This window comes from Caretta caretta, chromosome 9, assembly GCF_965140235.1.
Source record: "Caretta caretta isolate rCarCar2 chromosome 9, rCarCar1.hap1, whole genome shotgun sequence".
NCBI classification, from domain to species: domain Eukaryota; kingdom Metazoa; phylum Chordata; order Testudines; family Cheloniidae; genus Caretta; species Caretta caretta.
In genome coordinates, this window is record NC_134214.1 from 35,384,336 (window position 1) to 35,958,962 (window position 574,627).

The window sequence follows — 574,627 nt, forward strand, 5'->3', positions numbered from 1 at the left end:
TGCTTATGTTAAGCAGCTCTAGGCCACTGTCCGTTCAGGAGGTGCATTCCCAAGGAGAGACAGGCCATTGGAACAGTAGATGTCTCTGCAGTATGGCCCTTGAGCCCACAGGGAATGGGTTTCTTTTCTCATCCTTCTTCCAGATAGGCAGAGTTAGAAGAGGATGCTGCCTTTGAAATTCTTGCCTTTGCCCACAGAAAGCCTCTCTCCAGAGAAGTTGGTGCTAGAAAAAGGCACCCTTTTCTTTTCCCGTCTCTGATAGAAAACACCAATCTAGTCTCGGATTTGTTCCATTATTCTTGAAAGGCATTGACGTGGTTTTTACTAAAGAAACATTAATGACTATATCATAAACCACATAAATGTCAGACCAACACTTGTAAACCTAAGTTACCTTTCTTCATTTGTGTTGCACCTTGGACTCCTTATGCTTTTCTTTACAGATCTAAATTTCAATGAAAACTTGCATGTGTTTTAAAGTAAATGTCTGGCACGCAACTTTGTTTTATCAAATTAACATGAGTGTTTGCTGCATTTAATTCAGTTGCTGAATGTTGGCGAGTGCTGCTGATAAATTAACCTTGATGCTTTAGTATTTCGTGACCAATGCACTCTGCATTGTTTCAGATAATTTGCATGCTCTAACAATTACTGAAATAAATAGGTTGTAGCTACCGTAGGCTACATTGAAGTGTTTTTTTTTTTAAATGAAGTATTGACTACCCTTTCTAATACATATATCTATGTACAAAACTTGTGTAAGGGTATTGACTTTTTAATTTAATCAATTTAATTTAAAAATCAGCATTTGTCATTATATTGGGTGGAAGGGAATGTGTTGGGTGAGAGCACTCTTCCATTCCTGTCGCAATTAACACTGTTAAGCATACAATAAATTAACAAAGTTAGCACTAACTGTTTTTATGTTGGTGCTTATTTTTTCTTAGTAAAAATAAAAATCCCTATTTCAGCAAATATTTATTGAAAATTCTCATAAAGTAAAATGCATTCGTAACCAATTTAAATCTCATAATATTTTTTCTCCTTTTTTTTTTACACTTGTAAATTCCACAACTTACTTTAAAAAAATTCAGACATCATGAAGGAAACCCTATTATATTAAAGCTTATAAACTTTTTCAAGAAATGTGGTATTATCTTGTTTGTTTATGCATTCTCTTGTTCTGTCCATTACAAAAAAGATTTTTTTTCATTTCCTAAGTTACTAAACTGAACAAATGGGATAGGTTTTACATCAAATTTATTTTCCCTGATTGGTTTGGCTTAGTTTTGCCTTCAGTCTTTTTCAAAGGAAAGCTGCCTATATTTCAAGTTTTAGCTGACTGGGACAATTACAGTAGAGAAGTCCGTTCATATGTGGCTTTAGCAATAGTTTCCCACCACCATTAGAGAACGAATGGAACTGAAGTTGGAGAAAGATTGAACCAGTCTCCTGTGGTATTAGCCCCATTTACATCTTGTGTTCTGAGGATTGCTGTAGTCAAGCTCAGTTTGCTGCTGAGCTGGCACACGTACCACAGAACTGTAAACAAATCCTGATCCTTTGTCTTTGACATTAACCTGGTTTGTTAGCATTTTAAATGTCAGATGTCTCAAATATTAAACCTCTTCCAATAAAGGCACACTTAAGAACAGGAAGGAAGGTATGTTCATGTTATAGGCAATGTCTAATGCTGCCTTCTGTCTGTTACATATTTAAATAGTAGACTATTGGAGAATCTTCCTTTCAGCTCAGTTTTGTCTGAAGAGACAGTTCAGTTGTTCTTCTAATTGACATCCTTTAGAATACAATAAAGTATCAATTGAAATGTATTAAATATTTTTGGATCTTTCTACTTTTTCAAATATATTGGTTTCTAATGCAACACAGAATACAAAGTGTACAGTGCTCACTTTATTTTTATTATAAATATTTGCACTGTAAAAATGATAAACAAAAGAAATAGTATTGTGCAATTCACCTCATACAAGTACTGAAGTGCAATCTCCTTATTGTGAAAGTTCAACTTACGAATGCAGATTTTTTTTGTTACATAACTGCACTCAAAAACAAAACAATGTAAAACTTTAGAGCCTCCAAATCCACTTAGTCCTACTTCTTGTTCAGCCAATTGCTAAGACAAACAAGTTTGTTTACATTTACAGGAGATAATGCTGACTGCTGCTTATTTGCAATGTCACCTGAAAGTGAGAACAAGCATTTGCATGGCACTCTTGTAGTCGATGTTGCAAGGTATTTACGTGCCAGATATGCTAAATGTGTATGCCCCTTCTTGCTTTGGCCACCATTCCAAAGGACGTGCTTCCATGCTGATGATGCTTGTTTAAAAAAAAAATGTTTTAATTAAATTTGTGACTGAACTCCTTGGGGGATGATTGTATGTCTCCTGTTCTTTTTAACCACTTTCTGCCATATATATCTTGTTATAGCAGTCTCAGATGGTGACCCAGCGCATGTCCATTTTAAGAACACTTTCACTGCAGATTTGACAAAAAGCAAAGAAGGTACCAATGTGAGATTTCGAAGGATAGATACAGCACTCGACCCAAGGTTTAAGAATCTGAAGTGCCTTCCAAAAACGGAACATGCTTTCAGATGTCTTAAAAGAGCAACGCTCTGATACGGAAACTACAGAACCCGAATTACCAAAAAAGAAAATAAACCTTTTGCTGGTGGCATCTGACTCAGATGATGAAAATGAACATGTGTCTGTCTGCTCTGCTTTGGATCGTTATCGAGCAGAACCTGTCATCAGCATGGACGTGTGTCTTCTGGAATGGTGGTGGAAGCATGAAGGGATATATGAATCTTTAGCGCATCTGGCACATAAATAACTTTAGACGCCGGCTACAACACTGCCATGTGAACGCCTCTTCTCACTTTCAGGTGACTTTGGTTACAATTTGCAGGAGATAATGCTGCCCACATCTTGTTTACAAACTTGTTTTGTCTGAGCGATTGGCTGAACAAGAAGTAGGACTGAGTGGACTTTGTTTTATTTTTGAATGCAGTTATTTTTTGTACATAATTCTACATTTGTGAGTTCAACTTCCATTATAAAGAGATTGCACTACAGTACTTGTATTAGGTTAATTGAAATATACGATTTCTTTATTTTTTACAGTGCAAATATTTGTAATAAAAAATAAACATACCGTGAACATTATACACTTCGTATTCTGTGTTGTAATTGAAATCAATATATTTGAAAATGTAGAAAACATCCAAAATATTTAGATAAATGGTATTCTATTATTGTTTAACATTGCGATTAATCATGCAATTTTTTAAATCACTTGATAGCCCTAGTTTGCTTTTGAAAAGTTCAGTTTTTTCAGTGAAATAATTTCAAATCAGGGAAACCTAATAAAATATATACGTTTAGTTTTTGGCAATAATAATTTATTATAAAGTGCCACTAGTGTTTTAACCACTCCTACAGAGGAATGATATTGAAGCCAGTGATTTTATGTAATGTAGCAAGGGACATCATGTTCTCTAACACTACAACTTGTGCATGATATCCTCATTTTTATCTCCTTAGCTATAGACTGGTGGAGCTCCCTTAGCTATCAAGCTTTTTGATTCCTGAGGTCAGTAGTAGTAAGGTAAAGCACAGGCCAAGTCCCCTGCTGCACACACCTGTTGAGTATAAATGCTGCTTTCCAAATGTTTCAGTTGGTTCCTTTTTGACGATGGTTATCAAAGGAGGTTCCTGCAAGATATAGTGCTACAGTAGGGTGTTGGTCCAGCTCTCTTTCACATCCCAGCAATATGCCTTAGGTATCCTTTCTTCGTTCCTTCCAGTCCTGCTTTTCAGCCCAGGTATGTTTCAGCAGTTCTAAATCTGAGCCCTTTGTTTTCAGTGCATCTCTGAGAGACTTTAGTGCCTGTTTTGTTTTTTGTGATGGAATCTCATTTCTGTATTGTACTTATAGTTTGCATGGCATGTTTGCATATGAGGCAGTTTTGTGGACTAAGATCATGGAAGCAAGTAATACAGAGGCTCTCACGCCATTGGCTAATAGATTATTTTTATCTTGGCTGATCATGAATGCACTCTAGGAACAATCTGTAGCTAGGAATGTGCCAGGCAAGAGGAACACAATTGCAGACAATTGGTTTGTAACCAATCCTTGTAAGAAGTCTCTGGATCAGAACATGAGGGACCAGATTTTCCTACAGTGTGAGACACTACTTCCATCTCACTTACGCAGAAAGCTATCAAAAGGAGGTTGTGGTAGCAAGGGCTGCCTTCTCCATCCACTGGTGAAGGAGACTTCTGTATGGCTTTCTACCAGCCCTTCTGGTAGCAAAGGCCTTAGCAAAGCCCAGGATTGAAAGATGTTCAGTAATCGTAACTACCCTGTACTGGTCCAGACAGGTATGGTTCTCAACTGAGTTCAGTTGAGCAAACTTGATGAATTCAGGCTGAACATCTAACTTCAGCTTATCACTTGAAACCACAGCTTCTTGGATGGGGTCTCTGAGGAGCTGCCTCTTGTCCCCCTGCCATTTTATAAGCCATCTGCCAAATAGCCATACAATTTAATGTGGAAAAGATTTCATGCCCATGTACAATAGCTGCTTGTCTATCTTCTTACCTAATTTAAGGCTAACTCCACCTAGATAATTGGAATTTGGCTTATCATAAGCTAATGGACAGTAAACCAGGATCCTCTGTGGTACTTAACACTTAGCTCCACTTCTATTTTAAAAATCTATCGTGTTGTGGGATATTAATGTGGCAACAAAAATTATGAATGCTCATTTGAACCAACTGTTTCTTGTCTGCTTGACTTTCTTACAGGGAAAGCCCTTTTCCTCTTGGCAGTGATTTCAGCTTAGAGTAAGTGAGCTTCAAACTTTAGTGATAAACTCACTTTTTATGAGGTTTTACAAAAATAAATGTTCAGCACCTCTGTCTCGATTCTTCTCCAAAGTTTTGTTGGACTTCCATCTTAGCCTGTCAGCCTGCTGACAGTCACCTATCCCAGTGAAGCCCTTCTCCCTAACTAGGCTTGCTAGGTGTCCAGTTTTTGACTGGGACATCCGGTCAAAAAAGAGATCCTGGTGGCTTTGACCAGGCTGTTAAAAGTCCAGTTGCTGCGGGGCTGGCAGGCTCCCTACGTAGGTCAGTGTGGCTCCAGAGAAGCTGCCGGCATGTCCATCCAGCTCCTAGGCATAGGGGCAGATATATCAGCCTTGTGCGCTGCCTCCGCCCTGCTGCCTGAGATAAATGCTGCCTGGAGGTTGCACCCTTCACCCCATCTGTCAAGGTTCCTTCCCCACCCTGAACACTAGGGTACAGATGTGGGGACCTGCATGAAAACCTCCTAAGCTTCCTTTTACCAGCTTAGGTTAAAACTTCCCCAAGGTACAAACTATTTTACCTTTTGCCCTTGGACTTTTGCTGCCACCACCAAACGTCTAACTGGGTTTATTTTATTAGGAAAGAGCCCATTTGGAATTGTTTTTCCCCAAAAAAATCCTCGCCAAAACCTTGCACCCCCCTTCCTGGGGAAGGTTTGATAAAAATCCTCACCAATTTGCATAGGTGACAACAGACCCAAATCCTTGGAACTTAAGAACAATGAAAAAAGCATTCAGTTTCTTACAAGAAGAATTTTAATAGAAGAAAAAGTAAAAAAGAATCACCTCTGTAAAATCAGGATGGTAAATACCTTAGCGGGTAATTAGATTCAAAACATAGAGAATCCCTCTAGGCAAAATGTTAAGTGACAAAAAGACACAAAAACAGGAATATCCATTCCATTCAGCACAGTTTGTTTTCTCAGCCATTTAAAGAAATCATAATCTAATGCAAAAAGAAAAGGAGTACTTGTGGCACCTTAGAGACTAACCAATTTATTTGAGCATAAGCTTTCATGAGCTACAGCTCACTTGATCGGATGCATACAGTGGAAAACACAGAAGATGTTCTTATACATACAAACCATGAAAAATGGGTGTTTACCACTAGAAAAGGTTTTCTTTCCCCCCACCCCACTCTCCTGCTGGTAATAGCTTACCTAAGTGTTCATTCTCCTTACAATGTGTATGATAATCAAGGTGGGCCATTTCCAGCACTGACCGCTATTCCTACCTACATGCATCCAGCTTTCACCCTGACCACACCACATGATCCATTGTCTACAGCCAAGCTCTGCGATACAACTGCATTTGCTCCAACCCCTCAGACAGAGACAAACACCTACAAGAGCTCTATCAAGCATTCTTACAACTACAATACCCACCTGCGGAAGTGAAGAAACAGATTGATAGAGCCAGAAGAGTTCCCAGAAGTCACCTACTACAGGACAGGCCTAACAAAGAAAATAACAGAATGCCACTAGCCGTCACCTTCAGCCCGCAATTAAAACCCCTCCAACGCATTATTAAGGATCTACAACCTATCCTGAAGGGTGACCCAACACTCTCACAAATCTTGGGAGACAGGCCAGTCCTTGCCTACAGACAGCCCCCCAACCTGAAGCGAATACTCGCCAGCAACCACATACCACACAACAGAACCACTAACCCAGGAACCTATCCTTGCAACAAAGCCCGTTGCCAACTGTGCCCACATATCTATTCAGGGGACACCATCACAGGGCCTAATAACATCAGTCACACTATCAGAGGCTCGTTCACCTGCACATCTACCAATCTGATATATGCCATCATGTGCCAGCAATGTCCCTCTGCCATGTACATTGGTCAAACTGGACAGTCTCTACGTAAAAGAATAAATGGACACAAATCAGATGTCAAGAATTATAACATTCATAAACCAGTCGGAGAACAGTTCAGTCTCTTTGGTCACACAATTACAGACATGAAAGTTGCGATATTACAACTGAAAAACTTCAAAACCAGACTCCAGTGAGAGACTGTTGAATGGGAATTCATTTGCAAATTGGATACAATTAACTTAGGTTACCTTGCATAATGACAGCCACTCCCAGTCTCTATTCAAGCCTATTTCCCCTTGTTTTTTCCTAACTTCCCACCCCCCGCTCCTCAGACGTTCTTGTTAAACCCTGGATTTGTGCTGGAAATGGCCCACCTTGATTATCATACACCTTGTAAGGAGAGTGATCACTTTAGATAAGCTATTACCAGCAGGAGAGTGGGCTGGGGGGAGAGAAAACCTTTTGTAGTGGTAAACACCCATTTTTTCATGGTTTGTATGTATAAGAACATCTTCTGTATTTTCCACAGTATGCATCCGATGAAGTAAGCTGTTGCTCACGAAAGCTTGTGCTCAAATAAATTGGTTAGTCTCTAAGGTGCCATAAGTACTCCTTTTCTTTTTGTGAATACAGACTAACATGGCTGTTACTCTGAAACCATATAATCTAATGCATATCTAGCTAGATTACTTACTAAGTTTTAAGACTCCATTCCTGTTCTGTCCCCGGCAAAAGCATCACACAGACAGACCCAGACCCTTTGTTTCTCCTCCCCTCCAGCTTTGAAAGTATCTTGTCTCCTCATTGGTCATTGTGGTCAAGTGCCAGCAAGGTTTTCTTTCACCTGTAAAGGGTTAAGAAGCTAAGTTTTTTTTCCTCTGGCCAGGAGGGATTTTAAAGGTGTTTACCCTTCCCTTTATATTTATGACACGCCCCCCAAATCACAGGGTGAAACGCTAGCTGGGATTTCTTCCTGGAGCTCTAGGAAAAAACAGAGTTAATAAGATACATGCACCTCTAAATATACTACCAACTATATAAAGATTAACAATATTTTCCACATCTCAAGGACGATTTTAACCAGTTGATTCTGGGAAACTTTCACAGGAGAGTGCATCAGCCACTTTGTTAGAAGCTCCTAAGATGTGTTGGATGTTGAAATCAAAATCTTGGAGAGCTAAACTCCACCGAATAAGTTTTTTTTTTTGTTATTTCCCGTGGCGGTATGAAGCCACTGTAGCGCAGCATGGTCGATTTGCATGTGGAAACGCCGTCCCTAAACATATGGGCATAGCTTTTCCAGAGCGTAGACAATGGCGTAACATTCTTTTTCAGTGACTGACCAGTTGCTTTCCCTCTCAGACAGCTTCTTGCTGAGAAACACTACAGGGTGGAATTCTTGATCCAGTCCTTCCTGCATTAAAACTGCTCCCACACCACGCTTTGATGTATCGGTGGTTACTAGGAACGGTTTGTCAAAGTCTGGGGCCCTTAGTACAGGGTCAGACATGAGTGTCGCTTTAAGCTGGTTAAAGGCCTTCTGACAGTCTTCGGTCCACTGAATGGCATTTGGCTGTTTCTTTTTGGTTAGGTCTGTCAGTGGGGCGGTGATTTGGCTGTATTGCGGTACAAATCGTCTGTAATAACCGGCCAAGCCTAAGAAGGATTGAACCTGTTTCTTTGACTTTGGGACGAGCCACTTTTGGATAGCAGCCACTTTGGCCTGTAGGGGGTTGATAGTTCCTTGACCCACCTGGTGTCCAAGGTAAGTCACTCTGTTTAGGCCTATTTGACACTTCTTAGCCTTAACAGTTAGTCCTGCCTCCCTTATGCGCACAAAGACTTTTTGTAGATGTTCCAGGTGTTCTGCCCATGAATCCGAAAATATGGCCATATAGTCAAGGTAGGCGGGTGCATTCTGCAGCCCAAAAGGGAGTACATTAAATTCATACAGCCCGACATGGGTGGTGAAGGCTGACCTTTCCTTGGCGGATTCATCTAGCGGTACCTGCCAGTACCCCTTGGTTGAGTCCAAGGTAGAGATTAACTGGACCCGTCCCAGTTTCTCTAATAGTTCATCTGTGCATGGCATAGGATAGTTGTCTGGGTGAGTTACAGCATTTAGCTTAGGTAGTCCGCGCAAAAGCGTATCTCCCCATCTGGTTTGGGAACTAGAATCACTGGAGATGCCCATGCACTGCCAGAGGGGCGGATTACACCCATCTGTAACATATCCTGGATTTCCCGTTCTATAGCAGTTTTAGCTTGAGGAGACACCCGGTAAGGTTGACTTTAATTGGGTGAGCATTATCTGTGTCAATGGAGTGGTATGCCCGTTCAGTCAGTCCTGGGGTGGCTGAGAACGTCGGCGCGTAGCTAGCGCACAGCTCTTGGATCTGCTGTCACTGCATACGCCCAAGGGTCATGGAGACGTTCACCTCTTCCACCCCACCAGCACTTTTCCCTTCATAGTAGACCCCTTCAGGCCACTCAGCGTCATCTCCTCCCTGGGCTGTAAACTGGCAAACCCTTAATTCTCTGGAATAAAAGGGCTTTAGAGAATTAATATGGTATACCTTAGGCTTTCAGTTGGAGGTGGGGAATGCTATGAGATAATTAACAACTCCCAGGGTGAATGGCCCTTCCCATGACGCTTCCATTTTATGGGCCTGGAGCGCCTTTAAGACCATGACCTGGTCCCCTACTTTGAAGGAACTCTGTCTGGCATGTTTATCATACCAGGCTTTTTGCTCTTTTTGAGCATCCTGTAGGTTTTCTTTAGCAAGGGCTAGAGAGGTTCGGAGGGTGTTTTGTAGGTTGGTTACAAAGTCCAGAATGTTAGTTCCTGGAGAAGGTGTAAATTCCTCCCATTGCTGCTTCACCAACTGTAATGGCCCCTTAACCTTGCGGCCGTATACAAGTTCAAATGGTGAAAACCCTAAACTAGGTTGTGGTACAGCTTTGTAGGCAAAGAGCTACTGCTGCAACACTAGGTCCCAATCATTGGAGTGCTCATTTATGAATTTACGTATCATGGCCCCCAAAGTTCCATTAAACTTCTCCACCATGCCATTTGTTTGATGGTGGTAAGGAGTGGCAACCAAGTGATTTACCCCATGAGCTTCCCAAAGGCTTTCCATAGTTCCTGCCAGGAAATTAGTCCCTGCATCTGTGAGGATGTCGGAGGGCCAACCTACCCTGGCAAAAATGTCTGCTAGTGCCTGGCACACACTTTTAGCCCTGGTGTTGCTTAGAGCTACTGCTTCCGGCCATCAGGTGGAAAAATCCATGAAAGTCAGTATGTACTGCTTCCCTCTGGGTGTCTTTTTCAGGCTAGGACCCAGACTATCCACAGCTCCTCGCTGAAATGGAACTTCAATGATGGGGAGTGGCTGGAGAGGGGCTTTGACCTGGTCTTGGGGTTTTCCCACTCTTTGGCATACCTCACAAGACTGGACATAGGTAGAAACATCCTTGCCCATTCCCTCCCAGTGGAATGACCTCCCCAACCGGTCTTTGGTCCTGTTCACCCCAGCATGGCCACTAGGATGATCGTGGGCTAAGCTCAAGAGCTTGACCCAGGACTTAGTTGGAACTACCAACTGTCTCTGAGGATGCCAGTCTTCCTGATGTCCACCAGAAAGAGTTTCCTTGTGTAAAAGTCCTCTTTCTACAACAAACCTGGATTGATTAGAAGAGCTGAGAGGCGGTGGGTTGCTCCGTACTGCCGTCCAAGCTCTCTGGAAGCTTTCATCTACCTCCTGTTCGGTCTGGAACTGTTCCCTTGATGCTGGAGACATCAGTTCCTCATTGGATTGTGGACCTATGCTTGCTCCCTCTGGAAGCGATGTAGGGGATGGGGCTGTTTCCGTTGACTGTGAACCGCTCTCCGCTGGTGCACTATGTTGGGGTTCAGGCTCCGACTGAGCCTCTTGTGTAGGGTTATCGGCTGCTGCTGGTGCAGGTTCGGTGGGGCCCTCTGGTGTTGGGGTTGCAAGTACTGGATTCAGTGCTGGCAATGGGTCTGGTGCTGGTGGTTCTGCCAGTTCCGGTTCTGGCTCTGTCTGGGTCTCTGGGACTGGTCCACTACTGCTGTTGCAGACATTGGCCTGGTGTCCGGGTCCATCACCTCTGACTGGGTCCTGGTAGAAGTTTCCGGAACAGCGCTAGGCGTGACGGCTTGTTTAGCCTGGCTGCGGGTGACCATTCCCACCCTGTTGGCTCGCTTCACATGATTGGCCAAGTCTTCCCCCAACAGCATTGGGATGGGATAATCATCATAGACTGCAAAAGTCCACGTTCCTGACCAGCCCTTGTACTGGACAGGCAACTTGACTGTAGACAAATTGAAAGAGTTTGACTTGAAGGGTTGAATCATCACTTGGATCTCTGGGTTGATTAAATTGGGGTCCACTAAGGAAGCATGGATAGCTGACACTTGTGCTCCGGTGTCCCTCTACTCGGTGACCTTCTTCCACTCACAGTTTCCCTCTGCTCCAAGGGTATCTGGGAGGTATCTGGGCCTGAGGATCTCTGGTGTGATTCCAGTGCAATGAACTGTAATCTGTTGAGGTTCTTGGGGCAGTTGGCCTTTACATGCCCCAGCTCATTACATTTAAAACATCGTCCAGCTGACGGGTCACTGGGGCGAGGTGGGTTGCTGGAGAATGGTGTGGCGGGACGATAAGATGTCTGGAGGGTTCCTTGGGAGGTAGTTGGGGCCTTGGGCGGCCCCCGGTAGTAGGGGGTGGTCTAAGGTTGTCCCTTCTTGTATCCGCTCCAACTGCGACCAGTTTTTTTCTTTTCTGCCACCTCCACCCATTTGGCTCCAATCTCCCCTGCCTCGATTACAATTTTGGGCTTCCCATCTAGGATGTATCTTTCTGTTTCCTCAGGAACACTCTCTAAGAATTGCTCCATTTACATTAGGAAGGGCAAATCTTCTGGAGATTTAACACTCGCTCCTGATATCCAGGCATCCCAATGTTTCACAGTGTGGTAAGCATGTTGGGTAAATGACACGCCTGGTTTCCACCTTAGGGCTTTGAACTGCCGACGGGAATGCTCGAGTGTTAGCCCCATTCTGACTCTCGCCTTGGTTTTAAACAGTTCATACTGGTTCATGTGTTCCTTAGGCATTTCAGCCACCACCTCAGCCACCACCTCAGCTAAGGGTCCACTGAGCTGCGGCCTCAGCTCTACCATGTACTGGTCTGTAGAGATGCTGTACCCAGGGCAGGCCCTTTCGAAGTTTTCTAAGAAGGCCTCGGTATCATCGCCTGCCTTGTAGGTGGGGAACTTTCTGGGATAGGAAGTGGTACCTGGAGAAGAATTGCTAGGGTTTGTTGGTACATTCTGCTGAGCCTTTGCCTTCTCCATCTCCAGTGCATGCTTCCTCTCTTTTTCCTTCTCCTCCAGTTCTTTGGCCCTTATCTCCATTTCTTTTTCCTTTGCCTCCATTGCTCTCCTGTGGGCAGCCTCCTGGTTTTTTTTCTGCCTCCATAGGTCTCCTGTGAGCAGTCTCTTAGTGGTGTTCTGCCTCTTTCACTGCTTCCATTTCTTTGTCCTTTGCCTCCATTTCTCTCCTGTGGGCAGCTTCTAGGGCTTTTTCTGCCTCTTTCGCTGCCTCCAGTCTGGCTAACTCCAATTTGTGTAGTGTCTTGGTTTCTGTCATGTTTACCTCTCTGGTTTTTAACTAACTTTACACCCGAGAGTTAGAAATAAAACAAAAAAACAAACAAACTTGGCTTGTAAAATTTTGCTGTGCTGTAATGTGATACCTCTGTTCTCTGATAGTGATTGTCAGCCTACAACAAAACCCAAAAAATCCCTAACACCTTTGTCTCCAGGCAAATAGGCAGAAACCCCCTCTAGTTGCTCTTAAATTTTTTTTTTTAACCTTCTTCAGGTCTGTGAAGACTGGTGAATTTCCCTGCAGGAGGTTAACTACCCTGCCTTTAGGTAGAAAAAACTCCAGCTCACCAAAGACAATTAATTCCCTTTTGTCTCTGCTCTGGTCCCAAAGCAGAAAAAAAAAAAACTAACTGCTTTCAACCAAAACCCTGCTTTTCAGCAGCCCGAAGGAAAAAAAAAATCCTTTTCAAATCTCTGCTTCTAGTTCAAAAACTCCCAAATTGATCTCAAAATGATTTCAAGTTAATCCCACCGCTACCACTATGTCAAGGTTCCTTCCCCACTCTGAATGCTAGGGTACAGATGTGGGGACCTGCAGGAAAACCTCCTAAGCTTACTTTTACCAGCTTAGGTTAGACTTCCTTAAGGTACAAACTATTTTACCTTTTGCCCTTGGACTTTTGCTGCCACCACCAAACGTCTAACTGGGTTTATTTTATTTGGAAAGAGCCCGTTTGGAAACATCTTCCCCCAAAAATCCTCACCAAAACCTTGCACCCCCCTTCCTGGGGCAAAATGTTAAGTGACAAAAAGACACAAAAACAGGAATATCCATTCCATTCAGCACAGCTTATTTTTTCAGCCATTTAAAGAAATCATAATCTAATGCATATCTAGCTAGATTACCTACCAAGTTCTAAGACTCCGTTCTTCTTCTGTCCCCGGCAAAAGCATCACACAGACAGACCCAGACCCTTTGTTTCTCCCCCTCCTCCAGCTTTGAAAGTATCTTGTCTCCTCATTGGTCATTGTGGTCAGGTGCCAGCGAGGTTATCCTAGCTTCTTAACCCTTTACAGGTGAAAGGGTTTTTCCTCTGGCCAGGAGGGATTTTAAAGGTGTTTACCCTTTCCTTTATATTTATGACACCATCCCACACCCTCACCCCCTGCCCTAGCCTAGAGCCTGCACCCCTCCCACACACCTTGGCACTAGCCCGGACCCTCTCCTGCACCTCAAGCCTCTCATCCCTGGCTACAGCCCAGAGGGGCCCCCCCCCCCCAGCTTCCCAACCCCGTGCTCCAGCATGGAGCCCCCTCCCCCACCCTGAACCCTTCATTTCTGGCCCCAGCCTAGAACCCAACCCCCTGCCTCAGCCCGGAGCCCCATCCTGCACCCTGAACTCCTCATTTCTGTCTCCACCCCGGAACCCTCACCCCCAGCCAAAGCCCGCACCCCAACATTTCACTTGCCTCGGACTAAGGAGCTAAAATCTAAGAGTGTGACTCTTGAAAAAAGATACCTTCATAGAACCAAAATTCTAAAAATAGCTTTCAGAAAAAAGGAAATTTTAAATTCACTGGACAATGGTCTCTTTGTTATAAGATAATTTTGTTACATTTTTACAAAAGTAATCCTTCGCTTCAATTGATTTTTTTTTTCTGAGTTTGTTTCACGTTCAGAACATTTTCATGAATCCTTAGCCTATTGAGGGAACGCTCACTCTCCAGCAGCTGTCATTTCTGGAAAAGGGGCTCAGCACTGAACTAAAACAATATCTCAGCCGCAGACATTGCACTCTCTAAACCATATGGTTGTTGGCATCAAGTGGTAAAGCTTTCACATCCCCAGTTCACAAAGCATTTGCCTACTTACTATCAAAGAACACAATTTCTCATAGCTGCTACTATAAGGAAGCTATGAGTTTATTAATAATTTAATCACATGCTTGTGTCAGATTCTCCAGGCCCTGGCATACAGACAGAAAAGAAATTAAGGTCACCACACCAGTCTTCAAGAGGAAATTATTTGTAGGTAAGTGAAATGAGAAATCAGATAAGATTGCCCAACCTTCTTCCACGCCGTATGTCAGAAGAAGAAACGAAAAGAGGGTGAGGGGCTAATTAAATTGTTGGAAAGGAAAGCATGGCAGAAAGACGGTTGGTAGAAATCAGTAAGTATGTTCCTGGAAACAGACAATGTGTGATTTCCCTACAACAGATTTCTTTAAATATCTGGAAGTTAGAAAGCTTGTGTTGACTTAAATTTGGGTCAGATGTAATTTTTTTGCTAGATGAGATATTAAAATGTGTGTGATGGGGTTTTTGGGGTGCAACCTGAACTGTGGGACCACTGAGCTCTCTTCTGCACCACCCTGGGGTATTTTTCACACTGTGATGCTATGACAAGCTACAAACATCTGGCAGGTACTTAACTTACACAGACATCCACAGGCGGCAGGGACAGATCCAACTGTTACATGAATGCTTCTCCCAGCCACTCATGAACAAACACTAGAGAGGCTCCAGCCAATTCCCCTCAGCTTCTTAGCCTTGCACCCCCGAAATATACCATCTTTTCCTGGTCAGAAGCCTGACCAGTGTATTACCCAGCCTGCCCCTCCCTCGGTGTGGAGAGGTCCACGCGAGCCTTCGTAACCTGAGCTCAGATTTCCCAAGCACTTCAACCAAACCACACTGTTTTAGGTAAAATATAAAACAGATTTATTAACTACAGAAAGATAGATTTTAAGTGATTATAAGTACTAAGCATAGAAATCATAGTGTGTTACCTAAGAAATAAAAGTAAATTTGCAATCTGAGTTCTACAAACTAAACAAGATTTGAATTAAGCAGATCGTCAATACACAGACTGGAACTCTCCTCCAGCCTGGGGCTACCCTCCCCAGTTCAAAGTTTTTGTCCTCCGGACGTGTTTCCAGGTGTTGAGTTGTGTGGGGAGTGAGGCCAAATCATGATGCCACTTCCCCTCTTTATAGTTTCTTCTAGCTTGTTAGAAAGATCTATGCTTTTGACATTGGGGTCCACCCCCATTGGTCAACATTCTCCATTGTCTATGTGCTCTCTGAGAAGTCTCCATTGTATACAGTTCCTGGGATAGTGGATTCTCTTTAATGGGCCATCAGCACATATGGCTACTCCATTGTTGTACTTGAAAGACTAGTTGTGGGTGTTCCCAACCTCACAACATATTTTAGTAACACACAAGTAGCAAAACTCCATAACTTCACATACAATGGTAGCTCATGAAATCCAACAGGATATTAATGTTCAACAGATCAAGACTTTCAAAGTGATACCTCACAAGGCATAGTTTTTACAAAACATATAATTATATGACCGTGATGAATATGGGGGTTCTAGAGTGTTGCTCTGTGGTATGGAGTGCCACAATGTGTTCTCCTCAAGGCCATTCCCTTTTGTCAATTCATAGCAAAACGTGCAATTCCAGTTTGGGTCTCAGACAATTTAAACTCCCTGTTGATTTAGCAGACTGGTCTGAGTTTTAATTTAAATAGCTCTTCCAATTTTATATTTGCTTCATCTATTCCAAAAATGTGTATGCAACGATAAATACAGCCACATTCTCAGCATGTTAAAAGTATGAGAGCCCCAAAGTGGTCTCCTTACATACTAGTGCACTGTATTCAGAAAGAAAAATGTCACAGCTAGCTACTTCCTAAACATGGACCTGATAGGCTCTTATTGATGTCAATGACAAAACTCCCTTTGGTTTCAATGGGAGCAGGATCAGACTCTTCAGGCTCCATAAGAATACTAATCCAATAAATGACAGGTTTCAGAGTAACAGCTGTGTTAGTCTGTATTCGCAAAAAGAAAAGGAGTACTTGTGGCACCTTAGAGACTAACCAATTTATTTGAGCATGAGCTTTCGTGAGCTACAGCTCACTTCATCGGATGCATACCGTGGAAACTGCAGCAGACTTTATATACACACAGAGAATATGAAACAATACCTCCTCCCACCCCACTGTCCTGCTGGTAATAGCTTATCTAAAGTGATCATCAGGTTGGGCCATTTCCAGCACAAATCCAGGTTTTGGTGGAGGGTGAGAAAACCTGGATTTGTGCTGGAAATGGCCCAACCTGATGATCACTTTAGATAAGCTATTACCAGCAGGACAGTGGGGTGGGAGGAGGTATTGTTTCATATTCTCTGTGTGTATATAAAGTCTGCTGCAGTTTCCACGGTATGCATCCGATGAACTGAGCTGTAGCTCACGAAAGCTCATGCTCAAATAAATTGGTTAGTCTCTAAGGTGCCACAAGTACTCCTTTTCTTAATCCAATAAATGTAACCAACCAGATGTGTGTTTGTTTTTAGAGAGATTGAAGTAACCTAACTTGACCTCTTTTAAAAAAAAAATTACATTTTGCTTCATGGTTCTGACTCGGAAATATCTTATATAAGTGAGCCTGTCCCATTCTCAACTCTGTTTTGAATTGATGTTATTGTTTGTTGTAAAAGTGGTATTTGAAGCACACAAGCCATTAGACTTTTCCATGACCTATGGGGTAATGCTGCTTGGGAATTCCCATAATACTACGCAAACATAAAGAACTTGCTGCCTGAAGATGCCTCTTACACCATGACTACTCCAGCACCTGTCATCTCTGATGTTATATTAAGAACTCTGAGATTGAAAGCAAAAAGCTTTATGCCCTCTAGAGATTAGACAGATGGAACCAGTCACATAAAAAAAACTACAGTAGAACTTCAGAGTTATGAACACCTCGGGAATGGAGGTTGTTTGTACCTCTGAAATGTTCACAACTCGGAACAAAACGTGTTAGTTCTTTCAAAAGTTTACAACTTTGACTTAGTTTACAACATTGACTTAATGCAGCTTTGAAACTTTACTATGCAGAAGAAAAATGCTGCTTTTAACATCTTAATTTAAATTAAACAAGCAGAGAAACAGTTTCCTTACCTTATCAAATCTTTTTTTAAACTTTCTTTTTGTGCGTGTGGTTTAACACACTATTGTACAGTATTTGCTTTTTGTTTTTTGTTTTTGGTCTCTGCTGCCTGATTGCATACTCTCAGTTCCAAATGAAGTGTGCGGTTAACCAGTCAGTTCATAACTCTGGTGCTGGTAACGCTGAGGTTCTACTGTACATTATTTGTAGGAAGCTAAAGGGTGTTGCATCCAAATTGAAGGAAGGGGAGCTAATCAGGATCATGACCTGCAGAAAATGTATTTCCAACTGGTCTCTTGCACTATGCTTCTACAGATTTTTTTAAATCTAATTTTATTTACATAGAATTGATTTGTAACTGATGTATGGGAAGAGTTGTCTTTTTGCTAGGTCAAAAACTTAAAAGTAGTAAATATTTATATTAAAAATTACAAATATTTGCTATGTTGCCGTTGCTATTTTTGCAGATACTTACCTGTGAATAGGAAGTTTTCCCTTACAACCCAGCTTCTGCTTGAAAGTAAAATGAGTGAAAACTATAGTTTTGTGACATCACAATCTATTGCTATATACTGATATCACAAATTCTGTGTTTTGATGTGAAGACAGGCAAAGAAACAGTGATGAAAGATGAATGTACATAGTACATCATGTGATATGCTAAAGCTGAGTGTGAAAATTCCTCTTTTGGGGCCTTCCTAATATCAGTGTTTCATCCAGGAATCAGTGGTTCTACTGCCATATTCTTTTCAGGACCTTCTTTTCAAAATAATAAATTACTTACACTTTGGACCCAATACCAATACATTTCTAAATGATTTACAGTTAATGTTATATAATTGAAATAATATCAAAGGTCAAGTACCGGGAACATCTAACTCCCCCAGCTTTACCTTGTGCTTGTGGCATTCCCTTAAGTAAGTTTCCTAAGCAAAATTGGTCTCCTCTTTGTTCACTTGTCATTTTGATTTGAACAGTAAAACTGAAGGAAAAAGGCACAATATTTATAAGCTAATATTAATATATTGTACCATTTTAGCGTATGTGACTGAATTTTGATCATTTCCACTTAATGTTTGAGTTCTTATTCTTAGAATTTTGGGAAAGAAGGGGATGGAGACAGCCAACAAAATGTGCCTTATTCTTCGTTTTGAAATCAGTACAGGGCCAGATTGAAGCATAAACCTATAAGCCTTTGCCACAGCTCCTGGAGTTCCAGGATCAGTTAGGATTTCATTTTTAAAAAGCCCAAAAACCCAGTGCAAGTTTCTTGCTTTCATGATTGTGGAAAAAACCTTGAAAACAGGACCAGAATGTGGACACAGTGATGCCTGTCTGAGTCTGCAGACAGCATGAAGCAATGAATTTGAGAGAGATGAGTTGTCCCATCCATCTTAAATGGGTTGTTCTCAGAGAGGTCCTGCTACTATCGCCCCAGCACAGGATGCTTGGGTGAGGGCTGCTTTCCAGCTCTTCTGGGCTGTTGTCAAGCAGCGACCCCCACACAGCAGAGTCTTCTGTTCAGGTGGGTGGTGGCTGAGTCCAACCTACTGTATGTAGGACAGACCCTAACCCACTTGAAGGAAGGAAGAAGGCCCACCTTTCCCAAAGAAGAATGGTGATGGGTGCCCTCTGTGAGTGAGCAGAGCCACCTAAGGATGGGGGGTTGTGCTCCCAAGGCACAGGGGTAAGGCCATGGGGAACTCAGGTGTGGTGTGCATAGAGCCCTAGATCACCTTAATCCCATCATGAACCAGTATTTTCAAGTCATTGTTTGTGCATGTACAGCAGTGTTTGTGTTAATTATTAAGCCCTTTAAACATATGTGTGAGTGAATATATCATGGGGTTAGCAGGGGAGAATACATCAAATGTATTTTGAATGGATTGCAGATTTTCAGCATTTTTAGCTTGGTTTCTTGCTTAGTATTGAATATTAAACTCATTAAAATCAAAAGACTTCCTGGCAGTGAGCATATTAGCAAATTATTTCTTATACCTGGGCACCCGCTGGTATACGTGGTGTTTGACATGGAAGCTCACTCCACTGCAAGGCAGCTAGGATTTCCTTCTTTCCCTTTTTGAATTCCAATGTTAGGCTGACTGTTCTCCATAACACAGAGCTGTAGATATGAAAATTTCTTCTCTAACTGTAGGGGGCTTCAGGTGTATTAGATTTACAATATCGAATCTATTTTCCTTGTAGGCCAGCCCAAAGACTCTGTGCTGAGTTTGTGTTCCTTCCAGCTCCCTCAGAGTGGGTGGATCAGTGCAGCCCAGCCCAGCCTGCCATTTACTACATCATCTTCTGGCTTTCCTCAGCTGCACAGCAGAACAGTCTAGCTCAGCCTGCCAGCCTGCCTGTGCCAGTAGACCTCCTGCGTTCATTCCAGCTCCCTCAGAGTGTTTGAGTGACTCCTCCAGCCTGCCGTTTCGCTCCCCTTCCGCTGGCTTCTCTCGGTAATTCAGCATAGTGGTCTACCCCCTAATGCCAGCCTTTCTGCCACCCAGATAGCGGGGTCCTGCAGGAACAGGTAAGCTGGAATTTAATTTCTCCTCAGTTCCCATGTGTGTGTTAGAGGAGCCTGGCTGCCTTGTTGAGCTCATCAGCAGTTCTTCAAAGAGCAATGCAGAATGTTCTGGTAGCTCAGACTGCCAGCCCCTCCGTCCCTGTAGACAAACCAAATGGCTGTAATCTGTGGTAAAAGATGAGTATGAGGGAGAAAAGTGCCTCAGATGGGACATAGGTTCTGTTCCCATACCTCTTACAGCTACCTGCATACAGAGCATTTTACATTAAAATACTAAATTGGGACTTGAGAACTCTGCATTCTGCTTCTGGCTCAACCATAAACATCTTTGTGATCTTGGTCTATTCATTGAATCTTTCTGCCTCGTTCTCTACTGTGAAAAGACAATAATACTTTCCAACACCACTGGGGGTTTTATGAGGATAGATTAAGGTGCGTGAGGGGATCAGATACAGCAGTGATAAGTGCCATAGAAAAACCTATAAACAAAAAACATAATTTTCTTTAACAGTGCTGTTGTCCAGCTGTTCTAGTCTCCTATGATTTGTGCCCCTTTAATGTGGTCTTGTCCTGGGCCAGCACCCTCAGTTACCTGAAGGTTCAATCCTGTGCCCTTGGGGTTATTAATCCAAGAATGTTGGTATCACCCTTCTCCTCACTTCTTCTGTTTCTTCATAGCAGAAGTGAGACTGCCAGGGAACTGTAGCACTTCAATCCGGTTCTGCAGGCTGTCTCTAAAGCTCCTTTTTTAAAATCCTTGTAAGGAAAGGAGGTGCTTAAGTTCTATTGAGCTGATTTTTACAACACTGAAGTCCAGAGATTTTAAGCAAGTGCTTAAGGTAGCCAGTTCTGAATAGGTATAGACTTAAGCACATGCTTATGTGTTTTCCTGAATGACGGCTTCTGTTTACTGCTTTTCCTTCTTTTTAGGAATTACCTGAGCTAGGGGAATAAGTGAGCTGCGTGCTCTGTCAGCTAAAGAGCTTCAAACTTTCAATCTTCAAAACTTCCTTGAAAAGGTGGCACTGTTCTTAGTCTTCATGTCTTGTCTTTGTATGCAGCCAAAATAAAAGCGAGTTCCACTTAAACTAATATAGCACCCTCCCCTCTTTACAAACCCACTTCTTCCACGAACCTTAGGTTAAGCACCTTACCAGCGATCATTCCACATCTCTCCCTTCTAGAACTGTTTTATCCCATGTTTTGTCTTGTATGTTATGATCCCATTCTGTGAAGCGCTGAGCACTTCAAAACTCTCTCATTGACTTCAAAGCCCCAAACGCTCTTGTTATAGCACCAGGACCTTTGGAACAAAAGCTGCATGACTGAAGGCAAAGGGAGTTTCCCTCAGACTTCAGTGGGAGCTGAACTGAGCCCTTTGTTGTAAATTCTGTGTAGTAGGGACACTCTCGTTTCTGTTTTGTTAAACAGCTTGCTAGCTTATAGTGCCATGTAATTGTTTCTTGGTAAACCCCCGCATCAGGCTGTAAAATAGTCACAAATCCGTGTTAAGTAAATAACCTCATGATAACAGCTGTGGTGTTAATCCATTGTCTTAAGTGTTGTTTAAGCAAGATGTTTCTCATTTGACATTAATATAGACTGATGCTGAATAGACAATCTTTTAAGAAGTGCCATGATCAGCATGTTTCAGCATTCGTTGTTTGGCTTTTTAGCCACTTAATAAGTTTCTTTCTGTTCATGTGGATAATCATTTAAAAAACCTTATTGTCAATGAAGTATCTCTGGTTACTCACGTTGTAATAGATAGGTTTCAGAGTAACAGCCGTGTTAGTCTGTATTCGCAAAAAGAAAAGGAGTACTTGTGGCACCTTAGAGACTAACCAATTTATTCGAGCATAAGCTTCCGTGAGCTATAGGAATGCATCCGATGAAATGAGCTGTAGCTCACGAAAGCTTATGCTCAAATAAATTGGTTAGTCTCTAAGGTGCCACAAGTCCTCCTTTTCTTGTTGTAATAGATAGTTGATTAGGTGGACTTTACTGTGTTCACATCTGATTTTGGGTAGACATTGCTAAGGGGGTCTTGTCAAGAAAGTGGCAGTTATTACAGCCCCATCTGGAGTGATTGATTAGGATGCTCCATTAGGAAAATGCAGTGACCAACTGTGATCAGTTCCTAAATACAGGAGTTAAACCATGCCTAACTTTAATGAAATAGTGATACCTTTAAAAAAAACACAAAAAAAGTATTTCATTGGCTGTGCTATAATGAGAAGGATACAAGAATTGGGACTCAATTAAAAGATTAAATTAAAAGCCTTACATGCTCTAATATTTTCTTTATCATCTTTGGTTGAAAGGCTTGCACTATTTCCTCACAGCTCTTTCTCAAAACCAAAATTTACGCAAGCAGCAAGAATTGGCTTAATGTAGTAGATAAACTACACCCTTTGGTTTCTTTCCCATTATATCTAAGGAGAAAGTTTCTGTCTTTCCTTTATCTATACACCTGAATATAGCTCTGTAATGTAACTCTTACTGTACCTATCTGATAGATATGATGGGAATAACATGAGGAACTCTCAGCTTCCTCAGCTACATTATGTCTCCTAAGTCAAATGGCTCTGCGCATCCTTATGTATTAAACTGGCAAATGCTCAAAAACAAAATTGTTGGAAATCTTTAAGCCATGCTTTGAGAAATGGATCTGAACATCTATTAATACTTTAATCTTCTGCAGAAAAATGAAAGGTCAGGAGAGTTAAAAATATGAAGTATGATGTTGGTGCAGCAAAATTCAGTATTTCCATATGATCAGAATTTTAATAATTTATTCTTACACCTCTGCCACCACCAAAGCAATCTGGATAATGTACAACAGAAAGAAACCAAATACAGTAGCATATGTCACATCTTCTTAAAATACTAAAGAGTGGGTCTAATTTAAAAAAGGAATTGAAAGGGCGGGGCCGCGGATACATTTTGAAAATACTTTTAACAGCAGAAACATAAAGCTTTAAGATGGTTAGGTTTTTTTTAAATGGGGATGTTCAAAATGAGGCTTACGACTTCAGATGCAATGACGAGAGCCTTAAATGATGGGTTATGTGCAAATCTGGAAACACAATGGGCTAAAGGAGCAGGTACATGAGGTCTAATGGCCCTTAAGGTTTTAAATAAAATAGTCATAACTGAAATCAGTGTGCCATTTTAGTCAGAGACACAGCAGGAGAGGTAATATCTTTTATTGGACCAATATCTGTCGGTGAGAGAGACAAGCTTTTGCGCTTATGCAGAGCGCTTCTTCAGGTCTGGGAAACTTACTCAGACTACATCTACATTACAGCACGTACAGCAATGCAGCTGCAGCACTTGTGGTGGAGATGCTCTAAGCTGATGGGAGAGAGCTCTCCTGTAGGTTTAATAACTCCTGCCTCTGTGAGAAGTGGTGACTATGTCGATGGGGAAGCTCTCCTGCCGACATAGCACTGCCTACACCGGTGCATAGGTCAGTATAATTTACGTTGCTTAAGGGAGTGCATAAGTCACACCCTTGAATGTTATACTGAAGTAACCTGTAGTGCAATGGTTCTCAACCAGGGCTATGTGTACCACTGGGGGTACGCAGAAGTCTTTCGGGGGTACATCAGCTCATCTAGATATTTGCCTAGTTTTAAAACAAGCTACATAAAAAGCATTGGCGAAGTCAGTAAAAACTACAATTTCATGCAGACAATGACTTGCTTATACTGCTCTATATACTGAAATGTAAGTGCAATATTTATATTCCAATTGATTTTTTATAATTGTGGTAAAAATGAGAATAAGCATTTTTCAGTAATCGTGCTGTGACACTTTTGTATTTTTATGTCTGATTTTGTAAGTGAGATGTAACTTGGGGGGTATGCAAGACACATCAGACTCCTGGAAGGCGTACAGTAGTCTGGAAAGTTTAAGAGCCACTGCTGTAGTGAGACAGGGTCTCAGAGTGTCACAGCTAAATACAAAATGGAACAAATTGTTTAGCATAAGTAGTTAACATACATTCAAGCTGAAGTGGCCCATTAACACTCCTCCAATTGTAGGGAGGAAAGGAAGGGGGGAAAAGCAGGAGGGTTGTTAGTTGGTTATAGATTGTTGTAATAAGCCAGAAATCCAGTGTGTCTGTTCAGTCTATGATTTTAGTGTCTAGCAAAGTTATGAATTTAAGCTTCCAGGTTCATCTTTTGAAAGTGTTGCGCAGGTTTCCTTTGAGGGTGAGTACTGGTAGATCAGATATAGAGTGATCATGTTGGGAAAAATGTTCACCCACAGGTGATATGGGGTGTTTTTGTCTTTACTCATTTTCCTGATTGAGTTCATTTGAGAGAATAGTGATTGTCTGGTTTCACCCACATAGTTGCTAGTGGAGCGTTTAGTGCGTTGGATGAGGTACACCACACGTTGTCATATGCATGTGTAGGACCCATGGATCTTGAAAGGTGTGGGGGTGGGGGGTGAGGGAGGCAGGGGGTGCTGATCATTTCCGCAGTTTTTGCATCTGTTGTTTTGGCAGGGTCTGGTGCCGCTTTGAGTTGGTGGGTCCTGGTCTGTAGGGACCTTGCATCTGATGGTGAAATTGAAGAGGTTGGGGGCTATTTGAAGGCCAGAAGAGGGGTTTTAGAAAAGATTTTAGAGTTCAGACAGTTTAAAAAATGGTAGGCAGATGAAATGATGACTCTACCCATTAAGTAACTGAACTGCTAACTTGACATGTATTGTTATGAGGTGGTCAGATACCGTGTTTCTACAATCTAGACAGCCTTTAGGGCCAGGTCCTGTGCTCATTCAAGTAAATGACAACATTCTTATGGCTTTCAAGGAACAGTATAGGCCCTAATGAAGCCAGTCATGAATCTGATTAAAGACTGCATGGTTTTTCAATATAATTACACCTTTTTGTAAATGTTCTCAATAATTTCTTCATTTCTGTAAAATTTTTGCTGCAAAAGCCCAACATGACTCTGCACCTGCACAGAAAATCCTACCTTTGTAATTGAAGTGATGTGACCTTAATTTAAAACAACACAAACACATGGATTTCCAGCTGCATACTTTCATTTGCATTGAAATTGAACTTTATGTACTTAAGTACTATGTACTTTTGGAAAGGTTCTGGATTGGGAGTAAGATGAGAGGAATCTGGCAACTCAATCCTTACTTTCAGATCCAGCTAACATAATTACAGTTTTGCTACTGGCCAGTAGCACTGCTCTTGATATCAAAGCATTCTTGTAAAACATTGTGAACTACTCCCAGTGACCATTTCTGTGGTCGGCATATGGTAATCTTAATGCACATACTGAACCATGCCTTGAACAAAGAGCTATGAAGATTTTACATATAAACACCAGTATAGATCCATGTGAACTACCAAGGTACCAAACAGCTTTGTTGTAAACAGCATACAATTTGAAATTTTGGCATCTTGGTACCTATTGTGCAAATATCTTTCAAATAATTTTGGGACTCTGTGGTCTATAGTTTTGCTGCTGTAATCTATCACATCAAATAATACATTTCGAGGGGGCTGTGTCAAAAGCATTGGAGAATCAGTGCTCAATGAACAGTCAGTTGACGTTGATCAGTTGCATTGCTAAAATGATGAAGAAAAAAGCTAGAAAGAAAGCTGCAACAATACGGTCCGCCTACAAACATGACAAACTGTAACTTCTAGGAAATAAATTGATTTGTTTCTGGAACACATCTGCTCAGTTTTCTAGTAAAGTGCAATTTATGGAAAGAAAATGACCTGTTTGAAAGACAAGACTAAGCCAATTGTGATTTAGTTTAACCACTCATAGATACGTAGCTATTACTTTTATTTCATTTGTTTCTGGTAGCACTCAAAATGTACTAGGTGTTTTCAACAGCTTTAAAAAGGAAAAAATAACAGTCAAAGAGAGAGATGGTAGGAGGAAAAGGTAACAACAAATAAGTAAGTAGGGCCAAGTCTTGATAATAAAATGTTTGTATTATTCAATGGTGTGTGGGGGTGTGTGTGTGTAATACACATGCACTGGAATACCAAAACCTAGTTGGTCTGCTGGAATGCTTTCCTTGTTCAAATCCTTCCTGAAGGACTCTGTCTGCTGTGGTGATATCTCAGGAACATTAGCATATATGCCTGTTAGATATTTCCATACTAGTGAATTGTGTGATGTGGGACTGTTTGCATGGGGAAATACATGGTTTTGCTTTTATAGCACAGTAGTAGGAAATCTGCTGTGTACAGTGTTACTGAACATGTTGGAGATGTGCAGGACATAGGGGCAAAGTGGCAGAGAAAGAGGTGAATAGGGATGGTTGTGGGTGTGGCTGCCCTTTAGTGCCCCTGGTTGATCTAATGTGGTGCTCCAGGCACTTGTCTGCTCTGTGTCCCTTCTCTCAGGTCCCCTTACGAACGCTGTGCAGACCAAGTCCAAAAAGGTTTCAGACAAAATTCCCCCACTGCAATTCTACTATTAAATCCCAAAATAAACTTGCAATAAAGGCTCCCCCTTTGCACTCGTGGGTTGCACAACCCTCCTTTTTGGGGACTATGATCACTAGGATTTCCCCTCTCTCTCTCTCTCTCTCTCTCTCTGAGCACCTCCATGCAGCTGAGCCCTGATGACCTTTTATCAGGCCCAGGTGCTGGTTGTTCAATTAAGGGAAGCTTGGGCCTAGACACCCTTAAATGGGTCAGCAACCCTATGACAGGGATGACTGGAGGTTAAAGTATGTTAACCAGTTTCACCCAGAACAGCTTTTGTGCGGTGAAACAATTTATATGAAGATTAGGCAGACTCATATCTCTATTACATCAATGTAAATTTGGAATAAACTCTGCTGAAATTGAGTTATTCTGGATTTACGCCAGTTCAAGTGAGATCAGAATCTGCCTCCCTCCCCATAGAAACCTTCCAAGTAGATAATCCCCTGGCACAGGTGTTTGAAATGAGGGAGATCTAATTCTGAAGAAGACAAACGTACAGATAAATCTGCCTACCTTTTTGTACCACATTTGAAGTATTTCTGGGAAAAATCCTTAATACTGTATTTCAAGTACATTTACGGCACAAAAGACTTGCACAGAAATTCTAAATTAATAAATCAAGTGTTTACATTTAACTGCAGGCATTTATTTTTAATTTTTATCACATATTCATAATACCAAGCATAATGAAACGGATTATAATGAAGTTTACACAGATGTGCATCAGGTTTCAGTAGCTTTGTAGCAGAACATTCTGATTAGGGTGACCAGATAGTAAGTGTGTCAAATCAGGACACTTCTTTTTTCTGGGGGATAGAAGGGGGAGGGATAGTTGTGTGTATAAGATTAAAAATAGAATGTGCACATAGGCCTACCTTGTACTATAGGGCTTCTTGGAAGAGTCCGAGCCCTGCAGTGCAAGGCTGAAGGAGCACAAGCTCTGCACAACTGGGACTTGGGCTCCTTCAGCCCTGTGAAAAATCAGGAGAAATAGTACTTTGATCAGGACGGGGGACAAATGGTACTTTAAGCTTCTATTCCCGAGTGGTGATCACTTCTAGGCCAATTATTACTCTTTGTGCCTTGTATAATAATTCCTATTGGAACTGTTGCATTCTTTCTAGGTTCTACTTGTTTCTCCTTTAGGATCTGTAGCAGATTGGCAGCCCAAATTTTGACACCCTGGCACAGCAAGTCCTTCAGTGCCTAGCTTTATGTGCTCCTCTGGGTGACATATCGGCTTTGGCTTTTCCTTCAGTGACACATTCTGTCCTTCATCAAAATAATTTGGAATGTACTAGGATTAAATAAATGGTATGTATTGAAATACCAACCTGCCAAGCTAACCACACTTAAGTTTGCCAAACCAAACACGGTAACTGGAAATTTGCCTCAGCCTTGAAGTCTGTCTCCGATAGGATAGGGCTGGCTCCAGGGAGAGGAGGCTGCTCAAGAAGACACAGACTCAGAGATCCCATTCCTGGAGCAACAGAAAGCAGACTTTGTTTTGCAAATTCAAACTTTGGGTCAGTGTTATGGGCTACAGCTGAATTTCCACATCTCTGGGTTTGCTAATCCCTGTTACCCACCAATGATTTAACATAGTCCCACCATTTCTAGACTATTTTTAAAGCATTATCTCAAGATGATTCTTGTAATTTACAAAATATTTTTTCCTCATTGCTATTTATGATAACTCCTTAGAGACTTCAAATCGAAATCTATTTCCTGGCAGAAGACTCTCCTTCCATCATACATGCTAGTTATTGTAGCATGTATAGTGAGATTTGAGCTGCCTGTTGGCATTGTGGTGTTTTGGGATTTTATTTTTAAGAAACATTAAAGCATTTAAAGTATTAGAAAGAAAACCCACATACACAGAATATTACATGAAGAGGCTGTTGGGGGAGGAGGAAAGGTGGTAGGTAGGCTAATTTGGGGTCTAGCAACCTTGAGAGTGAGCCTTCCCAAAGTTTAACAGCAGCTAAAGAACTATGGGTCCCCTGTGCCCATCTGTGAGTGGACCATTGCCTGTGCCCATGAAAGGGGGTCATTGCTCTAATGTGGCACTTGCCCCACTTCCCCAGGACCTAACACGAACCTCTCTGTAGCTAACTACTGGGTTTCTGACTTCAGGAAGTTGCAGGGTTTGGGACAGGAGAGCAGGCTGGACTCCTCCACATCCTCCCCCTCTCGAATCCATAGAGGTAGGGTGACCATATTTTCCCAAAGGGAAAACAGGATATTGCTGTGGGCGAGCCCGAGCCCCCTTGTAGCATGCCCACGCGCGGGACCAGCTTGAGGCTCCTTGCTTCCTGCCCACCCATGTGGGGCCATCCCAAGGCCCCCCTCTACTTTCTGCATGCAGGACTGGCCCAGGACCCCCTGACTCCCACCTGCGCAGGGCTGACCCAGCCCCAGCTGCTCTCCCAAGCCCTCCCTCCCTCATAAGGCTGGCATTGCTGCTGATCTCTGCTCCAAGCCCCATCCCCCCCACACGTTCCTCCGCGCCCCTCTAGGGGTCACGTCCCACTTTTTTTTTTTTTTTTTTTTGGCAAAACTGCATTTGTCCCATTTGCTCTTGCCAACTGATCATCAGTTGGCAAGAGCAAACGAGACAAATGCCCAGTTTTACCAAAAAAGTCAGAATGGCTTAACAGGGCTTAAAAAAGGGACTGTCCCAGCCAAAATATGGACATATGGTCACCCTACATAGAGGAAACCAGTGCACATTAATACAATCAATTGCTTCATTGAGTGGAACCCCTTTTAGAGAGTGGCTCTGAGAGAAGTGGTGATTGGTTGACACTGTTCACAGTGGCTTGCTCATGGGACCAGAGGAGTCACTGAGTCAGCAGTGGAATAGATGCAAGGGGTGGAATCCACAGGATAAGCAACTTAAATGCTCAGGGTGATATTCTGGCCTTGCTGAAATCAATAGGAATTTTGTCATTTACTTCAGTGGGGCCAGGATTTCACCTTCAGTATTGGGACAAGAGGAATCATGTCCCATTCCCTAATGAAGTTGGAACTGAGTCTTCTCTCCCCTACATGAATTATTCCTATGGAGTCTATCCCCTAATAGGGAGATAATCTCTAACTCAAAGTTAGGCTTCATCATTTTCTTTCACTCAGAGAAGACTTTCCCCCTTTCTTTCACATAAACTCTTGCATCCAGGATCTCCCAAATCCATACTCCATTCTCCTTAAGAATGCACCCAGGGTTTCATTTCATCCTGTGTCGGAATCTGTCCTTCCGCTCTGTTTTTCCAAGCACCCGTGCTGCTTGTTTTTTCCTTTCTTGCTATAGTTCCTGTCACTTTAACAAACCTTGAATATTCTTTCAATAGCTCTGTTCTCACTAGTCTGAATATTGCTGTTTCTGAGCTTGTCATGCAATACCTATAGGACATAAAAACATGGGAAATGCCCTATATCCCTCAGTTATATTTAAAGTAGTAAGAGCTCTATTACTGAGTTCAGTTGTAAATACACTGACCTAGTGCTTTGTCAGTTCAATATTTGCTTAGTCAGTTTTGCTGATCTTAATTTACTTACATTTGGTTTTGATGCCAATTTCTCCTTTCTGTTTGGTATTCCTAGTAAATGTGTTTTTTATGGTGCACCTTGCTCTTAAAGGAGATGAGGTTCAGAGCAGCAAATCTTGAGATTGTAGCCTATAGGACTTGTGAAGCAATCAAGGAAAAGTACAGTGCTCTACTAGAAAAGTACATAGAGGCCTGCCTGCTTTATATTATCATACATATAGAGATTGCTAATGCCAATGTTGCATATAGAGATACAAATTATGATTGACTATTTCAGTGGTGGCTGATGTCAGTGGTAGCTATGAGGGGAAATTGCATCTTTTAAAAAAAATCTGTTAATTCAAGTTATGCAGACTTTATGAAATCAGATTTAATAAATTCTACATTAGGTATGGGTGACAAAGCAGAGTTAAAAACTATATGGAGTTAATAATGTAATGGGAAATCACTTCTAATACCTACATAATAGCCTCTCCCCAAACTAGTCAAAAGCACCCACTCCTTGCCAGGACCAACATCTTAAATCAAACTTGGAATTCATATTCCAAGCCGTTTTTGAGTTATGGCATGCTAAAGATCACATCTTTTTAAAAACGTTGATATCTCCCAAACACTTGCTTCAAGCTTTCCAGATAAATTCTGCCTTGGCGTAAGCACTTGTCTGTGAAATTTCAGATGGCTTGGTTTCATTTTGATGAAGTTAAGGCAAAATATGTCTAAATCAGCCTGCAAATGGAAGGATTCTTTCAACCTGAACTGTGGAGAGACTATTGTCTCTCCATAATAAAGTAATAGATGTTTCAGAAGTGCTTTGAAGTTGTTCCAGCCTCTTCATGGTGCTGTGAAATCTGATACTTCAGCTTTTAAGCAGTCTGTGAAAGTACAAACTGTAGTACTTGTGGAATTCATTTAGTGACTTCCAAGCTCAAGTCTGGCCTGGGAATGAAAAGAAACAGTTTAAGGGAAGGTGGGGCCTGGGGGAGAGAGGGGCAGGCTTCAATAAAATGTGGTGGGCAGTTGTCAAGTTTGGCCTATTTTCAGATATGTGGCTTCATGCTTTCTAGAGATAAACTGTGACTTTTCCCAAAGGATTGAAGGATTTTTTTTCCATTGAAACTTTTAGAATCACATGGCTGTGAAGTTAAGTGAAACACAGAACAGCCAAAAACCATGCTTTGTTAAAGCACTTAAATGTTAAATCTTTTGGTTGGTTGCAAGACCTTGTCTCCACTTATATCAGCGCAGTGCATTTGTCATCTTCAAAAAACAAAACCTCTCTGCCCGCCCCTCCCACCCCCCAAGTTACCATACTGTGTAACAGTCTAGCAAGGTTTTCCTGAAACCCCTCATCCAGTCAGCAGATGTTGGTTCTTCATGGAAGGAGTAAATGGGTTGTGCTGGCTCCGAGGCTCTCAGTTGTTACCTCAACGGTCTATGAGGGAGGTGGAAGTGATTGGGGGGGGAGGGATAGCTCAGTGGTTTGAGCATTGGCCTGCTAAACCCAGGGTTGTGAGTTCAATCCTTGAGGGGGCCGTTTAGGGATCTGGAGCAAAAATTGGGGATTGGTCCTGCTTCAAGCAGGGGGTTGGACTAGATGACCTCCTGAGGTCCCTTCCAACCCTAACCTTCTGTGAATCTGTGAATAGAGATGGAGGTTTTGGGCAGTGTGCTGGACCAGAAAGAGATGAGGGATCTCTTTGTCTGTTATGCTTCACAATCGGATCGTTTTGTTCTATTTTACAGTAGGCTAGAAAAGGCACCTGATTGTATGTTGCTTCTTAGTTTTTCTTTGGACTTGGTTTTCACTGCAGAGTTAACTTTGAGTTATAACTTGAGAATTGTCTGTAACTTGCGTCATGGCGACACAAAAACCCCTTTAAATTCAAGGGGGCGGGTGCTTTTAACTCGCGCTGGCTGGCGCACCGGGGGGCACAGGCGGCTGGCGCACCGGGGGGCACAGGCGGCTGGCGCACCGGGGGGCACAGCTCCTCAGCTGCTAGCACAACCACTCTGTGCATCTCTAATGTTGTTCTTCAGCGTGGCTGCTTTCCACTGAGCACGCCTAACTCAAGAAGAATGAAGTCAGATATGGATAACTGAAGTTAACAATGCACCAAAGACACAGGAGGACACCAGAGGACTAGGCTGACCAGACAGCAAGTGTGAAAAATTGGGACAGGGGGTGGGGGTTAATAGGAGCCTGTATAAGAAAAAGCCCCAAATATCAGGACTGTCCCTATAAATTCGGGACATCTGGTCACTCTACAGAGGACTAACTGTGATTCAGTCACCATTTCACCATTCCTCCTCTGCTTCCCGCTTGCTTTGGAGAAGGAGTAAGTCATTCCACCCTTTTTTGTGAAATAGTTTATTCTCCCCTCTGTGTGCCCATGCAGCTACTCGGACCAGTGAGTACGGAGGGTGGAGCTAGGGCTACTGCCATTCCTCCCTTGCCCTCTGACTCCACTCGGCCCATTTGCTTACAGTGGGCAGTTGTGTCTGCAGAGTAGCCCTTCCTCTGCCCAGTAAAGCCAGAGTCACAATTTGAGCAGGAGAGAGCAGAAGCGTGTGTGGGGGACATCATGCCCTGCACTGAAGAGTAAGGGTTGTGACCATCTAACGTATATGGAATATCCAGCCTGGAGTTTTAAATACACTGCAACACAAAATCTGTACACACAATCTGCACATATGTGTGTCCCTAATTAGCATTCACCAGTATCCTGAGAACACCAGAGTTGTAACTGCATGCAATCAGATTCAGTGGTTGGTGAAGTCAACCCTATATATAGTTTGTATATCAGATTACGTTTCTATTGTGTTTTGGAATCCTTTGGTTTGAAAGACACTATGTAAATTCAGGAGCTGATTATTTTATTAAGGATAAATAAATATATATATTATATAATATATACACTTAGTTCTCCTGATTGGGGGAAGGATATGACAGTGTAATGGGGCAGAATTTGGCCCACAGGGTATAATTTGCGGGTTTGTGTCAGATAAGTATGGGGCTTTCTGATGCCAACTCTGATAGAAGGAAAACAACAAAAGAAAAGCCCAGCCCGTTCTGTTTAGGAATGGCAATAAGAAGCAGACAACTTGGATCAGAGGATAGTCTGCAGTGATGCATCCAAAACAACTGCTTTTGTTCCAAATTGAGCTGATGCATTCGATAAAATATTCAAGGAATGTTGTGCCGTTTGTGGTGCAGTACTATAGATATCGTTGTCATGAAACTAAACACTCAAATCCATGTTAAAATAATATTACCATTGAAACAAAATCAACAAAAATAAGGCAAATTCCAAGGGAAGACTGCTGCCGCCCTGCAAGTCGACTGAAGTTTGAAATGAAATGAAAGGATCTCCATTTAACGCTCAGAGCCATCACTCCGAAGACCCTTTGCTTATGCCAGTTCAGTGGCTCAGAGAAATAGTTTTTAAACTGCTTAGCATCAAGAGGTCAGAAATTACGGACAGTAGTTTAAGAATTTAGAACCAACTGTGTGATTTCAATGAAGGTGAGCATGAAGGCTCCTTTATATTAAGGAGTAGTATTTTTTCACTTGGCATTGTTTTCTAAGTCAGACATAGGCGCACATATATGTAATGTTATGAAATTGTGTTTGTGTGTGCGTGCGCAATTCGTACATATACTATATTTTTGGTGACATCATAATGAGCAGTTAAGGTCGCATTCGTATTTTCAGTTAAAGTGGTATTTCATTCTTGTAATTAGGCAGGAAAGCAGCTGTTGAACATAACCAAAATTACACTGCTTGCTCTCAGGGTAAAGGTTCATAAGGTTCAAATTCATTCAATGGTCTGGGAATTCAAAGAGGCTAAAAGTAACTTTCTAAAAAATATTTTAGAGCAGCTAACACTATCTTTCAGAAGGTTTTACTGCTTGAAACTTAAGGTAGAAATAGATCAAAACAAATGTATTAGTATTCTGTATCATTAGTGTTTCTGTTTACACCACAATAGCTGAGGGATTTAAAAAATCCTTATCAAATATCATTATCAATACTCTGGCATTTTATAATTTTGGATGTTAGCTCTTTTGAAAGAGATGAGAAGGTTTCTAGCCAGTAGAGCACAAAGTGGTCAGTAATAATAGAATATTTGGGTTAATTACCTTACCAGTCTCTTCTATTCTTCTTAATGCTTAGGGTTTTGTAAATGTAATATTTTTGTCCTGTATTTTGTGTAAATGTATAATGCAATTAGAGACTTGTGCATTGAGATGACACTAATATACAAGTGCCACGTAAATATTTATAAATAGAAATAATAACACTAAATGAACAGCCTCCTTTGCATGGAAGTATCCATAGTTGGCCTGGCTAGTGATTTTGGTGCTTCTGAAAGGGGTTGAATTCTGAAATCTTCTGTTAACCTGGAGAGCAGGTAGAGCACAAGCAGCAATGCCAACTTTGCCATGCTCCTCTGCTTTGATCTATAGGGACGCTTCTCAGCAATCTTTAAAATGTTACGGTGGGGAGGAACTGAGTGAAAAATACATACATCCTTTTTTTTCTTTATAACTGTCGTTTGGATTTGTATCTCCCTCCACCCCCAAGAAAAAAACAAACAAACAAACAACAAAAAACTCCTTTTTTTCCTTCCCTTTTGCAGCTTGCCTAGTTCTGATCAGCTGGGAAGTAGGAACAGCAGCGTCTGCCTCTGGAGAACAGGGAGCTGCTGTGGCAAACAATATCAACAGTCTGCAGAAAATCAGGGATAAACTGGGAAGGAAGAGCCCCTGTTCTTCCATTCCAAGGTATCTACTAAGCAGGGAAAGGGCGGGGAGGGAAGGGGAAGCACTGTGATTGCCTAATGTAAATGGAAGGCTACGCTGACAGAAACCATGGACCGGATAATGGGAGGGGGCAGAAGCAAGTGAGGTGAGGAAAGGGGGGATGGCAGCCAGTAGCTAGTGAAGCTGCTTTGCCACAGATCTCCCTCCTGCTACCCGTGCAGAGACCGTAGGACTTGCTGGGGCTACCTCTGCTCTTCTCCTGGCAGTGCTGTCACAACACAGGAACTGCAACCATCCTTGCCCACTGTTCATCTTTGACTTGCTTTTGGGATGAGAATGAGGGAGAGGAACAGCATTCCCCCTGTGCAGGGTTCTGAAATCCTCACCCTTTCTGCATTTATAACAGCACCAGGTCCACTGGGTCAAGGCCCTTTGTGGCAATGGAAAAGGGGGAAGGATTTGTCCCTTACCATAAACTTCATTTCTCTGAAAAATGAGGGTTAAAAATATTATAGGAGCCTCTTAAGCTCCACAACACTCCGGTGAGAGGTAAGTAGTAGTAGCCCCATTTTAGAAATGAGAAAACACAGGCACAGAGGACAAGAGACTTTCACACAGCCACACTGGAAGTCTGTGGTGGAGCTCAGAGTTCAAGCCTACCTGCTACAGTCTTGTGCCTTGACCATCAGACCACCCACGGTTTGTTTGACGAACCCCCCAGCAGATGACCCCAGTTTGGACACCAGCACTCTAGTAACCTACCTCATCAAAAGGGGTCATTGCTGAGGATTCTCTCAGCTTACGTATTGAGAAGAGACAAATAGTGTTAAAACAATCCCTTTAAAATTTCCATATACCCTATATTTTACTGTAACTCAACTCAGAAAATCCATTCATTTCTGCCTCTCTCCTTTAATCTCTAAATCCATGAACACTAACAGGCTCTCCTATCTCTTTAAGGTGATAGTTTATGGTGATAATAACTAAGACAGTTAAGGGAAAAGAAACAGCTTATTTGTGGTGCATTTATTACTGCCAAGAAATAACAAGATGAATAGTGAAATATTTCTCTCTGTAGAACACAGTTTTGTGTTTTAACGGATAGGCTTTGTCAGAGCTAAAAGGGAGTCTTATAATACATTTTTTGAGAGAAGACTTCCAATGTTAATGAGCAGCTGAATCTGTCTCAGGGAAACAGTTTGTTGCTAAAAATAGATCCCAGCCTAACTGTAACTAAACTCAGATTGCAGAAACCAAGCTATTCAGACTCCTGATTTCTAATGCAGGAGGAGAGGAAGCTATTACAAACAGCTCTGATTAATATATATTTTCAAAATGTTCCAAATGAGCCCAATTTTGAAATTAATCCACTTGTGAACTTCTATCAAATACGCTTACAACATTCTCTGGAGATTTTCTTCAGATTCCCAAAAGCCAATCAGAAACCAGTTAATAGTTATGAGGCTAAAAGGAAAAACACTGCACACAATCTATTTATAGAATGCTAAGCAAAACAGTGTGATAAAGGGCAAATGTAAGCTTTCAGTGAGACTTCTCCCTTGCAGTCCCAGTCATGTGGTCTTTACATACAAACCATACAATTAACCATGGAAATTAATTTGCTTTAGAACAACATTATTTTGATTAGAAGAAAATATTACAGTGTTTGTTTACTGTTTAAAATGTTGTCATTTGCAGGCCCTCTATGTTTAAGGGATCATAATGGCTTGCAGGGCCTAGAGATTTGGGGCTATATTTTCAGGTGGGCATCTGCAGGTCTGCAAGCATGGGTGCATGATGGAACCTTCCATTTTCAGATGGAAAACTTGCAACATTGGCAGATTTTTTTTTTTTAAATGCTCAGTTATGGGTGTCAGTGCAGATGGAGTCTTAGCAGGTGGGTGCGAAAGGACACATGCAGAGCTCTGCAGAACTACTTGTGCCTCATTCAACTGGTGCTGTTGTTGCCATTTTTTTAAAAACCCAGGTGGTAGGCTGGGGTGCCATCTAGCTGGAATAAAGGACCCAGTCCAGAATGAGAATGGCAGGTCATAAGAGGTTCTGCTATCTGTTTTGCAGGTGAAGTTGAACTCCTGGCCATGATGAGTCTGACTCAGGAACCCCTTCTCACTGCCCCCCATGAAGATTGTGCCAGTACCAAAGTCTAGCAGCATAGGTTGGGCAAACTCTGGATAGAACGGATAAGAGAGTAGCACGTCCCTGGGATCAGCTGTCATTTTTGGGGCCAAAAAGTCTACCCATAGGGCAGCCTAAAATGATGCATACCACCTATTAGTAAATAAGAACTGGTACCACCTGGTGTCAGATAGGAGACAAACTATCTGAGGTACTTCCTGTTATGAGTTGTTGTCCCACATTTCTAACAACTAAATAGGCCTTGCAGCTCTCTGTGGAACAGAAAGAATAGTGATATAAAATTTGATACAATTAATTTAGGGTGAGTGGCAAACAATAAGGACAGTGACTTTGAAAGAGTGATGCTACACAGCATGGGATAAGTAGCCAGCAGTGCACTAGTAGAAGAGAGAAACCATGTATTTAGCAATGCAGCCACAGAATTTGATGTCCTTTCACTGGGCGTATGTTGTATATGGACTTCCCAGAGCCTCCATAACATACTTTTACCACTCTTTGCTCTGTAAATGGATGTGAGAACCAGGCTCACCTTTGCATAGGAATCAAATCATACGTATGGCGCTGATCACCAGAAAAATTGGACAGCAGTCCTTTGAGTCAGATGGGCACAAGGCCTGAACAGAATGTTATTCATAGCCAGGCAGAACAAAAGGCTGCTCAAATAAATGCACAAGAATTAGGCAATGCATTGGAGGCAACAGAACAGTTAGCTAGGTGTGGCATTTGTCACAGGTAACAGGGATGTCTCTAATCACGTAGTAGTAGGTCAGAGGGAATTGTACCTGTGGTACTGCTATCCTTGCTTATAGTGCATCTTAAAGAGACATAATAAAGTTTATTAATTAATGTACAGCATCCACTATAGAGAAGCAGACCAAAATACCCAGCAAATGCCAAACGCCTACCAACACCTGTATGTTTGTCATGTACTTGTATTTAAGATCTATCTATCAAAGGTACAATACTTATATGACCCTCATTACCATAGCTTCTGAGTGCCTTACAATCTCTAAGCACCATATGACACTCCTGTGATGTAGGGAAGTGCTATTATCCCCATTTTGCAGATAAGGGATTAAGGTATGGAGAAGCTAAGGCCCCGATTTTTAAAGGTATTTAGGTGTTGCTCCACTCAGCATTGCGAGGCCTAAGTCCCATTGCCCTTCAATGAGACTTTGGCTCCTAAGTCACTTAGGTCTTGCAGTGTTGAACAGAGCCATGCCTAAATAACCTTTACAAGTGAGCACCTAAGTGAGTTGTTCAGGGTCCTATAGGAAGCCTGTTTAGGAGCACAAAATTGAATTTAGCTCTCCCAAATCCCAGGCTATCACCCTAACTGTTGGAGCATCCATCCTCATGACTTGCGTGTCATCTGCTTACAGTGACATTGCAAGCCAGGGCCCCAGTTATCATGGTTCTTTTCATCCCTTTTTCTCTGACCACTGGTTTAGTTGTAGACTGTGGCTGGAGTTCCACTGTATTAAACCATGTGGAATCATGGAGGAGGGGACTAAACCAGTGGGAGGTTCAGGGCATGTTACCTCAGCCTGGGTGATTGGGGATGGCACAATAGACCAGATGACCCTTTTGCACAGTTATAAAACAGCTGCTTTATTGTATGACTCTGCTTTTTTTTCTTTAAATGTACTTCTTTGGGCTTGCAAGTTGAAGTCTTGCCAGAGCCATGGACAGAGACCTATTTTAGAGCCATTTATGTTTCCTTTGGGTCATGTAGGACTTGTCTTCTGTACTCCTGGACAGTGCCAGATAATCCTACCCTTGTATAATGAGGTGTCCACCCCACATAAGCCCCTTGAATCAGGTTAGTGTGGGCCAGAAGGGGCCAATTAACCTTATATGTTGCACCTGCAGGGGAACCAGGGATTCATAAAGTCTAAGGGCAGATGAGCCAGCTGGGTGAGGAGCTGGGATAGCCTTATAAATCAGGAAGAGGCAGCAGGGAAGAGGTTTGCAGTCAGTCCCTAGAGGGAAAGGGAGTTGGCCAGGGACAAGGAGGTGATCCAGGGGGAGAGGAAGCCCTGGGGAGCTGCGTTGGACTGGCAAGAGGCCAAGCAGGGTGAAGTAGCCACGGGGAGCAGAGGAATCTCTGGTGGTAAACAAGCAAGGAGGTACAGGCAAGGAGATGGAGAGGTGGGGTAGGGAGGAACCTAGGGAAAGAGCAACAGGGTCTGAGATTGAGCAAAGCTGGATTTCTAGTCATTGGGTCCCTGGGCTTAAACCCAGAGTAGTGAGCAGGCCCAGGTTTCCCTACCAGTTCCTGGTAAAGTGGCACAGGTCCTAGAGACTTGGAACGAAACAGACACACCAATGGACGGCTTGTCCAGTGGGACCTTGTTACCTCAGAAGAGGAGGACTATATCATTACCTGGCTGGAGGGCTGAGTTAAGAAGAGCAAGCACCTTGAGGCATGGAAGTGGGGGCAGGGAGGTGGGGGGAAAAACACAATGCGAACAGCTGATAGATGGAATAAGAGCTAATTCCCAGAGTTAGCCAGGAAGACATGCACCTACAAGGCGTGGAACCCATTTACACCTTGTCACTAGAAATATGCTAGACGCTACCCCAACATGATTGTGATATATAACGTGTTTAAACAAAGATTAAAAACAAGAGCCCTAAGCATTAGCAATCAATCAAAACCAATACTATTCACTGTAGTATGTTGCCACTCCTGTAGCAATGGTCTGGCCATAGTATTGATTCAGAAAAGATTCTGCAATTTGCTGCTGCACTAAGTGAGTATAGCCTAGCTAATGATGAAAAGAGCATATTTTCCCATATTTCCTAGTTTGAGGCTGTAAACTCAGAAAAACATCTCCATCCTTTCACCTTCCTTCATAACAAGGTGTTTAGGCCAAAAGGGCTTCCCAGCTGCTGTGCAGAAACTCTTTCATCGTGCTAAATTGCAGAAACCTAATCTCAGGTTCCAAAGCAGACTTTTCTTGGCATCCTTTGGCAGCAGCAAACTATCATTTAAACTGAATATATCAGTTTGTTGCACCTGATTTAACAGCTTGCCTGTGATGGACCAGAAAGGAGAAAAACTGTATAAAGCTCCAACCAAAGTGAACCCGTTTACGCTTTGGAAAGCTAGAACAATTGTAAATATAGATTTAAAAAGCATTATTCTCTACCATCTGTGCAGAATTCCCGCTCCTGAGTCTTAGTTCCTTAGCATGACACTGGTGGATCTCCATTAGCTCTTAAGATCATATGGAAAGCAGTAATAGTAGGATAGGGCTCAGGCCAAGCTCCATTGGATGCGAGCAGCTGCTGAATTGAAATGCTGCCTTCTGAAAGTTCCTGTCATTTGTTCTTACTGTGATCAGCAGAGGAGTTCTTTGCAGGAGACTACATCTGACCAGGTATTACTCCACTTCTTCCTCAGATCCTTACAAAGTCTAATCAGGTATCTTTTGAGTAACCTTCCCTAGTGTTCTTGTAGGTCAGGACAGTCAGCTGAAAAGCTAAGGTCTTTGTCTTAGGTGCCCTTCTGAACTGTCCTGATACTTTGGAAAAATTTTGACCCGGTTCTAAGTTTTATAGCTCAAGCCCATTTCATATTTGATCCTCTCAGAAGCTTTAGAGTTGCGAATTATGTTACATTTACTTGAATTAATTACCAAAATCATTTCTTTGCCAGCAGTGATCTCTCCAGGAGGGAGAATGGTGCCGTTTTGGGAGAAGCAGCTACAGGAATTGCATCCCTAGCATCTCAGACAAATTACTAAATAAGAACTCCTTCCTCACTCTCCGGGAGATTATTTCTAATGCTTGTGATAAGGTGTGTGGGAAACTGTAGGCAGCAGGGTATTTAGTGGATTTATATTTATATTGTGGATGATGTTGCTACAAGCTGTAACTTTAAATGTTTGCATATATTTGACATTTGACTGCAGAATCCTCTGTTGCTATGCCCTGGCAACACCTGTTCACATCATCTTGAATTGTGGGTTCCCAGCTGCTCCAAAAATCAAGCCAGGCATCCAAAATTAGTGGGCACCCCTTGAATATTTGGCACTTAGTCTTCCTTTGTCATAATTCTCTTCATTCCCCACAGCGCCATATACAAACTAAAGAAAAATTAGGACACTGCAAACTCATTCTAGGTTGAGCTTGAGGTAGGGAGAAAATATTCACGTCTAACTCTGCTGTCTCTGATCTATATTTTGCAGCTAGGAAGCTGGGTAGCAAAGATCAACCAACATGATGCATATGTTTGTATTCCCATATGTCAGTCTCTCAGACAATTTCACAGATTAGCTAATGGGAAGTAGGCTTTTCAGCTTCTTCAGGGCTCTTATGGAGAGATGTGAATGTACTCCAGAACCTTGATGAGTGATAGAGGGAGCTCTCAAAGACAAATTTCCACTGATGTTACTCAGACACACGACCTATATAGAAAGTCAGGAGTCACTCTCAGTTAAAGAAATCAACACTGGCTTCTACCCAGGATGTGAACTGTTTAAGAGCTCCGCTATACTTGTGTTCTTCTTTATTTTCAAACACATGGTGGCAATGCAGCAAAGTTACAGAAACAACAGCCTGGACAATGGCCACATCCTACCCCTGGTAACCCAAGTTTTATGGGATCTGGGTAGACCTGAAGGAGGAAAGCACGGAATAAAGCAAAGCCAGGGAGAGTTGTGGAAATGTTCCACAGAATATGGCAATTACACTGAAGTAGAGTAGCCTTTACATCCCCACTGCACATGGGGAACCAGAGAATCCACGCAGTGGTGGACCCTCTGCACCTTCCCCAGCCATTCCAACCCAGCCCCAAGTTTCCCTGCATGTTGCCTCACAAGAAGCTTGCATGGAAGTCCAGTTCCATGCTTTTCAGGGTGTGCTAATTCCCTGGTTGTCCCAGGCATGGCCAAATTCTGCCTCCCCATCATCTTGGACAGCACTGCCATCTGGCTCCCCATAGCCACAGAGATAAAGACAAGAGTTGCCTATCTGTGCATGTGTCACAGTGATGGGAAACAACAAAAATAAAAAGAAAAGCACAGTTTGCCCCACAGTGTTTATTGCCAAACAGACTCCTGTGCGTATTCCTCCTCCCCTTCACACACATACAAACGCACACACGCGTCAATGTGAGAGTATCCTCTTACTGGTGCATAATTGAATGAATCTTGATTCACACTAGAGCTGGTCAAAAAATGGGGTTTTTCTCCATGGAAATGTTTTTTCTAAAATGAAAATTTTTTTTCATAGAATTTCCAGTGAAATTACACCCCATAATATTTAGATTCTGAAATTCCTCCCTTGTGCCTTATGGAAATTGTCATTCAGGTACCTCTTGTTCTCATTCTCCTCTCTGGGTTGGACTTCCGCAACTGTATTCCATCTCCCATGATGCACTACAGCCATAGGATTGCCATGATGCACTGTCTCTCCACTTAAAAAGTAAGGACCATGGATGGCGTGAGAATGAAGAGGAGAGTGGTCATGTTTGCAGCAGATCGGAAACTGTTTTCTAGCTCCATCTCCCAGAGAGGTACCACATTTTTCAGGACACTGTGTCCTGAATAAGAGAGGTTGTATTTTGACCCCAGTAATACTGGCTGACATTGGCACCCACTGGTGCATGTGGGTGGTTGTCTCACCATTGGAACTGCATGATCTTAGTTTTAGTTCCCCCTACTTGCACAGTTCTCAATATTTCACAAGGTCTCAGCTCCTTTGCTCCTGGCAATTGTGGCATCAATGTGTTTTTGCTCTTATGGTCATTTGTGCATGAAGCCATCTCAAATTTCTCTCCCAAATAACTTAATGACCTAAACTACACCCACTACATTAGGTATCTCTCCTCCTGCTTCCCTGCGAAAAAAAAATCCCCAATCTACCTAGTCCCCTTATTAACAACCTAGAGTGAGGGTTAGTGTAAGAGAATCTCTTAAAAGCTGTTCTACTGGAACACAAATGGGTATAAATGTGCCTCATCACAGTGTACTTAGTCTGAGACTCACACCTCAATGGCATGGAACACACTGATCAGATCCATTCAACTATAAACCTGCCAGAACAGATAGTTCTGCACAAAACCATCCCACACTCCCACTAAGTGCTAACAAACAGGACTGTGCTTGGAAGAGCACACAGTAAAGCAGCAGTGTGTTCCATTATTTTGTAAATGATCTAGGGGACGAATGACACACCAACCCAGTTCAGGACTATGCAGATTATGGAGGCTTTTCAACAGAGAGAACATAAAGCTCACTGCATGGGGCACATGGGGGGAAATAAACATCATCGTAAATATATCTATCTATATATCTCCCAACTTCCATCTCCTTGTGAAGATTTCTGCTGACTTACCTAAGTATCCAAGAGAGGAGTTCTGAGGATTTCTCAGCCCTTTGTCCCTGATTCTTGTACAGATGAAGGTGGGAATGGAGTAGCCCAGTGAGTGAATAGGAGGGTATTTTCTCCTCTCAACTTCTTATGGGTTATTCCATTCCAACTCTCTGAAGCACTGTACTTCATACAGCAGTATGTTTAATAAAAGTGTGTAGATGCACAATTTACAGTAAAGATGCAAAAGAGACGTCACTTAATAGGCAGGTTTCAGAGTAACAGCCGTGTTAGTCTGTATTCGCAAAAAGAAAAGGAGTACTTGTGGCACCTTAGAGACTAACCAATTTATTTGAGCATAAGGTTTCATGAGCTACAGCTCACTTCATCGGATGCATACTGTGGAAACTGCAGAAAACATTATATACACAGAGACCATGAAACAATACCTCCTCCCACCCCACTCTCCTGCTGGTAATAGCTTATCTAAAGTGATCACTCTCCTTACAATGTGTATGATAATCAAGTTGGGCCATTTCCAGCACAAATCCAGGTTTTCTCACCCTCTGCCCTCCCCCCCCCCCAAACTTAATAGGCAGTCATCTGTCCCAAGAGACTGCTTCAAAGTATCCTCAGCCATATGGGCCAGATTGTCTGGTATGGTCAGCTGCTTTGTGTTGCCGTCCTGGCATAAACTGGCCCTGTTGCTGACATAACACACACACAGAGGGTCACTTTAGCACTCTGGGGGCGTAGCAGTAGAAGGCTGAATGGGTGGAAGAGGGGGGAGGGCATGGCTAGGATGCCACTCTACCACACTGATCCTCAGCTGTGCTCTTGGCCCTATGGGGCATTTTCACTCAGTATAAATTAGAGCAGCCTTTCCTCAGGGACACCTGCCTGGCACAGAGACAACACCGGGACTGGAAGAGTGTCAGATTTGCTTGTGTTTTTATTTTTACTATTGGGAAAATGTGATCTTAGTTTTGGTTCCCCCTACTTAGTCACTTCTGAACCTCACCTCACCCCCCCCCCCCGGCTCTTCAGCAGGGTTAGATCCTTTAGCTTCACAGCACAGACCTCTGCCATATGAGCTAACAAAGTAACTGAGAGCAGTAGAAGGTTCTCTCACTCTGTGTGGACCATCCACTAAAGGGAGATGAGGGATGTATTTTGCCAGTGGGTTTCACAGCCATTAAATTACAGCAGAGGAACATTGGAACTCAATAATTCTGGGTTCCAGAATCCAAGAGGAGCATTCTCTTGTGATCACAGATTCTTCTGCCCCAAACCCCCCATCCCCACCAGGGGTGTTGGAACAATTTGTGTAGTGGGGGTGCTGAGAGTCATTGAACCAAGCTGTAAACCCTGCATATAATGGAAACCACTTCAAGCCAGGTGAGGCTGCACCCCTAGTTCCAGCACTTGTGATCCCCACTCCTTTCCCTGGCCCCTTCAGCCTGTACTTGTCCCAATCTCTCCCCGGTTCTTTGTCTCAGTCTGCCATCTCGCCACCTGACAAGCCTGGCTTTGTGTCCCTCTGCATTTCAGTTTGGTTATTTCCTCCTCCTCCTCCTTTCTGCCTGGGCACCAGCAGTGAGAGTATTGAGAGCACAGGAGAGGCCATCTCCCTCCTGTCAGTTCCTGTGCTCTGTGCTACACTGTCCCCCTGGCAACCAGGAGGAGCAATCAGAGGGAAAGTCCTGTTCAGCTCACGCAGTCCCAGGTTGCAGCATGCTCACTCATACTCTCAGGATGGCATATAGGAGCTATGAAGAGGTGGAACATGCTCAGTGCAGATGGACTCTTCAAAGAAGTAAGCTGCCAAACTAACAAGTCTCTACTAAGCAAGTGCAAATTGAGATTTTTCCAGAGGAGGCTTATAACATGGCCAAATTTGGATGAATTTTCACAGTGATAGCAAAAGTCATATCTCTGACCTCAGGGCAATGCCCCTGCCAAATTCAGAGTTCCAGCTTCAAATCACAAATGCACTAGAGGTTCTCAATGAAATAGTTGTAGATTTTTTTTTTTTTAACACGGACAGAACCAAGTCGTATTTCCGAACCTCATTCTGAGAAATGGCTTAGCTGTTTTTGCTTAAACTTTTCAAATTTTTCAAGTAAACTGAAAGGGCATCAGATTTAAAACCCATTAAAACATCAAAAATACTCAACCTGAGGCATGGGAAATTTCAGCCCAAATGGTTAAAGTTTGGCAAATTGTAAGAAACTGAAAACAGGTTCTTATCCTGGGGAGTGTTGGGTAATTTTAAATAGTCATTGCTATCTGCTCCAATCACATCCATGGAATTAGATTGTTTGGTGCAGTATAAAAGTTCTGGGATGGATGTAATATATGTGGGAATGCACACGTGAGTTTTGCAGGTTCACCCAAATATTTTCTTTATATAGCGCATTACAGAAAATTATTTTAGAAAGTGTTAAACCATTTTTATTGGGGTTATTTTTCATATCCTTGTGCCAGTAAACCAAGTGCCTTAGTTATTATAATCACAATGGTACAAGATTTTTAGGGGGCCATAAAATTGGTCCCAAGTAACTTTTTATACCTAAAAATGTAACTGTTATTTTGACATCTTCCTGGGCTAAAAGCTGGGATCTTCCCGTCCAGTGGTATATGGTTTCTCATTCCTAACCCTGCAGGACCATGATATAGCAAATTATGTTGGAATTTCTTTCTTCCTTCCCTTTGGGCTTAATATACTAATGCTGTGATACCATAGTTATGGCAACATTTATAACCAGAAATTATACTAATACAGCAAAAGTACAATATTTTTGCAGGATTATTAGAGAATAACTGGTTGTGTATGAAATGGCCTCCAATGTTGAACATAACTTTCTATCACAGGCAGCTACAGTTATTTATGATAGCAATATAGCTGCTGTTTATTATTGGACAAATTTCTCATACATGAAACAAAAAGAACATAAGCTTTCTTTGGCATCTCCTTAGTAAATAACAGAGGAAGGTTTGGAGTTTCAGAAGTTCAGTCCCTTAGGATAAAAAACAACAACCCAAAGCTATAAATCAGACCTTACTAATATGAGCGCTTCTTATTAGCATCATAGTTTTCAAATAAACAATGTGTCTGATAAGCAGTTACTCTGGGAAGTAAACTGCAAATGGAACCTATTGGTAGGTAATACAACACTGAAATCTGTCAATAATACAAATATTGTTTTGCTTCAACAGCTCTGATTTTTACTCCTAGAGAACAGAGCTTTCTAGGCAGTTTTATGGGCTAATGTTTGATAGACATGTTACAGCACTTCTCTTTTGTAGTGGTAAACACCCATTTTTTCATGGTTTGTGGGTATAAAAAGATCTTCTATACTTTCCACAGTATGCATCCGATGAAGTGAGCTGTAGCTCACGAAAGCTTATGCTCAAATAAATTGGTTAGTCTCTAAGGTGCCACAAGTACTCCTTTTCTTTTTGCGAATACAGACTAACACGGCTGTTACTCTGAAACCTGTTATGTTATATGGAGTCTTTCACCTTTACATTTATTTTAATGTTATAACAAAAATAAGCAAGAGATCATTATTTAGTTAATTTAAAAGTCATCTACTATGAGCATTTGGATCAAATAATAAAAAAGCATAGCAAGATGAATCTTCTGTATAGTCTTGTAAACCTGAGGAAGTGTGCTGGAAGTGAAGTAATCTTTTAAAAAGTTTTTCACAAAATAGAGAGCAACAAATAAAATTTCAGAATGCTCGTACCTCCTTTGGGGTTTCTAAGGAAATAGAAGCTACATTTTAATTTTGTTTTTGCTTAACATTTTAAAATATGAAAAACAAGAAACTCGTTGCAGCAGCATGAAATATAAAAAAATAATTTCTTGGAACTATAGTAAAATATTGGATCATTTTCCAGTAATGTTTATTATTTCAAAATTGTTTGTGTACATGATTTACCTGTCATTGGAAGACTATTTATACTCTCTTGGATTCTATTAACACAACTATTTTCAGGAAATCACATTCTCTCTATCTCTGTGTAAACAGGGATATGGAATATGATAGGGTTATAAACAGAAAAACCGGATATCCATTTAAATCCAAAGTAATTGTTGTTCATTTTAGTTTATTTATAGCTTTGAAGAAAAGGGATAATTTTTAAATGCAAAACTTGAGCCATTCTTATCTTTGTTCCACTTGGGACTGACATCATTTTGTGAAAATGCAAAGAATGTACAGTAAGGCATAGAGTGGGAAGGAGATCTTTGTGGAGAGATGATTAATGGTGTTTAAAAGAAGGAAAACAATTATGAAATAAATACAGCCCATGAGATTCAAAGTGAAAAAAGGATCACAGGTGCAGACTGTGAACAAGCCCCAAAAGAAAGAATATTGGACTCTTAAAGAGAAGATACATAGGATGAATACGTAAGATACATCAGCAAACAGAAGATATATAGGATATCTCCTTTCATAAAGTCTGTATTTGATAAATCAGTACACGGAGAATTTAAAGGCCTAAATGTTTATAAACTCAAAAGAACATCCGTACTCCTGTAAAGTAGTACAAATAGTACAACAGTGTTAATTTACATGAAGTGGGAAAGATGTGTGGGCTAATGGGTCAGTTCGTTTTTGACTTTTGCAAACTATGTGATTTCTGCCTCTCTTTGGTTTGATTTTGTTCTATTTGTTTAGTTCCATTTTGTTCCATCTCAGCTACATAATTGTTCTTTTAGCCTGTAAATATTATGGTCAATCTCCAGCAAAGTTTAGATGAGGCCAGTCTAATGTAAACAAGTGTGTCCATGCCAAATAATGAGAGTAAGCATAGCCATCTCTTGTGATATTTCTTTCCCCCTTTTCCCAAATGTTCCTTGATTGCGAGAGCAATGCAAAGCCTGTCACAGTAGCACACAATTCTGAGCTTAGTTTGACTGTCCATCTGGTATTTAGTCTTGGTGTTTGATGCAGGAAACATTCAGTAAAATGCAATGTGGAAATGGGAAGAAGATAGCTTCGGGGGCGTGTTCTGCCTCCTGCAGACTAGGTCCCTGATCTGCCACAATATCCACTGGGGCTGGCCTTACCATGAGGCGAACTGAGGCAGCCGCCTCAGGTGCCAGACTGTGTGGTGGGGGCAGGGGGGTGCCACAGGGACCCAGAGTGTAGAAAATTGTGTCTGCAGCTGCTGCATATGTATTCTCTCTGCTCTAGATGTACAGAGATGGTGGAGTGCTGTGCTGGAGGAAGAAGGGTATAAGAGACATAACAGGAAAAAAGGTAAGAGGGAATAACAGAAAGCAGCAGGAGCTGCAGGGAGAGAGGGGAGGAGGACGAGGAGCCTCTTATGTACCTCTCTAGCACCCCCAGGAGCCTGGACTGATTAGCACCAGCTTCTCAGGGAGCTTCCTGTTTCCTGCTGCTTCCCTGAACCCACTTGAGGAGAACAAGCAGTCAACTGAAGTAGCAGGAGCCAGTTAGGCCCTTAAGACACTGATATCTTCCCTCACTCAGGCCCTGCTACCAGCCTGCTTATTTTCCCCCTTCAATTGAGTGTTGAGAGCCTCTGTAGCGGGCACAGAACAGCAGTCATGAGTGAAAGAAGAAAATGCCCCTCTGGGGCAGCATTTGGAAAAAGAAAGCAAGCAAAGGAAGCTTTTCTATCTGAGCAGGAAGGAGCTCTCCTGAGATACATAGACACAAATGTTCACGGTGAGCTTTCCAGCCCCAGAGAGGATGAGTGGTGAGGACATGCCTGATCTTCCTGTTAGTCAGAGTGCAGATGACCTGGCAGCTACTGCAGCATCCAGATCTCCATCTCAAATGGATGTAACCATGCACATTCCTGAAGAAAAGTGTAGAACAGAGAAGAGTGTAGTGGAGGCACAAGAAACAGCTGCTGCTGAGTTTAGTTCCTTAAGTCGAGATGATCCAGGACTGTGGACCCACTTGAGCAGTAGCCTGAGGGACTTCCTTGTACTGCATGGGCCACAGCAAGTGAAAATCTTCATGTTCCCCAAAGACAATGAAAATAGAAGTTTCCATCCAACACATTACTGGCGTGAAATCCCCAATGGTGACAAAGTGGAGAGGTCATGGCTTATGTACTCAAAAACCCAGAATGCTGCATACTGTTTTTGTTGCAAACTCTTCCAGTCTAATGTTCCAGCCACATTGGGTTCTACAGGAACAAAGGTCTGGAAAAATCTGGCTAGAAATCTGGCATGCCATGAGAAAGCAGCAAATCACCAGAGAGCATTCCATAGGTGGAAAGAGCTGGAGATGAGACTAAGGTTAAAGGCCACCATAGATGATCAGCATCAAGACAAGATTGCATCAGAGTCTCTTTCCTGGCAAAATGTTCTGAAAGGCTCATTGCCATTGTGAGAATGCTTGCTACCCAAAACCTAGCACTGCGTGGCACTTCAGATCAGCTGTATGTGCCAAACAATGGAAACTTCCTTAAAATTGTGGAGCTGATGGCCGAGTTTGATGCTGTACTCCAGGAGTATCTAAGAAGAGTCACCACCCAAGAAAAGTACACACACCGCTACCTTGGAAAAACCATTCAAAATGAGATCATTCAGTTACTCGCAACAAAAGTCAAACAGGAGATTGTGGCAGGTCTGAAGTCAGCAAGATATTACTCTGTTATTCTGGACTGCACCTGACATCAGCCATACGGAACAAATGACTTTAATGGTGTGTTTTGTAACAACAGAACCTAGTGAAAATGTCCCTGAAATGTCAGAGAGCATTTTCTAGACTTTATTGACATTGATGATACTACAGGAGCTGGTATGACAAATGTGCTTCTTAAAAAGCTGGAAGATACGGGAATTGCGATAGCTGACATGAGAGGTCAGGGCTACGATAATGGTGCCAACGTGAGAGGAAAGAACAGAGGATTGCAGACATGGATCCGAGAGTTAAAACCTCAAGCTTTTTTTTTCCTATGCAGTTCTCATTCATTGAACTTGGTCGTCAGTGATGCAGCATCAGCTTCTAGTGAGGCTGCTGAATTTTTTAATGTAATTCAAAGCATCTATGTATTTTTCTCTGCATCAACTCATCGACGGCAAATTTTGAAGCAGTATCTGGGAACACCCTCTCTGACACTGAAACCACTGAGTGCCACATGATGGGAAAGTCGAGTGGAGGCCATAAAGCCTATCAAACACCAAATTGGGAAGATAGATGATGCCATAGTTGCCATTATGGAGGATAATGCTATGACAGGAACTGTTCGTGGGAGAACAGTAGAAGAGGGAAATGGAATCACCAGAAACATACATAACTTCAAATTTCTGTGTGGCTTAGTGTTGTGGCATGACATACTGTTTGAAATAAATGTTGTAAGCAAGAGACTCCAAGGTGTTGACCTTGATATATCTGGAGCAATGGAACAACTGGACAAAGCAAAGTCATACCTATAGTCTTACCGGTCAGATGAGGGATTTCAAAACGTTCTGAAGAGTGCACAGAAATTGGCAGAGGAACTTCACACTGAAGCTATTTTCCCACCCATTCAAGAATACAAGAATCACCGAAGAAGACATTTTGATTTTGAGGCACGGGATAATCCCATAAGAGACCCCAAACAAAAATTCAAAGTTTAATTCTTTAACCAGGTGCTAGATTGTGCAGTACAGTCAGTTGAAGAACAGTTCATGCAGCTCAAGGAACATAGCAGTATATTTGGGATGTTGTATGGTATTCCAAAACTCCACACCATACCTGAAGAAGACCTACACCAGCAGTCCAGGGCACTAGAGACAGTGTTGACACATGATGACATGCGCAATATTGATGGGAGTGATTTAGGTGATGAACTGAAAGCCCTTTCAAGATACATTTCAGCAGGGTCAACTCCAAAGGCTGTTCTGGAATATATGTGCACAAATAAGATGACCACCCTCTTTCCAAATGCTTTTGTTGCTCTGTGCATACTTCTAACGCTTCCTGTAACAGTTGCCAGTGGAGAACGCAGCTTCTCCAAGCTGAAGTTAATAAAAACACATCTACGCCCCATAATGACACAGGAGAGGCTGGTCGGCCTTGCAACCATCTCAGTAGAGCATGAGCTGGCCCAGAATGTGGACCTTCAGGAAGCAGTTCAAATCTTTGCAACCAAGAAGGCACAGAAAGCACCACTTTGATTATTCAAACAGATAAAAATGCCAGTGTTTACTATGCAGACAAGAAAAGTTACATTTGCTGTTCAGGCATTTGAAAGTTAAGTGTTAAAATTTTTGAACAAGGCATTTTAAGTTGTTAATTCCTTTATTGGGGTAGGTAGTAGAGCAGTACCATGAGAGGAGTAGAAGAGGAAGAAAGCAGAATTGAGACCTTTCAAAGTTTTGGCCCAAGAGAGGGAGTATGGGGGCATCAGGTGCCAAAATGTTGTGGACTGGCCCTAACATCCACAAGGAGCACCATCTGTAAGATGGACGTGAGTGCAGTGTAGCTTTCTTCTGATAAGTCAGGGGGTTCAGGTTCCCCTTTCTCTACTGTTGTCTAGTAACCTCCCATTCTGTCTCCAGTGCCCAAGTCTCCTTGCTCATCCTGTTGACCTGGTAGCCTTTCTTCATTATGGCCTTAGTGCCTGAGTCCCCTGCTTCTCTCTCCAACTGTGGCAATTCAACTCCAGTACCAAGTCTCTCCTGCTTCCTCTGTCCCATTTCCCGTGCCTGGCCCCCACCCCCACTCTGGTCGATGCTTATCAATATCCATATCTGTTTGTTAGCTGTAGGACATGGATGGTCACTGTTTGGTACAAGATATTCACTACTAATATGGAATCTTCACATCCTTATTACTCCCTAAGGAGCTAAGGGTGAGAGGGGCCTGACATTTTCCATTACCGAGGGGAAAGGAAGGAGTCAGGCTGATCTCCCCCACTCCCCCTGCAAGAAATGTATCTGTTTTTGAATGCAGAGTACTTTCTCTGCCAGGGAACCCAAAACCATGTTCATTCACTGACTCTCTGTCTCTGGAGGATTTTTTCCCTGAGCTTCAGATGCGAGTGCTGTGGTGATTTGCAGCTGGAAGAGTTGCAGCATGCTTGGCTAAAAACTATTTTAAATAGCAGGTAAAAATATTAATCACTTCTCAGCTCTGGGGGTACATTCAAACATTTTCCACCAGCACAGCCCCTCCATGTTTACATTTAGAGTTACTGTAGAATTGATCATAATGGCTACTGGGGGGAGAATCCCGATGCAGTATATTAACAACCGATGATTTATTCTGTATTTCTTGTGTAGAAAGCCAAGCTACAATTTCAAACTTTCCTGCCTTCTCTTAAGGGTACTTTTACACTTTTTTTTTCCCCCTGATATAAAAACCCTTTAGTCACTGCCTTATTAAATCTGCTCTGTTGCCTGTTTACTTTATTTATTGGTATTTCAGATTAATCTCTCTAAAAGCTGGGCAAGAGCTAAGGAAAATCCACTAGACTGGATCTCTCCTCTTGCAGCCTAGGGTAGAATGTGGTGCAGAAACAAATTTTCCTCTAACACATAGATTCTATGGGACAAATACAGGCATTAGATAAACGTGATTAACTCCCTTGAGTTCAGCGAAGCTGCTTTCACTAAGACTGAATATAGCCTGTGTCTTTATCTTAACCCATCTCTCAGTTCCTGCTTCCCAACTCTGGATCTGAGTAGTGTCCTTCCTTCCGAGATTCTTAATGGGACAGTGTGCTGTTTCCACACAAAACACTTTACCAAAAAAAGGTATTGAGGGCCCTGACTATATGTAGTTTACCTTCACATTATAAATTCCACACAATATATGGAACAATAGCAAATGTGTACATTAATGCTTCTCTTTTACTTCGATTTACTAGGAAATCTATACACTCAACCAGTTCTTTAAACTAAACTACAGGAATAGCAAAGTGGGAACAGATTTTAAAGAAATGCTTGGAGAAATCAATTCTTTGGGCACTGTTTTGAAAATGTAGTATCTACTGTCTTGTCTCATGTTTTGAATGCTCTTGTCTTTATGCAGGTCAGTTTAGTTAGATCCGAGTCTCAGAGTTTGTCACAAGTGGCAAACAATTTTCTTGAAGAATTTTGCTGCCATTTGGTAAATCTCCATAGTCCAAAATGTGTAAGGCTTCAAACTGCAGCTTTATTTTAGCACCGCCTTTCATGGTTAGGAAGTGTCAGAACATTAATTGAACTTCTCCTGGGAAATCACTGGGTAAACATCATTCATATGATGTTTTTGCCTGTTAATTTCACAACTGGATTATTAGATGCAGTAGTCTCTTTTTTAAAAATCCTCCCCGTGGACAGAAGTGTAGGCGAGTAGTTGTTCAGTGTATACTTTTGGTAGATTTTCAGCAGATGCTCCTTCAACTATGGGCTTTTTGGTCTCTTTGACATCTTGATGGGGCTCAGCTTTCGTGGAAGTATAGTCTCTGGAGAGATGCTATACAGAGGAGTCCCTCCCAGGTAGTCTGCCTTGGTGGCACACAGGTAAGTAAGAATGCATTTTGGGGTTAGGAGGTTGCATACTGAGAATTTGCATCTTACCCCTTCATCTTGGAGGTGTGTCATGTATTCTCTCGCTGCATCAGCTTTTGCAGAAAGGGTGGGGCCATGGCTCTATCTCCTTGGTATGTCTAGCACTGATAGCAGTGCCAACACTCCCTAATCTTTGCGCTCAGGACCGGGATCATGACTGCCCCAGTGTGTGTCTGTTCAAACGGGTGTCCTTTATGCTTCCTTTCCCTATTTGTTCATCATTGCCAGGCCCTAAATATCCTGTTTTTAACCTCATTAACAAATAGCCCTACATGTTCTTAGCCAGGTACCATCTTTGACCTTGATCAGCAGTAATCTGGCTGCAAAGCAAAATTTGACATAGAAAAATCAGTTTGTGATGCATTCTCTAAAGAATAATATCCTCTTCCTTCTATCAGCTACAGTCAGCCTCAAGTACAGAATAATTGCTCAAAACCCCTTCATATTGACTCTTCATATATTCTGTTTTCCATTATCGGTCAACTGTTAAATATCTTAAAAGGCAGAGTTAATAATTATTAGAGCAAGCAAAAGCATTTCCTCAGGATAACCAGTAGTTTCAGAAACTTCAGCCGTTCACCCTGCTTTGTCACCTATTTTAAAAAAAAAGTGTCCATATTTCATTGCTATCTAACAAACAAACTTCTGCCCGCGATCCATTTCCTCTTGGGCAGTTTGCCAGAAATAACAAATTCAGCTTCAACTCTTTGCTTAAGAAGTTTCACTTTATTGAGCAGAGTTCAAGTGCAGTTCTGTTACCCTAAACTAAGTGATAAAAAGGCCTTTGATGTTAGCTTCTTTGAGTGACTTATATAGGCTAGTGCTTCCTGTAGGGAAAATAGGACACCATCTAAAGGAAATGTTTGATTTATCAGGTAACTCCCTCCCCAAGTTCAAAATTATACTGCAAATGCTTGACTGCCTTGTGGAAGAATTATACATGCACATAAATAAAGGGCATGATCCTGATCCCATTCAGATTAAGGGGAGTTTTGCCATTGACTTCCATAGGACTATAATCAGCCCCCAAATAGTAAGAAAGCAGAGGATATGGTAATGTGGATATTCTGAATTCATTGCTTGTCATCTTCTAAATGTAATTCCAAATATGGAGATTGAAAATCAGTCTCCTCTCCCTCTGGTCAGTGGAGAAACTGCTTCTGTTTGTACAGCAGCAGTAGTTCTTACTAAGCTGGAGCTAAAATTCTATTATATGTGAGTGTTAGTTATGCATATGTGATAGGTTATTTGTTTGTTAATTACTTATTTATTACATGTATTTGTAAGATGCCCATTGCCATGTTATCTGGAGTTACTTTTTTCCTGCAAGTCTGACAAGGTAAGATTTCATTATAGCCCCAGCCAGCTCCTACTGGTCAGTGGGAGCCCCCGCCCTCCCCACCCCTGATACCAGTGGGAGCAGGTTCAGGCCAAATGAAACACTAATTACAGAATTAAGACATATCTCAGTCTGCATCTTAATTCTGAGTGCTTTTATTTTTATGCAACTTTATTATAAGGTAGTTAATATGTCAACATGTGGAAAGTCTGCACTAGAGGTTGTCTCTAGTACAAACACACAAACCTGTGTATCTGTAGAGTCCCTTCTATATGTCTACACTACCACGGTAAGTCAACCTACACTGTGCATCTCCAGCTACGTGAGTAATGTAGCTGGAGTCGACGTACCTTAGGTCAAGTTACCACGGGATCTACCCTGCGGGGGAGTGGACGGGAGAAACTCTCCCGTTGACTTATTTTACTCTTCTCCTCAGGGGTAGAGTACAGGGGTTGACTGGAGAGTGATCTGCTGTCAATTTTGTGGGTCTTCACTCAAACTGATAAATCGACCGCTGGTGAATCGATCCCAGAGCGTCGATCCCGGCTGTAGTGTAGCCATAGCCACATGTGAGAGTAGCTTATGGGCTGTGATCACAGCCTGCTCACTTCTGCTCCTCCCCATCCCTCCTGTTCAGAACTAACAACCTATCGATGAGGGGATTTGTGAAGGGGCCTGGTTCTAGTCAGGACTAACGGCACCAAAATGAAGTGATTCCCGATAGGTTACTGGCTGTGGGTTTGAATCCTGATATGGCATGTTAGCAATTAAAAAAAAAAAAATTAGGATGGTTGTAAGAACTGTGACAGACCAGTTTTTTGTGGAAACACTTTGTGAAATCAATTTCACCAAAATTTCATTTCAGAGGACAAAAGGGAACACGTGTTCGGACAATATCTATTTTGATATTTCTGGAACTAAATGTTTCCATTTTTCCTTTCAAATAACTTTTCCCTTCAAATCTTTATTCTGTGGAAAATTTTGAAATCTTCAGGTTTCATCCCAAATTAGAATGCAAACAGATTTCAAAAATCCTCCATATAATAGGATTTCCATTCTCCAACCAGCTCTGGAAATATATCCTCCATGCTAGTGGAGGGAGTTAGACAGTGTTTTTAGATGCATTTGCGCTAACTAGAGCGGGAAGAGAGTGATTAATTGCATGATTCTGCCACTGCAGCACTAGTACCTTACTCTGCCAATGGTCCTCCCACTGGCTTCAATGGGACTTCCCATGAAGTAAGGTACTACTCAACTGGAGTAAGGGGGTCAGAATCCAGTACTAAACGAATGGATTAGATAATAAATTAACTCTATATTTCCCTAAGGAGGAGAAAAAACACACAATTTCCTGCCTATCCAAAAAATCAGTCACTGGGTGGATTGTGCCACCTTGGATTTGTGCCAGAATGTTCAACACTGGCTTGGTTGGATGGGGTTTATGTCATGAACAGGGTTGGCCACTCAGGGCAGTTTAGATCAGTTATTGCAGCTAAGTTCGCCGAGGACTCTTTGGAGGCTGCACGTGGGTTCTGGGGGAGGCTGGCTGGCTTGACAAGGATTTCCAGCAGCACTCAAAATCCCCAGTCATTCACCTCTATGCTTCTGACTTTAGTTGTGACACTGACACAACCAAACCAACGGGCACAAATGAAGCCATTGGCTAGAGCTTGCTTTCTTTCACTGCTGCTGAAGCTGCTCTGCTTAAATCATAGAATATGAGGGTTGGAAGAGACCTCAGGAGGTCATCTAGTCCAATCCCCCGCTCAAAGCAAGACCAACATCCCAGCCAGGGCTTTGTCCTTCCATGATGCATTCTGGCACTATTCTTGAAACATGTACATGGTTGATTTCCGGTGGCCCACGTAATACTGAGTATAATCCTCTGATGGTGGCATGGCTGTTTGTTGTTGTTTCTGTCTGTGTCCCTGAAATATCAGGGCAGGGTCTTCATTTCCTGGCCATTTCACAGGCAGCCTCACCTACGTTCCCCATCTTGTGGATGACTGAGTGTTCAGAGTCAGAGTTATGTTCAGTGTACAGAGGTGCTGCTGGCAAAGGATACTTCTTGATGAGGTCTTGTGTTTATATGAGAAATGCATCAGTTTGGGGTGAAAGGATGCTGCAGTAGCCCCCTGGATAGAGTATAGTCCTTTCCTGCAATATGTCTCCATCAGCCAATCTAAACAGGCAAATTTAAACCAAGAGGCAGGTTTTCCCACACTCTTCTCAGCACTTCCTTTTGTGCTGTCTTGTTGGTTTCTTATCTCCATGAGTTCTTCCTGTCAACAAGTGTGTGCCTCATAGACCCAACACAGTTTTCTGCTGAGTGCTGGGGACCCATGGTAGCAGTGGTATTTAGCAACAAGTGAGCAGAGCAGTGGCTGGGTACTGCAATCCCATATGACAAGCAGGTTAGACAAATACCTGTCAGGGATGGTCTAGATAATACTTAGTCCTGCCATGAGTGGAAGGGACAGGACTAGATGAATTCTCAAGGTCCCTTCCAGTCCCACGATTCAATGATTCTATGACAACTACCTTCTGAGAATCCTGATGGCTGGGTTTGCAGCTAGAGAGAGTCTCAAGACATACGCATTTTTAAGAAACATCAAGTACCACCCACCCTCAGCTCTGAAAATCCTTTCATTTGTCTTGGCCACTAAAAGGGAGAGCAATAGGTTCCCTGTTGAACACGCAAGAATCTCCTTTTGAAAATCCCTCAGCACTAGTCTACACCTGGGCTGCAGAGACTCTTGTTCCTTCTGCAAAGCTTTTTTACCTACCCATGGAACTACAGCCTATCAGCTGGGTTAAGGGAAACATTCATGTCTGTCTTGTACTGGCCTACAACCCAGCAATACCTGTCTGTATTCTGAAGGGGGATAACATAAGGGTTCTTAGATACATGGAACTATATTTCCCCCCATCAAGAGATGTTTTTTATCAAGCTAGTTGCTTAAGGAAACATTAAAATGCTGGAAACCAGAGATGTGAACTGCTGAAAGCCTTGGAAGTTCTTGGAACCAATTCATTTATCTGACTGCGGGCTCATCCTTATCTCAAAGTGTATTGTGATTGTGTTGTCAGCCTGTCAGGTGCATATTTGGAATAGGAGCAAATGGGGTTTACAATGATTGTACAAATACATAAACCTGTTACAAAATTTCAGTAGCAAGATCTAAATCTCATTTCCTAAATCAAATAAGATATGGCAATGGCAAAGCAGGACTGCTTCTTTTCTCACTACACTCTGATCTTTGCATGAGATGTTAAAATGAAGTCCATTCTGCCCATCGTATACAGGGCTTCTTCAGAAAGGGTAGGTGATAAAATTGTGGTGTCCTTGCCAAGATTCTTATATCTACGTGCAATAAAGCACGTTCTAATGCCTGTAAGGTTTTATAAGCCCCCAGGAGCTGGGTTTATCACACAGAAGAATCAACAGTTATTATTAACTGCTCACATGTTCAGCTCAGTCTGAATCCATTTAAGCTCCTGGAAACCTCTAGTTCACACTCAGCAGGCACAGAGAGATGTAAGTGTAGTCACTCCAACATTAATGTTACAGGATTTCATTTGCATAGTCACTCGTAGGCCACATGTGAGCTATTATTGTGAGTGCACAATGGCATCACACTAATTACTCAAGGTATATTCTGTATATGTGAAGAGAAGCAGGATAGTCTTACAATAACAGGAGCTCTGCTTTATGGCTGCTAGATTACTTCTGCCTAGTAGCAGGGGAAAGGCCTCAGAAAGGCTTAAGGTGGGGGTTGTGATAAACCTACCAAGCATCTTCTCCACCCATAGGCTGCCCCCTGCCCTCCTTTTTGGTTTTCTGTGCACTTGGGTGTTAGGGAGCAAGCATGAGAAGAGCTTGAGACTTACTTGCACTGATGTGGAGGGAGGATCAAGTCCAATGGCTGCCCTTATTTGCATATGCGTATAGCTGCTCATGCTTGTGATGGATCATAGCAATCTTCTGCTTTCTGTTACACACCACACAAGTTATTTCAGGCTGAAGTCAGTCAATCAGCTTGCTGCGTTCCCCAAAGCTCAGGGATGCTGATGTTCAGCAAGTAGCAGGGATAGTGTTTGATCAGTCCAGACCAGTGCTGCATGTACTTTGTTAATAACCCATGCCGTATTTTTTAAACTGGTGCCACTCTTACAGGGGGAGTCAGCATGTGCCTGTGGAGGGTGTCACTGTTGCTGGGGGTGGGAGTGTAGCCTTGTCCAAGGTGGTATTAAAAGCTTGAGGCTTTGTCTTCCTCTGCCCTCACTCTTGTTTTATAGGGGAGGTGGTGCTCTCATCTGTGGCCATTCATGCCAGTTACTGACACACAAGGAGGAGGCTGCATTGCAGGTCTGGAGGTAGAGCTGGTCAAAAGAAAATTGTCCACACTTTAAGGGGAACAATGTCTTTTTGGCCAGGAATTCTGTAAAATGTTTACATGGTCACTTTTTTCCCTTCTTTCTTCAGTCCCTCCTCCCCCACAATCAAAACAAAAATTTGTTTTATATTGGGGGGGAAGAAATCATTGAGGTTTTTGTGTTTTTAGGTTTTTTTCCCCCATTGACTCACTTGTTTGTCTTTTTCCACTGCAAAAATTAGAAGAAAAAAAGTGTCAAAATCCCCATAAAAACCTCAAAGCTATTTGGGAGAAGGGCCTGAGAAACTAACAAAACAAAATCATTTTTCATTTCATGTTTTGATTTGTTTAGATGAAGAATTTCAAAACAAATGAAAGCTTTGTTTCTGTGGAAGGGTTTTATGAAAATGGAATTCTATTGCTTAGCGAGCCCTACCCACAGACTTCCTGCCAATGTTCAGACAGGCCTTACCGGAGATCATTGGTGCCTGGGATGTAGCAGGACTGTGCATGTACATGCTTTTTTGTCTGATCCCTCTCCTAAATTGCCTTCCCTGTGTCCCGCAGCCCAGTCACTGGGAGGATATAAAGGGTGCCCAAGGGTCTTGGAGCATGCAGTATTGCACATGTGCGAGTGAAGCAGCTTTTTGAACCCTTATGGCCATGCTACTTGCCCATAAAGATTCTGTGTATAAATCCACATTAAAAGTGGCAATCTGAATCCAAGGAATTATCAGTTATTCTCTGTTTGAAATATCTCCATAGCTTCTGTGACTGCTTATTTGATCTTGAAGACTTTGATTAATACAGTTTAAAAATGTAAGGGGTCTTGATAATTGCACTGAGCATTAGAGTTTTATGGGTATACATGAAACCTAATGAAGAAAGGGAAAGGTTACTATTTACTGTAAACATTTATATATATAAATGTCACATGAAAGGCTGCTGGATTAAAGAATTACACCATATTGCTGAGTGCCTGGAAAAAATCACTGAAGCATTATGTTAGCCCTTGGCAGAATATATTGCAATATATACTGTTTGTTTAAGGAATCTACATCTCTGTGTCTGAAATGACTCTCTTAGGACTCTGTGTACAGACTCAAGTACAGGAATCTTAGCCTATTTCTACTAGCCTATACAATCTCCTGTGTGTGTGTGTGTAAGACAGACCATGTAAGGGCACAGAAGGCCTCAATGTATCTCAGCACCCCAATAACCAGCGTGGCTAAAGAAATTACTTCTCTGTAAATATTTTTGGCCAGGTATGCAATTAGGATGGGGGCAAGAGACAGTAGATTCACCATCCTAGTGCTCCTCTTCAGCTGCTGCTGATCACATACACATTTCCTCACAAAATGTCAAAGGAAACTTGAAATTAATCCACTCAAAATCTGCATTCATGATGGCACAATCCTTAACCAAATGCACGTAGCCTAAAAGCGAATAGTCATCTGGAGATTCCTGCAGCCCTCAACCAATATGCAATGTTTATAGATTGACAGTTGGCAGCCTTTACTCATACCTTCTCAAGTTGTTTGGATTATTTAATTAAGGCATGGGTTTAGCTGGAAATCCTGCATCATGCTATAACAAATACCATTGCCTTTTACAAGCACTCTCTCCTCTGCACCAGCGGTACCACATTGGTCTTCTATGCCTCATTCTTCTTGATTGCACTGAAGATTCTTGGGCATATAAAAAGAAAAAAGACATTTGAAAAGCAAAGAAAGAGAGGACCTGGGGATTGTGGGACTTCATGGTTGTCTGAACAAAACAAATTAAGAACTCGTTTCAAGTGTGGGAAGTATACATCAAAGATTTCATAACGGGAAGATATTCAACAGGGTTTGCACTTTCAGGTGGAGTCAAAGCAAAAGGGAGAGATCATTACCCATTAGTTCTGCACTTAATACTGCAAGTCACTGCTTTTCTGGGATATAGTTAAAGTTGAGAGAGATCCCTTGCATCTGAACAGAAGCAGGTTAGTGCAATGGCTTGGAACCTGGAAATACCTCTTGGCAGAGGGAAGGCACTAGTATGAAACGTAAATGTCCTCTTTAAAGACCAGTCAGTGGCAAGGATTGCCCTTAAAGGTTCCTTCCTCCCCTCAATGTCACTGTGATTTGTAGGAATGATCAGTTCCATCAGTAATAGAATACATCATTAGAGAAGCAGGACAGAGTTCAGACTTGAAGTATGTTTTCTGCACTGGCTTAAGTTGAACCTCCCCATGCCATTTTGGTGGTTTCACTGCACTGAATTGTCTAAAGGCAGTGCCTTCAGAAAAGCCAGTTTAGTGTGACAGTCTGGTGATAGGAACATAAATCTTTTAAGGTAGGGCAGGAGAACTGAAAAACAGGAAGGAAGGAAGGCAAAAAAGGGTGAATTTGAAGAGAAAGAAATAGGGGTGGGACGGGCCAGCTCCAGACACCAGTGTTCCAAGCAGGTGCATGGGGCGGCAGTCTGCAAGGGGCGGCAGTCCAGCGGCAGCCTCTCTCTTCAGCTGCCCGCGGTGGCAAATCGGTGGCAGCTTCTATCTCTTCAGCCGCTCGAGGTGGCAGCAATTCGGCATGCTGCTTGGGGCAGCAAAAATGGTAGAGCCGGCCCTGGGGGTGGGGGAGAGTAAAATGTAAAAGTGAATAGAAGGGGTGATCCTTAAACGTTTAAAAAAACCTTTTCCACATATGTGATAGTGTAGTGCAGCAGGCACTCACCACCATGGTGCCTCCTGCTGGTTGTCCGGGAATTAGCTCAGTTCTAGCCTCAGAGTGCCTCCTGCTGGCCAGTGTCTTCCTACTGGTGCCTGCTTCCTGGTCCCCACCACTTGTAGCACTTCTGGCCCCCTGTCCCTCCCAGACCCCGGTGCCCCTTTCCTCAGGGTGCTGCCCCACAGCAGTGCCCCCACACTCTGGGTCTTCCTTCCCTGGGGAACCCCAATCCCCTAAGCCCACCTGGCCTCAGTGATCCACTGCCAGTCCTCCTCTAGCCCCTTCCCTCGGGGGCAAACTGCAATCTGAAGTAGCCACTCATCATCAGCAAAAGGGTTGGACCTGCTGCCTTTCTAGCCCCAGCTGCCTCCCTGCAGTCCTAGTATCTCCCCTGGCCTTTAGCAAGGCCTCAGCCTGGGGACTCACCAGGTCAGAGCTCCTCAACTCTGCCTCAGGTACCCTGCTTGCTCTCCCAGGCAGCCTGGCCCTTTCTACTTCTCAGCTGGAGCAAGAGTCTTCTCTCATGCACTCATCCTGCCCTTTTATCAGGGTCAGCTGGACCCTAATTGGGTGTGGCCGCACCTGTGGCTGTTTACCCAACCAGCCTCCCCTGGCTGCTTTTAACCCCTTCCTAACCAGAGCGGGGTGACCATCCTGCTACAGATAGTCACTTCTTACCTACATAATGGAGGCCTCATGAGGCTAGTTCTTTCTTCCAGGAAATTGCTTAAACTATTTTAACTATTATTTTCACTCCTTTTGGTGATTTATGGAGCCACTCCTTTAAACATCACTGCTAGAGTGTATGCAACAGTATTACAGATGAATGAACCAATCATAAATAGGCTGAATAACATGAATATCAATTGTATTCAGCAAGGCAAATCTGGCCCATGTATAATTCAATCTATATATGATCTATTTGTTGGTTAGCAGTTCTGAAGCCTAAGATCAGCTGCCTTCAGGAGAGAGTAGCAGGACCTGTGCAAATTGAATTCAGCTGGATGAGAGGATCAGCTTCTCTTCCAGTGCCTGATCCCACTTACCTCTTAACATTATGGGAAAGTGAGAATGCAGAGCCCACTCCTTTCATGTTCCTTGGATCTGGATAGGTGCGGATCGCTTCCTTGCTCCCAAGTCCTGAAGGGTAGGGAAGGTAAGACAGAGGGATGTGGAATAAAAAACTCTGTTGTGGCCCCACTGCTTGTCCTCCTTAAAAGAGAGGCAGAGCAAAGTTTCTCTCTTCTTGGGGCTCTCTTTTCCTGGGGACTTAAGAGCCACATCATGTACCTCTATCCTTGTGGTTACTCCACGCCCTTAAGCCTTTACGGAAGGGAGTGAAGAAGAGGTGTGGAGTGTGTTCACATCTCTGCACATGTTTCTAGATTTCACCTCTTGAATCTCAACCCTTCAAAAGGCCCAGGTTTCCCATCCGCCCACATCTACTTAAGGAGCGTCTTCTAGGGGAAGACTTGAAGGCGCTGAGCCCCTCATCGCTACAGAAGTCTTTGGGGCAGCAGTTGACTGGTCCTTTCTCTTAGACTCCTCAGGGGTTGTCAACTGGCCTACTCCTGGTAGCATGTTTTCTCCATAAACCGTCTTTAGATGAAAGAAATATTGAGTGGGATTTCTGGATTCGGGGAGGTTCTGTCTGGCATGTGGGAGCTGGATGATATTCAGTTGTGGGGGTCAAATTAAAATCTGTTAATTTAGACCCCCCACATTTAGAATATGAAAATTTTCCATACATCAGCCTAGTCGCCCATCACTACTATACAGTATCCATAATCTCTCTTCTCATTCACTTTGGTTTTTTTCTGCCTGCTCTCTCACTCAAATGCAGCAGGGATGACAGGAGTTATAACAGGGGCAGCATCCATCAGCAGCCATTGTTAAAGGACTAACCTTGCAGATACCAAAAAAAAAAAAAAAAAAAACCCAACAAAAAAATAAGCACCAACCAAAAAAACCCCAACCCCAAAGAAACAAACAAACAAAGTAACAACCCCACAGTAGTGTTTAACTAGCCACTGCAGAATCATTACTGCTTTTGAAATATATTCTTACATAATCAGGAGCCAAGAGAAGAGTGGTCTGAAATCTTCAGGGAAAAAAAAATAAATAAGAAAATGCAACTAGTTATGAGTGAGGTCCGGTTTTACCCCACAATTTACAGCTGGGCTGGTGGGATGTTACAGGGTCAAATGACCTGCCCAAAGTCACACAATGAGTGTGTGGGTTAACTGAGAAGTGAGCCCATAGCCCTCCTGGTCCCTGTCCTTTGCTATCACAACTAAACCCAAATTACCTTCAAATATGTAGAGATGTACCTTGTCAGAACAGAATTTCTGGACTTGTCCCAGCTGAGTTCCCTCACCTGCCTGAATTAATTAACACTTAGTCTTTATAGAATCCTTATTTCTGGTCACATGAAAAGCCTTCTAAGATTTTTTTTTCCCCATTTAACTGAAAGGAACCGTTGAACCAGGAAACTGGAGGTCTTTCTGAGATTTCTCTGTCATGGCAAGTTGTCAGGAAACCTCCAGTAATTGTTTTTACTCTTATATCAATTGCATCAACTCAGATCCATCAACATTACTGTCCTACCATTTTTACCTTTCAGCGAGATTGTAGCAACATCTCATTTGCCTGCTGCTAAGGGAAGCATAAGAAAACTGATTAGCCTTTGTGTGTAATTTCATTGACATACAAATAACGCAACCAGTTAGAATTCTAAATCCAAATGACTCATTGTTGACTATTGGGCTTCAACTCTTTTTAATGATACAAATTATCTGAACATAGAGATACTGTGTGGAAGGAGTCAGAGGAAATTATATTTGAAAGAATAACTAAGTTACTGGCATAGGCCTTGATCTTGAAAACACACACGTGCTTAAGTGCTGACATGAGTAGTCTCGCTGAGACAAAGTTACATCTTTGTGTTTGCTGAATCAGGACCACAGTACTCGGTGTATAGTCTACATCTTGTGATAATTGGCTTTTTATCATCCCCACTGTATTCTGTTAGGTTTTTTTTGGGGGGAGGAGTTTTTTATATATCTTATTATTTGAAAAATATGATAAATGTTCTTGATAAGACATGTATAATGCACGCTACATTCAGAAGTTTTAGAGAGGTTTGGTATACTGTATCAATATGATGTTTGTGTGTGATACCATAAGAAATCGGGAGTCAAATTCAGATCTGGTGGAAGGAAGTGTAATTTGGTTGAAATCAGGGACAATTTCAGACATGATGTAGCGGTGGGTGACTCCACTGTGTTTTTAAGAAAGTAAGAGATGGAAAAGAATTGAATATATGTTTTTTTTTGTTTTTGTTTTTAATGGAGGAGGTAATATACCAAGATTATGGTATCAGTTGTAAGTGGTAACTGAAAACTGAAGGGGTTTGGGAAATTCTTATGTTCCAGAATCGACTCTCAAAAGAATGTTGAATAAATGTTCATTAGTGACACACCCTAATCCAGCTCTGGTTTCTGGAAGTAGAAGCACAGGAGACTTGTTTCTCTAATCTTTTTTGTTTTTAGGATAAGAACAAGTTATAGTGATGGGTGATGCTCAAAAGGTTCAGAGATTTGGTCTGTATAATCCCTGAAAATCCAAATAATTCCTGCAGTTTTCCTTTCCTTTTCCCTAGCCAGACTTCCTGACCTGATTACAAACCCTGCTGGTTTCCCACTTTGGAAGAGGCCCTGATCTGGACCAACTGCCTCTGTTAGGGTGACCAGATAGCCAGTGTAAAAAATCGGGACAGTGAATGGGGGGTTATAGGTGCCTATATAAGAAAAAGCCCCCCAAATCAGTACTGCCCCAAAAAATTGGGATATCTGGTCACCCTAGCCTCTGTTCTTCTGCATTGTTTGAAGAAGCTTGGCACATCTTCCATCTTGGTTATCAACTTCATAATTTGTGTGCTTTTGAACTTCCCTAGTATTCGATAGATGCAAAATGTATTACGTGCCTCTGACCCTGGGGGAAGGCCAAGAGTATGCAAAATTTGAGACAGCAGTCAGCCCAAGAGAGAATGTCAGGTCTGCTAAGACACAGATGTGGACTTTCCAGGATATCAGCAAATGCAAGAAGGGTCTTTGGGAACAGATTGGGCGAGGTGGCGATATACCAAGTTGATCTGAGTCTTCAAAAAGGTTTGGTTCTGTTTAACCTTTGTGAGAAAAGTCAGGGTCAAGATACTTCTGTCAATGTACTAATATATAATATAGTAAGTGTGACTTTTGGGGGAACCTAACTATATCTTTTTGTGGGTCTTGATAAGCCTAGTTCTGGGACACATTCCCTTCTTAGCACTTCCAGATCTTTTTGATTGTGTCAGACCGAGAGATTAGAACACCACAGCAACAATAATGTACATAATCCAACAATGCAGCAAGCCATTGTAATGGAAAATTTGGATTTCTAGCATATCCTGAGGATAGGGCAGTACAATGCCAGTTGGGAAGGTACCTGTATAGACTCTTCCAATTTATGCACAGGAGCAAAGGAAAGTATATAAAAATATTGAAGAGTGAATGTGTTCCAGAAGACACTTTCTTTAGCAAATATCAGGAATTTCGGTTACAAACTTGCTTTAATATTTACTTCCTTTAAACATCTATTTTATACCGATCTGTAGCTGCTAATTTAAATCCATTGACATCTTGTGCACCCTATTTGACAGCAAACAGTTTGTAATGACAGAACAGGGCATGATTGTCTGAAGTGAAGTCTTTTTCAACTTGAAGGAAAATTTGATAACTCCACATTCTTTTCAGTGTTGTATGTGATAAATCCATGATAACATCGGGAGAGTACTGGGTTGTGTGTGTGTATACATACACACAACCCAGTACTTTCCCGATGTTGTTATGGATTTATCACATACAACATTGAAAAGAATGTGGAGTTTATATATATATATATATATATATATATATATATATATATATATATATATATAATGTCATCTTTAACACCGGTGTCACTGGTGAAGTGTAATTTAGGACAGCTATTGTGGTTTGTAACATTGTGCTCTGTCTTTCATTGTTTATTTGTGCCTCCCTGATAGCTGAGTGATGGCAAGTAAATGGGACTGAAGAGGATAAGGTTATAGGAAGGAGGTGATGTGAGATACTCTTATACCTGAAATCAATCAGAGCAGGTCAAAGGTACAGTATTCTATAAAGAGCAATAAGACTATTCCTGTTTGTTAGCCATTACTTTCATAGTGGAGTGAAGGAAAAGATAGCACCTCTTCAGCCCCGTTACAGTATGGAAGCGGTCCATTGCTCATCTAAGCTCCAGTAATTGTTTATTCAAGCTGACATGGGAATAAGGACATAAAAGGAATGGCTGGAAAGGAAGAAACCACTTGACCTAAAAATCCTGTCCCCCTTTAAGTTTATCTTAGCCCCAGTTCTCTGCTCTGTCACCGTATCCTTTAATCCCTTCTCTCTCCATAAAAGTGCCAAGATGTCTCCCACTTATACTACAGTACTTGTTTCCATGATCTTATTTGGCAATTAATTCCGTAAATTTATTACTCTGACCTTGAGTGAAATAGTTTTGTCCTGTATATACTTTATTTTTGAATGTGACTCCTGATTTTTGAACCCCTCATTAAACTGCTGTGAGCAGTTTAAATGCTTACATTTTATCAAATCCCTTTGCAAGCTTTGAGTCCTGTTACTGGGTCATTTCAAAGTCATCATTTCTTCAGGGGCAGTAGATTATTCAGAATTTCTTCATAACAAATATTCTCTTGGAAGCATGATAAAACCTGGGATCATCTGTTTGCCCTATACAAGTAGGGTCTGATTCTGCCATTCTTGTTCACATTAAGTAGTACTTTACTTCATAAGTATTGGGACCATTTGTGGAATAATGTACAACTCAGTGTGTATAAGGGGAGGAGAACTGGGCTTATAATAATCAGGATTGTCATATATTCTGTTCTCTCCAGGACAATAATATCCAAACACACAGACTCTGTTCTGATCTCATTTACAGCAGTATAATTCAGAAGCAATTCTACTTCAGTATATTGTGTGAATGAAAAACCCAATGTAACTGTGGTCAGAATAAGGGTCTGATATTTGGATGTCTAATCATTCTATTCTGAAGTATCTATGTATGTTTTTTATATGTATCTCGTTTTCCTTTTTGAAGTATTTTTCAATTAATAATTTTAATAAAATATCCATGAATAAAAATAAATGGCAGATATTAAATATCCAGTTACTGCAGATAGAAATAGTACAATGGATTTACCTTCTATTCTCTTTCAGGCATTCCACTCTATAGTTGTAGCAGGTAATAAGACACTAAAGAGTGATTTCCTCTACCCTCCCCCATTGCTGTATCCATTTACTAGACTGACTTGTTCAAGTACTTCTGTAAAATAAACTCTCCGTTCAGATCCTTTTAATATCTCCAACAATTAGTCTAACAAAATGCATCTATTTCAGTGAAGATTGAGTTGGCGTAAGAGTATAATTGAGGGTGCAAAATGGACACATGAATGGTTTCCCAGCTGGAACTGTTTTGAAGTTAGTGCAAAAGCTGATGATGATCTCCTAATGTACATCGCCAGCCCAAAAAAAAAAAAAAAAAAAAAAACAACAAGAAGAAAAGGGCTTACACCACTGAAGTGGTATTTACTATTTTTTATTTCCTTTCTTAGCTTACTATCAGCCATGGGAATTTACAAGCATTCCAAAGAGGCTGAGGAAATCCAGGAAACCACAATGACAGCTCTACTTGAAAAGACCATTATATGATAGTTACTTGAGAGAGAAAATATAGCATATTTTACCCCATTCGTGAAAGATTAGAAATATCACTTATATTAAACTGTTTGGTTTAATAAATGAGTTAGTTTTAATTAGAGCTGGTTGGGAATTGTTTGATAGAATGCTTTTTGTTGGAAAATGCCAGTTTGTCGAAACCAAAACTTGGTGCAGGAATGTAGCAGGTTCAACAAAGTTTTCAAGCGGGGTTTCTGAGGTACAGGATGGAATATTTAGTCACAGAGGGAGAGAGGCAGACAGACAGATACCAGAAAAGCTTGGGGGCACTCACCTGGGTCTTGGGAGGCCTATATTCAAGATCTTTGTCCAAATCAACTGGAGTGGGGATTCAAACCTGGGTCTTGCACATTGCAGGGGATTTCCTAATACAAGGCTATTTGGAGGCCCCCCATCTGTGGGTGTTTTGTGTGTGGGGAGGAAACTTCAGAAGGTTTGTTTCCAAAGTGCAACAGAAAATTTTTTGAAATCTTGAAAATTTTTGTGGGACAGGAGAACTATTTTCCTACTAGCTGTAGTTGTAATGCATTGCGGGAAGATATTTGTTTGCATCAACTGGGATTTTCCATACAAAGGTCATAGTGATTGACTTCTTTGAGATATGGCTATGTTATTACTCATGTCTTGCTGTATCATGTGCAAACTTTTTGAAATGTACCATTTGTTTTTCTCTTGAAATAATTTACATTTTATAGGCAAGAAACCTCCTCAGAGAAATTACTGGTTATTTTTCCATCTGTATGTTTAACAATGAGCTTGGTGTGATGCTGTGTATAAGAAAGATGACCATTTGTATAATTGTTTCTATGACTGTTAAACAATTGCAACAAATCTTGTACAACGTATATCGTGTAAGGTGTCAATGGAAAAGTTACGATTTGTTAAGTATGATTATCCTGTTTATATGCATGTATCATCTTTATATGTGAAGTTATGAATATTGGCTATGGATTTGTATCTTAAACATGTGTTGTATTCCTGGGTGACACCCCGCAGACAGAATTTACATCTGGACTAGACAGCTATGTGTTGATGGACCATCAAGGACACTCCGCTCTCATGCTGCCCAGTAGGTCTCGCTGCGGATGCCTCAGACAGTGGGGAGCCAATGGCCAATCCCCTGTGATTCAGCAAAACATGTAGGGGCATGTGATATGCTCATGTGATCTTGGTCAGTAACTTTCCATAGGCAGGGCTTTGTTTGGAACAATACATTCCTAAGAACATGACAGAGGATATAAAAAGACACTCGAGACACCTCCATGGTGCCTCTTTCCTGCTCTTATTCTCTGGATTGTGGATTAACAACTAAAAGGAGCACCTTGAACTATGGACTGAGCACCTTCCAATCTTTTGGAAATTGCCAGAGATACTTTTAAAGCCAGCAGTCTATTTCACCACTGCTACAAACCTGATATAAGGACTTTGCAATCATTTGTATGTATATGATCTATTAACCATTTATAACTCTCTTCTTTTCTTTTATTATTGAATCTTTAGTTAGTTTACTAAGGATTGGCTGACATTGTGATATTTGGGAAAGGTCTGAGATTCATATTGACCTGGGGATAGAAAGAATCTCTCATATGATTAAATGGGTTTTCAATAACCTCTCACTATATTAGATTGGCTTGCCTGGATGGGAGCTAAGGGCTGGAATGCCTAAAGGGAACTGTGTTTGGCTTCTTGTTAACCAGCGTGGTACTGCAGAAGCTCTTTTGTTACTGGTCTGGTGAATCTAATTATAGAGTAAACCACTAGCTTAGGGTATTGTCTGCCCTACTTCTTGCAGTCTGCCCTGCAAGAGTGTGGCATTATCAGTGTGGTCTATCACAGGCAGTCATACCTGGTGTAAGAGCTTTAGCTGGATAAGCACCCAAACAGTCTGATACTTTTAATTTTTTTTTAAATCCTTGTCAGATCGGGAAATTTCTCCCTCTGTATTGGCCAGAAATATAATGGAAAAAAGCCTCTCTTGAAGTATCTTGGTTGTTTTCAGCAAGAACCAGAAAGTCCAGAGGCACACAAAAATGAAGTAAAAAAGATTAAGCAAATCTTTGCAGATCTTAAACCTGCCGACCAAACCAAACATCCCACCAACAACAAAACCACACAAACCACCACCACCACAATTTTGGTTTGAGTTTTTAGGGCAAAGGTTTGGCTCTTTCTTTTAAGAGTTTACAATTTATAGTTCCAATTTTTGAAATAAGTTTCTTTTGTGAGAAGTTAATGTTTCCTTTTGTAGGGTGAGTTTAGATAGTAAACCTCAAGGTCACCACTCAGATAATTTTGAGGAAATGTATAGTTGGTATTTTCCAAGCTGCATAGGTGGATTTGTCCCCACAACTTCCATTGGCTTGAGTGGGAACGTCTGGCTAAATTCACATTGTCAGGTTTGAAAACCTCAGTTCTCTGAAAACCTCTGCCTATAAAACATCCATAGTACTTGTCTCCATACTAGTCACTAACTGAGAATTTCCAACCAGTTGGTTAAGTTATGGTTCTACTCTGAAACATCGTTAAGATAAAAGATGCCTCCACCCAATGGATCTGCTTTTTGTATGTAACTACTTCTTGATATTAGTGACAAAGAGGTGTTCATTCTTCATTAATCCCATTTAACACTTTAGAGCCTGGGTTAGAGAAAGAAATCTGTATTCTATTCTGTTTTGTGAATCTTCAACAGAATTGTTTGCTAAGTTCCAGTCAGTCACACATGCACAGCCCTGAGATTGCACAGGTGTCACTGAGGGCATACCTTAAAGATGCACAGATATAACTGCTGTTGTGATTTGCCCTACAAACCTTCATTACTAGTTGTGATACATCAGAAGGAAAGAGCCCACGTTGATTCTCAGATCCCAGGTTGTTTCCAAGGCTAGCAAAAGGAGGCTTAGTGCATTTGATATGGAAATCAATAAGAGACAATAAATGTGGAACACCATGTAACATTATTGGGTTTCACCAGACTCCAGTACTGTTGCAGGTGGTGTAAGTGGCTCTGTGTAGCTGAATGCATAGCCACTTAAACTGTGTGGAAAATGACTTTTGCCATTGATGCTGTAGTTGCTTTTAAGTGCTTTGCTGAGCCTATCACCAGTAAAAGCTTTGCCTTGGCTTGAATCTCTCTACTTTAGTCTCTCTCTCACTGATTGGGCTATTTCTTAAAGCATGGAGCTGCTGCCACAGAAGCAAACAAAATATTACATGGTGCCAAAGCATTATGCAATGATGCTATGTTACAGAATCATTTTTCAGAGCAGAGCTGCAACTTAAGCAAGATTTTGGTCCAAATAAATTGACATAAGCTGGCTTGAATCAAATTGCATGCTGGTTTTTTTTTTTCCAACATGCTGCCTTGCTAAATTCCACATTCACCCCCAAATGCTGTTAATCTAAGTGGGCTGTGTTGTTTAGTATAACACAGTGCCTTTTCTCTCCCTTTTAAAAACCTATTGGGTTTGATTTGCCAGTCTACAGTCCTCCGGAATCTTACATCTCACTAGAGAATGTCTACAATTAGCAACTGATTTTGATCCTTTCCAGCTTCATTTCTTTTAAACTGATGGAGGTTACCTGGCCCTGGCCCTTTGTCTGCCCCAGAATCTGCAGTCTTTAAATAATGCTATCCAGAATGACAGTCCCTGTTTAATTCCTTCATTTTGTGGGCATTTGGCAATGAGTGATTTTCTAGTTTTGCTACAGGGAACCCATCCCAGAACAAAATGTTATGCAGGTACAACGGTAAACAAAACTGAAATGGCTAGGCCATGCAGTAGCAAGTCAGGATCATTTGCCATCCTCTTGGAATGTGGGGAAGTGTCAGCTAAGGTCAGGACTCTTCTGGGAAAATTAGATGGATGGTAAATGTATTACCAGCCGACTATCAAACTCCACATACCATGAACTATCCCTGACTTAGGCGACCCTTCCCTTCCTGTAATGACAGAAGGACAGCAACTGTTTAAGAAATCTGTCACTTTCTTATCCCCCGTCTCCAATTCCCCACTACCAATTTTAGTGAACCAAGTTTTTCCATTATATTCTGTGTGTTTGTGGACATATTTGTAAAGCTCTTTATTATTAAATGAAATATTACCTGCAATTTAATATTTGGTGGTCACTCCCCCCCCCCCCACCCCCGGGGCGGGAATGAAGGGGTACAATTATTTAATGATCTTTTAAACTTTGTCATTTTCGTAACACTGCTCTACTTCTTATCAGATTTTTGGCCAGTTTCCGTTCTCTGTTACACTGAAATAAACCAGGACTAGCACCCCTGACTTCTTTTTTGGCTGCTTGCTGTATGTTTCATGAGGACTTGGAGAATCAAAGCCTTTGCACCAATGGAACTATTCATGGAAAGAAAGATTTCAGGATAGGGTCCATAAGTAGCCTGGTGTACCCAGAGAAACTTCTGTCCATCTACAGCATCTCTAAGATGCTTCTTATCTTGGCAGCTAAGAGCTGACTTGAATTGAATTGGACTTGATGACTTGACTTGTATCCTCTGTTTTAGGTAAAGATTTTTGAGTCTCTGATTTTGATGCTGGTCTTCAGTGGGAGTAAGCACCCACAATACCTATTGATTTTGATGGAAAGTGAAGCTGCTCGGCACCTTTTAGGAGTAGACCCTTTGTCTGTTTCTTTTTTTATTTTACTGTTTTTGTAAATAATCCAGTATAAAACTATATACTTCTGGTCAGGGCCTTCTTTCTTCTCTCATATATTTCATATTTTCATGCATATACATACCTGTACACCATAAACTGGGATGACCAGTGTAATTTCCTCATGATTCTACTATTTGAGTGATGCAACCATCTCAGTTATGCTGATAAAAAAACCCTAGACATCACCGGACTTTCATGTGTGCACTCACCCTCTGTCTCTCATGTATGAGTGTGTGTGTGTGTGTGATTATGGGGTGCAATCTAGAGATTTACTGTAATGAATTTGGGATGACCATACTACTCATGAGTGGGAGTTATGCAGTTCATCCCAAACAAGTGCCAATAATGACTTTATACTACATATTCCCTATATGTGCCATATGTTCCACAGAAAGCTGTTTTAGGAATCTTTTAGAGAGTTATAAAGTTGTTTTTTGGTGCAGATTTTCAAACCGCTTCACCTGAAAGTCTTAGTTACCATTAGTACATTGGTAGAACCTTCTGAGGGAGTTGAAAATCATAAATAATACATTTTGGAATCCCTAAAAATGACATAAAACAATTTTCCATGCATAATGTATATTATTATTTCACCTGTGGGATTATACTAAACAAAACTGAGCACATAGTGGAAACAATTTTCTATGAATATTCATTCAAATTAAAAACCAAATTTCAATTCAGCTATGTTCATGATCCTTTGTGTTCTCTTTCTTTGAAATTTCAAACTTTACGAGCACAGATATGAAGAGAGAAGTGATTATTTAGAATATTACAAATAAATATACAATTTAGATTTGTATTATATTGGTTCCATATATAAATCTTAGGGTGCTGTTTTGAAAAGGTGGCTTTTGTAACTCATGAACACAGTTTGCAAATATTTGCAATAAACTGCTCTCAAAGGATTTGCAGACCAAGAATTGTTCGTGCACATTATTTGTGAATAATTTTGATGCAAAATTCTCTAATATATTTAATAATGGGCTTGTGAACAATTTCCAAACAGGAACAAAGATGAAATTTGTCAAATAAATTATTTGTTCAGATCCACCACATATGTGATGATGGTATTCAAGTAATAAGTGTTTTAATACAAACATGATAAATGGTGCAAAATGTGTATATGACCCTCTCATCACTATTAATCCACCTCAGCTGGGACTGCTTCTGACATTCCAAACCTGAAAAAAAAAAATGGAAGAGCCACAATTAAAAACAAACCCTGTCACAAAAGTTTAATTATTTCCATCTGTCATAAATATAACGAGAAGGGTAACCACCTTTCTGTATACAGTGCTATAAAATCCCTCCTGGCCAGAGGCAAAACCCTTTCACCTGTAAAGGGTTAAGAAGCTAAGGTAACCTCACTGGCACCCGACCCAAAATGACCAATGAGAGGACAAGATACTTTCAAATCTGGAGAGGGGGGAACAAAGGGTTCATCTGTCTGTGTGATGCTTTTGCCAGGAACAGATCAGGAATGCAGACTTACAACTCCTGTTAAGTTCGTAAGTAATCTAGCTAGAAATGCATTAGATTTCCTTTTGTTTAATGGCTGGTAAAATAAGCTGTGCTGGATGGAATGTATATTCCTGTTTTTGTGTCTTTTTGTAACTTAAGGTTTTGCCTAGAGGGATTCTCTATGTTTTGAATCTGATTACCCTGTGAGGTATTTACCATCCTGATTGTACAGAGGTGATTCTTTTACCTTTTCTTTAATTAAAATTCTTCTTTTAAGATCCTGATTGATTTTTCATTGTTCTTAAGATCCAAGGGTTTGGGTCTGTGTTCACCTGTATAAATTGGTGAGGAGTCTTATCAAGCCTTCCCCAGGAAAGGGGGTGTAGGGCTTGGGGGGACATTTTGGGGAAGATGTCTCCAAGTGAGCTCTTTCCCTGTTCTTTGTTTAAAATGCTTGGTGGTGGCAGCATATGGTTCAAGGACAGGCAAAGTTTGTATCTTGGGGAAGTTTTTAACCTAAGCTGGTAAGAATAAGCTTAGGGGGTCTTTCATGGAGGTCCCCACATCTGTACCCTCGAGTTCAGAGTGGGGAAGGAACCTTGACACCATCAAATATAAATCACAAGGGATTTTAAATTACTCTCATCTAGAATCTTGGACTTGTAATTTTCAGACCTGGGACAGTGATAATTTTAGAGTCTAATGCTTTAAAAAAAAATCTTGTGACCTCTCAGAGGCTCTGTCTCATAGGTGGGATGGGAGTCCATCCAACCTTTCAAACAGATCATGTATTTGTATCCCTGCAGGTTCACAAGATATTATACCTTAAGCTAATGGCACCCTGATATATAATAAAACTGCTTTATGTCATTTTTAGACATTTTAAAAGTTTAGACCTCAACCCTACACTGTTGTGCATATGGACAGATCCCTGTGCCTGCAAAGACTTCAAGGAGGCAGCGTCACAGACACAGGGGTCCTCCTGCATGCTTCACATGGGAGAATAGGGGCCTTGTTCTTTCTTATTTTGTCTATCTAAGGATTTTACATGAGAACTAAGGCAAACTGGCTTTACAGCCACAGGGGTACAATTAACTTTTCTCTAAAAAATGGCATAAAAGAATGGTATTTGAGGTAATATAAAGATGGGACTGGCACTTACATCTATAATTGTATGAAGAAAAGGAGAACTTGTGGCACCTTAGAGACTAACCAATTTATTTGAGCATAAGCTTTCGTGAGCTGTAGCTCACTTCATTGGATGCATACTGTGGAAAGTATAGAAGATCTTTTTATACACACAAAGCATGAAAAAATGGGTGTTTACCACTACAAAAGGTTTTCTCTCCCCCCACCCCACTCTCCTGCTGGTAATAGCTTATCTAAAGTGATCACTCTCCTTACAATGTGTATGATAATCAAGGTGGCCCATTTCCAGCACAAATCCAGGGTTTAACAAGAATGTCTGAGGGGGGGGGTAGGAAAAAACAAGGGGAAATAGGTTACCTTGCACAATGACTTAGCCACTCCCAGTCTCTATTCAAGCCTAAGTTAATTGTATCCAATTTGCAAATGAATTCCAATTCAACAGTCTCTCGCTGGAGTCTGGTTTTGAAGTTTTTTTGTTGTAATATCGCAACTTTCATGTCTGTAATCGCGTGACCAGAGAGATTGAAGTGTTCTCCGACTGGTTTATGAATGTTATAATTCTTGACATCTGATTTCTGTCCATTTATTCTTTTATGTAGAGACTGTCCAGTTTGCCCAATGTACATGGCAGAGGGGCATTGCTGGCACAATGTTTGATATGCTTGACAAGAATGCTTGATAGAGCTCTTTTAGGTGTTTGTCTCTGTCTGAGGGGTTGGAGCAAATGCGGTCGTATCGCAAACACCTACAAGAGCTCTATCAAGCATTCTTACAACTACAATACCCACCTGCGGAAGTGAAGAAACAGATTGATAGAGCTAGAAGAGTTCCCAGAAGTCACCTACTACAGGACAGGCCTAACAAAGAAAATAACAGAACGCCACTAGCCGTCACCTTCAGCCCCCAACTAAAACCCCTCCAACGCATTATTAAGGATCTACAACCTATCCTGAAGGGTGACCCAACACTCTCAGAAATCTTGGGAGACAGGTCAGTCCTTGCCTACAGACAGCCCCCCAACCTGAAGCAAATACTCACCAGCAACCGCATACCACACAACAGAACCACTAACCCAGGAACCTATCCTTGCAACAAAGCCCGTTGCCAACTGTGCCCACATATCTATTCAGGGGACACCATCACAGGGCCTAATAACATCAGCCACACTATCAGAGGCTCGTTCACCTGCACATCCACCAATGTGATATATGCCATCATGTGCCAGCAATGCCCCTCTGCCATGTACATTGGGCAAACTGGACAGTCTCTACGTAAAAGAATAAATGGACACAAATCAGATGTCAAGAATTATAACATTCATAAACCAGTCGGAGAACACTTCAATCTCTCTGGTCACGCGATTACAGACATGAAAGTTGCGATATTACAACAAAAAAACTTCAAAACCAGACTCCAGCGAGAGACTGTTGAATTGGAATTCATTTGCAAATTGGATACAATTAACTTAGGTTACCTTGCATAATGACTTAGCCACTCCCAGTCTCTATTCAAGCCTATTTCCCCTTGTTTTTTCCTACCCACCCCAGACGTTCTTGTTAAACCCTGGATTTGTGCTGGAAATGGGCCACCTTGATTATCATACACATTGTAAGGAGAGTGATCACTTTAGATAAGCTATTACCAGCAGGAGAGTGGGGTTGGGGGGGAGAAAACCTTTTGTAGCGGTAAACACCCATTTTTTCATGGTTTGTATGTATAAAAAGATCTTCTATTCTTTCCACAGTATGCATCCGATGAAGTGAGCTGTAGCTCACGAAAGCTTATGCTCAAGTAAATTGGTTAGTCTCTAAGGTGCCACAAGTACTCCTTTTCTTTTTGCGAATACAGACTAACACGGCTGTTACTCTGAAACCTATAATTGTGTGCTGCATTAGTAGAATCTGTTATTTATTACTGCAGTGCCTTAGTTCTGTGTGGCACTGTTCAGATATAGATGGCAAGTTTTATGTACCACAATCTACAATTTAAATTGAAATGTCCACGTGGCCATGTTGCGTATCAGTTTTAGAGTATGTATCAAGACCTCAATCCTACAAAGAAGCCCATGCAGGCATATGCCTGCACAAATCCCTTTATGACCCTGATCCTGCAAAGGGAACCAGGCAGGCATAAGTGTCCATCCATACAGATCCTGTTGTAGGATTAGGATAATAAACAGTACAGGAAGGTAAACTGGAATAGAAAATATACCTGTGACATGCTATGGATTTAGCACTGTGGGATAACAATATCTAGCTCTTTTCATCAGCAGATCTGAGTGATTTACAAAGGAGGCCAATATCATTATTCCCATTTTGCATGTGGGGAAACTGAGGCACAGAGAGGTTAAAGTCACTTGCCCTAAGCCACCCTATAGGCCAGTGGCAGAGCCGGGAATAGAATCCAGGTCTCCTGAGTCCCAGTTCACCACTAGACAACACTGTCTCTGGAGTTGGAAATAAACAAAATTTTTGGAAATTCCTGACTTTTGAGTGTATAATTGTCAATTGTTCAACCTTAATGTTGCATCAACAGTATTTTTTCTACAGTATTTCAATTTTCGTAGTTTTTAATTTTTAAAGGACCTCTCCGTAATTCATTGAATTGGTCATCTGGCAAGCTCTAGAAGTTTTACAATGGAGTTTGGTACATTTCTTGAATCACATTTCTTGGTTCCCCAGACTTGGCCAATTGTAATTTGTATAATAAGGCTGAAATTCATTCCCATGCAGAGGGCCTGCACAAGTTCCATTTTTGGGGTAACTACATCTGTATTCCCTCACCAGAGTTCATTCCAGGAGTGCCCAGTGAGGTCTGAGGCATCCAGCCATCACCTGTCTCTGAGCAGGAACCTGTGTCCCACTCTATTCTAATTGGGACTTTTAAGGCTACACAGCCCCCTTCCATACACTGTGATATCCCCAGCAAGCCAGTCTGTCTGGTAGCCCTCAGTGAGAAAGCTGAGCCATGACCAGTGTGTGCCAACAATTACAAGTTACCATGCAGCTCTTTCTCAGCAGAGTACGTTTACTCTTCAGAAAGTAGATTCATAGCGAAAACACATAATCAATAGAATCATAGAATATCAGGGTTGGAAGGGACTTCAGGAGGTCATCTAGTCCAATCCCATGCTCAAAGCAGGACGAATCCCTAACTAAATCATCCCAGCCAGGGCTTTGTCAAGCCTGACCCTAAAAACCTCTAAGGAAGGAGATTCCACCACTTCCCTCGGTAACCCATTCCAGTGCTTCACCACCCTCCTAGTGAAAAAGTTTTTCCTAATATCCAACCTAAACCTCCCCCACTGCAACTTGAGACCATTACTCCTTGTTCTGTCAATACAAGTTCCTACATGCTTACTAAACATACCATAAATTTCCCACCTTCCACTTGGGGAGTCTGATAGGCTCACATCCCTTTACCTCTTCAGCAAGGGTTGGGGGTTGTCTTAGGACCAAAAGTCCTGTCTCTTTTGCTGAATCAGAAGAAAGACTCTGTGTTAGTTCAACTCAGCCTTTATATCCCAAGTTATTTCTTTTGTCTTTTGGTCTCTGGAAAACCCAGTTTGAACCAATATATGCAAACCATCTCTGGAGTTGTTTCCAGTCTTTCTAACTCACCTTAATCCCCACCTCTTCATTGTTTTTAGTTCCTGGAAGAGCTGTGGTAGCCCACCCCATGGAGTAAAACACAATCATACATAAACTATTCATAAATGTCATCTAGTGGTGCCTAAAGATACTTCATGAGGTTACAACATCTGTCACTTTTGGTACCACTCAAATCCCATTTACACCCTATTTTGAGAGTTTAAAATAATCTATGTGGTGCATAGGCCTTGAACTGTCTTTTTGCACTGGCTTGGATTTCACTGCAAGTCCCATGCTGCAGAGCTATTGGGCTTATAGAAACGCAATGTTATTGTATGATCTAAGTCTACAGCTAATCAGCTTGCTTCACTTGTAAGCTCCACCACTCATTGCTTCAAAACAATTGAACCCCTCCAGTTAACCATACGATCTCTGGCTTCAGCTGCTGACTATGTCCTGGAACCAACTAACTGTGCAGTTAACTACCTGCACATGTGTTCACACCATATCCCTCTTTAAGGGCTAATTCTTGCCCCTGCTTCCACAGCAGTGGAGGGCCAACTGGCAGTGGAGCTAGTGCAGTTCCACTGTGCAGGAGAGAGCAGTACTTGTGGAGGTCATGTAAGGACCTCCTTATGTGGAGCAGAGCCATGCTTTATAGGGTTCCCTCAGGGAGTGGGGCATGGTGTAGGTGACAGGAGAGGTGGGGCTGGAGGATGGCCTTTCCCCCATCCTCCACAGAGGTCTGCATAATGACCACTGAGGCTATTCCAGATGCTGATCCACAGTAGCCTTGAAAATCTCAGGCAGAATTGCTCCAGGGCCCGCAGGGAGGCACACATCTGCCAGGACCTGGACTTGCCTTCCTGGGCTGGGCACTAGGTGGAGGATTTGCCACTATGTGTGCATTTCAAAATGTCTTGGAAGTTTCTACTGTGCATCGTCAGTCTCCCATTTACAAATTTTCACTGCTTTGTTATTTTGAAACTTTTTTTTTCAAACCTAGCAAAACAACTTGATCCAGATCCTCATCTGGTGTAAATTGACATAGGCTGATTGTCAGCTAGCTCACATTGTTCATCAAGAAAATTTCTGACATTTTTATTTATTTATTTATTTTTTTACAATGTATGTGGGGAGGAATTCTTAGCTTTGTCTGATTTCAAAATGGCGGCTGGGATTTCACTCATACTTAAAATATTCAGGTGAAAAATGTCAGCGTAAAAGGTAAAATCTTTCAGAAACTCACGAACTTGTTTAATTGTAAATTAGTTTTCATTTTAGTCTCATAACCTGGATTTTAGGGATTATGACCTACATGATTGTTATACTAATAATACATCGTGAGGTCTGCTATAAAGTTCTTATTGCCATGTGTTTGGGATGACCACATTATTCACCACGTAGTTTCAGCATCAGATTCTCAGCTGGTGTAAATTGGAGTAGCTCCATTTAAGTTAATGAAGTTATGGTGATGTACATCAACTGTGGACCTAGCACTAAGTGTCTAACATTTTGCTCATTGCTTTGACTACTCTCTTTTACATATCTTCTTGTATAGCTTCCATCACAGTAGTATCTGGGCACTTTGGTATCCCTTTATGTCAATATCTCTCTACTAAAAGTTATACAAAGTGGGGATTAAAACTATGTGAATAATCAATTTTTCTATTCAGGGGCTGAGCCAAAAAATTGAAAAAAAATTGTTTCAGGTTGAACAAAACCTCTTGTTTGACCTGAGAGGAAATATTTTGTTTCATTTTTGGTCTTTAAACTTTTTTAAAAAATAAACTGTAGTAAAATTCAAAACAAAAAGATATTTTCAATTGAAAAAAAAATTGACCCTAATTCACTTACCCCAAATCTGTATTTTTCAGCACCCTTCTCCCCCCCGTCAAAAAAGAAAAGAAAAGAAAAGTTTTGGCCAAAAGCTTGGCCCAGTTGTAGTGTGGACTGAGTCTGATTTTATCCACATGGATGAACTTGCACAGATGTGAGAGAAGTATTTGGATCATGCCCCACTTCATCTGTTGGAGGCCAGGAGCAGGGGGTCACATTTGATGGAGTAGGACTATAGGCTTTATCTATGGCTAAGAGATTAGATGGACTGGCTGTTTCTGCTGTTATAGTGCTTGACTCTCCAGAGTAAACAGTAAAAAAAGGTGTTGTTTGTGAGTCTTTTCACTGTAGCATCTCTGTAGCAGTGATGTCAGAGCACCTTCTATGTCAGGGGGTCTCTCAAGAAATATTTTGGTGGCCTCAGACTGCGGCCACCAACTTTTGCTGGTGGCTACTATGACAATTTTTCCTAAAATACTTAATTAACATTAAGAAAAACAAATATCCATGTCCAAATTGTAGGATTTTGTTGCAGACTCAATGATAAAAATAATGTACAGTTGTCTCTGTTCTTTACAGGACCTAAACAGAATAGAAACAAATAATGTGCCATGTACATTCTTGTCTTTTTTGTTGTTGTTGTTTCTTTTGCTTTTTTGGTTGCTTTTTTAAAAAGACTTGCTTGCTAGTAAGTCTGTTTCTGTGAAAAGTTTCCGAGTAACAGCCGTGTTAGTCTGTATTCGCAAAAAGAAAAGGAGGACTTGTGGCACCTTAGAGACTAACCAATTTATTTGAGCATGAGCTTTCGTGAGCTACAGCTCACTTCATCGGATGCATACTGTGGAAATGGCAGAAGACATTATATACACAGAGACCATGAAACAATACCTCCTCCCACCCCACTCTCCTGCTGGTAATAGCTTATCTAAAGTGATCATCAAGTTGGGCCATTTCCAGCAGAAATCCAGGTTTTCTCACCCTCCGCCCCCCCACACACAAACTCACTCTCCTGCTGGTAACAGCCCATCCAAAGTGACCACTCTCTTTAAAATGTGTATGATAATCAAGGTGGGCCATTTCCAGCACAAATCCAGTTTTCTCATCCCCCCACCCCCCTCCCAAAACCACACACGCAAACTCACTCTCCTGCTGGTAATAGCTTATCCAAAGTGACCACTCTCCTCACAAAGTGTATGAAAATCAAGGTGGGCCATTTCCAGCATAAATACAGGTTTTCTCACCCCCCCACCCCTTTTTTTCAAAAAAACACACACACAAAAACTCACTCTCCTGCTGGTAATAGCTTATCCAAAGCGACCACTCTCCCTGCAATGTGCATGATAATCAAGGTGGGCCATTTCCAGCACAAATCCAGGTTTTCTCACCCCCCCACCCCCATACACACACAAACTCACTCTCCTCTGGTCACGGAATCACAGACATGAAGGTCGCTATCTTACAACAAAAAAACTTCAAATTCAGACTCCAGCGAGAAACTGCTGAATTGGAATTCATTTGCAAATTGGATACTATTAATTTAGGCTTAAATAGAGACTGGGAGTGGCTAAGTCATTATGCAAGGTAGCCTATTTCCCCTTGTTTTTTTCTATTCCCCCCCCCCTCGACGTTCTGGTTAAACTTGGATTTATGCTGGAAATGGCCCACCTTGATTATCATGCACATTGTAAGGAGAGTGGTCAGTTTGGATGAGCTATTGCCAGCAGGAGAGTGAGTTTGTGTGTGTGGGGGGGGTGTGTGAGAAAACCTGGATTTGTGCTGGAAATGGCCCACCTTGATTATCATGCACATTGTAGGGAGAGTGGTCACTTTGGATGAGCTATTACCAGCAGGAGAGCGAGTTTGTGTGTGTATGGGGGTGGGAGGGTGAGAAAACCTGGATTTGTGCTGGAAATGGCCCACCTTGATTATCATACGCATTTTAAAGAGAGTGGTCACTTTGGATGGGCTGTTACCAGTAGGAGAGTGAGTTTGTGTGTGGGGGGGCGGAGGGTGAGAAAACCTGGATTTCTGCTGGAAATGGCCCAACTTGATGATCACTTTAGATAAGCTATTACCAGCAGGAGAGTGGGGTGGGAGGAGGTATTGTTTCATGGTCTCTGTGTATATAATGTCTTCTGCAGTTTCCACAGTATGCATCCGATGAAGTGAGCTGTAGCTCACGAAAGCTCATGCTCAAATAAATTGGTTAGTCTCTAAGGTGCCACAAGTACTCCTTTTCTTTCTGTGAAAAGTGGTATTTGTATATTTGTTAACCCTGCTTTTGCCCTCCCCGGCCCCAATCACTACCCAGGAGGCTGTGACTGCACAAAAAGCCCCTGCTGGTCGCATGCAGCCATAGTGATTGCATTTGAGAAACGCTGTCTTATGTGGCTATGCAACATGAAATAAGTATTGAAAATAAATGATCCAACTGAAGAAAAAAGGTGACTGTTTTCTTAGTCCAGTTGCTGCAGAGTTTGCTGTGAAAAGCAACAGTTAATCTGAAACACCGGCAAAAATAATTGCAGCACTAAGGACATGTTTGCCTCGGTTGATGTCTGTTTTGCATTCTAAGCACTATATAGTACCAAGCAGCTTGATGGCCTAATGCCAAACTGTAATATTTCCTTTTGCTGTTGTTCATAAAGGCATTCAGGAAAACAATTGAGCACAATAAGGGCCTTCCTGTTCCGGCAGGCGTGTGAACCACCCAGTAAACTTGGAATGAGTCATCCGAATGAACTGTGAATTTCCCTTTCATTTGTAAATAGAGCCTCTCAGCAGCAGCTGCAGAAGTCTGAAAAACACGGAACCCCAGATAGCTGAGCTCAGGATGGCTCCAATAGATTAGCCTTTTCAAAATCAATTTCTCTCACCTCTCAGTGCACAACAGGATTTCCCCAGTCTCACAAAAGTAAATGTTTATACAAGGAAACATCACAAACATATTTTCGTTTGAATGTTGGAGACTTGGGGCTTAAGCGCTTGTCCACCCACAAAAGTTGTACCATTTTAACAGTGCTAGTATGTAAAGACAGGACAACCCTCCTGGGGTAGACCTAGTTATACTGGTATAAATGTTATACCAATAAAATAAAAACCAGCAGGATCTTATTAAAGGGGAAACAGCAAAATGCCACATTTATTGTGAATACAGAAAGAATCATAGTAAGCAGTTAGCTATAGCTATAACATTCCATTCAATTTCATATTTATTCACACATTCATTCATACACACATGCACACAGGTTCTGCAAGGTTGTTATCATAGTTACCAGCCTTAGAGTTGCTCATGCCAAGCCACTGGCCAGGTGGCCTGGACATGAGGAGGGAGCAGGGCCTTGTCAGATGCTCATCTGATGCTCCTGGAAGTTGGTTTGCAGAATCAGACTCCAAAGTTCTTACTTTCTAGAGTCCATTTTTATAGGAATTTCTTCCTATGCCAGTCTATGGGAATTGCTTCATCATGTTGTTGCTGAATCAATCAGCAGATGGCACATTCCTGACGGCTTCATGCTGCCAGATGTTATCTTGTTTTTTGGTTCTCCCATTCTTGAGGCTGTTGGGTGGATTCCAGTCTGCCCTCCGGGGGTCCTCTGGTTATTTCCACTTGACGCCTTCTTCAGCCGATGGACACTGGATTCTTAGGCTGCCACCTCCCTGATCATTCAGTTATTATCCACACCAAGCATCCATCCACATACATCCTCTATCTCTATTTTAATCACAATTGTTAACAAAGCAAGATGAATACAACAAAAGGGCGGGGAGTCTCTGGGTGCTGTTTCTGTTGTTACAGAGTATTGCTTTGAGTCTCTCTCTCTTTGTGAGTAGTTGTTGTTACAAAGAATTGCTTTGAGAACAGACTCTATCTTAGAATGTACTAACACAATTAGCAGCTTGCAAGTTTCACACATAGAGGGAGAGAAACAGTACCGAAAACCAAGAGACCTCTTAATTAGTAATACCCTGGAATTTAAACTATGGGGAATCTAACTCATTTGTGATTTTAATACAGAACTGCTTTAATATGATCCAACATAATATGATCCAACATAATGGTGCTTTGTACTGGTGGTGGTTTCCTGTCTAGGGAGAGGAATAAGCTAGTATAAAGCATCTTTATACTGGTATAGCTGTGGTCACTCCAGGGGTTGTGCTGGTATACCTATTTCAGTTAAAAAATGACACCCCGAAATGGAATAGTTCCACCATTGCAAAACCTCTATGTAAACCACATGAAATCAGCTACCCATGAAATCAGCTGTGCAAAGGAAGTCATATGGAACGTAAACTAATAAGGATAGAAATGTCTTGAATTACATTTGCATGAGCTGAGACACAAAAGCAATAAATAGGAACAAAATGGAAGCCTTTTAGTCATTTTCCTTTTCTACGTGTAGAACTGTGCTTTCACAGCCTGATACTTCCGGGGGCTGAGTTCCTCCTGATTTCAGTGGAAGTCAAGAGCACCCAGTACCTTGCGGAATCTGGGCCCTTTATTCCCCTTTCCCAAAGTAAGGCTAATGCCCCTTTGACTTCAATGAGACTAGAATCAGGGTCAGACATAGCACAGATAAGTAGGCCATGTCTACACTTGGTAATAGCCATGAGTCAGCACTCAGTGGCCAGCACTGGTGTAGCCACGCTGGGACTGACCCTGAAGTATAGACAAGAGTGTGCTGAAGTTTCCACAGATTGTGCTAATGGATGTTGGGGTCAGCACCAGTGAAACTGCAGCGAATCTTGAATTGGGGCTATTCCTAGATGTTGACAAGGTCCAAGGGTTCTTGTTTTTACATTGTGTGGGGGATGGGGGTGGGGGGAATATGCATAATTATGAGGTCATGGTCATGGTCATGGTGCTGGATGCAACACCCATTCCAGGAGGAACCTCAGTGGACCAGCTTATATTCCACCTTAGTCCCACTGCCTGCCGGGGATATTGGTTGGTGGCTCCTTCACAGAGCCATGAACATGGGCATATACTTGGCCTGGTTCACCCCCATCCCCGATATCTGTCCCTTTTGCAGCATGAGGAAGACCCTGGCGCATGTTTACCTAGAGTGTGCCAGGTTGCAGCCCCTTTTCCGGCTCTTCCTTTACCTACTGCTGCATTTCCGGGTGCACTTCTCCCCCCACCTTCTTATATATGCACAGTCTATTTATGGCTCCACAAAGTTGGGGATCTCCTCGACAAAATCCTCCTAGCGATGGCCAAAGTGGTCATCTACAACAGCAGGAAGAGGATGTTGCCTGAGAGGGTTCTCTGTGACTGTGGGACCTATTTCTGATTCTCCCTCTGTTCATGCATCTGGGCAGAGTTCCTCTGGGCTGGCTCCCTTGACACCTTTGAGTAGCAGTGGGCACTGTCCGGGGTTCTCTGCTGGGTGTTCCCTTCAGCTTCCCTTTTTTTGACCCTTTGACCTACACACCTGTCCTTGTTATATTTTCTGTTGTCCCCCAATAATTATTCAAATTCCCGGGCTCAGTGGATCCTCCTGATAGGCCAGGGGAGGGTCCTTTAGCCATGGGTGGGCTTGCACCCGCCTACTTCCCCAGAACCCAGTAGGACCCATTCCAGTCTAACCCAAGACATTTTGGAGCTAGAGAGTAGGGAGAGTTTATCTTGTTTGACTTTTTGCATACTTGCCCACTGTTCCAGTGTGGCCAGCACTGTTCTCAGTGTCCAAATCCAGTTCTAAGCAGCTGACTCAGTATTTTAAAAAAAGGAATAGGGAGTGGTGGGGGAAGGAGGGAGGAATTTGGTCTCCCACCAGTAGAGGCCACTATTTCAGACTACTCCCTCCACCCCTCACCAGCACTCCAGTAGCTTTGAAGTCTCTGGCTGCAGAGAGAGCTGCCAGGAAAGAATCAGCAGTTGACTCCTGACCACACAGCACCAGCGTACTGCAGAAGGGTGTGGTTTAGAAGAGCTTGTTTCTTCTCTTTCTCCTCTGAACATCATCTCAAGGCTGAGAGGGGGGCAGTGTGGGCTGGGGGACAGGTAGTGGTGGAGACAAAGATGACATTACAGAAGATAGGAGGAGGACAAACTTCACCCAGAGGAGAAAAAGATAGGAGAAGCCCTGGGGCCTAGTGAAGAGGAAATAGAAAGAACCCCCTTGCTCCCCAATCTATGTGAGGAGGAGGAGGAGGCAAGATGGCTCCAGAAACTCTGCAAAGCACCAGCCGAAGGATTTTTTTGCACACACCCAAAAATTTAACTAACTAATTTTAAAAGTAAAAAATGTGAGAGAAACTGTGACATTGTCTAGGGTACAATCTGGACTGATGGATGGCTGTATCCCCTCAATTCTCTAGCCTCGGGTGCCTTTTACACTGCTTCGCCATGACAGCAGCCACTTCTGGTCTGCTCACACACAGCCTCCAGCATGTAAATCACTCCCAGTTATACTATTCGAGTGCTGTGGTCAGCCACTCATGAATTACACTGCAGAACAACACAAGCAAATTCCTAGTCCCAGACTTTCCCGCAGAAATGTACATCTTATCATAGAATCATAGAACTGGAAGGGACCTTGAGAGATCATCTAGTCCAGTCCCCTGCACTCATGCCCGGACTAAGTATTATCTAGACCAGTGGTTCCCAGACTTGTTCCACCGCTTGTGCAGGGAAAGCCCTGGCAGGCCAGGCCGGTTTGTTTATATGCCGCATCATCAGGTTTGGCCGATTGTGGCTCCCAGTGGCTGCAGTTCGCTGCTCCAGGCCAATGGGAGCTGCTGGAAGCAGCGTGGGCCAAAGGACTTACTGGCTGCTGCTTCCAGAAACTCTCATTGTTCTGGAGCAGCGAACTGCGGCCACTGGGAGCCGTGAACGGCCAAACCTGCAGACGCGGCAGATAAACAAACCGGCCTGGCCCGCCAGGGGCTTTCCCTGCACAAGCGGCGGAACAAGTTTGGGAACCACTGATCTAGATCTAGATCTCTGACAAGTGCTTGTTCAACCTGCTCTTAAAAATCCCCAATGATGGAGAATCCACCATATCCCTAGGCAATTTATTCCAGTGCTTAACCATTCTGACAGTTAGGAAGTTTTTCCTAATGGCCAACCTAAACCACCCTTGCTTCAATTTAAGCCCATTGCTTCTTGTCCTTTCTTCCTCCTCCTTGTAACAACCTTTCATGTACTTGTAAATTGTTATCATGTCCCCTCTCAGTCTTCTCTTCTCCAGACTAAACAAACCCAATTTTTATAATCTGCACTTATAGGTCATGTTTTCTAGACCTTTAATATTTTTGTTGCTCTTCTTTGGACTTTCTCCAATTTGTCCACATCTTTCCTGAAATGTGGCGCCCAGAACTGAACAAAATATTCCAGTTGAGGCCTAATCAGCGTGGAGTAGAGCAGAAGGATTATTTCTCGTGTCTTGTTTACAATACTCCAGCTAATACATCCCAGAGTGATGTTTGCTTTTTTGTAACAGCTTTACACTGTTGGCTCATCTTTAGCTTTTGATCCACTATGACCCCTAGATACCTTTCTGCAGTACTCCTTCCTAGGCAGTCATTTCACATTTTGTATGTGTGCAACTGATTGTTCCTTTGTAAGTAGAGTGCTTTGCACTTGTCCTTATTGAATTTCATCCTATTTCCTTCAGATCATTTCTCCAATTTTTCCAGATCATTTTGAATTTAAATCCTATCCTCCAAAGCATCTGCAATCCCTCCCAGCTTGGTATCGTCTGCAAACTTTGAGTACTCTCTATGCCAGTGGTTCCCAAACTTGTTCCGCCGCTTGTGCAGGGAAAGCCCCTGGCGGGCCGGCCAGTTTGTTTACCTGCCGCATCCACAGGTTCGGCCGATCGTGGGTCCCAGTGGCCGCGGTTCACTGCTCCAGGCCAGTGGGAGCTGCTGGAAGCGGCGCGGGCTGAGGGATGTACTGGCTGCCACTTCCAGCAGCTCCCATTGGGCTGGAGCAGCGAACCATGGCCAGTGGGAGCTGCGATCGGCCGAACATGCGAACGCAGCAGGTAAACAAACTGGCCGGCCAGCCAGGGGCTTTCCCTGCACAAGCGGTGGAACAAGTTTGGGAACCACTGCTCTATGCCATTATCTAAATCATTGATCATGATATTGAACAGAACCGGCCCCAGAACTGATCCCTGCGGGACCCCACTTGTTATACCTTCCAGCATGACTGTGAACCACTGATATCTACTCTCTGGGAACGATTTTCCAACCAGTTATGCACCCACCTTATAGTTGCTCCATCTAGGTTGTATTTCCCTAGTTTGTTTATGAAAAGGTCATTCAAGACAGTATCAAAAGCCTTAATAAAGTCAAGATATACCACATCTACCGCTTCCCCTGCATCCACAAGGCTTGTTACCCTGTCAAAGAAAGCGATCAGATTGGTTTGACACTGCCTAGCCCTCTCTTGGACAATATAAGCTCATATGAAGACTGTCATTTCTTTAATAGCAAATGATATGCACAAATCTGTTCTCTCAAATGAAGTTCCCAAGTTCAATCCAAATACACTGGTTTAGATAAAACAAAACAAATGTATTAACTACAGAAAGATAGATTTTAAGTAATTACAAGTAATGAAGCATACAAGTGAGAATTGGTTATAAAGAGATAAAAGGTAAAACCAACTAATAACTTAACAAGCTAAATTAATTCAAAGTAAAGGTCTCTCTCACCACAAGTGCCAACAATCTTACCGGCTAAGGCCATGTCTTCACTTACAAGCATACAGTGGCACAACTGTACTGATACAGCTGTGCCTCTGTAAAGTGCTCATGTAGCTGTGTTATGGCGACGGGAGAGAGCTCTCCTATTGACATAATAAAACCAGCTCAATAAGCAACAGTAGCTATGCCATTGGGAAAGCATCGCCTGCCGACATAGCACTGTGCCCATGAGTGCTTATGCCAGCAAAACTTATGTTGCTAGGCTGTGTGTTTTCTTTCACACTCCTGAATGACAAAAGTTTTGGCGACAGAAGTGCTAGTGTACTAGTGGCCTAAATCTTTCAATTAGGATCTCTCCCTAGTCCAGTGCTGCTCCTTTCTTCAGGTGTTGTTGATGCCATTGCCAGATAGAAAGGGAGAGAGGATTTGGGGCATTTGCTCTCTTCTTTTATAGTCATTTCTCTAGTGCAAGAATCATCTCAAGCTGAGGTTCATGAGACAGAAAGTCTATGTGGCCAGGAACCTCAAGCTGCTGCTTTGTCAAAATGTAGATTCTTTGCCCACACCCTCTCTCCTGCTGAAGAGTGGCCACTTAATCAGGTGATGGTCCATTTGATCTTGTTGACTCCTGGCTGAGGCACTGGCTAACCTTTTGCCTCTGGGGAACTGGTTTGTGACTGCCCTCCAGAACATATTGGAATATGGCTCAGCAATATCACACAGTGGAATCTTATAACTCGACATACAATGTTGTCTCACATATTCTACCAAGACAATAATGATCATCAAATCATGAGTTTTCAAATGATACCTCACCAGGTATACTCGTACAAGTTTTAACATAATCCTCTAAAGTGCGTGAACATAGTGGTAGAGACTGTCACAGAGACATTTAGATCTAGCCCAGTCTCTGGAAAAGTGAATTCCAGTTGCTTTTTCTCCTTAACCCTAGCATTTGGTTTCCACTCCTTTATGTTTTCAAGACTATTTTGAAAAGGAAAGGGCTGGAAACTCTCTCAAAAACAAAGCTTAATTTACATTATTTATTTATCTTCCTTTGCATTTTTCTAGATCTCCCATATCAGGCTTTGTTGTGGGTCCCACAGGCTGTCTCTAACTAAAAGTGAAATGTTTCTGTGAGTGGTAAGTTTGGAGGGGTGATCAGCCTGTGCGTGTGTGTTTTGTGATCTCATGTATAGCAGGATCAAGAATTTGAATCTCCAAGTGCAATTCCACCTATGTATCAGAGTTCAAACTTCATATGATTTGAGGAAATACTAATACTTTCCATTTTCACCCTGAACATATTCATGCCATTCCACAATATATAAAATTTCCCTAGCGATATTGTTACTACTTTGCCTTACCAAGAAATGGGCTGTCTTTGGAATTATAAACTCTGAGTTCAAATCCTGTCACTTCTGGGACCTGCATGAAGTGTGTGAGGTTTGTAATATAATGCAGCTGTGGATCATTGCGAACTGCTTTCTAATATTTGGCAGCTTGCTTTTTAATATTTCCAAACACTCCTGTTATCTCTTTTCAGCAGTATGATTCTAATCACTACAATAAATTTATGATCGTCCATTAATCCATCAAACCTTCAAAATTATCAGCATATGCAGTTATATTTGCATTTTAGGAATGCACATTGAAGCAATTTTTTCCACTTCTTAGAGACTTGGGCCTTTTAGATGTAAGATGCACATTACTAACTGGGAATGGTTTTTCAGCAAAGGCTTGTAAATACCTGTAAGTATTTAGGATTGTGCAGATGACATTTTCCTCAATGAATGTAAGAAGGAAAGCTGCAGGGTTTCAGCCAAATTCAGCAGGAAGAAGGAGAAAATTATTTCCACATCTCTTCTGTATATTATTAAAATGGAAAAATGAGATAATTCTGCAGTACATATAAAAACTAAATAAGAGGTCTATTCTCTGTATAACTTCAAGCAATTTCAATGGCTGTTACATGCACCTTGATGGGAGAAAAGACACCAAAAATAGACTGATATATATATATATATGAGTGACGTACATTTAATACTAAAGAAAATACTCATTTTACTTAGGATAGTCACTTTTTATTCCAGATATATGCATACATTCTTTTTACAGTAAGTATTCCAGTTGTCAGAATGACCTGATACTTTTGTTCTTTGACGTCAATTTGAGTTGCATCACTGTGGAATCATTGCTACAGAAACTCCAGCCCAGTTTTTAAATGTATTGCGTTCACTCATTTTCTTCAGGGAAGCCGGTTTTGATTTCTCATAGTAAAATGGAGAAAATCTCTAAATCTACAGCAGTGTGCGTGGCAAAAGTACCCAGAAAGCTAGATCAGAGACAATATGGAAAAAATGTGATTAAAATGCCAACAAACAAAATTTATCTCTTGATAACACGTGCTTCATTTTAATTGAAACCAGTGCTAAATTAGATTAATACCAAAATATCAAAGTGTGCCAAACCTGTGTTCTGTAGGCTTTGCTATAATTGGATTCTGATGCGGATGATAGTTTAAGTAGGTAAAGTCTGTTGATTCAGGAACTTGATTATTCATAGGGCAGGAGCTTCCTGCTAAGGTATACAGTGCTTTGCTTTTTTTTTTAAAAAAAAGAATCACTCATTCTCCCCTTCCTCCGCCCCTATGCTCCATTCTTATGTATCTAAAGTCCATATCGTGCCTACAGTAAATCTTTCTCTTGCTCAGAAAGAAACTATTTCAATATGTAAGCCAGGCATATTGACAACAGATTTACCCCAGCCAGCTCAGCTTTCTTCAGTCACAAGAGAGCTGGGTTGGTTTCAGGTTTCTGGGATACAGGCACAAAAAATGTGCATGCCCCAAGTAGAATCCATTTGTTTTCCTTTGAACGCACCTAGGGGGAGGTCAAAAAGAAATAAATATTTTAGCTGCTCAGAACAAGATGAATTATGAGATTACGTGTAATCCAGATGGAAAATTTAATTACAACAAACAAGGTAGCACCAAAAATAAGTTTCATTAACTCCTGACAGGTTTCAGAGGAACAGCCGTGTTAGTCTGTATTCGCAAAAAGAAAAGGAGTACTGGTGGCACCTTAGAGACTAACCAATTTATTTGAGCATGAGCTGTAGCTCACGAAAGCTCATGCTCAAATAAATTGGTTAGTCTCTAAGGTGCCACCAGTACTCCTTTTCTTTTTTCTATTAACTCCTGAGAGTCAAAAGCATATTTTATATTGCTCCTTTAGATTTATCCTGTGTCTATTCTCTTCAGGCTTATGGTAATCACTGCATATCTCATAATACCCCTTATGTTTTTGTAGAACTCCCTATTTTTGGAAGATATAAGAAAGATAGCCATCTATGTATTCTGTCTGTTGTATTTCTTATATTGATGTAACTTACAAAATGGAGTGAAGTCTAGAATTTTGCTGTGATATTAAGAATAAATCAAATTAGACTCAATACTAGGGGCCCCAGATTCTCTGTGGAGTTCAACCAAACAATGGTAGGGACAATTTGTCACTAACATCTCTGGCTGTTTGATTTTCTGGAGGTTTGACTGGCGATATTTAGGTTTTCACTACCACATATATTACAGCTTTAAAAAAATTCATAGCTGTATGCAGAGGTGTGAATCTTCATGGAAACAATCCTTTGAACATAATAATAATGAGTGAAATCCCTGCATAATAAAAATTGCTTTAATGAATAATGCAACTTTTTTCTTCTCCCTCCCCAACCTGTTGCCAGAAATAAATTCCAAGCTAGGAGCTGCTTTCTACACAGATCATAAATACTCAGTGTTTTCTTCAGGGACTGGCCTAAACACTGAACCAAGCTCCAAAATGAGACACTGGAAAGGTGAATTGGTAATTTTTTATAGAAGTACATAGACTTCTGCCCCCTTTACCGTCTACTTAGAGGTTAGAGTATTTGGAATATGCCCTGTCTACCTGTCCTGGCCCATAGCATGCCTGAAACCAATGCAAAATATTCCCAGGTCTGGCTAGGTTGTCTAGTGACAGTAAAGTCAGGATCAGGGTTCAAATTGTGAATGTGGTCACATGCCTCATAGGCCAGCAGGAGCTGGGGACACAGCAAAGGTGGTGTGTACTGGCCGCAGAGGATGGAATGGCTTGCACTGTTCTAGAGTGAACTCTAACCATAATTGTGGTGATAGGATTAAGATGAAGTTGAGGCCAATCTATCTCAAATGGTTGGAGGGTGGGTGAGCTGCAGGCCTTTCAGCAGTGGGTGTAGAAGATCCCACAGAACTTCTGTTGAAAAGAAAAAAAAAGATATTATTTGATCCAACTAGTGTTGGAATGGAAAAGCCCTCCTTCCAATTTTAAGTGTCCCGACCTAAATGGAACTTTAATGGAAATGGTTATAAAGCCTCTCACCTCTATATTGCTGAATCAAATCCAATGTAAGTAGGTTGTGACCAGAAGCTGATATCACCAGATGACTGTTAAGGAGCCTGTGTAAGCTGAGGCATGGTAGTTTCAGTACAATTCTCAGTGAGCAAATGTTCACATCACAAAAATTACCATAAGTGACACCTTTGTTCACAGCTTCAGCAGAGAGGCTCAGTCCTGCAATTTTAGCCCTGTGGCCTCCAGTGGAAGTTTTACCTGGAGAAGTGAAATAAAAACAGGACCTTAGGTAATAATTTTTAAAAAAATAAGTAATGCCTTTTGTTGTTGTTTATATAGCTGAATAAACTACACATCTAGACAGAGAAACTGTGCTTTCCCCATCTTTTCCTTGTTTAACCTTGTTGAAAGATAGAGTAAATTCTTAGGAAATAAACTATCTACCCCCTCACAGGCTGGAGCTTTCATAAATCAAAGATTATAAAGAATATTGTAATAATGTAAATCTGAAAATATAAATGTGGCCATGTGTGTACATTCTACTACTTCATTGTATTCATTTGTGTTTCTAATAGTATTAGTCCTGTAAATTTTGTGCTCTAATATGAATTATTTATCAAAATACTTTTGCACCAAAGGAAACATATTAAAATATAACGAATCTTCTCCTGAAATGAATGCCCATTAAATAATAATAGTTACATTAATATATTTTTAAGTAACCAATGTGTGTATTTGACAGGTTTCTACTTTATGAGCAGAGAATAGCAGGAGGAAAATGAAGTATAACTGAGACAAGCTCAAAAAACACAAATGGCTATAGATTTCATGCCATCAGAAAAGAAACACAGGGAGCAGTTTTCCACAGGAACATCTTGACAGCAGTGGCCAGCAATGAAATCGGAATACAGCCAGGTATGATCTATTAAAAGAGCAAATTTAGGCCCCACAGAGCCACCAGAGAAACCACTAGGGCTTTGTAAGTGCACGGGGATCCACCTGGCTGGCTCAGGACTAAGGTTGTAGTGCTTTCGAGCAGTAAGTTTGGGATTTGAGTAGTACAATTCCCACCAGCAAAGCTTGGTAAAATTTTGAAGATGGCTGAATGTGCATTACAAAAATGATGAGCTGAGCCAATATTTGGCATTTGAAAACTGAAATTATTCCCCACAACGCTGTCCATTCTGCAACCTACCTGATTGTTTTGATGGTGTGTTCAAATATTGATTGGAGCCGAGTGAAATCCTGTTATGGATGGAGCCAAAATGTCACTGAGAGTGGGTGTGAACCACCCTTCAGTTAACATGACTGTCAGGGTGAGTTTATCTCAGATGTCCCCACCTAAGACGAAAGGGGTTTGTGCTGAGTATGATTTGTATTGTGTGGGACAGGGTGGGGAGGGGAGAACAGAGAGAACACAAAGGACCAGAGAGAAACACAGAGAGCTTGAAGTAGCAGCTGAAACCCTGGGTCAGAGTGCAGGCTGAAAAGTCTCCTCTTGTTGCTGTGTGCAACAGAAGCTGTTTCCTGCTATTTGATTCCTTTTATGTTCAGAGACACAGGACTTTATACATTCCTTGCAAATAAACAAGATTGCATGAAAGAAATACCTGACTATCCATAAGGCTACATTTTATTCATGGGTATTTTTAGTAAAAATTGTGGACTTTTGGTGGCGTGTGGCCCGGGACCCCCGCTGGTGCTGTGGGAGGGAGGGAGGGTTGGTGGGGCTGGCAAGGGCTCCCTACCTGGCTCCATGTCCCTGCAGCTCCTAGGCAGTGGAGGCAGGGGCGAGGGCAGGAGCTACTCCTCTGCTCTCACCACTAGTGCCGGCTGCCGCAGCTCCCATTGGCCAGGAACCGCACAGAATGGGAGCTGCGGGGGCAGGACCTGCAGGCGCAGAGACCCCCTGCCCCTCCACTGTCTAGGAGCTGCAGAGGGCCCCCCACCCTGGGTAAGTGCCCCACCGCACCCGCCAAAACTCTGCCCCTAGCCCTGAGACACATCCCACACACCCAAACTGCTGCTGCTGGCCCAGGGGCTGCCTGGCTCAGGCAGCCCCTGGGCCAGCCCCAGCCGTTGTAGAAGTCACAGAGGTCATGGAAAGTTATGGAAGCTGTGATTTCTGTGACCTCCATGACAGACTCATAGCCTTAACTATCAACCATTTTTATTCTCAAGTGGAACATCCCCAGGCCCTCAAATGTCAACTAGGTGCTCTGGTCCAAAACAGGCAAAATTATAAATAAGCATTTGTGTTAGTAAATATACAATTGCTAAAAATATATAGGGCTAAATCCACCACCCCTGTAAGTTGTGTGGTAATTGACTTCAGTACAGTTCCACTGGCTTATGCTAGTGGTGATTTTGGCCTGTACTGGTTACATTAACTCCAGCACATTTAAACACATTTATTAGGGTCTTATTGGTAAAGTTATCAACATTGAAACCTTACTGTTTTCTTCAAATGTATTGCTACTTTTTATCAGTTTATAAATACTTAGAATACTTACTTACAAATTTAAGAAAGCAACATTCATTGACATTCATACAGACTGATACAAAGGAAAAGTAAAATATAGTAGTTAGACTGTACAGTATGGAAGGATCCTGTACTCCACTGCAGGAAGAAGGACAAGAGAGTCTCTCTTGAATCAGGAATTTATGCCTTTTACTATGCAGACCCAAACTGCAGTGGCCTTAAGTCTAGTCATACTCAGTTGCTAACTCATGTCAGATTTGCAGCCCCCTGTCATCTGTTGGTCTCCTCCCCCCTCTCATTGATACAATGCGTTTCCAATTATTTCCCCCCAACTTATATTAGGTTTGTTTTTTTTCCAAACTGAATCTAATTTGTTTTTGCACCAGATTTTTCATAATTCTAGCTCCAACTGAATCCCATTTGAAGATCTAATTATTAGGGTTGGTCAAACATTTTAAATGGAAATAATTTTTATCGACAGGATTTTAGATTTATTTGTTTCTTGGTCAAAAAACTGAATACCCCCAAACCAGAGTGTTTTGATTTGGATATACCATTCTGGTGCCTCATGTCAGTTATAGTTCAATTGCTTCATTTGCCCTGTCTCTGTGGGCTTGGCTTCCCAGCTGGACTTCATCTTCCATGGTGCACTGCAGCAGGAAGACCTGCCTATGGTGCAGAGTGGCGAGACTACGTCGTGTGAAATGCCGTCCAGCCAGAGGCCTGCAGGGCGAGCACGAGAGTATGAGGCACCTGAACCACAACTTCAGAAGGCATCCTGGCAACATTTCCAAATAAATATTTTCAGTTCTTGGCTTAAAAATTCTGGATTTTGATTTTTCCCTGAAAATTGTCCGGGGGGGGGGGGAGGGGGAGAAGGAGGGGAACAAACATTTGCTGGCCAGCTGTGCTAATTATTACTTCTCTGTCCTGACTGGTGTTTGCAATACCCTCTAGTTGAGCATCCATTGCAAATTTCACAAAGGCAGTATTCATTGCCTCTTCCATATAGTTAATTAACATGTTAAAAATGGACTGGACCTATTGCTAATCTCTAGACATGTCTCCAGCTTCATATAGTGCCATTTACCACAGCCTTTGTTGGGAGTTTTTGCTCTTATGTAAGCCACATTAGAGCTTTCAATATCCAAGCCATTATAAACTTATTTTTTCAATGAAGTTCTGTAAAGAACCGTATCAAATGCTTTACTAAAACCCAAATATTTTCCCCCCACTGGGTTCCCTTCATCTACCATAGGCCAGATTGTGTCCTCCTCATGTACACTGATGTCAGTGGGGCTACTCATTAAAATATGGGTCTACGTTTGCTGCCTTGCTATATATAGTGGAATGGGACAGTCACCTCTCTGGCACCATATCCCCTTTCCCCCAAACTACACAATGGGTTTCTTCAGGGCTTGTTCTCTGCAAGTAATTGAGGTGGGTTATGTAGGGGGCATTAGGGGATGGATCAGAACCAGGAATGACATGCATCATCTCCCTGAACCCATCCCTTCAGAGAATGTGGCTGAGGCTGTATCAGCTCTGCAGTGGAACGTTTCTTTGAGTTGTGGTCTTTTTTTAAGTGGGATTCCTCACGGCAGTTTCTGTTGAAAAACCTGACCAAGGGAAAAAATTCAGGAGTTCAGCAGTTCGGCTGGAGGCAGGGGACCTCCACAGAACATGGAGGAGCTTCATGTTCTGAAGGCCAAGCCTCAGCTTTCTTCAATGGCAACAACCCTTATGGAGCTTCCTGGCCCTTTTCTTATCTCCCCCAGTTTTGCTGTTCTAAAGTCCAATGTCCTTCTCCTGCTGTATTCTGTGATCCATCCTGCTGAATTCAAGGATCTCGTGATAAATAACTTGCCTACTAGTCTCACATTTTCCATTAGTTCCTGCCTGTTAGTAAGACACAGGTCAGTGATGGCTTCTCCTTTAGTTTGGAGTCTTTACTTGCTGGATCATAAAATTGTCTTGTATGTATCTTAGGAACCTCTTTAATGCTTGTTTGGATGTTTTTATTAGTCACATATCTGAACAGTACAGTGAGTATCCTGTCACTTTACCTTGGGAGTTGGTCCAGGAGTTTTTTGCTCTTACCTTTTCCCTGGTTTGGTGACATATATTAGATGCCTGCAGCAGTTCCTTCTTTGCTTTCCCATTCCTTATGTCCTTCAGATATGATTTCAGTACTACTATAGTACCTTAGACTGGTTGTAATTAAGGATCTTTTGAAAAATAGTCTTCTACTGCCATTGTACTATAGACCCCTTCCAGTTCAGCAATTGAATGAGATTTTCCCACTGAAGATTTTCCCACTGAATTTATGTCATAGCTACAGATCCTGTGTGTACAATTCAGTGGAAGCATTGGGATTTTCTTGTAATGTGCTATTGATGCTTGTGGAACAGATATTAATAACGCTGTGAAGAGTTACGTAACTCAGCTCTTTGACATTAGAAAAAGCTGTAAAAGACACCACTCCAGATCCAATGCTTGCACATTTTAATTTTTTTAACAAAGCACATTTTGTTTTACTTAGAGCATGCCAAAAAAGCATCTGAATCCAGTAACCCCTAATACCTATCGATTTATCTGTATATAAATCACAGCAAAATTTACGTCAGTTTTTAGAGAGAAATTTGCATTTAGACTGACAATTTTACACTATGCTTCAGTCAAGTGTGTCTAAAATGGTGAAATTATGAAGTGTTTTAAATTGAAATGACTCTTTAAGGGAAAATTATAGTGATTATTTATAATACCTTAGCAAGTTAAATAAATATTTACTCAAGGAAAATACATACAGTATAGATTTTAACAAAAGAATTTTCAAAACAGCATTAGAAATACCTGTCAGCATTCAACACCTGGGGCTGCTTCTCACAGGGTGTGAAATTCACCCCTGTGGGGGGGGGGCAGCATGAGGCCCAGGCACTTCAGGTTGAAGTGGACATGTGTGCTGGCACTCTGTATAGGAGCAAATATCACCACATTAAGGGCTGCCCTGTAAATAAAACTTCCCAGCAAGGACCCTATGTGAGGATGTAGAAATAGGGGTGAAAGATTCTTCATGCTATTTGAAAGCACTGGCTGTTCCAGAGTCATATGGTAAGGGAAGTTCTGCTATTTTAAAAAAATGTGTCATTTAACATTTGGTTAAATAACTGTTACATGAATCAATGTTTCAGAAAACATATAGACCTTGTAGCTCTGTAACGTTCTGATTTCCATTGCTTCCTAATGATAAAGGATCAAAGATTCATGGCAGTTAGAGGAGAAAAGACCTGATAATCACAGTCTATTCTTTGGCATGGGCAAGCAATCATTTTTCTGCAAACCTTGTGAAAACAATTTAAACCAATCTTTGACAAACCAAATGTTAAATTAAACGTTTTTTAAAAAAATAGCAGAACTTCCCTTACCATACGACTCTGAAACAGCCAGTGCTTTTGAATAACTATTTCACCCCTATTTGGTACCTGTCAACCTTCTTGTCCCTTGCAAGCTATATTCAGCTCTTAGTTATGGCAACTTCTGCTGAGATCTGTGGGATCATACTGATGTAAACTTTGTGTAGGGGAGAGGGCCACAGTTGTGAAAGATGCCCTCAACTTCACGTGGCTGGTGGCTGGAGCAGCTTCAGAAGTAGAAAGCCAGCAAAGAGGCTCACCTAAGGTACCTGTAGGATCTGCTAATTCTGGCAACCCAACCATAACTTAAAGTAGACTTTCCCTGACATGACCTCTGACAATGACAGCAGTGTAAATGCCACCAGCCATGTGCTGGGGTATGCCCACGGCATCATTGGCAGTGAATTTAGCCAGTGATTGCAAACTGCAGTAATTTCTGTATGCTTATAACAGGAGATTACGGCAATATTCCAAAACCAGTGAGTGGAAAATGTGGGCAAGCTTTGGCTTTCTGTTTGCAAAGTGTACAGTGATTGTAATATAATTTACGTTGAACTGAAATCTGAGCCATCTTAAAAAGGCAAGGAAGCCCACAGACCTGGGTGGGGTCTTGAGTCAAAGACTCCCTTGTCTGGCCATTGTGGCTTATGTCGACCTCCTGACTGAGAAAGTTGCAGCGGCGCTGTAATTTCTCTGTTGGCTACCAGCCAGCTGCTTCAGGTGTGCTGCAGCAATGCTGGTCAGTCGCTGTGGCGACAGGTGGATAAGGAAGCACATCCAAAAAGCCGCAGCATGGTGGAGGCAGCCAGTGCCCCATGTGGAGACTCTCGGGAATAGCTCTGTTCCCCCTGGAGAGTGGAAGGAGGCCCCATGTGAAGAACCCTTGCCCTTCTGTGAGCACAGAGTGGCAGGAGGCAGAGTATGAAAACAACTTCTCCCTGCCTGCACTCTTTTAGCATGTCTGGTCGTGGAGTGATGAGGAGAGGCAGGCGCAAAGCTGTGATGATCTGTGTGAGGGAGATGCTGCAGTGTGATGCACAGAGATGGGAGAGGGAGAAGGGAGACAGAAAATCAGGAGGGTCCTAGGAGCTCCTCTAAAAAGAAAGTGATTATAAGATGTGGGAAGTGTGGAAAGGGTTAGCAGCAGATTAAGGGGAACAAATGTAAAATATGTCAGGGATGATGTACACACACAGCTAGTTGTAGAAAGAGATTTCCTGAGTGCATCTTCAGCATGTGCTTTGAAAAACATGCCCTTGTAATTCAGCCTCCATTCAAAGCTCTGAAGTGCCATGCAAGCCTATTCCCTGCTCTGTAGGAGTTTTCTCCTGTTTTGTTAATGAAAGTGAATGTGTGTGGGTCATTCGGGGTGCTAAATCTTCCGTTGGGGATCTCTGAGGGCCTGGGAATTTATGTGGGGGAGAGTGTCCAGACTACCTCACAGGCATGTACTGGTGCTGCTCCAGTTCCCCAGTGTTGATTTCCAAGGTGATTTCCCTGTGGCTGTACCAGCAGGAGTGACTGAGGAGCTCAGGAGTCAACAGAAGAAGAGAGTGAAGCTGAACCTATATTAGTAGAGCACACAGTGGAGAGCAGACATGCCTTGTATGAAAAAGATGAATGGTCAGAAACTGCAGAACACACTGTGCAATTTTGACACATTCTTTTGCAGTTTTATCTGCAGGGTGTAATCCATGTGAAATCTGAAAAAATTGTCAGCTGTTTCAAAGTGGACCTATGCATTAGGGCAGAGGATAAGGACATGTAACTCCAGACAGATTCTGATCAAACAAAAGAGCAGAGAGCTCACAATTCCAGACTGACCTCATTGCTGAAAAGACTTGAAGGTCCTTCTTGCTTAGTGGTAATTCACTTCTAAAGTTTTGGAAACAGTTTCACTGCATTATCCATATTCTTCAGGGGTTGATCCCCGTGCAGAGACAGTGTGTCCTTCTCTGGATTTGTATAGTGCCTAGCACAAAGGGCCCTGATCTAGGTAACTACCATTAGAAACATGATTAATAATAATCCTGCATTTTCTATGCAGGAAAAACCCTGCTGAGTCTTGCCCATGCAAGGATTGTAGGATTGGGGTTACAGAGTAATTGATACAGCAGTGTTTGCCCTGGATCCTACAGGGGTGACGGGGAGGATGAGGAAATAGAGCATAACCCACAAGTAAAAATAATTTTTTTTTAAATTGCTCTCATACAAAAAGAATTATTTGGAAAGTCAGTGGCCTGTTGTATAAAATTTTAAGATGGAAGATAATGAAGTCCTGCTGGGGAATACTTCAATACACTTCATCACACAGTCTTGACACAAATAGCTGTGTGTTTTCCTCACCTCACACACTTCTTCCATTCAGCACCCTGGCCAACACTCCTGTTCCTCTTAAACACTGTTCTTGCCTCATTCACGCTGTGCAGATTACAACATTTGTTCTTGCTTTATCGTGCCCGTTGTCTGAAAACCTATTTTCAACACACCGGCAGAGCGTGTTTTGGAGGGCTCCTTCCCATGGAAAGAGTTTGGCTGGCTTGGGCCCTCTGGCATGTGTGTGTGTGTTCGCACGCTCATGGTAGGGGACGGTGCTAATTCTTCTGCCTTTCTCCAGTGTACAGACACACTGTACTTCGTAAATTCTGCAGCTGTTACAATTGTGCCAATATTTACATGCTAGGGATAATGCTACCTAATCATGGTGACACACTGTGGGAATTTAGTGGATTGTTACAGTACATGATGAGCCTGTCTGACCAAGCAGGAAACAACAGCTTGTGAGAAAGTGGAAACTGCCTGTTATTCCCATCTCTGCAGACTGATTACAGGAGATGGTCATGGGAAAACTGCATACACCCAAATAAACCTGGAGACAATATTTAAAGGGTCGTGTCCTGAATCTCTGCCACAGAGCAGAGCTTGGATCTGCTATCAGAGCTCCATCATTACTTTGGCATCCCATTGACCTGTCTCGTCTTCTTGCCCACTCTCCCATGCCTTGCCTCCACTGTGCAGCTGCTAAGGTGGCCTCCAGTTCCCTGAAGAGTGCACAAAGGGCACTTCTTTGAACGCTCAGCTTTCCATGCACACACTTTTCAAGTGCTAACTACCTGTATGCACAATTGACAGTTTTCCTTGCCTGAGTGCACAGGCCATGGGATTGGACCTGTTTTGTAATCCTTGCTTTTTTCCTTACTAGTACAACATAGAAATATTCATTTAAATGTGGAGCATGATTTGCAATGGTTACTCTGTTACTCTCCTCCCTCAGCTCTCATGAGTAGTGGAGTATGAGCTTGTACCAGCAACAGTGCTTGTTGCAGCTGTAATGATTGCAGAATGTTGCAGAATATTTATAGTCCGTTATAATTCAATGAAATATATATATGGTGTGGCAAGATGGCCGATGTTAGTATGATGGGTCCTGCATTTTTCTTGGCAGGGGGCTAAGACGCCACCCCTTGCCCCTGCTCTTGGGCCGCCGAGGTCCTCACTAGTGGCCCGGGAAGGTGGTAGAGGAAGAAAGCAGGGGAGGGGTCTGGGTTTGCTCCTCACTCTGAGCCCCAGCCCCTCTCAGCCCCTGCAGGTTCTTACCCTCTTCCCCCTTGGGTGGGGAACCTTTGGTCCTTAGACGCTGGGGGAGGGAGTCTCCCTCTCCTGCTGGGGCAGGGTCTCCCTTACTTTGGTTCTCTGGTCTTTCAAATCTTACAACATACCTCCAAGCACCAGTCCTCTCCCCTTCCTCCTCCTCCCCTGACTGCCTGAAGCAGGGGTTTTTATTATATTCCTGTCAGGGCTTAATTGACTACGGGTGCTCCAATTAACCTGTAGCAACCCTCCCTAGTCTACAGGGAACCATGCCTTAATTAGCCTAGGGCTTATATATTTCCCCTCTACCACTGCTCCCTGGCCCTCCTGTATCACACTGCAGAGTTGTTGTCCCAGGAGTGCTGGATGATTGCCTCCCACCGCTTAGCCACCTTCCTCAGTTCTTTGGATCCTCGCAAGTGTCTGGTCCTGGGTGGAGACTTCAACTGCACCCTCAGGACAGCATGGGGATCGAGCCGAGCTCTGCCGTCGCAGACATCCTCAGGGAGATCGTAGCCCATCACTCCGTGGTGTACATCTGGCACGACCACCACCCGGATGATGATTCTACGTTCACTTTTGTCTGGGTAGAGGAACAACAGTTGAGCCACTCCTGGTTGGATTGTGTTTACTTTTCTCGATGTCATCTTTTGCAGGCCCACTCCTTCAGCGTTTGGCTGGCCCCATTCTTGGAGCACCATTTGGTGGCCATGACGGCCTCTGTTTCTTCAGAGAGGCCGCGGCCGGCCTATTGGCATTTCAATAACAGCCTGCTGCAGGATGCGGGCTTTGTGGCGTCCTTCTGGGAGTTCTACCTGGTCTGGCAAGAACAGAGGCGTACCTTTCCCTCGGTGCGGTGGTGGTGGGATGTGGGGAAGGTGCGCGCCCGGCTCTTCTGCTGTAGCCACACCCGGGGCACCAGCCGGCAGAGGGTTGTGGTGATAGAGCAGTTGGAGTGGGAGGTTTTGGAACTGGAGAGGCATCTGGCCACCAGCCCTGGGAATCCACCCCTCTGTGGAGCATCCTGGGAGAAGCGGGAGGAGCTCCGGGCCCTCGACGATCTTTGGGCCCGGGGTGCCTTTGTTCGATCCTGCATCCATTTCCTGCGGGACATGGATTGTGGCTCCCACTTCTTCTACACCCTGGAGAAGAAGAGGGGGGCAAAAAAGCATGACCTCTGCCTCTTGGCAGAGGATGGCACCCCGCCCCCCACGTATCTGGTAGTGATGTGCAAGAGGGCCAGGGACTTCTATGCTGGCCTTTTCTCCCCAGATCCAACCGACGCTGATGCCTGCGGAGTGCTTTGGGACGGACTCCCGATGGTCAGCATGGGTGACTGGGACTGGCTGGAGCTGCCTCTCACTCTGGCCAAGTTCTCGTAAGCCCTGAGTCTCATGCCCACCAATAAATCTCCGGGAATGGATGGGCTGACTGTGGAGTTCTACCGTGTGTTCTGGGACATCCTTGGCGTGGACCTTGCCCCGTTCTGGGCTGAGTATTTGGAGAGCGGGGTCCTCCCTCTGTTGTGCAGGTGAGCAGTGCTCGCCTTGCTGCTGAAGAAGGGGGACCTCCGTGATCTCCGGAATTGGCGTCCCGTCTCGCTCCTCAGCATGGACTATAAGGTCATGGCGAAGGCCATCTTGCTGCGGCTGCGGTCCATGCTGGTGGACATGGTCCATCCTGACCAGACCGACACTGTCCCAGGCCGTACCATCTTCGATAATCTCTATCTGGTCTCAGATCTCTTGGAGCTTGAGCGTAGGGATGGTCTATCATTCACCCTCCTGTCCTTGGATAAGGGGAAGGCTTTCGACCAGATGGACCACAAGTATCTCCTGGGCATTCTGTGGGCATTCAGCTTTGGGCCCCAGTTTGTGGGATTTCTCCAGGTGCTGTATGTCTCCGCGGAGTGCTTGGTCAGGCTCAACTGGATCCTGACCGCACCTGTCAGCTTCGGGCGAGGGGTGCATCAAGGCTGCCAGCTGTTGGGTCAGCTGTACACTCTGGCCATTGAGCCCTTCCTTCGTCTCCTTTGCAAGAGATTGACGGGGTTGGTGCTGCATGAGCCGGAGGTGTGGCTGGTCCTGGCAGCCTATGCTGCCGACGTACTCCTCGTGGTCCGGGACCGGGTGGAGGCTAGCCAGGCTGTTTATTCAGCAGCTTCCTCTGCCCAGATCAACTGGGTCAAGAGCTCTAGCCTGGTGGCTGGGGCTGGGTGGTGGGCAAGCTCCCTCCCACCCGTGCTTCAGACCATCCGGTGGAGCGCGGGTCTGCTGCTCTATCTTGGCATTTACCTTTCTGCCACACATCCATCTCCGCCAGAGAACTGGCATGCTTTAGAGGGCAGGGTGACTGGGCAGTTGCAGGGCTGGACGGGACTGCTCCAGTGCCTCTCCCTCCCTTAACCAACATCCTGGTGCTCCAAAGGACCACTCTACCACTGCTCCCTGGCCCTCCTGTATCACAATGGAATAAAAGGGGAAAACTGCTCCTAGATTTCTATTCCTCAGAATCGTTTCCATGATGCATGTGCATCAATTATTAGCAGGAGTAAAAGATCAGATAAAAAGAAAATAACATTTGTATGAAGTTGCAGTCATATTGAGGTTAGGGTTTACACTAACCTGGACTCAGGTGTGTTAATTGTTTTAGCATGACAATGTAGGTCAGTCTTGGGTTTCTTGGCTTTTAGATAGTCCTGTGGCCTATGCGGAACTTTTTCAACCCCTACCATTTTCTGTCTCTAATCATTTCTCTGCAGTTGCTGTGTTTGATATTTCAAAGCTTTCAAATCAGAGTAACCTGGGTTGGATGCATTGCCAGTTAGATTTTTATTTTTGCATTTAAAATTTCATAGCAGAAGAACTCCTCTGAGACCCAATGGGATCCAAGAGCAACAGTAAACAATTACAGCTTGATGGAGTGCCTTCTTGCCATGCAAGGAATCCTGATCTCTACAATAATGTCTTCAAATGAGGGAGACAACCTTCAAAGCTTGTGTATAGGTGGTTAGATGGGGGCTCACTGCACGAATATTAAGTACTATTTTTCTATTGTACTCTTTTCCCCCCCACTGCCATTTTAAACTTGTTATGCAGTATGTGGACAGCATATGGTATAGACCAGAACCTGTAGAGGCCAAAAAGGGGGAAAAGAACAGAAATTTGCAAATGAGAGAGAAACATATTGTTCGGTAAAAAGTCTGGTGAGCACTGAATTTTTGTTGCTAGGATAGGGAATAGGGAGAGCTGCCTATAGCGTAATCTGCTCCCAGATAATCCCACATTATTTTCATGCCACAGCAAGGGGTGTATAGGGAATGAGTTGGGGTGGGGCCACACTGAACAGGTTTACTCCCAGGGCTCTGGTTCCACTTCATATCCAAAATGCCATTTCACTGCACTCCCTGTTAAGTGCAGCATAATCTTTTGCAAGACGTGGCCCAAGATATTTAATAGAGGACACAGAGTATCTGAGAGCAGTTGTGGTAAAAGACATTAAAGCTTATTTGTTCCCACCTGTGAACCCAGCGGTCTCTGAGAGAAAAAATGTGCTTTAACAAAATTCACTTCAAAGAAGTGTCAGACGAAATTGTGCCGTGAATGCGTCGTAGGAACTGACTGTTGTGGAGTGAGACTCGACAGTCAGGTGTTGATAGCATGTAGGAGGAAAGAGCGGTTATTCATCAGTGGGAAGAAACACTGAGTGTGGTATGGGAGTAGGGCAGATGGGAGTGAATAGACAGGCTCTTATCAAAATTATTCAGCTTCTGAATCATCTTTATACAAACCTACTTTCAGAGCCTGCAGGACAGAGTAGCCTCTTCCTCCATGGTCTGACAACATTGCCCGGATGAGTATGGCATTCAGAGAGGTGTTGAGTCAGCTCTCTGCATAATAGTAATTCATGGTGTCCAGCTAGTGCTTTTATCACTGTTTCAACCAAATAGACTGTGACTATAGTATACTGGTGGGAAGCAAAGCCATTAATTCAAGTGCTCTGTGGGATGGAGAAGTAGTAAGAGGTTGTTGTTAAGGTAGTTAGAAGAAGTGTTTGTGAATCTCTGTTTTGGGGGCTATTTTCCATATCCACCCACTTATAAAGCCAACTGCCTTGTTGCCATGAGTTCAGGTATATAAGGCTCAGTGGGAACCATAAGAACCTCTACTGCTGACCTATCCTGGCTTTCCTATACTGAAAAACGTTACCACCATTGCCTTGGGCTTGGGGCAAGTGCTGCGTATCCCAATTGGAAAAATTCAGCAGCTCCCTTTCCCAATGGAATTACAAAGCTCCCATTTCTACCCTTGGAAGGCCATGAGACAAATGACTTTTATACATTTACACACACGCACATATACACACATGCACACACGTGAAATCCATGTGAAACATTGCAAAGCCATGTGACAAGTTATTCTGCACCTTTGACCACCTCACTGGAGCCTGCCCTGCTCACCTATCCATCCCCTCGGGACTTATTTGAACATTCCAACCCTTTCCTCAGCATCTTCAAATAAGAGCCAGGTTAAACAGAGAAATGTCTCCTCCTCCCCGCCCACAAATGTGGAATTTCCCCCCATCAGTTACCCCTGCTAATGTGTATATGTGTTGAAATACATATATTTCCCAGAGAGTCAAAGACCCAGAGAGTCAAAGATTTAACCTGATTGTGTTGCTGTACATTATTAAGCAGTTGAATGTGGTTCAGAGATTTGAATACAGACTTTTCTCCTAAGGAACATCCAGAACTCAACACACCAGTGAGCAATGAGCAATGATCTCCAGATAAAGGAGTGTCTCAAATCCAACAAGGGAAAAGATGTTAATAAACACTTTGTTGGGCCCCAAAACCCCTTCTTAAAATGACACTACCCAACCCCCACAACATGCAAATTTAATTCCTGGGCAGTAAAACCTTTTTCTGTACATAAAAATGTCATGCTTTAAAGTCTATTGTCTCACAGTCTCTGTTATATGGCAGCCTCAGGCCTGGTCCATTTAGCCATGCAGCCTTTCAGAAAAATGTGCCAATTATAGGTACTTGGCAATGCTGTAAAATAAGGTGACTCCGATACCTTTGCAAAACACTTCCATCCTCTCAGCTGAATGAGCACTATGTGATTGCAAAGCAACAACAAACAGCACCCAAGACTCAGTCCTCTGTTCTAAACACTTGCACACATTCTCCGTCTAGAGCCAGGAATAGAACCAGGAACCTTGATTCTTAGCACTCCATTACTGTCTACCAAATAGCTGTGTAACTCATTGGCAAGTGCATGCCATAGCCTACCCTTGTGGCTGTTCCAACAGCTTACTATAGCTACCAGTTTCGGCAGCTGAAGTGTTAGAGGTTGGTGCTATGGCTGTGCTGGTCCTGGGTTCAGACCCTGCTGATATTGTACGGGGGCAAGTTTTTCTGGTTGCACATGATAGAGTTTCTTTTTTTTTTTCCACTTTAAAAAAAAATCCATGCAAACCCCCTTCTCCCCCCCTTTTACTAGACAATGTTCGAGGTCAAGTGCTCAGGAGTTTAGAAATGTCAGCATTAATGTTGCCCAGGAAGTCAGAGTTCCTCCTGAGACTCCGAGGGCTGCATCTGCACTGAAGTTTTTGTGCAATTCTTTCACCACTGCTGTAGCACCAATGTTCACTGGTGGTGCGGAGCATGGGTGCAAACTGCTTGCCAGCATCTTTTTACCACTGGTTCACCTAGTGCTGGGAGATCTTTAGAAAAAGCTTGTGTAGGCAAGGCAGTGCAGCAGCGCTCTGCTTTATGCCCAGCTGGCTCTGCTAGCTTGGAACGTGGGAGAGTCAAGATCATGCCCTCACTCTGCCCCTCCTCACCCTCTTATGGAAGACTGCTGACAGCACGAGCATGGAGCTGTGCCTCCCATCCTCAGCCAAGTTATAGCTGGACCCTCTACAGTGGAGCAAGAAAGGGGAAAAACTTCTCATTCCTTCTGTCTTCCCTTGTACCTGCGAGGCCAGCCACAATAAACCTCTGATATATTAGTAAGAAATAGGCACCTTTTTAGTTAATAAAAAGCATAGATGTAAACGACTCTGTGTGAAGCTTAACTTAATGAAGCATATTTTCTGGGCCTCTCACAAATCCATTAACACTCTCTTTTCTCATATGCTCTAGTTCTGAACAGAATGTACCTGTTGCAAATATTTTTTTTCCAGTTTTTGGTCTTCTAAAATAATTTTCCCCCCAAAGGGCCAAAGGAGGTTGATTTGACACGTTTATGCCTGAGCTTCCCAGTGCAAAAGCAGTGGTTTCATTCTCAGGGTCAGCGCTGAAAGGTATTTCCTGCGACACTTGTGAAACAGAGGAAAACAAGCCTGTGCACTCCACTTTTGTGGCTCTATGTATGTACTATTACATTTAGTGGATATTCTTTCTGAAGTTTTATACAGTAGAAGTGTTTCAATTTTCAGGGCCTTTGTCATTAATTGTGACTCAAACAACATATAAGGGTGTGTGTGTGGACAGATACAGATAAATAGGTAGTTTGCTTCTGGAAAAGTCTTATCCTGCCTGCATAGCAATGGATAAAAAGAAAAGGAAAAAATTCTAGTTGGAAAATATGATGTTCTTCAAGTGATTGCTCATGTCTATTCAACGTTAGGTGCGTGCTTGCCATGTGCACATTGTTGGAGATTTTTCCCCCAGTGGTATCTGTCAGGCCGGCTCTATCACCCTCTGGTGGCATGTGCTTATATGCTGAATTAAGGGGCACTGTCAGCCCTGAAACTGCCCCCAGTTTCTTCTTACCGCCCATGACAGTCACTGGAACAGCTTCTCTTGCTTCGGCAAGGCATTTTTCCATGGTTTTCTTCTCTCTATCTTAGTTATTATTCTTAGCCCTGGTTTCCACTACGGGGTTAGGTCGAATTTAGCTGCGTAAAGTCGATTTTAAAATGACTGCGTCTACACAACCAACCCCGTTCCATCGACCTAAAGGGCTCTTAAAATCTACTCTCTCACGAGGGGAGTAGCACTAAAATTGACCTTGCTTGGTCGAATTTGGGGTAGTGCAGACGCAATTCGACGGTATTGGCCTCCGGGGGCTATCCCAGAGTGCTCCAATGTGAGTGCTCTGAACAGCGCTTTGAACTCCAATGCACTAGCCAGGTACACAGTAAAAGCCCCGGGAACTTTTGAATTTCATTTCCTGTTTGGTCAGTGTGGCGAGCTCAGCAGCGCAGGTGACCAAGCAGTCCCCCCAGAATTGCAAACGAGCTCCAGCATGGAGTGAATGGGAGACACTGGATCTGATTGCTGTATGGGGAGAAGAATCTGTGCAGGGCGAACTCCGATCAAAAAGAAGAAATGCTAATATATATGCCAAAATCGCACAGGGCATGATGGAGAGAGGCTACAACGGGGGCACACAGCAGTGCCGTTTGAAAGTTAAGGAGCTCAGGCAAGCCTACCAAAAGATGAAAGAGGCAAATGGTCACTCCGGGTCAGATCCCCATACATGCTGCTTCTGTGATCAGCTGCATGGCATTCTAGGGGGGGATCCTACCACTACCCCACCACTGTCCATGGACACCTGCAAGGGGGTAGTCTCATGCAACAGGGAGGAGGATTTTGTGGATGAGGAAGAGGAGGATGAGGATGAGAAGAATGCGCAGCAGGTAAGCGGTGACTCCATTCTCCCTGGCAGCCAGGACCTTTTCATCACCCTGGAGCCAATACCCTCCCAAGGTGGCATCTCCAACCCTGAAGCCGGAGAAGGCAGCTTTGGTGAGTGCACATTTGTAACTACAGTACAGGGTTTAAAAGCAATAGTGTTTAATGTTTGATTTGCCCTGAAGAACTGGGATGCATTTGTGGCCAGTACAGCTACTGGAAAAGCCTGTTAACGTGTCTGGGAATCCTCCAGGAACATCTCCATGAAGCTGTCCTGGAGGTACTCTGAAAGCCTTTGCAGAAAGTTTCTGAGGAGGGCTGCCTTATTTTGTCCTCCACGGTAGGACACTTTACTATGCCAAGCCAGTAGCAAGTAGTCTGGAATCATTGCAGCACAAAGCATGGCTGCGAATGGTCCTAGGTTTTGGTCGTATTCAAGCAACATTCAGTCTTTATCTTTCTGTTAGCCTCAGGAGAGTGATATCATTCATGGTCACCTGGTTGATATAGGGGAATTTTTGTAAGGAAACAGTAAAAGGACCCCATTCGTGCTGGGTTGTTTGTGCTTGGCTAAAAGGGATCATCCTGGAGAATAGCCACGCAGCAGGGGGAGGGGTGAAGGGATCATTCCAGAGAATAGCCACGTGGTGGGATCGGGGGAGGTGTGTGCTGCACATCCACCCAAAAACCACAGCCCTTCCTTTTAAATGTGAAACCCAAGCAGCATTGCTTGCTATGGGAAAGGATGGTGCTGCAGTTTGAAACCATTCCCACATGTTATGAAGGCGGAAGAAGCCAACCCCGCTTACCATGGCTGCCTGGAAACCGAATTTTGTTGCCCAGCCGTGTGTGATGTCACCAGACCGGCAGGCAATCAATATAAAAGGCAAAATGCAACCTTGTAGCTAAAGCACATGTGCTGTCTGCTGTGAATTGCTTGATTCACTGTGAAGGAGTCTCCCTTTTGTTCTCAGAAATGTATCATGTTAAATTTTACTCTCCCTTTTTATCTCCCCTAAGGTGCAAATGTTTCTATGCTCCCTCTATCATCTCCGTCCCTGAGGTTATTGCAGAGTAGAAGGTGAAAAAAATGCACTTGCGATGACATGTTTTCCAAGCTCATGCAGTCCTCCCGCACTGATAGGGCACAGCTGAATGCATGGAGGCATTCAGTGGCGGAGGCCTGGAAAGCATTAAGTGAGCGTGAAGAGCAGAGGCAGGAGGCGATGCTGAGGCTAATGGGGGAGCAAATGGACATGATGAAGCATCTGTTGGAGCTGCAGGAAAGCCAACAAGAGCACAGACCTCCCGCTGCATCTATTGTATCACCGCCTGCCCTCCTCCCCAAGTTCCATCCTCCTCACCCAGACGCCCAAGAATGCGGGGTGGGGAGGTTCCGGGCCCCCAGCCACTCCACTCCAGAGGATGGCCCAAGCAACAGAAGGCTGTCATTCAAACACTTTTGATTTGTAGTGTGGCTACAATAAGCAATGTGGCCTTGTCCTTCCCTCCTCCCACACCTCACCCTACCCGGGCTACCTCGTCAGTTATCTCACTTTTTTTTTAATTAATAAAGAAAGAATGCATCATTTAAAAACAAGAGTTACTTTATTTTGAAGCGGGGATGGTGGTTGGCTTACAGGGAATTAAAATCAACAAAGGGGGTGGGTTTGCATCAACAAGAAGTACACACAACTGTCACACCGAAGCCTGGCCAGTCATGAAACTGGTTTTCAAAGCCTCTCTGATGCGCAGCGTGCCTTGCTGTGCTCTTCTAATCGCCCTGGTGTCTGGCTGCTCAAAATCAGACGCCAGACGATTTGCCTCAACCTCCCATCCTGCCATAACCTCCCACCCTTTACTCTCACAGATATTATGGAGCACACAGCAAGCAGCAATAACAATGGGCATGTTGGTTGCGCTGAGGTCTGACCTAGTCAGCAAACAGCACCAGCAAGCTTTTAAATGGTGCTACCACCATTCAGCACTTGCTCAGCCTGTAGTTGAACTACTCCTTACTACTGTCCAGGCTGCCTGTGTACGGCTTCATGAGCCATGGGAGCAAGGGGTAGGTTGGGTCCCCAAGGATAACTATTGACATTTCAACATCCCCAATGGTAATTTTGTGGTCTGGGAAGTAAGTTCCTTCTTGCAACTTCTCAAACGGCCTTGAGTTCCTAAAGATGCGAGCGTCATGCCCCTTTCCCGGCCGTCCCACGTTGATGTCAGTGAAACGTCCCTTGTGATCCACCAGTGCTTGCAGCACCATTGAGAAGTACCCCTTGCGGTTTATATACTGGTTGGTAAAGTGGTCCGGTGCCAAGGTAGGGATATGTGTTCCGTCTATTGCCCCACCACAGTTAGGGAAGCCCATTGCAGCAAAGCCATCCAGTATGACCTGCACGTTTCCCAGAGTCACTACCCTTGATAGCAGAACGTCAATGATTGCATTGGCTACTTGGATCACAGCAGTTCCCACAGTAGACTTGCCCACTCCAAATCGATTCCCGACTGACCGGTAGCAGTCAGGCATTGCAAGCTTCCACAGTGCTATCACCACTCGCTTCTCAACTGTCAGGGCAGCTCTCATCTTGGTATTCCGGTGCTTCAGGGCAGGGGAAAGCAATTCACAAAGTTCAACAAAAGTGGCCTTACACATGCGAAAGTTTCGCAGCCACTTTGAATCATCCCATACCTGCAACACTATGCAGTCCCACCAGTCTGTGCTTGTTTGCCGGGCCCAGAATCGGCGTTCCACTGTATCAACCAGCCCCACTGCCACCATGATGTCCCAATTGCCACAGCCCGTGCTTTCAGGAATGCCTGTGTCCATGTCCTCATCACAATCGTCCTCGTGCTGGCGTCTCTTAGCCCGGTTCTGCACATACTCCAGGATAATGCGCGAGGTGTTTACAATGCTCGCAACAGCAGCGGTGAGCTGAGCGGGCTCCATACTTGCCATGGTCTCGCCTCTGCATGGGTAACCCAGGAAAAAAGGCATGAAACGATTGTCTGCCATTGCTTTCACAGAGGGAGGGAAGGAGGGAAGGGTGACTGTTGACATATACCCAAAACCCACCCTCGACAATGTTTTTGCTCCATCAGACATTGGGAGCTTAACCCAGAATTCCGATGGACTGTGGAGACTGTGGAAACTGTGGGATAGCTACCCAAAGTGCACCGCTTCGTAAGTCAATGCTAGCCACGGTATTGAGGATACACTCCACCGACTTAGTGCACTTAGTGGAGACATACACAATCGACTGTATAAAATCAATTTCTAAAAATCGACTTCTATAAAATCAACCTAATTTTGTAGTGTAGACATACCCTCAGTATAGTTGTAGTGTAAATACACTAGTGTAGATAGTTAGACCCTCTCCTTTATTGTAGAGGGGCTCCCTTTACCCCTGAGGCTGGGCATGCCCCAGTCTGTGGGATTCAAACCTTGTGCCTCCTGTGGCAAGCCCATGTTGGTGATCGACCCACGCTCCAGTTCTCTGAAGTGTCTGGGAGAGGCTCACGTAAGACAGCAGTCAGATTTGTTGGGACGTTAAGCCTCATATGAAGAACGACAGAGTGGCTAGACTGAGGGCTATCCTAATGAAAGCCACTGTTAGACTGGCATTGAAGCCAAGTTGCTCAGATTCGGCACTGAGCAGTTTGGCCTTGGTTCAAAGCGCCCCTTCCACACCATGCATTTCCCGATACTGTTCTTCATCTCCGGTGCTGAGGAAGAAAGATAAAAAGCAGCCCTCCGAGAGAGGGCACTCTCCTGTGCTGAAGAAAGGCAAACAAGGGGAAGGCAATGGAGTGTGACACACATTGGGCCACTCCTCCACCCGAGAACCTATAGTGGCACCATCAACTCTGCCCAGATGGACGTTGAGTCCAGTGCGGAACCCCCTACCCATGCCAAGAAATCATTGTGGCGCCAGTGGGATCATGGTACCTTCCACCCCGGAGGTCTTTGCAGTAGCCAGGGATTTATTATTGCTCCCAGTACTGCTTACCTTGATGGGACAACCGCCGGCTCTGATGAACATGAGAAGGAGACAGCATAGTGCTCTGAGCTCCTTGCTGGCACTGGGACCTTCGGTACTTTCCAGGAACAAACCAACCCTGCTTTCTTCTACGAGGTTAGCCCTGGTCTTTCACCGGTCCCCAGACCCTCACCACTGAATGGCGGAAGTGAAGGGTACTGATCACCTCAGGAGGACTCTTTGTTGGAGTCTGAGTTGGAGCCCTACGCCTATCCCAAGAGATGCCACCGGTACCCATTTTATGTACCGCCGCATCCCGGTGAGGGTTCCCACACCAGTATCTGGTCAGGTGGATGGTGGCCTATGCAATGGTCGTTCTGGAACTCATGGAGTTTTTCCCAGATACCAGGTCCATCATCCCACTGATCATATTCAGTTGCTTCGCTGCTGTGCTCTGCACTGGACCCTGACTCGGTACTGAACCTGGCACCAATACACAGGATGTGGGCTCCATGGAAGTAATTGATGCACAGGAAGAGGAGGAAGCTTCTTCCCTGGTACAGGCCTCTTCCTCCTCCTCCTCCTCCTCCTCCTCCCCAGATGAGGCTGTCTTGGGACCCAGCAGTTCCACCAGGAGCTTCTAAAGAGGATAGTGGCAAACCTGGGACTAGAGGCTGAGGAGCTCAAGGAATCATCTCACAGCCTCATTGACATTCTGGCTGCAGCAGCACCATCTAAGGTGGCCCTACCCAGTAATGAGGCTGTAATGGGTCTGGTCAGAGCCCTGTGGCAGACTCTGACTTCTCTTGCTCCCAGTTCAAAAAGGGCAGAGAAGAAATACTACAGCCAAAGGGTATGAGCACCTATACTGTCACTGGCCTCCTGGGTCCCTTGTTCTTTTGGTGGTCAGTGAGAGGGATAGACAGGGCCAAGCAAATGCTACCCCCAAACAGAAGGACTCAAAGAAACTGGATATGCTTGGCAGAAAAATGTATTGGATGGGTGGACTACAGCTGTTTATCTTCAACTAGCAAGCCCTGCTGGGGTGATATGATTATAACTTGTGGGACTCCTTATCAAAATTTAAAGACTGGCTGCTTCAGGACTCCAGGCAAGAATTCTCTGTCATCTTTGAGGAGGGAAAGAACATTGTGAGGCCCTCACTCCAGGCAGCACTGGACAGAGCTGATGCAGCTGCCAAAACAATGGCCTCTGCAGTGGCCATGAGGTGATGCTCTTGGCTACAGTCCTTGGGGCTACCTCAGGAGGTCCAGCAGTTGATTCAGGGCTTCCCTTTCCAGGGCATAGGGGCCGACTCCGTGGGTGCTCCGGGGCTGGAGCACCCACGGGGAAAAATTGGTGGGTGCTCTACACCCACCGGCAGCTCCACGCCCCAGCTCACCTCCACTTCCCCTCCGCCCCTGAGTGCACCACTGCATCCTGCTTCTCCCCCCCACTCCCAACGCTTGCACCGCAAAACAGCTGTTTTGTGTGGCAAGCCTGGGAGGGAGGGGGGAGAAGGGGGAATGCAGCGTGCTTGGTGGAGGAGGCGGGACCGGGATGGGGATTTGGAGAGGGGTCCAATAGGGGCAGGGAGGGGCAGAGTTAGGGCGAGGACTTTGGGGTAGGGGTGGGGTAGGGGCGGGGGAGGGGGGGCGTGAGCACCCACCGGCGCAGAAAAAAGTTTGCGCCTGTGTTCCAGGGCACCTTGTTTTCGGAGCAAACAGACACAAAGCTCTGTGGCCTGAAGGACTCAAGGGCTACCCTGAGGTCCCTGAGCCTCTGTGGCTTGGCTACTTACAGGAAGTGCTTCAGGCCTCAACAACCGTCCCACTTCGCAGCTTTGCTGCCAAGACAGGACCTGTTTCAGAGCAGGGGCAGAGATTACAAGCCCTGTCAACCGCTTCCATCCACCTGCATCAGATCCTGCCCCCCCTTTGTTTTTGAACTGACTTTCCTACTTCAGCCCAGCGTGGTTCCTCATCACATCGGACCGCTAGGTGCTAAATACAGTGGTGGATGGTTATACCCTTCAGTTTTCCTTCACCCCTTCCTCCCACCCCCCCATCCATGTCCCTTTTCAGCGACTCTTCTCACGAGCAACTCCTAGCTCAGGAGGTGCAAACCCTTCTATGGGTGGGGGCTATGGAAGTGGTGCCTCAAAACTTGAGAGGGAAGGTGTTTTACTCCTGATATTTCCTAATCCCAAAGGCCAAGGGGTGGTCTTTGTCCCATCCTGGACCTGCGTCATCTCAACAGACATCTCAAGAAACTGAGGTTCTGCATCGTCTCCCTGCCCTCCGTCATCCCCTCCCAGGATCCAGGGGACGGGTACACCCAGGCTCCCTTTCAGATGCCTTCCTGCTTCCATGGACAGAGCTCCTATTCTATACATTTCCTCCAGTTCCTCGGGTACAGAAGGTCCTACTGAAAATCAAGCATGTCAAGGTGAGAGTTATTCTTATAGCTCTGGAGTGGCCATGCCAGCACTGGTTCAGCACACTGCTAGATTTATCAGTGGAACCCCTGCTGCTGTTCCCCCTCTGCCCAGACCTGGTGTCACAAGACCACAGCTGTTTACTCCATCCAAACCTCAAGGCCCTTCACCTGACTGTGTGGAAGCTCCATGACTGAACCCAGAGGAGCAAGCCTGTTCAGAACAAGTTCTCCGGGTCTTGCTAGGTAATAGGAAGCCATCTACTAGCGGTACCTACCTTGCTAAGTGGAAGAATTTCTTGATACGATCTTCCCAACAAGGTCTCTCTCTGATTCATTCTTCCCTTCAGTCTGTACTGGATTACCTGCTCTACCGAAACCAGCAAGGTCTGGCCCTTGCCTCTATCAAGGTACACCTAGCAGCAATTTCTGCCTTTTATCCACCAGTGGGTGGTAGGCCAGTGTTTTCTCACGAGATAACAATCCACTTTCTTAAAAGTTAGAGAGGCTTTACCCTCAGGTTTGCGAACTGATTCCCCCATGGGATTTAAACCTGGTCCTAGCAAAACTCATTGGCCCTCTGTTTGAGCCAGTAGTGTCATGCCCTCTGCTGTTTCTCTCATGGAAGGTTGCCTTTCAGCAGCAATTACCTCAGTCAGAAGGGTCTCTGAAATAAGGGCCCTTATGTCAGAACCACCATACACAGTATTTTTCAAGGACAAGGTTCAACTGCGGCTTCATCCAGACTTCCTTCCAAAGGTAGTCTCACAGTTCTATAGTAACCAAGTCATTTTCCTGCCTGTTTTCTTCCCGAAGCCACACAAGAATTCAGAAGAGCGGTGGCTTGGATGTTAAGCGTGCCTCTGCCTTCTACATTGAGATGACTAACCCATGCCGCAGATCCACACAATTCTCGTGTCAATAGCAGAGAGGATGAGAGGCCTGCTGGTTTCAGCCCATAAAATCTCATCCTGGGTAACCTCCTTTATTTGAGCATGTTGTACCTCTTGCCATCTTGACCACTCATTCCATGAAAGGTCAGGCCTATTGAGCAGTATTTCTGGTGGAGGTCCCAATCCAAGACATCTGTCGCAACCTAGTTGTCAGTGCATACCTTCTCCTCCGACTGTGCCATCACCCCACAGACTTGAGATGATGCAAGGTTTGGGAGAGCAGTGTTCCAATCCGCATGTCCATGAGTTCTGAGCCCAACTCCTTGGATACTGCTTGTGAGTCACCTAACATGGAATGGATATGAGCAATCACTCGAAGAAAAAAAACAGTTACCTTTCCATATCTGTTCTTCGAGACGTGTTGCTCATGTCCATTCCATGACCTACACTCGTACCCCTCTGTTGGAGTTAGCCAGCAAGATGGAACTGAGAGAGTGTGGGGCCGGAAGTGACCCGTATGCTGATGCGTAAGCATATGGCACCAGAGGGCGATAGAGCCAGCCCAAAGGATACCACTTAGGGAAAAATCTGTCGACACACTGCATGCAGCGTGCACACACCTAACGTGGAATGGACATGAGCAATACATTTTGAAGAACAACAGTTATGGAAAGCTTAGTAACCATTTTTTCCCATTTCTAAAATAGCTGGGGGAGAGGGGTAAGAAAGACAGGAAAAAAATAAGAAACAAGGGATCAGTGAATGGCAATAACAGAGGTGAAGTGCACCATGACTCAAAAATAAAAAAAGCCTCTGGTTTCTGCCATGTGTTCATTCCAATCCCCAAAACAATTTAAAAAGTTAAAAGTATGAGCTAATTGAGAATTGATTATTGAATTGGCCCCAGTTTTTTTTTCTTTTTTGTCTTTTCTCTTCTCCTCTTTTCAATAAACGCTTTCTCATTATAAAGTTTTGCATGACAAAACAAAAAACCACAACTAGAAAAAATGACCCCTCCATAAATATCTGGAAGAGACATTCTTGTATAATAACCCTTTTCTTGCAGTGAATTTTTATCATTATAGCAATATCTCAGTAGCTTTGGTGGCCAAATTACAGCCAATCAAAGCTATTACAATAATGGAGCATTTAACCGTTTTGGAAATTAAATGTGTAAGCATGTCATTGAAGTGTCTCCAAACATGATTTAAAAGATGTATTTTTACCAAGTAATTTGTACATTATCTCACTTCATTTGAATTTGAATTTTATTAAAATTGCACCATTGATGTTCCCCCCCCCTCGTTTTTTGCTCCTGCAACAATTTTGCAATAGACCTTCCCATCTGTCTTCAGTTTTTCTAGACTTGATCATAATTTGCTCAAGATCAGATCTAAAACTTTTCCATTGAGGGTCATAATTTAGCAGCTGACTAATGGTGACACTGTAAATGATGCTGTAAATAACTAGCAGGCTAAATGCCCATAAAGGGTAACAATGCTATCAAAGTCAGTAGCTAAACTGGAGTCAGTAAATGAGAGAGGTTAATACAATTCTCTTCCTCTTTTTGATTAATGTTGAAATGTTTTTTTTCCCAATGTTATCATTTCATTTTGTTTAGACTTTATATTACAATACATTAATTTTATTTTATATTATGTTAATATCATACAATAATTATAAGTTACATGACATTACATAATATATATTATATTTTATAGTGTTTTGACATTATTGAAACAAAATAATTTGACATGAAAATGGAACAATTCAACATGATTGACATAAAGTATTTTGCTGTTTCTGAATGAATTTTTTAATGAATTTCCATTCCAGGAGAAATTTCAAAATTTCAACTTTTTGTTCCAATTCAGAATGAAAACAAATTTTGAAATGACAGCATTTCCCACTGGACAGAAATTCCATCTTCTGACCATCTCTGCTTACTTGGTGTAAACTGGGGTAGCACTGGTGTCAATGTAACTGTGCTAATTTACAGGTTTCAGAGTAGCAGCCGTGTTAGTCTGTATTCGCAAAAAGAAAAGGAGTACTTGTGGCACCTTAGAGACTAACCAGTTTATCTGAGCATAAGCTTTCATGAGCTACAGCTCACTTCATCGTGAGGTGAGCTGTAGCTCATGAAATCTTATGCTCAAATAAATTGGTTAGTCTCAAAGTTGCCACTAGTACTCCTTTTCTTTGTGCTAATTTACATCATTTGAAACGTTTTCCCCCAACTATAAATACTTGATCTCCGGCATACTCCTAATAATGAGGTATCGGTTTAATCCAGTGGTATTTCATCACTGTGGGTAAAATCTTGATTCATTCCTTATTCAGGCAAAACACCCCAGATCTCAATGGGAAGCTTGCTTAAGTAAGGACCGAGTAAGGAGTGCAGGATGTGGCTGATCGTGCTACTTTCTATTTAAATATTTCTTTCATTTCACTTCATACTTTTATGGCTGCATGTATAAAATGGGCAGTTAATTCAGCAGAACAGGATGACAGTGGGCCCAGTTCTGCTCTTGGGTACGCTGGTGTAAATCTGGAGTAACTGCTGATGTTGTTAATTTAGATTACAATGAGATCTACAAATGGCAATGAGAGCAGAATTTAGTCTGCAAGTCAATTTTCTTAACAGTCAATTTCCTTATTCAGAGGAACTTTTCCCTGATGATGAGAGATTATCTGCCTCCCTGCCAGAACACTGAGGATAAATCCTATTCCGCCCACAAATCCTTGAAACTACTCATTGTAGCCAATATATTCCTATTTAAATGAGCTGAATGGGGCTTCTTTCTGAATCCACCAGTGCTGACCATAGGGTCCACCTGTGTTCTTATTCAGTAGTTCAGAGCACTTCCAGTAGGCCACTGGGTTAGCTTAGATTCACCCTTTGTTGTGAGGATTGTTTTATGCGCATGAGGATTGTTTTATGTCAACAACTCAGGAGTTGCTTACCAGTCAAGTATGTAGCCCAAATGTTTTGAAGAGAAATAAGATGCTATTTTCCCAGGTTGAAACCAAGACAGCAGTGTTTCTTCTAAAAAAAAAATTAGATTTATACCATCCAACTCTGATTTGGGGATGTTGAATAGGCCTTTACTGCCAAGCTGGGGCAAATTCATAGAAACATAGAATATCAGGGTTGGAAGGGACCTCAGGAGGTCATCTAGTCCAACCCCTGCTCAAAGCAGGACCGATCCCCAATTAAATCATCCCAGCCAGGGCTTTGTCAAGCCTGACCTTAAAAACTTCTAAGGAAGGAGATTCCACCATCTCCCTAGGTAACACATTCCAGTGTTTCACCACCCTCCTAGTGAAAAAGTTTTTCCTAATATCCAACCTAAACCTCCCCCACTGCAACTTGAGACCATTACTCCTTGTTCTGTCATCTGCTACCACTGAGAACAGTCTAGAGCCATCCTCTTTGGAACCCCCTTTCAGGTAGTTGAAAGCAGCTATCAAATCCCCCCTCATTCTTCTCTTCCGTAGACTAAACATCCCCAGTTCCCTCAGCCTCTCCTCATAACTCATGTGTTCCAGTCCCCTAATCATTTTTGTTGCCCTCCACTGGACTCTTTCCAATTTTTCCACATCCTTCTTGTAGTGTAGGGCCCAAAACTGGACACAGTACTCCGGATGAGGCCTCACCAGTGTCGAATAGAGGGGAACGAACATGTCCCTCGATCTGCTGGCAATGCCCCTACTTATACATCCCAAAATGCCATTGGCCTTCTTGGCAACAAGGGCACACTGTTGACTCGTATCCAGCTTCTCGTCCACTGTAACCCCTAAGTCCTTTTCTGCAGAACTGCTGCCGAGCCATTTGGTCCCTCGTCTGTAGCGGTGCATGGGATTCTTCCATCCTAAGTGCAGGACTCTGCACTTGTCCTTGTTGAACCTCATCAGATTTCTTTTGGCCCAATCCTCCAATTTGTCTAGGTCCCTCTGTATCCTATCCCTACCCTCCAGCGTATCTACCGCTCCTCCCAGTTTAGTGTCATCCGTAAACTTGCTGAGGGTGCAATCCACACCATCCTCCAGATCATTTATGAAGATATTGAACTAAACCGGCCCCAGGACCGACCCTTGGGGCACTCCACTCGATACCAGCTGCCAACTAGACATGGAGCCATTGATCACTACCCGTTGAGCCCGACAATCTAGCCAGCTTTCTATCCACCTTATAGTCCATTCATCCAGCCCAGACATCTTTAACTTGCTGGCAAGAATACTCTGGGAGACAGTGTCAAAAGCTTTGCTAAAGTCAAGGAACAACACGTCCACCACTTTTCCTTCATTCACAGAACCAGTTATCTCGTCATAGAAGACAATTAGATTAGTCAGGCATGACTTGCCCTTGGTGAATCCATGCCGGCTGTTCCTGATCACTTTCCTCTCCTCTAAGTGCTTCAGAATTGATTCCTTGAGGACCTGCTCCATGATTTTTCCAGGGACTGAGGTGAGGCTGACTGGCCTGTAGTTCCCAGGATCCTCCTCCTTCCCTTTTTTAAAGATGAGCACTACATTAGCCTTTTTCCAGTCGTCCAGGACTTCCCCCGATCGCCATGAGTTTTCAAAGATAATGGCAAATGGCTCTGCAATCACAGCCGCCAACTCCTTTAGCACTCTCTGATGCAACGCATCCAGCCCCATGGTCTTGTGCACGTCCAGCTTTTCTAAATAGTCCTGAACCACTTCTTTCTCCACAGAGGGCTGGTCACCTCCTCCCCATGCTGTGCTGCCCAGTGCAGTAGTCTGGGAGCTGACCTTGTTCGTGAAGACAGAGGCAAAAAAAGCACTGAGTACATTAGCTTTTTCCACATCCTCTGTCACTAGGTTGCTTCCCTCATTCAGTAAGGGGCCCACACTTTCCTTGACTTTCTTCTTGTTGCTAACATACCTGAAGAAACCCTTCTTGTTACTCTTAACATCTCTTGCTAGCTACAACTCCAGGTGTGATTTGGCCTTCCTGATTTCACTCCTGCATGCCCAAGCAATATTTTTATACTCATCCCTGGTCATTTGTCCAATCTTCCACTTCTTGTAAGCTTCTTTTTCGTATTGAAGATCAGCAAGGATTTCACTGTTAAGCCAAGCTGGTCGCCTGCCATATTTACTATTCTTTCTACACATCGGGATGGTTTGCCTCTGTAACCTCAATAAGGATTCTTTAAAATACAGCCAGCTCTCCTGGACTCCTTTCCCCCTCATGTTATTCTCCCAGGGATCTTGCCCATCAGTTCCCTGAGGGAGTCAAAGTCTGCTTTTCTGAAGTCCAGGGTCCGTATTCTGCTGCTTTCCTTTCCTCCTTGTGTCAGGATCCTGAACTCGACCAGCTCATGGCCACTGCCTCCGAGGTTCCCATCCACTTTTGCTTCCCCCACTAATTCTACCCGGTTTGTGAGCAGCAGGTCAAGAAGAGCTCCGCCCCTAGTTGGTTCCTCCAGCACTTGCACCAGGAAATTGTCCCCTACATTTTCCAAAAACTTCCTGGATTTTCTGTGCACCGCTGTATTGCTCTCCCAGCAGATATCAGGGTGATTGAAGTCTCCCATGAGAACCAGGGCGGTGCGATCTAGTAACTTCTGCGAGTTGTTGGAAGAAAGCCTCGTCCACCTCATCCCCCGCTCCGGTGGTCTATAGTAGACTCCCACCACAACATCACCCTTGTTGCTCACACTTCTAAACTTAATCCAGAGACTCTCAGGTTTTTCTGCAGTTTCATACTTGAGCTCTGAGCAGTCATACTGCTCTCTTACATACAGTGCAACTCCCCCACCTTTTCTGCCCTTCCTGTCCTTCCTGAACAGCTTATATCCATCCATGACAGTACTCCAGTCATGTGAGTTATCCCACCAAGTCTCTGTTATTCTAATCACATCATAATTCCTTGACTTTGCCAGGACTTCCAGTTCTCCCTGCTTGTTTCCCAGGCTTCATGCATTTGTATATAGGCACTTGAGATAACCCGGTGATCGCCCCTCTTTCTCAGTATGAGGCAGGAGCCCTCACCTCTCACGCGCTCCTGCTCGTGCTTCCTCCCGGTATCCCACTTCCCCACTTACCTCAGGGCTTTGGTCTCCTTCTCCCTCTGAACCTAGTTTAAAGCCATCCTCACTAGGTTAGCCAGCCTGCTTGCGAAGATGCTCTTCCCTCTCTTCGTTAGGTGGAGCCCGTCTCTGCCTAGCACTCCTCCTTCTTGGAACACCATCCCATGGTCAAAGAATCCAAAGCCTTCTCTCCAACGCCACCTGGGTAGCCATTCGTTGACTTCCATGATTCCCTTTCACATTCAGCTCAGTGAATAAGAACAGCTCTGTTCCCATTACTGATCCCCCGAGCAAGTCCTGCCCTCATAACTGGCTTAACAAACTCAAGTTATAGGAGGAAAATGGCACAGATCAGCTCTTTTCTCTGTCTGATACAAGTACTCATGGCTCTCCAGTGTCTCTCATTGGGAGAGCTTAACTCCCTGTTGTCCGTTGCAGTTGATTCCAGCTTTCCTCACAGAACATTCTCTTCTGTATAACTCTTGCAGACAGGTTTCCTCAGCAGTTTCCAAGAGATGATCTCTTTGAACTCAACCTCCATGATTATTAATGTTAGGTTCTTCCACGTACAAAGAACAGCCGTACAGTGTCAGTGGGAAGGAGCTTGGATTATATTAAGTGAGCACTCTGTGTGTGACTCCTTGGTAGCAGGAAGAAAAGGAGTACTTGTGGCACCTTAGAGACTAACCAATTTATTTGAGCATAAGCTTTCGTGAGCTACAGCTCACTTCATCGGATGCATTCAGTGGATCCACTAAATGCATCCGATGAAGTGAGCTGTAGCTCACGAAAGCTCATGCTCAAATAAATTGGTTAGTCTCTAAGGTGCCACAAGTACTCCTTTTCTTTTTGCGAATACAGACTAACACGGCTGCTACTCTGAAACCTTGGTAGCAGGCAGCATCTGAACACAAAACGACAGCTGCTTCTTCGGCAGGAAGGGGGGCTTTTCTCCATTTAAAAGTAGAGTTACCAGAAAACAGGCCAAAAAAGATTGTTACTATCCCCTTATTGGACCAAGATGTTCCTGCTTACAGTAAATGGTTGTGATGACAGAGAGCAATTCTAGGCTTACTCTGACTTCTATTATCAGCTCTAGCACATGGAATCTGGCCCATCATTACACTAACACTCTTGTATAAAACATGCTTTTATGATGTATTGAGGACTGTGTTGGAATTGCTAGCTATCATTTTAAGTTTGTTTTTGTGTGGCGGGGAGTTTCTGGTCCTGCTTGCAGGCTACAGGTCTCTTTCTGTAGCAAAGCCTGTGATCAGAGTAAGTCTGGAAAGGACCAGCTTAAAACAATGTAAGCAAGTTATGCCTCACTGCCTTGGGGAGTAGTCTGTTTTCTCTCTCTCTGTTTCTAGGTTCTTGTGTGTTATGAATTCTAAGAAATAAAGCAGTGTTACACTTCAACCTTTCAGCAAGAGTATTTGTTCTCCTTGTGTATGCTGTGACCATACAACTTTAAGGGCTTTCTTTTCTGGATCTAATCTTTCTGCAAGACAAGTGTGTGTATGGAGGTAAGGGCAGGGTTTCACACCCTGTAGTCTGTCATCTTTGATATAGTTAATGTTCTGAGAGCACTCACTACTATCCTTTTTAATGTTTTTAAGCTCCCTCATGCTTTTTTCTAGATTCCTCTCTGACTCTCCTTGTCTGCATCTATTTTTCTCTCCTTAGGAAGAACACCAATCCTGTTTCAGTCTCTCTCTTGCAAAGGTTGCCTGCTGCTGTGCTGGCTTCTCTTGGGCCTGGTCTACCCTGCAGAGTTGGGCTGATGTAAGGCAGCCTACATTGACCTAACTCTGTAAACGCTTACACTAAAATGTAGCTCCCACCGATGTAACTCACCCACTACACCGACTTAATAACTCCACTGTCATGAGAGGTGTAGGGTAGCATTTAGGTTGATGTAGTTAGGTCTATGCAGTGTCAATGTAGACACTGCATTGTTTACATCGACTCCTGCTGCCTTTTAGAAGCCTTCCCACAATGCTGCACACTTTCAGTTAAATCGGTGCAAGTACTCCTGGTGAGGACCTGCACCCCTGACACAAAGAGCGTAGTGTGGACATGCCAAAGTGATTTAATTACTGCAGTTGGCTGTATATCAACTTAATTTTTAGTTTAGACTTGTTCTGAGTATCTGTTCTTTTCACCAGAAGTTCCCATAATTAAAAACTAATGGGAGAAAAATCATTCAAACCTATTTTCAAACAAAAATCAGATTTGGGTTGAGTTTTAGTGGAGTTCAGATTGTCATTTCTCATTATATCCAGGTATATTTACTTAGCCTTTCCTCTAATATGTAATTGCAGAACCAAATGCAAATGGGCATTAGCAGGTATACCACCATCAAAGTCAGTGGAGCTATGCCCACTTACATCAAAGACCGTATTTGGCCTTTTCTGTTTTTCTGCATCTTTTGTTCATTTTACTAGCTAAATCCTGCTGCTTTTCAAGTTACTAAAAATCAGAATAGTTTCTCTTTTTATGGCATCATTACCAAATGTAAACAGATTCCTGAATGCTGGACTTTGACCGGGGTTTTTGAACTGTCAAAAGATAACCACTGTGTATGGTATTTCATACTGAAATAGAATAATGTCATGGTAATAGTAAGTGAAACATAATGGTGTATTCTGAATGTAGTGTGCTTCAGAGAATAAAAGCAATTGGATAAATCTGCTTGCTTTGATACAGTAGATTGCAGGATACTTTACACATATCTCATTCAGTTTGTGCTTTAGTTATATGCGGGGGGCTGAGGGGTGAAGATGCTCTCTAACTGAAATTGGTGAGCATGCAAAAACCACAACTAATCTGTGTAATGCTTGACCATTTTAAAAATACACTTTGCACTTTTGGTAGATGTTGTAATGCATTTAGCATAGTGTGAAATCTTGACATAGACCTGAGTTCTAAAATAAGATGAACTCTATCTTTTAAAATAAATGTTTGCCTATGAAATACTTTTGCTGTTGAGGGTTTGTGAAGGTGACAGTACCTGCAATAGCAAACCAAATTCACTTTTTAATGTCAATAAATATTCACAGAACTGTGCAAGAAATTTTTCTCAGTGAATGCTGAGTGGATGAGATTTTATTCCCACACATGCTGTTCTAATATCTTTCCCTGCCTCCTATATCCAGCCAAACTCACTCTTGGGTTTTCATGTGTATATGTGGCAGCAGATTTGGGGAAATGTGCAGAGATTTGCGCCATACATCTGAGATTGGAGTTGGATCCACTGACTACGTATCAGAAGTTCTAAGCAGCCTTGTGCTGGAGCAAAGCTAACTGCCAGCCAGTGCTGGCTCTGGAAATTACTGCTGGGCAATTGTGTCATGCAGAGCTCTTTACATATACAAGGATCTGATTTTCAAATGAGCTGAGCACCTGCAGCTCCTGTTGACTTCAGTGGGATTTGTGGGTGTTCAGCACCTCTGAAAATCAGGCCACAGGTTGCTTACGTAAATGCAAAGACAAATTCAAAGTTCAAACCAGGTTCCCTGAAAGATAAGCAGTCATTGCAAGCAAACCTGTGCTGTCTTTCCAACCAGACTGTGTCACAGAGGGCATATGGCTCCCTCCCAGTTCTCTTATTCTCTGCTGCGTTCTGACCATCATGGTGTAACTGTTCTTGAAGGAGTCTGAACACTTCCCCATGCTCTCCAGAGCAATGAGTCAAAAGAAATTTAGCAGGAACTTTGTTCAGCTACTTAGGTGCTTCTCCAGCAATCAGTCAGCAGTGCAACTCGAGAGGTAGGCTTTTACAAACATTAGTGGAGCTGCTTCTGCCATCTGGGTGTAGCAAGTACAATGCAGCTAATGCAGTTACACTGCAGTAAGATCAGAATCAGGCCTGTTCTGTTTACATGTAAGGTATAAATCCTCTCTCTTTGAGGCATTCCTCTTTAAAAAGTAGTTTCAACCTACTGTACAACAGGAGGGGCTGGAGAAGTACTTCATCTTTCAGATCTGGGTTTACCCTGAAGAAGATCCCTAATGGAAGAATAAGACTTAGCTAACATCCTTTCCTGTTCCTAACAGAAGATCAGCACTTTCAGAATATTTTATTTAATGAACTCAGTGGTGAAGTGAAGGAGGAGGGGAAGGGCTGGTGTGGCATCACCATTCACTAAAGCCAAATCTGTCTCCAAGATTCTCACCTGGGCTTCAAGAGAGCTCCCCACTGTGGTGTTACTGTGGCTTTAAGAAAATAAATAGATTCTTCAGGAGCTGACAGTGGGAGGAGGCAGTTGGTTTAGGTTAAACTGATAGATTGACCTGAGTTAAGATGCTCTCTCTATATGATTACTCTGTATCTAATAAAGCCTGTTAGGATACTAGCAATGACTTATTATTAAGACTAGTGGGTTACTTGAATATAAAACACCCCATGATAACAGGAGTGAAGGAAGAGACAAAAAGAACTGGAAGAAGTTGGAAAAAAAAAAGGGTAAAAGTTACTCAGAAGTGAAAAATAAGTTTTGAATAAAATAAGATGGATCAATTAAGATCAATTAAGATCAATTGATTGGATCAATTTCTAAAAATGTTGAGAAATCCTGCAGAAAACTGAAAAGGTTTTAAACAAGAATTTGATTTATTTCTGAGGGCATCAGGATCTACGCAGAAGGAAGATGAACAAAAGATTGTCATCTTTTTGGATATTGCAGGTACTGAAGCAATTTCATTATATAATTCATTTGAGCTTACTGTTCAAGAATGAGCTGACTATGAGTTTGTCTTAAAAAAAATTGAGGAATACTGTTACCAAAAACAAATGAAATATTTGAATGATTTCAGTTTCACTCACGAAATCAAATTGAGAAAAAGACTTCTGAATAATTTTTAACTGATCTAAGGATAAGAAGTAAGACATGGAATTTCCAGAATCTGAGTCAGTGAAAAGAGTCCAAATTGTGATGGATATAAAAGATAGACTGTTAGAAGAGCCAGATCTAAATCTAGAAAAAGCAGTGAGAATTTGCCAAACTGCTGAACTTAATCAACAATGACTGCACATTTTAGAAAGAAAAGAAACTGATGTGAATATAGACTTAACAAAAAAAAATAAAAAATAAGTCTATGGAGGAATACAGAGTGAAAGTATTAAAGTTAAAACGTATGAGCAGATGAAAGAATGGTCTAGATGTGGACGGAGGAACCAACCTAGACAGTGTCCCAGAATATGGTCGAACGTGTCATCCCTGCAAGAAACAGAATCATTCCACGAAAGTCTGTGAACAGAGAAGTCTGGAAAAACTTAGAAATATACATTTATTTCAAAATTCAAAAGCCGCAGACAAGACACCAAATAAGGAATACAGAGCTGACATTACGGATGAAGAAAATTTGTTTCTAGTTATTTTGAAACAGAGTCACCCTGTGAACTACAATGATGATTGGACAGTTACACTATCTATTAATGGAACATTTATTTCGTATGTACTAGATACAGAGGAACAAGCTAATGTAATTTCAGAAGAACTTGTAAAATGTCTAAAAGTAAAACCTGTAATAAGAGAACAAATATATGTTAATTTACAATCTTATAGTGGTGAAAAAAATTCCTGTTATGGGTATTTGTGAATTACATGTCATAGTTAAAGATAATTTAGAAAACATAAGATTTGTAGTAGTTAAGGGACAAGGTATTTCTATTTTAGGTTTAGAAACATGTGTAGTGCTAAACCTGATAGAACTCAAACTATCCAGGATTCTGAAACACTCGAAATAGAACCTCAATTTACAAATTATACACCGGCGTTGTATACAATAGAATTAAATGAAACAAAGAAACCAGTTATACACACAGCTAGAAAAATGCCCTTAGCTTTAAGAAATAGGATACAAAAGGAACTCGAAAGGTTAGTTCATTTAAATATAATTAAAAGAGTGGAAGAGCTGCCTGAGTGGGTGAATTCATTAGTAATAGTAGAAAAGAAAGATGGAGACTTCTGTTTATTTTTAGATCCAAAAGATTTAAGTAAGTATGTTAAAAGGGAACACTTTAAAATATTTGAACAAATATCAGTAGCAAAATATTGTTCTTTAGGTGCTTCAAATGGATTTTGACAAATACCATTGGAAGAAAATCAATTGCTATGTACATTTAACACATCTTGTAGATGTTACTGTTTTAAAGGATTACCTTTTGGATTATGTTAAGCTCCCAAAGTATTTCATAGAGCAATGCAAAAGATTTTTGAAAATAGAGATGGTATACAAATGTACATAGATGATATAATAATGCGAGGAAAAACTTTAGAAGAACACGATAGAACATTAACAAACATCATCTAGAGCCAAAGAAGCAGGATTAAAACATAACAAAAATAAATGCAAATTTAGAGTGCAAGAATTAACATTTCTAGTTGGAAAACTGACCAGTCGGGGATGAGCCACAATGAATACAAACCATTGATAATATTGCTAACCCAAAAGATAAGGAGTCATTACAGAATTTTTTGGGTATGGTTAATTTTGTAGGGAGATACATACCCAAATTAGCAGAAAAAAACAACAAATTTAAAGGCTTTACTTTGTAAAAAATAATCAGTGGAAATGGGACTGTGACCATCAACAAGAATTTAAGCAGCTTAAGCAACAAATAAAAACAGCTCCAATATTAAAAGTATTTGATAGTTAAAGACTGACAAAATTGTCTTCAGATGTATCCAAACAAGGCCGAGCAGTTCTATTACAAAAGTATGGTGATCTTTGGAAACCTGTCCTTATGCATCTAGAGCTATGTCAAAACCAAAGTGTCATTATGCTCAAATAGAAAAAGAAGCTTTAGCCTTGGTTTTTGCATTAAAAAAATTCCACATATTTATATATGGTAGATCTGTACTGGCAGAAACAGATCATAAACCACTAGTTAATATTTCAAAAAGGAACATGATAGACCTTTGGGTTACAAAGATTATTTTTTTCAGTTGTACTCATATGATTTAAAATTAGAATATCAGCCTGGCAAATCATTAATTGGTGCTGATACTGTTTCTAGAGTTTGATGTAACCAATATAATTGAAAATGATGATGATGTGGTATATATAGATGCACTTAACAATAGTTTTCTATATCAGAAAGAGTACTGGAAGAAATTGTACAAACAACTAGACAGGATAAGAACTTACAAAGGATTATTACACCTATTGAAAAAGGATATAATAATGATACCAAAGCCATACAATCAATTTAATTAATTTATTCAAGATTTATCAATAATTGAAGGAATTCTGTTTAAAGGTAACAGAGTAGTAATTCCTTTAGGGCTAACAGCAGAGATGTTGATATGCATACACGAGGGACATTTAGGCATAGACAAATTTAAACATAGAGCAAAACACATTATTGGCCACAAATGAACCAAAACAGAGGATTATATAAAAGAAAGTGACATATGCCAAAAATATAGAAATGCTTGGTCTAAACAACCTATGATTATTCAAGAAAACTAAGGCCTTAATCTAAAGTAGGTTTAGATCTATTTGAGTATAAAGGACATTGATATGTTGTAGTTCTTGATTATTTTTTACATTTTTCTGAAATATCTATAGTAGCAAAAGCATCTGCCAAACAAGTAATTAATAAAATTAAATCAATTTTTGCAAGGAATGGCATTCCCAACATGGTAATGACTGATATTGGACCTCAGTTCCACAGTCAAGAGTTTAAAAGATTTGCCACAGCATATAATTTCAAACATATTACATCAAATCCTGGTTACCCACAATCTAATGGGCTAGTTGAAAATGACGTTAAAATAGTATAAAGATTACTAATAAAAGCTGAAGAAATTAATAATGATTTATATTTTGCATTATTAAATGATAGAACATTGCCATTAAAACATGGTTTATCACTTCCACAGTTGTTGTTTAACAGGAAGGTTAGAAACAGATTACTATTACTAAAACTAGTGGATTACTTGAATATAAAACAACACACTCGTGTATCAAAAGAAAAACAATGAAATGTGTGAATACAAATTGTTCTAATCTTGTGTTTGCAGTTTCCTGTTTTTTCTTTCCCTTCTTTCATTATTTCTTTATTCCTTCTCACCATAGGGTGAGATTGTGGCCGGAGCAAGAAACCTTTCTCATTGTACAAGGCCCAGCCACATTTGCATTCCTTTTATTTCCCTGCAGGTGATAGCTTCTCCAATGGATGCAGGTGGCACCACGATCCCACCACCTTCTACGCTAGTCAGTGAAGCTAGCTGGCCATGTGTGGGGAGAGCATGTTGCACCTTCCTAAGCTGATGTGTGGGCCATTTGCTGTCCCTATGATGAGCACAATGCTGCCTGGAGCTGCCAATAGGGTGGTGTGGCTCCACACTACTGTCTACACAGGACTGTTCCTTTGATGGCATAATCTGACCCATTATCTCCATCCCCTTCCATGCCCTACCTACTGCAAGGTTGGCTGGCTTGGTCTCCAGGTTCCTGGCCTTTCGAAAGACTATTTTCCACACTTTTCTGCAGCAGGGTTTGGTTTTCATATCAGGACGGCCCACTACACTAGCATGGTTGTCTGGCCATCTCAGAGTGAAATTCATGAGAAAGGGGCTAAACCATGAAAGCCACAACTGGGGCAAAAGTCTACATAAACTCCTGTGAACGAGGTTTCACGCAGCTCTAGGTTGGACTAGTCAAACAACAAATAGTGAACAAACTAAGCCTAAATTGCTTCATCTTCCTGTATGTACCTAGCTGGCACTTCTCTCATCTCCACTCATACCCTCATAGTGTTTTACTCCATCATGATTACAAATGTACAGATAATATCAAAAACAACAAGGAGTCCAGTGGCACCTTAAAGACTAACAGATTTATTTGGGCATAAGCTTTCATGGATAAAAAACCCACTTCAGATGCATGAAGTGAAAATTACAGATGCAGGCATTATTATACTGACACATGAAGAGAAGGGAGTTACTTCACAAGTGAGCCAGCCACTCCCAGTCCCTATTCAAGCCCAAATTAATGGTGTTAAATTTGCAAATGAATTTTAGTTCTGCAGTTTCTCTTTGAAGTCTGTTTCTGAAGTTTTTCTGTTCAAGTATGGCTACTTTTAAATCTGTTATAGAATGTCCAGGAAGATTGAAATGTTCTCCTACTGGCTTTTGTATGTTACCATTTCTGATATCTGATTTGTGTCTGATAATATCAGTAAACTTTACATGTGTTTGCATCAAAAAACTTAAGAACAGCCATTCTCAGTCAGACCAAAGTGGCCAATATCAGATGCTTCAGAGGGAATGAACAGAACAGGTAATCATCAAGTGATCCTTCCATCCCCTGTTGCCCATTCCCAGCTTCTGGCAAACAGAGGCTAGGGACACCATCCCTGTCCATCTTGACTAATCTAGTCCTCCTAGTATACTAGTATGCTAATCCTCTATGACTTATCTAGTTTTTTTTTGAACTCTGTTATAGTCTTGGCCTTCACAACATCCTCTGGCAAGGAGTTCCATAGGTTGACTCTGCATTGTGTGACAACATACTTCCTTTTGTTTGTTTTAAACCTCCTCCCTATTAATTTCATTTGGTGACCCCTAGTTCTTGTGTTCTGAGAAGGAGTAAATAACACTTCCTTATTTACTTTCTTCTCACCAGTCATCATTTTATAGATCTCTATCATATCCCCACTTACTTGTCTCTTTTCCAAACTGAAAAGTCCCAGTCTTTTTAATCTCTCCTCATATGGAAGCTGTTCCAAGCCCCTAATCATTTTAATTGTCCTTTTCTGTACCTTTTCCAATTCCAGTATATCTTTTTTTTAAGATCAGGTGACCATATTCTGCACACAGGTCACATCTTGAATACTATCGTGGATTTATATAGAGGCAATATGATATTTTCTGTCTTGTTATCTTATTAACAGAAAGCACAAGCAGAATGTTGTATGATGTTCCCACCTCTGAAGTTGCACAAGACATGCCATTTATATACCATCAGTCAAGGTTTGTGAGTGGCTGTGTGCCAGGGATAAAACCCTGTTAGGTTGAGAGAGTCTATTTATGCTTCTCAGAAAGTGGCCCTACCCTTGCCCAGGTGTGGTTGAGGAGGGGCGAAGGGCTCCATGTGGCCTCTCCCTCATATTGTGCATTCATTGGAGGCGGGAGGCATGATTTAGCTCTATAGCACTAACCCTCGCCCCACATTATCCCCCCTTTCTCCCTGAACAGTAATAACTTCCACCCCTTACAGCTGTATGTCAGCATATCTAAGGATTGATGAGGAAAGGATGTTGCTCCTGTTTTTAATTATAAACAGGCTCCATTCGGTGTTTTCTATTTTGATTTTTCTGTTTCCATGTCTAGCCTTTGTCTTAGGTGTGTGCACATTCTTTCTGCTGTGTTAGGGGGTTTGCTTAGCTATTCATGTGTTCAAACGCAAGGAAAGATACTTATGTTTTCAGGCAGATCAAAGACATATGTTTAGGAATTTGGAATATGCAAGCGGGGAGAAAAACATCTTTAAAATGATGATACAATATAACTTCTAAGTAAAATATAGCATTGTATACACATGTGCATTTGCTCTCAAAATCAATGTTTTTCAATTATGCAGTAAAATACATTACAGCTGAAAAGTTAATTGCAATGGGCATCAATTAGTGTGGCTCGCCAATGACTTTTTCTTTTCTATTTCGGCGACAAACAAATTCCCTCTTATTGGCAGGACTAGTTTCTGCCACGCCAGCAAAACTGCAGAAGTTTAGTTCTTGAAGAAAAAGTTTTTGACCTGGCTGATGGGTCTAAGCCTGGAAAATTCTGGCTCACAGCACAAAGACTAACAGCACAGCTGCTAAGAGACAGTTGCTACAGGGTGTTAGACTACGCTATAGGGCTTTTAACACTGCTTAGTGGCTATTGAAAAGATCAAAACTCCCAAGTTTGCCTTTCACTGTGATAATATAAAAAATGTGAGGTATTATAAAATGGAAATAGTGGGGTATGTGATGTACACTATATATTATACTAACTTGTGTGTGAGAAGTGTGGATAAGTAAATATCTAAATTAGGACCAGACATTTGTAGATGTTGAGCTGTTTAAAATGCAGACAAATCAACAACATTCAAATAACATGGGACCCACAGGGGCAAGGATTGCTACATATACAACAGATAAGGATTAATGGTCTATGATTCTGACATCAGCTATCTAGGCAAAATAGGATAAATTAAGGACACAGGCCAATTTTTTTTTTTTACGGGTGCTTCAAATTAGCTTCCTGAATCCTTATTTATGCTCCTAAATTAAGGGCCTTATCCAAAGTCTGTGGAAGTCAATGGGAATCCTAAGCGGCTGGAATTTCAAAAGTGCTGAGCATCAGGCAGCATTGATGCCATTTTTAACTGCACCTCCGAGCCCCATTTAATTACACTGGTGGAGAATAAACTTCTTCAGCTGGTCAGTTTCAGTTCTTTTGCCTTGTAAATTGGACAGGAAAGAAAAATGACTCCCAAGCTGCCACCTTGGTTTAGCTGGCAGGGAATGTTTACAGACAACTTAAAAGCCTTTAAAAACAAAAGTCCCTCACCTCAGAGGCACAAATGCTACATTAACAAGAAATAGCTCAAGCAGTTGATATTAAATAAGAACCAAATTCAAAGCATTGCCCATCTCTTAAACTGAATTTTTTTTTTTTTTTTAAGGTTTGAATGTTTTTGTAACTTTTCCCTTCCTATTTTCGCTGACCTCACTGTCTGCACCTCTTAATTCCCATTAGGGCCACAAATGGAGATGTCAAAATACCACAAGAGAGACTGTTCTCAAAGCATTTCTGGTTCAGCTGGATGCAGGAAGCTCTGGAAATCACAGGACTAAACCCGTTCTTACAAGAGTTAGAGCCTAGCTTTGCTGAGTAAAGGTGAGTAGCTAATTTGGATAAGGTCTGTGACCCTTGTTGTTAGTCCATTGCTAACAGTAACCACAATAAGCCACTTAGGGAATAATTGATCTCCCAGTGGGAGTTCTGCCTGAGTAAGGATTGCAGGATTTGACTCATTAAGAACAGGAGATTAATATATATATATACATATATTGCACTACAGAAGTAAGTTACAGCAAATCAATACTTGGGAGAAGGACAGCATATAACTAGCTAGACTGAATTCCAATGAAATTCCCTGAATAGTAGTTATCTGCTGCTACAGAAATCCCAGTGCAAGGCTGAGAGATTTACATTCAAAGCATGGGACTGTGGTAACAAACAGATGTAATCATTTTATAATGCCCAGGATCCTGCAATTGTCTTGTAAAAATGGGTGAGCTACTTCCTTATTGTTAAGTGTTGATGTCAAGAGAAGAAAGTGATGTCAGAAAAATACACAGTAAAGTGTTTGATGCCATTCTGGGAATGTAAATACTTCTGTATATATATATAAAAATAATCTGGAGAGGGCAATGGAATGAGAAGAGGGTCAGAAATACAGAGTTGGGAATTAGGTTGAATTGTTCATGAAGGAGCAATAAATCAGATCCTTTTTCCATCGGTAATAATACTTAAGCACTTTTAATCTTCACAGCATATCAACATTAACTAGTTAATCTTCCCAGTGCTCCTGGCAGGTTGATAAGTGACTAAGTCCTTTCTGTCTCAATTTTACAACTGATGAAGCTGAGCAAGAAAGGATCAGTGACTTCCCAGGGCCACCGGGGTGTGTCCATCAGAGCTGGGATCTAACAGCACTATGTTAAAGTATGCTAGGAAATCCTTAATGTGCACCAGAAGGGTCTACATGGATCAATTAATGTGCAACACATTAGTGCACTTTAGAAATCATGCCCCTTCGGTCCTCATAACATGTAGACAAGCCCATAAGTACTTATGTACCCTCGCCCCCCAATTATCCTCACAACACCCGTGTGAGGTAGGGAAGTACTCTTTTATAGAAGGAGGACTGAGGTATTGGGAGATTAAGAGCGAAATCTTGTCCACACTGAGGTCAATGGAAATTTTGCCACTGACTTCAATGGAGTCAGAATTTCACCTTAAGTAACTTGCATAATGTCCCACTGGGCGTCTATAGCAGAGCAGGGAATTGAACCTGATTCTCCTGTGTCCCAGGTCCTAGCCACTGGATTTTTTTTCTCCAACACTGAAGTCAGTGGAACGAGAGCAAAATCAGGCCCAATGAATTATTATTTCCCAATCCAATGTTACTCCAAAATCCTGTGTTTACTGTACTCTTCACTGAAAATCATGAGTAATATCTGTTTGCTCACTTTGGCACTCCTTGTCTGAAAGATATGGGAATATACTTGTGATGTTGTGAATTCAATGTTATTGATAGAGCTTTATAAAGAAATATGATAACCTCATTGCAGTCAAAACATATTAATAGATAACATAAGACTCTTTTATGAAAAAAGTATTTGGAAACACACAAGATAAATTTGTTTTGGAAAGGTGACTTCTGTAGCTCCATTTACCATCAAAGCGGAGGTGTTTGGAAACCTTAACTGGAACAGAATTCTAGAAAGTCCTATACTCTTCTTAGAGAAAATGGTAATAAACCCATAACTCACTTGCTAAGTTCTATAAATATTTATCAGATAAAACTATTATCTACCCTACAAAGATTAAAGGACACTGGGGCTTGGATAAGAGCATGCAACTGTCTGATTTGCCATGTGATAGGTATGCGTTAACATCAAAAAATCTTTAGACTTAAAATCTAGATCATGCAGCAACAACAAAATTATATTTGGATTCTAAAGAGAATGCTGTGAATGAGTATTTTAACAGCACTAAGAGCTGGTGCTGCAATATGCCCTTAGGATCTTTAGTATGTGTGTTATGGGACTGTAAAAAAGAATTAAAGGATAGTATCTTTCCACTATCATTGGAATAGGATTCACCCTAAATATTAGTCTTCCAACTCTTCAATGTTCTGAAGCTAACAAGGAGTAATTATTAAAGGTAGAATTTCCAAATGCCTAAGGGTATGTCTGTACTGCAAAAAAAGACCTGTGATGGTGCATCTCAGAGCCTGGGTCAACTGACTTGGTGTCACAGGGCTTGCACTACAGGGCTAAAAATAGACATCTGGGCTCAGGTTGGAGCCTGGGATTTGACCCCCAGAGAGGTGAGTGGGTCTCTGAGACCTGACTCCACCTAAGTCCAAATGTCTAAACTGTGATTTTTAGCCCCGTAACATGAGCCCCACGAACCTGAGTCAGGTGACTCAGGCTCTGAGACTTGTTGCTGTGGGTCTTTTTCTGCACCTTAGACAGACCCTATGTGTCTTAGGATACTAAGGCCTGGTCTACACTACAAACTTAGGTTGACGGAAGCATTGACCGAATAATGTATGCGTCTACACTACCAGGTCCCTTCCACCGACCTATCTCGCCTGTTACATCAACTTAATTTCTCCACCTCTGTGAGAGGCATAGCGCTTAATTCAATGTTGATGGGTCAACAGAGAGGCAGTGTAGACACATCGTTATGTAAGTCAACTGAATTGGCCTCCAGGAGGTGTCCCACAATGCTCCGCTGAGACTGCTCTAGTGATCGTTTTCAACTCCACTTCATAGCAGACAGGTTCACAGGGAACAGTCCCTCCCATGTTAAAGCCACGTGATCTTTTGAATTCCCATTTCTTGTTTGATCAGTGTAGAGATCATCCTAGGTTATCATGGTGGCTCAATGCCCCAAACATGCTCCAGCCTAGAGTACACAAGAGGTGGTGGATATTATTGGTCTCTGGGGAGAAAAGTCTGTGCAGGCATAGCTCCGATCCAGCCGTAGAAAAAGATCGAATGGGGCATGGAGGAGAAGGGCTATACCCAGGACATGCAGCAGTGCCATGTGAAAATCAAAGAACTTCAGCAGGCGTACCAGAAGACAAGGGAGGTGAACAGTCATTCTGGTTCTGCACCGCAAACATGCCGCTTCTACAATGAGCTGCATGTGATTCTCAGTGGCGACTCCACCACTACCCCCAAATGCAGCCTGGATACCTCACAGGAGTTTGAATCTCAAGCCACCTCAGGCAACAACGAGGAGGAGATTTTGGAGAAGAGGAGAATGGGAGACAGGCGAGCAGGGGATCCATTCTCCCTGAGAACCAGGACCTATTTTTAACTCCAGAACAGTCCAGCGGTTACAGGACAGCATCGTGGCCGAGCATGATGCCAGAGAAGGCACCTCTGGTGAGTATGCAATCCCAATCAAACTGTAGGGGTTACATGCTCTTATATTTTATGTTTAGTATGAAGAAAAAGTGAGGTGCAGTGGGTATCTGATTCCCAGTGGCCACTTCAGCTATGCAGAGAGTGTCCCCCGGAAAAGATTGTTTATGTGTACAGGGATGGCCTGGGAATTCTACATGAAGATCACCAGGAAACGTTCATGGAGATACTCTGCAATCCTTTGCAGAAGGTTTCTGGGGAGGGCTGCCTTATTTCTTCCACCATGATAAGACACTTTCCCACACCACTCCAGTATTAATTCTGCTAGCATCATTGCGATACACAGCATAGCAGCATAAGGACCAGACGATTATAGCGTCTGCTCCCTTGCCACCTCTGTTTCCCTCAGGAGATGGATATCGCATAGGATCACCTAGGGCAGATGGCGGAAGTTTTCACTACAAGTGCTTATACTAGAAACAAGAGTGCATGTGATTCCCCACCCATGGTGTTTTCAGGGATTGGCACAGACCTAAGAATCTGCAAGCCCAGGGTGACTACTACCAGCAGCATTAAGGGAAGGGAGTGGGGGAGTTTCCCTGTGTTCTCTCGTGGCTGCAACCTCCCCCCACCCCTTGAGTTGCCTCTGACACAGACCGCACTTTGGGGGAGGCTTAATGCTGGTCCCCGGTCTCCACGCACCATCCATGTTGCTAAGTGAAGGGGCATTGTCCATTTGCCCACATGTGCTCCTGACACATGTTGCCCTCAAGTTGCAGCACAAGTCCTGTCGTCCATGCCCGTAGGCTATACTCACCATGACTGGAATAGCAAAACATGGTTAATTGAATAGCTAGGGATACTGATTATGTTGCATTCAGTGGAATAAGGAGAGTGATTTTTAAAGAGTAACTTTGTAGTAATCCTAGACCCAGGGTATGCACTGGCAATGGTTGTCTTGTGCTCTACATGGCCCTGCACGCTTGGATCACAACAGCTCCTACGGTGGACTTACCAACTCCAAATTGATTCCCCACTGACCAGTAGCAGCCTGGCATTGCAAGCTTTTCAACACAGCAATTGCCACTCACTTCTCCACTGTCAGAGCAGGTCTCATTTTAGTGTTGCTGTGCTTCAGGGCTGGGGAAAGCTCTGCACAAAGTTCCTGGAAAGTGCCCTTCTGCATTCGAAAGTTCTGCAGCCACTGCTTGTCATCCTATAACTGCAGAATGATGTGATCCCACCAGTCAGTGCTTGTTTCCTGGGACCAGAAACTATGCTCCACCATGGTCAGTTGCTGCATGACTGCCAGCAGCAATGGGGAATTGTTTCGTTCTATGGCTTGCAGCAGGGCTGCTTGTATGATATCACAATGTTCCACGCGGCGGCTCCTGTCTCGGCTCTGGAAATACAGCAGGATAAGGCATGAGGTGTTTGTAATTTTCACAGCAAGGGTGCAGAGCTCAGTGTGGTCCATGCTTCTAGGACTATGGTGTACCCGTGGCTAATATCAGGATGAAGGGAGTAAACTGCATCATGGGAGGTTGAAGCTATGTTCCCATTCCTCCTTGCAACACACTTTTGGTCCCAGGAGGCACTGCAAGCCCTTCCCCAAACCTCCTGCAGCTAGTTGCACTGTGGGATAGCTACCCATGGTGCACTGCTCTCTGCATTGATGCAAGTGCTGCTAGTGAGGGCACACTCCACCAACACAATGAGCTTGGTGTAGACACACCCAACCAATTTAATTACTGTAGTGGCTGGATGTTGACTTAAATTCAGTCAACTTAACTTTGTAGTGTAGACATGCCCTTCAGCTAAGTTCTCTCTAAGCTGCGTGGCCGCGCAGCAGCCTATTAAGTGCCTCTCAGGCTGCGGTGGCGGCCCCTCCCCGCCAACCCCAGCCCAGCCCTGGATCTGCCAAGCCGGGGAGGGGAGCTCTTCCTCTGACCCCAACACAGCCCAGCCTGGCCCTGCCGCAGCGGGGGAGAGGTACCCTGCCCCCAACCCCAGCCCAGAACTGCCGTGGCTGGGGGAGAGGTGCCTATCCCCTGCAGCCCAGGTGCTGCTGCGGGGAGAGAGAGCTGGGCGGAGTCCTCTCTCCGTGGCGTAGCCCCGGGGCAGCCTGCACCCCAAATCCCTCATCTTAGGCTCCACCAGAGCCCGCACCCACAGCCGGAGCCCTCACCTCCCCTACCCCAACCCTTTGCCCCAGCCTTAAGCCCCCTCCCACACTCCGAACCCCTCAGCCCCACCCCCACCACATGAATTTTGTTATGTGTCACACACCACCTCCATATTGGTGCATGTAACAAAATTGATTCCACACATGCGTGGGAAAAATTAGAGGGAACGCTGCCCTTTTTGATGAGACTTAACCTGCTAAATTCCTTGTTGCTTCTGAGAATAGAATTTAGGCTCTTTGGAAAATTTTACCTTAAATTCTCTGCTAGTAGCCAAAATCCGAATACTAATGAAAAGAGGGCCCTTATGCACTGCAACTGTAGAGGAATGAAGAAAAGATCTTAGCGATCGACTGTTGCTGCAGTGAATATTTTCAGGGTGTTAAACAAATTTGTTTATTTTTGCAGACAGCTGGGGCCAAAATCTGCCCTGATGTTTACCCCACCACACCCAGCTGCAGTGAATGCCATTGCACAGGATGTAAGTCAAAAGTCAGGGAAGAATTTGGCCCCTGGGCTGCATTTTTGATCTGCATGACTAAACATTTGTTTCAGTTCCCAGTGAGCATGTGCTCACATCCCAACCCCCTGCACAACTGGTACCAATTACCGCCCTGGTTGGCCATGGGAACTGAACTACCTTTTCCCAGGAGGTAGGTCATGCAACTCCGGCCGGAGGCAAGCTGGTAGGGAAAGGTGGGGAAGGTTGCATTACCACTCTTATTGCTAGTCTGAGGAGACACACAGGGCTTCACTCTCCAAGCACCTTCCCAGAAGTTCTATTCACATGAAACATTTAAAAATAAGGGGTTTTATTCTTCTTTTTTAAATCCAAGCATTCCTTTCTTTCCTTTCTCTCGCTACATTATTATTTTGTTTCTTCTCCATTATTCTGTATAATTTCGTTTAATCTTAACTATATGTATGTAAATATGGTATATGTACCTGCATATAACATTTCAGATGGTTCTTTAACCCACATGCTGCTCTTACATAGCTGAAAGAATTAAAAAAATAGAGGAACTGACATTGTACAGATGTAAACTGCGAGTTTTACAATTTTCTTCCTAGATTTTTCAATGCTTAATCCATGAAGAAATGACAATCATAGTTTTATTTCTGAAGTGCCAATTACTAAGGTGTTCAGGCCACCTTACAACATACAAATTTACATCTACCTAATACCTAGTGGGGTCTGAGATGGAAGAAGGGAAATAGGCCAAGGAAGGTTACAGCATGACCTGTTTGGGGAAACATAACAAGGTAACTGCCCCCTTAAATGAAATTGGGCCCAGTGCTCCTGTTTCAATCCAGGTGTGCCCTCATTTGGTGTAATGGGGGGGAGGGTAGGGAGGACGGCTCTGAGACCTATAAATGAGAGACAGCCCAAAGGGAAAGGGGAGTTCAGAACCCAGAGTCCAGAGACAGAGAGAACATGCTCAGAAGAGGAGCAGAGCTGGGCTCAGAGCTGCAGGGAGGGGATGCTGCTGAAGGAGGGAGTGGTGAGCATTCCCTACTTGAGCAGTGGAGCCAGGTGAGACTTGTGAAAGTGGAAGGTGGTCCAGGGGGGCTCTTTCAAACTTCCCCACACTGGAAAGCCATGGCCAGAAATGGATGGAATGGTCTGAAAGCTGTAGACAGAGTTGCCTACTGCTAGAGAACTGAAGCCAGAGGGCCAGAGAGGGCTGGGGAATGAGGGAGGTGTCATCCCTGGTGTCTCTGGATGAGAGCTAGAACTAGAGCAGAGAATGAAATACGGTGGAATAGCTAGAGGGGCTAGGTGAGATGTGGTGAAAGAGCTGTACCAGAGAGCCGGAGCATGGTGAGACATTGGAGCCATGCCGGAGAGCTGAAGCATGGTGAGAGACACCAGAGCTGTACAAGGTGTGTTGATGAACTGTTGGGTCTTGAAAAATTGAATGTACTATTTGGACTGCACTGGGGGATTCTGGATTATGACTGTGGGAATTTTGTAATAAATAACCCCAGAAAGTGCTATTTATATTTGGAAAGCTTATGTGGAGTTCCTGGAGGCTCCAGAAGATAGGGGAAACTGAGGCAGGAGCACTGGTTGTGCTGTGGTCTGCCTTTGGATCGTGTCCCAGGAAGGGGCTACCTTTTCACAAGTGTTGGAGAATGTGAGCACGCAATGGGTCGCTGGGAAGAGGGCCACCCTGAGACACAAGGGGATGTCCTAAAGGAGGCCACCCTTTGACATGGAATACCATTTTAGGGTATTGTGTAAGGATTTGAACCGAGAAGGATGTGAAAGGGACTGACTTTCATCTTGTAAACTTCTTTCTTTGCCACTCAAACAAATTCTTTTGTGCTGAAATTTGTCATGCTTGCTCTGTTTCTTTTGGCTAGTTTGAGCAATTTGGGGATTATGTGAGTGTGAAAAAAAAAATCCCATTGTCCTCGTACATTCCAACTGAAATTTTTGCGCACTCATAACTCATGAGTAGCAGGAGCTAGGCTCTTTGGATGCAGTTTATTTTATAGTCCTCACTGAGAAAGGAGAAACAATTGTAACTAAAAGAAAATTGATTCAGTATTTTTAAACATGCAGGATTGGATACTCGTTTACACTTGGGCCCGTTCACAGTGCTGTAGCGAAGTCCCATGAATAAGGCCCAGGAAGATTTTAATTTCGCATTTTTGCACATGCATGTTAGAGTTTTCTCTTAATCTTTCTTGTGACAAGTTTAATTTAAGGACTCTCAGCTATGCCCTCCTGAGTTAAAGACTCCTCAGTAAATGTGCTTCAGCTTAGGGTGTGCAATGAGTTAGTAGCACTTTTCTTTTCCTGCTTTCTTTCAAACAATTAAGAGAAATAGAATGCTAACACCCAACATTCATTCAGTGTTCGAGTGAGAGAAATCACTTCTTAAGAGCCAGGAAATTAACCTTGTCCTGGAACCTGATTCTCCTCTGCCTCAGACCAGCAGCTGGCCCTGATTCCACAAAAGGTTCTGCTATCACTGGCCCTTACACTTGCACAGAGTCCTAATGACTTCAGTGGGTTTCCATGTGGGTAGAGGGATACTAAGTTTGGAACCCTGTGCAGCATTGGGCCTTACTTGTAAGTGAGCCTGTTGAACTCAATAGGGCTATGTTAGCGTAAGAACAGGATAAATGATAGAACCAGGCTCCCTGTTTCCATCACAGTCTGGGAGCAACTGAATCTAGTTTTGATTCAGCCACTGTAGGAAGGATCCAGCTGTGAAATTTACATCTAGATCTCAGTCATTTTTCTGAGCTCCTCAAAGAGCAAAACCATTTGGATCTGGGGTTCTGTTCTAGCGTATCTCTAGTTTTATAAATAATTTTACAATCTTTGATTTCTTCCCAAGAGATCTTGAATATGGGGTATTTATATAGGCAGCACTGATTGTTGTGAGTGGTAGATCCACCCACACTTAGACAATTAGGCTGAGAGTTTCAAAGGAGCCTATGAGAATTGAATTTCCATTGAAATTAAATGGGAGTTTTATGTGTGGTTTCTGTGAAAATCCCAGCCTTAGTTTACATTGTGCTGTGTCAACTGGCCTCCTGGTCCCTTCCAGGGGGGAAGAGGATTCACCTCTGTGGGGAACAGGTGAGTTACTGCTGGGGTCCCCAGGGGTGCCCCATTGGTTGAGATTGCTGAGAGGATGCATTGAATCAGCGCATCCTACACTTAACCCTGTCCATGGCCCTTTCACGACCATGCCACCCACATTTTGGGGAGCATAGTGCCCCACAGAGGAGAGGATCCTGCGGCTGATTACTGCCAGGTCCTGTATATTTCATGTGCTAGCCTGATTAGAAATGTTTCTATATCTGTGAGGTTGAGTAAGATGTTCATATGAGCATTTTGCTTTGGCTTAGTCTACCCTTTTGTGGTTACATGTGCCTTATTGAAAGTGAAGGAATTGTCCAGGAATTGAACCCTTGGAATTTACTCTATCTTGGCCATTTCCTTTTTTTGCCTGCGCAATGTGTATAGATTGTTAGCATGGTGTGGTATGTGGTAACCAATACATGCAGAGAGCCATTAATCTTCTTGTACAGCACTTTGTTAATATAACATTTAGGGGTACGGTGGAATTCATTTATAACAGTCGTACCTTGTAGTAACTGTTTGGCTGTGTGCATCTAATACTTTCCAAAAGCCACTTTCTATTAATGCTGGCATGTGTGCCCCTTACTTATACTGTGCACTGGGGCAGTCAGCTGTAATGATCAGAATAGTTATTATCATTCCTTTATGTTTCAAAGGATAGGGAGGGATTTCATATCTTGTTGGGTACACTCAGCTGCAGGTGAAGAATATTACAGCATATAAGAATGCCAATTAGACCGGAGTGACTTGCCTTGGTATTAAAATGCCTTGGAGAATTTGTTGCATCATTGAAAAATGCAAATATTGCTTCTATGTGTGTGTGTCTAATTTGGGAAGTTTGCTCATGTACAGATCTGGATTTAATGATCATTCAGATATAACACTCAAAAACAACAGCTGCCACAACCAATGTTTAGAAGAGGAATCCATTGCTGGTTATTATCTCTACACATGCAATTATGTGCAAAACAACTGTGAGTTTAGCATATTCCTTGTTTTGTTTAATTTCTAAGAACTGCTTTAATACACACTATGGAGCATTGTCTACCTAGATAGAAAAAAACAGAAATGCCAATATACTACAACTGTGAAGTTTATAGAATAAAGATGACAGTTATACATCAGTTTAACCACAGCCACGTAGCCCAAAATAATACAATCTCCCCCACAACCAACCAAACAGTCATTAACCCTAGGAGGAAAATGATTGATTAAACTTTATATTTTCACTGCCCGTGCAATTATAACACATGACATTATGCAGAGGTTTTCACTATACTGCTAATACTCCCACTGGATGTAGGTATATTTTTTTCTACAGTGTTTAAAGATGCTTTTAGCTGATACTTTTAGCAATTTAATCCAAACCAAAGCATTTATATCATGGGACTTGCCATTAATTCTCTCTTAGATGCCTTTTTTCCCATATGCCAAATTAGATATCATTCTGAAGGCATGCATTCTTAATTAGATTTTTTTTTTTTTATCAATGACTGGATTCTCAGGAGGTTTTTTGCAATGCATCGTTATTTTTCTCTCTCTACAGCATCTTCACCGAGTGGATTATTTAAACATAAAGAAACACTTTGTGGATTTTTCTTGTGACAGACCACAAACCTGTGAACTTCTTTTTTTATTTTTAACTTGAAGCTGCTAATTGTAGGAATGTATAATGAATGCTTTATCCACGACAACAAGGTTACATGGTTTGTGTTTGATGAATGTGTATATTTTTTGGGGGGGGAATACATAACTGAAAGGCTATTAGCACTATGCTGTTCTTTATCATTGCACATGACAACTGGTATTTCAGTCATCATGGGAACTGTACATCTTATCTGGCATGGGTGGCTATGAAAATGCACCCCTAAAATTGACTGGAGCCCTACCATTGTCATTTGGGCTCACAGCTGGAATCTTGCTATTTAACTTTCACAAATACGTTGTTATATCCAGATATTCTCATAACTGGAATGTTTGCACCACTAATTGGCACATTCCTACTTCAGTTTGGTAGGGCATGCCAATTTGTAACATGACTCAAGAATTTACTTCTTAATGGATAATTAGTTCACCTTTTCTAATTTTTTCTGCTCCCCAACCTCTCCTTTGTCTTGTCCCTGCCTGCCTTTCATTTAGCATTTATAATCTTGTATTATCTTGACTTCCCTGGGATTATTGCACATTTTTATCATTTGGGATTTTCCCTGACCTTTACGTAAATCAACAATACTTTGGCCTACATTGGATACGACGGAATGATTTCCTTTTAACTTGCAGCAAATTGGTGTTATATTAGTGCTGCGTTTGTTACTGCAATATTAGGGACATTTTTAACAAAATGAAGAGTCTGGATTCAGAAATCACATACAGGATAACTGGTGACAATTATAGTACTGAGAGTCTTGGTGACACCAAAGATTAACTACCTGCTCCCATGTGTGAAAATGAGGCAGTGACTTATGACTTGTACAAATATTTATAAATCTCTAATTCAAAGAGATGGCTGCAAATCCTGCTGGTTCAAGTCTCAGCCAGTCTTTTGAGCCGGTTTAAGTCACATAGTTTTTAATCCCCATTTGAAGTTCCTTTGGTCTTTGGGTTTCTCTGAACTAAAAAGCCCAGTCAAAACATGGATAAAACTGGGTGAGTTTTGCCAGAGCCATCATCAAATTGAGTGTTGATTGTGTCCTGGTGAGGCTGGTGACAGAGTCAATTCCACAATGAAACCCAAGGAATAAAATTTGCTGGCAGGCAAGCTTTTTCATTGGTTTTGCTCTTTTTAATGTCTCTAGAGATGCTGATGATGCAGTGCTCTGTCAACTTTGTTGGTGGGCACAAAACCTGACTTCAGGTGAGTTTAGAGTCCTGATCTAACATTTTCACACAACTCTCCTAGTACTTAATATGATCTCCCTTTTACCAAAATGACTGAAGATAATGAAAAAAAAAACCCATGAGGGTTTTTCACCCTTCCAGAAATAAAATAACCTAAAATTATTTGTCCTTGAATTGTGCACAAATATGATTTTGAAAATGTGACCTAACTAAAAATGTTAAAAAAGATGTATCCATGCTTGCTAAGTATCTCTTAATTAACGTTATATTCACATTGCAAGTCCACACTCTGTTTCCCATAATTATAATAGTAATTGGCTTGTATATAGCTCTTTTCCTCTGTTGGTGTCATGGTGCTTTCAAAGATGGATAAACATAATAATTCCCAGTTTGCAGGTGGGGCAGCTGAGGAATTGTAAACTGGGAATAACGATGATGTTCCCCTACCTTTTTAAGCACTATGAGATCTGCAGTTGAAGTGTCTTGTGGAGCGAGTCATGCACATCAACAGTTATAGAGCGTGGTCCTAAGTAGCACAGCAGGAGAAGACAAAATCTAGTTCTACTCTTATCCCATAATTGTGTGTCTATAATTTATTGCCTTTGCGGACTGTCTTATCATAGCATCAACTCATTAGTCATTTAATACAGGATAAGCTTATGATAGAGAATCTGTTTACTGAATGGCCTTACTGCAGAGCCATCTAGTTAATAGCATATTTTGAGGATTTGTCTTCCGGATATAGCTGTTAAACCATTTTATCTTTGGATTGTTCTACCCTTCTAAACAGTTCAACTATAATGGTTCAAAATTCTATATCTTACAATAAAAGGAGTACTTGTGGCACCTTAGAGAATAACCAATTTATTTGAGCATAAGCTTTCGTGAGCTACAGCTCACTTCATCCCTGTAGCTCAGGAAAGCTTATGCTCAAATAAATTGGTTAGTCTCTAAGGTGCCACAAGTACTCCTTTTCTTTTTGCGAATACAGACTAACACGGCTGCTACTCTGAGACCTATATCTTAGAATGATATCTCCATCATTTATTATAGAATGTGATAGTATTAGTTTATAAGAATACTAACGTAATGTATTGCCCATCTTGCACAAAATAATAAATATAAGAGCACCCCTCCTTCCTACATTGTAAAGTCAGTTGGCACTGCCTGAAACTTTGACAAAGCCACTGCATGATATACCCTCATCCACACAGCTGCTGCTGTTACGTGATATTAGTGATACCATTTCAGGGTTCATATCCCAGGGTACTGTGCATCACCAGGAGACACTTTGCTGTGTGGTGATGGTATTATCCCCTGCCTTCACACATTTGCTGATGGCAGTTCCTGATCACATCTCAAACCTTTGCCAAGCTGGGTGGAAGAGATGGAGCAATGGGATGATGAAGTGATTCTGCTCCTGCTCCGTCACAGGATAAATGTTTATGTAGCAAAGTAGGCAATCAGCAAAATGCCGGATGGAATTTGGGGAGAACTTTCTGACATGTCAAAGGTAGCCAACCTTCAGGGTCATTCAGTTCCCATGTTATAGAGCTGGTGAATGCTGGTATTGCCACAGTATGCCCGTGGGTGGACTGTTGCCTCCAGTGCAGAAGATAAAGCATGGTGTGGTGGGATCACATCATTTTGGAAACCTGGGGTGGCCTGCAGTGGTTTCAGAACTCCTCAATGAGGAAACAGACTTTCATGGAGCAGTGTGAGAAGCTTGCGCCAAACCTCCAGCACCAGATCACTCGATTCAGGGAAGCAACCTTCGTGCAGAAGCGGGTGACTATTACCCTGTGGAAGCTGGCAACACCAGACAGCTCTTGCAAACGACTTCAGGGTTGGAAAGTCCACTGTTGGGGTCATGGCTGTGCAGGTTTGTGAGGCAGTTAACACTGTGATCTACTTCGAGTGGTTGCCATAAAAAAGTTCCAGAAATAATATCTGGATTTCAGAGGATGACATTTTCAAACTGTGCAGGGGCCATCATTAGCACCCCATCTCAATACTTTGCGCACCAAAAGGGACAAGTGAGTATGTGAATTGAAAAGGCTATTATTGCTTTGTTCTGTTAGGCTTAGTGCACTGCAGAGGCAGATTCATGAATACAAATGTCGGAAACACTGATGTCAGCGTGCTAAAGAGTTTGGGATTTTTCCTGAAGGGGTAAGAAGGGACTTTATTCACCAGAAATGATGCGGTTCTCAACAGTGTGCCTGTGCCTACAGTTATTTTGGGGAACCCCGCATACTTGTGTAACATCGACAGACCCCGGTCGTTGGTGGGCAGGCTCGAACCTGGGGCCTCTGGAGCTTAGTGCATAAGCTACAAGCCATATGGCCCTTAGCTAAGGCTGTAGAGCAGACTCATTAATCTCTCTCTAAGTGGTCTCGGTGCCACTAGATGGGACAGAACACCACACCCAGGACCGGTGTTCCTGTTGGATCATATTAAAGAAGTTCTGTATTAAAATCACAAATGAGTTTGATTCCCCAGAGTTTAAATTCCAGGGTATTACTAATTAAGAGGTCTCTTGGTTTTTGGTACTGTTTCTCTCCCTCTATGTGTGAAACTTGCAAGCTGCTAATTGTGTTAGTACATTCTAAGACAGAGTCTGTTCTCAAAGCAATTCACAGAGAGAGAGACTCAAAGCAATACTCTAACAACAGAAACAACACCCAGAGACTCCCCACCCTTTTGTTGTATTAACAATTGTGATTAAAATAGAGATAGAGGATGTATGTGGATGGATGCTTGGTGTGGATAATAACTGAATGATCAGGGAGGTGCCAGCCTAAGAATCCAGTGTCCATCGGCTGAAGAAGGCGTCAAGTGGAAATAACCAGAGGACCCCACCTGGAGGGCAGACTGGAATCCACCCAACAGCCTCAAGAATGGGAGAACCAAAGAACAAGATAACATCTTGGAGCCGTCAGGAATGTGCTATCTGCTGATTGATTCAGCAACAGCATGATGAAGCAATTCCCATAGACTGGCATAGGAAGAAATTCCTATAAGAATAGACTCTAAAAAGTGAGAACTTTGGGGGGGGTCTGATTCTGCAAACCAACTTCCAGGAGCATCAGATGAGCATCTGACAAGGCCCTGCTCCCTCCTCATGTCCAGGCCACCTGGCCAGTGGCTTGGCATGAGCAACTCTAAGGCTGGTAACTATGATAACAACCTTGCAGAACCTGTGTGTGTGTGTATGAACGAATGAATGTGTGAATAAATAGGAGATTGAATGGAATGTTATAACTAGAACTAACTGCTTACTATGATTCTTTCTGTATTCACAATAAATGTGGTATTTTGCCTTTTTCCCTTTAATAAGATCCTGCTGGTTTTTATTTTATTGGTACAACATTCCCTCTAATTTTCCCCACGAATATGTGGAATGAATTTTGTTAGGTGCACATCACCCCCATATTGGTGCACCTAACAAAATTCATGTGGTGGGGGTGGGACCAAGGGGTTCGGAGTGTGGGGGGGGGCTGAGGGCTGGGCCAGAAGGTTGGGGTGTGGGGGGGAGTGCTGGCTCCGGCTGGGGGTGTGGGCTCTGGGGGGGGGGCAGGGATGAGGGATTTGGAGTGTAGGCTGCCCGGAGGTTACAGTGGGGAGAGAGGACTCCCCCCAGCTCTCTATCCCTGCAGCAGCACGTATGCTGGGGTGCGGGGGGAAGAGGTTCTTCTCCCCTGGCCAGTCCATGCAGGGGCTGGGTTGGGGCTGGGGGAGGGGCGCCTCCCTCCCAGCTGTGGCAAGTCCAGGGCAGGTCTGTGTTGGGGCTGGTGGGGAGAGATGCCTCTCCCTGTTGTGGCAGATCCATGCTGGGGCCAGAGGGGAGAGGCACCTCTCCTCACCATAGCAAACCAACTGGGGGAGAGGCATCTCTCCCTGCCGCAGCCCTGAGCCCCTGTGTGGCGCTTAATAGGCAGCTGCATGGCCGTGCAGCTTAGAGGAAACTTAGCCCACGAGGTGTGTGGGTTCCATAGTTCCCCTAGTTGAGGAAGCATGCCCCGATCTTCAGAGACTTCCCAGCTGAAATCCTAGATGAGCCCGCACTTGTAACACCAACAGACCCTAATCGTCAGCGGGCAGGATCTAAATGGGCACCTCTGGAGCTAAATGCATGAGCCTCTATTGCATAAGCTAAAAGCCATGTGGCCCTTAGCTAAGGCTGTAGAGCAGACTCACTAATCTCTCAGTGCCACTAGATGGAACAGAACACCACACCCAGGAGGTATGTGGGTTGCACCTGCTCCTAATTTGTCCCAGGAAACCATACCCCAACATCAATGACCCTGGAAAAAGGGAATTCAATTACAAACTCAGTAGCTGCAGAATGGTTGTGGAGTGCCCATTTGGTAGGCTGCAATCTTATTGGTGCTGCTTATGCACCCGGCTGCTTGCCAATGTGGCCAGTGCCAGTAGTCTAATTGTTGACTGGTGCATGCTATGACATTTGTGAGGGTAAAGAGGAGTGCTTCTGTCCCAGGTGGGCTCAGGACAAGTCTGACTTACAAACTCTGTACAGGTTTCAGCGTAACAGCCATGTTAGTCTGTATTCGCAAAAAGAAAAGGAGTACTTGTGGCACCTTAGAGACTAACCAATTTATTTGAGCATAAGCTTTCGTGAGCTACACCTCACTTCCTCAGTGAGCTGTAGCTCACGAAAGCTTATGCTCAAATAAATTGGTTAGTCTCTAAGGTGCCACAAGTACTCCTTTTCTTTTTGCAAACTCTGTACAGGCTGCTGGAACCCACCCATCTGCACACTAGGACTGGTTCCTAGTGGCCAAGGGAAATCAGGGATGCCATATGTGCACATGTCTTGGCACAGCAGGAAGGCAGAGGATGACATCTGGCTGTGCCGAGGGACATTTTCACACCCTGGGTGGCAGCTGGAAAAGTAGGAGGGAACATCAGCACCCACATATGGGGCTATGTGGCTTTGTGAGAGTTTTGTTCCTCTATAGCTGAAGGTCATTAGCTATTCCTTCCTGTGACTATTCACCCATTACAGGCAATTATCACTGGGTTAACACCTTCAGGGGTTGTGTTTGTGCTGTAGAGGGTGGGTGGCTGACTTGAAATGCGGTCATTGTGAAATGCTTTTGTCTTCACTGTTCACACTTGTTTACAGATCTCTGTTATTGGGAACGCTCAATCTCCCTTAATGACCTTATCAACGTTTGCTTTGGTGTGTGCACATGTGCACCCATTCTTTCCCGTAACCATTCACTGTCAACAGTGCTAACTGCAACTTCTTGGCTGTTTTGGAGCACTAATCACTACTAAGGATGAAACTGATAAAGGTTTTGGGGGCAAAGGACGGGGCCAGTTAAATATTTAATCACTTGGGAGTGGCAGATGTCTGTATTGTTATTTTTCTGCATGTGAACTACGCCATAAAAACGTTTATCTCCCCATTTTCTCTGTTATGAGTTATGGTGCATTTAGAATTAGTAGTACTTTCTGTAAGCACATAATACTAACACACTTTCCCCGCCCTTCTTGTGTAACCTTGGGTTTATGCCCAAATAAATTTGTTAGTCTCTAAGGTGCCACAAGTACTCCTCGTTCTTCCTGGGACTTTAGATATTTCTGAACCTGTGGTGTGGGTGGGTGTAGAATGGACAGAAAAGTGTTTTGCGGTATGAGGGCACCAGACAATTGCACCATTCCAATTCATGTGCTATGAATCACTGGGCCCCATCCTGAACCTGAAAACATCTCTATTCATCATACCTAGGAAGGAGGGTCCACACACAAATCAGGGAAACTACAACACTTTTAAAAGTACTATAAGGTACGTGTAAGTAAAATATTTAAAAAAAAATATGGAAACCAACAAAACATAACAGGAACAATGGCCAAATGTTAATAGAGCTGCACCAGTCTCCTTGCTGTACCCATGACAAGTGGGGAACGATGGGAAAATTATTCTTGAGGACAAATGGGGAGGTCTGCCTGCCAGGGTTTGGGAGACAGGTACTTGATGGGGTTCACAACTCCCACAGGCTCTTTGTTCCTATGCTGGACATTTGTGTGTGTTTGTGGGGGGGCTCCCTATGCAAGGAGTTTTAGGTGCCAGTGGAGTCCTGCAGGCTCCTCCTGGTCACTCAGGGAAGGGGAGGATGGATTCTCCACCGCAGCAGCACCATGGGCAGCAGCAGGATGAGGAGGTGGTGGTGATTCATGGACGGTGAAATGACCAGGGCAGCAGGCAGACCCTGAACTCATTCAGCCACCAGGTCTATCAGCCTCTCTGTTAGGGATTGCTCCTGTTTCCTTTGGCATGTTCCATGTTCCTTCCTGCTCCATGGACCAGTTAATCCGTGTCTCTTCCCGTTGAAGAGGCCAATGCTCCTGTGCCCTTAAGGAACTCAAACTTCTCTTGGTTCTGCCAATAAACAGCTTGTCCAAGGTTCTCCTCCTTCTGCCTCTGCTTTCTGTGGGTGCTGCTCTTGTCAGCCTGGTGGAATGGTTTCCCTTTTGAGAGCTGAAGGTCCTGCCAATTCAGAGACAAGGTCTATCTATCTATCTATCTATCTATCTATCTATCTATCTATCTATCTATCTTTTGGAGTAAGCCACATGACATAATGTACTGTAGGTGGCCAAAGTTTTGATACTTTTCAGCATTCCAGGCATGCAACTGTTAGACCGCCCTTGGTTCTCAGACAACTTTTGCAGCCCAGGAAGAAGGAGCCGAGGCTAGTAATGGTAAGATAAATGTACTAATTTTTTTAAAAAGCTTTTCATAGTGTCTCCAGAGGGGTGGGAGTGGAGAGTGGCAGTTCCTTCCAGGGGCTGCTAGTTTGCCATGTCTTCTTTAGAGTCTGGCCAACATTTCCACTATTCCACCATTTGGAGAACACAGAAGTTTCCTACAACTGTCCAATCCCCAAACAGGGCCTTTTAAAATGTGTTCTCTCCCTTCCCCTGCTCTGCGTTGCCCCAGGATCATTGCTAGGGCGCCGGGGCAGGTGGAGGGGCCCGGGCTTCCAGGCTTCCCCCTCCCCCACACTTTTAAGAAGAAACCGCTATCCCTGATGATTGCTGCCTACGTGCTGGCTGAGAAGTGCACAGACAATGGAGCACAATAATTGTTCATTAATAATTTGCTTTTCAATAGCCATGTGTTGCTTCGGGACCATTGGATTGAAGTGAGGGCTGAGCTTAAAATCCGGCGTATAGCCCCAGAACAAGAAGGATATAGGCAGGGAGGGTGAGGGATCCATTGTAACTGAGCAGCCTTGGGTTCTGGTTCCTCCTTGGGGTCCTCCTCAGGTTTATCGGACACTGACCACACATTGATCAGCACCCGTGTGTGGTCAGTGGGACAGGCAGCTGTTCTCAGAGCAGGATCCATTTTCACCCATATTGATCAAGAGCTGATGTGGTCAGCACAACTACTACTGGTGAAAACAGCAAAGAGTGAGGATGGGGAGGGACCTTTATATGGTGGGTAAGGGTCATGAGGAAAGAAAGAATTAAGTGCATTGTGGGACTGTGGGTAAACGATTACTGAAACTTGAGACTGGGTACATGTCCCTTACCCCCCTCCACACTGCACAGTGGCATGGGTTTGGGGCCAGGCCACAGCCCAAGGCATGTACTTACCCACACCCCTCAGGCGTGCTAGCTTACTTGTGAATTATATAATTTTTATAAGATTCCATGGTAAGGTTTCAAGTTAGGAGCACATTCATTTTGCAACCCCTGCTCCCCAAATTCTATCCCTCCCCACTGGAGAAATGCACTGGTACAGAAAGATACCAAACCTCTTATATATCTTCAGTGGAAAAAATAGAACAAGCATCTCCCTGCTGATAAGGTTTTTAGAAATGTGGTGTCCATTCTTGTTTGATCTGAGAGAATATTGTCACTTCAATAAGAATTCAGAGGCTACTATGGTGTGATTTTGGGTGAAGCAGTGTAGCTGCTCCTTGCAATCACTTAAACACATTGGCTACTATTCTAATTCTCTGAGTCTCAAGAAGTCTCGTACCTCTAGCCTGTAAAACACACATCTTTATTTGACCCGATGAATGTTTAGTCTGTTTCTTTTTGGCAAATGCACGTCAGCAAGGGTGTCCACCAGATTGATGCTAAAGTGTTGTCTTTACTTGCCATCTGTCTGGACTGACTGGGGAAAAGAAGCAAAGTGGGCTTCGTTTAGGAAAAATATAAGCAGTTTACTTGACACAAAGAGTATCATAGATGTATGAAAAGCAGCTGGGTCCAGAGTGGGAGGTACAGGGGAAAAGTCTGTTTTACAAAGATATTTTTTCTTGTTCATTCAATAAATGCATCTCATTTTGTTCTTATTTTGTTTTGTCTTGGAAAAAGTTACTAATTATTTCTAATGAAAATTTGTTTCCAGTCGCATTTGTTTTATTTATGGTTTTGCCCAGCCCAATAGTTATGACATTTTAAGTGTATGGTCTGCATAAGGATCTAATTCTGCAAATGGTTACTATTCACAAAGCACAGCACTTAAGAATATGTGTGTACAGGATCCAAACTGGTTAAGTTTCCCTTAGGCCTTGAAGTGCTTTTTATGTTATTGGTGCCTTATTGTTTCCATCTTTGGTTGTACATGTTCTAGGGATTTGCAATTTATTTCTCTTTTGCATTGCCTTGCTTGTGAAAAATCCACTAGACACAGTTTGGATTGGCAGTGAAATCCTGTTCACAATAATTGTATTTGAACGTGCTCACAAGATGCTTTTTCCTCCAGCTCACCTCCACCCTTGGAAGTACTTGGAATCATCCTTGGTTAGAGTGAACTGGCCAGACGCCTTTTGCAATTAAATTTACTTTCTACCTTGACTGGCTGAACCTATCCCATGGTGAGTGTGCGTCTCGGCGAAAACCAATGTTACATGATTTCTGAAAGAAAGAGGGGCTGAATTTTAGTCGAACTGTCTGATCAAGCTGTTCAACCACAACCTTGCATATATATTCACAATGAGCCTTTACCACATGAAAATGAAACGCTGACCACTTGAATATGAACTTTTTTTAAAAACTTCAGGGCCTATAAGCCCCTAAAAAAGGCTCTCGTACTGTTACTCATAAACTTCTTGCAAACTGAATTGGGAAGGTTTTATGCAGCTCTTATGTTTTCCCCTCTGCGAGTCCAACGCTGGAATCATCACTCATGTTGATAGGTACTTCCTCACATGAGTAAGAATTGCTCAGCATGAGCAGGGGTTCCAGATCTAGGCCCCATTTACTAGATTTCATGAGAACAGCCATACTGGGTGAGACCCAACTAGTCCCAATATCCTATTTTCTGACAGTGACCACGGCCAAATGCTTCAGAGGGTATAAATAGACCTGTGCAATTTATTGGGTGACACATCCCCTATTCTCCAGTCCTAGTCAGAGGATTAGGGACTCCGAGAGAATGGGATTTCATCCCTGACCATCTTGGGTAATAGCCACTGGTGGAACTAGTCTCCATGAATTTATCTAATTATTTTTTTAACCCAGTTATACTTTTGGCCTTCACAACATCCCCTGGCAATGAGTTCCACAGGTTGACTGTGCATTGTGTGAAGTACTTCCTTATGTATGTTTTAAACCTGCTGCCTATTAATTTCATTGAATGACTCCTGGTTCTTGTGTTATGTGAAGGGGTAAATAACACTTCCTTATTCACTTTCTCCACACAGTTCATTATTTTATCAATTTCTAACATATCCCTCCTTAGTTGTCTCTTTTCTAAACTTTTCTAAACCCGTCCCAGTCTTTTTAATCTCTTCTCATCTGGAAGCTGTTCCACACCCCTAATCCTCTTTGTTGCCCTTCTTTGTACCTGTTCCAATTCTAATACATATATTTTTGAGATGGGCTGATCAGAACTGTGTGCCGTATTCAAGGTGGTGTTATATATTGGCATAATATTTTCTGTCCTATCTATCCCTTTCCTAATGGTTCTTCCCATTCTGTTTTTTGAGTGCCACTGCACATTTGAATGGATGTTTTCGGAGAACTATCCACAATGACTCCAAGATCTCTTTCTTGTGTGGTAACAGTTAATTTAGACCCCATCGTTTTGTATGTATAGTTGGGATTATGTTTTCCATTGTGCATTACTTTGCATTTATCAACACTGAATCTAGGTGTCTGACAACTCTGTTCTTTACTATGGTTTCAATCAATTTGCCTGGTAGTGAAATTAGGCTTACCAGCCTGTAATTGCCAGTATCGCCTCTGGAGCCTTTTTAAAAAATTGATATCATATTAGCTATCCATCAGGCATCTGGTACAGAGGCTGATTTAAGACAGAGATTACATACCACAGTTCTTCTGCAGTTTTATATTTGAGTTCCTTCAGAACTCTTGGGTGAATACCATCTGGTCCTGGTGACTTATTGCTGTTTAATTTATCAATTTGTTCCAAAGCCTCCTCTACTGACACCTCAATTCCTCAGATTTGTCACCTAAAAAGAATGGCTCAAGTGTGGGAATCTTCCTCACATGCTCTGCAGTGAAGACCGATGCAAAGAATTTGTTTAGTTTCTCTGCAATGGCCTTGTCTTCTTTGAGTGTTCCTTTAGCATCTTGATCATCTAGTGGCCCCACTGATTATTTGGCAGGCTTCCTGCTTCTGATATACTTTAAAAAATTGCTGTTAGTTTTTGAGTCTTTTGCTAGTTGCTGTTCAAATTCTTTTTTGGCCTGCCTAATTATATTTTTACATTTGACTTGCCAGAGTTTATGCTCCTTTCTATTTTTCTCAATAGGATTTGACTTCCAATTTTTAAAGGATGCCTTTTTGCCTCTAACCGTCTCTTTTACTCTCTTTAATCATGGTAGCATTTTTCTAGTCCTCTTACTTTTTTAAAAATTTGGGATATACATAAAGTTTGAGAATCTATTATGGTATTTTTAAAAAGTTTCCATGCAGCTTGCAGGCATTTCACTCTTGTGACTGTTCCTTTTAATTTCTGTTTAACTAGACTGTTGGTTTTTGTGTAACTCCCCTTTTTGAAGTTAAATGCTATGTGAGGGTTTCTTTGTTACCCCCCCACCCCAAGGATATTACATTTAATTACATTATGGTCACTATTACCAAGCAGTTCAGCTATATTCACTTCTTTGACCAGATCCTGTGCTCCACTTCAGATTAAGCCAAGAACACTCTTTCCCCTTGTGAGTTCCAGGACTGCTCCAAGAGGTAGTTGTTAATGGTGTCTAGAAATATTATCTCTGTATCCCACACTGAAGTGACATGTTCCCATCAGTATGAGGATAGTTGAAACCCCCCATTATATTGGGTTTTCTATGTTTGTAACCTTTCTCATCTCCCTGGGCATTCCACAGTCACCATCAACATCCTCATCAGGTGGTTGGTATGTATTCCGACTGCTGTACTCCTAGTATTCAAGCATGGAGTTTCTATACATACAGATTCTGAGGTACAGTTTGATTCATTTAACATTTTTACTATATTTGACTCCATGCTTTCTTTCACGTACTGTTTCACTCCCCCACCAGTGTGACCTATTCTGTCATTCCTATATATTTGTATTCTAGGGTTGTTATGTCCCACTGATTATCATTGTTCCACCAACCATCTGTGGTGCCTATTATATCAATATCTTCATTTAATACCAGGCACACAAGTGAACCCACCTTAGTATTTAGACTTCTAGTATTTCTGTACAAGCACTTATCAAATTTGTCAATATTTAGTTGTTTGCCTTCATGTGATGTAATTGAATGGGACTCTATTTTTGTTTGACTGTTTCTCTTCACCTCTTGTACTTATCAACTTCTAGTCTCTCCTCTTTACTATGACATAGAGCATAGGTGCCAACTCTGTTGCTGCTCTGGGGCAGGAGCACCCATGGGGAAAAAATGGTGGGTGCTGAGCACCCACTGGTAGCCCCCCTATCAGCTCCCACCACACCTCCCAGTGCCTCCTATCCACCAGCGGGCCCTGCGGCTCAGCACATCCCCCTCTCTCCCCATGCCCGCCACGAACAGCTATTTTGTGGTGTGCAGGAGGCTGCAGGGGAGGGGGAAGGAGCAAGGGCGTGGCATGCTTGGGGGAGGAACAGGCGGGAAGAGGCGGGGAGGGGGCGGAGTCCGGGGCAGAGCCAAGGGTCTTGTTTCCCCAGCACTTTGAAAAGTCGGCACCTGTGGTATAGAGTATCCCCTTTAATGAATTCTTCCCTAAGGAGTGACTCTGTCCGAACCATACGTTCCTCTGCACTTGCCGGCTTTTCCCCAGCTCTTAGTTTAAAAACTTCTCTGCTACCTTTTTTATTTTACATGCCAGCAATCTGGTTCTGTTTTGGTTCCTGTATAGACTACTCCTTTCCCAAAAGGTTCCCCAGTTCCTAATTAACCTAAATCCCTCTTCTGAACACTATCATCTGATCCATGCATTGAGACCCTGCAATTCTGCCTTTCTAACTGGCCCTGTGTGTAGAACTGGAAGCATTTCAGAGAATGCTATCATGGAGGTTCTGGACTTTAATCTCTTACCTGACAGCCTAAAATTGACCTCCAGGACCCCTTTCCTTCCTTTACCTGTGTCAATGGTGCATACAACCACCAGCTCCTCCCCAGCACTGCACATAAGCCTGTCTAGATGTCTTGAGAGGTCTGCACCTGGCAGGCAATTCCCCATGTGGTTCTCCCAGTCATCACAAACCCAACTATCTAATCTAATAATGTAACCCCCCATTACTATTATCAATCTCTTCCTAACAACAGGGGTTCCCTGCTCCGGAAAGGTATCCCCTCTGCAAGAGATGCCAGGACATCATTTGGAAGGAGGGTCCCAAGTCCCAACTATGGGATCATTTCCTTCTGCTTCAGATTGATGTTCTCATTCCCCGAGACTTTCCTCTTCCTCAGCAGCACTAAGGCTGTCAGACTGGAGCTGGGACCATGCTACAGTGTCCCAGAAAGACTCATCTATGTACCTCTCTGTCTCCCTTAGCTCCTGCAGTTCAGCCACTCTGGTTTCAAGAATCTGCACTCCGTCTCTGAGGACCATGAGCTGCTTGCACCCACAGGCAGGTAATCATACATACCTCATTCAGTGCAATAAACTGCATAGCCCCCACTCTGTTGCTGGAATTCTGCCTGTATTATTTTTACTCTTGTAGGGATTTTTTATTTGTGTGTGATTTTTTTTGGGGGGGAGGTTTAGTGCCCCAAGTTTAGAGAATGTTTGTTAGGTGTATCTGCCTCTCACAGTCCCTCTAAACTCCCTCACCAAACCCTGCTGTTTGCTAGCTCCTCTGGTCATTTACGAGCAGGCTTTTTAAACCCCTGTTCTCCCTGAGTTATCCCAAGCCCCTTGCCAAGGGATCAAACGATGACAGACTAGAGCCTCATTAGGAAGCTTTCAGCCTTGCCTAGCTGGCCATTAGGTTCAGTGCACAGCCTCCCAAACAGACCACACTAGAAACTTCAGTCAAACAGGCACAGGGCCAGCAAGCCAACACACAACAAACAAACGAACAGACTACAAACTCACTGAGGGTCACACCGTTGCTTCTCCTCCATCTGGAGAAGTGCCTCTCAAAACTCCCCTGTTTTCTGCTCCTTTTCATTATCTTATTTATTGCAGGACAGTAGTTTTCTCTGGTTGTGCATGTTTATTCCTGTTGTTAGAATCTCACATAGCACATCAGGAGTTAGGATGACAGATGAATGTCTAACTTTAGGCTCGAAAGCTGAACACTTTGAATGATGGGGTCCATTTTTAAAGGGCCGAGTCCCAGCCTTTCCTCTTTGATCAGAACAAGTTGTGCCAGTAAAATATCAACTGGGTAAGCAAGACTGAGTACTTGCATGTTTAACTGTCTGAGTGTCACCATCTGTTAGATACACAACTATTCAGAATTGCACTTGCATGTAAACTGTGAGTGTAAATTGTGCCTGCAATGCCCTGGTGGCTGCATTGGTGGGATGAATTTTGTGGGTGTAAATTAAGCCTTCCAAAAAATTGCAGCTGTTTTGAAATTTGCTAATAAATAGATTTTTTTCTGGAATTAGATTAGCATATAATTGCCTTTCTCCATATTGTTTGCCTTGCATCATCTCTTTTGCGTGACATGTTTACTTTGTCTCATCTCTTGTGCGGCATGTTTACATTTTACTGGGTTTCAAAAATTGTCTGCTAGGCTGGATGATTCATGTTTTTGTTGGATCTATTAGCTTGATTTACTGTTTTTATAACTAAAAAGAAAAGGAGGACTTGTGGCACCTTAGAGACTAACAAATTTATTTAAGCATAAGCTTTCGTGAGCTACAGCTCACTTTATCGGATGAGTGTGTTTTGAGTTTTAATGTAGAGGTTTTTGCTCTGACCTTCCCTCTTTAAAATGATAACTTTTAGTGCATAACATTTTGAATAATGAGTCAGCTGTTTTTGTAGATAATGAGGCTAATTTATTGAGGAATTTAGCACATACGCACTGGGCTTGATTTTTTATTATGTTTTACTAGTTTTGTGGTGCTGGACCTCCACTGATATCAATGGAGATATACTGGTGTAAAATTGGTGTAGCAGAGTGGGAAATTAGTCCCTTGATTGATGCACTTCAGGAGGAGATAAGATCCTTCTCAAATATGCTGTGGGCCTGTGTATTTAAAACACTGACACAATCCATTTTGTGGTCCAGGTCCTCAGCTAAAGTAAATTGGCACAGCTCCCATGCAGTTACATTAATTTGCCACAACAAAGGATCAGATGCTGTATATTTTCATATTTACACAAAATTAGATGAACAGAAGAATTTGCAGAGGTCCATGTATGCAACTGGATCGCACACTATTCATGTAATGTTATTGATCATCGAACAATTACTATAACAACTCTACCCTTTTAAACAAGGTGTTGATTGATATCGACAAAATATGATGGATAAACTAGATTCAATGACATGTAAGGAGATGCTGGATTCTTTACAACAATAAAGGAAATACCAGGAAGAAGCAAACCAGACCCACTAGATAAATACAAAAGGCATGATTGATTAACGGGGTAATCATGTGTGCCAACAACTTTTGTTTCAAAGCAGAGACGAATGAGCTTCTTCCTACATGTTCTTTTGAAGAAAGAACTTGATCTCCCATTGAAAGTTTACCAACAAAGTGAGTCTCTTCATGCATCCTCAGAGGAATATTTCTCTTTCTTTTTAAACTAATTGTGGGTAAACATAATGCTTAGCAAAGTAAAGAAATAATAGTGTTTTCTATAGCCAGGCATAGGGTGGGCAGATGTGTTACAATCGATCCTCACACAAGGCTGCCAATGACCTCTGTTTTGACCTGCAAGGGCTATGCTATTCTAATCCTGGGCTCTTTTTGAGCAGAGATGGTAAACTGTGCTGGAATTGTATGGTAGTTCATGAAGGGGACAAATAGGGACAGAATGAACACAACAAATTTTGTATTAAATTCCACAGAACTAAGCCATACTTGAAAAAGGAGTGAGCTATGGAAAGGTCAGGGAGAGGCAGAGGACTCTTGTGGTTAAGGCTCAGGTTCAGTTCCTCAGACCTTCCAGATAACTTTGGACAAGTCATCTAGTCTCTGTGTGTGTGTCAGGATACTGGGTCATAGGCAGTCAAGCCTAGTGGTCAGAACAGGAGTCAGAACTGGAGTATGTGAATTCAGGGAAGGCAGGAGTAGGACTAGTTCCAAGGTAGGAACACGGCTGGAACAGGACTGGGGTGCAGGGCAGGAACAAGGTTGGTTCCAAGGCAGACAAAGCAAAATTATTGGAGCAAAGCAAGCACAGGAAAACAGAGAATCCACAGGTATGTATATTGAGCAGCCACTGGCCCAGATGCACTCATTGACTGCCTGATGATTAGACAGGCGCAGGGCAGGCCCTCATTCCTGACAGCGCCTCCATTCCCCATCTGTAAAATGCAGATAATAGCGCTGCCCTATCTCACAGGGTGTCATGAGGATAAATGCATGAATGTTTGTGAGACTTTTAGTTATTACACAGATGATAAGCACCACAGACAAGCCTATAAATAAATATTGCAATACGTGTGGGAGATGGCACTCTCACCTGGGGATAGCTAAAAGTTTTGGCTAAGTAACCAATCCATTGACTCCTTTCCATAATCTCCCAGGGCTGATCTTCCCTTACACATAGTGTGATCACTAACAGTTCAGCAGCCAGAGATAGCACATTTGTGGTAAGGAAAGTTGTCCCATGAAATAAAAGCTACACTCTGTGGCGGACATGTGCATACTGGTGTCTGTACCCATGCTCTCAGATGATAAGGATATATTTATGACTGCACATTCTAGACACAAACAAAAGCTTGCATTTCTTTCTCTTTCCCCTGCTCAGGATTCCTTCCCAGAGGATCTCTCCACTTTAACTCTCTCCATATTCTGAGTGTCACAGAAACCTTTCCTCTAGCTGAGGAAAACTAGATGGGGTATTTTTCTGAACCAGCAATGCCATTCCTTATGTGGAGGACCCCCTATTTAGTAATATGAGGCTGTCATGGGGTGTATATACCTCTTGCTGTCTCAGATGCTAAAGGATTAATGGGGAAACTGACTGCTTGCTCAGCTGAGGCAGACTGGTGGCCTCACAACAGCTGTGGAAAGTAGAGTGGACAGGTAGGATGGCTGCTAGAGAGGCTGAGAAGCCACTGAGAGGAGGACCCTTCAGCAGCAGACTGGTGAGAAGTCCTCCAGGAAGACGGTGATGGGCGAGGAACAGCCTGCAAGAGAGACATGGTGGGAAGCAGGCCAAGGAAATAATAAGGGGTTGGGAAAGATTGGTGCCAACCACTTCATACAGGGTCTTTGGCTGGGCACGGAGGGAATGGGTGGGCCTGGATCTCCATACTGAAGCCAGCAAGTGGGTAACTGACTTTAAGTATCCAATTGTTGGAAATCTAGTCACTCTAGACAAAAGATTGGTCCCTGGCCAGAAGAGCTGGTGTAGCAGGAGGAGGTTTCCTTGGCAACAAAGTCACCTGGCAGGGGTTTGTGCTCATGGGAAGCAGGTAATGGTGACACATGGGCAGAAGGCTTTTAAAGGGCAGAAGCTGGTCTGCTCAGGGTCCATTGTCCTCTAGTCCATGAGAGAGAAACAACCCAGCATATAATGGCTCATGAGGCACTGGACTCCCTGCCTGCCTTTCTAGACCCAGAGAAAAGTGAGCTACAAAATGAGGGATATTGTGGTTTCAGGTGTTTGTTGTTTTATATGAACTGTGCTTTACGTGATGAAGTATAAAAGAGCATAACGGAGTTAGACTGTCAAAGTTGTGTGCTGACTGTTTCACAACTGTGGTGCTCTCCCCTGAGAGTTTAAAACTGTAAACCAGAAGCTTCATCATGCCATTGGGTTGGGTTCTGGGAGAGGGATGTGATTAAGTAACTAGGGTATCTTTAGGGGTCAGCGCTGGTCCTGAGGCCTAATGTAGATGAACTGAAGAGCCTTATTTCCCAGAAGTGGTAGCAGCTTAAAAGTATGTGTCCAGGAAATCTTCCAGAGAGGTCAAGGCAGGAACCAGTGCTGCAACCTGCTAAGGTTACAGAAGTTTAATGCACACTAGGAGATCCAGAGCACAGAGGTTTGGATTCCCCTCATGGCAATCCTACTGAATGGCCAGCCGGGGATGCTCACTAAGATCTGTGACAGCTCCTTAATAGTTGTGGTTGCAGGGCATTCCAGGTGTTACCACTACAGGGCTCCAAAGCGGTATATGTAGTCTACACCTGGGGAGGGCAGGAACAAAAATTTTGAACACAATTGTTTCTCATTGGAAATAAGGCTTTATTGAAATTGAGATTTTCTGTGGGAAAAGATTGATATTTTTGGCAGAATTTTCTGTCGGGAAAATATAAATAAAACATTTCACTTCAGGTCAGATTTGACATTAATCTCTGCATCCTGGAGCTGCTGTCTCATGGGAATTGTCATTGGTGATCCCTCTCAGCCCCATTCTCCCCTATCAGCAGTGCTTCCTGGCTGGTTCTGCATCATAGTCTCTCCCTGGGGCATAGCTGCCACAGTGGGTGCTGCTGTGGGCAGCACCATGACCACATGTGCAGACTTTCCAAAGTGCCTGGGGGTGCTTGACACCTGGTTCTGCTGCAGGCTCCTCCACTCCACCCCTTCCCCCAAAGCCCCATCCCCGCCTCTTCCTGCCCAGTTCTGCTCCCTCCCCTGAGCACGCCATGTCCTTGCTTCTACCCCCATCCCCCCAGAGCCTCCTGTGCATTGTGAAATAGCTGATTGAGGAAGGCGGGAGGGAGGGGGAGGCGCTGATCCATGGTGCCTGCCAGCGGGTGGGAGGTGCTGGGGGATGAGCAGAGCTGATGGGGGCTGCCGATTGGTGCTCAGCACCCACCATTTTTTCCCTATGGGTGCTCCAGCCCCAGAGCACCCATGGAGTCAGCACCTATGACCATGAGTTCCACTGGGCACAAATACAGCCCCTGGGTACCTCTTAAAATTATTTAAAGTCTTAATGAAAAAAGGTCTGAGCTCTTTACTTTTCATTATGGTTCACTTGTGTCATGTAAACTGTGACTTCCTATATGAGGTCTATAATGACAGCTCTAGCTATGACGGAGAATTTAGATATTCTGATAGCATACTGACAAAGGCCAATTTGCTTTGGTCAGATTAGTTGTTAAAGATATCTAATGCTCATTCCTGGCTGTTCTAAAAGATAATTAGGTGCTTCATTGAAACCATTTCAGTATCCAGGCTCTGATTTCCATTTCATCCACTTCATTAAAATCATTTAGTGTTAAAGCAGCAAACCACAAATGGCAAAAAGCATTTACATCATTAGTAATTATTATGAACTATTAGTTAAGCACTTCCCCATGTTACTGGTGCTGCCCTTGCCCCAAGAAGCCTACTGCACAATCTAAATAAAACTTAATGAATACTAGTCTATTAAGCTATTAAATGGGGTCCTCTTTATTCTTTCTGTGGGATTTGATATTTCTCTTAATGGATTAAAGCCAATGTCATGTTAATTCTCTGAACACAGTTCAAAAATAGAGCTCTGAATCTTTCCCCAAGCTCTCCCACCTTCCTCCTTTCTCAGTGACTGATAATAACCCATCAACCTCTCTGTCACTCAGCTTATAACTGTGGCATCACTTCAACTTGGCTTTCTCTCTAGATCCCCACGTCTAGGCCATGTCTAAATCTTGCTGCTTCTGCCTGCATAACATCTGTTAGAGCCAGCCTATCCACACAGCGAAATCACTTTATCTAGGCCCTCATCAGGTCACATTTTGATGACTGCAACATCATCATCTTCTCTGGCCTTGATAAGTACAGTCTTGCTTCTTTTCTCTCCAGAGACAACAGAGAGATGAAGGAACACCATGTGCTCAAAATGCTGCTACAAAGATCAGCTAGCTGATTGCCTATGTGCCTTTACCTGTCATGCCTGTCTTAGTATCTCTCCACTGGTTTCTGCTGGCTCAAACACAAACTGATTGTCTTCAGTTTCAAGGCCCTTCACGGCCTATCTCCATGCTCCCTATCATCTCTCTCTCACTGTTGAGATGTCATTTACCACCTTCCATTGGCCAGGACGCCAGCCTCCATTCCCGCTTTTTAAATTTTCAAGCAAGAACTTTCATGCTTTCTCTAGGGTTGCCAGGCATCCAGGTTTTGACCAGAATGCCCGGTTGACAAGGGACCCTGGCAGCTCTGGTTGGCACTGCCAACTGGGCCGTTAAAAATCCAGTTGGTGGCGCAGCGGCGGGCAGGGCGAAGGCAGGCTCCCTGTCTGCCCTGGCTCTGTGTGGCTCCTGGAAGCGGCCTCCATGTTCTTGCAGTCTCTAGGCGCATGGGCAGCCAGGGAGTTCTCCATGCACTGCCCCCATTCCTAATGCCAGCTCCTCAGCTCCCATTGGCTGGGAACCGTGACTGCGGGTGCAAGGGCAATGTGTGGAGCCTCCTTGGCCGCCCTGCACCTAGGGACTGCAGGGACCTGGCGGCTGCTTCCTGGGAGCCGCGCTAAGAGCTACTGGGATCCCGCACCCACCCCAAACCCCTGCCCCAGCCCTGAACCCCCTCCTGCACTCAAAACCCCTCATTCCCAGCCCCACCCCAGAGTCCTCATCCCCTGCCCCCCAAACCCCTGCCCCAGCCCAGAGCCCTCTCCAGCACCCTGAACCCCTCATTTATGGCCCCACCTGGCACCCATACCCACCACACACACCCCAACCCCCTGCCCCAGCCTGGAACCCTCTCTCCTTCACCCCAAACCCCTCATCCCTAGCCCCACCCCAGAGGCCACACCTGCAGCCAGAGTGCTCACCCCTCTGCCCCAGCCCAGTGAAAGTGAGTGAGGGTAGGGGAGAGCAAGTGACGGGGGGTGGGTGGAGTGAGAGCGGGGGCGGGGGCTTGGGGAAGGGGCAGGGCAGGGGTGGGCAAGGATGTTTGGGTTTGTGCATTTAGAAAGTTGGCAACCCTAGCTTTCTCCGATGTGGCCTCCTACGCTTGGGAGGAGCTCTCTGTAAAAATCCACCAAGCCATCTCCAAATTCTTTCTTAAAACTCTCCTTTGCTGTGACCACAAAAAACTGAACAATAGCTAGGTGACCACAGCCTGTCATGGTGACCACCGTTGTCTCACTATGTCTGTGTGCTGCCCCATCACCATCTGTCCACCATCTGTCTCTTGTCTTTTACTGAGATTGTCAGTGCTTTGGGGCAGGATCCCTCTTTTTTTCTGTTTCCATAGTGCCTAGCATGATAGGGTCCTGATGCATGATCAGATGCTACCACATACAAATAATGAATAATAAAAGTAAAATGCACTCTGATGGATTTCTAGTATGGGACTACCTACTCTCTCTACATATGTGTATGCTTTCTCTCTCTATATGCTGTTTATTGTCCCTTATCAAATTCTTGTTAATCCTCAGCAGAGATTTTTTTTTTAAACAAAGGATAAACAGGAATTTTATAAGGGACAAAGAGCAGAGGCTCGCATCCTGCAAACACTTCTGAATATGTTTAACTTTAAGCATGTGATCAGTTTCTTTGAAGTCAATGACCTTAGTTTGTAAGGTTTGGCTATACCATGCTGATATCTTGGCAGTGGGTTTTTGCTGTTATACAACACTTTTTTTTTTTTTAAGTCATCTGTGTGGGTAAGACCTAAGAGTGAAGGTAGCTTTGTAGCTTCCCAGTGGGCAGCCAGTTCCCATAGAACAGCTACTGTAGTCAATTCAATCTACTGTAATATAAATCACACATTCACTTGTTACATCTGACTACAAAATGTTTCAGTAGACAAGAAACAGCCAAACATTAAAAAGTCAAGCTTTGAATACCTGAATTCTCCCACCTTCCCTAGTAATTTTTTCATTTTTTCAGTTATCAAAAAAAATTATATGTAACGAATCTTATTACAATGTCCATTATCATGTCAACATATCAGATAACACGCACAGAGAAAAAGAAATGCCAGCAACACTTTTAACCAGAGAGATGAGGAGGTTGTAAAAGCTGATCTACCTAGCACGTTACTCCTGGGAGCTTCGTGTAGTAGGCCTGTTTGTTGGTTAGCACTGCAGAGCATGCTAGGAGAGGCGGCTGTTGTGACTGGCCTGGAGCAGGGGCCTAAAGGGAAAGTGGAGGAAGGGAATGGAAGATCTTTGTGTGTCTACTTCCTCTCAATCTTTTGTGCAAAAGCCAGTCACAATCTAGCCCTATAACCCTATTAATTAGGAAATTAAGAGGGCTCCCTATGAATTTTTGGAGAGTTAGCCTGGTTCTTATCCATTGTTCTCACCTCAACTTCAATATCCAGCTAGGATTTCTTGCTGTGACCTATCAAAATCCCACAATTCTTTGTAGCCACAAAAATTGTGGCATTTGGTGGCATGACAAGAAATTGCAGCTGGTTTTAGATGCTGACAGTGGTGTGCGGGTGAGGCTTTGAGCAGACATTCTAGCTGTGGGTACTGGAGAGTGAGCTGTGCACTGGTGAGGGTGCCCGGGGTCTGGGGCATTGCAGTTTAGTGAGTGGACTGGGAATTATCAGCTGGAGTCACTCTGGGCATGTGAGCGCGTTCTGGATGGTGATTCTCATTCCTTTCTCCGCCCTCTTCTGACACCACATATGCAGAGTGTGGTGTCATTGGGCTGAAGCTGAGATGGCAGGAGTGCAGTGCACGCTAGTCATACCTTTCCACCCCAGATACAGCCTACAAAAGAGTACCAGCATACAGACACTGAGTGGGGGTTGCGGAAATGGCCCATTGTAGCATTTAACTGGATTCCTACTCACCTGTCCACCTTTCTCTGAGAACGGGGAATGACTTACTTCCTGGCCAGCCTATCGTACATTTGTCACAATTTTTTCTTACAGCAGAGGTAACTATTTCCTTGCTGCTCATCAGAGAAGCAGAGGAATATTTAGTTGTTTTGGTATCAGGTCTGTGCATAAGGTAGATGTGATGATGTCTTAAAGGGCCAGATTCTTTTGGGGAGGTTTTTAAAGGCATTCTTCTCCCCCCTTGAAAGCTACAGGAGTTTCTGCCAGTCATATGGTAGAAACATGAGATCCTCAAGAAGGAATCTTTAGAGAAGCCAAATTGCAGGTAAATGGAAAACTGAGGCACAGATCACACAACAATTCAGTGACAGAGCCAGGAATAGATTCAACAATCCAGTTCTTGTGATTCAATAATTAGAAAATGTTCTCTTCCTAGTGAACGCCAACCTCTACACAGACTACTGTGATTTTAACTCCATTTTTAGAGAGAATTCCAGATAGAGAGCTTCCAATTCCAAAGTGTTTTATTTGCACATTAATATACTTAAATTAGGAGCTTTTCTTTTTCCAGAGTTCCATTCACAGGAGTGCTTGGTGGTAAAAGAACTGTCTCCTGTTCCCTTCCAATTTTACTTTCCGCAAGAAAAATCTAAACTAGGAAACAATGACTAAAGGGGATATGTGAACTGTCTACAATAGGTAAAGGGTCCCAACCATGAGGAGGAAAAGGAATTTCTTATGTTGCCTGAAAGACATATTACTAGCAGCACAGGGATGAAATCGAGCAAAAGTAGATTTAGGCTGAATATCAGGAAACATTTCCTAACACTAAGGTCGATTGGAACGTAGAATAATCTCCATAGGCAATTGTGATAATCCCATTGCTTGAGTCATTTCAAAGACAGAGAGAGTTTACTGTTGGCAACAACTGTCCATTGGCAGTGGGATATACTAGATAGGGATGGAAAAAACCGTATTTGCTTAATTCATATGACTGACTGGATATATGGTGTCAAATCAATGTGTGTGTTGCCAGACATATACAGCATATGTGAAATCAGTCACAGTTCCAAACCCAATTGGATTTGTGTCTGTGGCACCAGATGCCCATTATGGGAAAGGAAAAAAGTTTAAAAATATGGGGAAATTGTTGTGAGGCTTGGTAATCACAAATGCCAAACTTGAAATGTCCTGGGGTGAAATCCTGGTTCAATTGAAGTAAATGGAAGCTTTGGTGTTTACTTCAGTGGGGTCAGGATTTAACCCCTGAATTCTAAGACAGATGCACTTAAAGTCTGACATTTGCCAGTTTGTTTGGCTTGGTGAGCATCAGGTTAACTTTTCTTGCGAGGAGAATGTGCATTGTGTTTTAAATTTAGCACCTGCTTTAGATTGTATTTGAAATTTAGAACAAATATTCTCTTAATACTTCTCTTAATTACCTTGTCAAAACACTTAACATCTAAACAGCAATGCAAGCTATATAAATGAACTTTAATCCTGATTGTTTGAACATGCAGAAAAAGATCAGATACTTTACTACCAAGAAAAAGAAACTTGTTTTGTCTGCCAAGTTTCAGGCTTAGATGTAGACTTATTGGACTTTGAAATGTCAGCCAAGTAGGCCAATAAGTAACCTATGATAAACTTTGTGTCTTTTTTTAAAACAGTACAGTATGAATTATTGCCTTCTGTCTATTTTTATATGAAATCACCTTAAAGTAACTTAGACATGTTCTACCATTTCCATTTTTCTCTGTCTGATTCTTGTACATTTGTAGACTCTGATGTCCTTGTTTTAATTAAAATAGCTTACAAAATAATGACGAAAAGGACTGAAAAACAGTTATGAAATGACCATGTGAATCTGCTTCTGTATTTCATAAGGACTTCTATAATGTCACTGCCATTTGTAAGAGCTACCTTTGTTCTGAAGTCCAATCAGTGAGGCTAAAATAGCCAGTTTGTAAGTTTTAAAATAATACTATTTTGCATTTGTATAGCACTTGTTCATTCAAAGACCTCACAGCACCTCTTAACAACAATAATTAGGCTTCCTGAGATCTTGTGTGGAAGGTAAGTATTTTAAAGCTGGTTTAATGTTAAAGAGGTTAAGAGAGTTGTCCGAAGACACCTAGTGAGTTAGTGGAAGAGCCAGGAACACTGGGAACTTCTGTGTCGTGGCTCCCTTCGTATTTTATTCTAAATATTAAATCACACTTCTGAAAGGGTGAAATCTACCCCTGTGCAGAGGGCCAGCACAAGGCATATGTACCATTTAAGTACTCTTTTTAACCCATATTTTGAGGGCTTATGAGGGACTTCTTGGTACATGGACTCTGTGCTGGCCTTATGCCTAAATGTCACCCAGAGGGTATAATGTATAGAATATGCGATGGATAAGAATCGGAGCATATGAAAGTTTTCCCATGAGTTTGTTACTTATGTAATAAAACATTGGCAGATCTGCTAAATACCTCTACACACAGGAGTGTAGGGATAGGGCAAACACAAGTCCCTGCTTAACTCAGCTCTGGGCTGTAATCGGCAAATACCCATCTTGGTACAGTGAGGAACTGTGGCACTTGTAACTGCAAAAATGGATTCAAATTGGCACCTGCAACTTTCAAAATGTTTTTATAAACAGGAAGACTCCTGCTGCTCTGGGCTGTGTGTAAAGGACATGGTTCTACATGCAAAAGGCTTTGCTGCCTGCTAACCCGACTGTGTTTCTGGAAGTTAAAGCTTGTGTCTGGGAACTGCTAATTGGCAATTTATCTTTGATCTAACTGGGTTTAAATTAGATTGACTGTCCTTCACGCTGTTATATTTTGACTGGGGACCCTAGCACGGTTATTTCAAAATCAGGTGCTGGAGAATGCTCCGCTGGTATTAGGATGGCTCTCCCTCTGCTCCCCACAGCCTCCCTACACTGTTGTAGAGAGTGTGTTGGGTGGTGTATTTGATCAGTATGTGCTAGTGAAAAGTTACATGCATACACACATGCCCATACTATTTACACCCTAATATTCACAGTACTTTACAGTATTGCTGGGTTGTATTTATATAGTGTTCATGTATGGACTGACTGACTGAGGCTGTATATGGGAAAAGGATCCGTCATGTGTGGGCATTCCATGTGATGTCTCATGTGGCAGGGCAGGTCTGCTATTTCCCCAGCATTATTTCTCTCACCCCTTCTCCTAGGACTCCATCATGGGCTCTACATGGTTTCCGGATACTGCATATGGGAAGGAAGTAGACCAAGGACCAGGTTGGGCTGGAGTGCACATAATCCCCACCACAGGTGCTGACTTTGTAATTTTCCAGAAGGTGCTTGACAGCTGCTCTGCCCCAGGCCCCACCCCCACTCCATCCCTTCCCCCAAACTCCCATCCCCACCCTGCCTTTTCCCACCCCCACTCCTCCCTTCCTCCCAATGCCTTTGGCACACGCTGAACAGCTGATCGCTGGTGGGCAGGAGACGCTGGGGGAGAGCGGGAGGAGCTCATCTGCGGGGATGCTGAGCACCCACTATTTTATTTCCCCGGAGCACCCATGGAGTTGACGCCTATGATCCTCACCTCCCACACCATAGTTAAACTGCTCAGAAGTACAGTCTTGGGCTGTATTAGCCTTTGAAATGAGCCCTCTCCATGTTGTGGGATCTGTCTCTAAGGAGGTTCCTGGAAGTAGTATAGAGGTGCTGTGCCTGAACCTGTTGCAACGGTAATAGAATTGTGGGTAGAAATCTGAGTGCTTGAGCCTCTACCTAACTGGTAGCAGGCACAAATGAGGTGTTTAGTAGTGTTGGTAGTCTGCTGTGTGCCCATAATTAATTTTTCAGGTTAAAAGTGTAGTAGCAAATTGTATGTGCGAAATGGTTGACCATGTCTCAGCCCTTTTGAAAATGTATCCCGTATTGTCTTCCTTTTGACATTCTTACCAGACAATAGCAAGAGAAGGTCTGCAAAATAAATCAGGTAGCGAAGAAAATTCTGTAGGAGAAAATCTTAACTCTGCAGGCGTTTAATTGACTAATCTGTGCACACTTCATGTGGATACACATGCATTTCTGTTCATAACTCTGCCCGCAGAGAATGAACTAGTGGGTCAGAGAATGAGCTTGTCAACAGTAACTGCAACACTGCCTAGAATGGCATGCGCAGCTTCACTGGTGATCTCTGAAGAAGACCACTGTCTGTATTCAACTTCCGAGCTATTTAAACAATACCTTTTAGAGAGTTGGATCATGATTGGAATGAACTCACTGGGCATTATATAGCTACATTGGATTACATCTGCTTCTTAAGCATATTGGCTTTTAAAGATGCTAAATAAAACCCAGTAAAAGCCTCAAGAACTGCTGTAATGTCACCTCATGACTGTGGGCTGGCTGTTATGCTGTGACATTGCAGCAGTTCTTGAGACCTTTATTGGATTTATTTAGCATCTTAAGAGCCAACATACTTCCAGTCATGACCCAGAAAAGCAGAAAGTTCTTTTGATTATATGGGATTTGAAATTGCAGTTTATATACTCTGCTCTGTTTATATAGCCTTAGTTTATAACTAATTAGGCCATGTATCAAATATATGGTCCTATGTAAAAGGAGTGTAATGCTTTCTGTTCAGTCCCAAGTGGACATTACTTCATTTAACAAAACTGCAACTAAATGTAGTGCATCTTGGCAGTTTCTGTATAATGCAGGTGGAGGGGTAAGCTATTACGCAGATGGAATTCTTACCGCAGATGGGAAGACCTGTCAACTCAGTTTAAAGGTGATGTTATGGGATTAGATGATCCTTATGTTGCAAATGGCCACATCATAGCTTATAGCTGGAGGTAACTTCTGGGTAGTCTTCTGGCTCTGTCAATCTGCTTCTTCACTTCAGCAGTTGGGTATTGTAGTTGTAAGAACGCTTGATAGAGACCTCTCAGACAGAGACAAACACATATAAGATCTCTATGGAGCATTCTTACAACTACAATACCCATGTGCTGAAGTGAAGAAACAGATTGACAGAGCCAGAAGAGTACCCAGAAGTTACCTACTACAGGACAGGCCCAACAAAGAAAATAACAGAACACCACTAGCCATCACCTTCAGCCCCCAACTAAAACCTCTCCAACGCATCATCAAGGATCTACAACCTATCCTGAAGGACGACCCATCACTCTCACACATCTTGGGAGACAGGCCAGTCCTTGCTTACAGACAGCCCCCCAACCTGAAACAAATACTCACCAGCAACCACACACCACACAACAAAAACACTAAGCCAGGAACCTATCCTTGCAACAAAGCCTGTTGCCAACTGTGTCCACATATCTATTCAGGGGACACCATCACAGGGCCTAATCACATCAGCCACACTATCAGAGGCTCGTTCACCTGCACATCTACCAATGTGATATATGCCATCATGTGCCAGCAATGCCCCTCTGCCATGTACATTGGTCAAACCGAACAGTCTCTACGTAAAAGAATAAATGGACACAAATCAGATGTCAAGAATAATAACGTTCGAAAACCAGTCGGAGAACACTTCAATCTCTCTGGTCACTCAATTACAGATCTAAAAGTCGCAATTCTTCAACAAAAAAACTTCAAAAACAGACTCCAACAAGAGACAACTGAATTGGAATTAATTTGCAAACTGGACACCATTACATTAGGCTTGAATAAAGACTGGGAGTGGATGTGTCATTACACAAAGTAAAACTATTTCCCCATGTTAATTCCCCCCCTCTCCCCCCCCCCACTGTTCCTCACACGTTCTTGTCAACTGCTGGAAATGGCCCACCTTGATTACAACTACAAAAGGTTTTTTTTTTTTTTCTTTTTTCTCTCCTGCTGGTAATAGCTCACCTTACTTGATCACTCTCGTTACAGTTTGTATGGTAACACCCATTGTTCCATGTGTATATAAAATCTCCCCACTGTATTTTCCACTGCATGCATCCGATGAAGTGAGCTGTAGCTCACAAAAGCTTATGCTCAAATAAATTTGTTAGTCTCTAAGGTGCCACAAGTACTCCTTTTCTTTTTGCAGATACAGACTAACATGGTTCCTACTCTGAAACCTGTAGTTCTGAGAAGAAAAATACATTTGTGACTGGGAGGAAGAAATAAAAGTACAATTTTGAGATGTCAAGGGAAGACTTTACAATTTTAATGAATAAAGCAAAACTAGACGTGCGGTATTTTTAGGGTCAATAGGCCAAATTCACCCATGATGTAAGTCCACCGAAATCAACTGAGTTGCACCAAGGATGCCCACTGTTTAGAAAGTTGGTTTAAGTTTTTTTAAAACATCCTAGTGTTTTTGTGCAATCCTTAATTATTTCCCACATCAGTATCAGCGTGTTTGAATTCTAGATAGTATTTGATCAGTTCTCACTTAATAAAAAGGTTTGTTTTTCCCGAGATAGGCTTATCTTTCTCCCCTCCAAAAAGAAAAGCAAGAATGCATGGAAGTTTTCTCCTATTTTCCCCCCTTCACTGTGCAGCAAATGATCTATCTGAGATGAATGACATCTTGGAGAAATTGAAACTGTAAATGTGTCTGTACTTAAGAGTGTAAATGCCTCTGGTGTTTGCATAGGTGGAAATTCAGAGTTTACCTAAACATACATGTGGTCGAGGAAAGCATAAAAATAAAACTGATTTTGCAACAAGAAAATTACAAGGTAGCTTTTTGAATTGATCAGTTGATTTACATGAAGAAAATTGCATGAATGGCCACCACTGTAAAGACTAAAATGAGCGACCCCAAAGTAAGCCTTTGAGTAAAACTACTAGGGCTGGATCCTACACGGTACTGAGAGCCCTTGACTTCCACTGAGTTCAGTGGCAGCTGGGGAAGTTTAGCATCACAACTAGTGCTGAAGACTATGCAGGATCAGGCCCTTCTTACAATGGGTCTGATCCTGTTCCCATTGAAGTTAATGGTAAAACACCCAATGGCTTCAGTGATGCAGGATCAGACCCTCTATACTGAACACAGCTCAGTCTGGGCAGATCAGTCTACATCAATGTTTGTCGCTCACTCTTTTTTTTTTTTTTTGCAAAGTACATTTCCCACTTGTTACAGCAATAATATTAGTAATTATGGTATATACGTTAATTCTTCTCACATATATAGGGTAGTGTTGTTCCCACAAGGATCTCGACATGTTTGAAACAGTCAATCTAGTACACTTCACCAGACCCCCACCCCCAGTTGGTAGGAATTATTATGTCCATTTTGCAGATGGGGAAAGGGAGAGAGGTACAGAGGGGTCAATAGACATACCCAATGTCTCACTAGGTGTCTGGCTGATTTGACTCCCATCCCCTATTTCAAACTCTAGACCACACTGTCTCCCTAGAAATGTGTTCTGTGTATTTATGTTTTGGGCAGGGTACGGTGAACAAACTTTCCACAGTGACTTTCTGGGTCAGTGAGTAGAGACCTTGACTATTCCCTTTGAAAACTGTAAGATTTCCAAAGCCAGAAGTCTGGAAAGTACAAACATGAAGGATCCTTCAAGAGTGTAAAAGCTGATGTAGCTAGGATGTAGATTCCTCACTAAGGGAAACCACTGATGTGTTCCAACATCATTCGGTTTGCCACCAACCAATAAGCTAGTGATGGTGGCATACCATTGACTTTCAGTCAGACTGTGCAAGGTATTTGTTACTGTTGCTACAACAGATATTCATTATAAACTACAGTTCCCCGCAGTTTACTCTGTTTATGCAACCATTTTGTGGTTATTTATTAAAAATAAAATTTCTGTATGGTTATAGCAGGTATACTTTGGCAGGGAAGTGATCCTGACAGAAATATGTCTGAATCAACATATAGCTACCAGTCACTCTTTATGTTGTCATTTAAAATCTTGTTAAATAATATTTTGTTTCTATCTTGAATTGCTGTTATATCTCTTGCTTGTTAAAATCTCACCAAAAGATTGGTAAATGAAGTGAGTTTTTTCTAGAAAGACAAGGTGGACAAGGTAATATTTTTTATTGGACCAACTTCTATTGGTGAGAAAGACAAGCTTTCAAGCCACACAGAGCTCTTCTTCTGGTCTCTGTGGCTTGAAAGCTTGTCTCTCTCACCAACAGAAGTTGGTTCAATAAAAGATATTACCTCACCCACCTTCTCTCTCTAATATCCGAAGATCAACACAGCTACAACTATACTGCATACAGCAATGTGAGTTTTTCTATACATTTTCTCCATAAATTAAATAACTAAGCCAATAAGAATCAACATTACTGCATATTTGAAGTGCTTGCTACAAACAGTGATAGGAATTATTTAGTTATTGGCTGGTATCAAAGTTTTCTACATTTTAATACCATTTGAACAGGCTTTATAAAAAAAAAGCCACAAATTTGACAATGAAACTTGGACAAAAGTGGGTAAACTCACTATGAATTAAAAATAAAATTTCATCAGCTGAAGGCAAACTAATAAAATCAATGGAATTTTACATTGAAGTTAGGGCATTTTTTGAGAAATGACACACTTACAAATACTATAAATTTTGCCACAGATTTGTGTAAAAAAATGTCTGGTTAGGCGCCAAGAATAACTCGTATTCAGGAAGGCTTTGAACCTCGATTCAGCAAAGTACTTAACTTTCGTTTCAATGGCACTACTCACATGCTTAGAGTTAGATATGCGCTTAAGAGCTTTGCCAGAATTAAGCTGTTCCTCTGTAGACAGGGTACTAAAATAAAATCATGTAAAAACATCAGATTCATTTATAGAAATGTCTGAGGCAAAACTGATCGTACTTGTGACATTTATCACTACTTGCCTTCGTGTGATGAAATTTCAATTTAAAATTCACAGTGAGTTCAGTTTAAATTCCCTCACTTCTGTCTGAAGTTCATTGTCGATTTGTACTTTTTATATATTTATATATAATTTTATATATATATATATAAAACCAGTCCTTTGCCTCTGCAATTTGTAAGACAATATATAACAAACTGAAATAGAGAGAAAATAGAAATTTCAGAATGATTACATATATGTACTTAAAACTCTAGAGTTTAAACTGAACTGAAGGAAATTGTTTCCATTTTGGTAGCACAGTGGGAAATCTAATCACCGGTTAGAAATTCAGTTACTCTTCCTCCTGAATAGGGGGAAAAGGAGCATGTTTTCCAAAGGACAAAGAGCTTTTTGGAGTGTAAATTACATCACCTGGCTTGGAGGCAAACTGGATGTTAGTATTTATTACATAGGAGAGTATGTATGAGGAAGCCTTAGAAGACATTAGTGTCACAAACACAGGTAATCATACAGCTGGTCCATCCGTGCAGATGTTACCAATGTGATTGATTAGAGTGGCTGATTTTTGTGCTTCTTGAAACACAGCTGTGTGAAGTGCATAGTTTATGCTGTGAGTATGTAGGAAAATGAAATGGCTTTTCAACTTATAAACTGCTGGAAGGTGAATATTAGAAATGAAGAGGATTAGCTGTTCTTTCTGGTGTTGGCTCTGGTCAGAGGGAAGAGGAAAATGAGAGCTTCAGTACTGTAGCTTTCTTTCCGGCTGCATTTGCTTCCTGCAAGGGCTTATTGGTGGCTTCTAGGTTGGCTAACTGTAGCCTTCAAATATCTGGATGCCACACAAGGCAAAGGGCCAGAGAAAATGAGTCTTTATGGTTCAAGCTCCTCCAACAAAGCCTAAACCTTTGTGGATTGTCCCAGTTTACAAGATTTCTCACTCTGGGAACATAACTGAAAAAGAGCGTCTTTATAGCACGTGAATAAGCAAGATTATTTGTTGCTTCATGGGAGCACTCCATATAGACCCTGGTTTTCAGGGGAATGTGTAAAAACCCAGCCCTTATCTTTCAGAACAAGAGGTGGAGAAACCTCAGCCTTTTGCTTTGGGATGAAAACAAAGGAACCTATACTCCTTGAGTCAGCTACACTAGTCTCCATTACCCACTACTATCGCACAGGGATACTTGCTCTATACTCAGTCATATTGCCCTATACTCAGAACAGTGTCTGTCTTTGATACCACCATGTGGGATATATGGGACTTCTGAATAGTGACCAGTGTAGGTACAGTGCCAGCCCCTGTTTTAGTTTTGCTCCATGTAGAACTAAGAGTCACCCTTGCTGACTCTAGGCTTCAGAGCTCAATAGCTCATGGCTTTCTCCACCCAGGGATTGAGAGAGAGATTCAGTCCCTCCCTCCAAGGAAAAAAGACTCTGGCTTAATTTGGCTTCTTCCTTTCATACCAGATTGTGCATGGCTGCATGGGAGATCTGGTGAAGGGCAACAATTACTTATGTCCCAAACTTGCCTACCTGTGAAAGGGACAATAACAATAGTATGACCTGTAAGCTAGGAGTGCTCAGACCCCTCTGAGGACCATATCACTTGCAAAAGGGTGGGAAAGAGGAAGAGGCTGACATGGCTGTCCCTAGCTATTCTGGGGCCTTATGCAGCCACCCTGGGTGTGTGTGGGGGGCCTTAGGCCTCCACACGGGGGTGGGGCTGGCTCCAGGCCTGTGTGTGGGGGGGGGGGGGAGGTGGGGGCTGGCTTGAGAGGCAGGGGGAACCGCCCCACAGACTCACTGGCAGTGCAGCTGGGGCCGGGTCACTGCACTTCTTACCACGGGTGAGTGCAGGCCCGGCCCTGCTGCAGTCCTCAGGGGGGTGGGGCACGGGCAGGAAGGGGGTGGAGAGGGGTGGGGGCCATGGGGAAGAAGTGGAGCAGGGGCTGGAGCAGCACGCAGCTGCATAGGGCACCAGGGAATTTGGTTCCTCAAATTTCCTGGTGCCCTATGCAGCTGCATACTTTGCGAATGGGTAGGGACAGTCCTGGAGGCAGAGCCACTCCCCCTGCATGCTGATTAGCCCCCAGGAGAAACACTGCCTCCTGGTGCACCTTCCCCATGCAATCCTTTATGTAATATTCACTAATTAGCTGAAACCAGGGAGCTCTTCCACCAGGACTGTTAATGTGCATTGTCTGAGATAGGGCATGACCTGTCTCCTGGTCCAAGTTAAATCATTCTGGCTTAGCCAAGACTGTCATACTATCATTTGGTCCTCACCCTGCTCCTGTCTTTGTAGTGGTGTTTACCCCTTCCACAATTGTAGCACATCCACCACTGCTTTTCTCTTTGAAATAGAGAAGTATTTTTTTCCTAAGGGCCATTGTCTAGGTAGTGGTGCTTCTAGGAGGATTGGTATACTGGTGGGGAGGCTTGTGGTGATTTCTCTTGCACTTTTTCAAAGTATTTTCAGTAGATCCATAATCCTCAAGTCCCTTAATTCCCATTAAGAGCCTCCTGGAAAATGGACACTCTCCTTTTAAGAGCCAGTCTGTCACTGAAGAGATGTATAGTGTGTGTGTGTGAGAGAAAACAATTATCAGTACAGCTATGGGTTACAGGATAACCCCAAAGGGTGTTACCATTTTATTTAGAGATTTGGCCTTTGAAATCTTTCACTAGCTCTTGAAAAGTGACACCTGTCTTTGTGTGTATGTACATGTGCCAGTATTTCTATGTGTGCATACATCTGCTGCTGTTTTCCTCCCAGAACATCACCGTCAGGATGTCCCAGGATGTTTCCCAGACTTGAAAAGAACAGCATGCTATGAAGTAAACTTTAGATCCATATGCAACTAGAGAGTCACAGGTTCAATATTAGCCTTTCAAATGGAGATAGACATAAGATGCAAAATTTGGGTCCATATCTGTATCCAGTCTTCTCGGGTGTTTCAATCTGGCAGTTTCATTTCAGCCCAAAATAATTAGAAGGGGAAAATAGTATATTATATTTTCTCCCAAACAACCCCCCTCCCAAAATAAAGAACAAAAGAGAAAAGAGCCTGCCGTAGTTACCAGTTAAACATGAATTTTTCCCCAGTATTTCTTTTGTATTTTTATCTCCAGAATCCTAAGCATGCTCCATTCCCATCCTCTTGTAACTTTTCCTTCAGTGTTGTTGAGCAACTGAACAGTTGCGTAAGGTTTATCCAGGAAAAACAGGTTGTAGGAAATGGTATTTACCCTTTGATCTTTAGCTCCCTTATCTGCTGTGATGTACAGTAACTTGTTTTGTGTTTGCTCAATATAAAGGATACGTTGCCATATCTGTTTTATGTTTATGGAAAAACTATACCACTAGCGAAAGCGGTTCCAACACTTTTGCACAAAACAAAGTCACCTGTTTATTAGGCAAAACTTTCCATCCTGCTTGGGGCTGCAAGAAACTTTCTGAGACATACCTTTCTTTGATTGTAAATATTTGTCACATAGGGCCAGATGCTGACATTCTTACTCAAGTTGAATAGCGCCTTCCTTGCTCACTGATTGGCCCCGTTGAAGTCAAAGGGAGTACTTGCAGAGTGAAGTGCTATTCAGCATGAGTATGGGAGTTAGAATCGGGATCATACATATTAGATAATCCCCAAATAGGAAAATTCTTCCCATCATAGAGATCTCATACCAGCCCCTGCATAACCCGAAAGCTTCACTGTTTCCCCCTGTGTGAAAGACATTATTGCTTTGGGTGCACTATGGAAGCCTGGTTGGGGACAGGCAGGACTGTCTGCTGGGGAAGATGCTGTTCTCTGTGATTTTTGTGTGTGTTTTCTGGGCCTGTATTTTCTTATCTCAATTCTACCTGTTCTTTTTATGTTTACTGCTGCTGTTTAGTGATGCCTGATCTCCACACCCTACCTTCTTGGCCTAAATTCCACCCTACACAACCTATGTTCTTCCTGTTAATTTTGAAGCCAGCACAGTTTATTGCTGTTATCACTTGCTGATGTCGATGAGTGGAGCTGTAGATAAGACGATATGGGTAGTGGTTGGAACACTGAACATGTGTGTGAGCACCCCATGGGTCCTCTCTGAGGGAGGAAACTTGAAGTAGAGAAAGGAGGGCAGCAGCAAAAGCATAATACATTTTTCTTCCCTTTTCTATCACTTCTATCCACCTTCCTTATAGGGTGGTTGTTATATCCATCTCTACTTCTGCTAAAAAAAATATTTTGAATTTTCACATAGTTTGATAGATGACAAAAAATCACTGTCCTAACATGTAATAGAAAAGCAAAATTTCAGGGGTGTCAAATTGCTCAACATATTAAAAAAGTGAACATTTCTGAGTGAAATTTTGTGATAAATTTCTATCACTCTCATCCAAAACTGGTTATTGGCCTTAACACAACCTGTATTTAGAGATTCCTTTAGTTATTAAAAGTATACTCAAATTTTGACATACTCTCCAACATTATTGGTGCAATTACCTCTGAAGGATTATAGTAATGAGGCAGGGCTGTGAATGGAGGGAGAAGGAAGAGTGTGAGGTAGCTTGTCATTCCAAGCTGTCTTACTTTTAAAAGCAGAAAGCAAGGGTAGGTTTTGATTAATCTTGTCCTGGAATGTTGTTTTGTAATATTACATTAAGCCATTTATTTTCATTCCTTATTTCTTAGAACACTTGGGCTGCTTGAAAGAATAGCAGTTAGAAATTTGTTTCTGATCTGGAATTCTAGCTATGTGTAAAAACACCTGCTGTACAACAAAGAGCAAGCAGCAAATCTGCTCCCCATACTACTCCCCCCCCCCCCCCCCATCTGCTTTTTGATTGCTTCACTCTCTAGACCTGCTAATCTTTAATCTCGGAGAACTACAATCACTCTAGCTGCTTCCTTTTAAAACAACATTTACACTTGAATCCTTCTAAGGATGCAAAAGCCTTTTACACAGTTGTGTGCTTTCATGAAGAATAATGACATGATAAACATTATACTGTTCATGCAATGCTGTCATCTCTCTGAAAAAGAGGCCAAGTTGTGTAATGTACTAATGATTTAGCCCAACAAGAAAATGAAAACACTGAGTGGAATCTGTGGCTGTTACCATTAATTGCACACCTGCAAAAACCCAAACTAATAAACAACTCCCTCTCCCCAACAACAACAACCCTCAGACTTGCATAAGAACCATTTTCAAATCTGAATAATAGTCCAGTTTTCTGCTGAAACTGTGGTTGCTCAGGTCAGACATAATTTCCTAATTGATTGAAGCTACAGAAATACTAGTAGGGGCTAAATTTCTCTGTAGGAAATGATGATCACTGGTTTCCAAAATAAATTTGTCTTCTAGCCATAGGCATAATCGAAAAATCTTGCTTTTTTCAGAGATCTTGAGAAAACTGGAGGGGCAGAAATCAGTATTTGATGTCAGAGGTGAAGCAGCAAGCATGCAACACTTGACTGATCTGATTAAATTTAGAGGAGTACTAAGCCTTAACCCAATATATGCTTGAGTTTAGGAAGGTGACTTCCAAATCTAGCAGGCAATCCTCTGTTTAGAACTAGTGGTGATGAATTTTAGAAAACTTTGAAAGATTCTTTAGGTCACATTTTTGGAGGCTTCATTGCAGCCTCTTATTTTTGTGTCAACTGAGCTGCAATTAATTGGACACAGATCATAGCATTTAAATATCTTTCTACTTCATTTCCAGGTGCAATCATATAGTTAGATGTCTTTCTAAATGCTGCCATTTGAGTCTGCCATTAACTGCCTGCAGAAATGATTTCAGATGCAAAATTGCCGGTGCAAAAATAGAGGTTATTTTAGAAAATGTTGCCTTCTGAATCTGAGACCGGTACAGTTTCTATACAGCTAAGCCAAGATATGATGGCCTTGTAATAATTATCATCTTATAATGAAAGAGCAATTACTGATGTGATTCTAGCATCAATCATTGGAGCAATTAATGTACCTAGTTCAAGTGAAGAGTTTCATGACAGGTTATACAAATATAATGCCTAACTGTGCAGTCATTCCTTGGGCAAATTGCTTTGGCTTGAATTTTGCCTGAGTCAGGATGGCAGGACCTGATCTAATGCCCATGGAAGTTAACCACTGAGGTTTACTCAATGAGCTTTGGATTGGGACCTACAGGTTCAATCCTCCTCCCATTGGCAAAACCCCCATTAATTTAAGAGGATCGGGATGAATAAACTGTAGGACTGGACAAGTTAAGTCAAAGCCATTGTTCTTACATTCTTACAAGAGACTACAGCTTTGTCCTTAGCCGATATCTGTTGCTGCCTTTTGCCCATTTCTTGCTTTGATAATGAACAGCACAGTGCAACAGTCTAGGGTACCAGATCTGAAGGAAAGCAGAGTTCTCGGAGGAAACCTAATGTTTGCAGAGAAACCCAACACCCCTCTAACTATTACATTTAAATATTGCCAACCTCATTTTGGGGAGTAGATAGACTTTTATAGATCAGGGAGTCAGTGTGCATGAAAATATGTAATGCTCAAGGCCCATAAAATCTAGGGTACTAGTTACTACTAAACACATCCAAACGCTTAGATTATTGGTCCTTATTATTTTGAGCAATTAAATCTGCAGTTGGCTACAGTGATTGCTCCTCCATATGTGATCACTATTACAAGACCACTATAGCTTGATTTCCAGCTAGAAACTAATGTCATAGGACTGCTGGCTCCTAATTAGGAGCCATGCCTCTAAGGTGGTCAGGGAGTGGGATGTGAATGGGCAGGGATTTAGATGAGCTTCTGCAATCCATAATGAACAAGAAGTGATGTCCAGAATGTATGGGAGATTGGGAACAGGTATGTGAGTATCAGTCTGGAGGCAGCCTGGGAGCTGTGGATGGAGAGAAGGCAAGGCAGCAGGGAGGTAGAGCAATCCCTGAAGGCCTGAGGAAACATCTGTGAGCTGGGGGCCTCAAGGAACAAGACTGTGGGAGAAACTTCACACTGGATTGACAAGTATATAGGCCCAAATCCATAAAGAGATTTAGGCGCTACTATGATCCACAACCCCCCCACACAGCTACTGCATAACCCTATAGCCACCTATGTTTGTGCTGTAGAAGATGCCTAAGCATCTTCTATTGTGGCCATAAGCACTGCTGCCAGGTGTCCAGATGCCTATCTCGCTCCTAAACCTTGGCAGGATCCTCAGACCAGGTGAAGTCTGAGCTATTGGATATTCTAATGTGATTCTCTCTTGTTGCAGCTGTTCCACTTTGTATAAATAATTAAATATACATTGCCAGGGAGACATTGAACGACTCTGTAGTCCAGTGGTTAGAGTACTCACCTAAGAGGTGGACAACCTCTGTTCATATCTCTTCTTCTATCAGAGAGGGGGGAATTGAAGTGGGATCTTCCACCTCTAGAGAGTATGCCCTAACCAGTGGGCTAAAGGTTTTGAGGGAGTTTGGCATGTGCTGCTGCCGTTCTTGCAAGAAACTGCTTAGGTGCCTAAAGGCAATCGATTCCAGGAGAGGGTTCCTGGCTGTGGGTTCCAGGCAGAGATAGGTGCCTTCCTCCAGCCCTGACTAAGGCACCTATGCCCAGATCTTCAGAAATATTTAGGTTTCTAACTTCCATTGAAATCACAATGGATTTAGGAGCCTAAATACTTTTGAAGATCTTGGTCCTAACTCCCTGACAGGGGCAGGGCTTAGGACACATCCCTCCCCTCAATATCTGCTATTGGCTAGTTTAGGTGGCTCCCTACCTAGCATGCTGGGTTTTGTGGATCCCACTTTCAGGCACCTATCTCGCCCAACGCATTGCCCAGGGAGCCTACGTGCCTAACTCAGGGTTTGCAGATTCCGGTGGGCTAGGCACCCAAAAGTTAGGTGTTGCAATTTAGGTCCCTTGGTGGATCTAGGCCGCAGTACCCAAGCAAGTGACTGGGGAGGTCCTGTAGTTTGTCACTGACAAGTGGGGGATGTGAGTCTAACATGCAGCTTAATTGCAGAGAGATGATGCAGAACGGTTCTCCCCAAAGCAATGACTGAGTAACGCCTAGCACGCTAAAGGTGGAGGCCAGCACATTAAAAGTCTGTGAGGCAAATGACCTCACCCCACAGAGGAGTGAACTTAAAACAGAACAAGGATTGCCTTATACCTTCCTATTGGGCTGAGTTAGGAATTGCTCTATCTTTTTTCTGTGACCAAGAATTAAGATCCTTGTATGTAGGGTACTTCCAGCCTTCTTCCTGTGCCCATTAGAGCCAAGAATCTTCCTTTATTACTAGATCGCTGCTCTCATGGAGATTTCACCAAGGGCCAGAGCCTCTATGACCTAATATGCTTCCCAGATCGTGTTAGACACAGAATGCTGTCAAATACCTAAAAGCATTTAGGCCCATATCCACAGGGGGGGCCTTAGGTGTTGTGATGCTGAGCTTTGCAACACCTAACTTTTAGGCACCTAGAAAATCTCTGGAACAATACTGATTCACAAAGCCTAGAAGCTGAGGCTCCTATACAATGAATGGGGTGAGATAGGTGCCTTAGAAAAAGGTCTACAAAGCCAGCATGCTAGGCGGAGAGCTGCCTATGCTAGCCAATAGGAGATGCTAACTTAAAGGGTGTGTCCTAAGCCCCACCCCTCTCATGGAGATAGGTGCTAACGTCCAGGCTGTGGGGAGACACCTCTTTCTGCTAGTGAGCCACAAACCAGGGGAGGATTAAGTTCTCCTCTAAGTCACATCCAGGGCCCAAGCCAGAAGGAATGCACAGAGGCTGTATAACTATACACAAAAATACACAAACTTTCTGGGAAGGGGGAGGAGAAAGAGGAGGAGCTTCCTTGTAACCTTTAGCCCAGTGATTAGAGAACTCACCCCGAATGTGGGAGACCTGGTGCAAGTTCCTGTGGAAAATGTTGGTTTTGCAAAAAGGGCATTTTTCATCAGAAAATCCATCCCATGAAAACATTCTGATGCGCTCTAAATATTACCCCCCATTTCACAGAGGAGGAAGCTCTTTGGGAGACAGAGGTTTATGTGACTTGTCCAAGGTCACACAGCCAGTTTGCATCAAAGTTCACATGAGAAATCAGGAGGCTCCAGCTTGTCCATGTTACCACTCTAGAAATCTCTTCCAAAGTGATGATAATGGTAGTTCTCATAAGCATTATTGGGAAACCTCTTATATTATTTTAACTAGTCTAGTTGCACCACTATAAGATCATCCAAGTGAGCCAGTTTTTAGAGATTTAATGGTGACTGTGATGTATCCATTTGCACTGCAGGGATTAAAATCTCAGTATTTCTGGAGTTGTGTCACATCACATGGTTCAGAAAAAAATAAAGCCAAGAAATCAATCAAATATTGTATTTTATGCAGCCTATGTGATCCAACTGGGATAATTAACTTGCATGGTATCAGATGCCCACACTTTCAGCTGCCCACTTCTTTATATAGCTGTAGTGAAATAAATATACACTTAATTGCCATCACCAGCAACTAAGTATGAGCTATCTTTATTTTTTTGTCACTGGCAGTATGGTTCATTCCTGGTTTTGACACAGAACACTTAGCAATGTACAATAAAGCCACATGTTAAAATAAATCACTATATCAACACGTTTCTGGACGTGCTACTCACAAAAACCATCACACGTTGGACTGCCAGGGACATTTCAAAACCTCATGAGTGCTAGCACATGACTAGCATTTCCTTAAAAAGGTCCAAATACCTCCAGATAAGAAAGCTGTTCATGACTAATATTACACCTTACATTGTTAGAATGCTAACTGTTGATTTAGTCACATATTAATTTTAGTTATTATATTTGAATGCATTTTATACACTCAGGAATGAACACTGAATTTTATGATCTTATTCATGTGCACTCTGTTAGCAGGCCGCAGTGTTCAAAAGCAATGTAACTAAATGGAAAACAAGCACAACGCAATCCATTATGTATTCGTTATTCTTTTGATTGGCAGAGGCCAAAGTCACTTTAGGGTCCATTTAGGAGAGAAATTATTATTATTTTTTTAAGTAACTGAATGAAAAATGCCAGACTTGCCAGTTGCAAAATAAATATTGGGTAACTAATGTTCTGTGCTGGAATTGCAATATCTGGAGTTGTGTAATCCGAGAAAGGGCAGCTAGTGGCTAAACACATTTGCAAACAAGCCAAGTTGAGCCAATTTTTTTTTTTTTACCTCTGAAGGTGTGAGAGCAGGTCTTATTCTTTTTCATAAATCAATTTAGACATGCCAGTCGTGAGATCAAGATTCATATCATGTGTTGCTGGACCATGATTATGTATGCAGTGACATTTTGTACACAGAATGTAATCACAAGCATGAAAAGCAGGAAGGTTCGGGTTGGCAACCCCCAAACCACATACAGCACTCTGAGCTTGGTGTTTGCCCCTGACAATTTCTGGCTGGTCTTCCTCTACCCTATTTTTGAAGCATATACTCTTTCAAATTTCCATGTAGCGGATGTGGAAAGTATCCAAGTATTCAATGAGGAAGATGGCTTCCTGTGCTGCAGAACGATTTTACAAAAGCACCTGTGATGAAGATATTCATGGGCCAGTTTCTTTTTTTCAGTTATGTTGGTGTAAATCCAGGATAACTCCTTTGAAGATGACTATCTGAGTGTGGATTTTTGGACCCATAACTTTTTTATGTTATATAAGGTGTTCTATAACGCTTGTTGACGTTAATATCAGTGAAAATGGCCTCAAAGAGCCAGATTCCACTTTCACTTACTCTGGTGTAATTCAGGCAGAATTCCCTCACAGTAAATGGATTTACATCAATACAAAATCACTTGACGGAAGAAGAGGCCAAGCCCAATATTAATCTTGTCTTTTAGATTTTAAGCTAATGTTTCCAGCCCAGAATGAATGTGTGAATAATAATAGAAACAAGAGTACCCTTGTTGGCTGAACATAACCACTACAAGTCAATGTCCAATGGCGCTGTATACTGACAGGTGATTAGCATCCAGAGATTTCTGAAACCTGTTTGAATCCTCTCTCTGCTGGAGTGTTTCCTATCAGCATTTTAGTTTCTGAAGTATCAGATTCCAATGAGATTGTCCCACCACCTAAGCTATCCTTTGAGTATTTTCATATGCTAATTAGCTCTAAAATTACCGATGATGATCAGGGATTGCCTAGAGTTTTGATTTGACTGCTGTTTATTGTCACTCATTTTAATGCTGTAGTACTTCCATTACCTCTGTATCACATATGAGTGGAAAGGTTACACATAAATCTTAGTATACAAAGTCCACATAAAGTGTGTGTGTGTGTGTCTGTCTGTGTATGTCTCTCTGTGTGTGGTGTCCATGCAATGCATTTGTATGGATACTCCCTTGCCAATGCCCAAACAGATAAACTTGGCTAATTCTGGGAACTCCCTGGGAGAGAAAAGAGAGGAGAAATCCTATTCCTTTGGCTTGGACTGTGGAAAATTTCACCACCACTGAAATTTAGTCACCTTAACCTCTTGGGGTGGAGGGAAACAACTGACACACACCACACTATGCTTAATGTCAGATGAATGAGAATTTTGGATGTGGACATTCGAACAACTCTCTACTTTTAGAAGAGTGCTGTGTAATCTTTATTTTTCCCCTTCACATAACACAAGAACCAGGGTCACCCAATTAAGTTAATACGTAGCAGGTTTAAAACAAACATAAGGAAGTATTTCTTCACACAGTGTACAGTCAACCTGTGGAACTTGTTGCCAGTGGACAGTGTGAAGGCCAAAAGTATAACTGTGCTCAAAAAAGAATTAGATAAGTTCATGGAGGATAGGTCTGTCAATGGCTAATTAGCCATGATGGTCAGGGATGCAACCTCATGCTCTGGGTGTTCCTAAACCTCTGACTGCCAAAAGCCGGGACTGGATGACAGAGAATGGATCACTTGATAAATTGTCCTATTCTGTTCATTCCCCCTGAAACATCTCACTGGCTACTCTTGGAATACAGGATATTGGGCTAGATGGACTATTGGTCTGACCCAGTAGAACCATTCTTATGTAGATATATAAGGGACAGATTTTCAAAAGTACTTAGCAGCTTCCATTCTGAAGCTTATGACCAGATCTAAAAAAGACACAGTGAATATGCTGAACTCTAGAAAATCTGGTCCCAAATGCTCCTCTGATATCTCTTGGAAATCAGATAATTAATGACCGAACAGAATATTGCTAACAGAAATATTCTATTGTAATTTAATATACCTCTAAAAATGATTCCTGTTCGCTATCAAATCCTCATATTTCCCCTCACTACCTTCCCTTCCTACAAATAATGGATCAGTGGGCAATGGGTGCTTTGCTAGACCGGCAGACAGAAGACCAACAAAGATTTTTAATTAGAGAGAGCTTCTGTAGTTGAATCTTTCTCCCTCTCTTCGTATGAAGCCACTATAAAATAGTAAGTAGCTGCTTAAATGTAGGTCATTAAAAAAAAAAAGTTGTATATACAAATAGCGTTAAATAAATCTTTGTTGGGCTCAATGACATGGTGCCAAAACAGTTGCTACAGATGTACTAGGGGACTAAATTTGTCCTTCATTTATAGTATTATGTCCCACTGTTTCTCTGTGTTGACGTGGAAATACTCCTACCCTGTTTAAAGGGGCTTCTTAGCTTTATTTTGCCATTCATTTCCCTGTACATTCAGCAAGATTCATAACTAGAGGCAAGGATTGAAAGTAACTCAGAAATATAACAAGATGAACTATAACATGGAATTTACTGATTCTGTCCCTGTAATTACAAATTACACAGAATGAGATCCTCCCAAGAGATTAATGTAGATAAACAGCGGAAATGATGACTCTTCTATATTTCAGTACTGAATTGTGGCTTTTTCAGATGCTTCCATGATTCAAATAAAGATTTCTGCTGCTGCTCAGTCCATCTGCTCTGGCCCACACAGAATACCAAAATGCAGGTGTGATCTAACCCTATTATTATTTTATTTTATTTTCATTAACTATTTGTATTACAATTGTGTCCATGGGTCACAACTGAGATCAGGGCCCTGTTGTGCTATGCCCTATGCAAACCACTTCCTTATGTCTTACAGGCATTTTCAGCTAAGTACACTTCCAATGGTTATTGTAATCAGCTGAAGCTACACTGATTTACACCATCGGAAGATCTGGCCCAATGACTAACATTGAATTACACCTGATTACACCAGTATAAATGAGAGGAGAATCAGGCTTATTAAAGCAGAAGGATTTACATGTATTTAGACCTGCTAATGTAAAGGTATATGCTCACACACTTTTTCAGTAAAGTTACCATATTTGAATTATTTTATTTTCTATATAAGCCTATATGATGAAAGCCACCTATTTTAATTAACTAATTTATTTATTTTTAGACATTTCCATAGCACTCACCACTACAGCATTCAGTAGTGCCATCCCCAAATGTTAAAAAATCATGAAATTTTAAAATGAAAACTGGAGCTTTTTTGTTATCTTGTTTCTGAGCCTTTCACTGGGGGTCACGTTTCCATGCATTTCTCTGGAACCATGGTGGCTATATACTTACTTAAAAATAAAAAACATAGTTAAGAGTCTCATGCAGTTGCACAACTCTAGCAGCTGTGGTTATAAAAATAACAACTCTCCCCCTCAAAAAAACAACCAAAAACCAAACCACCAGTTACTGCGAGACTTGCAAAATCAAGAAAGTTGGCAAAAGTATTTGTTTCAATATGAAGAGTCATTAGGGAGGAAAACATGTACTGTAAGATGTGGAAGCTTCACAGTCTCGCAGATATATTTCAACATCACTTCAATAATCAAAAACATCTCATAACCATGTATATCTATCTGTTCACTATGGATGAAACTCACTTCTGTGCAGAGGGCTAGCACACAGCGTATACTCCATAAAATCTCAAACTGGGTATGAAAGAATGCAAGTGGTACATAGACTTTGAGCTGTCCTATATGTGGTGTGCGTTTCACCATAACTGATGATGAGTAATGCTATGTCAAGTAGATTAGCAAATGTGTAGGCAATTGGTAGACTTGCTTGTTCAAGACACTGATATTTAAATATCTTCTGTAAAGGAGGCCCTTTGAAGTAAATCAACACATCATAAACCAATCCTAGAAGAAGAGTGCCTACTCATGTTCAAAGATATGGAGAAAATTTAGCATTTCACCCAGACAATAATCCATAAAGATCAAAGGCTGTTTGGGTAGATACTTCTGCTCACCTTGTCAGTAAGGTGTGGCTGGAGAGAAATAGCAAGGCTGATGTTACGCAAGAAAGATGATGTGAATCTAACCTTGTAAAATTCCTTCACCTAAATGGTCTGTTTCTTGTCTTTATCTGTAGCAATATTTGTTTGTGCAAAACTGTAACCCTAAATAAAATGACAGATCTGATTCTGCTCTGTCGCTATACTAGTTTTACGCTGGTATAACTCCATTGATTTCAAGAGTAACTTCTGATTTACACTATTTGTGACTGAGATCAGGCAGGCCCAACCTGTCTGCCAGCTAAGCAATGTTATCTCCTAACCTGTCCAACCCTTTCATGAGGTGGGAAGAGCAGAGTGAGGTATGCATTCCAAATTCATCATTTCTCAAGGAGCACTAATTAAAAGTGAGAGGGCATGGCTGACTGTTGACTTTTTGATTAAATCACTGTAGTGAGTTCAGTTGTTACTGCTGAATCTGAGTATAGCATAGGGATCCAAAAGTGGGAAAAGTTATGGTGACTTGGTCTGTTTCCTTGTGTCTTGTCAATAAGGTCTTTTTGACATAGTAGTGGCATATAAAATGTAGGATTAGCTCTTTCTTTTGGGTGACTGTGTGGTTCTTGTTAACTCTTTCCTGCGTAAGAAACTTTTCTCAGCCTGCTTTTCTGTTGGCTTGCCCTTTTTGATTTGGCAGAGATAAACAGCACTAAAGTGGTAGTTTTGTAGCTGGCTGCTACATCTCCTCTCCTCTGCTTAGGGAGTATTCCTTTTTCCCTTTCTATTTTTTCCTTTCTTCTTTCTGAGGAGGTGAAACTTTTTTTTAATCCTTTTGATAGGAAGGATCTAATTATTCTTTTGCAGTAGTAAACAGATCTTCATCCTCACCAGACCAGGCAGAAGGGCTGTGTAACCTGACTCATTTCATTTTTTTTCTAGGCTGCCACCCACCCCAGTTCTTAAACTGCTTGCTTCAGTCTGTAATCCCCCTTCATTTCCCAGTAGCGTCTATGAGCAGGAATCCTTGTCTGAAGTCCTTCCATGTCTGACAGTAATTAGGCCATTAGAGTGTACTATATTTACTTGTTTTTTCCCCCTCTGGGGGCTAGATGGATCCAACCTACAAGCTGGTATTCATTTCTTAAGTGATTTTAAACTTTTTATTGGTTAATGGTAAAATCAGTACAGTTTTTATTCAGATTTCCAGGCCATTAAGGACAAACAGTTTATTCAGCCATACATTCATGCCAAGCCTTGTAGGAGCTGTATAACGTTGAGTCTTTACTCCTTTTTGATAGTTAAAATCAGCATAACAATTAAGATATCAGAAAGCACAAAATATACAAACCAATCCAATGCCTGGTGACCATACAAAATGTCTACGCTGCAAAAAAAAAGACCTGAGGCATTAAGCCCCAGAGCCTGGGTCTAAGAGCCTCAGGCTACAGAGTTGAAAATAGCAGTTGTAGATGTTTGGGCTTGGATTGGAGCCAGGCTCTGGGATCATCCTCTACTGCTGAGTTTCAGAGGCCAGAGCCTGCAAGTGTGGGAGGGTCTCAGAGCCTGAGCCCAAATGTTGACACGGCTATTGTCAGACCTGTAGAGTGAGCCCCACACACTCAACTCAGTTGACCTGGGCTCCGAGACTTGCTGCTGCCGGGCTGTGTGTATTTTTTCAGTGGAGACGTGCTCTTTGGCATCATTAAATGAAATGTCTGACGCATGGCCCAAGAACAATTAACACATACACTTTTGAACAGGAAACCTTTTCAATTGTTGTCTCAAAGTGGGAGAGTTGTACTAAGAGACCCTCCAGAGGCAGTTCCAAGCTGCAGGGAAAAGGTGAATGTTACCCTATCACTGTAATCCTAAAACCACGTTATTACTCTAGATTAAGCCCTTGGAACTTCTGTATGGGTCTTTGCTGAGCCTGGGGTCCAAGTAGGAGGAGGAGGCAGACTTCTCTTCAAGGCATTGCCTCCCCCCTGCCACACACACACTAAAAACCTGCAGGGAGTCCCCACCTATGCTACCGAGAACTGGGTCAGCAACAACTTTGGTGCCTTGCATTCTGAAACCACCCAGGAACAGTAGATTCGAGGCAGTGGCCAGTGAGGCAGTTCCATCGGAACTGTGCAGCCTTGGAAGTGAGGGAGGGATGGGATACTTTGGCGACTCCTCTACCAGTCAGGAAGCTGAAACTGAAAAATAAATGAGGGGAGAATATATTGACTCTTCTGCTCAATTCTTATTTTATTCAAATCATATTGCCTATCGGTGCTACAAATTATAGAAAAGTAGCTGAATTCACATGACACCCAATGATTCTACTGTTCCTTTCCTACAGTTTGAAAGTGCAGATACTATGTTTGTGGAAAAGCAGCATGGTACAATGGATAGATCACTAGCCTGGGACTCAGGAGAGCTGGTGATAAAGCTTAGATCTTCTATTGTTCTATCTAGCTTTATGCTGCTGTTTATCTGCTTGGGCAAGTTACTTCCCTCTCTGCCTCTATTTCCCCTCCCCATTGTCTGTTTCGACATAAGTAAAGCCCTACCAAATTCACGGTCCATTTTAATCAAGTTCATGGTCATAGGATTTAAAAAATCATAAATTTCAAGATTTCATCTATTTAAATCTGAAATTTCACAGTGTTGCAATTGTAGGGGTCCTGACCCAAAAAGGACTTGGGGTGGGTGGGGGGGTGGGGGGGGTTGCAGTACTGCTACTCTCACTTCTGCGCTGCTGTGGCAGCAGGGCTGCCTTCAGAGCTGGGCAGCTGGAGAGTGGCTGCTGGCCGGGAGCCCAGCTCTGAAGGCAGAGCCGCCGCCAGCAGCAGCAGAGAAGTAAGGGTGGCATGGTATGGTATTGCCACCCTTACTTCTGCGCTGCTAGTGGCAGGGCGCTGCCTGCAGAGCTGGGTGCCCGGCCAACAGCTGCCGCTCTCCGGCCACCCAGCTCTTAAGTCAGTGCAGAAGTAAGGGTGGTAATATTGCAACCCCCCCAAAATAACCTTCTGATGCCCCTTCAACTCCCTGTCAGGCCACAAACCCCCAATCTGAGAAATGCTGGTCTCCCCCCATGAAATCTGTATAGTATAGAGTAAAAGCACACAAAAGACCAGATTTCACGCGGGGGAGACCAGATTTCATGACCCGTGACACATTTTTCATGGCTGTGAATTTGGTAGGGCCCTAGAAAAGCATTTCTTGGGAGGGATTCTTTTCTTATGTGTTTATTTGTGCTATCTCAGTGGGGCCCTGATCAGTCGGGGCCTCTCTAGGTGCTACTGTAATACAAATAATAAAAATGACAAAATATTTAATAATTTCTGATTATCATGGTTGAGATTAATTATAAATTTGCAGTGCTACATCTTACAGTGCATCTTCAGCAGAATAGAAATCTATTAGTTTCTATAATGTTTCATTTTTATACCTCGTGTTTGCTGCTAAAATGTGCCAGCACTAATAGGATGTGTTACCTTGTTCGTCCTGATGCTGACTTTCTGTCTACCTCCTGTTACATATCTCTGGCCTTTTCTTGTGAAATATCAGTGCAAAATATTTGCTCTTCAAAACCAATCATACATTAGCCATGGTTGACAGTTGGCTTTTTGATTAAATTGCTGCAGTGCATTCTATTGTTAAGGTTGAGTCTCTTCACTTACCACTTAGTTTAGCAAAGATGCTGGGGACCTGAAGGTGGGATAATTTATAGTGACTTGGAATGATACTATTAGATGTGGTATATTAATCTTTTACAATCATCCCAAATGTGATTTAGAATCAATCAAATAAAAATGTCACCTTTATTTGCTGATTGCCCACCGAAGAGCATTTAAAGCTAGATAATCTAATTTTCTAATTAAAGCAAAGCCAAGACAATACATTTTTTAGATATTTTGGGGAAATTAGCAGTCTATTAGAAACATGAAACAAAGAACACCTGGGGGAAAAATGTACAGAAGCTACATGTATAACTGAAAGGTGTATAAAGGAATCGTCTATGAAAATTCAATTAAAACTTAACTAGCAGAATCCTTCAAAGAAATGTAATTAAAATTTTAGGTGCATGGAAACACTTATGGAAGAAAAATAAAAAGTGCTCTGCATATCAAAAGCCAATGAAATCAAAATTTTCTTTATAATAACCAAGAGAGCCATAAGATAGAACTTTTAAGATACCCCGCATGTCATGCTATTAATATTATCTCAAAGCCTCACCGAGCACACATGAATCAATAGTCACTTTAATACCTGCAGTAAATGGCTGTCTGAATCTTAACAGACTACAAGTAGTGAGCGAGTGTGAAAGTAACTCTGGAATATATAGCCTTGTGAACCAAAATCTCTGAAGTTTATGCCGATGAAAAGCTATTGGAGATGAATACTGCAGCTACAGTGTCCATCCACTAAAATTTGTATTCCTGAAAAGGGAAGTATTTCTGGACAAGAGTGTGGTGTCAACAAATCAGCAATTCTGGCTCTGTAATTTAATTCCTGGAAGCACTGAGTTTTGGAAGTGATTATTTACAGGAATGACACAAAAAATGGCTGCACCATAGAAGGTAAAACACTCTATTGTTATCCACACACCAGTACGACCTATTGTGAGAGACCTATTGTGAGAGATGAATCTCAATGAATTCTGTGACTTAATTCACTTGCGATAAGTCCCCAGATGCGGATGTTTCTCCAAGTCTGATCCAAAGTGTTGAGGTTTCATCTATCAACTCCCTGGTCCTCAATAGGCCCCTTCCAGGAATAATATCATATTTCAGCCCCTCACCCTTCTTGTCAACCCTTCAATAGAGTCATTGTCTTTCTTGTAAGGTTCCTCAGTCTCTTAATAGGCTTCTTTGGCTTGGCTCCCTTTTTGTGATCCCTCCGTAGTGTCTTATATCTGCCTATCCGATTTCTTGACCCTCCTCTCCCCTTATGCTGCACCCCTTCCCTTCCTCTCAGACTCTTCCAACCGTAAAATTCCTGGCAATTCAGCTGTTTGTCTTCTAGGTCCCCACTCTCCTTCAGTAGTCAGTTTCAGCACCCTATGGCACTTTTGTCTGGGGTGCTAGCAGACATGCTGCAGGACCTGAGTCCACATGAAGACCTTCCAGGATAAAAAAAAAAATGCAAGGGGGTGAGGGGGTTCATGGAGTATATGGGGTCCTGTAAACTGTGGGGTGTGATGGCACATTGTGGATATGCTGGTCATGTAAGGAAATGAATTGAGAGGATGAGGAATGGTCATTACTGTGCAGAGAAGGGAAAATTTCTTCCAGGTGTTTGAAATGGAGGGATTTGTTGGTGGGTGGGCAAATAGGCCTCTTATCTGAATCTTTCCAAACATTTTAAAAGGTCTGGTTTTATTTTTTATCTTTTTATCATCATAGATCTGGGAAAAGGAATTAAGTTTCGGGTTTATTCTGTCTTTAGTCAAACAAGCACCACTCTGCCTACCTGCAAATGCCCACTTGTTTGGTAGGAATGGAATCTGTGCATTCCAACACAATATCCCTGACACTATAGCTTACACCAGGCTTGGAAGGGAGAATTTTAATTATATATGTGATTATTTTTTTCTTTAAAGCCTGGCACTGATCAGCTTTGAAACTTTGCCAAAAATGACATTCTGAAATAATATTCTTACTGCTTCAGAGAGAGAATGAATCTAAGCACCGGAGTGCCAGAAGCCGGCTTCATTTTAATTTCTCTATAGTTGGCAGAGGATATTTAAATAAGTAGAGCATATTCCAAACCCTAAGTCTGGTGAATATAAATGGCTTTCTAGACTGAGTAGTAGTACATTCAGTTTAAAGACAACAAAAAAACCTCATGCTCGCTTATCAGCCATCCATGGACAGGGCTGCCTTGTAACATTTGAGCAACTACCCTGTATGTGGATGTGTGGAATAGCAGGTGTAATCTTTCCTGGGACTACTCTATTGCATACGGGATGAGTGTTCTGGTTGCTTCCCCCAATGCCTGGCCCTGCTCCATTGGGGTTGGTATTATGGTTCCATGCCCAGAGCTGATTAAAAGTCAGAATTGCCAACTTTCTAGCTGAGTTCCTGATAAAGGCAGGGCTGGGAGGCTGTCACTCTGTGACAGGGAGTTTGAAAGTCCTGGGGCCTTGGACTCTGAAGTAGTCTGTGTGTTGGGGCTGCCTTGGAGCCAGGGACCCCAGAAGCCTGGCTCCTCAGAGCCCACCAGACGAGATGGCAGGAAACCTGCCTGTGTCTCAGGGAAAATCCATCAAAAGAGATATTTCACAGAAACATCCAGTATTTGACAAATTGATATTTTTTGATGAAAACTGATTCATTGGAAAACTCCTGACCAGCTCTAGCCATGTCCTCTCAGCCTCCCTTCAGCAATTTGATCCCCAGGGCAGAGGAGTGAGCAGTCTCTCCATTCTACAGGTGCAGAGAGGTCCTTGTTGTTGTGCTAGGGAGGTGTCTTTATCCTCCTCCCACCCACACAACACATCACAATCTGGCCCACAATGTGTGGCCCACTCTGTCTGATAAACAGGTGCTCTCTAATTTCTCTCTCCCATATCTTTTCTTATCCTTCCTCCATCACAATTTTACAAAATTGTAGCCTTCAGTTCTGTGCAGTGTCTTTCGGTGGGAGGCTTTATGACACTTTTTTTTTTTTTTTTTTTTTTGCCTGTGTGGATTTGGCTGAGGGCCTGTCTGACCTGTCCCTAGCATAAATTAGAGTCACCTGAGGGGAATGCTTTCTGCCCTATTCTGTGGAAAGGGATATCTTCAATCCATATTCCCTTGTTTGAAGATGCTTGGCTGTCAAAGATCAAGTGTGTCCTGGATCTGCTATTCTAAATGTTGTAAAGTATTGTCACAGGGATGTCACTCAGTTGTTGACTGATGCTTGTGAAGTAGTGACATCACTCTTGTCACTTGATTCCCTGGTGCACTCTACTGCCAGGCAGGGCAGCGAATGGCATACCACTGACTTGAAAAGATTCTCTGCTAAATTGCCTTCCTTCATAATAATTTTATTAAGATAATGTTGAAGTAAAAAGAAAACAGTACAGAGTTTAGGCACAGAAGTTTCTGGTTATCAGGGAATAAGGTACAGATTATCAAGGGGTGTGAAACTCGGTTTAGGAACAGGTGGCGTAAGGAATACATAATCTGCAATCTCCCCGAATGGGGGTAAAAGTTTAACCAGTCAAAGTACAGACATTGAGATATGGGGGTATGTTGTCCATATAATGGCTATGTTCAGGTGTGGAGTATAATGAGTGGATACGATGATGGGGATGGATCTACCCTCATTTGGTGGGATTTAATGTTCAGTGAGTTTATGGTTTCAGTTCATATGGTCCAATGGGAAAAGCCTCTCAGTCCCTTTCCCATAGTTGATGCACGATGTCGTACCGGCTCACACCTCCTGGTACTGTCGGTGACCGGTGATGTGTTCGATGTAGATGTCCCTGGACCATCGGATGGTGTCTGAGACCATGAGGCGCTATATGAGCCGTGCGTAGCGTCGACCGATCCCACAGGTCCGCAGCACACGCTCATTGCAGGTGTCCCAAGCGCCCAGGGCTCCGATGATCAGCGCATCCATCTGCACCTCGTGGCCCTTGGCTCTCAGGGTGTCGGCCAGAGGGGCGTATTTTTCCAGCGTCCGAGCTCGGGCTTTTCAGAAGGCCGGGGTCTTGTTCTCGAAAGAGACCGTGATGTCGACGAGGATGATCTTTTTCTGGGCCTCGTCGGTGACTACCATGTCAGGTCGCAACTGCTGTCAGTACCGGGGATGGCGCAGTTCACGGTGACCTCCCCCAGGCGCGGTGCGATGGCTTTCACTAGGTGGTTCTGGAGGGCGTTGTGGGATGGCTCTGGAGTGGGGCTTGCAGCTGCATAGGACATGGGGCAGGGTCTCATTGGAGTAGTCGCACTTCCTGCAATGCTTGTCTTGGTTCCCATGGCAGATGGCTCCATTGAGCAGGACGCAGTTGAGCCAGGTGCGGTGGATGAACTGCCAGTCGGCGAAATGGGTGAAGCCGCCCCCGGCGAGGAAGTGGTTGCTGGCGTCCCACTTGCTGGTCAGTTTGAAGGCTTTACCCTGGTCCGGTTTACGCTTCAGGGCTTCCATGTACAGCGAGTGGATGGCTGAATCAGGGTCCTCTCCAGCATGCCCCTGGCTCTTGGGGTGACAATGGTGTTGTCCTCAGACCTGATTTGTGGCACCAGGACTCCCAGCTCCTGGCGCTCCTCGCACCACTCCCAGCGGCAGCCGATGCGCTTCCCCAGGCGACGCGTGGCATTGCGAGCGCGGGACCACAGTGAAGCGATGTCGCACCCGTCCCGTCCGAATTCGCCATCCAGGGAACTGCTCGGGAAGCTGGCGGTGTCTTGGTTGGAGGGGGCTCTGCCGATCTGCTTCTTTGTTGCGTTATGGAGGGCATTTGCTGCGATATTCCTTACCATGGCATCGGGACACGTCAGCAGGCGGAAGGCGTGGGTGATCACCGCGATGTCACACAGGTCACCCATGCGGGGGACATTGGCACCGCCATGCCTGTGGGCGATATAGACCAGCTCATTGCTGGCTCTCTGGGGAAGGAACAGCCACTTCTTCACCAGCTGCCAGATGATCTTGTCTGCCTTGTTGACGGGTACCTTCGCTACGACGGATCCCCTTAGGACGAACTAGATGCAGGGGATCATGAAGGTGTTCAGCGCGTTTATCTTCTGCCATGGTGCTAGCAGGGAGGTGTTGATCTTGGCGGCATCCTGCAAGATCTCCTGGATGGTGTCCTCGGGTGTCTGCCGGACACGGAAACCCGTCGGTGTGCCGAGGTGCCGGTAGGCCTGCCCCTCTGCCAGGGGGATGACGGGCTCGCCTTGGATCTGGAACCCTGTCATCTGCACCAAGTCCCTTTTGCTGCCGTCAGTGTGGAGAGATGCACACTTCTTTGCATTGAAGCGGAGCCCCATCCGATCTGCAGCTCGACTGGTGGCATCTAGCATACGTTGGAGGTTCTCTGGGTTGTCCGTTGTCAGGACCAAGTCATCCACGTAAGCCAGGACACTCGCTCTCTCACCGTGGAGGTTGAAGCCATCTGTACCATTGGAGATAGCTCACAGCAACAGCTCCATGGCGAGGTTAAAGATGATGGGGCTGAGGGGACAGCCCTGCTTAACTCTGCTCCCGATTGGGATCTCGGTGGTCTCCCCTTCGACCGAGCGAATGGTGGTGCTGCATCCCTCGTACAACCTCGTACATGGAGGAAGTTCTCTGGCATCCCAAACTCCTGGAGCGTGCAAACTCCTGGCAAAGATGTGGTGGTGGGGCATGGACCCAAAGGCATTAGCCAGGTCGAGCCATGCTACCGTGCACTGCCTCCTTGCCCTTCTGGCCGTTTCGATGATGGTTTGGAGGACAAAGTTGTGTTCATAGCAGTACACTAGAGAGTTTCCCCACTGGAAGTAGGAGGAGCAGGCCTGAAACACCCTGCTACTCCCAAGGACCCTGAGCTTATTTTCCCTACCTGTAGTTCTGATGGCCCTGACAACAAGGGTAGACTGGGCCCTTTGAAAGGGAATTGTGCCAGGCCATCTGCGTCTAATTAACAGCCTCCCAGTGGACCTGAGAGGGCAGCTGGTCTCTATAAAGAGCCAGAGAGAAACAGGAGGAGGAAGCTGCGGCAGAGTGAAGCTACAGAGGGTTAGGAGGTGCCTGCAGGCTTCAGAAGAGTCAGTTGCTTTAGAGACCAAGAGACTCCTATCAGGTATGGCTGGTAGTCACTTGTCAAAGCAGGGAAGAACCAAAAAGGGGAGGACTCACCAGGACTGAGTTTGTTTTGAATTCTACTAATTAAAGCCAGAAGGGGGAATGTGTTAAAGACTCTGGACTAATGGAATTTACTTAGAATCCTTAATAGGGGAAACCAAGGCAGGGTGCTGCAGAGCCACTCCTGGCAATAGGGATGGACTCAGGAGGCAGCTGACCCTGTTAGATCACCCAACAAGCTATAGATCAAAGATTGAGCATGAGACAGCATAACTCCAAAGCTTCTTGTTTTCCCTTTGGAAAGCTGCTGTATCTTCTATGGATATTTTATTTTAATCAGAATATATCTGTGTTTGTGTAATTGTATGATTCCTTCATCATATTAATGCCTTGGGGGAAAATCTGTTTTTTTCACAGCTGTAAGTTTGTGTGAATTTTTTTTCTTTGGGTGAAAAATAAATCTTCCAGAAAATGCATTTTTGAGGTGTGGGGGGAGGACAAAATTATGACTGGTGGTTTTTTTTTTTTCCTGCAAGTTCAATCAGAATGGTTCATTTTGGCCATTTTGAAAAAAAATGTTGTTTTGTCCTTCTCAAAATAAAAATATTTTGACTTTTGTTTTAAAATTTAGCTAATTAAAAACAAATGGCAAAAAACCCACCCAAAACATAATGAAAAACATGGGGGGGGGGGAAATGTAATGTTTTTGTTTGACCCAAAATGATTATTTTTCAGGGGGGGTTTTTGTTTGTTTTTGGGCAGGAAACTGAATCCTCCTCCCCAAACTTTGATTAAAATGTAACTGATTTTTTTTTCTTCAGATTTTTCGATTCATCCCCCAACTTGAAAAAATAGCTATTAGCTCAGCTCAAGTCGGGTGTTAAACCCCACTGTCCAAGCAGCTTCCTTTGCTAGTTACATGCTAAACATAGACATGCTAAATCTCATTACATTACCAATGTCCTTTCATTGTCACAGTGAGGGACAGATCTGCGCTTACCCTTTACAAACCAATCTTTCTTATTCAACTTCTGTAGCAAGGAAAGTTAATCTGATCAGCTAATGCTGTGTCTCCTGGCCTCTATGCAGCTTCCAACAGAACTGTGGCAAGCAGGAAACTTCAGCTGTGCATTGCCTTCCTGTCAAGGGGCCACTGAGAGGGGTTGCAGGAGACATTTTTTCTGCTTTCCACGAAAGCTCATGCTCAAATAAATTGGTTAGTCTCTAAGGTGAAACATGTGAATGTTGGGTCTCTTGCTGAATTCCATGTCAGGCTCGTATGTTACTCTCCATGAAATTGCTGAGTTACTGGTCTGACAGGGAACAGAATTCCATCTGTGTCCTGCCAGGTTATAAAATTGTGCTGAGAAGTTGGATAATATATAAACAGTGCTTAATGAGATACAATCACAGACATTAAGCCAGCCTATACTTGTTCAAAACATACCCAAGATTACTTTTGTAAAGTTTGGTGCATGGCTTCTACATTCTGAATCTTGGCTCTGTATAACTCACTGATGTTTAAGGGAACGCATGATTTTAAAGGGAACTTGCATCATAATACATCGGTGATCAGGCTTGCTACATTTGCCATGAAACACATAGTGGATTTTTAAGTGTAACTCCAATTAATAATTTGCCACACATGGTACTGAAAACTAGCCCCTTGATATTATTTAACATTTGTTTTTGTTATGTTTCTAGGAATGTATTTACATATAGATTTATGGAATGAAAATTGTGAAGAGATGGTAAATTGAGTTTATCAGGATTCAAAAAAGGGTTAAATATTTATAAGGATAACTGGGAAATCAAGAATTCTATTAGGTAGGATTAAAAACAAAAGGGATATAAATCCTCATGCTTCAGGGGATAATTGATGGAGTTTAGGAAGGAATTTTCCCTACATGTAGATTATTCCAATTGCCTGCTGCAAGGATTATTGTACCTAAACACGTGATACTGGTTGCAGTCAGAGACTAAACTTGATGGACCATTGATCTGATCCGGGATGGCAATTCTTTTGTCATAACAGAACCATATTTTGTTCTGTAGATTTATTACTTCACTGCAAGGTAAGAAGCACTTATAATACCTTGCCACTCATATAGCACTCCTCATGTGTAGCTCTCAAAGCACTTTACAATCTTATTATCCCCATTTTACAGGTAGAGAAATTAAGACAGAGAAGCTTATTGTCCTTGGTTATTGAGGGAGTTAATGGGAGAACTGAGAATGAAAAAGCAGGCTCAGTCCAATGTCTTATTCCCTGGACCAAACTACCTTTCCTACCCAGAAGCTTCTATTAAAATACCAATTAGCTTCCCCCTGCACTTCCTTCCCCCAAATCAATGGATCTGTTGTCTTGCATGTCATGAATCCCAGAGGGGGCAGCAAAAATAATCCATTATCTTAAGGGAAAAATCACTACACTGGCAAACTTCCAGCATTAGCAAGTAGTATACACGTTTTGCAGCAGAAAGGCTGCCGGTTGCTAGGCAGATAGGGCAATAGAAATGTCCAGACAGAAATTATATGCAGTGTTGCTGTAGCCATGTTGGTCCCAGGATAGTAGAGACAAGATGGGTGAGGTAATATTTTTCATTGGGCCAACTTCTGTTGGTGAGAGGGACAAGCTTTTTGGCATACAGAGAGCTCTGCTTCAGGTCTGGCTCCGTGTAAGCTTGAAAGCGTGTCTCTCTCGCCAACAGAAGTTGGTCCAGTAAAAAAAATTGCCTCACCCACCTTGTCTTTGAGACAGAAACTGACTTTTTTCCTAAAAAAGGAAATCTTAACTCATCAATTTGTATCAATCACCCAGATCAGGGGTGTTTGTGCAGGAGAGGCTGGGGGTTTAGGACTCCAAGGGCTGGCCCTGAGTTAGCACATGGAGACTTTTCCCATGTACAAGGTTTTTTTTGTTTGTTGCTCTGTCATGATGATGGCAGTATCTGGATGATGAACTTGGTATAGAGTCAAAGCAGAGGGAAGACTTTTTTTCATTTCCCTTTCAATAATCTAACAAGGCAACTGCTAAGAGCTCCCTGGGATTTCTTTTACACAGAGCCAATATTGCTAAAAGCCATGTTACCTTCTGAACACATAGCATACTTAATGTGAATTATTTTATTTCTTTGAATGTGAGCCTCACATAAGCAATAAACACTTGCATTTGCTGTATGGTAAAGACAAACTACCAACAGTGCTTATCAAGCCTCCCCTCCCCCCTAAAATGATCAAACACAGGGCCTGATCCTCAGTCAGCAAGCTGGGTTGAACTGTGCTCACAGCAGGAACTGAGGAAAGTAATCTTCAGCCTTCGCGAGCTTTAGCACTTGTATAACTGGTCCATGGCTACTACCGCTGGCTATGGGGCACATGGCTCACTGTTCTCCCCTGCATGTGGTTTTGATTATATGGATGTAAGTAGTGTGCACCCACCGACCACATGCTCCTTTTGTGTGGATCACATTTACTGTCTTTCCTTCCACGTTTATCTGCTGTGATCCACCATGGAAGTAAGTTCTGCAGTATGCTGAGAATATGGGTAGTCCCTCCTTTGTGGGTTCTTCAGTCCTCCTCATAGCAGAAACAATATTTCCACTGCTTTAGGCCTTTACTCAACTTTCTGAATAACCTCAAGATTGGATACAGTGAAAATATTTTTATAAGATTTAAATTTAGCTGTTTTTTTGTTAATTTCTGAGAGCTTGCAGTAAAGGAATTTAATTACCAAGGACCAGTGATTGGTGGTGATGGTACCCTCCTGAGTGATGCCTGGCATGGTACTAAAGCAGCCTGGCACAAATGGTGGGACCTAACCCCAGTTCTCTGTGACAAAAAGATGCCGATAAAGTTAAAAGATAGAGGTGTATAAAACTGTAATTCAACCCTTTGTAACGTACAGATCAGAGGCTAGCAACAAGAAAGGAGATCAGTATGCTCTCTACCACAGAAATGAAGTTGTTGAGATTGTCAAATGGTTGGACGCTCCACGATAGGAAATTAAATGAGATTGTAAGGGGCCTAATAGAGGTTGCTCCAAATGAAAACAAGTTGAGGGAAGGTAGGCTACATTGGAATGGGTGTGTCCAGCAGAGACTGGAGTTATATCAATAGGATGGCTTTCAGTGAGCATGGATGGAAGATGACCCAGGGGATCCCAAAGACTTGGTACAGGGACCAAATATCAGTGAACCTCAGAGAGATCAGTCTACATGGCAGCCTGGAGTACACTCGAGTTTTAGAAGAAGGCTATAAAAGTTGCTAACCCTGAACAGGGGAATGGCAAAGAAGAAGAAGAGTTAACTTCTGTACCTATGAATACCATAGAATTGGCAGTGAAATTGAACCCTGAAGTTCTGCATTTAATTACAGGTTAGACGTAATTTTAAGCATCTACAATGGGAACTTTTTCACCCTCATTCTGCAGTGATGTAAAACCTGGCTGTGAAAGATTCCTTTAGTGAAGAGTGAGAAGCTGAATAAGCCACACCCACTGATCTCTTTTGCTACTTGTCAGTTCCATCTCTCTGATTCCTCACTATCTTATATTCCAAATAAATGCATTCATTCCAAAAAATGGAAGCACAGCGCAGCACCTTGCTAATGTTTAAAAAGGCTCTTAGTCTAGTTGTAGTCAGTTACTGTGAATAGTGTAGTTTCTGTATCTTCTCATATGTACATAAGTTCCCCTTTCACAGTCTCTTTACTAGAGAGAAGCACCCATCCCATAACTTCTCTTAAGGCAACTTGTAAAATCTCACAATCTAAAAATATGATAGGTCTGTGTCTCTGTCTCAGAATAAAAATACTAGGATCTTTCCTCAGAATCAAACTTTCTCATCTGACCTTGTGGTGCGCACTGATGAAATAATCAACCTTGAAACTAGGTGAAATGTGCCTGGACTGCCTTCTGTTACAACCCTGCAAAGTGAGCCAGGTTTGCAAGGCTTGCCAAGGTTTGTAAACCTTTTGATGAGCTTGAGGTTGGGTGAACCTGTACTGGATGTAGGGTGCTTTGGATTTGTGACTTCAGGTGGCAGGAATGCAAATCGGCTGAGTGCCACATGGCTTCCTTCTGAAACTATGAAAACTCAATGGCTTTGGGGACATCTTGCTCTTAGATTTGCTTTCCCTGTGATTAGGGTTGTGAATGAAAACAGACACCCACAACCCCCCATTTTTACTCACAACTGCTGCAAACCACAGCAGAAGAGTTTTGCACAGGGAGGCTGAAGTGGCTGAAGTGAAGATGGCTGGAATGTCCAAAATTAGCTTTGTGCCTTTGCTCCTTCATGTTAGAGCTGTAGCCTCTTTGTGATTACAGTGAAGAGTGTATCCATTGGTCCCATTTCTGGCTTCTTGTAGGCCGGGCCTACACCTAAAATCTAGGTCAACCTAGCTACATCATTCAGGGTTGTAGAAAATTTCACACCCTGTGTGACCTAGTTAGGTTGACCTAACCCCCACTGTAGATGCAGCTTGGTTGATGGAAGAATTCTTCTGTCAGTTTCGCTACCATCTCTTGGAGAAGTGCATTTACAACAGAGATGGAGGGGGGATTGGGTGGGGGAAACACCTTCCATTGCTGTAGGAAGCCTCTGTGCTACCACAGCACAGCTGCAGTCGCTGTTGTAGTGTAGCCATACCCATAGTCTAGTACAGAAGTGTTAATTTTAGATTTGCTTTTCAAATATCCTCCATGCAAATCCAATGAAAGGGGTAGGAAGAATAGATGGCTACCAAGGGCATTACAGTCCTATCCCACCCCTCCACAGATGGCCACAATGGCTGAGCAGTGCTGCCGAGATCTACCTTGACTCCAAAGCAGGTGAATGCGCCACATCTGCATTGAACTAACAATAGCCCTTCCCACACTGCAAAACCAACCAGAGGCTAACTGGTGATACACTCTGCCCTTTATACAGTCACCAAAGAGTCTGTCATTAGACCATAGCTGGCCATTTTGTTGGTGTGAGGAGACAATCCACCATCTCTCCATTTATGACAGTTAAGTGAGCAGCTCTGACTCAAACACACAGGGAGCAGGGGTGTTTGAATAGAGGTGCCATTTTTACATGGTTATTTTTGGGACCAGAGTTGTACTTTACTGTGTAACACAGAAAAGCAAAAGGAAATAAATATGTTGACAGGGAAAAGGAAAGTCACTCTTCTTCCCGCCCTCCCCCCCATGGAAAACAAAGAAAATTGTTTGAAAAACTTTGAACCAGTGTCCCTAAGTAGCTTCTATTGCAAACCAGTGGGAGGCAGTTAGACAACTCCACCTTATATTTAAAAAAAATGAGAAATGTGAAGAGCTATAGAGCACCTGTGCATTTTACCCATTTCTTGTAGGTGTTTCTATAACTATAATTCATTGGCAAAAGTCCGTGTTCAGTGACCATCACACTCCAGCTCTGTAGTGTGGGGATCTAGTGTTAGTGCTCTCGCTTGTAACATAAATCATGGAGGAATCCTGGCTGACTTAAGGCCTGTCACACTTGCCCTCTGCTCCCACTGCATCTTTCTCTGTTATAGTTGTGTGTCCTACTTTCTCTAGTTATAAAAACAGAAATAATTTATTTTTTTTATGCTGTGTTTTCAGAACCCATAGGGAAGCTTTGCACAAGTGTGGAGTGATGCCTCTATGGCAGAATGGCTCCTGCAGGAGTCATGCACTCTGAAGAAAGCAGCACTAGTGGTGGCGGGTAAAAGACCTGCATGGAGAGCCCAGCTAGGGGTCTCTTCTCCTTGGCTCAGTGCTTAGATAGGAGTTTGATAGATGCCGTAGATAGACAGATTGTCCCCACTTCCCCACCCTGGATATATGGGGGTTGTGAGGCTGCATCCTCCCCCTAAAGCCCAACAAAACAGTTCCCCCATAGGCAGCTTTTCAAGACACTGTACAAGATTCACCTCTGTATTTACTGGCGTCATTACCCCCGTCAGGTCGCTATTTGTGGGGAATGGACAGTTTGACCCTGAGGGACTGATCTTATGCTCATTGAAATACAAGACAAAGCTCCCAGTGACGTAAACGGTGCAGAATCAAGTCCTAAGTGACTTGCCAGAGTCTGTAGCAGAGCTGGGAGCAGAACTTAGAAGTCCTAACTCAGTCTTCTGTTCTACCCACTGGACAATGTGAACTGTTCTGCTGCAGGAGGAAATTTTATTTCTTGCATTCCAAATTAATTGTTCAATACCGGTTTATTTAACAACAAAACTATGTGGTTTGTTTTTGCCCCTGGAAAGGGGCAAAACAAACTTTACAAGGCTGATTATGAACTTCCATCCATGGTACTAAAGCTAAGTACATTACTATTTGCCAACTATCTGCATATGTGAACAGTTGAAGGATGTTGGCATTTTCTTTTAGGTAAAGATAACATGGTGAGAGTTTTTGGTGCTGGTGCCTTAGTAGGTCATAACCATCTGCAAAAACACGATGGTAGCAAGTATGTTGATTTATCTCTTGAGGGTAAATTCAATGTGGGGTGGTGTTGCCATCTCTCTGTTTTTTCTGTATAAGTTACTTAGAGCTAAGTGTGTTCTCCCTAAATCCTCTATATTAGATGTAATAGCATGTTGCTCAAAGGAGCAATCAGGCTCAGTCCACTTCCCATTTGTAACTCAAAACAGTTAGAAACGAGCAGAATTAGCACAAATTTAATTCTTTCACTTAAAACCATAGGTTAAGTAGAAAGAAGGAGAGGTGATGATAAACCGTGTGTGTATGTATATATATATATATATGTATATACACACACACACTTGTTACACCGGAACACTTCGTTATAAGAAAAAACAAATCTTATTGGTCTCTGGTGCTTAATTAAATCTTTGCTGTCAAAAATATTATGAACTGATTTAAGGTGAAATTGCAGCTCTGTTGAAATCACTTGGAGCTTTGTTATTGACTTCAGCAGGACCAAGATTTCACCCTCAGTGACTGTAATCTCTCTAAAGATTTCCTTGTGGTGTATACTTGAATGAGCTGGGCTTCCTCCAACTATCCACTTTTTTTCTCTTTAGCATTATCAGGAGGGAGTTTCGTGAACTTTGGATTCCAACCCTTCTACTTCTTCCACTATGAGCCTGAGAAACCAAATCTTTTTCATCATATGTGGACCGTAAATCCCATGGTATCTCTGAGAAAAGGGCCTGGACCCAAACCACAAGATCTGAACATCTTGAAGGTTGGTGGATTTGAAACCTTGATGTGAATAAGAAATTCTGCAATATTAGGGTTGTTTGCGCGGGGCAGCTCCAGAGCAGTGGAGCTGCAGGTTTTTGCCTGGAGCTGGAGCACAGCTCCAAAGCCCTGTTTGCATTTGTTCTTTGTAGAGAGAGGCTCATCTGCAAATTAGAGCTGGCTGACAAAAAATGTCAAAACAATTTTCTGCCAGAAAATACCACTTCAACAAAACCTACTGTTTTGTGAAATAGTTTTTTTCTTCCAATTTTTAAAATGTCAAAACTACCCATTTAGAAATCTTCAGAATGAAAAGGGTTTTTTAAAATTTTTTTGTTTCAAATGAACTTTATATTGAAAAATAAAATAAAGGGATTGAAATAGAAACGAAACATTTTTCAATTTTTTGAAATAAAACATTTCAATTGACACCAAATTTTTGTTTTTAGAATTTTGTTTTGTGTAAAATTTTGATAATCTGGCTTTTTTTAAATCCCAATTCAGAAGAATTTCTTCCTCTTCTCCCCCCCCCCCCCCACCCAGAGAAATCTCAAAATTTTGCACAGAATGGAAAATCTGCTTTCTAACTATCTGTGCTGTCAATCTAACCCTGTGTTTGGGCTTGGGGTATTTGATTAGGGCCTATCCCTACCTCATCCTCCCTATATTGGCTCCAGCATCTCATCCTTCAGAAACAGGCACCTTTATCCTATCCATGCAAAACAAACTGGCTGAAGAATGCACTGGCACTTGTATACAGAAAATGTTACCTTTTCTTTTATAGTCCGTGTAACCTGTGATGTGAAAACATTTTAAAGTTAATATCTTATTTATTCAGTACTTATGATTCAAGTAAAAGGGAGTAGAGAGAGGCATAAGAGATTGGATTGTTTGTAGAACTTAACTGAATTTCCTGGCTTTTAAACACTCGATGTTCAAAAATAACTGCAATTTTGTTTTTAGAGTAACTACTATTTACTCAAAACTGTATTTCTAAATTTCTGTTCTGAGAATTTTATATGAAAGGTGCCATGTATTTCACCATTTTGCAATTCTATTGTTCACAACATATCTACCCTTTACTGCAGGATCTTGTTCTAGCTTTAGGGCTTGTCTATGGCACAGCAGCAACATTGCAGCGCTTCTCCTGTTGGCTTAGGTAGTCCACCTCCCCAAGAAGTGGTAGGTAGGTCAATGGAAGAATTATTTTGTTGACCTAGCGTGGTCTACTCTGGGGGTCAGGTCAGATTAACTATGCTCCTCAAGCGTTTGGATTTCTCACACCCCTGAGTGATGTAGTGAAGCTAATTTAATTTCCTTGTGTAGACGTGGCCTAAGTCATGTGATGGATTGCGGACTACGATACGGTGGAGAACAATGCATTTCAGGTAACAACAAAGAGTAGTCTGGGTCAATATATCTTAAATGAGGAAACACTACAAAATTTTTTTTATGGTATCTTCCATAAAAACTCTTGCATATCATTTTAGAGTTGTAAACAATACAGTTAATCAATAAGCAGAGAAGAGAGAAAATAGGAGTTGTAGACATATGTGGGAGGAACAATGGGGCAGGGGAGGAGGTGTAGGGTTATGGAAAGGCTGTTCTCCATTTTAAGAGCTGCAGAGGAGAAAGCTCTTGCACTGGCAGTGGTGAGTTTGAAAGGATGGACATGGAAGAAGCCAGTGCTATGGGAGCAACAAAGAGAGGTTGTAGCAAGTCAATGGAAACCTTAGGGCTGTCTAGGTACTGCTGTAAGGAGGGACTGGCTCAGAGCTAGCTCATCTCGCATGGACCTTGGGGAGGGACTGTACAAGATGGTACAGCCTGTTTGCCAGTGTGCGTAGCCTACTCCGTCAGAAAATGAGGCAATCCATGTCCAGAAAAGAAGCTGCATGTAACCATATTACAAGTAGAAGATGTATCTGAGGGGAAAAAGCATGTGTAAATTAAGGTCCATCAGGGGCATGTCTAATCTGAGCTGTAGCCAGTTACGCAGCAACAGCTATCGCTATTATATGTGTATTAGCACAATCTTCCTGGCAATATCCCAGAGAACTGAGAGGTGGAATGCAAAATACCTTCCTGCATTGCTCTGATGTTTGTGAGCATGGATTCAAATAGCTAAACCGCTTCCTGCGGCTGGTTTTAAGCAGTTCTTTAATTTTTGTGACAAATCTCCATTATTTTATTTTTCTGTTTTTAAAATACAGATTCATCTCTTATAGTCATAAACATTAAGTGCCCTCCAATGAAGTGTTTAGAAAGAACCTTTGTAATCATTAAAAAATGCAATGGATGTAGATTTAAAAAAACCCAGAATAAACTAAGCTAAAAATCCTGTTAGCTTTTCAGGTATCAATGCACCTCCAGAATACAATCTTTAATATGATTTACCCCTTGTTCTGGGTGAAATAAGATGGACTTCTCTATTCCACACTTTTGGGAACATGCTCACCCACTGGCTCAAGGTGAGCAGAGGATGTTGCCAAATGACAGTGAGATGAGGAACAGTTTGAGGAAGGAGAATAAATGGACAGCAGTTTCCTGTCTACTTACAACTTCGGGCTTGTCTACCTGGTCAGTCAGTCTGTGCAACAAGCCAAAGCGTAAAGCTACAGCCCTGTAACCTGCCACACACTAGCTGGCCATGTGGACCCTGCTGCGATGCACTAAAGGTTCTGTAGTAGGCTTTGACAGCAGAATGTTGAAGCATGCTATGGAACTTCTAGTGCACAGTAGCAGGGCCTGCATAGCCAAGTTAGTGTACTGCAGGTTCATGCCCTGGCTTGCTGCCCACTAAGTCAGTGTGGACAAGCTTTGTTGGAAAAACAAACACCATTTTGTGGCTGCCAGCTGTAGGAATGCACAAGAGACAAAAGGCACATGGCTTTCTACCTTCCTCCTCTCCACACTCCTGATTCAGCCACAGTTATAGTTGTGAGCATCTGAAAATCAGGACATAGGTGTCTAAAGTTGATTAATCAAAAACTGAGGTGGCCAAAATCAAAGGTCATTAATGAAAATTTGGGCCCAAAAAACATGACCCAAGTCATAAAAAATCATCTGCAGAAATGAGAATGGGGAAATGGGTTCAACTCAGAACCCTGGATCTTAAAGCCAGTGAACTTTCTATCATAGGTCCATATGCTGATAGTCTTGGCTTCAAAACTTTCTCTGGTCCCCAGAAAATACCCTCTCCTATTTTTAAAAAAAATAAAAAGGAGGGAGAGAATTAGTTGATTAGAGAACCTGTGGTAGGGAGGTAAGGATGAGAAGTTCTAACTCTTGTAATTCTTTGAGTGAAAATCATTGCTGACCACTCCCTTTTCTTCCTTCACCTCATCCTGATGTGCTTTGTACTCCATCCCATACGCTTGACTTTTCTAACTGATTCAGCCAGCTCCCTCTTGCAAAATATTTCTGAAATCCCACCAGCTACTTGAAGCATTCCTCCTATAATGACCACATGCCACTTTATGCCTGATTCACTGGCTTTACATCAGTCAAATTCTGCTGACTTCATTGGATTTGCACCTGATTTATACCCCTGTAATCAAGAGGAGAATCAGGCCTGCTCTGTTTGGTATAGGTGCTGGAACTATGGATGCTGGGGGTGCTGCTGCATCCCCTTGCTTGAAGTAATAATAACAACCCAAATACACGGTTTCTGCCTTCAATACCCCCACTATAAAAATTGTTCCAGCACCACTGTTGTTGGGTCTACATTGTACCCACTTGTGTTAGTTTAGATTGTACGCTGTTTTCAGCAGAGACTTGTTACATGTTCTTTGGCACGCTTTATCTCCTGTACAGCTCCATGTGCCCTTCATAATGCTATCTAGATAAATTAAAACCTGTTTTTAAGGATAATGAGCTGTATTCTGTCCCGATTCACATCTATGTAGTCCCATTGACTGGGATGGCACTGGTGTAGCTGAGGGCTGAATTGGGCTCAAGTTGTGAAAGAACTGGGCCTGAACACATTTAAATTTATTCAGGTGGCAAAATGTACCTCTGATTAAGCAAATTGAAGAGCTATCTGTGGTCAGTGCATAAGAACAGCCATAATGGGTCAGACCATAGGTCCATCTAGCCCAGTATCCTGTCTTCTGACAGTGGCCAATGCCAGGTGCCCCAGAGGGAATGAACAGAGCAGGAAATCCTCAAGTGATCTATCCCCTGTTGCCCATTCCCAGCTTCTGGCAAAGAGAGGCTAGGGACACCAGTAGAGACTCAAGCACTTTTAAAGAATGATGCAAAAGGTGTGGAGCGTTTGCTTTTTAACAGGGTTAAGTCTGGATTACTCAAAATGAGTTCCTTACCAATACAATAAAGGAAACTCAAGCACAAGCTTCTAGGTCTTGAGGAGAATGTAGATTGACTTGTTCGACTTGGTGGTAAAGCCCCCTGACCCAAAACATGTCATTCCATCGGTCAGCATCTAGGCACTAGAGGGGAAGAAAAATGAATGCTATGGCTTTAGAGGAGTTACTTTTAGAAACATTTACATAGCAGCTAAACAGTTTTTTACCTTCCACCAGGGTTAGGTTATTTCTTAAATCAAAAGTGGCTAAATAAAACAAACTGTTATGGAAAACTTTACCTTAGTTTCTATTTTTACTACCATGATATTTAACCACCAAATGGGGCAGAATAACCAAGTTAGTAAATTTAAATCCATCATGGGCCAGACATGTTTTAGGCCAGGGTGGGAAACCTTTTTTCTATCAGGGGCCACCGACCCACAGAAAAAAATCAGTCATGGGCCACACAGCCCGGGGTGTGTGTGTGTGCAGAGGCTTGGGACTTCCCCTAGGCTCTGGGGTGGGGCCAGAAATGAGGGGCTCTGGAATGGGGCTGAGGGGTCTGGAGTGTGGGAGCAGGCTCAGGGCTGGGGCAGGAGGATTGGGGTGTGGGAGGAGGTTTGGGGTGCAGGCTCTGGGAGGGAGCTTGGGTGCAGGAGGGGCTCAGGGTTGTGGCAGAGGGTTGGGGTGGGGATGTGGGGTCTGGGAGGGAGTTAGGGTGTGAGAGGAAGTTCCGACCTGGGGCAGGTGGGTTCGAGGTGTGGGCTCTGGCTGGGCAGTGCTTACCTTAGGCGGCTCACAGTTGGCGGTGCAGTGGGCTAAGGCAGGCTCCCTGCCTGCCTTGGCTCCGCCCTGCTCCCAGAAGTGGCCACCATGTCTGGCCCCTAAGCGGTGGGGTCAGGGGGCTCTGTGTGTTGTGTGCTGCCTGTGCCCACAGGCACTGCCCCTGCAGCTCCCATTGGCGTGCTTCCTGGCCAATGAGAGCTGTGGAGGCAGTGCTGGGGGCAGCGCGCAGAGTTTCCCTGATCACCCCCATGCCTAAGGGCTGCAGGGACATGCCAGTCACTTCTGGGGGCTGCATGGAGCTGACCGAACTGTCTCTTTCCCCTGACAGACGTATTTTCCTTGGGCAGAGGACAGTGAGGGGACCTCTCTTGGGCCTGGGGGTTGAGGAGTTAGCTGAGTACACTCTTAGCCCCCAACTCCTATTTCTGTATGTGAGAACATGTGCCATGTGGGAGAGAAGTTGGGGAACATGTGCCGAGGGGAAGTCCAGAGCAGCAACAGCCTGAGCCTGAGAAGGAAGAGTGAGTGGCTCCTTGCAGGGGTTGAGTGGGCTCCCCATACCACAGAGCAGCGAGTGGGTGTTTCCGTGAGGGTCAGGAGGCCTGCCTGTGCTCTCACTGCACAACAGAGTGAGAGCATGTGTGACCTGGGGGATAGCGCAGTGTGGCAGCATGTACAAAGCATGCCAGGGCAGGATGGCTGGCTGTGCTCGTCTTGCCACAGAGTTGTGTGGCTCCTCCTGGGGTGGCGGTGGGTGGGGGGTAGGGGGAGTGGCTGGCTGTGATCTTCCTGTCATGACAGAACAGCACAGGGACATTCCCAGAGTTTGGAATTTCTTGTGTGGGATTCCACAGGTCCTACAATCCAGACGCTAGGGGGTAGGCACTTTGCAGCACCCCAGAGGCACTCTGCAGGCTATGCCAGGCAGCAGCCAGCCCAGTGTGGGTCTCCCAAACAGGCAAAATATTACAGAGCAAACATCTTTGCTCCTGTTAAGAGAAGGAACTTAGGGACGGGGCCAAAGCTCATTGAGAGAGCTCCTCGTATGAGGAGGGAGCATGCAATATAGTGAGCACCTCTGCATGTAACAAAGACAAGAATCTGGTCTAAGATGTCAAATAGAGTTGCCTGATTGTAAAGGAAGAAGAACAATTTAATATACATTTTATTCACCCAATTTCCTTTCTTTACTTGTATGAGAATTTTCCATAAAGATACCCTTTGGTAACACAGCCTCACTCATAGACAAAACCACTTGGGGTAACCAGTGTACACTTTTCCTTTCCTCCAAATGAACCAGAAATTGTGGGAGGATTATTTTCCATAGAAACTTAAACATGTGCTTAATTTAATGGAAAGTTAAGTGCTCTGCTGAATAGAGGCCATATTGTACACTAACCGTTTCAGCAGCTATTGCTTCTGAACAGGACCTACCTACCAGCAAGGAAAAACAATAGAGGATTTCCACTGGAAGTGTATTTCTTAAACAGATAACCACTCCTTGATACCAAAAGATCATACAGCCATAAATTCTGAGCACTAAAAACCTAGACAGATGTTTAAGGTGGACAATTAATGAAACAGATGTAAATGTTATTGAAGTTAGGTTTTATTGTTTAGGATGAAATACCCTATTTTTCAAGCAAATGTAAAAGCTCTGCAGTCTATTAAATGTATCTCTTTCAAAGCCCAAATGACTATTTTTCTAAAAGAATAGTACAACATATTCATCAACATCATATTACAGAAAAGAACGAGAGGTTCACCTAACATCTGCTGCAGATATTAGTGCTGGAAAGAACTGAGCCGATCAGCCCTATAATATTTCCTTTGTACTACCCTGAAGTACAGCATCAGGCTTCCAAAAGTATATCTGTGAAATATAACAATCTCCTTTGTGGAGTGAGTAGGCACTCTCCAAAGTTTCAAGTAACTAATTGCAGTTGTATCAAACAAAGCCTGGAGTTGAAACTATTTCTGAAGTGGGAACTGATAGGTTTGTTTTTAATAGAGGTGAGTAAAATATTGATAAGGGAAAGATAAAACTACTTGAAAACATTGTGATATTACAGTTCATTATGAACTCAAAAATAGTCCCACTTACATGAAAAATCTGGCAAAGATATGCAAGCACTCTAAGTCAAAATGGCCTCTTTTGTGGAAATGGACCCATATCTGACAGAAAATTCTTTTATTTTGGGTGAAAACAGAGCAATTAGCCTGCAAAAACAGGTAGATTTGCATCAAAAACAGACAAGAAGTGGCATTTAACTATCCTTTCTTAAATGTAAAAAGTTCATTTGCTTGATATTTTGCCCAAAGCAGATTGTGGTAGAGTGCAAATACACATAATGAAATGGCAGATTTCTGAGAGTGCATAAATCCTTGCAAAATTATTCTGAGTAGCTGGATGCTTCAGATTTCTGGCATCTGATTACACACTACACAACAACCTACTCCTGGACTTCTCAAAGGAAGGAACAGTTGGAGTTTCAATCAGTTTGTGTAACTATAGCACATGAGAATGAAATGTTATTTCATAACAGTGGTGCTGAAGATGTTCCAAAGTGCTGTCAGTGGGGTGACATTGTATCTTTATTTGTCTGATCTGGATCTTTCATTTAGTGTCTCCTAAATTTAAGATCCGTACTTGGACTCGGAACCTAAGAGATTAAAGGATTTCCTGAGCTCCCTGAACAGTTTTTTATTACTCAGATGACAGCAGAAAGTAATTCTGGTTTTATTTAACCTGTTTTTGGAATATAATCTCCTATGTTGTGTGTTCTTCAGTTAATAAAGCTGTAATGAAAGAGTACCAGCCACTTCACTTCTGATCTGAATTGTACACTCTAATATGATAAAAGACTGATTTTAATTTGTGTATTATTCTTGGTAATAACTCTGCCTATGTAAGCCTTCCCTTGGAAGTCTGCTACAATAATTTAACAGAGAATGTCAATAGACCCCTATCAAATTTTTACTTCTAATTTAAAATTATGGATTTTGAATGGATATCTGATTTGGGCATTATTATTATTGGAAAAATCACATAAATTAAAATCAGACCCTGAGTCCCTAAAAGCCCTTGAAGACTATATAACATGCAGGCCTGAGGAAGTCATCAAAGCCTTCAAGTAAAGGGATACCTCAGTTACAGAGTACAAAGTTTAAGTCATGTTCGTTTGCTAGTTCAAGGGAGATTGCAGAAGCTACCAAAGACTTGTTTCATTCTGGCACAGTGAATACAATCTCAAGTATGTATAAGAGCACAGAATGAATAGACAAATTTAAAATGCAGATTCAAATGGGAAGATTCCTCTTAAAATAAAGATAACCAATATACTGCTGTGAGGCTGTTCTAGATTAGAAAAATGAGTGGTGTTAATTAACATATTGTAAAACACCACATACCATCTAATGTAGAAAAACCCAGTGATATTTAAAAACATTACCTGGTTGTGGTTTATACTAGGAGGGGTTTTTCACAGTTTAGACAAACCATTAAATAACCTTCCACTTCCAACAGGATACCTTCATTTTTGGTGATATTCATGATTTTTGTTGCACAAGTTTTATGCTATTTTTTTCCTTTTTTCCTTTTGAACAGAAGTTGCCATATACACTGAAGCCAAGATTTCTGAATATATGTGGGCCCCTCCTGCTGACTTCAAGGGGAACCATGCTTGTGCAGCTGAGGGCAGATTTTGGCCTTAAAAAGAAGCAGCATGTGGACACGTTTATAGGCAGAATGTATCTGTATGCTAATGCACCTCTGCACAGCCTTCAAGTAAAATCCTAGGGCCTGATCCAAAAGCCCATTGAAGTAAATGGAGAGGCTCCCATTGATGCCAGTGGGCTTTGAATCAAGGCTTTAGGCTCAGATTCTCAAAGGTATTTAGGTGCTTAACTCACCCCCATTGATTTCAATGGCAGATGCCTAAATACCTTTGAATATCTGGACCCTAGTGATCAGCCTGCTGCAAATATACGCAACAAGCGGAATGAAGAAGAATCCCTTTGATTACTAAAATAACCCCTCTGTTAATATGTGGAGTTTACATGGGCCTATATTCATCATAGGTGCCAACTCTATGGGAGCACCCATTGCCAGCCCCCCATCAGCTCCTCCCCTCCCCCTACATCTCTTCCCACCCGCTGGCAGGCTGTGTTAATCAGCAGCTCCCCCTCCCTTCCCATGCTTCCCACCCACTGTAGTCAGCTGCTTTGTGGCATGCAGGAGGCACTGGTGGGGGAGCAATGAGGGCACAGTGTGCTCGGGGGAGGGCAAGGAATGGGGCAAGAAGAGGTGGGGTGGGGGTGGAGCAGGTGGTGGGAAGAGGTGGAGTGAGAGGGGCCTGGGGCAGAGCTGGGAAAGTCGGTGCCTGTGGCGATCATTCGAATGGAATTAGAACATTTTTTTCAAAGTTCTGTGACACAACTAAAGTGGAGCTAACTGTGCAGGACTGATGGTAATGCCAACAAATGCAGTTTAAAGGAAGGCCTGAATTCACTCCTTCCTTTAAAGAAAACAAGAGTTTGCCACATTTCCTCTTAAGAAACAGAGTGAAGGTTCAGAAATAGAGATATGTGCCTTAACCTAAACCTCGGCTCCAAATGCCCCACATTTTAGGATATCCTTCAAAGAGAGTGTGTGTGTGGGGGGGAATCTGGGGATGGAGGTGTGGGGGAGCTTGTATATTTTACACAAATTACTGCCAAGTGAACATACTGGTCAATCTAAATTGCTTTGTTAAAGTTTCATCACCAGAAATGTTTTGCTGGCAGTGAGATTACATTTTTGGAAGTAACACTTTCTAGAGCTTGGCAAGGAAACAGGACTGAGGCAATTTAATACCCACCCATTTTGGAGAATGTAAAAACATTCAACCAACTGAGTTTGAGTGTTTTTCTGGCTTTTTTCAAACACTGTTGCTGGTATTTACCCCTCGCACAAGGAAGGGATCCGACCGAATGAGGACTGTCTGCCCTTGTCCCTGAATCTTTGCCAGTTTTTAGATCCCAACTCAAACCAATTATTGTCAGAGATTCTGAAATACCTGGATAAGAATTTCTGCAATTCTGATGTCTGGAAGTGCAAACTCTCCACCGCTGCAAGACAAAGGGAGTTCTGCCATGGAAGTCCATTGGGGCAAATGCTCAGGCAAGTTTCAGAACCATATCTGAATTGGGAGGTTTGACTTACGTAAGCAGGTCTGATGAGTGTATCAAGCAGTGTGTGTGTGTGTGCAGTTCCGAGGATTGTACTCCTGTGTAAGCATGGAGGTCCCAGATTTTATTTGGTCCAAAACACTCAAATATTTTCATTTTAAATTAAAGGAAATGTTACTTTGGACTGAAATTGAATTGCAGGATGGATGGATTACTCTAAATCAGTCTAATCAGAGGACATGATTTCCCCCTCCCCCGTCCCCAAATTGATTAGGAGAGAAACAGGGGCTATTCAGCTTCAAGCTCTGTAGGAAAAATCCAGACTTAACTACAAATATATTTCAAATAATTTGGGGACCTATTCCACTCCCCACTGTGGTCCAGTGTAATGACTCTAATGGGCTTTACTCTGTAAGGCCCCCACTCTTGGAGTCCCCATGTTCTTAGTGAAGACAATAAAAGTACAGCAGTTTGGGGGTTGGCAATATAAGAAGCAACATATACTAGGTCATTTTGGAGGGGTAAATTCACAGCACTCTATAATCTAAGGTGTTCAAGTCCCACAGTGCATATAGTGGCTATGTGAGGAACTTGGGCAAGTGTCGCTGATGTTGGTTAGATTTTTGTTGTTTGGAATAAAGTACTTGGAGCAAATTTTTTTTTCAGTTTTTTTTTTTAAACAATTATGAAAGGTCCAGACTATTAGGTACTCTTGTTCAAAGCCCAAATGTCTAATGCTTTATTCTAAGGAATAACATAACCCATTCGTCACCATCACATTACAAAAAGAATGGGAAGGTCCACCAGACATTTGCTGAAAGCGTCACTGCTAGGAGAGAATGGAGTGTCAGAGCCCAGGTCAGCTGACTTGGGCTCAGCCTGTGGGGCTAAAAATTGCACTGTGGACATTAGGGCGTGGACTGGAGCCTGGGCTCTGAGACCTTCCCACGCTGAGGAGTCTCAGAGCCTGGGCTCCAGCCCACACCCAAATGTCTGTAGTGCAATTTTATAGCCATGTGAGGCCAACTTAGCTGTCCCGGGCCAGCTGCAGCAGTGTCACAAGTCTCTTACTGCAGTGTAGACAAGCTTGAAAGGACCAATTTGAATGCAGCCCCTTCTATAGTAACTAAAAACTATTGCAATCTGTGTGCTGGCAGTGGCCGGCAGTATGTACGAGTTAGTGGTCTCACTCCAGTTTCTCGTGGGCTTGTGCAATGTCTATCCTGCAATCACAGAGTTTGACTACAGCTCAAGTAGGCATATCCAGCTAGCTTTCATTTTGCTATCTTGGGTACCAGAGCAGTGAAGCTAGGGCAGTGCAGGCTTCAGCACAAGCCTGTCCCGTGACTACCTACCCAGGGTTCTGGACAGGCTTGGACAATCCATGCTGAAGCACCCACCACTGTAACTTCACTGCACCGAGCTAGTGAGATTAAAGTTAGTTAAGGTATGTTTACTTCAGCTGCACTCCATCCCATGATAGCAATATTGACATACCTAGAGAGGGATGCAAGGGAGTAAATTAAACTCTTGCTCTTAGAGGTGCATGTTTGAGGCATATTGCCAGGGCAGAGTGAGGAAGCTTTCATTGCTATCAGATGGTTAGTACCCAGTCTATGGTCAATAGAGAATTTCTGTCTCAGGAGTTCAGTGCTTTTCATGACCCCTAAATTTTCTCAAAGAAAAAGGTGATTACCTCCTAACTCCATATAGTCTTACGAAGTTCTGTTAACCAGTGTAGCCTTTTAAGTGGCATATTTGTTTGCACTGGGATGTGCTAATTTAAATGATTCTGCTGCACAGCAGTGGGATGATTTAACTTCCGTGAAAGTGTGTGTTACACATTCCCTCCCCCCCCCCCCCTTTGCCCATGCACAGAGAATATGAGTTGTTATTGCTAATAGCTACAGAAGCTTGGCTCTTTATCTCAAGCTGTAGCATGCTTTTTAGGTCTTGAAGTCCCTGACTCAGTCCCCAGTGTGTCACCCAAGATGGTGGCTGTCACAATAGCAATCCCATTGAGTTGTCCACATCCATGCACAATTTTCTCATGTTAGCCAACAAAACCCACATATAATATGGTAGGACAACAATAACAGTCCAGTAGTCTCTCTCACCAGGACATTTAAGCATTTGCTATGTACCATGAGGAGCTGAATTTTGAAGTGGTCCATCACATTAAAATTCTGTTTTACAAGACTTGCATTCTGAGTAGGTGTCCTGATTTTTCTCTTACATCTGGTATGCATTTGAGTGCAAAATAAAGACTTGTTTAAATTATGGGCATGGATTAGCACCTACATGGAATTAGGTCAAATGTAGGTATTAGACTCATGTGTGCAGATACTTATTATTTGTGTAGGGATTTTTTCCCAAGATCTCAAAAATATTTAAATGATTGCTGGCATGTGCAAGGAGCTACGTACTGAAAACATGGTTAGAAAGTAAGCCATCTGACGTGGGAATGGTTTAAAGGAGCCAGCTTGCTGTGTAGCAGAGGCAAGAGTCTATGCAGGCTGTAAAGAAAGTAGGTCTCAGTTTTGTTTATAGTACCCACAGATAGAAGACTTGACGTGAACAAACAGGATTCATGGCTAGGACTGGGTGATGTTTTTCATTCAAAACCTTTTTTGCTGAAAAATGCAGATTCAGGTCAACCAAACAATTAGTTTAATTGCCAAATTGTGTGTGTGGTTTTTTTTTTTAAATGGAAATATTTTGTTTTAGCTTGTTAGAGATGAAACATTTTATTTGATTCAAATCATCTTTTTGTTTTGAATTTTACTGCAGTGTTATGTATACATAAACAAGGGTAAGCTCCCAAAACAATATGAAACATTTTGATCCAACTAAAACCTGTGTTTTCCAACTTTTTTAGTTTTTGCTGAAAAATTAGTTTTGGCTTGACTTGAAACAACTGTGTTTTTTTTGTTTTGTTTGTTTTTTGGTTCAGCCACTGAACCAAAAAATTAGTTGTCTGCAAAGCTCTGTTCATGACTAAATATCTAAATAAAGACTGAAGAACAGTCTTTGTAACTGGCATTATAAAAATCAAATAGATGGGGATTGAAGTTCAGAAGGAAAGATACAAATTATAGCCTTGGTTTGACATAGGTAAAACCTTGGCAGGGAACGGAAAACTGCTGTATGATTCTTCTGTGCCATTCCTTCAAGCCAGAATCCCACAAACCCATAATCTTTGAGGATCAGCCATCACTGTCCTCCTGGAAGCCATCATGATACTACCTTCAGAATACCATTGGCTCCCCCTTTTCCATTCTGGAATCGTAACACCATTTGGTTTGGAACTGTATCTTCTACACAGTTCAAAGGTATCTGGATCTAAACCCTACCTGTAATTTTCAGATATGTAACTCAAAACAGAATTTAGGAACTCTCCAAGTGTACTGGGAGTCCATTTGCATGTGCTTGTCTGCTGCTGCTGCCTACAAATGGAAGTAGTAACAAATACAGTGGCTTCCTTCTTTCCATTCTGTGGAAAGACTTTTGGAGTTCCTGATTTGCAGCATTAACTCGTGCTACTTAGGTTATTTATTTGTTAAAGATAATGATAAACTAACAGATATTGGTATCGTTTGCCCTTGCCATTTACCTTATTGGATTTCCCATTGTATCTCCAGTCACATGTGCCTCCAGCTCTGCTACGATGCTTGTAGTAGATCTCCCTCTGATTTGGCTGCAATTCTCATTCTTGTGGCTTCTGTTTCACAAATAAGGTGATGCTGGCAGTAGATTATATGCTGTTTTTCAAGTAATATTTTATTCCGTGTACATTCCGACAAGTCTGGCCAAGAATATTTCCTTTGTGAAATCCCCTGCTACACTATCCACACCGTCTGCTTGCTTACTCCTACTGCTTTTATTTCTTTATTTATATCTACTGCTTTTTGAACTACTCTGTGGATTGTATCTAGTTTCTCACTAGCTATTAATAAACACCACTAATGTTTTCCATATACCCTCATAGCCTCCCATCATGGGCCATACTAAATTATATTGCCTCAACAATCTCAATTGCTTTGAACATCAGCTAACTCTTACTGATCCTAATTACATGGGCCAAACCCTGTGATGTGCTGAGGGTCTTCCACACCCATTGCCAGCATCTGGCATTCTGTATCATGCAAGAGGTACTCAATATGTTTCAGGGTCAGCCCCACAGAAATTAATGAAAGTGATTTGTGAGGCTACAATTGCTAATATCTGTGTGTAGCCTTTAAAAAAATCCCCAAACCAAAATAACGCCTTGTAAAACATGATGGTTTGAATATTGTGACTCTTCCAATATTAAAAAAAATAATCTGTTTGATGCTGTTCCCTTCATTTTTTTTGCACCTGAACTCCTTGGTGTCTTTGCTGCTTTGGACTGTTTCCACAATGAATTCCTTAGGCAGCAATGATGACTGAAAAGAGGTACTCACTAGAGTGATCAGAAAGTGGAATTTTCATTCTGCAGAAAATTCTGACATTTCAAAATGATGTTCATTCTAAATCAGAATGAAAAGCCAATTTTTTTTAAAAAAATCCTTATTCTTTTTTAGAAACATTGAATTGCTTCATTTTGCTAAGGTCAAAACATTGTTATAAACTATAATATTTAAATCAATATTTTATTTCATAATGAAATAAATTGAAATGATAAAGTTGAAAAAACACTTTTAGCATGTTAAAATTAAGTAGTGTAATACTGTCAAAATGAATCATTTTGGCTTTTTTCCCCCATCAAAAACTTAATTAAAATCCACAGATTTTTGTGAAATGTTTTGGTTTTGACAACTGCATTTTCTGACAGAATATTGTGATTGTTGAAATGTTTTTTGACTACTTCTAGAAATCACTGGTAAGTGGTTTTTTTGTTTTTGTTTTTGTTTCTTTTTTCATTTAAGTGGCATATATTTGGGTATGAACCCAGGTACCCTTCCAGCCAGTAGAAATTCAGGGACGATACCTCATCATTTGCATTAGTCCTGCTAAATGCTAGTCAGGAGGGTTTTCTGTAGGTTATGCTCATAGACTATCAGAGTTGGAAGGGACCTCAGAAGATCATCTAGTCCAACCCCCGGCTCAAAGCAGGCACAATCCCCAATTTTTTTTTTGCCCCAGATCCCTAAATGACCCCCTCAAGGATTGAACTCACAACCCTGCGTTTAGAAGGGCAATGCTCAAACCACTGAGCTATCCCTCCCCCCTATTGAACATTATTCAATTGACAAACAGAAATGTGTAGGAAAAAAATTCTCACCTCCAGTCAAATCAATGGAGAAGTCAGTTTTCATGAACACATTTAATCCCCCCCCACCCCACCCCCAAAAATCTACTCAACTTTATGCTCGGGAACATAGGAATTGCCATGGGCCAGTGGTTAAAGTACTGCCCTAGGACTTGGGAGACCTGGGTTCAGAAGTGCTGGAACAATTTTTATAGTTGGGGGCGCTGAAAGCAGAAACCATATATTTGGTTGTTATTACTACTTCAAGCCAGGGGGTACTGCCACCCCAGAAGCCCTAGTTTCAGTACCCCTGCCTGGGTTCTCCTTCCTGTATGACCTTGGGCAAGACACTTAGCCTCTCTGTTTCAGTGCTCCATCTGTAGAATGGGGATAATAGCACTAAGCTACCTCACAGGGGTGTTGTGAGGAAAATACATTAAAGATATTGACAGGTTTCAGAGTAACAGCCGTGTTAGTCTGTATTCGCAAAAAGAAAAGGAGTACTTGTGGCACCTTAGAGACTAACCAATTTATTTGAGCATGAGCATGCAAGGTAGCCTATTTCCTCTTGTTTTTTCCTACCCCCCCCTCCCCCCAGATGTTCTGGTTTAACTTGGATTTAAACTTGGAGAGTGGTCAGTTTGGATGAGCTATTACCAGCAGGAGAGTGAGTTTGTGTGTGTATGGGGGCGGGGGGGATGTGAGAAAACCTGGATTTGTGCAGGAAATGGCCCAACTTGATTATCATGCACATTGTGTAAAGAGTTGTCACTTTGGATGGGCTATCACCAGCAGGAGAGTGAATTTGTGTGGGGGGGTGGAGGGTGAGAAAACCTGGATTTGTGCTGGAAATGGCCCAACCTGATGATCACTTTAGATAAGCTATTACCAGCAGGACAGTGGGGTGGGAGGAGGTATTGTTTCATATTCTCTGTGTATATATAAAGTCTGCTGCAGTTTCCACGGTATGCATCCGATGAAGTGAGCTGTAGCTCACGAAAGCTCATGCTCAAATAAATTGGTTAGTCTCTAAGGTGCCACAAGTACTCCTTTTATTAAAGATATTGAGATTCTTACATCCTATGGTGACAGGAGCCATAGACAGATTAGTCACTCATCTAGTCCAGTATCTTCTCAAGCTGCAGTCTTTAACCAGTGCAAGATGCTTCAGAGGACTATGCAAGAAACCTTATTATAGCAGACAAGTGTGGAATAACATGTCCACAGTGGGAGTTTCTTCCTAACCCCTCAGTTAATGTTTGGTTAAAATAAAAATTTATTTTTAAACTTCATCTAAAGTAACCATGGCTGTTCCCATTATCCATCTAAAAATATCTAATCTTAAAAAGCTCTTGGCCTCAAGGATAATTTGCTACAGATAGTTCCACAGGTTAATTACACATTGTGTTTAAAAAAGTTTTTTATCCCTTTTAAATTTCAGTTTAAGTGAATATCCTCTTGTTCTTGTATTATGGGACTGGGTAAATAGAAACACCTAATTTACTTTCTTTGTTTGTTCATCTCTCCAGTCTCAATTAAAAAAAAAAAAAAAAAGACGTGCTCCATGAGCACGCCAGTGTCATTTTGCTGCACAAACAATCTTTGCATTGTAAAAATCTATAGGAACTTGAGAAATGGTGACTTCCACATACAAAAAGAATTCATAAAAATGTGGGATTTTGCTGGGAAGGGAAAGGATTTCCATGGCAAAAATGGTATTCACTGGCAGCAAAGGGAACATTTGGATCTGGATTAAATTAGAAAATACTCATGGAAATGTTAATGGTCACAAATGCTTGTGACTCTAAAACTGGTAGTTTTACACTACTCTCTTTAGAATTGAAAGGGAAAATGTCTCCCTATCTGGCACTATTCCATTTCTCTTAATACTTGCTTGGATATACGCTACAAATTTGACAGTTATGGTCAACCTCTGAAGAGCCAAATGGCATGCCCAGGTATTTCCTTAACAATTTGTTCAGTTTCTTCATCTGAGTTTGGGCATTTCCCAGTAGCATTTCTACAATCATTTAATTGGTCTCTCTTGTATATCTGACAGTTCTTTCCATCAGTTCAAACTTCCTGCTTTCATTATTGCTCATGATCAGTAACTGTACACTCTACCTGCATCTCATTTCCTAAATTTTCTTAGGAACATACAGACCATCCAGGCAGGGGCAGTGAGTTGTATGGGCCCGTGGTGCCCGGGCTCCACCAATGTTTGGGGCCGGGTCTCTCCCCCAGCCCCACCTGCCACCCCCACGCACTTCCCCCGAGTGTCCTTGCCTCTCCCCTGCAGCTCTACTCTGCTCTGCTGGCTCCTGGCATCAACTGCTGCTGCAGGGTCCTAGTGCCTGTCGTCCACTAGTGGCAGGGCAGACTGCCCTTCCCCCTCAGACCCTTTCATTTTCCGGCAGGACCCTCCACCAGCACAGGCCCCCCCTCCCGCCCTGCCCCGGCCTGCTGTCACTGCTCCTGCCCCATGCTGGGCAAGGGACAGCCCCTTCCCTCACCCCCAGTGAGGCTACAGTGAGGGGCAGCAGCGGGGGAGGAGGCGGCCCCCCTCCCAGCCAGCACCCACCACAGGGGAGGTGAGGGGCCTTCCTGGATCTGAGAGGGGCCCTAGGAGCATGTGCAATGACAGTGGTGCGGGGTGTGTGTGCTGCCGGGGGGGAGAGGGGGCCCCCTCCCTCAGAGCTCACTGCTGCCAGCAGGGAGAGGGCTGGGGGGAGTCCTTCTCTCTGGCCCCAGGTCAGCCTGCCTGCGCCCCAAACTCATCCCCAGCCCTGCCCCACCCCAGAGCCCCCACACCCAACCAGAGCCCACACCGCCTCCCAACCCCAAACTCCCTCCCAGAACTTGCACCCCTCATCTGCTCCTACACCCCCACCCCTTCCCACATACCCTCTCCTGCCCCCAAACTTCCTCCCAAAGCCTGCACCTCAGAGCCTTAGGCAGGTGAGGGGTGGAGTTTGGGGGGAGGGGCAGGTTCTGGGCACCACCAAAATTTCTACAAATCTGCCACCCCTGCATCCACGTCTTTTTTTTTTTATCTGCATTCTATGAGCTACTCCTGTGCCGTTCTCCTGTGAGCCCTTTGCAGTCAAACAGAATAATTTGGTAAACGTGTCATACTTTTTGACAGTGCTTAGCTTTAATCATGTGAATAGTCCCACATTAGGGAAGAAGGCCCCGATCCTGCATTGGGAGCCATTAGCACCAACCACTGTGCCTCATCAAAGTCAATTTGACTCCACCTGGGTTCTGAATCAGTAGATTCTGCTGCAGGATCAAGGCCCAACATTGTAACTTGGAACAGCTTTCTGCCAAAAGTCTTTCTAAATTAGTTGTGTATTTTTGTATGTTTTTAGAGTATTTTGTCAAGCTTGTCATGTGCAGCAAACTGTTTTATTGGTGAAAACTGCCATTTGGGTAAATAACAAACAGTCATTTGGAATGTCAACAAGTGATTGATTTATAGCTTTATGTAAACCTCACGAGAAACCAACCAATGATCAACAGTTTTACTTTTGGTGCAGAACTTTCCATGCTGCTCTCCTCCTGGGTCCTTTATAATTATTTCTGACCCTTTCCTCCACTCCATTGTAGTACATGTAACTCTAGAGTTGCATGGGTTCCATCTTTATAAACCCCACTGGGTCCTTTTAGATAATTTATGCCTTTCCTTTTTGCTTTGGATGCACTGTATTGAAAAATATACATCAGAGGAAAGGGGGTTTTCCGGGCACTCCTATCTCATCTTTCCAAGCTAGGAGAAATATGTCTGGCTCTTACACCTGTGCAGTGATAGGCTGGCAACATTTTTACATTCTGCTCCCTCAAAAATTGTCAACCTTGGGCATGGATGTGACATTCTTTGTGTAAAATACCCCCTTACACGTATCATTTTTATTCTATGCTCCATCCCTTCACCCACAAAATCCCCAACCATTCCATATAGCCCCAAATCCACTAATCCTCCCACTTGCACCTATATCTTCTTTCCCTTCCCTAGCACTTCCTATAGGTTCCTTAAGGTGTCTCCATACTGGCAAGTTGTTTGCAGCTGCAGTAGCAGGGATAGCTGATAAGAGTATCCTGCAGCCTCTAACTGGAATAGTTGATTGAATGGAGGGTGGGCTCCCTCTGGTGATAAGCTGGATGTTGATTGGGAAATGAGTCCCATAAGACTTTCAAGGCAGGCAGGCTTCCACTGATTGGTGGAGGTCTTCCCTACTTTGTGAGCATATGTTTGTCTGGTGTGAGAATGAGTCTCCTTGGCTTCTATAAGGACTAGCATAGGAGCCGCTCTCTCTTAGCTTGGTGTGGAGGGGGGGACAGTTGAAGGAGAAAAAGAGCTCCAGGCTCACTCCCAGTCCTGGTTACTTGTTCCCTCAAACTTCAATTTGTACTGGAATGTACTAGTTTGCAGCAGTTTACACTTTCAAAGCTCTCTTTAGAAAGGATAACGTTAGAGAGAGATTTCCCAAGGCCTTATGACTTAGTCCCATTGAATGTCAATAGAAGGGGGGCACTTAGCTGCCATTTGTGCCTTTGAAACCCTCCCCAGAGACTTTTAAGTGAAAGCTGGGATTTTCAGTCCTGAGTCCCAGAGGCCAGCTCTGTTAACACAGTGACCATGCAAGCCCCCTCCTGTTCAAGATGATCTAGTCAAAGAATTTTATCAAACCTCTGTGGAGATGAAAGAGGATTCATTGCAATGAGGATAGAAAGGTTTGCTGACTAACTACATCTAAATGATGTACTGTGCTACTACTCCTTTAAATTAACTTGGCAGAGATATATGATGTTCACTATTAGGTCAAAATTATGTGAAGCAGCTGCAGTGACAGACAGTTAACCTTATCTTTTCTGTTGCTGACATTAACCCTACTTATAATTGGGGCTGCTGGAATATTGCTATACCCCCAAAATGGTAATTTTGTCAGCACTTTTATTACCCAAGAGTTATTTTTAAAAATATTAAAATCTATCCCTCAAACTAGAGTTTGGTATCTGCATTTTTATGACAGTTCTGTGGTGGTGATGATGATACTACTTTGAGATCCTCAAAAGAAGGGTGTTCAAGTGAAGAAGTTAGTGTTAGCCCCAGTTTACAGATGGAGAAACTGCGGCACAGAGGTAGAGACACAACTTTTAAAACATTGGTGTCTAAAGTCAGGCACAGCCATTGATTCTCAATGGGATTTATGCACCATTTTGGCACTTCTGAAAATCCTACTGCTAATTAATATTTAGGCACATAAATAAGTGTCTTGATCTTCAAGATGCTGATATGTGCAAGTTTTGGCCTACGTGACTTGCCCATGGTGTCATAGTGAATCAGAGACAGTCATGGATAGAACCCGTGAATCTAGAAAGCTAGTCCCACCTTGAACTACTAGTTGTGTTTTCTATAGTGATATTGTAAATGCTGACATGCCAGGAAGGAGGCTATTCTTTTCATACTTCTAGCTGAGAGATGTCATGAGAGAGCCTGTTCTTCAAGAGATTAGGGTGGTAATCTGCTTACTAATTGGTACTCTAATGTTCTGGATAAACATCCAATCATTTGCATGTTTATCTGAAATTCTGAGCTTGTCCACTACTGAGAACCATAGCCTGGATTGTGTCCACACACAGAAAGGCCCCATCAAGTCTGGCCTTGCCCTCGTGTGTGAAGAAGTGAGTGTCTGCTTCCTCTGAGGCACTCTCTGCCTAGCATGGACCCCATGGAGGAAACTCTATAGGTCTAGAGATCCATGCATGCAGAGGTGGCAGGGCTGAAGGAGTGGGGATAGGCATCACTCCCCCCACATCAGCTTCATGGGTATTTCTCAGGAATGCTGATTATCGTCCCAGGGTATTAACTTTTTGGTCGAGGCCCTACCACCCCATAAAGGGAGAATCTACTGGCAGCAGTAAGCTGGGGAGTTCCCAGCAGCATGACTCCAGTGTAGATGCTCCAGAGCTGGGAAGGGTGAGAGGGATCAGTGAGCCAGTGCAGGGGCTCAGGGCCTCCAACTGGATGGCCTAATATCTCCAGGTTCTAGGGACTGAACCTCTTACTTATTTCATGGGGTGGCAAAGCACCTCCCCCAGTGGAAACATACCAGGGATCCCCCCCACAAATTTCTGGATGTTCAGAGCTGGGGTTTGGACACAGCTGTGCATATAAGATTCCCCCCCCCCCCGAACCATTCCCCCTCTTCTTGTCCCTCTCCCCCTCGCCCCGAAGCAATCCTCCAAAGCAGCAAAAAGGATTCAGGGCAGTCTCTGCTTGGATGAAGACAGATAGAAAATGATGTAATAATTTTACATAAAGAGAAGAAAAATAATGTTTTGTGAGCCTGTATAGAGACAAAAATAATTGTCAATGTTTAAGAGACTAAGGGTAAAAAACCCCACCCATAGTCTGCAATGCTAAATTAGTTTAGAAAAATGAAAGCTGTGAAGAAGCATAAAGTGTTAACTGGATCTAATTTGGAACTGTGCCACACACCTGTTCTTCTAAATATAAGTGAATCTGCAACATGACCCGTTAGCAGTAAGAGGTGGGTAAGCCAATGAAAGCTCACAGAGTCTTGGCTCTCCCTTGTTGGCTCTCAATCTGAGAAAGAGGATGAGCTGCAGACGAGTAAAGCCTGTGAGAATATTTTTGGCATTACTTCCTGGTGGTCACAGTGACCTTAGATATCTCACTTTTCAAATGTGTACAGTCAGCTCCAATGGCTCGTTGATCCAACCTAAACCATTTGACCTGGCTCTGCTGTTCTGGTTTGCCCTGATCTAGTTCTTCTGTGGGTTTAAATTTACCAGAATTTGCTTATATATGCAAATAAATTCTAATAGTGATATGTAATATTTATGGTGATGGCTTTGGAAGTGTTTCTTATTTATCACACTTATGCTGACAAGCTAAACAACTTTCACTTGGTGCAAAACTCTGCCAAGCAGACTACTTCCAGATCTTATCCACTAAGTGAAGGAGGTGTCTCACAAAAGCTCATTTAAACAACTTCACACCATCCCCCTCAATAGGATTGAGTCTACATAATCCACACAAATCTCTTGATTTAAACACTGAACCTCAATACATCACTGCTTAGAGAGTGACCATTGCCATCAAAGTACTTCTAATTAGCTTTTTATTTAAATGAGTGCAGGCACTAAACTTTTATAAGTGGGGCATGCTTGCCAATTTCAACATGAAGGAAAATTATAGTGGGCTCTTGTTAATTCTAGATGTGCCTCTTAACTATCTTTTAATCTCACTATCCTCAAATATCTTTCTCTATGCATCCGATGAAGTGAGCTGTAGCTCTCGAAAGCTTATGCTCAAATAAATTGGTTAGTCTCTAAGGTGCCACAAGTACTCCTGTTCTTTTTGTGGATACAGACTAACGAGGCTGCTACTCTGAAACCTTTCTCTTTTCTGCTACTGAGACCCTAAAAATATTTATTACCTATTCCACCTTTACTCTCATCCTTTTTCATTGGATGCCCTGACAATCAGGTGTTTAAATTTCTGTTGGTGAAGCAATGTTCTCTCACAGCAGAGATGCTACAATGGCGAGTATTCATATACCACCGGGCACAATGGCTAGCAGCCTCATTTTTCTTTATATATTTCCTTTCCCAAGGGCACTAATTTGAAGAAGCAACCCACCCTCAGATGGTAGCTTATGATGATGATATAACAGCTTGGATGCTACTTGCTATTTAATGGCATTGTTGGCATTGAAATCACATCTTCAGTCCAATTAGATGTATATATGACATTGGTTACGGGTTTAAAGATTATATTCCTAATTACTTTCACAGCATTTTTGAAATAGATGCATGTATTACATAAATATCAGGACTTTCAGCTGGGAGATGATTTATATCTTCCAAAGTTGCAATGATTTCTTAGCAAAATATATGAGCAATCCTTAAAATGTATTTTATTTTTAAATATTTTTTCCTTTCTTTTATCTTTTTGTGTGTGTCTGCAATTTCACTATTAAAAGTAGTGAGGGAATGGCAGCCCTAACCAGAAGTGCCAGGTATAATGCAAGGAGCAACCGTTTGAGGTTCCACTCCCAAGCCTTTGCCAAAACACCACAGCTCTAGCATGGAATACCCTTGCTACTCTAATTGTGGACGTCGGAGCCAAGACCTGGCACACAACCATGAACTCTGCCAAACACTCTGCATTGTGGTGATTTTATGACATAGAAAAATTCCATTAGAGATTAATTTTTTAGAATGTCAAACTCATATCTGACTGGAACCAGGTATAAATTCTAGTTTTGAGATATGAGTACAACTTCTGCACTTCTATTCTCATTTATGTTGGTGCAATATTTGTTGTAGTAAACTGGTCACCAAGGAGTTACTGGGGTTATTCAGGGTATTATGGGTTGGAGCTGTACTCCATCCCTTCCTTATTTCCTCTTGTGTTAATGTGTATTTTCTCCCACTCTGTACCTAGTTGAATAAAGCATCGTCCCCTGCAGTACTACTGTAAGTTAAGAGTGTTTTCTTGTGCTCAGAGCGGTCCCTGTACAAAACCTCTGACATCACAGGGGCGACACCTATGTAATTGAGAGCAGAATTTGGCCCATAGCCTTTGTAATTTACATGATATGGACCAGTTCCTGTTGTCATCAGGCAAAACTCTAACTGTAGTGCAGAATAGATAGAAGAAAAGTTAAACAGTAAAAGCGAGAGCTCTTCTTTCTAAAATCCTATTGCTTATTTCTCCTCTATATATTAACCAAATAAAACCTACAAATATAAAAGTATTTTGACTCTACACTTCATTCCAGAAGGGAAGTATTTTTTTGACTTCCCAAAATATATGTGCAAGAGGTGCCAGTCTGTTAATATTTTCTCTAGCATTGGTTTGAATGTTTTGCTGTCCTCTTTACCAATCTGTGCTGCAATATCCACGGAATAACAGTTTAAAATGAAGCTCCATTATAACGATGGACAGTGAGAAATATTTCAGTTGTCTTGATTTCTTCCATGTCTTGCATCCAACTGTTATGCATATTAAAATAGAAACTGAGGTCCTGTCTCAGTTTCTATTTTAATATGATAACGTTAAATCTTATGATCACTGCAATCTTTGTGAACACTTGGCTATCCATTGAAAGCCTCTAAATTCCACATATAAAATCATGGAAAGGTAAGGCTGAAAGGGACCTCAAGAAGTCATTAAGTCAAGCCCTCTGTGCTGAGGCACAACTAAGTAAACCTAGACTATCCCTGACAGGATTTTGACCAACCTGTTCTTAAAAACCTCCAATTATGGGGATTCCACAACTTCCCTTGGAAGCTTATTTCAGTGCTTATCTGCCCTTTATTGTTTGTTTTTTTTCCAAATATATAACCTAAGTTTCGCTTGCTGCAGATTAATACCCTTACTTCTTGTCCTACCTTGGGTAGACATGGAGAACAACTGATGACAGCTATCTTTAAAACAGCCCTTAACATATTTGAAGACTTATCTGGTCTGTCCACAGTCATCTTTTCTTAGGACTCAACATGTCTACTTTTTTTTAAACTTTCCTCATAGGTCAGGTTGTCTAAACCTTGTATAATTTTTCTTGCTCTCCTCTGGACTCTCTCTCCAGCTTGTCCCCATCTTTCCTAAAGTGTGATGCCCAGAATTGGACACAGTACTCCAGCTGAGGCCTCACCAGTGTTGAGTAGAGTGGGACAATTACCTCTTGTGTATTACAAACTACACTCCTGTTAGTTTTCAGAGTAGCAGCCTTGTTAGTCTGTATTCGCAAAAAGAAAAGGAGTACTTGTGGCACATTAGAGACTAACAAATTTATCTGAGCATAAGCTTTCGTGAGCTACAGCTCACTTCATCGGATGCACGTTAGTATGCCCCAACATATTAGTCTTTTTTGAAACTGCATCACATCGTTGACTTATATTCAATTTGTGATCCACTATAACCCCCAGATCTTTTTCAGCAGTACTGCCATCTAGCTAGTTACTCTCCATTTTATAGCTGTGCATTTGATTTTTTTTCCCTTCCTAAGTGAAGTACTCACACCTATGTTTACTGAATTTCATTTTATTGATTTCTCCCTCCAATTTGTGACAGTCATTTTGAATTCTTATCCTGTCCTCCAAAGTGCTTGCAACCCTTCCCAGCTTGGTGTCATCTGCAAATTTTATAACTATACTCTCTACTCCGTTATGCAAAATGTTCAATAGTTTTAGTTATGAGGAATACTGCTGCTACTAATAGCAGTCTGTTTTTTATTTATTTTTTAAATTTAGGAGTACTAAGACTCAGTAGATTTGTAAATATAAATACCTAGAAATATTATTATTTTTATGGTAGTGCCCAGGGGCCCCAACTATGAATTCAGGGCCCTAGTATGTTAGGCATTGTAGAAATACCTAACAATAAAATGATCACCTTCAACAGATAATAGTCTGGGAGTTGCCATTTGTGCTTAATTTCTTCTAATGATAGACATAGAAGGACAGACTCTGATCTCAATTATGCTGGTGTAAATCTGCAGTGGTTCCGTTGAAGTCAAAGGAGTTACTGCAAATTTACAACAATATAATTTAGACTCAGAGCTATATTGCCTTTATTTTTGCTCATTGAGCTTTGGCCATTTAATTTTTCCAATATCCTAATTTAGGGCATGATCCCACAGCGTGCTTAGTGCCCTCAGCACCCATCAAAATAAATAATTTGTTCATGGACCTCCCATGTGCAGGTAATTCTCTCCAAAGGGAAGAGTAGCCAAATTGATTACCTTTGGTTTTTAAACATTGTTTATTATAGTACTGTAGTCCCTATAGGCATCTGTTCAGAGCCATGTTACAGAGGACTCTGTGTATGTATGTGTGTTTGTGCATGCGTGCATAATATATATCTCAAATGGAGTTAGTTTTTGGCCCTCAGCTATTCCCACTCTGGACCAAATTCTGCTCTGCACTACACAAATGTAACTCATCTGAAGTAATTGGATTTATGGGTAAGAATCCAGAGCATAATGCATCTCTCCTTACCTCTACCCAGCATGCATTCTCAAGGTTTAAGTGCCAATACATTAAAGCTATGAGTTGTGATTTTTTTTTGAGTAATAATCTGTGATTTTTTGAATACTAATCTCAGTAGATCACCTGCATAACATTTTAATGTGAGCTTTATTTGGCCTGTCCCCACAAGCAATTGAAAATAGCTCTTTCAAATACATATACTTTGTTTTTTCAAGTTTATGCCAGTGTAGAAGTCCATCCTTACATTCTCTGTTCTTCACCCATTTTACTAGAATGTTTTGGGTAACACTGGTTTTATCCAATTCAAACACCTGACAATCTTAGCTCAAGGTACTTTGCATCTCCATGTGGGAAGCTAAGATCTTGGTATGATTTTTTTAGATCTTTTCTCCCTGAGTCTGTGAAGGCTTGAAGGAAACCTAGAATTGAGGGGTATTTCCTGAGGGCACAGTTGCACTGAGAGATGCTTGAGATTTTCCCAGAGAACATGGCAACCCAGTAAAGTTTGATGTCACTTGAAGCAGCCTAACAACTGACTGTGGCAATTCTGCAGAACAAGTCAGGTTAGTTAAGCAGAATAGTCAACACTGCAGAACAAAGCTCACCAAAGCTTGCCTCTTCCTTCCATATTCAATGGAAACAATAAAAACGCTATCTGTTTTACCTCAGATTCTGGTGCTGAATTCCTACCAGGAAAATGTGCTCAAGCTCTCTTTTGCTGAGGTTCTCTGCAAACTTTGAACCAGTGCTGAGTCTCGGGCTTTCGTAAGTAGAGAGCTCACATTTTAGTGGCTGGGCCTGTTAAGCAGGGAGCTAACAGGGATCTGAAGGGCCCTGCTAATGTAGAGAAAACGTGGTGACTCATTTATATTATGACATTAGTTACCTTCATAAGTACGAAGAGGAGGACTATCACAAGTGGCCTAGCTGTACATTATTCCTTCTCTCTTCAAAAGTGAAGATGAATGTCAACGAATCAGTTATTGTGTAGGACCTGCAGTAGAGTCAGTGTTAATTTTTTTCACTCTCCATATTTTTCAGAGCTAACAAGGAGTTAGGTGACTGTGTGTGCATTAAAAGTACTCAGAATATGTGAGAATGATGTTTAAGATGTTTAATACTTGTGAATGTGGTATTGGGGACCATGTCTTTAAGGGTTGAGCTTCCCGGACAAATAGTCTGGGCAGGGTGCTGTGGAGCTCTTGTTCTTACGCTCTTGTTCTTATGTTCTTGGAACCAAATACTGAATAAAGCACAGCTCATAGCAGTACCTTAAGCACTGAATATCCGTGAACACCAAAGTGAATAATATCAGCCAGGTAATACTGGACCCGATTTGGGCCCAAGCAATGGAGCGGAGTGATAAAACTGCCCTAAATGGCATGGGGAATCCCTTCCTGGGGCAGAGCTAGCATAGCTGCTCCCTTCCATCTCCACCTAGTGTGGGGTTATGGAGGCAGTGTGACTAGAGTGACTCTGGGGCAGCCCTGTGGATTGGTGAAATGCAATGGTTGCATACAGCTGTACTAAGGGAAGCTCTGACCCAGCTCAAGATCAAGCCTCTTAGATAACATTCCTTTTTGAGTTCTTTAGTTTGGGGAAAAATGAAATATGTGAACATCTTCACAGCAATGATTGCCATAAAAGCTGAAGTCTTTTTTTCTTTTTCTTTTTTCTTCTCTGGTTTTCAAAATTATACCGTATTGGTCTCTCCAGCAAAGCTGGTTGTTTCCAGGGAGGTAATTGATAATCAGATTAAAAAAGCAGCTCTGGGCACATAATGGATCCTTTGTTCAAAAGCCATTCAAGGATCACTGCTGCAGACAACACAATTTACAATTTATTCTGGGAGTTTTCGTAAAAATTGTCAGGAGAGGAGTGGTGGAGATCAAGTGAGGCTGAAATTTTGGGTACTTTATAAACTAAATATCCTGGAATAAAATGTAAATTGTGTGTTTTGTGTTTTAACCGTGGTGGTCCTCGATTTACCTTTGAAATAGAGTTCATTTAAATATGGTTTACCTAATACTACCTTATTTGAAAAAAACAATGAGATGTGTATTAAACTAGGTTACAGAGGAGAGAGAGAGAGAAAGTGGAAGAGAGAATACTACACAGGTAACTGAACTATAAGGATATAAACTAGGGCTGTCAATTAATCACAGTTAACTCACACAATTAACTAAAAAAAATCATGATTAATTGCACTTATAACAATAGAATACCAATTGAAATTTATTAAATATTTGTGGATGTTTTTCTACATTTTCAATATTTCAATTACAACACCGAATACAAAGTGCACAATGCTTATTATTATTTTTTATTATAAATATATGCACTGTAAAAATGATAAACAAAAGAAATAGTATTTTTCGATTCACCTCATACAAGTACTGAAGTGCAATCTCTTTATTGTGAAAGTGTAACTTACATATGCAGATTTTTTTTTTGGATTACATAACTGCACTCAAACAAAACAGTGTAAAACTTTAGAGCCTGCAAGTCCTCTCAGTCCTACTTGTTCAGCCAATCGCTCAGATAAACAAGTTTGTTTACACTGATGGGAGATACTGCTGCCTGCTTCTTATTTACAGTGTCACCTGAAAGTGAGAACAGGCATTCACATGGCACTTTTGTAGCCAGCGTTGCAAGGTATTTACATGCCAGATATGCTAAACATTCATGTACCCCTTCCATGCTTCAGCCACCAGTCCAGAGGACATGCTTCCATGCTGATGCTCATTTAAAAAAAAATGTGTCAATTAAATTTGCAACTGTACTCCTTGGGGGGAGAATTGTATGTCTCCTGCTCTGTTTTACCCAAATTCTGCATATATTTCATGTTATAGCAGTCTCGGATGATGACCTAGCACGTTTATTTTAAGAACACTTTCACAGCAGATTTGACAAAATGCAAAGAAGGTACCAATGTGAGATTTCTAAAAATAGCTACAGCACTTGACCCAAGTTTTAAGAATCTGAAGTGCTGCCCAAAATCTGAGAGGGACAGGGTGTGGAGCATGCTTTTAGAAGTCTTAAAAGAGCAACACTCTGATGTGGAAGCTACAGAACCCAAACCACCAAAAAAGAAAATGAACCCTCTGCTGGTGGCATCTGACTCAGATGATGAAAATGAACATGTGTTATTTCATTTCACTGCTTTGGATCGTTATCAAGCAGAACCCATCATCAGCATGGAAACATGTCCTCTGGAATGGTGGTTGAAACGTGAAGGGACATATGAATCTTTAGTGCATCTGGCACGTAAATATCTTGCAACAACAGTGCCATGCAAATGCCTGCTCTCAATTTCAGGTGACATTGTAAACAAGAAGCAGGAAGCATTATCTCCTGCAAATTATAACCAACCTTGTTTGTCTGAGTAATTGGTTGACCAAGAAGTAGGACTGAGTGGTCTTTGTTTTGTTTTTGAATGCAGCTTTTTTTGTACATAATTCTACATTTGTAAGTTTAACTTTCATGATAAAGAGATTGCATTACAGTACTTGTATGAGGTGAATTGAAAAATACATTTTTTGTTTTTACAGTGAAAATATTTGTAATAAATATAAAGTGAGCATTGTACACTTTATTCTGTGTAACTGAAATTAATATACAGGTATTTGAAAATGTAGTAAAAATCCAAAAATATTTAAAATAAATGGTATTCTATTGTTTAACAGCACAATTAACAGCGATTAATTTTTTCAATCGCTTGACAGCCCTAATATAAACACGCACTAAAAGATTCTGGTGACAGCGTGGTAACCATGAGAATGAATTTCAAGAAGTTTGTGATATTAGCAGAGATCTGAGGGATGTGCATCACCTTACTCAATGTTCCTTTGTGTTTTATATTGTAACAAATCCCTGGTTGCTTAAGAGGTGGTTGTTTCCATTAGAGCTTTGTGAGGTGTTGCTAGTAAATAATTTATTCCAATAATTTAGTACCCTCCTTTTTTATGCTTGCTGTAGTCACAAAAAGACCATATTTTACAATTTTTTAAATTAAAAATGTATGATGCAAACAAATTTCATCCAGTGGATTGCTCACAAACTATTGAACACAATGGGACTATTCACAAAAGCAGATCGTCACTCTGTACCACGTTTTTGCAAGATCAGGCTCTGTTGTGCAGAATACAACTGGATGTGAAGCTTTGTGTAGCTTCATATAAAAGAGGCATTACAAAAACAGGCCCAAATTCTTTTCCTACTGAAGTAAGTGGAAGTTTTGCCATGTCTTCCATGGTAACAGGATCAGGACCATAAATTTATATTTCTCTCAAGCATTCATCTCTTTTCAGCTTTCCAGTAAGAAATACAATGAAGTGTTTACCAGAGATTTCAGCTCTGGAAAACCATCCTCCTCTTAACCTTGTGAACTCATCATTTGCCTTTCAGGAATGGATTATGATAAATGGCCAGTGAAATGCCCATGCCACAGACTGAAAATTTCAAAGGGCTGTAAGCGAGGCATCCAGCAGAGCTACTGAGTAGAGTGGCGTAAGACTTGGCCAGTTCCGTTCCTGTTGGTTTAATCAGAGTCTCTTTGGTGATTTTTTTTGTTCATACCAGATGAGTTTTTTGTCTCTTCCACTAACTCAGTTAATGTCAAAGACAAAACTTAAAAGGCAGTTGTCAAATTTGTTTCAGTTCTGTCATTGCCCTTGGGTTCATGAGCTCCGACACAACCAAAAAGCTAAAATTTCAGTGTGACTGGATGTCCCCCAATAAAAAAATAAAATTCATCACAAAGACCAAACTGGGCTAGGAAACTGAAAGGTCCTTTGTTTTGGTGCAGCAAAAAGTTTCCTTTTGTGGATCAATGGAACACATTTGGATCTGAAAATATCTGGCTGAACCTCCTACCATGTCATAAATAAAGTTGATATCAAATTTAGTGCTGGAGAATGGGTTCCCCCTTCAGCTCCTGGAAACCCTGGATGGCAGGCCCTCTTTGTGAACTGAGCAGCACTCACAGTCCACTAGGATACCTCCACCATGTGTCTTTATTATTGTTTATTCTCCAGGTACATCACAGCAGAGCAGCAGTTATATACAGCCCCCTTCCTGCTTGCTTGCTTCCCAGAGCTAACCACTGGTGAGCTAATTACCTCAGTACCTCATCAATCTCCCTACAGGTGCAAATGATCTCTTCTACCCTTCCAAATCCAAACTACCTAAATCCCTCCTACTCTAACAATACCCAGTGCCCTGGGTGTTTTAAGTGACCAGGGTACTGGCTTCCAAAGGGCTCAATTTATAGCTACTAACAGTGCCCTGCATGGTACCTTTCATGTGATTTGTGGTTTTGAAAGAACTAAGCTTTCTACAGGACTATGCTGACATCCATGAGCCCAATTGGCAAAAGTTTTTCAGCGTCTTGTCAGGTAAGGTACACCGGACCTAAGAGACTTCCATAACATCTGAGAATGGGAGGCTTTTGCAATTGAATAGAACAGGGTTGCTTTCTCTTAGGACCATGTGGAACAGTTTTTTAGCAATTGGGACAGGGACTATTTATTTGTTTTTGTTGGGGAAAGGAGTTCCTAGGGGTTTGATCAGGTAAATTTAGGGCAGGGAGGGGTTTGTGACTGAGAAGTAGTTGGACCTTTACAACTCCCACCCACCCCCCAAAAAAAATTGAAGTGGAGGGCTATTGAGTAGACAGGGGATCCATCTTAGAAAGGGGTGTGATCAATACAGTCACCCTAAAGATCAGAGCACTGAACAGCCGCACAGTTGATATGCTTAGAGGCAACCTTGAATACAATGTAATATTCAGCATCTCTCTGTCCCCATCACATGCTCTGTCTAAATTTTTTTAGAATGGAAAAGATGAGCGAGGAAGGCTTGATTTTTGTATGTGGGTCTCTGCAAAACAGAAAGACATAGTCCCTACTACAGAGAATTTATTACCAGGTCAGCAAAATTTACCACATTTGTTTTTTTGTTTTCTAAATCCAGTTACTTATAATATGATTTTTCCCACAGTTTTGGAGTTTTAGGGTACATTTTCAACAAAGTAGACAGATTTATGTCAAAATCACCTTAGACATCATGATGAGAAACATAGTCCTCTGCCTAGGTATATTTATTCAGGAAAGATTCAGTGGTCACTAGAGGTGGTCAAAATTTTTCAACCAAAGAATTTTCCTGCTGAAAAATGGGATTTTGTCAAAAATGAAATTTTTCATGGGGAAAACTTTTATGATTTTTAAAAATTCTTCTACAGGAAATCTTGGATTGAAATGAAAAACATTTTGTTTCAAACTGAGCTTTTTGTTTCAGTTTTTAAAAACTAAAGGAAAATTTCAGTTTGAATCTCTACAAAACAAGAAAGCTTTATTTTGTTTCAATCAGAAACATTTCCAGCTGAAGATCTGGCCCATTCTAGCCTGCAGTTTTTGGATTATATATGTATGAATGAATGAACAGTCAGACTTGAACTCCCTCTCAATATTTAGGTGCCAAGTTAATTCCATATGTCCATGAAGAGGTAATTTTCCTGTATTTGCGATAGTCACGGATTTCACCTACAACCTTAATGTCGCAATAATGTGGCTGTTCTTAAATACACAGTTCCTTGACTGTTAAGAATTGTTTGGAATCACTAGCCATTCACCTAAAGCAAAACAAACTAAAGCAATTATATTTTTAAACAGACGTAACCCATGAGTAAAACGGAGCTATCTTTTCTCTTTCCCTAGAACATACCAAAGGAACTGGTTGGCTCAGGGAATTGTTAATAGGCTATCCTCCATCTCAGGGTCACCAGTCTGAATTCAGCCCAGCTTAATAGTGTCTAAAAATTGTAACATCTGAAGGCTTTTTGGTGGCATATGTGAAATAAGTTGGTGGTCTCAGTCTTGTTCTTATTGGACAGATTTCCACATTGTAGAAACTACATTCACAATTGGCACCTTGCTGGCGCTTTCGTCAGAGGCAAGGGATGAAGGGATAGGAGAATGAATCACCTGCCCTCTTCTAGAGGTGGTCCTTCTGGGTCAGCTGTCTGACATTGGTGAGGCAGTGGTGTGGAGCTCCCCTTGCCAACTGCCCACGCTGTACCTGTTCTGTGAACTTCTGTTTCCAAGGCCCTCAATCAAACTCTTGTCACGAGGACTAAATTCACTTGAAGTAGAAATTCCTCTCTCATGTGGGAATATTCCAGTTACAAGAATCCAGGAGGCTGAATAGTTAAAGCAAATTGCAAAGCTGTTGACAAGACTACTGATTTTGTTCTCTTCCAGATCATGGTTGGTTGGCTCGCCCCCCCCTCTCCAAACAACAATATCATGATATAGACATTCCTATCCAGTTAGATTCAGCTCCTTCTATAGAGAAAAAGCAAAGACAGTAGCATCAGCAATTAGACAGCTTTCTGTTTGTCAGTCTGCTGGTATTTTTAGGAAGCTGATGGAATTTGGCTTGTCACATAATGGCTGACTCTATGCCAGGTGTCAGGTCCCCTGACCAGCAGCCCAAGTCACTTCACCAACTGTCACCCTCCCTGGCAGAGAGCTGAATGCACTGGAGTTGGCAACTTGATGAAGAATTAACAGCCTCTGCAAGCATCCTCTAATTAAACAGCTAGATAGACAACATCTGTGAAAAATTCATCAATCACAGAATGTTTATTATTGGAATTAAAACACCTCATAACTAATGCATAGATTTACATTGATTATGCAGGAAGGAACAGGCTGTTCCAGTTGACTTGCCTGGGCATTTATAACATCTCTTTTGCTTGCACTACAAGCCTTCTGCCTCCTGATTGTGAATCAAAGTTAAAGGGCTGGTCAGCTCCTCTGTAGAAAGTCAGGGCCGACGTTTGTATTGATGAGGGTGGCAACTCAAATAGAAAAAGCAAACCTGATAGACAATATGGTATAATACATCCCAGAAGTTTCAATAACTGAATGCAGTATTTAGGCTGGCAAAACATGTAGTGCATTGCATGTGCCAACCCTTTCCACAGGGCTGAATTTCACCTTTTAATTAATTAACTTCAATTGAAAAAAATATAGTACAACATTCCTTTCCTCTGAAACATTAAACAGAGGGGGAGATAATAGGCAAAGGATTGAATCTAAAGTCCTGAACCTGCAATGAGCTCTTCATGGCCAGACCTCTGCACCCATGCTGAGGTATTTCCAATGTCAGGGCCAGCTAGCATAAGAATATATCCTTTCCCTAAGTTATGAGGGGAAAAGGTATGAGTTATTCATGGATGACACTGATGGAATTTTTTTAATGTAACAGTAGAAATAGATATTTTTAAAAGGGGGTTTAGAAGGGAGAAATGATTAAATTTAAATTAGTGTGATTTTTTTTTAAGATTATTTTATCTGAGTTTTGGTGAGATCACGTTCTCAAGATGTGATAAAGTATGAAGTTTGTGTTGGGCTGCACTGTGATTTCATTTAATGTGGTCTCCCAGCAGAAATGTGCATGTCTACAGAGGAGGTTTATGATGGGTCTTTAAATTTACAAAACTAAAAATGAATAGTAAAAAAGATATGTTGTAGAGATCTGAGTTTTATGTTCCTGCCAGGTGGGTTTGCCAGTCAAGACAGTTCATGGCTGTGTGCTAAACTGTGGTTTTTCGTATTAAATAAACTCTTCAGACAGATTTGAGGATTTCTCATAGTATAGGGATACTTGATGAACTACTTACACTTTCCAAAATATTATTTGGGCAGCTATAGATCTTAATAACCACCTGAGGGTGTACACATACACAGAGAATTGTGGTAAATTTTTCTTTAATACACAAATATCTGAGAGACTGAATTATAAGATGTCTTAGATAAAAGGTTTCAGCATAAATGTCATGGTCCCCAGACATGGCCAAGGCCTTGCAGCTGAGGGATGAAGGATATATAAATCTGACGTAGTGCAGTGGAGAATCTGGGCCTATATCTTACCAGAGTTCATCAGGACTAGAAGAATTTAAGGAATAAGGTTTAAGCAGATTTATGCATTTCATTCAGCAAAGTCTAACACCTTTTCAACTTTCTTTTGACAAGAATTTTTCTACATAATGAGCATAGCCCAGACCTCTATGAACCACCTATCTGCTGAGGAAATAAAGGCCCCTTTCCAATGGAGCCAGTAGTTCAGAAGTTCTTCTCAATCAACATTTTTCACCCCTCTCAAAAGCTTGATTCTGAAATTAGTATTGACCTCAATATGACCAACACTGAGCCCATTTTTTATGCTGGTGAAAAGCTTAACTGGGCTTTTTACTGTACTTTTGGATTCCACTGCCTCTCCTATGACTCCAGCCATGCTGATGTGGGGTGATATTGGAATGGTCAGAACACGATCTATTGCCAGTTCTCCTCCTTCATGGTTGAAGAAAAGGTAAGAATAACAAAGGCAGTGACATGCATAGTGAGACAAAGTGTAAAATGCCTATAAGTTAAGCTTAGTGATCTTAGTGACAAATCCTGCTGGCCAAACTTCCATTTATATCAATGGGACTTTGGACTGAGTAAGGACTGCAGAATCTGGCCCCAGGTCAGCATTTTTTTTATTACGTATGTTTCACCATTTCTTAGCTGATTAGCCACTCTGTTTCTTTTCCTAGAGATTCCCATGCTCCTCCTTACTCTTCACTGGACATTAGTTCTGATAACCATAAGATATTTCTTGACTCAGATAAATGTGTGCCTCACTGCAGTATTTGCAATATTTCTTCTATTTAAGCATAACAATTACTGCACATACAGTGGTAAAGTTAACTACCACAGGCTTTAAATGTTTGTTTGCTGTATTATGGAAGTCTCCCATGTTCATATATTGTAAAGCCCTTCTGCCAGGTACAGGAAGCTGCAACAGAGTTTTCGCATATGAATAGCTATTCATATGCAGCAAAGGAGGATGTAATTCACTTTTAGCTATGGAATGGCTGATGGCACCGCCTGTAATAAACCAGCGACCCTGTTTCAAATTGGTCCCAGGTTCTGAGGAGGTAAGAAAGATGTTTAATTCTTTTTGCACACAGAAGTTTCTCAGATCAATTAATCCATCCCCTTTATTCATTTGTTTGTTTACTTTATTCAGTTTGTTTATTTCACCAGATGTTTGGTTCTGTAGACTCTTCAGATTCATAACACTATTTTATTCATAAATTTGCATTTACTTTTTCACACTGAAAGTACAAGATGGTAATTGCTTACAGACCCTCAGAACTTTATTTCTAACCCCATTACCATATAGGCTTCTGAAATAAAGTATAGAAAATAGTATTTTTAAAAGCTAACCTATGATATTGTGTATGATTTTACATATATTCATGCAAAATTGATAACCTAGTTCAAACAAATTGTGAGACATTTGTATATATTTTTAGTAATAAGGCTGTTTTTTATAGCATTGTAAAGGTACCCAATGTTTTGTAACCTGAGGGCTTGTCTATATGCCAACTGGAATTGAAATAACAATATCCGCTTTAATTCAACCCTTTAGTTACTTTGGTTCAAATCTGTGTGTGGACCATCTTCTTTCTGATTCATTGTCTTGTTTTGTTATAACATTGTTACTTTACAATTTATGATATATCAAAATAGGACACTATGAATCAGAAATAACATGCAAGTTAGCCCTGAAATAACTAAAGGTGTGAATTAAAAGCAATGTAGTTACGTTGTTTCCAGTTTGTGTCTTACTCTAAGGGCTTGTAGACCCACATCCCTTGCCCTGGCTGCTTTTCGTCTATCTGGACTAGACAAAAATACAAATAATAAAACAAAAAAGCCCAGACCAACAACCATTACCACCACCAAATGCAAAATCTAGACACACTCACAAGTCAATGAGTAATCAGTGAGGAGAGATTATTGGTGAAAGCAAAGAAGGAAGATTTCTTTGAAGAAGTAGATTATAGAGAAGGATTTGAAAGAGGAGCGAGAGAGAGGAGCAGTGCATCAGAACTGGGTGACTCTACTGGGTGTAGAGGATAGCTTGATAGAAGTAGAGTGTTAAAAATGACCAAAACAAAGTAAAGGGAGAAGTAAGGCAGGAGGCTGGGGGGCAAAAGGGGAGAGTAGAAAGGGGGAAGGGAGTAGAGAGTTAGGGGGAAATACAGTTAGATGAACATAGCCCCATGGTAAAGTAGGAAACTAGGAATTGGGATAGAAAGTGTTAAGTTGTTTTAGCTTGATATAACTATAAAGAAATTCTGTTTTACATGATCTTTTAGCTTAAATTTTAAATACATTCTGGCTTTAGGTGATCTAAGAAATAAGTATCTGCTTTTTAACACACTGATGAATGCAACTGTTTTCATCATCTGCAGCCTTTTCAAATTTGATCACTAGACCAACTTTATTGATCCACTTGTTAAAATCTAACTGATTAAGTCCTCCCCCACCCAATTTTCCAGGATTATCTTTAATAAAGTGAATAAAACCATTATCCACAAGTCTCTTCAATGGTATTTCCTTATAGGCTTTAAGGGCAGAGGATTTGATGATGATCAGGCTGCTAGTTATACCATCAGCTATTCTGGCCATTTCTTTTATGAAGAAACAAATCTGTGATCTCAAAAGGTTTATTGAGGGGGACCATCTTATGGGGGTTAGAGGGCTTACTTGTATGCATTCATATATTATGTTGGAACTACTGAAATGCCATGTTATTGACAGGGTTCTATTTGCTTTTCACACCAGGTACTTGGCCTTTGTTTTTCTATGAAAAACAGTGCATTTGCAGGAAATTTTCAGTGTATATAGTCTGAGTGAATCTTGATTTCAAGAAAATCTGTTTGTTAGTTTGAATTCTAATATACATACATGAAATTTTCCTTAGGTTAGCCATGTACAGGATCTCTGTTTTATTTTTATATATATGACACAAGCTTCTGAAGAAGTTCCCAATCCACTCCAGAGAACAATAATTACTCTTTTGTTGAAGAAATGCTCTCTCAGTGAGGAGAAAGTCTATTTATTGGCTACTCTTCACATTACCCCTTTTCATTAAGGTACCAGGAAGAGTCATATTGGATAAGCGGATCCAATACACTGGAATAGCAGGTCTGGTCTAGCTCCTAATGAACCCAACTGGAATCTTTTCATTGACTTAATTAGGAGTTGGGTCAAGATCCAGAGGTGCCCTGTTGACCTCAGCAGAGTTACACTGAGGTGGATCTAGAGTAACTGAAACACAGAATTTTGCCCTGTGTATTTCACAAATTTCAGTATTGCATTAGTCTGGTCAAAGTCACCAAAATGGCATTAGGGACATCCGTTGATTTGCCTCTTTGGTGCTCGTATGCTGTCTAGTCTAGTACAGAGATATTTATACTGCTTTGTCTCCATGGAGCTATTTAAAGTTGATGTGACTCAGTGACTTCTGTTCTCAGACCCCACCCTTCCCCCCGGCAGCAGGGCACCTTACCATTAATTAGTTCCCATATATCCCTCTTGGGAGTTCAGCAGTTCTAGCAATTTCTGTTTGGCCAACTGCTAATTTTTGATTTCATACTCCGAGATCCCCTGCGTTTAAGGTGTCACAACAAGTTACATGTCTCTGACTGAGCGAAGATTGGAACACACCAGCCTGCCCATTAGCAATGCCTAACCTGCTGGCATATGTGCATGTTAGCAAATGTAAGAGGATGGGGGAGTCCTGAAGCGGCTCTTCATCAGAAGGTGGTGGATACTCATCCAAAACATAACCCCCATTCTGGGCTGATGTTCACCCATGTCTGGCATATTTGGTACTCTACTGGAGAACTACACTACAGGCACTATTTACCCTTTGGGAGAAGGAGAGCAAATAAACTGCATGCAACAGATGTTAGTCACATCAGTTAATGCAGTACTGGAAGGCACTCGGAAACTGTGGTGATGAGGGTGGTGCAAGAACCTATACAGAATAGAACAGAATCTTCTGAAAAATCAATTATGGTTGAAATTAAATTTCTAAATTCCATTCCTTTTATATGATTTCAAGCCTGTCTATTTACTTTAAAGTAGTATTTGATAACAAAGGGATTGTCCCTCCCAGGACTATGAAGGATGATCATGCTTATTCATTTAAGGTTTATATTAATACCATATCATTATCCCACCTTCTTTTTACCATCTTAAAAATATTGTTGTAATGGGAACAATCTAATATGCGAATAGTGTGTTTATGACTTTTAGGATTGGTTACTACAACTTTACTTGTTGGCCCTCTAGACAAGCTTTTATAGCATGTGCAGATGGTACAAAACCCTGCTGCCAGGATGCTGCTGCTATTCATACTCCATTGTCTCAGCGTATTAGGGCAGTTTGCAATTTCTTCTTGTTGTTCAATGTATTGACGAGAAAATTGCTTCTTTACTTAGTGGTCCCCGAATGTCCATTCTCCTCCCTAACAAATGGAGTTGCTCTCTTTTGGGCCTGAGCCAAACTACCCCAAAACAATCCCTGGACTTTATCAATTGTACTAATAGTTATACACTTTCTTGCCTTGTATTGAGATTCTGGGGTCATCATCTGTGCTCATAACTAGAGGTCTGCCTGTACTTTAGGAATTACAATGGTAAATCAACATTTGATGAGACTTTTAATATGAAATCTACACACAACTATTTTTTTGTCTCCCAGTTCTTGGTTAGATGGTTAACTAGCTTTAGCAGTGTTTCTCTTAAGCAGCCCTGACAGTGCACAACATTTAAACTTGTTCAGTCAGTTCCTCATAATATTTGGTTCTTAAGTTTTTAATTTTAAAGATATTTTAAGAAGGTTCCATCATACATGATGGAAACTGGAAATAATAAACAAATTTAAATGGTAACACATACATAAGTATATTTTGCTGCCTAAACCCAATTTTAAAAAGAATGGCTATTGTAACATACTGGAAAGACAAAAGAATATAACTGTTAAACCTATTGCCATTGAAATATAGGCCTACATTTTCAAAGGCAGATCTCCTCGTATATATACACACAAATGTGTCTGCTCTTGGCAAGAACAAGCAAATGCACACAAATTAAAAAGTTTCTGACAATTTCTGTGCGAGAGTATATTAGAATTTGCACCCACAAAATCCATTGTTTTTGCATGTGTCTGTGTAGTACCCATACAGGCATTCATATAGTGTCTCACCCATATAATTTCTTTTGTAAGGAGAAAGATGCTGTTTCTGATCTCACACTAATGTAAATCTAACATATCTCAGTGAAGTTGTGGATCAGAATCAGGTTCAATGGCTTCCATGACTCTTTCCCCTCAGGTCCGGTGGGAAATGATTACTTTTGATTGCCATTTCCAGATAGCTTTTAAACTTAATTCTTCTATGATGGAAAGGCCCATTGCGTGGGTGACACTATGCATTTTTTTTCTCAATTTCCCTTCTAATCAGGGGGGAAAAAATAGATTCAGTGACTTGGTTCCTAAATTGGGTCATATCTGCAGACTTTAAATCATTTACAAGGTTCTTTTCTTTCTCTATATATTTCAATTTTTCACTGAGCTAAAGTTTTGAATATTTCTGCCTTAAGACAGCAAGTACAGTGATAATTTAATACAGTACTATTTACCCCAAAGTTTCTCATACACAGGAATCTCTTAATCCATCACCGGAATGCAACCGTATCTGAGATTAAACATTTACTTAATCAACAAATGGCCTATTCTTCATTTGCTACGGACCTGAGGAGCCATGTCATAATAGATAGAGATGCCAGTCCCTTGGGAAGTTTGGAGAAGAGTGTTGATAATTACACTTCAGTAGGTTACCCTTTCCCACCTTGATTTTGACCATTTTTAGACATGATCTGAATGGTCAGGTGGATTTTCCCCTCTCATTTCGTAAAAAAGACATTGGCATGACCATGACAGAGAAATTCACGTTCATTCATTGTGCCTCTCTTTAGCATATTTTTATAAAATCTACTGGTTCCTGATGAAGCTGAATGATAGCTTGTTTTTTGTGTGGAATATCAGATCTCATGATGTTTCCGCCCTCTGGCTCTTCTACCATTAAAGACGTACTGTGTTTGGACTGTTTCTTGCTGCCTAGGCTTACCAGCATGGCAGGCAACAGCTGAGTGGCTCTTCTCTCAACCACTCTCTTGTTGTTACTGGGAATTACCTTTCAAAGCCATTTGCGAGGATAATGTTCTAATAAATCTAAGGCTGGATAAAGCCAGCTGGTCAACATGTAGCTTTGGGATACTGAAAATAGAGTTTGCAAAGCATGGTCATGCTTACTAATATCACTGGAAGGTAGCAGTAAGCTAAACCTATTCTTTATACCTGAAATGTTTAGGTGAAAACACTGTTTTATAGTTATACTTTTAGTTAGATTTGTCCCCTTTTACTTGTATGTGTCACCAATATCACAAAAATGGAACACAATCTATATCATTTCCCTTTGTGTAGTTATAAAGTCTTATTCTGAATTAACTTTATTGACTTAATGATGTTACTCAATTTTTGACTGATATAATTGAGAGAAGAATATGCATATTGTATACAGGCACGAAGGAGAGAGAAAATGTAAAAAACACCTACCCATGGCCCAGAATTAAATTTCTTTCTGTTAACAGCAATTACTCATATATCTACCTAACCCTGTGTGCTGAAGAACTAGGCTGTGATGTCACAGTCAGGAGGCACTTTCTGGAATGGTTCTAGGGAGACATTCAGTCAATGTTACCCATGCCACACCCAGTATAGTACCTTCATGGATATGTACAAGTTACAAAAGGAAAACATAAGAATAATGGAAGAAATAAAGTAGAAGGCAGTATCAAACTTCTCTGGGTTTAATTGCAAGTTAAACAGTTTCCTACAGTTCATCTTACAAGGTTCTTACATTCTTAACACAAGGGAGAAAGGTTGCTGTAATTATTGGAGCTGGTGATGGAATGGAATGGGTGGGGTAAACAGGAGGGGAGAACCTAAGCCTGAGCCCGCCCAAGTCCCACAGCCCCAGGCAAGAGGGCCTAAGCCTGAGCCCTACTGCCCCGGGTAGGGGGGGGCAAAGTCCAAGCCCAAGAGCTTCAGGCCCAGTCAGGGGCCTGTAACCTGAGCCCTGCCACCTGGGGCTGTAGCCCTTGGACTTCAGCTTTGGCCCCAAGCAGTGGAGCTCGGGCTTCAGCCCTGGGCCCCAGAAAATCTAAGCCAGCCCTGGTGACCCCATTAAAATGGGGTTGTGACCTACTTTGGGGCCCCGACCCATAATCTGAGAACTGCTGCTCTAGCAGATTGCATGTGCAGCGCTTCCATTTCCTACCAGGCCACACACTCATGGATCAAATGTATGGGTCCTCTGCATGGCAATGGGTCCCATTGCTGGTACTACAGGACTACAGCTAGATCCTAGTAGTGTTGTGGTTTAAGATTAAGAGATCACTCAGCAAAGTCAGTATAGGCTGCTGTTGACATCTCCACCATGAGGAAAAGTGACTTTCACTCACCCAGGGAGGTGCTTTAACTTTCACTCAAACTAATGAAGTTTACTTAGTTTAGTCAGACTGCTCAACAGAGCTAGAAGTGAGAGAGAACTGAATTAGCAGAGTCCGTCTGAGCAGGTGGAGGTTGAGCCCCTGGCTAGTGATTGAAAGGTAAAGTGCTCTTTGCCTTAAATAGTGAAGAGTTTTATCTTCCATTTAAAAACTGTATAGACCAATCCATCAGGCTCTTTGACAGGAAAATTAAATTGGATTACAGCATTCCAAGGAGCCCATGTTATATTCCCACTAGGCAGTAAGGAATCACAGAGATTTCCTTCCACTAGGTTTCCTTTGCCTTTTTACAAGAATAATAGAGTCTAAAGCTAGCCTACGTGTATTGTTCACCACTGACCACAACAGAGATTTGGGAGCCTTTTGGGAAGATTCAGTGCTCCTCACTTGAACAAACAAATAAACAAACCAACCCTAATAAAATCTTAGGCAGGAACTTTATTTTCTTGCCCATAGAACCACATGGTTTTCCAAGCCCTTTATATGGTCCCCTTAAAAGCATTTTACCTTTAAACCCAAGAACAGCACAAGGACCTGCTTCACCATTTCATTTTGCAGTCTATAATATAAACATTGTCTTTGGTTTTCCTGCACATGGGTTTCTCTTGTTTCCTATTGTGTGTGCGCGTACATGTGCCTGTGTAAAAAAGTAACTTCCATTAAAATCAGTGACCGTTTTTGATATGCCATGGCAGCAGGGAAATAAGATCCTGAGATTTATTTTGAGTTGAGGATCTGACCCCAAAATTCAAATAAAAACTCACTTAAAACCATTTCAAGTGTCCTGTGCATTTCAGTGTCTGTGTACCATGCCAAATATAGTTTGATTTGGAGTGGAATCAGAGTGAACATCCATGATTTGAACACCTCTGAACTGGGTGAAGTTCAGATCCAGAACCAAATCCAGTCTTTGCATTTGTCCCTTATCTCATTTATGGGAGCTTCAGGAAAGTTCAGACCCATTTCTAATGTCAATGCAAAGCTAAAGTTGGCTTGAAAATAGGCCCAGGCTTGTTCGCAAACTTTATGAACCTCAGCTAACCTTTCAATGAACCTGAGTTCCAAGTTTATAGCAGAACCTGAGACCAGGACAGTTTTACATGGTTTCAAGTTCCTTGCAAAACTGTCTTTTTAAAATTGAAAATGAATGTCAGTTGTATGTACAGTATTGTTTGTGTGTGCTTAGGTATGGATGATTAAATAACAAAGCCTTTATTGTTTGCAATTACAAGTGTCTTAGCAAAGGGGAATTAATTCCCTTTGTTAAATATTCATAGACTCTTACACAATTGCAGCATTTGAATAGATAGCATAGATTATTCTATTCCACAGCCATATTTTAATGGACAAGGAGGAAGGTCTTTGAAAGGAAAAATAACTTTCTATTTTAATGTTACCGTTACAACTTTGGAGTTAAGTCATAGCTCTATTGATACCGTCTTTAAATGTAAGTTAAGTATAGCTTTTAGGTACAGATTTGAATGAATAAAACTGAAAAATTAAATAAAGGGGAAAGTTTACTAGATGAGAAAAGGTTAACTATGTTTAATGGAGTGCAACATCTTGATCTGTTTTCAAAGCCATATTCCTTCTTAGGGCATGGCTACACTTCCAAATGTGGAGTGCTTTGAGTTAAACCTGCCTTCGGAGAGCGCAGTAGGGAACTCTGTCCACACTGACATAGCTGCATTTGCAGCACTGCAGTGGCATTGGGAGCGGTGCATTATGGGCAGCTATCCCACAGAGCACCTCTTCGCATTCTGGCGCTGTGGCTTGTGGGAAGGGGGCAGGGAGTGAGGGGCATTCTGGGTCCTGTCCCAATGCCCCATGATGCATGGGTTTGTATCCCAGCAATCCCTGTGCTTCTGGCCACATTTGGCACCATCTTTCAATATTTTTTGTACTGCGCTCTGTCTTCCCTTTCAGACTATGGGAATGGAGCTCGAACTGCTGAGCAGTATGCTGACAAGTCTCGCCAGCATGTCATGTTTGGCAGTAGAGTTATTCCTTATGATCCAAAGTGACAGTGAGGGCTCTGACGATGATATTGACTCTAGTAATGCATATGACACAAGTTTGCTTGTGGCATTCATGGACATGCTCACCACTGTGGAACACCACATTTGGGCTCGGGAAACAAGCACTGAGTGGTGGGATCACATCATCATGCAAGTCTGGGATGATGAGCAGTGGCTGGAGAACTTTTGGGTGAGAAAATCCACTTTCATGGGACTGTGTGAGGAGCTTGTCCCCACCCTGTGGCGCAAGGACATGAGATTGAGAGCTGCCCTGCTGGTGGAGAAGCGGGTGGCAACTCCAGACAGCTACCGATCGGTCACTAACCAATTTGGAGTGGGAAAGTCGACCCCTGGAATTGTGTTGATGCAAGTTTGCAGGGCTGTCATAAATATAAAGGGAAGGGTAAACACCTTTAAAATCCCTCCTGGCCAGAGGAAAAACCCTTTCACCTGTAAAGGTTAAGAAGCTAGAATAACCTCACTGGCACCTGACCACAATGACCAATGAGGAGACAAGATACTTTCAAAGCTGGAGGCGGGGAGAAATGCTTTTTCCGGGAACAGAAAAGGAATGGAGTCTTAGAACTTAGTAAGTAATCTAGCTAGATATGCGTTAGATTCTATTTTGTTTAAATGGCTGATAAAATAAGTTGTGCTGAATAGAATGTATATTCCTGTTTTTGTGTCTTTTTGTAACTTAACATTTTGCCTAAAGGGATTCTCTATGTTTTGAATCTGATTACCCTGTAAGGTATTTACCATCCTGATTTTACAGAGGTGATTCTTTTACTTTTTCTTCAATTAAAATTCTTCTTTTAAGAACCTGATTGCTTTTTCATTGTTCTTAAGATCCAAGGGTTTGGGTCTATGTTCACCTATGCAAATTGGTGAGGATTTTTATCAAGCCTTCCCCAGGAAAGGGGGTGTAGAGTTTGGGGAGGATTTTGTGGGGAAAGACTTTTACAAGTGGGCTCTTTCCCTGTTATATATTTGTTAGATGCTTGGTGGTGGCAGCAATAAAGTCCAAGGACAAAAGGTAAAATAGTTTGTACCTAGGGGAAGTTTTAACCTAAGCTGGTAAAAATAAGCTTAGGGGTTTTTCATGCAGGTCCCCACATCTGTACCCTAGAGTTCAGAGTGGGGAAGGAACCTTGACAAGGGCCATTAATCACATCCCACTCAGAAGAACCGTGACTCTGGGTAACGTGCATGATATTGTGGATGGCTTTGCACAAATGGGTTTCCCTAACTGTGGAGGGGTGATAGATGGCACACACATTCCAATTCTGGTGCCAGCCCACCTAGCCTCTGAGTACGTTAATTGGAAGGGGTATTTCTCTATGGTTCTCTGGGCGCTTGTGGAAGCGCATTGCCCAAGTTCTGGATGAGACCTTTGAAGAGATCACTGAGGTCGATTACCGCAATGTGAGAGAGCACATCAACACCCTATTCCGCATCTAGGAATGCATGCAGCCCTAATCCTCCTTGCCCCAAGAGCCTGTACCAAATAACTTCCTTCCCAAAATAAAAGCCGCTTACTGGGAACCTCCTCTGGTGTTTGTCCTTCCCCAAGCACCGGCTGCCGTGCCTGGCTACCTTCCTCCTGGCTTGAGAACAGCTCCTGGCTGCATGCATCTAGGGATTCCGAGGTATCTTCCTCCTCCTCAGCACCCTCGGTCCCGCTTTTCTCCTCCTCCTCCTGCCTTGTTGAACTGGGCTCTGAAGTGTCCATGGTGGTACTCGGAGTGGAGGTGGGGTCGCCCCCAAGTATTGTGTCCAGCTCTTTGTAGAAATGGCAGGTCACAGGGGCAGCACCGGAGTGGAAACAATTAGAAGGAAAGATTTGACTGAATACTCAAAACTCAGAGATCTGCTGATGTTGTGGTTTTTAATATTTAATGAAATATACACAAATTCCAGAGCTAGATTGATCATTGAGGATAATGTGGCACATTTTGATATAATAAAACAAAATGGGGGGGAATAAGAATACAAGGTGTGCTATGAAATGGTTTGCAGTGATGTGAATTATTTTACACTGAAACTCACTATAGGGTGAAATTGGCCCCTGTGCAGAAGCTCAGAACAAGGTCTATGCTCTCAAGTTCCAGTAGGATGAAGTGGAACTTAAATAGTGCTTAGGTGTTAGTGCGCAGAGGTGAATTTCACTGTCAGATAAGCAGCTGCTTAAGAACAGGCCTGTTAACTCACTATGCTTGGGGAGTTAGCCTGTGCCCCATTCTAGGAAATGGATGGGAGTTCTGGGTGAAACTGGAATGAAGGATCAGACCTCTATTGTGGCTCTAAACCTTCTGTAAAAGCCTTGAAAATATTGCATAACAGGGTGCTGAAATACCAAACTTTATTGCTAGCGGTGATTGGAAAACCCACATTTTGTTGTGGAAAATTTTATGAGGGAAAAATTCCCTCTTTGTCAACCAAAACATTTAGCATTTTCTTCAGGAATTTTCATATTGTAACTAAACAAAGGTTTTTGTTTAGATCTAAAATGTCACTTCATTTAGGATTTTAAAAATTGAGCTTTTCCATGTTTGGATTGTGGGTTTTTGTTTCCCCTTCCCCTCCTTTCTCTCACTTTTTATTCCTCTTTTCCATCCCCCCTTCTTTTTCTGGCTAATGCCAACTGTGGTGACCCCATTAAAAAGGGGTCTCTCTCTCTCTCTCTGGTTTAAACTTTCCTGCTTCTGTTTACCTTACTAACTATGGTAGATTACTTTGTAGTACATTATGATTGAAGGGGAGGATGACTTTTTTGAACAATTTCTTTTGCCCAGCAGGGTGACTCTGATTAGGATGACTGATGTCCTCCTAATATACTTAAAATCTTTGGAATAATTGATTTGAAACTTGAGCTGTGTCCCTTTCTTCATTCTGATTAGATCTTAGCACAGGAATAAATTTCGGTTTATTGGAGGACTAAGCCTGAATATACTAGTTCATCTGGGACCCGATCCAGCAAAACAGGCCAGTAAATGAGGCCGTAAGAGGCAGGATACCTCTAGATGGCTAGGTAAACTTGACGCTTATGAAGCAGCTGTACTGAGGGATGGCTAGTCCTGATGCACAACCTAGGATGAAGGAGGTTCGATCTGTAACTGGGAACTGCCAAGTTGTCAAGGAGTATGGGACCATCATGTATGTTAACTCTCTTTGTTCCCCTCTCTCATTCCTGCCTACAGCATAGAAGGTGCTTTTGCAGTGCTGTTTATCTTGATTTAATGCTAAATGAAATGTCAATGGAAATGCTGATATACAGGTGCTTAACAGCATGTATAAATATTTGCAGGATTGGAGCCTGAATCAGTTCGCTAGTCCTGTTGTTTATCGGGCTGGTTGTTGACAATATCAGACTCTTATTTTGACAGTTAATTGTTAAACATTCTCCATGGTCTGAAAATAGGGTTTTAAACCATTAATTCTCAATCTTGTTTAACTGTGTTCCTTTAAGTTCATTCATTGTGATGTTCTTAAAAAAAATATGCTCTATGAACTCCACTGAATACATAACACTGGATATTACCTTCCTCTCTTAAGTGGGCGCTGGAGCTTTGTTTTGTCTTGGAGATATTATTTGGGCCTTTTTATTTATGAGTAGATCATAAACAAAAAGAAATGCTCTGAATGACGACATGGCTACAGCTACATTGCCTACATAGGAAACAGATTTGTTTCTAGTGAAATCCTGGGTAGAGCAGTTAATATTAAAATGTATTGTGGCTGCAGAAATAATCTCTGGGGTGTGTGCTTTCCTGTGCTGAGGTAAATTTCTCTTATAGAGACTTCTTCAGTAGGAAAAAAATGATATTCATTGACCCTCATGGTATCAATTTGACAGCAGTAAAGATACAGTCATTTTCCCTCAACCCCACTTCCCTCCTCCATTTGTCCCATAAGACAAAACTTATTGAGGTGGAACTAATATGTATTGAAGGGGAGGTCATGTTAATAAAAGCTTGTGAGTTGTCTGAGCATGCCTGTGTACTTTGGTACCCAATGTTGTTGAGGGGTTGTTCAATCAACTGAAGAGGAGGTTTGGAGTTCAGTTGGTATTTAGCACAAATGAAATCATATCACCAGAAGCTATATTTACACAGTGATGCCAAGAGCTTGGATACTAAGCAAGTATTGATGTTTATCCCCCCCATGCACTAAATTTACACACTCTGACTGATAGTGCCATTAATAACAACATACTTTGGATCCACTAGTAACAAAATGTTTTGTTTAGAATTATTTAGCAAATACACATGCATTCTGGCACTTAATTTCCTAATACATTTCATAATATTCATTTAGTGGAAAGAATATAGTTTCTCCATGACAAGATTCATCAAGATTCTTCATCAAGATTCCCACACTGTGATTCCTTTCCTTCATTGCGTACAGGTTGGGCACTGGTTCTCAACCTATGTAAGGGGTACACGAAAGACTTAGTCTAAAAACTGACTGAACAGAATTCAACTATATATACAGATAATAGATTCCCAAAGGGGCCCACACCTCTTGTTTGAAATTTCCAAAGGGGTCCGCAAATGAAAAAAGATTGAAAACCAGGGCATTAGGGGATGTCTGTATTGTGTGTTTGTAGAGAGGTAGAAGGAGGGAGGGGGTAAAAGGATGGAATCATATGAAACAGAATTGTGTTGCCAGGCAGTATGGCTAATCTGTGTACTTCATTTAAAAAAAACAAACAAAAAACAACTTGGAACAGTTTGTCTAAAGGAAGGTGCTGCCTATAGGCAGCTTCAATTTATGTGCTGACAAGTTAGGCAGGAATTTGCTAGGATAATTACTCTGCTATTCAACAATAGCAAGCAATTACCGTAGCACTGTTGCTATCACATGCCATACGCCCAGCCCCAGCCATTAAACAAGAAACCCAAACACCATTCCTCTAAGTAAACGTTTTCATATTCCTCTAAGGACTGCCACATCCACTCCACACATTCCTTCTCTTGAGCCATTATGTTGACAGCCTCTTTTATTTTTAATATGCTCTCCCAACAACAACAACAAGAAAGCAATGCAGAGTTGTTTAGGCTATCTTCCAGGAGAGGCTGGAGAGCAGGAGATCACTCCACCCCAAGAATAGGTGACAATGAAGAGTGTGCAGTGTATGATTTTTATGATATTTGAATCATGCTTAGACAGCTTACAAGAGTGCATACAGACCAGAAAGATTACCTTAATTAAAGCCTGATCTTGAAAGGTACTAAGAACCTGCAATTCTCATTGACGCCAATTGTTCCGGATCATGTCATTAGACTGGGGCATATTAGTACATTAGTGGTGGCTAAATACCAGGTGTTCATTTTTGTTTTTAAGGTAGTTTTTTTTTTTGGTTTGTTTGCATGCAATTGCTAGTCATGTCTATTCATCTGCCAGGGCTTAGAGGGAAAATAAAAATCAATTTAATGCCTAGCGTGAATTGTTTTTTCTTTTGACTTCATAAAAACAGTTTCATGACATTCCCATTCATGAAGTTACATTAGTAGTTTCTATAAGAAAAAAGAGAGACTCTATGGCTATCCATGCATAAATCCTGCCAAGAGATACAAGCGTACCTACGTTTATTTATATTATTTTGACCTCTTTCTTTGTCTCTGTCTCTCTCTATAGGAACTTGTGACCTCTAAAATCACAATCCATACCAAAAAGTGCAGCAGAACCTACATGTAGAAAGTCCCTGAACATTTCAAAAAGTTGGTCATGGCCTAACTCCTCAGCTTCTGAAATTGTACATCTTTTCAGTAGGGTTGGAAAAACTGGAAAAAATTAGAACCTCTGTAGACACATTGGCAAACCTGAACCTTCATTAAGGTTGGGATGGAAACCTCTTCCTTCCTGATTGCCAGCCTGCCTGACCTATTGCTATATCACACAAATCCTATTTCAGGGCTCACCAGGTCAAGTTTCTGCTATGGTCGGCTGAGTGTTCTCTTCCATTCTGATGATCTCTGACGGCAGAAGTACATAATACATTCAGGTGTTTCTAATCCAAAGAAGCTCAGAGTAAGTGAGGTTTGAAGACAGCAGCTGGCCCCATCAGAGACTAACAGATTTGCTGAGAACCTGTGAAGGACTTGGCAGGAGATCAACAAAGATACCGCAGGGCTTTCGGAAGCCAGAAACAGGGGATTTTATGGGATGTAAGCATTTTTGATGCAAGGGTATCAAAGCCTTTTAAAATGGTGGGCAAATAGTGCCCTATGTTTAGCAGATGGTGAAACTGAAGCACAAGGAAGTGAATTGACTTGTCTTTGGGGACAGATAGTCAATGTCAGAGCCAAGAAAAGAAGCAGGTCTATTTTAGGAATTGTTGCTGGAAGGAGGGACGGATAGAAAGGAACAAAATTAAGGCTAGGGAAAAGGAAAGGATTTAGCTGCTTTGAGAGGTGGGAAGGAAAAAGATGGGGGAAGATGACGACAAAAGATTCAGATAAACTATAGATAAGTATTTGGATGAAATCCTGGCCCTATTGAAATCTGTGTAAAAACTCCCATTAACTTCAATGAGGCCAGGATGTCAACCTTGGACATCTGAGAAATAATATCAGTGAAGCCTTCTAACCTTTTGAGGTCTATGGTAGCAGGAGTTTCTAGTGTGTTATATGAAACCACAGTTTTACAGCAAACATCACCAAGCACTAGTGATGTGCCTTTGAATTTGAAAGTTGTATAAGGTTTTCATTGAAAGATGCAGGTGCTGGAAATCCTAGCAGGCTATTTTCCTGATCCAGCATAAGTTATACACACCACATATGCCTGACAACTATACGTATTTGGAAGATCTCAGGTCAATTTACAGTGAACCTTGTGTTTGATCCATTGTGCCAATATGTTTCTCCTCCCACATCAAAGCATTAGTGAAAATAGTACTCTCCAGAGAACCCAGCCAGCATCAGGATCTTACTGATGCAAAATTGTGGCATTTAAAGAGCCAGCTTCAGCAGGAGCAAAAAGGAAGCAGATTCTCATCTAATTTGCACATTGAACATGACACAGAGATTAGCAGTCATAATGAGGAATGCCTGCATGAAAAATTCCTGCCCTTGATGATAGGTTTGATGCAGTGTTCCATCAATTCAACATAAATTATTCCTGAGATATTCTCTCTGCATTTACCTGATTAGTAATCCCAATTATTTCTCACTGTTCCTAGGACCTAATTAAATTATATCCCTTTCTGATTACTTTATCAGGCCCAGTTTTTATGGATTATTGACAGTTCTCTGTTAACTAGCTGCTTTGGTTTTTTGGCAAGCTGCCAGTAGAGGGGAAAAGCAGCTGTTCCTTGAAATGGGAATAATAAAAAATGCCAACTGATAGTCTTTCTGACTTTTGCAGAACTGAAAGAGGCCATTAGCAGTTCTTGGAATTCTTCAGTTGCTTGCATATTTGTGTTCCAAGGGAAATAATGTGGGAGGGAAGATACCACTGAGAATGTAATGCAGTGGGTACAATCGGAAATACCAGAGCCAAGGGAAAAAAATCTAAAATGCAAACCAGCAGGAAAATACATGGATGACAAGACATCTCCTATAGATATATGGGTCTATTGCTATTCAGGAGACAGTGAGGCTTGTTTTTTAAGGCCATCACAGTGGGCCAAACCCTGAGCTTCTTACTCAGAGCCACATTCTGCCATCCTTACACATGCTGAGTAGCAGCTTGCTCAGCGAATAGTCACTTTAAACAGTTGTTCCTACCTCTCTTACCCTTTGCTAACTTAGAAACCCATAAAGAGTCACTCCCTGATCTGTGCTTCCCCCATATCCCCTCACCCCCCAAACCAGCTATATTTGGCAGATACATTTCAGCCTGAGCATGGCTTTTAACTCCCTAAATGAGTTCAGGGATTGGGAGGGACCTAGAGATGACACAGGGCACTGGAGGAGAACAACAGCTTCATTAAGGGATTGTTGCTGACAGTGTCTCAGCCCCTATGCAGGAAGCCAGTCAGTCCCCCCAGTCCCCACAAACCTATCTTCCTCAAGAGTCCGAAAAAAACAGGTGTGGAGACCCAGAGTTGAGAGACATAGCAGGGCAGCCAGTGCAATGGGGAGAAGAATCAGCTGCTATGGGTGACAGTCTGACAGCTCTCATGTCTAGGAGCCCAGTCCCAGCAACTGGGAGGCCCTAAAAGGTGGCCTTTTTGCCTATGAGCTAGTTCAGCTGAAAGGTGGGTGAGAGAAAGCCTCCTAGCCTTGCCAACAAGAACAGTGAATGTGTAGATCAGCACTCGCTGGGAAGGGGGTGGGGTTTGTAGAACCTGGTGCTTGTAGTATTGGAGACCAGCTACTCCCTGTCTACCCCACTGGCATTAGCAGAAAGGAAGGGACAGGAACTCCCATTGTTGGGACTAGTTGAAGATGGGTGTGTATGGAGGCATGATTGCTGCTTCGGTGAGGGGCAGGGAGAGGAGGTGCGATCACAAGAGTAGCATAGAGACATCTTCCCTCCCTTCCACAAGAGCTCCCAGATGAGAGCATTCCCTCTCAGACCCCATCAGCAGGATCATCTCTTTCTTACTCTCCCACTCTCCAGGCAGCAACTCTTCCTTCCCGACCCTTACTCATCATGCAAATACCTCTTCTCTCTCCCACCAATTTCCCTGGCAACAGCATCTTCTCTTCCCGTTCCACTGGTGATAGAAACTCTACAGTTGGGAGAAGTCATTTCCTTTAACAGCACCACTGCCATGGGATAAAAAACCAAGTATTACCCTCTCGTTAGCAAAGAGATAGGTTTTCTGTGCTTCAGCTGCACTTGCAGTTGGTGGCCTATCATCCCCAGCTGAACTGGATCTCTCATTTACTGGCTGGTGTTTATTTCTCCCTAGTTGCTGAAACTGAGCTATCTCCATTTCCTTTCCTTCCTCCCAGCTTGCAGGAGCCTGGAATGTATTTTGTCAGACATGTTGTATGAGAGTAGTCCTTACAAGACACTTGGAAGCATGTAACCTGTAGCTGCTTCTTCTCTCCTATATCATTAGGACTGAAGGCTCTCCCTGATCTCACTCTCTGTAAGAAAGTTAGCACCCTTAAAACCAACATTCAAGCTAAAATTTGAACTTTGCTATCTTGAAAGCTAAAAACTGAGCGTGAACGCTTCAACAGAATTGTTCTATTTCACGACAAGAGGAATTATTCTCTTGTGCTTTGAAGATGTAGTAATGAATTCTTAAATGCAACAAGACACAAATGAGATACTACAAAAGCTTAACTTGGTATGTTTCCATTTTTTGATTCCTTTTGATGTGTGGGATAAGATTCATTTGTACTGAAATAGGAAATCCAAAGGAAAAGCTGGAGTGTTCAGGGATCTAAAGGAACACTTTCTCTCTCAAAGAGGTTGGTGAAGTGGAGGAAATGTTAACTAGATTTAGATACACAAAATGCAATATCAAACCCATTCATATTGCATCGTTAGCTTTATTTTAATGATTGGCCAGAGACACCAAAAATTTAGAATAGCATTTAGACTTCCCTATAGTTTGGTGTGTGTGTCTAGATCTGGGATTTTTGCATAGCCCATTTTAAGGTCATAAAAGGGCCAGTTGCAAAGTTTTGAACTGGATTTGGCATGAAGTTTGCATATGTGTATGGAAAGGACAGGCAAAGGGGAGTTTGAATGCAGGGGTTTGGTTTGAGCTGCACATTTAGTTAACTCATTTTTAAAAAAAAAAACACCCTTCTGATCTATTTAGTTAGTGGTTGGGAGAGAGGGGGAAGCAAGTAATGGAGGAAACAGGAGGGAGAGGGAAGACAGTAGGGAAAAGCCAAAATGGGAGTGAGAAAAGGGTGAAACAAGGCTTATGGAAATTCAAAAAAACTTCATATCAGACGTGGGCCCATATCCGAACACTCCATACTTGGATATCTGGGTGTTGGAACCTGATCTGGATTCCAGATATTGCATCTGACTCCTATTTGTGTAATCACCCAATCCCAAAGCCCAGTTTTTAATGCCCCAAAACACTGGGTGGATGGGTGGGTGCTGAAATCTGGGTTTAGTTTGTAGCTGGGGCCCATATCTAACTCACAATGTCCTACAGTATGTTCACACTGGATGCAACTGAGCTGTGTTCCTGGCTTAGAATGGCAAAGATGTCAGGTCTTACTCAGGCAGTTACGTGTTTCTGTGCCACAGTTTTTCTAGCTTTGGATGCTAAAGATGGTGGGTTCAAATCCAACCTAGATCATCCTGTAGTGTCTAATTCAATTATGGTTACAAAATAAAGAATATCAATGACAAATATGTTTATTTTATTTAATTTTTATATCTGAGATTTTTGTGGAGTGTTGAATTAAAAAAGCTGTTTGGATGTGGTGTAGCAATCTGGTTGTGAAAAGGCTTTATAGTGTAGATTTGTGCATTTGTTTTTCAGATAATACCATGGGTGGGTTCTGCATCTCTCCAGACAAACGGGTCGCCGCTCACAGTCAAACTATTTTTATGAGTCCCTATTTGAACATACAATTGCCTGATATGCAAGCTTAAGTACCTCTTGTACATGCAAATACAGGGTGCTCTTATGCAAATTTTATGAATACAATTTAGGAAGCCCATTTGAAATTTGGCCTTAACAGACATATTCTTCAGTCCTTCACTGATCAAAACTCCCATTGAAGACAAGTGGGAGTTTTGTCCAGTTAGGGCCTGAACTCACTCTCACTGACGTCAATGACACAATTCCGAATAATTTCCTGCTTCCACTTAGGTTGTTCCTGCAAAATATCTACCAGGAGAGGCATGGAATCTCAACACTTATACTTCTGATCCTAGCTGGTTGACCCCAAGCCACCTGCAGGGGAAAACGAAGGGAATGATGAAGAGAAATGTTGCAGCTGTTGGAGGAAAAAGCTAGCTCCTGCCAACAACATAGACTAGTATCAGTCAGAACCATTCCAGGTATGAAAAATATTTCCCCCACTCTCAGTATGCTTCTTTAGCCCTGAAGTTGCTTCACCAGCATCTCACATCTGCTACAGGGATTTGTTCTAATGCTTAGTTATTTTTATGCTAAGACTTGATCACTTCATCCTCCCCAAGCTGCTGTTGCTCCTGCAGAACTCTTTGATGAGTCACACCTTTATTTTTTTAATATTTATTCAGTGCTGATTAAACTGAACTTTCGTCCTCATTTTCCTTAGATGTGGCACTGTGATCCAGAGTTGCTGACCACAAAAAGGGCAGAGGCCTACCCTGTATTGTATGAGATAAAGCCGGTAGAAGTGGGAGCAGGGAGCTTCTCCTTCCATGCTCCGCACATCCATGTGGGTGTGGAGCAGGATATACCCCTAATACCGTGAACTCTGGAAGAAGAGTCCAGCTTTAATATGCCTGTAACCTCACCACTGCCTCGAGAATGGCAATCAATCTCCTTTGAGGCATGGACTAGCTCCTGGCCTCCAGCCTTCCTGTGAGCATGCTGCAGTCAGTAGTAGCAGCAGAGGGTGGCACCAAGTAAGTCTATTTCCCTCAGGTGTTCCTTGACTCATCCTAGTCTGCATCACTCAGTTTGCTACAGGTCCACTCACCCCACCACCCAGTATTGTACAGTTGGCAAATCAGAGCAGGATTTTGTTCAACAGCTTCTTTTTGGAACTCACCACACCCATTTCGGGAAATCAGATCTTGACATTATAATACCCGAAGGAAGTGAAGCCCAAAACATAGACTGGATCCTCCCATGGTGTAAATATTGGAGATACACGAATCTACACCACCTGAGGCATTGGCTGATTGTGTTTTTATCCTTTGGATTTATCTGTTTGACTGACTGGTGGTTCTGTCTATCTATTGATTTTAAAAAAAAATTAAAAAGACGCTACCATTATGATAATCTAATCTGAGCTCCTGTATAACACAGGCCAAGGAATTTTACCAAGTGATTCTGGCGTCAAGCTCATAACTTCTGGGTGAACTAGAACACATCTTGTAGAAGGACATCCAGTCTCAATGTATCTGTGTAATTCATAATGCAGGGTGATTATAATAAAAGAGCAAACCATATTTCAGGAGCTAGATTCATTGTATTTTAATACATTTGACCCTAAATAGCAAAGCATAAAAATCAACAGAACTCTTAAATATGCACTGTAGTAAATTGTTTGCATAGCACTACAGGAGTGACTATAAAAGAAAGTAGGGAACGGTATGAAACCATATGTTTTGATAGTTGGAAGTTCTTTGTCCAGGCTCACTCCTACATTAAGAGAATATTTCTGGTTGTCCCCTGAAATGTGTATAATTTCAGATAAACCATGCTGATACAAAACTAGAACACAACCCCCATGGACAGAAATGTAAGCAAAGGCATTTACACTGTACCACAGCATTACTTAACTGTCTCCAGCTGGACTATATTATAAATGAGCTATCACAAAAATCTCTGGGGAGCTTCTGGTCAAAAAGTCAGCATGACAGAGAGAACTGCTTTGTCTTGGTTGTGTTGTAAATGTGACAAACATTTCCCAAAAACTGCATGGAGAGAAAATTAATCACAAAACAATCTGCACCTGCAACACAAAAATACTACTGACCCTGCAATGACAAGAAATCCTCATTATGGGAAGTTCTGAGTGCCCATAGAAGTCTATGGGCCTCATTCTCCATTGCCTGTCACCTTGTGTGGTCATTTATAGCAGTGCAATATGTGGAAGGAGGACATGCTGATTTGTTAACATTTTATATGTATTTTACATAGGAACAAATGATTACAGTGGGTTCAGGGCAATGGAAAGCCAGGCTCAATAAGAGCTTAGGTGCTCATCACCTGTCAGCATCGGTCCCAGTATTACCCAATTACCAAATGTCAGAATATTTTAAGAAAAATTGTCGAATGAGATCTCGACATTGCTGTCCCAGAGGGAATCCCAACGTCTTCATTTCTCTGTGCCTTGATCTCTTCATCTGAAAAATGGTACTTCTGTGTATCCATAGGTGCATGTTATGCCAGGCTGTTATGAGGCATAATTCATTGGTGTTTGTGATTTGATCAGATATTACAGGGACTGGAAATGCCTGTAAAAAATTAATATATTGAGTAACATTTTTATCATATGATTCAAAAATACCATATAATTAGTAATATTTTTGCTACCAGTATTTCCCCCATTATTACTACAAGGTATTGTGCAATATTTGGCATGAAACAGTCATGGAGGAATTAACTCGTAAGACACCAAAGAGCCTCTGCACAGAAGAAAACTTCCTTGCTAGGATAGCCATTAAGAATTGAGTTTGGTAGGCAGTTTGAGCATAATAGTACCTAGTAGTGCATTTGGGGTGAGTCAGACCTTCAGAGAAATAGAGCAGATAGGATTTAATATTCACTTTGGGATTGGAGCAGGAGAAGGGAGTAATAGCAGAACCCTGAAGGATGGAATAGAACAAGGTTTGGTTAAGCAACTGAACATTAGGGACCAGTGGAAGGTAAGCAGAACCTGGGTCAGTGACAGTAGCAGTACAATAACTAAGGAGCCTGGCCTGTCAGGTTGACTGTACATCCAAGAGGGTGCCTCCCATCAAAAAGATTCGCTCGATCCAGCCAAATTACTAAGGATGGACTAGCTGAGACTAACACCTTCGCAACAACGTTAGCAAGAACTGTGTGGATGCACACCTCAATGGGCTAGAGTGCTGTTGTCCCTGGAGTGGGTGCATTAGAATGCAGAAGCTGCACAAGGAGTCTTTTTTAGCTCCAAACAAAGGAACTGCTCTGCTTCCTCCCAGCCCCCAAAAGAGGCAGGGCGGAGTGGAGGGAAGCTGTGGTTATGGATGTCCTTCTCCACTTTGACTAGCAGAGCTGACTGGTCTCAGAAAGGAGAGCAGGCTGCATTGCTGTAGGATTGTGTACTTGCTTTGCACACTGGAGGACACAAGGAGACACAATCTTTCCTGAGTCTCAACCTGATAGGGTGCTGCTCTGCGCTGCCCTGCTGTATACATAATTTATACGATAGAGACCTCTCTGAAGTGAGTTAGATACGTAGGGAACATACCCCTTTGGCAATAAACTCAATAGGGATCAGAGGGACAAATGAACTAACAATTGAATCATAGAATCATAGAATATCAGGGTTGGAAGGGACCTCAGGAGGTCATCTAGTCCAACCCCCTGCTCAAAGCAGGACTGATCCCCAATTAAATCATCCCAGCCAGGGCTTTGTCAAGCCTGACCTTAAAAACTTCTAAGGAAGGAGATTCCACCACCTCCCTAGGTAATGCATTCCAGTGTTTCACCACCCTCCTAGTGAAAAAGTTTTTCCTAATATCCAACCTAAATCTCCCCCACTGCAACTTGAGACCATTACTCCTTGTTCTGTCATCTGCCACCACTGAGAACAGTCTAGAACCATCCTCTTTGGAACCTCTTTCAGGTAGCTGAAAGCAGCTATCAAATCCCCCCTCATTCTTCTCTTCTGTAGACTAAACATCCCCAGTTCCCTTAGCCTTTCCTCATAAGTCATGTGTTCCAGTCCCCTAATCATTTTTGTTGCCCTCCGCTGGACTCTTTCCAATTTTTCCACATCCTTCTTGTAGTGTGGGGCCCAAAACTGGACACAGTACTCCAGATGAGGCTTCACCAGTGTCGAATAGAGGGGAACGATCACGTCCCTTGATCTGCCAGCAATGCCCCTACTTATACATCCCAAAATGCCATTGGCCTTCTTGGCAACAAGGGCACACTGCTGACTCATATCCAGCTTCTTGTCCACTGTAATCCCCAAGTCCTTTTCTGCAGAACTGCTGCCGAGCCATTCGGTCCCTAGTCTGTAGCGGTGCATGGGATTCTTCCGTCCTAAGTGCAGGACTCTGCACTTGTCCTTGTTGAACCTCATCAGATTTCTTTTGGCCCAATCCTCCAATTTGTCTAGGTCCCTCTGTATCCTATCCCTACCCTCCAGCTTATCTACCTCTCCACCCAGTTTAGTGTCATCTTCAAACTTGCTGAGGGTGCAATCCACACCATCCTTCAGATTATGAAGATATTGAGCAAAACTGGCCCCAGGACCGACCCTTGGGGCACTCCACTTGATACTGGCTGCCAACTAGACATGGAGCCATTGATCACTACCCGTTGAGCCCGACAATCTAGTCAGCTTTCTATCCACCTTATAATCCATTCATCCAGCCCATACTTCTTTAACTTGCTGGCAAGAATACTGTGGGAGACAGTGTCAAAAGCTTTGCTAAAGTCAAGGAACAACATGTCCACTACTTTCCCCTCATCCACGGAGCCAGTTATCTCGTCATAAAAGACAATTAGATTAGTCAGGCATGACTTGCCCTTGGTGAATCCATGCTGACTGTTCCTGATCACTTTCCTCTCCTCTAAGTGCTTCAGAATTGATTCCTTGAGGACCTGCTCCATGATTTTTCCAGGGACTGAGGTGAGGCTGACTGGCCTGTGGTTCCCAGGATCCTCCTTCTTCCCTTTTTTAAAGATGGGCACTACATTCGCCTTTTTTCCAGTCGTCCAGGACTTCCCCCGATCGCCATGAGTTTTCAAAGATAATGGCAAATGGCTCTGCAATCAGATCCGCCAACTCCTTTAGCACTCTCGGATGCAACGCATCTGGCCCCATGGACTTGTGCACGTCCAGCTTTCCTAAATAGTCCTGAACCACTTATTTCTCCACAGAGGGCTGGTCACCTCCTCCCCATGCTGTGCTGCCCAGTGCATTAGTCTGGGAGCTGACCTTGTTCGTGAAGACAGAGGCAAAAAAGCATTGAGTACATTAGCTTTTTCCACATCTTCTGTCACTAGGTTGCCTCCCTCATTCAGTAAGGGGCCCACACTATCCTTGATTTTCTTCTTGTTGCTAACATACCTGAAGAAACCCTTCTTGTTACTCTTAACATCTCTTGCTAGCTGCAACTCCAGGTGTGATTTGGCCTTCCTGATTTCACTCCTGCATGCCTGAGCAATATTTTTATACTCATCCCTGGTCATTTGTCCAATCTTCCACTTCTTGTAAGCTTCTTTTTTGTATTTAAGATCAGCAAGGATTTCACTGTTAAGCCAAGCTGGTCGCCTGTCATATTTACTATTCTTTCTACACATCGGGATGGTTTGTCCCTGTAACCTCAATAAGGATTCTTTAAAATACAGCCAGCTCTCCTGGACTCCTTTCCCCCTCGTGTTATTCTCCCAGAGGATCTTGCCCATCGGTTCCCTGAGGGAGTCAAAGTCTGCTTTTCTGAAGTCCAGGGTCCGTATTCTGCTGCTTTCCTTTCTTCCTTCTGTCAGGATCCTGAACTTGACCATCTCATGGTCACTGCCTCCCAGGTTCCCATCCACTTTTGCTTCCCCTACTAATTCTTCCCGGTTTGTGAGCAGCAGGTCAAGAAGAGCTCCGCCCCTAGTTGGTTCCTCCAGCACTTGCACCAGGAAATTGTCCCCTACATTTTCCAAAAACTTCCTGGATTTTCTGTGCACCGCTGTATTGCTCTCCCAGCAGATATCAGGGTGATTGAAGTCTCCCATGAGAACCAGGGTGTGCGATCTAGTAACTTCTGCGAGTTGTTGGAAGAAAGCCTCGTCCACCTCATCCCCCGCTCCGGTGGTCTATAGTAGACTCCCACCACGACATCACCCTTGTTGCTCACACTTCTAAACTTAATCCAGAGACTCTCAGGTTTTTCTGCAGTTTCATACTTGAGCTCTGATCAGTCATATTGCTCCCTTACATACAGTGCAACTCCCCCACCTTTTCTGCCCTTCCTGTACTTCCTGAACAGCTTATATCCATCCATGACAGTACTCCAGTCATGTGAGTTATCCCACCAAGTCTCTGTTATTCCAATCACATCATAATTCCTTGACTTTGCCAGGACTTCCAGTTCTCCCTGCTTGTTTCCCAGGCTTCATGCATTTGTGTATAGGCACTTGAGATAACCTGCTCATCGTCCCTCTTTCTCAGTGTGAGGCAGGAGCCCTCCCCTCTCACGCACTCCTGCTCGTGCTTCCTCCCGGTATCCCACCTACCTCAGGGCTTTGGTCTCCTTCCCCCGGTGAACCTAGTTTAAAGCCCTCCTTACTAGGTTAGCCAGCCTGCTTGCGAATATACTCTTCCCTCTCTTCGTTAGGTGGAGCCCGTCTCTGCCTAGCACTCCTCCTTCTTGGAACACCATCCCATTGGACGGGATGTTGAACAAATGAGTATATATGAGAGAGAGAGAGATTGCTTTGTAAACCAAAGTGACACACTTAGCTCCCCAGAACTGACTCAGCACTTATCCAAGAGCTGACTATGGGGAAAGGGAGGCACTGTCCAGAGCAATGATGTAGCTGAACGCATACAGGTTGAAATTTACTGCTCAAACTAGCTTGCTGACTAAGTTAATTCTTTGTTCATTTAGAGGGAATTTATTTTATTCAGTTAATCCAAAGATTGAACCTAATCCTTCTTAAGTCACCTTGATATAAAGCTTCACTCAGTTTTTTAATTTATCATCTTTTTAGTTCTCTCCTAACTAGTAGGAGTTTCTGTATTTTAGCCGACGTGCATATAGTTCATGCATTCTAACCTCTTATTAAACTTTGGCAGCTAAACCAACACTTTTTTTTAACAAAAGAGTTGCTATACTACAGCAAACTATGGGTCTGTCTAGTCCTGTGTGCAGCCTTCTACAATGAACAGCAACTAACTGTTCATGGAAAGATGAACACTTCTCAAAATGCCCTTCATCATTTGTACATTGTTACTCAAGGTATTGGGCCGGAAGAAACAAATTTTCTGTTTCCTTCCTGATAACCATTAGATACTGGCTGTACAGTCTGAAGCAAGAAGAGATTTTTTTAATATCTTATGACTGATTCACCAGGCTTGCTCACATTGTGTAGTACCTTACTCCATGAGTAATCCCATTGAAATCACAGGGACTCCTTATGAAATAAGGTAATACTGAGGGTGATGAATAGAATTGGTCAGGGTTTTTGTTTTTTTTTTTGGCATAGAGTATTTTTCCAATCCAAAACTTAAATTTAATTGAAACCAACTTTTTTTTCACAGGTAAATTGCAATTCCAATAAAAAGTTTTGATTTGATTTAGGAAATTTCAAACAACCTTTCCCTATTTTGTTTTATTTTGACTTAAAGATTGTTTCATTTTGTTTTTTTAGAAACTTTAAAATTTGTTTTTCATTTTCACTTTTTGGATTTTAGTGTGTCCCCCACCCCACCACATTACTTCCTCCCTTTTCCCAAAATGCAACATCTGGAAAATAATAACAAATTGTGCGAAGGTAGGGAAAATCTGGAACTGAAAGTTGAAAGCTTGTCCTTTATTAGACTTGGACTATAGAACACAAGTGTAAGGTTAGTTATCACAGACATGTGATGGTTATCATGTTTTGACCTGTAAAGCTTTCTGGTAGTTGCCATTAAAAAGTCAGCAGTTAACATGATAGCATCTGAAATATTCCACTTTGCCCTTATTCTTAAAATAGAAATAACAGCAGTGCCTTGTATACTGTGATGTGGCAATTATGGATAAATAATGAATTTTTAATGGTGACCTCTGGTTTTATAGACCAAAATCATCATCTTCAACTGAACCTGGAAACGCATGGGTAGCCAGTACAGTCTAAGAATGGATATAATAAACTTGATACAAGAAAAACATTACTTACTCAGGTCACCTTATTCTGTGGTAGCTTAAGACTCCAAGTACTTTTTGTGGTATGCATTACAATGATTTTAGAAGGCAAAGTCTATATCTTACAGGAAAGCACAAATGTATAGCTAGGCATGGATGGAAAAAACCCACTCTGGGCTACCGATGCTGCCTAAGAGTCTGAGAACAACCGAGGACTCAGAAAGACCCACATGTTATGAACCTCAGTAATAATACTAGGTCCCTTATAAAGAACAAACATTATTCTAATCATCTCTAGATGTTTCAGCTTAGTCTACTTTTTCTGGAAAAAGGAATGGCAAAACACAAATTCATACACTCTTTCCTCACCCCAGTTTAAAATTCACTAGAATGGATTTTTTGCTTTTAGAAAGACCCAACTGTTTTGTGCTTCCTTCAAGTGGAAGTATAATCCACATGGTAATTTTTCAAGATTTCTTGATTACTGGGTGTGTTTTATGGCTGTTTTATGTAACAAAATTGATCTGATAAGAGAACTTTGCTAGTAAATAAAAGTTAATAAAATAATAAGTTAATATTAACCAATGCAACAGATAATAATTTCTTATTCAGTTGCATTCATGATACTTTTTATTAACATCCTGCAGTACATGACACATTGTGGTTTGCCTTATATATAATATTTATTATTAAATGTATAATTGAAAAATGTAAGATGTCCTGTTGTTACAAGAAAGAAAGCTATTAAGTAAAAGTGTACTAAAATCTAGAGAAATCTTTGTGGACCTAAGTTATCTGTATGTCAGTGATTTTTCTAGAGAAATAAGGGGCTGCTAAATAGAAAGTAGCCTATTTTGCTGCAATTCTATAAACCAGTCCTGCAAACATTTATTCTGATGAGTTGTGCTATAGAAGTTCAAGGGACAAATCAAATGAGTAAGGATTTGAAGGCTTGGCTGTTATCATTTGGTTGCAGTTTACATTCATACAAAATAACTTGTTTTCTGCGTCTGTTAGCAAAGACTTCCATGGATTACTATTGTTTTCATATGGATAGCAAAATTCTCTGTCTGTTTTCCCAGTCATAAGGATGAACAAGTCTGACTGGAGAATGCAAACATGCTAATCTAACACAGAAGAATTTTCACAGAGGTGTAAATAATCTGTTTTTTGGCCATATGTGCTGCAATTTGGAAAAGGTAAAAACTCAGAGTGAAAATGTAGTGTGCTCTTTCTTCTGTCTGAAACTGTAGAAATAGACAGGCCTACTGCTTTGACTCCTTATACATCATTGGTGCAAATCAGTTGCAGAAAGCATCAAGAAACATCAATACTGACATTGTTTGAGAGGCTTCTTGTGTGAGCAGAATTCAGAAATTTAATTGGTTACAAAACCTATTACACAGTGAGTGGCACTAAGTAATTACACTGTAACTGCTGCACAACTGTTATAATTTTTCATGCAGCTATGTTACATGATAACACGATAACTCTGATGCTAATGCTAATGTTGGGTTAGCAAGCTAAAGAGGGGATTATAATAGAGAAGTGCTAATAGTATGTCATTAGGAAGCTGGCTGCCAGGAAGCCAATGGAAATGGGAGTTTAGGAAAATAAAAAGAAAGATGGAGGAGGAAACTGGAAAAGAGAGAGGGGCAGAGAAAGTTGTATCCTTTAACCTGGGGATGTTTTAACTCTTGTGCTGTTGTTAGAGTCTTTAAATCCTTAGAGGAGGGGATAAATTGAGAAGTCAAAGAAATCATTACTATGTGAAAAGAAGTGGGAAGTGATGGGTTTGGGAGCAATCACCTCATTTGATGGCTGCAAGGCGTCTTCTCATATGCATCTGCCAGGTTTGTCAGATTTCTCCAGTGGAAGCAAGTGGACATTTTTTCTGAAAAGAAAAAATTGATATTCCTAAAAATACCAGATATTCTCTGGAGTAATATAAAAGAAAGCAAAGGACTCCAGATGGCGGTATTAGGAACGAAGAGCTCGTGATAGATAGTGGTGACATTTTTGTAGTGTCTGAAAATGAGGAAGGTGAAAAAGTTCCTGCTCTGTATGAATGAGAGGCTTCCTTATCAGGCACATGGCAACATCCCTTTCATGGTAGATCTAGCTTCTTAAAGGGATATATATAGCTCTATAAATACATGCACACAGATAACTGAAAGTTGACAATAAGTTATTTACAGTCACATTAGTTTTATGTTACATCAGCACAATTATATATATATATATAAAATATATGTATGCATATATACACTTTAAGTGTTGGTCAACTTGTTTCATACTGCACTCACACGTGCTCTTATAGATGGGAGCAGTGTCAGAGAATGGAATGGACAGTCTGTTAACCAAAGAACTCACAGCTGAAGCAAGACAGGCAGAGGATATACTGGGGAGGCCAGAGGCTGTTGACTAAATTGTGTAACTAGAGTCCTGGAGGGGTCTGGTCCACATGAACTGCACACAGCGGTGTGTTTGGCCTACTTCAGGGGCTGGAGTGGAGGGGGAGCACCATGTATCCGCAGGAACACTGAAGAGGGAGGTTTCCTGAGCACAGGGGCTATAATTATTTAGCTGCACATGTTTAAGTGTTAGGGGCTCCTTATGTGCTCTTCCTCCCAAGTACACCAGCACATGGATGTATCAGAATATAGCTCAAAATACAGGTAAACTGCAGTGAGGTAACAGTAAACTTTGTCACTGTCACACGTATACATATTCTTGCATTTGACCATGATCAGTTCAGCCATAACTAGGTTTCTAATTCTGCATGTGCAATAAAACTTAAAGAAAATGAGACATTTTAAAAAATCAAATTGACTTTTGAAGACATCCCAACCAACAAATTATATTATCCAAATGAAATGAAATTTTATTATAAAGCCATAGTAGACGTTAAGTTAATCATTGCACACTACATTGGCTGAACATTTCAAATACAGAAGCATGAATTGGTTCATTAAAACCAACCAACCAAAGAATCTCCTAACTGATTGGAAGATAATTTTAAAGTGCAATTAAAAAGATAACAACACCATATGCATGTATAAAGCACATTTCAGTTAAAGCTGGCAAAGCACTTTACCAGTTAGGGAGAAAATCCATCCCATAGAATCTAGCATGAGTTTTTCTGCTGGACACTTGGGTTTCCCTAGCTGGAAGTGTTGAACGACATCTGTTCCCTAAATATATTCCCTCAGGAATATCAGGAATGCAAAGTCTGCTTTTTGCTATTTATGCGGGGAACCAGTTGGAGGTCTCACAGCACATTTATTTGTAATTTTTTACACCTTAACTGAAATGGCAGGATGCTGGATCTTTAACAAAGACTTCCTTTATCTGAAATGTTAATTAATCATTTGAAGTTATATGTGTATTAACAAAAGCAAATCCGTTCTCCTCTCAACTTTTACTTACTTGGCTTTGGTGATGTCACCATTCCACTACTTCTTTAGACATCAGAGCCTTCCAGGGTGGGCTGGCAAGGCTCGATTTTCAAGCAGACAAAGAAATTCTCAGGCCTTTTTCATATGCCACAGTGAAGTATGAAAGGGCACAAGCCCTTTTTAAAATCTCTTTTTCAGCTTACCCTTTACAATTAATGAGCTGTTGTGTTCTATTGCCCTGTGTGCTTAATTCATCAAGAGGTCTTGTTTTGAGGTGAGGTGTCTAAAGGGTTTCCATTTACTATTTATGTCCAGGTCTTTATACTCTTTAATCAAAATAACTTTTGTCTTCAAGACCACAGTCCCATGTGTAGTGTAGCTGTCTGATAGGAGGCTTAGACTGGTGGCTTATTCAGAAATTATTGCTGATTCTGCCTACTCTTTTTTCCTCTTTCTTAGTTGTGTTTTTCTTGAGGATGATGGTGGGATCTATTGTGCTTATAGGGCTGGTCACACTGACTGTTGTTAAGGCTGTCCAATACTTTCCATTAGAAGACCCTGTTTTAAGTTATTTATAACTTCAGGCATTAGGACTGAAAATTTCATGCTGGGTTTCTTCCTCAGGCTGATTTTTTTTTTTTGGAAAAGTTTCAGCTAAAGTGCTTCAGCCATTCCCAAGAACAAGATAAGGGGAAAATATGTTGTTTAGTTCACATCAAAAAAAATTTTCAGCTCTTTCGTTGGGAAGATCTAGCACCTCCATACTTTGGAACAGGGAGTTGAAAATTGGCAGGAGGGTTATCCTGCTGTCAGGGATATGCCTTTTGCTGTTCCTGTGAAATATCACACAAATTTGGCCAAGTTATCAGCCTGTAAAAGCTTCAGTTCAAATTTGCTCAGTAGAGATTTGTTAGAGTTCGGCAGCTAAGTTATCAAAAGATTCTGTCTGTGCTGGGCATGCTCCAGCCCAGGAATGCAGGGACTGAGCAGAATTTTCCCTCCAACTGCAACTTGTGGTTCCTGTGGGCTGCTGTGCCAGTAGTAAAAGCAGGGAGATTCTCTCCTGGACTCTTAGTGCTTCTCTTGTTGGCTTCCCAGCAATGTGGAGGAGGAAGCATAACAAGAGCTGGCCTGAGATTGGGGTAGCATTGGAGGAAGTAGATTGGGACAAAGAGCCTGTTGGGGGAGTAGACTGGGAGTTGTGAGATGGGGAAGAACTGATGATATTTTAATGTAGTTTTTTCTGTACAATAAAATGTAGATTTAAACATTTTCTTATAGCAGTTAGTATTCACAGATACAGTATTAATGTGTAACACAAATTCCTTCATCAGAAAAAAATATGAGACAAATGCTGGTTCCATTGAAATCAATAGGAGTTTATTCATTGACTTCGGTGGATCAAGATATGGCCTTATAGGTATAGATTTATAACCATCCAGTAGATGTTAATTCTTGTTGAATGATAAATATTATATTCATAGACTAGGAAATACTTTCACATACTTATATAGTTGATATAATTGTTCTGAACTGGCTATTAGAAAATAGCTCTTTTTAATAATTTTTGGTAGGTGGGTGAAATCACTTGGGATTGATGGGTTGGAATTCCATGACAAAAGCAGTCCTGTCACATGTTTTTGTCTGTACATTAATGAGCACTACTCTGGGTAATTCAAAAGACTGCCTCGTTTGTTGTATGACACAGAGCTTGAATGCTTGGCACTGGAATTCTTCGTTCAGTTCTTTTTGTTATTTCATCTATGCATCGTCATTACCACAGATGTATCTCATTCTAACATCCTTAGCTGTATTGATAATAAATTGATATATTTTCTAATGTTATAATATAGACTAAGGGCCAGATTTTGATTTCAGTTACACAGACCAAAGAGGCATTCCTTGCCTCAGAGAGCTTAGAATGTAAGTATAAGGTCCACATTTTGCTTTCATTTACACCAGTGTAAAGTCAGTTCAAGTCTGCTGTAGTCAACTGAGTAAGTAAGAGCAAAGTTTGATGTGACGGTCTTAGAATTTGGCTTTATGCTGCTGTTGTTTCATACATTTATTTAAAAATACTTAAAAAGTATTTCAGCTAGCCCAAAGGCTACAGCTGCAATCTAACAATAAATACTACCTAATGAAAATACTGTCACTATCGCTAACATATCTTCTGTTGGAACAGATATATGTATTAAATAGGGCATAGGATCTAATTTTCCACCTTAAATGCTCCAATTTAGTGGCTTTCTGAGGAACTAACAAAAATGCTTCATGTCCACAAGAAGCTTCTCTGCTCTTAAAAGCACCATGGATGGAAGCAGTAGAATACCACAAAATTGATAGAATTGCTATTTAAATGAATGCAAAATAGCAACCAGTCTTTTAAAAACATAATTTATGGTATTTCACAATGAGAGTACATTGCTGTTCTTTGGGAATTTATTCTTAGCTACATTACAACATACTTTGCATGTCATAACAAGGCACTTTTAAAGAGGAAAATGTTTCCAATAGCCTTTTGCAAGTTAGATGTTGTAAAGAAGTAGACGGATAAATATCAGAGAATGTTAGGTGACAAACAGGTTTAATGACCCGTTCTTAAAACAGTTATATTTATCATAATAGTTTTGGACTTTAATATATTTTTATTCAATTAATTTCAAAAGCATCAATTGAATATTTTTGACATATGTTTTTCTGCTGGTCAGATAATTAGTGAAATTTTGTTTCCGTGAAATTATTATAATAAAATGTGCTCCATTATATATTTGACAAATATCTTTTCTGCTTTTCCACAGGCCCTAATTATCACCCGAGTCTGCAGTTCCACAGAACGTACTTGTTAATTTTGTCACTTCAGGAATGTACCTAACTTTTGACCAGGAAAACAGAAAATGCACACTAGAGTTTAGATATCATCTCAGGCAGGGGTTGGCAACCTTTCAGAAGTGGTGTGCCGAGTCTCCATTTATTCACTGTAATTTAAGGTTTCGAGTGCTAGTAATATATTTTAACGTTGTTAGAAGGTCTCTTTCTATAAGTCTATATTATATAACTAAACTATTGTTGTATGTAAAGTAAATAAGGTTTTTAAAATGTTTAAGAAGCTTCATTTAAAATTAAATTAAAATGCAGATCTTATCAGTTTAGTGTGATCCTTGCCCTTGCTTTTCCTTGTTGAGTTTTCCAATGTCTGGCACGTATTTGGATACTTTAAGCTGCACACAGGCTTCTGAGGGCAGGTCTTCACTACCCGCCGCATCGGCGGGTTGTGATTGATCTATTGGGGATCGATTTGTTGTGTCTCGTCTAGATGCTACTAGATCGCATGCCCTGGTTCTCATGGGTGACTTTAATTTTCCTGATATCTGCTGGGAGAGCAGTACAGCGGTGCATAGACAATCCAGGAAGTTTTTGGAAAGCGTAGGGGACAATTTCCTGGTGCAAGTGCTAGAGGAGCCAACAAGGGGGGGAGCTTTTCTTGACCTGCTGCTCACAAACCGGGAAGAATTAGTAGGGGAAGCAAAAGTGGATGGGAATCTGGGAGGCAGTGACCATGAGTTGGTTGAGTTCAGGATCCTGACACAGGGAAGAAAGGTAAGCAGCAGGATACGGACCCTGGACTTCAGGAAAGCTAACTTCGACTCCCTCAGGGAACAGATGGGTAGGATCCCCTGGGGGACTAACATGAAGGGGAAAGGAGTCAGGAGAGCTGGCTGTATTTCAAGGAATCCCTGTTGAGGTTACAGGGACAAACCATCCCGATGTGTCGAAAGAATAGTAAGTATGGCAGGCGACCAGCTTGGCTTAACGGTGAAATCCTAGCAGATCTTAAGCATAAAAAAGAAGCTTACAAGAAGTGGAAGGTTGGACATATGACCAGGGAAGAGTATAAAAATATTGCCCGGGCATGTAGGAATAAAATTAGGAGGGCCAAATCGCACCTGGAGCTGCAGCTAGCGAGAGATGTTAAGAGTAACAAGAAGGGTTTCTTCAGGTATGTTGGCAACAAGAAGAAAGCCAAGGAAAGTGTGGGCCCCTTAATGAATGAGGGAGGCAACCTAGTGACGGAGGATGTGGAAAAAGCTAATGTACTAAATGCTTTTTTTGCCTCTGTCTTCACGAACAAGGTCAGCTCCCAGACTGCTGTGCTGGGCATCACAACATGGGGAATAGATGGCCAGCCCTCTGTGGAGAAAGAGGTGGTTAGGGACTATTTAGAAAAACTGGACATGCACAAGGCCATGGGGCCGGATGAGTTGCATCCGAGAGTGCTAAAGGAACTGGTGGCTGTGATTGCAGAGCCATTGGCCATTATCTTTGAAAACTCGTTGCAAATGGGGGAAGTCCCGGATGACTGGAAAAAGGCTAATGTAGTGCCAATCTTTAAAAAAGGGAAGAAGGAGGATCCTTGGAACTACAGGCCAGTCAGCCTCACCTCAGTCCCCGGAAAAATCATGGAGCAGGTCCTCAAAGAATCAATCCTGAAGCACTTACATGAGAGGAAAGTGATCAGGAACAGTCAGCATGGATTCACCAAGGGAAGGTCATGCCTGACTAATCTAATCACCTTTTATGATGAGATTACTGGTTCTGTGGATGAAGGGAAAGCAGTGGATGTATTGTTTCTTGACTTTAGCAAAGCTTTTGACACGGTCTCCCACAGTATTCTTGTCAGCAAGTTAAGGAAGTATGGGCTGGATGAATGCACTATAAGGTGGGTAGAAAGTTGGCTAGATTGTCGGGCTCAACGGGTAGTGATCAATGGCTCCATGTCTAGTTGGCAGCCGGTGTCAAGTGGAGTGCCCCAGGGGTCGGTCCTGGGGCCGGTTTTGTTCAATATCTTCATAAATGATCTGGAGGATGGTGTGGATTGCACTCTCAGCAAATTTGCAGATGATACTAAACTGGGAGGAGTGGTAGATACTCTGGAGGGTAGGGATAGGATACAGAGGGACCTAGACAAATTGGAGGATTGGGCCAAAAGAAATCTGATGAGGTTCAATAAGGATAAGTGCAGGGTCCTGCACTTAGGACGGAAGAACCCAATGCACAGCTACAGACTAGGGACCGAATGGCTAGGCAGCAGTTCTGCGGAAAAGGACCTAGGGGTGACAGTGGATGAGAAGCTGGATATGAGCCAGCAGTGTGCCCTTGTTGCCAAGAAGGCCAATGGCATTTTGGGATGTATAAGTAGGGGCATAGCGAGCAGATCGAGGGACGTGATCGTCCCCCTCTATTCGACATTGGTGAGGCCTCATCTGGAGTACTGTGTCCAGTTTTGGGCCCCACACTACAAGAAGGATGTGGATAAATTGGAGAGAGTCCAGTGAAGGGCAACAAAAATGATTAGGGGTCTGGAACACATGACTTATGAGGAGAGGCTGAGGGAACTGGGATTGGTTAGTCTGCAGAAGAGAAGAATGAGGGGGGATTTGATAGCTGCTTTCAACTACCTGAGAGGTAGTTCCAGAGAGGATGGTTCTAGACTATTCTCAGTGGTGGAAGAGGACAGGACAAGGAGTAATGGTCTCAAGTTGCAGTGGGGGAGGTTTAGGTTGGATATTAGGAAAAACTTTTTCACTATGAGGGTGGTGAAACACTGGAATGCGTTGCCTAGGGAGGTGGTGGAATCTCCTTCCTTAGAAGTTTTTAAGTTCGGGCTTGACAAAGCCCTGGCTGGGATGATTTAATTGGGTATGGGTCCTGCTTTTGAGCAGGGAGTTGGACTAGATGACCTCCTGAGGTCCCTTCCAACCCTGATATTCTATGATTCTATGAAATCGATCCCCGAACGCGCTCCCCGTTGACTCTGGAACTCCAGCTCGTGAAAGGTGGAAGCAGAGTCGATGGGGGAGCGGTAGCGGTTGACTCACTGCCTTCCTCACGGCCAGGTAAGTAGACCTAAGATACGCTGACATCAGCTACGCTATTCGCGTGCTGAAGTTGCGTATCTTAGGTTGACCCCCCTCGTCCCCCTGCAGTGTAGACCAGGGCTGAGTGATCAGTTGTTAACTGGCTCTGAGAGGGACAGAGGACAGACTTCATGTGTGAAAATACCAGTTCACACAGGTATGTGGATCCAAATGCTGAAAGCATTGCAAATGCAATTTTCTTCAAACAGTTAAATTTCACTGGTAGGGACATCCAGCAGGTCAGAATAGAGGCTCCATGGTCTCTCTCGGTAACTTCAAGTGCAGTCCACAGATCTCTAAACTTTGATGCCCGCAATTCTGAGCTTTATAACTGAATGAGCTGCATTTTGAAATCTTCAACACGCATCCACTGAAATACAGACAAATCCAAGTAGCTTTCATTGAACTTTTCAGATTTAATTAGAAAAGAAAGCATTGGGCCAAATCGCTGGAAATTTTGAAATCTGTCAGAAAATTCTGATTCCAGTTCTTGCTTGTACATTCTAATCTCAACATCAAATGCAGTGCGCTGTTCCATGTGGTGTGATAATGATGTAAGCAGCAAATCAGGACTTAAAAATATCCCAGTACAGTGGCTAGAACAATTTTTAAGGTGGGGGTGCTGAGCTGTGCCCTGTCTTGCCCCGTCTGCTCCCCGGTGGCTGGGGCCCGGGGATGGCAGTTGGCTGAGCGGGGCAGGTGGATGGAACCCCGGCTGGCAGGGGCCAGTGCCTGGTACCCCAGGCCAGCAGCGGAGTCCCCAGGACCAGTGGCCAGGACCCAGGCAGTGTGAGTGCCACTGAAAATCAGCTTGCATGTCGCCTTTGGCACGCGTGCCATAGGTTGCCTACCCCTGATCTAAGGCATGATTTGAACCTAAGCCTCTGTAGATGACAAGCTAGTGTATGAGTTCTCTGGGTCACCTTTGATTCTTGATAAGTATTGCCTCTGTGACTTTCTAGAATATCACTAAAGCTATTAACAAAATTACCCGTATTCAGCACAGGAAATGTACATACAGGGGCTAGATTTTCCAAAGTGCTCAGGATCTAGAATTGCCAATTTTTAGAAGAGCTGAACTCCCATTTAGGGAATGACCAGATTTTCAAAACTGCTTATCAGTTTTGGATTCATTGATACCAATAAGAAGATTGGATCTTGAACCCAAACCCTGAATCTTATTTTAATGCTAATTTGAATCAAGTGCCTCTTCTGTTATGCTATACTACAGTAAACATTGGAATTGGGTAGCACAAGTCACCTCCTATGTAGGACCAAGTCAATGGTGAATTATTCCATGTTCACACTGGTTTAACAGCGATCACGATATCTGGCCAGTTGCTTGTTTTTTGCGTTTTGCTACAATCTTTTTTTTCTTGCTCTTGCTTTCTTTCAGGTTGTTCTTTTTCAATCTGATATACTGTACATCTCTTGGTTAGGATAATGAATGCCTATTAATGGGTTGCTGCTGCAATACAAATTATGCATGGGATAAGCAGCAATTTAGCTATTGTTAGAGGCTTTCAATGTAAATATAAAAAAATAGTGATGTGTCAGATCAGATATTCACTGTCAGGATGATTTTGTAACCACTATACAACATAGTATAAGGACTGCCTAAAGGGGGTAAAGGAGACTCAATAAAAGGAAATAAAGTGAGAATAAATCAGTTGTCACAGAGTCTTAATGGTAGTTGTTGTGGAGGCTTGTTGCTTTTGCCAGGAGTTCTCACTAAATGAGCCCACCCTGACTCATCAAAGCAGCTGCTGCTCTGTTTTTCCTTGTGTATGGTAGGTGAGCAGTGTGGGCCTAACTGCCTCACAGCTTGCTGCTGCTTCTATCTGCAGCCTGACACATTCCAGCTAAACCCCTCAACTAATACTCTGTGATACATGTGAATCCATGGAAAAGCCTAGGTCAGAGGATTTCCAAAGAACAGCAGAAAAATGCTATTTTTAAAATTTTTCTTCTTCCCTGAAGAGTTTTCAGATCTTATTTGAGACAAGACTTAAACAAGTTATTGATTATTGCCTTCTTGTAATGCCCGCCATGCAGTAGATCTCCGTTCCCAGACAAAACAGGAATCTTGTAGCCAACTGGAATGTTAGATATTTAACAGATACACAGTACCCATAACATGGCTGGACTTTTGCATTGCTAGGGCCTGATCATGTGAATTGCTGAGTACCTCCAAACCTCTGTTGAAGTCAATGGGATCTGAAGGTGCTGAGTACCTCTGAAAATTAGGCCAAGAATTCACAGCTCTCTACTGGAAAACAAATGAATTAATGCATTTTGAACTAACAGTTAAAAAGACACTAAAAAGAGAGCAACTGTCTAGGAGTTTGACTGTGTCATTTAAACTCATCTCAGAATGAGGGAAGCTGCACACCTGTTAGCCTACTCCTTTTTGGCTCCTCTGGTCTCAGTCAAATCCAGCCAGTTCAAATGCTTGCAAAAATATAAAATTACATTTTTTGAGCCTTGTTCATCACTCTCTATCAAACTCCAGATGAATTATTGTGTGTTTCATTAACATTGCACAACATATTTTTGCTTTGTTGTCTGGGAACAACTGTACCCAGAGCTGTTATAGACTCTGTTTCTCAAGGTTTGATTGGGTCAACTGGAGTTTTCATTATTAGAATCCTTTTCAGTCCTCTGGCCATGGCTCACTCATTGCCAAAGCTGGACAAATGATTAGCAATGAGTAATTAGTATGAGTGACTTTTAGCTTTTTTATTTTTTTTATTTTTATTTTTCTGTTTTGTGGGTTGATCCTGTTTCTGGAAATGTCTTAGTTTGAGTGAATAAGGTTCAAACTATTGGTCACTCACAAATTGTGCACTTTGTTCACTGTTTGTGGTATATGATAGGTCATCTAAGTCACATGGTATTATTTAAGCTCCTTGATTTGATGACTGAACATTTTTTAACAGGAGACTAAGGAAGACTGAACAGCAACTAATGAATAACCAATAGAAACACTCTTGTTCATTCATGAATTCTCTTTTCAGCATTCTTATTGAAATGAAAAGCAGCTGTTCTCTAAACTTTGTGGACAAAAACATATTCTAACAGATGTTGGTGGATATTGATTATGATGGGGGCACTACAAAGTTGCCTTGAACAGGAGTTTGAGATTTGAACGAATGCTGTGAACACTTTCTTATACTATTCAGTCACTGACAGTTAGGGGGGGAGATTTTCAAAGGCGCATTGATATTGTTCGTGAGATTTGGATGCCTAAGTCACCTTTGTGCCTTTTGAAAATCTCCCCCAAATAGAGTAACCATTAGTGCTTAAAACTTACTTGTGTGCTACCACTCTCTTCTCCCCCCCTGCCCTGAGCCTAGTATGCACAAATGTACATGCTTAACATTTAGCAAATGACTTCAGTGGCGTTACACCAAATTACACCTGCTGAGAAACTGGCCTTTCATTTGTTAGTGAATAAATGTAAGAGTGCCAAGTGTTAACATCAAGGTGAAGGTAAAAGATGCCTGGACAATTTTAACTTCAGGACAAATCTTCTTAATCTTTCTGACAATTTTTTATGTTCTAAACAGTAGGAAAACTCCTTCTGAGCCGCTGTAAGTTGGGGCAAGACTACCTCTCCATGTGACGGTGGTAGAAAAAGTAGAAAAACAGGGCTTCCGTATTTGAAGTGGAAGAAGTGTCCATTACAGGAAGATGGAAAAGGTGAGTGAGGTTAAACTAAAGAATGCCCTAGTCCTTCTTAGTTGAAAATGGAGACATGCAAGATATAAAAATTTTACATGCAAGCAAAGGGACCACTGACATTTATTAGGTTCCCCCCCCGAAGCTGTTTAACTTGAGAACTAGAGCTATTTTCAGTCTCCATTTTTTCATAAAGTAAGCCATACAGCCAGAAGAATGGCTATTCAGTTGTGGAGTTGTTTTTGTTATAATAATGAACATACAACTGTATGTGTGTGTTTTCTTTTTATGCCTTCTAATCGGCAAAAACTCATCATGTGACAAGTCTTCAGCTTTAACTACTGAACTTGTGCTGACATCAAAAGTCATTGTGGAATTTCAGACCTTTGATATCTGGTTTAATGGAAGAGCGGATGGCTGCTATGAAGTAGTTACCAGGAAAAAAACAGATATTCTAAGTCTCATCACATTCTAAGTCTTTCTGTTAATTCCTGACACTTTCAGTTTTATGAGACAAATGGTCATCATGTGGAGGAGTTATGTAGATGTTTCACAACTGCTGCTATTGTTCTCTACTGCAATGAGAATTTGGCCTAGAAAAATCTCTTTTTAGTGTAGAAAAACTATGAGAACCTCAAAAATAGCAAAACCCATTTCTAAAATATTAGGATAAATATGTTAAACATACTTTATAAATCTTACTCTTTCATACCGTATTTTGCCTTAAGCTACATCCTTACAACCCCATAATATTTTATGGGTGCAAATTAGGGTGGAATTTCACCCTATGTCTTTCAAAACAAATAATATATGGTTACACATGCCAGTGAAAATAAGTCAGTTTTACAGTTAAAATTATGAGTCTGCTCTCCCTTACACCAGTTTTAACCGCTATAATCTCATTGACTTCAGTGAAGCTACTTCTGACTTATGCTTGTGGAAAGTCCAAGCAGAATCAAAGCTACAGAATTTGAATGGGAAATAAGAGGGAGACGCTGTGGGGCACAACCCCACTTCAGCATATTAAACATGGCAATAGCCCCAAGGAAGTAAGTCATTGGCACTACTGGCATGCTTGATATGACATACTTAAGTACTCTGCTGAATCAGGCTACATGTGGGGTTGGAGGAATAGGATGAGAGATGGGAATGTAGGAGAGAATAGGAAGAAGAAGAGGAGCAGATGAACAGTGAGAAAAGAGTGAGGATGAAAGACAGAAGGAGAGTGAAAGGGCAGAGGGGAAGGGAGGGAAGTCAGAGTAGAAGGAAAGCAGGTAGATTAAGCTTTGCACCTGGTACATTTATTCTTGAAAGATGGATCAGTGCATCCTGACTAAATACACTGGTGGTTAAATCATGCTGGGAAACAGCTTTGTCTGATGTATCAGGCTGCTTCTGCTTGGTAGATTATGCCAGTCCCTGAAGATCTGCAAGATTCAGTCATGGTTACCTAAAGAAAGATTTGTTGTGGCATTAGCTTTAGCTGATAGATTGGAGACTATTTCACAAGAAGATCCCTCTCCCTCCATAGTTCCTTCAGGGAATTCTACCAGGGAGGACAGCTTACAATGAAAGCAAACATTCTGCAGAAAGCCTGGGAAAACACAAAAATGCCTTATGAGATCCTAAATCCACTCTGTAGCATGAAACTTCTGAGACTCCTCTCCAATTGCAGTACCAGGAGCCAGGAGCTAGGCAGGATGTCTGTCATACTGTGTGCTGTACCTTCATAAATATGTGTGTGTTATAACCTCACCTTGACCTGCTGACATGTGTGTACTCCCTGCTGACACAGTGGATAACTTTTTCTGTAGCAAATAAGACCTCACTGCTTAGTTCCCTTTTCCCTCATCTGAATAAACACAGATTATCATTCTACTTGACAGAAACAGACACTCCAGAACAGTTATGCATGTGGTTAAACAACAGAGTTGGAAGGAATAATCCAGTACATGGTGCTTTAATGGAATGTCATGAAGCAGTATCCCTCTTCAGCTCTTTAGTGAATATTTCCTGAATGATGGAGAGTCATTTTCATCAGTGTTTCTGAGAGTCTTCAGGCAGAGACACAAGTGTTTGGACATTTCTGAGTGCTACAGCGAGAAACATGGGGACGTATTCCTGCAGTTTATTATGAGACAGGCTGTACATGTGCTGGTTTATGTCTTTAACAAGTAGCCAAAAAACTGTATTGCATCTTGGAGGGTCTCTCTCCCCAAAAGAGTATCCAAATCTGCTCGATGCTTTTAACAGCTAATATTTGCTTTTAACTTTAATCTTAATAGAGCTATAAGTGCGTGGACTTTATCTCCCTCAAAAAATGCTCATTATCTCCCTATCTGCAGAGGCTGTTGAACAGAAGTTAATCTATCTGCAGGAACATTTTTGCTAGATGGGGCTCTGATTTTCACAAATATAATGATGATAGAATCTGTGTAACTAGTGTGGTTGGCTCCTTCTCAGCCTGTATGGGTTATTTTTGGAGACCCACTGGGGCCAATGCAAATATGTTGCCTTTCTTGGGAACATGGAGGTATGTAGACAAGGGTCATTTCTGCATTGCACCCCAGATAATGTGATATATCTTCTGCTTATTTCAACACTACCCCTTGAATATCATGAGATTATGTAGCATATAACCCTCTGCCCCTGTGCCCAGGCACCATGGGTAAAATTTTCAAAAGTACATATGAGTTTTAGGATACTAAATACCACTAAAAGTCAATGGGACTTATGGGCTCCTATGTCACTTGGGCCTAGATTCCAACGGGAGTTAGGCACCGAAAATCCTTTGAGGATCTGGGACTTAGGCACTTATGAAAATTTTACCCTGTGGCTCTTTCATTTTGCAAAAAAACTTAAATAAAAATAAAAATGAAGCAAATCACAAAACTGAGAATTTCTCCCATTCTGTCTCTCACCTTAGGAATGGAAAACTTGGAAAGGAAGTACTCACTCTGGACTCTTACTTACTCTGATCTTTTTTTTATATCATGCAAATCCAGTCTTTATGTCATGCTCTTCAGTAAAGGTCCCAAACTATTGTTCAGAAATGGAGGAATTCTTGAAGAGCCCTTTGCTCCCTTCATCGGTTTGTTTTAGTCACCTGTTGTCTTATACTTAAATTGCATGCTCTTTGGTGCATCAACCATCTCTTTGCTATGTGTATGTATAATGCCTAGCAACTGATGCTGGGGTTTCTAGAAGCTACAATGATAGAAATAACTAATAAAAAGATAAAAAGAAATAAAATTTAGCTAATATCAAACTCATCTGTTTTCATTAATACTTTGAGAGAGTGAAGATTTCATCTGGTGTATTTTGTCTTAATTTATGGCAAATAATTAATATCTGAGTGATGGGCTGTTTAACCCACTCCAACTCTGAAAGGGGTAAAGTGGCTCAAAAGGGCGGATTAACCTGATAGGTTGCACCAGGGGGAGACTCAGGCTAGATTGACAAACCCTAGTTGCAGATGAAGCCCAGAAGGGAAGGAGCTGGGAGAGAATTATAAAGAGAAGAAGTTGGTAGGAGGAAGAGGCTGCATGGAGGGAGCCTGTAGTCACTCCTTGGGTACAGAGTTGGGTAGGAGGAAACTTAGTGGGGAGCAAAAGGCCTGTGATCTTGTTCCTGATGGAAGAGATTACCCAGAGGAGTTATGGGGAAGAAAGCCTGTGGAAAAGTAGAGGAAGAAGAAGCCCAAGGAAAGAGCAGTGAGGGTTGAGACTGTGTAGACCAGGGGTTCTCAAACTGGGGGTCGGGACCCCTCAAGGGCTCACAAGGCTATTACATGGGGAGGTCGTGAGCTGTCAGCCTCCACCCCAAAACCCGCTTTGCCTCCAGCATTTATAATGGTGTTAAATATATAAAAATGTGTTTTTAATTTATAAGGGGGGGTCGCACTCAGAGGCTTGCTATATGAAAGGGGTTACCAGTAAAAAAGTTTGAGAACCACTGGTGTAGACCTTGGCTGCTGATTATAGATCTCTGGGCTGGAACCCAGAGCAGTGGGTGGGTGGGCCCGGATTTCCCTACTAGCCATTAGGAAGTGGTGCAGGACTGGTAAGGACTGCATCCAGAGAGTTGGTCTGGTGAGACAGTGATACTCCAGATGGGGAGGGCTATATAATCTATGCAGTTCTTCATAGACCATATTCTCAGCTGGTGTAAATTGTAATAGTTCTGCTGAAGTTGATGCAATTGAGCCAATGTTTACCAGCTAAGGACCTGTCTCTCTCTGACTTTTGCAAGTACTCTTTTTTTTAAATTTCCCTTTCTAGAAAATAATCTAATCTGAGGCATACAGCACCCTCAAGTAGCCCCCCAATAATAAACCAGTATTCATAAGCAAGTGAGATGGTGAGGAGAGGAGTTGGAATTCTGTCAGGAAACAGATTTCAGTTCACGCTTGCAATGGTTTATAATGCAAACAACTGTGAGGAAAAAATGATTTAAAAAAAACCCCAACCAATTCCGAAACATACCCTGAGAATGTCATTTTTATCTTAACAAAGTTGAGGTAACAATTTGCATGTGCTCATCATAACAATGGTGCCAGGAAACGTAGTTTAGTAAAACAGATAAATATGCAAGAATCCTTTTTGTGGCCAAAGCAAAAAAAAAAAAAAAAAAACAACTGTGCATAAATGACAAATGCTTGAAGATATTTACAGTGAAAGACCTTAAAGCTTTTGCTAAGGTCAAAAATGCCTAAAGAAAGCATTCACGGCCAGATGGCCTAAGGCTGCAACTGTACATGGCAAGCTTAAATTACATACTGTGTAGGGCATAATACATTTAGTACGCAGACTATTAAAGTGAACAGTCCTATACAACCTGATTTCTCTCTGTCTCCTCACTCCTGATATCATTGTGAGTTATGTGTAATTGGCCCATTTGTCATACATTAGCTCCAGGTAAAACTGAAGAAAAGGGTTTTGCATAAGCTATCACAGTGGGTCTTTACAACACATTATTAACATAATTTCAGGATGTGACCGATTATTTCCATCCCACTTAAAATTACTTTCAAAACACCTGCTTGTAACCTTTGCTACCTTTCTCAACTTCTTTAATAGAAAATATCTTTACCCAGGATGGGTGAAGCTCAGCAGTTGTGGTTTGGGCTTATCTAACCACAAAGTACATTGATGCTGGATTTTTTTTTTTCTTGCAGGTTGCATGTTCAGGGTCATCCAGCACTGGGTTTTTCAGTGTGGAAGCACAGTACAATGAATTGTGTCTTGCAGTTTGAAGTCATGACGACATCACGATACCTTATCTGCTGAACTCTCAAAAGTTCAGGTTTGTGGCTAGATTCAAGTGGTCAAAAGCAGGTCTAGATCCCTGCCTGAGTGGGTGAGTTACACAGCTCCAATTTTTACTTCAATTGACATGGAATAGTAGGTAGCTTGAAAGATTTGTAAAGATGGTACAATATGTAAATATCATAGCTGGTTTACATTCACTATGTTGACCCACTTAAAAAACAATAGCTGGTTTATATTGACTAAATATGTAAAACCCACTTTAAAATATTCTGATAATTCCTAGCAAACTTGACAGCCTTCACATTAATTATTATACATTTTTTCTACAAACGAGAAAGCTGATCTGCTACTGATATTCCTGATGATGATGATTTTTTTAGTAGATAATCAGACTGTCAAAGTTGTCATGGAAATACCCAGATCTCATGATTCATGTATTTGTCAAAGAAAGATCATCATCATCATCTTCAGAATATTATTGATATAATGCGTGCTCTCTGTCTCCATAGATGTTTGTCACAAGTCTCTTCATGTCAAAGGAATGAAAAAGAAAAATGTTGCTGTAAAATTGTGGTTCAACATGTTGTTAGTGTCCTGTCTCAGTGTCTAGATGACCAATGATCGTTAAGATAAGAAATGGAAGTTTAAAGGGCATGTATTCCCAGCAAAGAAACACACACAATTTTAAAAAGAAAAGGAGGACTTGTGGCACCTTAGAGACTAACCAATTTATTTGAGCATAAGCTTTCGTGAGCTACAGCTCACTTCATCAGATGCATGAATGCACTTCATCGGATGTAGCTCACGAAAGCTTATGCTCAAATAAATTGGTTAGTCTCTAAGGTGCCACAAGTACTCCTTTTCTTTTTGCGAATACAGACTAACACGGCTGTTACTCTGGAACACAATTTTAAATGTTCCTGCATTTAAACAGTGTGATGATTTTGGAGATCTTGGCTGTTAAGAAGTAGTCTCTTGATCATTTCCAATCTTAGGCTTATTTTAATCATAGACATTTTTATTCACTTTCCTTAGATTTTATTTGGTTTTTTCCTCCCAGTCTATGCATTTTTTATGCACAAACAGTGAAAAATAACAAAGGGTCTAATCCATTGTTACCTATTGGTAAAAGATGTAGTAGCCCTTTACTCCTATTGTTACTGTGTAGCAAAGTGATACGGTCTCCTACCTTTTCAGGATCCAGAGGCACATCTACAGCTGTGGAGCCCAAAAGCATTATAGAGCTGCTGAAAGCTCCTCCCTGTGGGCCTCAATTAGGCCATGACTGGGCCTCAAATTTGAAGAAGTTCATATTGACAACCAATTTACCCTCCTCTTTCTTTGTTTTCTGTAAAATGGGATTTAGATACTTTATCGTTAGAGCCCTGCGCAGATACAAAAATTTGGATCCGCAGCTGATCTGCATCCACAATAATTAACTTGTATCCGACCTGAGACCCTCACTCCACCTTTTATATGTATCTGCATCTGCACCAACACCCTATCTCGCTGTTAAAGCCCTGTGCGGATACAAGAATTTGGATCCACATTTGATTCACGAGCCGCAAAGATGGTAAACAACACAATTGCCTCCGCATTTGCAGATGCAGATATCCACAGCTATAAAGTGGATATTCATGGATGTGCAGGGCTCTACTTATCATCCTTTACAGTTGTTCTGTTTCTCTGATTTGTTTCTGTCAGAGCTCTTCTCTAAATTTGCATGGGACATTTCAACTTCACAAAGTGCAGACACCATAAGAGCAAATTATTTGAGTACTAGAAGTGATACAGAATATTTGGATAAAGCTGGACCCATTACAAGATGCATCTGAAGTAGCAAATCCTCAAGAGAAAATATTAACAAGATTTGCTCCACAAAAGATTTGCTGCAAAAAGATCCAGGAACAAGATCATTTGCATCCAGATTATCTTTTGGCACTTGTGAAATTGTGGTATGGTGATAGGACAACCCAGAAATATTTGTGGACTCCTCCACCTGGTTTGGTAATGGAGAATTTGAAGCTAAAATTTCAAATGTATGTCTGATTTCACAAGACACAATACTGGATTTAATTGCCAATAAAAGAATCTCAAGCTTCTGAGTTTCAATTCAGATAAGCCCCCCAAATTCTGGATGTTTATCTGAACTATTCAAACTGCTTAGGGCTGCAGAGACGGACTAGATAGCTGCAAAGATCAATGGGCTGAGATTTTCTAAAGGGAGTAATGAATCTGGGTGCCTCCATTGTTTTCGGTCATCCAACTTGAGAAATCTTTAAAGGGATAGATTTTCACAGGGTAGGTGCTTAGCTTTTTCAGTTAATCAGGCCTGTTTCAGGTGTCTCAAGTTGAGGCACCTCTGTTCATTGGTGACTTTTAAAAATCTTGGCCCAAGCTTTCTTGTTAGCAGTTTGTCCCTCAGGAAGTATCAGAAACTATGGCAACCCATCTTGTGTTATTCAGCCAATTAATACCGCGGTGGGTTGTTTTTTTTTTTTTTTGACTCAACTCAGAATGATTTTGGATATTTGGGTTTTGTTGAAATCTGGGCAATTGTTCAAGTTAGTTTTATTTTAGTTAAGCCAGTAGTCCCATACCTAATTCTAATCAAATACCTTTGTGATTGTTACTACATTTCCTTTCAGTTCTGCTCTAGAGAGGATTGCCATGTGAAATACTACTCTGGAGTCCTGGTCTTAATTTTTTACTTCATCATTCATATATTTTTAGTGATCAAGAGCAGATGTATTGAAAGCTCAGACCTACCGTCTTATCTCTGGCTGCTTTTGTTACAGTGCTAAGGTGGGAGGATATAAAATTATTTCTCAACCCAATGAGTAATCATAGATCGAGATACTTTTTTTCTGCATCTTTTTCAGTGCAGAGTTTGGCCCCAGATGCTGGTTGTATGAGCTGGTGTGAATACAATATCTTACAATTAAAAGACAAGATCTAATTCCACTGTACAACCTACCTATTTGTTATCACAGTTGTCTCTCCTTAATTAATTGTCATTCAGGGCAGGCACATTATATGCAAACAGATCATGACTTTCTGGAATTAGTTTGTTTTCCACAGTTATTCACTAATTCTTGGTCTGGAGTTGGCCAATGTATGGTTTGTTGCAGCTATTTGATAATGAAATTTCATTGGTTTTGATTGGATGCACAGGTCACATGGTATGAGCTGTTCCCCTGATTGTATGAGTACGATTCTGAGAATCAGGTTTCTGGTGAGAAAACTTGCAATTACAAATTTGAAATTTCCTTTCCATGAATACTCTGCAGTGCTCACTTTTAGTTTGCCAGTAAGCTTGTTTGCTAAAATATCAGGGGGAAGCAAGCACAACGTTCTTTGACTGGGGAAGCAGGTTTTGCCCCTGTGCAGGAGAAGCGAGGGATTTGAACTCAAATTCTGTGGCATTATCAGGGCTCATATATTATCATTATCAGTTTCAGGGCTCCACCAAAGGAAAAGGACCATCTGTGTGGGCATCTATGTCTCTGTACCAGCTGTCACATCTGCTCCCATCTCTCCAGTCACAGCTTCTTTGACTTGCTGACCCCGTTCAGCTCCACCGGAGCCACACTGCCAGAGACTCCTCAACCTTTAATATGAATTCCACAGCATGTAGCAGGCTTCACAGGAAAAGTAATAAAAAAGCTTTTTAACTTTCCTGCAGATTTCTAGCATTGCTGGGGAGTGTAAGGGAGTTCCTTCCCCTCTGGCCCTGCCTCACAAAGGGTCCTGGATTGCATGGAATCACAGGGAGTTCAGAATCGTTCTCCAGGAGGAAGCTGTCCCTTATGACCTATGGAATGTTCATGTTCAAAGGGTCCCCTCCTTGCTCAGACCAAGGGGAATGATCGGGCACCATGTGCTTAAATATTAACTCCTCAGTCATAAAGGTCATATACTATCCCACCACTGGAGGCAGTAAAGGGAACCTTGCTGCCAGACGACAGGAAGAAAGTGGGTGAGTGATTGATTAGGCCATATGTATAGGATGTATTTGTGGGGGAAAGAAGCAACTCATGGCGCACTAATTAAATTTTCACTCCTACTGCTTGGAGAAGTACTCAAATTGTGTGGGTGAGACTCACTTCCATGGGTGCTGGAGGATGTAACTTGCACCCCACTATACCTGCAAATAAGTGGGGGGCAATTGACAGTCCAGGCATTATTCCTCAGAAATTCTGCCTGGGGAGGGGCTTCTTCTAAATTTTCACCTTGGTTCTTTAGGAGCCCTTCTGACACTAACTTCTTGGGAAATGAACTAATTCAGTGCACCTTGGTCACCCCCAGCTAGCCCAGGTCTCTCTTGTTGGCAGCTGAGCTCTGTCAGCAGAGTGGGGTTGCTGACAGCTTGTGCCATGCTGTACAAGACAGGAACTGTGCTGGTTTCTCTGGCAGGATCTAGGAGGGGTGTTCCCAACCCTCTGTGTGCAAGCATTCAACTGGAATAAAGCTGCTTCCCTTTTCACTCCTCTGTGTAACACCTGACTTTGCTTGGGGGCTTTCACCTCAGACTTCTGCAGTCTGTTGCCATAGTAATGTTTTGTTGCTGTTTGCCATTCCTAACTAGATAACCTTGGGAGGTTCCCATTACTTCACATTGTTTATGGCTGCCCAGAATTCAGTTAAATTGTTTCCCAAGATTTTCGTGTCTGTTTACAGCTTTTGAGCTCTCTTGCAGCCTTGTCGGATGACATTCCATCTCAACTACTCCCTCGAGGTTCTCTAGTTTCCAGGCTACCTATAGTATTTGTTTTTCTTGGTCTCCTTATTCCTAGCCAGGCAGCACTTTGTACGGAATTGTCTTTATTTTCAGTCTCACAACAAGATGGGTCCATTGGAACTTTGTTTCTGTTATCTCAGAAGGCTTATTCAGAAAGTGGAGCAAGATTTGTGCTCTAGGGCTCAAATGCTTCTTAGTCAAGTGTCTCGCAATCATCTGGCTGCCCCAAAGGTGTCATTCAGTTCATTGTTATCTCCTACGGAAAGCATTTGCTCTTTAGGGTGAAATTTACCCAGCAGGCCCCCAAAACAATGGACCCACTGCAGTTACACAGTGCAGGGCTAGGGCAGATGTGGAACAAGCAGACTCTGCACCGCTCACACATGGTGAAGCTAAGCTCCATGCTAGCTCTGCCTGGGCCAAAGTGAAGGAGGGCTGTGGTAGGTGTGGTTAGGAGGGGAGGGGAGACTACAGTTGGCCATGAACCATAGGCGCTGACTTCCTCTGTTCCCTGGGGGGTGCTCAACCCCCACTCTGCCCTAGGCCCTGCCCCCACCCTGTACCACCTCTTGCCCTGCCCCCACTCCACCCCTTTCCCCAATCCCCCACCTTGCCTCACCTCTTTCCGCCCCACCTCTTGCTGCCCTTGCTCCCCCCACCCCCCATGCCTCCTGCATGTCTCTGAACAGCTGATCTGCGGCGCGCGGGAAGGGAGGGGGAGGAACTTATCAACAGGGCTATCGGTGGGCTGGAGGTACTGGGGGTAAGGGTGAGGTGCTGATCCATGGGGCTGCTAGTGGGTGCTGAGCACCCATTGTTCTTTTTTCTGTGGGTGCTTCAGCTGCAGAACACCCGTGAAGTGGGCACCTATACCATCAACCTTGTGCAGTGAAATCATCCATCTCTTGAATCTCAGGGGCTGGAGTAACGACTTTGGAGAGGCATCAGGGCTGCTCCATGCACTGCTCACTGTCCATGGGATGGATTCTTTCCCCTCATTTAGTCAGGCTTGGAAAGGAAAGGGTGAATTTCACCTTTGGTGAGTGATCTCTTACTAATGGTGCTGTTCTTCAGTGCTAATCATGGATGTCTGTTTTCCACCCCCTGTTGAATTACTCATGAGTACGCATGCAACATTTACTGATACATTTTAACGTTTACATTAATTCTTTCTCCTATATTTACATCCTACAGTAATTACTTAAAGTGCCTGCATCTGATTCTCCTCTTACATAAGTTTTACATTGGTGCAGCATCATTGATTTCAGTGGGGTTAATCTTGATTCTCACCAGTGTGAAAACAGAAACAAACCCTTTGCTTTCAAGTGGTATTCACTTTGCACTGAGTTTCTTTTTTTGAAAAGGATATACTGTATCATGGTTATAACAGGTCCCTCTGTCAGTGACACATCCCCCCGCAGGACACATCAGCATTGCTTTTCCAGAAGCATTTTTCAAAGTACTAACAACAGCTTGTCCAGTTATTTCATAAGGTGTCCCTTTAGAATTCCTGTTGTCAATGTAAATTGAATGGTACTCAGGGAGTCTAATTCTTCCACTCTTACTCACATCATGTAGCACTTCACTGCATGGGTACTCTCACTGAAAGCATAAGTAACATTGGCAGAATCATGCCCTTGGTGTGTAAAACGTGGCACAATGCCAATTCTTGTTTGGCACTTAATCATCTTAGTACTCAACAATATGGTGTCATGTCCTGCAAACCTTGCTCATGTGAGTAATCTGTACTCATTAGACTAGTAGCAATGAACTAGCTCTCTGAATACTTTGATGTCAGTGAGTGCAGGATTAGGGCCTATGTTTTGCCCTTTTTGTCATATGCCTTTTTCATTTCAAAGAATTACCATGCATTTGTCTTTTCAAATGGTCATACAAAATTAATGGCTTTAATCTAGTACTTAACATTGAAAATACACAGTAACTATTATTGATACAAACTTTAACAATCACATTGTCTAAGTTACATGAAGTTGGCACTTGGAAAATGGACTGGTGACGCACTGAAACTGTACCGGCTTTGTGTAGCATCACTTGGAATCTAGCCAGTAAATAATACACATCTAAAAACTGCTTATGTTTAAGTGATAAACCGTAACAACTCTGAAACAGCTGTATGGATTGTCAGCACTCAAACATTTTCATGAGCATGTGGGCTCCTCTTGTGCATTTCTTGTAAAAGTAACCATAAAAGAAGGGAGTTAAATGCAAACAGATAAGCTCTAATAATGTTTGTCTGATTTAAATTAACAAAAGCCAGGAAATTCAGAATTATGGCTGGTTGACTGTCATTAACGTGGAGGCTAGCTAATTGAGCATACTGTATGTGGCATCTGAAATCATCCACTTCTGCGATACCTACCGTATGCACAATGGATTGGGTAAGAGACAGAATTTCAGCCTCCAATTTGCATGGTCTGGCTTTCATCATGTTAATCCTTATTCTTGACTTTATGTTAACATAGGCTTTGGTATGTAATTTCCCATTCTGAACTGCATGAGTATGTGGTAACTGTTACACACACACATGTCTTTGCAGATATGTTACACATACCAGCATAATTCATAATTTATAATAAATACAAAAAGTTGTAAGAATGTGTTGAATAGGCTCATTATATATAAAAACATCCTGAACTACCAAGTACCATATAGCTAGGAGTAAAGTTTGTAAAAAAAAAAAAAACAAAAAAAAAACTCCAAGTGACTCTGTACCTTCCTATGTGCCTTAGATGCAAGCTCTGAACTGGTGCTCTCCTAACAACTGTGGGTCAAATCCAGCTCCACTTAAGTCAATAGGAGTTTTTCTATTGACTTCAAAGAAGGGTGGATTGGTCCCTAGGTGTAGGGAGCCAAGGTAGTGGGAGAGACATAGCACAAACAGCAAGTTCAGTATATCCACTGACTACAAAATTTGCTTTGAGCATTGTAATGGACTGTGTCCACATCTCCGTTCACTCCCTATCCTAGCAACTACACATCGGTGGCACCATACTGTTTATAACTAAGGGTATGCCTACACTGGCAGAGTTACAGTGGCACTCAGAGAACACTGAAGGGAAACCACTGTTGTTTGTTCACACTGTCAGCTGCCTGTGCAATAGCGTGTTCACAGTTGTGGCACTTGCAGCGGAATTCGGAGCGGTGCACTCTGGGCAGCTATCCCACACAGCATCTCTTCCTCTTCTGCTGCTAAGAGTTGTGGGAAAATGGAGGGGGTCAAAGAGCATCCTGGGTTCTGTCCCAATGCCCTGTGTTGCATTGCTTCACATGCCAGCAATCTCTGTGCTTCCGTCTGCATTTGGCGCCATCTTTCAACGGTTTGTGTACTGCACACTCTGCTCTGCCTCTTTGGTCTGCAGGAATGGATCATGCACTGTTGGCCAGTAGGCTGTTTGCTCTCACTAACACATCATCAGTGGCAGTGGAGTTATTCCTTAAACTACAAAGGCAAGAGCAGTTCAACATTGATCTCACCATGCATAGTAGCTATGACATGAGATTGCTTGTGGCATTCACGGAGGTGCTGACCACAGTGGAACGTCGCTTTTGGGCTTGGGATACAAGCACTGAGTGGTGGGATCAGATCATCATGCATGTCTGGGATGACGAGCAGTGGCTGCAGAACTTTTGGATGAGGAAAGCCACATTCAAGGGACTGTGTGATGAGCTCACCCCAGCCCTGTGGCACAAGGACAAAAGAATGAGAGCTGCCTTACCATTGGAGAAGCACGTGGCGATTGCACTGTGGAAGCTGGCTTCTCCAGACTGCTACAGATCAGTCACTAACCAGTTCAGATTGGGAAAGTCGACCGTTGGACTCATGTTGATGGCAGTGTGCAGGGCAATTAATTGCATCCTGCTCCGAAAGACCATGACTCCGGGCAATGTGTGTGACATTGTGGATAGCTTTGCACAAATGGGCTTCCCTAACTGTGGCGGGGGTGATAGATGGTATGCATATTCCAATTCTGGCACCAGACAACCTAGCCACCGAGTACATTAATCGGAAGGGGTATTTCTCAGTGGTTCTCCAGGCGCTTGTGGGTCACCATGGGCGTTTCACAGATATTAACGCAGGCTGGTCTGGAAAAATTCATGATGCTTTTTTCAGAACACTGGCCTGTTCAGGAAGCTGCAAGCAGGTTCTTTCTTCCCAGACCAGAAGATCACCATAGGGGAAGTTGAAATGCCTGTTTTGGTTCTGGGAGACCCTGCCTACCCCTTAATGCTGTAGCCATTACATGGGGAACCTTGACAGCAGCAAGGAGAAGTTCAACAACAGGCTGTGCAAGTGCAGAATAATTGCTGAGTTTGCTTTCGGCCATTTAAAGCCTCGCTGGCACTGCCTATATGGGAGGCTGGACCTGGCTGATGACTATATTCCTATGCTTACAGCCATGTGCTGTATGCTCCATAATATTTGTGAAGGGAAGGGTGAAAGCTTCGCTCAGGGCTGGACCGCTGAGGCTCAGTGCCTGGAGGCTGAATTTGAACAGGCAGAGACCAGGGCTATTAGAGGGGCACAGTGCGGGGCCATAAGGATCAGGGCTGCCTCGAGGCAGCAATTTGAAGCTGAAAGCCACTAATATTTGTTGCTATGCTTGGGAGTGCAGTGCTTGTAATGCTAGGAGGTGATTGTGATTGGTGCAGACGATGCACTGTGAAGGTGTAAGAAAATTGCCTGTTGCTTTGCAAGGCTCTGTTTGCTTTCAGTTAATGGAATAAAGATCGCTTTCGAACCCACACCATTCTTTTATTAAAAAACAACGACCGGAGGGGAGAGACAAATGAAATAACACGTCAGCACTGAGGGGAATGGGGGAAAGGAGAGTCCCAAGAGGAGGTGGGGTCCAGGGATGGTTAAAGATTTGGGTATGTCCAGGGATCATATCAAACCTTCTCCTTTGGAGTACAGTGGAGCGGGTGCTGTACTTCAGCAGGGCTAAACTGCAGAGGGACGGGTTCTGCGTGCAGTGGGTACTGGGAGTCCGCAGGGCTGGACTGTGAGGGGGGAGGAGTGGAATGCCATGGGTACAGACTGGAGCCAGGAGGTGGATAAGAGTGTGTTGGCGGTGTCTGGGGGGCACATTGGAAAGAGTTTTGTGACAGCGGCTGCAGGGGAGAGCGGGCGCGGAGCTGCTCGGTTTGCAGTGCTAGTAGTGTCTGGAGCGTGTCCGCTTGGCGCTCCATAACATTTGAGAGCTGCTCCATGGCTTCATTCTGGCGCGCCACGTTCTTCTTTCAGTCCCTCTTCTCACTGTCCCACGACTCCTTCAATTCTTGTTTTTCGGCCGCGGAGTGCATCATGACATCATGCAGAAAGTCCTCTTTAGTTCTTTGTGGCCGCTTTCTAATTCTGTGCAGCCATTCAGCCGGCGATAACAAAGAGGGAGGCTGGGTTCCCAAGGTCATCTCTGTGAAGCCAAAATGCAACATTTTCCAGAAGCAGTATTGTTTGCCACACACAGACCACTTATTCAGTGATTTAAAACACATCCACTATTCACATACCTGTCACTAACTGTCTGACCCCCTGCAAGCACACATGAGCCACAACACTCCCAAAATGGCGAGTAACAGGGGCATGGGAGATCAGTGTTCCATGACCCTACTGTACACTGGGCACGTGGCTCCTGGGGAGGGCCAGAACTGTGTGTGTGGGGGGGCTTATAATCATTCCTGTCCCCACATTTTCCACAGGCTGTGTTCATTATGGAAGATATCTCGCTGCTGAGGGTGAGCAGGGAATCAAGGAAGGGTCTTTTCCAAGACTGCAGCTTCTGCCCTGGCCTTTATGCAGCTTGCCTGTGTACAGCAATGGTCCCCTTCCATGCCCCTCCCTGTGATGGCAGCATGGCATGGGAAAGTTACTCTTAATGGGGCAAGAAACAAAGAAGTTCTGCCAGATAACCTGTGGCAGCGGGTTGCCCAGTATCTCCATGAGAGTTTCATGGAGATCTCTGAGGCAGATTCCCATGAAGTGAGGGAGTCAATCAACCTCAACTTCAACCCTGTTCCACTGCTCAGACTAGGCATGTGGTGGTATGTGCATCATACAGACACAAGCCCGCTTTCTGCAACCCTCCTGTGCCCAACAACTTGCTTCAGCAATTTCCAAAATCAAAGTCACTTACCAGAGGCCTCCTCTCCTGTTTGCACTTCACCAAGCTCTGATAGCTGTGACTGGCTAGCCTGTTCCGGGGTAGAAAAGAGCTCCTGACTGCATGCATCTCTGACCTCTGAGTTGTCCTCTGCCTCTGGGTCCCCCTCCCCCTCCACATCCTTGTCCAAAATTTCCTCCTCCTGGCTCTGTCCACTCTTGACTGGCACGCAAGCCAACGAATTATCCATAGGGGCCTTTGCAGTGGAGGTGGAGTTGCCACCAAGTACCATGTCCAGCTCTTTGTAGAACCGGAAGCTCGTGGGCGCAGCACCGGAATGGTGGTTTGCCTCCCGCGCCTTGGGTAGGTGTTCAGCAGCTCCTTCACTTTGACCCTGCACTGCAATGTGTCCCAGTCATGGCCCCTTTCTGTCATGCATCGTGAAATCTGTCCATAGGTTTCATAATTCCTATGGCTGGAGCGCAACTGGGACTGGACAGCCTCCTCTCCCCAAATGCTGATGAAGTCCAGCAGCTCGGCATTGCTCCAAGTGGCGGATCGCCTGGTGTATGGAGCAGGCATGGCCACCTGGAAAGATGGGCTGAGACCACTGCACCCATCACTGAGCAAACAGGAAGGGGACTTTCAAAATGCCCAAGGAATTTAAGGGGTGGGGCTCACTGTTGGTCACCTGAAGGCAGGGCAGTAGAGTTCAAACCGATGACCAGAGAGGCAAGAACAGGCATTGTGAGACACCTCCCAGAGGCCAGTCGCAGCACTGTAATTGACAAAGGTGTCCACACAGCACTGTAGCCCTGGCACACAAAGCTGTATGCCTCTTGTCGGGGTGGGTTTTTTACAGCGCTGCAACTGTGCAGTTTCTGTGCACTAAGTGGCTTGGCAGTGTGTACACCTTGGGAGTTACAACACAGAAAGCTACTTTACTGCACAGAAACTTGCCAGTGTAGACAAGGCGTAAGAGGGATTCTATTGGTCAGACCACAAAGCTTGGTTACTTGAGCTTGTGCTTATTACTAAGCTTTAGCTCCTTGTCTGTATCCTTGTTCCTGCCATCATTTGGAATGTCAAGGCCAAAACCAGAATTATTCTGAGGTTTGGATACCTGCAGAAAGTGTTTATTTTTACAGTTCTTGCCAAAAGTTTCTGCCTTACTTATCGTGAATCCAAATACACACATACATGTTTGCTTATACAGTGCAGACTGAAAAAAAGAGTGTTTTTCCCACTGTTGAAAGCACTGTGCTTATGCAGTAGCTTTTCAGAAACTCATGTCTAAAAGATCTTAAAAATTAATGTTAAGTAAGCGTTAATTAATGTTAATGTAAAAGGAAGGTGGCTGTGAATTCTGTGCATAGTTTAATGGACACTCAAAACAATGTTTTACGCTAAAGTTCAAAGTTGACCTACAAAGGATTTTAATTAAAAAATGAATGTGTGCCCTTTTTTGCTATTTTATGACTTTATAAAGAAGATCTGAAAGGTGTTTAAATGTATTGTTTTGTTGTTTGTTTTTTACCTTAGAAAATAGTCTGGTCTTCCCTGTTTTGCTGGGAGAAAGAGGGCATCTCCTGATATTTATTGAATTTTCCCAACCTAACTGAAGAGGTGGGAGGTTGAATCTTTGAGGCAGTCTCTATGTTCATTACTTACCTAAGCTGTAAACTCTTTGGGACAAGGACTTTTATTCTTCATTCTGAGAGTGTACGACACCTAGCAAAATGGGACGACTCCAGACCCTGAGTGGGACCTCCACATGCTACCACAATTGAAATATTGATTATAAAATAACAACAAAAAGCCTCTTTCCAATAGTACAAAGAATTGACTTAGTCAACAGGGAAGCTAGGTAGTTCAGAAGCAGCACGGCTAAGATTGCAATTCAGAGTCAGTGTAAATATTTCTCCTGTTTGTATTGATACCAAATTAAATACTTTACTGTAAAAATAATTCTCACTTTAGCTTCTAGGCTTAATCTGAGTAATTTTCCAACTTGCTGTCAATATTAAAACAAGTGGCTCCCATAAATATTTACTTTACTACAGAAGATTTAACAGTTTCCTGACAGGTGGTGAGCTCTATCCACAGCAGAGAAATCATCCCAATCTTCCCTTCAGTGGGTGGAAGAATTTTAACACTGCTCCTGCGAGCCCACTTCATAGGGTTGCCAACCCTCAGGATTGGCCTGGAGTCTCCCGGAATCAGCATCAGTCTCCTGGTGATTATTGAAAGCAATTCAGGAGATTTTAGAAGGACATTTTAAGAAAATGACATTACATCATGTTGGGGGGGAAAAAGAAATCTCCCTGAATAGCTTCCGTCAGAGTTGGCAACCCTACCTCTTCATCATGTCACTAAGCTAGATATGTGGAAGTGTTAGAGAGCTCAGATGCAGAATGTAGCATCCTAGAGGCAAAGTTTTCGAGACGCAATAGTTGCTTTGAGTTTTATTTGAGGCTTTCTTGTTCAAAAGGCCTTTTCTGGCCCATACTTTTAAATATCTAGTTTCAGTAAAGTGGCTTTTTTAAGCTTAAAAGTTGGACTTGTTCATGGTATTTTAAAATATCTTTGGATGTGGCCGCTATGCAGTTAAATTACCACTGTCACAGCAGCTCTTTGGTTCTGCAAAAAGGTGTTATATGTAAATATATTATACCATGACTTCTAACAGAAAGGCTATCCTGAATTTTTGAGAAGGGTAATGAGTATCCATAATTATGCTCATTCTGCTTGTGTTATCTCAGAGTTCAAGCATTCATTATACATGCTGAATATCCACAGTTAGTGGTGGGCAAAATACAAGCCAGAATAAAACAGAGAGGATTCAGTTGCAAATATCTGCAGGGGAAAATCCCATGGATCCCAAGCCATCGACCAATTTGTATACCACAAGGAATTTATATTCTTGCACAAAGTCAGAGTTGAGGTTACAATTAGGAGTTTCTGTCCACACTGCTCTATCATTTCCCCAAAAAACTCCATTTCTGTTCTATTTTTAAATATTGCTATCCAAGATAAAGTATCCCACACCAATCCAGTGCCAAATGACATGCAGGAATGATGTAGTTTTGAAAGGCTGTTATTGTGTCAAATTTCATTTCTCTATAATGTACCTATATATTTTAATGTCACTTTGGATGCTTTCCTAATTTGAGTCAAACCTTTCGAGCTTTAATAAACTAAGAAATATCAAGGAATGCTAGAAGTGTGCAGCTACCCAGCACAGCAGCACTGCCTCCTCTTTGGCAGTAGTTTTTGGTATCGAAAAGGGATTATTTTGAGTGGTACATCATCAATTGTTCAGCCTGATAGGTCAATTCATTCTGGGCCATTTGCCATTGAATTCAGTGAGAATACGATTGGGGCCTACATGCTTTGAGGAAAAAACTACAGTTAACATTTTCAAATGTGGGTGTCTAAATCTAGGTGTAAGCTCCTAAATAAATGGTTGGATTTTCAGAGGTCCTGAGCATGCTTGGCTGACGGTGAATGTGATGGGAGTTGTGGGTACCTAAGTCCTTTACTCTTATGCTTAAATGTGGATTTGTGCTTAACTTTAAAGACACCCAGGTTTGAAAATGTTGACCTGTAGCCTATGTCACAGTGGCAGCATGCACTGAATCTCACTGACATTAAATCCCCTACATTTTCCTTTATCAAAGATCCATTGTGATTATAACGTTCAATGAGTGGTGATTCATGAAAATGGTGTGCACTTACAGATGGGAACTTGAATGTAAAGTGCATGGGCTTGCTTAATAAGGTAATTATTACGTCTGTAATGGAAATCTTACAACTCAATGTGGTTCACTATGGTCAAACTGTAGGATAATGTTTTTCGTGAACAGTCATCTGTACTCTCAAAAAGACAGAATTTGTGGCTGTAAAACTGTGGATACAAGTTTATAAACTAGGTTGAGGCTTCTTCGAATCCTTGGCTCTGAGATTGTAATTGGTGACCCAACTTCCTGACACATCATTTAAACATCATTTATTCACCTTGTATAAGCTACTACTGATCTGTAGCCATAGCCCAGTGGGCACTCATTTGGATATATGCACAAGTGTAAAAACCTAGCCTAAAAAGATGCTCTGAATACATCAAGTGTCAGTCTTTCATAGGAATTCTGGCATTAATCTTGCTATAGCAACTTAGTGCCCTGGCTAAGGATGGGCTTTTCAGCCTACATCAAAGAAGTTGGCATCTGACAAAGAAGAGGCTGATGTGATGAACAATTGCATCTCTGAGCCAGTTTTATGAGGCAGGTTTTATATTGAACAAGCCAGAATCACATTCAGAGTGAGTTTGTTTGGAACCAAGTACTCTTCTCATGTGTCCCCAATACCATTCAGCCAGAATGGTCCTCATTAGATCTAGGAAATTCATAAACAAAAGTTGTTGATATGCTATTATATCTCTCTAAACTATGTCTGAAGTGCATATATCAAGAGAGGCAGAAAAATATACCAGGCATAGGCTTCTGAGTCTGTTGTTGGAAGCATGGCTGCAATACAGCTATTAGGCAATGGCCACGTGATCCTACTCCATTGTTACCATGCCTGGTGTGGATCACAGCTGAGAGAGCCAATTTCATGTCAGACTGACAAAAACTGGGCAGACACTTCCACGCTGGTGGTTTATTCTATAATCCGATTTAACCAAACCAGTAACAAATGTGTGCTCCTGGATTGCTATACTAGGTTAATATGGAGCCACAGGCAGTCTCCTTACACCCTCTAGCCCAGGGATCAGCAACGTTTGGCAGAACCTAATGTGTAGTGATTTTTGGTTTTAACAACCTTTCATCACAGCAGTCCAGTTTGTCTGGGTGGTAATATGGACTAGAGCAGGGATCGGCAATGTTTGGCACGTGGCCCACCAGGGTAAGCCCTCTGGCGGGCCAGGCCAGTTTGTTTACCTGCCGCGTCCGCCGGTTCAGCCAATCGCGGCTCCCACTGCCACAATTCGGTGCTCCAGGCCAATGGGGGCTTCAGAAAGGGTGTCCAGCACATCCCTCAGCTCGCGCCGCTTCCCACAGCCCCCATTGGCCTGGAGCGCCGAATCGTGGCCAGTGGGAGCCGCGATCGGCTGAACCGGCGGACGCGGCAGGTAAACAAACTAGCCTGCCCGCCAGAGGGCTTACCCTGGTGGGCCACGTGCCAAATGTTGCCGATCCCTGCTCTAGCCTATATTACCACCCAGACAAACTGGACTGCTGTGATGAAAGGTTATTAAAACAGAAAATCACTACCCATTAGGTTCTCCAGCCCCAGGGGGCCGGTGACTTACCCAGGCCAATGGATGCTCAGGACTTACACCAAAAACAATGTTGTAACCAATCCTTAGTAAACTATCTAAAGAGTTCTTAACTAAGAAGAGAAGTGTGCCTTATTAAACCTTATTAAGAGGTTAAGGCAGATAAAACACGTTACAGTTGGATCTGAGTATGTAGTAGGGATGTTAAATCTGCTAGTTTTCTATAAGTCTTTCCGGGTTGCCCAAGTAGTTTTGGGGACCTCAGTCCTTTTTGTTCAAAACTTCCCTGTCAGCATTCACAGCCCAGAGATGGGGTAGGAAAGAGGTGGCCAAGGACCTTTGTTCTCCATTTTTATACCTTGACCCGTTTTGATGGAAAAATCCTGGCTGTGTTATAGGTCGGGCGGTTCCATGGTGTACGTGCTCTGTCATCCACCCTTCATCTGAATTGCAGATTCTAGCTTTCACCTTTGCCTACCTGCTGTCTGAGGTGTCTTTGGGGATGATGTGCAGATGCCCTTGTTTACAACTCCTTTGTTATTTCTAAAGAACTAACCTATGGGTGTTTCTCAGACCCATAATATGTTTGAGTTACAAACATATAGCAACATTTCATGTTTTCCACACACGTTGATATAACACATTGTAACAAGCAGATTACAGTTTTTTCCAGTGATACCTCACAAGGCATACTTTGCAAGATAAATCACAATTTTGTACAAGTGGTGAGCATATTAGTGTCGATGGTCACCTTCCCCTTTAGACTGCATCACACCCACGATCCAAATTACTTCAGATTTTTCAAGCTTGTTTAGAGTCAGTATTATTAGCACAGGGCCTAGTTCTGCCACCATTACTCACAATGAGTAGTTCTTTACTCCATGAATGAGGCCCATTTGAATCACGATGTCTACGGCTGAGGACAAGTAACACCTCTTCGCCCCAGACTGAACTTTCTTGTATGCACTCATAGAATCCCTGTACCAAAAAGATACAATTTTCAAACTCTAGGAGAAGTCTCAGGCATCTCCTCTCCACTCTGTACCCTACTTACTCCATCCCCTGGAGAACACTAAAACCACTATGGCCACTACACATTAGGTTCTGCCAAATGTTGCTAATCCCTGGGCTAGAGGGTGTAAGGGGACTGACTGCCTGTGCCTCCATATTAACCTAGTATAGCAATCCAGGAGCACACATTTGTTACTGGTTTGGTTAAATCGGATTATAGAATAAACCACCAGCGTGGAAGTGTCTGCCCAGTTTTTGTCAGTCTGATACGAAGAAACAACAAGGGGACAAAGAGGGTCTAAGTAGAAAGCAGCCCTCCTGGAATAGCTGATAATAGCTGTCAGTGACTGATCAGCTCCCTGGCTGAAAAGGGAAATTAGCTATGCCTCAGCCAGAAAGGGCACTATAAAAATCCCTAGGAATTGTCTAGAAATAAAGTAGCTCTGGCATTGATAACAGGCATTAAATTAGAGATGATGCATCGGTCAAAAGGAATGACTCAAATTGTGGCAGTTTCCATCCAGATCCAGTGATAAGGTTGAGCCTATGGCCAGCACTAAGGGAGCTTCTATTGATACTGTGGGCAAAACCCAGAGACTGTTACTTCCAGGAAAACAGGTGCCAGCCATCCAGTGTGACAGCTGTCCATTGGCTGAAGTCCTCCAACATAAGAGCTCCAAAGAGAGCTCAAAGAATTCAAGTGCAAAATCCCCAGTCTGACCGAGGCGCCACAACACGAGAGACAAATAGTTGGAACTGCAGCAGGCTCATTTGCAATAGCTACTATCGAGAAAGACATCTCCACAGTTAACCACACTGTGCACTGCAAGTTAAATGAAAATACTGCTGCTTCTCCGCCACCTCTTCATTCTGCTCGAAGCTGATGGATCCCTAAGTACCCAGAAGATAGCAGCTGTGCCAAACAGGCTGACGGGATCATGCCGTTGGGTCTCAGTAATACATCTCAGATCTGTTTGGCCCTCCTACCCCCACTGATAAAACTGTCAAGTGCATCAGCCTTATTTAAAACAGATCTAGCATTTCCCATCCAAAATCTCATTCAGAAGAAATCTGAATTACCTGTTCCCCCTAAGCTGTGAGACTATTTCCCAACCGGAGCCAAAGAAGCCTAAGATGAAGTAACTTGTGTCATTCCTAGCATTCCCTATGTGCACTCAGCCAACCAAGTATCTTCAAACGCACTAGCTCGGCTCCTTGTTTGGTTTCATCTGTCCCATAAACTCCCCTTATGTAGCCAGTTTCCAGTTCATACAAACAAAAGACCACACATAACAAAAAAAGGCAGACACAGAAATGTTTTATATTTCACTATGCATTTAAAATGAATTGTAGTGCATACAAACTCCTGTTTAGTAGATGGATTTCTTATTGGGAGAAATTTCTCAAGTTGCACAGGGGAGTACTACGTGTGTAAACTCATTGATTAGACTACCAGAAGCAGTGTCTGAAAAGACCTGAATGGTAGTTTTCTTAATTTTCTTTTGTACAGTTTAAAGCAAATCTGCAGCACATAAAAACTCCAGAACATATAGATATAGATGTACTGTCAAGTATGACTGTGTATTCTTGGTCTAAGTAAAGTTATAAGAATCCTGTGTTAACAGCTCACTTTTTCTATAAGATTTTGATCACACTTAGTACACATGTCACTCCAAACTGAAGTGACACAGAATATAAAATAAGTCTAGCATGACTTATAGGAGATGTACCAGTTTTAGTCAGCACTTGTAAGTCAAGTTCTGGGGGTCACAACCTGTTCTCAACTGACTTATTTACTTCCTGTTTACTGATGGAGGAGGTCAAATTTCAAAACTACTGAACAGAGCAGTATCCATTCAATAGGGTAGACCTTCAATGATGGGGAGAAAAAAAATCACTCTGTGAATAATGTGTAAACTGATTAATAAGATTCTTCTCAGAGGAAAATCAGAAATCTGCAAATGCCTTTTCTACTTCATGTTCCTTTCCTATTACAAAGTGAATTTATTTTCAGACAATGCACATTAAAAGGTAGGAAGACTATTCTTCAAAGTCTTTACCACTGCACTCTCCCCCTCCCCTTTTTATTCAAGTATGTTGCCTTCAGTGAGAAGGCAGACACAGTATTCCCAGGGAAGATGACAGCCCTGGTTATCTGTGGATTGATTTGCAGGGCACAATAAAAAAATTACTTGCACAGTATGTTAGGTTCCTAGTCAACAAAAACTAGTTTTGTCTCCTGCTGCATAGAGGCAATGAGAAATCATCCTGATCAGTAAGCCACACATGATTTTTGATGAATCAAGCTGTAAGTGATGTGCTTGATCTCTGTTGGCCAAAGATTAGAACCTTAATGTTCTCCCACATTCAACATGCTACGGTGATAATTGAATGCCCGGAGCCTTTGGTTCATTGGGGACATTTTTTGCTGCTCCCTCCGTGCAAACAAGCCCTAAAACTGGTGGATCTTGCCACAAAAGGATTCCTCGTGCACAGGGAAATCTTTGGTGATAGAGATGCTGGGAGTTAGCAGGGTTCTTCAATGCCCTGGTGATCCCTGCCTGACAGAATGCTCCCCGGTGGGCCTTTGGCAGCTGGCACTTTAGTTTTACCTTTAAATTCACCCACTCCTCCTCCCTCTCTCATGCATTTTGAATCATGTGATCCAGTCAGTTCTTACAGATTAACTTTTGTTTTGGAATTTCAGTTGCAAAAATGTGTCAATTGTATGTGGCATATGAGGACACAGTACTGTTATAATAATGAATTTGCTTGAATGGCTCCATCTGTTACAATTTCTATCCCTGAGCCGTTGCTTAATAATTTAACATAAATGTGAGCTGCTTCTGGTTTCAGAGTACCTTTTTTTCATTTGCTTTTTCGTTTGCTGCAATAATATCAGACAACCTTTTTGGCTTATAAATATATTACATTACATGACAGCAAGAATTTTATAGTGTATAGTCAATGCAGGTCTTTTAACATGCTGCTGGGGTCCTATAACTAACTACAAACAGAAAAAGCTTCAAAAACAGACTCCAACGAGAAACTGCTGAGCTTGAATTAATATGCAAACTAGATACCATTAACTTGGGTTTGAATAGAGACTGGGAGTGGCTGGGTCATTACACATATTGAATCTATTTCCCTATGTTAAGTATCCTCAGGCCTTCTCATCAACTGTCTAAATGGGCCATCTTGATTTTCACTACAAAAGTTTTTTTCTCCTGTTGATAATAGCTCATCTTAATTAATTAGCCTCTTACAGTTTGTATGGCAACTTCCACCTTCTCTGTATATATATCTATATATATATCTATATATATCTTTTTACTATATGTTCCATTCTATGCATACAATGAAGTGGGCTGTAGCCCACGAAAGCTTATGCTCTAATAAATTTGTTAGTCTCTAAGGTGCCACAAGTACTCCTGTTCTTTTTACACCCACTATGTTCGTGATCTACCAGATCTCTTCAGCTATCTGTCTGATGTGCTGGAAATGGCCCAACTTGATTATCATACACATTGTAAGGAGAGTGATCACTTTAGATAAGCTATTACCAGCAGGAGAGTGGGGTGGGAGGAGGTATTTTTTCATGCTTTGTGTGTATATAAAAAGATCTTCTACACTTTCCACAGTATGCATCTGATGAAGTGAGCTGTAGCTCACGAAAGCTTATGCTCAAATAAATTGGTTAGTCTCTAAGGTGCCACAAGTACTCCTTTTCTTTTTGCAAACACAGACTAACACGGCTGTTACTCTGAAACCTCTCTGATGAATAAAGCTCATAAGAGTGGGAATCTGGTACTTGTGTCTACCTTTAACTTGTTTAAGTTCAGCTCTAGACACATTTAGGCCCTGATCCTGTGATCTGATCTGCATGAAGACTCTTATGCCTGTGCTCTGCGTGGATACAGGGGTTGGCCCATTCAGAATGGTTTGCAGGATATGTGTCTTAGATTTCATCACTAGCTGTATTTTGTTCAAACTTTTCACTAACTATGGACTCCAGAATCCCTGCCACTTAGCCTGCTAGCTAGGATTTTCTTCACCTTCTGTCCTTTAAAGGTATGGTGTTGCAAGAGACAGGGTCAGGTCCTTTGATACCATAGTCATGAGTGTGATATTGATAGAAAATAATAGATTTGTTGTTTCCTCTGTGATAATATTGATGGGTTCCAATCTGAATCATGAAAAGCACAGTGATCGTCACCGTACTTATAAATGCTTCTATAATCATAAATTATTAGGAATAAAATATGTTTAATGATATGTCTTGGGGGAATGTGGGAAAACTGATGGCAGAGTGGGATGTTTGACAGGGTTTGGCTCACGTGTATAAACTCCTTGCTCAAACTGCTACACAGGGGCAGATTTTCCTCTGTATTATTAACTCAAGTATTGTATCTACCCTGCTGTACTCTGAAACAAATCTGACAAGAGTGTATCAACTGCAGTACATAGAGACTAAATTACATTGTCGATCCTAAAAGCAACTACTTCGAGGTGAGACTTCATAGATAGGGCAGTGTGCACAAGAGACTTTTTCAAAAGATTTCATTGCCCTGGCATAGAAAAGTGCAGCTTATCAGTGCTCCTATGTGTGTGTAACTAGTCCTTTGGAAAATCTGTCCCATAGTCTCCTTTCTTTGTATTAAACATGAGTGAAGAAAAGTGGGTTATATTCTTTTTTTGATAAAAGCCATAGAATATTGAGCTTTTTAGAAAGATCCTTTCATTGTTAGTAATGCTGGCTATAGTCATAAAGATATGCACAGAGGAAGCATTTGCTCCAGCCAAAACCAGTACAGAATGGCAAAGCTTGCTAAAACTGAAAAGGAGTACTTGTGGCACCTTAGAGACTAACCAATTTATTTGAGCATGAGCTTTCGTGAGCTACAGCTCACTTCATCGGAACTCACGAGTTCATCGGAACTCGTAGCTCACGAAAGCTCATGCTCAAATAAATTGGTTAGTCTCTAAGGTGCCACAAGTACTCCTTTTCTTTTTGCGAATACAGACTAACACGGCTGTTACTCTGAAACTTGCTAAAACTGTCCACTTTAGGCCTATACACTCCCTCCTCAATAACAAAAGTGCACAATCTTTTCTGTAGTTTGAAGTTTGCCATCATCAAAGAGCCCTCAAAGCATCATAGGCAGAAGCTGATCTCTGTTGGCAAGTTTATCACTTTCTTTAATATTTCATAGATCTTATAGTTTTGCAGTGTTTTGAGGGCAGTGTTAGCCTACTTGACAGATTTCAAGAACCAGCAACATTATGTCTCTAATCTATTTTGTAGGTTGTTTGTTGTTTCTCAGACTTCCACAGAGAAGGAGATATGAGTTTAAAGGATGTCCTTGGGACAACCATTTTAAAATCTTAAGGGCATATCTTCACCTGATCTAAATTGTCATAGCTGCATTGAAGTCAATGGAGCTATGAAATGAGGATCTGTCTCTTGGAAACTTTCAAGAGAAAGCCACTCTATAGAAACATTGCCACCGTGAATAAGAGATATTTTAGTCTCCCTTATTCATACAAGCCTTTCTCTCCCTCTCTCTCTCTCCCCTTTGATTTCCACCAAAGGTGCCAGTTAACTTATAAGTAGAGGGCATTGGACATTTTTATTCCCCAAAATAAAATTTCTACAAATACAAATAAAACATTTGAAGCTAGTTGTTGGCTAATGGCCTGAATCATCTCTGGATCTCTCTTATAAAGGGGTCTGGCTGAAAATTTTCCAGTGAAAATTTTTTCCACAAAAGAAATTGGGGTTTTGACTAAATTTTTTGTTGTTGTTGTTGTAAGTGTCTATTTTCTTCTGAAATTTTATATTTTTTATTAGAAAATCAAAACCTCCCCAACTGAATGTTTTTAGCTGAAAACTGAAAGATTTTGTGGTTTTGGCAGGTTAAAAATGTTTTGGTTTTCAAAAGTTTCCAGATGAAAATCTTTTGGTTTGCAACTGAGAAGTTTTGGATTTTGGTAATTTGAGGGTTTTCATTTTTTTTGACAAAAAGTAAAAAAAATTCTACTTAAAATTTTGATGAAAACAAAATATTCTTCCATAGGACTGTTATTGCATAATTGTACATGAAGAGGGTTTTATGTCACCCTCAGAAACTTCTTGTACTAATCATTATTAAAGACAGCTTAGCAAAGTAGGTGGATCAGTGAGCTGATCAGGTATGGCATTTCCTCTGTCCCTAAGATTTCCCTTAAAAGGAATGCAAATGTGTTATTCTTCTATAGCTCCTTCTGTATGAGGACTGAAAGAATATTGCAAACATTAGTAAATTAAGCCTTACAAAGTGGGAAGTAGTAGTATCCCTGTATTACAGATGAGAAAATTGAATAACAAGAGGGCAAGTTACTTGGCTGAGGGCTACACAGGACATATGAGTCAAAGACAGGAACAGAACTCAGTTCTCACTCTTTGTTCTGAGTGTTAATCATAAGACGTTCCTTCGTCAGCACCTTTTTATGACAAGAATAAGCTCTCTTGTAAGCATTTTAAAGCACACAGGGCTATTTTTAAATTCCTTGCTTTTTCATAGAATAATGTAGTCTTATACATAATGTTACCTTTTTATTCTTGCATTGTTATAGAAATATTTTATAGCCCTTGTTGTTGGCCTATATTTAGCCCTTTTTGTTCAAGAATGAAATCTTTTTAGGTCTGCTAAGATAAGTAATTTTATAATCCTTCATAGACTTGTTGCAAACTGCGTCAGTTGACTCAAATCTCTTCTCAATCTATTCATTTAAATATTTTGTTCAATTTGAAGACTTCACATCAGGCATATTCTCCTTTTGATGTGAACTCACAACTCTTATTAATGCTAATGGAAATTTAGAATAGGCCTGATAGAGAGAGACTATTGTGAAGAACTACAAGAAAAAAATCTTGTATTTTGACTAAGGAAGATAAAGATGCCTGTAAATTTGTCTTTCTGTTTGTGGGGGGATATTTTCCCTCTGTGAATTAGTTTTTCTATTTTGTTAGGTCAGGAAGACTTGGAAACAAATTAAGAAAGAAAAAAAAAAGAGAGAAAGGGGGAGAGAGAGGTTGAAATTCGTTTCTCCAGTTGTCATAAATGTTAGTAGTGCATTATTAGCACAAACAACAAAACATGAAATCTGATCTTTCCATTGCTTGTGCTAGCTTCTATTATTTTGAATTAAATGGTATTGAACAAGAGGCTGGTAGGAATCATCAGTATCTCTCACCTTTCTTCTACTTATTGCTTGCAATGACTTCTGGAATAAGTACTAATGGGCTACTTGATAAATATGAACATTATTATGGTTTTACTGTTCATTAATGGCCTGCTTGGTTCCAATGATAACATGTCAGTTTTTCCAATAGCAAAATGTTCTTGATGTACCTTAAATATCTGGCATTGCATTTAAATATACTGAGTGTGGGTATGCGTACACTGCAATCACGAGGTAGGATTGCAGCTCATGCGACAAACCAGTTAGGTTTAAAATCTAGCTTGCTTGAGTAGCAGAGTAGTAAAACCCATGGTAGTATGGTCTTCCCTGACCCCTAGGAAATCCACTGGGTGGCTAGTCCATGCTGCTGCAGCTGCATTGCTTCGGTGCCTGAATTAGCTAGATTAAAGCTAGTTTGGGTATTTTTATAGGAGTGCCAGTCATACCCCTCAATTGCATGTAGACATACCCTGTGTAAATCAGGAGTTAGTTTGTTTCATTTACTTTCTACAAAGTCAGATATACGCAGATTAAATGATACAGGTGCATGGTGCTGTGGAATGTGCGTATACTCCTGTACTTTGAATCAAGGAATTTGGGTAGCACTGAGCTGTTTTCAAAGATTAGGCAAAATTTTTCAAAAGTGATGAATGATTTGGGGTGCCTCCTTTTTGTGGTGCCCAGCTGGGGGCCCCTGAAAGTAGTGAGTGTCAACTCTCAGAAATCTCCTCTGTTTAGGCTGTCTCAAGTTGGGTGTTCAAAATCAGTTGTCACTTTTGAAAAGCTTGGCCTGCATAACTACAGAAAAAAATAGGGTAAAATACAGTTTGTACTGACTTTGCTAGTGCTTTTTATGTAGTCTGTTGTAAAACTAGGCAAATATCTAGATGAGTTGATGTACTGCCTGGAAGACCTCTGTGTATCCCCACAGTGTTGAGAACCATTGTTCCAGTGCTTAACTACCCTTATAATTCAGAAGATTTTCCTCATGTACAACCTATATCTCTCTTGCTGCAATTTAAGCCCATTACTTCTTATTCTTCAGTGTTTAAGGAGAACAATCCTTCACCCTCCTTTTTATAACAATCTTTTATGTACTTGAACACTGTTATCATGTTCTCCCCCTCTGGTCTTCTCTAGACTAAACAACCCCCCCACTTTTTTCCAATCTTTCCTTGTAGGTCATGTTTTCTAGACTTTTTTCATCATTTTTGTTGCTTTCTTCTGGACTTTCTCCGATTTGCCCCCATCTTTTCCAAAGTGTGGTGCCCAGAACTGGACACAGTACTCCAGTAGAGGCTTTATCAATGCTGAGTGGAGTGGAAGAATTACTTCTTGTGTCTTGCTTATAACACTCCTGCTAATACAGTCCATAATAGTGTTTGCTTTTTTAGTAACAGTATTACATTGTTGACTCATATTTAGTTAGTGATTCACTATAACCGCCAGCTCCTTTTCTGCAGTACTCCTTCCTAGGCAGTCATTTCCCATTTTGTGTTTGTGCAATTGATAATTCCTTCCTAAGTGTAGTATTTTGCTTTGTCCTTATTGAACTTCATCCTGTTTAATTCAGACCTTTTCTCCAGTTTGTCAAGCTCATTTTGAATTCTAACTCTACACACAACGTGCTTGCAAATCCTCCCAGCTTGCTCTCATCTGCAAATTTTATAAGTGAACTCTCTTTGCCATTTATCAGATGGCTAGCCATGTTAGTGTGTATCCACAAAAACAATGAGGAGTCCGGTGACACTTTAAAGACTAACAGATTTATTTGGGCATAAGCTTTCATGGGTAAAAAACCCACTTCTTCACTGAGTGAAAATTACAGATATAGGCATATATATATATATATTGGCACATGAAGAGAAGGGAGTTACCTTACAAGTGGAGAACCAATGTTGAAAGCCAATTTAGTCAAGGTGGATAATTGATGAAGAGGTGTCAATACCAAGAGAGGGAAAATTGCTTTTGTAGTTAGCCAGCCACTCCCAGTCCCTATTCAAACCCAAATTGATTTGTGTTAAGTTTACAAATGAATTGTAGCTCCGCAGTTTCTCTTTGAAGTCTGTTTTTGAAGATTTTTTGTTAAAAGTATGGCTACTTTTAAATCTGTTATTCACTGTCCAGGGAGATTAAAGTGTTCTCCTATTGGCTTTTGTATGTTACCATTCCTGATGTCTGATTTGTGTCCATTTATCCTTTTACGTAGAGACTGTCCGGTTTGGCCAATGTACATGGCAGAGGGGCATTGCTGGCACATGATGGCATATATCACATTAGTAGATATGTAAGTGAATGAGCCTCTGACGGTGTGGCTGGTGTGGTTGGGTCCTATGATAGTGTTGCTTGATTGCTAGCCCTTCCAGCTTGACTGTGAACCATTGATAACTACTCTGTGTCTACAGTTTTACAACCAGTTGCGCTTCCACCTTATTATTATGGCCTCCTTTTCTAGGAAGAGGGGGGATGCTAATGTACTTCCTCTGTTTTCAGCCTTTGAAGCCACCCCCTGGAGAGGTGTGCATATATTAGTTCAAACTGGATTATCCAGGCACCACAGGCACAGAAAGGATTTTTGGATAAATAGCCTGGTTTTAAATTGGCTCTAGGCCTTCTTCCTGAGCCAGCAAGTGGACAGAACCTCTGATCCATGGAGGGTCCCTATCCTTTGGTTAGAGTTGAAAGGATTGGATCTGCTGAGGCCGCATAAGACTGGGTGCTTGTTCTGAGCAGAAGCTGTGATGAACTTGTAACCACAAGGAATCCCCTTGGGTGGGGATTTGAAGGGCTGCTCCTGCCAGAACCCATGTTAGAGTTGAGCTGAACCCTGGTAAACTGATTAGCATGTGTGTAGGTTCATTTATTGTTTTTAATATATTTTCTCTGTAGTGGTATCACCTTAAGAATAAAATAGAAAGAACTGGGTGGTAATTTAACACTGTAACAATTACACATTGTGACAGGGTCAGGCCAGATGGCTACAGGAGAGTGTTAGAAGGCAGATATATTAGTCCCAGATTAAGCAGGTCCATTTTCCTTGGGTAAGGTAACAGGGGAAGTTTTTTTTTTTAATTTCTATGCATAAATTTTATTTTGTATTTATAACAAATACAAAAAAGCAAACTTCAGAAGTTGTAAATGTATAGTGTGACAGGGTCAGGCCAGATGGCTACAGGAGAGTGTTAGAAGGCAGATATATTAGTCCCAGATTAAGCAGGTCCATTTTCCTTGGGTAAGGTAACAGGGGAAGTTTTTTTTTTTAATTTCTATGCATAAATTTTATTTTGTATTTATAACAAATACAAAAAAGCAAACTTCAGAAGTTGTAAATGTATAGTGTGACAGGGTCAGGCCAGATGGCTACAGGAGAGTGTTAGAAGGCAGATATATTAGTCCCAGATTAAGCAGGTCCATTTTCCTTGGGTAAGGTAACAGGGGAAGTTTTTTTTTTTAATTTCTATGCATAAATTTTATTTTGTATTTATAACAAATACAAAAAAGCAAACTTCAGAAGTTGTAAATGTATAGTGTGACAGGGTCAGGCCAGATGGCTACAGGAGAGTGTTAGAAGGCAGATATATTAGTCCCAGATTAAGCAGGTCCATTTTCCTTGGGTAAGGTAACAGGGGAAGTTTTTTTTTTTAATTTCTATGCATAAATTTTATTTTGTATTTATAACAAATACAAAAAAGCAAACTTCAGAAGTTGTAAATGTATAGTGTGACAGGGTCAGGCCAGATGGCTACAGGAGAGTGTTAGAAGGCAGATATATTAGTCCCAGATTAAGCAGGTCCATTTTCCTTGGGTAAGGTAACAGGGGAAGTTTTTTTTTTTAATTTCTATGCATAAATTTTATTTTGTATTTATAACAAATACAAAAAAGCAAACTTCAGAAGTTGTAAATGTATAGTGTGACAGGGTCAGGCCAGATGGCTACAGGAGAGTGTTAGAAGGCAGATATATTAGTCCCAGATTAAGCAGGTCCATTTTCCTTGGGTAAGGTAACAGGGGAAGTTTTTTTTTTTAATTTCTATGCATAAATTTTATTTTGTATTTATAACAAATACAAAAAAGCAAACTTCAGAAGTTGTAAATGTATAGTGTGACAGGGTCAGGCCAGATGGCTACAGGAGAGTGTTAGAAGGCAGATATATTAGTCCCAGATTAAGCAGGTCCATTTTCCTTGGGTAAGGTAACAGGGGAAGTTTTTTTTTTTAATTTCTATGCATAAATTTTATTTTGTATTTATAACAAATACAAAAAAGCAAACTTCAGAAGTTGTAAATGTATAGTGTGACAGGGTCAGGCCAGATGGCTACAGGAGAGTGTTAGAAGGCAGATATATTAGTCCCAGATTAAGCAGGTCCATTTTCCTTGGGTAAGGTAACAGGGGAAGTTTTTTTTTTTAATTTCTATGCATAAATTTTATTTTGTATTTATAACAAATACAAAAAAGCAAACTTCAGAAGTTGTAAATGTATAGTGTGACAGGGTCAGGCCAGATGGCTACAGGAGAGTGTTTTTTTTTTTTTTTTTTTTTTGATCCAGGGAGTGGGCGGGCGGAGCTCGTCCACTACGAAAGGAGCCCCCCCCCAGCCTAAGGGGGAGATCCACAGGGCCTGGAGAGCCAACTAATTACGGGGGACAACTAATGAAAAACAGGGACGGGAGTGCGGTCAAAGGGTCAAACGAAGGGAACCGGACGGGGACACCGAGCAGAGAACCCCGGACAGCGCCCACCGCTCCTCAAAGGCGTCAAGGGAGTCGGTGGACGCCGCCCAGAGGAACTCCGCTCGGAGACGTGAACGGACAGAGGATCGGAAATAGGCCCCGCAGTCGCAGGAGACTCCATCGGCCAACCTCCTCACCCTGGTTTTATAGATGGCCGCTTTAGCCAGGGCCAGGAGGAGGTTGACCAGGAGGTCCCGCGACTTAGTGGGGCCACGGACAGGGAGTGCGTAGATGAGAAGGTGAGGAGAAAAGTGCAACCAAAACCGTAACAAAAGGTTGGTGAGGAGCCGGAATAGGGGCTGCAACCTGGCGCACTCCAGATAGACATGCGCCAGGGTTTCCCTCACGCCGCAAAAGGGGCAGGTGTCCGGAATCGGGGTGAACCGCGCCAAATACACGCCCGTGCTCACGGCCCCGTGAAGGAGCCGCCAACTGATATCCCCGGCGGGCCTCGGCACTAAGGTGGAATAGAGGCTGGCCCACCGGGGCTCCTCACCCTCTAGAGGTGGCAGAAGGTCCCGCCACTTTGTGTCAGGGCGGGACGCGAGGGTGAGGACATGAAGGGTGTGGAGCACGAGCGTGTAGAGATGTCGTTTTGGCGCGGTCTGGAACCGGACCGGCTGCAGCTCGCGGAGCCGGCTCACGGTGAAGGGGCTACAGGAGAGTGTTAGAAGGCAGATATATTAGTCCCAGATTAAGCAGGTCCATTTTCCTTGGGTAAGGTAACAGGGGAAGTTCCAGAACAAGAAGGAACTTGCTGGAACAAATTCAGGCAGGCAGGCTAATTCGGACACCTGGAGCCAATTAAGAAGCAGCTAGAATCAATTAGGGCAGGTTGGCTATTCAGGGCACCTGAGTTTAAAAAGGACCTCACTTCAGTTTGTGGTGTGCGTGCAAGGAGCTGGGAGCAAGAGGCACTAGGAGCTGAGATGGCGTACTGCTGGAGGACTGAGGAGTACAAGCATTATCAGACATCAGGAGGAAGGTCCTATGGTGAGAATAAAGAAGGTGTTGGGAGGAGGCCATGGGGAAGTAGCCCAGGGAGTTGTAGCTGTTGTGCAGCTGTTCCAGGAGGCACTCTAAACAGCTGCAGTCCACAGGGCCCTGGGTTGGAACCCGGAGTAGAGGGTGGGCCCAGGTTTCCCCCAAACCTCCCAACTCCTGATCAGACACAGGAGGAGCTGACCTGGACTGTGGGTTCCACCAGAGAGGAGGGTCTCTGGGCTGTTCCCTGACCCACATGGTGGATCAGCAGAGACTGTGGGGATTGTTCTTCCTTTTTCCCATGCTGGCTAGTGATGAGGTTAGCTGAGTGAATGGCAGGGTTGAGCCACTAGCAAAAGTGGCCAAACTGAGGGCTGCTGTGAATCTCTGAGGCGAGTAAATCCGCCAGTAAATGCAGGACCCACCAAGGCAGAGGAGAAACTTTGTCACAACATGTTAACTGTCTATGAACAGAAAACAAGGTGTGCTTGGGCAGTCCATCTCTGCTGGGGATAACGTAGTGAAGACAGAGACCTGTGCAGCCTGGAAATACCCCAGTCAGATGGGAGTGAGACACGGGTCTCTACCCAAAAAAGACAACAGCTGGGGAAATGGAAGCCTGAGCTGGGGTGCCCTTGCTGGACCACTGATGGGAAATACAGGTGCAGTTGCCCTCAACTATGACAACAGGCTTGTGTAATTTTTCTTCGTTGGCGCAACTCCACTAGGTTAGATGATATCATGGCAACACAGTGGTATTTATCCTGGCGTTTCTCTGCACTACAGCTTCCACTTAGTAGCACCACTAGAGCTGTACTGGTGCAGAAACATGCAACAATTTTCTCCCTTTGATGGACCACATGTGGGCAGAGGTCACACTGGCTGCTCAATAGGTTTTCTGGTAATAGTATCTGTTAGGATATAGATATTCAGGCCTGTCTGCAAAGGCCTATACTCTAAGAATTTAGGTGTATTCTTATCACTTAGCTAGTTATAGAGGTATAAAAGAAAGAATCAAAATCACTGTCTAAGGCCTGTGTCTGTGTAAGGGCCTTCTCTCACTGTGACAGTCTGAGGCCCTGTTCTTTAGCTAAGGCCTTTGGCTAAGCAGTGGGAGCAGCCATAAGCTGGGAAGCCTATGGTCACATCCTCACATTCCAAACTAGTCATATTGAAATAAGGCAATTTGGGGCTGTTAGAAAGGTGATCCGATCTATCACCTCCAGAGAAAGGGAAGAGCCCAGAAGATGTAAAAGGAAAACTTAGTTTGATAGTTTTCTGTTTGGAAAGAACTCACTTCTCAATAGACACAGCTGGGAAACCCTTATGTCTTTATAGATGTAGCTGTAAAATCCTCACTTCTGTATTGTTTTGTCATTATAGTTCACACTTTGTTATTGTTTATTTGCATGGTCTCTGTCTGGTTCCGTGATTGTTTCTGTCTGCTGTATAATTAATTTTGCTGGGTGTAAACTAATTAAGGTGGTGGGATATAATTGGTTAGCTAATCATGTTACAATATGTTAGTTTGTATTTGCAAAAAGAAAAGGAGTACTTGTGGTACCTTAGAGACTAACAAATTTATTTGAGCATAAGCTTTCGTGAGCTACAGCTCACTTCATCAGATGCATTCAGTGGAAAATACAGTAGGGAGATTTATATACATAGAGAACATGAAACAATGGGTGTTACCATACACACTGTAAGGAGAGTGATCACTTAAGATGAGCTATTACCAGCAGGAGAGCTGGGGTGGGAGGGGGGGAAGCTTTTCTAGTGATAATCAAGGTGGGCCATTTCCAGCAGTTGACAAGAACGTGTGAGGAACAGTGGGGGGTGGGGGGGGTGTAATGACCCATCCACTCCCAGTCTCTATTCAAGCCTAAGTTAATTGTATCCAGTTTGCAAATTAATTCCAATTCAGCAGTCTCTCATTGGAGTCTGTTTCTGAAGTTTTTTTATTGAAGAATTGCAACTTTTAGGTCTGTAATCGAGTGACCAGAGAGATTGAAGTGTTCTCCGACTGGTTTTTGAATGTTATAATTCTTGACATCTGATTTCTTCTTTTACGTAGAGACTGTCCAGTTTGACCAATGTACATGGCAGAGGGGCATTGCTGGCACATGATGGCATATATTACATTGGGCGATGTGCAGGTGAACGAGCCTCTGATAGTGTGGCTGATGTGATTAGGCCCTATGATGGTGTCCCCTGAATAGATATGTGGACACAGTTGGCATGGGCTTTGTTGTAAGGATAGGTTCCTGGGTTAGTGGTTCTGTTGTGTGGTTGCTGGTGAGTATTTGTTTCAGGTTGGGGGGCTGTCTGTAAGCAAGGACTGGCCTGTCTCCCAAGATGTGTGAGAGTGATGGGTCGTCCTTCAGGATAAGTTGTAGATCCTAGATGATGCGTTGGAGAGGTTTTAGTTGGGGGCTGAAGGTGATGGCTAGTGGCCTTCTGTTATTTTCTTTGTTGGGCTTGTCCTGTAGTAGGTGACTTCTGGGAACTCTCCTACCTCTGTCAATCTGTTTCTTCGCTTCAGCAGGTGGGTATTGTAGTTGTAAGAACGCTTGATAGAGATCTTGTAGGTGTTTGTCTCTGTCTGAGAGGTTGGAGCAAATGCGGTTGTATCGTAGAGCTTGGCTGTAGACAATGGATCGTGTGGTGTGGTCAGAGTGAAAGCTGGAGGCATGTAGCTAGGAATAGCGGGCAGTCGGTTTCTGGTATAGGGTGGTGTTTATGTGACCATCGCTTATTAGCACCATAGTGTCCAGGAAGTGGATCTCTTGTGTGGACTGGTCCAGGCTGAGGTTGATGGTGGGATAGAAATTGTTGAAATCATGGTGGAATTCCTCAAGGGCTTCTTTTCCATGGGTCCAGATGATGAAGATGTCATCAATGTAGTGCAAGTAGAGTAGGGGCATTAGGGGACGAGAGCTGAGGAAGCGTTGTTCTAAGTCAGCCATAAAAATGTTGGCATACACCCCCCACTGTTCCTCAGATGTTCCTGTCAACTGCTGGAAATGGCCCACCTTGATTATCACTACAAAAGGTTTCACCTCCCCTCCCCCCCCACGCTCTCCTGCTGGTAATAGCTCACCTTACTTGATCACTCTCCTTACAGTGTGTATGGTAACATCCATTGTTTCATGTTCTCTATGTATATAAATCTCCCCACTGTATTTTCCACTGAATGCATCCGATGAAGTGAACTATAGCTCACGAAAGCTTATGATCAAATAAATTTGTTAGTCTCTAAGGTGCCACAAGTCCTCCTTTTCTTTTTTTGATAGTATAATGGAAATTCAGTTTAAACTATGGATATGCACACATTGTTTAAGCCACCAGCCTCTTTCATAGATGCAAAATATTCTGTTATTAGGAAACAATAGACCAAGTAATGTAGGCAAAACAAGCGGATACGTGGTAAAATCAGACCTGGGTTTTTAAAATTAGATTAAATAGATGTCTCATATTTGGCCAGATATTGATCTTTTTTGCTGTGGGTCTCTGTGTCTTGTTCCTTGATCATATAAGCTGAACTAATTGATACAAATATGTTTGCTGTAAGTTAAATCAGAAAGCATTTTACAGCTAAGTTGCTGATAAGATACACAAGAGTCAGTGGGAATGGCAGCTTAATGACTTTCACTTTGATAACCCTGTTATTTTGCAGAGATATTTAATGACAGTACTTTGACTCCTGTCAGAGGCCAATTTAGCAGATTTATTAGTTTGAAGAGGTATGTTAAATAATTATGCAAAACCTTTCAGTACAGATTAATTAGAGGTTCAATGTAGGATTCCCTCCTCACACTGATAGCAGCATGAGGAATCATACACTGTTTTGAACAAGTGTTAAAATTCCCAGCAAGTTCTGTGAATTCATGGGTGAAGCAGTAAAAATATCTTGTACCTGTTAATTTTGTTCCCTCACTTAGCCCACTGCAATGGTGTGTCTAAGGTTATGTAAGAGAAGGGAAACTTTACTTTAAAACAAGAACTTTTAATGAACATCCTGAAGATCAGAGTTCGATTGCAAAGTCTAGTCTTCCATTTAGATTCCATATTTTCCGTTTCTTTGTCGTGTCCTTTGATGACTTGAGAGAAAAAGTTAGGGGAAACTAGGCATGAGCGTCTCTAGTCTCAGAGGTCTCAACCCTGTGGTCTTTTGCTTGAGAATTTGGCCTATTGTTTGCTAGATATTGAGTTGAGTTTGGTAACAAAAACCATCTGTTTAAATCCTGAGGGCAAACAAAGGAGTAGTATGGGGGGAGGGATAGCTCAGTGGTTTGAGCATTGGCCTGCTAAACCTAGGTTTGTGAGTTCAATCCTTGAGGGGGCCATTTAGGGATCTGGGGCAAAAATTGGGGATTGGTCCTGCTTTGAGCAGGGGGTTGGACTAGATGATCTCCTGAGGTCCCTTCCAACCCTGATATTCTATGATTCTAGTTACAATTGCTACATTTTGGTGTAGCATAGTTAACTCTGCATTCACAACAAGGGTGTGGTTTATCTTGTCCTGTGTACTACTGGCTCATTCCTATACAACCAAGCAGCTAAGTGGGTCACTGAGGTAGGGGAAAAGGGTGTGCTGCTCCATATACTGTACTTGGATAAAGTCTAGTGGGGTAGGTGTAGTGGGTCCCAAAGGATTCTCCTGCCTGAGATACAGAAAATCATGAAATATACAGGAGCAGAACTATTCCCAGTGGGAGGCCACTCAGAAAATAACTACTGCAGCTCAGCCGTATTTATCTCTGTGAACCCCAATCAGTGGGAGACAAGCATTTCTTTGAGACATAGGGCACAGCATAAATTGTTGCCAATATCAATGAGCCCAAGTGACCATTCACAGTCAGGGCCACTGCCTGCAACCATTGTCCATTCTGACTATGAATATAGTCTTCAGACTCAACACAGTAATTTAGTCCATTTCAAACAAGGAATTTATCAAAAGTGTGCAACTGTAATTGCTTCCTACAGACACGAGCGGAGTGGCAGGAGAACCACAAGATCACTGAATGAGGGCAACCTGTATCACTGCCAATTTCTGCCATGGCCAGCCCCATTGTACAATGGTTTTTGATGCACATGGAGTTTTGCCCATTATATAAGGGAACTGTTGCCCCCTTACTAACATTCAGTGGGGATTTAGTTGCTAGTTCCCAGTACTCAAAGGGGAAGGGTCAATGGGGAATCAGGACCCTGAGACTGCCAGTCCCCAGGAACAATGGGGAGAGGCCAATGCTCCAGGTCAGCCTGAATGACAGGGCGGGCAGGCTAATCAGGGAGTCAGAAGGCCAGGGAGGTCCCGTCCTCCATGTGTGCTGGAATTGCCTGGGTCAGACAGAGTGGGGCCGAGCTAAGGAGAAAGCAGGGGCCCAAGCTGAGCTGGGGAGCAGAGCTGTGCCAGATCCAGAGGGACCAGAAAAGCAGCCCAGAGAGAGCAGACCCCTGTGCTGGGAGCAGAGCTGAAGCCCCAAAGCCAGAGGCACAGTCCAGAGAGAGCAGACTTGCCCTGGGAGGAGAGCTGCAGCCACCAGAGCCAGAGGGGCCAGAAAAGCAGCCCACGAAGCAGGTCAGTGCTGGGAGCAGAGTCACAGAAGCAGCCTGCAGAGCAGAGCTGTAGCAACCAGAGCCAGAGGGGCCAGAGAAGCAGCCCAGGGAGCTGGAGGCAGAACAGCAGCCGTGCTGAGGCAGAGTGGAGCTGGAGCTGGGTCCGGAGCAGTCTGGGGCCGGGTGTCATGAGCAGCTGGGGAGAGCGAGGGGGACCCTGAGTAGTGGGCCCAACAGAGGGAGACGCCTCAGCCAGGAGGCTCTGCAGGCCAGACTCGAAGGGGGATTGGTAACGCCAACAGGGCAGGGGCGACGCTGGGAAGAAGGGCCCTGCCACCTAGAGCCTGTGGCCACCACCAGAGCGAGTGGCCAACCCACAGCATCCCTGCAGCAAAGCCAGGGCCTGAGAAGAAGGCCTGGGACTTACAAGGAACAGACTGTGAACTGCCCTGACATTCCAGAGATACTGTTTGTGATGTTCCCTGCCACAGAGCAGGTTGATGTGTTTCCTTTAACCTTTCCCATTTCCCCTTATTATTTTTAAAATTAATTGTTGATTAAATAACTTGCATTTGCTTCAAATTGTATGTAACAATCACTGGGTCAGAGAAGTGCCCAGTGCAGAGAGAGTACTCCGGAGTGGGGACACCCTAGCCCCTGTCCTAGGTGACCACAGCAGGGTTGGGGGTCGAGCCCCCCAGGAATCCTAGGCCCAGCCTTGTTGGGATTACGAGGACTCTGCTAGACGGGAGAGTGGAAGGGGAGCCCTCAAGGGCAGGGAGGCCACCGGGTAAAGGAAGTGGGAGCGAGGACTCAGATCCTTTCGCTAGCCCGCTTCACTGGGGTAGTGCAGAAGCCAGGAAAGTTCCCCACAATAGCAGGACTATTCCCCCGCTTACAATTAGGAGTACCTAGAAGGTACTTTATTTGGGTATGAGATGTATGTTGCTCTTGCACCTTCATTGATTCTTAAATGTAGTCCGTATTTTTAACTTGTTACTCCTCTCTGGTCACCATTTGGGAAGTCAGCATTCCCACCAGCAGCTATGCAAGCATCTGCTGCAACAACTGTTTCTGCCTCTGCATACCAGCTCTTGCTGCTGTTGCAGAATGGCTGCCTGCACAACTATGTATTAGGCTTGATTGTGCAGGAGGTCCTGAATTGTCCATGAATTCATACTGCAGAGACAGAGTTAGCTGATTTGCTTGTAGCACTGGCAGCTTACCCAAGAGCAGAAATTGGTATTGAAGAAATTTTGAATACAAGAATAAAGGCATTTTATTAATTTTTTTAATATGGTGTAGCCACGGGGCAACATTTCATTGTATATAGAATAGTAATGATGTTACTTTAACTAGCCTTAAATAGCATTTCATCTGAAGAAAATATTGCAAACAAAGTGCTATGAGAGCAATACATTTTTCATTTTAAAAGTTTTCCTCTATAAAAAGTAACTTAAAATGGTTTAATCAGATTAATCTAGGGCCTTTACGAGGGAAAAATATATGGTTTTAAAAAGGTATTAGCTAACACCTGTTAAATACATGTGTTAACATCAGGTAGAAAAGGCAATTGTAGTTTTAATGCATGTTAACTGGTCAAGGTGAACCTGAGGCTCTACCTTAAGCTTTAACTTGACCAATTTAGCACCTTAAAAAGGCACTGTGCCTTGTTTACCTTAGACATTTAAAACGTGTTAGCGTTTGTTAGCTAACATACCGTCACCCCTTTAAATTCTAGTCTAGACAAGGCCAATCATGTCTTGTTAACCCCTTGCAAACAGGGACTCAGAGGTTGGATTGGATATAGAGAAGAGACTGATTAGGAGCGCTAATAGGGGGCATTCAATGTAACTGAACCTCTGTGAAGAGAATAGATAAAATGAGTCTAAGAAATTACTAAATTTAAAGGAGAACAGTAAACAAAAGGATCTGAATTTAGAGAAGTACGAGTGAACAGTGAGAAGGAATGCATACAAAATGAAAGCAAGCGGAAGGCACAACTCATGGAACAGGTCAATGGTTATCTATCTGAAAGAGACAGAAAAGGCATTGGAGTGAAATGATATAAAGAAATGCATTGGTACTTTTGCCAAGCACACAGTGCAGAGGGACAATCAAAGCAGCAGCGACTGCAGTATCATGTATTTTGGATGTTAGGTGTGAGATTCTGAGAGGCACAGCACAGAACTCTCAGGGGTGAGGCGGCTTTTAGCTTCATTTGTGCCCTCTCAGTCCTGGGATGCTCCAGCTCCTCTGGCATAATTTAGATAAACATAGAGGCCTAAATTACAAAAACCGCCTGGGATTGCCCTGCTGCCCAGAATCTCTGCAGTGCTGTGTCTTGTGGCCCACCTGTGACATGCCCTTTCCATCCCCAGTCCTGCCTCCAGCTTGCTCCCTATGCCAGGACTTGTGACATGAGCCTTGGGATGCAGCTTTCATGGCTGTCTGCCACAGTGCCTGCACTGGGGGAAATCCCTCATGGCCAGAACTGGGGCTTCTAGGACACCTCTTGCTGCTCTGGATTTTTATGTGGTGAAAACAGGCAGGAGCAGGGGTGAGGTGCTCACCCAAAATGTGTGAATAAACTGAAAACATTTTTATTATCAGAGGGGTAGCCGTGTTAGTCTGTATCCACAAAAATGCGGAGTCCGGTGGCTCCTTAAAGACTAACAGATTTATTTGGGCATAAGCTTTCATGGGTAAAAAACCTACTTCTTCAGATGCATGGACAAGAAGTGGGGTTTTTTTTACCCATGAAAGCGTATGCCCAAATAAATCTGTTAGTCTTTAAGGTGCCACCGGACTCCTTGTTGATTTTGTGAAAACATTTTGAAACATTCAATCACCTCCCCCCCCCCATTTCTTTGAGGAAAGCTAAGAAAATCTAAGCACAATGTCCTTTGGGTTATCAAATTACATTGTTTTAATTTATTTAATGCCTGTTAAATCATTTATGTAAATACTCAGTTTGAACTGAAGTACAACCACAATTTTAAGTTATGCACCAATGTGGACACAAGAATAAATGGATATAAACTGGCCATCAACAAGTTTAGGTTTGAAATTAGATTACATTTTCTTACCATCAGAGGAGTGAAGTTCTGGAACAGCTTTCCATGGGGAGCAGTGGGGCAAAAGTCCTAACTGGCTTCTAGGCAGAACTTGATAAGTTTATGGAGGGGATGGTATGAGGAGACTGCCTAGAATCTGCCAATCTGTGACGGCTAGCAGCAAATATCTCCAATGCCTGGTGATGGGACACTAGATGGAGAGGGTGCTGAGTTACTACAGAGAATTCTTTCCCAGGTGTCTGGCTGCTGGGTCTTGCCCATGTGCTCAGAATCTAACTGATCTCTGTATGTGGGGTTGGGAAGGAATTTTCTCCCGGTCAGATTGGCAGAGACCCTTGGGGTTTTTCGCCTTTCTCTGCAGCATGGGGCTCGGGTCACTTGCAGGTTTAAACTAGTGTAAATGGTGGATTCTCTGTAACTTGGAGTCTTTAAATCAAGATTGGAGGACCTCAGTAACTCAGCCAGAGATTATGGGTCTATTATGTGGGTGGGTGGGTGCAGTTTTGTGGCCTCCAATGTTCAGGAGGTCAGACTAGCTGATCGTGATGGTCCCTTCTGGTCTTAAAGCTTATGAGTTTATTGGTAGTCTCCTGTCCCATGTATTTAAGACCAGTTCCTCAGTTGGTGTAAATCATGGTAGCTTCACTTACTTAATTGGAGCAACAATGATTTACCCCAGCTGAGAATCTGGTCCTAAATCCTCCATGGTACCACACTATATTGCTTAGTTTCTTTGTAACTTATTTCTAGGTTCCTCAGAAGTGTTAGACATTTGCAATATCGCATCAAATCCTGTACTGGAGAAAATATCATTTAAGTCTGAATCTCCTAAATGGTGGTATTTGTTTTCCTGTGTCCTGCTGAGCCCATAAAACCCTAAAAGAGTTGAAAAAAGAGAGTGGGCAGTAACCTCAGATGAGTTAGCCACGCTTGCTTACAGTTACAGTCCACAGCTTAAACTTATATCAACCAAGCAGAGAGGCCACATGACCTAGAATAAAATTAAAACATCAGTAACACCACTCTATTTTAAAGCTTTCAACATATTACACAAATATGCTTCTATTTCATTGCTTTTCTTGAGAGAAGCAATGTGAACAGTGGCATTAAAGAATATGAAAAGCTAATGTTTCAGCTACAAGGGCATTTTATTAGGCACTGCTCTTTTGCTGCCCATGCCATTAGCATATTAATGGCTGTGTATATTTTAAGAACAGTAAAATAAGTGTCTCTGTACTGTATAAGATAATGTGAGAAATTAAAAACATTGGGTTCTCTGTCTCTCTCAGGTAGTGTGCAGTGTGTGACCTTATTTTGGGTCCATAGCCATTGAAATATTCCCTCCTTGCAACATTTAAATTACCTTGAGTAACCCATCCTTACACAGAGCTATATTGCTAGCTTTCCAAATCATACAAATTACTCTGAAGTGAAAACCACAATGAAAATGTTCCAAAATCACATTCTTGGCCCAACACATTGTACCCATGGTTAATTGCCAGTTCCCTTTTCCTTGAGCTTTCAGGGTAATTTATAAAAATGTTGCTAGATGTCATACTGAACACTGGCACTAATGTTATTTCCTTCACATTCATTGCTAATCGCTACCAAGATAGTATCAGGAAGGAACAAATTAATGTCAATCTAGTAGCAATTCTATAGATTCATTCTCCACCTTAAGGAGAGGCCTGATATTATCGTTTGTATTCCTCTTGTAGTAAATATTATAATCCAAGAATTACATGAAGATATGCAGGAACCAAAAGAGATGGAAAACATTGCTATGTGATGTGCCACAGGGCCTTTTGTGCTACAGTACTTCAAGGCCTTTGCTAATCATCTTAGGAATTTCTAAGGTGCCTAATACCTTGGTATTTAAGTGCCTGGGGCTTCTACAGCCAAGGGATATCTGTGCAAGACAACATAAGAATAATGAAAATAACTGCTGGTTTGTGATAGATGTATCTGGGGGCAGGGACTTGTGAGGAAAAACGAAAATCCTTAAACGTCTGTAACGTGGCTCAGTGATGATAAAGGGCAGGACGCTGCTTTTGCTTGTACTTTTGCTTAGTAGTACAATACTCTGTGTGTTGCCCCATGAAAGAGAAAATCCTGGTCTGTGTGAATGAGAGTATTGGAATCTTGTCCCAATCCTCTTTCAATATTCGAAAGGCGGGAAGCCAATATGGAGAGAAGCTGGGAGTGGTGGGATGAATTTAAAAATGGCTGTGTATCCAGGGAAACTTCCTGACAGTGAGATCTGCTAGGCTCAAAAGGAGGTGGTAGAATCCGTATTGCTTAGGCCAGGGGTGGGCAAACTTTTTGGCCTGAGGTCCACATTGGGTTTCTGAAACTGTATGGAGGGCCCGTGTAGTGTATTAAATTGCTCCCTGTAGGAATGTGCTACTTATGGTGTACGACTTATGGCTGAGCTCTGAGCGGCATGGTAAGGGGGTGGGGAGCGGGAGGGGGGTGTTGGATAAGGGTCAGGAGATCCCAGGGGGCAGTCAGGGGACAGGGAGCAGGGGGCGGTTGGATGGGGCGGAAGTTCGGGGGGGGCAGTCAGGGAACAGGGGGCATTGGATAGGGCATGGGAGTCCCAGGGGGGCCTGTCAGGGGGCAGGGGTGTGGACAGGGTTTGGGGCAGTTGGGACAGGGAGCAGGTGGGATCCTGGGGTGGCAGTTAGGGGCGACGGGTCCCGGGAGGGGGCGGTCAGGGGACAAGGAGCAGGGAGGTTTGGATGGGTTGGGGGTTCTGAGGGAGGCAGTGAGGGGGCGGATAGGGGGCGGGGGCCAGGCGCCGGGCTGTTTAGGGAGGCACAGCCTTCCCTACATGGGTGAAGTGTATTAAATTGCTCCCTGTAGGAATGTGCTAATTACGGCATACCATAAGTAGCATATTCCTACAGGGAGCAATTTAATATACTACACCCACCAGCTGTTGCTGCCACACTGCCTGGCAGGAGCTTGCAGCCCTGCCACCCAGAGTGCTGGTGGCATGGCGAGCTGAGGCTGTGGGGGAGAGGGGACAGCAGGCAAGGGGTCGGAGGCTAGCCTCTGCAGCTGGGAGCTCAAGGTCCGAGCAGGACGGTCCGCGGGCCGTAGTTTGCCCACCTCTGGCTTAGGCCATATAAAAGGAGACTGAATGATGCATGATAAAGAGCTATCTAGCATTGGCACAGGGCTGGAGAAAGACTAGATGACTATAGAGAGATGCATCTCAAATTTCTATGGACCACGCTGTGCTCAGGTGCCTCAGGGGTGCACAATAGAAAAGTTGGTGCAAGAAGCCTCCATCTTCACAAAACATGTGCACAGGAAATGCTCTGTCTTTACTCTGTGGAGTAAAGTGGCTGAAGAGGAGGCTGATAGTGCTGGCTAGGTATATGGGAGTGGGGAGTATGCTGCAGCTCCTGATGGGTTGTAGCATTATCACATTCTCCATGAGCAGTGGAGAGCTGCGGGAAACATTTTGTCTCTGTTGTCCCTTCCAATATTTGGGCCTTGCTGGATTGTATGAGTCAGGTATATGCTTTAGTACAGTCCTGTTTATTTAAATAGAATGTACACTAAGTCCTGTTTCCCTGAACATCAGAGGAACAAACAACAGCAGTAGGCAGTTTTCTTGCTCACAATTTCCAAACCTGCTTTTCCAGCCAGTCCTGTGCCCCAAGGAGCTCTACATCTGCTCCCTCTCAGAGCTATGCTCACAACTGTTTCTCGAGGATTTTGCTTACTTTCTCTTTGGGTTCCTGTTCCATTCTGCCTTTGAAACCTACACAGACAAACAGAGCTGCAACCAGTCAGTCAGTCCCAGGGGAAACCCCTTTTATTCTCCCTGAATTAGTTCTTGCGCAGGCCTTCCCATATGGCCCAGTGCCTTGGGTGGTGGCTCCTATTGCTTCAGCTATCTTACTCCGTAAAGCTTAATTGCTTCCATTTTTCCTGTATGAATGGATCAATGCCCATCAGCTTTAACAAGGTCTGTGACTGCCTATAGATCAAAATACATGCTTTGTGGCAGCCATTCACATTTTCCAGTGTAACAAACTCTCATGTGGGGTAGTTTAGGTCGGCACCGGTCCCTGTTTGGGACAGCGCTTATAGAGATGTAGTAGTTAGTGCTCTGGCATGTGTTCTTTTAGTTTTCCTAGAACAGGGGTTCTCCAACGCCATTGCACAATGACCCCCTTCTGACAACAAAATTTACTACATGGTCCCAGGAGGCATGGTCCTTGTTATATAGGGCCATTAAATAGGTCCTCTCTTTGCTCCAGCCTCTGTCTTTAAGAACTGAAGCAGCTAGTCAAGTCCACTCTAGTCAAGTCCACTGTTTGATCTTCCATTCACTCCCTGGGAGGAACAGATAAACCTTTAGTTTTAACACTCAGTGCTTCAGTCCATTCCCCAGTCAATTCTAGGACTTTACTTGTGTCCCACAGCAATGATCCTTGAAGTGGTTGATAGCTGGTTAAAAGCTGAAAAGCAGTGTTATTAAATATTCATTTTAATTCCAAATCACTATTGCCTTTGTTACAACCTTTTATTTGGCATTCACAAACATTCAGGTGTGTTTTGTTCATACAAATTTTGTGGGAAAGGCTGTTCTTCATTAGAATAGCCATATTTGCATCAGAGCAAAGCATTTACATGTGAACAAGAATATTTGTTATTGGCTATTTAACAATTAATCTCTTGATTAAAAGGCTTCAGTCACATAGTCCAGAAGTCCACCGTACTGTATGACTTAGGTGACCGCCTACACACCACAAATGGGATATAGTCCAAGTGAACATTTCATGAACTTTCTGACTGAAATTTGTTCACGCAGGGCCTGATCCAAAGCCCACTGAAGTCATTGGTAGTCTTGGGCTTTGGATCAGGCCCTTAAACAGTTCACTGCACCATCACAAATACAAAATATATCAGTGATCAACGGTAGTCTGTTTGTAAACAATTTGCAAATAGAAAAAAGTCTGAATTTGTCAGCACATGTATTCACAGCCAATAATTTGACCAGCTCTACACATTACCTTAAATGACATTTCTTCCCTTTCTAGACTATATATTCTACTAGTTTCCTTGGCAACTGGCATTCAGGAAGCATAATATTCTATGGTACTTGCCCATTAAGCACCCAACAGCATATGCTGTTTGTGATTCTGTTTAAATAGGGGGTTTTCCAATTGCTTTATCAAAAACCAGTCCTGCTAGCAGAGGGTGTATTTGTTTGTGTGAAATGTATGTAGAGCCGCTCTGACCAATTTAGGATTCAGTGCTGTAGCATAGGAGATGTTAAATGGCCCTGCTAAGCAGCAAGACGATGACACTTTTGCAATCATAGAAAACCTAGTCCAAGCTATTGGTAGCCAGTGAGGCTTTTTTTAAGTTTAATTTAAGAGCTATTTGCTTTGTGTAAAGTAGGTTTGTGAGTGAGTAATTAAGTGTACTGGAGAATAACTCAACTCAAGCATCACAAAGCACAATTCCCTCTGACAGATATCAAACCTATGTGGTAATCACTGAAGCTCAAAGAGTGGCTGATTGAATTCCCATGCCTTTTGACATCTAGTTTTCAAGTTCAAATATCTCATCTGAATTTATCTGTGTTTCCAAAGCCCTGTTTGCCTGAGAACTGCTCTGACTCCCTCTTGCTTTATTAGTTGCACTCCAGAGTGATAGCAGAGATACCTCCTCTGCATGTGAGATTTAAGGTGCTGCTGTTCTTGCACTTTCTCAGGCCTCCCTTTTAAGGTAGCAAGTACCAGGCAGCTATCACTCCGGCTCATCACCACTCTCCTGTTTCCCACGCTCAATATATATATCTTTTGAGGGGGAAGTTGAGGGAGAACACAAACTGCAGTCATCAATTGCATTTGTAAGCTGAGCCGTGACATTGTCAAGACATGGTTCTTTTCCTGGTATGAGACTTATGTTTCCCCTTCTCTCCTTTGCTTTTGAGGTCCACAGGCTCTGATGCCAAGTACTAATGCTTGACCTGCAGGAGTCCTGGTTATGGGGTTCATGCACTTTTCCTTTCTGCTCACAGCATTAGACCTTTCCCAGGGGAGTTCTGAGGCATAGCACCTCATAGCAAATGTACAATGTCTGTGCATTCTTTATAAAATCTTCCGGTTTTCTTTATGGCACTCTGCTCTGCTGATCTGGGGGATACTTCCTGGTGGGAAGGGATTGTTCTGATGAATTTCATGACAGCATTGAAATGTGTTGTTGTATCACTTCCTTTACATAGGTGGCCATATTTCACACTTCATCTTGTCAGTATCTTTCAATCAAAGGCCTAGTGCTCATTTTATGTTGGAACGTCAGAAAGTCAGGAAACATAGTGCTGCCAATGGCAGATAAAGGCAAAGGAGACTCAAAGGCCATTGGTGATTAACAAAAGCTTTAAAAAAAAACCCAATATAACCTGAATGATATGAAGGGGTTTTGTTACACACTATTCTTCACACTCCCTGTTCTCCCCCCTGATAATGTGAACAGAAGGGAGCCAGGAGGACAGTAGATTCCTACCATGTGCACAGAAGTGCAGAACATTAACTCAGCTTCATGTGTGTCCCATCTCTCAATCACTCAAACTACTGCATGGAAGTGAGGAGTGTAAATATCTTTGAAGATCAAGGCCTTGGTAATCTGCTCCATTTAAGTTAAACATCACCTGTTTTGGCATCACACAGGGAGCATGTGTCATGCTGTTGCAGCTTCCAAATTATCGTGGTTACCATGGCTTATTACCTATCACATATGCAGGGGTTTTCCTCCTCATGACTTGCCCCAAGACATAGTGACACTAGTTTTTGCACCTTAGCCTTTACAATGAACTTGAGTGGTGCAATGACCTGAAGCAGCAGCATTGGAGCTGGTTTACAAGAGACATCAGCAATCTGAGGACAACTGGTCTTTATCCTTGGTTTCTGACAAGCAATAGGCCTACATTTTTAAGAGGGCTTAGTGATTTTGAGTGCCTCAATTTTTGAGTGGCAAGCTTGACACATCTTAATGGGGTTTGATTTTGAGAACAAAGGTGCTTGCCACCTTCTGAAAAATCAGGCCCATTTTAGATGTGATTTCAGGTGCTCAAATTGACACGAGTAACTTTAGAGAATTTAAGACGATGTATTTCCTGCTACAAAGGATATCTAGCAGTAGTGAACGCATATCCTCTTCACTCTTCTATCGCTGTTCCTTCATCTTTGTACTCTGTATGATTTTTTTTTTTAATTTTTCTGTCCCTTTTTGCTTATTGGGCTTTCCCTTGGGCCACAGTACTTAATATTTTACACCTATAAACCTTGCAAAATCAATAGAATGCTTCAATCAACAAACAAATCAATGAATCTAACCTGATGGACACAGCTTAATCTGATGCCCCACAAGGAAAAACACTTCCTGGGATATTTGAAAGATGAAACCAAAACGGAATGATAGGAAAACTGCAAATGAAATGACCCCTCTGTACATACCCCCATTCTTTACCAAACGGATGTTGGTTGGATATTTATTTGTTGCATTTTTTCTACCTGTAATCATCAAGTTAAGAATCAAAATATTCTGCCCACAGGGAGCTGGTCGATATTGTGGGTTTTTTTTATGCTTCTGTATGCATGATAAGACTCCTCTCAGTGAGCTTGCTTATCACCCGGAATGTTTCTTTTGATGTAAGGAACAGGTACCAGTGTTTGTTGCAATAAGTGCAACAAAAACATGCCAGCCAATTAGGTAGATTTCAACTGACTGGCAACCTGGATCCCTTTTCAGTACTGTGCTGATTTTGTTGTTGTTGTTTTTGATATTTTTTTTTGGTCTGTTTATAGAGGAAACTTTTATTTACCATTTATTTAATAGAATAATAGATATTAGAGACGAAAAATATGTTCGGTCAACAAATCTCCGGCAATGAACCTTGAACCAAAGTACTGAAATAGAAGTGATTTTTTTTTTAAAAAAAGGAAGCAGTTTTGCAGTATGTCATGCGATTCAAATAACCAAATAGCCTTCTCTGTGTAAACCTAACTCCCCACTCCATTGCCTGACATGGGCTATACCTGCATCCAGTCTTGTGTATCTCACTTTGGGCCTAATTCTTCCAACTCTTACTCACATAAGTAGTCCTTCTTCACCAAGTAGTCCCATTGGTAAAGGTTTGAAGTTATATAAATCATAGATTGTAAGCTTTTCAGGCCAAGGGCTGATGCTAAAATTTTCAGAAGTGTTAATAGTTTTGAGTATGCAATTTGAGACACCTAGGGCCTTTTTTTTTAAAGAGGTGCTGAGCACCTACAGCTCCAGTTAAAGTCAATGGGAGCTACAAGTGTTTAGCACCTCTCAAAATAAGGACCTTAAATGTCTCCTGGGATCCCAAAATTAGTGACCATTTCTGAAAATGTTGGCCTGTATCTTTAACCTCTCTGCGGAGAACCATGCACATCTGTATTGCTTTACTGCTACAAATGTTAATTGTTGTTATTTATGATGATTGTGATAATAAATGGCACTCCATCCCCGTACCGATATGATAGTTCATTATTTTCTAATCTAGTACTTTGCCTCGTTTAATTTTGAATGTCCCATTCCATTTCAGGGACACAATCTAGGAGATTTCATTGTCAGTTCTTTTCTTGATATTCAGACAAACTTTTCTTTTGTCTGATACTTTCTGTCACATTGAATCATTCTTTGCCATCCTTAGCATTACACTATTTAAATGTCTGTCACAGTACAATACTCAGGGTGTAACTTAGAGCAGAATTTATACTACTGTATTTTAAAATTTTTTTTATAAAGCCAACTGTTTTTTTTTGTTACTCCCTTCAATTTATTAGTGTCCTCCTTGCATTAAAGTGCCTTAAAAGAAACAAAATATTCATCAGATCCTACTAATCTAAGGCAAAGCTGAAAAGTACTACCATTAACTTGGGATCATAGATTGCTTGTTGTTACATTAACTGGATCCTTAGCCAATGTTCCCTGGACTGGTAGGTTCAAATTTTGCCTAGGTTCTACTTGGTTAGTCTTGCGGGGTGGAGGGGCAGGGGTAAGTAATGGGCTTCTTGTATCCTCTTCCTTTCAGTGCATCGTTGTAAGACTTGGCGGAGTTTTTTCCCATAAAGTCTATAGGCCAGATTCTCAGCTGGTATAAATCATTGTATCGCCACCAAAGTCAATAGAACTTTTAGGGTTCTTTGATTGGCTATATTACCACCCTACCGGAGGATGTAAAGCAGTGCAAAACTCTGCAGTGATAATATGGCATTATTGTCTTCAACAAAGCTCCACTATCACAGGCTCCTGGGTGATTTTATGTTTTGCAAATTCTCCTCCATCACAGTCATTTTTGGGTAGAACATCTGAGAGGGGCAGGCTTCTCAGAGACTTGCACATCTGTTGTAGATGCAGTTTGTTCACTGGCAAATCAACATGAGCTGTATTGGAAATTAGCTAAACATTCCACCTTTAGTAAGTGTCGAGTTACCAAAGAAGAGGAGACATTCTGCTTCAGGCTTCTCACTCCCAAGGAATGCTTAAGGAGGCATATCAGCTCCTATTAGACATGGGCGGCTGTTCCTAAATGAAGATACTTTGTTGTGTGTTTTGAGTGAATATGGGCCAGAGTCATTTTGGGAAGCATTTGGAGGTAGTTAGGAATTGTTCTTCACAATTAGAAACAACTGGTAGCTCTGCAGTTATGACTTAAATTTCTTTTAAAAATTCTTTCAAACCACAAAGCCTTGTGTTGCTCAGTGATTTAATGCATTTGTACGTATGGAACTTTTCATGTAATGCTGTTCTCCATTGGTTTTGGCTGAGACCCAAGTCTCACATCTTCTGGTTGCAAGATTCCTTTCTCCAAACTCCATCGTTTGCTGAGGACTCAGTGTAACATAACACTATCCCCAGTTCCCAGCAGGCAGCACATTAAAGATCTGCATGTCGACCAGCTGCAAAGACAGGTGTTATTCTCCTTTTCTTTATGCTTCTCCTTTTACTTGCAGTTATAACTTCCCTACCAGTACTATCAAGTCTTGAAGGAAATGGGCGGACTATATAAACTTAAAAAAGGCTATTAATTGCGATGCTATGGCAGGTTGGATTTTGGTTTGAAGCAGCATGCTCTTAACCCATTGAGTACCATGCTTCCCCTGGCACTCCGAGGGTCTGAGCCAAACTCCATACCCGTCCCACAGTCCATACAACCAGGCAGGATATATCTGCAGCAGCCTACACATAATGCATCTTTCCTTCCATGACATTTAGCAGCAGCAGAGCTGTTCCACAGTGCTGTTGAAGTCTCAAGGTTGTAGTACCTAGGATGGTTGCTGTGCTCCTCTACACAAGGGGGATAGCTGGACACATGCGCGTGTGAGCACTTACGGAAGTGTGTATGTGTGTGTCTGAGAGATATTTACACCATCTAGATCTCACACACAGCTCCTACCTAGAGTCTGATCCAAAGCCATCTGTAGTCATGAAAGTCTTTCCATTGAGTTCAATAGGCTTTGCCTCAGTCCTTGCTTCTGATATGATGCTGAACTTTGTTCTATACAAATATATAACAATGAAAAATGAGAACCAAGAATGCAAATACAAAACAAAAAAAAAAGTTCTATGATCATTTATTGCAGAAATTGTTCTCCTCCTGTCTCTGTCACTAATGTGTGTTGTCATAACTCTGTGTTTTGTCTAGGCAGGACCACTTAGGTGTCTGTAAAACTTCATACGTGCCTGTGGTATTGTACAAATAGTCCATAATATTACCCTTTTGGAAACAGATTGTTCCTCAAAGGAAAGCAGCAGCTCTATGAAGAAAGGGGCAACTCAAACCCAATTTTTGTCACCACAGAGCTGTAACTTTATTCACTAACCCTTGAAAACAGCTAAGTCCCCTATTGTCCTGCCCACCAATTGCCAACCTTTTACTGACCTTTGCCAGTCTACCTCTCTACTGTGGGCCTGTCTCATCCATTCAGTCCCACACCTAATAGTACCTCCTGGATATCTCACCATCAACTTCAATTTATAGCTAAAACTAAACTACTTATTTTAACTCCAAAGTCTCTGATAGCTATTTATTTATATTTCTAAAAATACTTTTACATTATTTCAAAACCACCAAGTTATGTAAACACCTGTTCTCATCACTTTTATCTTCCTCCCTTTCCTTGTATTATATGTTATACTCACTTTTTGTGTCTTACATTGTCAGATCTTTGGACAGAGCTTGTGCCCTGTGTTCCCTCTAAGCTGTGCGGTTGGGTGGCTGCCCAGGAGAGATTCAAGTGCCACATAGATGATTAGCAGAGCACACACATCCGGCAGCGTGTGTTCAGGTGCCCCTCCCTACTTTGCAGCCACGTTGCTCCTGCAGCTGCTCCCAGGACCCTCCAGCTGGCTGTGCAGAGCAGGGGGAGAAGGGGGTGCTGATGTCAGGGTATCCCCCTTCCTCTGCCCCTGTACTCCATCTCCACAGAGCAGGGGAGAGGGGACAGCCTGCCTCAGGACTCGGAGCTACTGCAGTCTGAGGTCTAAACAACTCCAGCCTCCTAACAGTGAGTGAGTGCCTTTCTTAAAGAGACAGTGCACGGTCTCTGAGACTTCCCCAGCAGCCAGCTCACACTGTCTCTGTCTCTGTCTCTCTCTCTGTCTCTCTCTCTCTCTCTCTCCCCTCCCCCCATCCATGTACCCCATCTCTGTAGACCAGCGGAGGGGAGACAAGGTCCAGGACAAAGCAGGAGAGCTTTCTGTGAATGCCTTAAAGAGAGAGTGCATGGTGTCTCTCAGAAACTTCCCCAGCAGCCAGAACTCACTCTCTCACTCACTCACAGAGAGTCTCTGTGTCACACATACACACTGTCTCTTTCACACTCACCTCCCAACACATACTTGTATTATTGTTGTTGTTACTTCTTGATACTTCTTGCAATGCACATATATTCTCTGTAATTTTATTCTTTCAAAGTGTGTTATTTTAGTGTTTTGACTGGTCTATGCATTTCATAATTTTTATTTCTCTTACACTTAAATTTAACTATTTGAGTAGTGAGTTCTAAAATGCCTAACCTGTCCTTGCCTAACCCAGCCTAATTATCCCTATGGTAACTTTTAAAAAATATATATTATATCTAGGTTTTTTGTTTCTACTGGTGGCGCACATCCACACATACCTTGGTGCACATAACAACAAAATTTGTTCTGCACATGGATGGAAAAAATTAGAGGGAACATTGCTTGTGCCATCCTGTTTGTTTGTACAGCACGTAGAGCAATGGGACTATAAGAGTCCGGATGATGATGATAATACTAGTCAGCACAGGCTGGAAAATCCACTTTGCCACTCTTGAAACTTTCTTTCACAATGAATTTTCTGCGTTGGCAGGGAGATGAATGTGGTGGTATATAATTCCGTTCCATCTCTTGATTCTACAGCTCTCCGTTATTACTTTGTTTAACTAGAAACAAGCCAACCTACAGAAAATATATCGATTAAAAACTTAAATGATTTCTTACCCAGTAACTCACCAAGAGAAGGAATTATAATTCAAATAGTGTCAGGTGGCACTGATCTCACTTACTAAAATAAGTAAAACTACAGAAGTCCCACCTACTAGCCACTTTAGCCACATTCACTTTTCTGCTTTTCATTGCACGATCCCAAGGCACTGACTAAACTAAAAATTATGTGAAAAATGTAACTGCAAAAGAGAATACTAACTTCACCCATCAACTAATAAACCATACTAGTCCCACTCCATTCTATCAACGTAGTTTAGGCAACACCGATGATGATTATTAGGCAGTTTTATCAATTTTTTAAAAGTAAAACAAATAAAAAATCACACAAAAATACCAATGATGAGATAAATCCTGAAATCCTTACTCACTGTTTTACTCTGTCCTTACTCAAGCAAACCCACAGTAAAGTTAGAGGGTGTTTTTCCTAAGGAAAGCTTAAGTAACATCTGAATAAGGACCTCAGGATCTGATTGAAATTGCGCAAAACATATTTACATACTAGCAACCAAGTGTTAATGCTAACAGGCAAGGTAATGTGAGACCTTTTGCTTTGCTAGCGATGACTGCTCATAGCCCAGCTGTGGCCATGCTTTGCTGTGTCTTTACCTTGTGAATTATGAAAGGTCATTTCTAATTTATACGGATGTTTCTTAGCTTACATTGCCTAAAATTACACATATAGTGCCCAGTTCTACTTCCATTCTGGTCAACGACAGAATTCCCATTGACTTCAGTGGGAGAAAGTTAGAAGGAGGACGATGGCAAGAGCCATTTTGAACCGGTTGTTATGTTATGCAGAGGCTCACGTTATGCAACGCTGCTCAATAAGAGCTCAGACTCTGAATGAAGTACACTTCTGTTAGACCCCTTGGCTCTGCATGGTTACTGAATGTCACCACAGGTGACTGTTCCATTAAATCTTGTGAGATAACTTTTTGTAAAAGAGAAAAGAATATAGGAAGATGGGGGTAAAATGAGTTTTGGGCAGTGCTTAAGTTGTGCCAAGGCTTGATGGGGCTAAGTCCCGGCACCCGTAGCCTTGGCAGTTGATAGCCACCTCTGGGCTTGCCATGCCTGTTATGAAAGTAAAAAAAATTGCTTGAGCCACAGCATCTCTTTCATTACAGATTAAGCACGGGATTTGTATAATTTAGATCTGCCCCAAGTAGCTGTAATTTACAACTATACTTATTGCAAATGGCTTTCCTGTGAATAGAGGAACCTAGTGCAGCATTTCCCAAACTTTTTTGGCCACGGAACACTTGGTATATATTTACGGAACACTTCTAATATTATTTTGTAGTCGTTTGGTTTTCAAATAAAAAATTGTTATTTATGCTCAAATATATTTTATTTTATAAAACACAGCAAAAATACAAATTTAAAATAACTTGAACTAACAATTTCTAACTGGAAAGTGCGTATAAAGTAGTACAAAAATCAAGTGCAAGACCCTTTTTTTTTTAATTACAATTCTTTCATGGAACACCTATTCACATCGTGCGGAACACCAGTGTTCCACGGAACACAGTTTGGGAAACGCTGACCTAGTGAATTTTTTTTCCCTGGGCTAAATTCCCTCCTTTTCTGCTCCCTTTGTGTGGTATTAATTTTCTTAATTTTCATATGCAATACAAGCCAGGCTGTAATGAGACCTTATGATAGTAGCATTATGAGCTTGTATACTTTTAAACCCAGACTCTGCTTTGGATTTAAGGCTTTGAGTAGATAAAACATTGGCGATGATCCCCACTGCTATGCACTTTACAGAGTCACCCACACCTGTGCACAGTAGATTAAAAGTCCTGCCCAATCAAAATAGCAGTGTTTGACACCCACTCACTTTGCACGGATGTAAATAGCTACCCAGTGGGCACAGCAGTGGAGAATCAAACCCTAAGGCTCTGATCCTCTTGTTGGGAGGTAGGCATCTAAATACCTTTGAGGATCTGGGCCCAGGTCTCTAATCTGAAAAGATGAAGGCCTGTATTCATATGACTGTGTATATAGGTGATGGTGGCAGTAGTAGTTGGAAGTGGGTGAACTGAGTATGCTTGCTCATATTTCAGACAGCACTGCATGATATTCTGAATGATTTTCAGTTAGACTCCATGAGGCTTAATCAATGCTTGCCTGGGTCATCGGGAATAACCACATTCAGATTTGATAAAATATAATGACATCTGTTATTGGATTATGATGATCTAATTTGATAGGTTTCAGAGTAGCAGCCGTGTTAGTCTGTATCCGCAAAAAGAAAAGGAGTACTTGTGGCACCTTAGAGACTAACAAATTTATTTGAGCATAAGCTTTCGTGGACTACAGCCCACATCATCGGATACATGCAGTGGAAAATACAGTGGGGAGATTTTATATACACAGAGAACATGGAACAATGGGTGTTACCATACACACTGTAATGAGAGTGATCAGGTAAGGTGAGCTATTACCAGCAGGAGAGCGGGGGGTGGGGGGAGGAACCTTTTGTAGTGATAATCAAGGTGGGCCGTTTCCAGCAGTTGGCAAGTTCCAGCAGTTGACAGCAACATTCTCAAACTGGGGGATAATTGGGGTCTGAATTCAGAAACAAATGTTGTAATTTGGGCCCATTTTTAGTTCTGTTATGCTTGATTAGCTACCAAGTGAAAACATTGTCTTAAAGAGAAACATGTTTGATGACTAAAATACTCGGATACCCAATGCAACACAAGTTGTCAACTGCTGGAAATGGCCCACCTTGATTATCACTACAAAAATTTTCCCCACCCCCCCGCTCTCCTGCTGGTAATAGCTCACCTTACCTGATCACTCTTGTTACAGTCTGTATGGTAACACCCATTGTTTCATGTTCTCTGTGTATATAAAATCTCCCCACTGTATTTTCCACTGCATGCATCCAATGAAGTGATCTAATTTGAAGCTCTCAATCTTTGACACTATTGCATGACTTCATTTACTAGCTGGAGCCATTTTGAACATGGTTATGTTCGCTCTTTCCCACTGGTTTGCTTTTAATGTAACAAACAAGTTGCAGTTTGGCTATGTTAGCTTACTTCGGTGTTGCATTGGGTATCCGAGTATTTTAATCATCAAACATGTTTCTCTTTAAGACAATGTTTTGAGCTGAAGTTGGAAAATAACGAGTGTTGGTAGCTGATCAAGCATAACAGAACTAGAAATGGGCCCAAATTACAACATTTGTTTCTGAATTCAGACCCCAATTATCCCCCAGTTTGAGAATGTTGCTGTCCACATCTCATGACTGTCCACCACATTATAGTGAAACGGGATTGTTCTGAAGTTTGAATGGAGATCCAAATTTCCCCCAAATCTAGGGGCCTGATTATTCTATTTGGTGCATTTGATGTGAATAGTACATGTAGCACCCAATCAATCAATCAATCAATAACACAGAAAAAGATATTGTTTTATGATTCTCAGGAAGCACAGGGGGCACAATGTGATGCTCAGGACTTGCTCACTTTTCTGGTAAGCTGTAGCAAAAGTGGTTGTGGCTTTCACAAAAAAAAAAATAAATTAAAAAAAAATCTCACTCTGTATCGTTATAACCAAGAGCGACATATTAAAGGAACTGAGAGGGAGCAAGTTAAATCTGCTCATGGCATTTGTAACTTGTATTTTTGTTGCTCTGTACATGGGACTACAGTTGATATTGGTGCCAAAGAGGGGGGCCCTTTGTTGGACTTTGGATACCTATGGGATAATTAATGTAAGACACACATGTCATATGCATGTCATCATGACAATATATGTCTGTTGGAACTTGTATATTTTGGGTTGTGGGCCATTTGCTGTTCAGATCTGTGAAATTCAGTGTGAGGGCAGATTTGTCTCAGAATGGATCTCCTACAGCTATGATCCCTGTTATTTCACTGAGTTGCTGAAGTTTTGATTGAATGTAACTATACAGTGCCTTTCCAACAACATATTTGTGCTGTATCTGTTTGTGAGCTCTGGAGTATTGCTCTCCTCATTGAAGGGTGAGGAGAGCAATGCTCCAGAACTCACAAACAGATACAGCACAAATAATGCTGTGTATGCAACATTGTTTATCTAAATTGTTATGGGTTATTTTCTCTCATGGGAATCCAAGCTGCTTTCCCATTCACTTGTACTGTCTGTCTATCTGGTTCTCTGATACAATCGTCACTGTCTCTGTGCTATGTATAACTCTCACAACTGAGCTGGTTGATATGGTAGGACATAAATAAAGGTGCTTTTGCAGAAATTGGGAAAACATTGCCTCTTCCTTATATGAACCATCCACCCCTAATGACACTACACCTACTGGTTGCTACTCTTTGCAGATTCAGGTGGATTTGATAGGATGTTGCTAAGATACAATTTATACTTTCCTGTTCTGGAGTAAGATTTGGAGAGTCTTTTCCAATCACACCCTTCTTTTACTTCAAAGGAGATGATAGAGCTCTCCAGGGCAAATTTGTTTGGCCCTGTCCCAGCTCTATGTTTATATAATATATATATATTATGCATTTTGGAACAAATAGCATTATACTTAACTGCTGAAATGTATCAGCCAAGGCAGAGCCCAGAATAAGATCATCATGAGATTATGGAGCCCAGAATGAGATTTTTACAGGATTTCCTATTAAAAATGAACAGAGGAGTCACAGAATAACTTTGCTCTGGCCCTATGAGACCCCACTGATGTGAAAAGAAATATGCAATTCTCATGAAATGACTGTCCTCACAAAACAAGTAAAGGACAAGCAGCGACAGAAAACTTCCCTCTGCTGTCCTATGAGGAAGCCCAGGCTGAACCTCAATTCTGTTGTGGAAGGACCAGCTAGAGAGATGAAAGGGTAGTTCATTCTCCAGACCCATTCAGTTCTTGTTCTCTGCTGAGACTGTCAGCAATTGTTATAAATGTTTTTGTGCTGTGCATACTAGCTACTGGGACTGAGGCTTCAAAACTCACTTTATGTAAGCAACTGGCACTGTGGTAGTATTGGGTGACTATAGAAGGACGTGTTGTTTGAACAAATACCACTGAGTCCGTGGAAAATTTTAAAATGTATTTAACCAACCAAAAAAATTTAGTGGGCCTGATCTCACCCCATTTCACTTCTCTGGCAGTGTAAAGGGGCCTTACTGTAGACGTGAAGTATATTTACTCCCACTTTAAGATCCTTGCTGTAAATGAGAATGAGGCCAGCTGACCTTTAGATTCCTTTAAGGGGTTTTGTATGAATGAATCACAAAGAATAGGCGTTTTCCAAACATTACTGCTGAGATATTTTTCTAAGCTGCTGTTCAAACAGCAAAGTAAATGATCACATTCAATCGAGTCAATATTAAAACAGTTGTAAAAGTTTGAGTGAAACTATTAACATAGCAAGAAATTGAAGAGTTAATGCTTCCACACTGACTTTATTTAGCCTTGTTCTGCTATGTCTAGGTATCGCAATGGTCATAAAGTCTGATACTCTTTTCATAACTATTCTTTCTCACTGAGTTGAAATCGCTCACTCAGGGTTCTAAGGTGTCCAGGATATTTCTCCAAGTCATATCATATTGCTTTTTGGGAAGATCCAGGGACACGTGTGTTGATACCTTTGGACTTGATTCTTTGTGGTGGCTAATTGGATGATGCAATACTACATACCAGTAAATATTTATTTCATCCATATGAGCTGCGCATGTGGAGAGAGAGAAAATTACTTTGTGCACCGTTTGGTATGGCCCACATCAGAATTTTCAGTGCTGTTTACTGGTGTATTCAAAAGTAATGAATATTATGAGTCAGTAAATACTTGTTCATTTTTCTCTAAGCTACAAAAGGGTGGTTAGCAATTTGAAATTTGTACGGAGAATGAATCACTGTCTTATCTCCAACCCATTCCTAGTATACTGAATCAAATATGACCACTGATATTTAGAGAGATCTATTAGTGTATTAAAAGACCTGGGCTAACATTTTAAAAATGCCTGAGGCCCAGATCCCCAAGGGTATTTACATGCCTAAACTGCTACTGCAATCCATGGGAGTTAGGTGCCTAAATATATTTGAAAATCTGGGTCTACTGACTCAACCACTAAATCCCATTTTCAAAATTGACGTTGGCACTTCGGAGTCTAAGTCCCACTGACTTTCAATGAAACGTAGACTCCTAAGTGCTTAAGTGATTTTTGAAAATGAGACTTGGACTACTAAATCACTCAAGCGATTTTTAAGATGTGATGAACACAAAAGAACCTGCTTGTTACCACCAGTTGTACCAGGAAATTAAAAATGTATTCCACTGAAAGTGCCCACCTACTAACACCAGTTCCATTTAAATCTAGGATGGGATTTTAAAAAGAATTCAGTTTTGGCTTCTACTCTTCTTGAAGTACTGAACTAAATATGTAATATATGCAAATATTTAATAAGAGGTCTAATGCAATTGATTGAGAAAAAGAGAGGGCGGAATTAACAAAATATTTTTTGCTATTTTTTAAATGTCAAGATTCGAAATGTCATCAACACTTTGAATTTAATTTTTTCACTAGCTTTTTGATAAGTTGGCCGAAAACCTCCAGATTTCACCCCCTGTACTATTCTAATCTTTTATTATCTTTTGAATTCTGAAATTAAAAAAAAAAATTCAAACCTGCTCTAATTTCTACTAAATATGTTGTCTGCAATCTTTCTCTGCGCAGGGCTTCTGTATCGCTCTTGGGTTACAGAGTAGTCGGCAGTCGGTGGATTTGGTCATAACAGGAGATTCCCTGCTGCCATTCCAATAGAACTCCATCTTGGCTGCTGTAGTTTGGAGGTGTGGCTGAGATCTGTTTGTGTCTTTCCTATCCCTGGCATTCAGAATAGCTCCTTGAGCAAATTGGCGGCCTGCATAAATTAAAGCAAAAAGAAAAGAAGTACTTGTGGCACCTTAGAGACTAACCAATTTATTTGAGCATAAGCTTTCGTGAGCTTATGCTCAAATAAATTGGTTAGTCTCTAGGGTGCCACAAGTACTCCTTTTCTTTTTGCGAATACAGACTAACACAGCTGTTACTCTGGAACCATAAATTAAAGCAACTTTCAGGCAAAACTTAGTGAGATCAGTGGAAATCTGACCTAAATAAGGATTGCAGGATTTGCTTAATATCAGCTAAAGCAGTGTATTATGCAAAGTCAGCTGCTTACAAAGAATGTATTAATAACAGTACTTAGTTTTACGCTCTGTTCAAATAAAACTTTGATTTCTGAGGTTTTGGCTAGGGATCCTATGAGGGGCTTTTCCACCTCTACATTAAGGGATTCATAACTTGATTCAGGAACCAGAAGTTTCTTGGCACAGTTTCTGCTGAGATTAGGATCAGGATTTTCCTTGTCCCCCAGCAGCTCAGCTAGCAAGGAACAAGAAGTCATGCCTTCTCCCCATGACCATACGTGGAAGCAGGCCCACAATGCGGTTATATTGACTCCGAGTCCAAACAGCTGTTCATCCTATTCTTAATGTGCAGGAATATGCTTGCTCCTATCCGGCTTTAGGCTCTATTTCTCCTTTTTCTTATATTGTGTTTACACTGATTTTTGTGGTGGTACCCCTCATTTACCCCTATGTAACTGAGAGGAGTATCAGGGCCTTAACTCTTAAACATGAAGGGAAAAAATGTTTCCACAGTTCCAAAGTGTAAGTTTTTTGGTCGGCTTTAATCAAACATGGATAGCAAGAGAGAGTGAGAGATATGTGGCCTGCATTATATTAAAGTCTCCACCCTCTTCTCCTCTCTATGGGAGGTTTATGTAGACTGCATTCTGTAGTGTAGTGTGAGCCAATGCAGGCTTGAGTGGACTGGCTGAGCTGTGTGTGAACAGGTCAGCTAGAGGGGAGAGAGCTGTCCCATGACTGGCGGCTTGTGGAAAATACAAGCTTGTAAAAAACAAAATAAATAAAAAAAATAGTTTGTGAAAGTGAAAAGCACAAGCACATACAGCCATGCTCCCCATTAATATGACAAACCCTATCAACCTCCTCCTGCTAACGTTGTCAATTCTATCATTGTGCTCTCAGCTGCTAGCTTTGTTTTGTGTCTCATTTTACGTGAAAACACATACATAGTCAAAAAGCACTGGTGCTGATAGCTGCAGATGCTAGCTGCAGGTGAATCCCTCATTGCGCAACTGCAAGCTTCAGTTCAGTTTAAAAATAGAACCATTTATTTAGGGAAACAAAAGCATTTGTGTGTAGATAAAATCAGCTGGCTAGCCAAGAAAGAGGGTGTTTCCTTATGGGGGATCTAGCAGAAAAGAGGAGTAATAATACAGCACCTCTCAAAGAGTGAGTTAACCTGCAAAGGAAACACAAGGCCATTAGCTATTGTGACTATGCCAGAAAGGCCCAAATAAAGATGCTCAATAATAAAGATAATTTATGAGGCTGCATTAAAAAGCAAAGACACATGTTTAAGTTCCAGAGTGGTTTTCCTTGAGCTTTATCAAAAATGCAATATTCACTAAAGGTAAGAGATGGACTGAAACCACAGTTTTGGTATCCAGATGTGGAGTCAGATATCAAAGTTTTGAGGAGTTTGTGGTGTCTACGGGTTTGGTTCATCCCATTATAAACATGGACACCATTTATAACATTTGTACCTGGATCCAGGTTCAGACTATGAGTACACGTTAAGCTTTTGTTTTTGGATGTGGAGGGAGATTTTCGGAGGCACAAATTCTCATTGACCTGCAGTGTGTGTTAGGTGCCTAATTGTCATTTGTGCCTTGGAAATCTTCTCCTGGAGAATATTGGTTTGGGCCCATTTCTACAGAAAATATGAGAAGCTATTGTTTCTGGGGGAAACGTGAGATTATAGTGTTCATGTTGCAGAAATAACTGCTCATAAAGGGCCCACTTCTGCAACCCTGATTCACAGTGAGTAATACTGACTCACTCAGGTACCCTATAGTCTTTAGCAAGACTGGTCCAACAAGAGTAAGAGCTACTCAACATGAACAAATATTGCAGCATCAGGCCCTAGTGTTGCATAAAACCTGGACTCCTGAATGACTCTGATTTCCTTTTTAGTAAATCATTGTTTTCTCTTTTCTTTGTGAGCAGGCTCTTTGCCATTTGATTCAAAAAGGGCTCACTTTTCAGAAATATGATTCTCAGCACAGTGCAATGAACGTAATCCAAGCATCAGCCTTACCTGATATTATATTTCCTCATCCAGCCACGTCAGTAGTGTAGAGGGATTTTCTCTAATAAATTGTATTCGATTAATGTGAGGTATCTTCAAATCACTGGAGACTTTGCTGTAGAAAGTACTTTGCAAAGCTGCGTATCCGTAATGGCTCCCCTCCAAAATCTGGAATTCAAATCTCTGGCAATTGGTAGACATATATAATTTTTTAAAATATGTAAGGATCAGTGGGATTGTGGAGGGACTGATTTTGGAATATTCATATAATGCATATTGATTATTGAAATATTAATTCACATATAAAAGGAATACTTTTCAAGAATAGTTAGTAGTAATCCGGCATATTGGACCATAAGATTGCATGTTTTGATGTTTCCTCAAACACCAGGTATAATGGAGCATATTTGTTGTTTTGCTGTCAGGTCAGCAAACACTTAGTTCACCTGGGATTTTTAGAAGTGCTCAGTGTTGCCTTAACTCTGCTCCAGTTAAAGTTAATAAGAGGTACCTTCAGGGGAGTAGAATTGGCCAACCGTGAGTGATTTTGAAAATCCCACTCTTAGTAATTTTACAGGGCCAAGGTTTTCAAAAATTAAGAGCCTAAAGTTAGGCTACTAAATACATGATTTTCAAAAATCCTATGCTAACATCTCCCATTGTCCATTTTTGAGAACCAGGTAGGTGCCTAAAATTGGATTGAAGAGCCTAAATGTAGGCTCCTATTTTCAAAAAGTCTTGCTTGTGACTATTATTTGAAGACTTATGGCCAGATTCTACTACTCTAACTGATACTGAGTAGCAACTCATGGTGGCCAGTTCTAATGTCCTTATTTGTCACTAAAGTGTTACTCAATATGAGTACGGGATACAGTAGGATCTGTTTTAATTTTATACCATGGTAACTGCTGACAATTATATTTAGTAACAGCTGAGATTCTGTGTTGGTGTGAGGGGCTATTGATTCATCTGAGTGAGTGTTTTACAATGTGTACATTATAGATGTGCTCCTTCTCAACTGAAGTCAATCAGAGCAGGAACAGGCATTATAAGTTTCCTTTAGAGGAACAAATTTCTATTCTGAGGGAAAAGAAGCCAACCGAAGTATATCACTGTGAATAACGTCCCTAAACATAACTGAGGGACTGTAAGCAGGTCATGTCAGAGATCTAGTGGAGTTAGAAGACCTGGGTCCTATTCTTGGCTTTGTCACTGACTATGGGCAAGTCACTTCATCTCTCCATACCTCTCTTTCCCCTCCTACACTTAGTTTGTCTTGCCTATTTAGATTCTTAGTTCTTCAGCACAGGGACTGTGTCTTGCTATATTTGTACAGTGCCAACACAATGGGGCCCCGGTCTTGGCTGCAGACTCTAGGTGTTATCATGGTACACATAGTAATAATGTTGCCATAGTTATTCCAGTTCATGCTGGTGTAACTCCATTTGCTTTAGTAACTTATAGTGGTGTAAATGAGATTAGAATCAGTCCCCATGTATTCAGACAAGGGCATTGTTGATCTCTAGAAATAAAAAAAAATACTAATAACAAAGAATCTGTTGGAGCCTTCGATGCAATCTTGGCACCATTTGGTTTGTAACAACTCTTTCTTTCATCAGACTGAATCAGTTTCTGTGTAGAAATTGTAATTCATTGAACGAGAGCCACAGTCTCTGCAAGAGACCAAGTGAACTGTACCAGGCTGCGTCACCGGGGTCAAACACCTCTTTTTGCAATCAATATACTTGTTGGCATTCTCAAGAGAGAGGTCATGGGCTGTTCGTGAATGGAAACTAAGTTGTCCTATCTCCTCTATAAGCAGAAGGAGACCCCCCACTCCTCTAGACCTTTCTATTGGTAGTAATGTGTATAGGTGGGAAGACTAAATTAGGGATTTCAGAAGAGGGATTGAAACCGAACAAGGCTGTTAAAAGAAAGCATGACAACCTTAATTATGGAATGGCTACCATTGCCCAATAATAAAAGATCATGGAGAGTAACTTTAGAGATTGAAACAATGTCTGTGACACACTGTGCAACAGAGGAGTGTGGTAAGACATGCGAGCTATAAAGAAGCAATTTCACAATAGGAATAACACCAGAGGGAACAGTTTGGTAAATAAGATGAAACATCTGATTTTGGAAGATTTAATTCCCCTGAAGGAAATCTAAACTTTTTACTTTAACATTAAGAGTCAAGTGAAATCCTCTTAGAGTGGCAGCACAAGAATAATCCTCTTCCTTTGCATTTCTGCTGCTTTCTTCTTGGGTTAATCCATGTGCATCATCATTGCTATTATTACTGTAGTACTAAGAAGACGCCATCATTCCAGGTAGCGTACAAACACATAGTTCCTGCCCAGAAGAGATTACAGTCTAGATAGATAAGACACACACAGCTTGAGGGGAGACAGAGGCAAAAATAGCTTGCCTAAAGTTAGTGGCTTAGGTGGGAATAGAACTCAGGTCTTCTAAATGCCTATTCACTGTCTCTGCCACAGCACCACCACATGCCCTACCCTAGCTTTAAATACAGAATCTGTGGCATGGAGAAACAGGTATATCAATTTTGTATTTCTAGAGCAATGAAAAAAAGGCTTAGCGATATGACTTTATCCTGTGGTAAGAAACATAGTAAGAATAATGTGACTACAATGTTTTATCTAACCATGGAGACTAGTGCCCCAAAACAAGTGGAGAGAGAACAGATCATAGGAATATGACTGCTTAGTGTTTTCCTGACTTAATAAACAGGGAGAAAACATGTCCTTCTCCCTGGCTCCCACCCTCCCCCTTTCCTAATTTTACAAATACAGGAGCAAATCTTATGGTCTTAGTTCAGGCAAAAGTCCCTTTGTGATCAATGAAGGATATATGGCCTGTTCTGTGAGCTCTACCATGTACCATAATATCTGTAATGCTGCTTGCATGGAATACCTCTATATAGCTACATCTGTGTAAAGAGCCAGATTTTGCCTGCCTATAGTGCAGGGTTTTGAGGAGGGTACATGGAGTTCAGCTCCATGAAAAGACCAGGTGCTATAGCAGTCCCTGTGCTTCACAGGGCACAAGACTTGCACTTTCTTGGCACCTTGGGAGTCCAAATCACTGAAAAGCCAGAGGGGCAGAGGTATGACCATGGCCCACGCCACAACAATCCTTACCTGTTTGTAGAATTGGTCAACTGCACTAGGAGAGCACACAGCATCTGTATGATGCAGACCTAATTTGCCATTGACTTCAGTGGGATGTTCTGTGGGGCCAGGATTTCACTGCAGAACTCTCCCTGGGTTAGTGTGGCTTCGTACCAGCCTCTGCTCAGGGTTGTGTCCTAATAGAAACCTATAACCTTGTTTATCTCACAGAAATTTTGGGAGGAAAAATAATCCCATGTTTCTCTCTCCCTAGTGGAATGAGTCAAAAACCTCCTTTGTTGCCTGATAATGTACATAGATTTGGCCTCTATTGTTTTGGATCTTTCTAGACTCTATGATGAACTAAAGCATGATAGTATTCCTGGCATACTGTCTGTGGGTATGGGCAGAGATCTAGTACAGTACTGCTTTCCAGCCCAGTGTTAGGAACATTTAGTTTATTAGTTATGTAGTGTTCATGATTCTGAACTTTCTATGCATGTTCATACCAAGCATGTATATTTAGGCAGTCTATCTAGTGATGATCCCTGGGCTGAGAGGAAGCATTATTAGTAGCATTGTCATTTCCTTCATTAGATTATTTGTTTTTATTTGCACTTCCTATTGTTGCCGTCATATTTATTTTTGACTAATTCCCATTTTCCTATCAGTGTTAGCTCTGGAAATTCTACCCCAGCTCTTCATTTCTAGTTTTCTACTGTGTCTGTCATCCTTTGTATTTTAAAGTCTAATTTGTGAAAACAATTAGAATTTGTGACTGATGTGTCTACTGTGAATCAGTGCTGACACTCAATTTTTAATGACTCTTCATGATAAGTTTAGTGAGTTTTGGGAACAAGTTTCTAGGAACGTTCATGCACTATTGATGAGACCATTTATCATAATTTGTGAAGTCATTGGTTCTGTCTCAATGTGAAATCTTTTGGGGTCCCACCCATGATGTACAACTGCAAATCTCTTGTTTTAACATGCTCCTCTTTTCATATCCTTACAAATGGTGGCTTCCCTACCTTATGGTGAGGCAGCTCAGCTCCTTTCAATGGTAAAATGAGCATATCAATATCTTTATATTTTGGGTTTTCCTGGAGCAGCATGGAGGGCTACATTCTCTGCTATTGCAATTTGGTATAGCCAGGGCTGGATTAAGGATAGGCACTATCAGTCCAGGTTTAGGGTCCCAGCTCCTGGAGTCAAATGATTACTGGAGCTGTGTGGGAACTGGAATTTCCATTTCATAGGAACTCCCATGATTCTGAAATTTGTTTTCATTGATCATTGGAACAAATGATAAAGAATTTTGAAATTTCCCATTAATTTTTTTTATAATTTTGTTTTGGATCAGTCAAGATATTTCATTTTGATTTTAACTTTTTATTTTTCTATTATAATCTAATGTAAAAATTCTAAAGGAAAGATCATTTCAAAATAAAAAACTGAAACATTCTGTTCTACTAACATTTTTTCAAAATATGATTTGGTCAAAATTGACATGTTCTTGCAGAAAACGTCAGTATTATAATTGGATATTTTTGGACCAACTCTAATGATTAGAATCTAAGCTCTCATTTTAAGGAAAAAATTAGGCTTTTAGCCCTAACAAAGAAAAGCTTGAATATGTGACTGATAGGTACCAATGCAGTCATGCCTGCCTGAGTCTGCGGGCAGCTGGAAACAAAAATTCAGAGTGGTGTGAACAGCTATTCCATATATCTAAATATGGTATTAACATCAAACCCTCTGGTCTGAGTGATCTTGCCAGAATCAACCCAGAAGAGGACTGGGAGAAGAATGCAGTGGGCCCAGCTTCACACCTAAGCAGTCTACATTTCTATCACCCCTGCCTCTGAGAGATGAAGAGAGTGCTGTTAACACCATTCTAAGTGGGTGAAGACACAGTGAAGGGTTGGGCCATGGAGGTAGAGTTGAGGGTGGGCCATGTCATAGTTTCCCTAGAGCTCCAGATTGTCTTTAATACAGCCTTAAGTGTAGCTCCATTGGCTTCAATGAATCAGTTGACCTGAGTTAAATTAGAGAAATTGGAATTGTTTCAGAAAAGAGTTTGAGTCAAAGAATTTTTTTTATAAACTTATCAAAAGCTTACAACTTAAGACCCTGATTCTGCAAAAATGCATTCACATGCTTGCCATTAGGCACAGTCCCATTGAATTCATCATGTGCTAGCCACAGGATCACTTACATGTGTAAAGTCAAGTATGGGCATAAATCTGTGCAAGATCAGGCCTAAAGAGATTAACAGCATAAGATCACTAATAATAATGACAGGTTGCAAAGGAACAGCCAGAGGTATACAGCAAGGGCTAACTGGGATCCTCAGATGTGTATGTCAGTTTTCTTGTCATTTAAAAAAAACCCTAGAAAATATATTTGGGGCAAAAGTCTACCTGTTTTGTGTGAGGGGCAGGAGCACTATAGAGAGCCTTTTCCGTGCACAGAACACCCACCCAACAGTAGGGCAGCATGATCTATTGTATGAAGAGGCCCTGTTATTGTGTTTGAAAAAATTTTCTCCCCCTACCCAGGGGATTGGCGAAGTGCTATGTGCCCCCAGCCCACCCATGCAATTGGCAGCAGGCATGCTTGAGAGAATGCACACTATTCCTTTCTGGAGCAAAGCAATGAGAGCTGCTAAATGCATTGCCTCCAGATTCCCTGAGCAGTCCTGAACTGTGCTAGCAGGTTGACTCTTTGACTTTCCACTAGGTTATGATTCATCTGCTTTGCTCCCAGCCCTTCCCACTGCCTTGCACCTTTGGCGAGTTAGATATCTGCTTGTATCTCAAGGGACTTCCCATTTTATTATATCTTTGACATCAATAGGATATGTACAATATGCCCTGAAAAGCTCTTTGGGGCAGGGACGGTCCTTTTATTGTTTTTGTACACTGCCCAGAACAATGGGGTCCTGATCAATGACTGGGGATCCTAATCACTAATACTATATAAACAATAGTAACAAAAATGGGAAGGAATAATTTGTCATGAATTCAGAGGGCCCCCTGAATACAACAATGTATTTGAATGGAATCTGCTGCTAAATAGTTTATTTGGGGCTCAATTCTGCATGGTGCTGAGTGCCCGCAGGGCCGCCTGGAGTTGCTCAGGGTTGAGCCCTTATTGCCTAATATTTTCCTCTTAATGAAACTGTTGATCTTCACTCATTTGTGATGGCAGCTTGGAGTTCTCTGAACTGGCAAACATTTTGGAAGAGATGTTACTGTCGTCTTTCATAATAGTCAGCACTTTAGAAACATTCCCCTTGAATAATGTCAAAAACAATTTCAGTTTCTATAATTTAACTCATCCATATCATGAGCACCAATAAACTAAACCGCTACAGATTCCAGGCCCATGTCTTGCCAAAAGCTGGCACTCTGTTCTGAGCCAAGTAACTCATTATAAACAATGAGTATTTCAGTCCTACAAGTGTGCACATTCTTGCAGGGGGTGTGTGTGTATGTATGTAGCTGGCACCGGAAGTGATGAGTTTTAGGTCCTTGCATTCTGAATGATGTCAATAAAAATAGCTGCTAAAGCTGTGCTGTTAGAGAAAACCATGTATTTATGTGGGGTTCAGTTGGGCATGATCTATGACGGGGTGGGCAAACTACGGCCCATGGGCTGGATCCAGATGTGGCCCGAAGGCCGAAAAGTTTGCCCACCCCTGATCTATGAGAACACATATATCAAAAAAGGCAACACTTCCCTGCACTCAGCCATAACTTTTTACGAGAGGATTCCTGCTGGGAAATTCGGTCAACAAGACAAATATCTTTAATGGGACTAAAGGCCAGCATCTCTGCTGGTGCAAATCAGTATAGTCACATTGACTTTGATGACCTATGTCTGTTTACATCAGCTGAGAATCTGGCCCTGGAGGAACTGCTTTCTCAGCCAAAACAAGAGGATTATAGCAACAAGAATATCAGGTTCTCCACTTCTGTGTACCCCTAGCAGTTTCTGACAAGTGCCTCCCCGCCTCTGTGCTAGGAAAGGAGAAACCATTGCTAAGTGCTACAGAGGGTATGCAGTGACACACCTTCTTTTTTGTCCTTTTTACCCCTTCCCAATGCAAATCACGTGATTGTTATAAATCTGATGATTTATACGAGACGAGACGAGAACCCCAAAGTAAATACAAGTCACTAGATATGAAGCTATAGTTGCTCATTTAACTCCCATCAGCTTCTTCCCTTCCATGCAAAACCTAAATGTATATCGTCAAGGAGTCTTCTGCTCCTCTTCCTTCAGGACTACTGAGAGGTCTTCTTAGGGAAATGGGTTTCCATACTCTTTACAAGAGTGAAACGCCCATGGAAGCTAATGGAACTTCAAGTTTTGCTTGAGGCCTTGTCTACATTATGGAATATCCCAATCTGGCAATCTATGGCCAGCAATCAGTACTGCATTGGTACTGCTGACACTTAAGAGTAGACAAGGAAATGTTAGTGTTTGCACTGACTGAACTAACTGGGATGTTCCCCTTTCAAGTCCTTTTAGTTTAATTGTGCAGACTCCAGGTAGCCTTTCTCTATGCTTAGGGGGTCAGCAGATACACTGATCACGGCCACCAATAGCTGAATTTGTGGTGTTCCTGACCGAAGACAAGACCTGAGTAAGGAATGAAGGATGCTTGCCATGGAAAGAAAAAAACACAGCTTATGGTAACCCATCCCTTTTGCAGTCTGAAGTCATCCTGGCCTAGACATGGTACAATATTTAGGGCAGGGGTTCTCAAACTGCGGGTTGGGACCCCTCAGGGGGTCATGAGGTTATTACATGGGGAGTCGCGAGCTGTCAACCTCCACCCCAAATCCCACTTTGCCTCCAGCATTTAAAATGGTGTTAAATAAATAAAAAAGTGTTTTTAATTTATAAGGGGGGTCGCACTCAGAGGCCTGCTATATGAAAGGGGTCACCAGTACAAAAGTTTGAGAGCAACTGATTTAGGGGAAGAGGGAAAGCGAAGAAATTTACCGTTGTATTTTAAAGCTGATCCCCTGTGTTAGTGTGTCTGTTTCCAGTATTAGAGCTTAAATAAGTAACTAAGCAAATGTATAAAGCTGTAATTGTATCCTTGATTTTGTGTTATACAATATAATTTTTTCAAGTAAGATACTTTATATATCTTTCCAAAGTGTCTCTGCCAGGTTTGGCCCCAACAATTGTTTAATAACTGAGGCTGACTAAGAGGCCACACAGTCTTTTTTAGTAACTTAGCCACGAGATGTGATCAATCATTTGGGTACTGTCAAAGAATGTATTTTACACTTCTCTGGCCAAACGTTTGATCCCAGACCTGGTTACTGGGCTCTGAGCACGTTGTTGTTTACTGTGGGTTTTTCAGATGAATTTTGCTTTTAAAAAATGTTCCTGAGAAATCATTTTTTTTCCTAATAAGATTATGAAGGTACAAAGCAAAAGTTTGGCCTCATTGGGAAATTAATTATGTGGAATGACTGATATGTTGCTGGAAGAATCAAAAAATAAAATACAGCGTTGCTTGTCTACATCTGACAATGTGGATTTCTTGTGAAAAATTGCTTGAAGTCCTGGATAGCACCCAAATGTGAAATCTTGTGCTGGCTGGAAACTGAGATTCTTAAAATGGCTTCATCTGAAATGTTACAACTAGGATTCTTGGCTGTAGGTTAAAATGGTTAAAAAACAATATTATACTAGGAAAAATTAGAGTGAGATGGCGAACTCCTAACTCATGTTGGTGAGGAATTATATAAATATCATAGTCTCCTTGAATATTATAGACAGAAAAGGGCTTGTTTCTTCTTTAACATCAGCTTTACACTGGGGTAACTCATTTAACCTCACCACTGATTTTCACTGATTGTGTTCTCTCTACTCCCACTGAAGTCAGATCTTAAGCATACTGTAGAAAACTCACACAAAATACATGCAATGTATAATTTTTGCACTGTGGAAAATTGTTTGTGAAGAGGGCCAGCGTTCCCAAAGATAGAGTGACCATATTTCCCTATGCTGAATACGGGACACTTGGTAAAATTACTCCTATTCAAGCGAGTTCAACAGCAATCAATCAGAACTATGCAGTACAAAGATTCAAATTAACATCAAGTTGACTGAGCCCCCATTAAAAAGAAATACTGCATAGTGGGATTCTTTTTATTTACTTTCTTATCTTTAAGGCTCACATGGGGCGAGGTGACACACACACTCCTGTACACCTCTCTCACATGGGGAGGAGGGTGTTACTGACCAACCTGACTCTCCTTGCCCAACAGTCTCTGCTCCTCTGCCTGGCTGGGCCCCCGGGATGAACCTGCCTCTCCTAGTACTTGGCGCTGTGTCTTCGTGAGGGAACACTTGTGGAGGGCATGGAAGGTCACATGGCCCCCCAGATTTAGGCCAGGGTTCACACCAGAATGTGGCCAGCAGCAGCCTTTCGGCACTGTGTGGAGGGAAGGGATGGGAGCTGCTTCCAGCCACAGGGGAGGGAGATAGGAAGGTCTATTCTGGCCCATCTTTGCACAGCTCATCTCTTTCCCACCCCCTCCCTTGTGGCTGGAAGCAGCTGCCGTCCCTTCCTTCATGCACAGTGTCAAAAGGCAGATAACACTTCCTCCAGGCTGTTGCTGGCCACCAACATAACCCAGCCACCTCCTGATCTCCTCCCCGCCCCCTGTCCTGGTACAGTGTGGGCAGGAAGGGATTAAGCCCCGAGGACACATTGTGCACCAGGGCTCAGGGAACTTGACTGCAGGGCTTCAGCAAACCTGGCCAGAGAGATGGGTCAGCAGGGGAGGGTGCCTAGAGGACAGGGCAGCCCTGTGCTTCCTGGGGGGGATGGGTGAAGAGGGTGCTAAGCCCCTGCCTGGGGGCTGCTGTGGAGCCTGCAGGGTTGGGGCGTGAATAGGATGGAAATCACTTCTATCCCCCGCCACTCCAGAGCTGAGCTGAGGGGCAGAGAGGCTACTCTGGGCCAGCGCTGTGCAGGGCTTCGGCACATGCAGGGCTTGGCTCTCCTGGCCAGCGCCCTGGACCAGAGGGTCTTGGGCTTTCCCGAGGCACTGCCCCAGCCAGAAGCAGTGGGGGAAGGAAGGAGACTGCTGGCCAGGCTGCTGGGTGAGCTGAGCACTTGGACCAGGGACTGGTACTCCACACAGCGCTGGGAGCAGGATGTGCCCTGCTGGGGGGAGAGGGGAATATGGAGGAGCAGCGGGGCTGGGGGTCGGGGGTGAAGGGGAAAATCAGGGATAGGATAGTGAGGGGGGAACATGTAAAGGGCCAATGGGTGGGCAGCAGAGGTGACACATTACCGGCTGCTGCCTAGTGCTTGCCCACACTCACCGGCCACTGCAGCGTGCAGCCAGCGCTGTCCGGAAACAGGACGGGGCAAGGCCCTGCTAGCCGAGAGCTGGCACACAACAGGGGCTGTGCTGATGGACTAGCGGGGGAGTGGCTGGCCCAGCATGCTGCAGCTTTGCCCCGCCACCAGCCTTGAACACCCACCGCCATCTTCGACCACTGGACCCTCTCATTCACCGCTGGTGGGCGGGCAGCTGGCGAGCAGCAGGACCCTCCAGTATTGATGTGGGGAACACAGAAAATATGGGACAATTTGCCCATCTTTAAGAAAAAGTTGGGCTTAAGTACAGCACTCTCCCTTTAAAAACGGGATGTCTGGTCACCCTATCTAGATATCTCCTACATACAGACTTTGTCTTGTCTAGAATAAAAGTTGTGTTGATAAGATGTGTTAGCTAATGCTATAATACCATGATAAAACCTAGCTCTTACGAGGAGTTTGTCCCAGGAAGTTTGAGAATTAAGATGAGTTCAGATTTTTAATGTAATTCAAGACAAACAATTTTTTAGTGACTTCTTTTATGGCCCCAGAATGGGGCCTATTTAAAAAAAGTACATCTATGGGCATGCACAGTCAGACAGTAGATAAGGCCTGACAAAAGGCTACTCGCATAGGATCACAGAAGTGTAGGACTGGAAGGGACCTTGGGAGGTCTTCTAGTCCAGTCCCCTGCACACAAGGCAGGACTAAGGATTATCTAGAGTGACCATCTCTGACAGGTATTTGTCTAACCTGCTTTTAAAAATCTCCAATGATGGAGATTCCACAACCTCCCTAGACAATTTATTCCAGTGCTTAACCATCCTGACACAACCATCTGGCACAATTTAGGAAGTTTTTTCTAATGTCCAACCTAAACCAGCCTTGCTGCAAGTTAAGCCCATTGCTTCTTGTTCTATCTTCAGAGGTTAAAGAGAGCAATTGTTCTCCCTTCTCCTTGTAACACTTACATACTTGAAAACTGTTATGATGCCCCCCTTCATTCTTCTCTTCTCCAGACTAAACAAACTTGATTTTTTTCAATCTTCCCTGTAGGTTGTGTTTTCTAGACCTTTAATCACTTTTGTTGCTCTTTTCTGGATTTTCTCCACTTTGTCCACATCTTTCCTGAAATGTGGCACCCAGAACTGGACACAATACTCCAGTGGAAGCCTAATCAGCATGGAGTAGAGCGGAAGAGTTACTTCTTGGGTCTTGCTTACAACACTCCTACTAACACATCCCAGAATAATGTTTGCTTTTTCTGCAACAGTGTTACGGTGTTGATTCATATTTAGCTTGTGATTCACTATGACCCCCACATCTCTTTCTGCAGTACTCCTTCCTAGGCAGTCATTTCCCATTTTGTATGTGTGCAACTGATTGTTCCTTCCTAAGTGAAGTACTTTGTATTTGTCCTTATTGAATTTCACCCTATTTACTTCAGAGTAGGGCTGTCAAGCAATTAAAAAAATTAATCACGATTAATTGCGCAATTAAAAAAGTTAATCACATGATTAATCATGCTGTTAAACAGTAATAGAATACCATTTATTTAAATATTTTTGGATGTTTTCTACATTTTCAAATATATTGACTTTAATTACAACACAGAATACAAAGTGTACAGTGCTCACTTTATGTTTATTTTTCATTACAAATATTTGCACTGTAAAAAACAAAATAAATATTTTTCAATTCACCTAATACAAGTACTGTAATGCAATCTCTTTATCATGAAACTTGAATTTACAAATGGAGAGTTATGTACAAAAAATAACTGCATTCAAAAATAAAACAAAGGAAAACTTTAGACTCTATAAATTGACTCAGTACTATTTCTTGTTCAGCCAATCACTCAGACAAACAAGTTTGTTTACATTTGCAGGAGATAATGCTGCTCACTTCTTAATTATAATGTCACCTGAAAGTGAACAGGCATTTGCATGGCACCATTGTAGCTGGAGTCACAAGATATTTACATGCCAGATGCACTAAAGATTCATGTCCCTTCATGTTTTAACCATCATTCCAGAGGACATACGTCCATGCTGATGACAGGTTTTGCTTGATAACAATCCAAAGCAGTGCGGACTGACACATGTTCATTTTTCATCAATTTGACTCCGATGCTACCAGCAGAAGGTTGATTTTCTTTTTAGGTCGTTCAGGTTCTGTAGTTTCCACATCAGAGTGTCGCTCTTTTAAGACTTCTGAAAGCATGCTCCACACCTCGTCCCTCTGAGATTTTGGAAGGCACTTCAGATTCTTAACCCTTGGGACAAGTGCTGTAGCTATCTTTAGAAATCTCACATTGTTGCCTTTTTTGCGTTTTGTCAAATCTGCGGTGAAGGTGTTCTTAAAATGAACAAAATGTGCTGGGTCATCGTCCGAGACTGCTATAACATGAAATATATGGCAGAATGCGGGTAAAACAGAGCAGAAGATATATAATTCTCCCGCAAGGAGTTCAGTCACAAATTTAATTAACGCATTATTTTTTTAACAAGCATTATCAGCATGGAAGCATGTCCTCTGGAATAGTGGCCAAAGCATAAAGGGGCATACGAATGTTTAGCATATCTGGCACATAAATACTTTGCAACACTGGCCACAAAATTGACACATGAATGCCTGTTCTCACTTTCAGGTGACATTGTAAATAAGAAGCGGGCAGCATTATCTCCTGTAAATGTAAACAGACTTGTTTGTCTGAGTGATTGGCTGAACAAGAAGTAGGAATGAGTGGACTCGTAGGCTCTAAAGTTTTACATTGTTTTGTTTTGGAGTGCAGTTTTGTAACAAAAAAAATCTAAATTTGTAAATTGCACTTTCACAATAAAGAGCTTGCACTCGTACTTGTATGAGGTGAATTGAAAAATACTATCTTTTGTTTATTGTTTTTACAGTACAAATATTTTTAATAAACATAATATAAAGTGACCACTGTATACTTTGTATTCTGTGTTGTAATTGAAATAAATATATTTGAAAATGTAGAAAAAATATCAAAAATATTTAACAAATTTCAATTGATATTCTATTGTTTAACAGTGCAATTAAAACTGTGATTAATTTTTGTTAGTTAATCACGTGACTTAACTGTGATTAATTGACAGACCTACTTCAGCGCATTTCTCTAGTTTGTCTAGATCATTTTGAATTTTAACCCTATCCTCAAATAAAAAAACATATAACCCCTCCCAGGTTGGCATAAAAGTCTGCAAACTTTATAACTATCTATATCTAAATTATCTAAATCATTATGTAAATCATTGATGAAGATATTAAACAGAATCAGACCCAGACCTGATCCCTGCGGGACCCCACTTGATATGCCCTTCCAGCTTGACTGTGAACCACTGATAACTACTCTCTGGGAACAGTTTTCTAACCAGTTATGCACCCACCATATAGTAGCTCCATCTAGGTTACATTTCCCTAGTTTATTTATGAGAAGGTCATGCGAGAGAGTATCAAAAGCCTTACTAAAGTCAAGATATACTGCATCTACTGCTTTCCCCCATCCACAAGGCTTGTTACCCTGTCAAAGAAAGCTAGTAAGTTGGTTTGACTCGATTTGTTCTTGAATAAGGACTTTTTACACAAGGAAGGGTGAGAACTGGCATCTTTCTCCTTCCTCAGGAGAAAATCCCATTGAAATTAAGGCTGACTAAAGTTTTAAGATTAGTTAAATCCAACCCTTTTATATTGTACTAGTAAAACACTACTTTGGTAGCAATTTCCAGCATAGAATTACTTCATAATTATGGAACTAAACAGAAACCCTTAATATAAACATCACTGAACATTAGTAGCATTCAGAATCCGGTCCAGATTTTGCAAAGCCCCCTCAATTATCATTGTGACAGGCTGAACAAACACATTACTTCCAAACAAACCCAGAAATTGCGAGTGCTTGAAATCTAGACCTGAATTTTTCACTTTGTATCCATCTTTACTTAATTTAGTAATTATTTGGAACCCAAATATTTTTCCTGATTCCTCTGAAAGTCTTTGCTTCACATATGAAATATGTCACTTTTCTAGACTGCATGTATAAAATGTTGCAGGTTTTGATACCTCCATGCTATGTGGACTGTGGATTCTTTTTGGTGTGTCGGTATGCACATATGGCACATAGTTGATGAATTCTAAAGGAATGGCCTTCAGCACTGACATTCTTCCATATTTCTATGTTTTTGTCATGCTGTGATGGGTTTATTCATTCTTCTTTCATCTCCTCTGAGTGAAAAACTCTGCATTCATCTAGCCAATCTCTCTCTCTGTCTCACCCCCTCACTCATTCAGTCACACCATCTGTTTCCAGATTACTGATTTCTCTGCATGAGTTCCAGGTAACAGACGTGGCTTCTCCCAATAACTACAGCAAAAAAGCTTTCACACACTCTCCACAGTCTGTGAACATACGACTAGTCTAGGATAAGATATCACGCCAAACACACATCGGAGGAAAGAATCCTGAAATCAGGCTGAGTGATAGCATTTGTAATAAGGTAATTAAGCAGATAGGTTGATTTTTTTTTGGACTGTTCTAGTATTTATTCAGTTATGATTCTGAAAATTTCACTACAGCTAGAAAACTGTGCTCAGCAGTATTATGAAAAACATTGTCTAAGAGTTAATGCAGAGGTCTAGATTCTGAAGTTCTGGGTTCTACTTGTTGGAGCTGCCTGCTGTGTCACCTCTGGCAAGTCATTTAGAGTTGACCGTGCAAAATATTGAGGATCCTCATTTCCCAGTGACGGTAGTGAGAGTTGAGGATGTTCAGCATTTTGCAGAAACTGGTTTTACTTTCTTTGTTCCTGTCTTGCAATGGGAATAATACTAATCTCAAAGGGGTGTGGTGAGGTTTAAATTAATGTTTGTGAAAATCTTTAAGATCCAATGATGAAAGGCAGTGGTATATAAACACAACGTATAATGTATTATTATTAGCTAAGTACAGGGACATATTCATGTTCTAACTCTCTCTGGGTGGAATTCACCAGTGTAACTGCACCAGTGGACAGCCTATAAGCCCACAGAGATTCATACCCAAATATCTGAAGGCAAAATTTGGTCACAGGCTAAGTGAGAGGATTTGATTTTTACATAATTCCTTCAGTGTCAGTTTTTTCTGAAAAATCAGCTCAGATTTGAAACGAATCCCTCTTTATTAAGGATACTCCTTTCCTTTTTTGTTTTTTGAGGGGAAAGGAGAAAGCTAATATGTATATATCATAAAATTTGCTTCTTTATGAAGGTCAAAGTGATATGGGGATGCTCTTCTCAATGTGCGAAGTTTACATCTTCAGCATCAAGCAAAATAAGTGTTTAAGTGTAGATTTTAGGCTCTTTCATTGCCCCCCAAACAATACACATTTGCATTCTTTAAGTCAGACAAATACTTTTGTAGTTTGGAGCAAGATCTTCCTTCTCACTTTCTTTCTTCTTGTTCAATTTTGCTGCTTCATCCACATCTTCGAGCTTTAAAGATACAACTCTGTGTGTGTGTGTGTGTGTGGTTATTTCCAATGTTTAGAAAAGAAATAGGCTGAATTAATCTTAAAGCCAGATACCTTCACTAGACAAAGTGAGGAAAACAACATGTATGATTTGCAAGCTATTTATGTAAAAAAAAAAAAGCCATATAATGGCCATATAACTATTTTAAATCATTAATAATTGCCTTGAAATGGTTAACTATTGTGGTTAATAGCCAATGCAAGCTACTCTTAACAAAGGAGTTGTTATCTGCTGATAATAATCAAGTTCTAAGCAATCATGATAGTCAGCTATATTTTCTTCTGTTCTTTCTTCTTTGTTGTTTTTCATAAGCGATCATTCTTGTTTCTCTGTAAAACAGAAGGACACATTCCCCAAGAACAATGGATGATATGTGTATTTTATTCAAGCTGCTGAAAGACCAACAGAAACAGGTCCCCTGAAAATTATTTAGATTAAAAATACATAAATACAAAAAAGCACCTTTTTCCTCTTTGTGATAATACTCGTGCACAAATACCATTAATAAAATTTGAAATGGAATGGAACCATCTGTTTACTTTTCTGAAGAGGGCTGTCTATATTATAACTATATTCAACAAGGAGGTGCATGGCAGATACTAGCACAGCCTGGGATTTATTCCTTGAACTATTTTTTCCCATTTACTATGTAGTACTGTGTGCTGTTCTCTGAATCCTGAATGACACATATTGCAGTCCTATTTGTTCACTAGTGTCCTGTTCTACATCCCTCTTTTTTGCTTAAGTTTTCACACTGATCTTCTTAGTGTCATTATTATAAATTAACATGTTAACATATGGATCGCTGCCCTTCCAGGCGAGAAAGGAGTGTGAGACAAATGCGTGATTGGATCAAAGGACCCTACCACTCCCCAATATTGTTGTCTAGGGCAAGACAATAGTATCCAATTCAAATCAAAAGCCTTTCATACCCTAACTCTGCAGATCACCTCCTTCTGGGATGGGAAAAAGTGGGCCAGATCTCATGCCAGTGCAATTTGCCCGTGGCTTCTCCCCAGGCCATGTGATTGGATATTCAGTGGATCTGTGGAGAAAACTGACGGATTATGTCAAGACCATCTTTAAATTTAAGCAGAAGTGATGGGTGATTTTATCCTTCTGCGTACCCTGCTCTGGTACACTTATCAGCACAAGGGAAGTAGTAAAACTAGCACTAAGCACAGTATTGAGCCCCTTGCAGGCTCAGGCTCAGGCCCCAGTTTAGCACAATTAATCCTCACCTGTAACAAACTTAGGTTGGGATTCACAAAGATGAATTAGGTGTTTAATAATGGGAGCTGGCATACAACACCCATTGGCCCCTTGGAAAATCCCAGCCTTAATGTGTAATGAGACAGGATGAGTAATATCTTTTTATTGGACCAACTGGTGAAAGGGACAAGCTTTCAAGCTCTTCTTCAGGTCCGTTTTTAATGGCAGATACTGTCTCAAACAGCCAGGTACAGCTATAGAGACTTGTGTGGCCCTACCGTATGCAAAATTTCAAAGGGAAAAATCAGTGCAACTTCAGCATGGAAATTAATTCAATCCTGGTTTGTGTGAGTGCAACTGCAGTGAAGAAACACTCATGCATCCACTTATACCTGGGCTGACTTTACTCCATACACCACATTCTCATTGTATGAGTTAAAGGTTAAAGAGGAATTTTGAAAAATGTTGTGTATTAACAATAACATACATCCTGTCAGTACGTTTATGTGAACCCCAACTCGGGCTATACCCTGCACCACGGATATAAAGGGGCGATTTGCTACTGACTTCAGTGGGATGTTATGTTCTAATAAGAAAAGGAGTACTTGTGGCACCTTAGAGACTAACCAATTTATTTGAGCATAAGCTTTCGTGAGCTACAGCTCACTTCATCACATGCATTCAGCTGTAGCTCACGAAAGCTTATGCTCAAATAAATTGGTTAGTCTCTGAGGTGCCACAAGTACTCCTTTTCTTTTTGCGAATACAGACTAACACGGCTGCTACTTTGAAACCTATGTTCTAATAGAAACTGATCTGTTAATAAACCAACAGCTGCTCATTTGTACCTTAACTGGACTTCATGTTGTATCTGCCATACCAAATGTAGTACTATTTTAATGTAGGCTCTAAGAACCAGGCATAACTTCATCAGTGGAGAAACTGCAACAAACAACAGCTGGTATAGAGATAATAATCTGAAAAATATGCGCTGCTTGCCCATTTACCTCATCTTAGATTAGGATTTTTGTTGTTGGCAAGAAAAGTATATAATTTAGGCTTTTAATACTCATGTATTAAGAATCTGTTTAGAGTATCTCAAGCTTTCAGGAGTAAGAGCTGTAAGTACAGAAGTAGTAACAGCCACTGTATAGACTGAATGAACTTGGAAGTAAAAAAATACTCATTGTTCCAACTTGAAAATGAAATTGATTAAATTTAGAAAAAAAGCAGGGAAAATAATCATTTTCCTAACAAAGAAAGAAATCAAATACCAAAAAAGAGAGGAAAAGTATAGTACTCAGGATAATCCAGTTAGAAACTGTTCTTCATGAAAGAAAACATGAGTGTATTGAAGTAAAATAAATGATTAAAAAGGAATGTGGAGACAGAAGGAACTTCCACTGGACTTTGATTGCCATCAACATTTTCGGTAATGAAAGTGACGCAGACTGGAGCTATTTTAAAAAATTCCAGGAGCTGAAATATTCTGGGTTCTTGGCCAGTATAGGATTTGTAGATTCAAAAATTTGGAGGCAGAAGGGCCCATTCTGATAATCAAGTCTGAACACCTGCATAGCACAGGTCATAGAATTTCACAAGGTGGTTCATGCATCAAGCCCCTAACGTCTGGTTGAGCTAGTGCATAGTTTCTGGAAAGACATTCAATACGGAAAGCACATAAAGCTGCATTATTGTAATCTGACTTGATCTCAAAATATGAGAAAAGAAGAATGCTTGAACAAGCAAACTACAATGCCAAATAGAGGTGAGAATATCTTGTAAGGCTGGACCCAATGCTCTTCAAAATCAATGACTTCAATGGGCTTTGGTTCAGGCACATAAAGCATGTACCATATAGTAGAGTAAAATAAATATGCATAGAACACAATCATCCACCCACTTGTTTTCCTGCCTGTATAGTATTACTTTAGGTATTTTTTTTTAAATGTGCTCATTTTCTATACTTAAGATCAAAGACCTGCTGGGAACTAACTACAGGCATTACAACCGGAGCTTGAAGTTATTTATAGTGAAAATTGAGACTGGAGCTCAACCGCTTTGTTTGCTTCAGAAGTTCAAGAATGGATTTATCTAACTTTAATAAACACGTTGTTAAGGAAACCGAAATAGTTCAGAGCTCACGTGAAACTGCTTGACAAAGGTTTACAGACTTGCTCCATGGAGCTGGGACCTATGCTGGCACTGTGTGGAGGTGGGAATTTGTCCATGAAACGGCTAATGGGGCAGTACTGGTGAGAGGGGGGGACCCTTTGACCAGACTCTCCAATAATTGAAGCCTTCTCTTCCTTCTGATGGTGTTTATCTTGCCTGTTTTATTTCTTTCCCCATACAGTTTAATTAGGTTACTAGGCTGCTTTATGAGATCTAATTGAGTCTGTAGCTGTTAATACAGCACTTCACAGGACAAATATATGTGCAGGTAGAAGGAATTATTATCTTGAACCTCATTGCTGTATCCTTCTGAGTAATAGGAAGGGATTTCATCGGAGTCTGGCTAAATACAGTTTCATTTTGTGTTCCACTTTAAGCTTCTGTGCCACATTTAAAAGTGACATTTCCCTCCCAGTCTCTCTCTCATTTCTAGTACCTACTGTAGGATGTCAGTTGGACATATGTGTTAGGAAACAGGAATATTATGTACACTAGCAAAATAACATTTCAAGGATGGCAGATTTCAAAGTTAAAAAACCCTGCTTTCAATGAAGCTCATAATGTATTAGCTGTATTAGGACTGTAGAAACTGGGAAACATTTGACTTTAATTCTCGTTTGGATCCAATCCACTAAAGTTCAGTTTAAGCAAATGTAACTCAATTCCTATCCCTTTGTCACATAAAAAGCACTGGGTACTGTGCAAGTTAATCTGGGGACAAAAGGGACTTAGGCTCAGCACTGGAATGCCTAACTTTAGGTGCTCTTCTGCCCAATGGATTCTCAGCCCTGAGTTGGGTGCCCAGGTTCCTTATACAATGCATGGAGAGAGTTAGGTGCCTAAGAATGGGATTCACAGAAGCCCACATACTGAGTGGGGAGCCACCTAGGCTAGCCAGAAGGAAATGCAGAGGAGAGGGGTGTGGTCTAAGCCAGTGCTTCTCAAGCTATCTGATGTGGGGGACTGGCAATTTTTTTTTCCAATGTGCGTGCAGACCGGCAGCCGATGGCTCACGGACCAGCACCGATCCGCGGACCACCACTTTGAGTAGCACTGATCTAAGCCATGCCCCTATCAGAAAGTTAGGCATCCAACTCTGGTTCAGATAGGGTGACCAGATGTCCTGATTTTATAGGGACAGTCCTGATTTTGGGGTCTTTTTCTTATATAGGCTCCTATTATCCCCAACCCCCTGTCCCAATTTTTCACATTTGCTGTCTGGTCACCCTAGGTTCAGAAGCAGGTTCTTCCTGTCATTCATGATTCACAGCTATGAACCATCTCTTGGAATTAGGCACCTAAGCCTGTTCTTGAAAAAAAATGTGGAAGGGGGATGTTTTACTCAGTACCTAGGTCTCCCATCTCCAGGAAAATGTCCTGACCCCCCAGGCTATAGAATCATTCTCTCGCTCTCTGGCATAATGAATATTTAATGACTTATACAAAATAGTAGAGCTCCAATAAAAGAGACGTAACCCCAGAATACCCTACTCTCTCTCTATATGGGGATCTAGATTCAAGTCCCCGCTCCATATCAGGCAAAGAAGAGATTTGAACTGGCATCTCCCAGGTGAGTACTCTGACAATTGGGCTAGTGGCAATCACCTCTGACTATGTTTTATGCAGGGCCTGATCTGATAGGTTTGCTGTCTTAGGAGACCTTTGAGAACTCTCTCTAGTTCGCCCCTAATGGGCTAGATCCCACAGGTGAGATAGGCAGGGGAAATGCCTAATTTATGAATTCTGCTGGGATTTAGGCATGAATTAGGTGCAGAGCAGCTTGATTTAACTGGCTTTGCATGTGCCCACTGGCAGATTTTTTCAGGACTTTATTGATGGAAATTCAGGCACCTAGGGGATTGAGGTGCCTTCAGGGTTGGGGAACAGCTGTTTTGAAAATCTAAATTTTGGGTTTAGGCACTTAAAATGGCGGCCTAAGTATTTTTGTGAATCTAGACCTTTGCATCAGAAAAGAATAGCATCCCTGGCCATTTTATTATCATTCTCACATGCAAGACATCCCAATACAAATTATACTTTCACAATACCTGAACTATTTCTCTGGAATTCATCTACTTACTATACAATATGGCTGTTATCATCAAGTTGGAGAAATGTGAGGGTATGATGATGAACACTATTGTAGGCTGCAAAAAATCATTTTTGTGAGTCACTGAAAAATATTAAGGTTGTTAGACTAACACTGTAGCTTGAATCAATTGGCATTTGTAGGTCTGATTCCCCTTCTACTTCCACCAGTTGTACACCCACGTAACTCCATTGGATCCACTGAAGTTACTTCTGATTTGCATTAAAGTGAGCGGGGACTTGGACCCAGAATATTATCTTGAAGGATATGCCAATTCTTTTAAAAATACATTGTTAAAGACTCCACCAGTTGGATTAACTGAAGTCTAGTTTCATAGTGAAAAACTAGAAAGTCAGAACATTCATGTGTAAATAGTACAATGTTCAGTAATCTAAACTGAATACAATTGGCACCTTTAAAGCAGCCATGATCCCTGTGCTTCTGTACAACAGAATGTTAACAGCATAGAGCAAAGTCAAAAGATTGGAGAGGGATCACCTTTTCCTGAACTTCCATGCATCTTGTATTATGTTTTTTTCAGTGTTTGTGGTTTTCCTGCAGGAAAGACTGATGAGCAGGTTTGTGTGGTTTGCAAAGCATAGTTAGCATGTGAATACCATGCAACTGCATTTTACTTTTCATGTGTTGCAACCAGTTTTTTAATGCTACTGGTAGTTAGATGGTTCATGGCGACATACAAAGAGCTACGAAGTATGTGGGTGGGTGTGATGGGGAGAAGGTTTAAGGGTTTTTTTCTGCAATATTTTTCATTAGAAATTCAGACTTTGTCTACCCTGGAGAATTCTATGAATAACCTGAGAACTAGGTAAGTGAACTCTGATGACGTACCCAAGCCTTATATATAAATGTTTTACAGGATCTTTATTTTTCTACATAAACATGCCCCTGCATCTTTTGCTCACATGACTCATTCTTAGTCATATGACTATCTGTAATGAAGTCAAAGGTGCACCATCTTTAGTCAGGATTTTCTCACGATTAAAGCTTGAAGGATCAAGTCCAAAACTTGCAACGAAGTTTTGCCCTAGGATTCAGATCGGATTAGTAGATGAAATTTATGGATAAATGCGCGGTTAAAAATCTCACCATGAATCAGAACATAAATATTCCAAGACATCCACATAAATTACCATTTTGGCCATTGAGCCTCAGAGTGATTATCTCTGCCATAGCAAAGCATGACAAACCTCTACACAAGTCATACCAAATGGGTCTGTCCACTGTGGAAGTATGCACATCTTCTTTAGAGTTAAAAATAGCTTAATTTAGATCCCAGTGTAATATTTGTTCTTCAAAAATCATATGCAACATGGCATTCAAGCCTGGTATTCAACACACATAATGACAAATGATCTCACCATGTATTGCATCATTATGAATGTCAGTGAACAAAACAAGTATGTTTCAAGATAGCATCAAATACGCATGATTCTGAAAGATATCAAACAGCTTTTCTGATAGATCCTGTTGGTACAATAGATAACATTTAACCTGTAGGAGGATTAATATAGACATGATATAATTTGTTGTCTCTGATTCTTTGACCATTACTGAAGCACAATACTGTATAGTGTTATCCTTTGTCAACCATGTCTAATTGATTAAGCTACTGTAACATTTTTATTCTGCACATGAGGTTCCCTCCTCAATAGTCTCCCTCCCCAAAATGTACATGCATCATTAATTACAAAATCAATGGCAGAGATGGTCTGGAGCAAATGTAATTGATAGCTTCATTTTCAAATTAGCATAATCTGCCAATTCATTATGAGGAGTGAATAACGTGTTTATTTCTAGTTTGAATAGGGCCAGGTCACTCTCTGTAAACTCCTTGACAAAGTGCTTTTTCATTTAAATAGGGTTTACTGAATACAGTGAACATGGAAAGAGACTTCTTTTTTTTATGCCCAGAGTTGTCTGCTATCTTTTGGTGAAGTGGTGATCATAAATTCAGAAGAATTAACACTTAATATTGAAAGAATGGGAGATTTCTATTGCTATCTGAAGTGCTTAAACTGTCACCAGCATAGAGCTGAGATTACAACTGGCAGTAGGATATTAAAAAGCATGTAACGGGCCAAAAACTTGGTTCCCTCATGTTTTCTAATTTCATTAAAACCAAGGAGACTATCTACATGAGCAAGGTGAACAGAATCTGGCTCAACAAGTTCATCCCATTATACATTCAGATGCCTTTTGTAAAAGTACTTTAGAAACAAATAAAACAATGAAATCCCCTAAATATTATTTTTTACAGTACATACCATATCAGGATTGGATTCCTCCAGTTTTCTTTTTTCACTGGCAACAATCTTTCATCCAAATTTTCCAAAATAGCGTCTGTAATTGCTAATCAACTATGTACTTTTCACACCTACTTTCTTATGCACACACTTAGATTTGTGCACACAACTGTCCAATTTGCACTAGCAAATATAGCTTCAGTGCACAAATACTAAGTGCTGGATATGCAAAGATTGTGTGAAAAATTGCATGTGCAAAAAAGTCTGCTTTTTGAAAATCTGAGCCATTGTATCTTTCAGCTGAAGATCTCAAAAAAGATTTGCAAAAATACATTAAGTCTCATGATACATCTATGAGGCAGGTAAATGTTATTTTACCCATTTTATACATAGGCTGAAATTCACCCCGATTAGAGAGTGAGCCAGGTGTATATCAGATTGACTCTTCAAAATAGTCTGAAATTGGATTTAAGGATTTGTGTTGACATCGGGAATGAATTTCATGCAGGCAGTTTACCATACAATAAGTGCAAATTATTATTATAAAGTGATGTAATATACCAATAATTGACATTAAATATATATTCCATTCTTACAAGAATCTAATAATTTCCCTATAGCTGAATCTCGCTTGGTAATGATACCCAAGGACCAGATTCTGATACCACGTCTAATGTTGGAGCATTCCATGAGTAGTTCCATTGAAGTCAATGGGATTCTTCATAGAGTAAGGTGCTGCACAACATGAGACTCTGACTGTTAATGAAATAGAAATATTTTTGTGGAACATAACACGAAAGCATAAAAATCAAATATATACAGTTTGATTTTCTTTCAAAACATCTATTATTATCTTTAAATTAAATACAAAATATTGATATATCGAATATGTAAAGAAAATGCGTGTATGCTCACAATTCACATAAATATTGATGGAAGTTGCAATGAAGTTTAAGGGCCTTATCTAATGCAATGGAAAGACATCTGTTGGCTTCAATGGGATTTAAGTGATTCCTATCAGCTTCAACTAGTTTTGGATTAAAGCCTATGAGAACACGCCCCATAATATTTAAGTTATGAATCGGAGCCTACGTGTGTGCTGAAGAGAACTGAAGATACAGTAGCATTATTAGGAACTCTTAATTTAAAAGGAAATAAATTAGGGAAAATGTCTGAAGCAAGGCTAATACTAATATTTATAATAAAAGCCAAGCTGGGCTATTAAAAAGAATGATGGCAGTTAGTTTTTGTACATGTCAGTAAACTGTACTACAGTGTATCTTTGTGCTAGAGGTGAACAGTATATACAGACAGCTATAAATAGGCTGTAAGTCCTAATGACTTTATCTAGTTTGGTATAACAACAAATTAACTGTCTGCTTTTATTAGCCCCTTTGAACTGCCCTGTGACTTAATTATGTGATATTTGTAATTTAACTGCCATTCATAGTCTTTATTGAGAACCAGATCATGCAAGCACTTACATATGTCCTTAAGCTTAAGCACATGAGTTGACCCTTTTGAGGTGGCAATTGGACAGTAGTCAATGTGATTAGATTACTCACATGCTTAATGTTAAGTCCGCACATAAGTCTTTACAAGATCAATGGTTTTGATTTTTATTTGAATGGTGTTCTGATATGCTTGGGGGCAGGAACTTGGCAGGGATACCGTTTTTCCCTCTTGTATATATTCTGCATCACATTTTCCCTTTGTCAGCTCTTAAGCCAAATAAACTACATTTCTGAGTGACTTACCAGATAAAAATTAAATTCACAAAGGTAATTTTTACAATCGAATCCCCCGATTTACACTCGGGTGAAATTCACCCCCCTGTGCAGAGAATCAGAGCAAGGCCTATGCAGCCTTTCAATCCCACTGAACTCCTCCGAAGAAGATGCAAGTGGTGCATAAACCTTGGTGCTAGCCCTTTGCACGGGGTGAATTGCATAACACGTGCTTTCCTTTAAAAAGAAAAACACATTTTTCATGGAATCTCCACAAAACTCAACATGTGTTTATAATTTATGGAGAAATGAGGTTTTGCAAAACTCATAATCATTTTGCATAACCCAAAGCATTTGTAAAGTGGGACCAACGTTGCCATTGACTTCTGTAGAAGCAGAATCAGGCCCTAGTTTGTGCAGCTGCCAAAACTTCAAACTCCCCAGAGTTTTATGCATATCTAATTTATAATTCTGAAGTACTTTTTAATTAGTTAAGAGCTTGAACCTGCATTTTTAGCACATTCAAATGTCTCACCAAAGTCAATGTGAGTTTGAGGTTTGCAAGGAATGCAGGGTGAGATCCTGAATGATCAAATCCCTCCATCACTTTTATTCCTTTTCAAAACTGTGACCACAATGAGTATATGACTAATCATTGCCGGACTCCAGATGCCAAGCAGCATGTGACTTAGCTGATTCTGTGGTATTATAAAAACAGTCAGACCTTGTTAATCCAAATTCTTTTGGAAATGTTGTACCATATTCACATTAAAAGAAAATCAAATGAATGAATCAGTGGCACATAGACAATCATAGAATTTCTACTTTCAGCGCCAGTCCTGAAAACAGATGCACACAGGTGGATCTTGAACTCAAAAGGAGCCATGCTAGCTTCAGTTGGGCTCTATATGGGCACAAGGTGTTAGATCTGTTACATCTAGACCCAGGAACTTGCCAATTAAGACACAGACAGAGAGCTAAGTAACCTGTTTTGTTTCTTCAGCTTCTTGCTCTGTCACACTTCTTGCTTTGCTATTGCTTCTTGCTCTGCCACACTCTACTGCTCTGCTATTAAGGACCTTAATACCACAAATACTCTCCTGTGGATAGGCATGGAACATGTACAATTACATCGCATACATTACAGTCCTCCCCCCTTATTGAGTTATTATCTCTTCAGACATGTCTAACCTAACATTACATTTGCAAATATAACTAAGCAGGTCAGAATAGACTATCTGAGCACTCCAGATGAAATGAGAAGATTATGCTGCCTCTGTACCACTCATCAGCTGCAACTATCAACTATTTGAGATTGAGATTGAGTTGCTCAGGTGGTTTCCTTTACGCATAGGTTAGCATCTCTCAGGTTATGGAGTAGACACTTGAACAGATGCTTCATATGACAATTCAGGTTCTGGTCACAAGCTGTTTCAAAGTTTGGCCTATAATGAACTTGGTTGTTTTGTTGCAACTCTCAAAGCTTGTTTCATGGTTTGAATAAAGCATTCTCTTAAGCCATTTGATGCAGGATGGTATGGTGCAGATGTAATGTGTTTGATGCCATTACTTTTCAAGAAAGCTTGGAAATCATCTGAAACAAGTTGTGGATCATTTTTGCTTACAATTTGTCTTGGCAGTCCCATGCAAGCAAAAAGGCTCTGTAGAACTGATATGGCACTTGCAGAAGTCATGGATGGCATGTAGAAAGCTTCAAGCAACTTGGACGATCCATCCACTATTACTAGAAAATTTATACCCAAGAATAGGCTTGTGATAGCCAGTTGAAATTGTTCTCAGGGAGCAGCTGGCTAGTTACAAGGATGAACTAGCCAAGCCAGTCATATTTTTCACCCTCTGACAGCCGGAACAATTCTTAACTGCTCAAACTGTCAGTCAATATCTGGCCATCAGACATATCCTCTAGCCAATATCTTCATCTTGACTAGGTGCCCTGTATGTAATTCCTCCAAGACCCTTGCCTGGAGTTTCACAGGAACGATGGCATGAATTCCCCACATCAGACAACCTTGAGCAACTGTGATTTCATTCCTCCAGTGGAAGAATGTTTTAAGCTCTCCACTGATTCTGTCTTCCAACTTTTTAAGGTAGCATTATATACGTTTGCTAAGGTAAAGTCCTTGCTTATTTCTTGTTTCAGTATCACACGGGTATGTCAATTTATGCCACGTTGAACATTTCAACAGCTGTAATTTCATCTTATTGCTGCGTGGAGCTTGTATCCAACAGTGATAGTTGTGATAACCCCTCAGCATTACAATGTTGAGCAGTTCTCTGAAACTTGACATCATAGTTATGGGCCCCATAAAGAATAAAGAAGAATAAAGCCCATCTCTGAACATGAGCAGCGTTCATTTCTGGAATGCCCCTTCTGGGGTTAAAAATGGACAACAAGGGCTTATGGACGGTCACAAGCATAAACGTCCTACTGTACAGGTAATGTCCAAATTTCGTAACTCCCCAGACTAGACTCAAGGCTTCATAGTCTATCTGAGCATAGTTGCATTCTGCTGGACTTAGGGACTGGAACTAAAAATGATAGGTCATTCCTGACTGTCAGGCATCAAGGGGAGATTGTTTCTTCAGTTCCATAGAGTGATGTATCACGTGCCAAGGAGATTGCTAGCTCTGGGTTGTAATGAGTTAACACTTAGTGGAAGTAACTAGTTGCTTTGCCTTCTGGAAAGCCTCTTTGCATTGCTTTTTCCATTTTCAGCATTTCCCTTTCTGAAGCAACTGATTCAGTGGGTACAGAACTGTTGCCAGGTTTGGGAAGAATTTATGGCACTACTTAATGAACCTGATGAATGAACGAACCTGTGACACTTCTTCAGAGTAAGGTGCCCTCATAACTACTTAATCTTTCTCCGGTGATTTATGTAATCCTCTAGCATCTATGACAGGGGTGGCCAAACTTACTGACCCACCAAGCTGTATACAACAATCTCCAGAAGTTCGGGAGCCGGGGCACTCCTGCCAGAAGTTGGGGCTTCAGCACCTTCAGAAGTGCCTGCCAGGACTTGGGGTTTCAGCCCTGCTCCTGTTGAAGCCCCAAGCCCAGCAGGTGTGCCTTGTGTGGCTGAAGCTCTGAGACCCCCATCCCCGCTGGGCAGAAGCCCCTACCCCACAACCCTGCTGCAAGGCAGAGGTCCTGAGCTCCCCTTCCAGTTTGGTAGGTGGAGAATGGGGAGAGGTGGGGCTCTGTGAGCCACAGTTTAACTGTAAAAGAGCCACATGTGGCTTGTGAGCCACAGTTTGGCCACCCCTGATCTATGATGTGTGCACAGTATGTAACTGCTTCCTTGAAGAACTCACACCTATCATGATTTACCTGTAATCCATATTCTTCTAACCTTTTGAAAACTTGTGCCAGATTCTTCAAATGATCCTTATCACTGGATCTGGTGACAATGATGTCATCTAAGAAACACCTACAACTTGGTATTTCTTGGAATACCTGGTCCATTTCCCTCTGGCAGATAGCAGGGGCAGATGCCACTCCAAATTCCACTCCATTCAACTGGAACAACCTTGTTCAGTGTTGATGATGAGGAACTTCCTCAACCCTTCTCCAACTTTCATTTGCACATAAGCCTGAGCTAAGTCCAATTTGCTGAATTTCTTCCCTCTGGCCAGCGATAAGAAAATACCTTCAATGAAAGGTAAGGGGTATTGTTCCATGCAGAGCATGGGATTAATGGCACCTTAAAGTCACCACAAACCCTTATTGCACCATTTTTCTTCATGACAGGAGCAATGGGAATCGCCCATTCACTCCAGTCAACCTTGATTATCATGCCCTTACCTTCTAGAAGTTCCAGCTCCTTGTCAATTGCATGTCTGATGGCAAGTTGTACTTGTTGAGACTAAAGAGCTGGGGGTTTGCCCCTTCTTCTGTCAGAATGATATTGGCTTTAATGACCTTCAGGTGCCCAATGTCCTTTTGAAACGCTGGCACAGCTCTAGATAGAAACTCTTCCATCTGCTTCAGTGAGGTAGCAGGGACTTGAAGAGGCTTGCTGGCTTGTCAATCCAAGTGAATGCTCTTCAGCCAACTTTGTCCAAGCAATGCCGGTCCTCATATTTTTACAGTCTGAAGGTCCAGGTCATGGCATTGACCATTGTACTGTACATTTACTGTGCATACTCCTAATGGTGATTTTCTATTGTGTGTGCATCTTCAACATAATGTTGGTCCCGTACAATATGCTGTTGCTGAAGGTTTCCTGGAATTCTTTGTGTGGAATAACAGATGGAGCTGAACATGACTTCAGCTGCATCTTAAGGGGTTTCCCATTTACTACAGGTGTCACCCAGATGACTTCTTTGCCTTGTCCTCCACACAAACCACTTCCAGGCATGCAATGCTAAACTCAGCTAAGTCGGTTTCATGCTTGCAAAGCATGAACCTTATGGTATGTTTCTTGTCTCCTCTTCTTGTCATTTGGTGTTTTGTTCTTTATGGAAGACCTGGATGTTCCCCTTTTGGCCGGTACTGGCAGTCCTCATGCTGGAAATGGCAATCACTTGCACTGTGTGCACCCTTGCCACAGTGTTAGAAATTTCCCTGTGATTCTCTTGTCTTTTCACCATAGAATGTAGTGTAATTTGTATGTAGAGTGTTCCCTCTTACCCATTGATTGAAGCTCATGTGACTCTTGGATGTCAGCCTCCACAGAGGTAACTAACCCCATAGTTCTCTTGAACGTGAGGGTGGTTATTGTCAGGAGATGCTTCCAGGTTGCTTCATCTGATACCACATCCCAGTTGATCCCTTGGGGCAACTTGAGGGTATCTCCAAATTTGCAGCATTCTGCTAATCTTTGTAGCGCTGCTCCACACATCATGATGGTTTCACCTTCCTGCTAGTTGCATTTATGGAATCTAAAGTGCTCAGCTATGTCCAAAGGTGCAAAATGCTCGTGTAATATTGTCACTAACTCATCAAAAGTCTTGATGTATGGCTTGTCTGGAGATGTCAGAGTGTGAAGCAGGCGGTATGTCTTGCTACCCATATAATTCAGCAACGCAGGCACTTTCTTCACATCTGGCATGTCATACAATGCAAAATATTGCTCCAGTGTACATAGGACAGTTTTGAGTTGTGCTGCCAGACACGTCCATACATTCTTTCTGGGGCCCCATGGTGTCACAGCCTGCAAAACTATGTTTTCAATGTCAGTTGTGAAACAGATGCTGCCTCTTTAAATCTTTGTGAGGCTGTTGAGGCCACAACTCATGCCTTGTCTAGCTATAGGGATTTTGAGTGATCCCTTCCTTCCCTCAGTAAGGCCTGCTGCTGGGGAACCGAATACTGCACCAGGTCTGTGTCATCTCCCCCCAACCCATCAGCATGTCCACTGTCACTTATGGGCTCCTGGTGTTGGAGGAGAATTAAAACAGCAGATACCTCCTCGTCCCCTCTGTTAGATCTGTTACATCTGCACCCAGGAACCTGCCAGCTAAGACAGGGACAGAGAGCTAAGTATGTTTGTTCAGCTGCTGCATTGCTTCTTGCTCTGCCACATTCTACTGCCCCACTACTAGGGATCTTGTTACATACAAATGCCCTCTAGTGGTTAGGCGTGGAACATACACAATTATGTTGCGTACATTACACAAGGGCCCTCTGCTGAGGATCCAGTTACAGGGTAAAAGGCTTGGATTTTTGGACATATAATATCTTTGAAGACTGAAAAGATGTTTTGAGTCATCTAGGCCATGACCACACCAGTGAGGATAATTTCCTGCAAATTATAATTTTCTGATATTGTGCTGAATGTAATTTTCAATGTCCCAGATGATGGGTTTTCTACCACTTCTCCAGGGAGATTATTCAGCAATCTAACAGATCCCAGTGGCAACTGGCTTTCCTTGTTAATTTTCAATATTATTAAATTCATCACATTTCTATGACTGTAGCTAGAACTCTTTTGTCTCTCTCTAAATAATTTATCTCCCATCTTACAGTAACACTGTTCAAATTTTAGAAGTCATCTATCATATCGCCTCGCTCTGAGCCAAGCTATGTATATTTAGCGCTTTCATTACCACGACACATAGAAAAAAAGAAAGACAGATGAAGCAGATCTGATTATGTTTCTGCATGAGTAAGGTTTTCTTAGCTAAACAGAGGGTCTTTTCATGTGAAAAACTGCAGATTATTGCTCCATGTAACTACATTTATGAAGTTTTCTAAAAGTGTGTTGTTATTGACTCATTAGACGGCAATGCAGAGTTGTTGCACTTTATTATACAAATATATACTTAGGAGCCTTTATAAACTGCAGATTATTAACCCAATCCTATAAAGATTTAATTACAGGGGTTTAAAGCCCAAATTATTTGACCTGATTGTTTAACTATTAATTTAATACATTTCTTAAAAATTCACTGCAGCAAATATGTATTTGGAGGTTTTAAAAGAGCTTATAATTAAGGCAAAGATTTTGTCATGGATATTTTTAGAAAAATTCATGGACAGATCACGGGAATAATGAAAAATTCATGAAAGCCCATGACCTGTCCCTGACTTTTACTAAAAATATCCCTGACAAAAAGGACAGTCTGGGCAGCTGGGAGCTCAGAGCTCTAGTGTCCCTCTCTGCTGTCCATGGCGGCGGGCAGCAGTGGAGGTCCCCTGTGCCGTCTCTGGCGGTGGGGAGCAGCAGGGGTCCCCCATGCTGCCAGGGCGGCCAGGAGCTGCAGGGTTCCCCCTGCCACCCGCAGTGGCCGGGAGCTGCGGAAGTCAGCCTGGGGCAGAGGGGTACCCCGCAGTTCCTGCCTCTGCAGGTGGCAGGGGACCCTGCAGCTCCCAGTTGGTGCTGGCTGAGGTCATGGAGGTCTTTGGAAGTCACGGATTCGGTGACTTCTGTGATCTCTGTGACTAAATCGCAGCCTTACTTATAATTAACCAGATAGGATGTTAAGAGTACTTCTGGAGTAATTTCAAATGCTATATGTTGTGAGTCTGCATGATAGGTGAATGGCTTGCAAAAAATTCATTTTAAAAATACAAACCTGTGTTTGAGTTAAAGGAGGAAAAATATTATATCTTTTCCAGTCCTATAACTTGTATGCCAAGTTTCAGCCCAAAGCAAAAATTTTATGGCTGAGTTACAAACCTCTGAAAACAGGGATTTATAATGGAAACACTGACACAACTTTAACTATAGTGGCACAAACAGTGCAGCTATAATATACACTAGAAATAGACAACAAGATTAGAGATGACGTTTAGGACATGAGGCCTTCTTCAGGCTGTGGGAAGAATAACGGTATTCTATTTTTTCCACAGCCTGAAAAAGGCCTCCTGGTATAAGTGTCACCTCTAATCTTATTTTCCATTTTCTATCATATATTTAATTAACCCTTTTGTTTGTTATTGACTGCAGGTTTTATAATTTTAGGTACACTCTTGGGGCCAAACTATGGTTTCCCAAACTACAGTGCATCAGGGTTGGTGGGAGAGGGTCCAAGAAGACCCATCACCATCATAGAACCTCTGTGCATAAAAGGCCACAATGATGCAACCAGCAGTCCCTGAACACTGACACTACCAGCAGAGAATACTGCCATGGGCAGAGGTGTGGCCCTGGCAAGTGCCAGTAGGATAAAGCTAGAGGGTTGTGTGTGTGTGTGTGTGTGTGTGTGTGTGCTGTAGCAAAGGCTGCCAGTTAATACTCTAACCCCAGAACTCCTGGAATCATTAAATGCGCTACTGCACTACTCAGCCATAACGACTTCAGCCATCACTCATTAAGCAGGACACATCCTCCCGCACAACCTGGCTCTGGCTCTAGGAGCCCTTAGGGTTGTAAGGTGAGAATTTCATTAAAGAACAATAAATAATATGGTAGTTTGTGGCGCTCTCCTTACTCCTAGGTCTGCAGGTTGGCTTTTGCCATCTTGGCAGAAACCAGCCCTTCCCAGCCAATAGCTAACCATAAATCAAGAGGGAAGTCTTCACTCCAGAGCCCTAATTAGTTAGACAGGTGTCAGGAAGGCCCTCCCCTGACTTCCTGCATCCAGCCTTCCTTTCATAGTAGGACTTAGAGTCTGGGACTTGCATAGCACAAAAACATGGATTGTCATCACTGCAAAGAAAAAGAGGAACCCCTAACTTGGGAGTAATGGATCAAGTGTGGAGGTGCAATTATGATAGTCTGTCCATTGGCTGAGTTAGAATTCTCCTGTTAGGTCTCAGAATTTAATGCGGTTGTTAGCCAGCTCCATATCGAATCATAGGACTGGAAGGGACCTCAAGAAACTCTACAAACTACATATAGTAGGGAGGCAAATAGCATTCTTCTCCCCAGCACAGGTGACTGGGAATTTGGGACAATTTAGTAACCCTGGGGGCCCTCCACACCAAATTTGATTATAACTGAAGTCAGACCTCTGTGTGTGTGTGTGTGTGTGTGTGTGAATGTGGGAGAGAAGAAGTGTTCATGCAAATGTAATGGCTAGGAGAGGAAAGGGTCTGTTTCAGTAATGTTTCAACAGCAATCTTTTGCTTTCTGCTCTTCTTTTCCCATGGCAAAACACGTGTCATTGTCTATTAAAAACAACAACAACCACAGCAACAAGGCAGTAATAGAGAACACTTCACAGAAACCGAGAATGAATATAAGCACTGCAGTAGCATGCCAGAGTTTCAAAACACAGCTATAATTGGTGACTGAAGATCTAAACATTCATTGAAACACATATCTTAAAGCCTCAGTCTTAGGGCTACTGTAAATCAAAACTATATTGTGATATGGGATCAGCCCTGTTTAAAGTTAAGAGAGATCTTTATCACTGGAGTAGTATGCTGTGAGTATTCAGGCATAAGGCTCATGCTAAAGATTTCCTCAGAAATTTAGTTTCATTTGAGAGTTTCAGTGAGTTGAGAGTTCCCCCCTGAACTTTATATCGCTCCATAGTCTCTCTCCAACTCATACTGCCTGTCCAATGGCTTATCTATTGGCCCACACTATTACTCTACCTAGCAAGAAAGGCTCCTGTAGTATTACAGTGATGCTTTAATGTTGTCTTGCTGGGTTCACCATCAGACAGTTGGAGGGTGTGAGTGTGTAAAAGACCAATAAGATAAGATGTTTTAAGTCACCACCAAAAAATTTAACCCCATCACCTACCACCCACAGAAGCAAAATCTGTAGGATATCCATATCCTTAGGTGTATCAAATAAATATGATTGATTTATCCACATCTTTTGTATATATATAGTATAGGACAAACTGACTGATCCAATAGAAGGAACAGGGACAGTTGCATTTGGACCTACTTTTCTAGAACATCCATTACATTATTTTTATTATTTATTGAGCACTTACAGTGTGCACAGACACTGGAAGCCACAGTCTATGCCCCAAGACTTAGAAACTGGGCCAAATTCATTCCTGGTTTGTCTCTGTGACTGTTGCAATCATGGTTGCATGCTCTTATTCAACTGGGAATTTGGTCTAGACAATGCAGTTCTAGCCCATTGAAAGTCAGGATAGCTGTTACAGCAGGGATACATTTGGCTTACTCTGTTCCGTTTGCATAGGTAGATGTATAATGATGTATATTTCAATTGAATACACAGTATTTTCTCAATAGGTAGTCAATAGCCAGAAATTACCATCTGCTTAATGTTCATGGAAACATAGTTTACATTGCTCTCCAGATTGTGGGTGGGTGGTCCAAAGACCACTAAACTAAAACTAATCAGTATGCTTCTGTGGACAATAATATGGAAAAAAAAAGTTGATTTTATCTGCAGAGATAGTTTATGGTCTTGGGTTTTTAGGAAATGAGGTGGTTAATGATGACACTCAATTATCTACTGACAAGAAACAAAATCTCATGGAAAATTTGGAATCAAATTATTTGGTACTTGTGGGTGTTCAAAGATGTTGATGTGTCTCCTGGCAGAAAAACCAAAGCAACTTACTTTTGCCAAAAAAAAAAAGAAAAAAAAAAAAGGTGGAATCATTGACTTTCACTATATACAACCAAAGTGCGAACTTGTTCAACATTTCTCTTATGAGTGGTTAATCTCCGTTGTGCAATACTTGTGTGCAAGCCAAAAATATAGGATAGTCATCTGAAAAAAGGCAGTACAAACTGTAGTTATTTGACCACTGTTGCTGTAGCAAGCTGGTAACCACAACAATAATTGCTAATATGCAATTGCTGGGAAACAAAATGTTCTCTCATTTGCATTCTTGTTCAAATACAATTGTACTGTGAATGTGGAATGTGCAAGGGTATACACAAATCCATGCTGGACAGGCAATACCCTCCAATTTAGGACCTAATTGTGTATATCACTGCTTAAGCATGGTAAGTAATAAAGTATACCAAGGGACGTGCTGACTGTGTCTGACACTCATTTCAGAACATTTTGTTACATTAACTAGCATGTTTTACCTGTGACAGTCACTGATAACATTTCTTGCTCACTCAAAGTGGATTCTAGGTTTGCCCCAGAAAGAGGGATTTTTTTGAGGAAAGGAGCGGAATGGAAATTAGGTCTTATCTACAAACGCATGTTGCAATGGCTTAACAACCAGTTTAGTTAAACAGGTACAACTTTGTGTGTGGACACTCTTATATTGGTTTAGTTTGCTCCTGTGAATGTGCACTAATATCAGCTGGATTTAAATCAATATAATAGTGTCCATACATAAAGTTGGACTGGTTTAATGAAACTGGAATAACTTCAATACTTTAGATACCTTGATACAACTTTGAGTCTAGGCCAGGTCTGAAAGGAACCACCTTCTCCTTTGCTCACAAAATCTCTGATGATTTTTGAATTAACATGCCTTCAGAAGTATTTGGGCAGATCCTCAGCTGGTGTAAATCGGCATAACTCCATTGAAGTCAATGGAGAGACTCTGATTTACACACTGAGGATCTGGCCCACTGTTTTTAGTCCACACATACACTGTTTCTTTCTTAGGTGATGTTTTCAGAAGCCTTCTTTGGGACTTAATTAATTGTTCCCTTCTCAAAGTGTCCTCTACCATTCTGATGAAGTCACTAATCTGGTCCCATGTTCATCACCTGTAGGCAAAAACAGGAGGGAATTGCTGCCATATTTACTGGCATGGAGGACAAATATTTTACTTTTATGAACAACTCCTACATGGAAAGCAATAGGGCCAAATTCTCTGTCACTATCACCACCACAACTTTACAGTGTTTAGTACAGTTGCGCGAGTGTAAGTGAGAGGAGAATTTAGCCCACAACTCATAAGAGTAAGTAGAGAGTTTCCAACTGACCGAGGACACTGCACAAAAGTCAAGAGAAAAGTCTGATCCTTTGTAAGGAAATGTCAAAACAGAAATGCATTTCCTTATCAACTGAAAAATGGACAATTGGAGCAAATGTATTTATTCTTGGATCATAATCAGGCTGAGAAGTGCTGCACAAAATACTGAAACATATGAGGGATAAATATAATTTAGAATCTGGGAGGGTCAGAGCAGACATACTTTCTAATTATAATTGCAGAAGGATCGTTGCCTTATCAAGCATCTTTTTTTATGAAGAGAGTTAATAGAAATGTGGCCTCATTTTCAGAAGTGCTGACTGTGTAGAATTGTAATGGAAGCCAGCTGGAAGTGTGGGTGCTCAGCTCTTCGGAAACTCAGGCCCATAAATAGGAGAATAAGGGGGAAATCCAAAACCTATCAGACTCCATGGCACAGAGCTCTATGGCGTAACATGATTCTGCTGCCACAGAACATTGTACATATTTTGAGGGCGAAATTTCCCTTTGGGGCTAGAAATGCCCCACCAGATCCTGTCTCCTGATCAGCTAGCACAATCTGTTCCTCAGCCCTGGGCTCTGGAAGCACACGAAGAGAGCCTTTCCGACTCTGCGTTGGTGGGTCTTTCCTCTCTGTAACTCATTGACAATCAGCCATGGAGGATTTTGTGATCCCTGAATGGAACCATCATCTCTGAATGGGCTACTGGGCTAGCAGAGGAGGGAGAAAAATGGAAGAACATACTCACACCTAACTCTCCCAACACACAAATACATTGAGACCCATCTTGATCCCCATTTTGCCCCGGACATAGCTCCGAAAGGATTACTGTAGCCCTTGTGTTGTGAGAGGGGAGGACAAGTATTCACGGAGGAAAGCTGAGAGCCTGTGGGCATGAGTCTTCAGCTTTGAGGACCCCATCACAATTTCCCCATTTTCCTACTGTTGGGAGCCAGCAAAAGTAGGCATCCTTCCATTATCTCTCAGGGCAGGTAAGCCACCTCCAAAGTAATGCAGCAAGTCTCCACTGAGTCCGTTCGCTTTCCCTTGGCACACTGTGTGGTCTGAGGTGATTCTGAATGCGCTGCACAGTAATACCTAGGCCACTGCTTCCCGTACAACCTAAGAGGACAGCAGGAAATTAAATGTGTGCAAGGGAAGAGGGGAATTAACAAAGCATGGCCAGTTTTCTATTTGCTTTGTGTTTTCAGATTCCTGTGAACCTGAAACTCACTGGTGAGAAACCAAGCAAAGCAAACCAACCAGCTGGCAAAGTTTGTTGAAACCGAAGCAAACCAAAACTGGCAGCTTTTGCACAGTTCTCTAGGTCTAACTCATTTGACGACAGCAAAACTTCATGGCTGTTTTTCTCCTTCTGAAAGTCAATGTTATTATTTCCTGAATGGGTTATTTCCTTCCTGAGTAGAGCAATAACTGGGCTTCCAGCCTTATAACTCATACAGCTATTGCACTACAACTGCAGGCCCTTTTGTTGATTATTTCTTGTATATAATACACTGGGAAGAGTGTTATTGTGTCATAAATTGCAGAGATTTATCACAATAGTTTTCAGTGGTGAACTCAACTTTATTTTTTGTTAATTTCAGAAGAAGCTAAATCAAATCAGCTGCAAGTATATTGTCTAAATATCACATTAACATTAAAGACCCTTTGGGAAGTAAGGGCCAGATTGTGTCCCAAGATCCGCATATGAAGGGAATCTTCTGTGCATGGATCTCACCCTTCTCTCCTGTGTGAAAAGAGGCTCTCTGATGGGTCAGTAGCTGCATGGGCATGGGGGCATGAACCAGAGCGGGCCTAAGGGACACACATTGTCTTTTCTCTAGGTCTACCAGTACCTGCTGTGCGGTGCGTCCTCTCAGTTGCCCACCCCCTTTCAAATAGCCGCCTGGGGAGCTGCAAGCAGGAGAGTCCCTGGTGAGGATTGCGACTGGAAACATGCTGCCAGGGAAAGGTAGCCATGGCAGAGGCACACTGTGAGTGAGAAGTCACAGGGTCTCTGCACAAGGGGACTGTAGCCTCTCATTGTTCTCTTTCGGATCAGGTTCATCCACACTAAGCACACCCTGGAACAATATGGAGGGAACTCGCAAGGGCTCCTCTACGGAGAGGCCCTACCGGTTAGCCCGGCCATGGAGGGTTTTGGCAGCCCAGCCCTAGTTTTTTCAGAAGTATTGGGAGCGGTGACTGTGAAGGGGGCCGTTCTACAGAGGCAGCTGGTCTACCTCTTTAGGGTCCCCTCTGTGTTCAGATATGGAGTAATGATCGGCTCCTTTGTTTCTATATCAAAGCCTGGGGGCATGAACAAACAGTTCAGTCTTGATGTCATCATTGATACTGTCATGCAAACTTTAGCAGACAAACACTTTCTATTGTACAGTCAGTACCTGTGACTAGTCAGAAGCATTACAGGACTAGGTTCTCTGAGTATCACCTCTGTGGGCTGCTGCTAGTCTTTCTTATCTTGCTGCTGAACTTAATGATACAGATTTCAATTAATAAAAAAAGTCTCAATTTTGCACAGTCAGCAATTTTTAAAAATTGACACTTGAAAACCTAAATCGGGATTTTGCAATCCTTGTGATCAGAACTATGAATCCTGATGTTACACCATTAATTCTTACAGTGAGATTGATTTATTGCTGTTATATGAATAACAGACTATAATATATTACCTAAATAAATAAATGTGTGTCTATATACAGAAGTGCAAATCCCACAGTCCAGTTTCAGGCAAAACTCCCATTAGACTTTTATATGGGTCAAGAAAAATGATTCAAATCAAGTACAATGATAACAGTTACTGTTCAGTTTAACTGAGGCTATTTTGCATAACATTTTAATATATGGAGAAGACTCAGCAGTTTGCTAATAAGGAAAGAAGAATTTCAACAATAAGAATTAGCACAGTGTTAGTGAAATCTTTCATGCGAGGGTGCTCCATCTCAGCATGTGTTTTAAAACAGGAGACAGGTACCTAGAACTACCTTCATACTACAGGTCACACTCGTTGAGTTGGATGAATGGCTTCTATTAGCAGAACTCTGCTGTAACCAGTTGTCAAGCAGTCTCAGAGCTAACATGCCAGCTAGAATTTGGTCCTGATGAGAATGGTGGATTAAATTAAAGTTTTGGAGCAACTTCCATCAAATGTTACCCCTAAGCGGTCAGTGGTTTTGTGTGTCCGCTGGTGTAAGATCATAATCAGGTTTCCCATTTTCCTTTTATCTACTCCAAATTAGTTTGCATTGGACGAAGTGAGCTGTAGCTCACGAAAGCTTATGCTCAAATAAATTGGCTAGTCTCTAAGGTGCCCCTAGTACTCCTTTTCTTTTTGCGAATACAGACTAACACAGCTGCTACTCTGAAACTTGGCTTATCTGTTGGTGTTTCATTCTCCCTCACTGGAGAACAACCATATCTGGGAATAAAATATAAGCAACACAGATGGTTATTCTCAGGACTTGATCCTCCAAACCCTTATCACAGGGAATTACTACATTGAATTAAACGGGGCTACTCCTATGAATACAGATATTTTTAGAGGAGTAAAGGTTGCAGCAAAATACTAATTCTCTCATTATTGTAATATTCTATGAAATACTGATTTGCTGCCCTTTAAAAAAATACATTTTTACTTTCTTTAAAATAAAATAGCCTGCACTGGATGTACAGCCTGATATACCATTAGTAATTGTTAGGATCAACTCTATTGTCTGAGGATTTAAAATGAGTAGGATATAAATATTGAAATGTTATTCAAATGTATTTCAAAATGAAAAGGCCTGACTCTGATCTCACTGAAGTGTTAATTCGTCACTGAGATCCATGAGTGTAGTCCCCTGCACCTGTCTGAATTCCCACCCATCCTACTGAGATTTCACCTGGGCATAGGGGCATATGCTTGTGGGTGCAGTATCAGGGATTATGCTCTAATCAGGAGTAACCCTGAAGTAAAACTGGTGTAAGATCATAATCAGGTTTCCCATTTTCCTTTTATCCACTCCAAATTAGTTTGTCTATTACAGTGAAAAATCTCTAACTTCCTGAACTGTTAATTGTTTTAATATAAATCCATTTCTGGATGATGTTTCTGATGGCAGGTGAGCCTCTCTTTTCTGCTTGGGACATGTTTGGGAGCAGAAGACCATATAGTTAATCCAATTTCCTGAACACAACATGGCATTTTTGGAAATATTCTTTTTGGCCTTCACTAACACAGAAATGAGAGTAACAGCAGAGTTCTCTTCAGATAGAAATCTCACACCCAGTGGAGCCAATTTCTGATCTATAACTTCATTATGTGTTAAATGAAGCCAGACCCTAGATAATTAAATTAGAAAATATCACTTTCTTATGCTGTTTTAATGTTAGTTCAACATTGTAGCTAAACTCCTGGAAGAACTTTTACCATAAGCATCTATTTCAAAAGTTGCTGGGGAAAAATGTAGTTTTGCAAATAAAAATCACAATTTTTCGAGCTCTTTACAACAAGTCTCTCTACTCGTTCCCTATGGATTCTTTTAGCAGCAATTGATGCTTTTCATCCCCCTATAAAGAACCACACTTTCTTACCTAATTCCAAGATGACTAGATTCCTGAAGGGGCTTACTATCAGATCCTTTACACCATTGGTGAAGCCAAAACATCAGTGGGTCCTCAATCTCATTCTTTCATCTCCCCTCAAACTTCTTTTCAAATCCTTAGCTACATGTTCTATGTCCCATCTCTCAATGAAAATTGTCTTCCTAGTCACTATCACATCAGCCAGAAGGGTCAGCAAGCTGGGATCACTCATGGTAAACCCACCATATATGACGTTTCATATATTTCTTCACTCCCACCTAAAATTCACTTACCAATATTTTTTCCAAAACCACACACCTCTGGTGAGGAGAGAAAGCTTCATCCTCTAGATGTCCAAAGAGCCTTTTATCCACAAAGAACAAAAACCATTAGAAAGACACCTAGGTGTTTTGTTGCCATAGCAGAGAGATCAAGAGATGAAGCTGTATCTCTGCAGGGACTTTCTAAATGGATATCTGGCTGAATTATCCTTTGTTACCAATTAGCTCACATCTCTTCTGTGGAGAGGGTGAGGGCCCATTCCACCAGAGTTCAAGAAACCTCTGTTGCATCTCTGCAAGATGTATCTCTACTAGAGATATGTAGGGCAGCTCTCTGGAGCTTCTTACACACTGCACAAGACTTTGCACTTTGATTCAGTCTTCTGCTACTGATACAGCTGTGAGGACAGTAGTATGACAGACAGCCATCACTTCTACATCCTCACACCCACCTCCAGTTTGACTTCTGATTGTTACTCTTCCATGTGTGGAATACACACAGGAATCACTACTTGAAGAAGAAATGGATGTTACTTACCCATTACTGGAGGTTCTTTGAGATGTATGGTCCTTATCTGTATTCCACCACTCACTTTCCTTCTCCTCTGCTGCGGATCACAACCGGATTTGTGGTAGGAGAAGGAACTTGAAAAGGGGCCTGTCCATACCACCCTTTATACCTCGGTTCAGAGCGCTAGGAGAACAACTGCACCTGTGCAGACCAACGGCCACTGCTTTACTAAAAATCTTCCGACTCATGCACATGCATATCCACATGTAGAATACAGACAGGAACATATATCCTGAAGAACTTCCAGTTACAGATAAGTAAATTCCATTTCTGAGTGTTGGCATTTTTTAACAGAAGAATTCTGCCTGCAATGATTCTGTCCCCTTTTTGAAGTAGACAGCAGCAATATGATGACTTGTATTTTACTACCCTTGCTGCTGCTTAAGCATCTCTCCAGCAATCTCCTTTAGCAGTGGGAGAATATTTCCATGTTAAATAGTGCTGTGGAGATTGTACTGATCCTGTAGACAAAAGTATAAGTGCCACAGAATAAAAATATTAAACCAATTTCAGAAATAACAGACCAAGCCCATGCCTCTCTTCAAAAAGAACATCAAGAGATTTTCCACATCTAACTAAAAAAAGATAGGCAGTCCATTTGTTTTATCTTTTCTCACAAGCACATTTTTGCCTTCAGTATAATGGGGAATTTATCACTGACCCATGTCTCAAAAAGCCAACCCATATCAGTTGTTTGGTGTCAATTTTCTCAAATTCTGGATGAGTCTTCCTAAGTATTTGGTATTGGTTTGGTAACTGGGTAAAAGATTGGAAATGAAGGGTAGGAATAAATTATCAGTTTTCAGAATGGAGAGAGGTAGAGGTGTCCCCCAGGTGTCTATACTGGGACCAGTCCTATTTAACATATTCATAAATGATCTGGAAAAAGGGGTAAACAGTGAGGTGGCAAAATTTGCAAATGATACAAAACTACTCAAGATAGTTAAGTCCTAGGCAGACTGCAAAGAGCTACAAAAGGATCTCTCAAAACTGGGTGACTGGGCAATAAAATGGCAGATGAAATTCAGTGTTGATAAATGCAAAGTAATGTACACTGGAAAACATAATCCCAACTATACATATAAAATGATGGGGTCTAAATTAGTTGTTACCACTCAAGAAAGAGATCTTGGAGTCATTGTGCAGTGACAGTCAAAAAAGAGAACAGAATGCTGGGAATCATTAAGAAAGGGATAGATAATAAGACAGAAAATATCATATTGCCTCTATATAAATCCATGGTATGCCCACATCTTGAATATTGAATGCAGATGTGGTCACCACATTTCAAAAAAGATATATTGGAATTGGAAAAGGTTCAGAAAAGGGCAACCAAAATGATTAGGGGTATGGAATGGCTGTCGTATGAGGAGAGATTAATAAGACTGGGACTTTTCAGCCTGGAGACGACTAAGGGGGGATATGATAGAGTTCTATAAAATCATGACTGGTGTGGAGAAAGTAAATAAGGAAGTGTTATTTACTCCTTCTCGTAACACAAGAAGTAGAGGCCACCATATGAAATTAATAGGCAGCAGGTTTAAAACAAAAAAAAAAGGAAGAATTTTTTCAGACAACGCACAGTCAACCTGTGGAACCCCTTGACAGAGGATGTTGTGACGGCCAAGACTATAACAGGGTTCAAAAAAACTAGACACATTCATGGAGGATAGGTCCATCAATGGCTATTGGCCATGATGGGCAGGGATGGTGTCCCCCTAGCCTCTGTTTGCCAGAAGTTAGGGATGGACGACAGGGGATGGATCACTTGATGATTCCCTGTTCTGTTCATTCTCTCTAGGGCACCTGGCATTGGCCACTGTTGGAAGACAGGATACTGGGCTAGATGACCTTTGGTTTGACCCAGTATGGCTGTTCTTATGTGCTGATGTTCATGGAAAGCTTCATCCATTTATTCACTATTTCCACTTGTAGAGGTATTTATGTATTGTACAAAGTTTAAAAACAAAAAAACCCAAAACAGTACATATCTATACAATAGTGCTGCTCAAACATTTTATGCAGGATTATCTAACTCTCATATCTGTTTCTGAAGCTGCAGTTACCTTGCTCTCTACTAATGCCATAAGTCTAAACATTAGGCAATAGAGTGGATGATCTAATGTATCTTTTTTTCTAATTTCTATGACTATTATTCCCTGCTGCAGTGGTGACAGTGGAGTGCTGCTCTCACAGTCTTGCTTCAATCTCCTCTCTCACTTCTTGAACATCTTTGCCTCCTCTGATGTGCATGCCGTATGGCTCTTAGGGTTACTTTCACTTGACATCACTACACTTTATCATCATCCTTGCCCTCTCTGATCTCAATGCTTTACTGTTTCTCTTGCTTTATTCCAATCCCTCACCTTCATCCTGCGTGATATCAACATCCATGAGTTTCCAGGTTTAGAACAGCTCACCACGGTATTCACTGGTTTGATCTTGTCTCCACCTTTCCAACCTCTCTGTCCTCATTTCTGATCACCACCTGATCCCCTGTAACATTGTTCACTCTCCCTTACACATCCATCATACCAGGCTATCCTTTCCGTGACCTCTTATCTCCCAGATTTCTCTGTAGCTCTATGTTCCCTTCTCCTCCTCCCCACACACACCTCCATTGACTCCATGATGTCCACCTACACTGCTACCTTCTCCAATACCATGGACTCTTTTCTTCCTATTCATTACACTGTGTACACCACAAACCCTCATTGTGGGGGTAAAAGGAATGCAGTGAGAACAAGGCTGCTAAATGAATTATGTGTGTACATTGATTTCCAACCCATACTGTGGGCATATCGGATCATCCTATCAGTGGGTGGGAAGTAGCACCCAAAGGAATATTCCAACAATCTTACCTGTTAGGCGCCGTAATATTTGAAGATATGAGGCTTTTTCTGACCAAGAACTACCCGCTTCATATAAGACACCCCAGTCTTCATATGTAAAATGTTTGGGATTTAAGCATAATTTTATGGAAAGATTTTGTTATGCTTTATACATTTTATTAGTATATTCTATATTCCTTATTTAGGCAAAATGATCACTGAAGTCAATAGGCATTTGAGCCATTAGTGTATTACATTTGCTAATTGAATACACATGCAAATTAAATTTTCTGATGAATGTCTTTGATTAAATTTGATTTAAACCTCAAAAATCTCTATTTCATATCAAATATTTCTAAAGAGAATGCTTGAAAAGGATTAATAGTGAAATCATAATATTAATGAGCTGGGCCAAAGTAAAGACAAGTGTTACTTGAATAAGCCTTGAGACAATCATAAAATCTGTAAGGATGTCAAGCCCAAATCTGGAAAGCATTTATAAAAATGACAGAAAATATTTGAGGAACAGTTATCAGTACCTGCCCTTCCTTTTATTTATTTTTTTTTAAAACATCTTTTGACTCTGATTTCCGACATTTTTAATCAAATAACCAGGGCCAAAACAAACATGAAGAGAAACAAAGGGGCAAAGATAGTTTTAAAGCTATCCCCATGGAAGTGTGAAAAGCTTTGAATTCAATTTTACTTTCACACAGATAACTACATTCAATTCACTGAGAGACTGCGTTTCAAAAAAATGTTGTGGTTCTCACTTAAATCCACAAAAGAAAGGAACTTCAAAGTTAAGGATCAAGCCTCCAATATTTGGCCACAATATGACACAGTTGGGTAGAATTAAGGATGGCATCCCGTTGTGACTAGACACTGGGAAAAGGGTTTGATCTTTGACCCTGAATTTTCTTCCTTTTACAGACTGAACCTTAACAAACTCTGAATGCAGTTAGGGGAATTAACTTTTGTTGAACAATTACTATTGTTCTTTTGGTTTTCCATTTTTAAAGATCTATTTTTTATGGTCAAGGTAATAAAAATAAATTCCTGATTACTTATAGCTTATGCAATAAGACAAGAAGACTCATTCTTCTTTTCTGTTGACTTGGTCTGTGACGCTTATCTCAGCAAAATCCTAGTAAGTTGTTCTTTTCCACTGGCTGACCTGAAAATGCGATCATAAAGTCCAGTGACATACATTGACATGGTATCACAATGTAAGTCAGTGGTGATGCAGAAAGACATTCTAGACAGGAAGCTAAAACCCACTTATAGTAACATCTTGTAGAGCTGGTTAAAATGTTTCCATCAAAATGGTTCTTCAAGGGGAACATTGGGTTTTCATCTAGAATTTTTTCACAAAAAGCATCTGCTTGCCATAGAAATTTTCAACTTTTCACCAAAAAATTTAATGTCTGAATACTTTGATTTGGAAATGCCACTGCAGCCTCTCATGGGAATTCTAATGTGGGAGTCTTGTCCTGATTTTCCTCTGTGGGCTGGACTCCCTAAGGCAAAGCTGGTCCGCCGCTTGTTCAGGGAAAGCTTCTGGAGGGCTGGACCGGTTTGTTTACCTGCCGGGTCTGCAGGTTCGGCCAATCGCGGCTCCCACTGGCCAATGGGGGCTGCGGGAAGGGCAGCCAGCACATCCCTTGGCCTGTGCCGCTTCCAGCAGCCCCCATTGGCCTGGAGCGGCGAACTGCAGCCAGTGGGAGCCGCGATCAACCTAACCTGCAGATGCGGCCAGTAAACAAACCAGTCCAGCTCGCCAGGGGCTTTCCCTGAACAAGTGGCGGACCAGCTTTGAGAACCACTGCCTTCAGGGATTATTCCTCTGAGGATGTACCCTGGCCATATGACTCTAATGCTGCACCACAGCATTTCAGCAGGTAGGGAGACCATGAGACCTCATGGGATATGTGGTATAGACAGCCAGCCTGGCCTATGCAGTAGAATGGGGGCATGAGGCATCAGAACTACAACTCCTATGAAGCACTGCAGGGGCATTTCTGACGAGAAATTTTCAGCTGAAATAGTTTGGGTTTCAGTTTTTCATTGAAAAGCTGAAATTTTCCATGGAAAAATACATTCTGACCAGCTCTAATATCTTTTTAAACACAATGGGCCTGACCCTGCTCCATCTGAAGTCAATGATGTGTGTTTGGGCTCTAGGGCCCAGATCCTTAATGCTTTTTAGACTTTGATTTCAATGGAAGTCAGGAGCCTAAATATCTTTGAGGTCCTGGGCCTAAATTGCTCAGAATCAGCTTTAAATAATGGGATAGAGTACTTTATGGAAGAATTAACCTAATGCAACTAAATTTGTTACTCACATTAGTAATGCTATTATTATTGAAATGGATAAAAAATTGAATACAAAAAAAATTAATAGGGAATACATTTGTAGATTTCCATAACACAAGAAGACTTGGAGAATTCTTATGCATTAAAAAAATATAAAATTTCAAGTACAACATAATCTCTTTACTGGTGACCCTTAATGGACTAAAATAGTCTCAATAAGGAGATTCAAAAAAGACTTTTATATCAAGGGTCCAGTTCTGTAGCTTCACTCATGTGGGTAGTCCCACTAAATCTAAATGGGACTCATGTAAGTAAGAACTGTAGGATCACACTATAAGTACAGATTATTTTCAGTTTACTCTGAACCATCTTTCTGGCTCTTGATTAGAGTTCCATTTATGCCTGAACATGAAAAGATGACCCCTGAAATTGTTTAGTACAGCAAATTGGCATTTCTGATTAAATTGCTCCTCCCACGAGCTCACAGGTGAGGAAGCTTTATTTGGGTCAGCAGGGGAAGAAACCCTTGGTTCCTTTAAGTATTGCACCTTTCTTACCTCATAGTGGGCACTCAACCTCTTTCTGGGCTGGAGGAGGTTGGGGCTGTGTGGCTGATTGGTTGGACAGAAGTGTGCGGCATAAGCCTATTGGCTACCACACACCCAAATGAGTGGCAATTTGCACCAGGAAGAAAAACTCCATCCTCCCTCTTGTTGGGTTTAGATCAGTATTGGATTTTTGGGACTTGCTGTCTGCATCATGCTAGTTGCTTTTTGGGTACTGGGCAAGTATTTTTCACTTGCTTCGAGATTAGCCTGAGCAAGGGTCACTTTTTTCACCTGTCTCTTAACAGCCCAGGAACGTGGTGTGTTGGTTAGTTTATAAAATTCATTTTGTTGCTACTTGGCAGGTGCCCAGGCTTTCCTTGATAAACCAGAATCAGAATTGGATTAGGAAAAGGCCACTCCTAAAGAAGGTAGAGAATGGGGTTGGGGCTTCTAATGCCTGGTATAACCTCCTCTTCCCACCCCTTAACTCTCGTACAAAGGAAGGTCTCTGGGATCCCAGCAATGGTACTGGGACCAAGTTAATGGGGTCAGCCCTCCCCAAGGTGGAATGGATTACAAAGAGATGACTTGCACTGGAGGAGTTATTGTCGAATAGTTCCCAGATGTGTTACGTACAAAAGTTGCATCCTAATTAAACTACTTTTCTGGTGCCTTGTTTTTTTCCAGCAGGGTCTGGGACAAGAGACGTGTGCCAAAATATTACCCAGCAGCAGTTCAGCCACTCTGAAAACTGCCATGGCTTACTAGCTACAAAATACGCTGACAGTTTTGTGTACTCTTTGCTTTAATCTGCTACTGAACCAAAATTTATAGATCCCTGCAATCTCCTATTGATTGTGTAAATGAGAGGATTAATTATTATTTGCTATTAGAGATCCTCTTTCAAGGCCAGTTTTTGACTGGTTCTTTTCAGGGTCACAGGATGGGTGTGAGTGATAGAAACCATTCTGGGGAGTACAGAGAACACTGTATGCCCTCATCTCTCCTTCCAAAGAGCACAAGAAAGGACAGGACCGTTATACCACCCTTCCCTGCACTGGCTTATAGAGCAGACCCAGAACAATAGGAAGAGTATGTTGCCAGAAAGAACTGTAGTAAAGGGTGCACTCCCTGTTCACACTGTCCTACATGCAGAGATACCCTCAGTGATCTCTGACAATACATTCCACAAAAGTCACTTGAAGTTTGGGGGCTTATCATTTACTTGAAGGATTGATCCTCATGCAGAGATCGGGACTTTGCCTATTATTACATTTTCAGAAGCACTAATCTGTTGAGATGTGTAATCAAGTTGAGTTGATTTCACTAAAAATCATAAGACTATCATTATACTGAAGACAGGCAGGAATATAGCAGCATGCATGCAAGTGTACATCAGGGAGAGAGTTAGGCACCTGTGTTCGCACCCCTATTATGTTAATTTTCCGTAAGTGTTCAGGCAAATGAATTCACTGTCAGGAATGTTCATGGAATCAGCAAATAAGTGAATATTACACAATATTCATGGGAAGTGAGTAAATGATTATTTGCGCTGGCGAAAAGTGATTTTAAGAGGCACTGTGACAGGGTCTTACCCAATCCTGCCACTGCCTCCATTTTCCCTTGTTGGGCTTCTCAAAGGCTGCTCTGTCTCTTGAGTGTCAAATAACACCCCTTGTAAGGGCCTGGGGTATTAAAACAACACCATTGTTCAAATGTTAGCTTAAATCAAAACCTCTTTTCCCCACTGGACAGTATTTTCAGCCCCTTGCTGGGTTCAACAGATTTTTCCCTAAATCCCAGGTCCAGTTGCTTGGCATTTCCTCAAGCCTCTTGCTTTTTAGACTTATGCTTCTCCCATTCACTGCAGGTAGCTCCAGCCAGGCCTTTCAACCTGGTTGGTGTGAAGAGCCACTTCCCAAGTCTTCTCTGATACTGTGTCCCCTCTGTATTCACTGCAAAGCCTCCCTCCAGGTCCCTTGCCTTCTGTCTTTTTTCTTACCCTTGTATCAAGGCTTCAGACCCCAGTTCTTTTTCAGCTCCTCCTGATATGTAATAACATATCACCCAAGGTATTACAGTACGAGTCCTTCCCTTAAAACTTCTAGTGATAGCTGCCAAAGACCAAACTCGAGGAAAGTGGGTATCAAAGAAGCACTGAGGTAAGAAAGAAAGAAAGAAAGAAAGAAAGAAAGAGTCATAAATAGGAGAGAGGTCGGTGAACCTTTTAGTTGGAGGGCTACAGAGGAACAGGTACCTAGAAGAGGATTGATACAGAACACTTCAGTAACAGCAACAGAACTTCCCCATGGAATTATTGTACCATATCATTGCTTTCCTATTTTAATCATTAGAGCTGAGCTAATCATTGGCAAGTGTTTTCCTAAAATGCATATTTTAATTCATAAACAAACGTTGAGTAGCCTATGTTCATTATGATCCTTTCATGTTTGCCATCTGTGAACATGCAAACAGTTAAGCTGTACTCATACTCAGTTGTGAGTACTGAAGTTCCAGCTTGAATAGTTTAATATTTTCCAATTTTAAGTGTAGTACTCGAAGTTTACATTGTTAGTTACATTAAGCTAATCATGCTAAGGAAGCATCATGTGACATACATAACTAGCTAAAGCTCTGATCAGACAGTTGATAGCCTAATGGAAGACAGGAACCAACACAGCACAAAGTTTGAATTTCACGTTCACAATGAACTATTTGTGAGCTATTCATATAAAGGGAAAAAATAATGAAAAACTTTGAATGACAAATACATAAGAAAATGTTTACAATCTGCTAGTAAACATAACAAAACAGCAAAATTTGAGGAGTGAATTATTAACTATTCACTCTGTTTTACTTGTAACATAGACTATTTTGTAAAATAAAGGATATTTTAACTTTGGGGACAGAAACTGAATATTTAGTTATTTACTGTTGTAACCAGAAAATTGGACTTTTGTATAAGTGGATATTACATTTTCTTTGTGATTTATCATACCTGTAGTGATGTTACTTATTTTTTTTACTTCCCAATAATGAAAGCTTAGTTTAGCACGCTAAAGTGCTTTACATATTTTTCAAAGGCCATTCACCTGCATTGGGATTAAATAGCTGGCATACAAACATTTTTGTCTTTGCAGGCTGCTCAACTTCACTAGGGCTATTCACAGCTTGCACTTTAGTAAGGTCATTGGTATCACTATTACACATTTCCTGTGTTACATGAGGATCAAGTTCCAGTAGTTAACAAGTTAAAAAATATTCAGAGGGCTGGGGAAGGAACTAGGTGGATGAATACTTTACACGTCTGCTTTATTTCTAGAATGTGATAAATTGTGATCAAAAATAATTTTGAACGGCAGTGCCCCAAATCACTTAAAACTGTTTTAACAGGCTGCAGTATGCATTTTCTGATTTTTGGAGGCAGAAGTATGATGGAACCCACATCTGCTTGCCACCATTAATTGCAATAACTTCATGTTGAATAGTTACTGGGCCAAAATGTGCTCAGTTACACCGTGGCAAATTGAGAGCAACTCCAGTGAAGTCAGATACTTCATATTTAAACCACTGTTACTGAAAAGAGAATTTGCTCACTATCTGAATTGATTCCATATGAAAAATAAGGGCCAGATTCCTTTCTCAGTTACATTGGAGTAAATGAGGATTCATTCTTTTGCAGTTAATTGTGGTGGATTCTCATCTCTTTTATACTGGTATAACTCTTTTGATTTTAGTAAAGTTACTCCTAATTTATATCAGTGTAACTGAGATCAGAATCTAGCCCTCACTGTATTGTTTAAGTCACGTTGCGTGGGTTCCCTTCCAGGATGGAAACTAGTTGCAAACTTTAACAATGTCTTTCTTAGTACTGAAGGTGGTCCTCGCTGAAATTATCTGAAATTACTTGGGGAGAAAATATAAATCCATCTGTGTGCCCACTGATCCCTAGTCTGTGAGTAAATAGTAGTCTCTTATCTCCATACCCTAATTTAAAGAATATACTTGGAATGTGGCCAGTAAAGTTTTTAATCTAAAGGCAAAAAAAAAAAAGCGTTAGAAACTTCAAAATGATAAAGTGAAGATTTTGCTTAAGTCTTTCTTCTTATACAAGCTTTCTTGCTAATTGATTTTCCTTGTCTCTGCAGCTTCTGTTTTTCTCAGCTTTACATATTATGTTTCTCAAGCATATGATGAATGGGATGCTGTGTAGCTAAAAGATCACAAGGCTCAAATGGCTCACTCTGCATTCTTGTAGTGAAGTGGCTGGCTGAGAGTTGCAGCTGAACTTAAACTAGGGGGAAAGTTGCCTCCCCCTCTTAGGAAAACTTTGTTAAATGCAAAGTGAAGGAGGCTTCACCTTGCAAGCTTTGCTGAGGACAGACCACTGCCTCATACTCACACCACGCACACACTCCTCCACCTCTGCCTCTCTGGAAATATTAGGTTAGTCAGGCTGATTTTTTCTCCTGTTAGCAATGAAAGTTGACCATAAGTCACAGCATGCCACAAGAAAGGGAGCTGTGCCCGCATTAAGCATGAATGGCAAGACAAGGTTATAACATGTAACACTATGCTGCACCTGCTGTAGTTAGTGGTTGGGAGGTGGGGACAGAGAACTTCTACTGCAAGCTTAGCTCAAACCTGCCTCGGTCGTTTACTCTTGCAAAAGGCATTTAGCAAGAATTTTTTATTTTGAAAACATACCACTTTTCACCTGCAAGTTTTGTAGCTGGGCAATACAGAGTCAAACTCGAGTACTCCTTAATTTTACCTTCAACTGCTCCAGTGGAATACTTGAACATATTCTAGGAACAGTGGCTTCTAAAGCTTTTCAAAAGCCTCCTGCATGAAGTGGTTCCGGTAAATAGGTTGTCTGAATAAGATGGTGTGTTAAAGTCATGCATCTGAAGTGCAGCACTATCATCCATTCAGTGTCTGCAGTAGCGTGGTGGCCTTATGGATCTTTATTGTGATAGACTGTAGAGTAACTCTCCTCAGTATTCAGAGGAACAGCCGTGTTAGTCTGTATTCGCAAAAAGAAAAGGAGTACTTGTGGCACCTTAGAGACTAACCAATTTATTTGAGCATGAGCTTTCGTGAGCTACAGCTCACTTCATCAGATGTATACCGTGGAAACTGCAGCAGACTGTATATATACACAGAGAATATGAAACAATACCTCCTCCCACCCCACTGTCCTGCTGGTAATAGCTTATCTAAAGTGATCATCAGGTGGGCCATTTCCAGCACAAATCCAGGTTTTCTCACCCTCCACCCCCCCACACAAATTCACTCTCCTGCTGGTGCTAGCCCATCCAAAGTGACAACTCTTTACATAATCAAGTCGGGCTATTTCCTGCACCAATCCAGGTTTTCTCACATCCCATACACACACAAACTCACTCTCCTGCTGGTAATAGCTCATCTAAACTGACCACTCTCCAAGTTTAAATCCAAGTTAAACCAGAACATCTGGGGCGGGGGGGGGGGGTAGGAAAAAACAAGAGGAAACAGGCTACCTTGCATAATGACTTAGCCACTCCCAGTCTCTATTTAAGCCTAAATTAATAGTATCCAATTTGCAAATGAATTCCAATTCAGCAGTTTCTCGCTGGAGTCTGGATTTGAAGTTTTTTTGTTTTAAGATCACAGGGCCTAATAACATCAGCCACACTATCAGAGGCTCGTTCACCTGCACATCCACCAATGTGATATATGCCATCATGTGCCAGCAATGCCCCTCTGCCATGTACATTGGTCAAACTGGACAGTCTCTACGTAAAAGAATAAATGGACACAAATCAGATGTCAAGAATTATAACATTCATAAACCAGTCGGAGAACACTTCAATCTCTCTGGTCACGCAATCACAGACATGAAGGTCGCTATCTTAAAACAAAAAAACTTCAAATCCAGACTCCAGCGAGAAACTGCTGAATTGGAATTCATTTGCAAATTGGATACTATTAATTTAGGCTTAAATAGAGACTGGGAGTGGCTAAGTCATTATGCAAGGTAGCCTGTTTCCTCTTGTTTTTTCCTACCCCCCCCCCCCCCGCCCCAGATGTTCTGGTTTAACTTGGATTTAAACTTGGAGAGTGGTCAGTTTAGATGAGCTATTACCAGCAGGAGAGTGAGTTTGTGTGTGTATGGGGGTGGGGGGGATGTGAGAAAACCTGGATTGGTGCAGGAAATAGCCCGACTTGATTATGTAAAGAGTTGTCACTTTGGATGGGCTAGCACCAGCAGGAGAGTGAATTTGTGTGGGGGGGTGGAGGGTGAGAAAACCTGGATTTGTGCTGGAAATGGCCCACCTGATGATCACTTTAGATAAGCTATTACCAGCAGGACAGTGGGGTGGGAGGAGGTATTGTTTCATATTCTCTGTGTATATATAAAGTCTGCTGCAGTTTCCACGGTATACATCTGATGAAGTGAGCTGTAGCTCACGAAAGCTCATGCTCAAATAAATTGGTTAGTCTCTAAGATGCCACAAGTACTCCTTTTCTTTTTGCGAATACAGACTAACACGGCTGTTCCTCTGAAACCTGTCATTATGCAAGGCACTGCATTTAGCCGTATGGAGTGGAAATCTATCAACTGCATGAAAAAACTTGTACAGATACAGACAGACATCATCTTCCTTTCCAAATGCAAACAGATGGACATCGAACCAAAAGGACTGAAGGTAAAAAATCCATTACTATCTACATACCACACAGACTATGCTGACAGCTTGTGCCACACGCTCTCAAAGAAACTGCGGAATCACCTGATCAAGATCCTCTACAGCAAACAGGGAAAGATTAAGAATGAGCTCTCAAAAATGGATACTCTCATAAAAAACCAACCTTCCACACAAACTTCCTCGTGGCTGGATTTTACTAAAACTAGACACGCCATTTACAACGCACACTTTGCTTCTCTACAAAAGAAAAAGGACACTAAACTTTCTAAACTACTACATGCTACAAGGGGCCACAGCACTGGTTCCCTCAACCCACCTAGCAATATTGTTAACCTATCCAACTATACTCTCAGCCCAGCAGAAGCAGCTGTTCTATCTCGGGGCCTCTCCTTCTGCCCCTCCACTCCCACGAACATGGTACAGTTCTGTGGTGACCTAGAATCCTATTTTCGACGTCTCCGACTCAAGGAATATTTCCAAAATACCTCTGAACAACATACTAATCCACAGAGGTCTCCCTGCCAACACTACAGAAAGAGGGATTCTAGATGGACTCCTCCTGAAGGTCGAAACAGCAGACTGGACTTCTACATAGAGTGCTTCCGCCGACGTGCACGGGCTGAAATTGTGGAAAAGCAGCATCACTTGCCCCATAACCTCAGCCATGCGGAACGCAATGCCATCCACAGCCTCAGAAACAACTCTGACATCATAATCAAAAAGGCTGACAAAGGAGGTGCTGTTGTCATCATGAATAGGTCGGAATATGAACAAGAGGCTGCTCGGCAGCTCTCCAACACCACTTTCTACAAACCATTACCCTCTGATCCCACTGAGAGTTACCAAAAGCAACTACAGCATTTGCTCAAGAAACTTCCTGAAAAAGCACAAGATCAAATCCGCACAGACACACCCCTGGAACCCCGACCTGGGATATTCTATCTACTACCCAAGATCCATAAACCTGGAAATCCTGGGCGCCCCATCATCGCAGGCATTGGCACCCTGACAGCAGGATTGTCTGGCTATGTAGACTCCCTCCTCAGGCCCTACGCTACCAGCACTCCCAGCTACCTTCGAGACACCACTGACTTCCTGAGGAAACTTCAATCCATCGGTGATCTTCCTGATAACACCATCCTGGCTACTATGGATGTAGAAGCCCTCTACACCAACATTCCACACAAAGATGGACTACAAGCCGTCAAGAACACTATCCCCGATAATGTCACGGCTAACCTGGTGGCTGAACTTTGTGACTTTGTCCTTACCCATAACTATTTCACATTTGGGGACAATGTATACCTTCAGATCAGTGGCACTGCTATGGGTACCCGCATGGCCCCACAGTATGCCAACATTTTTATGGCTGATTTAGAACAACGCTTCCTCAGCTCTCGTCCCCTAAAGCCCCTACTCTACTTGCGCTATATTGATGACATCTTCATCATCTGGACCCATGGAAAAGAAGCCCTTGAGGAATTCCACCATGATTTCAACAATTTCCATCCCACCACCAACCTCAGCCTGGTCCAGTCCACACAAGAGATCCACTTCCTGGACACTACAGTGCTAATAAACAATGGCCACATAAACACCACCCTATACCGGAAACCTACTGACCGCTATTCCTACCTGCATGCCTCCAGCTTTCACCCTGACCACACCACACGATCCATCGTCTACAGCCAAGCTCTGCGATACACCCGCATTTGCTCCAACCCCTCAGACAGAGACAAACACCTACAAGATCTCTGTCAAGCTTTCTTACAACTACAATACCCACCTGCAGAAGTAAAGAAACAGATTGATAGAGCCAGAAGAGTTCCCAGAAGTTACCTACTACAGGACAGGCCTAACAAAGAAAATAACAGAACGCCACTAGCGGTCACCTTCAGCCCCCAACTAAAACCCCTCCAATGCATTATTAAGGATCTACAACCTATCCTAAAGGATGACCCAACACTCTCACAAGTCTTGGGAGACAGGCCAGTCCTTGCCTACAGACAGCCCCGCAACCTGAAGCAAATACTCACCAACAACCACATACCACACAACAGAACCACTAACCCAGGAACTTATCCTTGCAACAAAGCCCGTTGCCAATTGTGCCCACATATCTATTCAGGGGACACCATCACAGTAACATCAGCCACACTATCAGAGGCTCGTTCACCTGCACATCCACCAATGTGATATATGCCATCATGTGCCAGCAATGCCCCTCTGCCATGTACATTGGTCAAACTGGACAGTCTCTACGTAAAAGAATAAATGGACACAAATCAGATGTCAAGAATTATAACATTCATAAACCAGTCGGAGAACACTTCAATCTCTCTGGTCACGCAATCACAGACATGAAGGTCGCTATCTTAAAACAAAAAAACTTCAAATCCAGACTCCAGCGAGAAACTGCTGAATTGGAATTCATTTGCAAATTGGATACTATTAATTTAGGCTTAAATAGAGACTGGGAGTGGCTAAGTCATTATGCAAGGTAGCCTGTTTCCTCTTGTTTTTTCCTACCCCCCCCCCCGCCCCAGATGTTCTGGTTTAACTTGGATTTAAACTTGGAGAGTGGTCAGTTTAGATGAGCTATTACCAGCAGGAGAGTGAGTTTGTGTGTGTATGGGGGTGGGGGGGATGTGAGAAAACCTGGATTGGTGCAGGAAATAGCCCGACTTGATTATGTAAAGAGTTGTCACTTTGGATGGGCTAGCACCAGCAGGAGAGTGAATTTGTGTGGGGGGGTGGAGGGTGAGAAAACCTGGATTTGTGCTGGAAATGGCCCACCTGATGATCACTTTAGATAAGCTATTACCAGCAGGACAGTGGGGTGGGAGGAGGTATTGTTTCATATTCTCTGTGTATATATAAAGTCTGCTGCAGTTTCCACGGTATACATCTGATGAAGTGAGCTGTAGCTCACGAAAGCTCATGCTCAAATAAATTGGTTAGTCTCTAAGGTGCCACAAGTACTCCTTTTCTTTCTCCTCAGTATGAGGTTAAGCATTCTGCGAATGGGAAGAAAAATCTAGAGGCAGATGAATTCTTTAACCTACTCTAGGAGCCTGCCTCTACAAACTTTCACCTTATGAGAGCTAGCTGTCCCTCTGTTGAATGACTTTCAGCAGATCTGTTAGAGTCAGATGTAAACACAAAGAATTGTTTGATTTTTGAGGCTGACAATTGATAACTTTAGCCAGACAAAGTGAGTGAGATAATATTTGGTGTTGTATATAGCCTAATTTACTGGGACTAACATGGCCACAACAACCCTGCAAACAATTGATAACTTTCTAATTTACTTGTTCATTGGTTTTGGTTTTATTTACTATTTTTCGCACTCATTTGCTCCTTAGACTTAGTGGCCCAATAGTATGGAGCCAGTTTACCGTAGCTGGGAAGGGAATTTGGCCCAGTGTTTTTTGGCAGAGTGGAGCAGTGACTGGCCTCAAACAAGACACACTCCATCAGTCAAAAAGAAAAGGAGGACTTGTGGCACCTTAGAGACTAACCAATTTATTTGAGCATAAGCTTTCGTGAGCTACAGCTGAATGCATCCGATGAAGTGAGCTGTAGCTCACGAAAGCTTATGCTCAAATAAATTTGTTCATCGCTAAGGTGCCACAAGGACTCCTTTTCTTTTTCCGAATACAGACTAACATGACTGCTACTCTGAAATCCATCAGTCAGTTGCCAGGAGTTCTTCAAACTGTGCTGTGAACTTTTCTTTGTGGAGTATACAGAGAGTGCACAGCCTCCTACCCCTACCTTAAATTAGAGAGGGAAACTGGCAGAATGGTTAGAAACGGAGGCTATGAAAGCATTGCATTGTCCCAACTTTTTAAAACTGTGGTTGGATTTTAGTGATGTGAAACATTCTTTCACTTACACTGATGTAAAACTTACTATATTGACTTTTGTGTGGAGCTGCTCTTGATTTATCCTACTATAAGTCAGAGGAGATTCAGGCCCTATACAACTAATATCTATCCACCTGTTCCCTGACTCACTGAGTTAGGACTTATTCCAAAGTTCATTGAAGTCAATAGAAAGATGCCCATATTTGACATCAATGACTTTGGATCAGATCTGAGTGGCTAGCTTATAATAAGAGGAATTATAGACAAGCAGCAGGACAACAGAGACCATATTAAATAAAAAAAAAATTGAAAAGGGATGAGTTGAAAAAAAGAGGGGCTAGATACTCAGCGGCTGTAAATTGGTGTAGCTCCATTGACATGAATGGAGTGACGTTGATTTATACTAGCAGAGGACATGGCCTCTAACAGGTTTACTATATGTCCTAGCATTAAAACATTCACGCCTCCTGATCTATTACATTGAAAGTGCCACCTCCGCCAGGCTAGAAATTGGAATTATACCATCTCCCTTGGATTTGGATCTGTAAATCTAAAGCTGCTACACTGTTGTGATGGATATAGAGCCCTGGTTTATCAATGATTCATGCTCACATAATTAATGCCAGTGGTTTAACTGGACACAGTTGTTGCAAACCATATGAAACTGATGTTACATCCAAATACTGCTGCCTTTTAAGGTTTGTAGGTACAAGTGTTCTGAAAATTCAATAATTAAAAGGTTTTATACATTGAGTTCAGTTACATTAAAAATGTATCAATAGTATCAAAAGTGCTGTCAGGCACTGTCTACTGTGAAACAGCTGAACAAACAAACAAACCCCAAGACAAAAAAAAGTCTCACTGAATTACAGTTTGAGAAAATGATAGTCCATTAAATGATCCCAAGTAATCATATAATTTAAGTTTACAGGTTCAATTGATTTCAATGCCCTAAGATTATTAAATGTAATGATTGAATTTAACTAATAGGTTTTCTAGTTAAACCTCAATAAATATTGGTGATTGGTAAGTTTTCAGAAATTCATGTGTTCAGCAGCTGAGTTCAGATAAGACTTGCAGAAGTCTGGATACTAATTTGAAAATATCCTCTTCTTTGCACATCTCCCTCCTTCCCTAGTTTTTCCTATACCCTGTCCTACTTTGTCCTACTTCCTCCAAACCACCATCTCTTTCTCTGCTGCCTTCCATCTCTCCCTGTGCTGATACCTTTCATTAGGACCTAATGACTCCAGTGCACTAGGAGTTTGGCAAGAAAGGCAGGATCAGTCCACTTATGTGATATACATGTGGTCCTAGAATACACTGCAAAGTTCTGAACCAGGGGAACTTAGGGAAAAGCTAGATTTTCAAACAATATCTGACTTTAGAGAAAGATGCACAGATACCCCCCACAATAGGTTTTAATCAAAGCAAAGGAGGGCAGTTGTGACCTTAAGCTAGATATAGAGATACCTACACTGTCTGAACTTGATATGCAGAGGTTCAGGTTTGATTTGGTATTTGGGATGAAAAAATCAAAACAAAAACAGTATTATTAAGACTAATTGAATAATTAATAAGACTAATTAAAATCTATGTCTTAAGGTGTAACAACTAAGGCATTGATGAATGTTGTTAAAATGTGTCACGCTGTCTGGAGTGGCTCACAAATGTGAGTATCTAGCTCAGGGCAGACTGTCAAAAAGCAGGGCAGAGACCCCAAGCTGGTGGTGTGTTCTATAATTAGATTTCACCAAGCCAGTAACACATGTGAACTCCTGGATCACTATACCAGTCTTACCATGGAGTCACGACAGTCCCCTTAGACTGTCCTTGCCACCCAGACAAACTGAACTAAGTGATAAAAGGTCACTTAAACCAAAAACCACACCACATCAGGTTGCTCCCAGTCACTTACCCCAGATCAATTGATACGCTAGGTCTTACACCAAAGACAATGCTGAGTTCTTTGCCCACCTCTTTTGTACCCCAGGGGAGGGGAAAGGAGTGAGGTTGTGCTATGGTCAGGGGCAGGCATTTCTCTGGCCTTTTAGTGTTTTACCTTCCCCACATAACTCCTTGACCCTTCCACCTGGTTGCTTGACCTTGCCTTGAGATGGAAGTTGAGGCAGTCTTAAAGTATTTTGTTCATTCAAAACACTATTTGGCAGATGTATTCATCCTTCCACCTTTGTTGGCCATGCTCATCTCCCCATGCCCAATCCGTTTTCATTCTTAGGCGCTGATCTTGGGTAACGCTTTGGCAACTTTGTGTCATTCCACCAGCGAAAAGCAGCTCTAAGCCTGGCAGATCTTCCCTGCACAGCACTGTGAGGTGGAGTTATCTTCCTTATGTAGCAGTTAGAGAGAGCTGTATTAGTTCTGGGTCCTGAAGACACACATGTTAAACTTTCAATTCAATGGAGCTGCTCATGTGTGTAAAGTTAAGTACATGCATAAGTGTTGGAGGCATCAAGGCCAAACTCAGCCACTGGAGTCTGACTCTTCCACTTTGCACTAGAAAAACAGAGACCAATGGATTGTACTATTTGTTCTCCCTCACTGTCTTCATTAATTGATCAGTCCAACTGAGAAGAACAAGAAACAGGTTCTGATTGACACTATATTGTTTTCTTCTTCGCTTGAAATAGTTGGGCAAAGTATCTACTAATGCAACAGCTATAAATTAAATAAATTGAAAACATTTTAAAAAGACAATTTCCACTACTTCTTTCTTTGTCTCAGCTTTGGAGGATTATTGTATTTTGTGTAGTCTCAAATGCTGCTTAGATTTCATATGCCGTCTTGGAATTTAGAATGAAATCCTGGCCCCATTTAGATCAATGGACATACTGCCATTGACTTCAATGATCACCCTCACTCTCCAGATTTTTGCTGTCATATGAATGGACTAGATTTAATTCAAAAATAGGGATTTTCTCAGTAGTATACTATCTTCTCTCCAGCATTAGGAAGTTTTATTTAAGATATTTTGGCCCTGATTCCCCATTGCTCTGCATCTTCTGCAGTCATTTACCCTGTGCAAAATTAGTATAAAACACTAGCAAATCAGAATGGAAGCATTTTATACCCACTTTGCACAAGTATAAATTATTATGTAAGGTGTAAATGAGTGGACAATCAGGTCCTGTGCATCAATAATGCATTTAGAAAACTTTATTAGTAGTATACCACCAGCCAGCTTTCTGCAGCCCTTGAGAACTGCGGCGTCATAGCAAAGGCTATTCTAATGCAAAGAGACTGCAAAATAAGGACATACAAGGCTAAGAAGGGAGTGAATTCCTAATTTACCTTGTTCGTAGGCTTCTATCTGGTGGATACTTCAACTCAGTATAGCAAATCCTTTAAAATTCCTAGGAGGTTTTTTTTTGTAATGCCAAAATTCAGCATTTTGCTGGATTTCTACGCTTCACCCTTTATTTTGGTTGCATGCAGGAAAACGTGAAAGATAGGAACAATTTAAAAATGAAAATAACTCCCTTTCCAGAGTTCTTTATTTCTTCATGCAGTATAACATACTGTATATTACCATATATACTGCCATTCACTTTGAATGGAGTTGAGTGGGGTAATAATTTCCCCTATAAACAAAAATATCTACTCTATAGATTGTAATATTCACTTTAAAATTATTCTTATTATGTCTGGAATGGCCTTCTGGTTCAGGAATCCACTACTGGGGTGTTACTGTTTTAGCTCTCATGGTCACATGATTGCCTTAGCCACTATGAAAGCTCCAGCAGTTGCAGTACCTTAGACTCATGGAAATGAAAGCCATCCTGAAGTTCAATATTTTCTGTGACTGATTATGTTCCGATATACCCAGTGTAATTCTATTGGAGGCTCTGTTGAAGCCTAACCTGTCTGGCAGAGTATTATGGAACAAAGAATATTTATTCTTCCTATACCATATTTTACTGAAATCAGTGGGACAGGCATTATATTATTATTATTTAACATTTATATTATGGTAGCCCTAAGAGGCCTCCATTAGGTTAAGGCTTTATTGTGTTGGCCACTGTGCAAATTTATATGCCCATATTGGTAACCCCTTATCTCAGACTGGTGAGTTATAACTCTGCCAAATCAATAAGACAATCTGGGTGAGTAACTGCTCACCTGTGGGAGCAAAGGGCTCAAAGGGCCCACAGTAAATGACAGCTTCTGCCCTAAAAACCTTATGGTGAATTATTCTATGTAAAGAAAATAATCTTATATAAAACTGAGATTATTAATGTAATAACCATGAAATCTGAAAGGTAATTTTTCCTAGTATTGCAACCAAGGTTTTAAAATTGGATTATAAATTTGATTTCATGATAATCTGTTAATATCCTTGCTTGTTACACTGGGCATTGCTTATATAGCCTTCACTAGCCCATGGCACTATGTAAGAACACTGCAGCCATATTTTCAATATTAGCATTTAAATTGTTCCAGTTAGGTTTTGAAGTTCATATGTCATTGAGGTGAATGGGATGAGAGAGGACAAAGGGTGTACACTTGAGTGATGTTGAAGGGAGTATGAGAGGTGTATTCATAGACACACTAAAACTGCTACTATTGTTTGAATGTAGGCTGTTTTCCACAAGACTAGGTTAACAAAGCAGCTGCTCATGAGTTTGTATTGTATTGACTGTATCTTGGGAAATGCTTGAAATGTTGTTTTCAAATGAAAATGTAGACTTTACAGAATATTGCAGAATGCAACAAAATTATAGAGAGACCCTACAGTCTCAAAGTGTCTGCAATTTGTCAATGGTTAAATTTTCCCCTGTTCCTGATGTTATAGCAGTGGTTCTTAGAGAGATGTGTGCTGTGTGTTTCAATTAGTTATTTCTGTTTCCATCATGCAAACTGTCCCAGCAGCATTCGGAGATCAGCAACTCTTGTGCTTGTCAGGCTGGGTGGAGAGAACATGCATTGATATGTCACAAAGAGTTTTGATAGGCTTAGCTAAAAATCTTAAGCTCTGATCATGAGAAGAAAACCAAGTGGGCAAACCCCTGTGTCCATGCAGATCTGTGCAGGTGAAAGGGTCCATTCAGATAGTTATCTTTGCAGGATCAGGGCGTTGGTTACTTACTAAATAATGCTCAAAGAAATGTTGTCAATCTCTAATTACTTGATTATGAAACAACCAATGTTTTTCTCAAATATACTCTAAAATGAATGTTAGTTACATGACCAGTTTCAAAGATCAACTGCATTTGAATTAAAAAGACAAAGTGTGGCAAAGTATTTTACAGCAGGGAAAGAGATCATTTTCTCAACCTTGCCTCACTCAGAAAAGGGTAAATGAGTTTTCCTTAGATTTTCATCAATAAATAATGACCTTTATACTAAAGCCAAACATGGGAAACTTCAACCCAAGAGAAAATCTGTTTTGGAAAGTGAATGAGTGAGTGAAAAGAGGGGTTATTGATTTAAGCTGTTTTGCAACCATGCCAAGTGAATACTATGACATCAAACACATCACTGTGTTATTCTCCTTTCTACTGCTGTTCTCATTCTCTTATGCAATATTACTGACATACACTGTGAGCTGGGTACTGCTGTTGCCACTCTGGCATGTGCTCTTCAGGGTTCCCTGAAGCATTCTGTGCCTCGCCAGAGACACATCCAAAATACCTCTTGGTCATGCTACTACAATGGAGCCACTCCACAGATACCCCAATGTTGGCTGTGCTACTGACAGCCACAACAGAAGCCTAGTTTCTTAATGACAGGAGCAGGCACTCTGCTGCAATAAGGAATCCTGTATAATTCTGATAGCGAATTACAATCTTATGATAAAACGATGTTATGAAAAGCAGCTCTTCTGGTGAAGCGGGGCCTATAACGAGTTTCTTGACATTATTCTGGGAACTAAACTTGAATGGATATGTGTTTTGACATTTAGGGAACTGGGACACTGATGGAAACTGATGGAGCCAATGTCAGAAAGACAGACACTAGCTGCGGGAGGATACCCAGCAAATTAATAGGCTGATTTTAAGAAACCCCATCCCCAAAGGCAAAGGATGTAAACAGAAGACTGGAAAACAGAAAGAGAAGACAAAAGAAAAAAATCTTTCCAATTCTTTCTTTAAAAAAAGAGGTTCACCTCCTTTAAACAAGCCAACAAGAGGAGGTCTATAGGTAGAGCAGATGCAGCCTGGAGAAGAATTTGTTTTTTAAAGTGAAATGTGAGCATTCACCTTGTCTTCCATTCCTGTTATTAACAAGAATAACCTTGTTAATAACATGGAATAGTTCATTATTAGTCAGTCTCCATGCAGGATAATTGATTTTTGCTATTGTCATAAATGTAAAGGGAAGGGTAAACCCTTTTAAAATCCCTCCTGGCCAGAGGAAAAATCCTCTCACCTGTAAAGGGTTAAGAAGCTAAAGGTAACCTCGCTGGCACCTGACCAAAATGACCAATGAGGAGACAAGATACTTTCAAAAGCTGGGAGGAGGGAGAGAAACAAAGGGTCTGTGTCTGTTGGTATGCTGCTTTGCCGGGGATAGAACAGGAATGGAGTCTTAGAACTTTTAGTAAGTAATCTAGCTAGGTATGCGTTAGATTATGATTTCTTTAAATGGCTGAGAAAAGAATTGTGCTGAATAGAATGACTATTTCTGTCTGTGTGTCTTTTTTGTAACTTAAGGTTTTGCTTAGAGGGATTCTCTATGTTTTGAATCTAATTACCCTGTAAGGTACCTACCATCCTGATTTTACAGGGGTGATTCCTTTACTTCTATCTACTTCTATTTCTATTAAAAGTCTTCTTGTAAGAAAACTGAATGCTTTTTCATTGTTCTCAGATCCAAGGGTTTGGGTCTGTGGTCACCTATGCAAATTGGTGAGGATTTTTACCAAACCTTTCCCAGGAAGTGGGGTGCAAGGGTTGGGAGGATTTTGGGGGGAAAGACGTGTCCAAACTACGTTTTCCAGTAAACCCAGTTAGAGTTTGGTGGTGGCAGTGGTTATTCCAAGGACAAAGGATAAAATTAATTTGTACCTTGGGGAAGTTTTAACCTAAACTGATAAAAGTAAGCTTAGGAGGTTTTCATGCAGGTCCCCACATCTGTACCCTAGAGTTCAGAGTGGGGGAGGAACCTTGACAGCTATATTCTTAATCTCCACATCCAGTTGCACTGTGGTCTGGTTAGAATACACAACACAATTGCCTGTATGTCCACCGAGCAGTATTAGAAGAAACAAAAACACAAAATACAGATTTTTACTATAAGAGCAAACACTTTTCCTGTATTTACCTCAAGCATTTTTCTAAACATGTTCTGCCTACATATTTATAAAGTGTGTTTATACACAACTGTCCAAATAAAAGGCCTATAGTAGGAATTCAACCATAATTACACACTTGTGTGTCACATGGTTTGGCCATTTTGAACTGTGTCAAATAACATTATGTTTGTCCTTCATACTTTATAGGTGAAGGATTGGTGATAGTTGTGTAGTTTAAAGCTTTCTTAAATAATATAACTCTCTTAAATAATTCAGTGCCAGAGCTTCATCATTACTGAGGTTTATTAGCTTTTTCTTCAAGAAGTAAGTTGTAACATTTCCATATTTTGCTACATGTCATGACTGCCTTTGTACTGAATGAAATAGCAAAATGCCTGTAACGCTAGTCATGGAAGGCTTCACCTCAACTATGGTTTGGTGCAAAAACAAAATAAAAAACCCACAATCCTCACACAAAACCAGAAAAAGCTATTGTGGAAAATAAAATATTGAACATTAACTGGAAAGAATTTTTTTTTTAATTAAAATGACTTGGCTCTGGTTTTTTTTGGGGGGGGGGAGTTTTGCGGTTTTGTTATTTTTTGGTTCTCTGTTGGAACATTTCCATTGATAGCGTTGCTAAGTGTATTCTATTTACAAATGTAAACACTTGGTTTTGATCAGCAAAAATGCATCAGCACACTTGAACAGTGTCAATGATGACATAATTACACTTGCAATTTCCTCTCTGTAATGATTTTTAAATGTCAGCAGTCATTTTTTGTCTAATTGTAGCCTGCATGTCAGCACTTCCTCTTAAAACAGCATGTTCCTCTCTGCTGGAATTTCACACCTCTCCACTCACTTACTCACTTCACCAGTGAAGATAATGAGGATGATATAGGGCTACAGGATATTTTCACTTCTGCTCTGTTTTACCATCTAACATCAAACAGGTAGAATGAAATTATTTTTTTTAAAATACAGAGTTTTAGCATTTAGCCACTAAATAATTATTCTATCTACTGAAGCCAAAAAATAGTGTTCTTTTTCTGGCTCCCTGCCTGTGCTTGATTAATACTCTATGTGGTGGGGCAAGTGCCCCCCCCCCATGAGAGTGGGCAAAGACAGGCCAGAGAGTCTGCGCAAAATGGTAGCCAATCAGGGAGGGCCTGTTAGAGAGCCAATCAGGGTTGGGCAAGAGGTGGCCAATCAGGGCCGGACTCAGTCCTATGTAAAGGCTGCCCAGGATAGCAGCAGTCAGTCTCTGCCTGCCTGCCTGCCTGCAGCACCTAGGACAGCACAGTGATGGGCAGACTCAGGGGAGCACAAGAGAGCTCCAGCCTGTTACCTGCCAGGCTGTGGGCCCTGACCAGAAGGTCCTAGAGGGTGCAAAGGGGTCAGAGGGGAAGTGACCCAGGGAGAGTGGACAGATGAGGGGAGAGAAGGAGGGCAGGGAGGCTGTCACTAGAGGGTCCCTGGGTCGGGACCCAGAGTAGTGGGTGGTCCTGGGTCTGTCCCCCACCCCTTCCTCCTTATCTTGCACCTGGCTGTGAGAAGTGGCCATAACAGACTGCACCAGGCCCCTGAGGGAAGGGGTTAGACTTTGGGGTGTGGTTGGCCACTGTGGCAGGGGCGAACCAGGAAACTGCTGTTAACCTTCCACCCCACCCACCCGCCGGAAGGGGGTGAGCAAGGACTAAGGGACACTGCCGGAGGGAAGTGTCCTGAAGAGGATGCTGCCAAGCAGGGAGCAACGCAGGTCCAGACACCAACGGAGGGCGAGAGACGGACGGGACACCACCGGTGGAGGATGTTCCACATGGACTGAGCTAATTCCTGTAGTCACCAGTGGGAGGTGCTGCGGTGCTGAGTCCCAACCCCCATCACACTCCATTTAAAATCATCCACTGATGGTTAGAATATTCTCATAAATCTATACTGTAAACTAATTCACAACAGAGGAGGCTTTTCCTAGGATACCTGCTGAACTCTGCTTGATCTGGCTGACAGCAGGTTACCTTTGCTTTGAAAAGGGTTTTGTGTTTGTTTTGTTTTACATTGGTTAACACTGTGGCCTATGCTCTGGCTCTCTAGCTGGTACCAGGCCTCCAGAGTCCATAACATAATAGAACAATAGGATGTTGCTGGAATTAGACTCTGTGCCCTTTCCATAGCTGAGTCTCCCCACTGACAACACCTTCAACTTGTGCAGTGAATTGGAAGCTCTGAATCTAGGTTAGCAACAAACGATTTCCACTCATCTGCCCATACACTGGAATTGGAAACAGGAGACCTAAGAGGCCTACTACAAACCAATTTGCTTACAACTCCTCTTCAAGTTTCTGATGATGGTTAACACCAGGCTTTAGGAGGCAAAGCAGATACCTTACTGGCACATGTAGTGTTAAAATAAGGGAAGAGCCATGAAGCACACACACAGTGAAATCAAAATTATAAAACAATGCAAGTTATCTGATAAAGGGGAAGGACACTATTGTGTAGTCTCAACTGAGTTTATGTGCACACACCCATGTATCACTGATACTTGTATGCTGGCATGAGTCCCAGAGACATGTATCAGTAGGCAAATTGTAGGTGTGGGATCAAAGGTACATGATAAATGCAACTTATAATATGGCTCTACAATTTATCACATTGCTATCTATCGTCACCACATACATGACATCTGTCCCCATCTGCTCACTCACACACCTGGTTCTTCTAAATTCTTCATGTCCTGCACTGGATTTCTTGCCCTGTAGGGTGGATTTCTTTTGAATAACATGAGTTCCTGTAAAAATGGCATTCCTTTCCCATGAGACAGGAGGCATTTTAGAGGACCAGAATCACATCAAATACAGTATCTAAGTCTGTGCGTGAGTATAGAGAATTCAGTATACAAGCTAAAAAGATGCACGTCTGTGTCATCCCACTCTGGAGAGCTCTGAGGCATAATTCAGGTCTTGACCCTGCATAAGAGAAGGAAACATCACTGCGTACTCAAGTCTGGTGAATGCTTCCTGCAGGAGAAAAGGAAAAACAAAGAAATAAGACTGTCCAGAGACTTTCAAGAGCCAGTGATTGCTGCTGAGGCCAGAGGAAGGACTGCCGCATAGAGAAGAGTGGGTGCATTTGACCTGCTTGTCAAACTACTAAAGAAAAAAGACAGGAGAGAGTAAAGAAGAGGGAACCCTAAAAGCAGAAGGAACCAGGGAACAAAGGAAGACAGAACTGGAGCTTTCCCCTGCCCCCCATCTTTTATATCTGAGGGAAAGGGCAAAGTCCTTAAAACTTTTACTAACTTTGGTAAACGTGCTTTTGGTGAACTCAGGTACGCTGAAATCTGCTTAGGCTGAAGTGGAATTTAAAGTCCAAAATTACGTTAGTACAATTCAAGGGACTTTCATTCTGCTCACAGTAAAGTTTCCTTGACCTATAACCCAGCCACACTTGCAGGTGCTACACTCCAGAAAGATTAACACGTCTTCCTACTCCTATTGCTCAGCTAGGGCAATATGGGAAGGGGAAAAGAAGTAAAGAATCTTTTCTGGAATCTGCATCAGTTCCAGGTGGTAAAGAGAAGGCCTGCACAGCGGTGAAGATGTTGTTTTGTGGCTGGTAGGGTGAAGAGGATGCTTTAGGGCACTGGATCAGTGTGCTCTATCTTTTCCCAGAGGGCAATAAAATGGAGCATTGCACATCCTGGCTTGACTCAGAACAAATATCCATGGTCCTTTGAGCAGTGTAAGTCCTGTGGTAAGGCCTTTCATTACATGATCACATTTTCTCCCCCTCATGACCTTTTTTTGGGTGGGGGAGGGAGGAAAGAAGGAGGCTGCTGAGTTTACTATCAGTTTTGCATCACTGTGATTTCAGTTTTAATATATGGCAAAGGCAGCTAGAGCTCTGGAAAGGTAACTTTTCATAGAATCCTAGAAGATCAGGGTTGGAAGAGACCTCAGAAGTTCATCTAGTCCAATCCCCTGCTCAAAGCAGGACCAACCCCAACTAAATCATCCCAGCCAGGGCTTTGTCAAGCCGGGCCTTAAAAACCTCTAAGGAGGCAGATTCCACCACCTCCCTAGGTAACCCATTCCAGTGCTTCACCACCCTCCCAGTGAAATAGTTTTTCCTAATATCCAACCGAGACCTCCTCAACTACAACTTGAGACCATTGCTCCTTGTTCTGTAATCTGTCGTCACTGAGCACAGCTGAGCTCCATCATCTTTGGAAACCAACTTCAGGTAGTTGATGACTGCTATCAAATCCCCCCTCACTCTTCTCTTCTGCAGACTAAATAAGCCCAGTTCCCTCAGCCTCTCCTCATAAGTCATGTGCCCCAGCCCCCTAATCATTTTCATTGCCCTCCTCTGGACGCTCTCCAATTTGTTCACATACTTTCTGTAGTGGGGGACCCAAAACTGGATACAGTACTCCAGATGTGGCCTCACCAGTGCCGAATAGAGGGGAATAAACACTTCCCTCGATCTGCTGGCAATGCTCCTACTAATGCAGCCCAATATCCTTTTAGCCTTCTTGGCAACAAGGGCACACTGTTGACACATATCCTTTTTAATCTATTAATATACATATGTATTATATACATTTACATTTTGAACATAGTATATAAAATGTTCCACTCATCTTTTCTCTCAGACATTGAAAAGTGGGGAAGAATTTCAATGGGGAAGACAGAATTTGAGTTCCTTAGTTACCTGACTACTCGGTTATTTTTATATTGTATTTGCTGCAGAGAGGATTTATGTGGATGTTATCCCAACGGTACTTAGAGCATATAAACAGGCACTCTTTAGCATTTCTGCAAAGCCAAACAAATAAATAACACTGGACGATGTGTTTGGCACATACAGTATTTCACAAAGGTGAGTTCAGCATGTGGAAGCATAGCAATGTTTTCTATGCCAACTATAGTGGGTTACTGTTGTATATAAATAGACTGCTATGGATCATGCCTCTAGGCTGTTTGTTTGTTCATGTTAAAAGGCATAGCCATATGATCTGTTCATCACATATGAGGCCACTGAAGTCAGCTGGAGTTGTAGGTGCCCAGCACCTCTGGATAATCAGGCCTGAGGGGTCTCAAGTTGGCCACTCAAAAATGGAGACACTTGAAACTAGAGGCTACTTCTGAAAATTTCAACGCCTTTGCTCCCTATGAAATTAAATTGAACCCAGACCTTACAAAATTGGGGATGTTAAAACAAAAAGACATCTGAGTGGTAACCATGACAACAATATTTCCAAAAATGATTTGTATATCCAATATTTATACATACAGGGGGAGAAAGCACATGATGCTGTGCACTTATCAGCATCAATTTGTGCTGTGTGCATTAGCCAGGAGTTAGTTATGCAGGTCTTCCCAAATACCCTACTAATTTGTCACAGACATATTTGTCTTTTCACCTTGGGCTCCCACTTCAAAGTAGAGCTGGTAAAATGTTCTGAATTTCATTTTTTAAATTTTTTTTTGTCAACCTTTTGAATAAAAAAAAAAAAAGGGAAGATTTTTTTTCCCCAAAGTTCACCCTATTTTTCAACAAGCCATAGAGGTGGTTGCAACATTTTGAAATTCAATGCAAGAAAGCTGGACGAATTGTTCACAAAAAATGTTCTGCCTGAAAAATAAGACATTTTTTCACAACAGTTTATTAAAGGAAAGTTTAGTCTCTCTACCCCAAGTATTTGATCTCTTTCCTTGAACTGCCAATACAGTTGGGGGCTAGGAGGCGGAGGGTTTGTGATGCAGGTCCTTGTGGACACAGAGGTAAAATGTTTTATATCCCATTCTTGTGTTCTCACCCACCCAGGACATTGAGAAACTGAACCCTTACTGTCAACTTCGACAGAAAAAAAAAATCTCATTTTCCCATCCCCACCCCAATACCTTGCAAATTAGTGTTGTTTTAAATGAGGGTTTTCTAATCTTTAATTAGTATCACAAGTACTTAACTGCATGCACATTCCTCCAGTGAAAGGTTGTATAGAATGAGTCACTGAGTTCTGTGTGTCCTGTGGGACTATGTGAAGAGCTACATGCTACCCTTTGATATACTGAACAAAGGCCAAATTCTTGGCTGTCATTTTTCAGGGCTGAAGTACTTTAATAAAAAAAAAAAAAGGAGGTGCAGGGCTGAAGTCTGTATACTGATGACAAGGCTTCTTGGGTGGCAACCGGGGTAAGGTTTTAGGTAGCTCTAGACTGTCTGAAGAGTTAGGCTAGTGACTGTTAATACTACATTGCGTTTAACACCACCTTTTGCTTTCATTGTAAAGCATGCTTACAGCATTTACTGTTTCTGTTGAGCTGTACTTTGTCACTGTAAACACAATGTTCATGCTTCCCACAACAATTACAGGGAAGAAATGATCCTGATAGAATCTGGAGTAAATTTGCTTACATACATTAGTCCAGTCAAGAAGTGTCTCATTCCATTAACTAACCTCAGACCCTCTAGTTAGAATGAGCCCTATTTTATTAAAGTGAACAGATAAATGATATGTAGACTCTAATCCTCAGGCCGCCCCAACTACACTTGACATAAGATGCAACCCGAAGGGTTGAAGTCATCTTTGTTTCCCTGATTCCTAAGGCTGGTGTGGTGACCCAGAGTCACTTAGAACAGCCTCTGTGCTGCTCTCTGTTACATTGACTTGTAATGGTACCCTTGGGATAGTTGACGAACAGAGCATTACACTCATGTCCCTTTTCTTATCCAACACATCCCTTACTCTCAGGGATTCTTCCAGGTTGGGAACTAGAGAAGCTGTATAGCTGGAGCAACACAAAGGGACCATATCAAGGCTGAGGATTTGACACAAGATCCCACAACTATACAAAGTTTGCGAGGATGAAAATTGTTTGTGGAGGAGAGCTGTGGGCTCTAAAGATCCTGTCTTGCTCCCTTTCTGGTTCGTTCCCAAACTAACTTGTCAGCTAACTAGTTATGTCTAATGTGGGTTCTGAGCAGCATACTGCATACATCTATACCACCTTTTACCTGAAGAGCTCTGTGAACTGTATGAACATTAATTCATTTAGTTTTGGAATATGTCGAATTCCATTTTACAGATAAGGAAACTGAAGCAGTGAGAGTAAATGACTTTCTCCACAGTGACACAAAGCATCTATGGCAGAGCAGGAAATGGAAGGTATGCCCCCCTCCTGCTCTTTGTTTGAAACAGAAGCCGATACTTCCTCCCATCCCCAGGAGCGTGGTACCTCTGAGAGGAAGGTGTGGGGTTTTTTTTTGTTTTTTTTTTTTAATTTAACGGTCCAAGATGGATAAGCTCTTAAATTAGAGACCTCTGGGGAGCACTTAGATGGGACAGGGAGCTAGCTGTGTTGGTGCTTTAGAAGGAGTGATGGAGACTCTTCATTTTATCTGGGTTGTCCCAAATTACCAGCCACTTGTCTTGGAGTGAAGACCATCCTACAGTGTTGGAGAGACAGGAATCTATACCAGGATACTAAAACAGTATCTCAGTATCTTTATCAGGCACTTGTGGAGCTAAGAAAACCAATGTTAAAAGGCACAATTAAGGGGACTAATGCATGTGGTTAATTAGCCATAGAAATTATACCCTGAGACCTCAATGCAATAAGTCCTGGATACTTTAACCAACAGAAGAGCCCTTTCTTAACCAGTGGAAGACCTTCCAACCTACTCTTCCATCCTCCAAATGTAGCCCCAGCTTAGGGCCCCTCCTTTCTTTTAGCCACGAACCCAAGTTACTAACTGGGCTCAGACTCTGTTGTGTCTCTGCAGTAGAAGCACATGTCCCTGGCCTGTGGCCGATGACATGAACTCTCCACTTGAGGGCCACTCACATCCTCCAGCGGGAAGAGAGCTGGCAGCATGATGTCAGGGGTGGAATGTCTTACCAGCTCTCTAATCAGTCAGAGTTTTGGGGGCAAAGAGGGCAGCTACTGCTCTCCCTCTGTCCCCTCATCAGCTGGGGCTCAGAGGGCAGGTCTGGCCTCATCTCAACTTTGCTGCTGCTGAGTGGAATGGGGCTTCACTCCCTCCCTCCTGGAGCATAGCTGTCCCCAGAAAGTCTTGTTATCATTATTATTTGACATTTATGTGGTGGTAGTGCCTGAATATCTATTAGGACATTTTAACCTTAATCCAGTCTCCGGTAAATTCTGGGGCTGCAGAACCCTAGTAAGGGCCACTCCTCCCACAAGCCATGAGGGGGACAGAAAGCTGCCTGACTTCAACACCTACTCCTCCATGGACAAGTAAGCCTGGAAAAATGCTCCCTTTCTGGTTCGTTCCCAAACTAAGCATAGGTGGACAGATGCCAATTAAACCTTAGAACAGTAGTTGGCTAGGGAACGAGGCTGCCCTAGCAACCACACATGAGCAGGGATGCTGCGTAATCTGTAGCAAACAGTTGTATGATCAGACTGATGGGGCATCTATATCCCTGTCCTTTCCATAGGAGCTGCTGCTGCAGGGGTGAAATGTTTCCACAGTCTAGCTGGCCCAGTGAGGGAGGAGGATTCTTGACCCCTTAAATATTCTTTAATATCTTTGTTGGAGCAGTGGCCCTTTCCCATGTCTGCCTGAAGCTACAAGATGGGCAACCTGCCCCATAGAGAACTGAAGCTCTGACCAAAGGAGTATAGCTGTCCCTTCAGAATATATCAAAAGTCAGGTTTAGGGAGGAGTGAGGGAATAGGGGGCTAGGGACTGAGGGCTAAAAATCATACTGGGAGAGCAGTTCCAGTTGTACAGAAACCTTCTTGATCCATGGTTTGGTTTGTAGCCACCACAATGCACGTGTTTTTCTATTTTAATAACATGTGTTGGTATATGTATAGGTTAGGTCACGTGTTGTATACCTCATGTCCCAAGGTGAATTCTTTTCAGATGGCCGCTACAGGTCACACGATGCCCGCAGGGCCAAAGGCTCTTGGAGATGTGTTGTTCATTAACTTGGTTATAAATGCTACAAACATGAATTTCCAGGAAAGCCAGCAGGGAAGGGCCCACTCCCAGCCCTTGAAAATAAATGCTGCAGGATTCAGTTTGCATAACCCCCTTATGAACTGAACTCTGTAGAATCTGTTCACTAAGTCTGATCACTAACGATCCCTAACCACAGCTACCAATACATGGCTCTCTTTGTAAAGTATGGAAGTTAACACTTGGGGGGGGGGGAAGAATATCGGGGACGGTCCTTGTGAAATCAAATTAATCATATTGTCTCTGCATTCTACCAGGGAATTCTTCATTCCTGTCCCAAATTACTGTGGGATGTTAATGTGTGCTGTTAAACAGCTGATTTGTTTCACAGTAGAAGTGGCGAATGAAATGCTCCTTAGAGTGAACCTTGCATACTTCACAAGAATGGTGTGAAATGTATCTTGTTAATATTTGTAAAGTGCTTTGACATCTTCCGAGGAATCACAGTAAAACCAAACAATTGTTTATTACTATTATAATAAAAAACAATCTGCTTTATCTATATAAATATTATATAATTTTTGTTTTGTTAGTGCAGCTCAAATGAGTTTCTTATGTGAGAGTGATTGTTTGCATCTTTTTCCAAATTATTATGTATTTTTTCCCATGTGTTCTCAGTTCTCCAGCAAATTCATAAAGAAATGATCTGAGATATTAATGGTTTGAAGTCTTTTTTTTTTAATCGTGCATATTTTTCATGCAGTCTTCGATGGAACATGTATTCATGGTGAGCACACTTCTTTGGATTCAACCCTTGAAGCTAGGGGCAAAGATCAGTGCAATGTAGAATTCAACTGTGGTTTTTTTTTTTCCTTTTTTAAAGGAGAAAAAAAGGACTGCTGAATTTAAGTGTGTTTGAGTATATCTGGTTGACTGAACTATTTCCTCAAGGAAGTATTCATTCAGTCAATGTCCTGAAGGGTTAAGAAAACAGAAACCCATAGTTTTACTGAGTTATGTATGTTGCCAAGGGAACCGTAGCTGGAATGTTTAAAGGTGTTGTTCCTTCCCAAACCCACAGTAGTGTAGCTTGAGTGTCCAGTGTGTTCTAATCCTTGCAATTAGCTGCTGTGTGGTGGGGCTTATGGGGCTGGATCAGACTAAATGACTGCCAGCAGTGCTAGGTAAAATTCCCACCACGCTGGATGGATTTATCTTAGCATCCTACTCATTGCATATGTGAATCAGAACCACAAGAAAAAGGGATCTTATTTAAAAATCCTCCCTTGCCCTGGGCCCTGGGGACTGCTTTTGGTAAATGTATTGTAGAAATTAATGAACTACATGGAGCTACATCAAAATTTAGTTTAAAGCAACATTAATGTTGAGGAGGTGCTTAGTATCTGTGCCATCTAGCCTACTACAACAGGTCAAATTCTACTCAGCATTGCTAGTGTAAACCCAGAGGAAACTCCATTGAAGTCCACTGGTCCAATACAAGAGGGGATTTTAGTCTTATATGCATCTTGTTTTCATTTTAATGCTCAGGCTTGCCATGCTGCCTGTGGACTGGCAGATTTGCTTCTCAGCAGCTAAAACTAAATGGCCACTTCTAATTCTGACCAGAGACCACCTGAATCTTCCAGGAGCTTGGGAGCAACAATAACAAACTGAATTTCCTCCAGATTGTCTCATGGTAACATCCACTCTTGACTGGAAGTCAGAAAATATAGGGAAAAAGTGAAAACTGCCAAAAGCCAAGCAGAGTTGGACCTTGTAAAGGAAATTAAAACCAATAGTAAAAGGCCCTATAGCTATATAAATAAAAAGAAAACAAGGAAAGAAGTGGGACCGCTAAGCACTGAGGATGGGGTGGAGACTAAAGATAACCTAGACATGGCTCAACACCTAATTGAATACTTTTCCTCAGTTTTTAATAAGTGTAATGAGGAGCTTGGGGTAATGGCAGGGTGGCTAATGGAAATGAGGATATGGAAGTAAAAATTACCCCATATCAGAGGGGAAGCCAAACTCAAACAGCTTAATGGGACTAAATCAAGGGAGCCTGGATAATCTCTATCCAAGAATATTAAAGGAACTGGCACATGAAATTGCAAGGATTTTTAATGAATCTATAAACTTGGGGGTTGTACTCTGTGACTAAGAATTACTAATATAGTACCTATTTTTAAGAAAGGGAAGAAAGTTGATCCAGAAAACTACAGCATTGTTAGTTTGACCTCAATTGTATGTACGGTCTTAGAACAAATTTTGAAAGAGAAAGTAGTTAAGGATATAGAGGTATATAAGGATATAGATAATTGGGATAAAATACAACATGGTTTTACAAAAGGTAGATCATGCCAGACCACTCTGATATCTTTCTTTGAGAAGATAACTGATTTTTTTTTTTTAGATCAGTGGTTCCCAAACTTGTTCCGCCGCTTGTGCGGGGAAAGCCCCTGGCGGGCCGGGCCGGTTTGTTTACCTGCTGCGTCCACAGGTTTGGCTGATCGCGGCTCCCAGTGGCCGCGGTTTGCTGCTTCAGGCCAATGGGAGCTGCTGAAAGCAGCACGGGCCAAGGGGCGTACTGGCCGCCACTTCCAGCAGCTCCCATTAGCCTGGAGCAGCGAACTGCAGCCACTGGGAGCCGCGATCGGCCAAACCTGCGGACGCGGCAGGTAAACAAACCAGCCCAGCCCGCCAGGGGCTTTCCCCGCACAAGCGGCGGAACAAGTTTGGGAACCACTGTTTTAGATAAAAGAAATGGAGTAGAGCTAATCTACCTGGATTTCAGTAAGGCATTTCATACTGTTCCACATGGGAAATTATTAGTTAAATTGGAGAAGATAAGGATCAGTATGAGACTCGAAAGGTGGATCAGGAATTGGTTAAAGGGGAGCCTACAATTGGTCATACTGAAAGGTGAACTGTCAGGCTGGAGGGAGGTTACTTTTGGAGTTCCTCAAAGATTGGTCTTGGAACCAATCTTATTAATATTTTTATTAATGAACTTCGCACAAAAAGTAAGAGTGTGCTAATTAAATTTGTGACACAAAGTTGGGAGGTATTGCCAATACTGAGGAGGACCAGAATATCATACAAGAAGATCTGGATGACCTTGTAAATTGGAGTAATAGAAATGGGATGAAATTTAATAATGCAAAGTGCAAGGCCATGAATTTAGGAGCTAACAACAAGAATTTTATCAGTGGGAAGCGATAGAGAAGGAGAACGACCTGGATGTATTGGTTGATCACAGTATGACTAAGAGCCGTCAATGTGATCTGGCCATGGCTAATGTGATCCTAGGATGCATCAGGCGAGGTATTTCCAGTAGCGACAGGGAAGTGTTAGTACTGTTTTACAAGGCACTGGTGAGATCTCATCTGGAATACCATGTGCAATACTGGTATCCCATATTTAATAAAGATGAACTCGAACTGGAACAGGTGCAGAGAAGGGCTACTAGCATGATCCAAGGAATGGAAAACCTACCTTATGAGAGCAGAATCAAACAGTTGGGCTTGTTTAGCCTAACCAAGCAAAGTCTGAGAGGAGATCTGATTGCTCTCCATAAATACATCAGAGGAATAAATACCAAGGAGGGAGAGGAGTTATTTAAGTTAAGCACCAATGTTGACAAGAACAAATGGATATAAACTGGACATCAATACGTTTAGGTTTGAAATTAGACAAACGTTTCTGACCATCAGAAGAGAGAAGTTCTGGAACAGCCTTCCAAGGGGAGTAGTGGAAGCAAAAACCTAACTGGCTTCAAGACTGAACCTGATAAGTTTATGGAGGGGATGGTATGATGAAACTGCTACAATGGCATGTAGCCAATCTGTGACAGCTAGCAGAAAATATCTCCAATGACCAGTGATGGGACACTAGATGGGGAGGGCTCTGAATTATTACAGAAAATTCTGTTCCAGGTGTCTGTTGAAATGGTCAGAGTCCAACTGACCACCATACTTTGAGTCTGGAAGGAATTTCCCCTGGGTCAGATTGGCATTGACCCTGGAGGTTTTTTGCCTTCCTCTGCAGCATGGGGCCTGGGTCATTTGCAGGTTTAAACTAGTGTAAATGATGTATCCGCTGCACCTTGAAGTCTTTAAATCATGATCTGAGGACTTCAGTCACTCAGCCAGAGGTTAGGGGGTCTATTACAGGTGTGGGTGGGTGAGGTTCTGTGGCCTGAAATGTGCAGGAAGTCAGACTGGATGATCATGGTGGTCCCTGCTAGCCTTAAAGTCTATGAGACTGTCAAGGCAAGACTGCTGCTATGCTTCTCCATAAGTGGTATGGCACTGCTTGATATTTGAGCTAGGGTTCTCCTCAGTTAACTCCATCACCATGTCAACCTGTCTGCGCTTTGCATGGTTTATGTCTCTTTTTTTCCCCCTCAGGTGGAAGGACCCAGAGTATATTAAAGTATAGAGTCCTTACAGGCAGCCAAAAAACAGTGCTCTTGAACACAGATACATCTGAGGTGGTGGAATTCTGTCAGCACTATCCCGTGTTGTTGTTTTGCATTGTTATACCAGTTAACCATACAGATTAGTTTTTCTTCAATAGGAGATCAATGGAAAGATTTTTCTCATGGCATTGTCAAAGGGCATCCATTTGCAGGACAGAGGGCAAAATCCTGGCCCACTGAGGTCAATAGCAGTTTTGCCATTGACTTCAGTTAGGTCAGAATTCCACCCTGTCTTTATTAGTGGGAAAATGGACAGTGGAAAATGCTGTCTTTGTGGACTCATGTGGGTAAACATCCTGGATATCAGTCCATGATGAGAGCATAGAATTCCACCATGTCACTACATCCTGCTTATCTGTTGGCAGGGAAGTGTTTTCAAAGACCATAACGTGTATTTATCACCAGCTGAACAGGGCACAGATTTTCCAGGCTGTGCTCAGACCATGGTTCACTGTATCATTACTGGCGAGGAAGCCCTTCACTACTAGGATGGGAGAATGCAAGAAGCAGGATACCTGTGGGAAATGGCCACCACACATTCCCTAGATTATATTTTGCTGCTTGCCTGAGATTACAAACCCAAGGGAGAGGGGAAAAAAGCATAATAATGATAATATTTAACATTTGTACAGTGCTGTACTTTTTCAAAGCACTGTGCCCACATTAACACTTATCCTGGTTAACTCCAGGAATGCTTTGAAGATGAATTAGTTATCTTCACACTTTTTAGAGGCTAGGAAACAATGACAGAATGGTAAAGTGCTTTATTGAAGGTCATGCAATGAGTTAGTTGCAGAGACAAGGCTAAAGCTCAGACTTCCTGACTCCTAATCCTATGCTCATTTCTCCAGACCACACTGCCTACATCAACCACCTGTCCACCAACAGGGGGGTCAATCTTGGGTCCAAATATGCAGATGTGCATTTTTGTGCAAAAGAAGGCAAGAAATTAATTAAAATGTCCTAAAATTCTCTAGGCCTCTCTCTCTCTCTCTCTCTCTCTGTCTCTCTCTCTCCAACATCCTAAAATTCCCTAGGCTTGCTCATCTTCTTTTCCTCACCTCCATCTCCCTCCTTCTCTTCCCTTCTCTCAAGTGCTCCCTTCCACAGTCCAACCTCACCAAAACCACAACAGTTTCTTCAGGTAGTCCTGTTTATAAAACTTAGGAAACAGAAACAGTTCCCTATGATTTAGGTGACCAATCACATGGTATGAAGAAAGAGTTCTAAAAAAACATATACCAACTCTGAGCAGTTCATAAACAGTCCATAGGTTGAAAATGTTCACAGAAAAGTTTTGTATATCGGTTACAAATAGTGAGCAAATCAGTAAAATTCATAATCTATTGATGGGCATATTTGCAAACACAGAAAGGCACCAAATTCGCTGAATACATATTTAACTGTTGTGATGGGGCAAGGCCAGATGGCTATAGGAAAGTAGTGAGAAACAGGTATGTTAGCCTCAGGCTAAACAAATCCCTGTTACCATGGTAACCAAATGGCAGTTGCTCCAGGTTAATCAAGACACGTGGGGCCAATTAAGATCCTTCCAGAAAGCAGTGGAGACAGCTAGGTTGATTGGGACACCTGAAGCCAATCAAGGGCTGGCTGAAACTAGTTAAAAACCTCCTACTTAGTCAGGGGTGTGTGTGTGTGTGTGTGTGTGTGTGTGTGTGTGTGTGTGTGTGTCAGTCAGGAACTGTAGGAGGAAGCCATGCTGCTGGAGAAATGGAGCAGTACAAACCCTATTAGGCACAAGAAAGGAGGCCCTGAAGTAAGGGTGACGTAGATATTGTGGAAGTGGGGGCTGCTGTGGGGAAGTGGCCCAGGGAATTGTACTCATCCTGTTTCCAAAAAGGTAGCTACCAAGAGCTGCTACTATCAGGGTCCCTGGACTGGAGCCTGGAGTAGAGGGCGGGCCCGGGCTCCCCCCTCCAGTCCCCGAGTAATCACTGAGCCTGGGAGACAACAGAGACTGTGCGAGGGAGGATAGCTTCTCCTCACTTCCCTTGCTGGCTTATGATGAAAATAGCTCAGTAGGCTGTGACCCTTGCCTCTAGAGAAAGAAAGGCTACATGGAGGGCCACAGTGAGCCTCTGAGGCTAGCGTAATCCTCCAGGAAGCACGAGACCCACTGAGACAAGGTTGGAGCTTTGTCACACTGTGGATTGTTCACCTAGCTTTGTTTCAGAGGCAATGACATGTAAACATCAAGGAGCAGAATTTGGTCCATAAAGGCTCTTTCTGAGCCACTTGTCTCCATAAGTCTCTCAAAGAGATCTCTGACAAAGTTGATCATTTAAAAAGGAAAAAAACCAAACAAAAACAAAAAACCCCAAACCAACTGTTCTGTTCCATTCTGGATTAATGATTTCTAAGTTTTTTAGAAGATCAGTTACTTACTCCATCTCTGTTTTTGTCAAGGATCCACAAGCAACAAGAGAGAAGCAACCCACAATACTTGCAAAAATAAGTTTGCGCAATGGTTTTACAAAGCACAGAAATAGGCACTAGGATAAAAACAAACAATTTGGTATGACTGGCAGTCTCTGCTCAAGTGAGGCCTAGTTCTGGAATAGCAGAGTTGCTGTAGGTTGGGATTGAGGTGTACTGGCAGGCGCTGTACATGTCTTACCTATGCTAAACCTTGCTCAAGTGAGTGCTTCATCACTCAGATTAATTTTTTAAAAATAGTCTGCTAGAATTTCCCTTCTCAGCTGAATCAGCAAACATAAAAACAAAAGCGGTTACAGGCACTATAACTGGTACTTACAATATAAACATTAAGGGCCAGTCCCTACAAGATGCTCAGTAACTGGGACCCAGATCCTCAAATGTACTTAGACACCTATCTCCAACCGATATCCCCGCTTGTTGAAGCCAGCCTCTTTTAAGGTGAGGTCCTATGAAAATATTTGGCATTAGAACAGTAATGCCCTGTGCATGGCCATCCTCGCCTACTGTAGCTGTAGTTAGACATGCATGAGATATGCATGGTGGGATTGAGGACTTGGGGAATGGCTCTTTTATTCCACTGACTACACGTTTTGGGCTCGATTATGCCTTTCAGTCACAGCCACCCAACCCTGGTGCTGGGACAATTTCTGCTGGAGTTCACTCTAACACCCACCTCTCTTCAAGGATGCAGCATATGTTCCTCCTGCATCAGGCAATGCAGAGAGGACAGTGAGGCCTGCACCCTTTGGGAAGGCTAGTAGTGCCTATAGGTGCTAGACCTGCATGGTCCTTGCCTTCTTTGAGCAACAGACAGGGAGTTTCTTGTGTCATTCCCTTCCTTACTTTGTCATGGTGAGCAAAACTTGGCCCTTTCATTTTATTGCATGCAGGGAATGCTTTTGTTATGGGCAGTGCACCGATTTATCATTCAGAAGGTTTGTGTTGTCTCTAGAGCCGTTTGGGAGATTTTTATTTCCTGCTAGAATGTTCAGGGGAAAACTGTTCTTATTTGTCGGTTATGCACCCCTTTGAGTGCCCCTGGATTACACCATAAAAGGAAAAGAAAACTCTGACGTTACTGCCTTATCCATAACTGCTACAATATATAGTTTGTCCTGACTAAATATTCCCAGAACAGGAATAAAACAACTATGAGGAGTTCTTGAACCTCTGTCTGGCATAATACTGAAGAGAATATATGAGATTAGCAATAGGCCTGAATCCAAGCACCCTTGAAGTTTGGGCAAATTTGGTTTTGGATCTGAACAACATTGACCAGGGTGTAATCTCTGTTTTAGATCTAATATTATTTCCCAATTATTCTTCTTTGATCTCTTTCGTACTTGAAAACAATGTACTCTGGAGCCTTTTAGAATTCTCTTTAGTGATGGTTGGAGAACTTCAAATATTTTAGCCAAGAGCCCCAAAGGTCAGATGCTAATTTGACCTGTAGCCAAACAACTTGCAGTACAATAGGTCTGCAAAATGGAGTTGAATATCTTGTAAGAATGATCTTCTTGTACTGTGTTATTGTGGCTTTTTCCACTATAAGTCTCAGAAGTGCAGAGAGATGTCAACTTGGGAAAAAGTAATACAACCACATTCTTTTCCAACCTCAAAACAGGTTGGGTTTGCATTTCTGGTTTGGGGGTGTTCTTATTTTATCTAAGTCACCCATCCTCAATCAATTGATCTGACTATTGTAGATGTCAAAGGTGAGGCGGAACAAAATCTCTGGATGTAGTGTTCTCCCCAGGACTGCTGGATCAGTTGTTGCCAGTGATACCCATTTTTATAAAGGGCTGGATCAAAACCCCACATCCAAATTGTGGGTCATTTGAAATTTGAGCGCAAATCTGAATTTTGTGGCGCGAGTTGCCTATGTCTATTTGTCAGTATTTATTGCAGCCAGGCCCAGTTTGTTTAAGTAACTAACCTTTGAGATCCGACGCATCTGTTTATGTTTCCTCACAAAGCACGGTGCCCTCTTTAAAGTTGTCAAAACCCTTTAACACTAATGTGCCTCAGGCAGCCAAAGCCCCTTGAAGTAATGTGAAATGCTGGATGGTTGAGCGTATTCAGGTTAACATTTTGAATGTGCACAAACCCCTCTGCAACCAGTAGGATACATGATTTTAACAGCATTAAAAAAAGCTGCCCATTAAATGCAAGCATTAGCATTAGTATAGCAGCGAGGATGTTTCTAAAGCAGGTTTGTCAGACAGAAATGACAGTTCAGTTTGTTAGTAATATTATTGCAAACTGAATTATGCTGCATCTACCACCCCTACAGTTGATAACTCTCTTCCTGTTAGTTCCAATTAACTAGTTATTGAAAATCCACCAGGATCAGCATCACAACAATGAATCAAACCTTTCAGCAAATTCAGTTGCTGGCATACATTTTTCCTTTCTGCTAGGCAGTAGCTTTATAGAACAACAACAACAAAAACATGGCCTTTGATTAGCCCCTGCATTTTTACACTAGGATTTGTTTAGCTGACATAAAATGGTAACTCAGGCTTTCAGAGTCAACTCTATAGGTGGCCTCTAAAGGGGGAAGCTCAGACTCCTCAACATGCATTCCCTGTGCCCCCTGAATTAGTTTCAAACAATGCCATTTTAACTCTCTTTAGAAGAAACCCCCACCAATCTTTACACAGGCCACCCTGTGCCATGAAACTTAGTCCCTTCCCTGAAGGCATTCAGGATCCTTTGAAATGGAAAATTTATGCTATACTGAAATCATTGGTACTATAATAAACAACTAGTGCCATCATTCTGCTGGTATTCGGAATGCACTTAAACCTGAACCTCATGTAAGTGCACCGTTTGAGGGGGCGGTGGTGAGGGGAAATGGTCTGTTCAAATGTTCTTCTGCAAACGGTTATGTTATGTTCCTTTTTTCTCTCACTGTATTGAAAATCCTGCTCCCCACATTCAGTTGGGGCCACAGGGCCTTGTGGGTGATTATATAACTTATAGGTCAGTTTGTTGTTTAGGCACAAGTACTACAAGAATGTGGTATGTTGGCTGAAGCTGTTTGTTTGCTTAAGTTCTCAGAGTTCAATGAGGTCATTTTCTCATCTTCCCTGTGTTTTCTTGTATTTTCCACAGACCCGCCAGCCTCAAACAACACCCTCTTTCTTCGCATTAGAAATGGAAACACGTCCTCTGCAGGAATTTTCCACTTAATAGCTCCTGCTTTCCTACCGGGGGCCTCAGCGCACCACCACTGCAATGCTGTATTTCTTTCCACTGCAGTTTGACATTTTGCAGCCAGCACAACGAGCGGTATTCACTCAATCCTGATTTTAAAAAAAACCAAAACCATATTCTATACACATGCATATTGCACCCAATGCAACAATTTTGGGGGCAAATGGCAAAGGTATTTAAACAGGATTTTGTGCCATTAATGGTATGATGTTGTGGAATAATAATGATCTTTGATATGCTTTCTTCTACCCCCATGCCTTTGTATATATATATACACTCTCTCTTTCTCTCTCTGCCTTACACTCCCTTTCCTGGTAAACATTAACAGCAAATCTCATATTCTATAAGTTGATTGTAATGGTTTGTCTTTTCCTTTGCATAATATTTGCAAGCTATACATCAGTTCCTCACGCTATGATAAGGAAGAACTCAGATTGTTTATAACCGCAGCAGTACACAAAAAGCCAGCTTTACAATGTGCTGAATGACCTCTCTGAAAGCAGCAATATTTGCAAGCTGTTTATTGCTGCGATATTTTGATGCGCTCCTAACTGCAGCAACCTAACGATTTGATCAAAACCAGATCTCCGAGATTCAGTTTGATATATAGATTTGGTGGGCGGGGCTGTTGTAAAATAATAATAAACTAATTTCCAGGGATCATGCTGCTACGTCTGATAAGGAAATTTTTTGTAAAATATAGAGCGATGCATTGAAGCAAACATTGTTTATTGATAGAGTGGAGGTTTCCCCCGTCTGCACTGAGTGGTAGAGTCTCAGACAGCAAGGTCCCAGTAGGTCAGACTGGCACATTGAATTGCGTATAAAATGGAACTGGGATTCTGGAGACAGGGCGGAAAGAGGAAGAGGGATGGTGGTGGGCAGGTTGTTCAGGCGGGGAGGTTGGGCTGCCTGCTGGGGGAAATAAAAAGAAAAAGGATTGATGATTTGCAGGACACCTAGGTATTTCTTTCAGGGGGTATTACTTCCACTTTTAACCAGGAACAAGAGCTGGGAGGAAAAAAGCGGCAGGGGCTGACAGCTTTGTGTTGATCAAAGGGACATAGCATTGAATGCCTTGCCTTGCTCGCTATTTATTAGAAAGAGAGGAGAGCTCCTTTGCTATTCTAGTAGGGAGAGAAGGGATTAAAGATCAAAAAAAGAAGGGAACTCGCCTGACTCTTTTGTTCAGAAAATATTTTTTTTAAGAAGCTGTCCACTATAAGACAAAACCCCCCTTTCTTTCCCCAGTGGTGCCGCCTCTCTTTTTTCAGTGGTTGAAATTTCTGATGATGAACAATTCCGTCAGCGTCTTTTCTTATGTAGAGAAGTCCCCCTTTGGGAAACTTAGTTAACTGTCTTTTAGCCTGATTAACCTAGGAAATAAAATTTAAATGCACTGCTGGGATTCTATTAGATTCATCAGTTCACACAGATAACAGGGAAAGGTGTTAAAATGCCCTTCACTGGTGCAAGTGACCTCATGTTGTAAAAATGATTATCCCCAGCAGTACAGGGAAGGAGAAAGAGGCCACATCTACATATGGGAAACTCCGTGTTTTATTAGCATTAATACATGTATTGATCACAAATAAGCCCATCACAATGGTAGCAATTGGCGCAGTGTATTAAATGTACTCCCTTAAGTCAGTGAAATGTGATCTTCTTAATTCCTAGAACTGCAATAAAATTATTAAGTGGTTGAAATTGGAAAAGCCTGTTATCTTCATTTTGTGTTGCCCATAATGTAAAAAGAATGAGTGTTACCAAAGTAAGATCATATCATTGCAAAGACTCTGGAGAATGTGGACTAAATTTAGTCCTGGTGTAGCTTCACTAAATCAATGGAATTACCCCAGGGATGACTTTGGCCTTAATTGTCTAAATGCTCAGTTATGTTTGTGGATTCTCAAGCTCTCCATATGGTATATTAGGAGGGAAAAGATTATATAGAAAATCCTCTACATGATTACCATGCTTCCGTTACCTTTTAATTTTTTCTTGGTTCAAGTTGTTGCTCTTTAGTTCAGGTGGGAGTGGAGGCTGCATGTAGGCACAAGCAAGGTTAAGATGAAAGCTGGTAAACATAAATGCTTTTGGACAGAGCCGTGAGAAATTCAGGAGTTTGGATTTGTAGCATTTGATGCTGACATTCTCCATGGTTTTGTTCTGTGTACATTTGCAGTTCCTGAATTTTGCTTTAAGTTCAAATGACCCCCAAAAATCAAAGCAAAGCTCAGTGAAAATTGTTGAGTTTAAAATTAAAACCTCATTAACCTCCATCACTAGAGCTAGGCTTCAGAACTGTGCACAGAGGGTACACTTTCAAAAGCAGCTAAGTTACCCTAGACTTTTAGGAGTCTTAGGAGCTTAACTGACTTAAATGCTTTTGGAAAATAGGACTTAGACTCCTAAGTCGCTTAAGTACTTTTGCAAACGTTACCCAGTTAATAGTGGGTCACCATTCAAGTACTCAACATGTATCAATAATTACCATACTGAGATGTCTGAGAAAATAACTGCAGTGCTGCATCTCACATACTGTGGTTTGGTAACTCTTGGTAAATGACTTTTTCATGATGCCCACATAGCGGATAGCAATTAAACCACAAATTTAATCTAGATTACTAATAAAAATGGTGGTACTGACACAAGTCTGGGTCTTGGCTAGCCTTGGCCTACTCCGTTCTTACTTGTCTCTGTATGGATATTTGAATTAGCATATTACCTCCATCATCTCTTCGGTGGCTCCTGTTATTAGACCATCCAGCAGCTCAGCTCATCATTTTAAGGGAGCTGGGATCAGCAGTCAGGTTTTGGGTGCTTGGTTGAATCACAAAAAGGCCTCAATGCTGCAAATAGATGTGCCAGTGTAGACACATAGGCATTTACACTGATGTAGAATCCCATTCAAGCCAAGCTTCCCTGTCTGCAAAGTAAGGCTATTACATCACATAAGAGGAGTTTTGAGAATTAATTTCATAAAGTCAAAAAAGTTACAAAAGGAAAAGATCTATTAAACCAGCTAGTTCATTCTCCCAAAAATGCAGCATTGGTCCTATTCTAATGCAATGTTTGTAAAGTGCTTTGAAGATGGAGAGCTCTGTATGTGGTAAGTATTATGAATACTGTAATATTCTTGTTTATGGATTAGTGAGAGAATTGACATTGCCAAAAGCCTAATGTGAGGCTTAACAGGGGGCATAGCAAGTAACCAGTGACAAAAGAGACAGAAAATAAAGATGCATAGGTAAGTCCAAGGCAGACAACTGGGCAAAGAAGAAATGAGAAACCCAATCTATAAATGTATAGACAGGACTCTATAAATGACACCTTCATGACAAATGATCAAGAATGTTTCAAATGCACTGCATTTCTCCACTCATTCCTGAGTAGATCTTAAATACCCTTCACTGCTTTGAAGTCAGATTTTGTGCCAAAATGTCTGTTACTAGTTTTGCAAGTGCTACCACTAACTGAAGCTACAGAGTATTGCAGATCTGAAACAAGACAGCCATGGCATCCCTGCTGAAAAGCTACCCAGCGGGACAAACCCTTTGTTCTCTTTTTAAAATGAACTAATTCAAGGAAAGTGCTGTCTAGATCATTACTGTTTAATGTATGCAGCATTCCTCCCCTGCCCTCACTTCTTTTCACTATAATTTTCCTGGTTAGATATCAAAGGACTTGGATATTCTTGTAAACTGCATAATTGGTTTTAATATGTAGACTTGTCATTTGTAGGTGTATGCATCTCTGCATTAGCAAGAAGTTTTGCATTGACCATATAGAGATCATCTGTGGATAGGCTGACTAATTAACAGAGACAGAGCCCTATTTCATTCCATTTTTACCAGAGTAATTTAGATCTGGGTAATCACTGCAAGAGTATTCAATAATTTAACCTCCCTTTCAAGGTTATTTTAGCAATTATAATCTTGGTGAACATGTCAGTGAATGCTTCTACTATTTCCTACTCTGCTGCCTAGTTTTCCTGATCTCTGCATCCCATGGCTTGTCTTTCTGTGTTGTGCCAGTTGCATTAGTTTAAAAAGCTAGAAATAATATGACTACCATTAGTTGGACATTCTTCAAAGTCTACAAAATGTGGAAAGGTTCCTTGGCGATTTCAGGAGATGTCCATAAAAGAGATTGAGAAAATAGCCTGGTCACTGATCACCTTGGCCATGAAACGACAGAAAAGGAAAATGGACCAAATGTTTATTAAAGCTGGGATTTTCTAAGAAACTTAGGTGCTGAATTCCCATTGAGAGTTAATGGGATTTGAGCATCTGCCTTCCTAAAATGGTTGTTTGGGAATAACATATCATGCACTTTCCAAAATTATTAACTCCAGATGAGATTTTTAAAGTGGTGCAGAGCAGTTAGCCACACACATTCAATAAATGTTAATGGAAGATGTGTGGCTGAACCCCTGTACAGCTTTGAAAATTCCCACATCTGAGCATGTACTCCATTGTAATGAATGGTAACATTGATAGCACCATCTACTAGTCGAAAGGCAAAGCTGTAAATAGTTTTTGTTAATTTGCATCATGATGACAAAAGGCACGCTAGCTCATAGCCCCTTTGAGGTTATAGAGTGTTAACAGAATAGATCTATCCTTTGGTACATACTTCTGAAGGGAATTGAGATTCGGGACTTCACAATTTGCTTGTTACTTTTTGGTTTGTCTTGCTCGCTTTCTTTTATTTATATTAAAACAAAACATCTTAAAGGAAAAGTTCATAAAACAGCAGCGTGGTAATTCTAGAACAGTATTTTGTTGTTCTTTATACAACTATTACATGCCAATGAAAATTCAAAGTCCCAACACTTTTAGCATGTGAACTAGAAGATACATACTAAGGCCCCAACCCTTTAACCTTTACTCATGTTGGAAACTGATTTCTGTTAGTTTTCTTGACTAAAGATTGTAGTTTAATCCAGCTACATAACCTGCCTTTGTGCCTTGTGGAAAAGTCCTTCCTGACCTTTCAGTTTAAACCCTCTGTGTGGGAGTCAATAGTCACCTCATTTTTAATTTAGGAAAAAGCTGGTGTCCCACCCAGTAATTGTTCATTTTCTGAAATCCTTGGATTAGATCAGACTCCACCAGTACCCTTGAAGACAGAAAATTCCAATAATCGATTAGCTTTGACACAGGGGACCTTTTGTTGAGTGTTTCTTTAACGCAAGAAAAATGTACATGCGTTTATGTGACGGTCCAATGACTGCACACTGATTCTCCCTTCACTTAAGTCACTAACTCAAAGGAAGTTACACCAGTGTAAGTGAGACGAGAGTCAGGCCCAGGGGATAAAAATTCTGGTCATAATATCATCCTTTTCCCTACAGAGCCAGGAGCTTGGAGTGCTATTGTGGCAGCATGCCCAAATCCCCAGTGCAGAGACAGCACATCGCATTGCTTTCCAACAAGTCCCTCTAGCGGATGTGCAGAACAGAGCTGATGGTTTCTGGGGGGGTGCTCCAGCTAGCAATCTTGGGCTAAAGAGTGATTTATCAAAATGCGAGATCTGTGTCACTCGTGGAAAAATTGTTAAGGGGACTATGAGGGTCGTGAAGGCCCTCCCAAACCTGAGAGAATAAAGAGTGAAACATCTCTGCTTGAAATATTTTCCTGCTGGGAGCGGAGGTGGCTTCTGCTGTTACCAATCTGAAAAGCAGAATGAATAGATGCAGAGGCATCTTAGCTTCAGAGGCACTTCTTCATCAATAATGCCAACAGGAACTCCTTAACAATCCTCCGGTGAGGTCAGTCTCAAATTAGCTACACAGACAAGTTTTAGAGCAACAATTTTGTCATTTCTATTTATGGGAAAGCTGTAGTGTGTATACCAACCACAGTACTGTCTGCATCACATGACACACATGATTTTCTTATTATCTCACTCACTATATTACTTCATACACCAGTCCCCTTGGAGTTTTTGTTAATTGTAGAACTTAGTGCAGAGTATGTAAAGAACTCTTTGCAAGAACTGCTGATGGCTAACTTTTGGGTGTGAAGAACAACAAAGACGAGCTTAGTATTTCTTGGTGCATGACACATATAGTGCATGAAAGAGAAATGATTAATTAACCTGCCTGTTTATTGCATCATTCAGAGTAAGCCGTGGCAGAGTAGCCAGATCAGAATTTGATTTTATATAGAATTTTTCAAACGTAAGTTATCCCAGTGGACTTTATAAAATAATGAGTCCTGTTAACACTGTCAGTGTGTTTACTGTGTAAGCAGAAAAGAGCAGCCAAGTTCTGCTTAGCAATAACTCACATTAAAGCACTGGACAATGAGAACTTGTTTTAGTGGAAGAGGGAAAAAGTTTTTCAGGACATCAGGGGAAGCCTCAATATTAAAAAAAAAAGCCACAGGATCTTTCATTTTCATCTGGTCAGTCACCAGGAGTGGTTAAAGCAACCTCGCTTTAACTCCTCATCTGAAGGATAGCCCCTTAACATCGCCTGCTCTCCCCCTCCCCCAGACACGTACAAAATCACATGACAGGCTCTGCCATAAGTATGAACATAAATCAGGGGGTGTGGATTTAGGGGCAGATTTTTATAGGTACTGAGGCACCCAAAAATGCAATTTGGCACTTAATGGGATTTTAAAAAGCGACATCGTGGAAGATAGGTGCCTTCATGCTTTTGCACTTGGGGGCAGATTTTTAAAGGTATATAGGCAACTCTCTGAAACTTAGGTGTGTCTAAATCATTTTTAAAACCTGATCCTTAGTGCCTGCCTGCTGCTCTCATCAAAGGCAATGGCTAAACTCCCATCCCCCCATTTCAGTGGGAGCAGAAGCAGGCCCTTTATCAGGGAGGATAAATTAAGAACTGACTAAAATTTTCACCCTAGCACTGCTGTTCCCTCCTCCCCTACCCCCGTGGGTGTGCTTTGGAACCTTCTGTTTTAATCTGGAATTGAAACTCCATGAAAGGATCTGTTTTCACAGGATTTCTAGTCATTGCAGAATTCAGAAACCACACAGGGATCCTATCCTTACTACGTTTCTAGACAAAACCATTCAGGATTAGCTTTGGATAAGCATCTGACCAGTCAGCCGCTCCTCTAAATGTGACCATGTAAATCTTTTGACATATGCCCATCACTAACTTTTGTGCAGGATATTCTGGTACACAGAGAAGAGTTTTACCAGATAAGCTATACTGCTACATCCATCCCAAAATTATCATATCAAAATCAGGAGATGAATAGTTAGGTATAGGAATTCAATATAACTAGGCCTTTGAGAGAGGGATGCGTTAAGAAAGGCAGGCTGTTTGGGACAGAGACCGCCATTCATTACACACTTGTACAGTGCCCAGAACAATGGTACTGTTTCCAAATAAATTTTTTTACGAAGTTTTAGAAATCCTCCTATTGCTGCTGTTCACATTCCTAGTCTTATTTCACCATTATTCTAGGACAGTAGAAATTAGAGTTATAAAAGTGCCACTCGATCTCTTAGTCTGTCTCCCTACTTTATATTTTCCAGTGGATGGTCCAGTATTGCCAACACAAGGCATGCAAAAATCACGAGTCAGCCCTCCCATCCCCCCCATTAAAGAGATTGACTTAAAAATCTTTTTTTTTAAAAAAAATATGGGCGTTGTGTGGGGTTTTTTTATTTGCCTTATGGCTTTTGAGCCTTTATGATTCAAGTTTTTGAGATTTCTCCACTTTTTTAAAAAAATGAAAGCTGAGATCTTCACATAATCCCATCACTCTAGCAGCCCTGGCTGCTACAGCTGTGGCTGTAGACACCAAAATAGATAGATAAGAGCACAAGCTTTCTAACAGTTGGTACTTATCTGGGCCCCAACACTGTGGTATCTGAGCACCTTAAGCTATTTAATGTATTTCTTTTCACAACACCCCTGCAAGGTAGGGAAATGCTATTATCCCCATTTCACAGATGGGGAACTGAGGCACACAGAAATTAAGTGACTAGTGCAAGGTCACGCAGGAAGTGTGTGGTGAAGCAAGGAACTGAATGTGGGTTTTCTGCATCCCAGACTAGCCCCCTAATCACTGGACTGTCCTTTCTCTTTGATGGTAATCCTGTGTAGTTTGAGAAGTCTCAAATAATGAGGCTTCCATTACTACACAAGGAGTCTTATGTAGCCCATCCATTTTATTACAGTATAAAGAAGTATTTCCTGGTATTCAGTGCAGAACATTCCACTCCTACAGTACATCTAGGCAGGGTTTCTGACGGGATTCCAACAGAGACATTTATGGTAACCTGACCAAGGGGCAGCAGTGGCTAAACGTGTCCTAAGAATTTTAGCGGATTTTTAAAAAATATTTTGAAATTTAAATAAGAATTACTAACAAAAGGCTACAAAAGGTGTTAGAGTGAGCCACCCAATGCTCCTGGCAGAGCAATCTGAGGGAAAGATGAATTTAAGTTGTTCAGTATGCTCTCTCCTGCACTGAAGCCGAACGGACGGCTGCGGGTCAGACGCAGCACTTGCTGAGATGGAGGCATATTTTAAATCGACACATCTGAAAAAATAGTATCTTTTTGCCCTCATTCTCCTCACTCCCTTCCTTCATTCACAGTAGGTGGCTCCTTCGTTATACACAGCCCCTCCCTCATTCCCTGCTTTCAGCCATGATTAGTACATATTTTAACAATAAAAATAATCCTCTGCCTTCCCAGCTGTACATTCCCACCCAAATTCCTTTTATGAATCATGACAAATACATGTGTTTAAAATAATAATAATAATAACAAAATCCCTCTGCCCTCCCCCCACTTACTGCCTATTCCCACCCATAGCCTCATCTTCACTGAGCTATTTCCTAGCACGCTCCAGGGTTTCCTCTGAGCTGAGGGCGCCTCTTTCATACCAATTTTATTTGTCTGTTTTCAGAGCAGGACATGACCAGAGCACTCGGCAATGATGTCAGGAGTCTCTGTCACACTCATTTAAAGCAGTCAAATTAAATAGGCACAAAAGGGCAAGGAAAACTGGTCGCAGGCTTAATCAGTGACTAGAGGGGCCAAGCCATGCTTTTTTCCCCATACACATCTACAGGGGTTTGTACCTCAGAGTTTAAATTGCTGATAAACAGCCCATTGCCATGAGCTCCTCTCATGCATATTAGATATTCTGAAGAATGAACAAGCAATAACCTGGATAGAGATGCATATACCACATATTCTTGAAGTAGTTAAAAAAGGCAAATTCTTCAAAAAGTTATTGCCTAATGTTCCTTGTAGAATTTAATAGAAAATAACAGATTTTTTATAAGTTTTCTTGGAGCATCTAGTAGAGCACTAGATCTGCCATAAGGTTCTACAGAAAGGTTGCAAAAGGCTCTCATTCGCTATTAAATCCTACAGATTTTTGGAACAATATATCCTTGTTGCTTCAATCCCTATTAAATTCTATAGGGCTTTCCCACATGGGCTTATTCATATTTGTGTACCATCAGATATAAAGTAAGTAAAGCTATATGAACTGTGGACATTTCAGTTTTGCATTTCGTTTAAATCCAACTGACCCAACACATTTTATCTGCTTTGCCCCTCAAACAATACAGCATCTCTTTTCGTGAAACCCTGCCCAGGCATATTCAAAACCAACCCTTGTTTGACAGCCTCAGCAAAACTGACCTTAGTTTCAGGCTTGTAACCAGCTTTCTCTGTGGATTTAAATGACAATGAGGTTTGAACCTAGAGCCTCTTGGACCATAGGCAGCAGGTATAGCAGGCGACCTAAACAGAAATGACTGCCTGGTTGAGCTAGTCTCACCTGGCTGCTCCTCTTTGCACCCCTTTCAATTCAATACTTTGTAATTTTTCCATTTGAGTGCCCTGCCCAACAAAACATGATTCACAAAAGGTAGTGTCATATCACAGGGTTTGCTCCTCCCAGTACTTCACATGAAGTTTGGCAGATTGATGTGAGTTAAAAAACAGTTTGTTCTCTAAACCATGGGATTGGGTCTGGTAGGTTCATCTCACGTTGTCTCCGACTGGGAAAGGGAAGTGGCAGAATCTTCAAAACATTCCGTTGTGTAAAGCAGTCCTGGACAGTCCATGCCAGAAAGGTCCCTTGTCCTGATGTCTGATGATGGGATGTGAAATTACAGCCCTTGCTGATGAACTTTCCATTGTGGTCATGTGTGTCACTGTTGCGGTTAAGTCCCTGAATTCTGCTAAATTCGTATGAGCCGTAAAGGCTATGGATGTTTATTCACAATTTAGAACTTGATTGTGCATGCCTTTAACCATAAGTACGGACAGCATTTGAACCTGGGCTGTGATAGTCACCTTTCTAGCTATATGCTCTGCAAAACTCCCCAAATTTCATGTATACAACTAGGTGTGGAAATACTTGCACAAAACTGGGCATGCAAGTGGGCCTTTACTTTTTAAAAATAAAGTCCTGACTCTAACTGAGTTTCTGAAACTAGAAAAGATGTATGCAGATTTTTTCTCCATTATTAACTATAATCATTCATAAGGCTATTGCCTAACACGCCAGCAGAGACAGATAAAGGATGAATGACTATCCTTGTAGATATAGGTTTCAGAGTAGCAGCCGTGTTAGTCTGTATCTGCAAAAAGAAAAGGAGGACTTGTGGCACCTGAGAGACTAGCAAATTTATTTGAGCATAAACTTTCGTGAGCTACAACCCACTTCATCGGATGCAACGATGAAAGCTTATGCTCAAATAAATTTGTTAGTCTCTAAGGTGCCACAGGTCCTCCTTTTCTTCTTGTAGATATAGTGGTATTTCATTGCATATTTAGCCTTTCCATTGCGCTGCACATGTCTTGGACAAGTTAGCCAAACTATATTTCTTTGTGCAGGCTTTTGTTAGGTTTCTTTAGTGGGATCGGAGGAGGTGAAGGTAATTGGGGGGTGGGGTGGTGGCAAAGGGGTGCCTGAACAACATACTAAACAGTTCATGATCCTTCAGTCCTCCAGTTTGTGATCTAATAGCCACCCACCCTGCCTGATGTCCACCTCACTTTGAAGAGTGCATATTGGGGCAAAGTAGGACGCTGACCACCTGGAAAAATGTGTTGAACCCTGGGCTGGCCCATGTTGCTGGTTTTCTTGTGTTCCCCCGGCTTACGCTCAAGGGATGGAGTCACTGAGAATATGTTTCTTTTTCTGGACTGTCAGTCTCTTTTTCCAGTGAATGCCGCACTCTGGGCTACATAGGCTCTGAGATAGTTCACAGGCTTCCCTTCTGGCCAAGTGCCTACAAATGTTGTTGGCCACCTCCACTACGCATGTCAACTACCATGGAATTAGGATGCCACCTAAAAATAAAACCCTTCAGATTCCCCACTCGCTGAAGGAGGGCTCAAAGCTGCCCTCCAACCCGCAGTGTGGTTGCTGGGTTGCTCCTCTCTTTCATTCCTGACTCAGATTACCAACAGGCTCTCTCCCCTGCTTGAAAAGCATGGAGAGAGAGAGAGAGAGAGAGAGAGATGTTGAGTGCCAGGCAGTGAAAGCAATACTCTGTGCAAGGATTGCTACTTTTTCCTGCTCCACACTTGGCTCCTGGTTCTGGCCATGTGGTTCAGGCAGAGTGGAAAGAGCATTTATTATTTGAGCAGCGACTCAGAGGAGAGATGGCTTGGCAGAGTGGCACTCTGCCAGCAGGTGGGGGAGTGAGATGGGCATGACGGCGGAGAGGAGAAGGAACAAACACCCTTGGAAGGAAGCTGTGTGAGTGTGGAGCCCTGTGCAGCTGTACATGCTTAGAGCCAGCCATATATGGTGTGAAAGGTTTGTAACAACACAGTATTTGCAAAGAGCTGGAATCCATTATTAGATATGGTTTCTTCTGGGACTCTGTATTATACAAATATTGGGCTTCAATTAATCAGCTTCTGCAGAAGGCAACCTGGTCCCAGGTAGGGTGACCAGATGTCCCGATTTTATAGGGAGAGTCCCGATTTTTGGGTCTTTTTCTCACATAGGCACCTATTACCCCCACCTCCTCTCCCGATTTTTGATCCTTGCTATCTGGTCAGCCTAGTCCCAGGGCCCTCAGCGACAGATTGACTCCCTCAAGGGATAGGGAGCCTGAAACCCCCCATTCTGATGTCTTACCCAGGGCTGCTTTGCAATGTCTGTCACTGGCTGGAAAAGTGAGACACAGGGGCACACTGAGGAAGCCCAGGTAGCTGATTCAGTTTATCCTCCAGTATGCATGCGATGAAGTGCTGTAGCTCACGAAAGCTTATGCTCAGATAAATTGGTTAGTCTCTAAGGTGCCACAAGTACTCCTTTTCTTTTTGCATCCTCCAGGCAGGCAGCCTTCGCTGGGGGGCTCTTCGCGAGCACTGATCATAAGTTATTATTGCCTGCCCCCAAAACTGCCAGGAAAGCCAGTGGTGCAAGGACTTATAGGTAAATCTCTTTTTTAGGGGCAACAATTCCCCTGCTGGCATAACAGGTGGAAATTAGAGCTGGGTGGGAAACGGTTTTCCCATGCTGCAAAATTTTTTCAAGATTTCAAAAAAAATTGCCATTCCAAATCAGGCAGAAAACCAAATTTTTGAATTTTTTTTTCTTTTTTTGCAACCTTAAAATCTCCCCACCCAACCCCTCTAAACAAAAATGCAGTTTGGAGCCATTGCAGTGTTCCACTTTGATCACTTGTAAAGGTATTTTTTCAATTTCAAATAGAAAAATTAACTTAAATTTGAAACAAAAAGCTGTTTTGAACTGAAAAATGGAACTTTTCATTGAGAATAGAGCAGAATGGAATGTTTTGACCATTTCAAATGTTCAAGAACCAGGAATTCATTGAAACCTGATGTTTCCTGTGAAACATTTTGGTTCTGACAGTTGTCATTTTCTGATTAAACAAACTTTTATCAAAAAACGCCTGACCATTTCTAAAAAGAAAAGGAGGACTTGTGGCACCTTAGAGACTAACCAATTTATTTGAGCATGAGCTTTCGTGAGCTACAGCTCACATCTGATGAAGTGAGCTGTAGCTCACGAAAGCTCATGCTCAAATAAATTGGTTAGTCTCTAAGGTGCCACAAGTCCTCCTTTTCTTTTTGCGAATACAGACTAACACGGCTGTTCCTCTGAAACTTGACCATTTCTAGTATGCCTTCCCTGAACCAGCAGGTGAATCAGCCTGTGTACTTTATATTTTAGCTCTTTTAATATTTCAGATTGGTTGGAAGCCAACCTCCCTTTTTGCGCGTGCAGTTTGCCCTTTCAAAATTAACCGTTGGCACAAATTGCACCTGTGGAAAATTTGGCCCAAGTGCTTATTATCTGTGATGTAGCAATGCCCAAAATGTGTAAGGTGCTGCACAAACATAGGGGAAGACACTGGGCAGAAAAAAATAAACAGGAAGGTAAATTGAATCATGCACTGGAAACAAGCTGGTGCTGACTTTCTGCCAAGGTTAATCAGGCAGGGGACAAGGGATTAATGGCTCTGCACCGTTAAGCCTCTCTTTTGCACACTTGTCATAACCTTCCACCAGCTCTTACAGTTTCTCACTAAAACCTGGCTACCAGATGGAGTTTTTTGGCCTTGTCTATGCATTTTGAGATACCCTGGTATCCTCCTGTATCCTATCCAGAATTTCTTGGTGTGTTAATATACAGTTGGGAGAGCCAGTCTGGCACCTTTCATTAAGCCATGCAATATATAGCATGAGATCCCCAGGAACAAGCCAATGCAGTTGTAATGCTCATTTGAGTCAAGCGTGTTTCTGGCAAACCTTCACTAAATTTTAACTCATGAACAATTTAATCATCTTCTCTTTTATTGCCTAAGGGCATTTTTCTATAACGGGAAAACTATGCATGAGCCTGATTCTCTCCTCTCACACTAGTTTTATACTGGTATGATTCCATTGGCTTCAGTGGAGTTATTTGTGAAGTTACTGGTGCAGAATCAGGCACAATATATTTACTGGCACCTTCCTATTAGTTTTTCCCTACAGTGGCTTCTTTTTTGGCAATGCCTCTAACTATAGCCCAGTTATTACATCCAATATGTGAAATGGTTCAGGAGGATTTTTTTAATAGTCCCTCCCTCTCCCCATAGTGAGACCTCTTCCAGCTTATTTGACCCAAGCCATGAGACTATGAAATTATGGAATTTTATACCAATATAACAGTAACCAAAGTGCTCATGATGGCAGCTATCTTTTAGTTCTCTTTATACCCCCACTCTGTGCTATTAAAGAACTTTTGAGCTGTACTTTATGCCCCTGACTTCCACTGGTTATCACCACTTTGCTTGTGAATTTGGACTACATTTTGTCTATTAGCTAGTGGAAGTGGCCATTATGGCTGCGTCCAGTTTTTACATAATTCAGAGCTATCGGTAGTGGGCTATTCAGTTGTTTTTTAACAATCTGAGGAACAGTTAGGCCTATTACATAGATTTTAATGCCTCAAATGGTCTTTTAAAACTTTTGGGTCACCAGGTTTCCTCCAAATTTGTCCAGCAGGGGTTGGGGTTTGGCCCCTGAGAAAGAAGGAAGGGGTTCAGCCTTCAAAGCCTCTAGATCCCTGAAGAGCCTTTTAGATCTCTGGGTACCCACATGAAGCCTATGAGGCACCCGGTGTTGAGCTGAATACAGTAGTAACTGGATAACATTCTATGGCCTGACTTATACAGGAGGTTAGACTGATCTAATGGGACCGTCTGGCCTCAAAATCAATGACTGTGACCTTTTGAACAGAGGCCTTGTGCCTCTACATAGACTTTTGTGGGTTGCTGCTTCATCTCCAGCTCCTTCCAAGTGGTGTGGCTCCAGTGGAGTCACATAACTAGGGCTTCTCCGAGAAGTGGCTATACCTGGAACCCCACTAAGCAGTGGGGCTGGAGGCCATGGAAAAGCTACGTATCCACTGAACTCAGCATTAGGAAAATCCCTCCATAAGGAATCTGAAATAAATCCTTATTATTTCATTGCATGGTAGTATTACTGACTGTCAAACAAATAAATCCAACAGCTTCTGCAGGCATCTGCCTATTACACGTACATGCCAAGGTAAACTTTTTTTCCAGTGCTGCTTTGACTTTTTTTAGTTGCTTTGGCCAGGAGTTGTGTTGTTTCTAACAATAAATGCATCCAGAAATGGCTTGATCATCCCAAACTATGGAGCATGCATGTGGCTTCTACATATATTTACCTTTGCGCCTGATTCACAACTTTCTGTAGCCTGAGTTCAAGAACCATTCAGAATATGTCTAAATCCACCTTACATTTTCTAAAGCTTTACATGGAGTTTTACCCCATTATTTGGCAATTCATCCCAGCTAGTATAAAGCCTTTAAGCTAGATCATGCCTATGTAAGTTGAGGAGCCATTCGGAATTTTTTGAAAATCAAGCAATAAAATGTAATTGAGAGGTCACTGCACTTCAATCACATCATATTTTCATTCGGCACTTGCTCCAAGACATCTGTTCTGGTAAATAATACACATGGACAAAACAAATTCTCAGCAACCAAAAAATACCTACACACAATCCTGTATCTCCCACCTACTCTTGCATCCTCATGGGGACATTAAGGGAACTCTGGCGATATGAAAAGTGGAACCAAATATGAGTCATGCTTAATTTCGTGTGTTCTATGTATTTATTTAAGGCCAGGCTCTGCCACCCTTATGCACTTGGAGCATGGCTTTACTCCTTGAGCAGTTCTGTTGCTTTCTATGGCACTACTCAAGGCGCAAGGTGAATAAAGGGGGCCTTATTTATCGCTACACCTCTCAAATTCTCTGTGGCGGTGCCTGCACAAAGTTCCCCTATATTAGCACCACCAGCTCAGCTCCACCAAAGGTAGCAAGGGTGGGAATGCTAGCGCTGACAAGGCTCCAAGTGACTAAGAACATTTTAAGCACTACATTGCTTAACCGCAGAGCAGGTTTAGACAATGTGGTAGTTTAAATACCAGCAGCACCTGCCTCATATACATGAGTGCTCCCTCCATTATTAGCACAGATGAAGCCACTCTTGAAATATTACACAGTTTAAAACCCTTCCCAGTAAGCAGGGATCACAGATGTTCTCTTTTTTTCCTCCCAGCAGATAGTGCTGAGTTGTCTTTTTCTTCCTTCCAGGTGAATGTGTAATAAATTATCCTTCTGGTTCACTCCTTAGGTAATTTAGACCAACTTCATTTTGATGCCGGGTAGGAATAGCCCAATGATAAATTAGACCAATTGGTTAGAGCTGCTCAAACGTGTTTGTTCAGGCACCAGCCATATTAGACTATTTTTACTAGATTCCTCTCAAGCCCACAAGGTATTGCATGCGATTACATGCAACAGTGACTATTATTACACTTGCCCCCTCTTTTTTCTTGCTTGAAGCACAGTACATTCCACTTAGGAACATGAGATGGGCCTGAGGTGCACAGTGAAGTTCAGATCAGGCTCCTTCTTGGAACGTTGTCAGGTTCAGCGTATTAGACTGGAATTCTTGTTCCGAACTGGAATTCTTGTTCGACCATTTAAAAAGAGAAGGGTCAGCCCCATAATTCAGATCCAGATCTGGATTTCAGTTTTTCCAATGTCTGAGGCAATCAGAGTCAAGGTTTTGGTTCAGCCCATTCTAGAGTCAGGGGACAGCCACAATGTTTGGATCCGGCTTTGAACATTCCCCAAATCCAAGGGTGTTCCTTGGAGCTAGGTCCACCTTCAGTCACAAAGAGTTTTAACCGTTTCATCAGCATTGCAAACATTCCAAGTAATTTTTACATTTTTAAAGTATTACCTGTTTAGATCCCTACAATATACCTGAGATTCTTCCCCCCCCCGCCCCTCCTTCCCCCAATCCTGCTGTCAAATTAGAAGAGAGACAATTGACAGGCAAGAGCCACATCTAGGATTTCTCAAATTTCTAACTGCATTGGCCTTTACAGGGAATATTCTTTCTGAGTCTTTGCACCTGTTGGGGTTAGATTTTCAAAGAACACATTTTTAGGGCCAATCATTTATCGTAGGCTTTGTGCTAGAAGTGGGTTTTAAAGGCAGGCTTTAAATGGAGAGAGGATGGTGAGCTGATGAAGCACTTAAAAAAGGTTCTGTTCATATGGGGTGAGATGAAAAAATACAGAGATGGCTGTGGGAGCCAGACAAATGGGGCAATGTAATAAGAGATGATGTTGAATAAGCAGGGAGGATCAGCTAGGCAAGACCAGACGATAAGATCAAATATGTAATCGATGAGTATTAATTTTGTGAAGCACCTAGAATCGAAGTCACTATCAGATCAAAAGATACAGCCTATAATTCCTATGCTAATAAGTAAGAGGATTTGCTTTTTATTTATATTACACACTCGGGTTTGAGGAAATGGTTTTCTGTACATACGTATGTTTTGCGCATGTGCACAACTACAAACCAATAAAATAAGTCTCAGACCAAAATCTCTCTCTAGAAACCATAAAATTAAATATTTGAATCTGAAATTGCAAGATTTTTTTATGGGCCTGATGGTGCAACCCTTCCATCGGTGAATACTTTCTCACACTATTAGATCCAATATGAGAAAGGGCTGCACAATCGGGCCCAGAGCTGAGCTAAAATGACCTGTGCTATTCAGCAAACAAGTCCTACCACTTTGACTCACTTTAAAAATGTGGAACTACTCCATCACATTTGTCTCTCACAACAATTTAAAACAGACAGTTTCTCTCATCATGCGACCTCCCACAGGGAAGGGAAAATCCTGATTTGCTGAAGAGATACACAAACCTTACTTACTGATCTGAAAATGACAGAGGGCCCTAGAGAGAGACTCTTTAACCTGAAAGCCTGACACCACTGAGGTCAATGGAAGTCTTCCCTGTTGGTAGGTTTAGCACTGAGCCAGATGAGTGTGTCAAATGAGGCAAGAAACATCATTGCAGGAGATGGACAGCTCAGTGGTTTGAGCCTTGGCCTGCTAAACCCAGGGTTGTGAGTTCAATCTTTGAGGGGGGCTATTTAGGGATCTGGGGCAAAAATTGGGGATTGGTCCTACTTTGAGCAGGGGGTTGGACTAGATGACCTCCTGAGGTCCCGTCCAACGCTGATCTTCTATGAGTGTGCAAATAGTGAATTTTTCAGTTCACTGACAATTTTGAAAAATAATAAAAAAGAATCAAAACAAACATTTCAGATTGAACAGAAAGCAATTCTTTTTCAAACTTTTTGGCAAATTGAAAAGTTTTTTTAAAAACGTTTGGAGTTGAATAAAAACATTGAAGTTGGATTTTGAATTTTTCTCCACTTAATTAATTTTTTTATATAAAATTAAAAGTAATTTTGAAACAAAAGATTTGGTCACATTTTTTGCCCCATTCTAGCAATAAATACAGCTACTGGGTCAGAAGAGCTGCTATGTAAACCTTGGATACAACCAGAGATCAGTGAGTGCCAACTCAGCCTTAAGAGTAGAGATTATGTATTTAATTTACTGATGTTATTATTTTAAGACAGAGCACATTTACTAAGCGAGCTTTGCAAAGGTCTAGCAAATCTACATTTTTCAAAAATACATCGAATAGGGAGCCACATACCCAACATCTTTTAGTAGAGCTATAAGCAAATATGCAAACAGAGGCTTCAGAATCTGCACTGGTTGAGAAACTTGTTGCGAGCAGCATTTACTGCACCTGTTCCAGGGAGCTACTTTGGGCCTGTGATATGTGCCAGCAACAAAAAGGTCAGAATGAAGATGACGGTATATAGAACACCAGGAACATATCTCAGCATACAGTACGAGCGTGCTAATATGTCAAACTTTTGGCTCCCCTATCAGTCTGAATTTTGGGACTGTTGCTTAGGTCAGAAAGTGCAAAGAGCAGCAATACAGCTAATTTTCTGGCACCACTGAGTTATATTATGGTCATGTTTATGTCCTTCTGTTTGTCAGTGAGTGGGAGAGAAGGGTGGGCATATGCTGAAGAAGAAGAAGAAAGGTGTGTTCAGTACTGAGTGGGGAATGTGGGGGTAGAGACAACTTGAAGGCAGAACTTGCTCTCACAGCATTGAATGTTACTAACTGAGAATGTCTGTAGCATTTTTACACCTATACTCCTGTCAGGGATCATGCAGAAGTCTTAAGACCCCCTGTGAATATGCACAAGATAACACAATAGCATGAACAGCCTGGAGATCTGAACTTCAGATCTCAAATAGGGGACATGCTTGGATTTTAGAAGTTCTGAGGAGGCAGTGGTCGCAAATTTAATGGCAAATTGCACATTCTAGCATGCACTTTATTGAGCAGGCTACATTTTGCTAATAATTCATAACTTGTATGAAGAGAATTTTCCTGGAAAATCATTCAGCCCCTTAAATCACAACCTGATATAATCAACACAGTAACATTGCAACAAAATGTGATGGGTAAATCAGGGAAAGGGCTAGCAAAATTAGAAGGTAGCACCAGGAGGTCTCTAGAAAGCCTTCCATATAAGCAAGTTTTCCCTGATGTTGAAAGAGACTTATTAAGAAGCACAGCTGGTCAGGACATTTTTGATTACATGTATTTTTATTAAAATATGCTGTTTTGTCAAAGCTGAAATGCTTTGTAGAGATATCTGTATTTTGAAAAAAGTTTTTGCCAGGAAGATTTCTCAGGTCCAGCATAGACTCTCTTGTCTTTTCTGACCAGATAGAGACTATGACAATCTGTACCCCATACGATACCTTGTACCCCATGTTCACCACTTTTATATGGTTATGATATCTTTTGTACAAAGTATGGCTTGTGAGATATCATTTGAAAAATCATAATTCACTGAATGTCATTGTCCTGTTAAAATGTGTGTATCAACATAGTATATGGACATATGAGATTTTACTTATGATTGTTACTGAAATATACTGTAGTTCTGGGTAATGCCCAGACCATTTTCTCAAAGAGAATGACACACTTGCATGCCAGCAGGATGCTAAAGAGTCATTACCTGCTTAATCAGAAATTCACCAACAGGGGAGTTGTAAACAAATAAATTTACAATTCATCTGAAAGACATTTAGAATCTCACGTACACAGGGTACTATTTTGTCTATACCTGGGGAGGGGGTAAGCCTCAAAGATAGGAGGAGGATAAAAAATAAGAGACAGGACCTCAGAATTACCTCTCCTCTCCATTACATCTCTCTGCCCTTAAAATCAATGAATACTTGAATAACACTAAACTAAGGGGAGTGGTTCCAGGCTGAAAGGAAATCCAACCTGTGAACTAAAAACTGTGAATTGCCTCCAGCATCTAGTGTGGTGAGAAAGATGTTTGCCTCAAATCTTATTTTGCTTAGTACCGTAGAAACATAGAGTTATGAACTTGAGAGTTACGAACTGACCAGTCAACCACACATTTGGAACCAGAAGTACATAAATCAGGCAGCAGCATAGACCCCCCCCCAAAAAAAAATAAAAAAGAAGAAGAAGCCAATACAGTACAGCACTGTGTAAAATGGAAACTACTAAAAAAATAAAGGAAAAAAAATTTTCTGCAAAGTAAAGTTTCAAAGCTATATTAAGTCAATGTTCAGCTGTAAACTTGAAATAACAACCATCACATTTTGTTCAGAGTTACAAAGATTTCAGAGTTATGCGCAACCTCCACTACTGAAACGTTCTTAACTCTGAGGTTCTACTATACATTTTAGGAAGTAGCTTGCGTGTTTATCTTTTATTTCTTTTGTAACCAATTCTGCCCTTTATGCCTTATCACTCACAACCACTTAAAATCTAGCACTCTCTAGTTAATAAACATGTTTTATCTTTATCTTTATCTTGTTTAAACTTGTTTTGTCTAAACCAATGTGTTTTGGTTGAAGTATCTGGGGAATCTCTACTCAGGCTCATAGAATCATAGAACTGGAAGGGACCTCGAAAGGTCATCTAGTCCAGTCCCTGCCCTCAAGACAGGACTAAGTCCTCTCTAGACCACCCGTGACAGGTGTTTGTCCAACCTGCTCTTAAAAATCCCCAGTGATGGAAATTCCACAACCTCCCTAGGCAATTTATTCCAGTGCTTAACCACTCTGACAGTTAGGAAGTTTTTTGTAATGTCCAACCTAAACCACCCTTGCTGCAATTTAAGCCCATTGCTTCTTGTCCTATCCTCAGAGGTTAAAAAGAACATTTTTTCTCCCTCCTCCTTGTAGCAACCTTTTATGTACTTGAAAACTATTATCATGTCCCCGCTCAGTCTTCTCTCCAGACTAAACAAACCCATTTTTTCCAATCTTCCCTCATAGCTCATGTTTTCTAGACCTTTAATCATTTTTGTTACTCTTCTCTGGACTTTCTCCAATTTGTTCACATCTTTCCTGAAATGTGGCACCCAGAACTGAACACAATACTCCAGTTGAGGCCTAGTCAGCACGGAGTAGAGTGGAAGAATTACTTCTTGTGTCTTGCTTACAATACTCTTGCTAATACATCCCAGAATGATGTTTGCTTTTTTTGCAATAGCATTACACTATTGACTCATATTTAACTTGTGATCCACTATGACCCCCACATCCCTTTCCGCAGTACTCCTTCCTAGGCAGTCATTTCCTATTTTGTATGTGTGCAACTGATTTTTCCTGCCTAAGTGGAGTACTTTGCATTTGTCCTTACTGAATTTCATCCTATTTACTTCAGACCATTTCTCCAGTTTTTCCAGATCATTTTGAATTTTAATCCTATCTTCCAAAGCACTTGCAATCCCTCCCAGCTTGGTATCATCTGTAAACTTTATAAGTGTACTCTCTATGCCATTATCTAAATCACTGATGAAGCTATTGAACAGAACCGGCCCCAGAACCGATCCCTGCGGTACCCCACACATTATGCCCTTCTAGCGTGACTGTGAACCACTGATAACTACTCTCTGGAAACGATTTTCCAACCAGTTATGCACCCACCTTATAGTAGCTTCATCTAGGTTGTATTTCCCTAGTGTGCTTATGAGACGGTCATGCAAGACAGTATCGAAAGCCTTACTAAAGTCAAGATCCACATCTACTGCTTTCCCCCTTTCTAGAAGGCTTGTTACTGTGTCAAAGAAAGCTATCAGATTGGTTTGACATGATTTGTCCTTGACAAATCCATGCTGACTGTTATTTATCACTTCATTATCTTCTAGCTGTTTGCAAATTGATTGCTTAATTATTTGCTCCATTATCTTTCCGGGTACAGAAGTTAAACTGACTGGTCTGTAATTCCCCGGGTTGTCCTTATTTTCCTATTTATAGATGGGCACTATATTTGCCCTTTTCCAGACTGATGCATAAACATTTCCTTTGATGAAATGACAGCCTGTTAATCGCTTGCATTGTTCAGTAGTGTGCTGGACAGTACAAGATGCATATTTCGGGGGGGTTAGTTTGGGACTGAAGGATCTGTGGGTGATGCCCTATATCTATTCATGGATGGTTGGGCACAGCATTCGTGTATTCAGCTGGGAATGACTTTGCATGCTGGCAGTTGTGAGTGATCAGCACCTGGAGAGCAAACCAGGGTAAAAGGCACCCTAGACTGGACAGTTAAGGGGACACAGTGATTCAACAGTCCATTTGGGTCTCTGTGACAACCTTCGGGGATGTCACAGAAACCCAAATAGAAAACCTGCTCTTTTTAATCTAAAATCGGATATTTTGACACAATTTCATTAAAAAAACATTTGAAAGGTTTTTATTTATGTTCCAGTGCAGAATGAAACCCAGAAACCTTGAAAGTTGTCAGGAAATGAAGTTGTCATCCTTTGGCCAGCTCTAATAAGTAGGCTTGCAGGCATAATAAAGATCCAGAGAAGTGAGAGACAAAAAGTGAGTGCATCAAGAACTGAGAAATATATGCTACATGTTCCAACTTATTCAGGAAAACAGTGGTCTGTTGTCAGCTATAATTGATTCAGATGGTATATTAAAGTTCGTAATCAAAAATTAGATCTGTGCAAACAGGCAACCTTTGGGAGAGTTACCCATGGCACATCTAATGAACTTAGGAAAGGGTTACACAGGGCCAGGTTTTTTAAAAAGTTGCCTTCATGTCTGTACAACTTTGCAGATGCAAAACCCAGTCTTGTGACTTTTCAAATATTAACACCCATGAACAGGTAATATAGTCTATCATGGGCAGTTTCAGCACTGGGTCCATAGATAAATCCAGATCAGAATTTGTCAAACTAATATTTGCAGCCGGGCAGCCCCATCCATCAGCAGGAGGCCAGAGTATCGTATTTTTAATGAATGTGATTAAATTTAAAGCACTCAGCTTTAAAATATTTTCATTTTTCTTAAGAAAGCCATTATGATATTTTTGGAGATCACCAGATCACTAGTTTTAGATTTATTGTCCCCAGTTCACCAGTGGGCTTACTGTACATCTGGACTTTGAATGAGGTCTGGGCAGGGGACTTGTTTTCTTACTGCCTGTAAAGTGTTACATTTTTGGCTCTACATAAATAAGAATCCTAAATAATAGATTATAATTCCTCTGCCACAGGGTGACTGGCTAGGGTTGCCAACCCTCCCGGATGGCTGGGAGTGTCCCGGAATTGATTGCCCAATGGCTACTGAAACCAATCCAGGCTATTTTAATAGGCCAATAAATGTCTAGTTGGTGGCACAGCAGGGCTAAGGCAGGCTCCCTACCTGCCCTGGCTCCGCAGCTCCCAGAAACTCCTAGAGGCAGGGGCGGCCAGATGGTCTCTGTGTGCTGCCCCCACCCCAAGCACCGTCTCCGCAGCTCCCATTGGCCGGGAATTGTGGCCAATGGGATCTGCGGGGGTGGTGCATGCAGTCTGGGGCAGTGCACAGAGCTGCCTGGCCGCCCCTGAGCCTGGGAGCCGGACATGCTGGTCACTTCTGGGAGCCGCTCGAGGTAAGTGCCGCAAGGCTGAAGCCCACCTCCCTCACCCCCCATGCATCCCAACATCCTGCCCCAGCCCCGAGCCCCCTCCTACACCCAAACTCTCTCCCAGAGCCTGCATCCCCTCGTGCACCCCAACCCCCTACCCCAGGCTCAGCTTGGAGCCCCCTCCCACACTCTGAATCCCTCAGCCCCCCAAGCCCAGAGCTCACACACCCTCCCACACCCCAACCTCCTGCCCTAGCCCAGTGAAAGTGAGTGAGGGTGCGGGAGAGTGAGCAATGGAAGGTGGGGGATGGAGTGAGCAGGGGGCGGGGCCTTGGAGAAGGGGTGGGGCAAGGTTGTTTGCATTTGTGCAATTAGACAATTGGCAACCCTATGACTGGCCCCTTTGAGGGGAGATTAGGGAAGCCACACCTTTGCCACAATTAATCAGCTGTTTCCTAGCCTGAAGGGGCAGGGCCAAGGAGGTTAGGTAGTAGCTTAATGGACAACTAGGCCTTATAAAAGGGTGAAGTGAGGTCAGTCTAGAGTGGAACCACAGGGCAGATGCCTGTGGAAAGCTCTGATCCAGGGTCTGCAGGAGACTGGGTACTCCAGGGGGGCCAGGGCTCTATACCAGGGCTGGGGAAAGATGCACAAAGCTAACCGAGTAAGGATCTGGGAACAGGGCACAGAGGGTGGACTAAAGAGAAGCCTCACAGAGCAGAGGAATCTTTTTTGTTTGCCTGAGACTTCTTGACTGGACTTTTAGTAGCCTAGAAGGGGTTAAGTTTGTTTATCACTTCGCTGGATGGCTAAGCCACATCTCCAGGTCTGCTCTGTGTGTGGAAAACTGAGGAGGCCAAACTTGGGGAGGGAAACTGAGGCAGGGAGTGGCAGCCATGCCACATTCAGCCAGCAGAGGGTACTATGGGGCAGCCATGCCCTATGACAGCATCACAGATTAAAATGTTTATTAAAATTAGCTTAATTATGTAGTTTAAGTGACTCTCCTACCTGATTTTTCTCATATGACAAAGTGCCTTGCCCTTTTTCTTTGATAATACTAAGGGTTGCTGAACAGCAGGTAAGCAATTCTTGCAACTGCCCAAAGAGTAAATGAAAGCACTTCAGTGTATATTTGCTGGAAGAGTCTGGCCAGGGAGCCATTATAAATGTATTATCAAGTACTGAAAAATAGACAAAGCTGTGCAATTTGAACTTATTTTTGTGACCAGAAGAAACAATGCTAGTTATTTTAACTTTTCCTCGGAGTTTCTGCTGTAATGGAATGTGCTAAATGATGTCTATTTCTCATGGGTCTACTTGAATATAAAGATGCAGTAGCATGAGGCAGCATCTGTTCTGGGGGAAAAAGATCAGTGTTTAGCATGTTGAGATGCATTGTGCTGCAGTTCATCAAATTCCTTATTATATATATAAAACTTGACCTACATTTTTAATAGTGGTGTTTAAAGGTTCCTCAGATTGAAATCCACACCCATAGGCACCTAGAATCACTAGTATTTGAAACGTAGACTGATATGTTTAAATTGCTCCCTGTCCCTCTTCCCTGCCCCCCTTTTCTTTTCTTATTTTGTACAACAGCTGAGCAAAAATCAGAATATCTGTCCTTTAGGAAATTCCCATATTTTAACATTTATTTTTATCTGGAAATGGGAGGAAACGTTGAAAAATCGGGTGTTTTGGGGTTGTTGGTTTTTTCTGGCGGATTGACAGTTCAGGAAAATTTCTGTTTGGAAATGATGAAACATTTAGTTTAGAGTCAGGGCAACATTAAACTGCATCTACCTGTGGTGCTGTTGTGCCTTATGGCTGTTGTAGTTTGGGTGCCTGAAGACCTCATTCTTCCCTAAGTGCTGGGCTCCCTGGTGAAACTACATTTCCCATGATGCACCCACAGTTATCCCCCATTGCACCAGGACACCCCCTCCCCAAACAATGCACCAAGAAGCTTGGTCAGAAGGGAGACTGTGTGTTATCATGAGAGTTGTAGCCTGGCCTTGGACAGTGGGGGCATGAGGCATCCAAACTACAATGCCAATGAGGCCTCGCAGCACCATAGACAGATGAGGTTTAATGTTGAACTCACTTGATACAAAACATTTTGGTTCAGCTCAACAAACTGAAATATCAATTTGGGTCAAACTAACCCAAAATGAAATAATGAGGAGTCCAGTGGCACCTTAAAGACTAACAGATTTATGTGGGTATAAGCTTTCATGGGTAAAAAAGCCACTTCTTCAGGTGCATGGAGTGAAAATTACAGATACAGGCATAAATACATATTGGTACATGAAAAGAAGGGAGTTACCTTACAGCTGGAGAACGAATGTTGAAGGCCAATTCAGTCAGGGTCCAAATAAGTGATGGTCACATAAACACCATCCTATACCAGAAACCTACTGACCACTATACTTACCTACATGCCTCCAGCTTCCATCCAGGACACATCACACAATCCATTGTCTACAGCCAAGCCCTAAGATACAACCGCATTTGCTCTAATCCCTCAGAGAGAGACAAACACCTACAAGATCGCTATCAAGCATTCTAAAAACTACAATACCCACTTGGGGAAGTGAGGAAACAGATTGACAGAACGAAACAGGTACCCAGAAGTCACTTACTACAGGACATGCCCAACAAGGAAAATAACAGAACACTGCTGGCCATCAAATACAGCTCCCAGCTAAAACCTCTCCAGCACATCATCAACAATTTACAACCTATCCTGAAAAACGATCCCCAATTTCACAGGTCTTGGAAGGCAGGCCAATCCTCGCTTACAGACAACCCCCAAACCTGAAGCAAATACTCACCAGCAACTACACCCCACACCACAGACACACTAACCCAGGAACCAATCCCTGTAACAAACCTCGTTGCCTTCCTTGTCCCCATATCTACTCTAGCGACACCATCATAGGACACAACCACACCAGCCACACCATCAGGGGCTCATTCTCCTGCACATCTACTAATGTGATATATGTCATCATATGCCACCAATGCCCCTCTGCCATGTACATTGGCCAAACTGGACAGTCTCTACGTAAAAGGACAAATGGACACAAATCAGACATCAGGAATGGTAACATACAAAAGCCAGTAGGAGAACACTTCAATCTCCCTGCACATTCAATAACAGATTTAAAAATTGCCATTCTTCAACCAAAGAAACTTCAAAAACAGACTTCAAAGCGAAACTTCAGAGCTACAATTCATTTGTAAACTTAATACTATCAATTTGGGCTTGAATAGGGACTGGGAGTGGCTGGCTAACTACAAAAGCAGTTTTCCCTCTCTTGGTATTGACACCTCGTCATCAATTATTGGGAGTGGACCACATCCACCCTCACTGAATTGGCCTTCAACATTGGTTCTCCACTTGTAAGGTAACACCCTTCTCTTCATGTGCCAATATATATTTATGCCTCTATCTGTAATTTTCACTCCATGCATCTGAAGAAGTGAGTTTTTTACCCATGAAAGCTTATGCCCAAATAAATCTGTTAGTCTTTCAGGTGCCACCAGACTCCTTGTTGTTTTTGTGGATACAGACTAACACGGCTACCAAATCAAAATAAATGAACAAAATTCCAAATTGCAAATTTGCAGAAATTGTTTTTTCCATTAAAAAAAAATCATTTTGACAGAAAATTCCTGACCAGCTCTATTGTGTAGAGTACAAAATAGGATCGTGTACATGCCAGAATACAATACCTAAATTCACCTTTTCAGAAGATACTACAAAAACTGCATTCTCAAAGACAGCCGCAAGATAATATAAAGAAAATGTGGTTATGTTCTTGAAGGTTTTTAGTCTCAGTTTTGTCTAAGTAATTAGTAAAAGGCTACCCATTGATCAGACATCCATTAGCTAAAGCCTCGTTTGAAGAGAGTTTCTCTAGATTGAGAAACAATGCAAATTTATGCAATATTATTTAGTGGCAGCTAATCAGTTTTGCCATTATGTTGCTATGCCAATTCTGGCAGCGAGTAGTAATTACAGAATTGGATTTTGGTATGCTACCTTCATCCAGACTCAGGATAGCATAAAGAATTTGCTACAAAATCAGTGGGAATGTTCCCACTGATTCAGTGGGCTTTAGGCCATGCCCCAACTTGTGATATAACTAAATTATTAGTTATTTTTATAATAATAATAATAATTATTATTATTATCTTTCAGAATAGCGCTTGATAACATGATATTAAGACAACTGTTGTTTAGGACATTGTACTAATCACCTACTGTTACATCTCAACCAAAATTGATCAAGCATTGTTCAGTGCATCTTATTGAACTCATGAGGGGTAAGATAAGATATGAAAAGTTCTCAGCTTTGATTTTGGAGCTGCTTAGTAGATACTGAAATTCTACTGATACATTTGGTTATGGTAGACCAGAATTTTTCTGAATGTTGAAAGCACATGGAATGTTTCCAAGGTATTAGATGCTCAAAGTGCTCTTGTATACTTATCGGGTGATGTCATGAACCTTGAACCAAAAGTGAGGTTTGAATTGCCTATACAGTACAGTGAGCAAATTACAATTCCAGAGAAAGTCAAGTAAGAGACACTTTATACATGATTTCAGATGAATATGAAAATGTCAACAGCTTTTTTTTTTTTTTTTTTTCTAAATCAACTCCTTAACAGCTGGTACTTCACAAAAATCACAGAGGGCCAGGTTCTGGTAGTCTTGCTCACATTGAGTAGTGCCTTATTCCATGAGTAATCCCATTGGCTTCAGTTTCAAATCACTGTAAGCAGTGTGGGTGCAAGTCAGGATTTATAACAGTGCAACACATCTACATGGAGTTTGCACTGCTGCAGCTGTAAAAAGCAAAATATAGACAAGGCCTCAAATTAGGAATTTAAGCACAAGCCTCCATTGTGGGAACCACCCTGCCTCTCCAACACCAACTTCTAGTATATTACATAAATTGTCCCTGGCAAACATCTCCATCTGTGAGCAACTGACAGGGAACTGATAAATATAAATTCATAATGTTCATGCCCTGGGTGCATTTGCTTTAAAGGGCCAGCTGTGCACAACTGGCAAAAACAGTGGTGGGAGCTGATTTCAAAGTTGAATCAGTGAACATTTGTGGAAACCAAATTTTATATTTGCATATGCAAGTAATCGATTTGCTGTCGAAGTGCTTGTGTGCTTATTGAGTCAGCAAACACAAACAACACCCTGTGACTTATCTGATGACTCAGAACTCAGCAACAGAGCTTGAACTTCAAATATTCATTATCAATCAATAGACTAAATATATGAAAAGATATTCCTTGAATAAGGAAGAATTTGAAGCAATTTGTGATCACGAATATTCCACAAGCAGAAAGAGAAGCTAAATGATGACTCCGAAGTGATCTTTGAATATTTTTTGTGAGAAAAATCTCATATTGCTTCATGTACTTATTACCTTTTTATTGCAGTCTGATCTAATTTAAGTGAACTTCATTCACTGTGAAATGTCTAATAGTAGGATTCTAATGCTACTAACAACTATTTGCCAGACTTGGAAAAACAGGAGTTAATACTACTACTGTCTGTGTCTGACGATGTTATTCTTAACACTGAATTAGACAATGTTGTAACCTTGTAAATTTATACACTAACACAATGGAAATAGAAGCAAGGTGTCAGAGAAAGCTATTTAATATTTCTACATAAATACTAAAAAAGAAAAGGAGTACTTGTGGCACCTTAGAGACTAACCAACATAAATACTGACTCTCACAGATGGCAAACAGCTCCGGATTTGAGATCAAGACCCTGAGAGATACCGAAACTAGAAAAAATGTCCATAAAATTGCAAAGGCTAGGGCATATAAAGTAAAAAGTCAATACATCAAGTTCCTAATTAGATTGACTTGCCAAGGACCTTCCTTGAATTGCTAAATAATTTCCCCAGGTCAGTGACCTAATCTGACTGGATGCACTTTAATCCCTGTTTCCAGAGCCTAATGCCTCTATTTCTTTATGATCCACAGGTCTTAAATGATCGCTGCTAAGGGCCACCAGAATGTTGAAAAGAAAAATCCTTTTCCTGTATGAACAGCTTCTGAACGAGCCCAGCATGCCTTTTATTATGGCTGATCCTCCAACGTCTTTTTGTTTACCTTGGTTTTAGGATTGATAGTAAAAATTGCCTTCAGAGCTTTATTTAATTTCACCTTGTGTTTCAAGAACGGATACTTGCCACTTTTAATCAGCTTAGCACAATCCAATTCAAGGCTACTAACAATAAGGAAATCCTCCCATAACCACACCTTTGAAAAGTTATGGGCAAATCACACTCCCATCTACAGTATCCGATGTAGTTCAGTTCAGATTAGCAGAGGTTTTACTAATATGTTAAACTTCTCTTTTTTATATTTCTCAAATTTTGTTGTATTCTTGATAGAAAGAGACAATGAAACAAAAAGCATGCACAAAGTGATACCAAGACAACACATTAATAAGCAACCAAGGATATACCCCCCCCACACACATATCTAGGGGACTAAGTGAATTTACAGAGTCACAGATGCATGACTTAAGGACTACTTTAATGCCCAATACTAATCATTTCTCAGTTTTCTGCTATAAAATAAAATTCTAAGCAAGTTTAAGAGGGGTGATTCCAGGATAATAATGCTTTTATGAACAGTGGGATGCGAGAAACACCCACATTTGCTGCACCAGTGCTCTCAAGCCTTAGCCTTGCTCTGCAAGGGTCACCTTTTCTTTAAGTGAGATGAGGCAACTTGATTTCTTTGCCAAGACTTTGACTGAGCCAGGCCGATACTGCAACAGCTAACCAAATACTTTTCTATCTACTTTTCTTCTCAGTGTGGAAAAAATGCTTCTAATTTTATTTTTATCTTATATTTAAAATAAGGCAAACAGTGCTTCCACAATAGGGAGTGTTCCCTGTGAGTAAGACAGGTGTTCTTCCGCTGTTTGAGGGTATGGGAGAGGGCAGGATTCTAGGGAACCATTCAAGGCACTTCGCAGTGCACAAGGCACTTCCCTGTGCTGTGGGTCAGGAGTTTTACTACAAGGTATATTCTATCATCCTCCAATCCTCACCCCATAGAAGGAGTGTGTAGAGGCTACAGTATCTGCCACTGAGTGGCTCTGTGGCCACACTGCAACTTAGGAGGGGGAGGGGAGGGAAGGCCCCAGGAAAGATTTATAACTCCACCTCCCAGTGCACCACAATCTTGTAGGATGTTTTGCTGAATGTCTGGGCTTTTGAGTCTAGATTTTCAGCAAGTTGCTAACCACCACTTCACTCTGCACCATTCAAGCCATAGGAGTTTAATAATGAGATATAGTGAGCTCTGGAAAAGGCATGCTGGGTTAATCCTAATGTCTCAGTATCTGATGGATTTAGCAGCTAAAAGAACACTTAGCACATACGTACAACTGGGTCTTAAATCTGAAGAAGAGAGAGTTTACAAACTGAGCTGCATTCATTCAGCAGCCTGGCTTTACACTGGGCACACTTAAAAAATTCTGCCATTTTTGAGACAGTGACATTCCCTATCGCTGTAATGGGAAATTCTGCTAGAAATGGTAGACCCTTTCACAGCAGTAGTCATTTAACTCCAGTACATTTTCAAAACATGTCTGTCTTGTGCACTACGAATAATGCATTGAGAAGGTAAGTGACCAAGCAGGTATTTTACTGTATCTGACCTTTTGTTACTGAATCATAATGATCTTTGTTCACTAATACTTTACAGGACAAATGCTAGTTTTGGTTGTGATAAGTTTACAGTGCCCATCTCTTCCCAAGCTGGGAAAAAAGAGACTTTTCTAAATACAGAAAGGCTGAACAATGCTGAACACTTTATTCAGCACGATGGGATGCTACCAACCAGGTCCAGGCATTTTATGAAAACCCAAGAAGTGGTGTTCTGTGAGCAGAAAAGCAAACTAGGTCACTGACCTTTCCCATGACCTTGACACAAATTCCAGCTTGCATTGACCAGCAGAAGGCAAACATGAATGGGACCTGTCCTTTCCTCTTTTTCACCATGCCTCATTCATTTCAAAGTGACAGAAACAGAACAGAAAACCATAGTTAAGATGAAAAAGGATTTCTTTTTAGTAACAAAACCTTCTTGGGGCCTCCTTTTCTTCATGATTTGAGCAAGCTGCGTTAGTTCATTCTAATACTGATATTTAACAATGTTGACAGCTTTAACACCCGTTAAATCCTTCAGATCATATTGTTAAGCAGTCAACATATGACTTTTAGGAATTAATCTTAAAAAGACATGCAGTAGAGTCTGCATCTGGTAAAGACAGATGACAATTGCCCTGGCATTTCAACACACTAAGTAAACCTCATTCTGAACTATGCAGCATACTCTAGGTCTAGCACACCTAAACTTTTTCATGGCAGGGACCACATCTTAACAGAGACACTGGTTTGTGGCCTAAGCTTCTCTTCTACTGGGGAATCACACAGGTCACCTTGCCTCCCATTGACGACTAAATAATCGGCCCATGGCAACTGTAGCAATGACTTGCATGGAGCAGTAATATTAGGAAAGTATTTAGGTGGGGATTTTCAAAGGGCATAAAAGAGTCACATGCTCAACTCCTGTTGAAAGTCTTCGTAAATTGGAAGCCTGATTCCCTTAGGGTCCTTTGAACATCCCAACTGTAGTGCTACTATATAGAGGCCTCCAAGTTCTTTTTCTTAGCATGCAAGCAAGATTTTAGTCTTGGGAAGGCATGCTGCATTGTTGTTTAGTTTGGGTTATTCAAGGTTCTAGAGAGAGGAAGCTGTGAAAGCAGCAAGAAAGTTTGCTCTCTGCTCTGATCTGAGTCAATTTTTGAGGCAGTGTTGCTCTCTGGGAACTAGGCATTGGTGTTGGGCTGTGATTTCTGAAAGAAAGGATTGTCCTGCATGCTGTTTGACCAGGTCTGGTTCCAAGACTGAGGTATATGTGTAAATAAAACAAGTTACATTTAGAATATACCCAGGCTCCAAGCCACTGATTTCTCCTCCTCCAGGAAGCCGACCTGAAACACCCTGGGATTCTGCTAGCATGTCAGAATGGGACACGGGTGTTAGGAGAGGGGGCAAGGGTATTTTTAGCTGGCTATAACACAGCTTAGCAGAGAGAAATGAGGAGTAGGAGACAGCACCATGTGATTGGTCACAACTTTCTGTACCACTCACAATTGCTCTTTAGGCCACTGGCAGTTCATGAACCATTCTTTGAGAACAATCTAGTGATTATCAGGAAAGGTGGGATTTTCAAAATCACTCAGCACTGGCCTGCTTTGCTCTTACTGAAGTCAATGATAAATCCTCTAATTGACTTCATCTGGAGTAAAGCTAGGGCAATACTAAGTGCTTTTGAAAAGCCCATTCTAAAATTTTTAATGGACATTCATATATCGTTTGGGTCCTGATTGTCTACACTGTCTTGACATATGCTGCCATGGCATGTAAAAATGCATGAACAATTGCACATGCAGTTTCAACATGGAAGAACAATGATTGTTGAAACTAATTGAGTAGTTTTGCATGCAAATGTTTGGGATAATTTTGCACGCAAATAGTCAATTGGATGCCTAGCTTGCCCTTTGTGCATGCGGTTGCTTGATTTTTGTGCATGACCAATGTAAGCATGTACTCAGATCATTCAGGAAGAAGGAGTATAAGGAATAAAACATTTGTTTGTCCTTGAGAGGTTTGTGGTTTAAGAGGAGAAAGAGAAGATGCTTCTTCAGCCACTGTGCCTCCGAGACATGAAGAGAGTGAAGGTGTTAGTTTTACTGGCCTCTCCCCATGAGCTTTGGACTCCCTATTATTCTATCTTGAGGCTTACTTCAGGCCTTCAAAATGATTATGCTGATGACTAAAAATACAATCCTACCCCAAATAGAGTGTTTATATCCCAAGAAAGGAGACGAGGCAGAGACTTCGTGAACTCCACTAGGAAGATCGCACTACTAGATCGCACGCCCTGGTTCTCATGGGTGACTTTAATTTTCCTGATATCTGCTGGGAGAGCAGTACAGCAGTGCATAGACAATCCAGGAAGTTTTTGGAAAGCGTAGGGGACAATTTCCTGGTGCAAGTGCTAGAGGAGCCAACTAGGGGTGGAGCTTTTCTTGACCTGCTGCTCACAAACCGGGAAGAATTAGTAGGGGAAGCAAAAGTGGATGGGAATCTGGCAGTGACCATGAGTTGGTTGAGTTCAGGATCCTGACACAGGGAAGAAAGGTAAGCAGCAGGATACGGACCCTGGAATTCAGGAAAGCAGACTTCAACTCCCTCAGGGAACGGATGGGTAGGATCCCCTGGGGGACTAACATGAAGGGGAAAGGAGTCCAGGAGAGCTGGCTGTATTTCAAGGAATCCCTGTTGAGGTTACAGCGACAAACCATCCCGATGTGTTGAAAGAATAGTAAATATGGCAGGCGACCAGCTTGGCTTAACGGTGAAATCCTAGCGGATCTTAAACATAAAAAAGAAGCTTACAAGAAGTGGAAGGTTGGACATATGACCAGGGAAGAGTATAAAAATATTGCTCGGGCATGTAGGAATGTAATCAGGAGGGCCAAATCGCACCTGGAGTTGCAGCTAGCGAGAGATGTCAAGAGTAACAAGAAGGGTTTCTTCAGGTATGTTGGCAACAAGAAGAAAGCCAAGGAAAGTGTGGGCCCCTTAATGAATGAGGGAGGCAACCTAGTGACAGAGGATGTGGAAAAAGCTAATGTACTCAATGCTTTTTTTGCCTCTGTCTTCACTAACAAGGTCAGCTCCCAGACTGCTGCGCTGGGCATCACAACATGGGGAAGAGATGGCCAGCCCTCTGTGGAGAAAGAGGTGGTTAGGGACTATTTAGAAAAGCTGGATGTGCACAAGTCCATGGGGCCAGACGAGTTGCATCCGAGAGTGCTAAAGGAATTGGCGGCTGTGATTGCAGAGCCATTGGCCATTATCTTTGAAAACTCGTGGCGAACGGGGGAAGTCCCAGATGACTGGAAAAAGGCTAATGTAGTGCCAATCTTTAAAAAAGGGAAGAAGGAGGATCCTGGGAACTACAGGCCAGTCAGCCTCACCTCAGTCCCTGGAAAAATCATGGAGCAGGTCCTCAAAGAATCAATCCTGAAGCACTTACATGAGATGAAAGTGATCAGGAAGAGTCAGCATGGATTCACCAAGGGAAGGTCATGCCTGACTAATCTAATCGCCTTCTATGATGAGATTACTGGTTCTGTGGATGAAGGGAAAGCAGTGGATGTATTGTTTCTTGACTTTAGCAAAGCTTTTGACACGGTCTCCCACAGTATTCTTGTCAGCAAGTTAAAGAAGTATGGGCTGGATGAATGCACTATAAGGTGGGTAGAAAGTTGGCTAGATTGTCGGGCTCAACGGGTAGTGATCAATGGCTCCATGTCTAGTTGGCAGCCGGTGTCAAGTGGAGTGCCCCAGGGGTCGGTCCTGGGGCCGGTTTTGTTCAATATCTTCATAAATGATCTGGAGGATGGTGTGGATTGCACTCTCAGCAAATTTGCGGATGATACTAAACTGGGAGGAGTGGTAGATACGCTGGAGGGGAGGGATAGGATACAGAAGGACCTAGACAAATTGGAGGATTGGGCCAAAAGAAATCTGATGAGGTTCAATAAGGATAAGTGCAGGGTCCTGCACTTAGGACGGAAGAACCCAATGCACAGCTACAGACTAGGGACCGAATGGCTAGGCAGTAGTTCTGCGGAAAAGGACCTAGGGGTGACAGTGGACGAGAAGCTGGATATGAGTCAGCAGTGTGCCCTTGTTGCCAAGAAGGCCAATGGCATTTTGGGATGTATAAGTAGGGGCATAGCGAGCAGATCGAGGGACGTGATCGTCCCCCTCTATTCGACATTGGTGAGGCCTCATCTGGAGTACTGTGTCCAGTTTTGGGCCCCACACTACAAGAAGGATGTGGATAAATTGGAGAGAGTCCAGCGAAGGGCAACAAAAATGATTAGGGGTCTGGAACACATGAGTTATGAGGAGAGGCTGAGGGAGCTGGGATTGTTTAGCCTGCAGAAGAGAAGAATGAGGGGGGATTTGATAGCTGCTTTCAACTACCTGAAAGGGGGTTCCAAAGAGGATGGCTCTAGACTGTTCTCAATGGTAGCAGATGACAGAACGAGGAGTAATGGTCTCAAGTTGCAGTGGGGGAGGTTTAGATTGGATATTAGGAAAAGCTTTTTCACTAAGAGGGTGGTGAAACACTGGAATGCGTTACCTAGGGAGGTGGTAGAATCTCCTTCCTTAGAGGTTTTTAAGGTCAGGCTTGACAAAGCCCTGGCTGGGATGATTTAACTGGGAATTGGTCCTGCTTCGAGCAGGGGGTTGGACTAGATGACCTTCTGGGGTCCCTTCCAACCCTGATATTCTATGATTCTATGATTCTAAGTGCAGGGTCCTGCACTTAGGATGGAAGAACCCAATGCACAGCTACAGACTAGGGACCGAATGGCTAGGCAGCAGTTCTGCGGAAAAGGACCTAGGGGTGACAGTGGACGAGAAGCTGGATATGAGTCAGCAGTGTGCCCTTGTTGCCAAGAAGGCCAAAGGCCAAAGTAGGGACATAGCGAGCAGATCGAGGGACATGATCGTCCCCCTCTATTTGACATTGGTGAGGCCTCATCTGGAGTACTGTGTCCAGTTTTGGGCCCCACACTACAAGAAGGATGTGGATAAATTGGAGAGAGTCCAGCGAAGGGCAACAAAAATGATTAGGGGTCTGGAACACATGACTTATGAGGAGAGGCTGAGGGAACTGGGATTGTTTAGTCTGCAGAAGAGAAGAATGAGGGGGGATTTGATAGCTGCTTTCAACTACCTGAGAGGTGGTTCCAGAGAGGATGGTTCTAGACTATTCTCAGTGGTAGAAGAGGACAGGACAAAGAGTAATGGTCTCAAGTTGCAGTGGGGGAGGTTTAGGTTGGATATTAGGAAAAACTTTTTCACTAGGAAGGTGGTGAAACACTGGAATGCATTACCTAGGGAGGTGGTAGAATCTCCTTCCTTAGAAGTTTTTAAGGTCAGGCTTGACAAAGCCCTGGCTGGGATGATTTAATTGGGGATTGGTCCTGCTTTGAGCAGGGGGTTGGACTAGATGACCTCCTGAGGTCCCTTCCAACCCTAATATTCTATGATTCTATGAAGTTTACTATTGCTAGTAAGTTTGATATGGAAGGTACTCAACTGCTATAATTATGAGTAGCAGTATAAAATCCTGTGACAGCTAGATAAGCAAGAAGGAAGTTCATAAATACATTAATTAGCAGTGGAGTTTTAGATGAACTGGATGGGTTTTAACAACAGGAAAGGAGAATGGGATAGGAATGGAGCGTATGCTGCTGGATTTCTGACAAGCAAACTCTATCAAGATGGATGATGGTCCTGGCCAAACTACAGCAGCAGAACTCATTACTGGTGCAGAATTTGGCAGCCAAGTAGAAGACCTGTAGAAATCAGTGGAAAAATAGATTGAAATAAAAATGTGTTTAAATAATGAAATTGTAAGTCTGTGTGGATAGAGCCTTGGAATCACGCTCCCTCTTAGCTACAAATCCATGTCTCTGGGCATATGTTGTCTCTGGTCAGTAGAAACCTGGGCTAAGAGGCTCAGCAGTTCCTTCTCCCGTTCTATCACTGCATGACCTCCCACCTCACTTTTTTCACATCAGACCTTCTCATCGGAGCTTTATTTCTTGCCAGAAGGTTGAATGACTGCTTCCTCTTTGGCTCATACTAATGCTGTGTCATACATCGTTCATTTGGAGTGCATGCATATCACCTGTGCTTTAATTTATTTCAGGTACTTCAGCTAGAGGGCTCTAGGTTTATTCTCCAGTCATATGTTTCCTACAGCACAGAGAGTTCCACACAGCTACAGTGGCTTTACTTCAGGCCTTTCTCCCTCTTATGGCATACATACTTTGTAAACATTTTCAATCATCTAAGCTATAAAAAAGTGAAGTGTTATAGTAACAAAATACTTATTTGTCTCCTTAAGTGTTTGTCTGTAATTCAGTTTAATGATGCAGCACTTTCTTGTGGTCTCTCTTTGCCTAGAGGGTAGTTTGTATTGATTTAGTCATTGTGTTAGTCTCAATAAAAAAACCAACCACATAAAACATAGACTGGAAGTGGAAAAACTTTCCATAGGTGTAAAAACACATATATCACCATGATGAAACTTTTGATTCTGAGCAGCATTTAGGAAAAAAAGAAATCCTGACACTTAAATAGAAAGCTTTATGAAGAGGAAAGGGTACTGCACATTTATTTTTATAGTCTCTCTCTTTCTAAATAGAAAGGACCACTTTGGATCCAAGTTCCCATGGTGGAAAATAAAATACAACTTTACATTTACAATATTAAACCCAAATTTGAGAATCATAGAAATGTAGACTTGGAAGGGACCTCAACAGGTCATCTTGTCCGGTCCCTTGCCCTGGGGCAGGTCTAAGTATTATCTAGACCCTCCCTGGTAAGTGTTTGTCTAACCTGCTCTTAAAAACCTTCAAAGACAGAGATTCCACAACCTCCCTAGGTAAATTTATTCCACTGCTTAACTATCTTTACAGTTAGGATGTTTTTCGTAATGCCTAGCCTAAATCTCCCTTGTGGCTATTTAAGCCCATTACTTCTTGTCCTAATCTTCGTGGATAAGGAGAACAATTTATTACTCTCCTCTTTATAACAACCTTTTACATACTTGAAGAAGCTTGTCATGTCCCCTCTCGGCCTTCTTTTCCTCCAGACTAAACAAACCCATTTTTTTCAATCTTTCCTCATAGGACATGTTTTCTAGACCTTTCATCATTTTTGCTGCTCTCTTCTGGACTTTCACCATATCTCTTCCAAAGTGAGATGCCCAGAACTGGACATGGTACTAAAGTGGAGGCCTTATCAGTAGAGCGGAAGAATTACTTCTCTGGTCTTGCTTACAACACTCCTGCTAATACATCTCACAATGATGGTCACTTTTTTTTGCAACAGTATTACATTGTCATCTCATATTTAGTTTGTGATCTACAATAACCTCCAGATCCTCTTCTGCAGTACTCCTTCCTAGGTAGTCATTTCCCATCTTGTGTTTGTGCAACTGATTTTCCTTTCCTAAGTGTTGTATTTTGCATTTGCCCTTATTGAATATATATAATTCATTAATGGGAAGCATAAAAATGTTTATTTTTCATTGGCTCACTTTTTCAAATTTTAAAATGAAGCCAACATTGGCAACAGTGAGTAATGATTTTGGGTGTCTCAGCTATTGGATGGTTGGCTTAAAACACCTTAAAGGGCTCTGATTTTCTGAAAGTACTCATCCTCTGAAGATCAAGCCTCTTAAAGGTATCAGAATAGGCACCCAAACACTAAGGCACTCAAAATCACTAGTTACTTTTGAAAAGTATGGCCCACGTCCTTTTCTGATGTTCATCCATCCTCTCTTTCCTTACGGGCTGAGATGGTGTATCATTTGAGGATCTGATATATTTTCTACTTGGGAACTTGATCCTATTCTTGAGCACTTGATCCTACATTCTCCCCGCACATCTATTGAGCAGTCTTATTTAAATCCGATATATTAGTTTACAACCAATACTCTCCTTTGAGCCTGAATTATCACTGAGTTTGAGCACCATTTGAGGAATACTCACCCATATCCAAAATGAACCATTTTTGTCCAAATCACATTCAATATAAAAATATTGACGATGGGCTTGTCTACACTGTCCTGCATTTTGGACTACTGGAGTGGGAACAGCAGTGTGTACCAAAGTGTTGCATTATAACTCTGCTGTCTGGATGCTGCAGATGCAAAGTGAAAGGTTCCTAACTGGCATTACATGTAATGGTCTTCAAATAAGATTACATTAATGTGAACTAGGAACCATTTAGTTTACACCAGCAGATTTCACACAGGGAGTTACAGTGCAGTTATTTGGTGTGCACTGCTACTCACACCTATCTAGTCTGAACTGCAGGGCAATGTTCATGCAGCCTTAGTTGCATTTTGAATGTATTTATTTTCAGGGAGGAAACTCATCAGTAATAGACCACAATTTAACTGAGAAACAGCTGTAAGCGATCAGAGGCAACAATCAAACTATTATACTTAAGTACTCAGGGGAGAGATTGTTGGTCAGGAAGGAGGACTGGGAGACAGGTATCTTCATTTTTATTACCAGCTATTCTGTGGTTTTTGAACAAGTCATTTAATATGTGTCCCTCAGTTTACCTGTAAAACGGGTGGAACAATTTAAGCACAGGAAACAGTGGTATGGAAAAATTATATGTTTTAAAGAGGTTTCTTCCATTTTTTATCAAGATTATCAGTTTCAGCAACATTCCCCATTTTAAGAATAAAAAGAAACTCTCTCAAACTGGCAGAATCTTACCTAATGGAATGAACACTTAAATGTGGTCACAGTAGAAACATCACAGAAAGGCAAAGAAAAAGATAACTAGTTCAAGTACAGGGGACTCGAGCTTTGAAACATTGGCATTTGGATCTGGGTTGTAGTTTGGCCACTTGTAGAGATGGAGACAGGTATAGAGCATGTGGTTTCAAACTTTCTTAAGATTTCAGGATTCAAAAACTCCACTCTAGATTGGAAAAGGGGATAAAAAGTGGAGGCAGTTAAATGATGCTGTGTGACTAGTGCAGTCTTCCATCCAATGAGATTGGGCAAGTTCTGACTGTCAAAGAAAACTGTTAGGTCCTATCACCATTCTCCTCTTGAAATAATGGCAGGCTACACTATAACTTTCATTCCAGGACTAGATCCAGATTACTTGAATCTTATTTCACCACACAGACAAATAACAGAATTAAGCCAGTAACCACTACTGCAGGTTCTTCTTCTCCCATCAAAGAAAACCATTATCACTTTTTAACTTGACCGCATTAAGTTTTGTCTTTCGTTTGCAAAAATCAGGCATTATGCTGGAAGATACTGTAAACGATGCCGAAATTCAGGAAATGTACAAAAAATGTATAAAGTAAGTTCATTCATTATGGATAATGAAAATTATGTCAGTCTCAGAGAACTTAACCTCCTATTCTGGAGAACATTAATAATAGGTAAAAATTCTCTGTTTAATTCACAATTTTTGTATGTGCTAGATAGCTGCTCCAAAACAGAGTCAAACCATAGGGTCTTTAATGATATTTGCTCTCTGATACCATGCTACTGGCCTGATTTACCCAGACACCAAACTTTTAGGCAGAGGATCACTGTGTGTGCTGCGCCACATTGACACATACTGTCAAATATCATTTAGAATTGCTTTATACTGTGCGGAAATTACCAAATCTTTCTGCATTAATGAAGTGGTTGGGTTTTTTATCTGCAGCATGTAGTCATAGGAAAATAGTACTAATTCATGTGGGAAAGCTGTTTACATGTTGGCAATCATTTGAAGTGCTGTTCTCTTATGATGAGAACATAAAAAGTTTCAGAATGAGAGGGTAACCAAACCAAACCCACCATTAGAATCATGTTAAAGTATTTCTATAGGTTACTTTCCCAAAGTAATAGTCTAGCATTACCTACTTTCACTCACTAGAGAGGAAGCCTGGCCTTGTGTGTAAGTCATGGGACTGCTCTTTATTATGATAAAATTCACAGCACTAATCCTGCACATGCTTATGAATACTTAACTTTTAGCATGTGAGAATCCCACTTGGGACTACTCATGACTACACGTATGTGCTTGACGTTAAGCACATGCATAAGTGTTTGTAGGATCTGAGCCTAAGATGGAAGGTCAGATCTGAAAAAAAAGGGATGTTTTACATAAGTCTAAATCCTTGCTTCTTTAGAAAAATATTCTTTCTTGCTACAAAATAATTGTGGGACCTCAAAAATGGATTTTGTTTTTATAAAGTCATGAGTTGAACCTACAAAATGTTTTGTATTTTTTGTTGAAACCACAGAAAGTATGTTTCCCCCCAGCTAGCTTTGTGGGTTTTTCCACAGAGCTCTAATGAGGGGTAAGTATTTGAAAAAATTGTTACTGAAAATTGCATTTTGGAAGGTTAATTTCAGTTATATACTTTGCCTCTTTGTAATGCATTTACAGATACCTAAACTCATATTTAAATGGATCTATAGTAAACACTTAAAATGACTCCATTAAAAACTATATTCCTGAAATAAAAAGCTATTTTTGTAAGAGTTCCAGGGTCTCTGAATGTATTGTTTTTAGTCAATCTACCAGCAATAAATATAATAGTTATATAAAAAGTTACATGGAACATTAAAACTATACCACTGGTAAGAGAGCTTGAAATAATTTATGGCAGATAAACAGCACTGGAGGCATTTTCTTTGGCAATTTGTAATAAACCAGGAACTTTGTGAGGACTTACAGAAATCCCTTTTGATGTTTAATACTTTACACTCTTTTCAATTGGTTTACAATAGACTAAGAGGGTCCCCTCCTCCAAGACTGAACTTTTCACTATGGGTTAGAGGGAAATTATTTCGATAAATATCCTTCAACTTGTACTGTTCAGCAATGTATTTCATTCTTGTTAGTGAGAAACTAAGAAGTATGGTTCCTGCAAAGTGAGATCTCTATCTATTTTAGGTTTCCTGCCATTGCTGTCTAAATGTTATACAGTTAATAATAGTGTAACCACCATGATCTTACCCATCACAGGGCATTTAATCTGGAACCTCCAGAGATAAGAGTATGAGTGTCTACAGCTTGAGATAAAAGGACTTAGCCCTGGTCTACACTAGGACTTTAGGTCGAATTTAGCAGCGTTAAATCGATTTAAACCTGCACCCGTCCACACAATGAAGCCCTTTATTTCGACTTAAAGGGCTCTTAAAATCGATTTCCTTACTCCACCCCTGACAAGTGGATTAGCGCTTAAATCGACGTTGCCGGCTCGAATTTGGGGTACTGTGGACACAATTCGATGGTATTGGCCTCCGGGAGCTATCCCAGAGTGCTCCATTCTGACCGCTCTGGACAGCACTCTCAACTCAGATGCACTGGCCAGGTAGACAGGAAAAGAACCGCGAACTTTTGAATCTCATTTCCTGTTTGGCCAGCGTGGCAAGCTGCAGGTGACCATGCAGAGCTCATCAGCACAGGTGACCATGATGGAGTCCCAGAATCGCAAAAGAGCTCCAGCATGGACCGAACGGGAGGTACGGGATCTGATCGCTGTTTGGGGAGAGGAATCCGTGCTATCAGAACTCCGTTCCAGTTTTCGAAATGCCAAAGCCTTTCTGAAAATCTCCCAGGGCATGAAGGACAGAGGCCATAACAGGGACCCGAAGCAGTGCCGTGTGAAACTGAAAGAGCTGAGGCAAGCCTACCAGAAAACCAGAGTGGCGAACAGCCGCTCTGGGTCAGAGCCCCAAACATGCCGCTTCTATGATGAGCTGCATGCCATTTTAGGGGGTTCAGCCACCACTACCCCAGCCGTGTTGTTTGACTCCTTCAATGGAGATGGAGGCAATACGGAAGTAGGTTTTGGGGACGAAGAAGATGATGATGAGGAGGAGGTTGTAGATAGCTCACAGCAAGCAAGCGGAGAAACCGGTTTTCCCGACAGCCAGGAACTGTTTCTCACCCTGGACCTGGAGCCAGTACCCCCCGAACCCACCCAAGGCTGCCTCCTGGACTCAGCAGGCAGAGAAGGGACCTCTGGTGAGTGTACCTTTTAAAATGCTATACATGGTTTAAAAGCAAGCATGTGAAAGCATTACTTTGCCCTGGCATTTGCGGTTCTCCTAGATGTAGTCCTAAAGCCTTTGCAAAAGGTTTCTGGGGAGGGCAGCCTTATTTCGTCCTTCATGGTAGGACACTTTACCACTCCAGGCCAGTAACACGTACTCGGGAATCACTGTAGAACAAAGCATTGCAGTGTATGTTTGCTGGCATTCAACCAAAATCCGTTCACGCGGTGGGAGGAGGCAAAATGCGACCTTGTAACGAAAGCACATGTGCTATGTATGTAATGTTAACAGCAAGGTTTACCCTGAAAGAGTGTAGCGACTGTTTTATAAAATGTGTCTTTTTAAATACCGCTGTCCCTTTTTTTTTCTCCACCAGCTGCATGTGTTTCAATGATCACAGGATCTTCTCCTTCCCAGAGGCTAGTGAAGCTTAGAAAGAAAAAAAAACGCACTCGCGATGAAATGTTCTCCGAGCTCATGCTGTCGTCCCACACTGACAGAGCACAGACGAATGCGTGGAGGCAAATAATGTCAGAGTGCAGGAAAGCACAAAATGACCGGGAGGAGAGGTGGAGGGCTGAAGAGAGTAAGTGGCGGGCTGAAGAGAGTAAGTGGCGGGCTGAAGACAGGGCTGAAGCTCAAATGTGGCGGCAGCGTGATGAGAGGAGGCAGGATTCAATGCTGAGGCTGCTGCAGGACCAAACCAGTATGCTCCAGTGTATGGTTGAGCTGCAGCAAAGGCAGCTGGAGCACAGACTGCCACTGCTGCCCCTCTGTAACCAACCGCCCTCCTCCCCAAGTTCCATAGTCTCCACACCCAGACGCCCAAGAACGCGGTGGGGGGGCCTCCGGCCAACCAGCCACTCCACCACAGAGGATTGCCCAAAAAAAAGAAGGCTGTCATTCAATAAATTTTAAAGTTGTAAACTTTTAAAGTGCTGTGCTTAAAGTGCTGTGTGGCATTTTCCTTCCCTCCTCCACCACCCCTCCTGGGATACCTTGGTAGTCATCTCCCTGTTTGTGTGATGAATGAATAACGAATGCATGACTGTGAAGCAGCAATGACTTTATTGCCTCTGCAAGCAATGATTAAAGGGAGGAGGGGAGGGTGGTTAGCTTACAGGGAAGTAGAGTGAACCAAGGGGCGGGGGGTTTCATCAAGGAGAAACAAACAGAACTTTCACACCGTAGCCTGGCCAGTCATGAAACTGGTTTTCAAAGCTTCTCTGATGCGTACCGCGCCCTCCTGTGCTCTTCTAACCGCCCTGGTGTCTGGCTGCGCGTAACCAGCAGCTAGGCGATTTGCCTCAACCTCCCACCCCGCCATAAACGTCTCCCCCTTACTCTCACAGATATTGTGGAGCACACAGCAAGCAGTAATAACAGTGGGAATATTGGTTTCGCTGAGGTCTAAGCGAGTCAGTAAACTGCGCCAGCGCGCCTTTAAACGTCCAAATGCACATTCTACCACCATTCTGCACTTGCTCAGCCTGTAGTTGAACAGCTCCTGACTACTGTCCAGGCTGCCTGTGTACGGCTTCATGAGCCATGGCATTAAGGGGTAGGCTGGGTCCCCAAGGATACATATAGGCATTTCAACATCCCCAACAGTTATTTTCTGGTCTGGGAATAAAGTCCCTTCCTGCAGCTTTTGAAACAGACCAGAGTTCCTGAAGATGCGAGCATCATGCACCTTTCCCGGCCATCCCACGTTGATGTTGGTGAAACGTCCCTTGTGATCCACCAGAGCTTGCAGCACTATCGAAAAGTACCCCTTGCGGTTTATGTACTCGGCGGCTTGGTGCTCCGGTGCCAAGATAGGGATATGGGTTCCGTCTATAGCCCCACCACAGTTAGGGAATCCCATTGCAGCAAAGCCATCCACTATGACCTGCACATTTCCCAGGGTCACTACCCTTGATATCAGCAGATCTTTGATTGCGTGGGCTACTTGCATCACAGCAGCCCCCACGGTAGATTTGCCCACTCCAAATTGATTCCCAACTGACCGGTAGCTGTCTGGCGTTGCAAGCTTCCACAGGGCTATCGCCACTCGCTTCTCAACTGTGAGGGCTGCTCTCATCTTGGTATTCATGCGCTTCAGGGCAGGGGAAAGCAAGTCACAAAGTTCCATGAAAGTGCCCCTACGCATGCGAAAGTTTCGCAGCCACTGGGAATCGTCCCAGACCTGCAACACTATGCGGTCCCACCAGTCTGTGCTTGTTTCCCGAGCCCAGAATCGGCGTTCCACAGCATGAACCTGCCCCATTAGCACCATGATGCATGCATTGTCAGGGCCCATGCTTTCAGAGAAATCTGTGTCCATGTCCTGATCACTCACGGGACCGCGCTGACGTCGCCTCCTCGCCCGGTATCGCGTTGCCATGTTCTGGTGCTGCATATACTGCTGGATAATGCGTGTGGTGGTTAATGTGCTCCTAATTGCCAAAGTGAGCTGAGCGGGCTCCATGCTTGCCGTGGTATGGCGTCTGCACAGGTAACTCAGGAAAAAAGGCGCGAAATGATTGTCTGCCCTTGCTTTCACGGGGGGGGAGGGAGGGAACGGGGGGATGACGATATGTACCCAGAACCACCCACGACAATGTTTTAGCCCCATCAGGCATTGGGATCTCAACCCAGAATTCCAATGGGCAGCGGAGACTGCGGGAACTGTGGGATAGCTACCCACAGTGCAACGCTCCGGAAGTCGACGCTTGCCTCGGTACTGTGGAAGCGCTCCGCCGAGTTAATGCACTTAATGCACTTAGAGCATTTTCTGTGGGGACACACACACTCGAATATATAAAACCGATTTCTAAAAAACCGACTTCTATAAATTCGACCTAATTTCGTAGTGTAGACATACCCTAAGGTGCAGTTCAAAGGTATTTAGATGCCTCAGTTGGAGGTAGGTGTCTAAATACTTTGGAACACCTGGGCCTAAGCTCCTAGTTGGCAAGCGTAGCAGACGTATATCCTTTGTGAATCAGGCATAGACAGACAGGCATATACACTGACCAGTGGTTCACAATAGCAGAGTATGCCTTAAATTTGAATAGTCCCATGAATTCCCTTGTGTGCCTCTTTCCCCCTGCTCCCTCTTCCTCATTATCCTTCATTTCTTTTCTTCTTGCTTTCTACGAACATTTCCCCTTCCATCTCAACACTCATTGGTTGGTCCTGGGAAGCTGCTATATTACTCTGAGAAACCCTCATCAAAGAAGAGCAAGTGGAGATCTGTGCACTGTAAATCTGTAGCAGGAAGCCAGACAAGAGCGGATGTAGGGGAAAGAAAAAAGTTTTAGGAGAAGCTTTGCCATGAGGCTTTAGGGATAATATTATTTTCCATTATTCAGTGTTGTATGAAAATGACTCATCCAGTGATTAATTACATGTTCTCACATAAGAGTGGGTCTGGCATTTAGGCCTGAACATGTCAGAGCTGGTTCCATCTGATCTTCTCTGGCAAGAAGTTCCACAGTTGGGGTCATAGAGTTTAAGACCAGAAGGGATCATTAGATTATTTAGTCTGACCTCCTGTATATCATAGGTCAACAATACCTCCCAGCACCTGAAAACTAAACCCAGCAATGGAAAAGAGACCACAAGGGGTCTGCCCTTGAGAAGTAGGGATGCGCCTCAAAGTGATCCTGACGACAATTGGTCGATAATTCCAATGAACTGGCAGGGAAGTAGACAGAGGTTGGAAACCCAGTCTGAGGCATAGCCACATGGCTTTCTCAGCACTGCAAACCCCAAGCATTTGTGGGTGCCATTGTTGCGTCCTTTTTTTGCTTTTGATTTGATGGGGAAAACATTTAAAAATGCATAGGTCCCAAAAAGAAAGATGTTTTCCAAAGCTTAGACTTCAAGCACTTAAATCTAATATACTTTGGGTGATCCTGTCTGTACACCTCCTTTAAATGAGGAAATCCAGAAGCAGCAGGTACACAGCAGAGGGTAATATTGTACCTAATGTTATAAATTCAATAAGGGAGCAATGCATTCTGGGGAATATAAAGGAGGCCTTCTTGGAGGATGGCTTCTCATTTCCTTAGAATGCTAGAAAAAGGAATAACAAAACTAACTTCCACCAGTGATGACAAAGGTGGGTGTGTGAGTGTAGACCAGATCAGTGTCTCTGAAGAGGTCACTGGATTTGAGAAAGCTTTGTATTGTGCAAGAGACACCTGTGACAGGTCCACACTAGATTACTAATGGAGCTGGTGCTAGACAAACAGTGGACAATTTCCCACAAATAATCTCATTGTAGGTACAGCCAATTTTATCAAGTCATCAGAATCCCTTTGATATACAACTCTTAAATACAGAGCGAGACAAATACCCAGAAATCAACTACAGGACAGGCCCAACAAGGAAAATAACAGAACACCACTGGCTATCACAAACAGCCCCCAGCTAAAACCTCTCCAGCACATTATCAACGATCTACAACCTATCCAGGAAAACCATCCCTCACTCTCACAGACCTTGGGAGGCAGGCCAGTCCTTGCTTACAGACAGCCCCCAAACCTGAAGCAAATACTCACCAGCAACTACACACCACACCACAGAAACACTAACCCAGGAACCAATCCCTGTGGCAAACCTCGTTGCCTTCCTTGTCCCCATATCTACTCTAGCGACACCATCATAGGACACAACCACACCAGCCACACCATCAGGGGTTCATTCTCCTGCACATCTACTAATGTGATATATGTCATCATGTGCCAGCAATGCCCCTCTGCCATGTACATTGGCCAAACTGGACAGTCTCTACGTAAAAGGACAAATGGATACAAATCAGACATCAGGAATGGTAACATACAAAAGCCAGTAGGAGAACACTTCAATCTTCCTGCACATTCAATAACAGATTTAAAAATTGCCATTCTTCAACCAAAGAAACTTCAAAAACAGACTTCAAAGCGAAACTTCAGAGCTACAATTCATTTGCAAACTTAATACTATCAATTTGGGCTTGAATAGGGACTGGGAGTGGCTGGCTAACTACAAAAGCAGTTTTCCCTCTCTTGGTATTGACACCTCCTCATCAGTTATTGGGAGTGGTCCACATCCACCCTGACTGAATTGGCCCTGTCAACACTGATTCTCCACTTGTGAGGTAACTCCCTTCTCTTCATGTGTCAATATATAATGCCTGCATCTGTAATTTTCACACCATGCAGCTGAAGAAGTGTTTTTTTACCCACGAAAGCTTATGCCCAAATAAATCTGTTAGTCTTTAAGGTGCCACCAGACTTCTTGTAGCTCTTAAATACAGTTGTTTAACCTGAAACAACCATGCTCTCACAGATACAAGTCATTGTTCATTTCCTCTAGTCAGAAAGGAAGTGTAAAATAAAAAAGCAGACAAGGTACTTAACTGGATTTTCACTTGGATCAAATTCCTTTTAATTGTGGTTCACTCATTTTCTTTGCTCTGGTGATCAGCTCATAATTCAAGCAATTGCTGTTTGAATGATTTTCCAACTTGTTTGTAACATCATGTGCTGAATTTGTCCCTGGTGTAAATCCGCTGATGTCAGAGGACTGACACCAGGGATTAATTTGGTCCAATATGTACATTTTCTGCACAGCCTAATTATCTTCACATACCTGAAATTTCATGTAGCATTTCCACTCACTGCCTGGATACTTGTTAATAAAAACTGAAGTGATGATCAAAGTAAGGAACCCCCTGCTGCTAAAAGCAACCAACAAGCTGCTTTTGTTTCCATCAGCTTTTTATGCTTTGTTTTGTTTTAATTAGTGAGAAATTTTGTGAATTGTCTCTACCTCCTTTTCTCTTAACTGGAGCAACATCCTAGGAGTCCTGAAGGAAAAACATATTTTGCCTCATCAGAATCATAACACTGACATTAGTAATCGCTTTGCGTTAGTCATATAGCTCATAAAAAACATCTCCTTTAGAAATAAATTAGGAACTTCATAGTGCATCCTGGCAGGTCAGCTCCCCTATTTTCATGGTACTTGCAGCTATGAGGGGACAATGTCAATGGTGAGAAAAGGACAATGGTGCCAACAATGATTAAACCAGAACTGGGACTCTGAACATGATGGAACCATGGCCTACCGGTCTGAAGTTACAGTTCCAGGTACTGGATCAGTGATTCCAACTTCGCCAGGAGTACATAGGAAGCTTATGAGGAGACGCAGGTTTGAGTGAAACCATGGGCTGGACAACTAATGAGGTAGGATCCGAACAGGTCATGCTGACTTGTCATTCATTACCTTTGAAAGTTGAGCTGGTCAAAAATAGGGACTTGTTTTTCATGAAAAATGTGTCCCCCCAACCAAATCTCGTGGCTGAGACTATGAACATCAAACACCAGAAAGTAAGTAAAAACAACCCAACATTTATTATTTTTGACATCTAATGACTTTGAAGCCAATCTCATGATTTTGGGCGACCTGACTCATGAGGGTTGAAAGATTGGGGTTGGCAATACTGCTTAAGTCTAACTTTGCCAGAATTCTTCATATTAACAGTCACTTAAAATCTTGATATTGTCCATGTGAAACTGCTTGGCAGTCATGCTTATTTATAATAGTTTTAGATTTAATACTTGTCAATAAATGGCCAGTAGGGACCATAAATACAGGTCCAATCCATTTACTCTTAATGGTTCCCTTCTTTTGCACCATTTCGAAGACGTGACTCTATGCCTTCCTGGATTTCATCTTGTTGAGCTAGAGATTGATGCGAATTCCTTTGTACTGGATTAGAACTGAAATGCAGTTTTTCTCCTTTGATGCCTACTGACAAACAAACAAATATGGGCTTTAGGCTTTTCCAGGTTTGAACACAGAACTGTAGTTCATTCTTGCTATTAATAGAGCTGACAACAGTTTATTTGGGCAGGACAGTCCTGAGATTTTAAAACTGAGAATACGTAACTGTCATCCAAGGACTATTCACATCTGTTCTAATCTTTGCTCTGAGCACCACCCTTCTCCCACTGACTGCAAGCTGCCATTATCCTGTAAGCTTCACTCCCCCCACGCCCTGACAGTCCTTTGATCTGCCACTGGGTAGAGGAGAGAGGTTTTGTGATTGCCCCCCAAACCTCCCCCCACACCAGGGTAGCCCTTTACTGGTGCAACTCACAGGCCCTGTCTCCTCTCCCTGCTCTGCCAGCAGCAGATCAATGGGCTGCTGAGCTTCCACTGACATCAGAAGGAGGTTGCTGGTGCTCAAGCCCTGCTCTCTCAGGACCAGGTTCTCAGTAACCAAAACCAGTGAGCTTCCTCCAGCACTGTGAGGCAAAGAGTTTATCCCACCTTCTCATGAGGCAGCAAGCGAGCTGCGGTGATCTTTTCTGCTTGGCTTGTGGGAGTGACCATCTCTGCCATAGATTTAAAGACGTTGCTAATCTTCACTCCAAATATGTGGTTTTTAAACAAAAATGCTGGCTTTTCTAAGAAGGAAATGTCCCATCCCTCTCTTAAATGTATCACTCTACATGTAATCTGTCTCTCCTGCACACATTCCGAGGGGCCCCAAAGACATTCTACATCCGATTAAAATGAAAATGAGGATGATATTGAAATCTCATCTGCAGTATGATTGAGTTATAGAATCTTTAGCTTTTGGTAAGAATTCACAACAAGCTTATCAGAGGCATAGAGAGTGGCTTGTTTTAATCTAAAACTCAACCCTTTCCTCCACCCCTAGAAGAACCTTAATACTTCATTTATCATTTGCTTTGTTTCACAGGGGAAACTCATATTCAGTTCCAAACGGATCAGTTTTACAAAGAATTTTCCAGATAGATCTTTCGGGCTTCTGAAGTTGTACCACATGTAGCACAGTGGGGTCCTGGTCCATGACTGGGAATTCTAGGTACCAGCATAAAATAAATAATAATACAGTATTGTTCATCTGCCCAAAGTCCAAATAGAAGACAAGAAAAAATGAATAGAGCAGAAAAACTTTAAAAATTAGATGGAATTCATTTCTTTAATGTCAATTACATTTTCTCTAACCTCACTGTCATGATTTATCATTTCTGAGGTAAATAGTTTACAGCAAAAAAGCAAGATTGTAGCCAAATGGGTGGTGGGACAGATGAAAAGTTGGGTTTGAAATTAAGGGCAGCGCTCATAATGAAATACTTTCGAAGTAAGGGTATAAATACAGTGCAGTAATTAAATGCATTTTAGGAACAGCACATTTTGCTAACGATGAAACGAAACATTGTTCTTTCTTCAATCAATTTAAATTTTTTATAAAGGAAAATAGAACCATTTTTATGGCCACCCATCCTTGAATTCAGATGTTAGTTTACTCCTTGAAAAAAGAAAGAATTGTGCAGCGTAACATGTAACTCTTCTAAAATCCTTTGAAGAGCCCATTGCTATGAATGAGTTAATAAGGTAATTCTAGAAGCCCAAGTTTGTTTCCTTAGCTACATAACATTATACAAACATTTTGGTTGCAATTTTGTGGCAATGGTTTCACAGTTAGTTGATTAAAATGCAGTGCCTTGCTGATTCAAGCCTGGAAGCGTCTGATATCAGTGAAAGCTCTTTAGAAGTGTTACAATTTAAAATTACAGCTTACCCTGTTTGTTGAGGTATTTTTAGTCTATTTATTGCAAGTATAAATTTAGTCCTATACATCACTCCTTTAATGCCACTCTCATGAGCTGGTCAGAAAGACACTTTAGCCAGCACCAAACAAAGGTCAACAAATGGGTGTCTTAAAAAAAAAAAGCAGCATTAAGTGCTTTAGATAGCAAAATATCTTGTCAGCAAAGCCTGCATGTCTAACCTCTTTATTGCAGTGACCTACTTATAGAAAACACTCCCATTGAAAAGGGCTTTTTCTAAGATCTAACATTTCAAACAAAAACATATCTAAAATTAGGTGGAAAGTATTTGTGAGATCCATGAGCAAAGATAATCAAAAGAAAGAAAGGCAGGGAAATGGTGATGAATCACTATGTAACCAGGAAGAATGATGTAATGCATATTTCTATGAATGGGTATTCTCTGGTTTTATTATCAATATCATCATGAGTTATTTATTTCTGATTATTTGGTTTGGGGTGTCAGGAGATGTTTGTGCCTGCGAACCCCTGGAAACCAAAGTTTCCTGTATATATAAAAGGCATAGTAGCTACAGTGCAGGCAGCTACATTATGGCTCAGCTGTTGCCCTTGACTTTGTTCTAAACAGACCCTCTCTTCTCACCTACAGCTCTACTGCACATATTCATTTTCAGTGCTAACTTCGGTCTCTGGGCATTTCCTGAGCTAAGTTTGCTAGTTGTGTCAAACTGCAAGAAATTCTTCTAGGAGCATTGGAAGTGGGATGTTTTCAGTTTTCAATGTGTGTGAGCAGGGAGTGGGAAGGGTTGAATTTTTCCCCACTAATGCCTGTCCCCACATTCCAATCCTCCCTCTGGAATCCCTCCAACTCTTAGTCTCACACTTACACGTCTTAATGACTGCACAGACTCACCAGTTAGCCTGTCAGTGGAGTTTCCCCAAAATGGCAGCAGAGCTGCTTCTCCCCAAACAGCTGTGGAGGCACAGAACCCTACTGTTTTTCAGATTGAAGGTGGATTTCAGACTGGAAGGGGAGGTGTCCCGATGTAGTAGCAGTTATGAAGGTAGTTGAGAGGTCTGAGAAAGAGGGTGGATGGGTACTGGAGAGTGCATCTTGCCTGTGAGGTGAAGGCCAGGCACAGATGTGAGTTCAGCGTCTGTAAGGGAAGAAGCTGGGGTTGGAAGCAGGAGGTACAATGCAAGTGCAGGGGTGGGCGTACAAAACAGACTTCCCGTAAGTTTCTAGTCTGCACAGCATGTGTATTTCTGGGAGCAAAGTCTTAAAACTTGTCTCTAACTTCAGGGTGGTTGCTCAGAGCTAGACTCTGAATCTGCGTAACACTTTTGTACTGGGCGTATTTTTATTATAGTGGGGTACTGTCTCACCTGGACCTGTAGGTCTAAAGGATCCTCCATGCTTGGATCTGCCTCATGCCATGCACAAAGGAAAGTGAGATTCAGTCACCCCCTCTTTGGCCCTCTCATCCTAGGACCCCGGGAAGCATTCTGTGGGTCCAGGGTTCACCGAGGTAGAGGGTGGAAACATGGGCTGAGGTGCAGTCATGGCAGGCATGCTGTCCCTCTTCTAGTTGCACACATTTCCTGGAAAAGATCATGAAGCCTGATCCAATAAAAAGCTGATAAAAGATCTATTATTTCTTCTGCAGAGCTCTCTGCCCCTGTGGCCTCTGCACATAGCTGTGGCAGTGAAGAATCACTGGTAGCAGAGCTCCAATGAAGCCACACGGTTAGGGAGGTGGGGCAGAATGATGTGGGGCCAATTAAGAGACAGAGTGGCTCTGTGAGAATCACGTTGGGCCCCCTTGGATTCCCTGGGGTTTCAGTAATTTCTTTATGCAGCAGCTTTCAATAAATAGGCAAGTCATCTGCCAAGTTGGGGCCTCATTCTGTAGAGAATATTTCTTCTGGCTTCTTTGCAGTGGGAAAAAGTTCCTTTTTGCATCAGTGCATCAAGAGAGGAAGGGATGGTTGTGTGGTGAATGTGGATTCTATTCCAGCTGTGCCACAGACTCCCATGAGCCTGGGCAAGCGACATGATTTCTGGGTGCCTGGGTTCCTCCTCTGTGAAAATTGGGCTACAAGTGCTTCCCTTCATCACTGGGGCAGTATGAGGATATATTGATTAGCTTTTGCATAGTATGCAGGTGCTATGATGATGAATACTGTACTATGAAAAGGGAGATCAAATTTGCAAAATCTTCACCTCATCTTTGTAGACCTCAGGAAATTGAGATTTTTTTTTACTTTACTTGCACTTTAGTAGGCAGGGTAACAGTCTAGAAAAATATTCTCTGCCCCAAGCTGCAGTGCATAAGATTCTGTATAGTCTATTCTGCATTTGTTCAGTGTGTAGAATGCATATTGATGTCAAAGGGATGATCTGCAGAACAAATGTGGCAATAGAGAACAGCACTGGGGCTTGGAGACAAGGATATTCCTTGTATTGGGACGATAAAAATAAAAGGAATGTTACATTCTTGTTTACAGATAGAAAAAGCAGCAAGATCAAAATGGTTTGCCTGTTGATTATTATCTCACCATTAAAAAAAAAAAACCAACAACAAATCCAAATTCTAACGAAAGTCATATCAGCTAAAAATATTGGGTAAAACATTACAGGGGCCAATAAGGTAATTATTTTAAACCCATGTACAGGACATGGAATTTCGACAGCACTTTACAATATTATATTCTATAAGCATTCCACATACAATTCACAATATTTATATTCTGTAATGGACTGGCCTATCTAACCATCTTTCACATTATGGGGCAGAAAAAAAACAAACCAAACCAAACCAAACCTGTCAGGTTCTCAGAGCATGCATAGTTTTGTCTGACTTTTATATTATTGACGTTAAGTACATTTTACTGTATTCTAGTCCCCTTACAACTTTTTTGCGGTTTTTAGTGAACTTTTCCGAAAGAAATAATAAATATTCCGTCGTTTATCCTGTACCATATGGATTCACAAATCCACAGGAGCTATCTTGTTTAGTAAGGGAAGAAACAAAATTTGTTAGCTCATTTGCAGATTTTAATTCATATTAGGCTAACACCAGCTTTTTTTTTTAAGCAGTATCTTAGAAACTATACAGTAGTTCATGTCCTGCTCCTCTGGGGAGAGCGTCATTTATTATTTAAAACATGGATAAACAATAGACAGATGACATAATGATTAGCATCAACTGTATCACCTACCCCACAGCAAGGACTGCACCTGGAAAGTGTTTATTACAGCCAGAAAGACAGTGCCTCCTTAAGATATTCTTGGGCTGGAACTCATGTAATGACTAATAGAATGTTACTTTACTCAAATCTACCCTGTCCCTAATCAATCTGTTATTCCTGTTGCTACAAAGGGCAATACAATTTGCCAGGATGTTTTTATACAGATATAATACATTTACATGATTGACCCTCTATTGCTGCTGGAAATGTCAGCCATTATGGCATTAAAATGTACTGAGTGTATTTTTGGGCAAGATCTTTGCAATGGGAATTCCAGGTGAGCCATCTAGAGGCAATAGTGGGATCTTCTTAAACATAATAATCTGTAGTGTAATAAATTCATCTCAAATAAATAACTTTTAAAACTCTTAACATTATATGTACCAATAGCCAAGAGATTCCCATCTGTTAAATTCAGAAACCTCTTAAATGCTTTAATTTCCTGTACACCAAGGCTTTGCATTTAACAGTTTCCTCTGCTTTTTTCACATGATTTGCAACAGTGATTTAGATTTTTTTTTGCTGATGCAGTGTCAAAGCGAACCTATATTACTCATAATAAATACTACACTAGTTAAAGCAGGTAATTGGGGGTCAAAAGGATTCTGTTCCCAGGTCTACCACTGACTCGTGTAACCTTTGGCATGTCTCAACATCCGAGTCAGTTTCCCTATCTGCAAAATGGGATTCCTAATATCTTCTTACATTTGTACAATGCCTTGAAAGCTTTGGATGAAATGAGCTAAGGTCAAAGTATTAGTAATATAAATATATATCACATACATATACACACACACACTAAATTCTAAAGGCTAAATTCTGCTTTGACTTCCATCCTGCACAACCCTACCAAAATTGAGGATGCACTGAGGTATATAAATCAGGACAGAAGGGTGAGCCACAAATGCACTTTCACTCTGCAGTCAGTGGAAACAATATCAGTACATGCCTTATAAAAGAGCATGAGAGTACCATTCCAAAATGTTAGTACAGCTTAAAGCACAGATGCTGCAGTATATTGGGCAACTGCTGTAGAAAGCTGAAGAATTATAGGACATATTGGTAAAAGGCACTATTTTTACCATTATTAATATAAATATCAACAGTTCCTGCTAAGTCACTTTTAAAAACATTTCTACTCACAGAAATCATAACTGTTTTTCTATTCTACATGAATAAAAGCAGCTAATAAAAAATTCCATTCCCAAGAAACTTTCCAAAATCATGCACCTAAAGGTAGGCCCCTCAATTCATGTTTAGGCCCTGATCCTGCAATTGATTGCATGTGATCAGAGCCCCATTGACTACAGTGGGGCTAATCAAGGGTGCAGCCTGCCTAAAAGTCATGAATTGTAGGATCAATGCCTTAAATGGTCACATAGGTTGCTTAATTAGATATTTAGGGGCCCAAGGCCTATTAATAGTTGGGAATAGCAATATAGCAATCGCTAGCTTGCAATCAGTGTAGCTGCATCAGCACTAACTCCTGAGTGTAGAGAAACTGATTAGCTCACATATGTTAGGCAGTGTTAACAAGAAGGGCCCAGTTTTTCACATCAAGACTATGGTGGGTAGGACTGTGAGGAAGTGCAGTGGAAGGGGAAACTGCTTGGCCATATTCTTTCTGTTCCCCAAATTCACGCTTGGGGAAAGCACTCTGTTCCTGCTCCAAAAAGTACATGGAGAATGGAGCCAAAGTAAGGACTCCCATTAGGAGCTGGACAGGGCTGCTTCTCTTTGCCTTCTGGCCAGGTAATGTGGGCTGCTCACATCACTTGGTGGAATGGCTACTGTGTGAGGAAAGTGAGGCATGGGAGCACTACCCCAGCAGTGGAGCTCGAAGGCTGAGCAAACAGAGGCTTTTTCACACTCCCCTTACTTTAGTGCATGAATGAGATATTGGTCTATGCTGTACAATGATGGTTAACCAATTCAGGATGGCCATGGTACCCAGCATTGTACTGGATTCTCTCCCTCTTCCCTCAACTTCTGGTGATCTGGTTTTTCATTAGGGTTCCTATAGGATGATAAAGCAGCCCTCTCCTCACTCTACTGGCTAATGATCAGGTGATTTGACCCTGACATCTGTTCTTCTCCCTATCTCTACAGCTTTGGTGAGCTGCTGGCAACATTTCCTACAGCTCACAATCTGTTCCAGCTGAACTCCTTTATCTTTAGTTGAAGTGACCAGTCCAACTCCGGTTCCCATTTACTTTGGACAGCTGTGGTCTCCTGTGGCTTCTCTCTCAGATATCATATGTGCCTCATAGTATATTTGAAAATTGTCGACCCTGCCCCTCTCTTTCAAGAATTACAAAATACTTTTGTTAACTGGGCAGGGCCAACAATTGTTTACATGTAGTTTGTGGTGCCTGGGATCATACCAATAGTACCAAAGAGCATGCATGATAATTCCCTAAAGACCCAAGTGGGATAAGCATTATGAATCTATCACAGACACTTATTCAGACAGAATAACTAAATTCTGTTCTACAGCTGTTTCCTAGGTAACTAAACCAGTACCACAGAAACAGATAGTACACAATGGAAAGAAGCTAAATAACAAACTGCAGCATTCGCTCAACTTGCCTCAAAACTTTTGATTTTTTGTAACCGTAAATACAATAACAAAAATGGTGCAATAATGAACTGTGCAACAATAAATTCTGCAGTAGCTCTCATATACACAAAACATAATGGTGAAAACCATGTGATAAGCTACATTTATCACGCATCATTAGCAACTTCACCTGCATTCTGACCACTAACCCTGGATTGCTGCTAGTGTTACAGATCTCTGCAAAGCTTCAAAAAGCAGCCACCAAAAACTGCCAGTCAGGTAAGTATTTCCTTCTTTATTTTCAAATGGGGAATTTCTTTGCCCAAAATTAAATCAGGCTGATGTGTAGGGCAGGCAATAGTCAATCAGTGACAAGTGTAAAAGTCTGAGATCTTCAGGCTACAAATGGTGCTTTTTACCTTAGAAAGACCAGAATCCCTTTTCTTCAATAGCTAAAAGCACTTCAGCTCTATGGAGATGACAAATATCGGACCTCAAAATTGTAACATTATTAACCCTATGAATGCTATTCTAGGTAATGATTAGGGCTTTATACATTTCCATTGGCTATAATTTTTCGCTCTCTGTAGTCTTTGACTCATGGTACTGAGGCACCTTGTTTTGGAGGAGGGAGGTTTATGAAAAATAAAGCTCTATAAAACATTCCTGAAACAGTTTTTATAATAGTGTGCCATATACAAAATACCTAACGGTGATAAGGAGTAGTAAAATGGCACCTATGTTGAATAACCTGAGACTTGGTTTATGGCTTTTCCACCTCTGTCTTGTAAGCTTTCCCAACTGTATATCAGTGACATTTTTAAATCACATCATCATATATTCTATGTGTGCTTGTGTTTACAGGCAGACATACATAGAAAATACATATCTGCAGTACATCCTTTTATGGCTCCATCACGATCCACTATCTGAGCACCTCGCAAACATTAATGGACTTATTCTCGCAACACCCAAGTGAGGCAGGAAAACATTATTACTGGCATTTTATAAAGGGGGAACTGAGGCAGAGAGAGACTGAGCCCTACCACCATTGCCCAAAACCTGACCGCCTCATTCAAAATGAATAAAAATTTATCCCAAGGTGATCAGGAAACCTGTAGCATAACTGGGAATTGAAGTCAGATCTCCTGAATCCCAGTCCAGTACCTTACTGTCTATCCTATAAAACAGAGCTGGGTGAAATTTTTTGGACGAATAGTTCGTCAACAAATGGAGGTTTGGTTGGCCAGAAATTATTTACTAATTAAAAAAAAACAATTTTCCAGGCTACATTCTTAGTGGGACTTAAATGAACTCAGAAAACAGCCAGAGGAGGTAGTGCCCCCCCCCCCCCCCGGTATAATCTTCAGCCCACTGAGGAGCACACTCATCTAGGACATGTGAGATGCAGCTTCAAATTCTTGCTCTGAAACAGGCATTTGAATCTAGGTCTTCCTCCCTCCCCTGTGAAGGCCCTACCACCAGCCTATATGGTATTTTGGAGTGGGGAGGAGGGCTCTCTCTCAGTTTCTCCTGTTGAAGCTGTGCCACGGTGTATAAAATACTTGACTAGTCATTGAGCCAGAAAAAGAGTGTGAAAACGACTCCATAGCTTGGATGTTAGGGCAATCACATGGGTAGTGAGAGACGTGAGTTCAAGTAGCTGATCCAGTGATTATTTAATGTATATACACAAAGTGAAATAGCTTTGAATAGGACAGACCCACCCCAGAATAGCCTATAGCTGGTGGCTAGGAAATTCACCTTGTAAGGGAAGACCTAGCTTTAAATCCTTGCTCAGAAGAGGGATTCAAACCTGGGTCTCCTACATTCTAGGTGAACACTGTGGGTTATAAAAAGGCTGCTGCCCCGTCCTCTGGCTGTTTTATTAATCTAAGTGCCTGGAACAAAGTGTTTTATTTGACCCAAAAGGGAGTTTTTCAATTTTCTGAAAATTCTGAAAAAGGTTGGATTTGGTTCAACCGGAATCATTTTTTTTTTCAGAACTATCAGCAAACAAACAAACAAACAAACCTGTTACTCACCATGTGTATTTATATACAAAATGGGATAATACTCATCTTATGAATAGATGTAAATACATAGCCATACTGTCAGCCAAACCTCAATGTCCTTTTTTGTGGGTGCAAATCATATTTGCAAATATTTGCACCCACATTTAATGAATTGCAGCTGCAATACCTGGCTTGTGGGTGCAGATTAGGGACCAGATAGTCTCTTCCCATGGTAAAACCTGCAGGAGGGGACTTTATACTGGGAAATCTCCTCAAGAATTCCTTGCAGAGATGCCATCTCATTCAGCAGTCCCACTCTCCCTCCCCACAGATAACAGCCACAGGCTGCATTCACACTTGGGAGTATTTTCTATGGGGACGGATTGTGGGGTATGTACATTCCCTTATTCTTTCTCTGGCCAATGTCCTGGCCATCCCCTTCCCTCATTTGACCTGTCTCAACTCCATCTCCCATCATAGGTGCATTTGACCACATGGAAAGCCCTCAGCAGAGTCCAAGGACCAGGCACCAGAGTTCACCTGCATAATACCTCCTTCCTGTGCACATCTTGAGTGAGGGTGATGCCCTGGCCAGGCATTTTGATGTCTAACTACTATTATTTACAGTAACTGTTGGGCAGCAAAATGCAGGCACATATATTCAGGTGCAAAATTGCACCTGCAAAAACCAGACAGACAGACAACAGTTGTGAAACTCTACCCTACTAAGCTGATAGGTAAAGATAAGGTTATTTGGCCTCACACAGTGAAAAAGCCTGTAATACTTGCTGTAAGGACCTATTTGCATTTAACTAAGGAAATGAGCGAAAATAAATAGATTACACTTGGTGTTACTCTAGTTTACTCTATGCAAAGAGTAAATTGTAAGTAATCACCTGGTAAGTGATGTTTACTTTTGACATTGTGGTAATTGCTTCCCCATTTATTTCATGCTAGTTGAAAAAAAAACACACCACACTTTTTTTTTTAATTGTACAGCGCTATGGAACAGCATTTCTGCTTTATGCACTTAGCACCTTTTTTATGCCTAAAGAATCACTTTGCTTGTGTTACTCTGATGACAAAAGCCCAATAAATGAATATTTAACCACAGTGTACTGTTTTGTATAAACTGAACATGAGAACTGAGCTGAACTAGCCATCAAATTCCAAGTAAACTTTAATCAAACCTTCTGGAGAATCAAGAAGTTTGGTAAACTTGTTTTAAAAATAAAAATGCATGCATCTTCCATCATGTGGGTCAAGACATTAAATTTTGACATCCACATAGCAAATGCAGTAAAGCCAGTAAAGCAAACAAACAATAATACATTGTAATAATATATGACCATTGACCATTTTTGTTATGCTCTGCGGTTCTCGCTCACATCCATTAGCTTGCTTCAATAGCCAGCCAACATTGAAAAATAATGCAAACTGTGCATAAGCATGCATAAGTGAAGGGAAGGGAATTTTAGAGATGGATACCAAAGAAACCCAATTGTTATGGAAAAGGCCATAAGATCTTAAATATCCATGGAAAATAGAGAGACTTTCTGTTTTGACAGATGAATTACGTGCAGCTTATAGGAGAGGAATTACAATATTTCCCTACCCACCAAAACACTAGACTCGGCAGACAAAACTTCTGGAATTGTACAGCCAAACTTTGAACTTACACCCATTAAAGATAATAGGAGTGAAAGTCAGTGCAAAATTGGTCCCATGTGGTCTGTCCAGTGATATGCAGAGATTTCTTTTGCAGTGGTTTAACTTCCATTCCATTGATTTATGCAGTGGTGTAACTTCAGCTTTACATTGATGTAAATGGGATCACAATTAGGTCACACATAATTACAGTTCCTGAGTTGCCGAATGTGCTCCTATTCTGAAAACGGCTCTAAATATGAAGACCTGGGGTTTCATGTTTGTGTGTTTGCCCTCCATATCAAATTGCTCTGTTTACTGGAAAAAGATATTTGCCCCCCCTCAACTGCCCATCCTTCAGACTCTATATACGCTCTGAAAGTCGTCACCAGCAGTAACCCTGGATAAAGTTAACTATATTATACTTATGGTTAAGGTGCAGCAGAGATGTACAATTCAGTGCATTTTAAGGAAGAGATTCCGCCTCTGAAAGTCCTTTGGGCAATGGACATATGCAGAAAAAAACAAAAAAGCAGCTCCCACTGCCATTAGTTGACTCAGCAGTGATAACTTGATTAAAAAATAATAAAGCTATTTGTTGCTGAAGTCAGCTCATATGCCTTGGCATACATACAGGGACCAGATCTGTCAAGAAAGAACACACCAATTTTCCATAGTCACATGTCTGAATATACCCACACTTAATGTTTGATCAACTGCTAGATGTAAGAATGGACCCACAGGATCTCTTCGGTTATAAGTCATAACCTTTCTTGTTATAATCCTGCGCTATCTGCAGGGCATGCCAATACATCAGGTTGTAAAATCTGCACATCTACTCTAGTGGTCTAGTGTTATTTATATTTCAATCAGTCAGGGACAGTACAAAATGCCTTGCAGCTAGGGAAACCCTTACGAACATGGGAATGTCAGTGTTTTTGCAACTGATTCAGTTCAGTGTTATGCTGTGTGGTAATAATGAAACATTTGAGGAACTTGTCAGGGTTCAACAATACAAAAAAAGTGCACTGTTTCCTCCTTGTGGAGGATTGGTGAAGTACTATACTAGATTGCTGACATAGTCATTGTTCTGAAGTGTACAGGAATGCTGAAATTACTGAGGCATGTTACAAAATCTGAGATTTTCTGACACACAAGATAGCTATTTCTTATCAAAATTAATTTATGTTTCTGAAAAAATATGATGGATGCAGCGTAAGAGATCTACATAAATTAGCTGTGATGTTACACTCACCTTATTGCTTTAAAGTTGAACACGTCTGCTTGCTGGCAAAAAATACGTGTCTAATTCCACAGCAATAAATCACAAGACTAAATGGCATCAGTGTGAAAATTTTGAAGGGAACAATGACAAAGGGTAACTGAGCCACTATAGGGTCAGATCCTCAGCAGACTTCAAAGGAGCCAATATTTACACCAGCTGTTGATCCAGCCCTTTTAACTGATCAGTAAACACCAGTGCTATTAAAGGCCTGCAGCATGAGCTACACTATAGCTATGGTTTAGAAAGGAACCAAAGCCAGGATCCTGGAAAGACTTACACACATACTTAACAATACATACTGAATAATCTCATTGAAGCCAATAGGACTGCTCACAGGATCTAAAGTTAAGTATGTTTGTAAGTCACTGCAGCATCAGAGTGTGAGGTCTCACTTGGTGTAACAGACTACTTAGCCTACCAGGATATTTAGAGGTAGTCTATTTATACTAATCATTAATAAAATTTTCACTTCTACAGCATCTCCCACATGCAGATCTCAAAGCACTTGACAAGTTTTTGAGGAAATTAACCTTATAAGCACCCCTGTGAGGTAGATGAGAACCCATTTTATTGAAGGGAAAACTGCAGCACAGCTTTGTCAACAACACTAAGGCAAAGGAAGAAGAGATTTGCCCAAGGCCCCAGAGGGTATGCCTACACTGCAATTAGACACCCACAGCTGGGTCGTGGCACCTGACGGGGGCTCAGGCTGAGGGGCTATTAAATTGTGATGTAGATTTTTGGGCTTGGGCTGGAGCCTGAGTTCAGGGACCCCCACAATGGGGGAGAGTCCTAGAGGGCAGACTCTAGCCTGAGACCGAACACCTACCGCAATTTTACAGCCTCATAACCCTGCAAGCTCTGCAAGCGCGAGTCAGTTGACATGGGCCAGCGGCGAGTGTTTAATTGCAGTGTACACATATACCCACAGAGTTAGGAATAGAAACCCAACCTCCCAACTTCCACTACTGCACTTTCATGCCAAGAAAGCTCCCTGATGATTATAACATGATCTTTTAAATTTACATGGCACTTTTCATCCTGATGGATGCCAAAATGCCTTACAGATGACAAGGAATACACACTGTTAGGTACAGGAATTTTCTCATTACCAGTGAAATGAAGCATCCTCTCAAGTGCCTGCATAGCACCTGTTTAAAGCACACATTAACATTCCCTGACAGGCCAGACCAGCAGGTGAAGGATACCATAGCCAATTGAAATTGCTGGGCTGAGGAGATGAGATTTAGGGAGGCAGAATGCAGTTATCAGTGCTGCTGCGTGAAGAGTTCACAGGGAACCTCACACCCCGTTTAAGATTAGCTACATTTATAATTATGCAGTGGGAAGTGCGCACAATGGTGAAAAACTCTGTATTCTGAGGGAGCTTCATTTCCTCCATCCTTGCCCTCCGCTGACCACACTCCCTGCGTGGCCTGCTCCTTCCAGACAGCAAGTTCCAGGACACTTGTAATTACTACTGATGACTTGGTGGAGGCAACGGCTCTCTTGCCTCTTTCAGCTGCTGCCTGATTGATCCCAGTTCAGGATTCTTAATGGTGTTACTCCCCATCTTATTTCTGGAGGCCAATGCCAACTAAATCCACAGTCATCCCAAATCCCAGGGACAGGGCGTTGTGAGAAAGAAATCCTTCCTCTCCAGCTATGGAAGGCTCTGTACTAAACCCAGTGGCATGTATTGCCATATAAGGGTCTATGCAATACCTCATATAAGGAATTAAAAGGCAGCTTTCCTGCTTCTTCACCACCTCTATGCAGCTGACAGGCTTGTGTGCTTTCTGCATCTATGTTGCATGGTGATTTGTTTCAAGCATTGTCATTCTTCAACTAGCTCATAGACTAACAGATTCTTCAAATAAAATTCTGAGAAATCATTGCAAGTATAAAATCAGAAGCAAATAGTTTAGCTTTACTGCATGTGCACACACTGTACCATGGATTCACTTACTTGAGTAGTGCAGAATGTATATATTTTGAAAGGGAAAAAGCCCCAAGTAATTAACCACAAATACTGTAATTATCAGTGTTTTTCCCCTAGACACTGAAGAAATCACTTCAATGAATGCTTTGTTATGGAAACCATTTAATATGAAACACGTCAGGTTAGAAATGTTAATAGCAGACGAGCTTCTGTGAATACACATGGTCTCCTAGCGATGGATCAATGAAAGTGATGTAATAGGCAGCCATCAGCTGGATACTTTTTTAGCTACATCTTACAGAATCTGGAAAAAAAAAAGTCAGTTTTGCATTTTTTCATATAAAATTAAGTGTAAAAATAGAAGCATGTTTTCCTTGGGTTTAGTCAACATGATGTTTTCTAACTACAGTGACAGACCGCCTGAGCCACTAGCATGATTGAACTGTCAGCATCGCATGCTCACATTTTCATCTCTTGGGGTTGTCGTGCAGGGGTTGTCCCCCATAGCTCCCTAAAAAAGTTTCACTTTGAGTATCAGGGTTTGAATCTAAACACTCAAAGCACAACAGCTTAAAGCACCAAGTTTTACCCCAAATTGGCTCAGCTTCATTGAAAGATTAGCAAAGCAATTAGGGAACCTGGGTGGAATTTCAAGGGTGCGATGAAACCAGTGAGGTTTGGATGTTTCAAGCTCATTGTCAACATTTTGTATATCTCCAGTCTTCACTGGCTTGTGAGAATTCCTTACAGGGAGTTCCAAGCATCGAGCATTTGAAGCACAGATAGCGTCAGTGTGCGAACGTGAACAGGCCCTTCAAGGAACACTTGAGAACTTTTATTGCCTGTCTGCGTGGGAGGTTTGCACTCTTGATGAGCCTGAATGGACATAAGCAGGCTTGCAAAGAAGATACTTAAATATAAATAAGCCTCAGAGCCAGATGAAAACATACAGAATGATAACAGGAAAGATGGGAATACTCATGCTGCATGTCTGAAGACAGCAGCTGTGGTGTCTTGTTTTTCTCTTCCCAAAGTGTCAAACTGAGTAAACAAAAGAAAAGGGATACTTGATGGTGGCCTCAAAATGTTAAATCCCTAATACCTGGCATAAGAGGCAAATGCTTGCTGTCTGCATTCCACATGGATTATCTTCCAAGGGATAAATCCTGTACCCTTGCTGTGCCCAAATAGATGGGCTTGCCACAGGGATTCTCTGTGGGAGGAGGAAAGCTACCCACTCCATGCCATGGAGCCATTCCATGGCTGTTATTACAGCCTAAAACTTCCCACATCTCCCTCACCATTTGGAGGTAGGGGTAGAGAAAATGCATGGGAACAAATGCAATCATGTATCCACACGCTTCACCTCGGGGGCTCCCAGTCACTCCTGTACACTGGGGTGGAAGGAGCACCCAGGGAACTCTGCACCATGGCTCATATGAATTATGAAGCCCTTTGACAGCCTCCAGAATTTCTGTCTTCGACTGCTTAGTACAGTGGTTTTCTACCTTTTTCATTAAACATTTTTGAATACAGATGTAGACCACTTTGGAAATCTTAGACATAGTCAGTCTGTGGATCCCTAGAGGTCCATAGACCAGAGGCTGAAAACCACTGGCTTAGTAGAATCACACTAACTCTTCTGCAACCCAAGTTCTCTGTACCCACAGACTTGGGCTTAGCTTTGCCCCTTATATTATATAGTAATAATAGCAATCATTTCATTGCTGCATTGTAATTATAAGGCCAATAGGGAACAGCACAAGCAGATTAAATACAAAAAGAGTACTTCAGAAGGCTTTATGAAATAGATAACATAAAACCAAATACATTATTAAAACACCACCTACCTATCTCTAAAAAACTCTATAAATCTTCACTTTTGGAAATACGACAATATCTATTTGTATTTAGAAGAAATAATTTAGTGTAATATGTTGAAAACAAAAATATATGACTGGAAAACACAGGGCCTCCAATTTATAGGTCTACATGACCCACTTGAAATGGGAACACAAACACAGTTCTCACATGCTGCTAATAAAATTTCTTCAGCTGCAAGGGCTCAGTCATTTGTCGTGCTTCTCTATCACTGGACCCAATACACTGTACTCCAGTTGCTGATTTTGCAATAAAAAGGCAAACAAAATTGTTAACTAACCCTCACCCCTTCCCCTTCTGATGGTAACTGTAGTCATTTTTCCACCTCCAGCAATGACATTACCTGCCAACACAACCACAGATGGCCTGAAAAAGAATGGGTTTTTATGACTTTGCTTTAGAGAACCTACTTGGAATTTGACCAGCAGTGGCAAAATACAAATTAGGAAGCATATTTTAATGATTTGAGGATTTGTTTCCTTAGTCCCCCTGGTCATTATGTTGCTAGTATGAAGGTAACATTTTACAGAGCAGCACATGGAAGAGGTCTTATTCTTTTCCTTGATGATATATGGTAGCAAGAGAGAACTCCAGTTTGCAACTAACTCATTCCCTGTATATAGTTTGTTTTCTTGCTGCAGGGGCCTGTTAATGTTTTTGTCACTTCTCTGTGTTTTTAGATATGCACCTCAAGAAGCGGAATGCATAAGACTAGGAAGAGCTGAGATTTATCCCAAAGCCTTAAATTCCAGGTCCTTCAAAAACAGCAGCTGTGGTGAAAATTCTGCTGAAATTATTAAGATACATACACAGTCTGAATTTTTCAGTAGATTCACAGTTCTTTCAATGGCAGATGCCAGAAAATAAAAAAGGAAGCTTTACTCAGCCACAGCTTAATATATATGATAAATATCTCTACTAAGCCAATCTTGTTTTCTGATTCAGAAATATTTAAGGCCTTGTATTCTAATTTAGGGCCTAACCTTGAAAACCATAACTCATACACAGTTTTAGTGACATGAATGGAGCTATTCCTAGGAGTGAGGGGTGGAAAGATTAGGTCCTTTCTTCTGTAGTTTACTCAGTCGGGAGGGAACATAATGGGAATTTTATTTTGACCATTGCAGTACTGCAGAAGCACCTACACATTATAAGACTCTTGCAAGTAGCAATTTTGAGAGGTTCCTCCCCTCCATGCTCCCCATGTGTACTAACCATATTTAATTAGTTCAGTAACAAATCATTCTCCCTCACTCTCCATCTGGGATAAAGAGGCCAAGCAGTTTATGGTGATGTCAAGGAATTATGACGTGATTGGAATAACAGAGACTTGGTGGGATAACTCACATGACTGGAGTACTGTCATGGATGGTTATAAACTGTTCAGGAAGGACAGGCAGGGCAGAAAAGGTGGGGGAGTAGCACTGTATGTAAGGGAGCAGTATGACTGCTCAGAGCTCCGGTACGAAACTGCAGAAAAACCTGAGTGTCTCTGGATTAAGTTTAGAAGTGTGAGCAACAAGAGTGATATAGTGGTGGGAGTCTGCTATAGACCACCGGACCAGGGGGATGAGGCGGATGAGGCTTTCTTACGGCAACTCGCAGAAGCTACTAGATCGCACGCCCTGGTTCTCATGGGTGACTTTAATTTTCCTGATATCTGCTGGGAGAGCAACACAGCGGTGCATAGACAATCCAGGAAGTTTTTGGAAAATGTAGGGGACAATTTCCTGGTGCAAGTGCTAGAGGAGCCAACTAGAAGGGGAGCTTTTCTTGACCTGCTGCTCACAAACCGGGAAGAATTAGTGGGGTAAGCAAAAGTGGATGGAAATTTGGGAGGCAGTGACCATGAGTTGGTTGAGTTCAGGATCCTGACACAGGGAAGAAAGGTAAGCAGCAGGATACGGACCCTGGACTTCAGGAAAGCAGATTTTGACTCCCTCAGGGAACGGATGAGTAGGATCCCCTGGGGGACTAACATGAAGGGGAAACGAGTCCAGGAGAGCTGGCTGTATTTCAAGGAATCCCTGTGGAGGTTACAGGGACAAACCATCCCGATGTGTCGAAAGAATAGTAAATATGGCAGGCGACCAGCTTGGCTTAATGGTAAAATCCTAGCGGATCTTAAACATAAAAAAAGAAGCTTACAAGAAGTGGAAGGTTGGACATATGATCAGGGAAGAGTATAAAAATATTGCTCGGGCATGTAGGAATGTAATCCGGAGGACAAATCGCACCTGGAGCTGCAGCTAGCGAGAGATGTCAAGAGTAACAAGAAGGGTTTCTTCAGGTATGTTGGCAACAAGAAGAAAGCCAAGGAAAGTATGGGCCCCTTACTGAATGAGGGAGGCAACCTAGTGACAGAAGATGTGGAAAAAGCTAATGTACTCAATGCTTTTTTTGCCTCTGTCTTCACTAACAAGGTCAGCTCCCAGACTGCTGCGCTGGGCATCACAGCATGGGGAGTAGATAGCCAGCCCTCTGTGGAGAAAGAGGTGGTTAGGGACTATTTAGAAAAGCTGGACATGCACAAGTCCACGGGGCCGGACGAGTTGCATCCGAGAGTGCTAAAGGAATTTGCGGCTGTGATTGCAGAGCCATTGGCCATTATCTTTGAAAACTCGTGGCGAACGGGGGAAGTCCCAGATGACTGGAAAAAGGCTAATGTAGTGCCAATCTTTAAAAAAGGGAAGAAGGAGGATCCTGGGAACTACAGGCCAGTCAGCCTCACCTCAGTCCCCGGAAAAATCATGGAGCAGGTCCTCGAGGAATCAATCCTGAAGCACTTACATGAGAGGAAAGTGATCAGGAAGAGTCAGCATGGATTCACCAAGGGAAGGTCATGCCTGACTAATCTAATCGCCTTCTATGATGAGATTACTGGTTCTGTGGATGAAGGGAAAGCAGTGGATGTATTGTTTCTTGACTTTAGCAAAGCTTTTGACACGGTCTCCCACAGTATTCTTGTCAGCAAGTTAAAGAAGTATGGGCTGGATGAATGCACTATAAGGTGGGTAGAAAGTTGGCTAGATTGTCGGGCTCAACGGGTAGTGATCAATGGCTCCGTGTCTAGTTGGCAGCCGGTGTCAAGTGGAGTGCCCCAGGGTCGGTCCTGGGGCTGGTTTTGTTCAATATCATAGAATATCAGGGTTGGAAGGGACCCTAGAAGGCCATCCAGTCCAACCCCCTGCTCGAAGCAGGACCAATTCCCAGTTAAATCATCCCAGCCAGGGCTTTGTCAAGCCTGACCTTAAAAACCTCTAAGGAAGGAGATTCTACCACCTCCCTAGGTAACGCATTCCAGTGTTTCACCACCGTCATAGTGAAAAAGTTTTTCCTAATATCCAACCTAAACCTCCCCCACTGCAACTTGAGACCATTACTCCTCGTTCTGTCATCTGCTACCATTGAGAACAGTCTAGAGCCATCCTCTTTGGAACCCCCTTTCAGGTAGTTGAAAGCAGCTATCAAATCCCCCCTCATTCTTCTCTTCTGCAGGCTAAACAATCCCAGCTCCCTCAGCCTCTCCTCATAAGTCATGTGTTCTAGACCCCTAATCATTTTTGTTGCCCTTCGTTGGACTCTCTCCAATTTATCCACATCCTTCTTGTAGTGTGGGGCCCAAAACTGGACACAGTACTCCAGATGAGGCCTCACCAATGTCGAATAGAGGGGAACAATCACGTCCCTCGATCTGCTCGCTATGCCCCTACTTATACATCCCAAAATGCCATTGGCCTTCTTGGCAACAAGGGCACACTGCTGACTCATATCCAGCTTCTCGTCCACTGTCACCCCTAGGTCCTTTTCCGCAGAACTGCTGCCTAGCCATTCGGCCCCTACTCTGTAGCGGTGCATTGGGTTCTTCCGTCCTAAGTGCAGGACCCTGCACTTATCCTTATTGAACCTCATCAGATTTCTTTTGGCCCAATCCTCCAATTTGTCTAGGTCCTTCTGTATCCTATCCCTCCCCTCCAGCGTATCTACCACTCCTCCCAGTTTAGTATCATCCGCAAATTTGCTGAGAGTGCAATCTACACCATCCTCCAGATCATTTATGAAGATATCATAGCAGGGATAGGATACAGAGGGACCTAGACAAATTGGAGGATTGGGCCAAAAGAAATCTGATGAGGTTCAATAAGGATAAGTGTAGGGTCCTGCACTTAGGACGGAAGAACCCAATGCACCGCTACAGACTAGGAGCCGAATGGCTAGGCAGCAGTTCTGCGGAAAAGGACCTAGGGGTGACAGTGGACGAGAAGCTGGATATGAGTCAGCAGTGTGCCCTTGTTGCCAAGAAGGCCAATGGCATTTTGGGATGTATAAGTAGGGGCATAGCGAGCAGATCGAGGGACGTGATCGTCCCCCTCTATTCGGCATTGGTGAGGCCTCAGCTGGAGTACTGTGTCCAGTTTTGGGCCCCACACTACAAGAAGGATGTGGATAAATTGGAGAGAGTCCAGCGAAGGGCAACAAAAATGATTAGGGATCTGGAACACATGATTTATGAGGAGAGGCTGAGGGAACTGGGATTGGTTAGTCTGCAGAAGAGAAGAATGAGGGGGGATTTGATAGCTGCTTTCAACTACCTGAGAGGTGGTTCCAGAGAGGATGGTTCTAGACTATTCTCAGTGGTAGAAGAGGACAGGACAAGGAGTAATGGTCTCAAGTTGCAGTGGGGGAGGTTTAGGTTGGATATTAGGAACAACTTTTTCACTAGGAGGGTGGTGAAACACTGGAATGTGTTACCTAGGGAGGTGGTAGAATCTCCTTCCTTAGAAGTTTTTAAGGTCAGGGGCTTGACAAAGCCCTGGCTGGGATGATTTAATTGGGGATTGGTCCTGCTTTGAGCAGGGGGTTGGACTAGATGACCTCTTGAGGTCCCTTCCAACCCTGATATTCTATGATTCTATGATTTACTGTATTCAGTGCTGGAAAAAATTGTTTTGGGGAAAACTCTTCTGTGTTTCTGAAGCAGTCTACAAGACACACTCCAAAATGTGTGCAGTCTGTTATTAGCTAATCTGTTAGGGAATCTGACATTTAACCTTTTAAAAATAACCAAGGGCCAAGGGGAGGAGCACCATAGCTACAATTCAAAGGGCTCATTGGGGGTTGTGAAACACTTGTCCTAGATTTTACTTATCGTATACAAGATTGCTGTGATAGACAATTGCTTTTTATGGAAGCTACATCGACAGTGGCTGATCCTGCTTGCATTAAAATCAATTGATAATTTATACTAGGCCTCATTTTGGGGTTATTATTTCTGTAATACCACAAAATGAGCCAGGAGTTTAGTATTACTATTTGAAGTCAATGGGAGTTTGCCTGAGTAAAGACATTGGGATTTAGCCCATTTACTGTAATTAATACAGGATCAGTGCCAGTATTTGTATCAACGTGGCAGAGAAATGTACTAAAGTTCAAATTACTGCAATGAAATGGCCTGCAGAGCTGTGTGGGACTTTACATGAATGAGTCATGGCCCTGAACCAGAACCTTGGACTCTGGTCTGTCTGAAATTCAGAGAGATCTCAACTCTCAGTTCTATCTTATGCTTCTAGCCACAAGACTCAATCTAACATAAGATAACAGATCAGATTTACAATCTGTTTATATGAATACTTCATTACAGTAATTCTGGAGCAAATAGAAAGAAAAGTCCCCATTATTTCCTTTTTATTCCTCTCTTATTTTTCCTGTCCTTTCCTTCCCTCTTGGATTGGCTGAGTGTGAAGGGAGAAGGGGAATATGTATGGATCCACACAGATGTCTTCAGTTGTAAAGAGAAGCCCACATAGCATGTATCCTGGGGTATTATTGATTAAGAAATATTGTTTCTTCTGTTACTGTTATTTTCTATGCTATATTTTATTTTGATTCTTATTTTAAGTCCAAATTCAGGAACACTTGGCTCTTGATGGTTGAAGGGCTTTCCCTGAATAGGCCTGCCAAGATGAAAGTCAATGCAAAGGATAAAGACAATACTGTTATTTTTGTACAGTCGCTCCCAGCTATATTCTTGTTGACAAGCATCAATGAACTCTTAAGAGTATAACTGTCTAATTCCACTAATGTCATTATTATTCTAACAGAACAATGGAAAAAGCAAAAGACTGAAAACTGATTTCAGGTAAGAAATGAATTAACCATTGAACTAATGTAATGATGATAAATATCTTACATACATATTGTTAATACTAAAATCACATAACTGTCCCAAGTCAGTGTAAAAATATACATCCAAATCTAAATTCCATTCAGGCCAATGGCAAAACTCATCTTAGACTTCACTGGGACTGGAATTTGGTTTATAGTGATGGTTATAAAGACATAGATATTTTTTCCAACCTTCTACATGTAACAGTTGAGGTTAAAATAATTTGTGCAGGTTAAAAAAAAAGCAAAGCAAAGGCACAGAGCATAACATAACCACAAGTGGATGAGAGCAGAGTTACCTGTGAAACCCAGACACGGACCAATGCAAACTCCTGTTTTGCCAGTATAGAGGCTGATCTTACCTATAGTAGAAACAGTTATTAAACTAAACTATTAATCTGAACCCTCCTGACAAAATCTGACCCAGAACCATACTATCACTAGTATTGTTTTTTAAAAGAGTAAACCTTGACAAATGACGTTTTGCAAAAATTAAAACTACCCTCATATTTGTCAATCTCCGATTCTTGGGAGATCATACACTTACTGCCACAAATTCTTATCTTGTTTAGACTTTAGAGCTGCTGTGATGTAATCAAGATGACAATTAGGTTCCTAAATATCTATTTATATGGGTAAAATTTTAGCTGCAATCCCACTAAAAAGATAAACATGTTCACAACACCAATTTTGTTCTCTGGGTAATTGAAAGTGTAAATTTGAAGTAGCTTTTGTACTGGGAATTTATTAGAGTTTATTTGGTTAAGTGTTCCTTTTCCTTGTCTTAATAAGTACAATACTCATTGGGCTAAATTCATATTGGGTGTGAACACTTAATTCAATGTGTTTATGACAACAAGGTTTCCAGGATTCAATCCATGGGTTTTTAAAATAGAGGAAAACAACATGTGTATGAGACCTACATAATTTGATACATGAATTACTGCTACCCCGCAGCAGGAGTGGCTGTCAATTTTTTTTGACTATACATATTTCACATCTGAAAAGCCTATTTTTAGAAAGACTGCCTCCTTTTGGAATTGTTTACAGAAACATAATTATAAGGTGTCCATTTAAATTCAGAGATAATAATGGGTCACTACAAAGCATACTTTACACTGGAAAATTACACTTCACATGTTTTTTTCTGAATAAAGCAGATGAGATTGTGCAGCAAATGAATAATTTATTGTGAATTGTGCCCCTGATAATACTGCTTTCAGTGTAATTTCTTTGTGTCTAAATTTCTGGCTTTTTTAAAAAAATAGGGTCCACTATAGATCTAGGAGAACTGCACTCTCAGCACAGTCCTTCCTTACTATACACAATCCACTAATTATGAACGAGTGATAGCTTAGTGCAGTTTAAAGTTTGAAAATCTTTAGTACCATTAAATAATTTTACAGTCATTTTTCAGTACTCACCAATAACAGACTTACTCCTTTAGCTGCATTATCAGTGCTGATAGAGTCTTTCCATTAGCTTCTGTGACAGGGTCGGGCCGGATGGCTACAGGAGAGTAATAGAAGGCAGATATATTAGCCCCAGGTTAAGTAGGTCCCTTTTCCCTGGGTAAGGTAACAGGGAAGGTTCCAGAACAATCAGGAACCTTCTGGAGACAATTAAGACAGACAGGCTGATTAGAACACCTGAAGCCAATCAAGAAGCTGCTAGAATCAATTAAGGCAGGCTAATCAGGGCACCTGGGTTTAAAAAGGAGCTCACTTGAGTTTGTGGTGCGTGTGTAAGGAGCTGGGAGCAGAGAGTGAGAATGCATACTGTTGGAAGACTGTGGAGTACAAGCATTATCAGACACCAGGAGGAAGGTCCTATGGTGACGATAAAGCAGCTGTTGGGAGGAGGCCATGGGGAAGTAGCCCAGGGAGTTGCAACTGTTGCACAGCTGTTCCAGGAGGCACTCTAGACAGCTGCATTCCACAGGGCCCTGGGCTGGAACCCGGAGTAGAGGGTGGGCCCGGGTTCCCTCTGAACCTCCCAACTCCTGGTCAGACACAGGAGGAGTTGACCTGGACTGTGGGTTCACGAAAACGGCCAAACTGATGGCTGCCGTGAAGCTCCAAGGCGAGCAAATCCTCCAATAAGCGCAAGATCCACCAAGATAGAGGAGGAATTTTGTCACACTTCCCATGATACAGGGAGGAGTCACCTTGGATGGAGTCACCACAACAAAAAGCCCAGGACCCAACCTATGTGTGGAGTGGCTTCTCCTTCCTCCTATTAGGAAGCACCAGCAAGCCATGCTTCAGGGGAGGAGGGACTACACAAGACTTTAGAGCAAAAAGCATTCATTTGTTTTAATTTCTTTTAGGGCCCAGACCTGCAGCCCTGTCACACATAAGACACTAGGTGAGTTTAATAAGAGTTACATGTGTGTAGTGGCTGCAAAGATGCCTTCTTCATTCAAAAAAGGCTGGATGGTATCACAAAACAATGGTTTTCTTAAAGCATTTTTGCTTTGTAAGATGAATGGGCCATTTCCTGACAGATGTACAAATGCCCTCTCTTGGATGCTGAATGGACAATCTATGACAACCCTTTAGAGTGGGATTATCATGCATCAAGGAGGAGAATTGCATTTTATTATTTTTAATCATGCTGTTGCCTGCTTCAAGTGGGCAGTTGCTAATGCCCTTGTATAAGTCAACCAGATTGTTGATGTTAACCAGAATATTACTAATGCTAACCATGGGGCAAAGTAGTTCCTGGATCCTGCAGAAGGATTTGTACCAGCTGCAAGAACCCACCCTTAAGCATCTGATATATTAAGTGAAAGGAATGATAACCTTGAAACGTGAAAGACGTCAATGATCTGACAGCTGTAGCAAGATGCACTGTGATCAAGATTCCCCGACAGTGAAATAAAAATATTTTAATGGAAGTAAAATAATTGATCAAAGAGACATGAGGTACTCATGGGTACAGAGTGAAGATAATCAGAGTCCTTAAATCTGTCATAAAACACTAATGGGCACCCATGGGTACACTACAGCCACTTTATTTTAGTTTAAGTGAATCCCAGGACCCTAAATTACTAGAGACAACCAAGTTACTTGCTGCATTTACCTTCTTTCCTGCTTTGGAGCTTGAAGGTTGAAACTCAGATTCTTCATTCTAACTCATTTTATATAGTATGCAAGTACTACTACAAGATTTGTCATTTACTAATGCTGACTGTGGTTAAAACTGCTTTGTAGAGAGAGGTTAATTCACGTACCTCTACTTATAGACAGTATGTTACTCACGTCAAAACACTCTCCTCCTGTTGAGCTCTGAGAGCTGAGTTGATCAGTATTTCATTTATACAAGTGGATTTTTTTTCATAATTTATAAGATCTTTCTACCAGCACTGTCATTGCCTTAGAGCATTCAATCAGTAAAGGATCAAAAAAATAAATGCCACCACACTGGAATCTGAACACGATTGGGCTGGTCATTTGAAATATGGGCAGAGTTAATCCCTTTCTTTATGTGGCACAGCACATAGTGGATATAAAGAGGCTGATTTCTTAGCAGAGTATGAAATAATTGCTTCAATTACTGCCTTTACCCCTTCTTTTGTTATCACAGCTTCTGTTCTGATAGTGAGTAAAAGACATGCATGTACAATATATTAAAAATTACGCTGAAATAACGAAGGGGTTCAGAGAAGAGCTACAAGAATGATTCTAGCTCTGGAAAACACACTGTGGTGACATTTAATGAGCTAAATCTATCTATTTTATCAAAGAGAAGGCAAAAAAGTGACTTGGTTATTGCCTGTAGATAGCTAGAGAAGGTGAAGGCATCTGTTCCTCAGGGGTCTTTAATTTAGCAGGGTCAGTCTTAACAAGATCCAAGATGAGTTTTGAATTTTCTAACTGGAAATAAAATACAAATTTTCAAAGGCAAATTCAAAATTGAGATCATCTTACCAAAGGATGTGGTCAACAGTACTATCTGCTGGAGTCTATAGTGCTCAGAGGAACCTAGGGGAGTGAGGTGCCCAGTTCCCATTGAGTTGGGTCTCTAACCGCCTTAATCTCCCTTGAAAATCTCAGCCTAAATCATGACCGGGGCTGGGGTGGGGTGGAATGAAATCATATTCCCATTGACTTCAATGAGGCCAAAATTTCACCCTGGACATAATTCTAAAAGAAACATTCCAGTTGAACCACAAGTTACTGGGCTCAATGCAGGAATCTGTGTGTGAAATTCTATGGTTTGTGCTATGCAAGAAGTTGGCCTAGATGAACATAGTGTTCCCTTCTGGCTTTAAAAACAAAAACAAACAAAAACACCCATGGAACTTCTGCCAACATGAGGAAAACCATAATCAGTTCCCAGACTTAACCACATGCTTAAAAGTGCTGTGCTGAACCGCAGCCGTGATGTGTTACTAGTAACCCAGGTAAGGACATTTAAAAATAGGATTTGTATCTTTGAGATGCTTTGACACAGTGCTCTGTTTGCCTTACTCACTGAAGTAAACAGAAATACTTGTGTATTAGTCAAACAGGAGATGGCCCAAGATCTGTTTAGATATAGGGTGTTCACTGGCCACGATGAATTTCCGTCTTTTCATGTCAAGACCAAATACCCAGGCTTGGTAAAGGAGTATTCTGTGGGGAAGAATCCTGTTGAGGAGAAATGGTGGTACAGCCCTGAAGTTATGGTAACCCCCTCTTCTCTACTCTACCAGTGACAATAGCCTCTGGATCCAAATAAGAGTGAGTCTTTGGCTCTGCCCAGCTCCTGCTGTAGCCCACAGTACTGTTGTGCAGCAATCCTCAGTGGATATTGCCCCTTGTTTCCATTGCAGTGGAGCTCTCTACCCAGTGGTTCTCAACCTTTCCAGACTACTGTACCCCTTTCAAGAATTTGATTTGTCTCTTGTATCCCCAAAGTTCACCTCACTTAAAAACTTACAAAATCAGATATAAAAATACAAAAGTGTCACAGCACATTATTACTGAACAAGTGCTTACTTTCTTCTTTTTACCATATAATTATAAAATAAAACAACTGGAATATAAATAGTGTACTTACATATCAGTGTATAGTATACAGAACAGTATAAACAAATCATTGTCTATGACATTTTAGTTTGTACTGATTTTGCTAGTGCTTTTTATGTAGCCTGTTGTAAAACTAGGCAAATACCTAGATGAGATGATGTATTTCCTGGAAGACCTTTGCATACCCCCAGGAGTATGCGTACCCCTGTTTGAGAACCACTGCTCTACACCACAGACAGACAATTAGATAGGATTTTGCCAACAGTGGCTCAATTTGTAACTTAAAAAAATCTGCCATGGTTCAAAATTGTGTTCTTAGGAGGAGATGGGGATGTAATTGGTGCTGAAGTCAAATGAAGTTGTACACGTGTAGCTGAAAGGAAAATTTTGCACTAAAACTATATTTGATGCACATGATTGAATTTCTTGTGAATGCAGCATTCTCCTAATTCCCCTACACGTTTTATTTTCCCATGTGATATGCCCCCTGGTATTTTGGCAATGCAGTTAAACACACTCAGAGTCACAGGTATGATCAAGACTCCCAGATCTTTTATGTTTGTTCTCTTCTGTGAACTTTTTGATTATCCCCCAACCCTTGACATAATTGCTGTATTTGGTAACTATTTTACATGATTCATGCAGATCTCTCTCTCTTTAAGCTTACTCCTGTATCATTCAGGTTAATGGGGAATAGGAATAGTTTCGGGAATAGGAATGTCTCATTCTTCTCTTACAACTTCTATTTAAACCAGCACAAGTTGTGTTCTTTGGTCATTTCCATGTTCTAATTTGGGGCTTGCTAGTTTCATAGTGGGAGCTGGAACATGATAGTTTAAACCCTTGCAAAATGCCTTTTTTTTTTAGAATATAGCTTCTATGGTAGAGAAAAGTAGAATAAATTGTAGATCATGAATCTGTGAACATGTTTGTTCAGTCGAATTGGACCATAATCACTGTGTCACTTTTTTTAGATGATTTTTGTGACAATGTCTTGGTTTGGTTTGGAAGGTACTTTTAGTCATACAAATACAGATGCTTGTAAATGACAAAGATATTGGAATGTGAATGAGCATAAGGAATTGCTTATCTGGGCCTCATAATATATATATGGTACATGAAATTAGGAAACTGAAAGAGGAAACCAAATTTAGAATAAATCTGGTTTATATATTTCTCCCACCCTCAGAAAGGAAGGAACCCAGCTATTTTTAAATCTGGGGACCATGTACATAACCAAATATAATACTTCTCTTCTGTGGTATACAATTTTGTTTAGATGTTGTTGGCCTGTTTATCCCTTATGTCTTACCACACTCCTGCAGAGTTTCAATCCCCTAATAATTTTTTTCAGGCACTGGCCTGTAAGGTCACACAATCAGGGAACACACCTAGGACTGCGATGCTCGGTGACTTAGGGGACCAAGCACACAAAGGAGCATTTGCTTTGAACAGAGCCTCATTATTTACATTACAGTTGCACCCACAATGTGGTAGGTAACAAACAGAGGTATAGTCCCTGACCCAAAGAGTTTATAGTCTTTGGGTCCATTTCTGCAAAGACCCAAGAGAATTCACATAAGGGTACTTTGTCTCCACACCCAGTGTTAACTCATCTAACGTCAAAGGTGTGCATGGGTAAGTCAGGACAGAATCTGGACTACATTTTAAATAGAGATTGTTAGATGGCCAAACAAGGGTGATGGGGCCAAAAAGAAAATGGAGCTGTCTCAGTGTTTATGAATATTGCTGCGGGTTAGCTAGTTTGTTTCATTCTGCTATTTTGTGCATAATAGTTTTTTTTATAAAAATGGCCTAATTGAAAAAGGCACTGATTGTGTAAAGTGGAGGTCTTGGACAGTTTGTTCACTCCAAACATGCTGATTTGCCTAGAATTTTACCTAAATGGCTGTGTCATAGGCTTGTCAGTGGTTGGGCGGCTTTGTGGCTAGATTGCTGGTCTCTTGGTCTATAAGCTCCAAGGGGTTGGTAGGAGGACCACAGCCCTCTTTCTCTACTGGGTCCCAGCCCAGGGTCCCATGTAGAGTAACCCCTAAACAGGGGAGATGGGGTCTCCCTCCCAACTGGGAAGTCAAACCCCATTTCCCTGGGCTACTTGTTACAAGTCTCTTCAGTTTGGGGTGGGGCCCCACAAGTCCAGTTGTCCCAAGTGCAGGGGCTTATTTGCTGCCTCCCTTTGGCAGGGGAGCCCTTACTTGCCTCAAGTGGCTGTGTTGGCTGGCAAGTCGCAGATCCGTCTCTTTGGGCAAGCACACAGAAAACTCCTGCTTCCTCACTGGTTAGCCCCCAACTGAGTCAGGCTCCCTTCTTTTCTCCCCCTTCCAGGCCTGGCTTTGGCTGCAGATATAATGGAGCAGGGCTAACTGAACTCAAAAGTTTTCTTTAACCCCCAGTGTGCCGGCAGCCGTTTCTCTGCTCCCTCACAGTCTGCATGGACTCTATGGATCAGATTTTCAGGTTTGCCATTTCCTAACCCATTTGCATTACAGTTGAAGAAGAAGTCTAAAGCTAGAGTTTTGATGCGGATACATTACACACTGGTATGAGTTTCCAAATACATTATACAGAACATTATGTCTTATAACCATTGTTTTACCTTACTATAATTAGGTATGAGATCAAGGGTGGCTCCCAGGAGCCACAGGCATGCAGGGGAGTGGAAGGAAGCACATTACCAGAGCAGACGTGGCTGGAGACATTATTCCTGTATAAAACCAAGGTCAATGGGACTTGCCACATCTTTGCTGAAACAGCTAGAGAAGGGTGATTGCAGAGATAAATACCAATGGCTCCTCCCATCATCTGTACCTGAAGTCAGATTACATCAGGCCCTGTGGGGCTGGGTTGGGGGAAGCAAGCACCTACATTATACCGAACATAATTTTGTTCCTCTTAGAAGGCTAGAAAGTTAAAAAGACAGGTCTCTCATTGGACATTACATATCAGCACCATCTCTTCATATATCATTCATAAACTTAGCCTGATTTCTGCATATGTATTTATTATTCACAACTACTCAGTTTGTGAACAATATCCAGCCTATTAGCTATAAGCCATGTGTAAGTTACACAGTTGGGCATTGTTTCTGTTCCCTGTTTTGAGTCCTCCATTTTTAAAACAGGAGAATATTGAATAACAACCAGCCAACAGCTACTATGTAGTGAATGACAAATGATGAAAAAATTTACATTCAGTTTTGTGGCCAAATTCAAATGAATTAATGTTCTGCTTTAGAGTAATACACACAGGTATACTCTCAAGGTAATCACGAGTGAACACTTGCCATTTGCCATCAACTTACTCACTCATAAGATATTTATTGTAGACTATGTTCAGGATAAGCCTTAGGCATAGGCAAACTAGCCATCTGCCTTGGGGAAAAATAAGCATAAAGTGAACAGATGCCTAGGGACCTGACCACTTCAAATATTTATGATGAAATACTACCACACAAATTTTTAAACACATATTTGTTATCTAGTGAATTCTTCCTTATGTTCTATTTTATAACCTCCTGGTAAATGTATTTATTTATCCTTTACAATGTACATTTAGGAATGATTCATGTCTAACCCAATATGGTAGCCAGATAAACATTTCAAATGTTTAGCAAAATATCACCTTGGCCAATGCATGAACAATCCAAAGATATGGCAATTCAAATTCCTTGTATGAGAAAATGTAACTATTGACTTCAGTAGAACTGCATCTGCTCACAAGAAGTTTCAGTTTGGCTCTCTGTCTTCTACCAAAACTTTGTCCTTTTATTGTATTAACTCATCACTGGTCTTTTGGTGGGAATAAAAGTCAAAATTCCAAGACAGCTTCTTAGGCTTGCTTTGCAGGTGTTCTTGCACTAAGATGTGGAAACTTTCTAACTAAACTGCCCAGAAAAGGTGGTGGAAGGGGTAATTTGCAAGATGATTGCAGTCATAGATTCATAGATCCTAAGGTCAGAAGGGACCATCATCTAGTCCGACCTCCTGCACAACGCAGGCCACAGAATCTCACCCACCCACTTCTGCGAAAAACCTCTCACCTGTGTCTGAGCTATTGAAGTCCTCAAATCATGGTTAAAAGACTTCAAGGAGCAGACAATCCTCCAGCAAGTGACCCCAGCAAGAAAGCTGAAGATGTCTCTTTTGATTTAGAGAACCTCACTGCAGGGTTACTTACAAAAGCAGGGTATGTGTATAGTAATTGACTGTTTGAATATCAAAAAACTAGAAATCCAGAAAACAAAATATATTTTGGCTATGAAGTTCATGAATTCAGAGGTGACATGCATGCTTAGATGAGCTTCATAAACACTAAATGGTGAAATCCACACTCTCCAAAAGGCTCAAGTATTTATGTTCTATGCAAGTGGAGTCCATAGCAGCTGAGAGGTGAAACTTAATTGCTCAAAACCAGAATTCAGGCAAAAGTCTATTACATCACTCTCACCCATGGTTACTATCCAGCTAATGGAATGAAATAGAATAGCAGCTTCAGCCTCTGTGTTAGCTGAGTGAGTTACTGAAGTTATCTGTGTCCCTGCCCCATCCTTGCCTCCAGCCCAACCCTACTGTGGACTTCCATGTCTTTTTGCTGTGTATAGAGTACATGGTCACCTGACACAGCTGATCTGAAAGCTGAGCTCTAGCAAAAACCCTTTGTGGTGTTTGAGTGCCGCATTTCACCCTAAGTGAATGTAAGTTAGTGGAAGAGAGTGAAAGTCACAGTGACACTGAGGGGGAAGAAGTAGCAGTAAAATAAGCTAACAGAATGGGATAAAAGATGTAAGATAAAAGTGTAGCACATGCTTAGAGTCATAGAATCATAGAATATTAGGGTTGGAAGAGATCTCAGGAGGTCATCTAGTCCAATCTCCTGCTCAAAGTAGGACCAACACCAACTAAATCATCCCAGCCAGGGCTTTGTCAAGCCAGGCCTTAAAAACCGCTAAGGATGGAGATTCCACCACCTCCCTAGGTAACCCAGTCCAGTGCTTCACCACCCACCTTTACCCCTTCTGGATGTTTTTTCTTGAGTTGCTCACTTCCACTCCCTGGGGGTGTAAATTATACCAGCTTACACTCCCCTATGCTGACTTACTGATGCAATATGTAACTAATGTCAATGGTGGTGTATATCTGTTTTTCCTCAAGAGCTGGTTGGAAAATCCAGAAATAGATTTGTGAAATTTTTATTTTGTGATATCTGAAACAGTACCAATATTGAAAACTTCTCTCTTCCATAACCTCAGCAATAATTGGTGACTTTAGCCAGTGGGAATTTCCATTTAGTTCTAATCCTAGCATCCTTTTAGCTTCTCTCATTGCTTCTGAACATCTAAGGCAAATGTATCAAAAATATAATTCTGCAAAAACAAAGGATTATTAGCATTGGGTTATGTTATTTGGCAGAGGAGAAGAATTCAGAAGAATGAATCTCAGCTTTTATCTTTGATCCATAATTATTTCATTGACATATACTTCTTTCCTCAATATAACTGTTTAACTAAACCATTAAAATTATGATAATATTTCTCTTATAATGAAAAGTTAACAATTCATGTTATAGAATATAAAGGTCTGATTTAATAACCTAGAAAAGATGGATTATGTTTTCTTTCATAGAACTGATACAGTAGCCAAAATGTTGAAACTTGGATGCCTAAATTCAGCTTCCATATTTAGACACAAATATAAGTGACTTGATTTTGAGAAGTGCCAAGAACCCCTTCTCCTATAGCAATCCCTGGAAGCAAAAGATGTTTAGCAGATTTGAAGATCAGACCACTTATATATAAGTGCCTAAATATTCAAGCTGGTTAAATTTTTTCCGACTGACCAGTTTTCCATTGAAATGTTGTGTGAAAATGTCAATTTTGTCAAAATTTGATGGTTATTGTTGAAATATTTCCTTTTGCTTTCCTGTTTAGACTTTAATACCCTATAATAAAAAACGGAAAAATCTAAATGAAATGTTTTGGTATGTTTATTTTGATGTTTTCAAAATAAAATATTTCAGAAATTACATATGTGGTAAATTTCCAAATTTCCACATTTTGTTCCAATTCAGGACAAAAGGAATTTGAAATGTCAATATTTTCCACAGAACAGACAGACATTCTATTTTCTGACCAGCTCTACTAAATATGGATGGAGGAACCCAAATTTAGGCACCCAAATTTAAACATTTAGACCATTATTTTTATCCCAAGACCATATAGAGCAAATGTATGGAATAAGTTCTTTGCTTGGGAACAGTGCTAACTAATATGAGTCATGCCCTATAATTTTTCAGAATGCAAAAGTCATCAACATCCCAAGCAAGAGAGGCAAAGCACTGGGATATCTCACGAACACATACTAACACTGCATTTTTCGCAAGGAACAAATTTTGAAGACAGGAAGCGATAAAAACCGCTAGAACTATAAATTGGTTTGTCATATTTTGAGCTCTTTGCAAGACTTTTTGCTTCACACATGTCATTAGTTTACACATACAGAGTTTATTTGGTAAACAAGTTGCATACAATTGAATGGCTAATTTGTGAACACAATCGTTGTGGCTGCATGCAGAAATCAGGTAATTGTGTATGTAAATAACCACAATTAGCCGCCTGCACAATCAGTTACCCAATGTACATGAAAAACTGGGCCATCTGTAATTGTACAGTTTTCTTCCCAACTTGACTAAAAATTAGGTAAACAGAATTTCCTTTTACTTATGAAAACTTTTTCATTGACCTTTAGGGCAGATTTATTGTATTATGTCAAATCCAATTGCATATTAATGTACCAAACACTAATAGACCACAAAACATTAAATTACTTCGAAGACTGTTGATTTCAAATAAAGCTGCCTCAGTGTACTATATCAATAATAACTAATCTTTCCATACTTCTAGTGTCTGTTTTGCCCTTCATGGCTAAGTGGGTGGAAAGATACTATACAAGAACAATCAAAACCCTGACATTTTCTAAGTGGCAGCTGACAACTGATTGTGAGAGCTCTTTGAAAACCAAAGTCAGGTTGTACTCTAGTCATGCTGATCCATTTTAAATTTCAATAATTTTTACAAACAGGTGAAAGTATCTCAAGAACATGAAACAACTGGCCAAATTCTCCTCTCACACTGGTTTTGTACTTGTGTAACTCCTGTCTTTACTTGTGTTACTCCTCACTACCTTGAAAAAATGACCTCAACTGGACGCCAGGTGGCCAAGTTGCTTTCAGTGTCTAATAGACAAATATCTATATTCCACAATCTGATCTCAACCACTGTAATACCTCCAATTCCACACCTGCTTACGGCATTTAATCATATAAATATTATGATTTCCAAATCTATCTCCATGAGTTTCATTGTGTATCTTCTCCTGATTTGCTTTTACACAGCCATTGTTTTTCACTACTATCTTTTTACCCTTGTAAATATTAAAAGCCAGTTATATCAGGATTGCTAACACCAGATTATTGACCTATATCATCTTGTTCAGACCTGGTTCATTCCCTAAATAATTTGTAATGCTTTATATTACTCAACAGTAGCTGCAGAAGAACATAGTTCCATGGCATCCTGAATAACACATCTTTCTTTAGTCATTCTGTAATTCTTTTTCCAGTCAGTGTCAGGCTAACTGACGTCTCCCAAGATCATTGTTCAAACCTTTTTACAAGTCTTCCTTATCAGACTGATCTTTCTTTTCATCCTGCCCTGAAGATCGCGAACAATTTACAATTTAATCTCAGTTCAGTCAGTCAATCTGTGTGAGCCATTTAGATTTCAGAATATCCTCTTTCATAACTATTTTCTGCCATAGTCCATCTTATACTGTGGAGCCTATTCTTCCTGTGGTCTTTAAATTCTGGAAACTTGATATCCAGATCAGTTGTCCTGATGCAGCCAAGTTTCAGTAACATTAATTACATAATATTTCTTTTTAAGATGTTTCCTTTAGATTACACTACCCCATTGCCTATGTGCCAATTTTATTTTGTACAGAAGAACCAGAACTCTGTTTCCATTTCCTTTATTTTCAACGTGATATCTTTAGCTTAGTTCTTAATTTCTGATCTCAAGAATGTGTTTGCCAGCTGTTTCCTTTGCCATTCTCATTTATATCCCTCTATAGTTTAAAAATACTTACTATTTGGACCAAATTCCTCCCTCAGATATTTGCAGTGGGAAGTCACAGACATATCCAAGGACTGAAATTGGCTCTTAATATTCATCCACAGCCTGTCTGATCCCTGCTCTGTTTGGAATACATCACCTCTATTTTTCTTACATAATTTATCTGACAGCTCAAACATTTATCTTGAATCCTTTCGCTAAGTTACCATTTAATGCATATACAACTAATAGAGTCTTTATTCAACTTAAATTTAACCATTTATGGTGTTCTAAAGTTCAGCTTTGAGGAAAACAAATCACTGCTAGATTCTCCCCCAACCCCAATACATCTTTTTTTGGGGCGGAGGAGGGGAGGTTGGTCAACAACTGGGTTGAAACAGGGCCTGATTTTTCTCTCATAGGAGTGTAACTGAGGATAACTTTAGCGACGTGAATAACACCGTTGTTAAAGAGAAGAGAAACAGTCTGATAGTCTTCAAGAGTAACATAAGGACTTCAAAATTTGCACCATAAAAATTCACTTTAGGCATCACTAGATCTCTCCTCTTTCTAGGCTTTCCCACTACCTCACCTCACAAAACTGGCATAGAGGGATTTTAGTCCAGTATAACTTGGATAAAATTATTTGCCTATAATTTTAGTAAGGTTTGTCAGCCATTATTTGGAAAAATACTATATTAAAATATTTTAGATAACATGCCTGTTTACAATGGGAAAGGGAACAAGCTAAGAAGTTTATTTAAAATCAGTTATTAGCACCATCAGTTTATTGTATTTATTACCCTTTATGTTACAGACAGGTGGCAACTTATTCTGAAAAAAGATGGAGGGCCCACTAATTTGTATTTCACCATCCTGAACAATTTTTACTAGATTGAGAGCCAAAAGAAAAAACTAGGATTTGAGTTCTGATCTGCATGTGACCAATTAAATTAAATCAAATTAAAATCCTGAAATCAGTCAAGTAGATCTAGCCATAGGATTTGCCATAGTTTCTCAAAAATATTCCATCAAGTTAGGTCCACTGCTTCTGGCACTGGCTAGCACCTGATCCGCTTACCTTTTTAAAACTCATCTTCACATTGTCAGCCGTAAAGCTTCCAAATACTTCATAACACTAACACATTGCAATTGTACTCAGTTATATCATTGAGTGTTTTAATAAAGGTGGGATGCAACCATCTGGTATGGAAGGCATGCATTTTATAATTAATTGTCTTTTGTTTCGGCTGCTATTCTGAAAGCATTGCAGTAGTTCTTAAGTGGCATGTTCACAAAAACTCTGGGGATTTGTATTCCTACACACTATGAACTCTTTAATTCCCCATGCCTTCTATTTCATCTTAAAGAAAGCACAAAACAATAGTTCTTGATTGGCCTGGAAACATCAGCACATTTAGCTACAAGGTATTGATCCCCAGGATTACAAACACAATGGCAAACCCCAAAAGAAGATATATTTTTCTCTATTGGGTCTTACTTCTCTGTTTTTTCTAATTATTCAGAAAGTTTCAACCATCTCATTGTGAACTACTTCAAAAGAATATCCAAAAAGCACACCAGCTTGACTCTTGAGATCAAGGGGAAGTAGTGTAGCCCCAAAGGAAACTGCACAGTGTGCATAATCTTTTATGAAGAGTTCTGTCATGAGATTTTATAAAGCCAATGCTACAATAGTAAGCCATTCTATTGACCAGGACAAATAGCTACAAAATTAGCTTGTTAATAATTAAGTGCACAGTGAAAGATAAATGAGGACACATTACACGTGGTACATATAAAGTGTAACATCCCTTTTAAGATTTAGGGTCTGTCAAAAATCTTATACCAAAACTGTTTTTGATGGAAAATGGGGTTTAAATTAAACTATTTTTTCCCCACAAAAAAGTGTCTGCTTTCCACAGCAAATTTTGTCTTTTGTCAAAAAAAACAAAAACAAAAACAAAACCCAGTCCCCAAAACATTTTTGGCTGAAAACCAGAAAAAAATAATTGATTCAGAAATGCCACCATGGTGCCATGTAATACAGGTGCCTCTTGCTTGTATTCCCCTCTATGGGCTGATTTTCTTAGCCAGACTACATCTCCCATGCTACACTGCGGTGATGCAGCAAAGGGGGATTCTGATATAGGAGAACGGAGACAGAGGCATCCAAACGACCACTTCCACAAGCCACCATGATGGCATTTCGGAATAGAGATTTTTAGTTTTCCATCAAAAAGAAGAAAAAAATCAAAACCAGATTTTTTTCCTAGGGAAACTTTTGACACAAATTATTAATGATTAATTATTATAATTATGTTTTCCCTCAACATTTTCCTCAGGGGGAAAAAAAACAATTTTCCTACAAACTCTAGTTTAGATTATTAGGAACAGTCCCAGTCCTGGATTAAGGAAGGATTGCTCTTAGACATTCAGATCCAAACTGTACACTCTGCATATGACACATGACACTGGCATATACCCCCTTATAACAGGTGAGCTTAAAGTTCTACTGGTTTGAAAGATTCTGCCTGTTGCAGAGATATTTGCAATTTTTAAAACATGGGATTTGATGAGACCAGGTGGAATTATTCAAGATGTTGGAATTTGTATAGGATGCTCATTGTAACTTTATTATAGTGTCTCAGACAATGAGAAGGCCACATGAGGTTTCACATAAGAAAAAGTCTACTGGCAACATACACAGACCAGTTGGGGAGACATGTTAAACTGAGAGTCCTGCTTAAATCACATCCCATTTCTATTCCAGTGAGAAGACCGTATGTGTCTAGAAGCCTCTTCTAATCAAGCAGCAATTCTAAGATCAATCAGGAAGGGGCTCTGGATGAGGAAGTACCCCTATAAGGAGATAGCCATTCTGAGAATTTCTTTACAAGTGACTTTTAAGTTTCATGTGTCTTTTCCAGTTATGAAGATTACTTGTAGCTGTTTATAGCTAAAATCCAAGCTGTGTTATTCCATAGCAACTCATGGCTAAGGGACACAATTATCAAAGAAGGATAGGAAAAAGTGGCCTATATTAAATTAAAAAGGCATGAAATCAATAACACTCAGGAATAAAGTTACCTTATATTTAAGCAAAGTGTGTGTTGTAAATGGCTTGTCTAGTTTTTGTAAAGTCCAGCCACGAGGAAGTTTGTGTGGAAGGTTGGTTTTTTATGAGAGTATCCAGTTTTGAGAGCTCATTCTTAATCTTTCCCTGTTTGCTGTAGAGGATGTTGATCAGGTGGTTCCGCAGTTTCTTTGAGAGCGTGTGGCACAAGCTGTCAGCATAGTCTGTGTGGTATGTAGATTGTAATGGATTTTTTACCTTCAGTCCTTTTGGTATGATGTCCATCTGTTTGCATTTGGAAAGGAAGATGATGTCTGTCTGTATCTGTATGAGTTTTTTCATGAAGTTGATAGATTTCCGCTCCATACGGCTAAATTCAGTGCCTTGCATAATGACAGGTTTCAGAGTAGCAGCCGTGTTAGTCTGTATTCGCCACAAGTACTCCTTTTCTTTTTGCGAATAAGACTAACACGGCTGCTACTCTGAAACCTTACATTTAAGTTTACCTTATGAGAAAACACATACACAAATGAAGGCTTGTTAAAAAGTAAAAAAAATAAATATTTCAGTTTTTCTAGGATTGTGCATTTACCTCATTTTAGAAGCTGGATCTAGTGACAAAATCCCTCCCCCCTCTGCAGGGCCACATTAAGACATAGGGTAAAATTCGCAAAAGTGCCTAAGTGACTTAGGAGCCTACGTCCCATTTTCAAAAGTGATTTTCACCCTTAGGCTTCTAAGTCTCATTGACTTTACCTCCATCACTTTTGTCTAAGGACCAGATTTACAGAGTTGTTCAGCCACCTAAAGGTGCAGATAGGAGCCTAGTAATATTTACAAAAGTGCTCAGAACAGGTTAGGTGTGAAATCAACAAGAGCTAGGCAGCTAGCCTGCTAATGTGATTATCTCAAAATCTAAATCTATGCTGTTGTTTAAAAAAATAAGTAGTAAATTTCTAGCCCTCATGGTTGGGGTTACTTTTCCAGCCTGCAGGTGCTAGCCCTAGAGTTTGTGAGGAATCCCATCTATTACTGCATGATTTATGTGTACAAGGGGCCACATTCTGCCCCACTTACAATTATGCAACCCTAGGATTACACAGATACAGCCCAATTACTCTGGCATTACGCAAATTCTCTGAAATTTGGCAACAGGGTTTTATATGAAATAAAAGCGGATAAATAAATGCATCTGAATTTTTTTTCCCTAATGCCCAGTAATACAACAGTACGTGACTAAGTATTAAAACGTTTGTTAAGTATCAAACTCTCAAAAGATTTTCACTTTTAGCTTAATTTACCATGAAGATTTTATATGAGTAGATTCATTAATCTAAACATGAACCTAAAGATAAATTGTACACAGGAGAATAGATATTACCTGGAAACATTTTTTCCTCTCAATCATCAAGCAGTGTTGGACACTATTTTTTCAAAAAGCAGTAAATAACCAGGAGTAACAGAAGGACATCTTTTGGAAATCTGCACTGTTTAAATTTGCAGCTAAGTCTTCCCATATTTTCACTGAGTCTCTATGGAGCCACAGGAACATGCAATTGTCCTGGTACAAGGTACAAGGGCAAGGGAAGAGTGGCAGAATCTAGGTGTGGTCAAAGGTATTGATGTGTGGTATGTGGAGCACTGAGAGACAAGATGTTTTGATGACTGCTTACACTGTGGTAAGAACTGGACTACATATCTGGGACTTGTGCTTGGGGTCATCTGCACAACATTTTATAATAAACCAGCATGAAGGAGGGGAAATGTTGAGACCAGAAAGTCTGATGTAAAGTTACTGTGTTACCTGAGAGGGGAAACAGAGGCAGTTGTGCATGTCATTTTGCGGCCTGCCATTGGAGGGTGTTCCGGTGGACCTGCTGTTTGAATAAATTTTTTTTTGAAGGATCTTTAAGATGCAGCTCTCAGTTACACAACCGTGGGGGGGGGGGGGAGGGCAGGTGAGAAAGATAACTGATTCCCCAATCTATCCATAAAACCTCTTACATTTATAGGTAATAATCACAAATATTGATGGATTTTGGTAAGAGTGGCCATATAGTCACAGAGAGGAATTATTATTAATTATAACTTTATTATTTGATATTACTGGCCAGAGCTCTGAAACATGTTCTAGGTCCCTCTGTCTTAAGTGCTGTAAAACCCACACTCTGGGGAGTTTATAAACCAAGGACCAGATCATGATTACACCCAATGTAAGAGTATCACAATTTGGCCTCAATATTATATAATATGGAAAGATTTTTCCATCTAAGACAGTGAAGAATATGCTTTTCAAAATTAAAAATACATAGAAGCTTAATCAATTTCCACGTAAGTGGCCAAGTTCATGTCAAACCTAATTCCATTTACTTCTGCAGAGTTATATCTAACATGAATTTGGCCATGAAGCTTTGTTTGGTTGCATCTTTAAATGTTCTCATTTGGAATTTTGGACAACTGCAACCCAACCCATAAAAGTTCATCCGAGTTATTTGAACACACACCCAATTCAAATTTGCCACAGATTTTCAAATCCTATTTCAAACCTTTGTCTTATAACATCAAAAGAATTATGGGGCTAAATCTTCAAAAACAAAAAACCCAAAAGGAGATGCTGCATTTGCATTACTCAGAAAATATTTTTGGTGAGATTCTTGTATGTCATCAGGGTACTGAACATTATAGATTCACCAAGTTCCTCCTTGACTGCCTTGAGACTGTTGATCAACAATGTTCTACAGCAAAAGTGCTTGTCAGTACTAGAAGTTATTTTCTGACTATTTCCATAAATAGTCTATTCTGACTATTTCTGACTATTTCCATAAACTTCTGGTAAAGCAACTTTGGCACTGATAAACTATACTTTAGAGTGTTTCTAGAAATTGAAAATCAGCTAGACAACCACAATCTAACGTAAGGGTTCATATTTGGATGCAAGTTAAGAAGCTTTTTTTTTCACCATGGTGGTCTCAATGATTAAGTGTTGCATACCACCAGCAAACAGTCACAAAATAAATGATCACACTATCACACACAATCCAAGAATATACTGTGCTTTTGAATAAGAGCCTCTTGGCTAAAGTTCTAACATTACTGTAAGATTTGTCCATTGTCCTTAAAGCTTTCAAGACCATTTGAACCAAAGCAATACAAATCTGGCAATTTTGTTATTTTAAAATTAGTTATAGCAGATGTTATGATGGTCCTTGATGGGAATGAAAGAAAAATATAATAAATTAATAGGAATACGTTTTGGACCAGAACCTTATCTGGTGTAAATTAATATGGCCCCATTGACTTTGACAGTTACACCAGATTATACTAGCTGAAGATCTGACCCCTTCTTTAGTTTTAATAGAAAACTGAAGTTTTAAGGGTAAATTGTAGCTCCCTCTAAATGGATGGGGCTTGGACAAAGGGAGCTCTTCCCCCTTCATTAGCAGTAGGTGTATCTGCAAGTGCACTGAAACTCAAGAGATAGGGCCTCTAGCGTGCTCATCTGTGCTTAGTGTCATGCGTGGCTAGGGACCTACAGCGCCTATGCCCGTATCTCCTGCTACCACTAACAAGGCAGGACTAGACGGAATACAAGTTACACCTGTTTTCAACTCACTTCTTTTTACACCTCCCCACCCATTCCTACCCAATACCTGTGGAGGCATAGTGTTTGATTCTCATCTCATGCATGCCATTGATGTCAATGGAGATAGACTGCTCAGGAGGGAGAATCACAACCATAATTGTTTACACAAGGCATCATGTCTTTGCCAACTGTATTTAGCCTACTGAGCAGAGGTAACCTTTGTAATCACTCTACATTTACCTATTGAATGTAGAACTTTAACATAAATTAGGAGATAGCATACTGCTCCAGCTAGATGAACTGCATAGACTCAAGTGGAGTTTCAGGGGATTTTGAATAGCATTTAGCAGGGTCGCAATGGGCTATAATGAATTTAAAAGTATGCTCTAAGCTTTATTGCAGAGACAGTTCAACCTCAACTATTTCTGAGATAACATCGCTTCGGGACGTTATGTACCTAACTGACAAATAAAATATTTTAATTACAGCTAATACGAATCAGGTTTTGCTTTTGAGTTCCATAATGTCAAATCTGGCATCCTGCACTAAGGAATCTGTACAGAGAGCACAATAGACTTTCCTATAACTCATTCAGCCTGTTTTGTTCATGTCAGTCTGACCCTGTAAAGAACTTCTTGTCCTTAGAGATTCTAAAAATCACAGTGTGTAATCAAAAGTGTTGGCCTAGAAAAACTACTTCTGCAGCTTTAACTGGTATAATCTGTTACATTATGGGATTAAGAAAGGCAATAATATGTATTTTTATGCTTCTGTGGTCCTGGTAAGTCTAAAATACTCTTGTTAGAAATTGTAGAGCTCCAAATTCACCAGCATTACCACATTTACAGTACCACTATCAAAATGTATCAAAATGTGGGCTAGCAAGACTTGTAAACACCATCATTTTACAGTAAAGGGAGATTATATTGTGATAAGAATATTAAGGGGCTGATCTTGCAAATAGACATACATCCAAGATTGCATTTTCCTTCTTAGCTACAGTGTCACATTAGGAGCTCATGTTCAACACCATGACTGCTAAATCCTTTTCACAATCACTGCTTTCTACCATTTTATAAATATGACCTGCATTCTTCAGATTTTAAAAGGCACAGCATTTAGGTGCCTAAAAGATGCAGAGAGAGGTTTCTGAAAATTTGAAAATTAAAAAAGGTGCTTAATTAATGCCCAATGATTTCAACTCAGCCAATTCTTTTCATAATTTTGGGTGCAAGATACGCTGTTTAACAACCTCCTTAGATATTGTTGGAGTAGAAAATATTTCATTATCTCTGTAAAATATGAATACTTCTGGCTTTTCTATATTATAATTTTTTAATCTTACCATCCTTGTCTATGCTATTAGTAGGATTTTGTTTATTCCTAATACAGTTAAGAACTCCTTATTGTTCTTAACCTTACTGGCTGTAGAGTTTTCATTGATACCATTAGTTTCCCTTATCAACTGTCCTGCATATCCTAACTGATGATTTGTACTCACTGTTATCAGCTTTCTCATTTTTCTATGCTATAGGTACACGTGTGTTTTATTTTTATTCCTGCCTTCACTCTTCACCAGGATTATTTTTTTAACTAAGAAAGCCTTCTTTCATAAATTTGGATTTGTTGATTTCTTGTGCATCTACTTCTATGATGAGCATAGAATATAGGTTTAAGTTAGACTGCAAGTCTATTAACCAGTCCAGATTCGCCAGCAATATGGCACAAAGAAGTCCAGTGCAAAGAGACTACTTTGTGCCATATTGCTGGTGAATCGGTCCCTAAAGTGATGAACCTGGCCCTTGAGTGCATGAAGGATACTCTAGTACTAGAGCGCTGGGATAAGGTTACTATGCCAGCTCTCTTCCCTACTGCTGGTGTAGAGGTCATGGCCAAAGATTGCTATGCTATGCTGGTACCCAACTAAGATTTTGATTCCTTATGATTAAGAGGTTGGGAAAGTGTTTTCCCTCTACAAAACACAAAACAACAAAAACCCCGGCAACAAAATTGAGAGAGATTTTGTTTTGGTTGAAATTCTTTAAAGTTTCAGGTTTTCCTCAAAAATGACATTTTTACTTTGTCAAAAAAGAAAAAAAATAGCAACCCCAAAAATGTCATTTTTGAGCAAAATGTGTAAATTTGACAATTAGATATTTTACACCAAACAAAGTCTGTTCTGGCAAAAAAAAAATAAATAAATTTCCAACTACTTGGATGGAAAATTTTCAGTCAGGTCTGCTTAGAGCTGTTAAAAACTGGCATAAGCTAAACTAGCCCTAAGGCTGATGAAATGAGTCCCTGGGGACCAACCCTGCACACAGCAGCTGAAACACAATTCTAGTTTAATTGAGCCAAATCCTCCCCTTTTATGTATGAAGATTGGGGGATGGGGGCGTACCCAGAGACTTTGGGTCTGTGAGAAGAAAGCTGATGATTCCTAACACCATCAACTCCACTTTCTGCTTCTCCTTCTTCTTGGATTTATTGCACAGGAGATCACCAGTTGCTCCTGTGGAACTCATCGGTTGACTGAGAATGCCACACTCCCATGTGAGCTCTTCAGATGCTCTAGCACACAGTAGACACCTATCGGTTCCACACAAGCAGGGCTTTCTGTGGCTATCGAGGAGGGAGCGGTAGCTGGGCTCATAATACCTAACATACCGTAGTGGTTCAACAAACATCCATTGCTGGAATGACACAGAGCTCTCAATTTTTTATGGGTTATTTTTGAGGGGGGAGCAGTTAGTGGGAGCAGACAAGTTGTATGGAACCAGCTGTTTGGGACCTCAAACAACCGTCATTATTTTTTTTAAAAAGCAGACAGGCTTACTGAGACCCACTGAGGATGTGTCAAGACTAACAAAGCTGTTAGGTACATTTGCTGCATGCTCTAGCTATCTTAACTCCTAACACTCATTTAGGCATGTCCTCTTATTGCCTTTTTTACAGCTTTAACACAGTCTCATAATCAAGATTTATGGCCACCCATGCTGTTTTTGTGTCTGATCTTTCAAGGCTGAGACCGTATGAGATCAAGATGTTGGGCAGCTAGGTTCACACAGCAAGGCTCTCATTAAAAATCTGGATGAATTAATTACCAGCATTAACAATTAGAGCTATGCACACTGTGAGGATTATATGTTTAATAAAACCCATGCCTCAGGCCACAGAGCTTTGGCAAGGAATTTTTTCCACTTATGCGCTGCATTGCACAATTGAATGTATCATGGAGGGTTTGGACCTTCTGCTGAAGATCAGTCACTGCAAACACAGGATTGTGAAATATATGGAACAAAGGCCTGCTCCCACAGCAGGTGTCTAGGTGGGACTGAGAAAGGGGTTCAGTACTATGTGTTTCTGGGTGCTCATGTGTGGCTAGCACTCAGACCCTAAAAAGTACTCAGGCACGCAATTCACACTGAAATCTGGGTCAAAATCTGTATGCATCAATAGGACATGAGATCTCACATCACTGGTCTTTGATTTTGATCACATTCTCTTCTCCTGTTCTAGTCCCAGTTGTTCCTGATAAAGATGCATAAGCATACTCCACTTAATTTTCATGTTTGTAACAATAGTAACTTGGGTTTATTAGGAGAATTGTTAGCTATTGTACAACAGATTTACACTATTGTTTCATTTTGCTTCTCTGTTGCAGTTTTTTAATTTGGCTTCATATGTGTGCCTCCTATTATATTGTTTACTGATGCACAGTAAGAAAACGTAGTAACATCAAGCCATCATTTAGAAACTCTGACACCTATTACATGCTATAGGGCTGAAGGGCCAAATTCATCCATATGCTCCAATTGCTTTGTGCCACAAATCGGCCAGAAACTGGTTTAGCTGACCAGATAAACCAAATCTACAGCTGGTTTGCATCTCTAACGTGGCACAAAGCAGTCAGAGCCTATTGGTGAATCCAGGCTCTACATAGCGGACATATGAGAACAGCTGATGGGCCACTCTTCCCTCATGGCTATTTTCTTCCCTAGTTGGCTTGGCTGCTTCCTAGGCTTGTTCATACATTCTTTAGGATGGAATCTGAATCCCTTGTCTCTCGCCCCAGGGAAGCTCACAGGCCACGCCCTAATCCCAGACCTGGAGACCTTCCCCAACCCATGACTGTCCTTCCCCTGATTTCTGAAGTTGGCCCTCTACAGGACTCTCTCTAAGCATCTCTTTGGCCCTTTTCCAGGATCCCTTCCACAGGACTCACTGCAGAGGGTCGCCTATGCACTTCCCTCTCTCACTTGGTGTCCCTCATGCTGAGGGAAAAAGGGAACCTTATATATTCCTGCTGTCACACAATCTCTTTCAATCACATGATCTGGGAGGAAAAGCAGGCACTAATGAGGGCTGAACCTGAACTCTGCTCAGGGGAGCTTCTGGCATCTACTGTTTGAAATTTGTGTCTCTAGAAGATGTCTCAAGTTGCTAGCTGGACATTAATACCCATATCACTAGTCACTTTTAAACTCTTGGCTCTGTTTTTTTTTATTTTTATTTTTAATAAGTGACAAACTTAGCAGCTCTTCAAATGTTGCATTGGATATAAAAGATTCTACAGATTCTCAGATCTTCCTTGTCTTTAAAATGATGAATTCCATTACACCCAATAGAATACATTTAACCAATGGAACTTCTTAAGGGTGGATATATTGTAGTGAAATAGGATGGTATTGTTCATTTGATAATTAATTGGAGTCAATTTAGAAGTGTTAGTAATATAATTTAAAAATGAACTTCATCTTATTTAGCTGTTTTAGAACACCATGTGTAAAAAATACAAACATGAATAAATATAGACCTATGCATGGGCATAATTATGGGTTATATACTGTACTTGTCTGAGTTTGTACAGGAAAACTTGCGTATGTGTGAAAAGCATGCATTCAACCAGGGCGTGTCTTAGGAGCTGTGTTGATTCACTAAGCAAAGAAGCATCTTCGCAGTCCTGTGATATTTTCATGCCTTTCACCTAGTTCAACAGCTACTTCATTCCAAATGTGCCATCCTTTCAGGGGCAATTTAGTGAGCGTTTGTACAATTTAAATACAATTCTCTGACCAACCTCATGTATAAAACACCCTCTGTGAAAGCCTGGTTCTACTGAAGTCAAGAGTTGCACTTCAGTAGGACCAGGAATTCAGCTCCTGTTCTTACACCATCTCAAACAGGTATTGGCCAAGTAGATTTCCAGACTGAATAACTCTTAGTGTAAATCAAAGACATCTGTGGCCTTTGACTTGTTGCAGAAAGGTGATCCACAGAAGGGTAAGAGATTAGTTAATTTCTGACACCTGCTGAAGTCTCATAAGCATTGGTCAGATCATCTTGTAAGTATCTGATGATCCACCACTGACAGGGAGTAGTGAGTTGTGGCAGCACCGTTCTCCACCAGATCATCCCTCTCCTTTTCCTGCCAGAAATAAAAAGATGTGCTCCATATGAGAGCACTTTGAAGTGAGGGTGACCATCATGCTAGCCACAATGAAAGAGAGCACTTGTAAAAAGTACATTATGGGGTTACAGAAAAACACTCTTGCTCCTTTTTTATGTCTCTAGTTCAAATAGGCCAAGCTGGCCTCTCTCCCATGGGGCAAGGCTGACTTAGACCACAACAGACAGATTGTCACAGCTCAAGTTGGCCAGGAATGTGCCAAAGAAGGAACAAAATATAACTCTGAAAGAGGTAGATAGAACATAAAGTGAAATAAATCACTCCTTTATCAGCATCTCTTTCATCTTTGACCTTTCATAATATTCAGAAACAGTTAATTAAAGAGGGGGAACAAAAAAAACCCTCTTTTGTTACTAAATACTACAGCTGGGTTTATGAAAATTATAGCTTGGGCCACTGGAAGATTGCTAGGGTGATAAAACCGTACGTATCATAAGCACCATTTTCATTTTGCTCTGTGGCTTTAGAAACTCCTCTCACTCTGTAGTGTTTGTCTTGTCTGAAAAATGTTGCTACATGATCCTCAGTGGTTAAGACTGTGGCTGAATTATTCTGCCCTGTCACAGCTGACCATCGCTTTAGAAAGCTGGCTAACATAGTAGCATTTAAAGATGGATTTGACCTGCTTTGCCTTTTCTATGGTTAGCCCATGAAAGGAGAATGTGTATGCCAGCAGCTTGAAATCATGGAAGAAGTCCTTCAAAAATTAGGAACGAGAGGAAGAAATGCACGCGAAAGGCACTCTTTGCTAACACAAGAAGAGTGAGAGAAAAGTGGCTTTTCCATGCTGTGATCCCATGTCTGACAGGAAAAGATTTTGGGATATGCACCCCGTCTACTCGTTAAGAAAGGTCTAAACCTTGGAGTTATGACCTACTAAATCAGCAGGGTAATTGCCTGCAAGTGCAATATATTGCAGAAAACGAAGATAACGAGAGCAGGACGAAGAAAGGTAACAAAAGGCAGGGCAGAGAAAGGAAAGATGTGCAAAGGAGAGGAGAAAAATGGGATTCCTCCAAGAAGTCTCACTGAAATCAAGATCTCCTTTCCCTCTCTTTTGGCCTCTGTTGACAATTGTGCTTTCCCCTTCCCCCCATGCAAAATTGCAGACCCTGGATTCTTTGAAATCACCATGCTTCCTTCATCACATCACTTCTTATAGATGAATAAATTCTAAACACCAGGGATACTGCAAATACACCTCTGAGTGTTTGTCAGGTTTCACTGCATATTGCTGCATGCTTATTAAGGCCTTGATCTGCAGTTTGTCTTCTCTGATGCAAGGATTATGCCCAGTCCAACCAAAAAAAAGCTTTTAAAAGTCATTAATGTGTTACACTTTGTCTTTTCCCTCTCTGTGCAGCATCTGTCTCACTAACTGTTCAGCATCTGTTCGTTTACCATGAGTTGTTTCAGCAGATGCTGACTAGTTAGTGAAGCATTGTTTGGGAAAATGAAACAGCTATGTTAAGAATAAATGTTTATTAAAATAATCCTATGAGCAAACTTTTTCCTTGATTCTCACATACACATAGTAGGAGTAGCCTACTTTTGAAATGAAAGTTTAAAAGAGCATAACAGAACAAACAGACAACACAAAAAACCCAACAGACTTTGCTTTACTACTGTTCAGGAAGATATAATATCACTTGTCGCATACTTAATAAGGCCCCCAGGAGGACATATTTAAAGTCTGCATTTTGCACTGTGCATTCTACATAACTATGGGGCTTGATTCTTTTCTCAAGCCAGTTTTCTTTCTACTGATTTAAATTTAGTTACCCCCAATTTACAGTAGGATTAGAGGACAATCAGACCCAATGCATGTAAAAACAAAGAGAGCCAATCTGTACTAATTACCAGCTTACTCTAATTGTGGGGCCAGAGCCTACATTGTATTAGGCGATCTTTGTCATGATCCCCTGCTGCAAAGCTGCTCTAAGGCAAGTAGATCTAGTCCTGGGAGGATACCCCCTTTAAAAGTAGTGAATGTGGCCAAGGGAAAGGGGCAACAACCTATGCTGATATAAGCCCCCATGATCCCATGCTGATGGAGTGATCCCTGAGGGTCAGAGGTCAACACAGTGCAATTTAGAGCAAATTAGCTCTGGACCATCATCCCCAGGATCAGAACGGTGCAAAAGTGACACACAAGCATATTGTCTGCATGCCTCCAACTGAGCTGTGTGAGGGACAGAAAGCACTGACTCAAGTATCTGGCCCATAATGTTGACAAAGCTTTAAAATTCTGTCATCTCTGACTAAACAAAGACATCTTGATCAGTAGACACCGGTAAGAAACATATTGATAAAATGGGTGACTGGAATATACAGTAGCAATCTATTACAAAGTCAACATCTGTCAACTGTTACAAACCATTTACCACAGGTATCTCCCTTTCTAAGTACAGGGGGAAACTGTGGTAATGTTAGACACTGCTTCGTGGCTAACCTTGGCAGGTACCATATATTGAACCCAGCAAGTTTTGAAGTGCATATTTCCCATGGTCCCTAATTAAAATGTATTCAAACCAAAAAGATGTGTTGGCAAAGTAGATAGATAAAGGATAACCCCAATTAAATGAATCCCAAATTGTTAAAATTTCACATAGTTGAAATTTGGATATGCTTTCCATAACCAGGATTCCCACAGAAACAAATTTCATTCAGATTAACCAAACATTTTGGTTGTTGCCCAAGATGGTTTGCATAATCAGAATTTACATATGTATTTTGGACTATAGATGTACACTATCTGAGAGGAGAACAGAGTGTAACAACAGTAATTAAGTTAGTATAGGGTTATATAATTTAAAGATTATATGTTAATGAAAATTCAAAGGGGACACATTTAAAGTTGAGCATGGAACCTTGATTGTCATTTCCTAACTTTTGAGTGGATAATCATGCAGATGTCCATTCTCCTAGTGTAATGATTTTTTTTAAAATAAGATGAGAGGTCTCTAAACTTCGAAGAGTAATCACAATTTTTCATGCGTAGTACTTACACCAGTTAAAGTTCATTGACAAATACTTACTCCTGAGTATTTTGCTTATGTAAGATTTTTCCCAAATCGAAAGTCAAAATACTTTCTAAAATCTGTTTTAAGGTATAAAAACAACCTCCCCCACACCCACCCATTTATTTTAGGAAAAGATGGTTCTACAGGAGGAGTACACATTGGACAGGTAGGTTAAAGTAGCAAAACTCACTTAGTCTGTAAAAGAAAAGTACACCAGAAGAAAGGTGTATTCATCTGTTCTTGAGGGAAGTGAACATGTTTACCTTCGTAAGGATTTATCAGAGCAAAGCTAGCCATGGTTTTGCTGCAGTGGTTTATATTTGAGCTTCATGTCATGTTAGCCACGTGGCATACAAGTGTATAAAAATCTGATTTTCAGATAGCTACAAAGCAGGAGAAGCTAATGTTATTGTAGATGTATTATTTTCAACCCAGAAAAAGATTATTTTAGAGAAAAGAACTATAGAATCTTTTCCTGACATGATACTGATAGGTAACTAACCCCACAAATGCTGAAATATGTGTATACTCCAGGACGAATCAGTTCTAAGGCAGGGTTCAAAAGGGAGCTAGATAGATTCATGGAAGATAGGCCATCAATGGCTATTAGCCAGGATGGGCAGGAATGATGTCCCTAGCCTCTGTTTGCCAGAAGCTGGGATTGGGTGATGGGGCATGGATTACTTGATGATAACCTGTCTGTTCATTCCCTTTGGGGCACCTGCCGTTGGCCACTGTCAGAGGACAGGATACTGGGCTTAGTGGACCTTTGGTCTGACCCAGTATGGCCATTCTTATGTTCAGCCTGATTCTGATCTCATTTACACTACTTTCACATTGATGTAACTCCACTGATATTCCTGGTTACACTTTTGTAATTGAGTTATTTCTGCAGTGTCTGAAATCAATGGACTTTGAGGAAGCTCAGCATCTCCCAGGATGTGCTCAGCACCTTTATATGATCATGTTCTGAGTGAGACCAAAATTGAGCTTATGATTTTTAACTTTAAAGTCTAGCTACTTTAGGTAACAGTATGGTCCCAATTACTGTATTGTTTAAGTGTCTCTTTAATACTTAGAAGTAAACCATCACAGGTTTTTTAGAAAAAGGTCACAATATTATACAGTAGCTCAGAAGAAGTTACTTCATTGCAAATCAAAAGGGAACAGTGTCAAATATTAGGCTGGATCTCAAAGATATATGGAGTTGAAAGATGGAATCCTCATATTACTGGAACAGAGAAAGAAGCATAACTAAGCAAAGCTAAATCTTTTTAACCTAGTTTATTTAATTTACAGCGTGTTTGCTGAAGGTTAAGAACCATTTATTTATGATGTTTCCACTGTGTATCTTCATTCCAAAAGATGAAGCTATTAGTACTTTAATTGTGAGTTTATGTAAGAGTAACTGGATGCTGGTTTGTGAACATTGGTTGTACAAATGTAAGATAAAAACTTGTAAAGAAGCACTTCTTACAGCACATTTTTTGGACTATTAATGGAGAAAGCATTCTGAGTGCATATTTTTGGTGTGGAGTGGAAGTCTAATATCACATTAACCAGAGATGACTTAGAAAAATAACAGTGGCTTTCAATAAAAGCTTTATAATTCAGCTATATGAGCAAGATGAATGCTCTGTCTTATTCCAGAATATCATGTATAAAAGTTTCCCTTCCAGATATAGAATGACAACACATTTAACCAGTGAAATACAAGACAGAAGCATAATATCATCAGAACAAGACCTCACTGGCTGATCAATGTCTGGGGAAGAACATGTCACCAGAAACTTTCAGAAGATGATAGCTGTCCAACAACACAGCAGATTGATCAATTTCAAACCTGCAGAAGTTCAGCAACTTGCTGGATAGTGGCTTTTAAGGGTACATTACATTATTTTTGTAATAAAAAAAGAGTGAGTTTAATGGGGCTGTTAGGGTATAAACTACTGCTGAGTGGCCCTGTGTTTCTGGAAGCTCCATGAGGAATCCAAGATATGCAGCAATTACCTAGAACATAAGAATGGCCACACTAAGTTGGACCAATGGTCCATCTAGCCCAGTATCCTGTCTTCCAACAGTGCTTGATGTTTTAGAGGGAATGAATAGATCACAATAATTTAGCTAGTGATCCATCCACTGTTGTCCAGTCACAGCTTCTCGCATTCATGGAGTTGCATCCTTGACCATGTTGGCTAATAGCCACTGATGGACCTATTCTCCTAACATCATGTTGACTAATGTCAGTCTACACCTCAGCATGACTTGTTGTTGCTTATGCTTGGACAATAGATCTAACATCCTCATACCTAAATCACCTGCTTGCTAAACTGGAACCTACCATAAGCACACAGATTTTTTGACTAATAATCCCAGGGATGTCAGTTGTCCCCGCTTAATCAGTCCCTAAATGTCATATATTGGTACATAACTCTGAGCTACATTGTCCCTGACTGCACTTGCACCTAAAAAGTATATCTGAGATCCACTTTGTACACATACTATTCTCTGTGTCTATTTCAGTGATAGTTTTGTACAGCCACTGGTTGCCCAGTTCTTAATGGATGAACAGCTCATTCAGCATGAGTCATTGGCTTATTAGCCACATCCTTTTGGATGTTGGGTTTCTATAGATACAGCAAAAAGCACACCTTACACTTCAGTAGCAACACACTCAGTTTCCTCACTGTAAGTAAATAGGAATGTAGCTCATTTCTTCCATAATGTCCCTGGTTCTTTTCATGCCCTGTTTAAAGTTTCACAAACCTTTCCATAAGCCTGTTTTTGGCTGGATAGTTGGGGCTGATGGCATTTCAGAAAAAGTTGGGGAAAAGCCCTAGAGACAAGCTGGGGCTCATTGGTACTAACTAGCTCATTGCTGAGGTAAACTGTACCTTGCTTAACTATCTTGAAAGTCAGTCAGCAATTTGTGTAATTGTGCATGTGGAAACATCAATCATATCTGGCCACTGAGTGTGCAGTCAATATCACCAAGAACATGTGTCTGAGCAATAAGCACATAAACAATGGGTAATGGACTGTTCCCATGAACTGAGCAGAGCATCTGGGGGCACATTCTAGGTGTGCATGCAAACATAATTCCTCATTTCTTGTTCAAAGAAAGGTATGTTTAACAATGTTAGCAAAGTTGCCAAAACTTGTTGGAAACCAATTAAAACTAACAAGTGGATTGACAATAAATCAGTGGACTTGAGTCACATTACCCTGCAGGTGTGCTTGGAACTGCACGTTCTGTAGAACCCAAATCTTGAACATAGCCCTTATTCATCTGAGGGTAAATCCCTCACTGCAATCTCAGTCAGTTCCTCCCACGAAAGTTTGCTGGTGTTATCAGAGTGTTCTACATCTGAACAGAGATGTTTGCATTGAGTTCAAATATTTTTTCCATAAAAGGGAGGAAAAAAAATGTGAAGATTTTGTTTCAGAGGGTCAGATATTGCAACCTACACTCAAAGTCAGATTTACTTAGGTATGTAGTCCCATTGTGTTTTATAGGAATGCTGTCATAAATATAAAGGGAAGGGTAAATACCTTTAAAATCCCTCCTGGCCAGAGGAAAAACCCTTTCACCTGTAAAGGGTTAAGAAGCTAGGATAACCTCACTGGCACCTGATCAAAATGACCAATGAGGAGACAAGATACTTTCAAAGCTGGAGGCGGGGAGAAACAAAGGTTCTCTCTGTCTGTGTGTTGTTTTTGCCAGGAACAGAAAAGGAATGGAGTCTTAGAACTTAGTAAGTAATCTAGCTAGATATGCGTTAGATTCTGCTTTATTTAAATGGCTGATAAAATAAGCCGTGCTGAATGGAATGTATATTCCTGTGTTTGTGTCTTTTTGTAATTTAAGGTTTTGCCTAGAGGGATTCTCTGTTTTGAATCTGATTACCCTGTAAGGTATTTACCATCCTGATTTTACAGAGGTGATTCTTTTACTTTTTCTTCAATTAAAATTCTTCTTTTAAGAACCTGATTGCTTTTTCATTGTTCTTAATATCCAAGGGTTTGGGTCTGTGTTCACCTATGCAAATTGGTGAGGATTTTTATCAAGCCTGTCCCAGGAAAGGGGGTGTAGGGTTTGGGAAGATTTCGGGGGGGGAGGACGTTTCCAAGTGGGCTCTTTCCCTGTTATATATTTGTTAGACGCTTGGTGGTGGCAGCAATAAAGTCCAAGGGCAAAAGGTAAAATAGTTTGTACCTTGGGGAAGTTTTAACCTAAGCTGGTAAAAAAAAAAGCTTAGGGGGTTTTTCATGCAGGTCCCCACATCTGTACCCTAGAGTTCAGAGTGGAGAAGGAACCTTGACAAATGCTCACATAAGTAATTGCTATTTAATGTGAATAAGGGTCACAGAATCACTCCTCAAGTGAAAATTCTTCTTTATGGCTAAGCACATAAAGAAAACAATTTCTCTAATAATTGATTGAAAAGAAATGCCATTAAACTCCTATATATATACAGATTGCAAATTATTAGAGTAAATGCACATCAGCAAATAATGAAAATAGGGTTGAATATGTATTAAAATATTGTAAAAAGGGTGGAATAAATTGTACAAGTAATATTATTCAACCAGTGCTAATAACTGCAATTGCAGTTTGCACTGGAGTGCAGTCAAGTGATTTGGGTTTTCATTCTACTTTAATAAAAGTGGAGTTTCAGCACATCTAAGTTTACCACAAGCAGTCTTGACTGTATTTGATTCCCCCCCCCCCGCACCTGATTTAGCAGAATGTTCCTCTCTAATGGATATAAACTAATTGGAGAGGTAGACATTTCCATTTTGAGTAGTTACCAGTATTGGCTACCACTATTATCCTCATATTACGTGGCTACTGCACAGTTTGTCTTTATGATTCTCCATTTAATAATAATTTTCATCTTTCAATCTGTAACCATTTTCAGTGCTGATGTAAAACACATTTGGTATAAAAATACTGTTCTGATTTACAGCCCTGGGCTAGTTCAACATAATTCAATAACTTTAGGGAGAAAAGGTATCCATATATTACATTTAACTTCAATACATTTTTTAAGCACAGGGAATTTTTAAACATTTTTTCCTCTATCTGATCATATACATATTTCAGTGCAGCCAGACTGCTTTAGCTTAAGCTCATAGAAATCTTGGCATTTTTTTCCATTGTGTAAGAACCCAGGAAATGTATTTGTATTGATTAAAGTTTGCAGAGGAAACATTTATTTTGATTGATTCTTGAACTTGGTCACAGTAATAGAATATAGTATTGCTTATTTCTGTATTACATCATGAAACACCATTAGAGGACACTGAAAGAGCTATTATGCACTAGTTAATGAGGTTTCCACATCTCATTCTTAAATAGCTAGGAGCCCTAACAAAAAGGGAGAAAATATTACATGGCCAAGATGAGCCACACCTTGGTTTGAAACTGATTGTAACTTGATTTTCAGTATGTGAATTTAGCATCTGAAGAACTCAGTTCTGGTAATTCAGTGAATGTGATTTTACTGTAGTCTCAGTATGATGTCTGGATTTTACATTAGTGTAGACTGGGTAAGCTTGAATAAACTTACATCACATGGTTGGGGGAGAGGGGAGGAACTCCCTGTGTTTACAACAGCTCCAAGTCAGTCCTTGCTCCTTATAACCAGAGCTGAAACAAGCTGTTTGTCAGATTTTAGAACTCTGGCACCAGAGCACACACTAGGCATCTATGTTCTCTTAAATATTACAGGTTCTATCCTCCATTTACAAGTGGAGTCATGTATGGGGGAGAGGCAGGATGAGGATGAATGAGTCCAAGATTAGGATAGAAAAAAATATTCCCAGGTGCTGAGCGCAGTGAGCAAAAAAAAAAGGAAAGTTTCTCATTGTGGACATAGTCGTTCCTCACTGCAGAGAAATGGGCACCGGGCCACTGTGACTGAGGACTGAATGAGAGATGAATGTGAGGGAGGTAGAGCTGAAGAGGAAAAATTACAATGAATAGGAGCAGAGAAGGGGTGAGAGAAAATAAATCTAACAAATATTCAAAAAGCTACTTCTCGTGCTGAGGGGCAGAAAAGTGTCAGGACAAAAGCTGCTCCAAGCTGACCAGCTCCACAGAAAGCCACAGGACGTGAACAGTAAACTCTTGAATATTTAAGGGCATATTGTTTCTTAGTAGAGCTGGTTAGGAAATGGAATTTCCATTCCACAGGAAATTCCAACATTTATTTCACCCTGAATCAGAATAAAAAGTCAAAATCTCAAACTATTTCTCAGAACAAAAATGCCAAAATATTTTGTTTCAGAAACCTCCGGATGACCTAATAGAAGCATTTTGTTTAAATAATATCAAAACAATGTACAAATTAGTTAAAAGTTAAAAAATTTGAAATAATTGTCAATTCAAAACATAGGAATGTAATGGACCAAGAAAGTCTAAACAAAGAAAGTTCTTTATTTTAATTTAGAATTGTTTCAAAGTGTTGCCTCAAATTCCCTCCAAAATGACGTTTCCACAAAACCTTTTAATTGCGATGAAACAGCATTTTCTGATGCTAAACTGTTCCATTGGAAATGTTTGGACCAGCTCTATTCCTTGGCCAGTTTATTCCTCCATAGAGACCAGAATCTCCTGACAGCGTGGATTCAATCATTCCTCGGCAGTCTCCCTTTGGGTGGAAGGTGGGGAAAAAGGGGGCATTCCCCCCTCCATCAAACCCCCAAATTGGCAATGAAGTTAGTGAGTTTGGTCTGGGTAAAAAGTAAGACTTTCAGGAGCAGGCCCAAGGAGAGCTTTGCTTGAGCATGAACTTCAGGATCTGGTTATATATTTATGTAAGTTTGTGTTGAAAGGACATTTCTAGGCAAGGTACCACACCAGGGAGTGTTTGAGTAGTGTCATTTTCAGCAGTCTATATATATGTGCTGAACTTCTGTTGATCTCAATAGAAGATGCATGTGCAGAGCAAAGAAAGCATACAATATTATAGCACCTTTCATCCTAATAGGCTGGTTCTCAAAGCTGGTCCGCTGCTTGTTCAGGGAAAGCCCCTGGCAGGCCAGACCGGTTTGTTTACCTTCCAAGTCTGCAGGTTTAGGCGATTGCGGTTTGTGGCTCCAGACCAATGGGGGCTGCGGGAAGGGTGGCCAGCATGTCCCTTGGCCTGCGCTGCTTCCCGCAGCCCCCACTGGCTTGGAGCGGCAAACTGCGGGCAGTGGGAACTGCGATTGGCCAAACCTGTGGACGCAGCAGGTAAACAAACCAGTCTGGCACACCAGGGGCTTTCCCTGAACAAGCAGCGGACTGGCTTCAAAGGACTTTACAAACAAAGGCCCTGACACTATAGAAGGGGCAGGCTCCTGAGACCACCTGAAGTCTCCATGCAGTAAAAGAGCTCTGGGGGGTACGAAGCTCTGGCTGTGTAGCTTTCTGCAGGATGTGTATAAGTGCTCTCTTAGTTTGTACTTGGGCAAACTGCCAAAGAAGTCAATAGGAGTAAAAACAAAGTCAGGATTTGTTCCTATATACATTGTCTGCCACATGTGGTACCGGCAACCAATTAGCACTTACATACCAAGATGATAGTTATGTTACAAGTCTTAGATTGGTTAGAGAGATAATTAACCTCTCACTGAACAACAAGGATTTGGGAAGAATGGAGGTTTTTGCCCCTAAAGATGCGGGACAAATATCTAATCTTATGAAAAGTTCTGTGGGATCTTCAGTCTTCATGCAGAGGAGACAGAACTTTGTTGTTTAAAGGATAATATGAAAGACACACAAACAGTAAATGGTATGGTACTTAGCTGATCTGCCTCATTGTAATGGAGGACAGGTTGAGGGATAGCCCTGCAAGGAGTTACATTTCTGGCCCCAGAGAATATGGTATTTCAAAACAGGAAGTTTAGACCATTTTCATATCCTCTCCATTCCAAAACTCATACTATGTTATACGAAATTCTTATAAAGTCAACATCAAATCTATTGCTTAATATACAGTGGTCACAATTAACACATGAACACAATTACCAGTGGTTACCACTCTGGCATCTGAGATACTGTAGAAGTTCTCTGGAGTTCAGACCAGGAATTGACTGTGAGCACCCTATTACACTTGATGGGACATAATGGTTTTATGTATCGCTCATTCTTGTCCAATATACTGTGTTTTGATTGGCAGTGACTAAGCTGGGAAAACTAGTCAAGCTGTAATATAGGGAAGACTATATAGCTAGCCAGTCAATGTTTAGAATATTGAAATATAAAAGCAGTACATTACACTATTACTGATGCTGGATTTTGGAGACTAACATGAATTCAGTCATTCTAATGAACAAAGCTAAAAGGAAAACAAATCAGCTCTAAGGTTTGATCTTGAACTTTCCCAACATTTGGGAGTGTTTGGATCAGGAGCTTAAGCTTTGACCCATCTCTAATTAGAACTGAAGCGCTGCATGTAATTTATCCATTCTCATGGCAAAAACCATAAGACTGAGAAAAGATATAAAACCTTTATCATTATAATTTGCAGATGCCAACTTAGCAATTCACTTCAGATTTCATAACTAGGGCTGCTATACATTTACAAGTCTTGGCAGGATCATTATATCCCTGAGGAATAGTATCTCTGCCATCTCATGTTTTTTTGATAAATGACTGCAGGGAAACTGTCTGGCGCAGTTCATGCCAGTTGGTAGCCTAAGCATATCCCTTAGAAAAAGCTCCTACATGTACAAGCAGTCAGAAGGGTCAGTGCCCAGGAGAGATAAGGGCATACTTATTATAGCAGTTATTATCTGTAGCTTTCTAGTGTAAGGAAAAGATACAGAACTATAATCATGGTCCTGAATTTCTTGGGAAAATAAAGGAGTCTGAGTATCTGCATCAGGCTATTCACTGTGGTGGGATCGACAGAGGTCAGGCCTAGATCACAACTAAACTCTCCTGACTTTAGAACCTCTTGACCTACTGAAACCTAAATCCCCCAAAGACTAAATTCTATGCTTTAAAATGAACCTCTAAATGCCATATGGCTGTTTTGCTAAAGTAAATAAGACTATGCTCCTTGTAGTTGTGGTTTTATGCTAGGTTTGAGGTCAAAGAAAAAAAGATACAAAAACAAAACATGAGATGCCACAAAGCTTTGTGAAATGGAGACAAATTGGATTTCAAAATGTGCTGGTTAACCCCAGGGAGATCTAAGCACTTTGAAATATAGGCATACCAGTTGGTCATCTAGGTATTTCTGTTTGCTGTATCACCATGCAGGTGACCAAGTGTCGTAGCTTTCCCCAGAAATATTTTCAATAAATATGTCCTGAAAGGACACATTTAGTTCAAGATTAAATTTTCCTATTTTATATATGGTGAAAGCTCTTTGGGGCAGGGACTCATTTTGTTATTATTGTGTGTATGTACCTAGTACAGTAGGGCTGGGACCGCTGGGCTTTACTGCAATACAAATAAGTACATAATGAAAAATCTCTCCCAATAAATATAGTTTATCTAAACCTGCTCTTGGCAGAATTTACTACTTCATAAAGAAATGTCACCATTTTCAATGCAAAAATAGTTCTTGGTAACAAAACAAAAAATCCAGCAACCCACAAATAAAACTATATAAAACCCTATGTATTTACCAAATAAATGAATAAGGGCTAGATTCCAATATTCTTACTCAAGATGAATAGTCCCTTACTCCAGTGGAACTATTCATGTGACTAACAATCACTAGAGTGATTAAAGACTCCTCTCTGGTCCATGGTCTAAGAAAATGATGAGGAGGAAAAGAATAGATAGTCAGATCACAGTCTGTTAAATCAATGAGAGCAGGATGGGGCCCACACATATTCTGCAAAACCTGTTTTCCCCCCAGTTTTGCTGGTGGTAGTACACATCCACAGACAGTTCAGTGGCAGATACTTTGGGGTGCCCTCTACCCACATATAATTGAGGTAGGGTTATCATATGTCTGTATTTTCCTGGAAATGTCTGACTTTTTGGTTCTTAAATTGATGTCTGGGAGGAATTTTTAAATATCTAACAAGTCTGGGATTTTGCCATTATTATTTTTCCCAAAGAAGAGTTGATCGTTCTCGAGTGATCAACTTTCACTCTTTCTTGAGAGTGCCTGCTTTCCCCCCCTAGCTCCCAGCGCTTGCACCACGAAACAGCTGTTTCGTGTGGCTGGGAGGGAGGGGGGATGAGGGGGAACGTGGCGTGCTCAGGGGAGGAGGCGGGGGTGGCAATTTGGGGAAGAGGTGTGGGGGGTGCAAGCATATACCCCTCTCCTCCCCCCCCCGTGGAGTGTCCTCTTTTTTGACTATTCAAATATGGTAACCCTAATTGAGGTGATGACCTGGATGATGATAGCCTGAGCTGAATTTGGTGTATGCCTACATTAAATACATTTTCAGAAAGGTTAAAAAAATATCCTTGTGGAACCTGAATGAAAAATAGTGTCATCTTATCTTTGTGACTAATGGAATAGTACAGCATGTACTGCTAATTATTATATTATATTTTGACAGCAAGTATGAAGGAAACAGTACTGTTTTAGATTTCATACAATAGAGATGAACTAAGGGAACCCAAATTTCAATGCACTATTGACAATTTTTGGATGTATTCAAAATCTGAACTAGGATCCCATTCCAAATTAAGCAAAACGTCCTCTTTCTATATAATGGGACAAAACCACAATTCTAAATTTAAAAGCCCTTTAAGTTTGAGGAGTCCTTGTGGCATCTTAGAGGACTAACACATTTATTTGGGCATAAGCTTTCGTGGGCTATAACCCATCTGATGAAGTGGGTTATAGCCCATGAAAGCTTACGCCCAAATAAATGTGTTAGTCTCTAAGGTGCCATAAGTATTCCTTGTTGTTTTTGCTGATACAGATTGACACCACTACACCTCTGAAACCTTTAAGTTTGAGGGATTCAATATCTGGATCCAAATTTTCTAGCTGTAGCTAATCTTAAAACAAACTTGACTTTGGCTAAGTAGGCCTCCACCCAGCAACACTTTAAACATCTGAGTAATCCCACTGAAATCAATAGGATTATGAGCATAATTAAAATTAATCACGTGTTTAAAGAGTAGATTTCCCATAAAGCATAAACCCAAAGTGTTGAGCTCTTGAAAATCAGGTCACTTATTATGGTGCTCAAATGGGTACTAAGCTCTTTCGAAAATCTGGTTCTTAGTGCTCTGCAGTACCAGGGACTGGTAAAACAATGTCATCATAGCTGCAAGTAATTATTGGCTTAGTACCCAAAACCAGCACAAAGTACTTTTAATCTAAAAGACACAGTATTTTAGCATTCCCATGGCTCCAATTATTAGCATTAATATCTTGAGTATTGCTTTGCATATGTACAGTGTCCCTAAATGATGCTAGTGCTGATTGCTGGTATCATATCTATTAATGCCTCTCCATGTCAACTTTGTTTTTCTGTGGTACTTTATATTGTGAAAATGGGGGTTCAATTCTAGTCAGTCTTTTGGGACAGACTGTTTAGATAAACTAGCATTTAATATAGTTTTCCCTAAAAAGTGAACACATTACTTTTGTTTATCAATTCAAGTATTTTCCATTCAATCCTGTCCAGTAGCTGCAAGTTTCAAATGGACGAATTAAGAATACAGCAAATACAAACCCCAGACTTCTCTGGGATACAAAAGTTGAAACTGGATTTAATGTTTGTTTGAAGAGCTCCAGGTCCTTTACAGCACATCATGGGCTAGAGAAAATAAACTGAAATATAGCAGTTGAGACATCTAAATGTAGAAAAAAAAAAGATAATTAGTCAACAACCCAGTAATACATCATATTACTGCTAAAATGAGTGCATTGTATACAGACTGATTAGAGTATAGCATGTTGAAATTTTTCTGATGGAACAGTTTTCTTGTTGGAAGATAAGATTTCCTGTTGGAAAATGCAGTTTTAATTAAAGCAAAGCGTTTCATGTGAGCGTACAGACTCATTTTTTTATGGGAAATTGAAATGTTTAGACTTGTTATAATATACTCAACATCTGACTATATTACACAATATTAAATTGACCTTATCCAATCTTCTGACTCCTATAGTATTTTTACAATATTTCATATAATGAAAAAAAAAATTGATTTCATCTTTGTCTTATTTCAAGATTAAACCAGTTTCAATGTCTCAGAATTTCCTGTGGGACAGAAATTCCAGTTTTTGACCAGTTCTAATTAAAGAGATCTTGTAGTAAAATACGTTGAAGAAGCCACAGCTTGCATGTTAACTGCACAGGTCAGGCTTTTCTGAAGCGGGGAGTGAGAGGCTTTTTTGAAGCGGGGAGTGAGAGATTAAAATCAGGTCATGCCATTTCTCAAGCTCCACCTCTTACTGGAGTCAAAATGAGATGCCACTTACAAAACCTTGTTATGATCTTCTCACTCTGCCTGATCCAAAGTCCAGGAAAATCAAATGGGAAACTTTACATTGATGTCTATTGGGCTGTTGATCAAGACCACTAGAAACATCTCTCTTCTTCCTGACATGGTTTGATAGCAGTGAAATGGTTAACAATAGCAACACTGAAATCATCACTGGGCATCTGAATTAATACCTTATTAAGATGAAGAGGGGCAATTCATACTTCTCAGAGGTATTATTTCAGGATCTGTGGAAATTCAGGGAGACACCACTCAATAATTTACAACTTAGTTCACAGTTTGAAGTTTTCTTCATATCCATAAAGGGCTAGAGACTTGGCTAGCTCTTCAGATTAAATCTATGGAGCTTATACTGATTTACACCAGGTGAGGCTCTGTTTGAGTTGCATATGATTGTAGCCTTAAAGTAAGTAGCACTTGCTCATTCAGCCATAATCCTTTCTGATGCACAATGCATCTCAGAGCCCTCAACATAAATCTAGTCAGTAATCTATGTCACTACTCATAGAATAGGGTGCTATTCAACATGAGTAAGGAGGGACGGAGTTGGTCCTTAAATATAGACAAGGCCGACAAAGATGACAATCCAATATGTCACATAACTGCTTAACTACCTTATCACAGCAGTTCTCAAACTTAATTGCACTGCGACCCCCATCTGACAATAAAAATTACTACATGACCCCAGGATGGGGGACCAAAGCTTGAGCCTGCCCAAGCCTCACCGCCCTGGGTGGGGAGGCCAAAGCCCAAGGGCTTCAGCCCTGGGCATGGGGGTCTGTAACCTTAGCCCAGCTCTCCAGGACTTTATTCGACATTGGTGAGGCCTCATCTGGAGTACTGTGTCCAGTTTTGGGCCCCACACTTCAAGAAGGATGTGGATAAATTGGAGAGAGTCCAGCGAAGGGCAACAAAAATGATTAGGGGTCTGGAACACATGACTTATGAGGAGAGGCTGAGGGAGCTGGGATTGTTTAGCCTGCAGAAGAGAAGAATGAGGGGGGATTTGATAGCTGCTTTCAACTACCTGAAAGGGGGTTCCAAAGAGGATGGCTCTAGACTGTTCTCAATGGTATCAGATGACAGAACGAGGAGTAATGGTCTCAAGCTGCAGTGGGGGAGGTTTAGATTGGATATTAGGAAAAACTTTTTCACTAAGAGGGTGGTGAAACACTGGAATGCGTTACCTAGGGAGGTGGTAGAATCTCCTTCCTTAGAGGTTTTTAAGGTCAGGCTTGACAAAGCCCTGGCTGGGATGATTTAACTGGGAATTGGTCCTGCTTCGAGCAGGGGGTTGGACTAGATGACCTTCTGGGGTCCCTTCCAACCCTTATATTCTATGATTCTATGACTGAAACTGAAGCCTGAGCCCCGGTGCTCAAGGCTGAAACCCTTGGACTTCAGCTTCGGGCAGTGGGGCTCGGATTTGGCTTCAGCCTGGGCCTAGCAAGTCTAACACCAGCCTTGGCAACCCCACTAAAACAGGATCATAACCCACTTTGGGGTCCTGACCAACAGTTTAGTAAGGTCCCTGCCTTACTAAATAGGGAATGGATGTATGATAGTATGTACTGCTAATAATACCTGTTTTTCTAATCCTCTCTGGCATTGGTATTAGAGCCGATGGCATTTAATTTATTTTTTTTATTGTTCTGGGGGACTACTGGCTTCATTGTCTCACTCTTTTCTTGCAACATATGCTGCCAATTACCTTGATCTATAAAGGGGGTTAAAAAGTATGTTAGGGAGAGGAAATAAGCTTAAAAGTGATGTTTTAGTCTTGCAACTTTCTTCTGTAGCCTTCCAAAAAAGGAAGATTTGGGAAGGGAAATGCCTAAATTTTGAATGAGGTGGTATGGAGCAGATGGAAATAGTTGAAGTTGGCTAAAATAAAAGAGGACTGTACTATAGAGCTCTTAAAACTCAACAGTATATTTTGTAGTTCCATTGCTCACCATTGGCACGTTTCTGCAACCCTCAGTCATGCTAAAGAGTCTGAGCCTCAATGGAACCATCCATGTGAGTAATGACACTGCACCTGCATCAATGCCAAATGTCTCTCGCACTGTCATCACTGACCTTCAAACGTTGCCTCATGCCTTTGGTGGATATGTCAAGTAAAACAGGAGACAACACAATTCCCTTTTTAATGGCTGGGAACCAGAGAAAATCAGCTCTCTCCTTCCCCCATTTCAGGGCTTCATAATATTTGGGTTTTAAAAGTTAAGTGTTCCCACTTTTCCCTTCTATAATGGACATGCTGTAAACTTAAAAGTTTCCTAAGATAACTTTTCAAAACAACTTGAATTCCCCAGTCTGTGATCCAGTTTCATCACACTGTTGTACTCAGGATTCTATGGCCTTATTGCTCTCTGATTGAAGAATGCCTGAGATCTCAACTTCAGATGGTGAAATGTTTTGAGCATCCTAATATGAAATCTACAGGTGACTAAAATTCCCACTGAAATTCCTGGGAAAAGGTTGATTTATCAAGTGGGGGATTACAACTATCAACTACTCTGAGTCCTAAAAGTCTCCAGTCTCACAGGTACACTGTAAGAACTGAGAAGGATGAAATATTTAAAGATTAAATGAAACCTCTGCACATGAGATATTCACATGGTCCAAGCTTCATAACCACATAGCCCCTGTGTGCTTCCTCCACATCATTGTAGAATTGGGTTCAAGGTCCCTTTAACTTTAAAAACTCTGTTCTTACTCCATATTATCAAATTGATCTTTTAATCTTCATATGCCAAACTGAATTCTTTCTTCTCAAACAGTGTATCTATTTGTAAAGCCTGTCTGGACTCTCAGGGACCTCTTACATTCTTTGTTGTGATTCCCACTGTAGTTAATATAATTTACCCAGCTCATTCATGAACAATCCAACTTTAATCATTTTAGGTTAGTGCTTGAAACAAAATTATGCTGGTGTTATTCCTTCATTCAGTTTTATACCTTAATTTTAATTATCTGATTCTTTTCAGAACAACATTTAATACATTAAGATCTAGTTCTTCGGGAGTTCCATCATATTCGAGGGAACAAGGATCTTCCAATACATGAAGACCTAACTAATATATTGAGATTCTGACTCAAATGCTGCAAGCCACAAAAGGTTTTCTGGACAAGAGATCCAAGATTCAGGGTTCCCCTCCTCCGAAGCTTAGCAATGCAATGTGGACGGATGCCGCCACCCAAATAAACACCTCATCAAGGACTCAACCAAAGAACTCATTCATCTTTCACTCCCATGAAAATATGGTCCACTCTGAATTGCATCTATACATCATGTGGCAGATGTGCCTACCTTCTCCATAAAAGAAGACTGAGACACAATCTTTTGTGACTGCAGAAACAGACTTCAAACTACGGAACACCTTGTCAGTGTCACAAACAATCATGTCCCAGCTGTATTTCTGCTATCCACTCTTTGTCACCTGAAGGAATCAAGTGGATTGCCGACTGAGACTTGAACTTTTTGTAGGTCTTAAAAACAGCAAAGATTAAAAAGCAGCTCATTACACTAGTTTTCTTTCTGGTACTAGCTAATAGCCATCAGATAAGTGGTGGTGAACTGTAACCTGATGCCGTAGCTGTTGCAAATTCTCTTTAATTGACTTCAGCAGGAGATTAACTGTAAATGCAAAACCACTCTGTTCTCCTGTATTCTGTAATAGATCTAGTAGGCCTTGTGAGTAAGTTGCCCTGGAGTAGGGTCAGAACAGTCAGCACAGGCTGTGTAAATTCAAAACTAATTTTCTTCTTGGAGTTTAGCTTTACTAACAAGTTATCAGAAAATAACCACCATCACCTGTCACCCAACACCATTCCTCAGAAGCTGACTGGGTTAGCTCTAGGCGTGGTTTCTTTCTTTAAGGCTACTCAGCCTCCACCCTAGAATCCTGTGACCAGAGGGCGCACTCCAACTCTCCTTATATCCAGGATGGGTTAGTGAAGTGGAGTTGTCACAGTGAATCAGCAGGTTTCAACTGGCATCTCATTGCAGGTTTCCAACACCTGCTAATGGGGTGGGTCAATAATAGGGTTGCCATCTCTAAGGTACAAACCCGCCCCCCACCAAAACATCTGGTATGAACCTGAGCACATAACACTGGAGAGCTGGCAGTGTGTACTGAGCACGCTTACAGATTTCCTGGGCCAGCTACCTCAAAAGACAGATGGCAAAACCTAAACAGGTCAACAGAAGAACTCAGCCAAGCTTATTACATTATGCTGCCCTCTCCATTTAACCCTGTGCTAGCAATCCAGACAGTTGGGTACTGAAACTACGGCTGATTATCCGAATGAGATATGTAAGATATGCAACAAGAACTATCAGGATAGAGAGAAAATGGTTTTTACAGACATTTCTTTCCCAGTGCATCCCTCCTGCCCAGTGCTATTTGTCTTTCTGAAAAGGAGATTTCTACCCTTTCAATTTTCATCTGCTTCTTCCCTTCCTGATCAAAGGAATGGTGCCTATTGTAGTCCTTGCATCAATGTCCCTCCCTGTACATCACTTGTGATGGTTAAAATAGTCTATTCTATTTAGGCAGAGCTTAAGTCTCCATTATAGCCTTACATAGTTTCCACATGTGGTACAGTATAAATCCTTATTTAGTATGAGTGGAAAGGGATTAGGAATCAACCCTGTTATTGTTAACAAAGGAAAATAACTTTATCAGACTACTACATTCAAGATTTCCTACTAGATGCGCCTTAAATGAGCTTGGCATGAGACTACTCAAATTGGACTACTATCTATTAGTAAAAGCAATGAGACCATCAAATAATTCCAAAGAGATTACTCAATATTAATCAGAAAGTGCTTGTAGCACTATTCTGGAATAATTCTCCAAGCACCTGAGCCATCCAGCCCCACCGTCCCCAAATAAACACTATCTTAAATAAAAGATATCATATGGGTTTGCTCACTTTTAGAGTAGCCATGCAGTACGTTCTGTTTCCACAACAGTGGGTTTTTACTTGTCAACCACTACGCTCCATCTGCCTGCCACTTCCTCTTAGCCTCTTTCACGAGAAATTAAATGTGTCCTGAAGAATTCATTGGGGAAAAAAAAATCCTGCCAGTTGATTGAGTTTAACATTGTATTATTGTTTGTTTTTGAGCTTTTGTTGAATATTTAAATCCAGGCATTTACAACATGGGTTTTCTCTAGTAGCTCTCATAAGCTGATACTATTGTGTCTACGCAGAAAACATCAGTGTTTCTGGATGCATCTCAGGTCTGTAAATAGTTCAAGTATTGGTGATGGTGTATTTTTATTGTCACTCATCCCCTGAGCATTAGCAGATTTCAGGGCCTTGCAATCAGTAATAAAATCTTGTTTGAGTTACACTATGTATACACATACCAGTCCTTAAACAGAGGTGTGAGGGAATACTCTTTCAGGAATCTCAGCCAACACACCAATGCCTATTCTATAATCCTCATATCTGAACACTTTCCAGTAGTGCATTAAGCATCATATCTGTGGTTTGTTCATTCTTCCACCCTCTCCCCAGTGGGAGAAACGTGTGCAGTGGAATGTTTTGTTTTGATAGGGAATTACACCCAGAGCAGAGTGCACACATGTTAAAGAAGCCAAGTTCAAAGAAGTGCACCCTGCACTTACAATGGAAAGTGGTGAGGTTTGTGATGTTTCTTAATTCCTAGGGAAGATGGGGCTGTTCCATCATTTCAGACCAAAGAAAGCGCTCTTCTTGCACAGATGAACTTTACCTTTGTGATAAAGAGTTCCATTGTGCCTCAGAGTTATTTACCACAGTTTTCTTCCAGGGGCTGTTGGCTCCTTTTAGGTATGTTGGGCCTACATCATGGAACACTATGAAGATAAGGACTGAGACCTGGAACTTGGCTTGATATTTTATCAAAAGCCAACATAGAGAGCAGATGACAGGTATGAGGTGTTTGCAGTAGCAAATGTTACTGAGGAGACTAGTTGGAATTTAAGGACTGATGTCTGCAGGCCCAGGTATATATGGCTGGTTCTAAGAATCATCTCTACCTCAGGAATTCACTCTAGTTAGAGAGATGAAGACAGAAGGCAATCTTACTTGCTGCTTGCCACAGGACCACTACAAAGAAACTACAAACACAAGAGTAACAATGCAGCATTTCTTCAGACTGTACGCTGATCACATGCTAAAAATAAAGCCTTGTAGCCTAGGGCTATGTCTACACTTGGAGCGAGAGGTATGATTCCCAGCTCATATAAACTAGTCATGCTTGGGCTCATCTGCATGAGCATGCTAAAACTAGTAGTACGAGCCCCCCTGAATCCCATGGGTATGTACTTGGCGCAGCTTTCCCGTGCTGCTGCTGCCTGTGCTACTGTGGCTACACTAGCCATTTTATCATGCTAGCTTAGATGAGAGCTAGCATGAGTACATCCACACTGGCTGGGAGTCACACCCCTAGCTCCAAGCATAGGCCTAGTTACATCTGCGCTTGGAGCTCTAGGTGTGATTCCCAGCTTGAGAGCTAGCATTGTAGAAATAGTGTAGCCACAGCAAGGGCATGAGCTAGTCACTCCAATACATATTTAGGATGGTTAGACTGTCCCGCAGCTCGTGTGACCACAGCTAAATTCTATGTTTAGCGCCCTAGAATGGTTATGTCTTTTTGAGCTGGGAGTCACATCCACAGCTCAAAGTGTAGACGGACCTAATGGGCAATAGAGCCATCTGGTGACTCACACTTTAACGATAGTATAAAACCTGTAGGAAGCTAGTAGTACTGACCTTTGAGCCAATTAGCTTTCCCACAGCTAACTATTGCAGACACAATCTAGCTCATGCTATTTCATTTTGCTTTTACACAGTTCAGTAATTCCCAAATAAGGTGTGTTACATATTCAAGTTTCCATATAATACCATTTTCTTATACTCCACTTTAAATATTTGGTTGTCTAAAGTTAGGCACCTATATGCTGTCTTAGGCACACAGTTAATATATTCACTATTAGAATGTTGCAAAATATCAGGTTATATGGTCCAATGATTTATAGCCAGAGGATCTACTGTTTTCCACATACCACACAACTACACTGTTTAAAGAATGGCAATTTGCCCGGGTTGGAAAAATATGATATTTAGGAATCAGGAAAAGAAAAATAAGGCATTAGAAAACAGACAAATGCCACTGTCTGTACAAACAACAACCAGGAACGTTACAAAGAATGGGAGCCATTAAATTGAAAATTTATGAGGTATTAGAATTATAAAAGTACACAGCTCAATTAATGTTCCAAAATACAGCCAAGGAACATACTAAAAAACGTACATATTGAAAACAAATTTGCAGCCTCTCTTTGTGGCAAAGACAGAATAATAGAGTCAAATTAATCAAATTATAACTGGTCCAAACAAAGGCGGGATGGCATTTAATATAACAGATATATTTTTTACATTTAGAAGATAGAACTTTAATGCTCTTGGAGAACATAGTATAAGGTATTACCAATGCCAGGGATTGCTTATTTCAGTCAAGTAAAGATTATACACTCCATTAACTCACTTACAATCTATACATCATAGCAAAAACCCTGAGACACGAATAAGTGGTAATTTCCTAAACGTTATTAAGCAATCCCAATCACGTGGTTAATATCTTGGTCTAAGCAGATACAAAATGAAATTATAAAGTTACCAGGTTTGTTTGATAAGAATCAACTTTGAAATGTTTTACATCTACCTAAACACAGGATCAAAAGATGAGTATTTGTGCATGAGACTAACAGATGCAAAAGGTTTTGGGGAAATAGCTCACGTCCCCAAATCAAGAATGGATTAATGAGTTGTGGAATGATCGAGACACCTTCCTCACAAGGCTTGGAGGTCACTGGAGGTGAGGGATGTTGTAGCAAATAAAGATGGTAATAGCTACAGTATTGTTATAGCCATGTAATAAACACACATGCAATCCACATCAGAGAATATCTTATTCCTAGCATAGAGCCCAAGTGAGCAGGCCATGTGCAGGGGGACTTCCTTGCTAGTACATGGAGAGAGAGTATAGCTACTCCACTTCCATGGCTGCTGTCCACTGTGCCATAGAGTCAGGAATTCACTGGATCCATTGTAAACCCACCCCTGCCATAACCATTTTCTCCCCCACACTCATAATTGTGACTTATTTTGCAGTAGGACTGATCAGTTCTGCTGTAGGCAGAGCCATTGGTGGCTGAAGACAAGAGAGCAGGGTTTACTCTTAATGCATAGTGTTACAAATCCTGCTATGCAAGCAGATTTTGTTCTTGTGTTTTCTAGAAGTATGGAATAGCAATAGTCTCAGAAGGTCTCTGTAATGGGTGCACTCACCTCTTGAATGCCTCCTACAGGCTGGGTGTGATACTGCTCTCCTTTTTTCACACTGAAGTCTCCTCCAGGCTGCCTGCCACCCTGGGAAGACCACTCGGTCTCCAGCAGCTCAGCCCTTCAGCCAAGTCACAAAGTCCAAATGAACCCCTTCCAGGATAATAAAGAGGCCAATAACTAAAGTCTATTTCTCCTCACGAGGGACTTCAGTCCCTGCACTGGACCATTTAAATTCAGCCCTTTGTTCAGGCTCCCAAATAAGGCTTCTTCTTACCAGGCCCCTTTTACCTTCACCCTTAGCTCAGGTCCTCTCGCTGCTGGCAAATCCAGCTTCAGCAAGTCCAGCCAGTTGTCATTCATGCTCCTTTGGCCAGAATAGCAAACCCTTCCTTTCCCCTCTGGTCCCAGCTAGGAACTGACCTGCTAATGCCCTGCAGCTCCTTTTAGCTGAGCCTGCTGGACTCTGATTGGCTATTTCCATGAGGCTTCTCTAGACAGATCTGGAAGACCCACTTTCCCTGCTCATTTTGTCACTTTGCTGCTGTTTCCTGGGGGAGGGTGTGGTAGGACTGCAGGGCTTCCTGTAGAGCGCTGGAAAAGTGAGGTGCACCCCATCATAATATCCAGCTGGAATAATTGGGTTTGTTGTCTGAGCACCATCACTAATAGGGAAAGATTGGTCTCTAATTGAAGTACAGACAACTGAGATCTTCAGTCTCACTGGAGAAAAATGGGACTTTGAGCTACATAGTTAAGAAGTGAGAAATTACAAGATAAAAATGAGCAAAATAAAACCAGCATAGGTTGGCAGAAGTCCCAGGACGAATAGAAATACTGGAATCTGGTCTCCCACAGTGGTATGCTTGCTGTTGCCCTAGGAGGGCATCTAAGCTACTTATTATGGTGTAACAAATCATACCACTGATGAGAAAAAGTGGAATAAGATTTTTTTTAAATAACATTAGGACTTTCTTGCGGCTTTACTTGCCACTGATGAGAAGATGGGAAGGAAGATGAACACTGTACTAGGGTTAGTCCTGCAGAGGACAAAGGTAGTTAAACCTTCCAGGGAGACTGGGAAAGTGCACACAGGCATACCAGCCACTACAGTACACTTAAAAAGGATGCTGCACACACTCCTCCAGCACCGGCTCTGGAGTGCCAGATGCTGTGAAAGCAGAGCAAGGCAATGGACAACCCTTCACTTTCTCCAGCCCTCTCTCCTTTGGGATGTCTAGCATAGATAGCACTATGACTCCCCAAGATATTTATATGGCCTTCATTACCATAGTATATGAGCCCTACATAACTCAACTGTGAAGCAGGTAAGTGCTATATAATCCCCAATTCACACACTGGGAACTGAGGCACAGAAGAGTCTAAGTGACAGATCAGAGAATTGAACCCATGTGTTCTGAGTTCTGGGACTCTACTTCTCCCTGAACCTTGTGCTCTGGAAGCATAAGAGCCAGGTCTCCAGCTATTTCCTTTAAAGGAGTAAGAAAGGGTCTCTACACAATGTATCCACCACCTTGAGCACCTGCACAAGAACAGACAGAATCTGGTCCTTGACACTTTTTTAGACTAGATGGAAAGACACCTTGCACCAAATCCCCCAGACCACTTTTGCACTGAAATGCTGGCAGATTCTGGCCATCAATCTGCCATAACCAGCCTCAGAATGCTCACCCTAGTAGACTGAAGAGCCTCAAAAATGTGCAGACTTCTAAGTGACTTTCTCTCTGACGTCTATGTAGAAGCAAGGGAGCATGGCTAGCTAGTGTGTGCATTGCACCCATTGCTAGCTGTTATTTCAGACCCTTAGGGCCATTAACTAGAGTAGATTAAGGTGGCTGTTTACACTAAGGAGCTATCCCTGAATATAGTGCATGTTCCAGTGATGCAAAGGGAAGCTTTGTGCCCCTTGGACTGAGGTATGCTCTCGCTGGTGTCTTCAGAGATCTGGCTCCTTACATTTGGTTATTGATATTGCTGGAGAATGGACAGCTGGGTTCCCTCCCCCTGAAAAAATTTCTACATAATTTCCAATTGAGACTCTATCATTCCCATGTATTTTGGTCTGAGCACCTGGATTCCTACATCTCTAGTATCTACTCACACTAAATTGGACAAAATTTACACTACTCTACTGAACCTGATGTGAACTCCAGCTGGAGGTTGAATGTACACCAGACTCTCTCAGCACTAGGCAAGTGAAATATACTATCATGAGTTCAGATAGCAGGGCTCTGGCTCAGCAAACCTATGGGATTCATTCAGAATTATAACATTGCTCAGGACCATTTTGAGTGTCACACTCACTATGCCTTAATGATCCAAGAGATTTTGGAATTACTTAGCAAGCTGCACGTAGCAAGCTGCACAGACACCTTTTTATGAGAATGTGATGGGCGAGGCAGAGAGCAGATGAGAATGAAGTCTCTTAGGATGAGGTTAATAGTTTCTTTCAATGGTACCAATTATATTTTACTGAGTAGCAGCCGTGTTAGTCTGTATTCGCAAAAAGAAAAGGAGGACTTGTGACCTTAGAGACTAACCAATTTATTTGAGCATAAGCTTTCGTGAGCTACAGCTCACTTCTTCGGATACATTCAGTGGAAAATATAGTGAGGAGATTTATATACACACAGAACATGAAAAAAATGGGTGTTTATCATGCACACTGTAAGGAGAGTGATCACTTAAGATGAGCTATTACCAGCAGGAGCGCGCGGGGGGGGGGGGAGGGGGGGTGGAGAGAAAATCTTTTGTAGTGATAATCAAGGTGGGCCATTTCCAGCAGTTAACAAGAACGTCTTTTATGAATTCTTAATTTCCCCTTTTGTCCCTTACTCTATCGATGCCATATGAATATTCTATCTGCTGAATTAGCATGTCTTTGCATTTTGCTATGGGATCTAGCTTATGTGCACGCTTGCTGAAGGTGGGGAAGATTAGGAAGATATTTTGCAGTTTTATGATCCTGTCAGTATCACACATCATTATTGGATTAAAGTCCCACCAGAGGGCAGTATAAGAGCAGATCAGAACAACTAGCATTTATAATTGAAAAAAATATTATGAATTAAAAAAAAAAAAAAGACTGTTCTGTCTTGTAACAAACATTGACAGAGACTTTTGCTGACCTGGGGTTCTGAAGAACTACTGAAATGGGTGCTGGCGACCTGGAAATTGTACAGCTTGTAATCATTCTCAGGGTATTTAATGTGCTTCAGTAGTAATGCTTTTAAATGCCAGGCTCATTCCAACCAGTGCTTGAGTCAGAGATGTTGCAATTAATTAGTACCTGGGAACTCTGAACAACTTTTGCATGACACATTTGTTGAGACTAATGTGTGTCTTACAAGTGAAGCTTCATTCTAATGTGTAGAGTATGGTATTGCTGACAGTACCATTTTAATGTTTTGCTGTCAAGGGCATTTTTGTACTATACCAAAGTATTCTGAACTGATCCATAATAATCCCATGAAGGAAAAATTGGGTTCCCAATGATCGTTTATTTAAGTGGGAAGCCATAAATCCTGTCCTGTGAAGCTCTATAGGCACAGAGAGCTGCAGATGCAGATTTGGGGTAGCCCATGCAAGGGTGGAAAACAACAAGCATAATAGTGAGTTGATGGTCTTTACAGAAGCCTGCACTGCACAACACATCAAATCAGGATGTTTGCTTGCGGATTTATCTACTGATCACTGGGCAGCTGGCTCTTGTGGAGAGTATTCAGTGTTCTAATCAGCAGGATCCAATCTTTTGTTTGAACCCAGTTTTCCAACCTTTCAAGCTTAAGAAAAAAAATCACTGTTATATGTAATTATGGGTTAAAATATTTAGCTTTGTTCTATAGTTAGAGAGTTTTTAAAGTTTTATTTGTTTTAATTAAGTTATTTTTCATGGTTTTCATTTTCTAGAGAATGCCATCTATGTTCAGTTTTAATTACACTTTTAATACACTTATTATTAACCTCAGACTGGTACAGATTGTGGCTGAAGCATTAATTTAAATTTAGTGTCAGTAAAACCCAGAATCAGCTAGTAACTTTCTTAGTCTGTTAGTTTCCTAATTATCTAGAATCCAGATTATTTGATTCTTGTTCAAAAGTTTGAACAAGTTAGCACATCATGAATTTAGTTTGCAAGCTGCTGGCACAGTAATATTTAAGGAGGGAAGCATTCTAAAAGGCAGTGTAACAGCTCTCTATAAACATTGGGCCCTCAATAAACTATTCCCAAGGGAAACAAGAAAATTTCTGTTGTATGTCAGTGATTTGAATGATTATTTAACTAACAAGCAGTTCTGAATTTTTACCAAAATCTTTAAACTATACTCTGTCTCTATTTTTGTATTATGTTGCAGTTGCTTGAAGAACAGTTGCCAGGATAAGACGTGTCATGTAAACACATTTCAAATCTATGTGATTGTAGCCTTATTTAGAGAAATCTCAGAATTATGTTCAAGTAGCTCATCAGATAGTTCTGATGGACTTTAATATACAGCACAGTTAAAAAAAGTTCCACTAAGACACCCATTCTTACCATTCAGATCTGCAATACTGCTCTTCTTTCAGTTCAGAAAGCTGGCAACCTGTCCTTAGTGAGACTACCCTGCAGTGCTCATGCACATGACTCTGCTGATCCTTTTGCTGGCTAAGCCACACCAAGGCTTGTTCTTTTACCACATGGCTACTTTTTACACTAACCAACAGATCCTGTGAGATGCTGAACACCCTACACTCCCCACTGAGTCACCTGGAGTTGAGGGTGCTTGTGAGGATGTGCCATCTCTTCAGAAGTAAGAGAAGGAACATAGGAGAGTAGTTACCAAGTGGACAGAGAAAGATTCCACAGGTCTCTTTACGGATGCACCTGTTTGCCTCTGCCAGTCCCAGAAAGGCATGCTGTGAAAAAGATCATATACAATAGAAGCTGTACGCTAAAAGTACATAACCAGGGACAGGTTTAGCTGGACCCAGATCTCTAATAAAGGAGGCCCCTAGGGAATGGGCTGCTTCTGTGTTGTGTATATTGCGGTACTGCTGACCCTCTCAATTTTATCCCAAGGGTCACAATGTTTGGTATTATTGTGGTCTTAGCTCCCAGAGTCATGAGAATCTCAGCTTTCATTACAAAAAGTTTCTAGCCTTCAAGGTTGCAGAGACTCTTGAAAACACAACCTGACCTGAGTGTACCCTAACAGTGGTGCTGGAACAATTTGTAGTGGGGGTGCTGAGAGCCAGTGAAGCAAACTGTATACCCTATATATGATGGAAACCACTTCAAGCCAGGGGTGCTGCTGTACCCCTAGCACCCCTAGTTCCAGCACCTAAAGCCCTAAAGGCTCAGAAACCTGAAGCCAAATACAAGAACACTCAGTTTCTTTAATCTCAAGATTCCAAAGCCAATCATGATTTTGGGAGGGGGGGGGTTGGGGGGACCCCTGATTTAAGATTTTTGTCATTTGGGATTGGCAATACTCATATCACCACTATATCACCAAGCTCAGTTCCTTTAAAGATCAGGTGCTGCTCAGTTGTGTATGGAGTTCACAAGTGCAAATTATGACAGTCTTCTCAGCTTGTGGCTTCATCCTTTGATTGGGGGCCTACTTTCTCATTGGCCAACTTCCTGCCCACTGCCCTCCTCTTGCTGTTATATACACATAATCAATGAGAGCTATCCCAAGTATAAAAAGCAATGTAGGTGTGGTCGCACAGGCAGCCTCAGCAGTGGTGGCATAGTTGACCCGTGCCAAGTATGTATACACAGGGTTCAGGCGGGTTTGTCCTCGGCACAGCTAAGCCAGGCCCCGCTGCCTTTGCTATCACAGCAACACTACTATTTATACTCACAAGCTAGCACAAGTATGTCCACACAAACTAGGAATCACCTCTAGCTCGTAGTGTGGATGCAGCCTAAGTCATTGTGATATGACATCTTGGCATCAAGCACCAGAAGGAGTAGGGCTCGCCTTTTTGTTTTTTGCTTGTACAGTGCTTAGCACAATGGGGTCCTGATCGTTAACTAGGGCTCCTTGGTGTTATGGCAATACAAATTAATAATAATAATCAACTAGTAAGCCAGCATGTTACTTCTAACAGCTCAGATCTGCTTCACGGGTACAAGTCCGCTTTTAAACTTGATCCTTAGTCGCTTTTGAGTCTTAAGTCAACAGAAAACGTACTCAGTTAGCAGTCCCATCACCCCTGCAAGATTCAGTATTGATTTTTCATTTGGATATATGCCTGTTCAAAGCAGCTATAAATGCTTCTGTCCTTGAAAACAGACTGTGTATTTTTAAGAAAATTCTTTGAGGTGGACGTGATAAATCTTGACTTTAGCAAAGCTTTTGATACGGTCTCCCACGGTATTCTTGCCAGCAAGTTAAAAAAGTATGGATTGGATGAATGGACTATAAGGTGGATAGAAATCTGGCTAGATTGTCGGGCTCACCAGGTAGTGATCAACAGCTTGATGTTAGTTGGCAGCCGGTATCAAACTGAGTGCCCCAAGGGTCGGTTCTGGGGTCAGTTTTGTTGAACATCTTTATTAATGATCTTGATGATGGGATGGATTGCACCCTCAGGAAGTTTGCAATGACACTAAGCTGGGGAGAGAGGTAGATATGGTGCAGGGTAGGAATAGGATCCAGAGTGACCTAGACAAATTGGAGGATTGGGCCAAAAGAAATCTGAGGAGGTTTAACAAGGACAAGTGCAGAGTCCTGCACTTAGGATGGAAAAATCCCATGCACAGCTACAGGCTGGGGACCGACTGGCTAAGCAGCAGTTCTGCAGAAAAGGACTTGGGGATTACAGTGGATGAGAAGCTGGATATGAGTCAGCAGCGTGCCCTTGTTGCCAAGAAGGCATATTGGGTTGCATTAGTAGGAACATCACCAGCAGATCGAAGGAAGTGATTATTCCCCTCTATTCGGCACTGGTGAGGCCACATCTGGAGTATTGCATCCAGTTTTGCTCCCCCCCCCCACTACAGAAAGGATGTGGACGAAATTGGAGAGAGTCCAGTGGAGGGCAATGAAAATGATCAGGGGGCTTGGGCACATGACTTATGAGGAGAGGCTGAGGGAACTGGACTTGTTTAGTCTGCAGAAAAGAAGACTGAGGGGGGATTTAATAGCAGCCTTCAACTACTTGAAGGGGGGTTCCAAAGAGGATGGGGCTCAGCTGTTCTCAGTGATGGCAGATGACAGAACAAGGAGCAATGGCCTCAAGTTGCAGTGGAAGAGGTCTAGGTTGGATATTAGGAAACAGTATTTCACCAGGAGGTTGGTGAAGCACTGGAATGGGTCACCTAGGGAGGTGGTGGAATCTCCATCGTTAGAGGTTTTTAAGGCCCGGCTTGACAAAGCCCTGGCTGGGATGATTTAGTTGCCATTGGTCCTGCTTTCATAGAATCATAGAATCATAGAATATCAGGGTTAGAAGGGACCTCAGGAGGTCATCTAGTCCAACCCCCTCCTCAAAGCAGAACCAATCCCCAACTTTGAGCAGGGGGTTGGACTAGATGACCTCCTGAGGTCTCTTCCAACCCTAATCTTCTATGATTCTATACTTCAGTAAGAATGGCAAAAAAATAAAAATCAACTGAAAGAGAATACCTCCATAGTTAAGTGCTATCTTCTTCTCTCCCAAGACTTCCCTTTGATTTAATAATAATAATAATCATCACTGTCTGGGCTATCAAGACAGGAACAAAATGATTTTTTTATTATTATATGCTAAAATGATAGATGCTAATTTCATTAGTGATGCCTATAAGATTTCACTTCCTATAGTAGCAGGTTCTGGTGGTTACCGGGGTTCTTGTGTGGACCACACAGATATGGTAGCTCCTCCCATTCTCACATGGCTCTAGAGAGTCAGGTAAGGCTTGGATACTCCCTGAAGCAGTGTCCACAGAGTACCCCCACCTATATTTTTTTTTACTGATTGAGGAAGGGTTTAGGAGATAGCAGGCAGAGGGGGCGCTCTTGCCAGAATGGCTCCATTGGAGCTGTGCAATCATGGAGACCTGGAAAGGCCAGGATGATGGTCAGGCACAGTAGCAGGGGCACATGGCCTCAATTTTGATTGCCCTTGCCATTGGAGAGTTCTCTCATTGTCAGTGTGGATCTCAGAGGGATGCATGGGTTGGGGGGGGAGAAAGGACTGAATTCATTTTTCATTCCAACCCCAAAGGAACAATCTTGTGGAAACTATGCAAATGGGAACCTCCCAGAGATTCCTGCCCCCTGTGTGTGTTTTTCCCCACTGATGAGATGATCTGCCTTGATTTCCTACAATACTGTGAATCAGTCTAATTAAGCAGCTAAATATCTTCACGATTCTCGTAGGGAAGCTAAAATGGAATATTTTGTGGAACATTAGATAGTGGCTGAAGTTCAGCATTGAGATATGTATTTTTCTTACTTATTATAGCAATCTTTGGCTAATATGTATGCATGTATGTATAAATGAAATAAGTAATCTCAGATGTCCTATAAAACCTGACTCTGTTATCCAACTATATGTACTGAAGCTTCAGTAGTTACATAAGCCCTATGTTTTGAGATTTCAAAACTGATGGAGTGACCCATCTTTACTTAGGAAAACTTTTACCTAGCAAATACATACATTGCAGAAGACATTTGTACCTTCTCCAGGGTATTAAGGGCTTTATCTTTCACTGACATGAATATGAATTTTTCTACTATTACGCCTGAATCTGCTTTCAGTGGAATCAGACTCCTTGAGCACCCACAATGTCCACTGATGGCACTGTGAATTTTGGATTTGCAAGAATGTAGGATCTGCCCCTAAGAAGCTCCCAATTGAAACTCTCTGACAAGAAGAACAACTATTTCTCAAATCTACATTATATAGGAATTTGACTGCTTCCCATGATGGTACACTCCCATGGGGTTGATTTAGCTGTTTATACTGTCATGGTCCAAAATACTAATTAGCTCAAATGATCTATTTTGGACTAAAATTTAGCTGGTCAAAATAAAAAAACATTCACAGTTATATCCTGTTTTTAAACAGACTCATTAGCACATTCTGAAAAATGTGCATAATGTTGCTTTGATACTTAGGGTGGATATTTTTATTGTTTTCTCCCCAAGGAAAAAAAAGTAATGAACACAGTGTAGTCTTGATATTTCAATGAATGTGCCACTAAATGTTTTTCTAAATCCTAAATTTATGATTGATAAGTTTACCCACATGTTCTCAGGTCACAATATCACTATTTGGTTATAAGTTATGAAGAGGGTTATTATGGGAGAGTAGTGGGTCAAGGCAGTGGCCTTATAGTTTCTGCTGGCCTAGCCATCTGGTGGATGGCCTGGCCAAGGTTGAATGCAGCAGGCCTCAATCACCTCATTCCCAATGGGGTTCTGCCACTATAGAAGAGCAGGGGGCAAGTTGGGGGACTCAAGCCCACGCATTCCACCAGCTCCCAATCCAGGGCCCTAAGGAATTTGTCAAAGTGCCCAGACCAGTTATTGATGCACCTCGAGTTTCAAGTTTTCACTTTCCTACCAGACAGGAGCTCCTCTGGTTTAGAATACTCCACTTGGTCTGTTAATGTCCAGTTCAAAGCAACCTCTTTTAGGACTTTCAACGCTCCAAAGGAGGGCAGGGAAGGGTAATCCAGACCCCCACTGCTGCAGCAGCCTTACTGTAACCACTCCTACCACAGCTCCTAGTATCAGTCTTGCTTCCTGGTGCAGCCTGAACCTCTTCTCTCCCATTCCTTTCCTGGGCTACCATTATCCTTTTAAACATTCCTCCATGAGCAGCGTGCTCTGCACCAGTTCTCCCTAGCCCAGTATTGCTCTACTCCTCACCCAGGTTCAACGTGGGGTCTGTATACCCCATCACAGGGAGAAAAATCAATCATGTTCTTAAATGTTCAGCCATAAAAGAACAATCCAAGCTTGAAAAGATCAGAAACAATCTGTCCCAATAAGTATTTAATTGTTGATAACAAGGCAGCAAGTAGATTAACTGATAGGAAAGCACATTTAAAACATTAATTGTACACACTAGTGCTTAATGCTACCCAAAAGGCTTTTTTTAAAAGACTCCTGTACATTAAAGTTCCATAGTTCACTGCAGAATTGCTTCAATCCACTGGAGACAGCAGGTGATAAATGTGACACAACAAACTAATTTCTTTTACGTTAAGAAAATTACATTTTTTTTAAATTACTATCAGCCAGACTTTGCCCACACTTGGTGACCTTACTCTCCTGAGCAGTCCCAATGACAGTATTGTACAGTCATTCATGCACATATGTGTTTGCAGGATTGGGTCCATAGAGACATAAGTAACTTTACACAGGTAGGATCAGGACCACTGTTCCCTCTAAGCTGTGCACGTGTGCACGCGCACACAGATCCTAAACCCTGAGCACATGGCGACACACTGGGTGCATAAAAATGTGCACAGAAGCACAACAATTTGCACAGAAGCAATTTTTTGTGTACCCGGCCTGTCAAAAATTGGAGGGAACATTGATCAGGACCTCTAATTGTTGTAGCATTATACATAGAATGAGACAACTGTTCAGTATATTATGCCTTTACCTCCCTCAATGTGAAATCACCCACCCTTCTGGAGAGTGGGTGTTTCAGTACTCTCTATCCATCAGACAGCTTTGGGTACCCACAACTTCCAATGTCTTGGACAGCTTCTGATTCGAAGGGTGTTACTTTCACTCTGTCATGCCCATACTGTACTTCCATCTTTGTGGTCTTGCATTTACTATTAGTTCATTAGTGTGTCACAAGCCCATGAGTGTGTTTTTCTCAAACCTTGAACAAACTCTGTAAAGCCTGTAGTGCGAACTTCACCTCTTGCTGCCTCATCAATCACTTCAGATATCTATAAGGGCCAGATTTTAAAAGGTATTTAGGAATCTAGAACTGCCTATACCAGGGCAGCCCATTCCTCATTGCCCCCTTGTGGCTAGCAAGGCTCTGGACCCTCTTCTGGTTCCCTTAAAGCCCCACACCATCTCTCTCATGGCTATCACCACTCCCACATCTGGGGTTGGTTAAATAATAGAAACACTTTAAAACATGCTTCAAAATAAAGCCCATCACCACAGCCCAGAAGTTCATACTCAGTTCTGGCTCTTCCACTACACATGGAGATCTTCTTCTATCCTAGTCTGGTTTTCATCAAGCTGCTACTCTTAGCCCATCCAAGCAGGAGCTCAGCCTTCTGACTTCTGGTTTCCTTCTGCCAGCATCTTCCCTGTTCTGGCAGAGAAGGAACCTTATATATACGGCCCTCCTTTCCCACACTCCTCCTGATTGGCTGAGAGAGAAGGGAGCCCCACTGATCCCATACTACAGGGCTCCTAGTCTCAGGTCCTTACAGGGTCAGTGTCCTGGATCCCATCCCCATTCAACTACTAATTCCCAAGGACCACATTCTCTCTTCTGGCTTCTACCATTTCCTGAACCTTTATTTGTTCCTGGAACAGGGTTTTCTGTCCCCCTCTAGGCTTAAAGGGCTAGCATATTGCTTCACAGTGTTTTGCTAACTCTCATTGAAATCAGTTACAGTTAGGCACCTAGTGGGATTTTCAAAAGCGTCTACCTACATATTTAGGACATTAGTACCTTTACACATCTGGCCGTAGGTCCCTCCATACCAGCTCAGTTCTGGGCCTCTATGGAGAAACACCTTATTATTCTATATGAGGGCCCAACTGGGAAAACCTTATGTTGGGGAGCACTTGTCTGTGTGACTAGTCATTAGTGCTACTCACGTGAATAAGGGTTGCATGTCAGGCTGATTTGTAATGCAAGAACCAAGTATGGATTCAGTCCTTACTGGTCCTTCTCCTCAAGAGCTTAAAAGCCAAATAAAGAATAGATTTGGGCTCACTGTGGCAGAGATAACCAGATTAATTTTACCTATGTTTCCCTACCTTGGTGCAGGGGGCTATAGCCACAAAGGTACACAACCTCCCTAATTAAATAAATATGTATGTATTGTGTCCTCTCTCGTAAGGCTGCTGCTTCTTTCTTCATTTAGTAGGTGTGCAGCAAAGTTACAAGCTGATGCCCCATTTCCCATGAATAGCTTTCAAAAATATTAAACAAAGTAGCTGAATAACAATTATCCACAATTTAGTTAAAGGGTCCAGCAAGTAGAAAGTTGAGGTTAAGGAAATACTGGAGGCTGACACCTATGACATTTCACCTTTCATTTTTCTGTAAAATATGGGACACAGAACGCTACTGAACCCTCATTAAATCCTTGATTTACATCTGACACTTTGAGTCAGCCAATGCAGGCCCATCCAGAGATAAATCAAATCTGTATAAAATATTCTCTGTCTAGAGTAAATCCAAAAGGGTATTCTTCAAAGGTAGCATAGCAGTAAACACACCATTAATTATTCTTCCCTGTTGTATTATCTAGTGATCTTAACTTGAGATATTTGATGGACAGAGGACACCTTGTTAAAAGCAAAAATTCAAAGTCGGCAGTCTATCTGATTTATTTTTAGCGTATCATGGAAACACTATGAAACTTTTCTAAGACACACCTTGAACAAAGAGAATATATACATTAGCTCTACTAAGATAGTCCACGACACCATAAAATAATTAACCTCTCTTTAAAGGACAATAATATATGCTTATTGTAAAGAAAGTTAGTATAAAATGTATACATGTTCCTTCTTTCTCTCCCTGATAGATAGCTAGATGCTGAACACAGTTTACATAGCCAATTACTAGTCTTTTTGAAAAGGCACTATGAAAGAACTCATTAGTAAGAAATGACATTATCACAGCAAAAGCCTGGAGCTAGTATTTCATGTTCCTGAAGGTGAGATCATGCTCAAAATAGGATTGTGGTTTGAGGTGTCAGAAATCAAATGCTTCAGAGGAAATATATAGCCATTGATGGTACTAGTCATTGAAGTCATTCTCAATTTTTAGACAATCACAGAATGAATTCAGGTATGTTACTTGACCTCTGTGCACCTCTCTGCATCCACTGTCATCTCCACAAATATTGCATCAGAGATGAGCTTCCCAGGAGAGCTAAATTGCCACATACATATAAATAAATAAATAAATAAATAAATAATTTGTCTCAATAGGTTCATGACCCAGTCTGTACTGAAGGTCCAGTTAATTACCCACTTCAGTAATTATGGTCAACCTACAGTGCACAGTAAAT

General features: G+C 41.7%; 3 long non-coding RNA genes across 3 annotated transcripts; all 3 read left to right on the forward strand.

Moving 5' to 3' along the window:
* The first annotated feature begins 19,518 nt into the window (after positions 1 to 19,518).
* Positions 19,519 to 441,096, forward strand: LOC125642939 (uncharacterized). The gene is made up of 8 exons (XR_007358534.2): positions 19,519 to 19,842; positions 136,898 to 137,038; positions 157,685 to 157,796; positions 161,909 to 161,988; positions 212,072 to 212,235; positions 288,765 to 288,897; positions 294,053 to 294,234; positions 439,303 to 441,096. It is a non-coding gene; the product is annotated as an uncharacterized LOC125642939 (long non-coding RNA).
* On the forward strand, positions 67,084 to 73,174 carry LOC142073182 (uncharacterized). Its single transcript, XR_012669894.1, has 2 exons — positions 67,084 to 67,253; positions 68,768 to 73,174. It is a non-coding gene; the product is annotated as an uncharacterized LOC142073182 (long non-coding RNA).
* Positions 441,097 to 482,638: 41,542 nt separating the features above from the next.
* LOC142073272 (uncharacterized) lies at positions 482,639 to 483,946 on the forward strand. Its single transcript, XR_012670075.1, has 2 exons — positions 482,639 to 482,982; positions 483,388 to 483,946. It is a non-coding gene; the product is annotated as an uncharacterized LOC142073272 (long non-coding RNA).
* Positions 483,947 to 574,627: the final 90,681 nt, after the last annotated feature.